The sequence below is a fragment of the Triturus cristatus genome, chromosome 3_2 (assembly GCF_964204655.1).
Source record: "Triturus cristatus chromosome 3_2, aTriCri1.1, whole genome shotgun sequence".
Classification (NCBI taxonomy): domain Eukaryota; kingdom Metazoa; phylum Chordata; class Amphibia; order Caudata; family Salamandridae; genus Triturus; species Triturus cristatus.
The window spans coordinates 282,512,308-283,074,633 of NC_140584.1; the positions used below are offsets into that span (position 1 = coordinate 282,512,308).

At 46.3% G+C, this 562,326-nt stretch overlaps 3 protein-coding genes, 2 long non-coding RNA genes, 35 other non-coding genes and 5 pseudogenes across 51 annotated transcripts; 3 read left to right on the forward strand and 42 right to left on the reverse strand.

Annotated features, from left to right (window-relative positions):
• Positions 1 to 6,836: 6,836 nt before the first annotated feature.
• Positions 6,837 to 210,609, forward strand: TRNAU1AP (tRNA selenocysteine 1 associated protein 1). 2 transcript variants are annotated; one of them, XM_085647623.1, is made up of 9 exons: positions 6,837 to 6,992; positions 8,746 to 8,843; positions 11,005 to 11,104; positions 26,365 to 26,417; positions 52,022 to 52,153; positions 84,725 to 84,844; positions 140,874 to 141,036; positions 186,690 to 186,723; positions 208,343 to 210,609. In XM_085647623.1, the coding sequence occupies exons 1-9, from the start codon at positions 6,969 to 6,971 to the stop codon at positions 208,477 to 208,479; spliced, it is 861 nt and encodes a 286-aa protein (XP_085503749.1). In that variant the 5' UTR covers positions 6,837 to 6,968; the 3' UTR covers positions 208,480 to 210,609. The 2 variants fall into 2 exon arrangements, with proteins under 2 accessions (XP_085503749.1, XP_085503750.1); XM_085647624.1 differs by lacking the exon at positions 52,022 to 52,153 and having other exon boundaries at positions 6,851 to 6,992.
• On the forward strand, positions 135,138 to 136,077 carry LOC146857107 (uncharacterized). Its single transcript, XR_014979849.1, has 3 exons — positions 135,138 to 135,257; positions 135,377 to 135,463; positions 135,934 to 136,077. It is a non-coding gene; the product is annotated as an uncharacterized LOC146857107 (long non-coding RNA).
• A 31,452-nt stretch (positions 210,610 to 242,061) lies between the features above and the next one.
• Positions 242,062 to 336,123, reverse strand: LOC146857108 (uncharacterized). 9 transcript variants are annotated; one of them, XR_014979850.1, is made up of 38 exons: positions 335,992 to 336,123; positions 335,057 to 335,111; positions 334,292 to 334,349; positions 333,871 to 333,909; positions 333,632 to 333,677; positions 332,475 to 332,496; positions 332,238 to 332,298; positions 331,980 to 332,046; positions 331,333 to 331,512; positions 312,994 to 313,058; positions 312,059 to 312,113; positions 311,294 to 311,351; positions 310,868 to 310,906; positions 310,629 to 310,674; positions 309,586 to 309,724; positions 303,080 to 303,101; positions 302,843 to 302,903; positions 302,587 to 302,653; positions 301,932 to 302,112; positions 275,284 to 275,348; positions 274,341 to 274,398; positions 273,678 to 273,735; positions 273,249 to 273,287; positions 273,010 to 273,055; positions 269,144 to 269,165; positions 268,907 to 268,967; positions 268,651 to 268,717; positions 267,990 to 268,172; positions 257,611 to 257,779; positions 249,464 to 249,528; positions 248,520 to 248,577; positions 247,857 to 247,914; positions 247,429 to 247,467; positions 247,190 to 247,235; positions 243,322 to 243,343; positions 243,085 to 243,145; positions 242,827 to 242,893; positions 242,062 to 242,347 (listed from the first exon to the last, which is right to left on the reverse strand). XR_014979850.1 is itself a non-coding variant. In XM_085647625.1 (11 exons), the coding sequence occupies exons 4-10, from the start codon at positions 311,297 to 311,299 to the stop codon at positions 302,628 to 302,630; spliced, it is 339 nt and encodes a 112-aa protein (XP_085503751.1). In that variant the 5' UTR covers positions 311,300 to 311,351; positions 312,059 to 312,113; positions 312,994 to 313,058; positions 313,216 to 313,353; the 3' UTR covers positions 268,048 to 268,172; positions 302,587 to 302,627. The 9 variants fall into 9 exon arrangements, 2 of the variants coding, with proteins under 2 accessions (XP_085503751.1, XP_085503752.1); XR_014979851.1 differs by lacking the exons at positions 331,333 to 331,512; positions 331,980 to 332,046; positions 332,238 to 332,298; ... (4 more) ...; positions 335,057 to 335,111; positions 335,992 to 336,123 and adding an exon at positions 313,216 to 313,388; XR_014979852.1 differs by lacking the exons at positions 257,611 to 257,779; positions 331,333 to 331,512; positions 331,980 to 332,046; ... (5 more) ...; positions 335,057 to 335,111; positions 335,992 to 336,123 and adding an exon at positions 313,216 to 313,388.
• On the reverse strand, positions 242,416 to 242,490 carry LOC146857109 (small nucleolar RNA SNORD99). Its single transcript, XR_014980285.1, has one exon. It is a non-coding gene; the product is annotated as a small nucleolar RNA SNORD99 (small nucleolar RNA).
• LOC146857110 (small nucleolar RNA SNORD49) lies at positions 242,964 to 243,034 on the reverse strand. Its single transcript, XR_014980354.1, has one exon. It is a non-coding gene; the product is annotated as a small nucleolar RNA SNORD49 (small nucleolar RNA).
• Positions 243,217 to 243,277, reverse strand: LOC146857111 (small nucleolar RNA SNORD49). The gene has a single exon (XR_014980349.1). It is a non-coding gene; the product is annotated as a small nucleolar RNA SNORD49 (small nucleolar RNA).
• Positions 243,419 to 243,490, reverse strand: LOC146857112 (small nucleolar RNA SNORD65). Its single transcript, XR_014980394.1, has one exon. It is a non-coding gene; the product is annotated as a small nucleolar RNA SNORD65 (small nucleolar RNA).
• LOC146857113 (small nucleolar RNA SNORD65) lies at positions 247,305 to 247,374 on the reverse strand. Its single transcript, XR_014980389.1, has one exon. It is a non-coding gene; the product is annotated as a small nucleolar RNA SNORD65 (small nucleolar RNA).
• LOC146857114 (small nucleolar RNA SNORA44) lies at positions 248,143 to 248,270 on the reverse strand. The gene has a single exon (XR_014980369.1). It is a non-coding gene; the product is annotated as a small nucleolar RNA SNORA44 (small nucleolar RNA).
• Positions 248,655 to 248,789, reverse strand: LOC146857115 (small nucleolar RNA SNORA16B/SNORA16A family; annotated as a pseudogene).
• Positions 249,717 to 249,859, reverse strand: LOC146857116 (small nucleolar RNA SNORA16B/SNORA16A family). The gene has a single exon (XR_014980297.1). It is a non-coding gene; the product is annotated as a small nucleolar RNA SNORA16B/SNORA16A family (small nucleolar RNA).
• On the reverse strand, positions 268,241 to 268,315 carry LOC146857117 (small nucleolar RNA SNORD99). The gene has a single exon (XR_014980291.1). It is a non-coding gene; the product is annotated as a small nucleolar RNA SNORD99 (small nucleolar RNA).
• Positions 268,788 to 268,858, reverse strand: LOC146857118 (small nucleolar RNA SNORD49). Its single transcript, XR_014980345.1, has one exon. It is a non-coding gene; the product is annotated as a small nucleolar RNA SNORD49 (small nucleolar RNA).
• Positions 269,039 to 269,099, reverse strand: LOC146857119 (small nucleolar RNA SNORD49). Its single transcript, XR_014980350.1, has one exon. It is a non-coding gene; the product is annotated as a small nucleolar RNA SNORD49 (small nucleolar RNA).
• LOC146857120 (small nucleolar RNA SNORD65) lies at positions 269,240 to 269,311 on the reverse strand. The gene has a single exon (XR_014980397.1). It is a non-coding gene; the product is annotated as a small nucleolar RNA SNORD65 (small nucleolar RNA).
• Positions 273,125 to 273,194, reverse strand: LOC146857121 (small nucleolar RNA SNORD65). The gene has a single exon (XR_014980390.1). It is a non-coding gene; the product is annotated as a small nucleolar RNA SNORD65 (small nucleolar RNA).
• Positions 273,964 to 274,091, reverse strand: LOC146857122 (small nucleolar RNA SNORA44). The gene has a single exon (XR_014980370.1). It is a non-coding gene; the product is annotated as a small nucleolar RNA SNORA44 (small nucleolar RNA).
• LOC146857123 (small nucleolar RNA SNORA16B/SNORA16A family) lies at positions 274,475 to 274,609 on the reverse strand (annotated as a pseudogene).
• On the reverse strand, positions 275,537 to 275,679 carry LOC146857124 (small nucleolar RNA SNORA16B/SNORA16A family). Its single transcript, XR_014980298.1, has one exon. It is a non-coding gene; the product is annotated as a small nucleolar RNA SNORA16B/SNORA16A family (small nucleolar RNA).
• LOC146857125 (small nucleolar RNA SNORD99) lies at positions 302,181 to 302,255 on the reverse strand. Its single transcript, XR_014980299.1, has one exon. It is a non-coding gene; the product is annotated as a small nucleolar RNA SNORD99 (small nucleolar RNA).
• On the reverse strand, positions 302,724 to 302,794 carry LOC146857126 (small nucleolar RNA SNORD49). Its single transcript, XR_014980346.1, has one exon. It is a non-coding gene; the product is annotated as a small nucleolar RNA SNORD49 (small nucleolar RNA).
• Positions 302,975 to 303,035, reverse strand: LOC146857127 (small nucleolar RNA SNORD49). Its single transcript, XR_014980351.1, has one exon. It is a non-coding gene; the product is annotated as a small nucleolar RNA SNORD49 (small nucleolar RNA).
• Positions 303,177 to 303,248, reverse strand: LOC146857128 (small nucleolar RNA SNORD65). Its single transcript, XR_014980398.1, has one exon. It is a non-coding gene; the product is annotated as a small nucleolar RNA SNORD65 (small nucleolar RNA).
• LOC146857129 (small nucleolar RNA SNORD65) lies at positions 310,744 to 310,813 on the reverse strand. The gene has a single exon (XR_014980391.1). It is a non-coding gene; the product is annotated as a small nucleolar RNA SNORD65 (small nucleolar RNA).
• On the reverse strand, positions 311,580 to 311,707 carry LOC146857130 (small nucleolar RNA SNORA44). Its single transcript, XR_014980371.1, has one exon. It is a non-coding gene; the product is annotated as a small nucleolar RNA SNORA44 (small nucleolar RNA).
• On the reverse strand, positions 312,187 to 312,321 carry LOC146857131 (small nucleolar RNA SNORA16B/SNORA16A family; annotated as a pseudogene).
• Positions 313,247 to 313,389, reverse strand: LOC146857132 (small nucleolar RNA SNORA16B/SNORA16A family). The gene has a single exon (XR_014980295.1). It is a non-coding gene; the product is annotated as a small nucleolar RNA SNORA16B/SNORA16A family (small nucleolar RNA).
• LOC146857133 (small nucleolar RNA SNORD99) lies at positions 331,581 to 331,655 on the reverse strand. Its single transcript, XR_014980308.1, has one exon. It is a non-coding gene; the product is annotated as a small nucleolar RNA SNORD99 (small nucleolar RNA).
• LOC146857134 (small nucleolar RNA SNORD49) lies at positions 332,117 to 332,187 on the reverse strand. The gene has a single exon (XR_014980348.1). It is a non-coding gene; the product is annotated as a small nucleolar RNA SNORD49 (small nucleolar RNA).
• LOC146857135 (small nucleolar RNA SNORD49) lies at positions 332,370 to 332,430 on the reverse strand. The gene has a single exon (XR_014980352.1). It is a non-coding gene; the product is annotated as a small nucleolar RNA SNORD49 (small nucleolar RNA).
• LOC146857136 (small nucleolar RNA SNORD65) lies at positions 332,572 to 332,643 on the reverse strand. The gene has a single exon (XR_014980395.1). It is a non-coding gene; the product is annotated as a small nucleolar RNA SNORD65 (small nucleolar RNA).
• On the reverse strand, positions 333,747 to 333,816 carry LOC146857137 (small nucleolar RNA SNORD65). The gene has a single exon (XR_014980392.1). It is a non-coding gene; the product is annotated as a small nucleolar RNA SNORD65 (small nucleolar RNA).
• LOC146857138 (small nucleolar RNA SNORA44) lies at positions 334,578 to 334,705 on the reverse strand. The gene has a single exon (XR_014980372.1). It is a non-coding gene; the product is annotated as a small nucleolar RNA SNORA44 (small nucleolar RNA).
• Positions 335,185 to 335,319, reverse strand: LOC146857139 (small nucleolar RNA SNORA16B/SNORA16A family; annotated as a pseudogene).
• Positions 336,124 to 336,250: 127 nt separating the features above from the next.
• Positions 336,251 to 336,393, reverse strand: LOC146857140 (small nucleolar RNA SNORA16B/SNORA16A family). Its single transcript, XR_014980300.1, has one exon. It is a non-coding gene; the product is annotated as a small nucleolar RNA SNORA16B/SNORA16A family (small nucleolar RNA).
• Positions 336,394 to 355,694: 19,301 nt separating this feature from the next.
• LOC146857141 (uncharacterized) lies at positions 355,695 to 362,072 on the reverse strand. 3 transcript variants are annotated; one of them, XR_014979859.1, is made up of 10 exons: positions 362,011 to 362,072; positions 360,721 to 360,783; positions 359,514 to 359,571; positions 358,765 to 358,822; positions 358,344 to 358,382; positions 358,105 to 358,150; positions 356,946 to 356,967; positions 356,709 to 356,769; positions 356,453 to 356,519; positions 355,695 to 355,978 (listed from the first exon to the last, which is right to left on the reverse strand). It is a non-coding gene; the product is annotated as an uncharacterized LOC146857141 (long non-coding RNA). The 3 variants fall into 3 exon arrangements; XR_014979857.1 differs by lacking the exon at positions 362,011 to 362,072 and adding an exon at positions 360,941 to 361,126; XR_014979858.1 differs by lacking the exons at positions 356,946 to 356,967; positions 362,011 to 362,072 and adding an exon at positions 360,941 to 361,126 and having other exon boundaries at positions 356,709 to 356,898.
• LOC146857142 (small nucleolar RNA SNORD99) lies at positions 356,047 to 356,121 on the reverse strand. Its single transcript, XR_014980320.1, has one exon. It is a non-coding gene; the product is annotated as a small nucleolar RNA SNORD99 (small nucleolar RNA).
• Positions 356,590 to 356,660, reverse strand: LOC146857143 (small nucleolar RNA SNORD49). Its single transcript, XR_014980347.1, has one exon. It is a non-coding gene; the product is annotated as a small nucleolar RNA SNORD49 (small nucleolar RNA).
• On the reverse strand, positions 356,841 to 356,901 carry LOC146857144 (small nucleolar RNA SNORD49). The gene has a single exon (XR_014980353.1). It is a non-coding gene; the product is annotated as a small nucleolar RNA SNORD49 (small nucleolar RNA).
• LOC146857145 (small nucleolar RNA SNORD65) lies at positions 357,043 to 357,114 on the reverse strand. The gene has a single exon (XR_014980396.1). It is a non-coding gene; the product is annotated as a small nucleolar RNA SNORD65 (small nucleolar RNA).
• LOC146857146 (small nucleolar RNA SNORD65) lies at positions 358,220 to 358,289 on the reverse strand. The gene has a single exon (XR_014980393.1). It is a non-coding gene; the product is annotated as a small nucleolar RNA SNORD65 (small nucleolar RNA).
• Positions 359,038 to 359,165, reverse strand: LOC146857147 (small nucleolar RNA SNORA44). Its single transcript, XR_014980373.1, has one exon. It is a non-coding gene; the product is annotated as a small nucleolar RNA SNORA44 (small nucleolar RNA).
• Positions 359,647 to 359,781, reverse strand: LOC146857148 (small nucleolar RNA SNORA16B/SNORA16A family; annotated as a pseudogene).
• On the reverse strand, positions 360,979 to 361,121 carry LOC146857149 (small nucleolar RNA SNORA16B/SNORA16A family). The gene has a single exon (XR_014980296.1). It is a non-coding gene; the product is annotated as a small nucleolar RNA SNORA16B/SNORA16A family (small nucleolar RNA).
• Positions 362,073 to 362,616: 544 nt separating the features above from the next.
• On the forward strand, positions 362,617 to 468,126 carry LOC146857150 (synapse-associated protein 1-like). The gene is made up of 9 exons (XM_085647627.1): positions 362,617 to 362,839; positions 402,021 to 402,130; positions 404,008 to 404,074; positions 406,800 to 406,873; positions 408,840 to 408,979; positions 410,291 to 410,427; positions 460,809 to 460,867; positions 461,511 to 461,649; positions 464,789 to 468,126. Exons 1-9 carry the CDS (start codon positions 362,677 to 362,679, stop codon positions 464,914 to 464,916), a joined length of 1,017 nt encoding a protein of 338 aa, XP_085503753.1. The 5' UTR covers positions 362,617 to 362,676; the 3' UTR covers positions 464,917 to 468,126.
• The last annotated feature ends 94,200 nt before the right edge of the window (positions 468,127 to 562,326 follow it).

Sequence of the window (562,326 nt, forward strand, 5' to 3'; positions counted from 1 at the left end):
GGCCTGGCCTTCCCAAAAATATTTCATGTGGGAAGGGGAGAGGACAGTTTGCACGAAATAGGTAGACAACTAACACGTAGGAGGAGGGAAAGTTGGTCAGAAATTGTAGGGGATACTTTTGGAGCACTGATACCAGCAGTTGGAATATCTCTGAATGCACATAAAATTAGAAACTTATCGACAGTAGTGGATCGCTTATCGACAGGCACTGCTGGAGGGTTCTTACTAGTAAATACCGAAATGGTTGCTGTGAGGGCCATGATTATGCAAAATCGACTTGCCCTTGATATCATTTAGCAAAAGAGGGAGGAGTCTGTGAAATGCTGAAGGTACAACAATGCTGTACTTACATTCCTGACGGGAGTCAAAATTTTAAGAAATATATTTGGAATATAACTGATTTGCATGAGGAAATTGTTCCATTGGAGGTTGAAAGTGTTTGGGAAAAGCTTGGTAAAGGGTTTACTACTATAAAAAGTTTATTAACCAAATAGGTAGTTCATTTGTAGGTACGATTCTAATGCCAGTAACTTGTGTGGTAATACTAATATTGATTTTGAGATTAGGATGTGTATGCATAAAAAGAAGAAAATTACAAAATAAAATAAAAAGAGTAGTTGCAAAAAGACAAGAAAAGGAGATGAGAGAAAGAGAAGTAGGAGATATAGAATTGGAAGAATGGAAAGAAAATATGTATAAGAAAACAAGAGAGAATGAGATGGGAGAAACCATGATGTAACAGAACTAAGAGAACTGAGAGATCATTTCCACAAAACAAAATTTTTATGAAATTTAGTGGGATTAGTGGTGATGTTAAAAATCATCAAAGGGGGGATTAGTGGAGCAGGTAAAGCAAAATGTTGTAAACCTTCTCTATTGGCATGAAAAATATAAATTACGTAATCATTCTAAATATTAACCTGTATTAACCGTTTGGAGTGTTATGATTAACCAACATATGCACCTTGATAAACACAAGATACACGTGGGACTAATATGCCAATTGCTTGGCCAATAACTCTAATGATTAACTGTGGTATGTAAATTATTTGTAGGATGTGTTGAAATAGAGAATTGCATGATTTATGTTGCTTCTGTGATGGTTTGTGCTTCTAGTGTTGCGGAGTGGTGAGTATTATTGCTTTAAATGGTGCTACAAGCTAGGCAAGTACTAAAATATATTGGGATTAGTGTGGGTTTAAACATTAGAATCTTCATTTCCATATATTAATTGCGTTTATGTTTGTTTTTGCTTAAGTTGGCATTCGGGCCTACTAGGCCGCAGTACTTAAGATGGAGTTCGGAAGTAGCCACCGTCATTTGAGCGCGATGCCTACTGTGCAGACTCGGATGGCTCTGAAGATCTCCAGGCGACCTCCTGAGAAAAGACGCGATGTTCCTTGTCAAGGATAGGGACATGGAGGAATGCCAAGACCCAACTAGTGTGAATGACTGAAAGACAATAGAGACCTGTATCCGGAGGTTTACATGTTGTTACTTCGGAACTTTCGCCTGTGAACCCGTGAAAAGAATACAATTCTGAGAGATGTCATACTCTATCCCATGGGAAGCAAGCGAACCTGGGAAGATCACCACTTCTTGCAAATTCAGAGGGTTTAGCCAATCAGAACACTTCTACTCCTAGAAAATGTTGCATATTGTCTTAAAGTAAAGAGAACATAGGGAATAAAAAGGGAAAATTCAGACGGGAAAAAACAGCTCGTTCCAAATTTCCGATGGTGAGGAGAGTCGATTTGCTAGCGCGATTGCCTGGTCCCTTGGCTACCTTTGAGGGACTAATTTGTGCTGAGTGAGAGAACTTTCCCGGACATATTTGGGTCTTAACCTGAGTTTGACTGGACAATTTCATCTGAAGTGATTTGCATTAATCTGTGGGTTGACGGGCTCATCTGGAAATGGTCACCAGTATCAACATATAGGTAAATATAATTGCTATGTACATTTGTGTCAAAGATATTCATTGAAATTCTGATTTGATTGAAGTTTGAGTATGCCAATGAAAGCGAATTAATTAGATAAACTAAACATTGATTAACAAAATGAGTCTGTGATTCTTTTAATAAGGTGTTGATTAATCGAAAGGTTCCGAAGCTTTAAATGTGTTTTAGCTGGTTCTAAATCACCATTCACCAGTCCAACTAATTGGTCCATCGACCAAGTGGTGGAGTGCCTTGATATTAAAGTTAGGATTCTATAGGTACTAATGTATATAATGTATATAATGTAAAGAATTTTCCTCCAATAGGTAACAAGGTACCCCACAGGTCCAGCACTTCTTTTTCTCCTGTGCACAGATTCGAGTGAGACGTATGAGTGTTGGTGCTATGGGCCCCACCAATGAATTAATCTATGAATGAATTAGTGTGGTGACGAGTCTGTGACATAGGGGGAATATGTAAATTTCCCCGTTTCCGCTGGAGCACCATTCCCCACTTTCTACACTAAATCTTGAATAATATCCAAGATGGATGAACACATTTTCTGTAAAATTATGTCTAGATTCTACAGTCAAAGTCATTAGACACAAAAAATTATTCAAAGCATACATCTCTATAAATAAATATCTTCAGGGTTTTGTAAGCATACATATATAGAGAGATGTCCTTCTGCACGTGCCATCACTCCAAAGACATGCCTTTGCTAAACCTCTTCTAAATCTGCGGTTCCAGATAATAAGATACTCCACAGGTCACCTATCAGGAAAAGTAACAATCTCTCACCTTGGCTTGTGATCATTGCACATCACTACTGTAGATCATGCATAAACAACAGAGTGATCAAGCACTGATCGCATGAACATCACATAAAATGATAGGGAGAGAACCATGCTTGGCCTAAATCACCCTTTCTGCTAAGTCAACAAACTGACCTGACTCAGACCTTTTGAAAAAACTTTCACTCAGAGTTTAGTTTGTCAGAAAGTGTTTCCTGATCAAGAAAAACAAATAGTCTGTGAATCAGAGAATCAACCGATCAGGAGATGCCCTGACGTTATTGGTAGAGACACACTCTCCGAATACAGTCAGGACTCAAATTCATGCTATAATACATGAATGTTTCGAGTATCGATATCGCATGACTAAATTCTGACTAAACACACAAGCAGGAGTCATATCTGAGTTCAGGAGATAAAAAGAGATTCAGAAATAAAAAAAAGGTTGTTTTCACTTGAGCAAGCTAATTCATAAATTCACGTCTCTACAGCCAAAACGCAGCATGTCACTGCACAGGGCAATAGCCCGATCGGTGCAGTAACCACCTTCTCACACCTCGCTACAGGGATCCAATTAACAGGATCCCCCACTGGACCTCTCTCCCTCCAGTTCTCTCCTCTTCCTCATGGGGCACACTGGTCTTGGCAAGCAGGCAGGTACTTGTGCCCCATGCTCCAGGGGTAGGTAGTCTTGAATTCCTTGGGCGATGTTCTTTCATCCATCTCGGAGATTGGCAGGCCTTGAACCCCAGTCCTGGCCACAGGCAGAAGGATTATAGACCTTCTCCTTGCACAGCCCGACTGGCTGTTTCACAGTTGACCTGTCACAGACACACATACACCCAGCATTTGCATATAATATACATGCACTGCAATGCACTACATCCTTCATGTATTGTACCATTGATAGGCACACATACACCAGCACATGCATATAGCATGCCATGTCATGGAGGACACAATGGTCCATGTTCACCCATGACAAAAAATAATTGTGTCAGGGTTCCAGACATCATTACAATTAGGGTACTCAGGGCAACGGTGCACGTCCATTACCATGTGAGGGACTTTGCTGTCCCAACATATCTTCAGAACCTTGGCACTTTCAAGATTCTGTAGTGCTTAGTTCATCTGTCAGGGTCCCCTGGTAGAGCCACTCATATCTTTTTTTAAATATAAACTTTTTATTAAATCAAGTCACAGAGTCGTCATTATAGAATCATAGTACATGTCAATAAAGAGGTACAGTGTATACACAATCACGTTATACATTGTAAGCAACCAGTAGTTTTACTGTTCAGTTCTCCTGCGCATTGCCATATCATCTGTTGGTGATGTCCAAATATTGCCTCTAAACTCGTTCCATCCCCCCCATTTCCGATCCCATTTCTTAGGGCAGCCCCACATTTTGTAGACCTCCTTCTCTGCTATCATGCAACGGTCCATTTCCGCCATCTATCCCACTGTTAAAGGCCGTGTGCTGGATCCTCAGAACCGCGCAATAGCTCTCTTTACTAATAGATATCCCAATGCCACCCATTGTTGTTCTGTTTCCGTCAAATCGGTGGCCTCCCATATGTTCAGGATTCCCAATCGTGGTGTTAGATTGACTTATTTACCTAACGTGTCCTTCATTTTTTTGGTCGCATTATTCCATAAGGGGCGTATATCGGGCAGTCCCAGAGGACATGATAAAAGGTGCCATCTTGACCAAAATTTCTAAGACATAGTGTGGTTGCCCTGCTGCCTATCTTGGCAAGAAGTACCCCTGAGAGATATGAGCGATGGAGGATTTTCAGTTGGATAAGTCGGAAGCGATGATTTATCGCCGTCTCCCTAGGGACCATCAGCGCGGTTTGCCAGTCCTCGTCGTCTATGGGCCCTACTTCCCCCTGCCATTGGTCCCAGAGGGTCTGAAAGGGATCAGGTAAGTTATTACAGAGCTTGCGATACGTACAAGATACAGCTTTTGTTAGGAACGGTTCAGAGCGTAGACGGTCTTCCAGGGGAGAAGAGTCTGGTATGGAGGACATGTCAGGGATATTGGTCTGAAGTGCGTGCCTGATCTGCAAGTATAGAAAAATTGCCCCCGATGCAAGGTTATGTCTGGTCTGCAGCTCTTTAAAGGTGAGGAGTTTGCCCCTGTGTATCAGGTCGCCAATATTCGTTATGCCAATAGTGGCCCATTTATCGAAGCCCACATGGTGGCATAGTAGTCCCAGCCTCTTGTGGAGCAAAGTGGTGTGGCTTTTGTGAGTTGGTCTGCCCATACCAGATGTTTAATTGCTTGGTGCCAGATGGCCACCGTCTGCGACATAGGTCCAAGGTAACGGCCCCGCCGGGCCTTACTATGGAGGGCACCCAAATAGCCCTCTCTCCCAGTTTGGTAGCTCTCCAGGTGGAAGGCCGGATTGGACGGGGAGCCGTGAATCCAGTGGTTTGTTGACACTAATTGTGTGTCCCAATAGTTTAAGTGCAAGTCAGGGAGGGCAATCCCGACGTCAGAGCCACTCATATCTTGACCTCCTGAGTAGTTATCCAAGATCAACCAGAGACTTTTTAAGGCATGGGCAACGTGAGCTCTGGCTCAGGGCCCCAGCCTTTCAATCCCCCCCACCCCCCCCCCATAGAGCTACCTCTGTTCTGCAGACAGTCCTGTCCTGATGACCTTGAATCATTTTTAAACAGATTGTTTTAAATACAGTTTTCCTTTCATTTATTTGTAATGTGGGTTATGTGTGAGAGTCTATTACAAACATTTTGCAGAGAAATGTTGTGTTTGTGTTTCATGCAACATCCATTAAAAAAGTTTCTTTTAGATCAAACCAGTACCACACATATGCAAAATGGAATGGAATAACAGAGATTATATGCAGTAATATCAGCGAGCTGATGTTTTACAATAATGAAAACATCACTATCCCTCAATATTAGATGTAAACACATTGAGAATTTGGAAGAGTGTACCTGTGCACTGTCGGTGACCTGGCCATAGAGTGCATGAAAGAGCTGAAACTGGATTTAAAGCTGTTCCGAACAGGGGCCCCCAAAATACATTTAGCCCAGGGCCCCCCCAATCCTTAAAATATCCCTTAGGCTAGCTCGCATACAAATTGAACGTCACACAGAAGAAGAATACATGCCAATAGACCCAATTCAGACGGGAGACTCTTTGTGTTTTTTAAACTGAATATTGAGTTTACTTTGCCCGTCTCCCGCCTGAAATTACAATAGAGGTGAATGGGGTAAATACATTTTCCTGATTTTTTTTTTTTTTTAATATTTCACTTTCCTCTTCGAAATGTTGGCGTAAATGCATAAGCAATTTGAAAATTTCCCCGCTATGTTTGTCTGTTCGACCAGCTAGAATCTGCCTAGAAAATACCTGGGTAGTGAAGCATGGCCACTGCACTGAGGGGGACGTTTTAAGTGGGACAAAGATGAAATAACTTAATTTGTACCTTTAAAAATCAGAAGCTTACCACATAAGATTTTTTTGCAGTGGGTGGAGCTATGGTTTAGTTTCCCATCTCACCCTGCCCAGCACCTTATAGCTACTCGTGAATTATCAATAATAGTGTATATATATATAAATATATATAATATTTAATTAATTAATTAATGTGAGGCAGTTAAATACAAATAAATGTTCTTGGTAAATAAGAGCAATTTCACCCATATTACACCTGTTAAACCCTAGATCAGGTTTCAGTTGATTTACGACGACGCACTGACGTTCAGACCATCTGAGAAAAAATATATTTGATTAAAAGGAGTCCACACCAGTCCAATTAAAAGGAGTCCACACCAGTTCGAATATGAAGACTAGTTTTTTTTTTTAAATACAACAGAACATTAAATGTAATAAATGAAAATATTTTTACGTGTGAAAAAATTATTTTGGTGTTTGTCACACCATTTAGTGGGACCGCTAAGTCTGCATTACAAAGCTGCTTCAACAAGATCTGTTTTTACACCCAGACTCATGCCTCCTACTTCGTAAGAAAGTGCAGGCTGCTGAAGCTTGGGGCGTAAAGCGCAGCAACATGTCGCCATACGCTGATACAGTTGAGTAACGCAGTTAGCGCTCTAGTTTTTCGTTAGAGCTGCAAAGTGTTCTCTGACTGTGTGAGCTAATCCTCTTCGCATGCCGTTACGGAGAGGTATATTCTGGCCAGTAAGAAAGAGTCTGAGTCGGAAGTAGGTGGGCGAATGGTCCAGGGGCGTGGGAAACATGGCGAGCCTGTGGATGGGAGATGTGAGTAACTAGTTTATACCTTTTCTTGTGCCGCTTTCTTTATGGGATTCAAAGACTGGTACGCCACCATTAACTCTAACGTGCATGCTGCACTTTGCCCACGCCGCAGACCTCCAAAAAGGAATCCCTGACTGCAGCCCCAGTTCCAACGGTACCCACGTAGTGCATTTCTACGCACAGCACCTCAATGTACGCACCCAATACATCCCCGTACTGCCCTCTTCTCCACAGTGCCTTCTTTCTCCACTCCCCGAGCCCCTGTGTTCTAACCAGTGGTCGAAGTGGGGGGAAAAAAGTAGGGAAACTGTGGGCGGAGAATCAGAGGGCGGGAAAAACCCAAGGATTGGATCAGTGGCTGGAGCCAGAGGTGTGGCCAGAATGCGCAAATATCCAATTTTTAGTGTTTATTTGGCATTTCACTGCCCAGTTAAATCAACCAATGGATACACGAACACGAACGATTATTTAAGGTTATAACGAGTTATTGACATTAAAATACATTCCCAAAATTGTTTGAAGCTCAAACGTATCAAAAGTTAATGAAAAAAGTAACTTGTGTTGCCGCGAAGTGGAGGGCACCTTGCAAAGGTTGACTGATCACCTTTCTCACTGCAGCATGTGTATGTTACACTGGTACAAATAAGCATACATGCCAACATTTCAGAAGAGCAAAGTGGGAGATTCTTTAAAATAAATCGGGAGAACGGGGCCTTGAATTGGGTTACTGTCATGTATGGGCTTTGGAAGTGTGCTGCTGCAGGATCGGACATTTAAAACGCAAATGCACGTTTTTTTCTTACCTTTCAGAAGCATGGAGCGCAATGGCAGGCAGAGAGAGGGTGATGCAAGTGTTCTGCACTCACTGGCCTGGCAGGTTGCTGGCAGTGCATATACCAATACCCTCCCCCCCCCCCACCCACCCGTGTGGCAGCCCAGGTACACACACAGCCGCCCCCTGTGTACTTCACAGGTCTTTTAAAGACCATTCGCTTGCTAATGGGGCTTTGTTGGGTTTTCACCCCTTCTAGAGCCCCTGCATCTCCACTCTGACTATTGCTGGAAGAATTAGCATGTTACACAATACCAAGCCCTGTCCGCTGAAACCCCGAGGAATCGGGTTTTTGCTTGCAGGAGTCGGGAGGCGGGAGACTAGCCTTGAAATCGGTAGTCTCCCGCCGGAATCGGGAGGGTTGGCATGTCTGAATAAGGCAAAATCTTTCCAGGGACTGTTAGCATGTGTACAAATGTCAAAATAATAAAATATATGAAAATATACTGTATTACGCTGCAGCCTTTTTTTAAATGCATATCTTTTTTTTAATATAAACTTTTTATTAAATCAAGTCACAGAGTTGTCATTATAGAATCATAGTACATGTCAATAAAGAGGTACAGTGTACACACAATCACGTTACAAATGCATAATTTAGTCAACACTGCGGCATAATTTTGTCCTCCTTTGCTGTCCGGAATTCCTTAAAAATTTCAGAATAAATCGAAATACTTCATCGGACCTTTGCATACATTTTAACTGAAAAAAATAGAATAAACAGGCATGGGGTACTTGGCTAATTTGCCAAAAGTGAGAGTGCGCTCTAAATGAGTAAACTTCAATGGGTCTGTCAAAATGAGTGTGTTTGAGCATTTGTGGGGGCATACTGCAGTTTCTAGAAGGGGTTTCAAGCAACAGTTATTTTAATTTTTGCTCTTGTGCCTGTTTCATTGTAATGGTTGATGTATGATTTTTCCACAGCTTGAGCCATACATGGATGAGGCATTTGTGACCAGGGCCTTTGCCACTATGGGCGAGCTCGTTCAGAGCGTGAAAATTATAAGAAACCGAGTTACTGGGTGAGTACTTTGTGTAGGCACCTCTTTCTAGTAGTCCTGTGTTTCAGTTCCTGTATGCCTATTGTTGAAAAGATTATCCCCATCGTCCCCAAACTCAGATTTTTTTTTAGGTCTCGGCTAGCGTTTCAGCGCATGCGCTGCTCGCTCGGCGAGATTTATTGTTAACAAGGACTTTCAGAAGAGGGCTTTAAGCCCCGCCCCTCACTTCCATTGGCTGGTGTCACCGTTTACGCTAAACGGTGGCCTGCCATTGGAAATGAGGGTTTTGGTTCACGCACTTTCGCCTCCAGTCCAGACTCGGTCACCTGCTTTGTTGATGTCGCAAAGCACTTTCTTATCTTTATGGGGCCATGTGTTTCTAATTAGAAACACATGGCCCCATAAAGACAAGAGATCGATGCTCGTTGGGACTGGCAGCGGCAGGTCGGAAACTGAGCTGCAGGGTCCTTGTGTATGCATAGCTTTGTTCCAGTGGCACACGCTCGGTGTTCCGCCACTCCGATTCGAGGTAAGAGCCAGCCTTTTGTTGTGGGAAAATATGTGGCCGGATCGCAGCACATCTGGGAGACAGATGCGAATGTCTGATGGATTCTGTAAAACATAGATGAAAGACCGATATAGGGACATGGGCTATTTCTGGACGGAATCCTGGAGCTGATGCAATTCGTTTTAATGTTCTTCTTTTGTGTCGGTGAGGGTCGTGCGCGAGAGAAGCACAGAGGGTATTACGGGCTTGTAGTTGTGCTTGGAAAGTGGGCGCTACTATTTCTGTAGTCTCGTAGAGGAGCCGAAAAGAGCGACCTGCACAATCCCCGACTTCACCTGGCCCGTTCACGGGGGCGGCAGGTAGAACCCTCCAGACCTTCCCTGCTGGTTTCCATCAGGGGTGACCGCATAGTCCTTCCTGTGGTGTACTTCTATTCCTTCCCGTGGTGTATTAGACCTCGCTATGAAATGCCTATGTGAGGAGTCAGATTTTCAGAGAGCGAAACAGTTATCCATCTATTGGGTGAACGTAAAACCAGAAAACTGGATCTATTCCTGTTATACCGCTTGGCTGAATTGTGTGGTCCTTGGCAAACAATTTTGCACCAAGCTTCCCTTTCTTTTTTCTTTTACCATATTTGAAAGTGCCTTCAAATACAGAGGTTCAGGATGAGCACTGTACAAATCTTCTTATGTTGATTTAATAGACAATGTTGCTCCATCTATAACAGATGGTTTAAGAGTTTTCCCCAGATAAAAACTGACTGCGTGGTAAAAACAAAATGTGCAATGTCTCGTGCTTCCTCCAGCATACAATTGCATTTGTTGATTAGTAAAAATAATCCTTAATTTCTTTATCAAAGTCCCATTTCCGAACATCAGTCCTTTCTGTTTCAACATTGTTATTGCCCCACTGCTGACACATCGCTGCTGAGACGCCGCTGCTGACACACCGCTGACACCCTGCTGCTGACACCACAGCTGACACCCTGCTGCTGACACCACAGCTGACACCCTGCTGCTGACACCACTGCTGACACACCGCTGCAGGCCCACCGCTGCAGGCCCACCGCTGCAGGCACACCGCTGCAGGCACACCGCTGCAGGCACACCGCTGCAGGCACACCGCTGCTGACACGTTAAGCCATTTGCTTTGCTTTACAATACCATTAGCAAAGCAAATGGCTTTAACTTAATCAAAGGCGAGACCTATTGCATTTTCAATGCTTGTTTGACATTGCCTCTATTTCAATCATGAAATCGCTGGTGGGGTGTGATCCATATAGTGTGTAGTTCCTATAGTTATCTGAAGTCTTTTGTGACCCGATTTAATATTTTTAGCCGCATCCCTCCTGTGCAGTGTTTCTACTGTTTTCCATTTGAAAATCTAGCCATAAAGGGATCCATTTCCACTTTAAGGCATGCATTTAAAATTTCTGTTTGTCCCATTTAATTCAAAAAATGTATTTTCCTTCATAATTCAGGTGCAGCAAACTTTGTTTTGCCAAAATAGGTTGATTGCAAAGTATTCAAATATGTGAATGGCAAACTCGACGTGCACGTTTGCAGTTTAAACTTGTACTTTTTCCACAGTTATTTGATAAAGTAGTGATGAGTAAATGTTATTATTTCAGATATCTAATCAAGAATTCAAATTTTCTTTTCTTTCGTGTAGGATTCTAGCAGGCTATTGCTTTATAGAGTTTACTGATCAGGAGAAAGCAGCTAGATGTTTGCATAAACTAAACACAAAACTTATTCCAGGATCCCGGCCGGTGAGTAAGAGTTTGTTCACTTTCTGCCTAATAAGAAATGGGGAATCTGCTTTTAATCAGCTTGTGTCTACCAGCAGATTGCAGTTCTGGGTTGGTGCACTGTAAGTAACTTTTAAACAAGGCCCGCCTGCTCTTCCAGCCATTGTGTCTCAAAAGGTTAAGTAAACCCTCTGCTTTTGTGAGGTCCTCAGAAGTCTGCGAGCCTGTAGAAAACTTAACTACATGTTATTAATAGCATTCTTTCATATATATTGGTTAGGTTAGTTTGTGAACAATATGAATGTATGGATTAGGGTAGTCAATTCCTGGTTGAATAACAAAAAATGTGTTACAAGTTAATGAAGGATAAAAGAGCAAGGGCTGTGTTACTGGTGAAGCGGAAAAGAACTGTGTGTGCTTGATGGCAGGGAGAAGTGTGAGGCATTGTTTAGGTATGAGGAGGTAGAAAAGCAGTTGTAGGGTTTAGAGCAAAAAGTATGCCGTGTATGAGAGTAGCGTGATATTTAAAGTAAGTATAATAAGTAAAAAAATCTTTTTTTTAACCGTTGTGCAACTAAAGAGAAAGGGGCTAATTTGAGGCAGATGTGAACAATATGTACAGGCTTTGTGTAGTAACTCAAAGTGAGATAGCCAATGGATAAAGTGGGCTGATCTATTGCCCTACAGTGTGCTGCGCAGAAGCAAAATGTGAATAACCGTTTAAAACAACAAGCGATGAAACCCACTTGCCAAAAGTCCCTCTATGAATGTAAATGTTGTATAATGGTGTGGCAAAAATAACAGTCTGACGAGACAGCTAAAGTTGTTTCCAGACCTAAAAAGCGAATTGAAATTCCTGAGAACTTGGGAAAATAAGTTAGGGATTCGAATTGATTTTTATTTATTTTTTACATATTTTTGTTTTCATTTTTCTTTATACACAGTTTAGCCATTGTTGCAATTACATGATATCAGTTCGTAGGTTACATTGTTCTCAATCTTGAACACATGAGCATTCGGTTTTCCTCATCAGTTCCCATTTTGTCTTGTATCTTTTTACATTGTCAAGTTAATCGTGTTATTTTATGTTACTCTAGCAGTGAAACATCAGCAAACATTGGGGTCAACAACAATAATTCTATTTAGCTTTGTGCCACTAGTGTCTGTGCCTGATTTAAACCTAATATGCGCTCTTCAGTTGATCTTTTGTTCATCTCTTCAGGGACTCTTCTTTTCTCGCCTTATGATATTAGCCAATCGTTTGTGGAACTTCAAAAAGTTTCTTCCGACTTATCATTGTTTATAGGTCTATTTCTTCTTATTGCTGTGAATTACTTCTGGTCAGGGTTCTTCCTTTATTCTGTGAAATTATAGTATTTTCTCATCCCATACCTGTGGTGCATCTGTGTTTACTTCATTCACCGGGACCGCAGTGACAACTTCGGACACACCTCGGCGTGATATGTAACCTATGAAAAGATTTACTGCCTTGAGAAAGCCCTTGGTTAACTAGGCCCCACGGGCGAAACGCGTGTCAGCTGTATTTTCTTCCTTTGTTTGTTTGTGAACCTATTCACCTAAGTTAAATAAAAGAACTACAAACTAAAAGATACATATTGGACGGTATCGTTTTTGAACATTACAAATAGGAGCGCAACTTTCTTTCTCTAAAACCCCGACGGTTTATCATAGGTGTAGTCCAGCTGGCTACTACATTAGACTTACAAACAGCATTTTGGGGAGTATGTGGCTAGTGGTGAATCTATTTGTCTGTTGTGGTTTCAATAGTATTTGAACACTTTAATTAATCTTGGGAGTTCATTCCTGCAGTTCTCTTTTGTACCAGGAGGGTGGTCATTCTACTAACTTCAGAGCATAGTGTTAGGTATTCCTCCTCAGCAAACGGAGTCTCTTCTAGCCTCCTGGATAGCCAATTTCCTGTACTGCTATATAATAAAGTTTGAGGTCCAGTACTCCCAGTCCTATTTCATCTGGGTGCAAAATGCTACCCTGTAGCACTCTCTTCTCTAGAGTAGGTCTACTATAAGAGAGTTGTCTTTGCAAAGGGATGCTGCTAAAGCAGAGGTATATTGACATGGTAGTATAAAGGTTGTGGTAGTATCATAATTTTAGTTAAGGAAAGTCTGCCTTGAACGTAAACTGGCTGAGTTTTCCAGAACTGCGCTGACCCTTTTATCCCTCTTATGGCCCTTCCAGCTATCCATCAATGATATTCAGTATATTTGGATTCTGAGCTAATAGAATGTGTCTCTGGTCAAAAGAATGCATGTTCTGGATGAAAGTCTGCATAAATAGGAAAAACAAATGCTTTTCTGTCAGATCACTCACAGTTTGGCAATTCTTCCAAGATGGTTCAGCATATCAGTTGATGGTCTCGAACCACTCTCAAGATCTCTAATATATAATAGGATGTTATCCACTTACAATTATATTACCTGTCCACATCTTAGGGATCAAACTTGATAATGAACATTGGATGGTTATAATTCACAGACCCAATGGCTTTGAAACCCCAAATGGCACTAAGCACTATACAAGGTAATCCACAGATGGCATCATTCACTGAAGCTCCTTCACTTCGTAGACCAGGCACATTGAGAAACATTCTGGCAAAAGTGTGAATCCAAGGAGGAAATCACTCATTCATTGGTCAAAGTCACTGTTATATCGTTCCCATAGGAAAATTCTTTGGAAACTTAAGCATCTCACTGACGCCATGGGTACCCAAACCTCCCAGAGGTCATACTCTTGGGCATGCTGTCATAAAAGAAGTGCCCTCCTCCATTAAATAAATTAGGGATAACGATCACATATGTAGTTAGCAGTGAAACAGGCCTTACACGCGCGATGGCAAGAGTACCTCACTTCTCCCTACAGCTCTGAGCCTGACTGTGGGGGTGGGGAATGGCCCGCAACCAATAACACGACAACTTAAAAAGAGAGAATTATCCTTATACCTGGTATTTTGGCACACTGACATGGGGGAGGGTGTATATGCATATGGGAGTGCTGACGGACAACAAATTGCTAGTTGGTTGTGGTTTAGCTTAGGTTATGCATTGGTTCATAGCAGCTGGATATGACTGTCGGCACGATGATAATTGATGACGGTAATTGTGACTGTGTAAAGCAATAAAAATTGTTTTTGCACAAAAAAAAGCAGTGAAACAGGCCTTTTTAGGTCTCGCCTGAGGCAGCGCATGCGTTGCTCTGGCGAGACTTGGAGACTTTTAGTTACTGGGCTTCAAAAAGCCGACCACAGCTTTTTGTGAGGCATAGAGCGTACGGTTACGCGCACAAGCGTGCGCGCCTCGCTCCGCCTCTCCGTCTTGCTCGCGCTTCACTAGTTGGTAGGTGCAGCTGGATCTCTGGGCCTATTAGTGAGGTTGCCAAGGCCTTTGTCGCCGAGTTTTCTTAAACTTTCTTGTTCTCCTTCGCTTTGAAAACAGCAGCTGACTTTGGAATGCAGCCTGATAAAACCCTGATTGTGTTCTGCTGACTGAACTAAACCACTTTATTTTGCTGCGCCTTCCTGATTGGTTTGCTTTTATCAGTGTGGTATATGTGATCATTATGTCCAAAGTAACAACTTGTCTATTATTCAGGAGCCCGCAATCTGGCATATCTTGTTGTCAGTTAACAGTAATCCCGTTGCAGGGCTCTCATTTGATAAAACAAGCGTCGGTCTTGCAGTGAGTGTGGCATGTTGGTCATTAAACCAAAACTGACTTGCTGAAATGATCGCGCATTTTGTGCTGAAGCTTAACAGACAGGAGATGTGCACGCGTACGGTACGCGTCTTTATCACAAGTCCTGCTCGCACCATACACGTACACATGTCCTGTCCAGGCGCGGCGTCCAGCATGCCTCCCGCTCAAGCCCACTCACCGGCTCTTGTGGGGACTCTGCGCTGCTCCCAAGCTGGTCTCCTCAATGGCAGGGGGGACTTGCCTCTTCACCCGGTCACTGGCGCAGCAACACACGGGGCTCCGTCTTGCTCACAGGAGCCCCGCCTGAAATCTTGCTCCGGCCGCACCATGTGGCATTCACGAAGGCGGGGTGGGCTACCGCCGGACTTCCCTCTATGGGGTGGGCTCCCGCCGGATTCCCTCTGCGGGGTGGGCTCCCGCCGGATTCCCTCTGCGGGGTGGGCTCCCACCTCGCTTCTCCAACACACGGGGCTCCATCAGCTCACGGGAGCCCCGGAGACTTCCGGCCGCGCGCTCCATGCCCCGCCCATGCCCCACGCAACTGACGTCGTCGCAAGCCGTAAGCAGTTTCGCTTTCTTAATGCGCACTCACGCTCAGCTCGGAATGTCCTCAGTAGGTTAGAACTTTCCCTGTGCGTCTCGCGCTTGTTTTTTTATCTGGCATGGCTCTAAAAGTGATTTCGTTTGCAGGCTTGCTCTGTATCATTCCTTTCACTCAGTCACTCATGCACTCCCCCTATTAGGCGCTCACTCACTCTTGACCTATCCTACTTGGGCAGAGATCAAGCAAGCGTTGCACACCTTCCTCTTATAACAAAACTCCAGTGTTCTAGCTGTCCAAGTCTTATCCACTAGCCGTGACTGCAAGTACATATCTTAATGCCAACTAAACGATCAGTTCCTACATCCGGTGCACGGTGTGATCAAGACCACGTGCCAGCAGAGTCAACGTCACAATCACGTACTTGTGCATACATTTCCCAATCCCTCTTCACAATCAACGGTATTCAACAATGTGAGATAAACTGCTCTTCTTCCAGGGGACACGCGCGTGCGCGCCTCCTGTTCCGGTGTCTCTGTGGGGTAATTGTCCGGTAACGAAAACAACAACTTTAATACCGGTTTTACTCGTTTATTCGTTCTTTCAGTGACTGCTCAAAAGACAAACACTCTACACATTGAGCGCCAACAATTCGTGCCTCCTCCTTTAACTGCAAGCAGTAATTTCAGCCAAAAACCCTGGCCCTAGGCCATTTTATCATTTGGGCATCACATTAATTCTGCGGTCCAAGCTGCAGTCGCAGCTATTATCAAAAATCTATCCTACATGAAGTGGAGAGGCTTCTATAAAGATTGGGTGATTTTTTCCAAAAACTTTTTTTGCAGTTTTATATAGCGCAAACTTGACTTTAAGATGAGCACAAGGACACATTCATTTTTGTTAGGCATGGAGAGATTAAGTGATTTGTCCAGAATCACAGGATGTTGAGCTGACAACGAGGCTTGTACCTGGTTCCCCAGCTGCAAAGTCAGGAGCTCTGGCCTTAGGCCGCTTTCTCTATTTTTTGTCCTATTTTTAGATAGTCTATTGGATGCCTATAAATATACACAAATGCGTAAGTCGGTCTTGAATGCCCTCCATTTACTCAATAGTGACAAACATTAGGTATTAAACTGGTCACTGGTGTCTTTATAGTTTATAAAATAGTGCACGTTCAGCATTGTTATTTAGAAGTTTAACTTGAATAAGAAACTAATGGGTTCTTAAGCAAGTGGATTGTGGTAAAGCCTATAGATAACCAGTAAACACCAGTGAACAAGCATTGGCATAGCCAATAGGTCTCGCCTTTGGGACCTTATAAGTGTTTAGCCATGCAGCACATTATCCCGGCTGCTGTGCCCTCTAAGCTATCTCAGGAGGAGTGAAGCCTGGGAGTGGGGGACAGGGCAGTAACAGGCAAGCAGCAAGGAGGGTGAGGGGCAGGGCAGGCAACTTCAATTGGAAAGCAATGATTCAAGAGGGAGGACAAGCAGCGACAACGGGGAATCAACAAGTGAGGAGAGAAAATGAGGATTGGGGGGGAGCACTGAGGTGCGTTGAGTGAAAAAAGGGCTGTGAACCCAGGCAACACACAACAAAATGTAGACACCTAAATGACTAGGTTTGAATATTGAATTGCTGATTTTGAAATGTACCCTGGTGAGGACTTTTTTCATCCTATGCATTTATTTAAAATCACATCATCTCCCTGTGAGCTATCGGATTTGGTGTGTCGGTGCTTTACCTGATTAGTTGATTCATGTAGTACATGTCCATGGTCAAAGTTTGTTACCACTTTAAACTTTTGTGGTCACATTTTACACAATCATATTTACTGGGGAAATAGTTGTGAGCTTTGAGAAAGGCTTGGGAAGAGAAGGCGAGGACTGGGGTAAGTGTACAAGGTTCGTAGCAGTGTGGTAAGAAGTGTTACACACCAGCAACATAAAGAAATAATGCACGATTATGCAGGTAAAAATTGTTCACTGTCTGGGTGAACAGTAAACCCCCTTCTGTCCTCTATAAATTTCTTGAGCCCTTATAGTGCTTGTTGTGGTGCAGTAGACAGTACTGCCTGTCATATTAATGAATCAACTGCATTACACCAACAATCGGTAAAAAGGAAAACAGCAAGCCACTCATGTCAGCACACACCTATTTGCATAGAAAAACGTAGACACACACATAACACGCCCACAGACACAGAAAAACATACACACAGCGAAACATATAGAAATATTTAAATAGGCACACACACAAACAAGACACAAAAACGCAGAGGCATGAGCATATACAACCAAATACACAGACACACAGAAAGAGGGAAATTTATATATATATATATATATATATATATATATATATATATATATGTGTATATATATATTTTTTTTTTAAAGTCCCAGTGTAAATGTTCAATGCAGTCAATGAACACACATTAAATATATTCACTTGGTTTATATTCTATGGGTACTGTTCCTCTTGCAAGTGGAATATATGTGAGGGGCGCCTTCACCCTTTGGGGTTGTGTCAACGATATAAAACTACTAATATATGAGGTAATGCCCAAGACTTTAAGTGGGATGAAAAAACTGGGGAGGGTCTCTCAAGGGTGCGTGGCCAATGTAATAAAGGGTGTGGCTTAAAACACATAAGCTAAAAATCAGTGCTTAGGATAGTGTGCCGCCCCACTTGTATTTTGCTGTTTCTGTCATTGCGTCCAGATATATGATACAACAAGTAACATCATACCTACAGCAAGTAAGGACTATTGTTAGTGGCATAAGATAAATAAGCAGCAACTAAGGCTTGTATATAATATTGAAAAAGCTTCCACTTAAAGCCCTGGTGACACCACGACAATGTTGCTGCTCCTGAGTTTCAAAAAGAAGGGAAATCCAGAGAGAAAATGACTCTCTTTAAAGGATTTCCCTTCCCCCTAACAACGCTCACCTGGCATGAGGTCTTGAAGTAACCTCTTTACAGTGAGAAGCGAGCAGCGCATATCGAGGTGCCTGTTGTCACTGCAGTCCATGAAAAAAACAGACCACCTGTGCCAGGGCCCAAACAGAGCCCGATAGAGACCCGTTTCGAGGCCCCCTTTAAAAAAACTGCTGGTGCTCAGCACCAGTGAGACTCAGCCCACTTAAAGCCCTGGAATTGCCAGAGAAATAAATATTATTTGCTCTACGACAGTATTAACCCCTTCCCTCACACATAACATCGGTGCCTACTGACGAAGAACTCCAATTGAATGTTTCTCTTTTTCAAACGGGCAGTTTACCTTTCATGTTGTAAATGCCAGCTCCTAAGTCTTCCACAGTCTTCACCCCATGTCAATTTCAAGTGTTATCAAACAGAAAATGACTGCTGTCTCAGCAGTCTGCAATATAGCGGGTCCTGGCTGCTGCTTCTGTGTGCTGAACAGACACCTTTAATGGCAATTATGTATGTAAAAGACAAACATGGCGTCACGGCTGTCTCTTGTTGAAGGTTTGGTAGGAAATGGTAAAACACACATCATGAAGCTGACATTTTTTGTGCAATATGAAATGCGGCTTCCAGTGACGGAAAGCGCAAGAGAAGCTGCGTGACTCTTTCCTTTCAGAAATACATTAACACACTGCATGGAAGGGCTCTCGTGAGCTGGGGACGCTGGAGGCTGAGGAGAAGGGGAAGGCAGCTGTTATGTTCATGTTATATGATGAGCTCCACTGCAAACATACAATGACGGACGGAGTGGGCGGTCAAGCAGCAACGTTTTTACCTGTCTCTAAGTTGGCCGCCGTTCGTGACTCAGTCATCGTGCATGCATGTCCACTCTGGCTGTCCAGTTTGAGGTCCTGTGCGTGAGAGTGCCGGTGTTTAACATCTGTTTATGACGTTGACGTACTGAGGTAAAGGAAACAAGCTTACCTGACAAACACGCATGCTTTACCTATGCCTTTGTTTTATCCCACTACATGTTGTGCATAAGATTCGGCTATAGGTTAAACCAGCAAATGTGCAGATTAGCACAAGACTGACAGTCTTCTACGTAGAAGAAGGGGAAGGCCGGTGTGCGACGGCATTTGTGAGAGTGCACATAGTGCCGGCTGTGTTTTGTAGCGCTGACGTGGCAGCGCTCAGAGGCACTTGTATTCAGGGAGCTGCGCTGTAATCTGAGACTTGTCAGTCTGCTGAAAGGGCGAGTCACTTCTGTGGCACAAGCGTCCCACGGAGGAGAAATGAAAAGTTACGCTGAAGTGTGACTCGGAGCCAGGCGGTCATGCATTAAAAGTGACGGCTGTTACGAGCTCCATTGGGTGGGGGATAATTCTTAAATATGTTGACATTAATTCATTACATCCACTTTTCTGCTTGTTAAGCAATTCTGCCTCCTAGGAAGTGATGCTGCTCATGAATATTGAACAGCAGCTCCAATTCAGTTTCAGCTTACCCTTAGTGCTACTGGTGCAGAGCAAGTCGGTCTGTGACAGAGCTATGTGCACAAGGTGCCACTTGAGTCCTCTAGTAAAAAAGGGGGTGGTGATGGACGGAGCATCAGAACCAATCAAACACTCACACCCAGTCAACAGATCTGGGTTTGATCCATCACCGTTCTTTAGCCCACTCTGCCACACCAGTTCAGACATGGCCATATGCAAATCAGTCTGACCCTGTGCCTCATGGGAACAGTCCAGCCCGAACTGCCAAGCCATGCCTTCCCTGGACCCACCCCCTTTTGTATCGCTTTGTTCGCCATAAGTTGGCAGGGTATGCTCAGACGTGAGTCCCTTGCTCACTTTGCCACTGGATTCAAGCAAGCCTGGCTGAAGACGGCTGAAATGCCAGAAACCGGTCCTAGGAAGCTTGTTTCCGGTCCAGGGAAGGCATGGCTTGGCAGTTCGGGCTGGACTGTTCCCATGAGGCACAGGGTCAGACTGATTTGCATATGGCCATGTCTGAACTGGGGTGGCAGAGTGGGCTAAAGAACGGTGATGGATCAAACCCAGATCTGTTGACTGGGTGTGAGTGTTTGATGGGTTCTGATGCTCCGTTCATCACCACCCCCTTTTGTACCGCTTTGTTCGCCATAAGTTGGCAGGTTATGCTCAGACGGGAGTCCCTTGCTCACTTTGCCACTGGATTCAAGCAAGCCTGGCTGAAGACGGCTGAAATGCCAGAAACCGGTCCTAGGAAGCTTGTTTCCGGTCCAGGGAAGGCATGGCTTGGCAGTTCGGGCTGGACTGTTCCCATGAGGCACAGGGTCAGACTGATTTGCATATGGCCATGTCTGAACTGGGGTGGCAGAGTGGGCTAAAGAACGTGATGGATCAAACCCAGATCTGTTGACTGGGTGTGAGTGTTTGATTGGTTCTGATGCTCCGTCCATCACCACCCCCTTTTGTACCGCATTGTTTTCTCCACAGCGTGGCATGAATGTTCTTAGTTCATGTTTGAAAATTATAATTTCTACTAAATGCCTCAATAGTCTGATATCTTCTGACGTACTTAGGTGAAACACTACTGCATGTTAATGAAATACACTTTCTTGGTTTTTGAACAGAATTTATCATATCCTTAAATGTTTATTCCAAGATGACTTTAAGCATTAAGATGTTCCTAGAGAAAAGTTGCTTCTTTAAGGTTACTTTTAGTTCACATTTTAATAAATGCTTGCCCATTTAAACAGTAGCCTGGTGCTAGTTCACCAGGGGACCAGCATATAAAAGTCAGATGGGCCGCACTTTGAATCTCCCTGGTATTCAACAAGGAGCTTGCAGTCCGCCTTTTGCTTAACAGTATTTGGCTTAATTGTCACTTCTATTTGCTGCCTTCTTATTGACCAGTGCATTCTGGCTTCACTTCCTCCTCTTTCCACTGGAGCATGGACCAAGTACTTATTGATTAAGCTTGAATGCTTTCCTTCGGTTGATTGTGTTGTGATTAGAGTACTGCTTTTATTTTTTTCTTCCCCGTCATCCTTGTGGAACCTCTTGTCATTTGTAGCTATGTTTTACTATGCTACATGCACTTCAAAGAAGTTCTCTCCTCCTTTGAAATGGATTTCTATTGTGACAGGGCCCGCCAGTATATATTGTCCCAAAATAATCAAAGAAGTTTTAGAGTTGTAGTTTATTTGCAAGTTTTAGGTCTTGCCTGCAACAGCGCGCACACTCTTGCTGGTGAGTAATATTGTATGCAACATGGGTACTCACAAACATTTCCTCAGGGGCCATTACGTATGGTTGGTGGCATTCATGAAGGGTCATGGTGGTGTAAGGTGGGCATAAATGGAAGTGCGGAGTCTGCATCCTATGGCATAGACCCAGTGGGTACCCGCTTGAATACCACTATCATCATAGGGGTTACTTCAGTGTCTGACTCTATAGTCCGTTTAGGTGCGCCATGTCTCTGGCAGCCATGTGTGTGACGTCGTTGGTTACTATGGCAACGATAGGCCATTTATACCACATGCGCGTTCTCTGCCCAGCCTCTACCAGCTAACAAGCATTGGCATAGCCAATAGGTCTTGCCTTTGGGACCTTATAGTATTTAGTTATGCAGCCCAATATCCTTATTGCAACAACATTAACTGTTGCATGGCTAAACACTTCTATGGTCCCAAAGGCGAGACCTATTGGCTATGCCAATGCTTGTTTAATTATTGGGTACGTCACAAATGTCATCACCAGAAATATGTTTACAAGAAATATGCATGCTTACAGGGATGGAAATATTGGCATGCGATGCTCATGACGAGTAAAAATTATTTTGGCAAATGTGGAATATGGCCATTAACTACATAGCACAGATGCTTAGAGAGTTAACTTGCTCAAGAAGCTAATGAGTACTCAAGTAGTAGTACAGCCGCTACATAAAGTTCCAATGAAAGGACTCCAGGACAGACTCTTGTGGCACCTCCATGTCACAAAATAATCCCTAAAATTTGGGGTGTCCCCTGGGTTTCATACTGTCTCCAGTCCTCTTCAACCTCTGCTGGGGTACCTTGGGGGTTCATTCACAGATAACCGCATAAAAATTCACCAGTCTGCCCATGATACACAACTGTACCTGAAAGTCTCCTCTGCTCCAGTTATCCAATGGCACTGCCTCAATCTGTTCCAGACCTGTATGTCCAAAGCCTCCTTGAATCTTAACCCACCAGTCTTGTATTGGTTCCACCCATTTAGTCTATGATTCTTTGCTTATGACTACCCAGTTTTTGGACCTTTACTGTAGATGAGTCTCACTACCTGAGTCTCACTCACAGTAAATTAACGGTAATTGGTCTGAGCGTGTTAACTGCCAGTTCCCGCCTTCTAAGATTGCTGCGGTACAGCTAGGGTAAGGGGAACAGGGCCGGTCACTCGTAAACACGTGCAGGCTGTGCATACTAGACTGCCATTGTGCGCAGCCCAGTAATTGCAACCAGATAACCTGAGACAAAAGGGTCTTTGCAAGAAAAGGTGCTGCCCTGGGGTAGGCCTTATAATATTAGTGAGTATATTAATAGAAAGGTCAGAAAGGTTGACTGGAAAATCTGCAGTGCTTTCACTGTATTAGATATATAGGTGGAATCTGCGATAAAGTTCAGTTTGCCCCACTTAGGCCTACATAGTCCAACAAGATGTAAAACTAGGCTAAAACATGCACGCTGATTTTCAATTGCAGTTTTGAACACATTATACCAACGTCTCATGGTACTTCAAGAATTGTCATATTTCTGTGGCTCAGCTCATAATCAGATTTTAGGCCATTGTATCACCTACTGGGCCAGGTTAATTACTCACAAAAAAGAGCATTTATAAGTGATTGACTTAATTCCTGGGATAGCCAGGGGCCTGGGAAGTGTGAGCAGGGGGTTGCTTTGTTGGCAGGTAGCAGAGTGGCAGTACAAGATGCCCCCCAACCTGCTGGAGAGGAAATCGAGGAGCCAAGCGGAAGAGACGGCTGGTGCCATGAGCCATAAAGTACAGCTCCCCACTAAGTACTTACTTTTAGGAGCAAGGAGGTCTGTTGAAAATACTCCTGGTGGCTAGAGCTCGAGATTTGACACTAGAGCAGTGAAATAAGAGCGTGGCACTCCGCTGTAGTTCTTGAGATTACTCTGGGGTGGATCTTGGCCCAAGGGTCAGCACATCATTGCTTAACTATGTCCTTTTGAGGAAGAGGTGTGCGAGCTTCTGCTCCTGGGAGAGCCTCATAATGCCCTGTGTGGGTTTATTTGCCGATTTATTTTGCTTTGTAATGCCCCAAGGAAAATCAGGGGCATTACCAATGCTCTCTTAATGTGTTGATGGTGGGGTGAGGGCTGTAGAAGATGAAGCAGCCTACGTTTGAGTACTCCCAGAGCTGGGGACGGCAGGGACTCCTTGAGGTGTGTTCTATGGAGGCATTATGTGACATAGAGAGTGTAAAACAAAGATTTTAACACAAGTTTTAGTTGAATTAAAGTGCTTTAATTCAAATATTCTATTCTTGATGAACATTACAATGCTTATATTAATAATGAATGCATTTGAATATGGTTATTTATTCCATTGGTTTTAATGGCGATAGGAATTATGGTTATTGTTAATGTGGTGACACCCTGACAAAGCCAGTTGGCCTGCCTTATATATTTTCATGAGGTGACCCCCTTTTTTTTGTTTTTCGTTTTTTCCCCGAGTTTTATATAGCGCAAACTTGACCCGAAGGTACAGAACGCTTTACAAGAGCACCATGACACATTCATTTTTTATAGGCACTGGGAGATTAAGTAATTTGCCCAGAATCACAGGATGGTGAGCGTCCCTGCCGAGACTCAAACCCGGTTCCCCAGCGTCGAAGTCGCCCACTTTAGTCATAAGGTCACATCTTTTCCCCAACCTTGACAAAGCCAGTAGGCGTGCCTTTCATGTATTGGTGTGGTGATCCTTTAATAAAACCAATAGACCTGTCTTGTATATATTGAAGTGGTAACCTGTTGACAAAGCCAGTAGGACTGCTGTATGTATACGACACGCCCTCATAGTGTGATGCTACATCTGGTGAGCACTGTGATAATGGGATTCAGGAACTACAAAGGATGTATTACTACACGAGTGTCACCAAAAGTATTTCCATCTACCTGAAGTATATATTTGTATTTCAATGTGCAGTATTTAGTAGTGTGTTTAATAAATGTACATTTTCAAAGATAAAGCATTTATTGAGCTTTGTTTTGTGCCTGCAAATTGAGTTTGCTAGCCCACACCACGTCCCTGAACTAGGTTTTGGACTGCCCAGAGAGAGTCAAGTGTTAAAACTATGTACTTGGTTCTCAATAAAAAGACAATTGCACACTTATTACTTACACAGGCCTCACATCCCTTGCAAGTAATGTCCCAGTTTCTTACACCAGCCAAGACAGAATTCCTGCTATTTCCCAAGAACAACATGCAAGAAGTGGTACAAACCTGGCTCAATGACATGACCCTTGACTGTTTAGAACCTCGACTTTCACTGAATGCCAAGTTGCTTGGATTCACTTAGGACACCATCCTCACCCTCAAGGAGTACATTGCCAAAAAAACAAAGACGGCTTAGTACCAGCTATCTCTTCTAAAAAAACAAACGTGAAAATATATGTTGCCAAAAAGCGGCTTCAGAACTGCTATTCAAGTCTTCGTGTACTTGCATATGGATGGTGTTAACGCCCAGCCACAAAGCCTCCCAGTTTCCATACTGGTGCCTCTTAAGGGCTATTGATATACTTCAGTAAGTCACATCCTAGGCTAAGAGAAATATGATCACCCTCATCCTGATGGAACTCCATTGTCTCCTCTTGTCAGCCTGCGCCATCTTCAAAACCACCTGCATTGTATACAAAGCCATCATGACCAAATTATCTTGCAGACAAGCTCACCATCTATGCACTCATGGTCTGGAACAACATCCTTAAGGACTCGCAGTGCAGTAACATGCCACTCTTGGTGACTGTATGCTTGCGCCTTTCACCCTGTGCAGTGCTCCACCACCTTTTTGGCTAGTTACACGGTGTACAAATGCCACATAGCTACATACATACTTTCAGAGAAACAGTTCCTAATTTGAAGATCGTCCTGGCTAAGTAGTGTGGTATGATTAATGACTCCGGTCTTTTAGAGAGGAAGCATTGATTAGAGGTTTCGATTGTTTTCTTTTGAGTTATATTAATTGTATTGTGTTATTTGTGAAAATCAAATAAAATATTTTCAACTAAAACCGGAAAAGGACATATGTGCTTCCTGACTATGCCTCTGGGTTTATATCTTGAAGTTCTTTGAAATATAATGATGAGTATCTTGTCTGTAAAACCTTCATTGCAGTATTATGTACAGACCTTACATTTACAGATTTTTTAAATATGTTTTTGTATGGTAAGAGTACAGTGATCCATATGATGCAGACAATAGCACATGACAGGCTTTGTAGCTGTCTCATGTCACTTTCTCTTCACGGGTTGATTACTATTGACTCTGCTTAATTAATGGTGGCTGTATGGTGAAAATTGTGTGGATGTGAGTGTTTAAAAAAGTTCTTAAGTGCAGAGCATGTACACTGCAAACTTGACTCCGTGAGATGATGTCAGTGAGGAAGAGTGGAAATAGGTTCTTGCCTCAGATGCCACATTCTAAATCAATGAGACACTCCAGAAAGGATATTGTGAACATGACTGTTTTGGTGCGGGGTGCTGGAAGTCCTGTGGCATGCTCAATCTCCTAGTATTTGACAGCAGTTATTGCTGCCTGCTTTATGGTTTGCCCCTTAACATCATGGTTTCAACATCCTATTCTGCAAATGTCTAAACTAAGGCTCCCTTTAAGTCCACGTGCTTTCACCTCACCTATAATAAATTGTGTTTTGCACTATGTAATTTCTGAAGATATGAGTCTGCTTAAGCAGGCAGTTTGTGAGCGCTCTGTAAACCTGGCTCAGTAGAATGCGTAATAAAATAGTAAGACAAATATTTTTAATTCTTTTGTCTTTATTGATTTTTCCCTTTTTCTCTTAATTTTCATTAGACCAAGCGGTTTAACCTGAACTATGCCACATATGGAAAACCTCCAGAAAACAAGTAAGAGTTATTGAGCAGGGATCAGTCAGCCTTCTTATCTGAACAGTATTGTTGATTTTATTGTTGGATTTGTAGTTTTGTTTTTTAAATAACACCTTTTATTGACATTTTTCGGATCGATGCCATTGAAATTACAGGCATTACAAGTGTTTTTCTTTTTTTGTCACTAAACTATAATAGCAAAGAACAGTAATCCAGTATTGATGCCGATTCTTAGCACCTCCCCTCCAACACCCTTTACCCTCTCTACCTTAGTGGTGTTTCTCTCCTGCTCGAAACAGTGTCACTCCCCAGATCAGTGATTTTGATCCCCAAAACTCTTGATTGCTTCATCCAACCATCCGGATACGGAGTCTGTCTGTTCTAGACAAATCCCCCAGTAGTCTGCCCATGCCTGCCATATCTTAGCATATTTCCTGGGACATCCCTGGCTATATATTCCGGTTTCCCTAAGATCATGCAATCACCCAGTCCCTATTACCATTCCTTAAATGCTGGGTGCTCTGTGTTTTTCCATCTGCGTGCCACATTCTTTGGCTGGCTACCATTAGTCTCAAGTATGGAAGGGCCGTTTCGTACCTGTCACTATCTAGTTCGTCACTCTTATGTAGAAGTACAAGTGTAGGGTCTGGTAGGTTCCACCCCAAAACAGCACTTAAGCAGGTCAGGACTCCCTCCCATTTTGATGTCAGTGTAAAACACTGTGTGAAGAAGGTCGCCTTCCTCCACTGACACCTGAGTCAGGAGCGGTAAGCGACCCCGCCCATCCTCCATTAACTGGGCCTTGTGAGATATACCCATTATTGATATTTTAGCTGTATGAGGTGGAATTTGTTATCTGTATGAGGTGGAATCTGGCTGCTATAGCAAACCTCTAGTGGGGGCATTGACTTCAGCCCATTCCACATCTGTGAGCTCACCCCAGCCGCCTCTCAGCCGGATCCTAATTCTTAGACGGAGTCTGGTTGATTGTGTATCAGTGATTGATATTTTTTTGTGGCCTTGTGCTCTCACAGGTCCCCAAGAAGCAATTGGCCTTTTAGCAGTTTGAACTCCGGGAGTTCCTCTAAGCCTGAGCTATGTGATATCAGTGTGTGTCGGAATTGCAGGAATCAATAGAATTGCCCACGATGCAAGCTAAATTCTTCTTGTAACGTTTGGAAGATCTTCAGCATTGCGCCTATCATAACAACTACCTGTGATGTGATCCCTATTAGATCCCATCGTCGAAACCCTTCTAGCGCTGCCACTACTTTCAGTGCGTCACTGCCCCAAAGTGGTGTTTGCTCTGTAAGGCTCCCACGCCAGCCCATCTGGGACAGGCCAGATTGCCATTCCTTTCACTCTATTGTGGTTGCCATTCCTTTCACTCTATTGTGGTTGCCATTCCTTTCACTCTATTGTGGTTGCTGGGGAGGAGCATCCGGTCCTTCCCACTTCCCTATGGGAGGACACAGAACTAGAATTCCTGCACGGCCCATTTTTCTGCTGCCTGAGCCAGGTCGCCGTGAGTATTATTCACCATTCATTAATAATCAACAGATGTGATGCTGTATAGTAGACTTTGACATCGGACGTAACGATCCCACCCACCTATGTAGATTTTAAGCACTTCGCTAGGGCTACATGGGGCTGCCCTTGGTTCCATAAGAAGTTGTGAATCAGGGAATTTATCTGCCCGGACAGCCAGCGCAGTATCTTGCATGGGTAATTCTGTGAGATAATGCATTTTTAAGGTGTTAGCCTAATGAATGTTTGCACCATTCATATAAATGTTATGCGGATTCAAATGTCAGGGCCTAGTAGCTCTGCTGTGTGGAAATCCTAGCACTGACAGGTTAAATAAGAGGATATGTAGCTGTTATGCTTTGGAAATAGAGTTTAGAGATTACACTACGACCATGTGGTATGTGCTGTTTTCATTGTTGACACTGGTAAACCTGAAGGTCTGTCTTTACAAAAACTGCATTGAAGACAGGTATGTGCTGTAAAAGCATGTGAAGTTTTATCACTAAATTGCCTGATGAAAACAAGCCTTTATTTTCAAAGATTTCTTTGTGGCCCATTAAAAGGATATATTTCATCATGTGGGTTGTCTGCAGGGAAATGTACACCTAGGCTAATTAAAATGTTTGGTGGCCCAGCTAAGCGAAATAATTCATGTCAACGTGTATGCAAGTGGTTTTGTATGTACAAAATGTATTTTGTTAGGTTGATAGACTTCAATGCAAGCAGTGTTTGCTATAAGATGCCTTTCGTGCTTGTCACCATGTTTTGATATTTTGGCTTTAATTTAACAAAATAGTGCATTTTGAGTGTTGTATGTGTTTGTTGAATGACAAGTCTGTGGGCAGTCGTTTTTAGCTCAGTGTGCAATTATAGACATGGACCAGACACATCGAAATCAGTCTTGTCCCCATCCCACAAGGGGCAGTCTTATCTGAACTCTAAGGTGCGTCCTCTGAATGGGTACAGAAAGGTAACCAAGACATAAACCTCATCAGTGAATTGCAGCTGAGTTCCTGTGGATCAGTGAACTTTTGAATACATATCTAGGAATAATTGGGTAATATAAGGCAACTTATTGAAAGAGTAAAAGTGGTGAATAGAAGGAAGCGCTCAAATGAATCTTAAACATTCCTTGTGACTTTAGGTACATTCCATCAGTTTCAGCTCATTGTGCCGTTACTGACCTGGACCAACCATGTGCATACCAGTCCTATCTGAATCCTAAAGGAGAAATACCAGGAATCGTATGAATGGATCAATCAGAAAACCCTAAATGTGTCATTTGATAGTGTTTTATTTAATCCTAAGTATGTCATTTGTACATATGATGCTTAATGATTCAAGAGTGGAGTGGGTATGCAGACAGCACTTAGAATCCCTACCTCCACATTGTAATTGTGGAAAGGGCATGGAGGCTGAGGTTTCCATCACACAGTTTGTTAATTTTACAAGTATCGGCCAAGATCTTAATGAGAGTTGACACTCCACCTAATATTCAATTTTCTCTGTCCAGAGGATAAAGAGTAAAGTGAAGACGGTACCAGTCTTTCTTGCTTCTGTCTCTTTGTCTAGCTTCTGTTGGTCTACTTGTTCATTCCTTATACGTCTGTGTGCATGCTTGTGTACTGTCTGCAAATGGGGGGAGTGGGGTGTGTGTGTATATGTGTGTGCATGCAGGGTGTGCCTATGTGTGACAGTCTGTTTACCTCTGCTGATCTTTGTGCATTGGTGACTGCATGCATTCCACTATTGCATCTAAAATAGGTGGATGGTGTACTGTCCTTCCTCCAACTCTTCTACTCCATTGGGCCAGTAGTTTGGGGTGGGGAGGGTAGTCCGTCTTGTTTATGAAGAAGCACCCTGTACGCCAAACTCTTAAACCTGGGCCTGAATGCCAGGTGGTTTGTGCGAATGTGTACCTGTGTTTTTGTCGGTGTCCGTAGTTATGTTGGCTTATCTGTTCAAGGTTATCTGTAGATCTGCACTCGTTGAATGTTCCTGATTTTGTACTTGTGGTGTTTTCCAACGAGCTATTTTGAGTCCAGACTTGAGGCAGACTCAGCCTTTTTTACCTCCTGATTGTGAAGAAAAGAGTTCCTTTGTGTGGAGCTTGAAACCCCATTTATTTGAGTTCAAAGAGGCAATTCATTTCTTGTGCATGTTAAATTTTTTTGTAATTCTAATATATAGGAACCACTTAAATAAAGGGACAGCACAATACATAGGATTTGCACCATTAGTCTGGTCAGTTTGCGGTTTGCAAATTGTGAGTTTTTGCGTTCAGATGACCTTATCAAGTGTACTATTTTCGTTGACATTATTATTTTTTAATTTGAAAAGTGTTTATTGATTTTATATTGGAGACAAAGGCTAATCACATACATATGGTACATAATGGTGTTGCAAATCTGTATATAATTCAGGTAGTCTACTAATGGGTGCATCAGTTTAGTTTTCAGATAACTGTACAATAGATTATTCTTGATTGGCGTATGGCTGTGTAATGTTTATAGGAAAAAAAGAGGGAGCTGGAGTATAAAGTAAGCAACATAGTAGAGAAGAAGACAAAAATTGATGCAAGAGAACTGCTAAGCGGAGGTTTAGCGAAAGACCAAGAAGACCTGGTCAGCATGGACCAGTCAAATGTATGAGGAAGTGATGCGCTTAGAGACTGAGGGTGTCTTTAATTTACCACGCCTTGTACCATACAATCAGTGGTGATTAGTCTGGACTGTAGACTGTGTGTATGTGGGCTGTGGAGTATGCCAAGTGTGGAATTAAGCTTAAAATGTTTATTTGGAAAGCTATTTTAGCGCTTCCTATGAAATGGACCAAGGCCCAAAAGGTGTGATAGGAGATATTATTGATATTCACATCAAATAGTTTTCATTCCAATAGTTAATAGTATGTCAAATAGACAAAGGTCCCGCTTAATCAAAATCAAAACCTGGAGATGAGAGGGGATGTGTTTCAATAAACCGGTCTCAATGTGTTTCTGCCCATAAAGAATAAGTTCTTCGATTAGGGGGTCTTCACCAGGGCATCATGGACCCTCTACTTTAACTAACGTCTAATTCCGAAGTCTATGTTGTGTTTAGTTTGGATAAAAAGAAGTGGAAGTATAAAACCTGTCTGCCAATGAAATACAGGATTGTTAATATTAAGCAGGCCCTAAGAGAGAAAGCAATTAATTTAATACACCCTCCATCTAGAAACACATCAAACATCACTGATTAGCGCAATCATGGAGTCATATGTATCACAAATTAAATGTATATACCCGGCGGAAGTGGAAACCCTCTCCTATGTCTTAGCCCTAAATAAGAGACATCTAAAGACTACAAAGGTGCAACTAAAAATTCTAACAGTTGTTCCCCTAAGTCAAAGCAAAATAACCAAAAAGGGTCTTCGATAGTTCATAAAATCCAAAACGTGCACATATATTTGAAACATGGACAGCAGTTCAAAAGGAAGAAGACATCATTTTATCAATTGGAGTAGACACTTTGCGGAAGCAACACAACAGACCAAAGGGAGTCGATCAACTCTGTCCTGGGCTTCCTTCCATTGTCGTCAACTCCCAGAAATCTATAAAGGCCTAGTTAAATTGAGGTTAAGTAGTAAATAATAATGTTTAACACACTGTGAACTCCTTAAGACTAGATGACTGGGAGACTGGCCTAAAGATTGCTCACCCTTATTTGTGGCTAATAAATTTTGTGATGGGGCAATCCGATATTTGAAGATTCAAAACGCAATATGTCCTCTGGTCTACTTTCCATACTGAAATCCAAAAAGTATCCAGTGAGTACAATACTTTAATACCACACCCTTATAACATATTAAAATCAATCCTGCATGTTATTGCTCAAATGTAATTGGGGGACGAAGGGGGTGGCAGTGTCGACATGTTGCTGGATAGATTTGAGGGCAGTTTAATCAGGTCACAAGTATAGGTCAGAAAGCACTGTCTCCTTGTAGTAAGGGTTCCTTTAAAGATGATCCAAATAACTTCCGGAAGCGTTAGACTAGGTAGAAAGTAATGTAGTTTATTCCAATACAGAGGACCCACGACTTGTTCTTTCAGTAACTCAGTCTTCATCTGAATGTCACACCAACATTCTAGAATCAGACCGAGTCACAGATAACACTTACATTACTAAGATACCTTAAAGTAACAACAGCAAAATGGGCGTTAGACAATACATAACAACTTACTACCCTCCTGCACTCTGTATGGCCCAGCTGCCTCTAACTTGTTGTCATGCCAGACGCAGCATGGACGGTGCAGGGTATTATGAGTTACTGTTTGGGCAATGAGCATTAGGAGATGGCATGTTAACACTGTGCCATAAGTGGCTGGAAGCTTGCGATTTTGTTGGATAGAAGACAGTCAATCTATCATGTTAGTGTACTTGGTAGTAGTTTTGAATACACCACGTTGTCTGTTGATCACTAATGCTTCAATGGGTAATCTCATGAGAGGGGATTGAAAATTATTAGTAGAGGCGTGTGAACGTTGCTTCTTTAAAAAGACAGGCTTGCGAGGATATTACACCCCCAGCCAAGATAGTCAATGCAAATGAAAGAATATATTCTAAGTCTAGGTGCAGAGAGAAGTATGTTTCCAAAAATAGACTTTTACTGCATTCTAGAGAGCATATAGATGCCATAATGATACTAAGGCTTTTGGTGTTTGTGTAATCCAAAAACCCAGCAGTTAGAAACCAAATCTTCCCATTGCAGTGTTTCTCCCCACCTCCTAAAAATACTTATAGAATTTGTGAGTTTTAATTGATCACCTTAACCCATCTATTAACGCAGCTATAGGGAAAAGTTATCTGTCCCTGAATAAACATTGCGAGGGAGCTGTGTTGTTCTGCTCTATGGCTGGGTAAGGTCCCCTGTTTATTTTTCTTTCTGGCTACCCTTCACCCTAGGGATTCTCATATTTAGAATTTCAAATTTAGGATTATGTAGCTGTAAACGCTTCTGTACATGAGGAAGGCTCTTAATATGACTCCCAGGCTGTTTAGGCTGTTTCTTTATCATAAACTAAGCTTTGATTGAACCCCATGCTTACCTTATGCTGATTAACCCTTCAGAAGTGATTCATGCTGTAGTAGCCAGATTATTTCATTTTTGCTGTGTCAGTAGCACAAAGTGCCTCACGAATACTTACTGGATGGTCAAAGGAGATCACTCCTGGGTTACATGTTAAGGGTAGGAGTTCTCTTCCTTGCCACTTTGGGAATTTAGTGTCTGGTGCATTAGTCTCTCACTCATTATCCTCAAATCCTGTCTTCCTCTCTAAAGATGAGGGGTAACTTTTCACATTTACTTCCTTTATTCATTATTTGTACCATGATTCTTAAAATGACTGTAAGCACATAAACACATGGCTCTTTCTCATGCCATTTCCATGAACTCTAAAAGCAGCCGGATAGACTTCTATCAAATCTCAGTAGCTGCCTTTTACAGTGAAGGATGTTGGTCCTTTTGTAGGGCTGGTATCTCTTATGTTGAACTTCACCATAATGACAACATACCATCAATTCCCTCACATTCGGTGTAAAACAGCATGTGCAATCTTAACTGTAAATAAATTGGAGAAAATAAAAATAAAACCCCATACAAAGCTGAGCAGCAGTCACGATCATCTATGACAATACTTCTCCCACATAAGAGTCTTCTACCTCCTCCCTCCTCCCCCCCCCCCCCCCCCTGCCCCCAGCACACTCAAGGAGTTAAGGAGAGGGAGACGAGGCACAGAGAAGGCGACTTGGAGCGCAGGGAGTGCAGGAAAAGAGGGAGAACAAGAAGGAAGGAAGAGGGTCTCACCCCATAACCCCCATATTGTCGGCATCACATGCCAGATGTCCACACTCAAACTCACATACTGCCCGACACTGCATGTATATACATCCCACACACCACCTGGTAGGGTCCACTGGCGACTCCACCTCCATCAAACTAGTCAACGTATCCCCCATAGTTCTAAATCCTGTTCAACATTCTCATCAGTGCAGGTCATTCACTCACCTCTGTCAGCAATCTGGGCTAAACACAATGGATTGCGACTCATAGCTTAGCAAGCACCAGGCCCAGAAGTGTGAACCTGTGCCTTAACTTGGCCTCTCTCTTAAGGGTCGGTAGCACCCCCAGAAGGCAGTGATCGACCGAGGCCTCCACCTGCATGCAACTGACCCCCTTCCCCCCCCTCCTCCTCTGAGAGCTCGCAGGACCCCTTCCCAGTAGCCTTACAAGTTACAAAACTCCCACGTCCTGAGGAGAAAGGATGCTGGCTCCGACCCACATCTAGGGCAGGCAGCTGACCGCACCCTGTTAATCCTATGTAACCTTTGTGGTTCAAGTATGTGTGGTGTAAATATTAAAATTGGGTGAGCTCGATTGCATTGCTAGCCACCTCCCAGACCTGAGCAAAGGCTCTCCTCCAGTCGCTCTAAGAAAGTGGCTCAGGCAAGCCATCAGTCCATCTGTCATGCACTCTTGTCAATCAGTCCAATGATCTCCCTTAAGAGCTCTGAAGATACGGGAAATTAAGCCTTGGTCAAAACCATGATACAACAGAAGTTGTAATGTCTGGGACTCCGCAGGCTCCTCAGGAAAACCTGTCCAAATCTCACGGATTGTTCGGGACACCTTTGCATAGTGCAAGAAATGCCCCTGTTGCAGCTGTTCCTGTGCCCGGCCCATCATGAGTAAAGTACCTTTCCGATAAAAGTCACCAGCCATGGTTGAGCCCTCCTCGAATCACTGCGACGTATCCATCACAGATTGTAAGGATCTGAAAGGCATTAGCCAACGGAGGCGCAACAATTGTGAGTAAGTGGCCCGATGCAAGACCTGGGTTACCGCTTCCTCCCAAGCCACAGTCACTTGCTGTACAACAAATGTGTAATCTCTCAGGATACCCACCTCCTCCATGAGGCCGTGCAGAAGGTCCACACTAGCACCCCACTCCCCCTGAAGGGACTTCCCTGTATTCGGACCATCTGCACACCACTCTTCTGCATTTTGCAAAAGATACGCAAAATAATAGAGCTGCAGGTCCGGTAATTCCAGGCCCCCCCAGCTCAGTATCTAATTTCAGGATGCCCACCTTTACTGTGCTCCATTTATCAGCCCACAAGAAGGACACTAGGAGGCTATTTAATTTGGCAAACTTGGAGTTTGAAATGCTATTCATGACGTTCTGAAAGGCATGCAGACAGCAGGATAACAACACCAAAGCAAAGGGCTACTTTGCTCATCACCGAGAGAGGTAGGTGGTTCTAGAAGCGAATTGATGCCTCGAGGCCGTCAAAGACTCTACTAAATGAAAATGGTATCGGGCCTCCGATGTGTTTGCCACCTGTATCCCTAAATATCAGAAGTGGTCCCCCTCACATTTAAGCTCAGTAACTGCGAGACAGGCTGGATTGCAAGCGTAGCTGAGGGGAACAATACTGTTTTCTGCCTGTTAATCAATAGGCCAGATCTGCACCAAATTTGTTCATGATCTGCAGTGAAGCCTGGCCACAAGATGGCCGCACTTTAGGGTATCTCCGCCAGCCGACATTCATTCGACTCGATCCTGCTCACCAAATGGAACACCTGAATCGTCCCCCTGCTGCTGCAGGTACCTGTGGGACCTTATTGGCAGCCGTGGGACCCCAAAAAGAAAAAAGAAAAATCCGTATTGAGCGCACGAGGCATGGGGGACTCGCATGATCTGGGCGCTGCGGCCTGCTTCCTGCCTGGCTTTTGTTGTGTGCGACCTACCTGGAGGTCTGCGCTGTCGCTGTGGGGCCTGGCTCTGTGCTTGCCGCTGCTGCTGAAGCACCATTTGTCATCCCGCCCTGCTGTCTCCCAGTCTCGTCCGTCGGAGCGAGGCATGGCGGCCCCACAGCTGCTGGGTGTCCCGGTGCGCTGTTGGACCCGTGACTGCTGCGGTGAGTGGTGGGGGCGTCCTGCGCTTCTCTCGGCTGCCCCCGCTATTGACTTTGGCATTCCTGACCCCTCCCGCTCACGGCACTGGAATCAGCATCCCTGTTGACTGGGAGAGGCGAGCGCCTCGCTGAATCGCGGGCGCTCTTGCTTCATTATCTGCCCCTCCTGCTGGGACTACTGAGGCTGTAGTCCCCCACGCTCCATTACCCTTCTTCAGCGAGCGGTGGGTGGGCTGTGCTGGGGCTGCCCTGAGGACATGGCTAATTTTGGGCAATATTGTGTATAACGCTGGGACAGTGGGGCAGACCCTCGGTGCTGAGGTTGTGTGTGTAAAGCCCCCGTTATATGCAGCCCTTCTCCAGGCAGTGATAGCCTCTTCTCACTTTGTGTCTACGGTATGACTCCGTGAGGCACTCCCCTATTGCTTGGAGTACTCTGTGTGGCGCAGCTTTTCCTGGCTCCTGCTGCGGTGTTGATGCTGCGACCCCCTGGAGACACCGGCGTGACAAGCACGTTCAGTTTTGGGGCCTGGATACGCTTGCCAAGCCTTCAGTGTTTGGGTTGGCTGCTGGCCTGTTCTTCTTCCCCCCCGGCCTCCTGGGTTGTGGGCTCTACATGATCTGTGGTGTACCCTAGAGACGAACTGCAGGATTTGATGGTCTAACTGGGGTGTCCATCTGCTGCCTCCGTGCCCGCATCCCTTGGGTACATGGCGGCTGACTGGGAGGCTGCTGTTGGATACGGCCCCTGATAATATCTACTATAAGGTGGTGGTGCTTCGTGGTGGATGCATGCGACCTTTGTTCACGCAGTTGGTAGGGCCCTGACCCTTGTGGTGGGTTCCTCCGCGAGGTAATCTGTGTAGGGCTCCAGCGACCTACATTTAGGGTGATACTCCTGATCGACTTCAACTTGATCCCAGAGGCAAACATGGGCCGCACAGAGAAATCGCAATCCAAGTTGCAATTTGAGCCACGTAAAACCCCCAGACAACAAGACGCCGAGAAGAATGCATCTGAGTCTGCTTCAGAGATGGGTGACACTGCCACCGACTCTGATATAAAACAGATTCTCATGGCCATGCATCTTAGCCTAACGAACGTTGATGGAAAGATAGACGCCCTTTCCTTCAGGATGGACAGGATGTCGGAGAGGCTGGAAAAACAAGCTACTAGATTGGACACTGTTGAACAGAGGGTGTTGGGCGCTGAGGACACACTGAACCCTACTTTGAAGTCCACTATGAAGCTAGAAAAGCTACTGCACTCAGTTCAGTCTAAAGCAGAGGACTTGGTGGCGCGTTCAAGGAGGAACAATCTGCGCATAGTGGGTATTGCTGAATCTTTCAACATCCCTAATATGGAACTCTTTGTGGAACAATTGCTGGTTACACTCCTGGACAAAGATACCTTTTCTAACCTGTTCCTCATCGAGCGCGCTCCGAGGTCTCTCGCTCACTGACTGGTCCCTGGGGCCGCTACTCGCCGTATTATCGCCCGGGTGCTCAACTATAGAGACAGGGACACTGCATTAAAGAAAGCCAGGGAACTACAATCCCTGAGATACGAGGGCACAGAAATATCTATTTACCGAGATTTCACACAAGCTGTCCAGGATGCACGACGTCAATTTGTCCCTGTTAAACGGAAGCGGCGCAACCTGAGTCTGGAATATAATATGATTTACCCAGCGAAGCTAAGGGTTCGCGCAAATGGGACATTTCGCATATTTAACGGTTCTAAACAGGTTTTGCATTTCTTGAAAAGAAGAGAGAGCGACAAATGAAGCGGGGGATCTCCCAAAACCCGCCCCTACTTGGACGATGATACTCCGGCCCCCGAAGAACAGTACATTTCCCTGAATGCGTTTCTGCTTTTGATATAAAACTGTGGTGTGTCCTCAATTGTGGAATGGTGTGGGGAGGTAGCTTAGTTATGGTACCCTACCAGGGGGTTTAGGGGCGGTACCGTCACAACATTTAATATGCATAATTGAGCTGATCAGTATTGGATGAGCACACTGTTGTATAGGCTCTGATACCTATCTTTCGATGTTTAATAGGCAACATCTGCCCGATGTGTAACCCACCGTCGACATTTGGGTTTGTTTATATTGTGGAATGTTTATTCTGTGTTTTTTGGGGGGGTTTTTGCATTTACGGGTTGGGGGGCTGAGGGATTGTCTGTGCCAAGTTTGGGTCAGTATAGCATGGGTGGGTGGGTGGGTGTGGGGGGTTTAGGTTCATTATCGCATTAAAGGTAATTCAGGGCATTCTGATTTTAGTTACGCTCCTTGCAATGATGTATGACACTGGGAATTAATATGTAATGTACATTGTTGGCGAACACCACGCATGACGACCAAGTCAATTAAACTCTGGATATGGAATGTCCGGGGCCTTAACGATTATCGCAAGCTATGAAAGGTTGTTGCCATGTTGAAAAGACACCACGTAGATATAGCAATGATACAAGAAACCCATCTTGCCCCCCCCAAACTAAGATGCTCACAAAACTGCAATTGCAGGGCCTTTTTTCCGCAGTTGGTTTTACTTAGCACGCAAGGGGGGGATCCTCATTTGGGTTCACTCTAGATTTGGTTTGTCCTTGCATGAAAAAGAGGTCGACCCCAATGGTAGATTTACTGTAGCCTGCTGTCATGCTGAGGGCTTCAGCGCTCGGCTAGTTAACAAACAGGGACCCAACTATGACAACCCTCAGTTTTTTCAGACTTTGACAGCGCGCTTGCTTAACATCAATGAGTTGCCGCAAATGTAGGGGGGAGAATTTAATTGTTTACTTGACCTCAATAAAGACAGATCACGTAGCCCACCAAGGAAACCTCCTGCAGCAGCCAGCGCCATATCGGCGCTCATGGAGCAGCTGGGGCTCGTGGATGTCTGGAGACAGCGTCCAACCGCCACCCAGGGGTTCACACACTACTCTGCCACACATGACATCCACATCAGGATTGATTACTGGCTGTTTTCTAAAAGCCTGGTCCCTCTAGTGTCGAATTGTGAACTGCTCCTCAGAACTTACTCTGACCATTCTCCATTGCAGTTGATATTGACAGCCCCTACATGTAGACAGGCCCCATTCACATGGAGGTTTCTGCCGTACTCTCTACTTGATCAGGTGTTTCGCTCAGAAATGGCTACAGCTATTGATAACTTTTCTTAGAGAGAACATAGGCTCAGTTTCTGCCTTTTCAACAGTCTGGGAAACGTTTAAGGTTTTTATTTGTGGGTAAACAATTGCTAAGCATGCAGGAGTTCTCAGGTCCATTCAAAACAGGCTTGCCAAACTAGAGGCAGGCATCGCAGCCCTGGAGCAAGATCACCATCGGACGGCACATGCTGGGATACTAAATGATATTAAAGTGCTGTTGGAGGAATTCCAGGACACAGCTGATATTGAAGTCAAGTACTTAGGCAAGTACACCACAGCTCATGTGTACTTGGAGGGCGAACGCCTCGGAGCCCTGTTAGCTAAATTGCAGCGTCCCCCGAGGGAAACTAACTCCATAGTCGAAGTTAAGGGTGAAGATTGTAGTATGATATATGATTCAAAAGACATTGCGGATAGATTCAGTAGATATTATGCAGAGCTTTATAGGTCACAGATGCCCCCTGCTGGTTCTGCTATTGAGGATTATTTGATACATATCCTCCTCGATTGGCTCACAGACTCCCATAGGGAACATCTCACGGCTCTGCTACACCCCAGGGAAATTAGGGTTGCTTTGTCATCAATGGAAGAGTGGCTCCGCCCCGGGATCTGATGGGTTGACTGTCGCCTTTTATAAAGCGTTTCAAGAATCCCACACCTAGTTACCCTGTTTGAAGAGATGGCGGAGAGTAAGCTAATGCCCCCTTCAATGCATGACTATTGATCGCTACCCTCCTCAAACCTGGAAAAACCCCCAGTGATTGCTTGTCATAAAGACCCTTGTCCCTGTTAAACATAGACACAAAACTGTTCGCTAAGATACTGGCCAATCGCATCCCTCTACTGCTTCTGGGCCTAGTGGGGGTCAAGCAAGCTGGATGTGTCCCAGGGCGCAACCTGAGCTGCTATTCAGTATATCAACTCTAAAATTAACGCAGCAGCGGTGTTCTTGAACGCTGAAAAGGACTTCGATTCTGTCGAATGGCCTTTTTATGGAAATGGTACTCAGGCGGGTGGGTGTGGGCGAAGTCTTTTTACAACTGGTTAAGGTTCTTTATGTAGCGCTGCGTGCTAGAATTAAGCTGGGAAATCTGGTGACGGCTCCGATACCCATATCCAGGGGCTCTCTGCAGGGATGCCCCTTATTCCCTCTCTTGTATGCTTTGGTATCCAAACCATCGTTATGCGCTGTTAGAGAATACCACAGTCATAGGTGGGTATGCTTCCCAGGTTATCTGTTAATAGTCTCTGCATATGCTGATGATCTACTACTATATGTTAGGGAGCCCTCCACCCACCTCATCCCAGTTTTGAATGAAGTGGTCTGTTTTGTACAGCTGTCCAGACTAAACATTAATTGGAATAAGTCCTTGATTTTTCCATTGACCGCATTTACCCTCCCTCCTACCATGCAGTTCCGTTTGAACTGAACAACAGAGTCTGTACGCTATCTAGGGATTCAGATACATACTGACCCAGAAGGAGTATTGGTTAATTCTGTGAAAGTATTGGACAGACTAGAAGAGGACTTGACTAGATGGACGCCACTTTCACTACTGGGACGTGTTTCATTGATGAAGATGGTCCTCCTACTTAGACTGTTGTTCCTGTTTCAGAATATACCCATGGTCCTTCCACAACACATATTCATTAAATTAAGGTCCCTTATGTTAAAGTTAGCCTGGGCTGGCAAACAACCCCGGGTAAAATGGAACATTCTCACTTTGCCGTATTCTTTGGGCGGCCTCAACGCCCCGTATCTAGACCTAGACTATAGAGCTGCACAGTGTTGCCACGCCTACACTTGGCTGCATTGCCCCACTACTCCCCCCGTATATATATATATATATATATAGAGAGAGAGAGAATCGCAGCTGGTACTGACACACTCCTACAGGGGCTATTCAGGAATCCTACACGTAGGCACAGTATTCTAGACTCTATTAATTCCACCTCCCATACCTGGCGTAACCTGCTGGACAGACAGGCCGGCGCTATTTTATACTCTCCCTTGACCCCCTTAGAGTGGTGCACCTGGTTCCATCCGGTATTGAAAGTGGGGCATCCCAGGCCATGAGCAGAGTCAGCATCACTGTTATAGGCGACCTCTTTGTGGGGGGAATTCCGCAGTTGGGAACAGCTGACAGCGGATGGCTCCTGCCCTACACTGTTGGTGCGTTTTCAATATCTTCGACTTCGGCACGCCCTAAAAACACTTTTAGGGAACTGCTTGCAGGAGCCCCTGGAAGTTCACGCCCTCTCTTACGTCATCAAGACTCCTTCACCCCCAGAATTAGTTTCGAGAATATATAACATCACACAAGCAAATAGATCGGTTCAGTTCTCCAAACCTAGGCATGACTGGCAGAGGGACCGGGCCCGGGTAATTGAGAACAACGAATGGCAATATTGTTGTGAGATGACAAAAAAAGATATCCATGAATGGTAGGCACCACCTAATACACTTCAAGTACATTAATAGATCATACTACACCCCAGAACGTCGGCATATATATGGTTTGCGTAAGACAGCTACCTGTTCTCGGTGCCCGGAACCGATGGCAGATTTTATGCATCTAGCTTGGTTCTGCCCTAGCATATTGGAGTATTGGGGGGAAATATTTCAGAAAATAGACTATATCACTAGCCTCACACTATCCCCTGACCCGTTCTTAGCTCTCCAAGGCTATACCAGATCGATCGACAAAAATTCCAGACGATTGGTGGCGATGACACTGCTTTTAGTGACAAAACGGATTCACTGCTTTTAGCGAAGAGACGGATTGCTATGCGGTGGGGCAGAGGCCCGATTCCTACAATTGAGGAATGGACAAGTGAAATGTTCTATTGCAATACTAAGTCAGACACATATGGTGAACTTCTTCCCTCCCAATCCAGACCACAATCTTACTGGGGCCCATTTCAACAGTACTTGATAGGTAAAGAAACAGACGAACCGAAGGGTAGTCATGTCAGTACTCATCTGTAGTGTCATAATATGATCATATATGGCTGTCTACTGTTCACTGACTCTGGCCGGTCATGATTGTTTTTTTTTTTTTAAACCTTTATTACAGAGTTCAAGAGATATACAAGTATGGGCCTACAACCTTCAGGCCGGCCGCTAGTAGACAGTGAGACCATGAAACATATTCATAAACACAAGCAGCAAGCAGTAAAAAGTCCCACAGATCAAAAATATCATTTGCGGCCACATTGCCCAAACATCCCAAATGGCGGTTTCCTTTTAAATGAAAAACAAGAAACAAACCCACAAGGCGGCAAAAATCTAGGCAACAGCATGTGTTCCCCTCGGGAGGGCTCTACCAACCTACAAGAATAAGAGGGGGGGAAGGGCAGGGGCAGAAACAAAGTGGTTACGGTAACACAGAATCAAGAGAATGTGCAGACTAGGGAGACAGGGCCGCCGCCAAGTCGGGCGTCAGTGGCGGGGTACAGATCCCGCCGCGGTAGGAGTTCCAGGGGCCCCACACCTTTACCCATTTCCCAGGCTTACCTCTCGCCACATACACAACCTTTTCTCGGAACATACACCAATCCATATTTTCCTTCCATACCGAAATCGTGGGTGACCTCTGGGAGCCCCACAATTGTGCAATGTCACGCTTGGCCACCATATATCCCAATGTCACCCACCACGTTTGCGTCACCGTATAATCAGTCGGCTCCCACACATTCAGCAGACACCGCCTAGCCTCGGGGAGCAGCGCAACATGCGTGACCGCTTGCAACACCTCATGCACACCACGCCAAAATCGAGTCACCTCCGGACATTCCCACAAAATGTGGAGGAAGGTCCCTAACATGCCACACCCACGCTTACACATCCCATCCACCGCGTATCCCATACGCATCAGGCCCGGTCCCGTAACGTAAACCCTGTGGAGTATTTTGAGCTGGACGAAACAAAGGCGGGCCGGTATGGCCACCTCTTTCGGGAAGGCCACCGTAGATACCCAATCCTCGTCGTCCAGCTCCAATCCATCAGCGACCCATGCCTCACGGAGGGCAGCCAGCAGTCCCGAGCGATCGTTGATGAGCTTTTTATAGATCAATGAGATAGTGCCATCCGGTACATGCCCATCTAGCACTCTATCTTCCAAAGGGGAGCACTCCGGGATGGACGCGACCTCCGGGAACACGGAAGACAACGCGTGGCGAACCTGTACATACCGGAAGTACTCCCTGTCATGCAACTGGTATTCCGCTTTCAGGGCATCAAACGTTTTAAATCCCCCCTTCGTCCAAAGATCGCCCACCCTGCTAATGCCAATCGTGTCCCACTTCTCGAAACCTTTCGTCGTCCACAAACAACCCAGTCGTTCAGAGGCATACAGTGGCGTCGCCCGGGTCAACCGATCTTTCCACCCCATCGCCGAGTTTGCCGCATGCCACACCCGTACCGCGACCCGCGTCGGACCAGTCAAACGTGCGTCGAGCGATCTAGAGTAGAGCGCACGATTGTAGTCGCCACCCGGCAACAACAATTTGTCCATTTCAAAAGCCGGATTAAGGGCGGGCCCATAAAGCCCGTGGTTTATCGCAGCCAGCTGGGAGGCCCAGTAATAACGTTTGATGTCGGGGAGGGCGACCCCCCCATCGTACCACGGGAGCGTCAGCTTCGCGAGGGCGATCCGCGGCCTCCCATCCCAAAACAGTTGGCGTTGCAGACCCTCCACCTCCCGAAAGTAACTAGCCGGAACGACATCCATCGTGTTTTGCAAGGCATATAAAAACCGTGGCAACGACATCATCTTAAACAGCGCCGCCCGGCCGAGCGGCGAGAGCGGCAAGCGCCTCCAACGCGCCACATCCGTCTTCAAACGTTGGAGGGGGGGGGAGTAGGTTCTGTGTGTATCGGGCCGCCGAGTCCAGGGTAATAAAAATACCCAGATACTTAAATCCCTGTTGAGCAACCTGGATAGGACAACCCCGCGGGAGGATAGGGGCCTCCCCTGAGAGGACATATACACAGGATTTAGCCCAGTTGATGACTAGGCCTGAGTTACGGCCAAAGGAATTCAGCACATCCACTAACACAATCAACGATTCACGCCGGGAAGCAAGATACAAAAGAATATCGTCCGCGTAGAGAGAGACTCGATCCTCATACTCAGGAGTCCATCGGAGACCACGAATCGAAGGGTGCCACCGCAGCCACTCCGCCAGGGGCTCCAAGGCGAGCGCAAAGAGGAGAGGCGACAGCGGGCAACCCTGTCGCGTGCCCCTACCCAATTCAAAAGGAGCCGACACTCTACCATTCACCACCACCTGGGCTAGCGGTCCGGAATACAACAATTTCACCCAGCCAATGAATCCCGGGCCAAACCCAAACTTCTCCAGCGTCGCCCAGATATATGGCCACTCAAGCGTGTCGAATGCCATAGTGGCGTCCAGGGACGCCAAAATGGCTGGCTCACGTATGAACGGAACCCTCGAGAGCACCCCATGCAGACGCCGCAGGTTAAGCGCGGTGTTGCGATGAGGGATAAAACCGGACTGGTCCTGATGGATCAGGTCGCACACCACGCTGACCAGCCGATTAGCCAGCACCTCGGCCAGAATTTTCGGTTCCGCATTCAAAAGCGAAATGGGCCTGTAAGAAGTGACCCGATCACGTGGCCTCCCCTCCTTGTGAATAACCACAATAGTGGCTAGACGCTGGTCCAGCGGGAGGGAACCCGCCGCCCGGGCCGCAAGGAACATATCACGAAGATGCGGCGCCAATGTATCCGGCCGCAATTTGTACAATTCAATGGGAAGGCCATTCGGACCCATGGCCTTGCCAGAGGCGACTGAACGTATGGCCAGAGCGATCTCCTCAGACGTCGGAGTCGCGTCCATCAACGATTTATCCTCCTCCGAAAGGGAAGGCAACGCAATATCTTTAAGCAGGTCGCGGGAATCCTCTTCTGAGCGAGAAGATACCGGGGAATACACCCCGCGAAAATACTCTGCGAAGCAATCAACAATTTCACCCGGATCAGTAACATACACACCCTCCACTCTCTCAACCAGTAGAACAACTCGACTCGCTCTCTCCTTTTTATCCAGCCACGCGATCAGTTTTCCAGCTTTATCACCCATATCATACAGTCGCCCCTGCTGCTCCCTACTCAGGCCCCTGGCCGCCTCGGTGACTAGGGCTTTGTAGTCCGCTTGTTTGATCCTGAGAGCATGCAGTTTGTCGTCCGTGACACCACAATCCAGGTCACCCTCCAACTCAGTTATCTCAGACTCGATACGGGTCACCTCCTCCCGCTCACACCTCTTGGAATGGGAAATGAGGGACAGGGCCTCCCCCCGGAGTACCGTTTTGAACGCCTCCCACAGAGAAACAGCAGACGACACTGATCCCACATTATCTCCAAAATATTGCTCAAGGGATTTAATCAAATCTGCGCGAATTGCGGGATTACGCAGGTACCAGGGGTTGATCGGGACCACCCTCCCCTCCATCCCCGGGACAATATCAAAGTGCAACAAGAGAGGGGAGTGGTCTGAAATACCCCGAGCAAGATGCCGCACCTCCCCGACCCTCCCCGCCTGTGCCGCTGGCATCAGAACATAATCAAGTCTCGAAAGACTACCATGAGCCCCGGAATGAAAGGTGTATTGTACCTGCGCAGGATGTTTTAGCCGCCAACAATCCACTAGACCCAGGGTATCTAAGAGGCCAGACAACCAAGCTTGGGCCCGGGGGAGATCCCTGGGTGGGTGGCGATCCTCAGTTCCGTAGACCACAGCATTAAAATCCCCACAAACCACTAAGATACCCACCGGCAGCCCAAGAAGAAGGCGCCCCAAATCAGCAAAAGTAGTCGTCTGCAACCCCGGTGGGACATAAACAGAAACCAAAACAACTACTTTACCCTCCCATCTACCCACCAGAGCCGTATATCGCCCCCTGTCATCATGGAGCACCTCGTCAACCTCCAACGGGAGCGAGGTTTTAACCATAATGCCCACACCCCTCGAACCAGAGGTGAAGCCCGAATGGGCCACAAGGCGATAGCCCCGCCTATTCATAGCACAGAAGGAATTACCAATAAGGTGTGTTTCTTGCAAGAACACAATATCAGGTGAAATCCGTTTTAAGAACTGCAGGACCACCCCCCGTTTTATCCTGTCCCCCAGTCCGTTAACATTCCAGGAAAGAAGTCTCAGTCCCCTACCCCCCATCACAGCCAAAACCAATCTGTCCCCTCCCAGAGAGCACCTTGAATAGAACACAACAATATGTCTGCCTTGTGGTACAAACAAACAATACCCAACCCCAACCCAACATTCCAAACAAAACTCCCCCCTCCCTGCACCCCTGCATGAGCCCAAACAGCCCCCCCAACTTGCAGTGTGCCTGTCGCCCCTGCATGAACTAAACTGCAAAGACCCCCTAGAGGAGGAAAGAGAACCCCCTCGAGACACACCACAACCTCCACGGGAGGGGGAGCAAAGCACGACAGTCAAGAGACCCTGAGCACAGCCGAAAAGTGGCATAATCAGGAATTAGCCCCAGTATCAATACCGCTGGTCCGGTCCAGTGGGCACTCTCCTCCCGCGGCCCCCACACCCTCTCGATCATGTCCCCCAGGCAAAGTGTCCAACCAGTCCCCGGCCGTCTCCGGACGGTCAAAGAAATGAGAGCGACCCTCGGACTCCACACGCAGTCTGGCCGGGAAAAGCATGGCGTATTTCAAGTTCATATCTCGGAGCCGCCGCTTAACGCCCATGAAACCCAGCCTCTGCTTCTGGACCGCTTGAGTAAAGTCAGGATAGAAGTTGACCTCCACGTTCTCCAGCTTAAGCGGCCCCTGCACTCTAGAAGCTTGTAAAATCGCATCCCTGTCCCGAAAGTTGAAGATACGGGCAATAAGAGGCCGCGGGGGAGCTCCGACCTTCGGCTTGCCACCAGGAACTCTATGGGCCCTCTCCACCGCAAAGAATTTACTCAAACCTCGAGGCTGCAGACGATTAGAAATCAGGTCCTCCACAAAGAGATCCCCCGCCGAATCCTCCAGTCCCTCTGGCACCCCGATAATGCGAACGTTGTTCCTCCGGGCCCGACTCTCGGAATCCTCCAGTCGACGATCCGTGAGCGCACTGGCCTGCCGGAGCCGACGTACCTCTGTCTGAAGGGCCGCCACCTCAGTCGTGAGGCCCGACGCGGTGTGAGCCAAAGAATCCACCCTGTCATTTGTCTTGGAAAGATCTGCCCTGACAAGGTTAACATCGATGAGAACCGCGTCGAGTTTGTGCGCCAGGGTATCAAATTGTTGACCCACCGAGGTCTTCATCTCCGCGATGGCGCCCATGATGTCCTGCAAAGTCAGATCTGTCGGCAAATCCGGGGCATCTGCGGGGCACTCAGGAGACTTATGCGACCCGCCTGGAGAACCCTTCGGTAGGGTGTAGCGATCCATAATGTTGGCTTGAGTTGCAGCGCCACGCCGGGTCGATTTGGCCCTTGGCCTCTCGCCATCCTGCTTCGTCGCCATTGTCCTGTATCCCGTACACCCACGAGTCCTACCGCGGAGAGCGAACAGTCGAGGCCAAGGACCCCAGAGGTCGCCTCAGAAAGGCGGAGCAGGTCCCCGCAGGGCAGGCAGGGTCCCCCAGCGAGGCAACCACCACACACAGAAGAGCCGTGATCCCACTCGCGACAATGGCAAGAGGGCTCGAAAGTGAAAGTGTGGGGTACGCATCGCGCCAGGCTCGTCCCGCCGTTGTTATTCACTTCTCCACTGGATCACCCCCCAACTCAAGTCCGGGGTCAGGAGAGGAGCAGGCCGCAAACTTCAATCGATGCCCAGAACGGCACACGGGGTCCGATTGAAATACGGAAAACGGGTACCACCGCGGCTCAGGTTCACCAACACAGTCCCCTCAACCGAATCAGGATGAAGACAGGATAAACGTAGGAGGTCGCGGAGGTCCTCGGGAGCCTCGCACCTACGCGGCCATCTTGGTTGCGCGCTAGGCTCCTCCTCCATGATTGTTTTTTAAAAAATCTTATGATGTGTGGGGTTTTTGGGGGGGATAATGGATGCAAACCATGTCTTTCTCTGCTAATTTGTTTTTACTCTGTGTCTCTTTATAAGCCATGATATACTTTTGCTACGTGCGGAGCCACTTTGAATGCCTAAATGTACTGTATTGCCTGATGAGGCTTTACTTAACCATACTATGTTATTAAACTCAATAAAGAAAAGTTAAAAAAAAAAAAAAAGTACTCCAGCCGACTGCTTTGGGTGGGTGACATAGACGAGTGCGTTGTTTTCATAGAGCGAGATAACATGGGTATTGCTCACAACCTCAATACCCCACATATTGCGGTGGAGCTAAGTCACCAACGGCTCCATAGCCAAAGTGAACAGGAGCGGGTAGAGGGGGCAACCCTGTATTGTACCGCTCTCAGTATGCCTGTACTCTGACACCACAATTCTGGTGCGAACCTGCACAATTGGTCCAGCATAGAGCAATCACACCCATGATGGAAAAGTCTCTGCAGAATTTCCCAGAGGTACTCCCAATTAAGCATATCAAACGCTTTCTCAGTATCTATCTCCAGGTCTCCATAAGCCACAGAGTGCAACACTTGGGACAATCGCTGCAGGTTCATTTGGGTGCCTCAGGCCAGCATGAAATCGCACTGATCACCATGCACTAGGTGGTTCACCACTCTTCGCAGCGTGGTTGCAAGAGCTTTCACAAGGACTTTAGTGTCAACCCCAAACATAGACAAGGGCTAATCGGCGCTAGAGTCTGCAGGGTCCCTACTCAGCTTGGGGAGCATAATGATCTGGGCATCTCACACAGATTACGGCAGCATCCTGTTGTTTCTTTCCTTCTAGAGAGCCTCCAACAAGCAGGGGACTAGTAGCCCAGAAAACACTTGATAATATTCAGCTGGGAGCACATCTGGGCCTGGTGCTTTGCAGCGAGCCATCTGCCGTACTGCCTCCTGCAGCTCCTCCACCTGGAGCTCCCACTCCAGTCCCACTTATCTGTTCCACCGTAAGTCAGAAACCACCAAGCCATCTAAAAAACAGCAGGTCTCCACCAGCCAGCCCCTCTCCGACACTCTATATACAGTCATCAGGTGATCCCACAGAAGGAGGAGTGCTAGGGGCTAGAACTGAGCTCGAAAAGCTACCTCCTGGTGGCCATGATCCCAGGCCACACCCCCATCTGTTGCAATTTACATAAATACTTGAGGGTTTTTTTCCTTACCAAACTACCTAGTTAGGCAGCTCATTGACTCTCACTTATTATTATAAATGACTCTGTTGCTCCATTGGATCTTAGCAAGTTTGAGCTTGGCAATGCCTCCATTTGATCTTATGGTTTCATTTGCTGTGCCATTGTTTTTTTTTGCATTCATGACTTTTCCTTTTTTCCATGTGTCCATTACTTAAATGACTGTTGGTGGAATTCAGGCATGATCAAATGTGGGTATATGAGCCCAAGAACCTTACACAAATAACCAGAAGGATCTGGTGAAATGGAGATCTTATTTTTGTAGTTCCAAATTGACTGTTCTTTCCATCTGTCCTTTGAATGTGTCTTTATTCTTTCTGGAGTGTCTCCATAATGTAAATTTTATATTTTTTTAATTAGTGTATAAGACACGTGTAGTCTCTTTATGAATTGAGGTCTTCTTTTGGCAAACACACTAGTCACATTGCATACACCCCAAAATGAGTTACAGCCATAATCCATTTAAGGTTAGATGGTTTTAGAACATTACAAAAGCAAAAGTCAATCAGAAAATCTCCAGAGTATCAACTTTCACTGCTCCTTGCGTATTGCACTTTGTGTAAATGCTTTCATCTGGAAAACAGATACAAAAGATGTAAACCCGACTGCTTAAAACCTGGTAACAATCCTTTGCTATTTTTAGCTCCATTGTTTAATTGTACATGGTAATCTGTGGTGACAAGTTAGTTAACAATCTTAAGGTGTGGCAATATAAGAGACAAAGCAAGTTCCTCTGTTCTTTCATCTCTAGGGGCAGTCATCCATCAGCTCTTGGACAGGGTGCTTTTTGACCATCTAGCAACAGAAATTCACAAACACAGGATGCTTGCTTATCCAATTGCAATTCTTTTTCCTTTTTAGGTCTTGCCTGAGCCAGCACATGCGCTGCTCTGGCAAGACATTTAGTGAGTGGGCTTTAAAAAGCCCGACCACAGCTTTTTGGGTGGCATGGAGCGTGCGGTTACGCGCACTATCACGAGCAGAGGCGCCATCTGGCTTTCCTCTCTCATCATGGTGCGTGCACATCGCATAGCTCGCGGCACCCAAAAAGCTGTGGTCGGGCTTTTTAAAGCCCACTCACAGCGCGCGATCACTTTCGCGGCCGCTCACTTTCATTTTCTTCCCTACCTATTGCATTTGTTTTAGGTGTACTGATTTAACTCCTCAAAGAATCGTAGATTTTAACATTTGATAAAAAACGGGAGGGTAACCCATTCAGTGGCTGAATCACGCAATCACAAAACCAGGGTTAAATTTCAATTCCCAGCTTGACAAAATTAGGTGATCCTGCGCAATTACCTCATTTCCCGGTGCCTCCTTTTACAGTATTACCACATTTGGGGGCATCTTGAAATACTCATCCCTTCTATTAATGTCCAGCTCGCCGCTCTATCATTTCACTAGAATATCTCTCCGTACGCCGAGAAATCTCAGAGAATGTGAATACTTTTCTCTTGTCTCCACCACTGCGTACCTAGCGTAGGCTGCGCCAATCTTTAAGCCGCAGCCTGTGCCAAGCTTGAGAGCCTCTTGCTTTAGAAATAGAAGAAAGACTGCTTCTTGCAGCTACATACAGTAGAGACATCCGGCGCACCCGGTGCATTGTTAGGGTGGCGGTGGCAGTGCCTTGGCGACGTGCAGCTTGGATATAGCGCCCCACGTATTCTTTTTGGTGCTGCTGCTGCGGGCAGTCTCATGTGCCGGTCAGAGTCTCTCTTTCCCGCTGCTACTGACCGAGAACTGCGGACCACAGCATTTCTTCCACATCAATAGCCTGACATGCATGCCTTGCGGAGCCCATCAGCGTCAGAGCAACAGGGGTAAGAGTGGTGGCGAAGGATTGAACTAAGCTTTGCCTCTTCATAACCGTGGCTTCGAAGCAGTGAAGGAAGTGAACCTTTCATCCACGTCCCTCCCTCTAGAACATTGCATGTACGAGTCCACCCCACGCCCCTCCGGCATACTCTGTATCCTTCTAGCACGTTTAATTGTCAAATAAGCTATTTATCAGATGTGCCTCGTTACCTTGCTAAACCTTACTATTTCTAATGTAAGTTAGCAGGTAAATACGAAGTTCCCTCTTTCTGCTACAAAAGTGCTAAAAAATGTTGTCAAGTGGTGTGGGCTTCTGAAGCATCTCTGATAACACTCATACTTGCAGCTCTAGGATTCCCCCGCCACAATTTCTATTTATTTTTTATTTATTTAATGCAGTTTTATATAGCACGAACTTTACCCAAAGGTGTCAGAGTGCTTCACTAAAGAACTAGGTAACTTGCAAAAGGTACACAAGATAGACTAAATACGCTAACAAGTTATATGTATATACAGTTGCAACGTTAACAAGTTGCATATATACACTGTAAAAAATAAAAGGTGACAGCGTTAGGTTAAACAAGCATTGGCATAGCCAATAGTTCTCGCCTTTGGGACCTTATAAGGGGTTAGCCATGCAACAGTTGATGTTGTTGCACCAAGGATATTGTGCTGCATAACTAAATACTTAGAAGGTTCCAAAAGCGAGACCTATTGGCTATGCCAATGCTTATTTCTATTGTGTCATACAAATAGGACCATGTGAAATATGGAGGCAAAATTAACAGAGCAGCCTAGGAAATGTCTGAATTAGTCTGGTGTTGTGTCTAAGCTAATTCTATAAACACTTCTAATCAGACAACTTCCTACTGCTTTCAGCCAAGAATACTCCCTGTTTGTTGGAGACCTGACATCTGATGTGGACAATGAGATGCTCTTCAATTTCTTTGTTAAAGTTTACCCATCATGTAGAGGAGGCAAAGTTGTTGTGGACCAATCTGGAGTCTCCAGGTAAGCTTCTATTCCCAACTTTCACAACCTGACGCTCTGCTCCCAGTCTTTTTTCTTATTAATGTTTGTGATCCTCTCTGGCTTCTCTTGCGTCTGTGTTTTCCTCTGATAGCATCTAACCATCCTTGCCTTTTGCCTGCTCCAACTCTTTGATAACTTCTTTGTGGTTTGTCCTATGATTCTTCCAACGCATCAGAAAATAGGTCTCTTGGTTGAACTCAAATCTCTGATCCTTGGCAGATACCTAACTAAGCCCAGAAACCCTTTCCACCGACTCTTCTGTTCCAATAATAGACGACTAAAAATCCTACCTTTCGCCAAAGCCCCATGTTTTCTAAATAGTTCTATCTCTCGCAGAAATATTACTTCATAACACCTCTCTTCCCTCCCCATCAATGTGAAATCTGTAATTAGAGCATGTATACTTTCCTCAAGGCTACTTCTGTTCTACAGCAAAGATGTGGTAAAAGCACTTAATCCTTCCCCAACCCTTTTCCAGCACAATACAGAAACACTCCACCCTTCCCTGTAGCCCTTAATTCTATAGCCATTGTGGGAACAGACAATCCACCCTGGTAACATGAAGCAGATGTTTGACCATTATAATCAACCCTTCTCCAGTATTGGATCTTTCACTTGTTCACAAGCTTGAATCATTCCCTGTTGTCAAACTGGGAATTATCAGCACTCTTAAATAGCACTAAACGGAGTTAAAATATCTAGCAGACTCAACAGCAACAGTGTTTGTTTAGTAGTACATCCACCTCATTTAAAGCATCTCAAACTTCTGCCAAGGGTGTGGAAGTGCCAGCTCTTCTCTCTCCCTCCCCATGCCAACATAGCTCAGATTTCTACTAGATGTCGTTTATAAGGAAGTCCCCAAGTAGAGCTCTGTTGTAACCTCTCACTGACTTTATCCAGTTACCTTTTCTGGTGTACCCTGGAACTGAACTAGTCCCACCTACAGCACCCCGAGTAATGTGAGCTGTTTTTAGGGTAAATTATTTTACTCTCAAAAAGTGAGACCCTATACTTCTCCAGTATTAGGGTGTCTTTCATAGATTCACATGCTTGAATATTCCCCGTCGTCGGAGTGGGAGTCCCACGGTAAATAAAATAGCAATATATATAGCAAAATATATACATAAGTAATCACATAATTAGCGTTATATAGGTGTAAAAACACACATAGTGTACCTATAAGAGAAAACTCCATAGGAATACAATGGAGAGAGACAAAAGACTTTTGTAGTCTATCTCTGTCATTATGTAAGTCCGAACTCCAGCCAATCAGGCGTCAGCCCCTCTCTAGAACCTTCTCCTCAGAGCCTCTCACCTCAGATTTTCTACCGCACGTCGTGTGACAGGGAGTCTCCCTGAGCTCTGCTCAGTTTTTGTCAGTCAGGATGTCTTCTAGTAAGAAATCTTTGTTTAGACCATGTTCTTCGTGTGGAAAGCTGCGTTTATTTTCTGAGGACCCACACAGTAAGTGTATTTACTGTTTATACCCAGACCATGAAGTGGCAAAATGTAAATTTTGTAGAACCTTTTCTACAAAAACTCTAAAGGACAGAGAAGGCCGCCTGTTATTATGGCTACAGAGACTGAAGGATAAGGATAACCCACTCTCTGATGTTGAAAGTCTCTTTTCTGGTCGTTCTCAACCAGCCTCTAAGCGCAGTAGTGTGCAGGAGTTACCATCTCCTTTCCTGAAGAAAAAGAAACTATCTTTGACTCTGACAGCTGCCACTTCTGCTGTCTCACCTACTGCTTTGTCGCCTAAGGGACACTGTTCTCAGGCTGCTGAGGCGTCTACTTCCCATTCCTCAGGGAATAGATTGTCCGCCTCGTCGACGATACTCCCGACGACGAGATCTGCTGTTTCTAACTCGTCGACGGTGACTCTGACGACGACGTCAGCTGCTTCGTCGTCGACGAGCGTTCTGTCGACGTTATCCTCGTCGACGATTACCATCAGTTCCTCGAGGGCGGTGACTTCTATTTTGCCCATTACTTCAACGTCGACGAAAAAGGTAAAGGTTCCGTCGACGAAGATTGTGTCGTCGACGAAGACGTCGTCGACCTCGTCGACGCCCACTCCGTCGACGAAGAAAAAGAAGATCCCGTCGACGACACTGTCGACGGTGGTTCCGTCGACGAAAGCCTTGTCGACGAAAGCCTCGACGACGGCTCCGTCGGCAGCGGCCCCGTTGACGGTGGCCCCGTCGACGGCGGCTTCGTCGACGGCGGATCCGTCAACATCGATTTTGTTGCCACAGACTCTGTCGACGATAATTCCGTCGACCATCATTCCGTCGACGACGGCTCCGTCGACGAGGGCATCTCCAAAGGCGTCTGCAGAACATACCATGCAGCAGTCGACGGCAGGGACATTTGTAAGGGTACGAGTAAGCAGCGTTTCGTCTACCCAGAAGACAAAGAGGGAACAACTACCTCAGCTAACTGCAGCGTCGGTTTCATCTTTAACTGGAGTTTCTTGGACACCATTACCTCCTACTGTGGGCCCGGATAGCCAGGAAGACAATATTCCTGTGGGAGATGCACAGCCTCCCTCACCATTATTCGCTACGGATTCTGATCAGGAGTCCGAGGGGTTACCGGAGTCTTTTGGAACAGCACAAAGTCCGTCCGACTTAGTTATTAAATGCCAGGATGTCAGCAGTGAGGATGAAGATCCAGTTTACATACAGCAGGCCCCTCCGAAGCATAAAACGGCGACTCTTCCTTTGTCGCTCATAACTAATCTCCAACGCATGTTGGACGACTACAACCAACGGTTCCCTCTATCCCCTCAACGTTCAGAGGTTCCGTCAGCCCCGGTGATTCCGGCAAATATTCCACCGGTACCTATTGTAAATCCTGCTCCTCAGATGCCGCCTGCACCTCCAAGACAGGTTCCGGAAAGGTTGTTGCCTCACTATGAGCCTGTAGAGGAAGGCCCTCAGGACACAGAAGAGGGTGAAATCCCAGATGATAATGGGGATGTGGATGACAATGACGATGATATGGCGGAGTGGGACAATTACCAGGCACAAACACCATCCCCCTCACAGATAGTAACAGGGGATTCACCTCCAGTGGACATAGCCAATTTTCACCAACTGATGGAAAGGGCAGCACACCGTTTTAAACTAACAACGGAGCGCAGGGAGGAAGATTGCTTCCTTTATGATTTCAAGAATCAACCTTACAAACAGACTCATGCTATTCCCATTGTTGAGTTTATTTGGGAAGAAGGCAAGAAATTAATGCAGACACCGAATACCTTGCCAGCACAGGTGCCTCGATTAGAAAAGAAATATAAGGCACCAATAGGAACCCCAGCATGCCTCACGGGTCAGGCTAAACCTGAGTCAGTCGTTACGCAGGCAGCGCAACGTAAGGCGAAAAATCCTGCATCTACTATCACCACACCTCCGGATCGTGACGGACGTCGGATGGATGCCATAGGGCGTAAATTCTCTTCTATGGCCTCTACTGTGGTTAGAGCAGCTAATGCCTTGGCCATCTTGGGACGATATGACAGACAAGTATGGGCTGATATTTCTGATGTGGTTCAGGAGTTGCCAGAGCCATCTAAGGTGGAGGCAATGAAGTTGCTCCAAGAGGGAGAAGCGGCATCGGCGGAAATAATCGATTGTGCAGTAGAAATCGCCTGCATGGGATTCCGTCAGCTTGCCGGAGCGGCTGTTCTGCGTAGGCAAGGATGGTTAAGATCGACATCCTTTCGTCAGGAGGTACAGTCCATGATCCTTAACATGGCATATGACGGCGAGGCGTTATTTGGAAGCCACGTCGATGAAGCTCTACAGTCCATAAAGAAGGATACTGAGACAGCTAGGTCGTTAGGAAACCTTCAATTTCAAAGGAGTAATTTTCGTGGTGCACGCGGACGCGGCACCTCCTCAAGTTTTCGAAGGGACAATAAACAATACAAACCTTACAATCAAGGATCCAACCGTTACTCTTATGGCCAGCAACAGCAAGCATCACGACAGCAAACCTCCAAGTCATATAGAGGAAAATCCTCATACAGAGGAACCGCGTCAAAGAGACAGTGACTCTTACCAGACGGACAAGGTTGGAGGTCGAATCTCTCTGTTCTTTTCCCAATGGTCCTCCATCTCAAGGGACCGTTGGGTTTTGGACATTGTAAAAAAGGGACACGCCTTAGAATTCACCAAATTCCCTCCTCCCACACCACCCTCCGGACCGCCACCAGCTCACATGAAAGAACTGTTGCATCAAGTTTGACTTTTAAGGCAAAAAGAAGCTATAGAATTGGTGCCAGTGTCTCAGAAGGGAAAAGGTTTTTATTCCCGGTTCTTTCTGATCACAAAGAAAAACGGAGAGTGGAGGCCCATCCTCGATCTAAGGGCACTAAACAAATATATAAAGAGCCAATCCTTCCGTATGATGACGCTAGTAGACATCTTGCGCTTACTCTTGCAGGAAGATTTTCTGGCAACGATAGATCTCCAGGATGCCTATTTTCATATCCCTATATTACAGCGGCATCGGAAGTTCCTGCGTTTTCGAGTGGGTCAACACGATTACCAATTCAAAGTGTTACCATTTGGCCTGCGCTCGGCCCCTCGAGTGTTCACGAAGGTACTAGCTCCAGTAATAGCGTTTTTGCGACTCCAGGGAGTGCAAATATTTCCATACCTGGACGATTTTCTCCTGAAATCTCAGTCAAGCACTCACCTGCGACAACACACTCTTCTGTGCCAGGACGTGTTTCGCTCTTTAGGCCTGTCCGTAAATACAGAAAAATCCCAACTTCATCCGTACCAACAAAGAGATTTTCTGGGAGCAACTCTGGAAACTGTGTCAGCAAAGGCGTTTCTCTCCCAGGAGCGTCTACAAAAGATGCTGCGACTGGTGTCTCTGATCAGATCAAAAGAGTCAGTTTCTGTGAGACTGTTAAAATCGTTTCTGGGAATGGCGTCATCATCCATTGCCTTGATCCCTCATTGCCGGCTGAGGACACGTCCTATCCAGGAAGCTCTGGATGCTCAGTGGCGTCAGGTAACGGGACCTTTCCACAACATGATATGTGTCACAGATCAAATGAAGTCAGCACTCGCATGGTGGACAATTCCAGCCAACTTGACGGAAGGCATGTCATTTCTGTCGCTGCCACCGGACAGGACACTCACGACAGACGCCTCATTGGAGGGATGGGGCGCACATTTGGAGGATCTCTCTGTGAAGGGAAGATGGTCAACACATCAAAGATCTTGGCACATCAACAAGTTGGAGCTGATGGCGATTTTTCTGGCTCTAAAATCATTTCTGCCTTTGCTCCAAGGAGAGTCAGTGCTAATACAGACAGACAACACAACCTGTATGCACTATGTGAACAAACAGGGCGGAACAAAATCCCCAAATCTCTCCAGGTTAGCTCAAAGAATTTGGGACTGGTCTCTCAGTCATCAGATCATGATTACGGCAGTACACCTGCCAGGAGTATCCAATGTCCTAGCGGATTCCCTGAGCAGGTCCTCCTCGTCGACCCACGAGTGGGAGTTACACCAACCCACTCTAGAGAGGATATTCCAACTATGGGGTCGTCCGCAACTGGATCTCTTTGCTACGCCGGAGAACCGGAAATGCCGAAATTACGCAAGCTGGCATCCCCACAAGGAATCACAAGGGAATGCCCTTTTGATAAACTGGTGCAATCTATTTGCGTACGCCTTTCCTCCAATACCCCTCATACCTCGGGTTCTTTGGAAGATGAGGAGACAACCTTGCCACCTGATCCTAATAGCCCCGCGCTGGCCACGGCAAGCGTGGTTCTCAGAACTGCTCCTGCTGTCCCAATGCCAACCAATCCTCCTGCAACATTGGACGGATCTGCTCACAATGAACGAAGGGAGAATTTGTCATCCAAATCCCTCCTCACTGAGCTTATCGGCCTGGAACCTGAACACCATGAGTTCGCCCACCTAGACATCCCGCAGGATTGTAGGGATATTTTGGCCCAGGCAAGAGCACCCTCTACAGTCAGGACGTACAAGTTCAAATGGAAAAGATTCTGCCACTGGTGTGCTGCTAACGGAGTCCATCCGATACATTCCACGGCAGAGCAATTGCTACCATTCTTCTTGCACCTAGCCAGTTCTGGACTGTCTCATGCAACCCTACGGGTTTTTCTAGCAGCTATTTCCCGTTTCCGGCAAGATGGATCAAGTTCCCTTTGTTCCTCAAGAATAATCCGCCAATTCTTTAAAGGCTTATTCCGAAAATTTCCGCCAGTTCGGCGTCCTCCTCCGTTGTGGCAACTCAACGTTGTGTTAGCGCAATTGATGAGACCTCCGTTCGAGCCCATTCACAAGGCCGACCTAAAATATCTAACTTGGAAAGTAGCCCTACTTCTGGCACTAACGTCTTCACGTCGTGTCAGTGACATCCATGCTTTTACCATCAAACCTCCGTTCCTGCAGTTCAAACCGGATGCTGTAGTGTTACGCACCAATCCATCATTTCTACCCAAGGTGCCTACTTTCTTTCATATTAATGAGCCAGTAATATTAAAGACCTTTTTTGCCAATCCTCAGACACCTGCAGAACAAAGATTACATTCTTTGGACGTGAAGCGGTGTCTAAAGTTCTACATCAGTAAGACAGCTTCGTTCCGGAAATCCGATCAACTTTTTATAGCATATGGACGCTGTCATAAAGGACGTCAGGTTACTAAACCAACGATTGCACGCTGGATCTCGGCAGCTATTGTCTTCTGCCACCAAAGGGCAAATAAACCTCTGCAGTCTCCAGTGAGGGCACACTCCACTAGGGCAGTCTCATCATCTACTGCCTTATTTGCTGGAGTATCTTTGCAACACATCTGCAGAGCAGCTACGTGGTCGACCAGACACACGTTTACTAAGCACTACTGCTTGGCAACTTTAAGCGAGGAGGATGCTGCAGTGGGACAGGCAGTGCTGCGCAATCTTTTTAAGTAAGGTGAGCCTCTTCCTCCCACCTCCATATTGTTTCCATTTACATTATGCATTTACAATGTTACAGTTGTTCGATACTGTTTTTATGCATAAGAAGATTGATTATCTTTATATTTTGAATCTATTTTGGCATGGAAACAATGGTGATTGTTACTGCTAGCTATTCTATATTCAAGCATGTGAATCTATGAAAGACACCCTAATACTGGAGAAGAACAATTGTTACTTACCTGTAAACAGGTGGTTCTCCAGTATTGGTGTCTTTCATAGATTCACATGCGACCCTCCCTCCTCCCTTCAGAGGCTCTCTTCTCCTCATACACTCTACAGTCACTCTTGTGCTACGAAAATCTGAGGTGAGAGGCTCTGAGGAGAAGGTTCTAGAGAGGGGCTGACGCCTGATTGGCTGGAGTTCGGACTTACATAATGACAGAGATAGACTACAAAAGTCTTTTGTCTCTCTCCATTGTATTCCTATGGAGTTTTCTCTTATAGGTACACTATGTGTGTTTTTACACCTATATAACGCTAATTATGTGATTACTTATGTATATATTTTGCTATATATATATTGCTATTTTATTTACCGTGGGACTCCCACTCCGACGACGGGGAATATTCAAGCATGTGAATCTATGAAAGACACCAATACTGGAGAACCACCTGTTTACAGGTAAGTAACAATTGTTCTTCTCTATCACCAACTGTCACCATGACTGATAGAGAGAAAAGAATGTTTATTCAAATCATGATCTGCCTGTGAACATAAAAAAATTACACTGATGATTCACATAACCAGTGTATTTACTGCCTTTACCCTACTCATAAGACTTCACATGTTTTCTAAGACATTTCCTTCTGAAACTCCGGGATAGGAGGTTGGCACTATATCTTCTAGAAAGTAATAAGAAATACCCTCCTAATTGTGATGCCCCCTCTTCTGGGTATGATTAATTGAAAATTGCCCCACCAAGTACTTCCATGAAGGCACTACAAAAAAGAGACCTATAGAGTTTCCTGAATTTGGCTTATTTCTTCAAGTACCTGCGGTCACCTCCTCACAGACAAAAACCTGGTGTTTTCTAAGAAAAACACTCCAGAAAAGAAGAATGCCTTTCTGTGTAAAGAAACTGCACACAAATATCCTTCTTCTTGAGGACCATCCATCATTGAAGAAGAAAAGACCTTACCCAGAAACTCCATCTTCAACGAATACCACAAAGAAAATCTTCTGCGACAAGGACGGCCTGTGAGAGAGGCGGTCACTCTCGTTTTGTACCTTACTCCTAGCACGGTACTTCTTTCATTTGCCTCTGATTTTTACTGCTTTTAATCTTTTAAATCTTTGATCTTTTTAACATTGTGGGTCACCATTCTTTGCTGCTCTTACCTGCGGGTGCTTGCTCTGTCGTCTCTGCCTTCCCGCCCCGGTCCGACGCGGCAATTAGTGCTGTTGCGCGGAGGGCGGGTTAGGCTTGAGCAGCACTTCCGCTTCCGGGGGGGCTTGGCTAGAGAGATATATATTGCGCATTCCTGGGTGGATGCGCAGCGGGCACGCAAAAGGCAAGCCTGTCTGCGCCCGGCAGGGAGCCGGGGCCAGAACCCCTGCCCGTTTGAGAGCCACCTGTAGGTATACCTCTGAGCAACTTATGGCCTTTACACCTCCCAATCTTGGAGCAGTGTAAACATAGCATCCCGGCTGGGAGCAAATGGCATAAGTGCAGCTATCGCCCCTTTATGTCTGCGACTAGCCTCAGAACCAGAAATAGCAACCAAGCGCTTAACTGCTCTTTGATCAATTGTAGGTCCCTACGGAAACACAAACATGAAATTTGTGATTATTTGAGAGATGCCCAGCCAGACGTATTATTCCTTACGGAAACCTGGCTAAATGAGGACTCAGCTCCTGGTATTCTGGAAGCCCTCCCTCAGGATTATGGCATTACTAGAATTGATCGCATGTCCAATAGAGGTGGAGGAATCGCTATTATTTATAGGCTAGCTATCCAATGCACCCTGGAGCGCACAGAGATTGAGGAGTGTGAAGCTGGGCACTTTTCTATCACTGTACCCTTAAATTGTTGTATTAAGGGGTTCCTGATATATCGCCCTCCTGGGCTGTACACACGCTTTGCGCCCAGCCTGATGGAGCAAATAATGCAGCCTGCTCTACGATATGCCAAGTTGCTACTGGTGGGGGATTTGAATCTGCATTTTGATGACCCATCGAACAATGGTGCACAGGAGGTCTGCCAGGCATTGGCTGACCTCCATTTGACACTCGGATCCAATCTTCCCACTCACCAACTTGGCCACTTATTGGATCCGATCTTTGCCAACTGGGATGCCTTGCAAATTCAAAACCCGATCCCAGTTACATGGTCTGACCACTTTTGGTCCCTTTTAGGATCATTTTGCCACAATCCGTTGTGTTGAATAATAAGGGTCCCCCCAAACTGGTGAGGAATTGGGCTAAATTCTCTACACCCGGCTTCAATACGGCCCTATCAAGGGGTGGGCCACCTGGGGTACTGATGTTGAATCTGCATGTGAGGCACTTGATAAACGCATCCTGATGGCACTGGATAGCACGGCTCCTTGGTCACTGAAAGCACCAGGTAGGCAGCGTAAAACCACTCCCTGGTTTAGCAATGAACTCAGAACTGCTAAATCAGCTTGTAAGCGCCTTGAGAGAGCCTGGAGGAGAAACTATGATGGATCTGCTAAAACTGATTATAAATTTAGCCTACAAAAATACCATGCCATGATTAAAAAAGCGCGGGCCACCTATTATAGTATGAGGATTGAGACAGCCGAGAACTCCTCAAAAGAGATCTCTACTATTTTCAAAGAGATCACATCTTTGGCAAAAGTAACTGCTCCTGATGTCAGTTCTGCTGACTTCTGTGATAGGATATCAGATTTTTTTGCGGAGAAGGTGGGAAAGATTTACGCTGCTTTCCACGTTTCTGCTCAACAGGGTGGTATAAACAGTAACGGAGGTCTGCCGGGTTCCTGAGGCGGACTGCCTCTGTGACCTTGGAGTCCCCAGTAGGGACATACTTAACAAAATAATCCACGGTATTAAGTCCGCCTCACCTAGTGATCCAGCCTCCCCTAAGGTTCTCTGTGAGAGTTTAGATGTTATAGAGCCCTACGTTAGACATCTTCTTGAGCTCTTTCTCATCAGGAGTTGTCCCTAAAAGTTGGAAAACGGCCACTGTTATTCCCCTAAAAAAGAAACCTAACGTTTGCATTAGTCAATTGGATAATCTCCGCCCCATCTCTTTTGCCCCACTTTGCGAAAGTGGCGGAGAAGGTGGTCAATATCCAACTGACTGTGCACATTAATTATCATGACCTTCTCCACCCTACTCAATCTGGCTTCCGTGCCACTTATTCTACCGAATCGGCTCTGCTTCTATCTACTGAAGCGATCCGCAGGCAGGTAGATGCAGGACAGACAGCTGCTCTAGTCCTTTTAGGTCTCAGTGCCGCTTTCGACACTGTTGCCCATCACACACTACTACAACGTCTGAGAGAAAATTGTGTGGGGGGCAGGGCGTTGGAGTGGTTCTGTTCCTTTCTATGTGATCGCAGCTTTCAGGTGGTACTGAAACCTAAAAGCGTGAAGTTGGACCAAGGGGTACCTCAAGGCTCCATACTGAGCCCAACTCTCTTTAATCTCTACATTGCCCCTTTGGCTGAGATTGTGGGGAAGTTTGGAGTCAGTATGGTGTCATATGCTGACGACACTCAGCTTGTGGTGACTCTTACTCAAGATTCAGATGAGGCAGCACTGAATTTCTCAATGTGTCTTCAGGAATTGGCGTCCTGGATGGCCTTAAATTGAATGGCAACAAAACTGAGGTTTAAGTGGTGGGTAGGGCCCCCTCGATCTGGTCCTCTGCCTGGTGGCCCCAAACCTTGGGCCCGACTCCATCTCCCAAGAATCAGGTAAAGAACCTGGGGATGTGGTTGGATACCACATTGTCCTTTGAGACTCACACCAGGCGAGTGACAGGAATGTGTGTTGGGGTCCTGCGCACCCTTCGTAAGACATTGGATATACTTCCCGTGTCAGCCAGAAAAACGATGGTTCACGCCCTTGTGACGTTACGTCTTGATTACAGTAATGTTCTGTACTTGGGTGCTAATATGAAATGTGTTCAGAGACTCCAGCACATCCAGAATGCGGCTGCACGCCTCGTACTAATGCTCCCAAGAAGAGCATCATCTAGCATGGCCCCGGCCTCCCTGCATTGGCTCCCGGTGAGGGAGCGGGTTTTGTTTAAAGCCATGTGTATTAGCCATCGTATTATACAGAAGAAGGGAGCCTCCTATCTGCATGACTTCCTTATTCCATATGCTCCCACACAGGACCTAAGATCCAGTGGGATGGGTCTGGTCAGCATCCCAAGAATTAGGAGAGCCAGGATGGGCGGACGCTCTTTTCGCTTTCTAGCAGCCACCCACTGGAATATGCTTCCTACAGAGCTCCAATTGGAATCGTCGGAGTTTGCTTTTCGGAAAAAGCTCAAAACGTGGCTCTTCCCATCTGACTACTCTGTTTGACCTCTCTATCCCTGTGCTGTTTTCTTTCCTCGCTGTCTATTTCTGGGTTCTTGTCCTTGTCGCAGCGCTGGGACGCACTAGCTAGTGCAGCCATGCGTTAAAAAAATGTGTTTGATTTGATTTGATCTTGTCAACATCTATCCCGTCAATGACACCAGCACTGCCAACAGCGTAGGAGACGACACCATTGAAAACATCCCAAGAATGTCACTCCTTCTGCCATCGATGTACACATCCTCAACAATGATACCTTTGTCTTTGTCGGCAACACTATCAATAAACAGCTTTTCTGGCAGCTATCTAAGGTAACGATGGATGAGAAGACTACATCATTCCCAAAGAGAATGTTAACCTGCCCAGTCAGCCAAGTCCACCCCCAGATTATATAGCTTGTTTTCATGCTCTGATGGAGAGAGCTACTAAAAAAGTTCAATTTACCAATTACTTTGGTAGAATAACAATGCTTCCTTTATGATTTTTAAAGAACAGCCATGAAAGATCAAAAACCCATACTCGATTTTGTCTAGTGGGAAAGAATAAAACTAATTAAGACTCCAGCTACATATCCAGTATTAATAACGAGTGGAGAAGAGTTATATGGCTCCAGATGCAGCCCAACCTACCGTACTGTCCACCCAAAGCTGGACTCTTGTGATTGCACCAGTAGCCCTATGTGGATCTAAGGACCCTATTATAACATTGTCCGTTCCTGCAGACAGAGACAGCAGGTGAATAGATATTTTTGGCTGCAGAATGAGTTTGATAGTGGCAACGTTCAATTAAGGTTGCAAATGCTTTAGCAATTTTAGGATGTTATGCTTGACAAATCCGGCTTGACATCTCTCCACTGCTTGATATCATCCCAGAGGTTAAAGAGAGGCTGCTAAGGCGATTCTCAGGGAAGGGTAAATAACATCAACGGCCATCATTAATGCTGCCACGGATGCTTCGAATGAAGGTTTCCTCCAGCTAGGAGGGCAGCAGTTTTGAGAAGCCAAGGTTGGCTCTGATCCATAGCCTTCCAACCATGGTACACTCAAAGATCCTTGACATGCCCTTTGATGGCCTCACCCTGTTTGGGAAGCATGTGGATGAAGCCTTCCAAAGTATCAAGACGAATACATCAAAATCACTAGGACTATTTCATTACTGATGGCCCTCCTCAGCCATTTTTCGTGACACTTGTATGTCCCAGGCCTACAGGGGAGGTTTTAGTCAACATGGGAATCAAGAATGACAATAATATCCCCAACAGCAAATCAGTTATGACAAAGGACATACCCCCAACTTCAACTAAAGGCAAGGAAATGGGATATCTGGACAGAGGAGGAGCGCCTCCCAATCGTACTCCAACCAAAATCATAAGTGGCCTTGACTCTGCAGATGTCCTCCTTCTAGCTCATCCTCAGAAAGCAGGGAGGAGGATTGCTCTTTTTGAATGGTTGCAGCAAACGGTACACACAGGACATTTGTCGGAATTTGTACAGAGACCACCTGCCAGCCCTCCCCAGAAGGGACCTCATCTCCACAGGAGGGGGCTGCAAGAGGAAATGATCTTTCTCCTCCTCAAGGGATTGATAGAGAAGGTCCCCAAATCCCAGAGAAACCAGGGATTTTATTCTGCATTCTTCTTGGGGGGGAAAAAAAGGCAACAGGGCAATTAAGACCAATGCTAACCCTCAGGCAACTGGACACGTTTCTAAAAAAGCAATCTTTGCAGATGGTTACTTTTCACGTCTCCCTGGCGATCCAGGGAGGAGATACCTGATGTCCCTGGACCTTCTAGATGCGCGTTTCCATGTTATCTAGCAAAAGCATTGGAAGTCCCTCTGCTTTTCAGTGGCAGGTCAGCACTACCAATTCAAGAAACTTCCATTCGGCCTCAAATCAGCACCTTGTACTTTCACCAAATCCCTAGCCCCAGTTGCTGTCTCCCTCAGACAATAAGGTCACCAAGTGTACCCATACTTGGGCAACTGGCTAGTAAAATCAAAGGAAGAGACAAAGGCTTCTACGGTTACCTGCATCAGTCTTTGTCAGAGTTTGTGCCTCACACTCAACAAAGAGGAATCTTCTTTGAAGCTGCACGAAGACTCAGTTCTTGAGAGCGATACTCAACACACAGTTGGGAAATCTATTCCCATCTTTATAAAGAGCGCTGAAGCTTCAGTCCATGGCACAGAACCTATCTACCAGACAATCAGTCATGGTCTGACAGAACAAGTCTCTTATGGCTTAATGTCATCCTGCATAGGTGTCAGTCTCTTTTTCAGGCTTCGGATAAGATTTGTCCAACAATAACTGGGCGTTCAATGAAAACCAATCTATGGCTCATGCGACAATACAGTCATAAGTCAACTGAAATGAGCACTATTGTGGCACAGCTTCCCTGCAAACCTGTACGCAGTTCTCCCTTTCCAGCCTACATCAAACAGAGTAGTGCTAACAAAGGTTGCGTCCATGGAAGGCTGAGGAGCTCTGCTGCAAGAGCTGTCCACCAGAGACCTGTGGACAGACGCAGAAAAGATGTTACACATCAGCATACTAGAGCTCTCGTCTATAAGACTGGGCCTTCAAGTGTTCCTGCCAAGACTAGCAGATGAAACACTCCTGATTGCCAACATCTATGTTTTACATAGCCAAGCAGGGAGGAATGCGTTCCAGGCCTCTATCAGAAGAGTCTCATCTTCTGTGGGACTGGGCCCTTTCTCACAAAATCAGCATTGCACTGAAACACCTGCCAGGATGCCAAAATGATCAGGGGAATGCTCTCAGTCGACAACAGTCAGACTGCGATGTGTGGGACCACCACCAGGACCAAGACGACTGCATCTTCCAGCAATGTGGTCAGCCGACGATCAAACTGTTTGCCACCCATTGCAACAAAAAACTCTAATGCTTCCCCAGCAGGATTTGGTAGCCAGGAACACCTCTGCTCCGCTGAACTGCCCCTTGACACCGTCCCTCGGACCCACAAGACCAGGACTGGAGGAAAACCCTTCCTACCTTGCCGCCAAAACCTGGAACTCCCTGCCTCTCCACCTCAGGCTATACTTGTTGCAGACCCAGTTCAGGAAGAATCTCAAGACATGGCTCTTTGACTGAATCTCAGCGCCCATCAGGAAATGAAGTCTCCCCCCTCCCAGCACCCTTAGACCCTCATGGATGAGTACATGCTCTTAACAAACACTGATTCATTGATTGATTGAGGAACCTTGGGCAATGCCTTTTCGACTTACATGGTCCAGTATGTTTGTATTTGCCTGTCCTCCATTTCCCCTGAACCCAAGGTTCTTGAGCTGGGGTGGGCAGAACTCGCGGAGTTTCACTCTATGGAATTTCGCAGAGTTTCACGCCACGGTATTTCGCGAAGTTACATGAAAACTCCACGAGGTTCTGCGGAGTTCCGCGAATGGGCGGAAATCAGCGCTAACTATACCACGTGGCGCGCCAGAGGGCGCTCAAGTAGATTTTCTGTTCAAGTGGCTGCTTTCTCACCGCGAATGGTCTCAACCGCCCGCGTTGGAAAAATCTCGCTTGCTGTCCCAGCTCCCGAAAATCATGCTACAGGATGCCAATTTCCGCTTGCCAACTTCCCGTTGGCAAGCTGTGCGTGAGAAATAACTCTGCCAGGCAGTGGTTGGCGAAATTTGGCCGAAACTCTGAGTTATATGCATACCGCAGAGTGGACAAAACTTTACCGGCGAAGCAGAATTTATCACCCATCCCTACTTTTGAGGAAGGCAAAGACAGATCATTGCAGTCTTATCCTCATTGCTCTGGCGTGGCCCACCAGTATTGGAGCAAACTACTGCACCTATCTGCTCTTCCAGCAAAACCGAACTCATTGAACCTGACCCAACTCATTGAACCTGACAGCATGGAACCTGATCACCTAGAATTCAGCCACTTGCATTTGCCAACAGAATGTAGGAACATCCTAGCGAATGCTACCAACAGAATGTAGGAACATCTTAGCAAATGCACAAACACCAGCTACTGTAAAGACCTACAGCATCAAATTAAAGGTTCCTGTCTCTGGTGCAAAGACAAAGGGTTTCATCCAAACTCACCAAATACTCCTATACTTTTTGGATCTAAGTAAAAAGCGTCTGAAATATTAATCTGTGCTAGTCCTCCTTACAGCAATATCAAGATTTAGAGAAACACAAGTCGCCTCATCCTCTCTGTTCTCTCCGAGAATCATAAAACAATTTATGAAGAGACTGTGGGACACTTTCAAGTGTTTCCATCTATACCATGCCCTCCAGTTTTGTGGGAGCTCAATATAATCTCTAGTCAAGCGATGATACCACACTTTGAACCAATCCGCAAGTTGATATCCTTGAAACCAGCCCTTCTACCACTTACATCCACAAAGAGGGTAGGGGAGATGCTAGCATTCACTGTCAAAAAATCCTTTCTCAGATTCAAAAGAGACACGGTCCTCCTGAGAACTAATTATAAATGTATACTACTGACTTTCACTTGAACAAACCTATAATACTACTTTCACTCTTTCCAATCCAACAACGCCAACAGAAATATAGTTGCATTTTTTAGGCATTCGTAGATGGATCAAGTTCTACACAGACGACACAGCATATGTTCATCATACCAACTGTTTGTGTCTTTCTACCAACCAGGAAGGGGTCCACACACTAAACGGAGCATAGCACGTTGACTCTCAACATGCATCACCCTCTGCTACAACAAAACCAAGTGTCCACTTCAGGTAAGAGTGGCTACAACTGCTCTACTCTGTAGGTATGTGCCTTTAAGACATCTACAGTACAGCTACCTTAAGGAGCAACCACAATTTCACCAAACACTACACTCATTTTCAATGCAGAAGCCAACACAGCAGTGTATTAGGCAGTCCTTCAAAACCTGTTTCAGTAAAGATGAGTCTGCTTCCCACTTTCTTATGTTTCAATTTCTAATTGTTATGAACCGCTTGCTGTGTTGATTCAAGCATGTGAATATATGAAAGATCCAATGGGGGAAAAGATATTAGTTAATTATTTGTAACTTCAGTTCTCCAGTGTTGGCATCCTTCATATATCCACATGCGACCCTCCCTCCTCCCTGGTCAGAGGCTCTTTCATTACATACTCTTCTCAAACATGTGCTATGAAGTCTGAGCTATGGTGGTCTCTAGGGGGAGTAGGAGCGCTAGCTCTTCCGCATAATTGGCTGAAGCTTTGGTTACTTCACATTTGGTAAATGTGCTAGTAAACACACTGTTGAGGCGTATTTCCATTTTAACAATGTTTACTGTTGTTAAAGAATAACCGGGATTCCCAGCTTGACGAATGGGAAAGATTCAAGCAGGTAAATATATGAAAGATATAAACTCAGGAGAACTGAAGTTACTAGTAACTAACTTTTTCTCCATTCCCAAGGTAGATACTAATTTATTTCTCTGTTGCACACCATAATTTGAGTAATGTAGTAACACACCTGTTTATTTCTCCCAATCCTGGACGAGTCTACAGAAAAATGTCATTTTGTTATACGGTTCCTACAAACTTAGGACTGTGTATTTAGAACAGAAAACTTCATAATGTTGAGACTGAGTCTTCTTATATAATCAGTAAATATTGGTCTTTTGGCTAGCTCACAGCACCACATCCAAACCCCTAACCTTTCAGAGTTATCGCTGTTACTAATAACTCTGAGCATGACCACTCTGATTCCCAAGGAAATCGATGAAACAGATCTAACCCTTTCGTTTTGTCACTTTTGCATGCCTGAGGTGTCACAAAGAAAAGATAGAAAATGCCTTTTCAAATGTGTATTGAAAAGCTCTTAACATTTGTAATTAAAGCATCAACTGCAATCATTAGAAAGTTGAGACACCTCATTGTTATAAGCAATTATTAGAGTGGTGAAAAACACAAATAATTCAACCATGTCAATTGTTCATAATGTTACTAAGGTTACTCCTATCTATCACTAATTTGGCTATGCTACAGAGAGGATGACGGGCGTGCCCATCTGTCAGGCCTATCAGAATGACCCAGTCTCATACCTTTGTACTTTGTGTCAGGAAGCTGGCCTCTGTGCATTTAACAAATGCACCCATCTCAATGTGCAGGCCTGCACACTTCTCTTGCGCGGTTATCTTCCTTCTTAGGATGAAGGTCAGGTACAGCAGAACTGCATCTCAGTCACAGCAGCGTTCCCTGACGTCTCTGGTGAAAAGTTAACTTCTCATCGACTTCAGCATGGCCGCTGTTAAAATAATAAAACCGCAAGCTTATCACACTGTGCCAAAGGTGCAGAGCAGCGTCTTACTTTGTCTGGGTAGAAATAGTTGTCTCCCACAAACAAAAAATCAAGAAAAATAAAACAAGAAATCGTGTTTGCAGTTGTTCGATCCTGGAACTAAATGTGCAGACTGCAGGGTGACAGTGGCTATCAGAAATTTGTACATGGCACATTCTCGTATGAAGAAAACCAACATTAGAAAACAATGCTAAGTTTAAACGAAACACCAAAATATAAACTAAATGTAAGCTACATATTCATTTCTTGCAGGGAAGCTGCACCAAAAAGCAGACCAGGGATATGGTTGTAGCAGTGGGTGACTCCAGATTTTAAGCAAGGAGTTGGCTGAGCAAAATTTGGCCAAAATAGCTTCTAATCTGAAATGTGCAATTTTTTTGAAAATTACCCACAGCAGTCAAGATTGCTACCAATATGTCAGAAAGAAAATTATATGTCACATAACTTAACTACAGTAAAAAAACATGTGGAAACTATTACAGTGGTAGGAGCAGTTGTCCGTCAAAATAAGGGAGCACTACATTCTAAAGGAATGAGAGGGTGCTTTAACCATTAAAACTCCTTACTGCCAAGAGTGTTGTTTGGGATAAATTATTATTATTATTTTTTTTATTTGCATTTTACAAAAAAATGACATACAAAAGAAGAAAAAGAAACAGGCAGTCATGATCATAACTTACATAATCTGTGGTAGTACAAAGAGCACGTTTAAATCAATAGGAATATCTCCAGTGGCTAGTACATGTCTAACGAATAACCCATGGTATGCAACCACATCTACGCTGCCGTTTCGACCATACGGCGAGTGTCATGAACATGCAATGATTACCATCATGTGCAGTAGCACTGTACAACATAGTTAGGATCAGGAGGCAGCGCTAATCATGTCCTTTGGCCCTACAGTACCTATGATGTCTGTGGGGGCGTATTGTTAGGCTCCTGTGAACGCCGTAGGTATGCTAATAGGGGTTGCCAAATGTCCACCGGTCTAGAGGCGGGTGGCTGCAATTGAGCATATGTATCGCTGGTAGTGTTGCAATATGTCATGCTGTGCAACCATGTGTGGAGTGTGGGTCTAGTTTTACCTGCCAACCTAAGGGCCACCTCGCGTTTGGCTAGCAGAAGCGCTATCGCTACAAAGCGACGCTGGGATTTGGAGAGGTCATGGACATACCCCAATAGGGCAAGGAGAGGCGATGGTGCTATGTCCATTTCAACCATCTTAGACATCTCACTGAAAATCGATGTCCAGTATACCTCCAACTTGGGAGACGTCCACGTCATATGGGCAAAGTCCGCCTGCGGGGCATTACATTTCGGGCAGGCATCAGACCGCGCTGGGTCAATGCGGTGTAGCTTACTGGGGGTAAGATATACACGCCGCAGAAACTTAAAATGTAGCAATTTATGACGATGGTTCAGCGAGACTTTTCGCGTTTGCTCACAGCAACGCCGCCATTGAAGATCAGTTAAGGGATGTCCAAGATCGCCCTCCCAGGCAGCCCTCACCCCTGTGTCTCTACTTGGTGGTCGTTCTATCGCTCCCTTGTACAGTCTAGCAACCAAGTGATTCCCATCTCCGCTAATGATCCCAGTAAGAAGAGGAAATTCAGTGGGCGCCAATGGGTAGCTCTCAATGCAGGCACGGAGCGCCTTCTGTACACGCATTAGCACAAAATGGTCTAAAGTCGTGGCCTCCCGGAGTCGAGGGTCCTCCGTGCGCGAGAATATATGCCCCCCAGGGAACAAGTCCCCAAAGGTGTGTAACCGAAATTTAGATAGTGTGCGTTTGACTAGCGCCTCCTGCAAGATAGGTATCCAACCGTTGCCGGCCAAGGGTAGTGCGTGAGAGTACAGGGCACTCATGCCAGTCACCTTCGCCAGCTTGCGCCAAGCCCAACTCGTGGTAGATAGTGTTTGAATATCACGTGGATCCCGAGGGAAGCCGCGCGGCAGCAATGTGTGAGGCGGATCCAGAAGGGCCAAGTCCGCCTCAGGCCGATAGAATGGGATCCGGATATCCGTGTTATACCAGTGCCGAGCAAAACTGGCCTGGGCAACCAAATAGTAAATGTGCAAGTTCGGTACGCCAAAACCACCTCTCTCATATGGTAGCACCAAGGTGTCCCATCCAACTCGAGGCTGTCTCCCACCCCACCCCACACCATCCTCCCAAGCAAAGTGCGCAGTCTGGTAAAAAAAATGTTATAGAGAGGGATTGGGATGTTCGCAAAAAGATACAGAAACTGTGGCAACACCACCATTTTTATCAGGGCTATTTGGCCTACCATGGACAGGGGGAGTCGCTACCATCGTTCCACGTTGCTTTCGTGCCTCTCAACCGCTGGGCCATAGTTCAACTGCAAGACACGATCCCGGTCCCTATGGATATGGACACCTAGATACTTGACCGAGTCGTCACTCCAAGTTAATGGGTAGTCCCCCGTTCTGGCGCAAACCGCATCGGTCAGCGGGAGCACCTCTGATTTACCCCAATTGATGTGTAAACCTGACATGGTGTCATATCTAGTAACCTCGCCAAGCAGCGGTGGTAAGTTTTCATCAGGGCGCCGTACATATAATATTATGTCGTCGGCATGCAGTGTGAGCAACAACGGTCGCGTCTTGAATTGTAAACCACGGTGGCTGTGCTTACTCTGTAAATGGCGCACCAACGGGTCTAGCGCCAGTATAAAAAGGAGGGGGGACAGGGGGCATCCCTGCCGCGTCCCACGGGTAAGAGGGAATGCCCTAGTCCGCGTGCCATTGAGGCGGATGCAGGCCGTCGGCTGGGTGTACAACAGTCTGATCACCGCCAAAAACCGTTCAGGGATCCCCAGGGCGCGAATGGTGGCATAAAGGAATGGCCATCCCAGTGAATCGAACGCTTTTTCGGTGTTCACCAGCACCGCTACAGCTGGTAAAGTTGGTTCAATCCTATCAAGAGTGGTAAACAGTGTGCGCGTGTTCAGGGCCGTGGATTTGTGCGGAATAAAGCCCGATTGCGCTGGGGAGATGTGTTGCTCAATAATCAATGAAAGCCTGATGGCAATTACTTTAGCAAGGATTTTATTGTCAAAGTTTAATAGTGACAAGGGCCTGTATGAGGAGCAGTTCAAATGGTCTTTACCGGGTTTAGGTATTAGAATTATGACCGCTTCCCTTAGAGTGGGCGGAAGTATCCCCTTATCCACTGCCTCCTGGAAAACGTCAATAAGATGGGGGACTAACAGATCTTTATACTTTTTATAAAAACAGCCCGTAAAACCGTCCAACCCAGGTGCTTTAGTGCCACCAAGCGCGTCAATGGCATCTGAAATCTCCCCCTCCGTGAAGGGTTCAGCCAGGAACTCCTGATGTGCCTTGCCCAACCAGGAGAGGGAAACCTCGTCCAGGTACTCCTGGCAGTCTTCCAGGGGTGAGTCAGTCCTAGAGGTGTATAGTTCCATATAATATTTCAGCACCTCACGCAACACCCCCACGTTCCCTGTTATCCAGTCCCCAGTCAATGCAGCTATGTATGTGGGTTTACGAGTGCATTGCATCAATCGTGCCAGTGTCCTACCGGGCCGTTCTCCCTCCCCGTACCTACGAGCTATGGCGTATTTACCCAGAAAATTGGCTTCTCTGTCCGCTGCTTCATTGAACTCAGCTAGCAGAGTAGCGCGCCTAAGCATATCAGGGGAGTCCAGTGCACATGCGCTACTGTCAAGGTCCCGAAGTTTGGTCTCTACCTGCGCAAGTGTGAGGCGAAGCGACCGGAGCACACCAGCATGTTTAGAAATGCAGATACCCCTAGCGTATGCCTTAAACGCCTCCCAAAGGGTGGCCTTGGAATCAACGGTACCCACGTTCAATTGGAAGTATTCCACAATAGCTTCTCCCAGTTCAGTTGCAAAAACAGAGTCTTGTAGGGCCATGTCCGGAAATCGCCAAGTGCCCCCCCAGCCCTTGGAATCAGTAAGTGTACCAGTACCGGGGAATGGTCGGACAATGTACGTGGCAAATGCTTAACATCCTTGAGCCAAAGTAACGCGGCCGCCGAAAGGCACCAATAGTCAACGCGCGTCCACGTGTTATGGGGTGCAGAATAGTGCGTGTATCCTAAGTCGCTGCCAGAATGGTGGCGCCAGGCATCTACCAGATCCAATTGTTCAAGGACACCCCACAGGGCACGCCGCGCGCGTGGTTTAGTGGCTGTGGTGCGTGAAGTACTATCCAGCTCCGGGTTAAGGGTCAAATTAAAATCACCTCCCAAATATATATAATCGGCCCCTATGCGAAGAATATGTGAAAAAACTCAGGGTCCTCTATGTTCGGGGCATAAATGTTGACAAAAAGTACAGAGTGCTCCAGCATGCAGCCCTTAACCAACACATCTGCCGCCCTCATCCCTGTATGGCAGTCTATTGTGGATGAGCACAGCCACTCCTCTGGCATAGGCGCTATAACCAGCAAAATATCTATGGGATCCCCAGGCAGCAGCAACTAATGGGGTGAAATTTTTAGTCGGATGGGTCTCCTGCAGGAAGGCGACATCCACCTGGTGGCGCTGTAAATAATTTGTCACTAGCTTACATTTGCGGGCGTTATTAAGACCTCGGACATTCCAAGATATCAGAGACACATCAGCCGCTGCCAAAACATTACTAGCCATAGTCCACTGCAAAAAGAGTAAATAACTTCCCTATTCGCACAATAGGTATGCTAAGCCGCAAGGTGTACATAATACCACATATAGCACGCAAACGTGACTGACTGTCCCAAACCCCACTCATCCGCCCCACCATATGTGGGGGGAAGGACCCCATCCCACATCACAACTTCAAAATATAACTGCAAACCAAAAACCCCAGCAATGAACCCCCAAAACAGCAAATAAATGTGCATCCGCACGTGGGAGGTGGCAACACCCCGCCATAACCCCATACCATATCATAACAGAACAACATAGTCACACATCTGTGGCGGCACAACCTGTGGGTCCATCAAGCGTTACTAGGAGGAGCTTCAACAAAAATTGTAACGTGGTGAGCAATGTCTACAGCTACAATAGAGGAGCACAACAGATGGAGCTAACCGGTACCAAACAGGTCCGCACTTGCTCTTGAGTTCGGAATGCCCTGAGAGTGCGATGGAGATGCACCAGAGTTCTTCTTCGCAGCGTTCGCATATTGGTGGCAAAACTCCTGAGCTGCATGGGGGGTGTCAAAAACCCGAGACCGTCCATCCACATCCACCATTAGACGCGCAGGGTACAGCATTCCGTATTGCAGGCCAAGCTTCCGCAGTGCAGCCTTAAACCCCGCATATTTCCGGCGCGCCTCCTGCACCATCGCTGTGAAATCAGGGAAGAGGGAGATGGTAGAGCCCTGCCAGTGCAGTTGCCCCTTTTCTCTGGCCAACCGCAGAGCAGCATCCCTGTCCCTAAAATTCAAAAGGCGTGCTAGAATTGGGCGTGGAGGACACCCCGGATTCGGTCGAGGCCCATGGATGCGGTGCACACGTTCTACAACAAAAGTATCGGTGAATGAGTCCCTGCCAAAGAGTTCTGTGAGCAGTTTTTCAACAAACAGATCGACCCTGCCGGTGCTTGTTGACTCAGCCACTACCCTAAATGCGGATATTATTCCTGCGCCCCCGGGCCTCCAAATCCTCATTCTTCATCGCCACCGTTTTAAGGAGCCTCTCCATCCTCTCATACTTTTTGGCAGTTTGGGCCGCACCATCCTCCAGGTCTGAAATTCTACTTTCTGCCGCTGTCAGACGCCCCTCATGTTTGTCCAACCGGGCCCCCATCGCATACAGACGCTGGTCGAGGGCATCAAATCTGGTGTCGAGGGCCTTGAATCCTGCCCGCAGCTCAGCCAGGAGACTCTCCGTGCCCGCCGCCATCGCGGGACCTCGCCGCCCTCCGCCATGATAGACTGTTGCGCCGCTGTGCTGGGCCCCGAAGCTTTGAAAGGGAGTGTACTCTGTCGGGGTTCCTTACGCCCCATACCCCCTGTACTGGCTGCACAGCGTGAGGAGGGGCGGCTAGAAGCAGTACAACGAGTCAGCCACCGGCCACTGTGGTCTCAGATACGTAGAGGACAAAGACGAGGCAGGGTCGCAGTCCCCTGGGCAGCTATCATGCCGTCAGTCACCCCTGCAGCACCCAGAGTGACCAACGGCGGGGAAGGACAGAAGCCCGAGCCGTGTGGCACCAATAGGCAGCACATCCGAACAAACACAGGCTCCACAGGCGAGCAATGACGCAGTGCCAGAAGAGAAGGTGCAGGGCATCCACACAGGCCAAACACAGGGCGGGGCACCAGTAAACTTCACTATAGGCAGCAGTGGAGGAGGGCCTCAACGGGGGCCTCAGTGGGGGCCTCACAGGATGGGTTCATGTGGCATCCGCAGTCATGGGCCATAGATGAAACTGAGGGGCGGGGGGGGTCCCGGTCACAGCCACGGGCAGGGCTCCAGCCGGGCGCCGGTCTGCCAACACACACGCGGCCCCTGACACCGTGGGGCCTCCGGGGGGCCTCCGCTAAAGCCCACATACAGCCTCAGTATTTAAGGGGCTGCTGCCAACCCCCGAAGCCCCCCCCCCCCCCGCCGCCGCTTACCGCCTCTGCAACCGGCGTCACGGCAATTCCTCCGATGCGGCACCGCCACCGACCGAGGCCCAGCCCACCGCAGCACGCAAGGCCCCGGCTTCAGGTCCAGTCCTAGGCCCAACCACTCAGCATCTTTCCACTCACGGCGCCATTCCGCTCCACAAGCAATGAGCGGTCCGGAGCTGCAGCTGCCGCTTCCCACCGACCTCACTCGCCTTCAGGGGACAGGGGACATTTTCGCGGCGATATCAAAATCAGCGCCGCCACAGATGGAGCTGGAAAGAAGGGCTACAACAGAGCTACCAGCCCACGCAGCCATCACGGTCGGCGGCTAGGCCACGCCCTCCTTGTTTGGGATAATTAAGATTCAGCCATTCGCTTAGCTATATACTGGCAATGGGAGCACAGCACAATATTTAATTACTGCTTAGTAGGTTTGTAGGTAGTGATGAACACTGCCTTAGTTTCGGGGCAAACAACCTTGCCTTTAGGATATTTCTCTGTGGAATAGCCACTGGCTTGAAGCGTGCTTTGGTGGATTTTCCTCAGTGAATTGCCCTAAAACCCTGGTACATTTCTCTGCAAATCAAGGAAGATCTATCTCTCGTTGGAAGTCACCTCTCACTTTTTCAACTGCTGCGATTTCCCCCGTCCCACTGGACCAGTGCATTCTTAATGTAGTCCTAAAAATATCTTCTCCAGTTCCTTACATTTTTCACTACAACATTTCAGAAAACTTCTCCAGACCTCATTCAGTAGTCTATGAAAAACATAGAGATGGTTGTGTTTCTACCAAAGTGGTTCTACTCTAGGTACATGATCGTCGCAAAAATTAACCAGACAATAGTTTTATTTCAGATAGATACGTTTAGAACTTTGTGGTGGATACATTCCACATAGTTTATGTCACTCACATTTTGGAGTTACATCAAGTCTAGTATAGTAGCATCCTTTATTCCTCTTCAATGAGTTCACCGTTATCCTTGCCCGAGCAGCAGGCTTATGAGTGTGCAGTTTCTGTAGAATGTGGACAAAAACCTTCAGTTTGTTTGTGATACTGTTCACAACTCTCTGTATACATGAAGAAGTCCTAAGTGTCCCTTGTCAAAAGCTTCAGTATGCAATTTGCAATATATCTCTAGAATTGTCCTATGCTTCATCAGAGAGGGTAGAATCCTTAAGGCAAACTATCGGACACTTCAGGTCAAGCACTCAGATTAATGTGAATTTGGTAAAGCGTACTCTGATCCTAGAAGGCTCCCTAGGGATAATAACACCAAAAGGAGAAACAGGCAGGAAACTACGTTACATTTTGTCTCTTGAAAGACTCAACTTGTGAGTGGTTTGCTGAATGTAGATCGAATAGGTTGGGATCATGAGGAAAATGGCAATCCCTACCAAAGGTTAGGTTCCATAAGAATGAAAGAATCTCTTTAAATTCTAATGTTATTACCTTTCGGAATTTCTAAAAATTCTGAGAGGAAAAGTTAAAAGCATGCTTAGGGCTACACCTAACAAGCTATATGGATAGAAATACTGGATGATTGTTGTAAGGCATTTATTGGAAAAGGAAAGGGATTTTAAAAGAGCCCATTTATGAACTGGGGGCCAAGGGAGAGTGTGAAGATGAGATAAAACAGAAAATCTCTTGTTGAGGCCTAGATTAGACTTCCTCACCAGGAGCCAGAGTTTGTCACTAATCACATCCTCCAAAACCACATTGAATAGACCTATCCGCTTCATCCTGTAAAATCTGCAGGCGATACAAAAAGTCACAGATAAATTGCATTGTCGTACTCATGACATAATGTAATACCATAGGTTTCCATCTCTCTCTCTCTTTCACCAATATCTTCAAAAGTGCCAAACAAGTAGAAGCAATTTTGTTTATTTTAGGTTATTGCTGGGCCTTATGGTTTATAGCATTCATGTTAGTTTAATTGCCTGATTACCCAAGTGAAAATGAGTCACTAAGCTTCGTCCAGCTAAGCACTGTGACCCAAAGTAATGAACTACCAGTCAAGATTCTTATTGAAAAAGAATTCCAGACTGTTACTCATTGAAGCTTCTGTGATTAAAACATCCATTGATGAAAACATCCATAGTGATTAATTCTTGAAGCCACAAGCCATTCGGATACAGCCAAAAAACAAAGGAACTCCCGACTATTTCTGAGTAATTAAATATTCTTTTGTTTCTCTTTTGCAACACTTCATAATCTGCTCTGGAAGCACAAGGGCCTTTTCTCATCTTCCTTTGCAAACATGTTTGTCTGGGTGAACAGAACCATCAAATAAATGGGAGCCAATAAACAGTGGCCTGAAAAGTACAAACCATTGTTTTAAAAACAAATTTTTATTGTCAATTTGCACAATAAACGCAGGGCTCTGTACCCCAGAGATCACTGCAGTATCCAGTTATACATTGGCATGACCGCAATTGACCTTTTTATAAACAAAACAACCACAATCTTTGACATTGAGTGTCGTTCCGGATATCAACCCCACTCACCCTAACTCCCCCAACCCCCCCTGTGTTGCACAATCCCCACTGATGACCGCCCACCCGCCGATAACCAAGGACCAAAAAGGAGAGAAACAGACAAAATACCAGAAATGAAGAAAGACCATCCCGCTCTTAGCACACACACGCCCCAGGCAACCCCCCAGGTGCCAGGCCCAACCACCCTATCTCTACCCTCATTCCACTGGGATATCCTCTGTTGCAATCGGAAGCTCCAGCCACAGGCCTCTATAGTCTGCCCACCGCTTCCATATTTTGTAATGCTTACGTGGACATTCCCGGGCCACAAAGACGGGCTGCTCCAGCCCCATGCAGAAGTCCAGGCCATTTTTCCAGGCGGCCACCGAGGGGGCCCACGTGTCCTTCCACATCCTGGCAATATCACGTTTCGCCAACGTGCGGCCCAGCTGCATAAGATGCCGTTTATAAATATTGCCCCCGATCCCGTCCATCACATGCAGCAGGGCGAGCTGTGGCGTGCGTGGGAGCAACCACCCCAAAACCTCAGATAGGCAAGAAAAAACTCCCCTCCAGAAACGATCCAGCGACGAGCATTGCCAGACCGTATGCAGGAATGTGCCCTCTGCCCCACCACACCGGAGGCATTCCGGGGAGGCAACCAGGCCCGCCCGATACAGTCGAACCCGAGTATAGTAAACCAGTGGAGGTACTTCAATTGGATGAGTCGGAGGCGCATCGCTATGGCCCTCCAATCTTCTTCCTCCAACGTACCCACATCCTCCTCCCACACCTTCCGTAGCTTTTCCAACGCAGGCACACTGTGGGTGGCCAGGGACAGATCTATCCGCAAGATCTTTTTGGTTTCGAGGTCACACATGAAGACCTTCGCCTCCAACGGGCTAAACTCTGGGATGGAATAGAGACCCTCCAGGCTGGGGGAAAGCGCATGGCGGAGCTGGAGGTACCGGTAAAACTGTGTCCGAGGCATGCAAAACCCATTCCGCACTACATCTCCCAGGGTGGAAATACCCATGGCATCCCATCCCCTGAAGCCCTGTAGGGCCACCAGGTCAGGCAGGCATCCGTTGTGCCACAGAGGAGTTTCCCTAGTTAGTGTATTCCACCACCCCATTCTTCTTAGAGACTGCCGCCAGATTTGGAAGACTACCTTTGACACCGGCGGCAGCGCACCCCGCAAACGTCGCCGAGTAGAGGATTGTGTGGAGAGTGTAATGACCCATTAGGTGCCGCTCCAATGCATAGGCCGGGTCCCCCCTGTCCCCATACCACCACTCATTGAGGACTAACAGATGTGAGGCCTGGTAGTATGAAAGAATATCTGAGGTCGCCAGGCTTCCACAGTAGGTGGAGAAAAAGCATGTGCGCAACGCCACACGCACCGCCACCTGCCCCCAAAGGAACCGGCCCAGCACTGAATTCAGCAGTCGGAACCAGCGAGGCGCGATCGGGAATGGGTGATTCTGTAATTGATATAGCAGGCGGGGGAGCGCAACCATCTTAAAGATCGCCGATCTACCATATATAGTTAGAGGCATTCGGGACCAGGACTTAATGTCTGCACGGACGCGCTCCCATACCGGTGCCAAGTTCCGCTCCCACAATATCGCCGGCACCTCTGACAGGAAGACTCCCAGATATTTAAGTCCTCCCTCCGCTACCCGTAGCGCAGACGCCCACGGGCTCACTCTCACCCGAGGTCCCAAGACCCACAGCGTGGACTTGCAGGGGTTCATATACAACCCGGTCGTTTCCCCGAATATTTGCATGATCTCCAGGATGCGCGGCCCCGACCTGTCCAATGCCGTTAAAAAGAAGAGTACATCATCCGCATATAATGCGATCCTGTCAGATAGACCTGGGTCCCACACAAATCCCTTCAACTGTGTATCTATACGCACCCAGGCCGCCAACAGCTCCATGGCGAGGGCGAATAGATAGGGCGACAGGGGGCACCCCTGTCTGGTGCCCCGTCGGATGGGAAAGCTGGACGAGACCGCTCCCGCCACGCGGACCGAAGCTGTCAATTCGGTATACAGGAGCATCACATACGACAGGAACCGAGGGCCAAGATTAAGCCGACGAAGGAGGGCGAACATATAAACCCAGCTCAGGGAATCAAATGCCCTGTCCATGTCCGCCAGTAGGAGCGCAGCCGGCTCCCCGTCTGTCGGACCGCTGCCAGTGCTACATGTGCCCGCCGTATGTTGTGCTGCGTCGCCCTCTGAGGCATGAACCCGGCCTGGTCCGGGTGGTCCAAAGCCGAAATGTGGGGCAGGAGGCGATTAGCCAGGGCATTGGCCAAAACCTTGGCCTCAACATTAAGGAGGGAGATAGGGCGGTATGAAGCATGCTGTTCCGGGGGCCGACCAGGCTTATGGAACACCACCACCTCTGCATGTCGCCAGTCCGGTGGGAGCCGACCGGCCTCCCTGGCCTCCTCAACCGCTGCCCGATAATAAGATGCTAGTTGTAAATTGTATCGACGATGGAACTCACTGGGGAACCCATTGGGTCCCGGTGCCTTCCCTGAATTGAGCTCACCCAGGGCCTTACCCAGTTCCTCCTCCGAGAGGGGGAGCTCCAGCTGCTGGCGCGTCTCATCGGACGCCGCTCTGGGCGGGAGGTCCTCAATGAATTTGTCTACCGTTGCCTCCGGTAAACACTCCTGAGGGGCGTATAAATCCGCGTAGTAGGTGGTGAAACTCTCCGCTATGGTCATAGGGTCAATTATCGGCGCCCCCCCCCTCTCATCCAGCACCCCCGGGATGGCCTGGGGATGAAAAGCACCCTGGCAGAGCCGATGTAGCATCTTGCTCGACTTGTCGCCCCATTGACAAATTCTGCTATGTGTTGCTAGCCATATTTGGCGAGCCTCATCCATCAGGAGAGAGGCATAGGACCGCTGCGCCAGCAGTAGCTGTCACACCTCTGGTCCGGCTCCGCGCTCAAGTGCTTCCACCTCCGCCTCAGCCCTAACCAACTCATCTCGACGCTTTCTACGAGCCGCCACGCACCATGCAATGTCCACCTCTCCTAGAGTGGGCTTCAGCGCCTCCCAAAGTGTTACTGCACTGGAGATCGACCCCACATTAGCGACAAAGTAGTCCGCAACCGCCTCCCTCATAAGCCTCTCGTAGTCGTCATTCTGCAAGTTCCATACTGCTAGTCGCCAGCGAAAGGGTTGCAGCCCCCTACCCAGCTGCTGCGCCACGAACACTGGTGAGTGGTCCGACAGTCCCCTAGGAAGGATCCCAGCGGACCTTACCCGCGTTGCAGTCGCCCGGGGGGGCCGAAAACATAGTCTATCCTGGAGAAAGTCTTATGGACCGCTGAGAGGTACGTAAATTCCCTCCTATCCCCGTGCACGTGCCGCCAGGTGTCTACCCAATCGAGGCTCATAACCAGAGAATGCAATTTCGTGGGTTGAGTGCCACCCAGACCCCCTCCTGCCCTGCAATACAAACCATTGTTTGAGGATGTAATTGCACTAAAACTGATGTCGTTCATCGTTTTACTCTTCTTACTTTGATTGATGTACATAATAGTTATTACACGTTTAGGATGGGTCCTGGAGGCAGGGCCACGTTCTGCCACTTAAGGACAATCAGGGTCACAGCATTTTTCTGAATTAGATGATTAGGTCAATATCTCACCTTAAAAGGGACTGTGTTCAAAATAGGGTGCCCATTTGCAAAGAAACCACAAGGCTGTTTAAAGGATAGGAACGATTTATAAGTCTGGCAAGAGTGTGGATCACAATGTAAGGGTTTGTCCTGTTTGAGATGGGTCTCTCTCATCCTCACTTAGCCCTTCTCTAACTGCCTTTCCAAACCTGTGCCTTTCTTATGTGATCCTCTTACTTCGCTGCCAAAGTTCATCCAATCATTTAAACATTGCTGGGACTTGTGTTCCTACTGTTTGCCTTTTCCAATACAGTTATTTCTCTGACCCTCTTGGTGAGTTGATAGTTCATGTGCTTTTTACCCTCATCACTTGTCCTGTCTGTCAAACTACAGCAGTGAAAGCGGCATTTGCTTAGCTCTCAGTTTGAGCTTGTGTCTGCTAGCAATAATAATAGAAATGTTCTTTAGTGTTCTGTTGTGCTCAGTAAAAGTATGAAATACCCACAGTAAATTGGGACACTTTTCACCTCTTAGTTACTTCTGTCGTGGCCTATAGCCCAATAGCCTACTTTCGGACTCCCCATTCCTAGAATTTATCAATGGCCCGAATCTTGCACTCACCCTTTGGCATGTGTACACTTTACTTCTTCTGAGCCCACTTTTGCCTGTTTCCCCCAAGCCAGCTTTTTCCTAGTCAGGCTTTTTTGTGCCGCATACTCGAGCCTGCTTTTCCCTGCCCCACCTGAACCTTCTTGTATATGGCCCCACAGCTAAAACCTCCCTGCTTCCCTGCCAGAGCTTGCTAGCTGTTTTAAAACTCTCCCCTCCATAGCTGTGGGCTTTCATAGTTTCCTCTGTGGACTGATTCTACCTTAAAACCCCTCTCTCATAGCAGATTGTCCTCTCGTTCCACCCTCTTAATGCTGACGTGAACCGTCTCTGCCCGCCCTGCTGTACAAGCCTCATCTTCATCATCCCTTTGATGACGGATCTTCCCTGCCACCGCTGAACAGACTCTTTCCTGCTGTTATGCCAGCCACCTTGTTCCTGTCCCGCTCATTTTGAGTCCGCTGTCCCAGCTTTCCGAGCCACCCTTTCTTTACTTCTGTTCTTGGCACCTCTATTCTTCAGCCTCCTGTTCCTCCCCTCAATGTAGTCCTCAGCTCCCCCACTTCTCCCTTGCCTGTGCCTGCTCTTCTTTGTTCCCCTAAGTCTACTCTTTCATGTCCCCCTAGGCCTGCCCTTTCTTGTCCCCCCTAGGCCTGCCCTTTCTTGTCCCCCCTAGGCCTGCCCTTTCTTGTCCCCCTAATCCTGCTTTTTCTTGTCCCCCTAATCCTGCTCTTTCTTGTCCCCCTAGGCCTGCTCTTTCTTGTCCCCCTAGGCCTGCTCTTCTTTGTTCCTTTAGGCTTGCTATATTTCATGCCTCCTCAAGCATGCTCTTCCCTATCTTTCCCTCGAGCCTGCTTTTCCCTTGTTTCTCTCAGGCTGCTTTTTGATTGTCTTCCTAGATTCTGCTGTTCCTTGTTGCCCCCACGACCTCCCCCCCCCCCCCCAGAGGCTGCTTTTCCCTGATCTGCCTCCACCTGAGGCTGAATTTCACTTGCCCATCTCGAATGAGGCTAATTTACGCATGTATTGTTAAACCCTCCCCCCCCCCCCCCCCCCATGTCCCCTCCCAGTTGCTTTTCCTCCAAACCCCATCGCCCAAGGCTGCTTTTCCTCCAAACCCATCTCCCAAGGCTGCTTCTTTCATCTATTCTGCTTGGGCTGCTTTTCCTTTTCCCACGTTGTGCTTGTGGGGGCTGTTTTTCGCCTGTCGCACCCATGGAGACTGTTTTTCCCCTTTCATGCCCAAAGGAGGGGTAGGGGGTCAGCTTTTCACCGCCCCCTAACTGCCACTATGCCCACACTTAGGTGATACCACCGTATTTACTGTTGGTGGTACCTTTGCCATCTGTAATGCAGCCTGCTTATTCTCCATAGGGGCTATGGATTTGTGAAGTTTTCAGATGAATTGGACCAGAAGCGAGCTCTGGCAGAGTGCCAGGGTAGTCCTGGCCTGGGGTCTCTACCCATCCGTCTGCGTGTGGCCATAGCCAAACCGTAAGTACCCTGCAGCAGCTGGGCAGTTCAGTTACCCCACTGTTACCAGTGTAATTGTGACTTTTCAGAACCTGAAATCCAAAAAGTAAATGGAAAAATGCTAAATGTTTTGTTCATTCTCACCCTTTATGCAAGTACTCCACTTTTGTTTTTAGAATGACATTCCTTTTTAAATAAAAGAAGTTTCCTGAAAAAGAGAAAATAAATTCTCCTATAGTATTTTTGACAGTTACAAGCATGTTTTTTTCCTATTCTAAGTGCGTCCAGTGTTTGAGCCTGTACTACACACCATTTTAAACCGCCCTTTTGTTGGAAGTGGGATCAATTTTTGTATGCTTTCTGTTGCCGTTGTTCCAAAATCCAGTCCTGTGACATCAGAGGCCCACCACCCCATGATAACATTGAGTTTTGATACCAGCTAGACCTGATAAAAGGATGTTTGAACTTGTTGGACTATGAATTTAAATGCAGAGAATGAAATAGTTTAGAAAATCTGCCTTTTTGCATGTTCTCCCTGTGCTTTTTGATCTTTTTGTACCTAGATCTCTGAGCAGTGAGAAACTGCTGAACATGCTTTCACTGTATGCTGTATTTTCCATTGAACTTGGTAACAGCTTTGGTAATCCAGTTGGCATATTTTACTTTTATGAAAGACCGCATTAAAGTGCTCTCAAAAGTGTGCCAGTGTCATAGAAGGTAGAGTGTAGACACATATTGGTCTGAAACTGCCATTACAAAGGCCAGCATTAAACTGTGTTACACTGAGAGTGGAGGCTTCAGCGTTCTAGTGTCAATCAAATATTTTTTGCATTGACATAATGTATTTGCTATTAAATAAGTCAATTGAACTGTACTTTGTACCAGCAAGATCCAGCTGTACAGTGTGCAAACATGTGCAATTGTGGGACTTAAACATAGGATGCCTATCTTGTTCCTTGTAAAACCACCAGCAGTAACTACTGTGTGAGTGCATGAGTTAAACCAGGCTTTGGATTAGCCATTCCTCTGACATTTTACTGTTTAAGAAAAATAACAATAGTTTTACAATATGGGTTTTTATTTCAAAAGTCGAAAGAATGATCTGTATAAACGTTACTTACTCACTACTTAAACTGGTTAAAAAACAGTTCTATAACAGAAGGAAATTACAGCTTGAATGCACTCAACAAATAACCTAGTTCAAACAGAATATTCGTTTCCTCAAAATTCATCAATTGAAAGTGTGCACCCGGTAGGGGGCTCTGTCAACCTCCTCATACAAATGTAGATAACAAAACTTGGATGATTATCCAAGGATTCCAAGTGCACTACTCTGGAGTCACTTAATCCTAAGTGTACTAATAATTACATTTACCTAGATTAATATTTCATAAATAGTACAACGATCATAAATGGAGTTAAACTTGGAGTCCAACAAGTGTATCAGAACACTTCAGAAATCATCAGACGCAGAAAATGTCAAGTAACAAAATCTGCTTTTATTCAGTCGATTGCAGATACTCTTCATAAAAGAACACAATGGTGCTTTAACTCCGCAATCCAAATCAGCTGAAAACATCTTTTCCCAATGCATTTCGGGCCTGAAATATTCCCTTCGTCAGGGGAATCTAGAACATCAATAATCCCAAAAAATATTTCCACAATCTTGAATCATACTGAAAGTTACGAACACAAAAATAATCATTGGGAGCTCATGAGAAAGACAGGCTAGAGTAAAGTCCCTTGAGAAAACCTTAAAAAACTAACTACCCAACATGCAGTGCTGTAATAAAAGAAATAATTTGTGTACCTGCTGAGACCGCCAAGATCTGGACGCACTCTAAATGTACAGGCACAAAACTGTGTGATCAGCTGTGAAAATAGATAAATGTACTGTGTGTACTAACTCAAAACGGGTCTGTGAATAACACCAGTGCTCAACAAAAAAACGATTCGTACCTCTCGTAATGGATGTGCAACCTCAACAATAAGTTGAGAATCCTGTAAAGTGAAAGTGTGAAAAATAGTAAATCCTACATACGATGTCAAAGCTAAAATCCAGCGCGGGGTGCAAATTCAAAAATGCTAATCTTACCGATCCGAAAAAGTGCACTCCCGTGTAGATTCAGAGCCGATATCACGGACGCAGAAGAAGCGTCTCACCAAAGTTTGTAAGACAGTGAATTTTAAACGAGAAGATGCGCTGATGCGCACCCGAATTTAAAAGTGATGAAATAGAAAGCGGACTGACCGTGCACCACTCAAAACAAAAGAAGGACACCATAATGCTCAAAAGTAAATACAACCTGGTTAATAACTACAATAATATGTCTTGAATCCAGAATGAGCTGAAGTACAGAAAATAATATGGAAAAAATAAAAAGGAAAAGAAAAGGATGTCCGAATGCTAACAATGAATGCAATAAATTCTAGATGACACCTGCCTACACAAAACTGTAACAGAGAATCCTGTCAATACAATACTATCTTGAGATAAACAACAAAACCATTGTATGAGATACCATGAAATTAGGGACTTAAATAAACAAAATTAAAAAATAATGCAATTAAACCAACAAACATGAAATATGACTAAATTGACTGACACCAAATAGTGAATGAAAACATGATTTCCACAAATAAAGCTATCAGGTCAATACAATGCTAATGAACCAATCCAGTATTTTATTTACAAAAGTCATCCAATCATCACCAGGAAGGGATCTTTCTAGATTTCTATTACAGCGTGAAACTCATTGGATATGGTTTCTGGAGACCTTTTACCTTAAAGGGTTGAATGATAAGTTAGCATTGTCGTGTTTTTTGTAAATAAAATACTGGATTGGTTCTCCAGACCCACATGCACTACAAAATGGAGTGTAGAGATGAGGGAACACAAAGGGGGTTTGAAATTGTTTATAAGGCCCATGTTTGGTGACCATCCAATCCCAGGCACCTCAATGAGCATTAATTAGCAGCTAATTGAGGCGTCCTCTGAACAGCGTAAATTAGTGTCTGCCCGCCCACTGATGCTAACATTTGTGTTTAAAGAACGTTTTTACGAGCTCAGATAGTGAGAGGATAAGAGCTGGGAGTTAATTAAATGTATTTTTGGACAGGGGGTGAATGGAGAGGGGGAGCAGGGAAGGATGGTATGTGGGGAGGGCCGCAGAAGAGCTGGTGTGGGCAGGGTGTCCCTTAAAGCACAGGTGAGTCCAGGGGGGTGCATGTCTGGAACTGGGAGCATGTCCAGAAGTGAGCAATATATCCTCAATTCGGGGCCCCATGTTCACAACCGAGGATAATGTCCAGAATTAGGGAGCATGTCTACTGACCCCTGCATGAAACTCGGAAACATGTCCAGAACTGGGGAGCATGTCCCACAACCCGCGAAAGGGAACTTGGTACAATGACAAAACAAGGGAGCAAGTCCGAAACTGGGACTGCATTACATTGTTCCTGCCGTGGAGGTTTCCCACAGCCGGGTGCAGTTAATCAGTACAGGGACCCAAAGGCATGCGGCAATGCAGAATAAGAATGGACGTGGTACAGGTAGGCTTTTATTTGTTTGTTTGCACTTTTATATAGCGCAATCTTTACACAAAGGTATCAGAGCTCTTTAAATCAGCACCAAGTGCATTACAGTTAGACACAAGCCTAGCATTAAAAGAGCAGGCATGCACTGGGGGGAGGGGGGGGGGGGGGGCAGCGTCGGCGTTTGTAAAGTATGTGCTAAACCACAGTGCGTGTTTGGTGAATTACGTAAAGCTGCGCAGCCTAAAGGTGGAATGCCGGGGAGGGCTTGTGCTTGGTTCCGTGGTTCTACAATGCACAGGTGGAACGCAGTTAAATCCCACCATGGAGGATTGACAAGGTTCTCAGGAATTTATTTATAAAGGGCTGCATGGATGGTTGTAAAAATGCTCCCATAAATTAACAAGCATTTACAATGCAATAGTTCTTGCATTTGCAAGAGTTTAAGCTTTTGGCATTGTAAATGACAAATGCCTTTTATTTATCAGTTTTAAAAAACAAGACATAAATAAAAGGCAGTGTCATTTACAAATGCCAATAGCTCAAACTTTTGCAAAGCCAGACCTATTGCATTGTAAATGCTTGTTTCCATATTCTTTTCTGTACTTCAGCTCATTCTGGATTCAAGACATATTATTGTAGTTATTAGCCGGGTTGTGTTTACTTTTGAGCATTACGGTATCCTTCTTTTATTTTTAGTGGTGCACGGTCAGTCCGCTTTCTATTTCTTCACTTTTAACGTCGGGCGCGCATCACTGCGTAATCTTGTTTAAAATTCACTGTTTTAAAAACTTTGGTGAGAAGCTTCTTCTGCGTCCGAGATATCGGTTCTGAATCGGAATTTGCCAAGCAGAGTGAGGGTAAGTTCCAATTCTATTAAGGACACGGAGGCGAGGATTATGCTATAATCTCTCTTCGCTTTATTACAAATGAAACATCCAGCAGCCAGAAAGATAAAGAAACATTGTCATCAACAACAAAAAACTACAACTCCCTACAATCAGGGAGATACGCAAGTCCATAGTCCTTCCACTATTTCCAGTAACCGGCAATCATAGTCCCCTGTTTGTCTCCTCTCCTCCTCTTTCTTCGCGCGAGTCACGCCAATTTATTACTGGTCCTGCTCCGACCCATCAGTTCCTGGAAGGAAAAAAACAAACATCAGGGGAGCGGAGATCTCCACGAGAGTAAAGCATCACAAAACAACCGCATAGGAAAGAACAACATCTTAGGCAAAGCAAGCAGCACCCAAAAGTGGTTACTTACTACTGTACTGGCGGGTTTGCACCATCGTGCTCCGGGTGGGATAATCCTCGTCTCCGTGTCCTTAATAGAATTGGAACTTACCCTCACTCTGCTTGGCAAATTCCGATTCTATGGCAGGACCGGAGGCTTCGAATTATGCCAGTTCAAAGCTTACTTACCACCAACTGAGCTACATCCAGGACTGGTTTAAAATAAAACCTTTTAAACGTAGAGTCCGAGGACCAATCCGCCGCTCACATCAGATCCTCCGAGCGTGCTTCCAATGCAAACGCCTTAGAGGCCATGGCTCCTCTGGCCGAATGAGCACCAAACTGTTTCGTATCAATGCCCGCTTCTTGCATGACCCAACGCACCCATCTGGCAATTGTAGGCGAAGACACAGCTTTGTGTGGCTTCCGGAGTGCAATCAAGAGTTGTCGCTCAGCTGGAGGGTGAAATTCTAGAATCAAGTCCTCTTAAGCCTTGAATCCACCACACACAATTTTGGGGAATCCCGAAACGCTGGATATGACACTGTTCGGGTGTGGGACTTAGTATGACGCCCTATTGTAAAAACGACCCCTTCAGGCGAAAAAGTTCGCGCCGAGATATCCAGAGCTCGGACATCCGAAACTCTCCTGCATGAGAGCAAACACAGCAGCGTAGCCAATTTAGAAGGCAGTTCCTTCAATGACAGATATTTGTTGGGCTGCCAAGATAGAAAGAGATTCAGCACCAAGTTAACGTCCCAAAGGACCGAATACCGAGGTTCCGGCGGCAAAGACAGACTGATTCCCCGCAAGAGTCTACAAACCAAAGGATGCTCACCGAGTGGCTTACCATCCAATGGAATATGACCTGCAGAAATTGCCGATCGAATCGCGTTAACCGAACGGTACGCCAGTCCGTCGGCCACCAAATCCACCAGGAAATTCAAGACATGAACAACATCCGCGACCACGGGATCCAAGTCCCTTCGAAAACACCAGCGAACCCATCTAGTCCAGGCGGACCTGTAACGTTTCGTGGTGCTATCTGCCCAAGCCTTAGACAAGAGGGTTGCAGCCGGCTTCGAAAGGCCTGGCAGCGACCAGCGTTGCCAGAAAGCCGCCACAACATGAGACGGAGCCGCCCCTGTGTGACCAGATGGTGTGGCTTCCCGTCCGGACTCCGAAGCAGATGAGGACACAGGGGGAGTAGGATTGGAAAATCCCAAGAAAGTTCCAGAAGAACCGGAAACCAGACTTGAGATCTCCAACACAGGGTTACCATGGTCACTTCCGCCCCCTGACAGCGGATCTGGGCCGCAGATCTTGTGATCATCGAAAACGGAGGTAACGCATAACCGCTCTCTTTCGTCCAATTTTGAAGGAAGGCATCCGTGGCCGCCGCCATCGAATCCGGCCTCCAACTGAAGTAATGGGGAATCTGGTTGTCCAGGCGGGAGGCAAAGAGGTCCACCGAGAAAGGACCCCATAACGACTGGAGCCACTGAAGGACCCGGGGGTCCAAGTTCCAAAGACTGGAATCGTACAGGTTCCGAAAATGCCAGTCCGCTACCTGATTGGTCTGGCCCGGAAGACACTCTGCCGTGACCGAAATGTGGTGGTCCAGACAGAAACTCCACAAATCTTTTGCCAAATTCGCAAGTGCCCGAGATCGGGAACCCCCTAAGCGATTGACGTAACGCGGAGCCGTTGTCCATTTTAAGAAGAACACAGGACTGCACTCTGTCCTTGGTCCAACATCGAACTGCGAAGGACCCTGACAAAAGTTCCAGACAATTGATGTGGAGACTCTGTTCGTCTGCAGACCACAACCCTCCGGTGGAAAAATCCCTGCACCTCGCGCCCCAGCCTGACTTGCTGGCATCGGACTCTATGACCAGATCTGGAACTGAACCGAAAATAGCCCGTCCGTTCCAGGCCACCATGTGGGACAACCACCACGTTATCTCTCCCTTGGCCTCCTCTGAGAGGAGAACGACATGGTCGTAAGATCTCCCCTTCCTCAAATGGAACGCCTTGAGGCGCTGGAGCGCCCGATAATGTAGGGGCCCGGAACGATCGCCTGAATCGACGAAGAAAGAAGGCCTACTATCTATCACAAACCCAAGAAAGGTCACCTTTTGGGAAGGTTGGAGAATGGACTTTCCTTCATTGATCACGAATCCTAAGCCCTGCAAAAGAGAAACCGTCTGCCGAAGCTGTGAGGCGAGGACCCGCGGGCACTGCGCCATGAGTAGTAGATCGTCCAAGTAAACGATCATGTGAATGCCTTGAGCGGAGGAACTCCACCGCCGGATGGAGCACCTTGGTGAAACACCATCGTGCCGAAGACAGACCGAACGGAAGGGCGGTGAACTCGTATACCATATCCCTCCAGCAGAACTGCAGAAACCGACGATGTGGAGGATGGCTGGGGATCACCAAATAGGCATCCTTCAAGTCCAGGCGCACCATCCAATCGGACGGCAGAAGGACGTCTCGTAGAAGATGGATTACCTCCATCTTGAAATTTCGATAAACCAACCATCCATTGAAGTCCTTGAGGTTGATCACCGAACGACGGCCACCATCGGCCTTGTCCACCAGAAATATATTGCTGAGGAACCCCCGGGGATGTAGCGTTGATTGGCAAACAGCTCCCTTGTCTAGCAGCACGGAGAGCTCTTCGTCGATCAACTGAGCATCTAGTGCGCAGAAAGAAATCCAGCGAGGCGGAAACTCCTGCCGAGGTTCCCCCTGAAACTCTATATGAAAGCCTCGAATGGTCTGGAGAACCCAAGCGTCTGAAGTTATGTCCGCCCTAGAGTCCTGAAAAGCCGCTAGTCGACCTCCAATGCGGACCGGAGATGCGGGAAGTACACTTACCGGAGGAATTGGCACCAGAGTTGGTCTTGAAGCCCCCGCGTCCTCGGAAACGTTACCCTCTTGTCAGGTAGGAGTTGTTAAAGTTTGTGGAGGTATTCTACTGACCACTAGCGGAGCCTTGCCCCCTTCCGGAGTTCTGTTGAAAGCCTCGGCCGGGAGAGCGGCCCCTGCCTCTCCCGGCCCCGCTGGTTAAAGACCCGCTTGATACTGGTCTGTGCTTTGTCCAACGACGTGAAAGTTGCCACAAACTTACCAAGCTCCTTAACAAAGGGGTCTCCAAAGAGACCACCTTGTGCCACAGCACCGGCCTCCGAGGATGCCAAGTCCCCTAGTTTGGGGTCTAGTTTGATCAGAAGCGAGCGACGGCGCTCGGCAGATAAAGCACAATTAGCGTTGCCCAGAAATATGAGGGCACACTGGGCCCAATTAGAAAGGACCTCAGGAGAGATGGGAGACCCCGAGACCTTCGCCTCTTCCGCCATATCTCGTGTTTTTGTCATGGGGCCGATGGCATCCAGCAACTTAACCTGACAGGACCGCCAGGACCTGTCAATACCTTTCCGCGGATCTTTCACAAACTTAGCTAAAAAGGTGGCCATCTTCGGGTCTAGTTCTGGCGTGAAAGCAATCTTGTTCTCCAACGAGGGCCTCGGGCATTCCGCACGAAGGCAACCCCGAGCCTCCTTCTCCAGGGGCTTCCAGAGCCTACTAGCCATAAACCTAGCCACCGTATCCCCAAGGACCCAAGCCGCCGAACGGGGGTGCATAATTTCATCTGGATTAAGCATGTCCGAATCCTCCGGAACCGCAGAAGTGGAGGTGGAAGGGGTCGCCGACGGGAGCCACGGCCGTGAAGACCCCGCCTCATCATCGGTATCCCCTTGCGTGCCATCATCGTCCGTCGCAGGGGAGGGGGGGGTTCTACAGGCTCAGGCGGGACGTCCGCCGGTAAAGGCAGAGGAACAGTGGGCCCTGCCGAATTGCCAAAAGCTGACCTGAGGCGTTCGAATGCGCCCACGTCTACCCCTTTGATACAATGCTTTTTAAGAGGTGGAGGTTTCTCCCCGGACTGTTGGGAAGGATCGGCAGGGGAATCAGAGCGTTGCGCCGCCAATTTCACGCACTCTTGGACAATTTTCTGAGAAAGACGTTGCTCCATGGGTCCCACTACCTCATTGACGACTCTATAAATGGAGGTGTCTACCGCCTCAAAGAAATCATCGTCCCAGGGGGAAAAACCTGGACCTCTTCTTCATAGTATTCAGCCTGATCAGCCATAGTTATACCAATAGCACACCCACAATCAAAAAAACGTGCTGAGGCTCAGGATAAGGGAAGTAACCCAGAGGTGAAAACACCGCCAATTTTACAGGGGAGGGAAACCCCAACTAAAGCCAAGGCAGGCTGGTAGACTGCACAAAGTTTGGGCAACCAAAAGGTCACAATAGGAGCAGCTCAGACTCCTTATGCGCGTAGCCCTCAATAACCTGACCAGGCTTGCTGCCTCCCTACGCGCGTACCGCCAGATGGGTGATGTTTAGCAGGTGCGCGATCACGCGCTACTGTGCAAGCGAGACTTGTGCTTACTACAACGCTCGAACGAGCGCGTCAAAATTCCAGGTGAAAAAGCTTATTACGGACCCCCGCCGGGGCGTACAGGGCAGAACCTGCGGGAAAATACAACCCGACTATTCGGGCATCCAGGTGAGGCAGGCAGGGGCAAGGCGAACCGCTCGTGTCTCTCGCAGTGCGACTCCTCTGTGAGGAGCGCCGCCGCAAGAGCAACGAGAGGGCCGAGTCCCTTTAGCGGGCTTTGCACGCACCACACTTACAGGGATGAAGCCACGTAAGGAGCGAGATGAAACGCTCCCGCGGCCAGCGGGGGAATCTGCAACAAAACTGCAATATCAGACAATACACATTAAAGAAGCCCCCAACATAAGCAAAACTGTCAAATATAGCCACAATAAAGAATAAGAATAGGAGAGTACTTAACTGGCTGCGAAGAAAGAGGAGGAGAGGAGACAAACGGGACTATGATTGCCGGTTACTGGAAATAGTGGAAGGACTATGGACTTGCGTATCTCCCTGGTTGTAGGGAGTTGTAGTTTTTTGTTGTTGATGACGATGTTTCTTTATCTTTCTGGCTGCTGGATGTTTCATTTGTAATAAAGCGAAGAGAGATTATAGCATAATCCAAAGCCTCCGGTCCTGCCATAGAATCTACACAGGAGTGCACTTTTTCAGATCGGTAAGATTAGCATTTTTTATTTCGCACCACGCACTGGTTTTTAGCTTTGACATTGTGTGTAGGATTTACTATTTTTCGCACTTTCACTTTACAGGATTCTCAACTTATTGTTGAGGTTGCACAGCCATTACGAGCGGTACGAATCGTTTTTTCGTTGAGCACTGGTGTTATTCACAGACCCGTTTTGAGTTAGTTCACACAGTACATTTATCTATTTTCACAGCTGATTGCACAGCTTTGTGCCTGTAAATTTAGAGTGTGTCCAGATCTTGGCGGTCTCAGCAGGTACACTAATGATTTATTTTATTACAGCACTGCATGTTGGCTATTTCGTTTTTTAAGGTTTTCTCAAGGGACTTTACTTTTATAGCCACAGCTTTGTTTTCTTTTGTTTTTTCTCAGCTGCCACCTGTCTGATAAGTAGCGTCATTTCTATCTCTAGCCTGTCTTTCTCATGAGCTCCCTATCATTATTTTTGTGTTCGTAACTTTCAGTATGATTCAAGATTGTGGAGATATTTATTTTGATTATTGATGTTCTAGATTCCCCTGACAAATGGCGTATTTCAGGCCCGAAATGCATTGGGAAAAGATGTTTTCAGCTGACTTGGATTGCTGAGTTAAAGCACCATTGTGTTCTTTTATGAAGAGTATCTGCAATCGACTGAATAAAAGCAGATTTCGTTACTCGACATTTTCCGCATCTGATGATTTCTGAAGTGTTCTGATACACTTGTTGGACTCCAAGTTTAACTCAATTTATGATTGGAGTACTATATATGAAATATGAATCTAGGTAAATGTAATTATTAGGACACTTAGGATTAAGTGACTCCAGTGTAGTGCACTTGGAATCCTTGGATAATCATCCAGGTTTTGTTATCTATAATTGTATGAGGAGGTTGACAGAGCCCCCTACCGGGTGCACACTTTCAAATGATGAATTTTGAGGAAAAGAATATTCTGTTAGAACTAGGTTATTTGTTGAGTGCATTCAAGATGTAATTTCCTTCTGTTATAGAACTGTTTTTTAACCTGTTTCTGTCTAACAGCTTAATTTGCACCGCCATCATGTCTTTCAAAGAGATTGTACATCTTACAGAGAACAAAGCTGAAACTAAAGCTTACACTTTATCTGAAGCTAATGACATGTATGAGCTCATTAGAGAGGTCAGGGCTTTTGATACAACTCATGGGCCGATACAACAACAAATACGACAATTAGAGTATCTAATGCGTAATTAAATTAATCAGCGTTTGCATGCTACTGCTCTGATTCAATATCATAAGGCAAGTAGAATTCCCCAAGGGTTACGTTTAGCTATAAAACCAATGCTATTCAAGATGAATAAAAATTCATGGATAGATGGCACGCCATCTTGAACAAGTGTTCTTTAGAACTCATTTTACTTATTGTGGAAGAATTATCACAAGTCTTGGCGGGGTTAGACACGGACATTAAAGAATTAAAATAAGCTTTATCACAGCATATGGAGGCAGACAATTGGCAATCCACTTTAGTTGATATCAATACCAAACTGGATGTTTACGCGAAGGAGATTCACGAACGAAAGATCAGAAAGTTTTGTCGCGATACTATTGATTATAAGTTAGATGAGGTATACACCTGGGCGGAGGTGTATGCACAAAAACGCAATTGGAACAAAACTGGGACCACCTCCTCTGAAGAAAGTTCGGTTTCCATTAGTGATACCCATCTAAATCGTTCTCCAACCCCATCTACATTGAGTATTGTCACCACGACAGCTGGATCCAGTGGTTCCAAAGTGTCTTTTTTACAGACAAGTCCAGCAGCGAACAACCCTCCAACACAACCCAGTGTAGAAACAGCCAAACCCGCAGAGGGCATAGATTCAGCAAAACCAGGCAGGCCAGGTCGCCAAAAGAAACACTAGTTATCAACATCTCATCACATAGTCTGTCAACTAAACAATTGGCAGTATTAGAAAAAGGTAGTTCCTTTGTTCCTACATTTCATTCTACACCTTTAGATTCAGAAGTTGCTCTATACAAATTCACCAGAAAACTGTGGTTGCGCTATTTCTTTTCAACAATGTATTCTGATTCCATGGTTGAACAAAAGTCTGAATATTGCGAGTTCAAGCCCAAGAGTACTTTCAATTCTCCCGTTTTGCACAAAACTATAGACCCTTTCGAGATTTTAGTCAGACAAGATTTATCAAAATTACCAGTTAATACCTCAGTGGTAGCCAACCTGTCTCAAAGTGAGTGTCTTGCGTTGAAAGAACTCGGGCAGAATGAAGAGCTACATTTCACTAAGGCTGACAAAGGGGGCGCACTAGTTGTGATGGACACAACATTCTATGAAAACAAGATTGAAGTTATTTTGATGGATGAATCTACCTATATTCCTCTGCCTGATGATCCTACTAATTCTTTCATGACTCTGCTTTCTTCCATATTGTCCCATGCTAAAGAGATGAAATGGGTCACAGATAAAACTAAGGAATTCCTCACGACCAAATATCCATGTAGACCAGGGCTATACATGTTACCTAAGATACATAAGGATCTGATGAATCCACCTCTCAGACCTATAGTATCAGGGTGCGGGTCTATACACGAGCCTCATGGTCAGTATTTAGATACATTTCTACAGCCAATTGTACAAGCGGGTTGTTCTTATCTTCAAGACACTACTCATTTGTTACAGATTTTGAACGATGTTCAGATCCCAGATGTTGATGATGTATGGTTATGTACAGTGGATGTGGTGGCTTTGTACACCTCGATCCCCCACATGGAAGGTTTAGAAGCCATTGAGTGGGCTCTATTGCAATATGAGGCACCCGCGGTAAACAAAATCTTTTTGATGGAACTTTTACATTTTTGTTTATTTCATAGTTATTTCAAATGGAAGGACTGTTTTTACCTTCAGTCCAATCGTACCTCGATGGGTTTTTCAGGGGGCCCCAGTTATGCTAATATCTATATGATGAAATTTGAAACTGAACACATATTGTCTAACACCTACTGGAAGAGCAATTTGATCACATATCTTTGCTTCATTGTCGATATTTTGATCATTTGGCATGGCACACGCACACATCTGGAAAGCATGATTGAGAAGTTAAACAATAAGAACCCCAGAATTCAGTTTACCTCCATTATAGATTCCCAGACTATTTTTTATTTGGATGTTTGCATAGAACGCAATGGTTCTAAGATGAGCACAAGGGTGTTCAAGAAAAGCACAGATAAAAATAACGCTTTGTTGTACCAAAGTTTCCATCCTTGGTCTCTCAAACGCCACCTTCCGTATTCCCAGTTCACAAGGATTAGGAGTATTACGTCAGATCCAGTTTTAAGTGACAAGACTATACAGGAATATAAGCAACAATTCATGGCAAGAGGCTACCCTTGTTATATTGTTGATCAACCTGAGGGCAAAGCATTGCAGGTGACAAGAGGAGATTTATTGAAAAAATCTAAAATAGAGGTAAAACATACCCAGAGAAGTGTTTGTTTCCACTTTTTCATCTCATTCGCACTTGATTAAGAGAATAGTGTTAAATCGATGGGAACTGCTTCAATCGGAATCTGATTTTCATGGTTTATTCACCAATCCCACATTGTTTGCATACAAACGATCACAAAATCTCAAGGAGATTGGCATCACCTTTATCTGATATATATAAGTTAGCGCACAACAACTGTTGTAATAACAAATGACTAATCATACAATTAAACACATGAGGCGTGCAACTCAGAAACGAGGAAGCCCACCTCGCGAAATTACATGAAAACTGCTGGTGAACAGAAACCAGTGTACTGAGTGCACAGCTGGGGCAATCAAAGAGACAATTGTATCACTTTCACAAAAAAGCAAAATAAAATTTGCGTGAATTATAACTCTCTAGAACAGCAGTCTGTTAAACAAGTAAAAACAAGAGTATTTGAAAGAAACTCTTTTTATGTATCAATCCAAAAAGGCAACAAAAGAATTGCACATAGCATCCATGTTGAAATCACATAGAAGACAAGAATACATCAATACATTCAATGTAAAACTGCGCAAAGGCAGTAAAGTTGAACATCAATTCGTAAGGAGGTGCCCAATGCATTTCGGGATGAAAAGCATCCCTTCTTCAGGGGAAGCTGAGGAAAAAAACGAAATTCAATTGAAACTTATGCAACTTAGATAAAAACGATGTCAAAAACACTGAAACAAGTACAAGATGCATCGTGATTAGAACTCTGAAAAATGGGAAGCTGGTCTGAGTCAAGCCGAAACAATTCAACGTGCAAACTGCAAGAAAGGCGGAAAAGAATAGAACTCACGTTGAGCGTGTGTGTAAGAAGCAGAAACAAGCCAATCGTTTTAGGAAAATTAAGAGAGATTAAAATCGTGCACAAAGTGACAGAAAGAAAGACTGTGAAAATGCTCAAATGAACGTAAAGACGTGATTGCTGTGTGTTAATAGTGAACTGTCATGCTTGCAACTGTGAGGAACGAAGAAAACTCCACAAACTCTTACTGATATGAAAAGGCGAGCAAAGATGTTCAATTGAACACGAAGTTCACAGTGTCTATCAAATGGATGAGAAGCTTCGGGAGAAGTACACTAAAACACAGAAAATGCACAAATGAAACCCAAAGCCGGAAAAAAACGGTTACATTACTGACAGAGAGAAGTGAGAAAAAAGACTTACTAGAGTCAATCCAAAAAGGTTATTCAATTTGATGATGGGGTACTGCGGAGCAGCATGGCAAAATCCTAACTACTCTAAAAACAAAATAACAGAAAATGTATGGAAGTACAGAACAAAGTGAAAATAATAGCCGTGTAAAAAAGAGTACATGCAGAAAAAGAGGAATACCTGAACGGGCATGAAGCAAGTGCTGAGTATGATGAAGAAACTGGTGTGGGGGAAAAGAAAAAACATGGACTGAAACCAACAGATTCGTCTTTGATCACGAGCGAGAGAAACTGAAAACAAAATGACAACAACTTACCACCAGAACGTGAGGAGAAAGGACAGAATGATAAGACCACCGCGGACCACCGGACGAGAAAACAACAACTGCGTGTACATCCAGGGATAAAAAGGAACGAGCATATCAACACGTGACACCGGAAGAAAAATTATAGAAATGAAAAGAGGACTGCGTCACCAGCAAGTGAAACGGGCATCAAAAGATGGGTTCACTCCATGGTGTGGGGGGCGCGTGAAACAAAATAAAAAAAGAAAAATAATGTGCAGAATGGTAACACAATAAAGTCAAGGAAATGTGGATCGCAATGTGCGTCCAAATGACAAAGGGTATGACGTAATGCCTAGGAAACATCAAGGACATGGAAAGAAGACTGTGTCACCAGGTGATATCGGCATGTGAAAAACGCGGTAGTGATGAGAACATAATGCACATGAGTTAGAAAAGTGGGGTGTTGTTGAAGCAAACCTCCACCAGACTGGATTAATCTAAATGAACGATGTGCTTACGTGGTGAGAAATAACAGGGAAAAATAAATGAAAACACAAGTAAAATTTACTGATGGGCTGTGACTGGAGAGAAACAAAATCAGAAATGTGGAGGAAAATAGACCAACAGATACCAAAGTGAAAAAGGAGAAAGATTATAAATATGAGCCCGGGGCATTATAATGGTCTAAAGGGCATATGTGAATAAAAAGAAAAAACACGCTGGAAGTATACAGACAGAAACAAGAGGAAGATAGTTCAGTGTAATGCAATGAAAACAGAATCACTGTGAAACAGAAGAAAAGTGAACAGTATAGGGGAAACAAACAGACAACCAAACCGTGAGACCGCGACAGACGTAAAAAAGAAAGGACAAATTGTGTGATAGCAGAAATAACATGACTGGTGGAAGGGACAGAAAGTCGTAACTGGTCAGAGGAAAGACATAGTTGAGAAACTCAAACTAATGGCAAACGTACAATCTAGAAGTTGAGACTGGGTGGTGGCGAGGAAAAATTGTGTGATGATGAAAATAACATGACTGGTAAAAGAGACAGGAAATCGTGGCTGGTCAGATGAAAGACATTGTTAAATTGTTTGGACTGAAACAGACGTACAATCTAACAGGGATGGGGAAGGATGAGGCAAAGTGACATGCAAAATTGTTACAGAAAACATTGCATTTCCAGTTTATCATTGAGCCCATGTGGTAACAAGGTTTGTAAGAACTTGGTCCACCAGACTTCTCTCTGCGCTAATAGCCTGTCAATGTTAATTTGCGTTTTGCAAGGCATCATTTCAAGAATGGTGAATCTCAATTGTGCAATGGTGTGATGGTGTTCTAACCAATGTGTGGTCAAAGGGGATTTGAGGCTTTTAGTGCGGATTGAGCTTTTGTGTTCAGAAATCCTGACTTTCACTTTACCCGAGGTTTTGCCAACGTACAATAGACCACAAGGGCATTTGATGGTATAGATTACATTGGTACTGTCACAAGTGCCAGTGTATCTGAGGTTGATGATTTTACCTGAACGTGGGTGATGAATGGAATTGCCAGTTATAACATTGTGACAGTTAACGCAATTGTGGCATCTCTGCATGACTTTGAACTGGTCAGGATTAACTGAAGAAGTGACTGACAACATGTCTTTAATATTTTTGCTGCGAGTGTATGCAAAAATAGGATCTGTGGAGAACAGTCCATTGAAATCTGGTTCGTGTTTTAGAATGTCCCATCTGTTTTTGATGATTTGGCGGATACGACGGGAGCTGGTAGAAAATGTAGATACAAAAACATGACGGTTGTGAGCATTTTTCGCTGAGGAAGTAAGAAGTTCTGTGCGTGTTTTGGTGCAAGTTCTAGATATGGCAGACTCAAGAACAGTCTCGGGATAACCACGCTCTTTGAATTTAGTGACTTGTCTCTGGAGCGCTGGATCCAAGTGTTGACTCTCAGAAACAATTCTCTTGATCCTAATGAGCTGGGAATACGGCATATTACGAATGAGAGAAGGGGGGTGGAAACTGGAGTGCAACAGGAGGTTGTTTCTGTCGGTCGGTTTAGAGTAGACTGTCGTGGACAAATTGTTGGATTGTTTTGTGTTCAATACATCCAGGAACGACAATTGCTCAGTGCTGATGTTATGCGTGAACTGGATGCGTGGGTTTTTGAGGTTCAATTCAGCAATTTGTTCGGCCAATGAAACTTCAGAGTTCTGCCAGATCAAAAAGATATCATCAATAAATCTTACATAAAATGCAAGGTTATCAGTCCAGATGTGGTTGGAAAAGATGTGATCGTGTTCAAACTTGGCCATGAACGTGTTTGCTTAGGCAGGTGCGCCAGAAAAACCCATAGATGTACCGCTTATCTGCAAATAAAAATCGTCTTTCCATTGTAGATAGCTATGTTGAAGGCAAAAAGTGAGGAGCTCAAGGACAAAAACTTTCTCTGTAGCAATTTCTGGTAATTGGAGTAGAGCCCATTCGCTGGCTTCAAGGCCCTCAGACAGTGGAATCGATGTATATAAAGATGTAACATCAATCGAACACAGCAGCCATGATTCTGAGAAGTTGTTATTCGCTTCACTCAGGAGGGATAAAAAGTGAGTGGTGTCCTTGATAAAACTTTTCCATGACTGGACAAACTTTTGAAGGAAATGATCAACAAATTGACCCACAGGCATGAAAATAGAATCACAACCAGAAACGATGGGTCTGAATGGCGGATCTTGCAGATTTTTGTGTATCTTCGGCAACATATAAAGTTTGGGTCGTCTAGGATAAGACACAGTCAGAAAACTTCGGATTTTTTGGGTGATCCAAGCCATTTCTTCTGCATGATCGAGAATGTGAGTCAAAGTGTTTTGGAATGAAGTGGTGGGATCTTGGTCAAGTTTTATGTAGGTGGTGGTATTTTGCAAATGAAGATAGACTTTCTGTTCATAGAAAGTGCGATCCATAATGACCAAGGCACCGCCTTTATCTGCAGGTTGCAAAGTGAGTCTGTCATCCGTGGCTAATTTGTTGATAATAGCAATTTCATGTTTTTTCAAATTAGTAGGAAATGGTGGACGGCAATTCAATTTAGAAAGGTCACTGCAGATAAGCGTTTCAAACGAATCAAGGGTTTTGTGAGAAACTGGATACATGAAGGTGGACTTGGGTTTGAATCGTTGCATTTCTGAACTAAGGTCCTCAGTTTGTCCATCAATAATCTCTTGAGAGGGTACTTTGTTAGAAAAGAAATGTTTCAATCTGAGATTTCTCATGAATTTGAAAACGGAAACCTCTACATCTAGTAGGTTGGTGTGGTAGACCGGGACAAAGGACAGGCCTTTATTGAGAACTTTTTCTTGTGCTGGAGATAGTGACAGACGAGATGTTTATGGTAAGGGTTTGCCTTTGCTCCTTAGATTCCGAGCTTCCAATTCCTTTTCTTTTGCTCCTCCTGGTTTTTTTGGATCCGGTGGTCGACTGGAGGATGGGCCGCTGGCTAAAAAAGAAGAGGTTGATTGGATATTTGTATCCTTGTCTGTGGGTTGCGAACTTGTGGTTGGTATCTCATCTGGAAGCGAAACTGGTGTGCGTGTGGTATCAAGCTCGCGGTCTGAAACAACAGATTCCTGTGATGAGGTGTTGGGTTTTTGGAACGGTCTTCTGCGGGCATATACCTCCGCCCAGGTGTAAACCTCATTAAGCTTATAATCTATTGTGTCTCTGCGAAACTTACGTAATTTACGCTCTTGTAGTTCTTTGCCGTACGTCTCGAGTTTGTTGTTAATGTCATCCAGAGTCAATTTCCAGTAATCAGCCTCGCAGCGTTTAGAGAGGTCAACTTTTAAAGAAACTATTTCTTCATCAAGTTCTCGGATTGTTCGAGCAAGTTCTTCAATAAGTAATAAGATCAGGTCAAGTGAACATTTATTCAACACAGCCTGCCACTTTTCCATAAAAGCTTTATTGAATTGGAACTTGTAAAGCAGTGGTTTAATGGGCAACCGAAGTCCACGTGGAATGCGCTGAACTTTGTGGTACTGGATGAGTGTAGAAGCGTGTAATCTTTGGCGTAAGGCTCTGCGGGTAACAAATTCAAGTTGACGAATCTGTTGTGATACTGCGCCACTTTGAGCGTTAAAGGACGGTGCATCTTGTATGAGTGAATAAATGTCATTAACCTGTGATGATGAGTACGTGAGGGTATCAGCTCTATTGTCAGTGAGATTAGTAATACTCTCAAAGGACATTTTTAGGGATAGTTTAGGGGGTGCAGCTAGCTAAAACCGGGCTGGCAAGATAATGATCTGATATATATAAGTTAGCGCACACCAACTGTTGTAATAACAAATGACTAATCATACAATTAAACACATGAGGCGTGCAACTCAAAAACGAGGAAGCCCACCTCGCGAAATGACATGAAAACTGCTGGAGAACAGACACCAGTGTACTGAGTGCACAGCTGGGGCAATCAAAGAGACAATTGTATCACTTTCACAAAAAAGCAAAATAAAATTAGCGTGAATTATAACTCTCTAGACCAGCTTCCCATTTTTCAGAGTTCTAATCACGATGCATCTTGTACTTGTTTCAGTGTTTTTGACATCGTTTTTATCTAAGTTGCATAAGTTTCAATTGAATTTCGTTTTTTTCCTCAGCTGCCCCTGAAGAAGGGATGCTTTTCATCCCGAAATGCATTGGGCACCTCCTTACGAATTGATGTTCAACTTTACTGCCTTTGCGCAGTTTTACATTGAATGTATTGATGTATTCTTGTCTTCTATGTGATTTCAACATGGATGCTATGTGCAATTCTTTTGTTGCCTTTTTGGATTGATACATAAAAAGAGTTTCTTTCAAATACTCTTGTTTTTACTTGTTTAACAGACTGCTGTTCTAGAGAGTTATAATTCACGCTAATTTTATTTTGCTTTTTTGTGAAAGTGATACAATTGTCTCTTTGATTGCCCCAGCTGTGCACTCAGTACACTGGTGTCTGTTCACCAGCAGTTTTCACATCACCTTTATCTACCACAAAGATCTCACACAAGGGTATGACCAAGTGTTTAAATTGTTCCATTTCAACATTGTGATAGTGGGTAAACAGATCACTCATCCTAGATCAGGCAAGAACATTGGACTCAATTTTACCGCTAATTGCAAAAGTTCACATGTCATTTATGTTATGAAATGTCCATGTGGTTTGTATTATGTTGGGAAAACTGAGAGATCTCTACGTACCAGGATTACAGAACACAAAAGCAGAATACGAACCAGAACCTTGAGTTCTCCCTCGTCACAGCATTGGTTAGACAATAATCATACCATAGCGCAACTCAGATTCAGTGTAATTGAAGTCATCAAATCATCACCAGGAAGGGATCTTTCTAGATTTCTATTACAGCGTGAAACTCACTGGATGTGGTTTCTGGAGACCCTTTACCTTAAAGGGTTGAATGATAAGTTAGAATTGTCGTGTTTTTTGTAAATAAAATACTGGATTGGTTCATTAGCATTGTATTGACCTATGAGCTTTATTTGTGGAAATCATGTTTTCATTCACTATTTGGTGTCAGTCAATTTATTCATATTTCATGTTTGTTGGTTCAATTGCATTATTTTTTAATTTTGTTTATTTAAGTCCCTGATTTCATGGTATCTCTTACAATGGTTTTGTTGTTTATCTCAAGATAGTTTTGTATAGGCAGGATTTTATGTTACAGTTTTGTATAGGCAGGTGTCATCTAGAATTTATTGCATTCATTGTTAGCATTCGGACATCCTTTTCTTTTCCTTTTTCTTTTTTCGATATTCTTTTCTGTACTTGAGCTCATTCTGGATTTAAGACATATTATTGTAGTTATTAGCCGGGTTGTGTTTACTTTTGAGCATTATGGTATCCTTCTTTTGTTTTGAGTGGTGCACGGTCAGTCCGTTTTCCATTTCATCACATTTAACGTCTGGCGCACATCACTGCGTCTTCTTATTTAAAATTCACTGTTTTACAAACTTTGGTGAGACGCTTCTTCTGCGTCGGAGATATCGGCTCTGAATCTACACGGGAGTGCACTTTTTCGGGTCGGTAAGATTAGCATTTTTGAATTTGCACCACGCGCTGGTTTTTAGCTTTGACATTGTGTGTAGGATTTACTATTTTTCGCACTTTCACTTTACAGGATTCTCAACTTATCGTTGAGGTTGCACAGCCATTACGAGAGGTACAAATCGTTTTTTCGTTGAGCACTGGTGTTATTCACAGACCCGTTTTGAGTTAGTTCACACAGTACATTTATCTATTTTCACAGCTGATCGCACAGCTTTGTGCCTGTACATTTAGAGTGTGTCTAGATCTTGGCGGTCTCAGCAGGTACACTAATGATTTTTTATTACAGCACTGCATGTTGGGTTTTTCATTTTTTAAGGTTTTCTCAAGAGACTTTACTCTCATAGCCACAGGTTTGTTTCCTTTTGTTTTTTCTCAGCTGCCACCTGTCAGAGAAGTAGCGTCATTTCTATCTCTAGCCTTTCTTTCTAATGAGCTCCCTATGATTTTGTTTGTGTTCGTAACTTTCAGTATGATTCAAGATTGTGGAGATATTTATTTGGATTATTGATGTTCTAGATTCTGACTCCAGAGTAGTGCACTTGGAATCCTTGCATAATCATACAGGTTTTGTTATCTAATAAACAGTTCTGCCATTTCTGCTACCAAGCTTAGCACTTCTGTAGTGAGGCTTTAATGAGGTTCAGTCATGGCTCCTCCCATGCCTTGAAAAGGTGTGAAGTACCTAAAATGACAGGCCTTCAAAAGACAGTATTTATTTATTTATTTATTTATAATATTTGTAAAGCGCTGCATATACCCGTAGGCGTCTTGGCGTTGGATTGTGTCTCATCCTGTAGATTTCCTGAAACCTCATCTGCCTCCTTTTTGACAGCTGTTGATTCAAGAATCTACTGGCAAAAAATGTCTTTTTCCCCCCTGAAAGCAGTTTGTTCAAGGTATTTTAGTCGCAATAAAAAGATAGTTCCACAGGGCCCAAAAACAATCTACCAGCCAATCTGACTTTTATTACTCTATGTGCTTGTAAAAGCAATCTTAACAGACTGTGGTTGATAGGTCTTCGGTTTGATAGAGGGGCCAGGGAGGTTAATTACCTGATGTACTGTACACAGGACCGTAAACATTATCCTCATAGACACTGTATTTCAGTGAAAATTAATTAAGGGGGGGGGGGGGGGGGGGGGGGGGGGGGGGTTTGGGGCGTGGCCAACAGCCAAGGGAAATGACCGCATGGTAGCCTATCTCCGCCACTCCCGATACATCAGGATAAAAAATTTGCCCCGGCCGAAATTGCCTGTGCTGGAGCTCACCTGGCCCCGTAATTGTGCCCGACAGCTGGGAGGAAGATTGTCCCGATCGGAGGTGTCCGAAAGGCCGAAAACGACTGGAGCTGTGCGACGGTGCCAGAGGACTGGGGCATGTCACGTCGCTGCCCGGCCGCGCGCACTGAATCTACCCCGCTGCGGCGAAGCCTCGGGCCTGCGCCTGTGTCGGAGGAGCCGCGCTGTGCTCCCTGTCTCAGCGGTACCACCGGTGAGTGTGCCGCCCCCACTATTGGCCCCCAAAACTCCTGGACTGCTTCCCAGTGTGCCCTGCAGGTCGACTGCGGTCCGCATATCTTGTCAAAGCGAGGACACGGGCTCAGTTGGAGCCAGCAGCGCAGGTCCACAGTGCACCGTCTGGCCCTGTGTGCCGGTCCTGACCTGCCCCCACTCCTGGGCATCACCGGATGCCGGCCGGCCCCACATTACCGCTCCATACTCTGCCTCATAACCCATCCTGGGCCCCAACAACGAGGAGCTGTGCACCACGGCTGCGGTGCCTTCGACAGCGCCCCTGACGATAGGCCCAGCGCCACTGCAGGGGATCGGGCCCCGAGTGCGGCCCTCGAAGCCATTTTGGGCAGCCGTGCTGGGGGAAAGCGCCGCAACGACAAAGTGTAGACTGGAGTCTGCAGCACTCTGACGGCCTTGGTGTGGGGGCGAGGCCCAAAGGGCCCAGGACACTCAGCATTTCTGGTGGTCGGGTGAGTGCCACGCCTGGATTTGACCGACCACTAGTGTATCAGCCGTGTGGGCAGCGGCCACATAGACTCTCTGCAAGGGAGGGGGGAGCTGGAATCCAACACTAATTTCACCTCAGGCCGATTGTTCCCTCAAGTTCTTTGTTCTCTCTCCCCCGCCCTCCCCTACTGGTGTGGGACTTCTCTGGTATAGCGGTACTTCCAGGTCTGAGCCTTGCTGACGGAAACAGACAGGCCGGTGTGGGCTTGGTCTCACGGCAGGCGGCGGTGAGTAGCTGGTGCGGCCTGGTCCCATCTCTGCTATAACCCACCCACCGGCTACATCATGGCGAGCAGTCGCAGTGGTCGAGGCACGGTGCGAGCAAAGTTAGATAAATTCGCATGGCAGAAAGGTCAGGATGAGACACAATCCAACCCCAAACCCTAGAGGGGATCAACCGGACCCCACGTTGCAGAACATTTTAACTACCATAACGACGGTGCGCACCTCTCTGGAAGACCAGATCGATAATGTCGCCACGGAGGTTACTTTGTTCAGAGCGGACATGAGGAAAATGTCTGAACGCATCAATGCTGTCGAACTCACCACCAAGGACCTGTTGATCGATACGGACCTTCTCAAACGCCAGGTGACTGAACTCCAAACCCTGCAGGATGCAATGGCGCTACAGCTCAACGACTACGAAGGCCGCATACGGCGCAATAACATCCGTATCTTAGGAGTGCCAGAATGGGCTGAAGGGCAAGCGCAGACCTATTTGTCGAGAATATAATACTCCAGCGACTCCAGCCAAAGGGTCTATCCAAATGTTTTTCGATTGAACAAGCACACCCGGTACCCGGGGGTAGGCCCAAGCCTGGTGCACCGCCCGACCGCTTCTTGCAAGAGTGTTTAACTTTTGTGACAGGGATGCCATACTCCAGACGGCGAGAGTGGCCCCGCCGCTGGCCTTGGACAATAGCAAAGTCGCCTTCTTTCCAGACTTTACTCTACGGGTCCAGAAACAACGTTTTAGCTTCCTGGATGTAAAATGTGCAATGCGGGCCCAAGAAATCAAATATGCCATGCTGTTCCCCGCTAAGCTGCGGATGGAATATGAGGGGGAAAGTATGTTCTTCACTTTACCCGAGGACGCATGGGACTGGCTCGACGGCTGGCGCCCTGTTGGCCAACGTCCTCATAGACCCGCTTGTGAAAATGGCAGTAACGGCAGCTCAAGCCAGAGGTTGGGGTCTAAGCCAGGCAGCGAATCAGCGACGCAGGGTTCAGTCGAATATAGATCAAGGGTATGAAAAGTGCGAGTGATTGGTCATTGGTCCACACGACTTGTTGCACAAAGCCTCAACAGGCGCTGGCTGTTTTCTGGTCAACCGTCTTCTATTTGAACTCCAGCACCATATGGATCCTGCCTGTCCGGCTCTACAATTCTCCTGGTTTCCTGTAGAGGTAACATTGTTGTTTTTACTTCTTGACAAATATCTCTCACTATGTCTGATTCACATACTATGGGGTTGAAGGCCGGGGATGCAAGTACTCACACAAACAAATGCCCCAGGGAGTGGGGTTGGATCATGTTCCCAATTCTGTTTAGGGTGGGCGAAAGGCACTCTGCAAGTTGGGGGTGGCGGGTGCTTCTGTGCCCTTCGTGCAGGGAGGCAGGGTGGGCGTTGGGGGTTGGGGGAATGTTTCTTTTGTTTTGAATTCTGTTCTTTCGCAATGGCTGTGACACACTTTGTATCGTATATTCCAGAACACTCTTGCTGAGCAGATCTGATGCATCATAATCCGCCACGCAGGGGTGCAGGGAGGGGGGTTGGGTTCTGGGTGTTTGGGGGGTGGGCATCCTGCTCGCAGCATCTCTCAGTCATGAACCATACTCAGTGTACTGTTCAGTGCTCTTTTTCCTGCAAAGGGTTGGGGGGAGGGGTAGTTCTAGTTTGTATTGTTTTTGTTTCACAGGTATGACACACATGACTGGCTCCGTGGAAGGGCAATCACTGGTTACATGCTTTTGGTATTTCTGTTTATGAAGGGGAAGTGGTCTACTTATGTGTCCCCTCCTGGGGGCGCTCACGGGTGGCTCCCCCCGCGACTGAGTGAACACGAAATAGTGCGTGATGGGCACGAAGACTAGACAAGGGCTCAAGCTGTTGTCGTGGAATGTCAATGACCAGATCAAGCGGGGCATAGTGCACCAATGTTTTTAAAAGACACTCCCCTGATGTATTCCTCTTACAAGAGACGCACTTGCTTCGGAATGCTTGCAAGGCCATGTCGCAATGGGGTTTTCAGCTGGTGGCACACTCGGCTTTTGGTTCTGGCTTCCGGGAGTGGGCATACTGGTCCGGAAGTCATTCCCCATGACAATTGACTCTGTCCATACTGATGTCCTTGGTAGGTTCGTTGCTGCCTCCGGGACCTGGGAGGGGCACGTACCGCCGGCACTGCACACCCAGGCCTTCACAGACCTTGGGGATCTCCTTTTAGATTTGCCAGACGGTAGAGTGCTGATCGGGGATGGTTTCAATTCCATTGTCTCCGATTCCCTCGACCAATGGCCCCAGAAGGCCTTGCTGCCATCCTGCACGCGGATCCACAGCTTTCTTGGAGCGATAGGCCTGGTGGATGTCTGGAGAGGACTACACCCGAGCGAGCAACAATACACTTTCTACTACTATGTGCTGACGCTAGAACATCAACTCAACAGTGTAAAGGAAATACAGCACCTTGCCAGGAGAATCTCCGACCATTTGCCTGGAAGTGGGGGAGCCCATGGTTGGCCGTACAGCCCCGATTAACTCTTGGTATCTTATGACTCTCCAAATCAGGGACACAGTCTTAAGTGAGTCAGACCTCTACTTCCAGGACAACGACGGGTCGGTAGACTCGATGACAACGCTTTGGGAGGCCTACAATGTTGTTAAATGGGGGGTGGCTTTGGCCCAGATCTCGGGACAGTGGAAAGAGAAGGGTGCAGACATGACTCGCTTGGAGGGGGAAATCTTACATTTAGAGGAGGCACTTCGGTTACATGACTCTGCGGAGGTGCGACAGAAACTGTGGATTAAAGTCAAGGAATACACCGACTTGGCAACCGAGGCTGCCAGGTCGCACCATAGGGCCACGCTCAGCAGAATTTGACGTTGGCGATAAGGCTGGCAAACTGCTAGCTTGGCTAGATCGCAGGGATCAGTCTCATCGCGTTGTTTTTGAGATAGATACGGACTCTCACTCCCACCTCACTGCCCCCCAGGATATAGCGGATGCATTTGACCAATATTATCAGGCACTATATACGTCCCAAACACCGCACACGGAGGAGGAGGCTTCCTCGCTTTTGCGGGATATTTCATTGCCTTCACTCACTGAAGAGGAGAGTTCTGATCTTGACCTAGATATCACAGTTACGGAGGTCGAAAAAGCCATTCACAACTTACGTGGTGGAAAAAGTATCGGGCCCTACAGCGGACAAGACAGCACCCTATCTCACCAAAATGTTCCTCGAAAGTAAGAAGGGGGGTATCATGCCCGAGGATCAGAGGCTCGCCAATATCGTTGTCATTCATTAAGTGGGCAAACCGGCCAATAGGTGTTCATCCTACAGACCCATCTTGTTGCTCAACTGCGAAGCGAAAATCCTGGCCTCCTGTCTGCTTAGGGTCCTTACCCGCGTTGTCCACCCGGACCAGTCGTGGTTTATTCCTGCTAGAAACACCTCCCTCAACTTGCGCGGGCTCCATGGGGTGCTGTGCTGTGCCGACCCAATTAGAGAAGATGCTGTCGTGGTCTCTCTTGATGCTGCGTCAGCATTCGACAACATCGAGTGGCCCTACATGTTTGCAGTCCTTCATGAATTGGGTTTTGGCCCCGAATTTACCAGTTGGGTTCGGCTTCTCTACCAAAAACCGCTCGGCCAAGTAGTAGTCAACAATAGGAAATCGTCCGCTTTCGTTCTCAGCAGGGGCACCAGACGGCATCAGACAGGGATGCCCCTTGTCCCTGCTTCTCTTTGCCCTGGCCCTTGAGCCTTTGGCAATGTGGGTCCGCAAGGACCCCGTTATAAGGAGCCTCAAATGGACGTCTGAATGGGAGGACCGTATATCGCTATAGGCGGACGATATCTTGCTTTATCTGGCCTCCCCGGCTGCATCCCTCAATGTGGTCCTGGACATATTTCAGGTGTTTGGTAGATATGCTGGTTATTCTATAAATTGGACTAAATCAGTGCTATATGTCCTCTATGGCAAGAGGCCTTCACTTCCTCAGGGCTATCAACAGACGGAAGCCACTGACGGCTTCAAGTACCTGGGGATCTGGGTCTCTAAAGATCTGTCCAGATTTTACAAACGTAATCTCCTGCCGCCACTCTAGTGCGTCTTAAATTGAATGTCATACATTGGAAATCGCTTCCGTTGTCCCTCTTGGGGGATGCGGCCCTGTTCAAAATGATGTCCCTTCCCAGATTCTTATATGCGCTGCAAAATACTCCGCACCCTGTTGACTCCTCGTACTTTGAAGAACTTGATTGTATCATATGGGACTTGCTCCGGGAGGGTAAGCCACCTCGTATTGCAACACACAAACTCACGCTTGGGTGGTTTAATGGGGGCATGGGACTTCCAGACATAAGGAAGTATTACTGGGCATCACATCTCGCAGCAATTAACCAATGTATGTATAGGGCGACCCAGCCTTCCAGTTCGACAGATGGCTCCTCCCGGGTGGCAATTTTGAAGGGGCTCTTTATGTGCGGTCATTGAAGCCTGCTCTGACTGGTCCGACTGGGCATGCGGTGTATGTGTGGAAAGTGGCTACCAAAAGCCTGTGATGGGAGGGGAAACTCACACAGGCTACCCCACTCTGGCACAGTGAGCAATTGGGCAGGCTGATTCGCTTGAGGGGCTTCGATCGCTGGGACCTCATAGGTATATCCAGGGTGGGTGGTTTGTGGAAGTCGGGTCCCTTTTTCTCGTCTGCAGCAGGAATACGAACTAGCGCAATCGGAACATTTCAGGAATCTCCAAATTAGACATGCCTTACTTGCAGTTCTTCCTAAAGGTAGTGCACTCCCCAAGTACTCCCCACTCGAAGATAGAGATTTAGATGGCAACCTACCGGAGAAGGCCATATCACTTATTTACAAAAAGCTGATCAACAACATGACAGATCCCTTGACTCGCTTGAGGGTTAAATGGGACTACGATGTAGCGGGATTGGACGATGAAGAATGGCTGGCGGCGGTGGCCTCCCCTCTGGAGGTCGCCATCCCCTCCAGGCTTCGCCTGTTGCAGCCAAAGCTTCTCCATAGATCCTACCTGTCTGGGCCTCTGCTGGTTCGCATGGGATATAGTTCAGATGGTGGCTGTGTAAGACAGTGTGGGAAGGAGGGAACCTTGTTCCACACACTTTGGGAGTGCACAGCTATCCATAGATATTGGGAGGCGGTGGTGAACCTGATGGAGGAAGCGTTGGGGCAGCAGATTGATTGCAATATATTAAATTGGCCCTCCTGAATGTATAGGCCCTACCGACATGAACTCCAAGGAGCGAATATGGGTGACCTTGGTGCTGATGGTGGCAAAACGAAACATTGCGAGATTGTGGAGGGCTCAGTGCCCACTAAGTATAGAAGAATGGGGTAAAGATATGGACTGGTGTATGGTCACGGAAAAGTCTATATACGAAGCCAGGGGGTGCCCGAATAAATGGACGCAAGTATGGGGGCAATGTAATGTCCACAGGGGAGAGATATGTGAACCTCCAAGATCGAGAGAAGATATTATCAATGGGACCTAATTACAATGTATCACTTCCAGTGTAACAATATTGCGAATCTACGTGTAATTTGGTTTTTCATATGTCATGCCTTGTTTTCAATAAAAAAAGATTTATTAAAAAAAAAAGAAAATGAATTAAATGACTAGTTATTAGCAGTTGTTGTAGAATATGTGCTGCGTGAATTTGGATTACTGGGTCTTGCTGGAAGTCGTAGATGCAGGGAGTTACAGGACCCTCAGTGTGAGGATATTGAAGCATTACCACTGGTTTCCTTGATTCAGAAGATAGTAAATGAAAGATCTTCCTCATTATACTCCTCATTGTAAAACAGATCTGCTGTCTTGTTGATTTGTGACCTAAAAGCAGGTTGCAGTCAAATTTGAGATCCATATTATGGACCTTCTGAACAAGGAAAGTTACATAGGGTGCCCATTTGTGAAGGGTTGCCCTTGTGGGGCACTGACTGTGTGCCAGCTTTATTTTGCGCATAGTCTGTGCACCTCCCAACAGCTTCTTTGTCTCTGTGCCTACATCTGTAGTATGATGCAGAAGCAAAAGAAATGTGTTCCCTCCTGTGCATGAGACCACGCCCCTTTGTAATCCCAACAGCACTAAATGTGCACAGACACAAACCATTATATAGAAATTGTTGAACAAACATCTGTGCCCTCGCTTATAAAAACGAAGTGCCCGGGGGGTGAAAAACGTGGGTGCAAAGTTGGTTTAGCCTCTGGGGCACTTTTTGCAGTATAGCCTCAGAAGGCTTCTTTCAGAGTGATTAGAATGTAGCAGCCCATCTCCAGGAGAGTTAAGGGTTCATTCATTTTCGTGGTACGAAGTTCACTACATCAACTGTTGGTGGCAGAATATGTTCAGTTCATGGATCTCGTCCTAGACCATAGAGCCCATCACTTTTTAGGACTCCTATTTCCTGTTTTAAAATGCAATTGTTTAACTTCATCACTGTCTCTCTGAGGAAAGCAGCTAATTGTGGTCTCTGGATTTTTTGGGGGGCAACTTTTAAGTTTTGTCTTCATGTTGTCTATGTATTTTATTTTGGATTATGTTTTTGTCACTTGTTTGATTTGGAACTTCTTTGGCCGACTTGTAGTTTTTTTAGCAGATAATTACTGTATTGCATGATTAGCAAGGCTACGTCTGCTAGAATGTAGCAGCAGAGTCATGTTGATTTTTTTTCTTTTCCAGTTTTCAATAGTGTGGAGAAGAAGTCCATTTAGATCTGCACAATTCTTTACCAAAGTTGCCTGAAAGACAGTTATCATGGCACAGATTCTTTTTTAAGAAAGCTAAAGTGTGTAGGTGACCAAAAGAGGTGACTATATATGGAAGTTGCTGGAATATCCGAGCCAACAGTTTTCTTGTGAGTAAGGTACTCCTTCAATAAATGCCATGTGCTCAAGGGAAATCTGTAGCACAAACAAATGATGGGCGGAATGCTGAACAAATCAAACCTTCACCCCTGTCACAGATGTGGGTTAAAGCCATCGTTTTTTTGCTCGCCATGCCATCCCAGCCATATGCAAATCAGTCTTGACCCTGCTCCCCATGAGATCAGTCCAGCCCGAACTGCCAGGCCAAGTCCTCTCTGGACCGGAAAACAAACATCCTCGGGCAGGTTTTGTGGTATCACCCTTCATCAGCCAGGCTAGCTTGAATCTGGCGGTGCAGCGAGCATGAGACCCACGCCTGGATTTAACCCAGATCTCTTGACTGGGGGTGAATTTTTGATTTGTTCCTCATTCTGTCTGTCATTTGTGTGTCATTTGCTTTCTTGCCCTAAGTGCGCTCGGTATGCCCAGATGTGGATCCTGGGCTCCGTGGGCTCTGACACTCGCATTGGCATGGCGAAAATAGGATAAAAACAATATCATCATCCTTGTATTAATGCATAGCATACTCTCGGAACCTGGTCGGCAATCTAGTTGCCCTGGCAGACGGTAAACGGCCCCTCTCCCCAGGATATTCGTCTCCATGACTTCCTTCTGACACATATTCCCCAGGCACACTCTTCTGATGTAACGGAGTCACCACAATTTTACTCTTGTTCCACCATTTGCCATCCTCCAATCTCACTGCACTCTTGTTAACTCTCACCCCTGACTTGAGAACTTAGATTCCCCCTTGGGTAAAATTCTAGAACATTTCACCCTTACCAGATCACCGACTTTCACTCTCAGTTCTCTAGACCTTGGCTTGAGGTGAGTCTGAACATATTTTGTTTTGAGCTTCTACTCTCTTCCTGCCTAAATCCCCTATTTTCCTATCGGGTAACTCATATTCGCCCTTGCTCCTCCTCAACATATTAGAAGAGAGAACTTGTCCTCTCAACAAAATGAATGGAGAAACATCAGTATCCGTATTGGCTGTCGTGGGCACTTACCGCAACAGTTTCTTAATTTCAACCCATTGGCCTTGAACAATTGCATGTTCTCTTTGATTACTCTATTAAATGTCTCAACAAGACTATTGCTCCTGGGATGGTAAAGGAACGTTCTAGTGTTTTTTTATGCCCATGAACTTCATAAATTCCTCAAATTGTGTCGAAGTAAAATGGCATCCATTATCAGAAAGCACCTCATCAGGCACCCCTTCTCTTGCAAACAGCGACTCAAGAAATTCAATCACACATGCCGCACTGGGAACTTTCAAAAACGTAACTTCTGGCCAGCGATTAGATTAGTCCACGAGGACGATGCCATACTCTGAAACACTGCTGCCAGACAACAAAATTGGACCTATAATGTCAATTGCTAGTTTAGCCCATGCTCTATTAGGTACCTGAACCGCTTCTACAGAGCTGGGCACGGTTACTTGTCACTAACGGCACAACACATGCATTCTCTGTGAGAAAGTGGGTTTCTGTTGCAGTAAGCCCCCCCCCTTTTTTTTTTGTTGCCCGACTACTGATGCTCTTTGACTTGAAGTGCTCTGGGTCCCTGCCAATCAGGACCCCAGGGCCTGTGTTCTTTCCCCAAAACAAAACCCAATTGGCATCTCTGGCCACATGTCAGCCCCTGTAAATGGTACCATAAGTACCCAGGGCACTGTGACCAGAGAAGGCCCCTAAGGACTGCAGCACTTATTGTGCCACCCTTAGAGGCCCTGTACCCTGACACACACATACTGCCTTTGCAGGCTGGGTGTCTAGGTGCAGAACCAAACAGAGTCGACATGGCACACATCCCTGTGTGCCATGCCCACAAACCACTGCCCTGGCATACATCAGTCACCCCTCTAGCTGGGTGCCCTATGCCAGTGGTGAGGGTACAGGTGCATGAGCCCTGTACCCCTACAGTACCCAGGTCCATTCCTGGGCCCTGTAAGTGCAGTGCTGCCATTAAGAGTATATGGTGCTGGGAGGTTGTCATTACGAACTCCACAGCACCATAATGGCTACACTGAAGACTGGCCAGTTTGGTATCAAACTTCTCAGCACATTAAACCCACACTGATGCCAGTGTGGGATTTAATGTAAAATGCACCACAGAGGGCATCTTAGAGATGCCCCCTGAAAAACGACCAACTACCAGTGACCTGACTGAGTGGCTGCGCAGGCTACCACCACCAGACATGTTTCTGGACCCCTGGGTCGAGAGCCTGCTGCTCTCTGGGGCCTGAAACAATGCACATCCTGGGACGAGGTGCCAAGCCTCCTCCTCCAGGATGGGCAGGGTTCACGGAGGAGAAGCTTCAAAGGCATGCCGCCTTTGTAAGCCTCTCCAGACCATTTGCTGCTTTCAGCAACTGGTCCCCACTGGTTCTACCCCCCACTTTGGGCGGGAGAACCGGCGGGAAAAACAAGTGAGGAAGAGAGGCGTGCCCACCTCTGCCAACTCCACCCCTAAGGTGGGGGAGGCGAGGTGAAGCACAACCTCGAGTCCCCGCCATCTTGAGAATGGGGGGACCCAGCCAACCAGGGACAGGCTCCTGCCCCCCTCCCACTGGAGAGTGACAGAATAGGGGGTGTACCCACCCCAGGGAAGAGACCCATTGGTCCCTGCCCTTTACCTACTTGTAGCGCCCCTAAATTTAGTATTTAGGGGCACCCTGAACGTTCCTTCCTCAGATCCAGCAACCACAAGAAGAAAAGAAGGAGGACGAGAAGCCGTGCAGAGCTAACGAGGACGACGCCCACTGACTTGGCCCAAGCCCTACAGGCCTGTCTACCCTCGAACCTGCTCCTGCAAAACCCCGGCTTGTCCAGCGGCCAGCAACCTCAAAAACCACAAAGGACCTGCCTGCATTCACTTTCCAAGCTGTTTCTCCCGTGAACACCGGACGTGTTTCAACTGCAGCTTCTGGTGTCAGCCAGGACCCGCGAATCCAGCACACTCTGCACCCGCCGAGCCTGGCCCGTGTTTGAGTAAACAAACACCGCAAGGAGGTCCCCCCCAGTGATCCTGACCCGAGATCTGGCGACCCCTGACCTACCTCAAGCCTCCAGACGACGCCTGTGTTGCAATCTGCTTTCTTAAATCTGTAATCAAAACCAGTACCAGTTATATTGCAATTGTGAACTGTGTTCAAGCAAGACAATTACTATTGCAAAGTATTTATATGCTTACCTATACCAGGCTTGCTTGGTTCTAGAAATAAAACAGTATTATTTTTTATACAAAAACAATTGGCCTAAAGTTCATTTCTTGAGTGTGTGAATTCATTTGCTGACTGAGTGTGTACATCAAATGCTTAACACTGTCCTCTGATACTGCCTTACTGCTCGACCAAGCTACCACTTTGGAGAGTAAGGTTCTATCTAACTTTAACCTCTGTCAAACCTCTGGAGACTCTTGGACTCTATACACACTGTACCTCACTTTGGTGCAGTATATATAGAGTCCGTTTCTTACATTCTCTCATAAAGTATTCCACCTCCTTATCTAAACCTGGCTACCAGAATTGTTCTTGTACTCTTCTCTTCATGGCATGCATGCCAATGTGACCTTCATGGGCTAACGTGATTACTTTGATCCTTATAGCTTTGGGGACCACCAGCAAAGCGGCCGATATAATAACCCATTGACAATAGACAATTCACCAAAAACGTGTTTGGATTTGCTGACTGAGTTATCCTTCAAATTCCCTCCTGTCCAGCCTATGCTTATGATTTTCTTGACCTACTTGACTTCCTCGTCCACCTCATAAGTATCTCTCCATTCATGTTCTGACACAGCACCTTCTCAATGACTCGACACAGCAAATGATCTCAGTATCACAGTCCCTTTCTTCCTCACCACTTCCATTGTTCTCACTACCTGGTAATCTAGAAAGACAGTCCGCTAACAAATTCTTCTTCCCAGGCATGTACTCAACGCTAAAGTTGTGCTCTAAAAAACTTTATTGCCATTTGGCAATCCTGGGGGTCGCCTTCTCACCTCCTTTAGTGGTGAAGAGTTGAACCAAAGGTTTGTGATCCACTCTCACAGTGAATTTCGAACCCTACAAATAAGGCTTGAAATGAACGATACCCCACCAGCAGGCCAATGCCTCGTGTTCAACAACAGAATACGTTACCTCAGCTCCCGTCAAGCCTCTGGATGCAAAGGCTATTACTTTATCTTTGCCACCCCTACATTGCATAAGTACCGCACCCAACCCTTTTTGACTGGCATCTGTTATGATTATGGTCTGATTCCTAGTGTTAAAGGGCTTGATAGGAATATCATGTACCATTTCTTTTTTGATTAGATCAAATTCCTCCGCACACTCGATTTCCCACTTGAACCTAGCGTTCTGTGTGAGGAGCTTCCTCATTTGAAAAGTTTTTGCAGCACAATTGGGCACGAATCTTGCATAAATTCAATGAGTCCCATAAAAGACCTCAAATGGTCCTTATCTCCTGAAGTGCTAAAATCTTCTATTGCTTTAACTAAACTGGCCTTAGTTTCCACCCCCTCCGCAGATAACTTGTAGCCCAAGTACTCCACCGTGGTCACATTCAACCTGAATTTTCAAGGCAAAGAGGAACTCCTTTACCGTCTAGAATAGATCATACACGGTGTAGCCTTTTGTTGTGTTGCTTCTTATCAACACCATACACCAAAACATCATCTTGAAAAGCCATCATCCGGGACATCCCATTGAACATACTCTCAACAATCCTCTGAAAAACGATGTAAGCGGAAACAAGTCCAAAGGGCATGCATTTGAATTGGAATAAACCTTTAGGGGTGATGAATGCAGTGTAATGCCTTGAATCAGGATGCAGATCAATCCGGTTATATGCAAATGTCATGTCTAACAAACTAAACCATTTTCCACCCTTAAGAATGGAAGTCATTGCCGTCATGTTGGGCAAGGGGTATTGGTCTACCCATATTTGCTGGTTGAGATCGGGTAAGTCAACACACATGCTCAGAGCTCCATTAGCTTTCTTAGGCAGAACTGCATGAGCAACCTAATCAGACGACTCAATCGGTTCTATTACATCACTGGCACCCTACTTGTCCAATTCCTGTTTTAACTCATCCCACAAGGACAAAGGTACTCTCCAGACCTTGTGCACAGCCACTTGGACCTGTTCAGCCAACCTTATCTTGTGTTTAAATCCTTTGAATAGACCCAGTTCATTCCTGAAAACTCCAGAATACATTGACTCCCATGCTTACTCCTCAACTGCTTGAACTACTGTCCCTCTTCAGTAAAACTTGATGGGGATCATTGGGATCCAGTATAATACCCAAATTACCCTGCTCATACCGCCCCAACAAACATGCATCATCTCGTGCTACATACACAAACCCCAGTATTCACTGTTCTTGAAACATAAATCAGTATCAGATTCACCCACTACATCGATAGATTTTCCTCCATAGCCGACTGGTCGTATGGACGATTGCCTCAAAACAATTCCCTGAGCCTGGAACAGTTGCTCCCATACTTTCTCACTGATAAGGGTGAAAGTAGACCCTAAATCTGCCAAAATTCTAACATCCACACCATTGATGTTCACCAAACACAAGAGTGGCCTAGCTTCTTGTGAAATCACACCGCACAGGCCCATCATGTGCGAATGTCCACGAGATTCTATGATGGTGAAGATCTGATCTTCCTCTCTGGATGATGATTCTCCTTCTGTAGATTGTGCCACATTAAGTACTCTCTTGGAGGAATCCTTGCCGAATGACTGCCAGCTAGTTCATCTGCAGACTTTAGCAAAATGCCCTTTTTAAAAACATTTGGCACGTTATTTCCATCGCAGGGCGCACACTGGCATTACCAAGATGGGATGTGCTGCCACACCGGTAGCACTCCCAACATTTGTGAGCTGGTTTAGTGTTGTTAGTTTTCTCGTTCTTATTACTCTTTTCCTGGTATGATTTTTCCATTGACTTCTTGTACTTGCTTTTAACTGCCAGTACACGTTGGGAAGACATTTTAGGACTAGAAATTGCCGTTTGTTCAAAGTAAGACAACGTGCTTTTGATCCTGGTTGCTATCTATAAGGCTTTTTACAATGTTAAGTCAGGCTTAGACAGCAAAGCCTCTTATACCTACCTGTTACTTGTTTTCTCCACCAATTGGTCCCTTATCATCTCCTCCTCAGGCGTTTTGTATTCACATTAGACAGTCAAAATACACAATGGACCTACGTAGCTGGATGCAGATTCTCCTGGCAGCTGTTCTCTTTTGTAAAATTTGTGCCTCTCCAACGTCACATTTTTACACACTTTGAATCGTGTATTTAGGGATTTGATGGCTGTAGCATACTCATCTTCTACACCACCCCCTTCGCCTTCAAATATAAGAACCACTACCTTGGGAATGTGTTTCAAGATATTGCAGTCCTCTGAACCTGACCAGAGTCTCAAAATAGCAAATTTATTTTTACGTGTAAAAGACTCCCCCTCAAGAGCATCGAGGTATGCTTCAAAACCTTCTTTCCACCTCTCCCAATCCGACACAGGATTAGGCACAAATGCCACTGGTGGCAATATTGCCTGTTACATGATGATGCTACTAAAGCGAATATCCTTGCTGTGCAAAACAATAAATTAATGAATAAATAAACAGTATACTAATGATGCAATAGTGCTTGCATGTACCATAAACACGTATTGCACTGAAAACTAATCCTTCCTGAGAATCAAATATGTGACGTGCGAGTCACCATAATGGAACGCACAGTATTTAGGTAGATGCTGAAATGAAGAAAGAAAGAAATCCAATGTATCAAAAGTGCATGTGTGCACCAAAAATGTGAACTGCACTGAAAACAGAAGAATGAGCCTTTCCAATACTTAATTGGTGCATAAACACGCTAAAATATGAGCTGTACTGGTGTGCGTGTCACTGCAGAATGACACAAGCGACATGGATACGGTGTGTGTCACCAATGTCAAATTGCAGCAGCTCAGCAGTACACCATAACTGTACTAAAAAATGCGTACCCAACTGCACTTATGTGGGCCTGTAAGTGGCTCAATCCAAGTTGGTCGCCTTACATATGTGCGTGGCGTAACGAAGCTGTGCCAATGTCAGAATAGCTTCGCAAATAAAACAAAAATACCTTGAAGAGCAGAACATTAGGCAGTCGGTTCCTCCACTGCGGCAGCTGCACTGAAGACTAATTTCAGTGGCAGTTCTGAATGGTGCAGCACGGGACCGTCCGAGTAGAGATGTCTTCTGGCACACCGCAGCCAGGGAAGATGCGTGGCAGGGCCTGCTGACTGGCCACTCGTCGCCAGTATAAAGATCCAGACACTCAGTGTGGAATGTAAGATTTATTAAGCCAGCAGGACCATGCCAGCCTCCTCCTCGCAATCACAGTAACGGCCAACTCTACTCCTGAAATTCTCGAATCCCTCCCCTCAACATTTTGTGCATTCCTCCAGCGCACAACCACTGGAGTGAAAGAATGCAACACAACTAGTACCTCCTGGACGAACACAGCAAAAGGGGACAACAAATTGTCACAGAAGGACAGGCCATTACAAATAACTCCATCCGAGGTGCACTAGATGCGGCGGATGCAGCTTCTAGTGTTGTAAATACCAACGTGCTTCTTAGACGACATGCATGGTTTTAGGTGTTCTGGGTTTAAACCAGAGGTTCAGCAGGCAATACTAAATATGCCTTTTGACAAAGAGCACCTTTTTGGCCAACAAGTAGACGCTACCCATGATAAAATGAAAAAGGATACTGACACAGCTAAGGCCATGAGAGCATTCCAGACAACAACTCCTACGGGGTCCTTTCGTCGCACAGGCTACAGGGTTGCATATAAATCCACCACCATAGACGCCTCCACTTCCAACAAAAATAAAGCCAGTCTGTCTACAGTAAGAGCTATTTTAGAGGTTCATTTGGAGTCGAAAACAGCAAGGGCAGGGGTGCCTCCGCACACAGAGTAACACCCACTCCAAATCAGTGATCACCCAGTCCTCCCTCCTGACCACTCCACACCTGTCGGAGGTAGACTACAATCTACACCCTGTCTGGGAATCCATCACCACAAACTAATGGAGTACTAGTCATTATCCAACATGGCTGTTGTATGGAGTTAATTACCATATCACCCAACACCCCACCTCGCACGCACAGGTTGTCATAGGATCATCTAACACTTCTCAAGCAAGACGTTAAAGCCCTTCTTTTCAAAGGGGCCATAGAACCTGTCCCGCTCCAACAGCAGGGATCAGTGGTATATTCTCTATGCTTTATAATTCCCATAAAGATGGGTCACTAAGGCCAATCTTAGATCTCCAACCCCTCAAACAATACATCCTATCAGAACATTTCCATATGGTTACTCTACAGCACGGTTACTCATAGTACGGCCCGTTGGCCGCCAGCGGCCCGGAAAGCCTTCCTTGGCGGCCCGGGGACCTTGCAGACAACCTACCTGTGTTTTAAAAAAAAAAATTAAATAGTGTTAGCAAACACTGCCGGGTGCAGCAGCCCAGATTCTGAGACTCTGCTCTGTGGGGCTGGGGGATTCCAGTGATTGTCAAAGTGGAGATGCAGGGGCCTAAGAGGTGAAATACAAAAAAGCTTTATTAACATTTAAATGGTCTTTTAAAGACCTGTGAAGTACTCGGGTGCGGCTGTGTGTGCGCGCTGGGAAGCTGTCTCAGTGCAGCTGTGTGTGCGCGCTGGGAAGCTGTCTCAGTCCGGGCTGAGGGCTGACACACACACGGGGTGAGATGACAGAGGGTGACGGAGGGAGGGAGAGGGAGACAGAGAGGCGCAGTCTGGGGGAGGGAGAGGGAGGCAGAGGGAGGGAGAGGAAGGGAGACAGAGAGAGGAAGGCAGAGAGGGAGACAGAGGGCGGGAGACGGAGGGCGACGGAGGGAGGGAGGGAGAGAGACAGGGAGAGATAGAGGGAAGGAGGCAGACGGAGGGAGGGAGACAGACGGAGGGAGGGAGAGGGAGGGAAACAGGGAGGGAGACGGAGGGTGACAGAGGGAGGGAGGGAGACAGAGGGAGGGAGAGGGAGACAGGGAGGGAAAACAGGGAGACGGAGGGAGAGAGACAGGGAGAGATAGAGGGAGGGAGACAGAGAGAGAGACGGAGGGAGGGAGACAGAGGGAGGGAAAGGGAGGGAGGGAGAGAGGGAGGGAGAGGGAGACAGGGAGGGAGACAGGGAGGGAGACGGAGGGAGGGAGGGAGAGGGAGGGAGACAGAGGGAGGGAGAGAGACAGCGAGAGATAGAGGGAGGGAGACAGAGAGACGGAGGGAGAGAGACAGAGGGAGAGGGAGGGAGACAGAGGGAGGGAGAGAGACAGCGAGAGATAGAGGGAGGGAGACAGAGAGAGAGACAGAGGGAGAGGGAGGGAGACAGAGTGACGGAGGGAGGGAGACAGAGGGAGAGGGAGGGAGACAGAGGGAGGGAGAGAGACAGCGAGAGATAGAGGGAGGGAGACAGAGAGACGGAGGGAGGGAGACAGAGGGAGGGAGACAGAGGGAGGGAGACAGAGAGACGGAGGGAGGGAGACGGAGGGAGGGAGACGGAGGGAGGGAGACAGAGGGAGGGAGACGGAGGGAGGGAGGGAGACGGAGGGAGACAGAGGGAGGGAGTGAGACAGGGAGGGAGATAAAGGGAGACAGAGGGGGGAGTCGGAGGGAAACAGGGAGGGAGGGAGACAGAGGGAGGGAGAGGGAGACAGAGGGAGAGAGACAGAGGGGGAGGGAGAGGAAGGGAGACAGAGGGAGTGAGACAGAGGGAGGGAGAGAGACAGGGAGGGAGACGGAGGGAGGGAGACTGAGGGAGGGAGACAGAGACAGGGAGGGTGACGGAGACAGGGAGGGAGACGGAGGGAGGGAGACTAAGGGAGGGAGACGGAGACAGGGAGGGTGACGGAGACAGGGAGGGAGACGGAGGGAGGGAGGGAGACGGCAGGAGGGAGACGGCAGGAGGGAGACGGCAGGAGGGAGACGGCGAGAGGGCGACGGAGAGAGGGCGACAGAGGGAGGAGGGTGACAGAGGGAGGGCGACAGAGGGAGGAGGGAGACAGAGGGAGGGAGACAAGGAGGGAGAGAGGGAGGGGGAGTGAGAGAGAGGGAGGGGGGGGGAGAGAGAGAGATAGATGTGTGTATGCCGGGTCTGGTGGCTCAGTGGACGAAGGCATCTGCTGCAGGGACCTGTGTTCAACCTCATGGTCACAATTTGTTTTGCTTTAGCCCCGCCCCTCCCCCTCTGACCCCGCCCCCACCGGTGCGGCCCTCGGCCACAAACCACACTGTAAATTTGGCCCCCGAGAGAAAGTTTGTGAGTACCCATGCTCTACAGGATGTTATTCTACTTCTCTAACAGGGCGACTTTATAGCAACACTGGATCTAAAAGACACCTATTTCCATATTCCAATACAACCTGCACACCGTAAATATCTCAGAGTTGTTATAGCAGGCAAACATTACCAATTCAAAGTTCCACTGTTCGGGGTGACCACAGCACCTCGAGTTTATTTTAAAAAATGGCAGTAGATGCAGCACATCTGAGAAGATTAAACATTCACATACCTGGACTATTGGCTCATCAAAGCCAATACCCACCTACAGTGCCAACAGTACACTCAGTTGCAAGTGGTTCTATTTCACAGACTGTGATTTACAATAACTGTCCCCAAGTCTTACCATCAGCCTCTCCAAATTCAACTTTACTTAGGAGCAATTCTCAACACACAGTTAGAGCTAGCTTATCCCAATCCCGCTTGAGTTCAGAACTTTCAGATAACTACCACAATTCCAACCAAACAAAACTGTCACTGTTCGGACCGTCCTGCATCTGTTAAGAATTATGGCCTCTTGTATTGCTATAGCTCCCCATGCGAGGATGCACATGTGCCCCCTGCAGCAATTTCTAGCACAAAAGTGGTCTGAATCACAGGGTCACCTCGAAGATCTAGTGTTGTTAGACCGCCCCACTCACCGTTCGCTTCACTAGTGGAACACAAACAACCTGCTACGTGGCGTCCTTTTCTGGACCATGTTCCTCACATCACTCTCACTACAGACCCATCAGAGACAGGTTGGTGTGCCCATCTACAAGACCTCACAGTACAAGGTCTGTGGGATGCCAAACATCAATCCCTACACATCAACTACTTGGAGCTTCAGGCAATCTTCATAGCACTAAAGGCTTTCCTTCCTCACAAGGTAGTCCTAGTCTGGAAGAACAATATGGCAGCCATACTATTTATATTATTTACAGAAACGGGGGACACGGTCTTCTCAACTGTCTCTGACCCTATGTAACTGGGCTGTTCACCACCACATTCACCTCTTGGTGGAATATCTTCAAGGAGCAGACAACGATTTTGCAGACCTGCTGTGCAGGATGCAGCAATAGAAGTAAGAGTGGGAACACCTACCGCGAATCCTCCTTCCCTACTTTAAAAAGTTGGGATTTCCTCAGTTAGACCTTTTCGCCACAGCCGAAAACACAAAATGCCTAAACTTTGCCTCCAGGTACCCACACCCACTATCCAAGGGCAACGCACTATGACTGAGTTGGTCAGGGATATTTGTAGGAAAGTGCCCCATTTTGCATGGTTGCCCCCCACTTTTTGCCTGATGTTGATGCTCTTTTACTAAGTATGCCCTGGGTTCCTGCCAACCATATACCCATGGCCTATGTTCTTTCCCTAAAACTGTACTGTTGAAAACCCAATTGGCAACTCTTTGTCCACTTGTAAGTCCCTTTTAAAAGGTACCAAGGGCATGGTGACCAGGGAAGGCCTCTAAGAGCTGCAACACATATTCTGCCACCCATAAAGGCCCTGTACCTCAACACACACACACTGCCATTGCAGGCTGTGTGTTTTGGTGCAGAGCAAAGTGAAGAATCGACGTCTACAATCAACTGTCATGGCATAGGTAAGCCACCCCTCTATCTAGGTGCACTATAGCTCTGGTGAGGGTACAGATGCATGAGCCCTGTACCTCTACTGTGTCTAAGTCCATTCTTAGACATTGTTAAGTGCTATAAAGCCATAAAGAGTATATGGTCTGGGAGTTTGTCATTCCGAACACCACAGTACAATAATGGCTTTACTGAAATCTGGGAAATTTGATATCAAACTTCTCAGCACATTAAACCCACAGTGATGCCAGAGTGGGATTTAATGCCAAATGCACTTAGAGGGCTTCTTAGAGATGCCCCCTAAAAAACGACATACACTTGTGTCCTGGCTGCTCACCAGCTGACACCCCCAGACATGTTTCTGGATTCTGGACCCCTGGATCGAGAGCCTCCCAGTCTTGGGGTCCTGAAACAAAGTACATCCTGGGTAGAGGTGAAAGGCCTCCTCCCCCAGGATGGGCAGGGTCCACAAAGGGGAAGCTTCAAAGGCTTGCTGCCTTTGTGAGCTGACCCAGCCATTTGCTGCTCCCAGCAACTGGCCCCCATCGGTTCTGACCCCTACTTTTGGCGGGAGAATCGTCGGGAAAACCAAGATTGGAGGAGAGGTGTGCCCACCTTTGCCAACCCCACCAGGTGGGGAGGCGAGGCAAAGCACAACTCTCAGTCCCCGCCATCTTGAAGATGGGGAGACCCAGCCAATCAGAGTGAGGCTTATGCCCCCCTCCCACTGAAGGGTGGCATAATAGGGGGTGTACCCAAAGCAAGGAAGGGACCCATTGGTCCCAACTTGTACCTACCTGAAACCCCCCTAAATTTAGTATATAGGGTCAACCCAGAACCTTGCCTCCTCAGACAAGAAGAAGGACCGAAGGGACATGCTGAAAGAGTAAGAGGAGGACACCAACTGACTTGGCCCCAGCCCTATCGATCTGTCCAAACCACCTCCAGCGGAATCCTGGTGCATCTTGCAGCCAGCAGCCCCCCAGAACCCGGAGGACCAGCCCTGCCTTCACTAAAAAGACTGTCCCCCATGAGCGCCGGACCTGCTCACCAACAGACTCTGGCTCCGGCCAAATCTTCAAGTCTGCACTACTCTGCACCCGACGCCCATGGACCGAGTGGCCCAACACCATGAGGAGGTCTCTCTGGTGATCCCTGACCTACCTCAAGTCTCCCGACGGCACCTGCAGCCCCTATCTGGAGAACCCCCCCCCACCCCCCCCCACCCCCCACCCCCCGACCGTGACTGGCGCCAGTAAGGAAACCCCGACACCAAAAGACAACCTGCACTGGACGCCCCACGGCCTTGGGTGGCTCAACCGACAGTGTCCCTGCATCCCAGTGCATCCCAACTTACCTCTCCAACAAGTGGTCACCTCCAGAAGATCTTTGTGCCCGAGCCAGAAGTGTTTGTTCTGATCAGAGCTTGCCCATTGAAACCAACATGGCTCCTGATGTCGATCCAGCACCCTGCACCAGGCCGCCCCAGTGCCACTGTGCGTTTACTTTGTATGCTATCTTGGATCACCCTTTGCTCTGAGCTAAACCCTAGGAGCTTTGCTTCCACATCCAAGGGGCATGCCCGTGAGCCGGCACCACCCGGAGGACCCCTATCCCCCATTGGATAACATTGGGCCTCAGCACTCTGCACCTAGTTGCCCTAGTGCCGCTGAGGGTGCTTTTTGAGTGCATTCTTGACCCTGGGGAAACCCTTGTTCTAACCCCAGAAATTCAACCCCAAAAACCGTTTACTTACCTGCAAACCGATAACCTCATTGTTCTTCATAGGATTGCATTGACTATTTTCCTCTGAAAAACTTCCAAGTGTTGAGGGTGTTTGTGTAGAAACATAATAAACTGTGGTTTTATGAAAACTGTTTTACTTACCTTTTATCTACAAAATGTCCCAGTGTGATATGTAGGCATATCACACTGAGTAGAAAAAGTATTCTGGTAATCCAAAAGTAATTTCAACTGTATTTGAATATTTTACAAATCTGTAACAAAAGTCATTATCATCCAGCTTGCTTGTTGATCAATCTGTTTAGAAAAGTACAATTCTATTTACCTGTACCAAGTCCTGCTTGGTTCTAACAATAAAAAATAACTAAAGAAATATTTTACTATAATCAATTGTCTGAGATCAGTCTTTGAATGTGTGACATCTTTTCTTGCCTGAGTGTGTACAATAAATGCTTAACACTACCCTATGCTAAAGCATTACTCCTCGCCCACACTACCACAAATCAATAGTAAGGTATTATCTACTTTTACCTCTGTAAGCCTTTGGGGATTCAATAAACTCTGTGCACACTATACCTTACTTTGGTATTATATATACAGAGCCAGCTTCCTACAATATTTGCCTATGCTTTTCCACCTCCCCCTCTCATTGCATTTCTGGTTCGGTGACTCAGGCAAACATCTCTCGCCATGATCCAAGTAGCTCCCACTTGAGCAAGTCAGCCCTGGTTCACAACACTACTAGATCTATCAGTAGTGCCACACAAGAAGTTCCCCAACGGACCAGACCTTGTCACTCAGAATCAAGGACAAATCAGACACCCAGACCCCAAAACACCCAAACAGCTTGGCTCCTGAGGTCATAGGCCAGTTTAAAAAAGCGCTAAAAACATGGTGTTTTATTAAGGCCTATCAGTAAGCAAACTTATTTCATCTATTTTAGCTTTTGGTTAGGCGCCTTGACGCCCTGTGGGCTGAGTTGCGCTTTATAAATCAGATATCATTCATTCATTCATTCATTCATAGAGTTTGGCTATAATAATTTACCACAATAATGTATGAACATTCTTAAGCAAGCACACAAACCCACAACTAGAGCATGTTATTCTGGAAAATTGAAACATGTTGTTTACTACTGCTAACCTAAACTAATTGATCCAATTGAAGCCACAGTGCAAGACAGTATTTGCTACCTACTTCATTTACAAAAGGCTAATTTAGCCTACACTTCCATTAGGTTACACCTCGCTGCAATGGCTGCCTATCTGCAAAATAGGCATCACCGCTCACAGTTCACATGCTTTTTGGTGTATTCCAGAGAATGTCCTAAGCGAACGATGTCCAACTTCCACTCATCTGACATTTCCTTTCATTACGATGTTGAACGGGCCACCTCTTATTGGCAGGTCAAAAGAGGAGATGGATTTGAGGGGAGATGGAAACATTTGGTCTGATGGCTCTACTGTTATTGGTTGGAGCAGATTTCGTTTTTTGGGTTCATCCACCTCTATGCTTATATTGAGGCCTGTGGTACTGTGGATAGTTCTAGCTTGTTTTAGGAGTTTCACATAGTTGGTTTTTCCAGTTTGGATTTCCCCACCCTGTCGATAACACACGCTCCTGTATTAAGAATAAGGATGTTTCCTCTAAAGTGATGCAAGATAGGTTGTCACTTCTGTTTTCATTGTACTAAATTGCAATGCATCGTCAACAAATAAGCTCTGGCTGCTGCAAACATGCCTAAAGTATTGGATTACACATCATCTCTGAGGGAAGTATCACGAAGCAAACTGTACCTTCTTTAAGAACCTGGCCGTTAGCTTGTTGGTAGAAATTGCATCTACAGAAGCAACAGTCTTACTCGATAAAGTTTGTTCTCCTTCTCTCACTATTGACATGTGATATGAGCAATGTTGGGGTTAAGTCATTCACTCGTTTCCTCATAGCATCCATTTTACTTCTCTTTCATTTCAGAAGTACTCTTCATGTTCAGGCGATGTTCCTTCAGCTCCTTTGTGCTGCAGTGAAGATGTCAGAGTCTGTGTTGAGTTGCTTTATCAAACAGACAGTAGAATTATCCAGGATTGTATGTTTTCTCCATATGGGTAACATTTGCCGTGGCTGTTGTGGGGGTAGGATAGGTTGAAAGCCCTCTTCACATCAGTGGTAAAACATATGGGCAGGCCTCGAAGAATCTTTTCACCCACTTCCTAAGGCGAGTCAGATTTCATCAGGTCGAGCAGTTTATAGGACCTACTCGGATCTGGCAAGTGAATTTAAACTGGAAAAGAAGAGGTATTCTGTTCATTCAGAAAGTGAATGAGCAATTAAATCGGCATTAAATCTTGTTTTTATCTTAACACATTTGCTCTGTTCAAGATCAGAGGTCAAATATCAGTTTCTCTTTTTAGGTCTCGCCTGAGACAGCGCTTTAGCGCTGCTCTGGCGAGACTTATAGTAAGCGAGTTTTGGAAGTGCAAACGAGTGCTTTCAGGCCTCCAAATACAGTGCATGTGCGCCGGGCTCGCGCACCATTTGGAGGCCTGAAAGCACTCGTTTGCTTTCACTTTCGCGGGCCGCACGGAGATCGCGATTGCGATCAGTTTCACACAGCGCGCTCACCATTTGGCAGCCTGCGTGTACATTTCGATGGCGCTTTGATGTTCTCAGTGAGCCGGGCGGCCACGGCGAACATCAAAGCGCCCGCGAAATGTACACGCCATTTGCCACCCCATACCCATAGTTTTGACTCATTCAGGCATTTCCATCCATCACTGTTTTGCTTTCCTGCTAATGGAAATATGTCATATATGCGTGGTTACTAATGTGCTGATCTTTATATATATTTCACTTTTTTAAATAAAACATGCCCAGAATAATTTTTTCTTGCCGAGAGAACTATGAGGCTGTAAAATGCAAACAATAAAGTTAATTTGGATTGGATTATATGGTGCACTTTTAACACACTCCATGGCTAGGTTAATCGCGTCTGTCCTCTTGAAAGATCTGTCCTGCGGGTTAGAGCAGGGTCTGCCTAGCAGTCATTACAGAAGGGAGTGAATCATTGACAGAACAGGAGGCCACTCCAGAGAGTGCTGCAATGTGAACAGAACCCGCCCTCACTCGGGCGCTTGACTACAAAATAAAAGATTGGGAAATGTATGTTAATTCGAGATTGCGTCGATGTCCAGCTGCTTTCCTCAGCGCAGGATGAAAGTGAGCCATATATGGAAAAGAGATGCCTCCTCCTGGACCAATTACATCGTGTACTGGGGGAGGTATATCGATGACGTGATTTGCCTTTGGTCTGGATCGGTCGACCAACTTGATCAATATGTATCTTTTTTGAATACCAACATGTACAATGTCAAGTTTACTATGATGCATCATAAAGAACATATTAATTTCCTTGATATTCAATTCTATATTAGACAAGGACAAATACATAGTAATCTGTACAGGAAGGAGACTGCGTGTAACGCGGTGTTGCACGCGACTAGTGCACATCCCCACTCTGTAAAGAAAAACATTCCCTTCGGTGAAATGGTGAGGGTCAGACGTAATTGCAGCGAGGAAGATATGTTTCACACACATATCAATGATACTAAGAATAGATTCCTCAAGAGGGGATATGATCAGACGACTTTGGATAAAGCCGAACTTAGAGTCAGCAAGATGAGTAGGAACATGACACTACAGGACAAACCAAAAAAGCCTGTTATTAACACCAAAGCTAGATTTATAACTCAGTATACTTCCCACAGCAACACCATTTTCAACATTTTCAGGAAACATTGGCACCTTTTGATGGGAGTTCCTGGTTTAAGAGACGTGATTAACAACAAACCATCCATTACGTACAGAAAGGGCATTTCTTTAAAAAGAACACTTTGTCCGAGCTATATAACCAGTCCCCAAAGTACGCAAACTTGGTTACCAGATAAACCCAAAGGTTTCTTTACCTGTGGAACATGCAATATCTGTCCGCTGGGTAAGAATAAGACTTCGGTTTTCTGTTATAACAGCTCGAGACAGTTTGTGATTGAAAACTTCATAAACTGTAACACAACTTATGTGGTGTATGTCTTGGGATGTAGATGTGGTATAATCTATGTCGGGAGCACTATCCGGAGTTTAAAACTCAGGATTCAAGAGCATAGAAGGGCCATTAAAACCAAAGATATTAGATATCCTATCACCAACCACTACACCATGGAACATCCAGAGGATAATAATTTTTGGTTTCATGCCATAGAACATGTTCCCAAACCTAAGAGAGGCGGCAACAGGGATTTGTTGCTGAGACAAAAAGAATCCAAATGGATTTGTCGTTTGAGAGCAATCAGCCTGGGGCATAACACGGATGGGGAAATGCACTATTTTTTATAGGTGAATATGTTGGGGTGTTAGTACATTCAATACATCATTTTCTGTTACAAGTTAGTTAGTTGTTCTACTAACTTTTGGATTGTTTAAGATTCTTACTGATAATCACCCATATTGTCAGGTCTGAGCGATTTTCATGACTCAGGGTTCTGGATATTATATTACAATATAGGTAGACTAATATGAGTTCCCTTGTATCCATTAGTATTAACAGATCGATCTGCCCCGTCTTACTTTGTATTCTCCGTATTCCCCTGTCTTTTAAAATAGATTTATCATATATAAAAAATAACCTTTTTTTATACTTAGTGATAATCAACTTGTTACAAGTCCTGCTGGCTATATCAATTGGCTTTTTTTGTCCATAAGGCCTTTCTAATGGTGACCCTGAATGAATGATTTTGTGCTCCTATACTTTCTTCGGGCACCTATATATAAGTTGCATGCTGATATTATGTCTGGTTTTTATGACTCCTTAATTTCCCCTTTGTCGTTTTGATTTGTGTTCACTCACTGTTTTATAGAAGCATAAAATTCAACATACCGAGCCCGGCTGGGCATGGTAGTAATTTTTCTTGGTTTCTTTTGCCCATTTGGGCAGGCGACTCCCCCTATCCCATTGGAATCTGAAATTATAGTGGACAACTATCGCATTATAAATACGTATATATTCGGGGATTCCTCCCCCCCCTTTTTTCTTACGTGTTCTTTCCGCCAAACTGATATGTTTCTATACTTCAGCTGTTGGAATCTTCCGCCTGTCAATAATATATATGACTGAAGCGCGCGTTTAGTTTAAATTAGGATTTGGATACAACTGACTTGCTGATATTTACTTAGGATCACTATTCTCGTTTATTACTTCAATATGGCGCCCATGGGTGAATCAATATTGATCGAATATACCGATTTTCTTATATAACTATGACGGTAGATTTATTTCTCGAATATATATATAGATACATACGAACGGACCTTGCTTTTATTTAGGACAATACTGTACATATCTGGCTTTCTTAAATGCCTCAACAATCATCATGTCTATGGGGTGTATTAATATTGATGGAAAATACAGTTTTTTCGATTTTGATCCTAACGGGAGATTTATATCTTAAAACTATGTAGATATACGTGAACGGACCTTGCGTTTATTTAGGACAATACTATATATGTCTGGCTCTCTATGTCCGTACACCACTCCAACATGGCGCCCATAGGGTATAAACGATGTTCCAATATCCTGTATAGCCCCTTTACACTTCCGGTATCATCACGGGATATGAAGGTGGAGCGTATTTAAGACATCGGACCTATTGGATTTGGTTCGCCGGTAATCAGGAGAAGCGCGCTCTTTTAAAGGTGAGACAAGATGTATACAGTGGATTAAAAGTAATGAATTAGTCGGATAGGTTTGAGTCTTTTGAGTCTTTTGATATTAATCCATGTTGACTTTTTTATGTGATATGGTTGGATGTTATGCTGTTGGTGACTATGTTTCTGCGGACTTTGCGTTAATATAACACCGTTAGCACAAACTTTTTCAGGCAATCATGAATCGCTACTTTATGATTTATAAGGAGATCTCTTTTGGTCCTTTTGGGTGTTTCTATCTATGGCGTAAGTTGTGTGGACTTTGCGCTATGATAACGCCGATGGCACAAATATTTTCAGGAAATCATGAATTACTACTTTACGATTTAAGAAGATATTTTGTTGGTCTTTTATGTGTGTCTTTTTCTATGGCGGGAATTATGACACGATTCGTTCAGCGCAAGTATAATTACGTAGGGAACGCGTAAATATATTGAATGTATTATAGAGAATTGTTGCTTGTAACATGCTGTCCACTATCATTGAAAGATATGCCTTTGAAATCGGATATTGATTTTTACGGTGCACAATAGATGTAGGAGTTATATGTTTCTAGATTCATGTACATAAGTTAGAATGGGAGACATAGGTTGTCGCTTCTTTTCCGGTTAAGGTTGACACTAGGAGATGGGCTTCGAAATGGGAATCTGTGATTTAAAATATAATCATGGATGGATTCTCGTATAATTTTCCATTTCGTGTTGTTCCTTTTAGAAATATGCAGCCCACACATTGGGCATAAATATACAACAACAATGTTGACAGAACTATGCTTTTGATACGTAGTGATGAAAAAAGAAGCTGACTGTCATTTATATTACCTGGTGACGCAAATGCGATTGTACTCACACGTATACCTTTCAGCTACTTGGAAAGGTAAGGCAGTTTTCACTTTCAAATGGATAGCGTTGTAATGTACATATTCTTATCTGATCTCGGTCTTCCATGCCCACAAGGGGCTGTAATAATTGTTTCTAAAAATTCATTTTCATTAGGTCATATACCTTTTTACATGAACATTTATATCTATTGGAAGCCGATCCTTTTGAAGTTCGTGAAGTTCGTTTCTTAAAATTTCCATGGTAAGAATTTGTGTATAAATTATAATAAAAATTTTTACTTAATAAGGTATTGGTCATACAAACCACCGTTACCTATGAGGCGCATAGACCCATCTCCCTATCATATACCTAAAAACTCACTTATGGTTTAGGTTTTCATATATATACACTTTAAATGGAATTTTTTCCTCTTTTAGAAGATTAGATAACATACATGTTGAGGCAGGATGTGTATGTTTTTTGTGAAAGTTTTAACTCTTGTTCTGTGCGTACATTTGACTAGTATGTCCCTTTTTTCTATAAAAACTGTATATAATGTATTTATATGTGAGATCTATTATGTTTGTGTTTTGTGTTTTTTAATCATCTGTATGTATTATACGGTACTGTCATGATGTATGTGTATTGTTGGTAATGTAGGTTGTTGTGTTTTTTGTGGTATGAGACGTGTTTCTATATAAATGTATGTTTTTATTTGTATTGATTTACAGCCCTGACGAAGTTCGTAAAGAACGAAACGCGTTGGCTGAGTTTGACTGTTCTTGGATTTGAATAAGAATAAAGAAACAACTTTTGGGATATTTGAAAAGACTTTTCCTTGAGTGCACCGTCCCTTTGTTAAAAGCAGGATGAAAGTGAGCCATATTTAATTTGCGGTCTCTCAGTGTTTCGATTTACGATCAGCTAAATAGACTCCTTCTTTGTTTGATTAACCGAGAGTTGCACGGGTCCTCCTCACAGCTTCTGCTCCCTAAGCCCTGTAGTGCAGTACACTGCCGGATAATGAAGCAAGTGAGAAGGTCCAAAATTAGCAGACCTTTGCTCATTGGAGGTTTTTTTGACTTAGAAGCAAGTCTAAGAGCATCTAGAGAAACAAGTATTTGCAATGTTCAGCTGTCTGCAGTTCATTGTTGGTTGTTGTCTATGATTTGAAGTACATAAAAACATGAGACAATTAGTACTTGCGTGTATATTAATTTTAAAAGTATCTTCACGCACAATGCATGTGGTCTAGGCAGCTACAGTTACTTGATGTTTCGTAGTGACCTTTGTTGCCTTAAGAACTTTAGCGTCCTGCTGTCATTAATTTGCATCCCACAGATGCTGCAGACAAATAGATTCCAATCTTTCTCGGTCGGCTTGTTTACGCTTAATTAGCCTGGCCTGGTTTCCTTTCTAAAGTGTCGGAAAATTCACAGCAACGCACACTTCATCAGACCTTTATTCACAAAACATACGTAGATCTATTACATTATTTTAACCCCATTACAAAAGCAACGTGCAAGGTATTTTCTAAATATTTGTAGCGTATTTTTACAATTTTGTTTGCTAATATTTAACGCTACTAATTTTGGTTGTGTGTAGTTGCAAACATGTGGCTACAGTTGTTCTGTTCGCACGTATCTCCTGCCGATAATTAACGGAATTTTTTATTCTTTTGTTTGTTGCGTGTGATTAATTTAGCACAAAACAAGTCCATCTGAGCGCGTTATTTACTTTTTAAATGTACCCTTATCGTACATTTTGTGGCCAGGGTTTTTATTAGGAGGCTGCTTTCTAAATACAATTTTGGGTGTTAGCCTGCCTAAAAAACAAAATAGAAACTGTATTATTGGGGAGGGCACGTTTAAATGCAAACAATGAGAAATTCAGCACTTGCGGTTAACTAAATTTCAAAAGCAACTTCTTTCTTAATGTACGTGTACTTAGCCAGCTGCAGTTCCTTGTTTTTTTGGGCTTAGCTACAGCCGCTTTTACAGTGCTGGTTACAGCTGCTTTTATACAGCTTAATTTGTGACAGGATACGTGCCGGGGCTCTTATTAGGTGGCAGATTTTAAAGGAATTTTTTTGTGTTAGCCTGCCTAAGAAACATCCTAGAAACTGTACAATTCTGGAGGGCATGTTCCTTAAAGGCAAAAAAATGAGACACTCAGCACTCGTGTTTATTTTACTGTAAGAGGCAACTTCACTTACAATGCACCTATGTCCAGCCAGCTGCAGTTCCTTGTTGTTTGTGGCTTAGCTACAACCGCATTCACAGTGCTGGTTACAGCCGCTTTCCAACAGCTTAATTTGTGATGAAAGAGGTGCTGGGGCTCTTATTAGGCGGCACAGCCGCATTCACAGTGTTGTTACAGCCGCTTTTCCACAGCCTAATTTGTGATGAAAGAGGTGCCGGGTCTCTTATTAGGCAGCATTTTTTATATTTAAACAAGCATTTGCAATGCAATAGGTCTCGCATTTACAAAAGTTTAAGCTATTGGCATTGTTCATGACAATGCCTTTTTTATCTATTTTATAAAACAAACACATAAATAAATGCCATTATCATTTAAAATGCCAATAGCTAGTGTTGCATTATTAGCTATGCCAACTGCTCACACTTTTATAATGCGAGACCTATTGCTTTGCAAATGCTTGTTACTAATTGCTGCTCATCTTATCCTCGAAAATGGTGTTTACTTTTCTTTCTCTTTCTACAGTTTGAGATTTTTGTCAAGGGATCTATCTGATAATCATTGTGAAACCAAAGGCCGTGTTTTTTTAAATGCACAACATTTAAACAGCTTGTAAATGAATCGTGCAAATATTTAAACATATAGCAGGAATTACAAAATCACTTTTTTTTGTTTTAAGTGTGATGCGAACAAAGTTTTCATTAGGAGCAAAACAACTCAGAACACTTTACTTGGTGATGTGCAAATGACAAATATTTGCAGAAACTAGATTTCTAAACATTGTTGTACACTACATAGTTCTTTAAATAAAACCGCATGTCAGTGGGAGGTGTTATGGCCATTTCAATGAAAAATCTGTAATTGCAAATGTGTTATCACTTCATGCTTTAGTTATGTATTTATTAAAAATGATAGTTTTTAAACATGATTTGAGAAACATTGCTGCCCCCGTCCTTATGACAATGCTGTTAATGAACTAAGAGGCAAGTCAGCAGCCATGTGTATCATACATGTGGCTAGATTTGTTTTCTATATGGAGTGAAAGTTTAGTCTACTAAATCAAACAAAAGTGTTTTTGTACAGCAGACACGCTGAACTTGCGTGTTTGAAGGTGCTCTCATATGTGATAAAGAAGAAAATGGCGGCTCAGTGAATTAAATATTTGCCAAGGATCACATAATTTGAAATCACTAGACCTGCAGGTCTAGTAAAAGTTTTATGATTTTTTGTAGAGATGGAGCTTATCAATCATCTGGACTTGCCCTTGACATCAAATAGGAAACAAAGCTTCTCATTAGCAGACATTGGCAGATTGAACTATGGGGAAGACATTTCCATCGAACTGCATAGCTTGGCTGTGTTTTCAAGAAGGAAGTTTTGTGTTAGGGCGTTTTTAGAGCCCTTTACTTATCAGAGGCATTATAATTATCCCATTCATTGTCTCCTCGTTTAAGAGTGGGTATGGCATTGTGGTAGCTTAGTCTCTCAAAGAGCTTGCAGCGGCTGGATCTGAATACTGTCTGACCACAGTGAGATTACTAATGTCTGCTCTGGTGCCAGGGGCACAGCCACATTTGCTTTATCTGAAGGGATTTGATATGTAAACCGATAACTCCTTCGGCATCATCTTTAAATTGTCCCGGTAATCTACCACAAATGGGGTCCTTTGGAAGCTTTAGATAGAAAAGATGTTCACCATAAAGTAGATAGTCTCTGTATGTGCTTGTTTATTTCATTAGGACTTTTGCCACTTTTTTTTAAAACTTATTTTTATTGCCATTTTCACAGTGCATACATTGTACATCATGTATATTCTTCAAGTGGTCGTGTTCGATCATACATCCTGTAAGGATACTTAACAATTGTATTGATTGATGATTCGTTGCCAAGAAGCATAAACAGTGTATACAGTTATCGTGACGTTCACATCCTACAATCTCGGGTAGGATTTTTGCCACTTATGTCTCTCTCTCTTCCCATCATCCTCACTGAAGAAGACTAGAATCTCTTACTCCTTCTCTTCTTTATATCTCTCTTCTAAGTGGTGGACATAGTCAACATCCTCGAGTGCTTATGACAAAAAGTGTTGTGCATGGTCAACAAGAACATGAAAGTAGTTGATGAGCAGGGCCTAGTGTACAAGGTAATTGACGTTGACAATGGTTCCCTTTATATTGTCTTTGTGGACAAAGTGGTCTTGATGTGCTGTGTTGTTGAGTCTGCACTGAAAAATGCAGGGTTGTCGAGGTTGTCATTAACTATGATAGAGTTGATGTTAACATAGTCTGCAATGAGGGGGCTGTTGCCTGGTCCCTGTGGAAGTACTCAATTTCTGTTGAGTAGACAATCACCTTTCAGGTGGTAAACTTGATGTCTGCCTTCCTGACAAGTATCAAGAATTTAGAGGCCAACGTAGGCAGTATATTTAGAGGAGGAAGATTTTCTATTTTTCCCCACAATAGTTACAAGCTCTAGCCAGTTCCTCTTTTTGTAATATTTCATTTTAAGAAGGCTCTTCTATGGCAGAAAACGATCTTCTCTCCCTGTCTCGACAAGCTTTTGCTTTAAAAGTCTTACCAATGTCACAGTACTGAGGATCGTAATAAGAATGAAAAATATAAATGCCCTTAACGTGAAGATCATATGCAAATATTTACTTTCCTCCACATATGATATAGGGGGTAAAAGAGTTCCTCCCCTCCCTGCCCTCCAGTTTATAAGAAGTCTCAGCCATGATGATAGTTTAATTGTGCCCAGCCTCCCGGAAATAGGGGAGGAAAGTTAATTTATTTTCCATTGCTGTGAGTAAAGAATTTGTTGGTTTGCAAGAAAACAATCCCAGAGAAGGTCAAAACAAATACTGTGTTAAGCGAAGTAAGTCTTCTCTGAGCTGACTTCATTGTGTAGTTCAGTAGACAGCCTGAGCTATGAAAGCGGATCGCAGAGGCTCTCCACATTATTGGCCTTAGTTTGTGCAATACAGTGAGGTGGATAGACTTCACAAGGTGCAATGTTCTGTATGTGTGTTTATAATCACTGCTATTTTTACATTTATTATCTAGGATTTTCAGCCTGATCACAATGTTAAAAACACTTTTTGTTAGTCCTTAGTAGTGCAGGCAGTTCAAACGAGCTGGGAAGGAGGAAAAGCAGGACAAAAGAGAATATTGGTATAAAAATGTTGTTCTTTTAATAAAAACAAAAAATGGGGGCTTAAAAAAAATAGAGCATATGAACAGTTAAAATGTTTTTTATAGAATTAACATTTGGATTTCTTTGTGGGAAATTCTACACTTTTGTGTCTGCAAATAAAAACCAGTATTTCTACTCCGTACTTTTAGAAGCTGTTTCAGTGCATGGGTTGATGGCACATGGAATGATTTTGAAAAAGCTACACCCTGTGTTGTGTGTGGTATATTGTTGATTCAAACCTGTCTGAATTTGTTGAAAAAGTTTTTTGTTTTTTTTTTAGTACAAAAGCAAAAACTATAGATTACACCAAGATATACGGCTATCAGTTCAACCAGTACTATGAGCAGTACCAGGATTATTTCGCCCAGTGGGGATATGATCAGAACACAGGAAGCTACAGCTACAGTTGTCCACAGTACGGCTACACCCAGACCTCCATTCAGGTAAGAGACCAAGTCTAACCTGTCACTTCATGATACACCTAGAGCACCATGCAGGTAACGGAAGAGCCTTCCTACCAGTGCAACATACAGTCAAAGCTGCACTGTGAATGAGAGAGTTACAGGGTTTCTTACAATACCTGGTACACACAGAGTAGCACACCACATGTTGGGGACCAAACATTCAATTATGGCACGCAAATAGAGTAACATGTTCATGACCAGTAACTTAAGTAGGGCATATCATGAGAACCATAGGTATGAATGATTAAACCCCTGAGTATATGGTAAAACCAGAACGCAATGAAGGTTAATGTCTGTGCCTTCTAATTAGAAGTACACCTAGCTCATCATACAATTAAGTGTTCGAGTTGTCACACTCGGCTCATCAGTCTGTCTTTATTTTCCTTTTGGTAAGTGCAGAGGAAAGGACAAGCTGTCCCTGAATACATTCTGCCAGCTCACTTTAGATCTTCTCATAGATTGACTGATACCCACATGAAAATATTCGGAAAAGTCATAGTCCTGAAAAACCTTCAAACAACTTGGTGCTTCAGTATGGCTAGAAATACTGAAGAATCCTGTATCATTTTTTAAACTCCTCTCCCCACCCCCAAAAACTCCATGCTACTCGTTAACCAGCTCTTATATGTAAAAACCCCTTACTAGCCCCTACCCTCTCTTACACCTAAAAACGCCCTTTCTACCCCCTGTAGCCCTATCCATTCATAAACCCTTAAAGGTTCTTACTACCTTTTACTCTTACCCATCCTTTAAACCTACAAACCCTTACCATCCTTAACTCCTAATCATTACTTAAACCTATTAAGAACCTTACCCCTATCCATCCATGATCAATAAAAACTCTTTACTACAGAATAACCCTACCAACACCCAAATCATATTTTTTAAATGACATAAGTGTTTGTGTACTGTCATTAAACAAAATTACCTGCATAGTAAAATATTGTGTTGTAAAGGTACCTTTAAAATAGGCTGAAGTTGGGGGGGAGGAGCCTAGCGCTCAACCAAGATGGCCGCGTAGGTGCGAGGCTCCCGAGGACCTCCGCAACCTCCTACGTTTATCCTGTCTTCATCCTGCATTGGTTGAGGGGACTGTGTCGGTGAGCCTGAGCCGAGGTGGTACCCGTTTTCCGTTTTTGAATCGGACCCCGGGTGCCGGGGTGAGCACCGACTGAAGTTTGCGGCCTACCTCCCTCCTGACCCCGGATTCGAGTTTGGGGGTAACCCAGTGGCGAAGTGAACAACAACGGCGGGCTGGGCCTGGCGAGTCGCGCACCCCGCACTTTCACTTTCGCTTTTGACTCCCCTTGCCGTCATCGCAAGTGGGATTACGGCGTTTCTTTGTGTTGGGGTGGCCTCGCTGGGAGACCCTGCCTGCCTGCCTGCCTGCGGTGGCCCGCTCTGCCGTCCTGGGGTGACCCCCGGGGCTCTCGGCCTTGATTGATTGCTTGCTCTCCACTGCGTACCTGGTGAGGTCGCGAGCCACACGACGATGGCCACGAAGCAGGAAGGGGATCGGTTGAAGGCCAAGTCTACCCGGCGTGGCACCGCGCATCAGGCCAACATTATGGACCGCTACACCCTCCCGAAGGGGTCTCCCGGCGGATCGCACAAGTCCTCCGAGTGCCCCTCGGATGCCCCGGATTTGCCTGCGGATCTGACTTTGCAGGATGTTATGGGCGCCATTGCTGAGATGAAGACCTCAGTGGGCCAGCAATTCGACACCTTGGCACATAAACTCGACGCAGTCCTCATCGATGTCAACCTTGTTAGAGCCGATCTCTCTAAGACAAATGACCGGGTCGACTCTTTGGCCCACACCGCGTCGGGCCTCACGACTGAGGTAGCGGCCCTTCAGACGGAGGTGCATCGGCTCCGTCAGGCAAGTGCACTCTTGGATCGGCGCCTGGAGGACTCCGAGAGCAGGGCCCGGAGGAATAATATCCGCATTATTGGAGTGCCCGAGGGACGGGAGGAGTCGGCGGCGGATCTCTTTGTGGAGGACCTGATCTCTACCCATCTCCAGCCTAAGGGGCTGAGTAAATTCTTTGCGGTGGAGAGGGCCCATAGAGTTCCCGGAGGCAGGCCGAAGGTCGGAGCCCCTCCGCGGCCTCTTATTGCCCGTATTTTTAACTTTCGGGACAGGGATGCGATTCTGCAAGCTTCCAGACTGCAAGGGCCGATTAAGCTGGAAAACATGGAGGTGAACTTTTATCCTGACTTCACGCAGGCGGTCCAGAAGCAGAGATTGAGTTTCCTGGGTGTCAAGCGGCGGCTTCGGGACATGAACCTAAAATATGCCATGCTCTTCCCGGCCAGGCTGCGGGTGGAGGCGGATGGTCGCACTCACTTCTTTGACCGTCCTGACATGGCCGGGGACTGGCTGGACACTTTGACTGGGGGACATGGTCGGGATGGGGGGGGGGCGACGGGAGGTGAGCGCTCACCGGACCAGGTCTGAGGTACTGACACCGTGGCTCAACCCGGGTGATGCCACTTTTGGCCATGCTTAGGGTCTTTTGCCTATTGTGCCTTGTTTCCCCTCCATGGGAGGTTGTGCTGGGTCTCGAGGGGGTTCTCCCTCCTCCTCTAGGGGGTCTTAGTAGTTCCATTTACATAGGGGCGACAGGCACACTGCAAGTTGGGGGGGCTGTTTGGGCTCATGCAGGGGTGCAGGGAGGGGGAAGTTTTGTTGGGGCTGTTGGGTTGGGGTTGGGTATTGTTTATTTGTACCACAAGGCAGATGTATTGTTGTGCTACTTCTACAGTGCTCCCTGGGGGGAGATGGCTCGATTTCGGCTATGATGGGGGGTAGGGGACTGAGTCTTTTGTCCTGGAATGTCAATGGACTGGGGGACAGGATAAAACGGGGTGTGGTCCTGCAGTTTTTAAAACGTATTTCTCCCGATATTGTATTTCTGCAGGAAACGCACCTCATTGGAAACTCCTTTCGTGCTATGAATAGACGGGGCTATCGCCTTATAGCCCACTCGGGCTTCACCTCTGGCTCGAGGGGCGTGGGCATTATGGTTAAAACTTCGCTCCCGTTTGAGATGGATGAGGTGTTCCACGATGACAGGGGACGATACACGGCTCTGGTGGGTAGATTGGAGGGTAGAGTGATTGTTTTAGTTTCTGTTTATGTACCGCCAGGGTTGCAAACAACTACTTTCGCTGATCTGGGACGCCTCCTCCTTGGCCTTCCGGAGGGGATTCTAGTGGTTGGGGGAGATTTTAACGCTGTAGTTTTCGGTACTGAGGACCGTCACCCTCCTAGGGATCTCCCCCGTGCCCAAGCGTGGCTGTCCGGCCTCTTGGATACATTGGGGCTGGTGGATTGTTGGCGGCTGAAACACCCTACGCAGATACAGTACACCTTTCATTCCGGGGCTCATGGCAGTCTTTCAAGGCTTGATTATGTTCTGATGCCAGCGGCACAGGCGGGGAGGGTTGGGGAGGTACGACATTTGGCGCGGGGTATTTCGGACCACTCCCCGCTCCTGCTGCATTTCGACATTGTCCCGAGGGGGGAGGGGAGGGTGGTCCCGGTCAATCCCTGGTATCTGCGCGACCCCACAATTCGCGCAGATTTGGTTAAATCTCTGGAGCGGTATTTTGAAGATAATGTGGGGTCTGTATTGTCCGCGGTCTCTCTGTGAGAGGCGTTTAAGACGGTAATCCGGGGGGAGGCCCTGTCCCTCATTTCCCATTCCCGGAGGCGCGGGCGGGAGGAGGTGACCCGTATTGAAACTGAGATAACTGAATTGGAGGGTGATCTGGAATGTGGGGTAACGGATGATAAACTGCATGCTCTCCGACTCAAACAGGCGGACTACAAGGCCCTAGTCACGGAGGCAGCCAGGGGCCTGAGTAGAGAGCAATAAGGGCGACTGTATGATGTGGGTGATAAGGCTGGTAAATTGATTGCGTGGCTGGATAAAAAGGAGAGAGCGAGTCGAGTTGTCCCGTCGATTGAGAGACTGGATGGTGTGTGTGTCACTGAGCCGGAGGAAATTGTTGAATGTTTCGCTGAGTATTTCCGTGGGGTGTATTCCCCGGTATCTTCCCGTTCGGAAGAGGATTCCCATGACCTGCTTAAAGACATTGCGCTGCCTTCCCTTTCGGAGGAGGATAAAGTGTCGTTGGATGCCGCCCCTACATCTGAGGAGATTGCCCTCGCCATACGTTCGGTCGCTTCCGGCAAGGCCCTGGGTCCTAATGGCCTTCCCATCGAATTGTACAAGCTGCGACCGGATACGCTGGCGCCACATCTCCGCGCTATGTTCCTCGCGGCCCGTTCGGCGGGCTCCCTCCCGCTGGAGCAGCGTCTGGCCACTATCGTGGTTATTCATAAGGAGGGGAGGCCGCGGGATCGGGTCACGTCCTACAGGCCCATTTCTCTGTTGAATGCGGAGCCCAAAATTCTCGCCAAGGTGCTGGCTAATCGGCTGGTTAGCATGGTGTGCGATCTGATTCACCAGGACCAGTCCGGCTTTATCCCTCATCGCAACACCGCGCTTAACCTGCGGCGTCTGCACGGGGTGCTCGCGCGGGTCCCGTTCATACGAGAGCCAGACATTTTGGCGTCCTTGGACGCCACTATGGCGTTCGACACGCTTGAATGGCCATATATTTGGGCGATGCTGGCGAAGTTTGGTTTTGGCCCGGGATTCATTGGCTGGGTGAAACTGTTATACTCCGGACCTCTGGCGCAGGTGGTGGTGAACGGTAGAGTGTCGGCTCCGTTTGAGCTGGGCAGGGGTACGCGGCAGGGCTGCCCGCTGTCGCCGCTCCTCTTCGCGCTTGCCTTGGAACCCCTGGCGGAGTGGCTGCGGTGGGAGCCTTCCATTCGTGGTCTCCGTTGGACCCCTGAGTATGAGGATCGCGTATCTCTTTACGCAGATGATATCCTTTTATACCTTGCTTCCCCGCGTAAATCGCTGATTGTATTAGTGGATGTTTTGCATTCCTTTGGCCGTAATTCTGGCCTAGTTATCAACTGGGCTAAATACTGTGTGTATGTCCTCTCCGGGGAGACTCCTATCCTACCGCGGGGCTGCCCTATCCAGGTCGCCTCGCAGGGATTTAAATACCTGGGTATCTTTATTACCCTGGATGCTGAGGCCCGATATAAACAAAATTTGCTCCCCCCCCTCCAGCGCCTGAAGGAGGACGTGGCGCGTTGGAGGCGCTTGCCGCTCTCGTCGCTTGGCCGTGCGGCATTGTTTAAGATGATGTCGCTGCCACGTTTCCTATATGCTTTACAGAACACGATGGATGTTGTCCCGGCGCGCTACTTTCGCGAGGTAGAGAGTTTGCAGCGCCAACTATTCTGGGATGGGAGGCCGCGTATTGCCCTTGCGAAGCTGACGCTCCCGTGGTATGACTGGGGGGTCGCCCTCCCGGACATCAAACGGTACTACTGGGCCTCCCAGCTGGCCGCGATAAACCACGGCCTTTACGGGCCTGCTTTAAACCCGGCCTTTGAGATGGATAAACTATTACTGCCGGGTGGTGACTACAATCGGGCGCTTTATTCTCGATCGCTCGACGCGCGTCTTACGGGCCCTACGCGGGTCATGGTACGGGTGTGGCACGCGGCAAACTTGGCGATGGGGTGGAAGGATCGATTGACCCGGGCGACGCCACTGTATGCCTCTGAGCGGCTGGGCTCCCTGTGGACCTCGAAGGGCTTTGAGAAGTGGGACATGATAGGCATCAGCAGGGTGGGCGATCTCTGGACGAGGGGGGGATTCAAAACATTCGATGTGCTGCAGACGGAATTCCAGTTGCATGACAGGGAGTACTTTCGATATCTACAGGTCCGTCACGCGCTGGTCTCCGTATTCCCGGATGTTGCCTCCATCCCGGAGTACTCCCCTCTGGAAGATAGAGTGCTAGATGGGCATGTGCCGGATGGCACGATTTCCTTGATCTACAAAAAGCTCATCAATGATCGCTCGGGACTGTTGACTAGCCTTCGTGAGGCGTGGGTCGCCGATGGATTGGAGCTGGACGACGAGGACTGGGTGTCTGCGGTGGCCTCACCGAAAGAGGTGGCCATACCGGCCCGCCTTCGCTTCGTCCAGCTCAAAATACTCCATAGGGTCTATGTTACGGGGCCGGGTTTGCGGCGTATGGGATATTCCGTGGATGGGTTGTGTAAGCGTGGGTGTGGTTCATTGGGGACCTTCGTCCATATTTTGTGGGAATGTCCGGAGGTGGCGCGATTCTGGCGTGGTGTGCATGCGGTGTTGCGGGCGGTCACACATGTGCCGCTGCTTCCTGAGGGGAGGAGGTGTCTGCTAAATGTGTGGGAGCCGACTGATTACTCAGTGCCGCAGACGTGGTGGGTGACTCTGGGCTATATGGTGGCAAAGCGTGATATAGCGCAACTGTGGGGCTCCCAGAGGTCGCCAACGATCTCGGCATGGAAGGACAACATGGATTGGTGTATGTTTCGGGAAAAAGTGGTGTATGTCGCGAGAGGTAAGCCTGGGAAATGGGTGAAAGTGTGGGGCCCCTGGAACTCCTACCGTGGCGGAATTTGTACCCCGCTGCTGACGCCTGAACTGGCACTGGCCCCGTCTCCCTAGTCTCCTTGTCTCCTTGGTTCTGGGTACGGAGTCCACTTTGTCTCCGCTCTGGCCTGTCCCCCCCCGCTTTTCCTGTGTATCGGTAGGGTCCTCCCCGGGGGAGCGCATACTGCTGCTTCGATTTTTTGCTGCCTTGTGGATTTGTTTGTTATTTCTTATATAAAAATGGAACCGCCATCTGGGGGGTCCGGACGGTGTGGCCGCCAATGTTTTTTCTTTCCAACTCCTGTGATCTCTCTCTCGCTGCAGCGTGTGTTTCCCACTTGTATTCTATGCTCTTATCGTTTGCTAGCGGCCGGCCCGAAGGTTGTAGGCCCATTTTTGTAACTCTTTTGACTTCTGTAATAAAGGTTTAAAAAAAAAAAAATAGGCTGAAGTTAAACACTGTGCAGTAAAGGTGCTGTGTTGTAAAACATGTGTTGTAAAGGTGACATACTACCTCAGGCTCTTCTTAGGAGCCTTTCTAGTGCTGAGAAAAGACAGTTGTTTAGAGACCAAGGTAACATTTTGGCACAGTCTTTGAGTGGCCTTTTTGTTTAGTGGAAAATGATAGCTGCTATTTTGCAGCTGTGTGTGGATCACTGGAATGGCTTACGTACAGAGATGCTACATACATCCATTTATACACAGTGTCTAGGCTATGGTAGCACAATCACAGAGCCATTTCACCAGAATGGACACCAGGCAAATACTCTGTATTCCTGTCAGTTAAATGAATGGGAGCACTGCTGGCACGATGACCTTGGGGCAACCTTGACTCACAAAACACTGATGACTGCTTTACGGTACCTGACATTGGGCCTCTTGAGGTTTACAGAGAGCACCATTCAGATAACTAATGGAGCTCACTGTATGAGTTGTTCCCAAATAAGCATGCAGCTCACAGACCAAGCAATTAACCATGAAGTGCACACAAAACAACATGTAAGTGTTCTAGTCCCATTTACTCTCCTGGAAGAAGGGCTAAAACCTAGTTGAAGATGATGGGAGGCGGTAAGAACATGTTTTTTAAGTTGAAATGTTAATGGTCTTAGGACCCGGGGTAGGCAGAGTCCTGTGATTCAGTATCTTGAATTTAGTCTCACTCACATCATCATTTTGATGGAGACCCATTTGATTGCAAGTGAGAGTAGAGCTCTCCTTACCAGGTGCAGATGGTTGGAGAGTTACATGGTTTCGGGCCAAGCAGAGTGTTGTAGGGGGTGGTGATTTTGGTAAGGAATGGTGCTGGGGTGGAAATTACATTTTCAAAAACTGATAGCTCTGGTAGGTGGGCCCTGGCTAGTATGAGATGTGCAGGTTTTGAGTTTGTGTGTGTAGGAATTTATGGTCCAAACTTGGATAATCCCCATTATATTGTAAATTTGGAATGGAATTTAGTTGAATACACGGGCTGATTTTAATACGCTATTAGACCACATTCTAGGTAGATCAACTCAGAGAGACTGTGTTTAAGCACCCCGGACAAGACAAACTCTTAGGAATATGCTCCAGGATTTAGGGTTAGCGGATGTATGGCAACTTCTAAAGAGCCAGATAAGAGGTTATATATTCCACAGCAAAAAATATGGCCCTTACTCTAAGCTGGACTATTTCTTGGCCGATAGAGACTTGGCAACAAATTTTAAAGAGGTTAATCATCTTCCGCGTCATACTCCGGGTCATTCTGCGGTCGATATGTCACTGCAATGCCCTTATAATAGGCAAAATTTAAGGTAGACGTTAAAACGAGCTATAATCTGATGTTGGGGTGGTGTCCACCTTGAAAAGAACCAATGTTGATTTTTTTTCTTGATAATGCAGGCATTGTTTCACTACAAGTAATATGGGATGCTTTTAAGGCTTTTATCTGAGGGGTCCTGCGAAGCCACGTACATTTTAAGAATAAGGTGGAAAGGGTGGAATTGGCCAGATTGGAGCAAGAAGTGGGGGCTTTGGGGGCTAACTTTCAGAAGCAGAGTATGGGGATGGATAAGGAAGGGACATTAAAACAGTTGGAGGAGGTGCAGCTAAACTATAAAATCAAGTTGGATCTGAAGTGCAGGGAGCAGTGGCATGCTCGATGTATGAGTTAATTCGAGTATGGGGAGTGAGCTGGGGCATTACAGGCATGGAAGACGAGGGTTGAGAGACCCAGGAATACTATTAAGGAACTGGTTGTTAATCCCCAGGGAGATGTCTCCGGATATGCTGGGACATCTGGTCTCCTTATTTTCTACACTATACACGGAAGAGGTCTTCCCGGTGCCGCATAGGCTTAGATAGTGGTGGGTGGGGGCATTGATCTCCCTGAGCTAACAGAGGAAGATAAGGAGTGTATGGAAGCACAGACTACCCAGGAGGATATCCAGGGGCACTTGTCGCATATTAAAAATGGAAAAGCGATGGGCCCGATGCCATCCCCTCGGAGCTTTATAAGCTCCTAAAAAAGGATATTGTACTAGTGTAGGTGACACTTTTTGATTCAGTATATCTGGGTAAGGTGCAGATTCCTAATTCATGGAAGGAAGCCACAGTAGTAATGGTTTTAAAACTGTCAAAGTATCCTAGTAAGGCTGATTCTTATCAGCCAATATCCCTACGGAATGCGGATTATGATGTATTTACAAGCATTCTACCTGGGAGACTGGCCAAGCTAGCCCCCAAGCTAATACACCCAGGTCAAAGGGGCTTTGTCCCAAAGCGGCATTTTCACAAGCTTACTCAGCAGCTGATCGGATCTATAGATCTTGCCACAGCTCGATCGATTTCCTTGGCTGTAGTCATATTAGATGCAGCCATGGCATTTGACCAAGTCTGTTGGACTTGCTTGTGGGAGATATTGGCGGTATTGAGCTTCAACCCCTGCTATATTTCAACGCTACAGAGGTTAAATGAAAGTTCCTTTGCCAGACTTTTGCTTAATGGGTCATTGACCGGGCATTTCTAGAGGCACTCAGCAGGGTTGCCCCTTGTCCTCCTCCATTGTTTGATATTCATATTGAGCCGTTTGCCCAACTACTTTGATGGGATGTGTAGGTTACTCCTTTCAGCTCTTCCCATTTTAGTAATACGATTGCGCTATATGCGGATGATTTGATAATCTACACATCTTATCTTGCTCAGACTAGCCCTAGGATGAAAAGCTTGGCAGAGTAATTTGGGGCCCTATCGGGAAATCAAGTGAATAATTCTAAGCAGGATGTGATGTGTTGAAATGTAGCAGATTGGAAGGGGGAATCTCGGGCGGATATTAAGTATCTGGGCATTACTGTTAATCCTCTGGAGGCGATACGCAGTATAATTTGGTGAGAGTGGCGAAGGAGGTGAATGCTTTACTCGCCAGATGGAAGAACTTGCCCCTGCCAATGTATGGGCGAGTGAACTTAATTAAGATGATGATTCTCCCCAAATTGGTGTATCCTTTTAACTGTATACCTCTCACATAGTATGTATACCCGCTATTGATACGATCCAGGGACAACTACATTTTATATGGGCCTCAGGAGGGGCTAGGCTAACGTGGTAAAAATTGAGGCGTAGGCTCGAAAAGGCTGGCCTAGCTTTGCCTGATATGAATTTGTATTGCATGGCTTTCAGTTTAAAAGCTGTAGGATGCTTCTGGGTAAGCTGGATATGTCAACTTGGGGGGAGTTAATGGCAGACATGATCGGTGGAATCCACTGGGTTCCTATATAAGTGCCCCAAACGTAAAAAAAAAAAAAAGTACGCCTAAAGGTTCTAAAGGCAGTACTGAGTTTATGGCTCAGAGTAAGGAGGATCTTGATATTGGCTACTATTCCGATTTTGGACCAATCTGGGACTCCCCGGGTACCCCCCCCAGAGTGTTTGAGGGAGGGGCTCAGTATTCCACTAAGGAGGGCTGGGACAACTACCTATGGGGAATTGTCAGCAGTGCAGGGGATATTACCCTGTAAAGTTTTAAGTGCCACGACTGGTGGCTCCCTATCAAGGTTTAAATATCTGTAGCTGTCTTCTTTGTTTGCAAGCGCTATTCAGGAGACAGGGGTGCTTGGGAATTTGAGTCGGAACTACAGGATTTGAGACCTAAAGGTTGCAATGTGGTACTGGAAGTTTTTGGGAAGACTGGGATGGAACTATCCAGTAGACCGAACTTCAACCTATGTGGCAAACCTCCCTGAAGTTATTGTATTCTGTGGTTCAACTGTACCTCTCAAAAGACTTCAAAGTTTGCACAGGAGCCGACCCCCAGATGTAGGAGGTGTGGTCTTGTAAGAAATAATGACCAATTCTTTTTTTTCACCTGTTCTGGAGTGAAGGGTTTTTAGCTAGGCGTTGAGAACGTGGTCAAGGATATCTTGGTTGTCAGTATCACTTTAAGTCTTGTGATGGTGCTAATGGGAGTTGATACGGCCTCTTGTAGTCTGCTGAGTAGAATTCAGAGGAGCCTTCTGTTCTATAGTATGCTCCTAGCCAGGAGGGAGATCTGTAAGTGTTGGACTGATCCATCTTCGCCTTGCGCGACAGACTGGCTCAAAGGTGTACGTTAGAATTGCTGTAAGCAGATGGAGTGTAAACCCGATGGGGTGAATGCGATGGTTGGGGTGGAGTTGCTGAGGGAGGAGGTGAGCTGGTCGTTGGTGATTTTGGTCCAGTTTCTTCGTAGGAGCAGGTGCTGGTGTCTGTGGGTGGTGGGTGTTCTGACAGTGAAGTGGCTGCATCGTGGTCTGTCTAAGGGAGTTCGGTGGTGTGGCTGAAAGTGATGGAGTTTCCGGTTGTGACGAGGGGGTCGAGGGTGTGTCCTGCTGAGTGCGTGGGTTCGGTCATGATCTGGTGGAGTCCAATATTGTGGAGGTTGTCCAGGTGGGATGTGGTGTTGGGGTCTAGTTGATTGTCGAGTTGGAAGTTGAGGTCTCCCAGCAGGGCGTAGTTGGTGGATGCGATGGCTTGTGGGGAGATGATATCCGTGATGAAGTTGGTGAAAGGTCCGCAGGGTCCGGGAGGGTCGGTAGAAGAGGGTTCTTCAGAGGGTGGTGGTAGGGCTGGCCTGTATCATGAAGTGTAGGTGTTCCATCAGGTCTGTTGGCTTGTCGGAGAGTGTGCTCAGCCGGAGGGTGGATTTGTGGAGGATGGTGATTCCTCCTCCCGGGTGGGTGGGGCGGTCCTTCTGAGAGATCTTGTATCCTTGGGGAATGGCGATGGCAATGTCCGGTCCCGAGGTGGTGTTGGTCCAGGTTTCGGTGAATGATGCTACGTCCGGGGTGATGCTGTTGAGGAGGTCCCAGATTTCGATGGCGTGTTTGTGGAGTGATCGGACGTTGAGGAGGATACATTGCATGGTCTTCGGTTCGGTTGTGTTCTTGCGGGCGGGTTGTGCCGGATCCATGTTCCTGGCGGTGCTGCAAGTGTGCCGGCAGCGGTGACAACTGAAGGGTCCATGGGTGTCGGCTAGCTTGCAGTTGTTGTTACGGCCTCGGTTGAGTGCGTGGAGTGCCGCTGGGTTGTAGTGTTGGCGGTGCGGAGGTCAAGGATTCCTGGCGCTATTCGCGGACGGGCTTGCCTTTGGCGTGCCAGCGGCGCATCCACCATTAAGTAGGGGTCGGGAAGGGCTGGACAGCTGGGAGGCGGGAGCGGGGAAGGGAATTGGCTAGGGCTGGTCGCGCTGGGGGGAGGGGCCGCTGGGGCAGCAGTGGCAGGAAAAACGGGGGAAAAGAAAGCAATAGAGGAAAAAGGGTGAAAAAGAAAAGGAAAAAGGTATAAGGAGTACAGGGATGAGAAGAATAAAGGGTGAAACGGAGCAGAAAGCAGGAAAAAAGTGCTATAGAGAGTGAAAGGGTGAAAAAGCTGAAGTGTGAAAACGGAGCAGAAGGGGGCAGAAAGTGGAGCGAGAGAAAGGAGTCAGAGGTCCACTGGACCACCAGGGATGAGGCACCCTTTATAACCTGTGGGTGGAGGAGGGCCTCGAACACCAACACTATGGGAGTGCAGGGCTCAGAGAGGCCTCACTTAATGGTGGATCTGTGAGAGTGGGAGAGCAGTTTCACTGACAGTGAGTCAGTCAAGTTTCCGAGGCGGCACTCGCTCAGTGACGCTTTTCATCGCGACTGTGACTGCAGCCTCCTGTAAGCCTTTCCACCTGTACCACTTCTGCCCCGAGTGCTGAAGAAGATCAAGCGCGACCAGGCACAAGTCATTCTTGTGGCTCCGGACTGGGCAAGAAGAGTTTATTACCCCAAGATCCTCTGATCAGACTGCCCCTTCAAGAGGATCTTCTGTCGCAGCAGCAGGGGACACTTCTTCACCCAAACCCGCCCAGCTTCCACCTCCTTGCTTGGAGATTGAGACAGTTGACAGCTTTTGAATATCCGCCCAAAGTCTGTAACATCATCTTGGCAGCCAAGCGTCCCTCCACTGAGACATTATACGCTTGTCAATGAAACAAATTTGTGGCATAGTTCACAGCAAAGGCTGTGGATCCCCTCTCTGTCCCTCTTTCTGAGGTTCTCTTGTTCATTCTTTCTTTGGTCCAGCAGGGTTCTGCTCTGGGCACTCTAAAAGGCTATCTAGCAGCCATTTCTGCTTTCCTTCGGCTACCAGATCAGCCCTTTTTAGGTCGATCCTAGAGCAGCGCATGCGCTGCTGCTCAACTTTTAGTAAGGGGCTTTTCAAAGTGCTACCCACAAGCTTTTCCTGGCATAAAGCTTGCGTGCACGTTCGCGTGCATGCCGCCATCTGCCTTTCTTATCTCTTCCTCCGCATCGCTGGCCTAATTATTTTTACTATTGCGGCCACACACATGTGTGGTTCCCTCAGCATTTCATGTATGTGTAGGCTTTTAGGGTTCACCGCCACCACTTCACTCAAGGGTCCGTTTGTGTGCTTTGTTCATGCTTTATTAGCACGGAACTCAGTTCAGGGACGCTCTGCTTTGTGCGATTTGCTTTTAATGTAGGCATTTGCTTTTTGGGACCCACTAACAGCATTAATTAAATCGAACACTTCCCTAAAGTGTTACCTCAGACTGAGCACTTTCCACTTAGCACGGCACACAAATCATCTGCTCAGATTAAGTTTTGCCCCAATCGAAAAATCTTCTATTGAACCTTCTTCTAAAACGGCATCTTCCATGGAGCATCATCCGCCCTTCTGCTAGATTTATAACCCTGAAGTGTGCGAGTATCTGTCACAAGTACTCTCATCCTCCTCTAGTCCAGTTTACTTGTCTAGGTAGAGCCGGAGGGCTGGTGGGGGTGGCATAGTCTTCCCAAAAGCTAAAGCACGTGTATCAAATAAATATTTTATTAGGTTGTCTCCCGGTGTAAGCTTTGTGAACTTCTACCCATACACCCCTCAGTTACCACAGCTAGCAAGACATTACATGTGTTTTTTCGTAAATACATCATTTTCTTGTATAACCGGTAACACATTCTCATAAACTAATGCATGCAAGCAATTTGAACTAACGTGCCTACTTGTCAATTTTACTTACTCCACCTGAATTATCGTATGCTCTGTACACTCATGCTTTACCACAGCTAGCAAGACATTACATGTGGGTTTTTTTCAATACACAAAACCTTTTTGTTGCATTCGGATTTAAACATGCTCATTTGACGGGTTTTGTTTTTTAAATTCGGATTATAATAACTTTTGTTTATTAAGTCTGCGTGCAAAGCTTTTGATGTTTGCATTTGATTCTGGTGTGCTGTTGAAAGTAAAAGGGCACTTTATCACCTAAAATAAACTTTGTGAAAGCACATACAGTACATCTTGCTGTTCGCCTTGCTTTGTATTGGTAAATCTTCCAGTTTGTAGCTTTTGTCAAGATTTTGTGTTTTGCTTTCAGGCCAAAATGCGATCAATCGACGGGAGCTCTTTTTAAAAAAAAAACAAAAAGTGTTATTGTAAAGTCCTTTGTTTAGGCCTTCTTTTTTTCGTGCGTTTATGGGTTTTTTTTATGCCAAAACGGTAAAGTTTGTTGTTGTATTCGGATTTAAACACACTCATCCGATGGGTTTTGTTTTTAGCACTTCCTTTGTAGTGTTGTTGCGAGGTGTCTTCAGCGGCATGGGAAGGCTCTCTGTCCACAATGCTGCTCCCCCTGCCTTTAGATTTAACAATTGTGAATAGGCCTGTAATTCTTGTTTTGCTCATGCATTAATGAGCTCTGTCTCCTCCCACCCCCTCTCACTGCTGGAACTGGCTCTCTGAACGCGCACATCTCTTGGGAGGGCTAGGATTACCGTGGGCTGATTTACTGTTTTTTAGGTCGAGCATAGAGCAGCGTGTGCGCTGCTGCTTGACTTTTAGTAAGGGGCTTTTCAAAGTGCTACCCACAAGCTTTTCCTGACATAAAGCTTGCGTGCACGCCGCCATCTGCCTTTCTTATCTCTTCCTACACATCGCTGGCCTAATTACTTTCGCGGCCACACACATGTGTGGTTCCCTCAGTATGTTTACAGAGAGCCCTCGCCCTCCACCTCCCCGGCTTTCTCTTCCTTCTCTGCCCCCACCCTTTAATGACTTGATTTTGCTTCTGCCTCCCTGTTCCTACCCCCCCCCCACCTCCCCTTTTACATGATCGCGATCAGTTTTGCTTTCACGGGCGGCCGCGTCACTTTTGCTTGTTCAAAAATGCAGCAGGTCAAAAAGAAAACTATTCGGCATTGTCTCAAAACTGCATCCAGTAAGTGGCAAAACAGCACCGTCAAAGTATTTCCCGCAGACATATTCAGTTAAAAGGGGTTATGCAGACTTGCCCCGTGTTTGACAATTTGTTGTATAATTGATTTATGCACCTGGCGTGATTTCAAAGATGCATAAGCATAGCTGAATAAAAACACTTCACAGAACACAGCAGCGGACTCTTTCAAGACCTTTCAGTTCTTGCCTTAACTAAACTCGCGGTGTAACTCTTACTGCAGCACAAATGGCGATGGTGATGCGGGCTACATACACGCTCTACGATAAACCCGCAACATTCCGCTTTATGACTGCTGCGCCTGGACTAATTGAGTTAAAGCTACCTGAGCAACAGCGGGATTTCGAAAATGTAAGAACATTCAGGCACACGGTTTTTGAATAATTCAACATAACCGTAAATCTGTTAAATTGTATGCTGCATCCATGATATTTAAGCCTCTCTTTACAAGTGGCTGATTGAAAATATTTTGCCTCACTTAAACCCGCCAATTGGTTAGTTTTGATGTGCAAACATTCACTGACACACAAATGCACCAATATGTGGAGGCTATTTGTACTTTGTCTCATACGCCGGTGCCATGTTTTTTGGCACTACAAGCTTAGGGACTGCAACATGCGCAAGCACGCATTAGCAAATTAAAGCCAGATCCGAGCTGCCCTGGAAGAGCGCCACACTCGTTTGAGACACGGAGACTTCTGGAAGCTTCTCTTTCTCTCTCTCTCTCTCTCGCTCGCTCGCTCTCTCTCTCTCTCTTCCCCTCTCTCTCTCTCTCCCTCTCTCTCTCTCTCTTCCCCTCTCTCTCTATCTCTCTCTCTCTCTCTTCCCCTCTCTCCCACTTTCACTCTGTCTCTACCTCTCTGCCTCTCTCTCTCTCTCTCTCTCTCTCTGCCTCTCCGCCTCTCCGTTTCTCTCTTTCCCCTTTCTTTCTCTGTCTCTCCCCGTTCGCTCTTTCTCCTTCTCCCCCTTTCTCTCTCCCTCTCCCCCTCTCTCTTTCCCTCTCTTTCTATCTCTCTGCCTCTCTCCCCCTCTCTCGCCGACTGTTTCTCTCTCTTTCCCCCTCCTTCTCGCTCTCCCCTCTCTATCCCTCTGTCTCTCTCTCTACACCCCTCTCTCTCTCTCCCTCTCCCCCTCTTTTACTCTCTCTCTCTCTCTCTCTCACCCCCTCTTTTACACTCTCTCTCTCTCACCCTCTGTTTCTCTCCACTTCTCTCTCTCGCTCCCTCTCTCTCCCCCTCCTTCTCTTTCTACCTCTCTGCCTCTGTCTCTCTCCCCCTCTCCGCCTCTCTCCCTTTCCCCGCTTCCCTCCCTCCCCCCTCTCTTTCTCTCTCCCTTCTTGCCTTGGGGTTTCTGTGGCTTTGTGGGCGCAGTACTATGGTTGATGAGCTTGGTACACAGCAAGTGGAAGTGAAAATGGACCCGTACAGCCACCTAAGACTGGCAGTGTGGCAGCCTGGGGGTCATGGTCCCTAGTCCAAGCAATGAATCTAAGCTCCCAGCCGGTATTAAAGTGCTGCCATAAATGAGGTGCAGCACCCAACACACCCCTGTACCCCGGTATCACTGCACCTTCTCCATTTTCGTCACCTTTTCCTGACCTCCTCCTCGTTCTTTCACCCTCTTCTGTTCTTTAATCCATTCCTCGCCTTTATTGTTCCCTCAGCCGCTATTCAGTCTAAAAAGTAAACACAGCTAAGCCTCCGACAGGCGCTGGGACTAAAAAAAAACAAGCATTGGCATAGCCAATAGGTCTCGCCTTTGGGGCCTTAAAAGTATTTAGTTATGCAGCACAATATCCTTGGTGCAACAACATCAACTGTTGCATGGCTAAACACTTATAAGGTCCCAAAGGCGAGACCTATTGGCTATGCCAATGCTTGTTACTCCTGTCCTCTATTAAAAATAGATTCTTTTAGGGCATTATTCATCTTTTTCCTCCATCTCCTTTCATAATGCCCCAGTGGGACTTGAATCTTTTCTTGACTCACCTTATGTCGCTCCTCCAGGGTTGGTATTGCTGGGGTATCTATTTTAAGGTAAGGAATCTATAACTAACTGTCTCTTTCAGATATAAGAGTTACTTACCTTCAGTAATGATGTATCTGTAACAGATATAGGTTAGTTATAGATTCTTTACCGCCCCACCCATCCTCCCTGCTCTGCGAACTGACTTCTCGGGATAGGGACTCCCTTACAGGGCCATAGTTGTGGCGCACCAGTGGTCAGTGTCTTTCATGGCTCTGCGCTTGTGGCGCGGAAAGTCATGTCAGGACTGACATCAACGCGCCGGGGCAGCAACTAAGTAGGCACCGTGACGTCATCCCTGCGACGGCATAGACAGATTCAGAGTCGAGCGACGCCACCTACCGACGCGCAGGGGTGCTAAAAAAAAAATTCTCTAGATCCAGTCTGACGCCTGGGGGTAATTCTAAGGTAAGGAATCTATAACTAACCTATGTCTCTTACAGATACATCGTTACCGAAGGTAAGTAACTTTTACTTTCGTTTTACAATAACATTTCCTAAAAAATGCATTTTACAAATAGTAGCATCAGAAAAAAGATGTCCCAATACAGCTACATATCACATGGCGAATAACATCGACATGATATAAAACCAAATGTTTCTTATTGATTCTAAAAAAAAAAACTCCTGCCAAGAACTAACAACATAGGAACATACTAGCTGTCTTAAAAAGGAATTTTTTGAGTAGCAAGTGCTTCTTTTACAAATACAATTGTCTGAAAGTCCGTTCTAATGCAGCTACACGTCGCTGTTATATTGGCCTCAGCGTTCTATTTAACTAAATTGCCTCTAATTAATTCTGAGATCACCTACTAACAAACTAGCAACATAAAAACATACTAAGGAACTTAAGAGCATTTGTAAATAAACTAAAGCAGGTCTTGCTTGCTGAAAGTGTTAGCCACTTAACAGATGTAAATCATTGCTGTAAAAACACAGTAATGTATCGCAAAATATGATAAAATGCATAGTACCTTGTGAAGAAAAGTTATCACAGGAACAGGGGCCCTACTCATCCACCTTTTGTCGAGCCTGGGGTGCCCCCGTATCCAATGTAATAGATTTAATCTGAATCTTGTCAATAAAAAATGATGGTGAGATATTTTGACTGTGACTAGGTAGGGCTCTAGAGATGGGCACGTTTTTAATAATAGATGGGCCCGGACAGAAGATTTACTGAGTTCTCTTACCTTCCTTTCTGACTCCATAATTGAGAGAAAGTTCATTTCACAAAAATCGCGTCTCTCTTTATGATGTCCATCGGATTTTCCAATAACTGTGGGCGTCCCGCTCAACCATTACTTCCATGATGTACTTGAGCCACGGGATATGAACCGCCCTACCTAAAGTCATAGAGTTACTTTTTACTACCGATTCAGATCTTAATCCAGGCTAATCCAAATCCTCACCCATCTCAATAAAGGAGTGAGGGCTAATTGGTCAGAGATATACCCCATATCCAATTTTTTATAGTAAGTAAGTAAAGAGCTTATAAAGCGTGCGAATGCCTAGGTGTCTTGGCGCTGGAGGAAGCAAGAAGGTGCAAAAGTCAGGAGGCGCTTGGTCGCTATTGGGAAGGGAAAAGCCAGGTTTTAACCTGGCTCCTGAACTGGGACCTGGAAGATGAGAGCCTAATATTGAGTGGAAGTTCAATCCAGATCTTAAATGCAATAAAAGAGACATCTGCTTCACCATCTGATCTTCTTAATTCTAGGGACGTGGACCAGAGCTTTATTGGCAGATCTTAACATCCGGCAGAGGGCATGCCATTGGAATAATTTGTAGTAGCCGTTAGGCCCCCCCTCCCCCCCCCAATCCCCCCCCCCCTTCCCCTCACCCTCCCCATATAGGGCTTTATGAACCGGGCATAGTGCCTTAAACTCAGTTCCCTGCTTAAGTGGAAGCCAATGTAGATTTCTAATGGCACCAGAAATGTGTCTATATTTTGGAATGTTTAGCAGGGTACGTGCAGCCGCATTCTGTAGGGATTGAAGTTTAGACAGCTGGTGTTTGTCAACGCCTAGGTACAGGGCGTTACAATAGCCTAGGCGGGAAAGAATAAGAGCCTCCACAACTGCGGTATAGAGGAGAAATGGGACCGCTATCAACTATCTTAAGAATTTATTTTCCACAGTTTGCAGATCCATAGTATCCTTATAGCCCCAGATAGCACTCCTGTAGCTGGCAATAGATATACCCTTTGCTTGGTAAACCTTAATGAGAGCTGGAACAGGCTTCACTCCCAGTCTTTTTGCAAAGTCAGAGATCGCAGCTACAGCTTTTGACAATAAATTCCTTTTAGTCTTCCTTTGGGGGACCCATGAGCCCCGCTCATCGCAAAGGACTTACAAATAAGGAAAAGTGGACACCATAGATATTTCAGTGCCTCCTCCAAAACATTTTTTCAGACATTTGTTTCTGGGGCCAACAACCATGGTGTAGGATTTAGCTATGTGGTTACTTAAATCTAGCGAGCCCATGAAGGCTATTAAACAGTTCAGCAGCTGCTGCAAACCCACGGCAGTTCTGGCAATCAAAACTGCGTAATCTGCATGTGACAGCATGGGTATCAACCGAGTTCCAGCCCGGAGTATATCCTTGCAAGCTGCACATAGAGTGGGGCACAAATTATTACTATATAGAGTGAATAAGATTGGAGCCAAAATGCAGCCTTGTCTTACCCTAATCCATGTTTGAGGGATCTGACAGGCTCCCATCCTGGTTGTATCTCACTACCGCTGCCAGGTTCGAGTGAAGATCATGCAAAAAAGTTACTAAGTTATGATCCATTCCCATATTAAACAACAAACACCAGAGTTTGGATCTGTTAACTTGGTCAAACGCTGATGTTAAGCCCATCAATGCTAAGTGTAATGTGCCTCTCTCCACCATTGTATATTTTCTAATAATTAGTTGCAGATTTATGCATAGCTCTAACGTGCTTTTCCCCAGCCTGAACCCATATTGTAAGTTGGAAATAACGTTATGATCCAGCCATTCCGTTAATCTAGAGAGGATCACTTTCCCCATGAACTTTACTGACGCGTCTATTAGGGAGATTGGACAATAACATCTTGGGTCTGATCTTAAGCCCTTCTTAAAGACTGGGATAATTATGGACCTAGACCTAGACAATGGGAGACCTTTTCTGGACACTGCAGTGAAAACACGAGCTAAGATTTTGGCCCAAGTTGGCGGGTCCATTTATTTTTTTATATAAGTCTGCAGGGACCCCGTCCCTTTATCTTTGCATTGGCCTCGAACACCTCCCATTTGGAAAAAGTCAGGGCATATTCACCCCTAGCGGGAACTAGATCTGGGTTGAGGCTCTTCTAACACATTATAAGGAGGGCCAGCAGCAAGACTGCCTGCCGGGCTCAGGTGCACACATCTGTGTGTGATATACAACCTTTCGTAATTTTAACATAAACACTTAGAAAATATTCTTTCAAACAATACTTTTATCTTGTATTCACTTTGTGAGCCATGCTATATCAGCCATGGAAATACATATAGCAAAATCACTATATACAAATACAAAACACATGAAATTAACAATTCTTTAGTGATCTTTTGCCATCACAACATTTTACATATCACGGATGACTTAAGCCCAATGCATTTCGGGACTAAAGAGTCCCTTCTTCAGGGGTAAAACATAAAATTAACGAAACATTGTTATACAATGTACATTGATGCAGAACAGTAATCAGCAATTCCCATGTGAAGTGTGTGATCCGAGTTGAAAAAAAGTACGTCACCAGTATCGTGCTAAGGACACTTGTTGAAAAATATCTACCGTGTGAAAATGTGAATGGTGAAACAGGCATTAATCAAAGCAAATAATATGAGGCAAGAGAAAGGAGTGAAAAAGAACCAGTTTCAAGAAGAATTGTGCTCACTCGGTGTATATCTGATTCTAAGATTCAACAAATAGAATCTGAACTGTCTTAAATATCGCTGTGAAAAGAATTCAATAATGTCCTCGATAAGCTAATGACAGGTTTCCAACATTCAATGGCAAGTAAAATCTAAATAACCCATACCTTCTGGTAGAAGCGATATGTCACAGGAAGCTATCTCTGGCAATTCTAGCAGTGTTTATATCTGTAATATAATGGAGACAGTAAATTACTGCCCCTCTGTTATGACCACAGAGTGCAGAGAATAAAACCAACTGCCCACCGGGCTTCTTACTCTATGTGCTCGTCCCTTTTCACAAAGCTGCGCCCCTAAACCAAAGAGAGAAACCGTGAGCGTCACTCGTTTCACTTTTACCAGGCGAAGGTAAAAGAAGCCACTTACAACCCGCGTAGAAAACAACTAGAAGCCAAGCTTACCGATCTCCTCCTCTTTACTCACTTCCACAACCTGGCATGTTTGATTCAAAGACTCCGCCATACTCCTGATAACGAGCGAGACCGAATAACGTGACTAGGGAACGTACCTACGTCATTATCAGCACCTTGTCATCGCAACTGAAAGTATATTGCTATCCACTTAAAAAATGAGAAATGGCTCTTTATTACAAAATCTATTATCCAAATCTGAAGAAATAAAACCCGCTCCACTTTGTTCCGCGATGAATTGCAATTAAATTTCATACTTATTGGATAGTTCAATGGCGCCCATCTTGAAACCGTATACGCGAAGATGCTAACCTATGGACATCCAAGGCTACTTAGAACCGTATAGCTCATGCATCTAGTTAAACCATTATTAAAGTTAATTCTTGCCAGAGCTACCAGGGCTTTTTTATATATTTTTCTTCTTAGAGTTATCTGATGCCTACCTCTGGGATTTTGCTTTAGTGCCTTCAGTAAATTCTGGTGGGCCTTTGAGCAACTGTGACCAAACCATCTTCCCCATCTAATTTGTTCTCTGTACATTGATTGCGACCTGACCGCATATCCTATTAAAGGCAGTCAAAACATCCTCATCATTAGTGCTCCCATTTACAAAGGCACTAATGTCATGTCCACATTCAATATAGATATTACTGAGGAATCAGGTACAACTTTGTTTCATTTTAATCTTCAAGCCTGGTCCTTAGAGGTAACGTCAGAGTTCCTCGGCCCAGCTATCAAACTATCAGCGATCCCCTATATCCCATTCCAACTCCATGAATAAAGGGTTATGATAGCTGAACTAGCTCCATTTAGTCTCGAAGTGTGTTACATGTGGGACGAGGGCAACCGATAATAAAACGTGATCAATCATTGAGTTACAGCCTCTCCCACTGACAGTTGAAATATCTCCACCCTTTGTCTCATCATTAATGCACTGCTAGTTACTAACAGCAATAATGCTCCCAAGCAAGTCTCCCTGCAGAGTGTGCTCAAAATGTACAGTATCTCAACTTTCAAGACAAATCATCGTATGTAAAACAACCCATTCAACATAATTTAATGTCAAAATAGCCTAAAATGATAACTGAATAAACTGATTTCTGTTTTTCAGCATATAGGTCAAGAAACGATTTTAGGCTTAGCAAGTGATCTGTGGTATCGGCCCACACAAAAGAATTATAAAACATTTACAACCGGTAGGCTCGGGATTTTCTTAAAATCAAACTGAACCTCCAACAGGTTACCAGAAACTGTCTCAATTAAAAGGGGTATTCATGATATCAGAAACACAAAAAAGGTGATGGAAGGAATGCTTGCAGTTTGTCTAACCACTGGCCATCGCTCGAGGTAGCATCCCAACCCATTGTTCTTTTGTTTTCCATGGCACCTCAGTTTGGACCTATCAAAATGCAGATCAGTCTTGACCCTGCTACTCATGGGAACAGTCAAGCCTGAACTGGCAGACCAGATCCTCCCAGACCGTAAGAAAGCACCCCAGGACCGGTTTTGGGGTTTCACTTTTCATCAACTCTAGGTGAGACTTAGAGAGCGCGAACATATCAGCGAACTGTGTTGTACATTTTCAGACGTGCTTTTAATTAAGTTTTAAGCAGTAAGAAAAGTACTTTTAATTGTTTTTAATACTGTGTTCCTTTTAATAGCCCCTGCGTATTTTGCACATGTAAAGTTTGATGTGAAGTAGCAAGCTTACCGTTCTTTTGCCCGCCCCGGTTCATCCCGGCTGTGTGCCGTTTGTTGTGGAGGGCGTGGCAGAACGTAATAGGGCACATTACTTCCGGGCTGGGCGGCAGTGGCGGGGCTTCCGCCGGACTGCCTTTAAGTTACCAATGTGTTCGCGACCGCGCAGAGACACTCTAGGTGAGACTTAGAGAGCGCGAACATATCAGCGAACTGTGTTGTACATTTTCAGACGTGCTTTTAATTAAGTTTTAAGCAGTAAGAAAAGTACTTTTAATTGTTTTTAATACTGTGTTCCTTTTAATAGCCCCTGCGTATTTTGCACATGTAAAGTTTGATGTGAAGTCGCAAGCTTACCGTTCTTTTGCCCGCCCCGGTCCATCCCGGCTGTGTGCCGTTTGTTGTGGAGGGCGTGGCAGAACGTAATCGGGCACATTACTTCCGGTGCTGGGCGGCAGAGGCAGGGCTTCCGCCGGACTGCCTTTAAGTTACCAATGTGTTCGCGACTGCGCCGCGGACGCGCGCCGCTGGCGCGCCTAAGGCAAGCCCGTCTGCGCCCGTCCGCGCCCGACCGGGACCTAGGGCCATAAACCCTGAAACAACGACACCTATAACAAGGGTACACTATTCCAAAAATGAATTACTGGCTCTACGAACTATGGCTAACATTACTTGTAGTCATACCACTAATGTGGAAAACATGGAGCCCGTATGCGCACACTGTAATGAGAGACTGCTACATAGAGTGCCTTCACATATAAAAGCGACAACTCAACTTGCCCTCTTAAACTGCAGGTCGCTAATCAAACATAAATATGAGATAGGTGATCTCATTACGGATAAACGCATTGATGTCCTATTCTTAACAGAGACCTGGCTCAATGAACATGCAATGCCAGACATTAAAGATGCTGTCCCCAAGCAATATCGGATAGTTAGACAGGATAGAGAGGGCCAAAGAGGAGGAGGGATCGCCATTATTTATAGAGAGAACATATCCTGTGAAATCCAACCAGCAGGTTTAGAAAAATGCGAAGCTCTCTTTTTCACCCTATCCACTGAAATAGGTAATACCTTGACTGGGTTCCTCATATACCGCCCCCCGGGCCAGTCAAATCAGTTCGTAGCCAGTTTGGAGGAAAAGATAGTACACCCAGCGCTGAGGCATAATAAATTGCTGGTTCTTGGAGACCTAAATTTACATTTTGACGATACGGAAAACAAAGAAATAAACGATATCTGCAAAGATATGTTGACTCTGAAGCTAACTCAGAAAGTAGAATCTCATACTCACCAAGGAGGCCACATATTAGACCCTATCTTTACCAATTCGAAGGAGATCGAAATAGGAGTACCCTGGCCGGTACCATGGTCAGATCATTTCATGGTCCCGTTTACGATGCCAGTACACAGAATGAGAGCGCTACCCGCGAAGGAGACAATCACTACTAGAAAGTGGAAAAATGTTGACTCCTCATCCTTTGAACACGCATTGAAGGCAACGATGCCTACGCTAGACAATAATATGGATCTAGCGAATGAGCAGTTTGAGACCTGGATTTCAGGGGCTTTAGACAAAGCTGCTCCTTGGAGCACTAGAACCCCTCAGAGAATAAAAACCACGGCACCTTGGTTTAACGAAGAACTCCGCACGGCTAAAAAAGGATGTAAAAAAACAGAACGAGCCTGGAGGAAAACCTATTGTACTATGTCCAAAGATAAATACAATAAGGAATTAAAAGCCTACCACGCATTAATAAAGAAAACTAGACGTGATTTCTATACGGACAAAATTGACAGTGCAGAAAACTCCCATAAGGAATTATTCGCTATATTAAAATCACTCAAAAACAAGGATGAGGAAGAAGTAATAACCTCCTCCAAAGAGATCTGCAATAAAATAGCAGGTTTTTTTGCTGACAAAGTCACTAAGATATATGAGTCATTCCCGACTGAGGCCCAAATGGGAGGTAATCAACACCTCTGCAGCCCGGAGGAGTTTATGGGAACGACACTAAATGAATTTACAATACTGGAAAGGGAGGAATTGATAGTCACGATTAAGGGAATAAAATCAGGATCCCCCCGTGACCCAGCAAGGCCTGATAGAATAATGATGGGAATCAATACGATCCTACCATATATTTCTGAACTCATCCACTACTCCTTCAAGACTGGGATAGTTCCTTTAAGCTGGAAAAGGGCCATTGTCAAACCGCTGAGGAAGAAACCCTCGTTGGACTTCTCCGTATTGGAGAACTTGCGTCCCATCTCACTATTACCTCTGACGGCAAAGATAGCAGAAAAAATCGTTAATAAACAGCTAACACATGGATGCTAACGCAATCCTTCATCCCTCGCAGTCAGGTTTTAGAAAGGCACACTCCACGGAATCAGCCTTGCTGATGGCTACCGAGACCCTTAGAAAATTTGCGGATGAGGGGAAGACAGCTGCGCTCATCCTGTTGGATTTGAGCGCAGCTTTTGACACTGTCTCACATCCCCTACTATTACAAAGACTAGAGGCGTGTGGCATACGGAGATGTGCCCTTCAGTGGCTGACTTCTTTCTTAGCCCAACGGAGTTTTCAAGTAGCACAACTCTCACACATATCTGACAGCCATCCTCTAAAACAGGGAGTCCCTCAGGGCTCTACTCTAAGCCCAACCCTGTTTAACATATATGTGGGACCTCTGGCTTAATGTGTACAAAAGCATGAGGTATCGATTGTATCCTACGCTGACGATACCCAACTAATTGTGCTATTATCTCAAAATAGAGATCAGGCTGCTATTCGTTTTTCTGAATGCCTAGAAGAAGTGGCAGTCTGGATGAATGACCACTGCCTCAAACTGAATGGAAACAAAACAGAGGTATTAGTAGTCGGAAAAACACCTAACATCTGGTCCTCGGCTTGGTGGCCAGACACATTAGGACAGGTCCCTCTCCCTAAAGAAGAAGTGAAGAATCTCGGTATCTGGGTCGACTCCAAATTATCTTTCGACAGCCAGATACGGAAAGTTGCTGTAAAGTGCTATGGAGCAATGAAAACACTGAGGAAAGTCATTGACCTGCTCCCTGTAAAAGCCAGGAGAACGGTAGTCCATGCTGTAATTACTTCCCAATTAGACTATGGCAATGTATTGTATCTGGGGGCCTCCAAGAGAGGACTCATGAAACTACAGAGAATACAAAATGCAGCCGCCCGCCTAGTCCTCAGCCTCCCTAGGAGAACTAATACTAGAAAAGCTTTGGCTACCCTACACTGGCTACCCATAGAAAAGAGAATCCTGTTCAAGGCTATGTGTTATGTACACCGCATTCTGACAGGTAAAAGCCCCCTTTACCTCAAGTCATTGGTGTCAAGATACACCCCAGGTCGGGATCTACGATCTAGGGATATGGCCTTACTGACTATCCCGAGAATTTTCAGAGCCAGAATGGGAGCCCGCTCCTTTAGGTACCTGGCGGCAAAACTATGGAATACGCTACCTATAACCATGAGAACTGAACCTAGCGAACGCGCTTTTCGCAGTCAACTGAAGACATGCCTATTTCTGAATAAAAACCTCTGAGCGATTGTTCAGTCTCTTTTTTAATCTATTCGTCTCGATGTCTCAGCGCGGGGACACACCGAAAGGTATAACCATGCGCTCTATAAATGAATAAATAAATAAATCAACCAGGCCAGCATGAATCCAGTGACACAGTCAGCATGGGACCCACTTCTGGGCATACCCATGTCACTTAGGGCGGTACTTGAAAAACACAAAAGATGAGAGGAAGAATGCTTGCAATTTGTCTAACCACTGGCGATCGCTCGGGGATGCTTGTTTTCCAATACAGGGGGTACCTGGCCTGGCAGTTCGGGCTGGGCTGTTGCAAAAACAACAGTTGATGGACAGAATGCAGAACAATGTCATACATTCACCCCAGTACAGATATCTGGGCCTAAATCCATCGTTTTTTGCTCACCATGACATTCCAGTTTGAACCCAGCCATATGCAAATCAGTCATGACCCTGTGTCTCATGGGAAGTAGGGTCAAGGCATATGGTCGAGTCCACACTGGAATGGCGGGGCGAGCAAAATAACAACAGATTAAACCTATATCTGTGACTGGCGTGAATGTTTGTCCAACATTCCGTCCATCATCTTTATCTGTGACTGGCGTGAATGTTTGTCCAACATTCCGTCCATCATCTTTCTGTGTTGCATTTTCACCCTAAGTGGGAAGGGTATGCCCAGACGTGGGTCCCTTGCTCGCTACTCTGGTTTCCAGCTAGCCTGGCTGATGACCCTGAAACCGGTCCTAGGATGCATGTTTTCTGGTCCAGGGAGGGCCTGGCAGTTAAGCCTGGACTGTTCCCATGGGAGCAGGGTCAAGGCTGATTTGGATAAGGATGGGTCCAAACTGGAATGGCGTGACAAGCAAAATAACGATGGATTAAACCCAGATCTGTATTTGGGGTGAATGTTTAACAATGTTCAACATTCTATCCATCATCTTTTTCTGGGTTTTTTTTTTTGGGGGGGGGGGGGGGGGGGTGCATGATATCTCCACTAAAACTAGAGTAAGTAAGGTCCCTTTGGCTCTTCTAGAATTTGAGGGTATGGCAGGCTCAAAGTAAGACTGAAACCAGTCCATATAAAACTAATTGTCCCTATCCCAAGTCTCCTGTAGGCCTACAATGTGATGGTCCATCTCAAAGAAAACAGTTAGTTATGGATTCCTTACCTTAGAATTACCCCCAGGGGTCAGTCTGGATCCGGAAAATATTTTGTCAGGAGTACCCCTGCGCGTCGGAAGGTGGCGTCGGTTGACTACACGTCCGTTGTTGTGGTCGCCAGGATAACGTCGCGGTACCTACATAGACACCGTCCTCGCGCGCAGACGTCAGTTCTTTCTTTTTCCGCGCCAGCAAGTGCAGATCCGTTTTTGAGTCTTCATCCGACTCCTGGTGCACGAGGGATGCCCGGTTTCAAGGCATGCTGTTCCTGTACTCAACTGATGTCGGTGACGGATCCGCACCGCGTGTGTCTCTTCTGCCTGGAGTGCGACCACGACCCCCAAGTCGTGCTCCGACTGTCGAACCATGGCCCGAAGTCTTTGCGCAAGGTCCCAGTCGCGTGGGAGGTCGAGGGACCAATCGCGGAGTCATCATCACTCCTCTTCTAAGTCTCCGCACTCTGGGTCAGGTAAGTTGAAGCGTAAGTAGAAGTCGAAGAAGCATTGTCGCTCTTTGACTTCCCCTCGCCCGTCGGCCGAGGCGACACAGGGTGCGGGTGGTGCCCCTTCCGCGGCTCCATGTGCGAAGCCTTCAGGGTCGACTCCGGCCTTCTCTCCCGTCCTGGGACCGGGAGCGACCCCTGCCCAGCTGCGTCAAAGTGATGCACGCCATCTTTGGGCAGCCCCACTCCGTCTGCGCCCCTTTGGGACCAGCGGGCTCAGTTCGGGGCCCTAGGCAGCTCCGGCCTCAGCACCGCAGGGCCCCCTTGGATCCAGGCCTGGATCCGGATCGGCGCAGGTCGACCTTGTGCAGGAATACCAAGGTCCAGGGATCCCAGTTCCAGAGGAAATTACCGAATTTATATATAACTTATATCTCGCGGAGGTTGACTCGAGACACTGGACCTCTATGGTCTCAAAAAAGAGTACATGCATTAAGTTATGAGTCAATTCACTCCTTCTTGATTTGGTTTTAAAATGAAGAAAATCAGTATAGATTAATAAATCCAAATTATTATTTTATTTTGTTCAAAGGAAAAAGTTCTGTTTCAGGTAATCCAATCATTCAGGATTGTATCCTATATTTATTTCTTTCTTCACATTTCAAACAAGGCGAACAGTCATATTTGAAGAAGAAGTGAACAGCCAACAGCCGACACGTGTTTCACCCAATGGCTCAATATCGGGCCAGGGCTTTTTCAAGGCTGAAAGATGATATTTGTGAGGCGGTATTAGATGGATTAAGATCTCAGAATCATCCAATGACACCCAGTGGTGTGTGAATAAAGCAACCGTGATATACAAGACCGAAATAGTGACACTGCAAAAGTGCTCAAAGGGATGTGAAGGGGAAGAAAAGAGAAGAATACTCCCATTATTCAAATAAAAGAAAGGATTATTATTTTCTCAGATGCAACAGTAATGAGGGCACTGGGTGATAGGTTTGTTTTTACATATAAAGAAAATATCGAATTCAAGGAATAGGCAACCTGAGTGACAATTTAGTATTTATAGATATGCTTATAAGATCAGATGATGTTAATACATGCTTTCAAACTTAAAAGAGGGGTTAATTATATCATTCTCGTGATTAAGCTAGTTTGATCATGCTTCAGTAAGGCAGGTGCGACAATTTATAACACATATGTCAGATCAATTATATACCTTAATGTTCAAGGATGCAACATAGCATATTAGCTTCGCGTTTCACTGTTCAGAGAAGCTGCACAATACAATAGGTCAAATGTCTACGCCGGAGTGAAACGAGAAAGAAAAAAGAGAGAAAGAGGAGAAATGAGTATAGATGCCAACAGGATTGCTCAGATTACGTTCATTTAATACGTTATACTAGGGGTGTCAAGCCAGAGAAAAAGAGAACAGGACCAAGGTGACAATATATTTCCGATTCATTCTAAGTCAAAAAGGTATACATTGTGCGGGTAAATTTATACTTATTTTGCACAAGTAATATTGAGTACTTGAGAGGCTAGTGTTTAGCACTTAGCGTAATAGTAACTCACACTCTAGTAGAAGGAGATTATCATACGTTCCCTGATCTCATAGGGCAAGACATTCAAGGCTCTACAGGAAATTTGATACGTTGTTTTGAATAAATAGAAAGGTAACGGCATAAAGAATGTTATACTCTATGTTCTACTTTTCTTAGGCCGTTATTTATACCGGGCACTGAATCGTGAAACGGGTCCGTATCGCTACGAGTCAAAACCGTTATCGATGGTTCAAGAAAGAGGCGGTCTTAGAGTCACTTAGAGTTGTATTCCCAGGATAATTCCAAACGCTGTTCTTCCCACTGTAGTGTTTGCGTTATGGTCCGCGGCCATCTTTAAAAAGGCTACAAAGTCCGATCACGTGTCTGCATAGAGAGCGCCATCTTAGAATGTGTTATTTTAATATAACGTTCCCCCGTAATCTATTTAAAGAGAACATTGAGGATTCGATTTTTACTTTAGTTATTGACAAGTTCTCTTTTTATGTTTTTTTATATCAAAATCCAGGACAAAAAAGATTTAAACGTATTTCAGACATCTACAACTGTACCATGGGCACGTGTTTTCAAAGGCCCAATATGCTGCACTAGAAACGATATACAAGTCATGATCTGTGGGTCCAACAGATATGTTACGGCCCGAAAAATCATTATATTATTTTATATATATAATGTATTAAAGGAAGCAATCTTTCTTTCAAAGTAGATTGGTTAATTATCAAGCCGTCAAATAACTCCTAGGTCATAGCCAGCTTAGATCCAGGTTTATTACATAAAATATATTTTCTATATCAGTAATTGATATTTGTTAAGTTCATATTTTAGGGGTCTCGGATAAGAGTAATATTCTTTCTATATTTCAATTTAGTGATCAGTATTGATGACTCTAGAGGTTTGTCATACGCATTTTACGAGGGAGGAGAGCTACTGAGACTAGATAATAATGGGTGCTGTCCCTCTCATATCGTTGTAGTCTTCAAAATATAAGAAAAGATTAATGCAGGGCGATATGCGGTAGACATCGATTGGACAAAGCTAACAGACTCAAAAAGGTGTACACAATGTAATATTTGTGCAGAGTATGTAACTAATTGAAAAAAGGAAAGTATGAGATGAGCATAACAAACGAAACAGAAAAAAGAGAAAGAGCCATAAAAATAGAAAATTCTTTAGAAACATAGATGGTTCAAAAGAAATACGTCACAAACATAGCATTTCTTCGATTTTCTTATAGAAACAGTACTAGTTCAGGCACCCCAGAAATGATTTCTTCTCTGGGTGTGCTTGCATTCCGCTCCTTCTGGTGGCCTCTCACACCAACCAGTCTCATAATAGTTCGTGGCGTAGGGCATCTTGACATATTGAACAAAGTTCTTGATGATTTCGAGGAAGATATTATTCAAAGGAAAAACCGCAAATTTAGACGGGATATGACCGATTACCAACTAGGGAGAGTCTATACTTTTGCAAAAAAATATGACAATATCACCCCGACTACGGCTCCAACCCAAGCAAGCAGCTCATCAGAAATTATTCAATCTTCCGATGCAGATTCTATAGAAAACCCAGAGGACGGTACAAGTGTGAGGCCAAAAGTAAATTTTCGCGAGGAAGTGCGCAGACACCGTCTGGGCAATGCACAAGACAATCGAACCCGGCCACCAAGTACAAAAATTATAAAACCAAGTATTGTGGGAGTAAAAACGCGAGCACGAAGCAAGGAACTGACAAAACCAGTACCTTCAGAACAGAAATAACTCCTAGTAACTTGGTGGTCAATCTCTCAAATAGGATCTTGACTGAAACTCATCATCAAATTTTAAATAAAGGTCTATCATTCTGTCCTACAGCAAGTTGGGATCTGGCACAGACAAAAATTGACCTATTTAAATTCACAAGAAGGTTAAAACTTCATTCCTTCTTTACTGATGAAACCCAAAGAAGAAGACAAGAAAGTCACCCTGTCATTACAAGTCAGCTTTCGGTAAAAGATCTGGAGGATATCAATTTGCTGACACATCTGTCTACAGATGGTGCCACGGATGGTCTGGAATCTCTGACAACAACAGCAGAGGAATTGGATATAGATATCTTTCATTGTAAAACCACATCGCTCAAGAGAAAATCAAAATTTACACCAATACTACATGCAGGCAACACAATAGACACCTTTTTTTCTGCCGTTAACAAAGACCTAGAACTCGAACATCACAAATACCAGTCCAAACAAAAATACTTTCCTCAAAACCAAGTACTGTTGGAGCTTAAAAATGATCCATCTTTAATCATAAAGGAGGCAGATAAAAGTGGAAATGTTGTCCTTTTGGGTACAGTAGACTATCTCCAAGAAGCGGAACGCCAATTGAGGGACCATGCTTGCTATACAAAACTTAACACCAATCCAACTAAGGAAATACAAGAAAACCTGGATATTCTGCTGAATAAATGGTATGAAAAAGGCCTACTGACATTAGAAGAAAAATAACTCTTATCTATAGAAAGTCCAGTTTCTCCTACTCTGTATCTCTTGCCAAAAGTTCATAAATCAGGTACACCCCCAAAAGGAAGACCTATTATTGCGGGAATTTACTCTATATGCTCCCGGATAGGGGCATATATTGATGAGGAATTACAGCCGTTCATGAGAGATCTTCCCGTTTATACGAGACACTAAAGATGTTCTCCTGAAACTAAATAATATCACATGGCAATCAGACTATCTACTTTCCTCTATAGATGTTGTCAGTCTGTACATGTCTATTAGACATCCGGATGGTATAGCAGCAGTAAGAAAATGTCTACAAGGCAGATCTGTCCATTTCACGGCAAGAAACAATATGATTTTGGAATTTTTGGAGTTCTGTCTACATAACAACTACTTTCTCTTTAATGGAGATTATTATTTACAAATGCATGGTACAGCGATGGGGGCCAAATTTGCTCCCCCATATGCCTGTATATTCATGGGAGAAGTAGAACGCCATTGGATCTGGAATGACAACAAGAATAATTTCTCCGACAATATAGTTATGTGGGGCAGATATATTGATGATATGGCAAGGATCTGAGACTCGTTTACAAGATTTCATCCAGACTTTGACCCCCAACCAATGGGGCATCAACATAACATATACCATATCTAAAAAAGAAATTGAGTTTTTGGATTTAAGCATTTATGTTGAAGATAACATTTTACAGACAAAGATCCATAGAAAGAGTACTGCCGCCAATTCTATTCTACATGCATCAAGTAGCCATCCCCAGCATACTATCAAGAACATTCCATCAGGAGAATATCGCAGGGCTCAAATTAATTGCAGTTCAGATAAAATCTTTGATACAAAATCAAAAGAGATCACAACAAGACTCACACAGAGAGGATATAATAACGCTGTCTTAGAGACACACAACAACATGTTTCCCAATTGGAACGAAACAACCTTTTGCTAAATAGGACAAAAAATAGGAAACAATCTACTATAAGATTTCTTACTCATTTCAGCAACGGTCATCACTATATACGTAAGATCCTGAAAAAACATTGGAACCTGTTGACACTCAATCCAACAGTAAGAGATGCAGTTAAAGATCAACCTCAACATAGCTTCATGAGAAGTAAAAATCTTCGTGATTCCTTGTGCCCATCATTTTTTCAAACTCAACATAAGACCATGACTTTCTTACAGAAACCAATTGGCTTTTACACCTGTGCAAACTGTTCAGTATGTAAATTGGGAAATGCAAAAATTCAGAACATCATGATAAGTGGTCAGTGCTTCCAGATCAAAGACTTTATAAACTGTGAAAGCAAGAACGTGATCTATCTAATCACCTGTCCATGTGGATAACCCTATATAGGGAGTATGATTCGTCCACTCAAAATGCGGATACAGGAACATTATCGGAACATTCATAAATCTGATGAAAGACAACCCTTGGTAGAAAACTTGGTAACACACTACCAACATAATCGCAATTTTGTTTTCTGTGGTCTGGAAAAAGTAAAACAACATGAGAGAGGAGGCAATTTGGGACGGCGACTACGGCAGAAAGAAAGTGCCTTTATCATACGCTATGGGACCGTGGAAACAGGTCTAAATAAAGATCATGAATGGCATCACTGGCTGTAAGATGCCCTACGCCACGAACTATTATGAGACTGGTTGGTGTGAGAGACCACCAGAAGGAGCGGAATGCAAGCACACCCAGAGAAGAACTCATTTCTGGGGTGCCTGAACTAGTACTGTTTCTATAAGAAAATAGAAGAAATGCTATGTTTGTGACGTATTTCTTTTGAACCATCTATGTTTCTAAAGAATTTTCTATTTTTATGGCTCATTCTCTTTTTTCTGTTTAGTTTGTTATTTATCTCATACTTTCCTTTTTTTCAATTAGTTACATACTCTGCACAAATATTACATTGTGTACACCTTTTTGAGTCTGTTAGCTTTGTCCAATCGATGTCTACCGCATATCGCCCTGCAGCACTGCATTAATCTTTTCCTATATTATGAAGACTACAACGATATGAGAGGGACAGCACCCATTATTATCTAGTCTCAGTAGCCCTCCTCCCTCGTAAAATGCGTATGACAAACCTCTAGAATCATCAATACTGATCACTAAAATGAAATATAGAAAGAATATTACTCTTATCCGAGACCCCTAAAATATGAACTTAACAAATAGCAATTACTGATATAGAAAATATATTTTATGTAATAAACCGGGATCTAAGCCGGCTATGACCTAGGAGTTATTTGACGGATTGATAATTAACCAATCTATTTTGATAGAAAGATAGCTTCCTTTAATACATTATATATATAAAATAATATAATGATTTTTCGGGCCGTAACATATCTGTTGGACCCACATATCATGACTTGTATATCGTTTCTACTGCAGCATATTGGGCCTTTGAAAACACGTGCCCGTGGTACAGTTGTAGATGTCTAAAATACGTTGAAATCTTTTTTGTCCTGGATTTTGATATAAAAAAACATAAAAAGAGAACTTGTCAATAACTAAAGTAAAACTCGAATCCTCAATGTTCTCTTTAAATAAATGACGGGGGAACGTTATATTAAAATAACACATTCTAAGATGGCGCTCTATACGGCGCGCATATACTATTCTGAATGCTGCAAACACGTGTTCGGACTTTGTAGCCTTTTTAAAGATGGCCGCGGATCACAACGCAAACACTTCAGTGGGAAGAACAGCGTTTGGAATTATCCCGGGACTACGAGTCTCGTAATAAGTAAGTGACTATAAGACCGCCTCTTTCTTGAGCCATCGATAACGGTTTTGACACTGGTTTCCTCACACATCCAAGAACAAAAATACAAGTAGATTTATTGACATGGGCCTCCTATTAGCTAAAAGGGAGGTGACGAGACTCTGGAAGTCAAAAGCGGGCCCCACGCACGGGAGGTGGGTCAGGGAGCTGCAGAAATGGGCAGCGAGCGAAAGCACGCTCCGATACCAATTAGCAACCCGCAAGGCGGATGACAGGGCGCTAGAGGCGGCCGCGGCATAGGAGGGACTGGTGCAAGCCCTGCGAAATAGTATGCTGGAGGAGGACGAGGCGCCGTCCGAGCCCGAAGGGGCCCCCCGGAGCAATCCAGCCACACAAACACAGTGAATAGTTATGTACTTCTGAATGGTACCCAGTTTACAAGTGAGAGCCGGGAAAAGTCGCAGTTGCGGGAGTGAGCACGGGAGGTGGGGAGGGAGGGAGGGGAACGGGGAATGGGATGGGGGAGGGGCAGTGTTGGGGGCGAGGGACGGGGAGGGGGGGAGAAACTCTAAAGCAGAACGTAGTCACCCTATCTTGTTAGCAGCAAAAGTAAAGCTCAAATTACAGTTCAGTCTGATGATCCCTGACTATCGCTGCCCGGCCTCCGGGATGTGGGCTCATGAGCTGTGTACGGCTGTCTGAATGGCCACAGGATATGTGGCATTGGTATCAGTGATGCAGGCAAAGTAATAATGTATGCTGCTGCTATTATTGTTCTGCAATAAAAACGGTTTTACAAAAAAAAAAAAAATAACGGTTTTGACTCGTAACGATACAGACCCGTTTCACGATTCAGTGCCAGGTATAAATAACGGCCTAAGAAAAGTAGAACATAGAGTATAACATTCTTTATGCAGTTACCTTTCTATTTATTCAAAACAACGTATCAAATTTCCTGTAGAGCCTTGAATGTTTTGCCCTATGAGTTCATGGAACGTATGATAATCTCCTTCTACTAGAGTGTGAGTTACTATTACGCTAAGTGCTAAACACTAGCCTCTCAAGTACTCAATATTACTTATGCAAAATAAGTATAAATTTACCCGCACAATGTATACCTTTTTGACTTAGAATGAATCGGAAATATATTGTCACCTTGGTCCTGTTCTCTTTTTCTCTGGCTTGACACCCCTAGTATAACGTATTAAATGAACGTAATCTGAGCAATCCTGTTGGCATCTATACTCATTTCTCCTCTTTCTCTCTTTTTTCTTTCTCGTTTCACTCCGGCGTAGACATTTGACCTATTGTATTGTGCAGCTTCTCTGAACAGTGAAACGCGAAGCTAATATGCTATGTTGCATCCTTGAACATTAAGGTATATAATTGATCTGACATATGTGTTATAAATTGTCGCACCTGCCTTATTGAAGCATGATCAAACTAGCTTAATCACGGGAATGATATAATTAACCCCTCTTTTAAGTTTGAAAGCATGTATTAACATCATCTGATCTTATAAGCATATCTATGAATACTAAATTGTCACTAAGGTTGCCTATTCCTTGAATTCGATATTTTCTTTATATGTAAAAACAAAACTATCACCCAGTGCCCTCATTACTGTTGCATCTGCGAAAATAATAATCCTTTCTTTTATTTGAATAATGGGAGTATTCTTCTCTTTTCTTCCCCTTCACATCCCTTTGAGCACTTTTGCAGTGTCACTATTTCGGTCTTGTAAATCACGGTTGCTTTATTCACACACCACTGGGTGTCATTGGATTATTCTGAGATCTTAATCCATATAATACCGCCTCACAAATATCTTCTTTCAGCCTTGAAAAAGCCCTGGCCCGATATTGAGCCATGGGTGAAACACGTGTCGGCTGTTGGCTGTTCACTTCTGCTTCAAATATGACTGTTCACCTTGTTTGAAATGTGAAGAAAGAAAGAAATATAGGATACAATCCTGAATGATTGGATTACCTGAAACAGAACTTTTTCGTTTGAACAAAATAAAATAATAATTTGGACTTATTAATCTATACTGATTTTCTTCATTTTAAAACCAAATCAAGAAGGCGTGAATTGACTCATAACTTAATGCAGGTCGACCTTGTGACAGTTCCATCAGCGCCAACTTCACCGGCACCACATCTGCAGCCGACGCCAGCTGGAACCCCAGCCGGCGTCGACCCCGGCTTCCACCCCGACATGGACATGGAGCCGGACCGTCGTCCGCCGACACCGGATCTGGCGCCGATGAATACTTTTGTCCCTGTGTTTCCACCCTGGCCATTTTCAGCCAGTTTGGCAGCCAGAGGAGGGTGAGAAAGACTGGGAGGGGTCTGGGGACCCTTTGACAGACCAGTTGGAGTACAATCCAGACTGGAGAGAAGAATTGGGGGATGCCAGTGGTCTGGATACCTCACCAGACCTAGACATGTTGTCTCCTTCTACCGTGGCTATGGAGGAGGGAGCGTCATACGCAGTGGTGTTGCTTACAGCGGCCGAGGCTCTCCACCTTGTGCTACCTACGGTGGCAGTCAGGACTAACCTCCTGACAGAGGTCCTTTAACCGGCAGCGAGCTCTTCGGAGCCCCTGCTGCCATTCAATGAATCCCTCACGGACATCTTTTTGGGCACGTGGTCCAGGCCCAACACAGGGGCTCCTGTGGACAGGATGATTGCCAGACGCCACTGCCCCGGGCAACCCCACTTTCCTCTCCCACCACCCCATCCCTGAGAGCTTAGTGGTTCAAGCCCCTACTTCTAAAGGCGCCTTCCCTACCGCACCACCGTAAAGGGAATCCAAAAAGCTGGACCACCTTGGGAAGAAGATGTTTTCTTCTGCCAACTTGGGACTGCGGTTGGTAAACACTGCATATCTGTTGGGCCGTTACACCCACTCTGTGTGGGATACAGTGGCACAGGTGCTGCCTCAGTGCCCCGAGGAGTCCCGGGCCATACTCTCCCGTGCAGTTGCCGAGGGGAAAGACGCTGCGAAGTTTACCATCTGCTGTGGGCTGGATACTGCTGACGCACTTGGCAGGATTTCAATGTCAGTAGCCCTTCAACGTGACGCCTGGTTGCGATCAACTGTTTTTTCCGGGGATGTCCAATCCACCCTTATGGACATGCCCTTTGATGGCCGTCGCCTTTTCGGAGACAAGGAAGACAACGCCCTGGAGCGCTTAAAGGACTCTCGGGCTACAGCCAGGTCCTTGGGCCTCTCCACCATCCGCCCTGCACAGTCTGCCTTTCGTGGCTACGGAAGGGTTGCCCCACTACGTCCCGCTCAGAGCCACAGGCTGGCGCAAGCTATTCAGCCCCAGCTCGGCTGGGAGACGTGGGAACCACTGGCGTAGATCTAGGGGCCAGCGGGCGGGCCAGTCCACTACAGCCCCCTCTGCAGCAGCCTCTAAACCTTTCTAGTCCTACCTTTCAGGGTCACCAAACGCCAGTGGGCGGCTGGATCCGCCATCACCTCCCCCGCTGGCGCACCATCACGTCAGACTGGTGGGTTTTACAAATAGTTCGAAGAGGCTACTCCATCCCCTTCGAGACTACTCCTCCCTCCATGCCACCTGGCCCTTCTCCAACAGGAAGTTTCGGCACTCTTGGCCAGGGGTGCCATTGAGCGCGTTCCTGCCCCAGAAGTAGGTCATGGTTGCTTTTTCCACCACTTTCTGGTTCCCAAGAAGGAACGTCAACCGCTTCCTCCGGAAGGAGAAGTTCAAGATGTTGGCGCTCGCTCAGGTCTTGTCTGCCCTAGACCTGGAGACTGGATGGTAGCGTTGGACTTGCAGGACACTTACTTTCACATCCCCATCCTGCCGGCCGACCGGCGTTAGCTGCGGTTCACGGTAGGCCACGAGCACTTTCAGTTTACCGTGCTCCCCTTTGGCCTTACCAGTGCCCCTTGTTTGTTCACGAAAGTGATGGCAGTGGTCGCAGCTCATCTGTGCAGATCAGGGGTTCAAGTCTTCCCCCTATCTCGACGACTGGCTTTTGAAGGCGGGCTCGCCCCAGGCTGTCGTCTCCCACCTCCAGACTACGGCCGGCCGACTTGCATTCGCTGGGGTTCTCCATCAAAGTGCCGAAGTCGCACCTGATCCCCTCTCAGAAGCTCCTCTTCATCGGAGCGGTTCTGGACATGACTGAGTTTCGGGTTTATCCTCCCGAACAGCGAATCCGGGATATTCAGGCTATGATTCTGATCTTTCAGCCTCTGTCCTGGGTTTCGGTCAGGATGACCCTGAGGCTGCTGGGCCTCATGGCTTCCTGCATCCTGCTGATAGATCATGCCAGGTGGCATATGCGGGCTCTGCAGTGGGACCTGAAGTTCCAGTGGGCGCAGCATCAGGGGAATCTGTCCGATTGCGTCCAGATCTCGGAGGGCACTGCACGACAATGGCAGTGGTGGCTCACAAACCAGGATTGGGTCAACGGCAGATCCCTCTCCCTTCCCCAACCAGAACACACAGTGGTGACAGATGCATCCCATCTGGGTTGAGGCAGCCACATGGGACAGGCGGAGATCAGAGGCCTCTGGTCTCCGGCGGAGTCCCGGCTCCACATCAACTTTCTGGAGCTTCGGGTGATCCAGCTTGCACTCAAAGCCTTCCTTCCCTCTATCCGGGGAAGAGTAGCGCAGGTGTTCACGGACAACACCACCGCCATGTGGTACTGCAACAAACAAGGCGGGGTGGAATCGTGCACCCTATGTCAGGAGGCCCTTCGCCTCTGGACTTGGCTGGAACATCAGGGCATATCCCTGGTGGTTCAACACTTGGCAGGTTCTCTGGCCGGACGAACTCAGCCGCAGGTGCATGATGAATTACGAATGGCGTCTTCACTCGGAGGTGGTGCAAGGTCTCTTTCAGCAGTGGGGAGAGCCTTGGTTAGATCTATTCACCACTGAAAACGCGCAATGTCTGCAATTTTGTGTGTTGAAATTTCCAAGGCGGCACTCACTAGGCAACGCTTTTCATCACGAGTGGAGTTGCACTCTTCTATATGCCTTTCCGCCTATACCACTTCTGCCCAGAGTGCTGTAGAAGATCAAGTGCGACCGGGCCCAAGTCATTCTTTCGGCTCCGGATTGGGCACGAAGAATCTGGTATCCCGAGTTACTCAAAATGGCCATTGATCCTCTGATATCAGACTGCCTCTTGGGGAGGATCTTCTGTCGCAGCAGCAGGGGACAGTCCTCTACCCGAACCTGTCCAGCCTCCACCTCCTTGCGTGGAGATTAAGCGGCGGCAGTTGACGTTGTTTGACCTGCCTCTCCGAAGTCTGTGATGTAATCTTGGCAGCTGGACGTCCCTCCACTAAAATGGAATACGCCTAAATATGGAATAAATTTGTGGCATGGTACACAGCAAAGGCTGTGGATCCCCTTTCTGCCCCTCTTTCTGAGGTTCTCTTGTTCCTCTTATCTTTGGCCCAGCAGGGCTCTGCTCTGGGCACTCTTAAGGGCTATCTCTCGGCCATTTCAGCCTTACTCAGGCTCCCTGATCAGCCTTCTCTTTTCAAGTCCCCTGTTGTAAATAGATTTCTTAAGGGCATTACTCACCTCTTTCCTCCTGTTCCTTTCGTAATGCCCCAGTGGGACTAGAACTTGGTTCTGACATATCTTACGTGCACTCCCTTTGAGCCACTACATAACTGTCCTCTAAGACTTCTCACATTGAAAACTGCTTTTCTGATGGCCATCACCTCTGCACACATGGTGAGTGAGCTGCAAGCTCTGTCTTCCAAGCCTCTCTTTCTGTCTGTCCATCCGGACAAGGTCATCCTTAGAACGCAACCATCCTCCAGGACTTTCTGGTGTGAACTTGGTTCGCAGACCTACCTCCGGGGTTGGTATTGCTGGGGTATCTATTCTAAGGTAAGGAATTTATAACTAACTGTTACTTTCAGATGAACAAGTTACTTACCTTCAGTAAATATATCTGTAAGAAACATAGGTTAGTTATAGATTTCTTACCGCCCCACCAATCCTCCCCGTTCTGCGAACTGACTTCTAGGGTTAAAGACATCCTTTCAGGGCCCTAGTTTTGTGCACCAGTGGTCAGTGTCTTGCATGGCTCTGTGCTTCTGGCGTGGAAAGTCATGTACAGAACTGACGTCAGTGCGCAAGGGCGGCATCTATTTAGCTACCGTGACGTCATCCCGGCGACGCCGACGACGGACAAGGAGTCGACTGACGCCACCGTCCGATGCGCAGGGTACTGCTGACGAAAACCTTTCCGGATCCAGTCTGAACCCTGGGGGTAATTCTAAGGTAAGGAATCTATAACTAAAGTATTAATCCACCTCTCATCTTCTCTTTTATTATTTATGTCTGCTATATTCCAGCTAGCTACTTTCAGGGCAAGGCCAGACCTATGTGGTGATCCTCAGTGAGGGACAGCCCTATCTCACACTGCTTTCCCCTGCCTGGGTTAGCATTGTAGGTACAATTTTCAGTAAATCATTGCTATGTAGGCCACAACGATACAATCCTCCTTATCCTCTTTATCTCCTTCTCCCAACCACCCACTCTTCTGGCCATTCTTAAGTGAGAAGAAACCTAATGCCCATCCATCAAGAAGTTATCACACCAGTATTTGTCTTAATGCAGATGTTGGTTCTGCTGCGGCAGCTACGCCATGTTTCAAGGGAGGGACACCCACCAAAATGGCTACTAGCGGGGTAGATTCTGGTGGGAGCTGCAATCTAACGGTGCTCCCATACGACTCCTCCTTTTTTCTCAGCGGAACTTCTTCAGACCTCATGATGTTCGGGTGGCAACTTTAGGGTGCCATGAGACTTGAGGGGAGGGTCCCTCTGCCTCAGACCTCCTTAAGATTTTTCACGCTATACTAGCATGTTGCATAGAGGCAATCCTATGACTTCTGTAATCTTCCTCCGCATCTATGGGCAATGGGCCAGTAGGCTTCGGACATGAAGGATGTGGTATCAAAATTGGGCTGGCTTTATATACTCCATGAGCACTCTGAGCATCAGGGGGCATCTGCCTGCAAACATTTCCAGCTATCATTGATTTCAACTCAACAACTGAGGATTCTGTTGCACCCAACTTTAATTGGAAACCCTCCGGTAAACTAGATGATGTACTTTCAACATTATGTGAGGCTTTAAACAAAGGATCCAAAACAATTTTAACTGCATATTGGATAAATTAACACCTATATGATTGGCGTCAGTAGGGAGTGCCATCAAGTTATTAATTAAATCGTTATCCTTGTGCGGGTCCACAGGCATCATACTGAAGATGTTTCTGGTCTTCAGTCGCTTCTTTTCCTTTTGTGCCCGAACGGGAACTTTTCAGACGTATGAGAATTTGGATTGGCTTCAGAAATGGTGCGTCTTTCTAGCAGGGTTCAGCCACCCAGCGAGTCCCTCTACTCCAGGCTTGGGGGGTATTGTGGCGCCCCCTCCTTGAACCCCGGAAGCCTATTCGTCCCCTTGTGTCCAGAATCAATTAAACTTTTATCTGCCCCAAGCCCCAGTTTTTCTACTGCGCTTTGAATGTCTTCGGTTAACGCCCCCACCACTGATGTAAGATATGAAATATTGGAGGCACCTTTGCAAGGGTCCGAATTAGTATCAATGTTGTCTTTCATTTAGCCATAGTTGATGATTAAGGAAGAGACAAGAGTGGTGGCCCAGCTTCTTCCGGTCGCTGACGGGGACAGGACGGCCTGCTCTTTGCCCGGGCTTTGCCCAGGTGCATCCCGTGCTTCGAGGCCCGTGGAAGTGCTATAAGTGCGAAGCAGTGAGCAAAGGTGCTGACAGTTGAAGGCGTCGCCTCCTGGGCCCCCAAGGTAAACTGGGACACGAAGTCCCACAGATTGCCTTTATCCTCCCATGGAGCTCCTTGAGGGTAAGTGAGATTCTGTCAGTGTTCCTGATTTCCTTGATTAGTTGGCCAGTGGCATGAGGGATGAACTTTTGTTCCGAAATCTGTTTCAAGGAGAAAAACGTTCACTTTGCTAAGCAAAAGGAATTGTAGCAGGCAGTTTATTGAGAGCTTTTAAAGCTAGGATAGTGTCAGTAGAATTCTAGGGATTTAGACCGGTTGAGCAGTTGTAGGGATCATGGTTTATAGCTGAAAAACATTTCTGTACATGTTCTTTCTGATTGTACCTTTGTATAAGCACAGACACTGTATTCAGAGGGCTGTGCTTCAAGTACTACTTAGATAGCCAGGCTTTAATTGAAGTCAAGGCAATCTTTTGGCCTGGTGATGTCATTTCCTGATGTGATTTTTAGATTGATTTGGGTAACGCCCTTGTGCTCGATTACCTTAATGGTCTCAGGAGATGCATGTAGAGGTTGAAAGGTTACTGCAGGTGGGATAGACCCTTTGGGGACTGTGCATGGCACAGCAATGGGGTCAGATCTGGATATCCCCATATGGACACGCTCTGATCTGTTCTGGTAGGAAGCAAACCAATGAAGGATGGTGTCATTAAAACCTTTCTTGGTAAGATATTGAGTATGGTTTGAACATCAATTTAAAGGGTGCAGAGATCCAGTAGAGTGAGGTGGCAATGACTGCTGCTTTTATTGCGTCCCTGGCTTGGAGTGTGCTGCCTACTTTGTGTACTGCTGCTTTAGGTTTTCAGCTTGGACTGGTAGTCTTGAAAGAGGATGCTCTTGTAGATACTACTCTGTGGCAATGACTATTCCTACTAATATTAAGATGGTTGTGCAGGCGAGATGTCTGCATTTGTATAGGTCATTTGGCTGAGCTCCTTCATGTCATAGTGTTCAAAGTAGTATTCATCGATTCTCCAACAGTGTATTGTGAAAGAGCAACACTGCTATAAAGGATACAAATGCAAGACGACATAAAAGTTATACATGATAGTCACTGGTTTACCTGTAGTTTGAGCAGAGGAAACTTCATCTAGACTTGTCGGAAATCCACAGCAGAGTGAAGATCTTTGAATAATGTTTTTGCCTGCTTAAAATAACTTGGAAGCTCACTTTTGGCTCCACCAAGCCCAGGCTTCCACCTGTACAACGCACTAGCACTTCCTCCCCAGTATATTTTGTCCAACAAATGTCTACTCGTCAAAGGTGGGATAGATAGGTCGCCTGGATAAAAGGGGGAAGAATAATGCTTACCATTTGGTGACATCTTCTGTGATGCCCTCCAATAGGAGAGTAACTTCCCTTACTGGTGCATCCTGACTCATTCTTTTAAACATATGTAAAGGTTTAAAGCCATCCTAATCTTAGATGATGGCAAAGAAAGGTATCATGATGGAGATTCCAACCAAATTATGGAACCTGGAAAGATTCTACCAAGATTGGCTAACGCTTGTGATGCCTCGCTTAATTAAGTGAGACAGTTTGTTGTCAGAACAAGCCCCAACCAAGGGAAGCAAACCTCTGACTGTCCTCATTCCTCAGGGTTAAACTCAGAAAAGACAAAGATGTGAAGCTCCTGCCTCTAGAGCAATACAATGCTAAACATCCCTGGGTTCCTAGGAAGAGATTTGAGTGTTACACAGTATCCAGATGAGCGAGGCAATGAAACCACAGAACTTGCTTGGTTTAAGCAAAAATGTACAAGTACATCTGAGGTGAGTAATACTAATCACAGTAAAGTCTTCCAATATGAACAGTCCCCTTTTTGGATTATAAAACACTAAAAATAGCTATTGCTGAGAATGTCTATGGTCCTATCGCATGCCATCATTGACAGGGCTGTACTGTAAAATCACTAAGGACACCACATTGAAAGACCAGAGCTAAACTGACATGGCCCCTTCAGGACAAGATCACAGTGTGGAAAGCTGCTGAGTACACCTTAACCAATCTGTGGGAAGGCTGAGGACAGGAACAATTTAGAAAAGAAGGCAAGAGCAATTTGCCTTTTGGATACACCTGAGAAGGAACAGAGTCTCACTGCATGGCATTTGCCTAGAGCACCTTGCACCTCAGGGGGTGGTACAGCAACTATATGACCTTTGTACCGTATAGGTAATGTAGATAGTCATGGCCTGGATTTAAGTGGGGCTCCATAGGATCCTGGTTCTTAACTGCACTTGCGGAGTGCTTTCCTGTGCTGCGTGTCCTCTGAAGTGATGTTTTTTGCTTTCTGTGTGAATCTCGCCCGTTAGTAACCTGTTTTAGTTTTTACTGTGCCTGAATTTATATAGGTAGCTGTTTTTATCATGTGCCACCTTGGTTGGAAACAGATGTAAAGTATATTTGTTTTGAAATACTCAGCACAAGATTATTTGATGTATTTTGTTTATCCTAGATGAAAAGGGACATTTTTCTCTCTCTCCCCAGGTACCAGAGGAAGTTGCTGATGATGCATTAGAAGGTGAGAATATGCATTTGCTCTGTTACATGAATGCGTGTATTTCTGATGGACATAACATTTAGCAGTGCTTGGAGGATCAAATGTTATTCTCAAAATCCATAAACATATTTACAAAAGCTCCCTTGTCGGAAAAGAAAGAGGCTATCAATATGAAGCTGCATGGGGGCTGTGCATGCACAACACTCTATCCGGATTGGGCCTTTCTTGAATGGTGTGACTGTTGTGCTACATGTATCTGTTTTGCCTCATCGAAGAGAGTCCACCATTCTAAATGTTTTGAGAGGATACGGTGTGATTTGAACGTTCAGTTTACAAACTGAAAGTTGGCTACTCCCGTATTCAGAGTTCAGTATCAAAGTTTGTAATAACCCATAATGCAGTTTGCTTTCTTAACAAACTTACCATTAGTTGGAAAAATGTCAGCTTTGCCAAGGTCTTATAGTGTAGGATTATGTGGAAAATAATTCTAAAGCTTACAAATACACAAGAATCTACCCTGTGTTGCATACTCCTTGACCACTGGCAGTCCCTGGCAAAAAACAAAATATTTGTCTTTTTCCTCGTTCCAATGGGCACCATGGCAAGTAAAGTGCAATCTTTTCTCCTCGATTATCAAGCAATAATTGTGTTGAAGGATGTGGATTTTCGGTGAGAGGTTCATTAAGGGGAGTGAATCAAAACCAGAGAATATTGTGACAGCTGCGGTCATGACCACTTTTTAACATTTCCTTGGATGTTACCTGGAAAGGCAATGAAGAGGCTGGTCTACTTAAAGCAAAGGTCTGTTTGACCAGTTAGCTCATCAAGACTGTGAGATGGCAAGAACATTTGTCATTGTGTAACTAACTGCAAGAAGGCTCCCAGCTCCGGGTGTCAAAAAGAGATGGTCCTTGTAGCCAAGTGCCAGGTTTCCAGAATTACTTTAGGATAGCACTTCTTGTCATAACTTTTGAGGTCATAGACCTAGATCTGGATCGTTCCTAAAAGTCTTGCCTACATTTTGCACATTAGTCTGTCAATTAAGCTGTCACAAAAGCAATGACTTTTTATATCGCCGACGAGCAGCAACAATTTAGTAGCAACCTCTTTTGTCAAAGCTTTCTGTAATTCTGAATTATTGCTAAGTTAGCATTCTTCAGGGAAGGTGAATATCATCCCATTCTCTCCCTTAAATATACACTCGCCCTGAAATCAGCATAGAGTTATACATGGGTAAGTGTGAGTTACGAGGATATTTTTCACTAAAGAGTTCTGAGTGACATCAAGTAGATAACAAAAGTATAGATTGAGTTGTCTGTCACAAGAACCCCGAGGTGAAAAACACCCCAGTAACTCATGCTTTCCCATCAATGTTATATTGGGTATGGACCCCAAAGCCATCATTCCCCTTTTTATTACTTCTGGGCTGAGGCAAAGGTGTAATGGATAGCCGTAAATAGTATGGTCCGTCCTCTCTGTCCCAAATGTGAAACAAAAGCTGTGCGTACCATGTGTGGCTGTAGATACACATGCTTTGCCATCTGGTGTTGGGCCCATACGTTTGCAATTCGTTTTTCTTCTAAGACGTTTTTTAAGGTACGACGTATAGTGACTCTTCTCTAAGTTGGCAATGGGCATGCATTCCCTAAAAAGGATGGGTCTTTAAGACCAGTACTCGACCTCAGTCCCCACATCAAGTACATCCTGTCAGAACATTTCCACATGGTCACTCTGAGGGATGTCATGCCTCTACCTCAGCAAGGCAACTTTGTGAGTGCCCGCGATCTGATGGAGGCCTCCTTCCACATACTCATCCATACTGCTCATCTCTGCAACCTACATTTCGTGATAAGTGGTCAGCTTTATCAATTCAAAGTGCTGCCATCCAGGATCAACTCAGCCCCCAAAGTAGTCACAAAATGTGGCACTGTGGTAGTCACCCATCTCAGAAGGAGCGGCATTCACCTGTCCCCCTACTTAAGCGATGAAGAGTTCAAGCAAACAGCATGTCTTGCTCACACAGACTACTGTGTTCCTCCTCCACATTCTGGGCTTCACTATTAATATCGTCAAGACCCACCTTCAACCCCTTCAGGTCTAACCTTTTCTAGGAGCCGTACTCAATACTGTCACCTGCAAGGCTTACTCCCGTCAAGCACAGGTGCAAGCATTCTAGCAGACATTGCCTTTTTTTCAGCCAAATCATCAATTGACAGAACATTTTCGTACCTGCTCAGAATGATGACCTCATGAATTGCCATAGTTCCCCATGCCAGACTTCACATGGGTCCGCGCCAACAGTGCCCATCAGCTCAGTGATCGCCTATGGAGGGTCACTGAGAGGATCTAGTGTTGATACAGGCTAGCATCCATCCCTCTATCTGTGCTGGAACAGCAACAATCTGCTGCAGAACTTGCCATTTATAGACGGGGTTCCACAGGAGACAATCACCACAGACAACCCTAATGGGTGGGGCCTGCATAGTCAGAAACTGACTGTTGAGGGCATGTGGTCGCCACACAAAGGGTCCTCCACAACAATTAGCTTTAGTTCCTGGCCATCCAGCGAGCTCTCAGGGCATTCTTTCCGGAGATTCAGCACAAAGTAGACTTGACAAAAACAGACAACATGATCACCAAGTACTATCTCCAAAAGCAAGGTGGCACACACCCACCGTAGCTGTCCGCATTAGCACAAAGCATTTGGCATTGGGCACTTTACTACTAGATACTCTTTCTGGCAGAAACTTCTGGGAGTGGACAGCGATTTTGCCGACCTGGCCAGCCGGATGCAGCAACAACTCCATAAGTGGGAACTCCACCCACAAGTTTCACTCCTGTAATTCTGCTGTTGCAGGGTTTACAAGGTTGACCGTGTCGCCACTGCCCAAAAACACAAAATACCAAAATGTTGCCTCCAGGTTTCCACACCCACTGTCCATGGGCAATGCTCTGTGGATGATCTGGTCAGGGATCGTTTCCTATGGTTTTCTTCCTCTCTCCCTCCTTCCTGGTGGCTCCCATGTGGGCCAGACAACTGTGGTTTTAGAGATAGATATCAGTGGTTCCCCACAAGAAGCTTCCCAACAGGCCAGACCATCTCACGCAGAAGCAAGACACAATCAGGCACTCCAACCCGAGGCAACTCAATCTAGTGATCTGGCTCCTAGTACGAGATCTCGGCTATCTCAACCTCCCTCAAGAGTGCATGTCTATCCTTAAAGAAGAAGGCAGACCAACTACGCGGGCCTTCTATGCTGCCAAGTGGAAAAGATTAGTCCATTACTGCATTGCCCGCTTCATCCTGAAGTTCAGGATATTGTCTGTTACTTTCTTCATTTACAGAAATCAGGTCTAGCTTACACTTCCTTCACTTAGCCGCTATTGCAGCCTACATGCAGAACATTGACACTCTTCTTTATTCAAAAATGCTGTCATCAAAGCTTTAACAAAAGCACTCAAACAGGTTATTCCACCGATGCATCCCTTCCCCTTCCACACATATGTGGAACTTTTGCATTGTCCTTACCAGACTCATGGGCCCACCTTTTTAACTCTTACATTTGTGCTCTTTAAAATTCCTATCGTAGAAGGTTGCTTTCCTTCTCACGATCACATCTATAAGGATTATTAGCGAATTGCAGGCCCTCATCTTGGAAGAATCTTTCTTTCAAGTTCATAACAGCAGAATTGCCCTCAGAACCAATCCTAAATTCCTTCCCATGGTTGTGTACCTCTCTTCCAGCTCAACCAAACCTTTGAGCTCTCGGGTCTTTTTCCCTTAGCCAGACTCAGCAGCAGAGGGCCCTTCACACCCTTATTATCAAGCGTGCCCAGCTGGATTACATCAATAGGACAAAGCCCTTTCTTGAAACTCTGCAAATTTTTGTTGCTTCAGTCAAACTTCACAAAGGGAACACTCTATCTTAACTAGGCGTAGCCAGATGGATTGTCAGATGTATCTCCAGCTGCCACGTTAAGGCTAAAAGAAATGTGCCTGCCCAGCCCAGGTTACATTGCACTCTGAAACAAGTAAAAACATGTAGGAGCAATGCAGACACACATACACACACAGTACAAAATGTTTTGCAGCAGTGCAAGCCTCAGTTAGAAAAAAGAGCAATACCAACATTGCAGCAGTAGTACATAGTCTACTCGTACACATAGATAATGTGCAGCAGTAATTCAAAATCCTTCTACTCTTTCCAATTACAGTTCAGTAGTCTGTACACAAGAATGTGCACATCCCCATGTGTACCTTTCTCTTGCGGTCTCACAATTTCCCGACGCAGTGCTAGAGAAACATAATAAAGTGAAAATAGTCCACAGCGTAGTGGGCAGAAATAATCTGCTTGTTCAGGGGTGGGAACAGCTAAGTCTGGGAACTGCTAAGCTCCTCCCTCCTTGGAGCATTGCACAGATCTTGGAAAAGATATGCCAGTGTGATTGTTGGGAAATCTGAAGCCTGCACCACCCCAAATTCTTACTGACCACTTTACGCCACTGGGTGGAAGCAAAATGTAGATAACAATTTGAACAAAGCAATAGATGAAGAAGCCAGGCCCAAAGCCACTATGCCTGTATATTCATGTATGTATTGTTTGTGATTTCTTATTAAAAGGCTAATGAACAGCTAAAGTGGTCTCTAGGCCTAACATAAAAAGTGAGCTAGTTAGGATAATTTTAATTTTAGGATTGGGCGCATGGGAGTGAACACTGAAAGAAAGTGTGCTGACCTACTTAGTCTCTGAACATAGCATAGACTTCCTTTATTAAAGGTTGTAAAATGGAGAGTGAAGTATGGCAATGTTGCATGCACTGTCCCTTAAACAGCAGCAACTAACAAAGCTAGGACAAAGTTTAGGATATGATCAAATGAAATGTCAGATTACGAGCGTCTAGGAAGGATAGAAACTTTGAAATTATGTTGTGGGTGATAGCGAGTTTGAATTGTTGTGTTGGGTGATCTAGTCGAAAACCTTCATTCAATAGACAGGACATAGCGGTCTCTGTACACGTTTTCGAAGGCTTTAAAGGATGATAGTGTTTGTGAGAGGGGACACTGTTAGATTTGGGGGGTCTCTAGTTGGCAGAGGTAGGTACCTTTGACCAAATAGGGACCCTCGCATCTAGTCAGGATAAGGGGCTACACTCCTAAAATAACCCCTGCTCACCCCCTTGGTAGCTTGGCACGAGCAGGCAGGCTTATCTCAGAGGCAGTGTGTAAAGCATTTGTGAACACATACAGTAATACTGTGACAACACTACAGATGGACACCACACAGGTTGTATCATAAAAATAAGTATTTTTATACACAGATTTATCACAAGACCAAACCACAAAAATCCACAATACTGTACTCAAAAATAGACTTTAAAATGGTAGGAAATAGCTCAGTTCTCTAAAGATTGTAAATGCGACACTTTACTCTCAATGTACCTTGGATGCGTAACGCAAAGCAAACAAAAGGGTCGCAGGGAAGGTGATGCGTCGGTTCCTTACACTCGGGGGAGTGGATGCGTCAGTTCCTTACTGCTGCGCAGGGGAGTTGATGCTCGCTTCCTTACTGTGTGGGGAGGTGATCAGTCAGTTTCTTACTGCTCTCCGGTATGATGCGACACGAGGGTGCCTCGATGCGATACTTCTCCCTGGTGCGATGCCACAAAATGGCGTCTTGGTTACGATGCGACAACGTTGATGCGATGCGTGCACGCCCGACAGCCGAGCGGCGACTCGATGATCTTCTGAGCCACGTCCGGCCCTGCGACACGCTTCTACGGTGAACTCTGCGGCGGCAGCACGCTTCTCCGGTGATGCGATGCGCTTCGGTGATGTGATGGCGGCAGCGGCGGCACGCTTCCTGGGCGATGCAACTGCTGCGGCAGCGACACGCTTCTCGTCGTTGAGTCTCACTTCCAGCTCCCAGCAACACGCAGTCTCTCAGAAGGCCCTGCACAACAGCAGGCACTTCATTTCCCAGCAAGGGAATTCAGGGGGAGCTGGTTGGTGAAGTCTTGTATCCCTGAGACTTCAGGCAGGAGGCAAACTCAAGTTCAAGCCCTTGGAGATTCTTCATCAAGTTGATGAAAAGCACACTCAGTACTCCTCTCTTTGGTAATGAAGCAACCACTGCAGCCCAACCCCCAAACACACAGCATAGGGGTAGTCTCCTCCTTCCGCTTTCTTGGTTCTTCTCCTCAGCAAAGGTTAGTCTTGATTCCCAGCAGTGATCTAAAGTTCTGGGATCTGGGTCCCCCTTTTTATACATCAAAATCCTTTGTCTCTGAAGGCAGAGAGTGTCTGTACCAAGTCCAAACCCGTTCTGGGTGCATACTGCCAGTGTACAACTTCTTCCTTTGTCAGTGTGGGCCAGGGTCCTCAGACACACCACAGGAGGTGGAGCCAGCATTGTGGAAGGCAGGCACAGCCCTATTCAAGCCCAGGTGCTACTCCTCCCACCACTCCTCATGCCGATAGGTCTATTCAGCCTTGTGCTGACTCACCCTGTCTCCTGGAGCCCCCCAGCCCCTGTCACTCAGAAACCAGACATGGAATACACAACCTAGCAGAGGCAGGCTTGGATAGTTAGGCAAGAAAATACCTACTTTGTAAAAGTGGTATTTTCAAACACAGAATGGTAAAACCAACTTCACTAAAAGATGTATTTTATCATTCTGAGTTCAGACATACTAAATTCGGTTTTCTACCATGTTCCCTGGGTCAGATATGATTATAAGGTGTTATAATTGAACTGCCCATTCTGGCCTATGGGAGCAGGTAGCCTTGCAATAGTGAAAAACAAAAATGGCTGTAATTCACTATTAGGACATGCCACACACACCAGGGTATGTCCTACCTTTTACCTACAATGCACCCTGCCATTGATGTATGGCATGTCCGTGTCACTAATTAGACCCCCATGGCTGTGAAAACAGGCATTATCTCACCGCAGCCTACAATTACATTTTCTTTGATAGCACGCAGAACTGGGGATTTCATTGACAGATGTCACCATGAGTAGTTACCTGAACGTATTTCACCGATTCACTGCCAAAACAAACGCACTAACCGGGAGGTTTGGGGGGTGGATAATTAAAAGAAATACAATTTTAAGAGACGATTAAACCTAATGCAGTTTTTACATTCAACTCGGCCAATTGTGATCACGAAGAAGGGTTTTCAGTGCACGTTCTTTAGATCAACATACGATGACAATGAGAAACTTTCTGAACTACCTGGGTTTAAATTAAAACGAATCTATTGAACCGACTTGCACTCTGAAAGCGCACTGCATCGATATGAATGTTTTTTTCAGTGAGCCTGTTAGAAAATGAGGCAATCTGGGGCATATCTCGTGTCGACGCCATAAACAGTATAATAAAATATTAAAGTAATACAAATATACGACAAACTGACATGTCTAGATCTGTAACTAGGCATTATGTCAGAGAGGTGTCCTGCCGCGGGGCACAGGTGACTTCTTATGGGAAATCCAAGGCAGAATAAGAGGTGCCGCCCGCTCATCTCCTTGGGTACATACTTATTACTATTAGTCAGCCGCCATGCGTGATGGGTGCGCATTAAAGAAGAGACTTTGGCTGCAAGTCACATGCCAGCAGGATAGGTGATCTTTATGCTGGACATACTGGGAGGAGGCACCCAAGGAGATGAGCGAGTGGCAGCTGTGTGCAAGCCCTTCTCAAACGTTGTTAAAAGGCAAATTCCCTGTTATAATAAGCAGGGGGAAGGAGGAGGCAGCCAAGAAGACGAGCGGGCTGGAGTGTTAAAAGGCGCGCACCTTCAAATAAGAAGTAGGGGGAGGAGGAGGAGTCAGCCTAGGAGAGGAGCGATTTGAAGCACATAGGACAGCTATTAAAGAAATAAAGGCGTGCGGGCATGTGAGTGGTGAGAGGGGTCTGCTTTGGAGGGAGAACAAAGGAGGAAGCGTCCATTCAGACTATTGCATCCATTGACCTTACTTAAAACTTTAAAAGAAATGCAAAGTAGGTTAGGAAGCAGCCGCCATTACCAAAGCTGGCATCCTGTGCGTGCTGTGTCCCTTAATGAAGTAAATAGTTCTCGGAACTGCTAATGTAAGCTCCCGAGTTAGGACACAGTAATAGATCCAGTCCTCATGGGAGGTTACAAATGAAGACAATGCAGTACTAAGGGGACTAACAAGCCTATTAAGGGATCAGAAGCCAGCATTTACAAATGACAATGACACAAGCCAATGACAAATATGGGCAGGGAGTGGGCAGGGCTTGAGGTACATACTCCAATACAGCATGGCTGGCAGAGTAGCACATGCACTGCCCAGGCTCAACCTAAGAAGGAACCACTGTGACTTTCCCTTTGAAATATCCCTATAGTTGACATTTGTAAGGCAGCTGCATGGTCCACTCCACACACGTTTACCAAGCGCTATTGTGTGGAAGTCTAAGCAAGTCAACAAACAAGAGTTGGCCAGGCTGTTCTAAGAACTCTGTTTTAGTCTTCTGCAACATCTAAATATTGCTTAGGGGAGTACTGCTTTACAATATGTGCAGAGCATGTGTATCTAAAGCCACACAAGCTATGTACGAAATATGTAACTTACCATGTAAGCATCTGTTTGTAGCTTGTAGTGCTGTAGATTCACATGCGCCGCTATCCCCCCCCACCCATCTACCTACCCCCAAAACCTTGGTTGTTGCAGATGTACATTCTGTTCGAGGCATATGAGCTGCAGATTATACACTGTGCATAGATCGCCATCTCGTGTTGGGCCCGGATGTTTGCAGTTTGTTATTCCTCTTGGAAAGTCTTTGGGAGTCACGAGGTCGGTGACTCCTCCTCTGGTTAGTATTGCGCATGGGCTTCGGCTCCATCCTCAGATTGTTTTTTTCCGCCATCGGGCTCGGATGTAAAACTTCGCGCTCTGGTTCCGAACTTCCCAGTTCACCGATCGACGCACAAATCCTCGCTCATCGAGCTTCTTCAAAGACATAAATCATCTTATTCATCTTCTCTTCGGCACTTCTTCGATTCCGGTGGTCGACGGCGGCCTTCGGGCCTATTCCGGCTCCGGTCTCGGCTGATGGAAAGAACTTCCTTCAAGAAGTGCCCTCGATGTGGGTCCAAGTTTCCCCACACCGATCTCCATGAGGTGTGCAACCTCTGCCTCTCCCCAGAACACGAGGCCCGAGACTGTCCCGCCTGCAAGTCTTTTCGCTCAAAAAAGACCATTCGAGATCGTCGGGCTTGAAGCAACATGGCGCACTCCTCGACCTCCGCTCCAGTCGACATCTTCGGGGACGACGTCGAAGCTCCGAGACAGCAGGACATCGAACAGGAGGACGACGACCTCGTCAGCGCTTCCGAGGCCGACGACTCAGATGTGGAGGACATCACCCCGGCGCAGCGGGTCGTGAGTACAATTCCCCCTCCCACGTCGATCCCGAAAAAGGCTTCAGTCACACCTTCGCATCCGGGCCTAGGCAAGACCAAGGACACTGCTTCTCACACCCCACCTTCGGGCCCGGTAAAGAAGCCTTCTAAGCCTTCCGGCAGCTCGAGCCAGCCGGCCACCGGTGCCGACAAACACCCTTCGGCACCGGAGAAAAAAATCGGCCTCCACCTCCACACCAAACCTGGCACCGAAGTCTTCGGTGCCGAAACCTGCTCCGGCGCCGACCAAACATCACAAGACCCTCTGCACCGACACTCCCGTGCCGAGACCCCCTTCGGCACCGACCAAAAAACCGGAGGTTCCCAGGAAGCACGGCTTCGACAAACCTAAGAAGCCGTCGGCCCCGAAACCTTCGGCGCCGACCGAACAACCAGTGTCACAGGAGCTCTTCACACTGGATCCTTTGCAGAAAACCCTCACCAAGGATCCAAAGACCGGACACTTGACATTGTCTTCAAAAAAGAGACACTTGGACAAGCCGGCTCCGCCTCCACCTCCAAAGAGAAAGGATATTGCTACCTCTCCTTTCAGGGTGCCTTCCCCACCTCCTTTACCTCCTCCACCCTCTCCACCCCCTCATCGTTCCCCCACCTTGTCTCCTGTCCCAGACGATTTGGGGGACCCTTACTATGATCCAGCAGATGTGCCACAAGATCCCACCCCTACTGGATCCCCAGACCCATGGGATGATTATAACAATCCGGACATCCCAGATGTCCCACAGGATGACCTTTATCCATCTAGGCCATCCCCTCCTGAAGATTCCTTGGGTTTTCACCACTTGTTACAACGGGCGGCACACTACCACGGGGTGGAGTTACATACCGACCCAGTGGAGGAGGACTTCCTCCTAGACACCTTTGATGATACACATAGGTCCACTGCCATTCTACCTATGTTAAAGGGCGTAATTAAACATGCCCCTGAGGTTTTTAAAGACCCAGTCAGGGCCAGGGTCCTAAACCCTCGGATAGAAAAGAAGTACAAAGCCGCCCCTACAGACCCTTCTTACATTAAGGGCCCTGCACCATTAGATTCCCTAGTGGTATCTACAGCCAGGAAGCGCTCAAATTCTCAGGCGTCAGGCGAGGCACCCCCACCTGACAAAGAGTCCAAGATCCTAGATGCGTCAGGGAAGTGCACTGCGTCACAAGCGGCCAATATATGACGTATTGCCAATACGCAAGCACTGTTGGCCCGAAACGACAGGGCGCACTATGATGAGCTAGAGACCATCATGCACCATCTCCCTGAAAAGTACAAGACTAGGGCTAATGAACTTATTCAAGAGGGAAAAACAATAAACAATACCTCGATACGATGTGCCCTAGATGCGGCAGATACAGCCTCCAGGGCCATAAACACCAGTGTCCTTCTCCGTCGCCATGCCTGGCTCAGGGTTTAAACCAGAGGTTCAAGCCTCTTTATTAAATCACCCATTCGACCAAGATCATCTATTTGGCCCTAAAGTAGATGAAGCCCTGGAAAAAATGAAAAAAGATACAGACACGGCGAAATCTATGGGAGCCCTACAAACACAGACTCCCAGACGCTCCTTTCGCCGTTCTTCCTTTCGGGGCACGGGCAGAGGCTACTCATCGGACAGTGCATCCACGTCCTATAAATCCCCTCCTCAGTCTACCTTCACAAAGGGTAATCAAAGAGGCGGATACAGAGGCAATAATAATAAGGGCAGAGGCAAAACAAATACCGCCCGCTCTGCCACACCTCCTGCCCAATGACTTTCCCCCGCTCCCTCCAGACCATTCCACTCCGGTCGGAGGCAGACTACGACATTTCCTTCACGTCTGGGAGACAATCACCTCAGACAGATGGGTGACACAAATCATTCAGTCAGGGTATTGCCTAGAATTAACATCTACACCCCCCAACATTCCACCCAGGCACCGCCCTATGTCGCAAGAACATACTGCGCTACTGACACAAGAGGTGATCTCCCTCCTGCAAAAAGGAGCAATAGAGCAGGTCCCCATAAATCAACGAAATTTAGGGGTCTACACCCTGTACTTTCTAATTCCAAAGACAGACGAGACCCTACGCCCTATCTTAGATCTCAGACCTCTAAACACTTACATTCATTCGGACCATTTTCACATGGTAACCCTCCAACAGGTTCTTCCACTTCTCTCCCAGAACGACTTTCTCACCACTCTGGACTTGAAAGACGCGTACTTTCACATCCCAGTACACCAATCTCACAGAAAGTACCTCAGGTTTGTGGTAGACGGACAACAATACCAGTTCAAAGTGCTCCCGTTCGGGGTAACAACAGCACCAAGGGTGTTCACCAAGTGCCTGGCAGTAGTGGCTGCACACCTCAGAAGACAGCACATTCACGTCTTCCCCTATCTGGACAATTGGCTGATAAAAGCCACGTCCTACCAACAGTGTGTGCGACATACCGCCGCTACAGTCCAACTACTTCACCAGCTAGGCTTCACGGTGAACCATCAAAAATCCCACCTGGTACCATCACACACAAAACAATATCTCGGTGCCACCATAGACACCTCAAAGGCCATAGCCTATCCCAACCCTGCCAGGATTGCAAAAATACAGACGCTGCGTCAAAAATTCCTATCCCAACACTCTCTCCCAGCAAGAGTGTTTATGCAGCTCATAGGGATGATGGCCTCTTGCATCTTTATAGTGCCACATGCAAGACTCCAAATGCGCCCACTCCAAGAGTGTTTGGCGCGCCAGTGGAACCAGGCCCAGGGGCAACTGACAGATCTGGTGTTGGTAGACGGTCGCACCCATCGCTCTCTGCAGTGGTGGAACACCACAAACCTTTCCAGAGGTCGACCGTTCCTGGACCCGGTCCCACAAATAATCCTAACGGCAGATGCATCGCTCTCCGGCTGGGGAGCTCATCTGTTACATCTCACAGCACAGGGCACATGGACGCCGCAACAGAAGTTACTCCACATAAACCATCTGGAGTTACTGGCAATCTTCCTCGCCCTAAAATCCTTCCAGGCGCAGATTTCAGGCAAGGCAGTCCTCATTCGCACAGACAACATGACTGCCATGTACTACATTCAAAAACAGGGGGGGGCACACACTCTCCACAGCTCTCTCAGTTAGCACAGAGCATATGGAGATGGGCAATTCCACAAAAGATTTTTCTCCTAGCCCAACACGTCCCAGGAGTACAAAACACCGTGGCAGATCTGCTGAGCAGACAGACACAGCAGATCCACGAGTGGGAACTTCACCCACAGGTTCTTCACCCGTTCTTTCAGAAGTGGGGGCATCCACACATAGACCTATTCGCCACCCGCGAAAACAAAAAATGCCCAAGCTTCGCCGCCAGATATCCACACCCATTGTCCAAAGGCAATGCGATATGGATGAACTGGTCAAACAAATTTGCATACGCTTTTCCACCTCTCCCACTAATTCCATTAGTGGTGCGAAAGCTACAGCAGCATTCCCTGACTCTGATCCTAGTAGCTCCAACATGGGCCAGACAACCGTGGTACACCACACTGCTGGAGCTCTCAGTAGTACCACACCAAAAGCTACACCTCTCACCATGCCTCCTAACCCAGAACCATGGAGAGATCAGGCACCCGGACCCAGCTCAACTCAACCTTGCGATCTGGCTCCTGAGGTCCTAGAATTTGGATACCTTAACCTTACCCCTGATTGCATGAACATTATCAGGGAAGCTAGACGCCCTACAACTAGGGCGTGCTATGCAGCAAAGTGGAAAAGATTTGTTGTTGTTTACTGCCACAACAACACAATAAATCCCTTAAATGTATCCATACAACACATTATATGTTATTTACTCCATTTACAAAGGTGTAACCTAGCATATACCTCCATTCGGTTACACCTTGCTGCAATTGCTGCCTATTTACAAAACAGGCAGCACCTCTCACTTTTCAAAGTGCCTGCCATCAAAGCCTTTATGGAAGGCCTCAAAAGAGTAAATCTGAAAGAAACACGTTAGTTAGATTCCTCACCTTAGAATATCCCCAGGCGTCAGACTGGATCCGGAAGATTTTTCGTCAGCAATACCCCTTGCGCGTCGCTAGGCGTCGTCTGCGGCTCCGCGTCCGTCGTCGGCGTCGTGCACCGGAATGACGTCGTCGGAGTACTTAGACGCCGCCCTCGCGCGCTGACGTCAGTTCTTCTTTTTTCCGCGCCAGTAAGCGCAGATCCGGGAGAGCTACCCCTTTAGTCAATTTTTTACTAACTTTTTTGATCCTTTTTGATCTTGTCTCGACTCCGGTGCCGGTAGGATGCCTGGTTTTAAAGCCTGTGCTGACTGTAGCCGCTTGATGTCGGTTACCGACCATCACCGCTGGTGCCTTTACTGCTTGGGCCTCGACCACGACGCGGAGTCATGCTCGGACTGCAAGGCCCTGACCTCGAAGGCTAGACGGGAGCGGTCCCGTAAGCTTCTCGAGATTCGCCACTCGGAGCCGCAGCCGACGTCACCATCGGTCGTCGGGATCCAAGTCTTCGGGTAAGTCGAAGCATTCCAAGAAGTCCAAGAGGCGACACCGCTCTTCGGACTCCCCTCGCCGGTCGCGCGACTCGGCCAAGGGTCAGGGTGGTTCCACCCCCGCGGCTCCGGCGGAGCCGCAGGCGCCGCGCAAGTCCCCATACCCTCCGGTCCCTGGGACTGACGTGACGCCGGCGGAAGTCAGTGCCTTCCTCTCGGCCATGAGGAGTCTGGCTCCGCCGTCGACGCCCGCTGGCGCGCCTTCGGGCCCCACGGACCCGACTGGGCTGCCTTGCCTGCCGGTGGCTCCGGCCCCGGCGCCGTTGACGGCTCCGGCCTCGACGCCGCAAGCGCCCGAGGGACCCGTTCCCGAGTCCCCGCCGGTCGACCTCGTAACGCCTCCTCTGCCGGCGTCGACACCGGTACCACCGCCGACGTCAACTCCGCTCGACGTCGAGCCCCAGTTCAACCCCACTCCGGGCCCGGCGTCGATGGACGCCGCGTTCGGCGCCGCTGGAGACCCATTATGTCTATCGCCCGGCTCCGCTCCTTCCTCCTGTATACCAGGAATCGGATGATGGGGACAACTGGGAGGGATCCGAGGATCCTATGGCCGTTCAGGCTCAAATGTCACAGGACTGGGCAGATGAACTGGGGGAGGCCAGTGGCCTGGATACCTCTCCAGACACTGGATTCGTCTCTCCTCCGACTGTGGCTTCGGAGGAGGGCGCTGCTTTCTCTGTGGTGCTGCGCAAGGCGGCCGCAGCCCTTGGGCTCGAGCTGCCTGCCGTGGCTGTGAGGACTAACGTCCTTACTGAGGTGCTTCAGTCTGCAGCAAGCTCCACTGAGCCTCTGCTGCAATTCAATGAGGCACTCATTGACGTTCTGCAGGGCACCTGGTCCAAGCCCTCCACAGTTCCTCCTGTGGACAGGAACGTCGCCAGGCGCCACCGCCCTGCTCCGGGCGACCCCAGTTTTCTGTCCCAACACCCTACCCCTGAGAGCCTGGTTATCCAGGCCTCTACCTCCCAATCCTCCTTCCCGACCGCCCCGCCGGACCGGGATTCCAAGAGACTGGAACAGTTTGGCAAGAAGCTGTTCTCCTCCCTTAGTTTGGGCCTGCGGTCTTTGAACACCGCCTGTCTCTTGGACCGTTATTCCCACTCTCTGTGGGATGCGGTGGAGGACGTGCTGCCCCTGTGTCCGGAGGAGGTCCGGACACGCCTTACCCAGGCTCTGGCCGATGGGAGGGATGCAGCGCGACATGCTATCCGATGTGGGCTTGACACTACGGACTCGCTGGGTAGGGCCATTTCTACCACAGTGGCGCTTCGACGTTACGCCTGGCTGCGGTGCACGTCATTTTCGGGCGATGTCCAGAGCACTCTCATGGACATGCCCTTTGATGGCACTCGCCTCTTTGGCGAGAAAGCGGACAGTGCGCTGAATCGCTTTAAGGACTCCCGGGCTACGGCCAAGTCCTTGGGCCTCTCGGCCCCGCGGTCGCAAACTTCCGCCTTTCGCCCCTTTCGTGGCCAAGGAAGGGGTGCCTCCTCACGTGCGCCTAGCCACCAGCCGCAGAACCAACCTGCGCGTGGACGTGGTTTCCGCCGAGGCGGTTCTGGAGGACAACGAGGTCAGCCCACATCCACCCCGGCAGCATCCGCCTCAAAGCCTTCCTAGTCCGAGCTTTCAGGCCCATTCCACGCCAGTGGGCGGCAGAGTTCGCCATCACCTGCTCCACTGGCGGTCCATCACATCGGACAGGTGGGTGCTGCAAATCGTCCGAAGGGGCTACTCCCTCCCCTTCGAGACGACCCCTCCAGCCATGCCACCGCAGCACCACCGTATCTCGGGGGATCATTTGAATCTTCTCCACGAGGAAGTTTCGGCCCTCTTGGCCAAGGGGGCCGTCGAGCGCGTTCCGAGCCCAGAAGTAGGTCGTGGTTGTTATTCCCACTACTTTCTGGTTCCCAAGAAGGGCAAAGGGGGCCTACGCCCTATCTTGGACCTCCGGAACGTCAATGCCTTCCTCCGGAAGGAGAGGTTCAAGATGTTAACTTTGGCTCAGGTTCTAGCTGCCCTAGACCCCGGAGACTGGATGGTAGCGTTGGATTTGCAGGACGCATATTTCCACATCCCCGTCCTGCCGGCCCACCGGCGTTACCTGCGGTTCACGGTGGGCCAAGAGCACTTTCAGTTTACCGTGCTCCCCTTCGGCCTCACCAGTGCCCCTCGGGTGTTCACGAAAGTGATGGCGGTGGTCGCAGCTCATCTGCGCAGATCAGGGGTTCCAGTCTTCCCCTATCTCGACGACTGGTTGTTGATGGCGGGCTCGCCCCAGACAGTCGTCTCCCACCTCCAGACTACGGCGGATCTCCTGCATTTGCTGGGATTTTCCATCAACGTGCCGAAGTCACACCTGAGTCCCTCTCAGAAGCTCCTCTTCATCGGAGCGGTTCTCGATTCGGCGCAGTTCCGGGTCCATCCACCGGAACAGCGGGTCCGGGATATACAGGCCCTGATTCCCATCTTTCGGCCTCTATCCTGGGTTTCGGTCAGGCTAGTGTTGCGGCTTCTGGGGCTGATGGCCTCCTGCATCCTACTAGTGCATCACGCCAGGCGGCGCATGCGGGCTCTGCAGTGGGACCTGAAGTTTCAGTGGGCCCAGCATCACGGCAACCTGTCCGACCATGTCTTGATCTCGGAGGGCACTGCACAGCAGTTGCAGTGGTGGCTCACGGACCGAGATTGGGTCAAGGGCAAGAGCCTCTTCCTTCCCCAACCGGAGCATGTCGTAGTGACGGATGCGTCCCTCCTGGGATGGGGTGGCCATATGGGAGAGGCGGAGATCAGAGGCCTCTGGTCTCCGGCGGAGTCTCGTCTCCACATCAACCTGTTGGAGTTGAGAGCGATCCGACTTGCACTGAAAGCCTTCCTTCCCTCTGTCAGGGGAAGTGTCGTGCAGGTGTTCACGGACAACACCACCGCCATGTGGTATTGCAACAAACAGGGCGGGGTGGGGTCGTGGACCCTTTGTCAGGCGGCTCTGCGCCTCTGGACATGGCTGGAACACCAGGGCGTCACCCTAGTGGTTCAACATCTGGCGGGCTCTCTGAACGCCAGAGCAGACGAACTCAGCCGCCGGTGCATGATGGATCACGAATGGCGTCTGAACTCCGAAGTGGCGCAAGGTCTCTTTCAGCAGTGGGGAGAGCCTTGGTTAGATCTATTCGCCACCGACGAGAACGCGCAATGTCAGCAGTTCTGCGCGTTGGAATTTCCAAGGCGGCACTCGCTCGGCGACGCTTTTCGTCACGAGTGGAGTTGCGGTCTGTTGTACGCCTTTCCGCCTACACCACTTCTGCCCAGAGTGCTGAAGAAGATCAGGCACGACCGGGCCCGAGTCATCTTGGTGGCTCCGGATTGGGCACGAAGGTACTGGTATCCCGAGCTACTCAGTATGTTGACCAATCCTCCGATACGTCTGCCCCTTCGGGAGGATCTTCTGTCGCAGCAGCAGGGGACGGTCCTCCACCCGAACCTGTCCAGCCTCCACCTCCATGCGTGGAGATTGAGCGGCGGCAGTTGATGCCATTTGACTTGCCTCCTGAAGTCTGTGATATCATTCTGGCAGCCAGGCGTCCCTCCACAAAGACGGTATACGCCTGCCGGTGGAACAAATTTGTGGCATGGTGCACAGCAAAGGCTGTGGATCCCCTTTCCGCCCCTCTTTCTGAGGTTCTCCTCTTTCTTCTTTCTTTGGCCCGGCAGGGCTCTGCCCTGGGCACCCTGAAAGGTTATCTTGCTGCCATCTCTGCCTTCTTGCGGCTTCCTGATCAGCCTTCTCTTTTCAAGTCCCCTGTTGTTACACGCTTTATAAAAGGCATTACTCACACGTTCCCTCCTGTCCCTTTTGTAATGCCTCAGTGGGACTTGAATCTTGTTCTCACATTTCTAATGTGTGCTCCCTTTGAGCCTCTTCATAATTGTCCTCTTTGTCTGCTGACGCTTAAGACTGCTTTTCTGGTAGCCATCACCTCGGCTAGACGGGTGAGTGAGCTCCAGGCTTTATCTTCAAAGCCTCCCTTTCTCTCTGTTCATCCAGACAAGGTTGTCCTTCGGCCTCGTCCCTCCTTTCTTCCGAAAGTGGTGACTCCATTTTATCTTGGGCAGTCTGTCACCTTGCCCACCTTCTTTCCGCCTCCGCATCCTTCCAAAGAGGAAGAGAGGCTCCACCGTCTGGACCCAAAACGTGCTCTCTCCTTTTATTTGGACCGCACAAAGCAGTTCCGGGTGGACGACCAACTTTTCGTTGGATACGTGGGTGCTAAGAAGAGGTAAGCTGTACACAAACGGACCATCTCTCGGTGGGTCGTTTTGTGCATCAAAATTTGTTACTCCTTGGCAAAAAAGGACCCTCCTGTTGGGCTGCGCGCCCATTCTACTCGGGCCACAGCGGCTACTACTGCTTTGGGACGGGGTGTCCCTTTGCAGGACATCTGTCAGGCGGCGACGTGGGCTTCGCTACACACGTTTGCCAGGCATTATTGCCTTGACCGCCAAGTCCGGAGGGATGGCTTCTTTGGCCGTTCTGTCCTCCAGGACTTTCTGGTGTGATCTTGGTTCGCAGACCCACCACCGGGGATGGTATTGCTTGGGTATCTATTCTAAGGTGAGGAATCTAACTAACGTGTTTCTTTCAGATGAACAAGTTACTTACCTTCGGTAACCATGTATCTGTAAGAAACATTAGTTAGTTAGATTCCTCACCGACCCACCCATCCTCCCCGTTCTGCGAACTGACATCTAGGGTTAAGGTTATCCTTTTCAGGCCCCTAGATTTTATTTTTGGCACCAGTGTCGGTCTTTGCATGGCTCTGCGTTCCTGGCGCGGAAATCTATGTACAAGAACTGACGTCAGCGCGCGAGGGCGGCGTCTAAGTACTCCGACGACGTCATTCCGGCGCACGACGCCGGACGCGGAGCCGCAGACGACGCCTAGCGACGCGCAAGGGGTATTGCTGACGAAAATCTTCCGGATCCAGTCTGACGCCTGGGGATATTCTAAGGTGAGGAATCTAACTAACTAATGTTTCTTACAGATACATCGTTACCGAAGGTAAGTAACTTGTTCTTCCGCCCAGAGTGCCACCCTCACCTGTTTGGAACTTGAATATAGTCCTCACACGGTTAATGGGACCCCCTTTCGAATCATTACATAAGTGCGAGCTGCAATTCCTCACATGGAAAACAGCTTTTCTAGTGGCCATCACTTCCCTCAGAAGAGTTAGTGAAATACAAGCACTCACTATACAGGAACCTTTTCTTCAGATGCATCACAACAAGGTTGTACTGCGCACCAATCCCAAGTTTCTACCCAAAGTCATTTCTCTATTCCATCTAAACCAGTCGGTAGAATTACCAGTCTTTTTCTCGCAACCCCAAACAGTTGCGGAAAGAGCCTTACACACACTGGATGTTAAAAGGGCTTTACTTTACTACATCCAGAGAACACAACCTTTCAGGAAAACAAAAAACAGCTATTTGTTTCCTTCTCCCCACCACACAAAGGCAACCCTATTTCTAAATCAGGGATAGCTAGGTGGATTGTAAAATGCATACAGATTTGCTACCACAAAGCAAAACGAACGCTATCGGTTCCCCCTAAAGCCCACTCTACAAGGAAGATAGGGGCTTCTATGGCTTTCGACAGCGACATGGTCAACACCACACACCTTCACAAAACATTATTGTGTAGATGTGCAAACCAAGCAACAAGCTAGTGTGGGCCAAGCTGTACTAAAAACAGTGTTTCAGACAACTGCAACGGATACCGGTGGTCGCCGCTAGGGTTGGGTACTGCTATATGATCTATGCACAGTGTATAATCTGCAGCGCATATGCCTCGAATGGAATATGCTACTTACCAGTATGCATCTGTTCTTGGCATGTAGAGCTGCAGATCTATACACGCCCACCCGCCTCCCCGGCTACCTGTATCCGTTCCAGTCTCATCTTATTTAGATACAATACACATGGGTTTCTTTACTGTTTCTACTACGCTCCATCTTTCCCTGCTGGCGAAAAACAATCTGAGGATGGAGCCGAAGCCCATGCGCAATACTAACCAGAGGAGGAGTCACCGACCTCGTGACTCCCAAAGACTTTCCAAGAGAAAAAACAAACTGCAAACATCCGGGCCCAACACCAGATGGCAATCTATGCACAGTGTATAGATCTGCAGCTCTACATGCCAAGAACAGATGCATACTGGTAAGTAGCATATTCCTTCACCTATACTCTGTGCAAACTTCTTGCATGGTCACAGCGATTTCCTTTCTATCGTCCCATTTTAATGCTCACCCGCTGTGCGGAAAACAATCTAAAAATGCAGCGAGTGCCCATGTGCATTACCAACTAAGGAGGGTAGTCACTATACCTCGTGACTCGAAAGACTTCCTCTGAAAAAAACAAGTTGCAAACATCCGAGCCCTACACTAGATTGCAGGAGTATGCAGCAGATGTGAATCTATGGCACTACACATAACAAACAAATACTTACAGGGTAAGTAACATACTTATCTGCAATCCCTAACCAACCTTCATCCACCGCCCTCTCCTGCATCTGTCCTTTCTGCTTTCAGTCAAATCAGACAAAGAGCACTCCGCTGACAAGCACTGAGACACCTTGGTCAGCCTGCCCTTGAAGTCCTTCATGACGTAGCCCCAGTAGGTAACAAGGTTTATTATCAACTGTGGCTTTGCCATAGCAGTGAATTACCAGATTTTGAATCTGGGGTAAAATATTGAGGCTTCCTATGAAGGTCATGCATAACAATAGAAACAATAACTAGTGGTTTCACACGTTCAGGATTCATACCCTAGCCGTTAATGCCATTGGAGGCAGTGGATTAGGCCTCACCCATCCTTTATCAGAGCCTTTTTCACTTCTTACTATCAAATTGAACGCAACACCTTCCCCTTGTGCATGAGTTAGTGCATTGGGTGTTCGAGGAGGTAGAAGCAGTACCCTGGGATAGACAAGGATTCTTTTTTCTAATGTATGTTTAGCAGGAAATACATACAATGAAAAGTAATTTATATAGTGTACTGAAACCCAAGGGCGTCCTCAAAAAAGGAAAGAATTAAGACCACTTTGGGCCACGCAAAATTCAAGAAAATCAAAGGGAGGGGTTAAATATTACATTATTGCAATCTACCCAACTCTACAGCCAAGTTACGTGATAGTTGGTCTTGACATAGATAGCTTGTGATACAGAAACATTCTGCTTTCATTGTTCTTGGTGAAAATGATACCTGCTTTAAGGGCTTCTTTAGACTCGTTCTCAAAAGATTCTAGAAAATGTGTTGAGGGGGAAAAACAAATGTGTCTGCCATGCCACCCGCCCTAGTTGTAGCACAGACCCGTGCCTGAGTGTAGGGTTGCACACTGCTATTCACTGTCTAGAAAACATCTTCATAGAAGGCTTAATGAAACATTGTTTTTCCTTTTTCGATCACCTAAAGAAGTGACCTGATGTGATCACTCTAGCTAGCAAGAGATTTTGTTTTTTAGCCAGTCAATATATCTACTTATTGTTTTTCTTTATACAAATGCTATTAAGCCTAGTTAACATTAACATTGTGCATGCTACGCAACACATATCCACACCTTTTAATGGCTTATTATCTTTTTTCATTGTAGATCCAAATCCACCACTAGATGTGAATGAGGCCAACAAGCAGTTTATGGAGCAGAGTGAGGAGCTATACGATGCATTAATGAACTGTCACTGGCAGCCATTAGACACTGTCACCTCCGAAATCCCTGCTGAAATTTAACTAGTCTCTGAAACACAGTTGCCTACAGTCACTTACTGCCCCAAGGAACTTCACAAGGGGCACCCAGCACCAAGAAGAACCCGCAGACAAATATTTAAGACTGAGATATGGATTCAGTATTTATGGTGTTTTGTTTCTTTTTTCTTTGTTGCATTACAAAATGGCAGTTGTGATTCTTTTTACGGACTTCACTTGCAGTTCTCTCCAGCTTTATCTGCTGTTGGTAGATAGACTACCTGGTATTGGGAATTCTGAACGCCGTGTGGAGGACTGAATTTATCAGTTGCAGTAGATACAAGGACATATATGCTGCGCTGGTTGCTGGTGAGGCCTCTATCATGGTTATTTAACTGTGATTCCTCCCAGACAAGGAACTCGGGCTGTGTTCCCTGTTGGTCTCTTTAGAAGTTGCAGCAACTCCAGCAAGGAGAAGGTTACTCTTGGTGTCTAATTACTTTCATCAAAACCATTCCTGGATTTCCATCTCCCTGATGTGAAATGGGTTCGATTCACAAAGGTGGACTGATGACTGGTGATCTGTTATTAGTGATATGGGAACTTGTAAAGAAGCTAAAACTTGGACCAATAGGTGTGGACCTATTTTTGACAGTATCAACTGAGTGGATGCTCTTTGAGAAGGGAAGATATGGTTACATACCGGGCATCAATGCCAAGGAACTAGTTCTCATCAAACAAGAGGAGCTGAATTAATGCTGATGACCACCTCTGAGTACCGCTAGAGTTCCGGCTTAACAGCCTGTGGTGGTTTGAGTACACAGGACTAAGATGCCGGTAGTGTGTGATTCAGAGAATCTGCCAGCTGTATAGCAGTTATGGAAAAACGACATTAAAGTTTGTTTATCAGGGTCTATTTTCAGCCAATGACCACTGAAGGCTTTTTTGATGGTATCAATGTTGAAAGGGTTTGGTAATGCTCTCCATGAGTTGGCCTATGCTATGGAAATGGAGGTTGTTGTCCTTAATTATAAATGAATAACATATGTTCATAGCTCTTCATGTAGCTATTTCCATCCAGGAATTTTGTCAGTTGACCGAGAAACCATAAATGATGCCCCTCCCCACACTGCTGTGATGTAAGCCTGATTGGTGTAAACTGGCATTTGCTGTCCACCGTAGAAGCCTGGTAGGTAGGTCTTTGCAGTGCTGGTAACCGGTGACCTCAAGGAATGCTTTCATAGTGTTGACTTTCAGTACAGACTTTATTCTGGGAGTGACTACTAGACTTATTCCATTTCTTGTGACAGAGTCCACTCCATGGGCAGTGGCACACTCGCCTACCAGCTCTTGACCATAACAGTCTTTTCCCTTATTGATTAAGGTGCCAAAGGAGTGTGCACTGATGAAGGCCCTGATAACCATTTTGGGAGTGGTTGTAATTCACATTACCATTAATGCTTCGAGAGACTTGCATAATGCTTTGTTCTAAATACCTATCAAGCTATTTGTGAGCTTGCTTGTAATTTGCAAGCTTTTTTCCAATGTACAAGCTTGCTTCTTTAGGATTTTTTATGGAAAGTTAGCATTAACATCTAAAACATGAGGAGAGACTCATTTAGTTTTCATGGACATTATTACCTTGGAAAAACGGTAGAGTGAGCACAAACTTTAATCACAAAATGGATCATTCTCATTATCCATGGTTATCACTACTGTTAAACACTGATGGGAATAATTCAGAGAGAATATTGCCCACCCGAAACGTTAGTCGCCCCCTTTACTGTCCCCTGAAAGCTCACTGGACTTACCTGGATTGGACATAGTGTCACTTTAAAGTGTGTTTTTTTTCACATTGTTATATTTAAACTGATACATCTGATTTCCTGCTCTTCACTGTGTGTCTGTATCTCTATGAGCTGGTAACCTCTGGAGGCATTTAAAAACCTGAGAGCACAACCTTGAAGAGGACACAATGTGTTCGCTTTTTTACATGTGTGCAAACTAGTGCAAATAATGACTTTACAGTAAAACAGAGTATATTTGACCTTTTTTGGTTTAAAGTTTTATTCCTGTAGTTTACCTACAGCCTTTGCTGTCGATGCTTTTTCAGAATGTAGTAGTAATGTAAATGGGAAAATTGAAATATTATTAATAAAGTTATGTAGGAAAGTGCCCCATTTTGATATGGTCTACCCCTCTTTTTGCCTTGTATCTGATGTAGTTTTGACAGAAGTGCACTGGGTTTCTGATAACCAGGTCTCCAGTGCCAGATCTCTTTCCCAAAAACTGTACAATTGTTCCCCTAAATAGCAATACCGTTAGCACCCGTTGTAAGTCCCTAGTAAATGGGGCACCTGGTACCTAGGGCAAGGAGGCTAAAGAGCGTTTCTAAGGGCTGCAGCATGTATTGTACCCCAACAGCATCAACATGCCAACTGCCGCTGCAGGCTGCGTGCAGTGGTGCAGAGAAAAGTGGAGACAGGACATGGCACACCTCCTGTGTGCCATGCCTGCGGACACTGCAGCAGTATAAGTGAACCACCCCTACAGCCCTAAGACAGTGTGTACATATGCTACATGTGTGAACATATCTGCATGAGCAAATATGCCCCTGTGGAGTCAAAGTTGATTCTTGGATATTACAAGTGGACAGGGAAGTCTTTTTGAGTATATGTGCTAGACCCCTGGTACTCATAGTACGGCCCCGGGGACCGCCAGCGGCCCGGCTGGCCCATGGCCCCTCAGAGAGAGTAGAGAGAGAGAGAGAGAGAGAGAGAGAGAGTGGAGAGGGACAGACATTGGAGAGAGAGTGGAGAGAAACAGAGAGTGGAGAGAGAGAATGGAGAGAGACAGACATTGGAGAGAGACTGAAGAGAGAGAGTGGAAAGAGAGTAGAGAGACTGAGCGAGAGACTGACTGACACAGAGAGAGAGACTGATTGAGAGAGACTGATTGAGAGACTGACAGAGAGAGATTGACTGACTGAGAGAGAGAGAGACTGTCTGACAAAGACTGACTTACAGAGAGAGAGAGCGAGAGAGACTGACAGAGAGAGATTGACAGAGAGACTAAGAGAAAGAGACTGACAGAGAGAGAGAGAGACTGATGGAATTGGGGTCAAAGTGTGTATGAAGCTATGCAATGCCTCTTAAGATTGGTATTGTCTGCTAATAAAAAATGTATTATCAAAATGTGCTCTTTGTAGTTACATCTGCTTTTGAAACACAGCATTGTCACATTGTCTAATGTTTTAAAACAGGTTTCATTTTTTTTACCCTAGCCCCGCCTCCCACTGACCTAGCCTCCCACGGACCCCACCCCTACCAGTGCGGCCCTCTGCCACAAACCACACAGTAATTTTGGCCCCCAACAGAAAATTTGTGAGTACCCATGTGCTATACACTTCTGTTTCTGAGTTCCTAAGCTACATGATGGCTTCACTGAAACTAGAGATGTTTGCTATCAAACATCTCGTATTAATAAGCCCACACAGATTCCAGTGATGGATTTATGAATACATATACCCAGAGGGCACCTTAAAGGTGCCCCATGAAAACCTACCGACTACCTGTGTACTGGCTAACTGGTGCAGATCAGCCTGCCAGGTTTCAGACCCCCTGCAGGTGAGAGCCTGTGCTCTCTGAGGGCAGAAACAGATCCTGGAAGTTGTCATATAGAGGGTGTGGATACCCTAAAGGTAAGTAGCCCTTTGACTACTACCTGTCACTCCCTGTAACACCCCAAAATTGAGTTCTTGGGTGGCACCCCTGACACCAAGAACTCAGATTCGATGGATCTAGAAGAGGACACTGAAGCCGCAAGAAAGAGCGAGAACTGAAGACTGCTGTGGACTTTTGGCACCAAACCTGCCTGCCTGCACCAAATCTCAACAGTTGTGACCAGCGACTCATCCTGCAGCTGATCAGCTTCCAAGAACCATAGGAGACTGCCAGCCTTTGCAAATCGCCAAATAATCTCTCTTGGAGTAAAGGAGCTACTCCGCTGCAGTCTACAGGCATCGATAAGCAAAGTCCGGTTCACTGAGTTGCAGCTCACCTACCAGCCCAATGCCGCAGCCCCCCAGGAAGAGGAACCAGTACTCCTGAACGTTGACCCCTGGACCAACTGGAACTGCACAGGAACCAATATCCGGGGTACTGGACCACCTGCAGCAAGCCAAGACTGTGAGGGTCATACCAGCGACACGAGAAGCCGCTGAGGACGCCAGCACTGCAGAGACCCACTTTGAAAGAGGCACAGCGATCCTGATTTTGCACCCTCAGCCGGCAAGACCATGACCCCAAGGCTCCAGGATGCAGAGAGCTCAGCTGAACTCTTTGCTTTGCACCCGAGCCCCCCAGCCTGGGTACTGGTGAACAGACTGTGCTCCCTTGTACCACAGACCCTTGTGACCCGAGCCACCCTTTGGGAGCTCCCAGACTTGTCCCAAAGTCCCCCTCTGCATCCTGTTTTTAGGTGGCTGCCCTTCTCTTTACTGGCGTAGCGCACACAGCTACCAACGAGACCAGCACCTCTGCACCTGGATGCCCCCAGGGCAGGTAACGAGAAACTGCTGGTAGTACTTTGGACCTTGGCCCTCTATGACCCTAAGAACCGAAGAAGACCCAGAGAAGCCGACCGTAAATACCTATATGCTATCTATGCCTTTTCTCCCATAGGAAAGCATTGTGCGTAAAGGCGCGGTAAGTAATTGCTTACTTAACTGCAAAATTCAATATTTTAAAAAGTGCTTGCTTGCTATTGAAGTTCTTGGTATTAACATTTATATAAAAATAAAACTTATTTTTCTAAATTGGTCTTGTATTTATTCTTGAGTGTGTGTCTCATTTATTGCCTGTGTGTGTCAACCTCTGACACGCCTAACTGCTCACCCACACTACCACAAAAGAGAGCATTTGGGATATAATTTGTGCCTCTGTAAACCAATTGGGGTGTGCCTGGACTTTTTACACTGTGTACCTTGTTTTGGTCCACTATATAAAGAGCCAGCTCCCTACATTAGTGGTTCAGCGGTGGGATACAAGACTTTACATTTGCTGAAACAACTTGGTCAATGAGTGACTCCACAAAGTAAATCCACAATTGACATTAGTGAACATTGATTTTTGATTTCTTGTTAAAAAAAATCACAATTTTTCAAACTTGCACTGTTAGAACATTGGTTAAATCTCCAGTCCATTTGTAGTAGATTTTTAAAACTATCCTAGACAGTTGGGCCTTCCAAAAGTATAGGTGCTAGATTTTTTCTAACTTTATAAAAAGGTCCCAAATGATATAAATACCATGTCTGAGATAGAGGGTGGTACCTAGGCGCTCATTTGGATTCCTACAAGAAACTTACGTTGACCCAACTTAAGGGCCTCTGCACAGCATGGAACCTTGCCATGGGGACTAGGCTTGCTAAGTCCTTGCCCCCCTGTCCCCCTCCTGCCCCCACTAGCAGCACCTTTACTGGAAGTACTACTGCAGCTGAAGTCGAAGATGAGGACGCTGAACTTCAGAAGCTAGCTAGAAGGCTAGCTTTAAAAAACAAAATCTTAGCCATAGAAATAGAGAGAGCAGAGATGGGCCTAGGACCCATCTTTGGTGGCAGCTAAATTATAAATAGAAAGATGACACTTTTGACCCTAAAATCCCCAAAGGGATGGTCCCCAAATATGTAGCAGGTGATATCACCAAATAGTTTACAGCCTGTGTGAGGGCTTGTAAAAAGAACAAACTCAACCAGAGGTAGTTGGGCTCTCTACTCTGGGAGCTGTTTTTGGAAAGTGTAGGGATAGACTCCTGACACTGAATGAGGCAGATGCGGAGTCCTATGACCTAATGGAAGACATCTTGATTGAGGGCGTTGGACTCACCACTGAGGAGTACAGGTTCAGGGAAACTTGTAAAACCTTGAGTCAGACCTGGGTAGATGTTGGTGCAAGAATATGATGAACTTTATAATCTTATTATGAAAGAGCATCTGTTAAGTAACTGTGCTTCTGAAAAGTTGCATTGGTACTGGTAGACCTAGGTACAGCATCTCCCCAAGAATTGGGAAAGAAGGCTGACCACTGGGTCAAGACTAGGTTAACTGAGACAAATTATGGTGTGTGACCAGAAAAAAGGGGTTGCTAAGCACCCCCTCCAAATACCTCCAGGGAAAGATGGTGACCAGTCTAAAGACAAAGAGCCTTCTAAAGGCCCACAAAAACTTGTTCTGGAGGGCGGGCCCGAGACAATACACAGAACAAGGGAGGGTACCAGGGTAAGAACTGGGATCCCAAGAAGGCTTGGTGCTTTAATTGCAAAGCCAATGGGCACCGATCTGGAGACCCTCTCTGTCCCAAGAAGAGTCACCATAGTGCACCTGCAGGTACTCCTGCAGTGGTAAGTCTCCAGATGGGATCCTTTGTGTGCCCTTACCCTGCCAGAGAGCACACTGAAGCCACTTTAGTTTCAGAGGGTTGGGTGGATGTAGCTCCTCTGGCTGTCTGGCCCCATTAACCTCGCGAAATACAAACAACACCCTCATATTAATGGGATTCGAGTGGAAGCACTGAGAGATGCGGGTGCACATGTCATCATGGTGACTGAAAAACTGGTATCTCCAAAACGGTACCTGACTGGACAAGCTTCTCCAGCCGCCAATGCTGGTAATATGACCAAGGTTCATTCCATGGCTATGATGTCCTTGGAGTGGAGAGCAGTTAGTGGCCATAAAAAGGTGGTCGGGTCCTCTGCAGTTCTTGTTGAATGTCTGCTAGGGAATGATTTGGAGTCCTCAGCATGGGCTGAGGTAGAGCTAAGATCCCATGCAGCCATGCAGGGAATCCCTGAATTGGTGTGCGTAAAAACCAGAGCACAGAGCAAAGCCCAGGATGAAAAAGAGGAGTTGGAGACTGAAAGACTGACCCAACCCTTCAAGAAAAAAGGTATGAAGTCTGGCAAGCCAGCTTCTGAACAGCCACAAGCTCAGGTCTACTCTTCCCAGGGAAAAGACCTGTCAGCTCCAGAGGGAACTGAGCCTAAGGAACTTGGGCATTACATGGCATAGCTCCTAGGCCCAGGGGGACCCTCTAGGGAAAGGCTGTACCAAGGGCAGAGGATCTGTCCTACTCTTGAATGCTTGTGACAGCAAGCTGCTGCACAGAAAAAGGGAAATGTCAGTGGCTCCCATGGGACCTATTGGAAGGAGGAACTCCTGTACCCTGAGGCCAGAGACCCCAAACTCTGTGCCAATAGGAGAGTGGTAGTGCCTAAGCAGTACAGAGAGTTGTTACTCTCATTGGCCCATGACATCCCCCTTGCTGGGAATCTTGGTCAAAGCATGATTTAGAGTAGGCTCGTCAGCCACTTCTATTGGCTAAACGTCCTAGAAAGTGAAGGAGTTCTGCAACTCCTGTTTTACCTTCAAGCCAGTGGCAAAGCAGGTAACCACCCAAAGGCCCCCTTGATTTCACTTCCAGTGGTTGGGGTTCCCTTTGAAAGGGTAGGGGTTGATATTGTTGCCCCCCTGGACTCTCCAACAGTATCTGGGAACAGATTTATACTGGTGGTAGTGGATCATGCCACCAGGTACCCTGAAGCTATAGGACTGTCACTGCTCCTGCAGTGGCCAAAGCCCTCTTAAGTATTTTTACAAGAATGGGTTTTCCTAAGGAGGGGTTGCCAGACAGAGGTAGCAATTTCATGTCTGGGTACCTCAAAGCAATGTTGAATGAATGTGATGTGACTTACAAGTCCACTACCACATATCATCCACAAACCAATGGTTTAGTTTAGAAAATCTACAAAACCATAAAGGGTATAATCATGGGACTCTCTGAAAAACTCAGAAGGAGATGGGCTGTCCTTTTGACACGCATGCTTATCGCTTACAGAGAAGTCCCTCAGAAGAGAGTAGGTTTCAGTCCCTTTGAACTTCTGTTTGGGCACCCTGTAAGGGAACCACTGTCTCTAGTTAAGGCTGGGCGAGACCTCTCAAAAAGCCCAAACAAGACATTATGGACTATGTACTATTCCTATGTTCTGGGATGGCATTGTACATGGGTAAAGCATCCAAAACCCTTGAGGCCAGCCAAGAGCCCTGGAAGCATTGGTATGACCAAGAGGCTGCACTGGTAGAGTGCCAACCAGGGCAGAAGGTATATGTTTTGTAAGGCTGTGGCATCTAGGGCCCTCCAGGACAAGTGTTGGTCTCTTAACAACCCAGACCAAAGTCAGGGCATTCCTTGACTTGATTGGGTACTACAGGAGGTTTGTGAAGGGGTATGGTGCCATTGTGGTATCCCTCATAGAACGTACCCCCAAGAAGATGCTAAAGAAAGTAAACTGGACAGTGAGTTGTCAAAAGGCTTTTGACACCCTGAAAGAAGCCATGTGCTCTGCACCCATTCTTAAAGCTCCAGATTATTCAAAGCAGTTCATAGTGCAGACTGATGCCTCTGAACATGGGATTGGAGCGGTCCTTTCCCAGACCAATGATAATGGCCATGACCAGCCTGTTGCTTTCATTAGAAGGAGGTTACTCATCAGAGGGCAGTGTGGGAGTGCCATTACCAAAGGGAGGGAAGCCTTTGCTGTGGTTTGGTCCCCGAAGAAGCTGAGACCATACCTGTTTGATACTCCGTCACTTGTCCAAACTGACCACAGGCCTCTCAAATGGCTAATGCAGATGAAAGGTGAAAACTCCGAACTACAGGGTATCTTACCATGCCAATTCAGTTGGGAAAGGTTAGTTTCTTTCTCTTTCATGGGGGGGGGAGGGGGAGGAGGAGAGGAGATTGAGTAGGAAAGTGCCCCTTTTTGACATGGTTACCCCCACTTTTTGCCTGGTATCTGATGCTATTTTGACAGAAGTGTTCTGCGTTCCACCTAACCAGGTCCCCAATGCCAGGTCTCTTTCCCTAAAACTGTACGATTTTTCACCTAGTTGGCAATACCTTTAGCACCCCTTGAAAATGGTACCCCTGGTACTTAGGGTAAGGAGGCTAAAGAGGGTCCCTAACGGCTGCAGCATGTATTGTGCCACCCTAAGGGAACCCTCAGCACCAACTGCCATTGCAGGCTGTGTGCCATGGTGCAGAGAAAAGTGTAGACACAACATGGCATACCTCCTGTGTGCCCTGTCTGTGGACACTGCATGCAGTGTAGGTAAGCCACCCCTACAGCAGGCCTTACAGCCCTAAGGTAGAATGCACTATACTACATGTGTGGACATATTGTATTGTAGTTGCATTTATATAGCGCTAACTACCCCTGACAAGGCGTCAAAGCGCTTTTTCGGCGAGTAGCATGCTACTCCGGAACCCATAAAGGATTAGTGTTGAATTAGTATAGTAAAATATGAATGTAATTTGAGTGGTGGATAGGTTTGTCAGTTATTTGGAATTCAGAAGGATAGCGGAGGGATAGAAGAGGAAGAAAGGTTTGCATTTATATAGCGCTTGTTACCCCTGATGGGGTGTTAAAGCGCTTTTTTCGGCGAGTAGCACGCTACTCCGGAGCACATGAAGGATTAGTGGTGAATTAGTATAGTGAAATATGAAAATAATTTGAGTGGTGGATATTAGTCAGTTATTTGGATTGAGAAGGATAGCGAAGGGATAGAAAAGGGAAAAAAGGTTTGCATTTATATAGTGCTTGCTATGCCTGATGAGGCGTTGAAGAGCTTTTTTCGGCGAGTAGCACTCTACTGTGGAACCCATAAAGGATTAGTGGTGAATTAGTATAGTGAAATATGAAATTTGAGAAGTGGACTGTTATTTTGATTGAAAAGGATAGTGGAGGGATAGAAGAGTGAAGGATTTAGGCTTTTTTGTTTTGGGGGAGGTCATAGCAGTAGTGGGAGGCTTGGGATGCGTAAAAAGGGATGTGGAGGGGAAGAGTCAGATGGAAGAGTATAGAAAGGCTTTTTTTGGGGGATCAGTATAATAAAAGAGGTGCCAGATGGTGCAAGGAGGGGTAGAGTAGGAGCGAGTCTAGAAAGGGCTATTTTGGGGATCATAGTAGTGGTATGGGGTTTGAGAGGAATGAGAGAGTAGACGTAGAGGATATATTGATAGAGGTATAGGGTGAGAAATAGGGTAGTGCATTGAATATGCTTAATTAGAAGAAAGTAATAATTATATAGATCCATAAGTACATGAAAAGTTTATAGATGCATAAAGGAAGTAAGTATGTGTAGATTAAAGATGTTGATAGAGGTATAGGGTAGTGCATTGAATATGTTTTTTTTTTAAAGAAAAGTAATAAATATATAGATCCAAGTACATGGAAGGTATAAAGAAAGTAAGTATATGTAGATTAAAGATGCATTCGAGAAGCTCTGGTTTTCAAGTGTTGTACTGAAAAAAATTATTTTATTTATAAAAAAAAAATAATTCTGCATGTTTATACAAAGCGATACACATATATAGGTACATATCTATAGTACAAATAAATGCTTATAAACAGAGGGATATGCTTTATATTTCTGTTTGCATATGGTGCTTATGTGGGGAAGAGCTAATTCTTGAGTAGTTTTCTTAAGATAAGGTGATTGTCGGTGGATCTAGTGTTGGGGTGGTAAAGAGTTCCATATTTTGGCTGCTTGAACAGAGAAGGATGTGCCACCTATGGTTTTTTTCTTGTATCTTGGGATTTTGAGGCGAGGTGCCACTCTAGAGCGGAGATTCCTACGATGAATGTGTTTGGTGATTTTATTCCTGATGATCAGTCCCATTCCATGTATTGCTTTGTGGGTGATACAAAGCAGCTTAAACGTGGATCTTCTGGCAACCGGTAACCAATGCAGGGCTTTCAAGGCAGGGGAGATTTGGTCTCGCGGTTTGATATGTAAGAGTAGTCTGGCAGCCGAGTTCTGAATCTGTTGTAGTCTTTTCATAGTCGTTAAAGGTGAGCCGTGGTAGAGGCTATTGGCGTAATCGAGTTTGGACAGAACAAGAGCGATGGCAGCTTGGACCTTGTGTGGAAATCCCAAATGGGGGAAGATTCGTCGCAGAGTTTTTGTAGTAACAAAGCTTGATTGTGCTAGTTTGTCCACTTGGGTATTCATCGCTAGCTTGGAGTCCATGGTCATTCCGCGGTTTCTTAATTCCTTCGATACTTTAGGCGGTGATCCCAGTTCTTCAGGCCAAGTGGTAAGGGGGTCATAATGTTTCCAATCGCCACACGTGAGTATTTCCATTTTGTAAGCATTCAATTTTAGATGGCTCCAAGTCATCCATTAATCCACAGCTCTGAGACAACTGAAAATTGGTGAGTTTCCAGTGTCTTTGGGGCATTCTAGTTGAAGGAGTATTTGCGTGTCATCTGCAAAGTTAAAGCACATGAGGTGAAATTGAGGGACCCCAGCTTTTGTGGAGTACGGTTAGGATGAGAAAAGAGGGGTATGGATGAAATTAGTTCTGTTTCGAAGATAGGACGTGATCCAATCTAAAGCAGTCCCCTCTTTACCGGCTTCGTATAGTCTTTGTATCACAGTGCAGTGCAAAAAAAACAAAAAAAAAACCACTCTCACCTGCGGTGTACCACAGGGCTCTTCTCTATCCCCCTTACTATTTAATCTATATATGGCTCCCTTAATCTACTCACTCCGCAACTTTGAAGTAGTCTGCTTTAATTACGCGGACGATCTTCAACTCGTGTTTAACATTAATCCCACTACTGCGTCTGTATCCAGCTTTCAGGCTACTCTATGCTTTATCAGGGATTGGATGAATACCAGCCAACTAAAACTCAACCCTGATAAGACCGAGCTGGTGTTGACTGGCCCTACAAACCCCTGGAATGACAATTTTTGGCCCCCCTCGTTAGGAATTCCCCCTACACCCTCCAAATCAGTCAAAAGCCTTGGAGTAATAATTAGCAATGACCTGTCCATGAAGCCCCAGATCGGTGCAGTTACTTCCACATGCTTTTTCCACCTACGCAGAATTCTGAAGATTGCAAGATTTTTCACCACCGAGGCCCTCACTGTGATACTCATGGCTCTAGTCATTTCCCGGATTGACTATGCCAACTCCCTCTATGTTGGCATTCCTATCTATCAACTCCATCGCCTTCAGTTGGTCCAGAATCAGGCCGCTCGCCTCATCACCCACCAATCTCGTACCAAACATGTCCGCCCCTTGCTGAAACTTCTTCATTGGCTCCCTGTTGCCAAACGCTGCTTGTTTAAATTGGGCTGTACTACATTCAAAGCCCTAACTGGTAGCGGGCCCGCCTTCATTTCCTCCCTAATCACCCGTTACTCCCCCACGCGTCCTCTCCGCTCGTCGCATGCCAATCTCCTCACCCCTTTTCGCTTCAACCGGAAAAGACACGGCGGGCTTAGTTTCTCCTTCCTAGCACCTCAAACATGGAATGCCCTTCCTCCAGAACTCAGACTTGAAATATCTTTGCCTCACTTCAGATCCCTCCTCAAAACCCTCTTATTCACTCAAGCCTACCAGTAATCCTCCTGATCCAGTACGACATTGCAACAGCGCCATGAAACCTTTGGGTGTACGCGCGCTTTAGAAATATATTTAACATAACAATGGTCAACCTTGTCAAAGGCAGCCCAGAGGTCCAAGAGGAGTAGTGCAGCAACCTCATTGCGGTCAACTGTGTTCCTCATGTCATTCCAGATGGCAAGGAGGGCAGATTCTGTGCCTCAGGAAGTCTGAAAGTATGGCATGGTCTTCAATGAATTGGGACTTCTGGGCGAACGCTGCTCTATCAGTTCGCCCAGGAAAGGTCAATTTGTAATGGGTCTGTAGTTGTCAGGGTTCAGCAGGTCCAAGTTTGTTTTCTTCTGTAACGGGCATATGAATTACTTTTTGAGTTCTTCTGGAAATATTCTGGTAGTTAAGGAATCGTTGATGATTCTTACTGGAGTGGCAGCAGAGGTTGTTAGAAGAATTGTCTTCAAAGTTTGTGGTGGACATGGGTCAGAAGGGCTGCCGGAAAGCCTGCTTGCTTTGACCAGGTCCATGAATTCATCGTGTGAAATGTGTTGGAAGGAACGTAGAGGCTGAGTTAGAGTATTCCTGCTTTGTCCGTGTAATGATTTGCCAGATTGTCTGTGATATCTTGAGTAACGGGATAAGTTCCTTCTAGGCAATTTGGTTTACGGAATTCATTGAGTATTTAATAGAATTCTTTATTTGCACATTTAGCATTTTGAATTCTGTCTGAATAGTACCTTTTCTTTGCTTTTTTGTATGGCTGACTTATATAATCTGTTCATTTTCTGTAGGTAAAGTTTGTTTTTTGTTTTGAGCCAGGCACGTTGCAGCTTTCTAATTTGTAGTTGTATGTCTTTAATCTCTGTATTTCTCCACGGTGCTTGTTTTATTGTGTTGTGTGGTTTTGAGTGGTATCAGGCTATCAAAAGCTTGTAGCCACTCGTATAGTTTTGAACAGAATTTATAGGCCCCTGCAGCCCCCACGGTGCAGGGGGGTCCCCCAAGATCTAGGGGTGCCCTCAGTGCAATACTCTGTGCGGAGAGCTCCTGATTGAGTCCGGAAGGGGGCCCATCCACGTACCTTGCAGGGGGCCCCCCTCAAGTTTTGTTACGCCAGTGCTCAATGCCAGTCTACTCTATGCCCCTCCACTGAAATCCACTCTATTCCACACCACTTTAAACCATGCTGCGCCACTGAACTCCACTCTACGCCATTTCATACAGTCCCACTCTACGCCACATCGCTCTACTCTAGGCCACTCTACTCCACCCCACTCTACATCATTCTACTCTATGCCAGTCAACTCTATACCAATCACTCTACACCACTCCACGCCTCTCTATTCTACACCACTCTACACCATTCTACTCTCTGCAATGCCATTCCACTTTGTCACTCTATGTCCCTCCAGTTTGTGCTACTCTACTCTATGCCACTCCCAGTCTACGCCACTCCACACCACTTCGCTCTACTCTAGGCCACTCTACTCCACCCCACTCTACTCCATTCTACTCTATGCCAGTCAAGTCTATGACCAATCTACTCTACGCCACTCCATGGTAATCACTCTACACCACTCCACTCTACGCCACTCTATTCTACACCACTCTACACTCTGCAACTCCATTCCACTTTGTCACTACGTCTGTCCAGTTTGTGCCACTCTACTCCACTTTATGCCACTCGAACCTACACCATTCTATTACTCCACTCTACGCCATTCCACTCCCCTCTATGCCACACCACTTACTTTTAGCCATGCTGACCAGTAGCCACCCTCCTGTACAACATGGCTAAAAGACATTGGGAAAGCAAATAGCTCTCACATAGGTGAGGCCTATTAACTTTGCCAATGCCGGTTTGCTACAGGAGACACTTAAAAGGCAGTCTCTGGAATCCTTACACATTGAAAAGGTAATTCCATGATTTGGGCACCTCTAGGCATTAATTACAGGGGAAGGAAACTCTGTAAAGCCAGGCGTCAAAACGGAGCCTCACACTTGTTGCCGATTGTCTGGTTCTGAAGACGCCCATTCAGTTGGCTTTGAGCAGAGGATATCTGTTTAAATCGATGTGGAGTGGAACTCCTAGAAAATATCAGTGGAGAGCTACCTAGACCTGTCTGAAATAAATGCCCGGTTACTGAATAGTTTCTTTCTGTCTGCCTATTTCTGGCAACCTGGAACTCTAAAAGGTTTTGGAAAAGTCTAAATCTTCCTGAACTCTGTTTTTGTGGTTGGGTAGCCTTTCAATGGGTGGCAATTGGCATTTTTGGTCCCCTAGATCTTCCCAGTAGCAAAGGCAAAAAAGTAATCCTTGTGATGGCACTGAGGTCACTGATGCAGATATTTTCATGAGCTGGGGTCTGTTCCTTGCTGAGGTCAACTGACTGACATGCCCAATCGTTGAGCATTGTTATGAATAGTGAATGCACATCAGTGGCACGAATTGCCCTCTTGGCACAAACTATGACCCAGAGTTTAAACAGCTCTGTGAGACGGTCAGTGGTATGCTCTTTAAATGCAAGAGCTCTTTTCGATAATGATCAGAGGTGGAAGTAATACCTACCACACGTGCTCCGTCTATCATGAGGTATCACCCGAGTCCACTGGGATCACTACCTTTAAACTTTCATGTGTAGTGCTCCTCTGCTAATCCGAGATGACTGGTAAGATTAGGGGGCACAGGGGAATTGTAGCTGGTGCTCACAATTGTACGGCCGCTATCTCTACTTGTAAAGTCAAACAGTTGCCCAAGGACATCATGGCTCTAGTACATTGTCCATAGAAGATAGACAAAGGGCAAACAGAAAGAGGCACTACAAGACAGGTCTGAGATCGATTAACATAAGTAGGTTTTGACTTTCTACAAAACAAAAGGGTCAAATTAGAAGTCTGCAGCATGTTGATAGGAAGGGCATTCAAAGCTTAGGGCTCATGATCCTGAATAAATCCTGAATCCTGAATAAACCTCCTCCTTCCTGTCATTCTTTGTAGTAACGTGATAAATTGGGTAGAACTAGGGATTCTGATCTAAGGAATCTGGTAGGGACATGGGGTGAAACTAAATGAGAGCAACTTAGGATCAACTTAGGATCAGTGTGAGAACAGGCTTGAACCAATGGAGTTATAGATATGCAAAGAGGATTTGATGACATTTACATTGCCCAGGTACCAGCTATCATATTTTGTATCCTCTGTAACCTAAGACAAAGTGCATTTCTGTAATCCTCACAACAGTATTGGCGAGTAGACTGCAGCTGCATGTTTGTTCATAAGGATAAAAGGTAATATCAGAGATTACAGAGAATGGAGCAGCTCAAAACAGGAGGGTCAAAACACTGGAACCTGGAGTTCAAAGGATAGCTTATAGTCAAACCACACACCAAGACTCTTTAACTTCGGCTGCTGTAATTGGATGGTTCACCATACAGGAAGACCACAGTATATTGGGGCAGACCAAATGATAGACGCTCCTGTGCAACATCTTTAAAAAAACATTGACAGCGCCAATAGGTTTTGCACAGGCAAAACCTATTGGCTTTGCCAATGCTTGTTTAAAAGCACTGACAACAATGCATGTAATTGAAGGCAGCCTTTCACCAAAGACACGCTTTTAGGCCATCTTCATTTACAAATACTTATTAAGGCATTTGCGCCCCTTAGGAATGTAGCCACGGACCCCCAGGCGGAGGCGGGCCTCACAGTTTGAAGACCTCTGATTTAGCTAGTGCTTTCCCTGATTATTTAATTTAAAAGGGGAGAAGTCATCAAGAGTAGCTATGGCGTCAGGTTTTCTCCATTTACGAAGCTTAACCTTCATAGAAGCGTGCTGTATGGGAAGCTGGCCCTCTATATAGTGCACTAAAAAGAAGTGTATTGTGTGGAGAGTCCAGTGGGTCCTCAATTGGCTAAAGTAGATAATACTAACGCTCGCTTTTGTGGTGGGGGGGGCGAGCAGTTAGGCTTCTCAGAGGATATTGCTATGCATTTATTGTACTCACAAAGGCAATAAATGAGACACACACTCAAAGAATAAATCAGAGACCAAATTAGAAAAAGAAAATTTCTTTATATATTTTGTAAAGCCAAGAACTTTGTAAGCAATTTTTACAGGTAAGTACATTTTTCAAAATCGTGACCTTTACACACAATGCAATCCTATGGGAGGAAAAGTCTTACATACATAACGGCAGGTACAATCGGTTTCAGGGGTTCACCTTATGGGTTTCGAGTTGTAGTGGGCATGGTCCAAAGTACTACCAGCAGTATTTGGGAACTGCCTAGGTTTAACCGGGAGCAGGGTGCTGGTGAGGTTGGTAGCTATAAGCGCTATGGTGAAGGGAGGCTACCTGAAAAGAGGCTGTACAGGGAGACTTGGGGACCAGTCAGAGAGCTCCCAAACGAGTTCTTGGAGCACAGGGGCACAGCCAGTTCTTCGGTACCCAAGCCAGGCAGCTCGGGTGCAGAGTGGTTAGGTCGGCTGGCCCTGGTGCACAAAGTTGATTCTCACAGTTAGGCACCAACCTAGTGATGCTGACGTCCCTCGACGGCTGCTCAGTAGTGGTGCAGTGAGAATCCGGAGTTGGTCTTCAGTGCAGGGCATCTGGAACACTGGGTATTGGTGCTGCATGGCTCCAGTTGGTACTGGTGTCTTCACACTGGGTAAGGAAACAGAGCTGACCATCCAGAGCACAGGTACCTCTTCCTGGTCGTCTGCGGCGTTGTTCGGGCCAGTGAGCTGCAAAGCGGTGGACCGTACTCTGCTTGTCGGTGCCTGCGGACTGCAGGGAAGTAGCGCCTCTACTCCAAGGGAGACTAGGCGATTTTCGAAGTGCTGGCAGGCTACCCACGGCTGTGGTAGTTCTCCAGCTTGCAGGACAAGTCACTATGTTGTGATTGTCGAGAAAGTTGCATGCAGGCAAGGTTTCTCGCAAAACGTTTGCAGTGCTTCAGCAGTTCTCGCCAGGCAGTGACTTCGTCCTTCTCTTGATCCGTCAAATCTTGGGTTCAGGGGTGCCACCTAAATACTCCATTTAGGGGCGTTAAGGGGAGTGACGGGTAGTAGCCAATGGGCTCCCTACCTTTAGGATGTCTACACCTTCTATATGACCACTTCTTGTGGGAAGTGGGCATAACCCTGACCCTAGAAAGCTAGTTCCATTCAACACAAGATGGAGGAATCTGAAATGGTGGTTCCGCTTTAGCTAGTTCACCTTAGGGGTGGTTCTGGCTTGATGTGGGACACACCGCCTAATCTTACTAATTTTCCCGCCTGTCTTGTCCCCAAAAGTGGGTTCTGGTCATGGGGTGGTCATCTCCACTATCCGGACAGGCCTGGGTCGCATTTTAAAGGCGGCAGAGCCTTCAAAGCTACCCGCCCTGGAATGCAGAACCTGCGTGGAAGAGGTGTAAACACCTCTGCCCAGATCAGGCTTTGTGTTCCCAACCACCGAGAGTGAGGGCTCTAACCTCAGGGGGTCAGAAACTTGTCTGTGGTGGCTAACTGGACAAGACCAGTCAGTCAACACACTAGTAGTCAGTAGGATTTCAGGGAGCACCTCTAAAGTTCCCTGTGGGTACATTTATTAATAAATCCAACACTGGCATCAGTGTGGGTTTATTAAGACAAGATGTTTGGTACTGAACATCTGGGGCTACAGAGAAGCCATCAAGTAGCTGAGGAACTCGTATTCATGAGTGTCCTGCCTGAGCACTCACTATGGCTTCCCTGGGCACTTGTGATATCAAATAATTGACTTAGATATCACGGGGACACAGCCATTCACGCAGATATGTCCACAGATGAGGTATAGTGCACCCTGCCTTGGGGCTGTAAGACCTGCTGTAGGGGTGACTTACCTATACCACATGTAATGTTTTGCAGGCATGGCACACAGGCATGTGTGCTATGTCAACTCTGCAGCCTGCATGTCTTGTTGCAGAGAAGAGTGCAATGTCCGATTTGCATGAACTTGGTGAGGGGTCGCTTAGGGTGGCACAATTCCTGTTGCAGCTCTTAGGGACCCTCTTTAGTCCCAATGCCTTGGGTACCAGGGCTACCATTTACTAGGGACTTCCATGGAGTCTAAAGTGGTGCTAATTGTTGAACAACAGTACAGTTTATGGAAACAACACCGTTACTGGGGACCAGTACATTTCAGTCAAAGTGGCATCAGATAACAGGCAAAAGGTGGGGGTAACCATGTCAAAAGAGGCACTTTCTTACACTGTGAACTAACCCCTTGGATACACAGAAGATGGCGATCCAACCTGCTTAGGAGAGAGAGAGCGAAGGTGTCCTGATTGTGGGAACAGGAGCAAAGATTAAAACAAGGACTAGCTGTATACATGAACATGATCATAGATGCATTGCACAGGCCCCAGAGTGTTTCTGATATTATTAGCAACCTCAGCATGAAAGTCCCCCAAAGCTATAATGTGGGAAGAATAAATGGTCTCTTCTCCCGTTCAAACCAGAAATGTGTCTATCCATTCAGTAGCAATCATGGGAGGGCAGTATGTAAGAACACAAGTCAAAGTAAGGGAAGGCAGCAAAAGTAGCCTTACAGATGATAATTTTGCAGAGCGGATAGGCCAGCAGGTGTGGAAAGATTTAGGGAGGTTCTAAATATGATGACCACTCGTCTACCCCATTTTCCCAATCTAATTACATAAAACAGGGAAGCCTGGTGGGATAGCAATATATAGATCTGGATTTGAAGTTTCACCTAACCAGGTTTCAATATTTATGACAGGTGTAGGTCATGATCCCGGAAAGTCATGCTGTAGTGCCACCAACCACAAGCCACACAGTCTTCAGATGTGCTGTTCAGGACATCACAATGGAGGGGAATGGTGGACTGGAACTTGGAGTGGATTCAACCAGCTCAGTTCTGTAATATTGTTTACTAAGGCTGCTGAGACCACTACATTATGTGCATTCCATAGAGGGCTGCATCAGGTCACCAAAGGCAATGCCAATTGCATACCCAGGGTGTAGCCTGAACATCCTTAGTTCTCAAATTTCTTTTCAAAAATAGATAGTATGAGTGATATTGGTAGGTGAAGGTCATACCGAGCATGGAACAGAGCAACTTGCAGTTGCTTCATGAAAGCATGACACGAAGAACACTCCTAAGACTTTCTGAATGGGGTGAAGTCCTTGACCAAAGAACACTGACCTAATGTAGAGAGCTGGCAATCAAGTAGTGCACTGCATAGCCATAGGTGTGTGTATACAGGCCCAGATTTACTATCATTTTGCATCGGTGAGGCATTACTTTTGCAACACGGCCCACCACAAAATCCTCTTTGGTATTTGCTAAGCCACACACATCATGGTTTTGTAGGGTTTAGAAAATACAAAATATTGTGTTACTTTGCATTAGGTAGGCATTACATGGGTGAAGCATGGATGTTCCCATGCATCCACTCATGTATTTTGACAGAGACCAAGATTTACGAAGACTTGCTCCAAAATGGTGTGCCTACCCGAAAGATGTAACAAGGAGAAATATATTTATTTCTCCTCATTACTTCCTCTTTCCACGTGTGCTGCATTTTGCATAACACAAAAAAAAAAAAAAAAGGAGTAATACGTCTCTGGGGATTGCTTTTGTGCAGGAAGGTGTCCCTTCTGGCACACAAATAATTATTTCCATAACACAGGTACCCTTGCATTATAGGGGCAATCAGTGAGGCCAAGACCTAACATTTTGGCGACAAGGCGGAGCCCACCCACTTGGCCGCACATATCTAGTTGCCGTGAGACCGCCAGAGCCAGTGGGGCTTCACTGCGGTAGCCACCCAGCATCGCCGGTGACCAGGCCCACGAAGGGCAACCCCTACTTGCTCAGCCACCGCATGCAGACAGACCTTCTCCTTGCAGTGCCTCCCGCGACGGACCACTTTTGCATGATGGTGCTTGACGTACCACCTGTTGGACTACTGTCTTCTCCGCACTCCTTCTGCTCAGGACTCAGCCTTGTACCTGCAGCAGTCATCTGTGCTGGCAGCCATCCCTGCCTCACCCCTAATGGCAAGAAGGGGTCCCGCCGGGACTTTTCTACTGGGTACTGCCTATGTGGGGGTGAAGCAGGGGCACTTTGATTTCCACCTAAGGGCCTGCCAGAGGCACTCTCCTGAGCACATGTGCTAAGGCTACTACACATTGCCAAGCTTCCCGTTTTTCACTATGCCCCCCCTGAGGAAGAGTGCTGCCACGCAGCATGAGCATACACTCACCACAAGTGTCATGCGAATGGCCAACCTCCCAAGCCACTGCACTGGCTGTGGCAGGTCGACCTGCGAACGCATCAGTAGCGGCTTTGCCTTTATTTAGAGAGCTTATTGATCCTGCCACAGCCACCCCTCGCTGAAAAATGTGGGGTGGCAGATTTCACCATGCCCTCCATCTCATTTGTGGCCCTGAAAAATTTGTTCAAAGATCCCTACTGCTCCATTTTGGGGGAGAGGAAGTATACCAGCTGCTCCAACACCTGCCCAACACATGAGATGACCAAGACTATGAGGCAGTGGTTGCCGCTCTCAATGCTATTTTGATACGCAGCTCAAGCCAGACTATGATTGTTTCAAGTTGCGCCAGGCACACCAACAGAAAGCAGAAACGATGGATGGGTTTCACGCCTGCCTCGGGCCCTTGCCAGCACCTGCACAGACAACGACCAGCCTAGGGAAGTCAGGGCCCAGTTCATGCAAGGGTATTGGTATGCTGTTTTGAGGAGAATGATCCTACATAAAACTAGAAGACATCTTAATTCTGGTCAGATCGCAAGAACTTTTCAATAGTCGAGCATAGGAGATGGAGCTGGCCTTCTCCCACGGTCCGGACCGCCAAAGCCCACTACAGACAAGAGATGATAGATGCAGTATTCTTTTTTTTTTTTTTTTTTTGAAAAACCTTTGACATTTCAACCAATAACAAGTATGGGCCTACAACCCCCGGGGCCGGCCGCTAAGCAATCAGAGTAAAGAAATCAACATTTATCACAGGCAGCACCTCGGGGAGCAGAATCTCCATGCTAGTGTACTCTCGGCCACTGAACAGCCCAAGTAGGAGACCAGGATACAAAAGGTTTTCATTTTATAATAAGGGAGGATGGAAGGATCAGGTGCCAAACAGTTTCCCAGCAGCAAGAAATGGCAGGCAGAATAATAAACGTCGACAATAAACAGCAATTTATCTAGTCAATGGCGCTGAAACAGGAAGTTCAGGATGTGGAGGAATATCACGGCCATTTGCGCCTGCAGTCCCCTGCCCTAAAACCCAGAAAACACCACGGAAATTGTGGCACACATGAAAACGCAGCGATTAACAACGAAGGAGTTCTACCATACTGATCCCAGAAAAGAAAGACAAAGAAGAATAAGAGAAGAAAAAGGAGGCCATGGAAAAAAAGGGGTTAAAGACTAACGGATCTCCTCCCCCAACCCCCCACCCTGCACCTCTGCAGATGAGTACGGCCCCCCCCCCCCAGCAGTGTGCCTGTCGCCCCGAAACCAGACCCGAAATATAGAAGAAACAGAGAAAGAGGAGTAAGAAAAGAAACCCCACCAGACGGGGGGTAGAGAGAATATTAATAAACTGGAGGAGGGCCTTCAAAACAAGCCCCCGGCTTCTCCCTCCCGCACAATATGTTTTCCCCCAAAGCAAACAATAAGCAACACAGAATCGACCATGTCAAAGAAGAATGGGGAGCATTATGCGCCTATTACACTGACAGTTATGCCGTGAGAGCACGCAACCCCTGAGCCCGCCCGCCTATTAGATGACCACCTCTGAAGGATCAGCCTTATCCTTGGCCACTCTTTACGAATCTACCCATGCATACCCATCGACCCAGTGCCATGTCCAATGTTACAAAGAAGGGGAGCGTCCAAAAAAGAACAGGAAGCGACACACACAGGTAGGGTGGAAGTCTCTGAATACCAACACAGTCAGCAGTATGGAGAGTCGTCTTTCCCAGTGCTGCCCCAGGATCTGCACTGCACACAAGGTCCAAGAAGGCGAAATCAGCCAGAGCAGGCGACCGTTGCTTGAATATTGCCTGGGTCGCCGGAGGCCGCGTACGGGACAAGGCCACCACCCCCCACTCAGGTCCAAGACCTCCGGAACAGACCAGACCCACAGCCAGCCGATCACACGTTAGTATACTGTCCGGAGTTTCCAGCTGGTCACTATCCACAGGGGCGGCCACGACACTGTCCTCCTGTGTGCAGTGTAGGAAGTCCCCGTGCACCTGGGGACAGGCAGGCAGCAACTGTTCCGGCGCTGATGCCACCCCATCAAGCTTACTCCCCAATACCCAGGCGCCGTGAACCAAGGTGGAATGAAGGGCACCGAGAGCCTCGAGAAGATCACCATACCCCAGCACAGCTCTCGGCGCTCGCTCCGCTACGCTCCTCATAGTCGCACACTTCCAGTCGTGCTGCGACCCAGTGTACAGGATGGTAGACTTCATCCTGTCAAGATGGCCGCCGGGTAGGTCCAACCCAGATTGGGACCAGGACTCGGGGACAAGCGCCTCAGGTTCCACGTCACTGGAATCAGGGTTTCGGGGGCAGGCAAAAAATATATCCGGTGTGTGGTCACGGGCAACCATCATCCCCACCATGGACCTGCGCCCGCGAAAATCCGGGAGCAGGCCGCAAGAATCAGGGCGAGTTACGGGCGGCGGCCGGGCAGCTCACCGGCGAAGGCTGAGGCAATCACCGGGGAATCTTGGATTAGCCACCTCGGGCATGCACTCGTTCCGCTACTCTTAGTGGTAGGAACGACCACGGCGAAACGTAGGCCGATATTCACACCGCTCCGGTTAGTCCGACTCCACCCAGTCACCAAAGGCCGCTGTTGTTGAACTGCCGCCCGGCCATGTTATCCACTCGAGGTCCCGGTTCCAGGGTTGCACAGGCCGCAAACTTCAAGTGGACATTTCTCCGGCGATACCGCCGCCAGAAACTTCGGAGTCATACGATCGGTTGCCGCTCTCATTCACCAACACGGGCATATAGCGCAAGCTAAGGATCTCTTGCAGGATATCTGTGCGGGATGCGGAGGTTCACGGAGCCGGGAGCCTACGCTGCCGTCCCGGTCGCCATCTTGGCTCCTCCAATGATGATGCAGTATTCTTGCACCAACCATGCAGAACCACAGCCAAGCCCTCCACTACCATGTGAAGAAAGTGCAGTAACTGTGGCCTAGACCACTATGTAGTGTGGTAAGAACAACTTTGTGAAGGAATGCAAGGGTAGTGTCAAGGAGCGCAGAGCCACCCATTGTCCACGCATGACCCAGGAGCTTTGACAACGTTGGAAGATGACAGTTGTGAGACAAGCCTTCGTAGCAGGACGCAACACGAGAGGATGAGAGCGAGGTGTTCCTCATATCGTACCTGAGAGCAGGAGTCTAGGGCCGACAACCACAGCACATTTGCACCATAAGTATTGAGGGGAGCATAGTCAAGGTCCTCGATGACACCGGCACGTCTAAATGTAATGGACACCCAGCAATACCAGGTACTGGTGTCCCCATCTCCACACTCAACCAGTTGCACTAAAATCTATGCTTATGAGGGGTGACCGCTATTGTGCTCTAAGATTCAGTATTTGTGCAACAATTAAACAACAAATGCATACCAAAAATACAACTGCAATGGTTAACAAACCATATACCATAATAAGCCCTGTCATGTTATAAGACCGTTTAGACTATTTCCCCCTCGCCCCCTTTCTCCTGAAGCTTTATTATATGGCAATTATTTTGGGGATTAGTAGCACCATACCTTAGCATACATAGGTAGATGTTCTACATTTCAGCTGACGCAGCACTCTTGCTTCAGTACCTTCGCTCAGTGTCTGTTTTTTCCAGAACCCCTGGCCTCAAAATAGCAAGATGTGTGCTCACAATCAGCAGCTGCATTCTCTTGTCATGTCTAAGTGCTAGTGTCCACCAGAGAGAATAAACATGGGGCTTTGTTGTCTGACCTGGTCTAGTGTGTTCAGATCAAATCCCAGGAAAATAAAAAAATATGAAAACGTGCAGGTTGTGTGTGAAAATATAATGTGGCACAAAGGCAAGCGTGATATGGGGTAACGTTTGCAAAGTAAAAGCGGCCTACAACATGCACAGTAAGGCTAATATAGGGAAGACGACCATGGGCCATTCAGGAAACACAACAGCTTCACCAAATAAAGAACCACAAGGGCCCTGTAGTTCTGCAGCAACATATGAAGGGAGCTACCCAGATAGATGATCTGGAGGAAGGAATCCTAGCGTCAATGCCACAGACCAACCAGCAAGCAGATACCCAACTACCAAAGTAGCAGTTCCAAACACTAAGACAGCCCTTTCGTAGTAAAATCAGGGGGCAGCCCCATTCAGGTAATGACTTAACAGTCCAATCACACCACCAGTGGGGGGACAGAGTAGGTTTCCTCCAGTAGTGGAGGTCCATCACCTCAAGACAAAAGGATACTTAACACTGTTCAGCACGCTTATTGTATCAAAAATCCTCCAAGTAACAAATGAAGAACTCAACACTTGCAACAGGAGGTAAAGGAACTCCGGCAAAATCAAGAATTGGTAAAAGCCAAGGAAAGTTCAACCAGGGAATCAACTCAAAGTTGTGTCTGCTATTGGGACCAGAATTCCTAAAGACACAGAGGCTCAAAATGATACTTCAAAAGACCATTCTGCGGATTCAGGACTGCCCAGCAACTATGGACCTCAAGAATGCATAGCTGCACATGCTAATGATCAAGAAGCACAAGAGATTCCTGGTCTTCATTATCAATCAGGCACACTATCAATTCACAGTATACTTTGAGATAAAGTCAGCACTCTGGGGGACATATTCACAAGGTTCTATTGCCAAGTTAGCGGCACTTTATCGCAGCCAAAGTGGTAATAAAATCATCGCACCATTCACAAGCTGGTGCTAACAGCTGATATCACCAATTTACCTGCGATAGTAGCCACAAAAAACTACACCACGGGTGACACCGGCAACTAACGCTAATGAGATGCAGAGTAGGCGTTCCCCTGCAAAAACACGTGGAAAAACCACACCACTTTCACAATGAACTGCCAGATCCGCGATGCGAGTCAAAACCACGAGCTAAGCCGCCGTAGCCGCAGGTATTTAACACCTGCCACAAGCAGGTGTAAAGACAGACAACTCCCTGCAGTAGGCAACGAAGCCCCGCACACAGCCACAACCGAACAAACAACACCATGGAGTTACTCATTGTGCAGCTCAGAGCCCCAACAGGGCCACAACACCCACAGCCACCCCCCAGGACCTCCACCACCCCCTGGACCTGCCCCCTGCAGTTCAGGGTCCCGAGTCAGCCGCTGTGCATCTGGGGCCACTAGCCCTGTGCGACTGGAGTCATTCCCCCTTGTTGCTCTGACATTGCATTACTGAGTGCCTGATGACTGTTGGAGTTGTTGCCAGCACCAGCTACTCTCTGAGGGCTGAATTACACTTACCCCACACAGAGCCAGCACAGGAGTCCCTGTATTGGTGGGCCTGCCATCACATCCTGACGAAACAGGTATTGACTCTTTTCTCCCTGCACTGTCACAGGTGATCAAGGATATGCACTCTGCCCTTGGATGATGACACCCCTCCGAGACATGAACACACACCCAGAGGCAGTACAATGCGGCCCACTTGGACGTCGTCACTCGTGCATGAATGTCAGATTTGTCTACGGCAATTATTCACAAATCTGTTCTATGCAAGTAGGAAAAAACATCAGTCCTTGTATGTGAACATGGAACGGAGTTGAGTTCACTTGAAATGTTATTAATTCATGTTGGACTTGGCCTTTCAGCAGGGTCACCCCCAAACTACCTTCCTCCTCCCCTTTTTGCCAAATTCATTTGTTGGCTTTAGAACTGAGAGCACTACCACTGCTAATCAGTGCTAAAGTGCAGTCCCTTGTTAAGTGCACTATATGTGCAAACAGCCTGTAAATTAAATGCTACTAGCTGGGTCCAAACTGGAATGGCATGGTGAGCAAAAAAAGTGATGGATTTAGGACCAGATCTCTGTACTGGGTGAATGTATGACATTGTTCTGCATTCTGTTCATCCATTGTTTTTTGCACTAGAGGGCCTGCAGCACCGATTGTACTACCCACTTCAATAGCCCCCGGAACATGTCTCAGGCCTGCCATTGCAGAGCCTGTCAGCATATTGAAACGGTCATATCAACCTGATAAGTTAACCCTCTTGCCAGGCCTGAACCAGCGGCGTAACACAAGGCGGGGTGGGGGGTGGCGGGGGCAAAGCTCCAGGGGGCCCTCTCATCCAAAGGGGTACATCCCATGCATTTCGCAGGAGGGCCCCCCTCAAGTTGTTACACTACTGGCCTGAAAATGCCTTTAATACCTACAAGTTACCCCTAAAGGTAGGCCCCGACTGCACCTAGGGCAGGGTGCATTGTATTTAGAAGATTGGACATGTACTCAAGTTTAACATGTCCAGGTAGTGAATAAATGGTTTCACTACTGCAAGGCCCATCTCTCCCACAGGTGCACATTGTATTACATTTTGTGTAATTTCCAATTGGACTGGGCTTCCAATTTTTTTTTTAAAGCACAACTTATGGTAAAGTTTGATTGAGTCGCAAATCAGAAAGTTTTCTGTTTGACACAAAGTGGGACAGGTATGCCCAGACATGGGTTCCATGCCACTGAAGTAAAGGTAGCCTGGCTGATAAGGTGATGCACCGAAACTGCTCCCAGGACACTTGTTTCCAGTCCAGGACCTGGCCTGCATATCGCTGGGTCAAAACTGGAATGGCATGGGGAGCAAAAAACTATGGATTTAGGCACAGATCTCTGTACGGGGTGAATGTTTGACATTGTGCACATTGTCCAGCAATTGTTTTTCACTTTTAGAAAGTTGGCATTTTCTTACTGTACCCATTCTGTGCACATCTGGGGTGGCAGCTGGGCTTTGTGCATTCTCTCCAGACAGCCAAACAAAGGGGGCTTAGGTGTGCCTGATGGGCCATCAACATCCTGGGCAAGATGTTAGGTAGGATCAAACACCTGAATAGGTGGTGCCTGTCCCCAGACAAACAGCTGCCTACCCCTATAGTGAATCTGGAGCCAGGGTAGGAGACAATGTACTTCAAAGGGCTCAGTCTCCCTCAATTCAAAGGCACAACTGGGTACAAGTACAGGCCACCCCCCCCCCCCCACACACATACTCAATACACTTCTGGACCAGAGGACATTCTGCCAGGATAAAGGACTATCATGCTGCTAAAAGGAAGGTCACTGTTGGATTCCTCCTTTGCTGTGCCTGTCCAGCTTCCCTCCTCGGCTGGAGTGAAGACTGACTGCATCTCCAGAACCAAAGTAACTCCCAAGGGCTTGATGGCTGTTCTCGGGAATCGGACAGTTGGTCTCAAGACAATCCTGGGCCCTTGCAGGCAAGTACCAGCGCTGCACCCTAGAAAATCCAGACAACGCCCCAATCATAATGGGTGTATTGACCTCGACATGGCTCATTGCCACCGCTTGCCTGAATAGTGCAACACAAGTCATTTCTGACATAGAGCAGCTCAGCGCCAACATTCTGCCACTCTAACTACAGCCCAGAGGTTCAATGCATCAGCCCTATGTCCATTACATCTTTAACTCAGCACAGCTTTGAATAAACTATGCCTGTGGGACCAATAGCAATGGATAGCTTTCTTTCCTCCATGCATCCCCCTTAATGTCTATGCATCCAAGATACTGTTCAGCAGGCCAAGGCGCGTCGCTGTATTTGAACAGCACTCCATTGTGATAAGTGCTATGTTACAAGGAAATGAAAGATACGTAGTCTTCAGATAGGATCCACATTCAGTCTCATGCTAGGCCTCATTCAATGCCCCACCAGGAGCAGCCTCCTTGCTGCTCGGCCCTTCCACACCAACTGATTCCTTCTTCCACTCAAGCACTCTCAACATTCTGATGACATCACAGACTGAGCAGGAAGGCAAGGGCAGCAACAGAGAGGATGCATTAATCACTTACTAGATTATAACACATCCCCCCCCCATCAGAATTGTAAAAATACGAGCATGCAAGATGTACATGCATGCAATAAGACTAATTATAAATAAAATGTGCGTTGATGGAAATACAAAAAGTCAACAAGCTTCAAGAACACAAAGCTTCAAGACGCAACACTAAAGGGTCATTTTGTAACCCCTAACAGGAGGATACAAATACTTCAACCAAAACAAGAGTACATCCAGAGAAACTAAAAAGCATTCTTATCTTCCCAAACAAGGGTAAATCCAGAGAAACTAAAGAGCATTCTCATCTTTCCAAAACAAGGGTACGTCCAAAGAAGCTAAAAAGGAAATAGTCTTCTCTTGTGCGCACCCGTAACACAGTCCAACACCTCACATGAGGAAACAAGCAATTCAGAGAGTAAAACTAAATAGGCAAATCAGAGAAGCTACTCAAAAGGTAGACCTCTCATGTGCGCACCCGTAACGCACAATCCAACACCTCACATGAGGTAACCACCAATTCAAAGGGTAAAACCAAACAGGCAAGTCAGAGAAGCTTCAAAAGAAGGAGTCTTCTCATGTGCGCACCCACACGCAGTCCAAACACCACACAACAGACACAACTTACTCAAAAGTATAAACTAACATGACCCGGGACACTACACTATCTTGCACTAATCATACAAATGCAAAACAAAACACCACTCTCACCTACTCTCAAACAAAATCAGGATAAGGTGCAAGTGACGGAGCCAACGTATAGTACAGCCATAACAAACTACACAAACATCCTGAAAAATACAGTGTCCCAAGAAAACAACAAACTAAAATAAAGAAGGTAGTCCACCGTTGTCAGTAAACAACTAAAGTCTGGAGCCACAACCAGGAAAAATAGTACCTTGTACGAGGATCAAGCAACCACAGTTCAGCAGAAAATCGTGACTGTTAGAACGTCTTCAGTTCCTTCTTTTGAATTAACTGGATCACCAAAGGTCTATGAGGAAAGCAGGCGGTCGGCGGCATCAGAAAACGCCTCAAGATGTGAACCGGAATACAAAGATCCTTACCTTATTCAATGCCCCACCAGGAGCAGCCTCCTTGCTGCTCGGCCCTTCCACACCAACTGATTCCTTCTTCCACTCAAGCACTCTCAACAATCCGATGACATCACATAGACTGAGCAGCAAGGCAAAGGGCAGCAACAGAGGATGCATTAATCACTTAGATTATAACATGCTACCGGTCAACAAGACTTATTTTCCGGTGCTGGGTTCTTAAACCGCTTAACTTCTGCCAGGAGGCGTGTTTTCACAAAAGCCATAGCCAGTTACCTCCCATCTCCAGGGAACGCTGCCTGACTGAACCCAGATTCACCTGCAAGGCTGGGACATTGTGTGTACTGAGCAAAGACAAGTAGGCTACCAGGTTCCAACATACTTCTGTATGTTCTAAAGGACACTTGCTTTTTGTGATTGCCACAGTGAGCTTTCCAAACTGTTGTGACAAAGTACTGTCGCCTGCCATGTGCGGGTGTGTCTCGCGACGACTTCCACAGGCATATTAGGGCAAATGCTCTTGGACGTTTACATTCAGTGACGCAGTATGCGGAGGAAGGGGAGGAATTAGGCGAGCGTGAGTATGCGGCCTCGTTCCCTTTGCTGATATAAGTTGAATGCACAGTCAGCCGCCTCTGCTCCCCATCCCAGGTGCTCGGAACAGTAAGTTTAGAAATGTAAACTTGGCATTAAATGGTATCCCTGGTGCCCCATAGAAACGGAAAGTGGAGAATCAATTTTTTTATTGTGGCTGTTTTAAGGGGCGCAAGAGGCCACCAGTTCCGGTATTTCGTTTTTCTAACCTTTATGCAAGATACTACATTGGCATTGGGTTCTCTGGATAGGATTTCAAAAACCCTTTTTGTTTTTAGATCGAATTGGCAGGATTTAGACGTCAGTCGTGGGCATGTGAGCTCGTGCAACAAAAGGTCAGGCCGCTGGAGAGGTATAGTTAGATTGCAGGAATAGGGTTTCAAAGAAGGGCTTGTTGGAAAACTGCAGAAAAACAATGAAGTGGCACATCTGAATATAGCTTAAAGTCGGGTATGCGCAGAGAGTAAGATACGCAAAATATGGAAGGTAAGAAGGTCATCCAAGCTATAAAGAGCGAAATGGTCACTATGTTTAAATAAATGGTAATGAACGTTTTTGGGAATGCAGAGCAGGATGACCTGCGTCCAGTGAGAGCTGCTTACTGGAGAAAGCTGAAATGGTTCTAGACTACGTTTTTTGTTACGCCTCACATGCACGCATTTCTTAAAAGCTTTGCAGTTTCAGAGAGCTCATCGCATTCACTCCCATGTCCCAGCAACAAACAGACCATGGTTGTTAATTCAAAACAGATAAGTGATCAAGAATTTTCAGTGTGGGCATCTTGAGGAGTCTTAATGGGGTATTTCAACTAGTTTCTACCAGCATACAGGTTTTAAGCTACCTTGTTCAGACCCTCGCGATCCGACATTAAGTGAGAACCGCCCGCAGAATGCAGCACAACTCTCGACCCCAGTGCCGATCACGAGCCTGCTGTGGTCTCGTAAATTGCCCAGTAAAGGGAGGGGGTGAAAATTAATTCATATCTACAGTGTACAAAATATAGGTAGCGCTCCATTTGCGCCGGAGTCTGATCATGGAGGGTGGTGAGTATCATAGCGGGGTCTAAGGCTGAATTTCTAATTTATATAGGCAGGGCCCAAGTACTGTTGTCTCGTGGTGTTGCAATTATTGTGGTCTGACATGTCAACTAGAATACATTATGTGTTGCCTCCTAAATTATGCATGAAAAAGCCAAATATAAAATTAGACTAATTATGAAGGGATTTGAAGCTATACTGTATTCACATAATTCTTTGTATTTATATGTACGTCTTTTTTTCCTATGTTTGCTATGTAAAGTGCTCTGATACCCGCAAGGGTCTTGTTTGCGCTATACAAAACCGTCAAAATAAATAGTGGGTGCCTGGATTTTAGGCTGCCCCAGTCCACCACAACCAGAAAACCCCAGGTGGCATGGTTTCTAAGCACCGCAAAAGTTTAAACTTCTATATTCCTAAAAATATTTTTAACTTGAAGTTCACCGTTTTTGTTTCAAGGATTGCAAATACTTTACACATTGCCTCCTATATTAAACCTGTCTGCTCCGTGCTAAGCTACCAGAGGGTGAGCTCAGGTTTATGATGTAACTTTGGCAGGGTGAATACCTCTGCCAACCAGAGACGCACATTTTAACAAGTCACCAAATAAGCATCTCTGGTACACTGGGATTTTAATAAATGTGCAAAAGCTACAGAATTAGATATTCAACTCTTGAGAGCGTACATTCCTTACGGGTTGCAGCGGTGCAGTCAGCCTCGGACCCGCTTTTCTGGATTCTCCCCATGTTGGATACTGTGGCGATTTGAAGTCAGGGCTGCTCCCATCTTTCATTGATGCATGCGGTGTGCCAGACTACCTTCAGGCACTGAGACATTGGCAAAGGTCAAAAACATGCCTGCACTCGAACAGGCAGGCACTGGTTCTTGAGCGGCACACCGTGCTGATGTGTAGGTGCTCAAAAGCAGCCACCAACACTGAGGGCCCAGGACTGGCCGAGAGCAAATTAAAGTCCATCAGCAGTAGTTTGCACAAATTAAATCTTTGAAGGCCCTGATATTTTCTGAACAGGGACGAGCCAACAAGCCCTTGGAGTTACTTGTGTTGCAGGAACCCGGTCATTCTCACCGCCCACTAGCAGGCAAACAAATGGCAGTCCCTACTGTAGCAGGGCTCTTGTTGGTAGAGCCTCCTTAGGACCCCAAAGCGAACTAGTGATGTGGAGTCCCTTGTACCCAAATGTGTCCTTTAAGTGTAGGAGACTGCAAAGCCTTTCTGGTAAAAATATCTGTTCAGCCCAACTCTGCTAGACTATCTGTAGGGTGGTGAGGCCAGGCCACTACCCATTCAGGTGTATGTCTCCTCCCCCTCCCCCCCCCTTGCCCAGGAGGGCTAATCAGTATGCAGATAGATGCAGCTTAGTATCCTGCACTTATTGCTGTTCAGAGCTGGCACCCAGAATTAGTATTGAGACAGGCTGTAAGGCACAAGAGCTTAAGAGCAGAGAAATTTCCACTTTCTAGAAGTGGTGTTTCTAGAGAAGTAATACCAGATCCAAGGGGATTTGTCATTATCAGACCAATGATAAAACATAGCAGCTACTCTGCAATCATGAGTCACTTACAGGGCATTTAAGAAATTCTTAATGTTAACCTAAGAGTAGGCCTCATTGTAAAGTGGGTGGTTGTCACCATAAAACAAAATGCTACATTTCCACTTGCACAGCATCCCGCGCTTAGGGCTACCTACCAAGTAGTGACTAATATGTAATAAAAGGAGTTTAAGGCTTGGCAAATAGTTAGGAATACCAAGTTCAGGTGGCAGTAAAATGAGCCCACAGGCCCTGCAGTGGCAGGCCTTGAGTCAGGTTTGAAAGACTGCTTATGGGTAGCTCAAGCAGTGCAGCAGGCTAACTAGTAGAATTTGGTAAACCATGTTACTAGGGGCTTCAATGAACCAAGTATACCAATCATGGATAACCCAATTGCCATCACATTTTAAATTTCAAAATCAGCACTGGTCAGCTAAAGAACAAAAAGTTATAAAGCAGGTCAAAAAACAAAGTCATGGGGAACCCATGCCAAGTCCAACAGGGTCCAAGAGGAATTTTCTTCCTAGGCATCTGAGGAAGCTATAGTGAGAATGCTGGTTCCAATTTACACTAGCTCGAAGAGGTGGTATACACCAGTTGGCCAGAGCTTATTTCCTGTATCTACTACTAATCATTTATAGCACCTCCCAATTTCATACCCTCCTAGCATGCATGAATAAATAAAGGCTCGTCACTTGTCTGTCTGCAAATTGGACAGTTCATTAAGCTGCACTTAAGGGAGTGAGCGAGTACAGGGGTAAAGTCCAGGACCACGGTTCTCAGAAAGCCATCCACAATGGTGTCACCTTTGGTAAAGTAATTTGCCTTGCCGCATACCATGCATCAAGGTATAAATACGCTTGTAGGACCACAGAACACTACAGAAGTTGGCGATTTGTCAAACGGTACATTTTATTCTGTCAAGTGTGGTACATCAATGATCAAGTCCAAGTAAAGCACATCTCGCTCTACACCACATTTTAAACTTACAAATCAGGACAAGATGGAGGGCTGGCCAGTACACATTAGATCAGCCAACGTTCCTTTGTGTCAAAACTAAAAAAGTCCTCTTTATTCTTTCCATAACACCAGATGCAGCCACAGGACCACACCAAGTAAGAGCATTCAGCACTAGCAATCCATAACACGCTTGTGTTAGAACGTCCAGTAGACCTGAAAGGGAGGAAAAAAAACACATTAGGTGGCATAAAAACACGACGAGCACAAAGTCATATCAAACAGGCTGGTCTCAGTCCCATATCCGCAAGCCTCATCCAGTGAGTCAGCAGGTTGAAATGGTATCATCACCGACCAGATTCGAATTATGTACCCCGCATCAGATTAAGAGAAAGCGGGAGCCCCACCAACAGGTCTCTGGGACGGGATTAATTTACCACCCTAAAAGGCATGGTCCCCAAGACTGAGATGAAGTTGGCCTAACAAAATGCTGCTCCTGGAACCACCCGCCTTTTAGGTTCTATTCGGTAATGCCAACATACAAGGCTCCCCGTGAATTTAGTTAGTTCCAGAACCACAAACTATCCTAGCCGCTGCTAGGGGCGAGCAAGTTTGAAGCCAGCAGTTCACCCTGGGTGCAGCTGGACTACGTTAAAGGGAGTCTGCATCCACAGCTTGTCATTGCTGCTACTTACATGAGTGCAGTAGTCGGCGGGCTTGGTCCACTGTTCGCAGATCAAGGCTTAACCACCAACAGGGGTCCTGCAATTACAAACAAAACTTGAAGAAACCAAGACGGCCACAAATTAGAGCTATCCCATAAACAGCATCAAGTCAGAAGTTACAAATCGCCAGTTATCGCATCGGTCGGCTTTTCCTATATCCTTGGGATTCATCACGTTGATGCACGAGTGAATAAAGACAGTGACATATATGCAAGAGAACCTACTTACCACTGCAAGCGAAGCTAGTGTGACCCAGGGAAGGCACGCTCATCACCCACGGTACTCCTTGCTGTAGAAAGGCAGGGACAGGGCATTAGATTCTAGCCGAACAGAACAGGTTATGGTAGTTCAGCCATGGAAAGTCAGAAACAGAAAATTCGTCAGTTGTCGCATCTGACGGCTTTTCCAGGTCATCATTCTGCACAGAGGAAAGGGAGACCAGAAAATTGAGAAATGCCATCTCACCTGAATCTTAAATTCTTGAGCCCTGTAAAGGAAAAAACTAGGGTTAGCGAGTGACATTTTAGAACTATACAAGCTACGATTTGTAGATTTACGATGGACTCAGAAAAACCTTCTAATCACTGGCAATCAGCCGGTAATTCCAGCTATTTCAGTTTGGTTTTCATCATGGAAACATCTCAAAAAGCCACTAACTCGGTGGCTAAAGGTGAGGTAAGCCTGTTTTAATTTGTGGCAAAACTAGAATTCAAATGTAACCTCTGCACAAAAAGAGAACATTAACATTTAGTGACCACAAAACCCATGACTCGCTTACAAACTGGGTGCAAAGGAGGCGGGGCAACTTTACTTGCAGACCTGGCACTCCCATCTCAAGTTCAGACATGCTTTCATTGCACAGAAAAGGTTTCAAAAAGCTGGTTTTATACCCAGGAAATTGCTTGAAGTTTTAGGCTTCACGTAACCAGAAAATATAATCTAGTTCAGTTCCCTGAAGCCATTCAGTCTAGGTGACATACGACAGAAGTGGACAAGTCACTGTGTGCTAATAAGTCACCTTCATGGGTGAACCTAGTTATAATTTCCCACTCAGTGGTAGTCAGGTCGGATAGTGTAGTTTAAGGCTGTGTTGTGACAAGATGACTCACGACCAATGTAGGCATTTAATCAGATAACGCGTTACTGGGATTGAGCTAGGCTACATTTAATAGATGGTCGGCAGATCTGGTATAGTCCGTGATCTTTGGCAATCTTCAATTTGCATAGCGTTTGCTCATATGCATCCTTGCTTAGTGCAGCGTGACTAAGGGTCCATTAATCACTACCTGAAGGCGAGAACTTAAGCAGTCTAAGTTTTGATCAATTTAAACATTAACAGTTTTCATTTAATGCAAGCAAAAATCCATGGCTTCACCATATACTTCAAATATTCAATGTTCTACAGAATTGGTCCACAAAGCCTACTGGGGTCCGTGACTGCATAAGAGTCTATACAAAGTAGCAAAACGAAGATTCAAAAACGAGACTGCAGGGATTTCAAATCTGAGGCTAAAAATTAAGATCGTATCTTCAGATTGCCGGGGGGGAAGGAGTGAATGTGCATCAAATCAAAACAGTAGTATAAGATACGGTCATGGTTAAAAATCAGACCTACAACAGTATCCTTATCATGTCTCAAGACAAGCTGGAAATTACGAAACATTTAAACACAACCATGAATCTCCTTCAAGATTTGGGATTCATCATAAATATGGAAAAGTCTATCTTGATTCCCTCTCAAAGTCTAGAGTTCCTGGGCTTCAACGTGAATACCGTTCTTTCCAATCTAACCCTCCCTCACAAGAAGGTTGCCAAAATAAGGAAAAATGTTTCTCATACTCTTTCCAAAGAGTCTATCCATTTAAAAGACCTGGCCAGGATACTAGGACTCCTTTCTTCTTCCATCCAAGCAATATCACCGGGTCCGCTCCATTACAGGGGCCTACAAAGATTAAAGGCTTTAGGCCTGAGGAAGGGGCTCTGGTACCAAGACTCCGTTGCTCTCTCTCAGGATGCCCGAGAAGATCTTCATTGGTGGTTGAAAAACCTCCAAGCCTGGAACGGGAAAGCTATCTTCGGCAATGTACCAGACTTTACCTTAGAATCAGACACGAGCAACCAGGGATGGGGTGCCCGCTTAAAAGACTTAGAGACAGGTGGAGGGTGGTCTCTGGAAGAAAAACTCCTTCACATAAATTCTTTGGAAATGCTTGCAGCTCTCAATGCAATTATGAGTTAAGGAAATGTTAAAAAACTCAAACATACTAATACGGATAGACAACTTCTCAGCTGTCTCCTATATAAATCGCCTTGGGGGCGCAAAATCAAAAATTCTATCGGAACTTGCCCAAAGAATATGGTATTTTTGTTGGGAACACAAGATTACCATAAGAGCAGAATTCATCCCTGGGTCTCAGAATGTGAGAGCAGATTGGAACTCTCGTTTCCTCCACGATGCAAGCGATTGGAAATTGAGGAAGGAGATCTTCTCTCAGATTCAAGTGATTTGGGGCCCAATAGAATTAGACCTCTTTGCCAGCAGGCTGACCCACCAAGTAACGAGATACTTCAGTTGGAGACCGGACCCATATGCATCAGGAGTGGATGCCTTTCTACAATCTTGGGCAGGGTTCAAAGCCTACGCTTTTCCCCCCTTCTCAATGATTCAGAGACTATTATGGAAAGTCAAACTCGAGTCTTAATCATTCTGATAACCCCCTTCTGGAAATCGCAGGTTTGGTTCCCGGGGGTGATGGAGTTGGCAGTAGACTTTCCTCTTCTGATTCCCTCATCCCCGGGCCTTCTCAAGGGGCCAGACGGAGAAGAACACCCCTTGGTCGTAGAAGGGAATTTGAACCTTCTTGCTTGGAGGATATCAGGAATTCAGAAAGATATTCTGATCTTTCAAGAGAAGCTAAAAGCCTATCGGAAGATTCATGGGCTTCAGGTACAAGGAAAAGATACAAGGGCATATGGAGAAAATGGTCTTGTTGGTGCCTGGAGAGGGGTTTGGATCCCGTACTTTGCTCTCTTCAACAAATAGCTAACTATCTTGCTCACCTCTTTGACTTGGGTCTTTCCTTTAGAACTATTAACTGCTATAGATCTGCAATTTCTTCAGGTCACGCTCTCATTAATAATATTGCCATCGGTAGCAACTCCCTTGTTAAAAGAGTTATGAAGGGTATTAGACTAAAAAGACCTCCCAAGGCCCGTTACCATTCCCTTTGGGATGTTAATCTTATTTTTAATCTCTTCCTTTCCTGGCCTGTCAACGAAGTGCTCTCCCTTAAAAGGATTTCAATGAAATTGGCTACCCGTTTATGTTTAATTTCCTTTAGAAGGGTTTCTGATATTAGAGCTCTAGAAATTTCTAACAGATTTTACTCCTCTGAAGGGGTCCATTTTGATATCTGGAAAAGAACGAAAACTATGTCTAAATCTATCTTTTATCCTTATTTCTACGAATGTGAAAAACTATGCGTTGTTAATTGTATGAAATGTTATGAAAACAAAATTTCGAATTTTAGAGATTAATTCTGATCAACTTCTTTTATCCTCTGTTAGACCTTTTAAACCTGTAAGCTCAGCCACCCTTGCCAGGTGGATAAGGACGATCATGCATGAAGCTGATATTGACCTTTCCAAATTTGGAGCTCATTCTTCAAGGGGTGCAATGGCTAGCAAAGTATTCTGGGCAGGAGGTTCCCTTCCCGAAATACTTAAAGCAGCAGATTGGTCTAACGCAGCTACCTTCTCTAAGTTTTACTTGAGACCTATTGAGCATGTTAGCAGTGTGACTACATAGCTTTAAACATGCATAATGGTAGCCTCCGGTCTTGTAATGAAATGACGATTCTCCAATTATTATGCAGAGAGAATCTTGATTTCATTAAAGACAAACGGAGGCTAACATTATCCCACCCTCCTATCCCTGAAGAGGTTTGGGTTCAATTCATTTACATTTTGAATGTATTAGTATTTCTTCACTAATTTTGTTAAGATTATTGTTGTAATACCTTACTTTAATAGTCCTTATACATTTGACTATACATTGTATCCCCTTTTTTATCTTCAGATAACAATATTAAAGACTAATTGGATTCTTCTGGAGTTTCAAGTTGTTCAGCTGTGTCATCGCAGCCCACGAGGAAGATGAGAGCCTACTCAGTCCACTCATCATATTGTCAACGTTCTACTTATTATGATGTATTTACATTCTTTAAAGGGCTGCATGTTTGGGCAGCAAATAAAAGTATTTGCATAATGTTAGCCTCCGTTTCTCTCTGCATAATAATTGGAGAATCGTCATTGTACATTAAGAAACACTTACCAACTGATGCAGCGCGGTCTTCAAAAACGCTGCGTCGCCACTGGGGCTACAAACATAAAATGTACTGTCAATATGCAATCAGTACATAACACTACAATGTAACGGGCTCGACAGTGTTCAGAAAAACAGTCTCACCACAAACAATCTGCCGGTAATTCCAGCTGTGTTAAGTGGTATCATCATTAACACCAACCATTATCTTAAAATGAGATTGTAGTAATCTAAACTGCATGCCTTACCTGGACTAGCAGGGCCAAGCACAGCTTAGATTTGTTCACCTGAAAAAAGAAAACAGACTCGTTGAAACCGGAGGCAAATTGCCATCGTTGCAGTATCCTTTACTGTCACCATAGCTCAATTGACCAATTACACTGGGTTAACTGGTCAGTAGAAGCATTCTAAAGCACGACAAAGTAGGCTAGATAAATCTCGCCTACACACTAAACGATTAATAGAAGTGTTGTGTCTTCAGAGTTTCATAATCAACAGAACATTCTGTGTGGTGCATGAACTCGTCATCATAAGACACCAAACCCCACGACAAGATAAAATGCAGCATACAGCAACAACGTCCAAACTACTCAACCTGGCTGTCCAGAACCGAATGTGCAGTACGCTGGCTTCTTTACGCGCAGGACATTTCGTTAGTACCAAGGCATTAACTCACCTTCATTTATCAGCCACGAGGCACTGCGGGGTCTGCCTCACCACGTGGTGTCAAATACCTACGAGAGAACAGTGGTTATTGGAATTTGTAATCAAAATCAGAGGGGAAGTCTCATGTTAACCATCACAATCTACGCACGCCGCATGCAATTGATTATCCACACATTTGACTACCTGTCCCAGTCAAGGGAAACAGGAGGCAATAGGAAGGTTTAGGCAATGCCTCTCGATCTAAAGCCCGGAGGCAGCAATTGGGCCCGTATGATACGCAGTTATTAATTCACAGCAGTTGTAGGACAGTAGAGTGACTGCTACAAATACAGATCTGAGCTGCCAAAGACCATCCGGCTTACTCTTGCATGACGTTGGAGGTCCTTAAGCTACCGCAAAGCTAAATTCCTCGGTTATCATGCAGCTCCGCACCAACGGGGCTACTTCGCCTTAATAGAATAGTGACCAAACTCCAATTTAAAGCAATGTGCATTGCCAGTGGAATTGACAGGAGCCAAGTGATGCGACAAAGTATGCGGCAAATTTGCACTTTAGTTCCCGTTTAACACCCAAATGTAGCGATATGCAACGAAGGGCTTTAACAAACGGCCTTCCACTCAAACGTTTTTCAGAACAGGATATATTTATATGGAGTACATAACTCGAGCCTTACCCAATGTATCTGAAGAGAAGGACTCCAGCTCCTTTTGGTATGGTCTTTAGGCATCTTCCTACCAAAAAAAAAAAAAAAGTAAATCAAAACTAGCCCTTGCCACCTTGAAAGTGATCTAACCCCCAACACAACACGTTATGTACTTCCCTGAAATGTTGCTCCTCAGAAACCATCACACTGAGCAGCGACTGTCAAGAAAAGGCGATTCTCTAGGCTCAATTCTATCCACATAAACCACAGCAAGTCTACATGGCTTGGATGAAAGCCACAAAATTAACCCCGAGCGGAGCTTAGATGTGCATTATTCAGTAAGATTTGATGGTCCAGGGGCTATGTAGGCATAGGTCAGGGCATCTCAAGTCATAGTACCTAACAAATAGAATGCATTGTTCCACTGCACCCGAGTGAGCCAGGAACTGAACTTGCAGTACAACATGTTAGTCAAAGCGCTATTCGGAGTGTAGGCACAAAGCCATTAGGGACTGGTGAATCAATTGGAAGCAGCCAGTCTGCGTTTCAATTTCAGCTGGACAACAGGCAGATGTAGCAAGAACGCCTACTGGGAAGCATCTTTAAGTAAAGCTTTAGGGATACACTGACACTACATCGGAGGCCTCCTAACATTCCATATTATACCCACATCAAATAGTGTGTAGAAGGAGCAGTTTAAGGCTTATCCAGTTATTGAATTATCATTCGTGAAATATGTCAAACATACTCCATTTTGGCAGAACCAGTTAGCATCAACAATATGTAAAGTTAACGTGGTATTGTACCGATGTTTAAGGCGCCCATTTAGATGGAGCCATTCCACCATACTTTGCGTTTACACGTTACATATTACAGTTGGATCTACACACAAGTGACTGCCCTAATACAAAAGTAGTCCATGGGGCACTATTTAAGGCCTAAAATCCGACAACGCCGCCCCGTTAAAGACTTACCTATTACTTGGGGTCCAGTTCATCTCTAGGCCACGCTGCATATATGCCTCTTTCGAAATTCAAATCTACAAGTAAAGTTAAAAGTACTGTCAATTAAGCACCTGGTGGTCATTCATATTAATACTAGACTGAACTAATAAGCAACCCGATTGGGACAGTGATTGAACATATATGGCATGCAAAAAATATGGATCATACGCCCAACCCTGGTGGGTCACTTACGTCCTAAGTTTACATATACAGCTATTAGTAAGTTTGTGTTTCCCTGCAATGTTGCCAGTCCACTACACAGCAAATGGAAACTTGCGACCGTCAAAAGAAACATTTGCTTTTGGCACCTGTTTGACCACACCAGCAACCCAATTTAGTGCTAGCATGGCTTCGATCAGGGCCTGGATTAAAACCACAGGATAACGTGGTAACTTGCATAAAATGCCTTTAACCATGACACATTTAAAATGTTAATTTGAGTTAAGCATCTGGCATACAACGCGCTATTCGGAGCAACCAATACGGTCTGCTCCATTGTATGTAGATTTAAAGCTGCTTATAGTAAAAGCGCGACTAAGCAACTCGGCTGCGTGGAATCAGACTACCACAAACTGAATTTAGCTTGCCGAGTTTAACTAATAGGCTAAAAGGACGTAGATTACCCTGCAATGTCAGAAACTCAGCCGGTATTCAAAATAGACGAAGCAGCTCGTTTCCCCATAGAGGGCAAAATGAAGCAATTGCAAAAAATAATATTTTTCGTTAGCATATATCGTTTATTAGCACGCACTTGGCCCACGCGAAACAGGTAGATTGGTAAATGGAAGACGTATTAGTGAATCGTGGCATTTCAAACCCATAATAAGTATTTAAAATAACCTTGAATCTAGTACGCCCAGGAAAAGCGCAGACTGAGTACAAAGTCCTCAAACGAGAGCACATCAAAGATACGAGTTAATAAAGACAAGCACTAACATTCCAAGAGACGCCATTGTCGCTGAACCACGTGGCCCTCAACCAAAACGCAAACCACTCCACCAAAAAGCACTACGCCACACCAAATGTAACTCGAAAACATAGCTGTAAATAAAGTCCCTTATACTAGACTAAAATGGTAAATATTTTGAGTTGTAACATATCAATTGAGAATAAAAAATCAGCCCCTTCCCAGCGAGAGAAGCGATAAATTCAGTACACGTTCCGTACTATAAATACAATTAAAACGTTTTCCTATTCACATAATCGGTCGCTAAGAATTTGTGCTCGAAAGCACAATTTACCAAGCAAAATGAAAAGCGCGTTACTTAGGCGTGGAAGCCCCCAGTGATCATGGAGAGTGCCAGTATTGGGCAGACAGGGAAGTGCAGCTCTGACTAGATGATCTTTGATGTTTTTGCTCTATTTGAATGCAAAGAGGTCTGTCAAGATTAAGTATACCGGCATTGATCACATTCCAATCCTTGAGTACACTTTTACGAAATGTATTTGAAGGGGAGAAAGTAGTGACGCATACAATGCGGTTTTGCGTTTTCTTAGGTTTGGGCACTAGAAGGCAATCTCTGGGACAGTACCATGCTCTTTTGCAGGCAGTACGCATCAGTCTCTTGGGGTATCCCCTAGTAGCCAGTTTGTTGCTTAACGTTTTGGCTTCTGTGAAGTAATCTTCTTTAAGGGTGCAGTTACGTTGTATGCGTAAAAACTGGGAATAGGGTAAGGAATCTCTCAATGCTCTAGGGTGGTTGCTGTTATATTTAAGCAGAGTGTGGCGTTCCGTAGGCTGAACAAACTGGTGATTAGCCGACCGTCTTTGTGTACTATATTCAGGTCTAAAAATGCGATAGATGTTTTGTTGTGTGAGAGTGTAAATTTAAGCCCGTCGTAGTTGTTAAACCAATGTAAGAAATGTTCAAGCATAGTTTGGGTGTCATGCCAGATCATAAAAATATCATCTATGTAGCGTTTCCATAGAGAAATTGCAGAGAAAAAGGGGTTCTGCTGTACAAATATATGATTGGTTTCAAGGGCGTTCATGTACAGAATGGCCAAATTTGGGGCAAAAGCAGCTCCCATTGATATACCTTTCGTTTGCTCGTAAAAATGGCCATCAAATAAGAAAAAGTTTAGTGAGACAGATCTCAAGTAATTGCAAAATGAAGATGGTAGGGACAGCGTGTGGTCTGGCGCGTGTGTCCAAGATACCCTCAATAACACGTAACGAGTCTATTTGGGGAATGTTGGTGTATAGTGTATTCAACATCGAGAGTGCAAAGGGTGTCAGTACAGGGGTCAAAGGTATGGTTTTCAACTAGCGTGATCATTTGTCTACTGTCTCTGACATTGCATGGGTGGTCGGTACGAAATCTTTTATGAAGAAATCTACGTAAAGACCAAGGAGCTCAAGAATAGAACCAAACCCTGAGACGATAGGGCGTCCGGGTGGAATGAGTTGATCTTTATGGATCTTGGGGAGTGTGTAGATGACAGGCGTGCGTGGTGCCTTGGAGTCGAGAAACTGGTATTCTAATTTGGACAGAAATCCTTGGTCTAGACCGGATGTGGTCACTTGTAGGATAAGTTTCTGTAGTTCAACAGTGGTGTTGGTGGGAAGTTTACAATAGTGGTCTGTGTTCTCTAGTTGTCTTAATATTTCATTCTTATAGCTGGTGATTTCTTGTAAGACTATGACGCCCCCTTTGTCTGCAGGTTTGATAACAATGTCGGGGTTGGTCTTAAGTGTGTCAATTGCCGATTTTTCAGCCAGTGTAATGTTGTATGGAATAAAATGTTGTTCCTTAGCCATTTGTGAAAGGTCGTGGAGTACAAGTTTCTCGAATGTAGATATTTTCGGTGGAACCATATTCGAGGAAGGAGAAAATGTTGATGCGGGTCTCAAAGAGGTGTTGCATTGTTTGGGGGGTAGGGGATTCAGTAAAAAATAGCTGGGAAGTCTTATTTTTTGAAAGAATCTCAGTACCTTAGTCTGGAGGTCAAGGAAGTTAGTGTGGGTGGTAGGCACAAAAGATAGGCCTTTATTGAGTATGGATATCTGAGTCATTCAGTTGATATTTGGTTAAATTAAAGGTGGGCAATGATAGGTTGGGGAGTGTCCCATTCGAGGTGGGAGTATGTCTAGGACTGGCGTTATCCATGGGGTGAGAATTGTCTGGTGGTGCAGAGGTCACTTACCTGAACCTTTGCCGGTACCGATTCTTCATCCAAAAGCTCAAGGCCGGAAATAGTTTACTCACCTGCATATTGATGATTGGGTTTCCTCCAATAGGAGGACATTGTACTAATTGAAAAAATGCGGGTTCCACTGTTTACATTGAATAAGTGATATTGCAACAAAGTATCCTTGGTTCTATAAAATAAATATACGAAAAGTAATATTTTTACATACCACTGGTCTTGGATTTAGTCAGTGTGTGGAATCATTTCTTGCCTGTGTGCGCACAACCAATGCTTAACACTGCCCTGTGATAAACCCAACTGCTCACCCACACTAACACAAAAGAGCATTAGTGTTATCAACTTTAGCCTCTGGGGATCCACTGGACTGTGCATACTATACCTTACTATGTTGTGGGTTAGAAATCGCTCCCCACCACCCATAAATGCATTTTCAAACGTACCCGATTCATGGCAAGGCAGGTTGTTATTCCATTGTCTTCTTTTTTATGTTTGAAATGCTTTATTTGAAGAGAAACATAGCGAACGACAAATACAGGTCATATTAAGAGCATTGTCATACAAAGTCAAAAGGAGAGAAAAAATATTACAGGGTCATTATAAGCTCAAAAACCTTAGGGACCTGAGGAAACAATACGAAAAGCATTTTATAAAATTTTAAAGGGAACCGAAAGGAAAAAGAAAGAGGGGGAAAGGAGAGAAAAGGGGAAGGAGAAAGGAAAGAAGGGAAAAGAAAGGAAAGGGGAGATATGAGGCGTCTTAGTGAAGAGTAAATGGTATAGTCGGACAGAAGATAGATAAGATAGAGAGAACAGATAAGGCAAGAGTAGGGAATATTTGAAAGGCAGGGAATAAGAATGTAAATATAAATAAGGTAAAGAGAATAGAGAAGAAGAAAGAAAGAGGAAGGGTAGAGCCGGTGTGCTTCATGGGGGCTTGAAGTTCTCAGAGGATAAAGGAGAAACAGACTTCGAGTTTAGAGCTTTAGAATCAAGATAAGTTGTGAGAGGCAACCAGAATAGATCTCTGTTGAGAGTAGGAGTGGAGGCAGCAGCGAAGCGAACATCAAGCCTGTGATAGTGACAGAGGGAGTTCCACCAACATTGTATCGTGAGTTTAGAGAGATCCTTCCAGTTGGAAGTAATGTGTTGGAAAGCCAGAGCCAACATGAGATCTAATAGGCCTGAGGAACTAGAAGGAATGTCAAGAGCGTCAGAGATACTACCTAAGAAAAGAAGAGGAATAGAATACGGAATAGAGATAGAGAAGAAGCGAGAGACATAAGGCCACACCTGATCCCAAAGTGCTAAAGCAGAAGGACACAGAAAAAGTAAATGATACAGATCAGCATTAGGGGCAGAGCAGGTCCAACAGGTAGAGTCTTTATCAGGAGAGAAGCGAGAAATAGAGAGGGGAGAGAGATAAAGTCTATGATATAGAAAGAACATAGACTGAGTTAGAGAGGCAGAACGGGAGATTTTCAAGGATCTGACCCAGACCTTGTCCCAAACAACTATAGACCATTCGCAGCCCATATCAAGTTCCCAAGCAATTTCCAATTTGGATTTTGGACGAGTCGGATTGGGGGAAGAGAAAAACTTATAAATAAGAGAGGCTTTGGGAAGAGCAGAGAGAATCTGAAGAAGCGAGGACTGGGAAACAGAAGAGGGTGACAAGGGGAGAGAGTAGTAGACCTCAAGGATAATGGCCATTAGGACAGAGAATCTATGGAAGAAAGACTGAGGACAGTGAAACAAGAGTCGGAACCGAGGAAAAGAACACGGGAGAAAGCCATCAAAAAGCTGGTTAACCCATATCAGCCCTTTAGATCTCCACGCAGTCCAGCAAATAGGGCGATTATGGAGGAGAATAAGTGAGTTGTACCAAATCGGGGAGGCCAAAAAAGATTCGCGAGAGATCGGGTCCGAGCGGACTAGAGCATGTAGCAGAGAGGTAGTATGTTTAAACAGGGGTAGAGGGGTGGTTAAATTCTTAGCAGTGAAGTGTACAACTTCAGAAAGGGAAAAAGGAGAGAGGAGTGAACGTTCAATGGAGAGCCAAAGAGGAGCTAGAGGGGAAGGCGTGAGTACCAGCCAATTAGAAGCCTGACGGAGAGAAAAGGATTTATGGTAGAGACGGAAATCTGGAAAGTTGACTCCGCCGTTAGCCTTTGGTTTACGAAGGACAGTAAGCGCAATTCTCGATTTTTTATTATTCCAAAGAAACTTAGAGAGACAGGAATCTATGCGTTTGAAATGGACATCAGGGATATGAACGGGGAGCATGGAAAGAATGTATATGAGAATGGGAGAGATCATCATTTTGATCGAATCTAGCCGACCCCACCAGGAGAGAAAAAGGGGATTCCAAGAAGAGAGCAACTTATCTATACGGGATACTACGGTAGTGAAGTTGAGCCGAATAGACGAAGAAATGGAGTTGGAGAACCAGATTCCAAGGTATTTAATTTTAGAGGGATTCCATGCAAACCCGGTAGCTGAAAACTGGTGAGGGAGACAAAATTTAGTAAGAGGCAGAATCTCAGTTTTATCGGAATTGATCTTGTAACCAGAAACTTGAGAAAAGGAGTTAAACTCAATTAATAAGGCCGGAATGGATTGGTCAGGATCGGAAATAAACAAAAGAATGTCATCTGCATACGCAGAGAGTTTCAAGTGGGTTTTACCATAAGGAAAGCCAGAGATAGAAATGTTGTTTCTAATGGACGAGAGAAACGGCTCTAAAGCCAGAACAAAAAGTAAAGGGGAGAGAGGACAGCCCTGGCGGACACCACGCTGCAAAGGAAAGTAAGAGGACGTTCGGCCGTTAACTAATACAGACGCCTTAGGAGAGGAATAAAGTAGAGAAACAAGAGAGATAAAATTAGGGCCAAAGCCGTGCCAACGAAGGGAGGCAAACATAAAGGACCAATCTACTCTATCAAAAGCCTTCTCGGCATCCACTGATATAGCAGCTAGAGAGGAGTTAAGAGAAGGTACTTTGTTGAGAACATTAAGAAAAAGACGGGAGTTATCTGAGGTAAGTCTACCCTTTACGAAACCGCATTGTTCCTTACCGATAAGGTGTGGGAGGAAAGAATCTAAACGTCGGGCAAGAAGTTTAGCAAATAATTTATAATCTACATTAACGAGGGATATTGGGCGATAGTTCTTACAGAATTGCGGGTCACGACCATCTTTGGGTATTAAGCAGATGGTAGCCTCGTGAAAGGTACCAGAAGCCGTGCCGGAGGTGAAGAAGGATTGAAAAAGAGAGAGAAGTTTGGGAAGCAAAAGATCTGAAAAATGTAGATAAAATTCCACAGAAAAACCATCCGGACCCGGAGATTTACCCTTGGTTAGAGATGTTAAGGCATTGTCCAATTCGGTGAGAGAGAGGTCAAGCTCAAGATCAGGGAAATTAAGATGAGAGGTAGAGGGGGCAGGAATTTTGTCCAAGTAGGATTGAATGAGAGTAGCCGAAGGGGGGGATTCAGGGGTATAAAGAGATTGGTAGAACTGCTGGAATTGGGCGAGTATATCCTCTTCCTTGTGGAGGAGACGGTTATCGTTGGAGTATATTGAATCAATCAGGTTGCGCTCCTTGCGGGACTTAAGATAGTTGGCCAAAAGCTTACCTGACCTGTTACGACCTCCGTAGTAGCGGGCGCTGCTGCGGAGAAGCAATGAGGACGCATTGTCAGTAGAAATTTTGTTGAACTCGAGTTTGGCACGTATAAGGTCTGGTACAACAGTTGGAGTAGAAGAAGTGTAAAATTTATGTTCTAAGGATTTGATATGAGAGAGAAGGTCTTTTTGTTTCTTAAGATAAGATTTCTTTTTCTTTGAGACAAAGTCAATCACAAAACCGCGAGCCGTAGCCTTGAAAGAGTCCCAAATAACATGAGGGGGTAGAGAAGGATCAGAATTAAGTAGGAAAAATTCTGTGGCAAAGGAAAGGAAGGAAGAAGAAAAAAGGGGGTCTAGGAGGAGAGAGTTATTAAAGCGCCAGCGGGAGGATTTGGGGTGAGGGGGAAGAAGATCAAAAACGGTGACAATAGGAGCATGGTCTGAGATAACTATCGGCTCTATAGATGAGGAAAGAAGATTTTGAGAGAGAGATTGAGAGAGGAATATATAGTCAATCCGGGAGAAGGAGGCATGAGGGGGTGAGAAGAACGAGTAGTCTAAAGAGTCAGGATGGAACAGTCTCCAAGAATCAAGAAGGTGAGATTTGGAAATAGTGTCAAGGAACTGTGTATGTGATTTGTGGGGGGTGAAGCGGGCAGAGGATTTGCGATCAAGAAACGGATCAACAATTTGATTACAATCCCCCCCTAGAATGAACAAAGAATCGCTGTGTTGGAAACATTTAGAAGTTATTAGAGGCCAAAAATGACAATCAGGGTGAGTGGGGCCATATACATTAAAAACAGTCAAGGAAACAGAATTAATTAACAACTTAGCTAAGACCCAACGACCCTCAGTGTCATTTTCTTGAAAGAGAACTTTACATTTCAACTTCTTGTGACACAAAATGGCCACACCATTCTTTTTGTTAGAGGTAGGAGAAAATAAAACCGTTCCCACCCAACCTCTTTTTAACTTAAGAGACTCCGCCTCAGAGAGATGAGTCTCTTGCAAAAGAACCAAGTCAGGGGTATAAGAGGCTAGATGGGAAAGCACTCTCTGCCGCTTAATAGGGCTAATAAAACCTTTCACATTCCATGAAATAACTTTAAATTAAATCACAATAAAGTGTGTCAGGAACAGAGAAAAAAGGAGTAAAACCAAAAAACGCCACAAAGAAGAATAGCGAACAGAGGAAAGACAAGAGCAAGACAAAAGAAAGTCGAAGAACATGGTGAAAAAGAGAGCAAGAAGAGAGGAAAGGAAGGAGAGGGGCGAGAAAAAGGAGAAGAAGAAGATACAGTACATATCCAAAACGGACGACTGAAGGAAACATACCTGAAGGGGGAAGGGAGATGAGAAGATGACGACGATGGGGTGTGGGAGGATTCGACAAGAACAGCCCTCCGAGCCGGAGAGCAACAACTCACCGCAACAGGACGGATTATGAGGAAGACGGACTAAATGGTATGGAGAGGATTACACGAGGGTTGGTCAAACAGAGAATCTGGGGAAGGAAAAAGAAACATGATATGCAGGGATCATGGGAAGGTAAACAGTACACAAACAATTAAATGCAAAAACAGAAACCCCAAACGACAATCGTTATGTAATCACATCAGATAAAAGGAGGATCAACTAGGAAGGGAAAAACTCCAGCAAGAACCTGTAAGGAAAAAAGACCAATCAAGTAAATAATCAACCAGTAGGAGGATTGGATGTGTCCATGCCAGCATTAGTCTGAGTGTGGATGAATTTCTTGAGCTCAGCCGGGTCTTGAAAAGTCCAAGTGTTGTTCTGGTGAGTTACCTTGAAAGTACAGGGGTGAAAAAGGCCATACCTAGCACCCATAGAACGTAGGGGAGCGCGAAGAGACAGAAATTCTTTTCTTCTAGCAGCAGTGGCACCAGAGACATCCTGAGAGAGATAGACTCTCTGACCCATCCAAGAAATTTGGCGTTTCGCTCGAGCTGTGGAGAGGATCAGGAGGAGGTCAGTAAATTTAAGAAAGAGGATAATGACCCCCCGCGGTTTGGTGGAGGAGGAGGAACGAGGATCAAGTCTGTGGGCTCGTTGGATGCTAAGAGAGGTGGTAGCAGGAAGGTCTAACAACTTCAGGAGAAAAGAAGAGAAGAACGTGACAGGATCATCCCCCTCCAAAGATTCCGGTAGGCCATAAACGCGCAGGTTATTCCTCCTGTTCCTGTTCTCCAAATCCTCAGTATGCTGCTGAAGGGCAAGAAGAGACCTCTCCAAAGAGGAAATGCGATGGGAATTTGACTGAATATCTGGAACCTGCTGCTCCACAGAAGAAACACGGGCCTCCATAGTTGACCATTTGTCCTCAAAAAGCTGCATCTTAGCGTTAGTCTCCTCCACGAATGGGCGCAAGGCGCGAATCTCCTCAAGTATCAACTCCATAGAGATAGGGGGTGGAGATGACTCAGGAGGAGGAGGAGAGGCGTCCGGCTTCATGCGCTTAGGTAAGGAGGCAGGAGGAGAAGACTTACTGGAAGAAGATTGTGCTGAAGAAGAGCGGGAGGGACCTGCTGTCGCCATTTGCTCTGTGGAAGGAGACTGAGGAGAAGGGCCTGATGGTGAGGAGGAGGCAGAGGAAGGCGGAGCCTTCGAAGGCACAAAGACAAACTTCGGATTGCGAAGTTTGCCCATAGAAGCTGGAGATGTGCCAATGATAGTGAGCGAAAGTCAAATAAGCAGGCCAACACAAACAATCTGGGTTCAGAGGCAGGGGTTATCAATGTGCCTACATGACCAGACCAGAACCAAATAGCCCAGCGATTATCCGAAGTGATAGAGGAGACTTGGAAAGGTCATTGAAAAACTCCGGGGTTGAAAATGATGTGAGCGAATATTAGGAGGTGTTTCCACACATAGTAAGCAATTAAATATGGATGTCCAATACCACGTTTAGTACCACATAAGGCTTGGCAGAGGTATCCTCAAGATTACATGTAAGTCATAGAGAAAGAGCCCCTGGTTTAAAATCCATCTCCAAGCGTCACAAAAAGCATAGAAAAATAAGTGAAGTCATTCTCTGAAGGATTAAAGTAGACATGTAATCATGTAATCCTCGGGGAACAGCTCAAAACCACAGAGATATTCACCTACCAGGGAAGTTGCAATGAGCTCTTCACACAGCTGCTCCTTGAGAAGCGATTAGGAAGTGGGAGTTACTCCACATTGTCCTGGAAAGCAGAGCGCGTCTGAAAACAGGGAAAAAAAAAAAAAACTGCTGTTCCAGGTGCGCGCGCTGGTTACAGACGAGCGCTGCTGAGGAGACAAAATGGCGGGCGTTCTGAGGAGCGCATTCAACGCGACGAAGATAGCGTGTTTTGAACGCAAGAGGGATCACCCTTGGCTCCCCAGGTGCACATCCCGTTCTGCAAGCTGGACCGTCTCTGCGGCGCTGAGAAAAGAGGCTGGAAACTGGTATAATCAATCCGGGTCCATCCCGGTGCGGCGGAGCTCCGGAACTAGGCGGCCATCTTAATCGGCGTCCAAGCCACGCCCCATTCCATTGTCTTCTATAATTACCGAAGTGCTAGCCAAATCCAGGTTCTGGTTTCAAGACTACTCTGTGGCTCCTATAAATATGCACATGCTTTTTATTCGAACATGGCTATTAAGTCTCCAATTGACAACTGGTTACAGCTTCAAGGAAGAGGTTGCTTCAGCTTTAAATTCCTCTATTGGATTCTCACCTAAACTCTAGAAAGTACCAAAGAATCTAGCCATTCAGACATTAAATGGAACTTTTCTTGGTGCCAGACTGCATTGCTTTGCTGGACTGTTATGGCTTGTTTTGCAGTGGCTTTTCATTTTTCATGGATATAAAAAGGTCAGTTCCTTATATGCTTACATAGATATCTTGCATTCATTACTGAAGCTTTTATTTCGGTAAAAAGTATACATGTATTGTGCCTATGAAGAAAACTCACTGCCTCACAAATGTACATTTCTCATACCAATTCCCCATTCACACCGTGGGAGATTTGCTGGAGAAAAGGTAAGCTGAGATAATACATTTGTAAATATATGCCCTAATCATTAATGCAAGCGTTAACTTCTGTTCTCCTCCAGTGTAGTTTATAACTAGTTGTATTACACCATTGTTGTATGACTGGTTGGAACCCACCTCAATAGTGTAAAACTTGGTGGCAGTGGTGGGGGCTTGTGGGAAATCATAATAAGCAGTATTAAAAGTAATTAGCGGAGTGTATGCAGACTTAGATGGGTTAAGGTAGGTAAATTGACAAATCAAAGTAGAAAGAACAGGAGATAAGTATGGGAAAGGAAGTGAGATGATAAGTTGAATGTGCATGATGGGAAGTAGAGCAGACAGGAAATTGATTCTCACTGGCATGTCTAGACACAATGTCCGTCACTCGTGCATTAATGTCAGATTTGTCTACGTCGGTTATTCACAAATCTGTTCTATGCAAGTAGGAAAAAACATCTGTCCTTGTATGTGAACATGGAACGGAGTTGAGTTCACTTGAAATGTTATTAATTCATGGTGGACTTGGCCTTTCAGCAGGGTCACCCCCAAACTGCCTTCCTCCTCCCCTTTTTGATAAAAATTCATTTGTTGGCTTTAGAACTCAGAGCACTTTACCACTGCTAATCAGTGCTAAAGTGCAGTCCCTAGTTAAGTGCACTATATGTGCAAACAGCCTGTAAATTAAATGCTACTAGCTGGGTCCAAACTGGAATGGCATGGTGAGCAAAAAAAGTGATAGATTTAGGACCAGATCTCTGTACTGGGTGAATGTATGACATTGTTCTGCATTCTGTTCATCCATTGTTTTTTACACTAGAGGGCCTGCAGCACCGATTGTACTACCCACTTCAATAGCCCCCGGAATATGTCTCAGGCCTGCCATTGCAGAGCCTGTCAGCAGATTGAAACTGTCATATCAACCTGATAAGTTAACCCTCTTGCCAGGCCTGAACCAGTGGCGTAACACAAGGCGGTGTGGGGGGTGGCGGGGGCAAAGCTCCAGGGGGCCCTCTCATCCAAAGGGGTACATCCCATGTATTTCGCAGGAGGGCCCCCCTCAAGTTGTTACACTACTGGCCTGAAAATGCCTTTAATACCTTCAAGTTACCCCTAAAGGTAGGCCCCGACCGCACCTAGGGCAGGGTGCATTGTATTTAGAAGGTTGGACATGTACTCAAGTTTAACATGTCCAGGTAGTGAATAAATGGTTTCACTACTGCAAGGCCCATCTCTCCCACAGGTGCACATTGTATTACATTGTGTAATACACAATTGGACTGGGCTCCCAATTTTTTTTTTAAAGCACAACTTATGGTAGAGTTTGATTAAGTTGCAAATCAGAAAGTTTTGCGTTTGACACAATGTGGGACAGGTATGCCCAGACATGGGTTCCATGCCACTGAAGTAAAGGTAGCCTGGCTGATAAGGTGATGCCCCGAAACTGGTCCCAGAACACTTGTTTCCAGTCCAGGACATGGCCTGCATATGGCTGGGTCTACACTGGAATGGCATGGGGAGCAAAAAACTATGGATTTAGGCACAGATCTCTGTATGGGGTGAATGTTTGACATTGTGCAGCATTCTGTCCAGCAATTGTTAGGTCTCGCCTTGCTATCGCGTAAGCGATCGCAAAGCGAGACTATTGTAAGGGGGCATTTTAAAGTGCTCCCAAAAGCGGATTGCATGGCGAGCACGCCCACAATCACGCGCATCGTGCCGCCATGCAATCCATTTGGCATCGCACTTCAAAGGGTCCGCTCCCCCGCCAAGCGCGCGCGCCACGCTCCGCCGGGCTTGTCATTTTTACTCTTCTTTCTTCTCCTTCAATCTAACTTTCACTTTAATTTCCTTTCATCCTTCCATATTTCCTTCCATAATTTGGCACTCTGACATTCCTTCCTTCGGCATTCTTCCCATTTCCTCTTTTTGCTTTTTAAGCATCTTTATTTCCTTACTTTTTCAATATCTCGCTCTTTCCTGGTCACGCTATTGGTTTCGCTCTTCTGTTTTTCTTTCTGTCCCAGTAAGTCGAATTATTTGTCAGCCCATAACGCTCTCCACTCATTGAGTGTTTCCTTAAAATTGTATTTAGGAGTTTGGATATACACACGCAATAAGAAGAAGCCCTAAATAATTAATGTATGTTTTATATACACTCAGCCTACCAGGTACAGTGGCGGCCCCCGCTTTAGCTGCTAAAATGGCTCGTGGCAGGCGGTTGTTAAAATGGAATTATAAAAGTGCAGGTACTGAACATCTCAGTTTACCCATTTGCTACTGAGAAGTTCTGCGATTCTCTCGGTAAACATGTTGCAGACTTCCGAGAAGTGTTGGTTCCCTCTCGCCCTTTCAAATTATGAAATGTAATCTGCAACGCAGCTGGTGCTCGTGTAAAGCGCTCCGACACCTAAGGGTCGAGTTCGCGCTATATAAAAATGTAACAAAAAAGGTGGGCAATTACTCAGTACCTGCCAATGTAAAGCACAACTGACAGGAAGAGCGCGCATAAAACTTAGGGGCATATTATCAAGCACGGCGTTAAAATTGTCGCCGCTTTAGCGGCAGAAAACTGCCGCTAAAGCGGGGATAATGGGCTTGATAATATGCCGCAGAGAATTCCCATAGAAGCCCATGTTGACATCAGAACATGAGCTTCTATGGCAATTCTCAAGGGCATATTATCAAGCCCATTATCGCCGCGTTAGCGGCAGTTTTCTGCCGCTAAAGCAGCGATAATTTTAACGCCGTGCTTGATATGCCCCCTTGTTTTTACAAAACCGAATACCTGTCCCACGGACTGCACAAGTAGTCAGCCACCTGACTGCTGGTCAAATATTTAATACAAGTGGTGGATAACTCTACACGCGGGCTACCTGAAAGCAAGCTCGCAAAAGGATGGAGAAGGGAAATTAGATATACATGTATGTAGACAGAAGAAGAAAAGTAAACAATAAAGGAAAGAAACAAGGGTAGTCATTGTTCTCACCCATTGCGTACAACTAGTAAGAAACACAACCCCCTCCTACCCTTTGTACTTGCCCGAGAGCTTTGCAGGTTCGGTAGGGCTACAACAAGACGTCTTCTGCGCTGAAAGGGAAGACGGACAACGCAAATCGATGCTGATCAGCAAGACATGGGGAAGACGAAACCAACTGCTATTTTGCAACAAGAATATGGTGTTGGGGATACTGCAGCACCAAATGTAGTGAAACGTCGAGAAACGCGTACATATAGCAATCAGGTTAAATATCGCCAGTGTGTGAATTGAGATCATATGCTACGGATACCCGCTGTAATGAATTTTAAAATCGTTCTAGATGTTTATTTGAATGTTAGTTATCAGAATATAGATGGTAATGTTAATTTCCAGATTAATCAGCATCAACAAGTCTATATGATTGGCCAGTAAATATTAGAAACTAGTCGCAAATTAAGCGACACCTTGTATTTTCAAAATGTTACGTCGAAGCCTAAGAAGGACAGATGTAATCGATAATGCGTGTGGTTTTAGAAACTGTATAACTCTGTTATTTACGATTGATTCACTAAAAATGTACCAAGTATATATCGTAAATTTAGTTATGATCAATTATTTTTTTACATTATGTTTATTTACGTATCATTCTGTAGTCTTATTTTGCTACATTTCTTTTTAACATTGGTCAAGTCCATTACACAATCGCGCTGCTTCTCTTGATGGAGAAGAAAAAGTGTACTAGTTAATCCCTCTACGAAATGTACGTCCTTCCGCTGAACTGTATTGGAAGCGTCGGGGCTAGCATTATTAGAACAAGCATTTGCAATGCGATAGGTCTCGCATTTACACGAGTTTAAGCTATTGCCATTGTAAATGACAATGCCTTTTATTTATGTTCAAAAAACAAAAATAAAAGGCATTGTCATTTGCAATGTCAATAGCTCAAACTCACGTAAATGCAAGACCTATTGCATTGCAAATGCTTGTTTTTCACTTTCAGAAAGTTGGCATTTTCTTACTTTACCCATTCTGTGCACATCTGGGGTGGCAGCAGGGCTTCGTGCATTCTCTCCAGACAGCCAAACAAAGGGGGCTTAGGTGTGCCTGATGGGCCATCAACATCCTGGGCAAGATGTTAGGTAGGATCAAACACCTAAATAGGTGGTGCCTGTCCCCAGACAAACAGCTGCCTACCCCTATAGTGAATCTGGAGCCAGGGTAGGAGACTATGTACTTCAAAGGGATCAGTATCCCTCAATTCAAAGGCACAACTGGGTACAAGTACTGGACCCCCCCCCCACCCCCCCCCCGACACATACTCAATACACTTCTGGACCAGAGGACATTCTGCCAGGATAAAGGACTACCATGCTGCTAAAAGGACGGTCACTGTTGGATTCCTGCTTTGCTGTGCCCGTCCAGCTTCCCTCCTTGGCTGGAGTGCATCTCTACATCTCCAGAACCAAAGTGACTCCCAAGGGCTTGATGGCTGTTCTGGGGAATCGGACAGTTGGTCTCAAGACAATCCTGGGCCCTTGCAGGCAAGTACCAGTGCTGCACGCTAGAAAATCCAGACAACGCCCCAATCATAATGGGTGTATTGACCTCGACATGGCTCATTGCCACCGCTTGCCTGAATAGCAGACACTGCATCACTGACAGTGCAACACAAGTCACTTCTGATATCTCGAACTTTGTGCAGCTCAGCACCAACATTCTGCCACTCTCTACAGCCCAGAGGTTCAATGCATCAGTCCTATGTCCATGACATCTTTGATTCAGCACAGCTTTGAATAAACTATGCCTGTGGGGCCAATAGCAATGGATAGCTTTCTTCCCTCCATGCAGCACCCTTCATGTCTATGCATCCAAGATACTGTTCAGCAGGCCAAGGCGGGTCGCTGTATTCGAACAGCACTCCATTGTGATAAGTGGAGAATCTATTTTTTTATTGTGGCGATTTGAAGGGGCGCAAGAGGCCACCAGTTCCGGAATTTCGTTTTTCTAACCTTTAAGCAAGATACTACATTGGGTTCTCTGGATAGGGTTTCAAAAACCCTTTTTTTGTTTTTAGATTGAATTGGCAGGATTTAGACGTCAGTCGTGGGCATGTGAGCTCGTGCAACAAAAGGTCAGGCCGCTGGAGAGGTATAGTTAGATTGCAGGAATAGGGTTTCAAAGAAGGGCTTGTTGGAAAACTGCAGAAAAACAATGAAGTGGCACATCTGAATATAGCTTAAAGTAGGGTATGCGCAGAGAGTAAGCTACGCAAAATATGGAAGGTAAGAAGGTCATCCCAGCTATAAAGAGCGAAATGGTCACTATGTCTAAATAAATGGTAATGAAAGTTTTTGGGAATGTAGAGCAGGATGACCTGCGTCCAGTGAGCTCTGCTTACTGGAGAAAGCTGAAATGGTTCTAGACTACGTTTTTTGTTACGCCTCACATGCACGCATTTCTTAAAAGCTTTGCAGTTTCAGAGAGCTCATCGCATTCACTCCCATGTCCCAGCAACAAACAGACCATGGTTGTTAATTGCAACACCACGAGACAACAGTACTTGGGCCCTGCCTATATAAACTAGAAATTCAGCCTCTTAGACCCCGCTATGATACTCACCACACTCCATGATCAGACTCCGGCGCAAATTGAGCGCTACCTATATTTTCTACACTGTAGATATGAATTCATTTTCACCCCCTCACTTTACGACACCACAGCAGGCTCGTGATCGGCACTGGGGTCCGAGAGTTGTGCTGCATTCTGCGGGCGGTTCTCACTTAATGTCGGATCGCGAGGGTCGGAACAAGGTAGCTTAAAACCTGTACGCTGGTAGAAACTAGTTGAAATCCCCAATTAAGACTCCTCAAGATGCCCACACTGAAAATTCTTGATCACTTATCTGTTTTGAATTTTTGTGGTCTGACATGTCAACTAGAATACATTATGTGTTGCCTCCTATATTATGCATGAAAAAGCCAAATATGAAATTAGACTAATTATGAAGGGATTTGAAATTTGAAGCTATACTGTATTCACATATTTCTTTGTATTTATATGTACGTCTTTATTTCCTATGTTTGCTATGTAAAGTGCTCTGATACCCGCAAGGGTCTTGTTTGCGCTATACAAAACCGTCAAACTAAATAGTGGGTGCCTAAATTTTAGGCTGCCCCAGTCCACCACAACCAGAAAACCCCAGGTGGCATGGTTTCTAAGCACTGCAAAAGTTTAAACTTCTATATTCCTAAAAATCTCATTTGTTTCACTTGGTGAAGTTCACCGTTTTGGTTTCAAGGATTGCAAATACTTTACACATTGCCTCCTATATTAAACCTGCCTGCTCCGTGCTAAGCTACCAGAGGGTGAGCTCAGGTTTATTTATGAGGTAACTTTGGCAAGGTGAATACCTCTGCCAACCAGAGACGCACATTTTAACAAGTCACCAAATAAGCATCTCTGGTGCACTGGGATTTGAATAATCCGCTTTAAGCCTCTGATGTGCAAAAGCTACAGAATTAGATATTCAACTCTTAGAGCGTATATTCCTTACGGGTTGCAGCGGTGCAGTCAGCCTCGGACCTGCTTTTCTGGATTCTCCCCATGTTGGATACTGTGGCGATTTGAAGTCAGGGCTGACGCCCATCTTTCATTGATGCATGCAGTGTGCCGGACTACCTTCAGGCACTGAGACATTGGCAAAGGTCAAAAACATGTGTGCACTCGAACAGGCAGGCACTGGTTCCTGATCGGCACACCGTGCTGATGTGTAGGTGCTCAAAAGCAGCTACCAACACTGAGGGCCCAGGACTGGCCGAGAGCAAATAAGAGCCAAAAACAAAATGGTACATTTCCACTTGCACAGCATCCCGAGCTTAGGGCCACCTACCAAGTAGTGACTAATATGTAATAAAAGGCGTTTAAGGCTTGGCGAATAGTTAGGAATACCAAGTTCAGGTGGCAGTAAAATGAGCCCACAGGCCCTGCAGTGGCAGGCCTGAGTCAGGTTTGAAAGACTGCTTATGGGTAGCACAAGCAGTGCAGCAGGCCAACTAGTAGAATTTGGTAAACCATGTTACTAGGGGCTTCAATGAACCAAGTATACCAATCATGGATAACCCAATTGCCATCACATTTTAAATTTCAATATCAGCACTGGTCAGCTAAAGAACAAAAAGTTATAAAGCAGGTCAAAAAACAAAGTCATGGGGAACCCATGCCAAGTCCACAGGGTCCAAGAGGAATTTTCTTCCTAGGCATCTGAGGAAGCTATAGTGAGAATGCTGGTTCCAATTTACACTAGCTCGAAGCGGTGGTATACCTCAGTTGGCCAGAGCTTATTTCCTGTATCTACTACTAATCATTTATAGCACCTCTCAATTACATACCCTCCTAGCATGCAAGAATAAATAAAGGCTCGTCACTTGTCAGCCTCCAAATTGGACAGTTCATTAAGCTGCACTTAAGGGAGTGAGCGAGTACAGGGGTAAAGTCCAGGACCACGGTCCTCAGAAAGCCATCCACAATGGTGTCACCTTTGGTAAAGTAATTTGCCTTCCCGCATACCATGCATCACGGTATAAATACGCTTGTAGGACCACAGAACACTACAGAAGTTGGCGATTTGTCAAACGGTACATTTTATTCTGTCAAGTGTGTTACATCAATGATCAAGTCAAAGTAAAGCACATCTCGCTCTACACCACATTTTAAACTTACAAATCAGGACAAGATGGAGGGCTGGCCAGTACACATTAGATCAGCCAACGTTCCTTTGTGTCAAAACTAAAAAAGTCCTCTTTATTCTTTCCATAACACCAGATGCAGCCACAGGACCACACCAAGTAAGAGCATTCAGCACTAGCAATCCATAACACGCTTGTGTTAGAACGTCCAGTAGACCTGAAAGGGAGGAAAAAAAACACATTAGGTGGCATAAAAACACGACGAGCACAAAGTCATATCAAACAGGCTGGTCTCAGTCCCATATCCGCAAGCCTCATCCAGTGAGTCAGCAGGTTGAAATGGTATCATCACCGACCAGATTCGAATTCTGTACCCCGCATCAGATTAAGAGAAAGCGTGAGCCCCACCAACAGGTCTCTGGGACGGGATTAATTTACCACCCTAAAAGGCATGTTCCCCAAGACTGAGATAAATTGGCCTAACAAAATGCTGCTCCTGGAACCGCCCGCCTTTTAGGTTCTATTCGGTAATGCCAACATACAAGGCTCCCCGTGAATTTAGTTAGTTCCAGAACCACAAACAATCCTAGCTGCTGCTAGGGGCGAGCAAGTTTGAAGCCAGCAGTTCACCCTGGGTGCAGCTGGACTACGTTAAAGGGAGTCTGCATCCACAGCTTGTCATTGCTGCTACTTACATGAGTGCAGTAGTCGGCGGGCTCGGTCCACTGTTCACAGATCAAGGCTTCACCACCAACAGGGGTCCTGCAATTACAAACAAAACTTGAAGAAACCAAGACGGCCACAAATTAGAGCCATCCCATAAACAGCATCAAGTCAGAAGTTACAAATCGTCAGTTATCGCATCGGTCGGCTTTTCCTATATCCTTGGGATTCATCACGTTGATGCACGAGTGATTAAAGACAGTGACATATGCAAGAGAGCCTACTTACCACTGCAAGCGAAGCTGGTGTGACCCAGGGAAGGCACGCTCATCACCCACGGTACTCCTTGCTGTAGAAAGGCAGGGACAGGGCATTAGATTCTAGCCGAACAGAACAGGTTATGGTAGTTCAGCCATGGAAAGTCAGAAACAGAAAATTCGTCAGTTGTCGCATCTGACGGCTTTTCCAGGTCATCATTCTGCACAGAGGAAAGGGAGACCAGAAAATTGAGAAATGCCATCTCACCTGAATCTTAAATTCTTGAGCCCTGTAAAGGAAAAAGCTAGGGTTAGCGAGTGATATTTTAGAGCTACACAAGCTACGATTTATAGATTACGATGGACTGAGAAAAACCTTCTAATCACTGGCAATCAGCCGGTAATTCCAGCTATTTCAGTTTGGTTTTCATCATGGAAACATCTCAAAAAGCCACTAACTCGGTGGCTAAAGGTGAGGTAAGCCTGTTTTAATTTGTGGCAAAACTAGAATTCAAATGTAACCTCTGCACAAAAAGAGAACATTAACATTTAGTGACCACAAAACCCATGACTCGCTTACAAACTGGGTGCAAAGGAGGCGGGGCAACTTTACTTGCAGACCTGGCACTCCCATCTCAAGTTCAGACATGCTTTCATTGCACAGAAAAGCTTTCAAAAAGCTGGTTTTATACCCAGGAAATTGCTTGAAGTTTTAGGCTTCACGTAACCAGAAAATATAATCTAGTTCAGTTCCCTGAAGCCATTCAGTCTAGGTGACATACGACAGAAGTGGACAAGTCACTGTGTGCTAATAAGTCACCTTCATGGGTGAACCTAGTTATAATTTCCCACTCAGTGGTAGTCAGGTCGGATAGTGTAGTTTAAGGCTGTGTTGTGACAAGATGACTCACGACCAATGTAGGCATTTAATCAGATAACGCGTTACTGGGATTGAGCTAGGCTACATTTAATAGATGGTCGGCAGATCTGGTATAGTCCGTGATCTTTGGCAATCTTCAATTTGCATAGCGTTTGCTCATATGCATCCTTGCTTAGTGCAGCGTGACTAAGGGTCCATTAATCACTACCTGAAGGCGAGAACTTAAGCAGTCTAAGTTTTGATCAATTTAAACATTAACAGTCTTCATTTAATGCAAGCAAAAATCCATGGCTTCACCATATACTTCAAATATTCAATGTTCTACAGAATTGGTCCACAAAGCCTACTGGGGTCCGTGACTGCATAAGAGTCTATACAAAGTAGCAAAACGAAGATTCAAAAACGAGACTGCAGGGATTTCAAATCTGAGGCTAAAAATTAAGATCGTATCTTCAGATTGCCGGGGGGGGAGGAGTGAATGTGCATCAAATCAAAACAGTAGTATAAGATACGGTCATGGTTAAAAATCAGACCTACAACAGTATCCTTATGTCTCAAGACAAGCTGGAAATTACGAAACATTTAAACACAACCATGAATCTCCTTCAAGATTTGGGATTCATCATAAATATGGAAAAGTCCATCTTGATTCCCTCTCAAAGTCTAGAGTTCCTGGGCTTCAACGTGAATACCGTTTTTCCAATCTAACCCTCCCTCACAAGAAGGTTGCCAAAATAAGGAAAAATGTTTCTCATACTCTTTCCAAAGAGTCTATCCATTTAAAAGACCTGGCCAGGATACTAGGACTCCTTTCTTCTTTCATCCAAGCAATATCACCGGGTCCGCTCCATTACAGGGGCCTACAAAGATTAAAGGCTTTAGGCCTGAGGAAGGGGCTCTGGTACCAAGACTCCGTTCCTCTCTCTCAGGATGCCCGAGAAGATCTTCATTGGTGGTTGAAAAACCTCCAAGCCTGGAACGGGAAAGCTATCTTCGGCAATGTACCAGACTTTACCTTAGAATCAGACACGAGCAACCAGGGATGGGGTGCCCGCTTAAAAGACTTAGAGACAGGTGGAGGGTGGTCTCTGGAAGAAAAACTCCTTCACATAAATTCTTTGGAAATGCTTGCAGCTCTCAATGCAATTATGAGTTAAGGAAATGTTAAAAAACTCAAACATACTAATACGGATAGACAACTTCTCAGCTGTCTCCTATATAAATCGCCTTGGGGGCGCAAGATCAAAAATTCTATCGGAACTTGCCCAAAGAATATGGTATTTTTGTTGGGAACACAAGATTACCATAAGAGCAGAATTCATCCCTGGGTCTCAGAATGTGAGAGCAGATTGGAACTCTCGTTTCCTCCACGATGCAAGCGATTGGAAATTGAGGAAGGAGATCTTCTCTCAGATTCAAGTGATTTGGGGCCCAATAGAATTAGACCTCTTTGCCAGCAGGCTGACCCACCAAGTAACGAGATACTTCAGTTGGAGACCGGACCCATATGCATCAGGAGTGGATGCCTTTCTACAATCTTGGGCAGGGTTCAAAGCCTACGCTTTTCCCCCCTTCTCAATGATTCAGAGACTATTATGGAAAGTCAAACTCGAGTCTTACTCAATCATTCTGATAACCCCCTTCTGGAAATCGCAGGTTTGGTTCCCGGGGGTGATGGAGTTGGCAGTAGACTTTCCTCTTCTGATTCCCTCATCCCCGGGCCTTCTCAAGGGGCCAGACGGAGAAGAACACCCCTTGGTCGTAGAAGGGAATTTGAACCTTCTTGCTTGGAGGATATCAGGAATTCAGAAAGATATTCTGATCTTTCAAGAGAAGCTAAAAGCCTATCGGAAGATTCATGGGCTTCAGGTACAAGGAAAAGATACAAGGGCATATGGAGAAAATGGTCTTGTTGGTGCCTGGAGAGGGGTTTGGATCCCGTACTTTGCTCTCTTCAACAAATAGCTAACTATCTTGCTCACCTCTTTGACTTGGGTCTTTCCTTTAGAACTATTAACTGCTATAGATCTGCAATTTCTTCAGGTCACGCTCTCATTAATAATATTGCCATCGGTAGCAACTCCCTTGTTAAAAGAGTTATGAAGGGTATTAGACTAAAAAGACCTCCCAAGGCCCGTTACCATTCCCTTTGGGATGTTAATCTTATTTTTAATCTCTTCCTTTCCTGGCCTGTCAACGAAGTGCTCTCCCTTAAAAGGATTTCAATGAAATTGGCTACCCGTTTATGTTTAATTTCCTTTAGAAGGGTTTCTGATATTAGAGCTCTAGAAATTTCTAACCGATTTTACTCCTCTGAAGGGGTCCATTTTGATATCTGGAAAAGAACGAAAACTATGTCTAAATCTATCTTTTATCCTTATTTCTACGAATGTGAAAAACTATGCGTTGTTAATTGTATGAAATGTTATGAAAACAAAATTTCGAATTTTAGAGATTAATTCTGATCAACTTCTTTTATCCTCTGTTAGACCTTTTAAACCTGTAAGCTCAGCCACCCTTGCCAGGTGGATAAGGACGATCATGCATGAAGCTGATATTGACCTTTCCAAATTTGGAGCTCATTCTTCAAGGGGTGCAATGGCTAGCAAAGTATTCTGGGCAGGAGGTTCCCTTCCCGAAATACTTAAAGCAGCAGATTGGTCTAACGCAGCTACCTTCTCTAAGTTTTACTTGAGACCTATTGAGCATGTTAGCAGTGTGACTACATAGCTTTAAACATGCATAATGGTAGCCTCCGGTCTTGTAATGAAATGACGATTCTCCAATTATTATGCAGAGAGAATCTTGATTTCATTAAAGACAAACGGAGGCTAACATTATCCCACCCTCCTATCCCTGAAGAGGTTTGGGTTCAATTCATTTACATTTTGAATGTATTAGTATTTCTTCACTAATTTTGTTAAGATTATTGTTGTATACCTTACTTTAATAGTCCTTATACATTTGACTATACATTGTATCCCCTTTTTTATCTTCAGATAACAATATTAAAGACTAATTGGATTCTTCTGGAGTTTCAAGTTGTTCAGCTGTGTCATCGCAGCCCACGAGGAAGATGAGAGCCTACTCAGTCCACTCATCATATTGTCAACGTTCTACTTATTATGATGTATTTACATTCTTTAAAGGGCTGCATGTTTGGGCAGCAAATAAAAGTATTTGCATAATGTTAGCCTCCGTTTCTCTCTGCATAATAATTGGAGAATCGTCATTGTACATTAAGAAACACTTACCAACTGATGCAGCGCGGTCTTCAAAAACGCTGCGTCGCCACTGGGGCTACAAACATAAAATGTACTGTCAATATGCAATCAGTACATAACACTACAATGTAACGGGCTCGACAGTGTTCAGAAAAACAGTCTCACCACAAACAATCTGCCGGTAATTCCAGCTGTGTTAAGTGGTATCATCATTAACACCAACCATTATCTTAAAATGAGATTGTAGTAATCTAAACTGCATGCCTTACCTGGACTAGCAGGGCCAAGCACAGCTTAGATTTGTTCACCTGAAAAAAGAAAACAGACTCGTTGAAACCGGAGGCAAATTGGCGTCGTTGCAGTATCCTTACTGTCACCATAGCTCAATTGACCAATTACACTGGGTTAACTGGTCAGTAGAAGCATTCTAAAGCACGACAAAGTAGGCTAGATAAATCTCGCCTACACACTAAACGATTAATAGAAGTGTTGTGTCTTCAGAGTTTCATAATCAACAGAACATTCTGTGTGGTGCATGAACTCGTCATCATAAGACACCAAACCCCACGACAAGATAAAATGCAGCATACAGCAACAACGTCCAAACTACTCATAACCTGGCTGTCCAGAACCGAATGTGTAGTACGCTGGCTTCTTTACGCGCAGGACATTTCATTAGTACCAAGGCATTAACTCACCTTCATTTATCAGCCACGAGGCACTGCGGGGTCTGCCTCACCACGTGGTGTCCAATACCTACGAGAGAACAGTGGTTAATGGAATTTGTAATCAAAATCAGAGGGGAAGTCTCAGGTTAACCATCACAATCTACGCACGCCGCATGCAATTGATTATCCACACATTTGACTACCTGTCCCAGTCAAGGGAAACAGGAGGCAATAGGAAGGTTTAGGCAATGCCTCTCGATCTAAAGCCCGGAGGCAGCAATTGGGCCCGTATGATACGCAGTTATTAATTCACAGCAGTTGTAGGACAGTAGAGTGACTGCTACAAATACAGATCTGAGCTGCCAAAGACCATCCGGCTTACTCTTGCATGACGTTGGAGGTCCTTCAGCTACCGCAAAGCTAAATTCCTCGGTTATCATGCAGATCCGCACCAACGGGGCTACTTCGCCTTAATAGAGTAGTGACCAAACTCCAATTTAAAGCAATGTGCATTGCCAGTGGAATTGACAGGAGCCAAGTGATGCGACAAAGTATGCGGCAAATTTGCACTTTAGTTCCCGTTTAACACCCAAATGTAGCGATACGCAACGAAGGGCTTTAACAAACGGCCTTCCACTCAAACGTTTTTCAGAACAGGATATATTTATATGGAGTACATAACTCGAGCCTTACCCAATGTATCTGAAGAGAAGGACTCCAGTTCCTTTTGGTATGGTCTTTAGGCATCTTCCTACCAAAAAAAAAAAAAAAGTAAATCAAAACTAGCCCTTGCCACCTTGAAAGTGATCTAACCCCAACACAACACGTTATGTACTTCCCTGAAATGTTGCTCCTCAGTAACCATCACACTGAGCAGCGACTGTCAAGAAAAGGCGATTCTCTAGGCTCAATTCTATCCACATAAACCACAGCAAGTCTACATGGCTTGGATGAAAGCCACAAAATTAACCCCGAGCGGAGCTTAGATGTGCATTATTCAGTAAGATTTGATGGTCCAGGGGCTATGTAGGCATAGGTCAGGGCACCTCAAGTCATAGTACCTAACAAATAGAATGCATTGTTCCACTGCACCCGAGTGAGCCAGGAACTGAACTTGCAGTACAACATGTTAGTCAAAGCGCTATTCGGAGTGTAGGCACAAAGCCATTAGGGACTGGTGAATCAATTGGAAGCAGCCAGTCTGCGTTTCAATTTCAGCTGGACAACAGGCAGATGCAGCAAGAACGCCTACTGGGAAGCATCTTTAAGTAAAGCTTTAGGGATACACTGACACTACATCGGAGGCCTCCTAACATTCCATATTATACCCACATCAAATAGTGTGTAGAAGGAGCAGTTTAAGGCTTATCCAGTTATTGAATTATCATTCGTGAAATATGTCAAACATACTCCATTTTGGCAGAACCAGTTAGCATCAACAATATGTAAAGTTAACGTGGTATTGTACCGATGTTTAAGGCGCCCATTTAGATGGAGCCATTCCACCATACTTTGCGTTTACACGTTACATATTACAGTTGGATCTACACACAAGTGACTGCCCTAATACAAAAGTAGTCCATGGGGCACTATTTAAGGCCTAAAATCCGACAACGCCGCCCCGTTAAAGACTTACCTATTACTTGGGGTCCAGTTCATCTCTAGGCCACGCTGCATATATGCCTCTTTCGAAATGCAAATCTACAAGTAAAGTTAAAAGTACTGTCAATTAAGCACCTGGTGGTCATTCATATTAATACTAGACTGAACTAATAAGCAACCCGATTGGGACAGTGATTGAACATATATGGCATGCAAAAAATATGGATCATACGCCCAACCCTGGTGGGTCACTTACGTCCTAAGTTTACATATACAGCTATTAGTAAGTTTGTGTTTCCCTGCAATGTTGCCAGTCCACTACACAGCAAATGGAAACTTGCGACCGTCAAAAGAAACATTTGCTTTTGGCACCTGTTTGACCACACCAGCAACCCAATTTAGTGCTAGCATGGCTTCGATCAGGGCCTGGATTAAAACCACAGGATAACGTGGTAACTTGCATAAAATGCCTTTAACCATGACACATTTAAAATGTTAATTTGAGTTAAGCATCTGGCATACAACACGCTATTCGGAGCAACCAATACGGTCTGCTCCATTGTATGTAGATTTAAAGCTGCTTATAGTAAAAGCGCGACTAAGCACCTCGGCTGCGTGGAATCAGACTACCACAAACTGAATTTAGCTTGCCGAGTTTAACAAATAGGCTAAAAGGACGTAGATTACCCTGCAATGTCAGAAACTCAGCCGGTATTCAAAATAGACGAAGCAGCTCGTTTCCCCATAGAGGGCAAAATGAAGCAATTGCAAAAAATAATATTTTTCGTTAGCATATATCGTTTATTAGCACGCACTTGGCCCACGCGAAACAGGTAGATTGGTAAATGGAAGACGTATTAGTGAATCGTGGCATTTCAAACCCATAATAAGTACTTAAAATAACCTTGAATCTAGTACGCCCAGGAAAAGCGCAGACTGAGTACAAAGTCCTCAAACGAGAGCACATCAAAGATACGAGTTAATAAAGACAAGCACTAACACATTCCAAGAGACGCCATTGTCGCTGAACCACGTGGCCCTCAACCAAAACGCAAACCACTCCACCAAAAAGCACTACGCCACACCAAATCTAACTCGAAAACATAGCTGTAAATAAAGTCCCTTATACTAGACTAAAATGGTAAATATTTTGAGTTGTAACATATCAATTGAGAATAAAAAATCAGCCCCTTCCCAGCGAGAGAAGCGTTAAATTCAGTACACGTTCCGTACTATAAATACAATTAAAACGTTTTCCTATTCACATAATCGGTCGCTAAGAATTTGTGCTCGAAAGCACAATTTACCAAGCAAAATGAAAAGCGCGTTACTTAGGCGTGGAAGCCCCCAGTGATCATGGAGAGTGCCAGTATTGGGCAGACAGGGAAGTGCGGCTCTGACTAGATGATCTTTGATGTTTTTGCTCTTTTTGAATGCAAAGAGAGGTCTGTCAAGATTAAGTATACCGGCATTGATCACATTCCAATGCTTGAGTACACTTTTACGAAATTTATTTGAAGGGGAGAAAGTAGTGACGCATACAATGCGGTTTTGCGTTTTCTTAGGTTTGGGCACTAGAAGGCAATCTCTGGGACAGTACCATGCTCTTTTGCGGGCAGTACGCATCAGTCTCTTGGGTTATCCCCTAGCAGCCAGTTTGTTGCTTAACGTTTTGGCTTCTGTGAAGTAATCTTCTTTAAAGGTGCAGTTACGTTGTATGCGTAAAAACTGGGAATAGGGTAAGGAATCTCTCAATGCTCTAGGGTGGTTGCTGTTATATTTAAGCAGAGTGTTGCGTTCCGTAGGCTTCCTGAACAAACTGGTGATTAGCTGACCGTCTTTGTGTACTATATTCAGGTCTAAAAATGCAATAGATGTTTTGTTGTGTGAGTGTAAATTTAAGCCCGCCGCAGTTGTTAAGCCAATGTAAGAAATGTTCAAGCATAGTTTGGGTGTCATGCCAGATCATAAAAATATCATCTATGTAGCGTTTCCATAGAGAAATTGCAGAGGAAAAGGGGTTCTGCTGTATAAGTAAATGATTGGTTTCAAGGGCGTTCATGTACAGAATGGCCAAATTTGGGGCAAAAACGGCTCCCATTGATGTGCCTTTCGTTTGCTGGTAAAAATGGCCATCAAATAAGAAAAAGTTTTTAGTGAGACAGATCTCAAGTAATTGCAAAATGAAGATGGTAGGGACAGCGTGTGGTCTGGCGCGTGTGTCCAAGATACCCTCGATAACACGTAACGAGTCTATTTGGGGAATGTTGGTGTATAGTGATTCAACATCGAGAGTGCAAAGGGTGTCAGTACAGGGGTCAAAGGTATGGTTTTCAACTAAGGTGATCATTTGTGTACTGTCTCTGACATTGCATGGGGTGGTAGGTACGAAATCTTTTATGAAGAAATCTACGTAAAGACCAAGGGGCTCAAGAATAGAACCACACCCTGAGACGATAGGGCGTCCGGGTGGAATGAGTTGATCTTTATGGATCTTGGGGAGTGTGTAGATGACAGGCGTGCGTGGTGCCTTGGAGTTGAGAAACTGGTATTCTAATTTGGACAGAAATCCTTGGTCTAGACCGGATGTGGTCACTTGTAGGATAAGTTTCTGTAGTTCAACAGTGGGGTTGGTGGGAAGTTTACAATAGTGGTCTGTGTTCTCTAGTTGTCTTAATATTTCATTCTTATAGCTGGTGATTTCTTGTAAGACTATGACGCCCCCTTTGTCTGCAGGTTTGATAACAATGTCGGGGGCTGGTCTTAAGTTTGTCAATTGCCGATTTTTCAGCCAGTGTAATGTTGTATGGAATAAAAGGTCGTTCCTTAGCCATTTGCGAAAGGTCGTGGAGTACAAGTTTCTCAAATGTAGATATTTCCGGTGGAACCATATTTGAGGAAGGAGAAAATGTTGATGCGGGTCTCAAAGAGGTGTTGCATTGTTTGGGGGGTAGGGGATTCAGTAAAAAATAGCTGTGAAGTCTTATTTTTCGAAAGAATCTCAGTACCTCAGTCTGGAGGTCAAGGAAGTTAGTGTGGGTGGTAGGCACAAAAGATAGGCCTTTATTGAGTATGGATATCTGAGTCATTGAGTTGATATTTGGTTAAATTAAAGATGGGCAACGATAGTTTGGGGAGTGTCCCATTCGAGGTGGGAGTATGTCTAGGACTGGAGTTATCCATGGGGTGAGAATTGTCTGGTGGTGCAGAGGTCACTTCAATGAACCTTTGCCGGTACCGATTCTTCATCCAAAAGCTCAAGGCCGGAAATAGTTTACTCACCTGCATATTGACGATTGGGTTTCCTCCAATAGGAGGACATTGTACTAATTGAAAAAATGTGGGTTCCACTTTTTACATTGAATAAGTGATATTGCAACAAAGTATCCTTGGTTCTATAAAATAAATATACGAAAAGTAATATTTTTACATACCACTGGTCTTGGATTTAGTCAGTGTGTGGAATCATTTCTTGCCTGTGTGCGCACAACCAATGCTTAACACTGCCCTCTGATAAACCCAACTGCTCACCCACACTACCACAAAAGAGCATTAGTGTTATCAACTTTAGCCTCTGGGGATCCACTGGACTCTGTGCATACTATACCTTACTATGGTATAGTATATACAGAGCCAGCTTCCAACACCAGTGTCCTGTTGTGGGTTAGAAATCGCTCCCCACCACCCATAAATGCATTTTCAAACGTACCCGATTCATGGCAAGGCAGGTAGTTATTCCATTGTCTTCTACAATTACCGAAGTGCTAGCCAAATCCAGGTTCTGGTTTCAAGACTACTCTGTGGCTCCTATAAATATGCACATGCTTTTTATTCGAACATGGCTATTAAATCTCCAAGTGACAACTGATTACAGCTTCAAGGCAGAGGTTGCTTCAGCTTTAAATTCCTCTATTGGATTCTCACCTAAACTCTAGAAAGCGCCAAAGAATCTAGCCATTCAGACATTAAATGGAACTTTTCTTGGTGCCAGACTGCATTGCTTTGCTGGACTGTTATGGCTTGTTTTGCAGTGGCTTTTCATTTTTCATGGATATAAAAAGGTCAGTTTCTTATATGCTTACATAGATATCTTGCATTAATTACTGAAGCTTTTATTTCGGTAAAACGTATACATGTATTGTGCCTATGAAGAAAACTCACTGCCTCACAAATGTACATTTCTCATACCAATTCCCCATTCACACCGTGGGAGATTTGCTGGAGAAAAGGTAAGCTGAGATGATACATTTGTAAATATATGCCCTAATCATTAATGCAAGCGTTAACTACTGTTCTCCTCCAGTGTAGTTTATAACTAGTTGTATTACACCATTGTTGTATGACTGGTTGGAACCCACCTCAATAGCGTAAAACTTGGTGGCAGTGGTGGGGTCTTGTGGGAAATCATAAGAACAATTGTTACTTACCTGTAAACAGGTGGTTCTCCAGTATTGGTGTCTTTCATAGATTCACATGCTTGAATATTCCCCGTTGTCGGAGTGGGAGTCCCACGGTAAATAAAATAGCAATATATATATATATATAATAAAATATATACATAAGTAATCATATAATTAGCGCATGTAGGTGTAAAACACACATAGTGTACCTATAAGAGAAAACTCCATAGGAATACAATGGAGAGAGACAAAAGACCTTTGTAGTCTATCTCTGTCATTATGTAAGTCCGAACTCCAGCCAATCAGGCGTCAGCCCCTCTCTAGAACCTTCTCCTCAGAGCTTCTCACCTCAGATTTTCGTAGCACAAGAGTGACTGTAAAGTGCATGAGGAGAAGAGAGCCTCTGAAGGGAGGAGGGAGGGTCGCATGTGAATCTATGAAAGACACCAATACTGGAGAACCACCTGTTTACAGGTAAGTAACAATTGTTCTTCTCCAGTATTAGGGTGTCTTTCATAGATTCACATGCTTGAATATAGAATAGCTAGCAGTAACAATCACCATTGTTTCCATGCCAAAATAGATTCAACATATATAGATAATCAATCTTCTTATGCATAAAAACAGTATTGAACAACTGTAACATTGTAAATGCATAATATACATATATGGAAACAATATGGAGGCGGAAGGAAGAGGCTCACCTTACTTAAAAAGATTGCGCAGCACTGCCTGTCCCACTGCAGCATCCTCCTCGCTTAAAGTTGCCAAGCAGTAGTGCTTAGTAAACGTGTGTCTGGTCGACCACGTAGCTGCTCTGCAGATGTGTTGCAAAGATACTCCAGCAAATAAGGCAGTAGATGATGATACTGCCCTAGTGGAGTGTGCCCTCACTGGAGACTGCAGAGGCTTATTTGCCCTTTGGTGACAAAAGACAATAGCTGCCGAGATCCCGCGTGCAATCGTTGGTTTAGTAACCTGACGTCCTTTATGACAGCGTCCATATGCTATAAAAAGTTGATCGGATTTCCTGAAAGAAGCTGTCTTACTGATGTAGAACTTAAGACACCGCTTGACGTCCAAAGAATGTAATCTTTGTTCTGCAGGTGTCTGAGGATTGGCAAAAAAGGTCTTTAATATTACTGGCTCATTAATGTGAAAGTCAGTAGGCACCTTGGGTAGAAATGATGGATTGGTGCGTAACACTGCAGCATCCGGTTAGAACTGCAGGAACGGAGGTTTGATGGTAAAAGCATGGATGTCACTGACACGACGAGAAGACGTTAGTGCCAGAAGTAGAGCTACTTTCCAAGTGAGATATTTTAGGTCGGCCTTGTGAATGGGCTCAAACGGAGGTCTCATCAATTGTGCCAACAGAACGTTGAGGTGCCACAACGGAGGAGGACGCCGAACTGGCGGAAATTTCCGGAATAGGCCCTTAAAGAATTGGCGGATTATTCTTGAGGAACAAAGGGAACTTGATCCATCTTGCCGGAAACGGGAAATGGCTGCTAGAAAAACTCTTAGGGTTGCATGCGACAGTCCAGAACTGGCTAGGTGCAAGAAGAATGGTAGCAATTGCTCTGCCGTGGAATGTATCGGATGGACTCCGTTAGCAGCACACCAATGGCAGAATCGTTTCCATTTAAACTTGTACGTCCTGATTGTAGAAGGTGCTCTTGCCTGGGCCAAAATATCCCTACAATCCTGGGGGATGTCTAGGTGGGCGAACTCATGGTGTTCAGGTTCCATGCTGATAAGCTCAGTGAGGAGGGATTTGGATGACAAATTCTCCCTTCGCTCATTGTGAGCAGATCCGACCGATGTTGCAGGAGGATTGGCTGGCATTGGGACAGGAGGAGCAGTTCTGAGAACCACGCTTGCCGTGGCCAGCGCGGGGCTATTAGGATCAGGTGGCAAGGTTGTCTCCTCATCTTCCAAAGAACCCGAGGTATGAGGGGTATTGGAGGAAAGGCGTACGCAAATAGATTGCACCAGTTTATCAAAAGGGCATTCCCTTGTGATTGCTTGTGGGGATGCCAGCTTGCGTAATTTCGGCATTTCCGGTTCTCCGGCGTGGCAAAGAGATCGAGTTGCGGACGGCCCCATAGTTGGAATATCCTCTCTAGAGTGGGTTGGTGTAACTCCCACTCGTGGGTCGACGAGGAGGACCTGCTCAGGGAATCCGCTAGGACATTGGATACTCCTGGCAGGTGGACTGCCGTAAGCAAGATCTGATGACTGAGAGACCAGTCCCAAATTCTTTGAGCTAGCCTGGAGAGACTTGGGGATTTTGTTCCGCCCTGTTTGTTGACATAGTGCATACAGGTTGTGTTGTCTGTCTGTATTAGCACTGACTCTCCTTGGAGCAAAGGCAGAAACGATTTTAGAGCCAGAAAAATCGCCATGAGCTCCAACTTGTTGATGTGCCAAGATCTTTGATGTGTGGACCATCTTCCCTTCACAGAGAGATCCTCCAAATGAGCGCCCCATCCTTCCAATGAGGCGTCTGTTGTGAGTGTTCTGTCCGGTGGCAGCGACAGAAAGGACATGCCTTCCGTCAAGTTGGCTGGAATTGCCCACCATGCGAGTGCTGACTTCATCTGATCTGTGACACATATCATGTCGTGGAAAGATCCCGTTACCTGACGCCACTGAGCATCCAGAGCTTCCTGTATAGGACGTGTCCTCAGCCGGCAATGAGGGATCAAGGCAATGGATGATGACGCCATCCCCAGAAATGATTTTAATAGTCTCACAGAAACTGACTCTCTTGATCTGATCAGAGCCACCAGTCGCAGCATCTTTTTGAGACGCTCCTGGGAGAGGAATGCCTTCGCTGACACAGTCTCCAGAGTTGCGCCCAGGAAATCTCTTTGTTGGTACGGATGAAGTTGGGATTTTTCCACATTTACGGACAGGCCTAAAGAGCGAAACACGTTCTGGCACAGAAGAGTGTGTTGTCGCAGGTGAGTGCTTGACTGAGATTTCAGGAGAAAATCGTCCAGGTATGGAAATATTTGCACTCCCTGGAGGCGCAAATACGCTATTACTGGAGCCAGTACCTTCGTGAACACTCGAGGGGCCGAGCGCAGGCCAAATGGTAACACTTTGAATTGGTAATCGTGTTGACCCACTCGAAAACGCAGGAACTTTCGATGCCGCTGTAAAATAGGGATATGAAAATAGGCATCCTGGAGATCTATCGTCGCCAGAAAATCTTCCTGCAAGAGTAAGCGCAAGATGTCTACCAGCATCATCATACGGAAGGATTGGCTCTTTATATATTTGTTTAGTGCTCTTAGATCGAGGATGGGCCTCCACTCTCCGTTTTTCTTTGTGATCAAAAAGAACCGGGAATAAAAACCTTTTCCCTTCTGAGACACTGGTACCAGTTCTATAGCTCCTTTTTGCCTTAAAAGTCGGACTTGATGCAACAGTTCTTTCATGTGAGCTGGTGGCGGTCCGGAGGGTGGAGTGGGAGGAGGGAATTTGGTGAATTCTAAGGCGTGTCCCTTCTTCACAATGTCCAAAACCCAACGGTCCTTTGAGATGGAGGACCATTGGGAAAAGAACAGAGAGATTCGACCTCCAACCTTGTCTGTCCGGTAAGAGTCACTGTCTCTTTGATGCGGTTCCTCTGTATGAGGATTTTCCTCTATATGACTTGGAGGTTTGCTGTCGTGATGTTTGCTGTTGCTGTCCATAAGAGTAACGGTTGGACCCTTGATTGTAAGGTTTGTATTGTTTATTGTCTCTTCGAAAACTTGAGGAGGTGCCGCGTCCGCGTGCACCACGAAAATTACTCCGCTGAAATTGAAGGTTTCCTAGTGATCTAGCTGTTTCAGTGTCTTTCTTTATGGACTGTAGAGCTTCATCGACGTGGCTCCCAAATAAAGACTCGCCGTCATATGCCATGTTTAGGATCATAGACTGAACCTCCTGACGAAAGGATGTAGATTTTAACCATCCTTGCCTACGCAGAACAGCCGCTCCGGCAAGCTGACGGAAACCCATGCAGGCGATGTCTACTGCACAATCGATTATTTCCGCCGATGCCGCTTCTCCCTCTTGGAGCAACTTCATTGCCTCCACTTTAGATGGCTCTGGTAACTCCTGAACCACATCCGAGATATCAGCCCAAACTTGTCTGTCATATCGTCCCAGGATGGCCAAGGCATTAGCTGCTCTAACCACCGTAGAGGCCATAGAAGAGAATTTACGCCCTATGGCATCCATCCGACGTCCGTCACGATCCGGAGGCGAGGTGATAGAAGATGCCGGATTTTTCGCCTTACGTTGCGCTGCCTGCGTAACGACCGACTCAGGTTTAGCCTGACCCGTGAGGCATGCTGGGGTTCCTATTGGTGCCTTATATTTCTTTTCTAATCGAGGCACCTGAGCTGGCAAGGTATTCGGTGTCTGCATTAATTTCTTGCCTTCTTCCCAAATAAATTCAACTATGGGAATAGCATGAGTCTGTTTGTAGGGTTGATTCTTGAAATCATAAAGGAAGCAATCTTCCTCCCTGCGCTCCGTTGTTAACTTAAAACGGTGTGATGCCCTTTCCATCAGTTGGTGAAAATTGGCTATGTCCACTGGAGGTGAATCCCCTGTTACTATCTGTGAGGGGGATGGTGTTTGTGCCTGGTAATTGTCCCACTCCGCCATATCATCATCATTGTCATCTACATCCCCATCATCATCTGGGATTTCACCCTCTTCTGTGTCCTGAGGGCCTTCCTCTACAGGCTCATAATGAGGCAACAACCTTTCCGGAACCTGTCGTGGAGGTACAGGCGGCATCTGAGGAGCAGGATTTACAATAGGTACCGGTGGAATAATTGCTGGAATCACCGGGGTTGACGGAACCTCTGAACGTTGAGGGGATAGAGGGAACCGTTGGTTGTAGTCGTCCAACATGCGTTGGAGATTAGTAATGAGCGACAGAGGAAGAGTCGCCGTTTTATGCTTCAGAGGGGCCTGGTGTATATATACCGGATCCTCATCCTCACTACTGACATCCTAGCACTTAATAACCAAGTCGGATGGACTTTGTGCCGTTCCGAAAGACTCCGGTAACCCCTCGGATTCCTGATCCGAATCTGTAGCGAATAATGGTGAGGGAGGCTGTGCAACTCCCAAAGGAATATTATGTTCCTGGCTCTCCGAGCCCACAGTAGGAGGTAATGGTGTCCAAGAAACTCCTTCCCTTCTTGTTTTCTGGGTAGCCGCCACACCGCTTATTCGTACCCTTACGAATGTCTGTGGAGATGTACTCGTCGATGGAGCCGTCGTCGAAGGAATGATGGTCGACGGAATTATCGTCGACGAAGTCTGTGGCAACAAAATTGCCGTCGTCGGATTCGCCGTCGACGGAGCCGCCGTCGACAGGGCCATCGTCGACGGAGCCACCGTCGACGGAGCCGCTGCCGACGGAGCCGTCGTCGAGGTCTTCGTAGACAAGGCTTTCGTCGACGGAACCACCGTCGACAGTGTCGTCGTCGGGATCTTCTTTTTCTTCGCCGACGGAATGGGCGTCGACGAGCTCGACGACGTCTTCGTCGACGACAGTCTTCGTCGACGGAACCTTTACCTTCTTCGTCGACGTCGAAGTAATGGGCACAACAGAAGTCACCGCCCTTGAAGAACTGATGGTAATCGTCGACGAGGATAACGTCGACATAACGCTCGTCGACGACGAAGCAGCTGACGTCGTCGTCGGGGTCACCGTCGACGAGGTAGAAACAGCAGATCTCGTCGTCGGGAGCATCGTCGACGAGGCTGACAAGTTTTTCCCCGAGGAATGGGAAGTAGACGCCTCAGCAGCCTGAGAACAGTGTCCCTTAGGCGACAAAGCAGTAGGTGAAACCACAAAGGTGGCAGTTGTCAGAGGCAAAGCCAGGTTCTTTTTCTTCAGGAAAGGAGATGGTAACTCCTGCACACTACTGCGCTTAGAGGCTGGTTGAGAACGACCAGAAAAGAGACTTTCCACATCAGAGAGAGGGTTATCCTTGTCCTTCAGTCTCTGTAGCCATAATAGCAGGCGGCCTTCTCTGTCCTTTAGAGTTTTTGTAGAAAAAGTTCTACAAAACTTACATTTTGCCACCTCATGGTCAGGATATAAACAGTAAATACACTTACTGTGTGGGTCCTCAGAGAACAAACGCAGTTTTCCACATGAAGAACATGGTCTAAACAAAGATTTCTTACTAGAAGACATCCTCACTGACAAAAACTGAGCAGAGCTCAGGGAGACTCCCTGTCACACGACGTGCGGTAGAAAATCTGAGGTGAGAAGCTCTGAGGAGAAGGTTCTAGAGAGGGGCTGACACCTGATTGGCTGGAGTTCGGACTTACATAATGACAGAGATAGACTACAAAGGTCTTTTGTCTCTCTCCATTGTATTCCTATGGAGTTTTCTCTTATAGGTACACTATGTGTGTTTTACACCTACATGCGCTAATTATATGATTACTTATGTATATATTTTATTATATATATATATATATTGCTATTTTATTTACCGTGGGACTCCCACTCCGACGACGGGGAATATTCAAGCATGTGAATCTATGAAAGACACCCTAATACTGGAGAATAAGCAGTATTAAAAGTAATTAGTGGAGTGTATGCAGACTTTGATTTGTCAATTTACCTACCTTAACCCATCTAAGTAGAAAGAACAGGAGATAAGTATGGGAAAGGAAGTGAGATGATAAGTTGAATGTGCATGATGGGAAGTAGAGCAGACAGGAAATTGATTCTCACTGGCATATCTAGACACAACGTCCGTCACTCGTGCATGAATGTCATATTTGTCTACGGCGGTTATTCACAAATCTGTTCTATGCAAGTAGGAAAAAACATCTGTCCTTGTATGTGAACATGGAACGGAGTTGAGTTCACTTGAAATGTTATTAATTCATGTTGGACTTGGCCTTTCAGCAGGGTCACCCCCAAACTGCCTTCCTCCTCCCCTTTTTGCCAAATTAATTTGTTGGCTTTAGAACTCAGAGCACTTTACCACTGCTAATCAGTGCTAAAGTGCAGTCCCTAGGTAAGTGCACTATATGTGCAAACAGCCTGTAAATTAAATGCTACTAGCTGGGTCCAAACTGGAATGGCATGGTGAGCAAAAAAAGTGATGGATTTAGGACCAGATCTCTGTACTGGGTGAATGTATGACATTGTTCTGCATTCTGTTCATCCATTGTTTTTTGCACTAGAGGGCCTGCAGCACCGATTGTACTACCCACTTCAATAGCCCCCGGAATATGTCTCAGGCCTGCCATTGCAGAGCCTGTCAGCAGATTGAAACTGTCATATCAACCTGATAAGTTAACCGTCTTGCCAGGCCTGAACCAGTGGCGTAACACAAGGCGGTGTGGGGGGTGGCGGGGGCAAAGCTCCAGGGGGCCCTCTCATCCAAAGGGGTACATCCCATGCATTTCGCAGGAGGGCCCCCCTCAAGTTGTTACACTACTGGCCTGAAAATGCCTTCAATACCTACAAGTTACCCCTAAAGGTAGGCCCCGACCGCACCTAGGGCAGGGTGCATTGTATTTAGTAGGTTGGACATGTACTCAAGTTTAACATGTCCAGGTAGTGAATAAATGGTTTCACTCCTGCAAGGCCCATCTCTCCCACAGGTGCACATTGTATTACATTTTGTGTGATTTCCAATTGGACTGGGCTCCCAATTTTTTTTTTGTAAAAGACGTCTTTATTGATAAGAAAACACTAAAAGAAACCACCGGCGACAGTCCTGCACAACTTCCCTCGCAGGGGGGACGCATATTAGGAGGTGAGGCCAGGGAGCCAAACAGCCGCCTGGTGTATCAACCATGTTAAGCAATCAGCCCTATAGCTAGAAAGAGACCCAAACGAGTCTGAGGTATCAGGGATAATGTCAATGGTGGGGCCTCACTTCCGCCCAGTAAAATGCCCCTGCAAAAGTCCATGCTATCGGGCAGGGCACAACAATCGAGAAAGATCCAGCTCTCCCCTCCTCTGCAGGCACCTCTCCATAAATCAAACTCAAAGGAAAAGGGAAACCCCCCCCCAACCCGCAACATCCCCAACCCTCCCCCCAGTGGTGGTAACTCTGTCATACGCAGGACATTCCCCAATCGATAATCATACCTGAAACAGGTGAAGGGCTCGAATTGAGGGAGGACACACCGCTGCCAGCAATCCCCTAGAGAGAAAGCGCACTAGAGGGCCCCAGCGGAAACTGAAATTCTTAAAGGAGCCCAGGAAGACATCCGCCATCCGCTCCATGCTCAACAATTTCCAAACTGTATGTTTGTTATATGTGTGGGACTTCCGTTATTGTGTAAAATTGAATGTAGGTTATATTGCTTATCCTTTATGCAAAGATTACCAATTTTGATTATTGTCACTGAAATAAATTGTGCTTTGTTATATCCTTTTTGTCTTCTTTACCTACCCGAGTCTGTTCTGGCCCTTGGCTTTTTTCTATAAACCTGACCCATGTATTGGGCATAGTGATATCAGTTTAGTGTAGACAGTGGGTTCTGGCTCTCTTCCTTGATTCTTGTTGTTCCCTACTTCCTCTGTCTACCCATCTGGCCTCTAGGGACCCCCCTTCTATTGAATAGTTTCAACAATTTCCACAACCTCGCATGCCACAAAGATATCGCCGGGGCCTCCTTTTTCCAAGCTGCCGCCAGAGTGAGCTTAGCCGCCCCCAAACACAACCAAAGGATCTTTTTGTCCGCACGCGTCTGGTGTTCGAGGAGGGGATCCCGGAGACCCAGTAATACGTGAGCAACGGAGTCCACGATCGGGTAACCCAAGATCTCTTTAATATGGGACAGTATCTCCTGCCAGTAGGGGCGGATGACCGGGCAATCCCACCAAATATGGCGGAAGTCCCCCAAGAGACCACACCCCCTCCAACACCGGTCCGAGGAGGTAGGGAAGATGCGGTGTATCTTGGCGGGAGAGAGATACCAGTCCATCATCGTCTTGAGGTACGCCTCTCGCAGTTCCACCGAGTGATTGTGGCTGGTCAAATCGCGCCACAAGTGAGACCATTCTTCATACGCAACGGCCCTCCCCAGGATGTCCTCCCAGAAGCCCATATAGCGCGGCCTCGGAGAGAGCGGTAGCCAAGAGATGGCGATAGATAAAGGAGATGGCTCCGCGCATCGTCGAGATGCGCGAGACAAAAGCCTCAAAGGGGGTGGGCGGTCTAACTGCCGCCTCTCGAACCGACGGAGACAAAGCCCAGTGCAGCAGTTGGGTGTGGCGGAACTGCTCTGAGGAACCCCATAATCCCGTCCACAATTGGCAAAGGTAAGCAGGGCAGAGCCATGAAACAAATGCGTAAGGGCGAGACAGCCCCCGCTTCTCCATGCGTCGAATGGGCCCTCTTGCAGTGCAGGCGGGAAGGCCGGATTGAAATGTATGGGAGTAAAAGGCGACGGGAACGTAGTCCATCGCTTATCCCCAGAAACCGAGTCCCAGACCTTAAGGGTAGTGCCGGTCGGGGTGCTGATGTACGCATTCTGGGGCCTGTCCCCCTTGGATTTCCATACCAGATCCCATATCGTGCGACCCGCCACAATTCTGTCCATGTGGAGCCAGTGTTTCTCCGAAAGCGGTTGGGTCCATTCCACCAAGATCCGCAACTGCGCCGCTTTATAGCAGAGAAGCAAGTCCGGGAGGCCCACCCCTCTCTCTCCCCGAGGGCGTCGGAGTGTGGCAAAAGAAAATCTAGCTCGCCCCCCCTGCCATATGAAATGGAGCATTAGAGTCTTTACGCGGCGAAAGAAATCAGTGTCCAAGACAATAGGGAGCGCCTGGAACAGATATAAAAGCTTCGGCAAGAGTGTCATTTTAATCGCGTGGATCCTACCTAGCCAGGAGATAAACGGCTTCCACCGGTTCAAATCAGCCCGTATCGCTGCCTTGAGGAGGGAAAGTGGCCGAGTACAGTTTCCCCACTGTGGGGGTCAAGTGCACCCCCAAGTATAGTAATGAGGAATGAGTCCAAGGCAGGGGCGAGACCGGCTGAATGCGGTCCACCTCCATCGGCGAGAGTGTAAGTTTTAGGATATAGGATTTGTCATAGTTCACCTTAAAACCCGCCACCACTTCAAAACGCGCCAGGGTCATCTGGACGTGGGGGAGGGAGAGCGCAGGGTCCGCCAGCGAGAGCAAGACGTCGTCCATGAACAAGGAGATCTTGTGCTGTTCGCCCGTAAAGGGTAACCCCCGGATATCCGGGTGTTCCCGTATCGCCAGCGCCAGTGGCTCAATACTCAGAGCGAACAACAAGGGAGAGAGCGGACACCCCTGCCTCGTGCCCCGCGAGTGTGGGAAGAAGGGCGACACGGGAACGGGGCCCGCTATAATTGGCCCGAAGCATGGTGAGGAACCTGTCCAAGAACCCAAACGCTTCCAAGGTACGGAAGAGAAACTGCCAGTCCACCCGGTCAAACGCCTTCTCAGCATCCAGGCCAAGCAAAACTGCTGGAATGTTAAATCGGTTGGCCTTCTTGATGAGGTGAATCACCCTCCTGGTGTTATCATGGGTTTGTCGCCCTTTAATGAACCCCGATTGATCCGGGTGGATCAGTACCGGCATCAGGGCTTGCAGGCGGGACGCTAGGATGGAAGAATAGTGTTTGGCGTCGACATTGAGCAGGGCGATCGGCCTATACGATGAACAGAGAGCGGGGTCTTTACCGGGCTTAGGGATGACTGCCTCAAACATAGAGGCCGAGGAACCCCCCGACTCAGTCATCGCATTAAACAGATGGACCAAGAAATCACTGATATCGGCGGCAAAGGTCTGATAAAAGAGGGTCGTGAATCCGTCTGCACCTGGCGCCTTATGAGGCTTCAGGGACTTGACGGCACTCAGCACCTCCTCTCTAGTGATGGGAGCAGAGAGCAACTCATTCCAGGCCGCAGAAACCTGTGGGAGCGGGAGGGTGCGCAAGTAGTCCCTTTGGGCAGCGGGGTCAAGGGATTCCCCCGCGTACAACGTCACATAAAACTCGCCGAAGCGTGCAGCCTTGGCCGCTTCGCAGTGCTGCAGAGCGCCCGCTGCATCCCGAATGCCTCCGATGTATTCCCGCTCGCGCTTACGGCGCAGTTGGCGGGCCAAGTGTCTCCCCACTTTGTTCCCCTGAGCATAAGAGACATGACGGAGCTTCAGGAGGGTAAACTCCGACCTATTATTGTAATGAGCCCATAGCTTGCCTCGGAGAGCAGTAAGCGGTCACAACGTGTGTTTGGAAGGGTGGTCTTATGCGCACGCTCCAGCACCGCGAGTTCCTCCTCTAACGCCTCTCGCTCCGTTCTCCTCAATCTATTAAGTGCCGCATTAATAGCCAAGCAACTACCCCTCACGGAGGCCTTAAAGGCATCCCAGGTAGTGAAAACAGATATGTCTTGAACCGGGTTAAGGTCGAAAAAGTCCTGAATCGCCCCACGGAGCTCCTTGCAAGAGGAATCGTCCCGCACCAGGGAAGCCGGAAAATATCATCTGCGCGGGACGTCCCCCACCGGCGCCCACTGTAGCACCAGCGCAAACAAGCTATGGTCAGAGATAGAAAGAGGAAAAATCTTGGCCTCACTCATGGAACCCCGGAGGGACTGGCTGCAAAAAATATGATCTAAGCGGGAGTACGATTGGTGGACGTGGGAGAAGAAAGTGTAGTCCCAGGAGAGGGGGTGCAGGGAGCGCCACCCATCCAGCAACCCCAGCTCTTCGATCCGCCGGCGCGACTCAGAGAATACCCCAGTCTCGGCCCTCCGGCAGTGGGAGCAGTCCAAGTCCGGATCCCCAAACGAGATTGAAGTCCCCCATTACGAAGAGCGCCCCCTCCACAAAGTCCTCTACAGTTCGCAGTAAGCTCAAAAGGAATCTATTTTGCCCCACATTGGGAGCATACAGCACAAGGAAGGAACAAGTCCTGCCGAGTAGCACCCCCTTAACAAGAAGCCATCTACCCTCCCTATCGCTCCGGACTCCCAAGGGCTGGAAGTGGAGAGTCGAGTGGAACAGCAGTGCCACTCCCCTATGTTATGAAACCGCTGAAGATCTATAGATAAGGGGGAACTGCTTATGTTTCAACCTGGCCTCATCCCGCCGAGCCAGGTGGGTCTCCTGGAGACCCACCACATCCTGGTGATGATCCAGTACATATTTCCAAACCTTTTGGCGCTTCTGAGGCGAATTCAACCCCTTCACATTCCAAGTTCCTAGGGTAACAGGCATGCTTCAGATCTGCCCCCCCACTCGGCTCTCTCAGGTCAGCCACAGACAAAGCACCGCCCCCGTCCCAGGGACCCAACCCGTCTAGAAAGGCCCCGGCAGAAGCGGGCCCGCAGTGCTCCTCAGGACCGCAGTCCTCAGACCATCCCAGGTTATCACTCCGAGGGCGGCCCGCAGCCCATACCCAGCCAGAGCAGCGCCCCCGACGACAGCAACCCGCTCCTCCCCCACCTCGCCTAGGATCAGGGCCCCCTCCAAAGTAAGAGCAACTCCCCCTCTGCCATTCAAGAGTGACCCCCACCACCCCCTCGAGCTCCCCCCTAGAACCCCCGCTAAGCCACCCACAGAGCCTCCCACGCCGCAGCTCCATGTTACCACCACTGCCCCCCCCATCCCACCTCCCCCATCCACCCCGACGTCCCCCCTCCCCACCCCCGAAATCCCTTCCTCAAAAAAAACCCTAATGCAACAGGCAGAAGAGTCAACTGAACCCCCCTAAAGAAAGTCAAAAAAACGAATGCTGCGACCAGGAGGGCTGGTGATGAGACCCTCGGAGAACGGGGTCGCAGGCAACAGGCAGTGCCCTATCCGCACTCCGGTTCCCCAAAAGTACATAGTTACCCACGGTACCTGAACAGGAGGAAGGCGTCCCCCCGCCACCAAGCAGCCTTCCCTCTACAGTCAAGCCGCCGATGAGCTGTCCCGCGGCGACGACACAGTCACATTCACCACAGAGGCCACTGCTCCATCTCTTCCCTGTTGACTGGACGCGGTATCCGGCCCATTCTGTGCCCCCAGTCGCCCAACTCTGTGCCAGGAGGAAGAGCGCCGTCTGCGCCGTGATGGCGAGCATCCCCCCCTCGGGGAGTCCGTGGCGTCATCCAGCCCCAGGAGGTCTTTGGCAGCCTGCAGAGATCGAATCTGGACCAGTCTGTTTTGCCACCTGAAGATGAGGCGAAAGGGATGACCCCAGGAATATGCCACTTGCTGATCGCGCAAAAACGCCGTCACAGGACGAAAGTCACGTCGCTTCTGCTGCGTAGAAGCTGCGAGATCTTGGAAGAGTTGGGGATGGTGCTCTCTGAACAGCAGGTTAGTAATACTCCGCGCTTTCCGAAGAATACGTTCCTTGAGCTGGAAATCATGGACGCAGACCAGAATGTCTGGCGGTGAAGCCCCCGAGCCTCTCGGTAGGCCCACTCTGTGGACCCTGTCCATCCTGACTTCGTGGAGATCGTTTTCGCCCAGGATTTGCAAGAAAAGAGCCTCTACATACCCACGGAGATCCCCAGCTTCGCCCCCCCCCCCCCATGGCAGCGCTCGGATACGGATGTTCCGCCGAGACCGGTTTTCGAGGTCTTCCTCATGGGCCTGGAGATCCAAGTTCTGCTCCGTTAGTCGGAGCACATCCTGTTGGAGCTGATGGACGTCACCCGCCAGACCCAGATCGCACTCTTCCAGCGTTGCCACGTGCTCGCCAATGCCATCCACCTCACGCCGCATTTCTCTGAGGTCCGAGGCAAGCTGGGAGCGGAGATTCGAGAGGTCTTCCTTGATAGCGGAAAAAAGCTCCAACATGAAGGCCTTGGTGGCCGGCGCATCATCTGCTTTCTGCTGGGGGGGGGAAGCGCTAGGACCCGGGGGCGTCAGTGGCTGCGCACCCCTCAGGGGCCCCTCCTTGCCCGATTTTTCATTGCGGGGCCTAGTTGATATCGCAAGCAGCACCACGAGTGACTGGGGTTCCAGACCGCAGGCAGATCCCACCACTCTCGCCCCGGCCCCCACACGGCAGGCAGACTCCCCAATACCTCTCACCCGGCCAGCACTAGCGTAGAGTCTTGAGTCCCGGGCTCCCCACTCCATCACACGCCGGGGGCCACCGCGTCTCAGCGCTCCAGTCCACCGCCAAAGCTCCATAGAGAGCACTCTCCAGCACCTATGGGGTCCGGGCCCGGGCCAGGCCACACTCTCCAAGAGCCCTCGACAAGCAGCAGCAACCAGGGGAGGCGCAAAGGTCACCAGGGCCAGCCTCGAGCTCTCGTTTCCGCCGACCCGGCCAGCGCCCACGTCGTCACTGAATGACTCCGGCCTCGCAGCCTAAGATGGGAAGGCGGCCGGCCAAGCGTTGTCGGCAGCTGCCTGTCCGTCGGGGAACACACGTCCCACTCGGCACCCCAGGCTCACATCAGCACAGGCGGCAGCTCACCCCTTTCCAGCAGGCACCAGCAGCAGCATCAGGTGCGCGGCCCCCGCGGAGTCCAACCAGCCGGAGGGGAGGGGGGAAGGATCTCAACGGTGGGTCCGGAGAGCAGCTCAGCAGCAGGCCTCACCCCAAGAAGGGCTGTTCAGGTCCGGGCACCTCACAAGGGGGGCGGCCCCCAGCTCCACAGGGCCCCCACTGCAGACAGAGCTCCCACGGGCCCGTGATTCCCAGGGCCGGGGCCACTCCACACGCCAGTCGACCACAGGCCCAGAGGCCCCCCAGCACCGGCGGTCCAGCGTCTCTCCTCAGACCTCGGCCGCCGTCTCTCTCCGCACCTGCGAAGCGTTCCTCGTAGGCGAGGCCCTCACTCCGCGCCGTCACTGCCAGCCGCAGGCACGCTCGCACCACCTCGGCAACCCCGCGGCAGATTCAACCTGGCCCTCCTCATCCGCCGGGCCCCAGACCACACCTCACCGATCCGGTGGTCAGGTGCGGCAATCAGCGTCGTAGCGGTAGCGCGGCACCGGGCACCGCCCCCAGCCGCGTCGCCACGCAAGCCTCCCGGCTGCGGCCGCCGCTCTCGCCACAGGCCCCACAGCCGCCACAGGTCCCCGTTCTTGCCCCTTGGGCACAAAGATCGCCAGGCTTCCTCCCGGGCCCCTAGTGGATCAGCGCCAACTCAGGGTGTCAAGCGGGAGGGTCGAGGGAAGGCGCTATACAACGCTGAGCGGGTCCCAATTTTTTTTTAAAGCACAACTTATAGTAATGTTTGATTAAGTCGCAAATCAGAAAGTTTTGCGTTTGACACAAAGTGGGACAGGTATGCCCAGACATGGGTTCCATGCCACTGAAGTAAAGGTAGCCTGGCTGATAAGGTGATGCCCCAAAACTGGTCCCAGAACACTTGTTTCCAGTCCAGGACATGGCCTGCATATGGCTGGGTCTATACTGGAATGGCATGGGGAGCAAAAAAACTATGGATTTAGGCACAGATCTCTGTATGGGGTGAATGTTTGACATTGTGCAGCATTCTGTCCAGTAATTGTTAGGTCTCGCCTTGCTATCGCGTAAGCGATCGCAAAGCGAGACTATTGTAAGGGGGAACTTTAAAGTGCTCCCAAAAGCGGATTGCATGGCGAGCACGCGCACAATCACGCGCATTGTGCCACCATGCAATCCGTTTGGCATCGCACTTCAAAGGGTCCGCTCCCCCACCAAGCGCGTGCGCCACGCTCTGCCGGGCTTGTCTTGTTTTACTCTTCTTTCTTCTCCTTCAATCTAACTTTCACTTTAATTTCCTTTCATCCTTCCATATTTCCTTCCATAATTTGGCACTGACATTCCTTCCTTCGGCATTCTTCCCATTTCCTCTTTTTGCTTTCTAAGCATCTTTATTTCCCTATTTTCAATATCTCGCTCTTTCCTGGTCATGCTATTGGTTTCGCTCTTCTGCTTTTCTCTGTCCCAGTAAGGCGAATTATTGGTCAGCCCTTAACGCTTTCCACTCATTGAGTGTTTCCTTAAAATTGTATTTAGGAGTTTGGATATACACACGCAATCAGAAGAAGCCCTAAATAATTAATGTATGTTTTATATACACTCAGCCTACCAGGTACAGTGGCGGCCCCCGCTTTAGCTGCTAAAATGGCTCGTGGCAGGCGGTTGTTAAAATGGAATTATAAAAGTGCAGGTACTGAACATCTCAGTGTACCCATTTGCTACTGAGAAGTTCTGCGATTCTCTCGTTAAACGTGTTGCAGACTTCCGAGAAGTGTTGGTTCCCTCTCGCCCTTTCAAATTATGAAATGTAATCTGCAACGCAGCTGGTGCTCGTGTAAAGCGCTCCGACACCTAAGGGTCGAGTTCACGCTATATAAAAATGTAACAAAAAAGGTGGGCAATTACTCAGTACCTGCCAATGTAAAGCACAACTGATAGGAAGAGCGCGCATATAACTTAGGGGCATATTATCAAGCACGGCGTTAAAATTGTCGCCGCTTTAGCGGCAGAAAACTGCCGCTAAAGCGGCGATAATGGGTTTGATAATATGCCGCAGAGAATTCCCATAGAAGCCCATGTTGACATCAGAACATGAGCTTCTATGGCAATTCTCAAGGGCATATTATCAAGCCCATTATCGCCGCGTTAGCGGCAGTTTTCTGCCGCTAAAGCGGCGATAATTTTAACGCCGTGCTCGATATGCCCCCTTGTTTTTACAAAACCGAAAACCTGTCCCACGGACTGCACAAGTAGTCCGCCACCTGACTGCTGGTAAAATATTTAATACAAGTGGTGGATAACTACACATGGGCTACCTGAAAGCAAGCTCGCAAAAGGGAAATTAGATATACATATATGTAGACAGAAGAAGAAAAGTAAACAATAAAGGAAAGAAACAAGGGTAATCATTGTTCTCACCCATTGCGTACAACTAGTAAGAAACACAACCCCCTCCTACCCTTTGTACTTGCCAGAGAGCTTTGCAGGTTCGGTAGGGCTACAACAAGACGTCTTCTGCGCTGAAAGGGAAGACGGACAACGCAAATCGATGCTGATCAGCAAGACATGGGGAAGACGAAACCAACTGCTATTTTGCAACAAGAATATGGTGTTGGCGATACTGCAGCACCAAATGGAGTAAAACGTCGAGAAACGCGTACATATAGCAATCAGGTTAAATATCGCCAGTGTGTGAATTGAGATCATATCCTACGGATACCCGCTGTAATGAATTTTAAAATCATTCTAGATGTTTATTTGAATGTTAGTTATCAGAATATAGTTGGTAATGTTAATTTCCAGATCAGCATCAACAAGTCTATATGATTGGCCAGTAAATATTAGAAACTAGTCACAAATTAAGCGACCATCTTGTATTTTCAAAATGTTACGTCGAAGCCTAAGGAGGACAGATGTAATCGATAATGCGTGTGGTTTTACAAACTGTATAACTCGGTTATTTACAACGATTGATTCACTAAAAATGTACGAAGTATATATCGTAAATTTAGTTATGATCAATTATTTTTTTACATTATGTTTATTTACGTATCATTCTGTAGTCTTATTTTGCTACCTTTCTTTTTAACATTGGTCAAGTCCATTACACAATCGCGCTGCTTCTCTTGATGAAGAAGAAAAAGTGTACTAGTTAATCCCTCTACGAAATGTACGTCCTTCCGCTGAACAGTATTGGAAGCGTCGGGCTAGCATTACTAGAAAAAGCATTTGCAATGCAATAGGTCTCGCATTTACACGAGTTCAAGCTATTGGCATCGTAAATGACAATGCCTTTTATTTATGTTCAAAAAACAAAACTAAAAGGCATTGTCATTTGCAATGTTAATAGCTCAAACCCGCGTAAATGCGAGACCTATTGCATTGCAAATGCTTGTTTTTCACTTTTAAGAAAGTTGGCATTTTCTTACTTTACCCATTCTGTGCCCATCTGGGGTGGCAGCTGGGCTTCGTGCATTCTCTCCAGACAGCCAAACAAAGGGGGCTTAGGTGTGACTGATGGGCCATCAACATCCTGGGCAAGATGTTGGGTAGGATCAAACACCTAAATAGGTGGTGCCTGTCCCCAGACAAACAGCTGCCTACCCCTATAGTGAATCTGGAGCCAGGGTAGGAGACTATGTACTTCAAAGGGATCAGTATCCCTCAATTCAAAGGCACAACTGGGTACAAGTACAGGACCCCCCCTCCCCCCCCCCCCACACATACTCAATACACTTCTGGACCAGAGGACATTCTGCCAGGATAAAGGACTATCATGCTGCTAAAAGGAAGGTCACTGTTGGATTCCTGCTTTGCTGTGCCCGTCCAGCTTCCCTCCTTGGCTGGAGTGCATCTCTACATCTCCAGAACCAAAGTGACTCCCAAGGGCTTAATGGCTGTTCTGGGGAATCGGACAGTTGGTCCCAAGACAATCCTGGGCCCTTGCAGGCAAGTACCAGTGCTGCACCCTAGAAAATCCAGACAACGCCCCAATCATAATGGGTGTATTGACCTCGACATGGCTCATTGCCACCGCTTGCCTGAATAGCAGACACTGCATCACTGACAGTGCAACACAAGTCATTTCTGATATCTCGATCTTTGTGCAGCTCAGCGCCAACATTCTGCCACTCTCTACAGCCCAGAGGTTCAATGCATCAGCCCTATGTCCATGACATCTTTGATTCAGCACAGCTTTGAATAAACTATGCCTGTGGGGCCAATAGCAATGGATAGCTTTCTTTCCTCCATGCATCACCCTTCATGTCTATGCATCCAAGATACTGTTCAGCAGGCCAAGGCGGGTCGCTGTATTCGAACAGCACTCCATTGTGATAAGGGGAGAATCTATTTTTTTATTGTGGCGATTTGAAGGGGCGCAAGAGGCCACCAGTTCCGGAATTTGGTTTTTCTAACCTTTATGCAAGAGACTACATTGGGTTCTCTGGATAGGATTTCAAAAACCCTTTTTGTTTTTAGATTGAATTGGCAGGATTTAGACGTCAGTCGTGGGCATGTGAGCTCGTGCAACAAAAGGTCAGGCCGCTGGAGATGAGGTATAGTTAGATGCAGGAATAGGGTTTCAAAGAAGGGCTTGTTGGAAAACTGCAGAAAAACAATGAAGTGGCACATCTGAATATAGCTTAAAGTCGGGTATGCGCAGAGAGTAAGATACGCAAAATATGGAAGGTAAGAAGGTCATCCAAGCTATAAAGAGCAATGGTCACTATGTTTAAATAAATGGTAATGAACGTTTTTGGGAGTGTAGAGCAGGATGACCTGCGTCCAGTGAGCTCTTACTGGAGAAAGCTGAAATGGTTCTAGACTACGTTTTTTGTTACGCCTCACATGCACGCATTTCTTAAAAGCTTTGCAGTTTCAGAGAGCTCATAGCATTCACTGCCATGTCCCAGCAACAAACAGACCATGGTTGTTAATTGCAACACCACGAGACAACAGTACTTGGGCCCTGCCTATATAAATTAGAAATTCAGCCTCTTACACCCCGCTATGATACTCACCACCCTCCATGATCAAACTCCGGCGCAAATTGAGCGCTACCTATATTTCCTACACTGTAGATATGAATTCATTTTCACCCCCTCCCTTTACGAGACCACAGCAGGCTTGTGATCGGCACTGGGGTCCGAGAGTTGTGCTGCATTCTGCAGGCGGTTCTCACTTAATGTCGGATCGCGAGGGTCGGAACAAGGTAGCTTAACTGTACGCTGGTAAAAACTAGTTGAAATCCCCTATTAAGACTCTTCAAGATGCTCACACTGAAAATTCTTGATCACTTATCTGTTTTGAATTATTGTGGTCTGACATGTCAACTAGAATACATTATGTGTTGCCTCCTAAATTATGCATGAAAAAGCCAAATATAAAATTAGACTAATTATGAAGGGATTTGAAATTTGAAGCTATACTGTATTCACATAATTCTTTGTATTTATATGTACGTCTTTTTTTCCTATGTTTGCTATGCAAAGTGCACCGATACCCGCAAGGGTCTTGTTTGCGCTATACAAAACCGTCAAAATAAATAGTGGGTGCCTGAATTTTAGGCTGCCCCAGTCCACCACAACCAGAAAACCCCAGGTGGCATGGTTTCTAAGCACTGCAAAAGTTTAAACTTCGATATTCCTAAAAATCTCATTTGTTTAACTTGGTGAAGTTCACCGTTTTGGTTTCAAGGATTGCAAATACTTTACACATTGCCTCCTATATTAAACCTGCCTGCTCCGTGCTAAGCTACCAGAGGGTGAGCTCAGGTTTATTTATGAGGTAACTTTGGCAAGGTGAATACCTCTGCCAACCACAGACAGCACATTTTAACAAGTCACCAAATAAGCATCTCTGGTACACTGGGATTTGAATAATCCGCTTTAAGCCTTTGATGTGCAAAAGCTACAGAATTAGATATTCAACTCTTGAGAGCGTATATTCCTTACGGGTTGCAGCGGTGCAGTCAGCCTCGGACCTGCTTTTCTGGATTCTCCCCATGTTGGATACTGTGGCGATTTGAAGTCAGGGCTGACGCCCATCTTTCATTGATGCATGCAGTGTGCCAGACTACCTTCAGGCACTGAGACATTGGCAAAGGTAAAAAACATGTGTGCACTCGAACAGGCAGGCACTGGTTCTTGATCGGCACACCGTGCAGATGTGTCGGTGCTCAAAAGCAGCTACCAACACTGAGGGCCCAGGACTGGCTGAGAGCAAATGAGCCCATCTGCAGTAGTTTGCACAAATTAAATCTTTGAAAGCCCTGATATTTTCTGAACAGGGACGAGCCAACAAGCCCTTGGAGTTACTTGTGTTGCAAGAACCCGGTCATTCTCACCACCCACTAGCAGGCAAACAAATGGCAGTCCCTACTGTAGCAGGGCTCTTCTTGGTAGAGCCTCCTTAGGAACCCAAAGCGAACTAGTGATGTGGAGTCCCTTGTACCCAAATGTGTCCTTTAAGTGTAGGAGACTGCAAAGCCTTTCTGGTAAAAATATCTGTTCAGCCTAACTCTGCTAGACTATCTGTAGGGTGGTGAGGCCAGGCCACTACCCATTCAGGTGTAAGTCTCCTCTACCCCCCCCCCCCCCCTCCCCACTTGCCCAGGAGGGATAAACAGTATGCAGATAGATGCAGCTTAGTATCCTGCACATATTGCTGTTCAGAGCTGGCACCCAGAAATAGTATTGAGACAGGCTGTAAGGCACAAGAGCTTAAGAGCAGAGAAATTTCCACTTTCTAGAAGTGGTGTTTCTAGAGAAGTAATACCAGATCCAAGGGGATTTGTCATTATCAGACCAATGATAAAACATAGCAGCTACTCTGCAATCATGAGTCACTTACAGGGCATTTAAGAAATTCTTAATGTTAACCTAAGAGTAGGCCTCATTGTAAAGTGGGTGGTTGTCACCATAAAACAAAATGGTAAATTTCCACTTGCACAGCATCCCGCGCTTAGGGCTACCTACCAAGTAGTGACTAATATGTAATAAAAGGAGTTTAAGGCTTGGCAAATAGTTAGGAATACCAAGTTCAGGTGGCAGTAAAATGAGCCCACAGGCCCTGCAGTGGCTGTCCGGAGTCAGGTTTGAAAGACTGCTTATGGGTAGCACAAGCAGTGCAGCAGGCCAACTAGTAGAATTTGGTAAACCATGTTACTAGGGGCTTCAATGAACCAAGTATACCAATCATGGATAACCCAATTGCCATCACATTTTAAATTTCAATATCAGCACTGGTCAGCTAAAGAACAAAAAGTTATAAAGCAGGTCAAAAAACAAAGTCATGGGGAACCCATGCCAAGTCCAACAGGGTCCAAGAGGAATTTTCTTCCTAGGCATCTGAGGAAGCTATAGTGAGAATGCTGGTTCCAATTTACACTAGCTCGAAGAGGTGGTATACACCAGTTGGCCAGAGCTTATTTCCTGTATCTACTACTAATCATTTATAGCACCTCCCAATTTCATACCCTCCTAGCATGCAAGAATAAATAAAGGTCGTCACTTGTCAGTCTCCAAATTGGACTGTTCATTAAGCTGCACTTAAGGGAGTGAGCGAGTACAGGGGTAAAGGCCAGGACCACGGTTCTCAGAAAGCCATCCACAATGGTGTCACCTTTGGTAAAGTAATTTGCCTTCCCGCATACCATGCATCAAGGTATAAATACGCTTCTAGGACCACAGAACACTACAGAAGTTGGCGATTTGTCAAAATCAAACGGTACATTTTATTCTGTAAAGTGTGGTACATCAATGATCAAGTCCAAGTAAAGCACATCTCGCTCTACACCACATTTTAAACATTTTAAACTTACAAAACAGGACAAGATGGAGGGCTGGCCAGTACACATTAGATCAGCCAACGTTCCTTTGTGTCAAAACTAAAAAAGTCGTCTTTATTCTTTCCATAACACCAGATGCAGCCACAGGACCACACCAAGTAAGAGCATTCAGCACTAGCAATCCATAACGCTTGTGTTAGAACGTCCAGTAGACCTGAAAGGGAGGAAAAAAAACACATTAGGTGGCATAAAAACACGACGAGCACAAAGTCATATCTAACAGGCTGGTCTCAGTCCCATATCCGCAAGCCTCATCCAGTGAGTCAGCAGGTTGAAATGGTATCATCACCGACCAGATTCGAATTATGTACCCCGGCTCAGATTAAGAGAAAGCGTGAGCCCCACCAACAGGTCTCTGGGACGGGATTAATTTACCACCCTAAAAGGCATGGTCCAAGACTGAGATGAGGTTGGCCTAACAAAATGCTGCTCCTGGAACCGCCCGCCTTTTAGGTTCTATTCGGTAATGCCAACATACAAGGCTCCCCCGTGAATTTAGTTCCAGAACCACAAACAATCCTAGCCGCTGCTAGGGGCGAGCAAGTTTGAAGCCAGCAGTTCACCCTGGGTGCAGCTGGACTACGTTAAAGGGAGTCTGCATCCACAGCTTGTCATTGCTGCTACTTACATGAGTGCAGTAGTCGGCGGGCTTGGTCCACTGTTCGCAGATCAAGGCTTCACCACCAACAGGGGTCCTGCAATTACAAACAAAACTTGAAGAAACCAAGACGGCCACAAATTAGAGCTATCCCATAAACAGCATCAAGTCAGAAGTTACAAATCGTCAGTTATCGCATCGGTCGGCTTTTCCTATATCCTTGGGATTCATCACGTTGATGCACGAGTGATTAAAGACAGTGACATATGCAAGAGAGCCTACTTACCACTGCAAGCGAAGCTAGTGTGACCCAGGGAAGGCACGCTCATCACCCATGGTACTCCTTGCTGTAGAAAGGCAGGGACAGGGCATTAGATTCTAGCCGAACAGAACAGGCTATGGTAGTTCAGCCATGGAAAGTCAGAAACAGAAAATTCGTCAGTTGTCGCATCTGACGGCTTTTCCAGGTCATCATTCTGCACAGAGGAAAGGGAGACCAGAAAATTGAGAAATGCCAACTCACCTGAATCTTAAATTCTTGAGCCCTGTAAAGGAAAAAGCTAGGGTTAGCGAGTGACATTTTAGAACTATACAAGCTACGATTTATAGATTCACAATGGACTCAGAAAAACCTTCTAATCACTGGCAATCAGTTGGTAATTCCAGCTATTTCAGTTTGGTTTTCATCATGGAAACATCTCAAAAAGCCACTAACTCGGTGGCTAAAGGTGAGGTAAGCCTGTTTTAATTTGTGGCAAAACTAGAATTCAAATGTCATCATCATCATAGGCTTTATTTCGATATAAAAAATATCTTAAAAAGCAGTACATTTGGCACAGAACAATAGAACAATAAAAATGGCCAATACATTACCATACAATTCATTATAAAAATATTCCCAATAAATTAGATAAAATCATTTAAGAACAAATTAAACAAGATAGGAACGCCTAGATGATCTTATGCGCCAGGCCCAACCCAGGAACTTGGCTATGCCACAGGCATAAAGTGGGCGTGGATCATTTTTTAAGACGCGTAAGGCCTCCTTAAAATGCCTTGTCCCAAGATCTCTGCATAGTGGTTTTAACCATCTACTACGGGGAAGAACGTAGGCCGGACATTCAAAAAACAAGTGCGGGATTGACTCTATCCTGTGCTCACAAAATGGGCACATGGAGGTAGTATGGGTCAGGTGCTTCCACCTAGAGGTAAGATCCCCGACAGGGAGTAGGCCTATCCTAAACTGAAAATACAGTGCCCTATCACAACGTTTTGTAACGATGTCCAGATATGATTCACAAAAGGGTATATCTTTTATTAATAGGAAGTCTAAGGAGGTTCTACACAATTTAGAATTACTAGATCTGCTGTCAGCTACCCAATTCCAATATATTTTCTTGAGCGCGGGTATTGGGGGAGCAGTTCTATTAAGCCAGGCATTGCTGAGGAGAAGACGCTTAACTTCTCTCAGCCAATGTATCTTGGACCAACCCGGCGACTCCAGTACATCCGTTAGGCCATCCGCAAAGCAAGACAGCTCTGGGACTCTCCAAATTCTTGCCCATAAAAGAAGAGGGCGAAGCCTAACTTGGTCGCCAATTGATCTTAACCCCATGTCTAGTAGCAGAGGGAGGGTTGGGGTGCTATAGGGAAGCCCCATTAGATCTTTCAAAAACTTGCTTTCCGAGTGAGACAACTGGTCCACCTTGTGTGTCCCCCAGAGTTCAGCCCCATATAAAACTGCACTGACACCCCTAGCCCTGTAAATGTCAAGAATTGGTGCAATGGGTTTTAGGGTTGAGGCTCGTTGTTCCTTGAGAAGGACACCCAATACCCTTTTATGGGTCAGCAACATCTTATGTAGGTGACATTCCCAACTCATCGAGTCGCAAAGGCGAATACCAAGATAGTCAAACTCAGTAACCCTCTCTAGGGAAACAGCATCTAGAATTGGCGGTTTAATGGTCTTTTTTGGGGGGTTGAGGACTAGATATTTTGTCTTCCCAGTATTGATAACCAGCCCCCTTACATCACAGAAGGATTTGAACCTGGTTAGCAAGCTCTGCAGGCCTACCGGGGTTTTGGAGATCAGGAGGTATCATCTGCAAATAGGAGAGTAGGTATTCTTCTACCAGCCAGGGATGGTGCATCTGATGGAATTTTCGATAAGTGGTCCACCACTCCATTCACATACAAGGAAAACAGAGTGGGGGCTAAAACACACCCCTGGCGTACTCCTCTATTTACAGGTATTCGGTTTGTTTTTTGACCCTGGTTACCCCACCTGATCTGCGCAAAGTTGTCGGCATGCAACTTTACCAATAGACTTAGGAGATAGGGGGGGATGCCCAGGTCATTCAACACACCCCAAAGTTGGTTGCGCGGAACCAGGTCAAAGGCTGTCCGCAAATCTATAAATGCGAGATACAGACTGCCCTTGCCCAGTACAACCACTTTCCAATAGAGCATCAAAAGCCGAAAGGATTGCTCTATCGTCCCCATACCTGATCTACAACCGGCCTGAAAATCCGAAAGGATACTTTCTTCCTCAATCCATTGTAATAACCTACCTAGGACCACCTTGCCTGCCACTTTCTGGGAGGAGTCTAGAAGGCTTATAGGGCGATAGTTGGCGGGGTCAGACCGGCTCCCTTTCTTAAAAATGGGAGCAACTTCAGCGCCCTTCCATGAATCTGGGAGAGTTGCCCCACTGAAGCTGGCATTCAGTAGGGCGACAATAAGTTTCGCCCACTCTACTGGGTTAATACGAAGCAAGTCCCCAGGCAAGCCATCCGGGCCTGCGGCTTTATTAGGGACAAGACAAGTAATAGCCCCCACCACTTCATTAACAGTGAACAAATGTTCCTCAGAGAGACCACAGGGTATTACAGAATAACTTTCAGTCTCCGTACTCGGAGCCACAGTATAGAGCTGGGAAAAGTGGTCAAACCACGCGTCCTCTGGTATATTATCCCTTGCTCTTATTAAATCCCAGAAGCCCTTAGAGTCCTTCCTTGTGCTAGCAGCCTTTAGGTCATGCCAAAACTGATCCTCCCATGCTATTTTGGCCTCCTTTATAATCCTCCTTTGGTTACCCCTCGCTGCACTACTCAAGGCTCTGTTCTTAGTTTTAACTGCCTTAATTAGTTCCTTTTTAGCCTCACGGCAAACAGGAGTGAACCACCCGACATTGCCCTTTGAGGCACCTATTGCATTGGGTTTCTTTCCCATGGAGCGGACTAAAAATAGATCACCCAGTGCATGCGTAGTTTCATCGAATAATAATGAGATCTCCTGGGCACTACAAAGCGGGGAATCCAGACGGTGGGGAACATTTGACATTATTAGGTTAACCTCCTGGATCTTGCACTCCCTGGCATCAAAGTTATTCCACTTTAGGCGCCTACCACAGTTTGAATGGCATACTTCATGTGTAGCTCTCCACGTGTGAGGGAATCGAGGTGAGGGGTGGCCTGACCAAGGGAGGCACAGGGATAGAGACAATGGATTATGGTCACTGTCAGTAGACGGCAGGACCACCATATCCAACAAGTAGGGCCATAGACAGTAGTTCAGCAGAATGTAGTCAATCCGTGAGGAATGACCCACTCTATTGAACGTATGGGCCCCCATTTGATCTGAGTTGGATCTACCATTAGTGGCTCTAAGATGATACTCCAAACAAAGTGCATTGAGATCAATGGCACCTTGATTCCATCTCCTGATTGGTGGAATTTGCAATGTTGGAATACCTCTCCTATTATCATCTTCCCTCGTACCCAACACATCGTCCAGGGCAAGGGGTTCAAACGTACAATTAAAATCCCCTGCTAACAAGATAAGGGCGTCGGATTTAATATTCCTGAGTTCCTCATCGAGGCCAGTTGAGGATAACGTAGATGAACCCCCCCGTGCTCCTCTAACGTAGATGTTCAGAATTTCAAGTACTTTCCCACCACATGGACCTCTAACTGTTAGCCTTTGGAGATCGGGAGACTTCGTAATAATAAGTTTAATAGAATATCGCAGGGAAATATTCACCCAGATTGTCAGCCCTCCCGAAGGACGGCCTTTCCCTCCCTTTGGGCGTACAGCGGGGACAGAATAAGTGGTATAGCCCATCTTGTGTTGGGGTTCCAGGGACCAAGTCTCCTGGAACAAGCAAATCCCATATGATTCGATCATGGCATTCCAATCTGGCAAACCTAAATTCCGTCCAAGTCCTGCTATATTCCAACTAACAACCTTCAGTGGGGCACTACCTCCCTCCTCCCGTCCCGACTCCAAATTACTGACGAGGGGGGCGCTAGCAAAGGTCGCGGTTGCCTCAATAGTCGGCAGTGACATAGTCTCTTTAGGTGTAGTGACCTCCTTCGGAACAGCCTTAGTTTGAACGGACAGGACAAGTGGTTCGGGACATGGCAAAGGCAACTGCAATTGTTCCCTAGGGGAATTTATATTAGATGGAATACAGGTGGGAGGCCTCACCAATTCTGCGCCAGTCAGTTGACTGATGCTTGGCGACTCCTCTGATACCTCAAAATATGTTTCCCATATTGGGCAAGTAGGATGTCAATAATATTGCAAAGGCCAGTCTCGTGGTTGGTACGAAAACTTGTCGGAAAAGCTAGGATGGAGGAGGGGTAGACGGAGCTGCCTGCCGTCCCTCACTTCCCACCCATAAGGACCAACTGTCTTCCCTGGCAAGTTAGGGGAATAGAAATAACCGAGGTCATGTATATCAATTTGGCCCCCACGGGCGGGTGGACTATATGCCCTCTGGGGTCCACCACATACATAACTGGCCAACCTTGGGTCGTTGAAATTTACAATAATGCAGTCCCCATTTATAGTTTTTTGTTTAGAGCCAATCCAACCAACTCTCCTAACGTGTATGATCCTTCCCTCCAAGGGTTTAGGCAAAGGCCTATTTTCTTTGAACCAAAAGAGAGTCTTGTTATACAAATCCTCGAAGGTCTCCCGCTTGCCCGGGCTAAGCTCAGGCACCCCAGTCAAAACTGCTACATAAGGCTGGCAAGCAGGGGGGAGATTAACGTTGGTCCCCCTTCCCTCTCTTAGTCCCTCGCCAGTCGAGTGAGTGCAGGCCTTAACATGTTTAAATGCTTCAGGGATTGGAATCATGGATGGGCTAGAAGCCGTAGGCGTAAGGGCAGAGGTACTGGGATTATCTTTAGAGGCAGTACCAGAAACTGTGGGACAGGCCTTCTTTTTACTTAACTTAGTGTTGGATATTTTAGTGGGCTTAGTTTTATTTACGGACTTAGTTACTAACGGACCGGACTTCCTTCCTATCCCTAGAGTTGGAGGGGTAGGCTGTGGGGCACAAACAGATGCCTCCAGAGCAACTGTTGGAGTACCTGTTGAAAAGGCTGGACTTTGAGGGACTATATAAGGCTCCCCACTGTCATCCCCTCTCCCATGTCCGACCTCCATATTTCTCAACTGTAATTTGATAAATGTTTTTAGCGAGAAAAAATTATCCAGGGTTACCTGCTCCATTTTATCCACCCGCTGTAAGAGCCCTCCAATTTTGTCCAACACCGGGAGAAGCATAATTTTCATCATTTTCTCTAGGTGTGTTACAAGTAGGGTATCCGGGAGTGGTTGGGTTAAAGGGCCTCCAAGCGGTACTCCACAACCAGTGTTCACTGTCCCTCCTGATATACCCTCCTCTGCATCTTTCTGCGACGGGCAAGAATCTCGCCCCACTTTCTTGTAAGGGCCACCCAACTTTGCACCAGCCTGCCTACGCCTCTTATAATCTTTAACCAATTTGCCTTTCTGCGGAGTGAGCAACCTTTTCCTTTTAGTAGAGGCAGGGTGACTTTCCGCCTGTACCACTGGGGCTGGAACAACACTTGTTTTTACGAGGTTTAGGGGACTAGCCAAGGGCGGAAGCATAGTGTCCGCCTCATTAATCGTTATATCTGTGGCCATATTGTATTCCACTTGTAGTACAGAATCTGTCAGCACTTCAAGATTATCTATATTGGCTCTCAAAGCTGCCACCCGGGGATGGTCCAGGGGAGGGGGGACATGGAGGTGGGGCTCCTGGCTGTGTTCAGGTGAAGGCACCAAAGCTAGCGGTCCCAACGATGAACGTCGAGTACCAAGGGGCCCTTGCGACAAACGGCGCTCAGCCATGACAATTTCCTTATCAATTACATTGGCTACGCGGGTAATAAAACGATCCATAGTGCCAATCATACTCCCCCCGTCTCCCTCCCCTCCCCCGCCTCCCCCCCTCAGACTTTTACCGGAGTGAGTTGACATTGCAAACGGGAGCTCAGTCCAAATCAAGTCCCAACACACTCAGCACAGCCCCCCTAAGACAAGGGATTAATGATAATGATAATATCAACTTATCTAGTGGGGCGTAGCTGGATGCAATGAGTGTGGCCCAGCCCAGCCTCGTCCATCCACGGACGGCCACAGACTGTCCCGCCCTTGTCCCGGGCTTCTCCCGGCGCCGACCCGCGTGTGATCCCGCGTCGCGGGGGCTTGCAGTTAATTTATGCGCCTCTGAGCGCAATGGCGATGACGTTGGCGGGCTTCCCCCGCAAGGGTTCTTGGGGACTGTAGTCCCGCTGCACTCTGCGGCCGCAGGGGCTGGAGCGGCGGCGGCGGCAGGAAAACGCTGAAAGTCACAGGCACAAGCGTGGGTCCAAAGGCACTGACAAGAGCACAACCAGGGCACGGGCAGGATAGTGTGTCCACAACTGGCTGAGAGCGCCCCAAATAATTAAGACTAAGAGCAACGAGCCACCAGCAAAAGACGCCAGCTGCGGTAGGTGATTAAAGTGCTCCTGGCTTCCGCCGAATGCCAAACTGCGCGGTGAACCAAACGGTAGGCTCCTCATATGGTGGGAGAGACTTTGTGGTGCTCCTGTCTCCCCCGTACACAATCAGGAGGAGCACAGACTCAACTGCTGCAGGCTGTCAGGTTTTAAAATGGGCCTTCCGGATTTGCAGGTCCGGCCCTCCCACAGCTCTGCCGTCTCCACTCACCACTCACGCCGCTCGACTCGATTCCTGCGGCTCCCCGTAGCTCCCTGCAGGTCCTCCCGGCTCTTTGTGTCTCCCGCGGGTCCCTGCAGAAGGTCAGGTGTCAGGGCTCTCACCGCTCGCTCGAATTCAAATGTAACCTCTGCACAAAAGAGAGAACATTAACATTTAGTGACCACAAAACCCATGACTCGCTTACAAACTGGGTGCAAAGGAGGCAGGGCAACTTTACTTGCAGACCTGGCACTCCCATCTCAAGTTCAGACATGCTTTCATTGCACAGAAAAGGTTTCAAAAAGCTGGTTTTATATCCAGGAAATTGCTTCAAGTTTTAGGCTTCACGTAACCAGAAAATATAATCTAGTTCAGTTCCCTGAAGCCAATTAGTCTAGGTGACATACGACAGAAGTGGACAAGTCACTGCGTGCTAATAAGTCACCTTCATGAGTGAACCTAGTTATAATTACCCACTCAGTGGTAGTCAGGTCGGATAGTGTAGTTTAAGGCTGTGTTGTGACAAGATGACTCCCGACCAATGCATGCATTTAATCAGAACGCGTTACTGGGATTGAGCTAGGCTACATTTAAGAGATGGTCGGCAGATCTGGTATAGCTCGTGATCTTTGGCAATTTTCAGTTTGCATAGCGTTAGCTCATATGCATCCTTGCTTAGTGCAGCGTGGCTAAGGGTCCATTAATCACTACCTGAAGGCGAGAACTTAAGCAGTCTAAGTTTTGATCAATTTAAACATTAACAGTCTTCATTTAATGCAAGCAAAATTCCATGGCTTCACCATATACTTCAAATAATCAATGTTCTACAGAATTGGTCCACAAAGCCTACTGGGGTCCGTGACTGCATAAGAGTCTATACAAAGTAGCAAAACGAAGATTCAAAAACGAGACTGCAGGGATTTCAAATCTGAGGCTAAAAATTAAGATCGTATCTTCAGATTGCGGGGGGGGGGGGGGGGGGGGGAGTAGTGAAAGTGCATCAAATCAGACCTACAACAGTACTATCTAATTGTACATTAAGAGACACTTACCAACTGATGCAGCGCGGTCTTCAAAAACGCTGCGTCGCCACTGGGGCTACAAACATAAAATGTACTGTCAATATGCAATCGGTACATAACACTACAATGTAACGGGCTCGACAGTGTTCAGAAAAACAGTCTCACCACAAACAATCTGCCGGTAATTCCAGCTGTGTTAAGTGGTATCATCATTAACACCAACCATTATCTTAAAATGAGATTATAGTAATCTAAACTGCATGTCTTACCTGGACTAGCAGGGCCAGGCACAGCTTAGATTTGTTCACCTGAAAAAGAAAACACTCGTTGAAACCGGAGGCAAATTGGCGTCGTTGCAGTATCCTTACGGTCACCATAGCTCAATTGACCAATTACACTGGGTTAACTGGTCAGTAGAAGCATTCTAAAGCACGACAAAGTAGGCTAGATAAATCTCGCCTACACACTAAACGATTAATAGAAGTGTTGTGTCTTCAGAGTTTCATAATCAACAGAACATTCTGTGTGGTGCATGAACTCGTCATCATAAGACACCAAACCCCACGACAAGATAAAACGCAGCATACAGCAACAACGTCCAAACTACTCATAACCTGGCTGTCCAGAACCGAATGTGTAGTACGCTGGCTTCTTTACGCGCAGGACATTTCGTTAGTACCAAGGCATTAACTCACCTTCATTTATCAGCCACGAGGCACTGCGGGGTCTGCCTCACCACGTGGTGTCCAATACCTACGAGAGAACAGTGGTTTACGGAATTTGTAATCAAAATCAGAGGGGAAGTCTCATGTTAACCATCACAATCTACGCACGCCGCATGCAATTGATTATCCACACATTTGACTACCTGTCCCAGTCAAGGGAAACAGGAGGCAATAGGAAGGTTTAGGCAATGCCTCTCGATCTAAAGCCCGGAGGCAGCGGTTGGGCCCGTATGATACGCAGTTATTAATTCACGGCAGTTGTAGGACAGTAGAGTGACTGCTACAAATACAGATCTGAGCTGCCAAAGACCATCCGGCTTACTCTTGCATGACGTTGGAGGTCCTTCAGCTACCGCAAAGCTAAATTCCTCGGTTATCATGCAGCTCCGCACCAACGGGGCTACTTCGCCTTAATAGAGTAGTGACCAAAATCCAATTTAAAGCAATGTGCATTGCCAGTGAAATTGACAGGAGCCAAGTGATGCGACAAAGTAAGCGGCAAATTTGCACTTTAGTTCCCGTTTAACACCCAAATGTAGCGATACGCAACGAAGGGCTATAACAAACGGCCTTCCACTGCTGGCAACACATTGCACTTTATTTTTGCATATAGCAAATCTCTAATTACGCTGCCGCCGCATAGAACCAGAGTCCACGGCAATAGGACCGCACTGAATGTGAAAAAGTTTTTCAGAACAGAATATATTTATATGGAGTACATAACTCGAGCCTTACCCAATGTATCTGAAGAGGACTCCAGCTCCTTTTGGTATGGTCTTCAGGCATCTTCCTACCAAAAAAAAAAAAGTAAATCAAAACTAGCCCTTGCCACCTTGAAAGTGATCTAACCCCAACACAACACGTTATGTACTTCCCTGAAATGTTGCTCCTCAGTAACCATCACACTGAGCAGCGACCGTCAAGAAAAGGCGATTCTCTAGACTCAATTCTATCCACATAATCCACAGCAAGTCTACATGGCTTGGATGAAAGCCACAAAATTAACCCCGAGCGGAGCTTAGATGTGCATTATTCAGTAAGATTTGATGGTCCAGGGGCTATTTAGGCATAGGTCAGGGCATCTCAAGTCATAATACCTAACAAATAGAATGCATTGTTCCACTGCACCCGAGTGAGCCAGGAACTGAACTTGCAGTACAACATGTTAGTCAAAGCGCTATTCGGAGTGTAGGCACAAAGCCATTAGGGACTGGTGAATCAATTGGAAGCAGCCAGTCTGCGTTTCAATTTCAGCTGGACAACAGGCAGATGCCGCAAGAACGCCTACTGGGAAGCATCTTTAAGTAAAGCTTTAGGGATACACTGACACTACATCGGAGGCCTCCTAAAATTCCATATTATACCCACATCAAATAGTGTGTAGAAGGAGTAGTTTAAGGCTTATCCAGTTATTGAATTATCATTCGTGAAATATGGCAAACATACTTCCATTTTGGCAGAACCAGTTAGCATCAAGATTTAAAGTTTACGTGGTATTGTACTGGTGTTTAAGGCGCCCATTTAGATGGAGCCATTCCACCATACTTTGCGTTTACACGTTACATATTACAGTTGGATCTACACACAAGTGACTGCCCTAATACAAAAGTAATCCATGGGGCACTATTTAAGGCCTAAAATCCGACAACTACGCCCTGGTAAACACTTACCTATTACTTGGGGTCCAGTTCATCTCTAGGCCACGCTGCATATATGCCTCTTTCGAAATGCAAATCTACAAGTAAAGTTAAAAGTACTGTCAATTAAGCACATGGTGGTCATTCATATTAATACTAGACTGACCTAATAAGCAACCCGATTGGGCCAGTGATTGAACATATAGGGCATGCAATAAATATGGATCATACGCCCAACCCTGGTGGGTCACTTACGTCCTAAGTTTACATATACAGCTATTAGTAAGTTTGTGTTTCCCTGCAATGTTGCCAGTCCACTACACAGCAAATGGAAACTAGCGACCGTCAAAAGAAACATTTGCTTTTGGCACCTGTTTGACCACACCAGCAACCCAATTTAGTGCTAGCATGGCTTCGATCAGGGCCTGGATTAAAACCACAGGTTAACGTGCTAACTTGCATAAAATGCCTTTAACCATGACACATTTAAAATGTTAATTTGAGTTAAGCATCTGGCATGCAACGCGCTATTCGGAGCAACCAATACAGTCTGCTCCATTGTATGTAGATTTAAAGCTGCATTATAGTAAAAGCGCGACTAAGCAACTCGGCTGCGTGGAATCAGACTACCACAAACTGAATTTAGCTTGCCGAGTTTAACAAATAGGCTAAAAGGACGTAGATTACCCTGCAATGTCAGAAACCCAGCCGGTATTCAAAATAGACGAAGTAGCTCGTTTCCCCATAGAGGGCAAAATGAAGCAATTGCAAAAAATAATATTTTTCGTTAGCATATATCGTTTATTAGCACGCACTTGGCCCACGCGAAACAGGTAGATTGGTAAATGTAAGACGTATTAGTGAATCGTGGCATTTCAAACCCATAATAAGTATTTAAAATAACCTTGAATCTAGTACGCCCAGGAAAAGCGCAGACTGAGTACAAAGTCCTCAAACGAGAGCACATCAAAGATACGAGTTAATAAAGACAAGTACTAACACATTCCACAAGACGCCATTGTCGCCGAACCACGTGGCCCTCGACCAAAACGCAAACCACTCCACCAAAAAGCACTACGCCACACCAAATGTAACTCGAAAACATAGCTGTAAATAAAGTCCCTTATACTAGACTAAAATGGTAAATATTTTGAGTTGTAACATATCAATTGAGAATAAAAAATCAGCACCTTCCCAGCGAGAGAAGCGATAAATTCAGTACACGTTCCGTACTATAAATACAATTAAAACGTTTTCCTATTCACATAGTCGGTCGCTAAGAATTTGTGCTCGAAAGCACAATTTACCAAGCAAAATGAAAAGCGCGTTACTTAGGCGTGGAAGCCCCCAGTGATCATGGAGAGTGCCAGTATTGGGCAGACAGGGAAGTGCAGCTCTGACTAGATGATCTTTGATGTTTTTGCTCTTTTTAAATGCAAAGAGAGGTCTGTCAAGATTAAGTATACCGGCATTGATCACATTCCAATGCTTGAGTACACTTTTACGAAATTTATTTGAAGGGGAGAAAGTAGTGACGCATACAATGCGGTTTTGCGTTTTCTTAGGTTTGGGCACTAGAAGGCAATCTCTGGGACAGTACCATGCTCTTTTGCGGGCAGTACGCATCAGTCTCTTGGGTTATCCCCTAGTAGCCAGTTTGTTGCTTAACGTTTTGGCTTCTGTGAAGTAATCTTCTTTAAAGGTGCAGTTACGTTGTATGCGTAAAAACTGGGAATAGGGTAAGGAATCTCTCAATGCTCTAGGGTGGTTGCTGTTATATTTAAGCAGAGTGTTGCGTTCCGTAGGCTTCCTGAACAAACTGGTGATTAGCTGACCGTCTTTGTGTACTATATTCAGGTCTAAAAATGCAATAGATGTTTAGTTGTGTGAGAGTGTAAATTTAAGCCCGCCGCAGTTGTTAAGCCAATGTAAGAAATGTTCAAGCATAGTTTGGGTGTCATGCCAGATCATAAAAATATCATCTATGTAGCGTTTCCATAGAGAAATTGCAGAGAAAAAGGGGTTCTGCTGTACAAGTATGATTGGTTTCAAGGGCGTTCATGTACAGAATGGCCAAATTTGGGGCAAAAACGGCTCCCATTGATGTGCCTTTCGTTTGCTGGTAAAAATGGCCATCAAATAAGAAAAAGTTTTTAGTGAGACAGATCTCAAGTAATTGCAAAATGAAGATGGTAGGGACAGCGTGTGGTCTGGCGCGTGTGTCCAAGATACCCTCGATAACACGCAACGAGTCTATTTGGGGAATGTTGGTGTATAGTGATTCAACATCGAGAGTGCAAAGGGTGTCAGTACAGGGGTCAAAGGTATGGTTTTCAACTAAGGTGATCATTTGTGTACTGTCTCTGACATTGCATGGGGTGGTAGGTACGAAATCTTTTATGAAGAAATCTACGTCAAGACCAAGGGGCTCAAGAATAGAACCACACCCTGAGACGATAGGGCGTCCGGGTGGAATGAGTTGATCTTTATGGATCTTGGGGAGTGTGTAGATGATAGGCGTGCGTGGTGCCTTGGAGTTGAGAAACTGGTATTCTAATTTGGACAGAAATCCTTGGTCTAGACCGGATGTGGTCACTTGTAGGATAAGTTTCTGTAGTTCAACAGTGGGGTTGGTGGGAAGTTTACAATAGTGGTCTGTGTTCTCTAGTTGTCTTAATATTTCATTCTTATAGCTGGTGATTTCTTGTAAGACTATGACGCCCCCTTTGTCTGCAGGTTTGATAACAATGTCGGGGGTTGGACTTAAGTGTGTCAATTGCCGATTTTTCAGCCAGTGTAATGTTGTATGGAATAAAAGGTCGTTCCTTAGCCATTTGCGAAAGGTCGTGGAGTACAAGTTTCTCAAATGTAGATATTTCCGGTGGAACCCTATTTGAGGAAGGAGAAAATGTTGATGCGGGTCTCAAAGAGGTGTTGCATTGTTTGGGGGGTAGGGGATTCAGTAAAAAATAGCTGTGAAGTCTTATTTTTCGAAAGAATCTCAGTACCTCAGTCTGGAGGTCAAGGAAGTTAGTGTGGGTGGTAGGCACAAAAGATAGGCCTTTATTGAGTATGGATATCTGAGTCATTGAGTTGATATTTGGTTAAATTAAAGATGGGCAATGATAGTTTGGGGAGTGTCCCATTCGAGGTGGGAGTATGTCTAGGACTGGAGTTATCCATGGGGTGAGAATTGTCTGGTGGTGCAGAGGTCACTTCAATGAACCTTTGCCGGTACCGATTCTTCATCCAAAAGCTCAAGGCCGGAAATAGTTTACTCACCTCCATATTGACGATTGGGTTTCCTCCAATAGGAGGACATTGTACTAATTGAAAAAATGCGGGTTCCACTTTTTACATTGAATAACTGATATTGCAACAAAGTATCCTTGGTTCTATAAAATAAATATACGAAAAGTAATATTTTTACATACCACTGGTCTTGGATTTAGTCAGTGTGTGGAATCATTTCTTGCCTGTGTTCGCACAACCAATGCTTAACACTACCCTCTGATAAACCCAACTGCTCACCCACACTACCACAAAAGAGCATTAGTGTTATCAACTTTAGCCTCTGGGGATCCACTGGACTCTGTGCATACTATACCTTACTATGGTATAGTATATACAGAGCCAGCTTCCTACACCAGTGTCCTGTTGTGGGTTAGAAATCGCTCCCCACCACCCATAAATGCATTTTCAAACGTACCCGATTCATGGCAAGGCAGGTAGTTATTCCATTGTCTTCTACAATTACCAAAGTGCTAGCCAAATCCAGGTTCTGGTTTCAAGACTACTCTGTGGCTCCTATAAATATGCACATGCTTTTTATTCGAACATGGCTATTAAATCTCCAAGTGACAACTGATTACAGCTTCAAGGCAGAGGTTGCTTCAGCTTTAAATTCCTCTATTGGATGCTCACCTAAACTCTAGAAAGTGCCAAAGAATCTAGCCATTCAGACATTAAATGGAACTTTTCTTGGTGCCAGACTGCATTGCTGGACTGTTATGGCTTGTTTTGCAGTGGCTTTTCATTTTTCATGGATATAAAAAGGTCAGTTTCTTATATGCTTACATAGATATCTTGCATTAATTACTGAAGCTTTTATTTCGGTAAAAAGTATACATGTATTGTGCCTATGAAGAAAACTCACTGCCTCACAAATGTACATTTCTCATACCAATTCCCCATTCACACCGTGGGAGATTTGCTGGAGAAAAGGTAAGCTGAGATGATCCATTTGTAAATATATGCCCTAATCATTAATGCAAGCGTTAACTACTGTTCTCCTCCAGTGTAGTTTATAACTAGTTGTATTACACCATTGTTGTATGACTGGTTGGAACCCACCTCAATAGCGTAAAACTTGGTGGCAGTGGTGGGGTCTTGTGGGAAATCATAATAAGCAGTATTAAAAGTAATTAGTGGAGTGTATGCAGACTTTGATTTGTCAATTTACCTACCTTAACCCATCTAAGTAGAAAGAACAGGAGATAAGTATGGGAAAGGAAGTGAGATGATAAGTTGAATGTGCATGATGGGAAGTAGAGCAGACAGGAAATTGATTCTCACTGGCATGTCTAGACACAACGTCCGTCACTCGTGCATGAATGTCAGATTTGTCTACGGCGGTTATTCACAAATCTGTTCTATGCAAGTAGGAAAAAACATCTGTCCTTGTATGTGAACATGGAACGGAGTTGAGTTCACTTGAAATGTTATTAATTCATGTTGGACTTGGTCTTTCAGCAGGGTCACCCCCAAACTGCCTTCCTCCTCCACTTTTTGCCAAATTAATGTGTTGGCTTTAGAACTCAGAGCACTTTACCACTGCTAATCAGTGCTAAAGTGCAGTCCCTAGTTAAGTGCACTATATGTGCAAACAGCCTGTAAATTAAATGCTACTAGCTGGGTCCAAACTGGAATGGCATGGTGAGCAAAAAAAGTGATGGATTTAGGACCAGATCTCTGTACTGGGTGAATGTATGACATTGTTCTGCATTCTGTTCATCCATTGTTTTTTGCACTAGAGGGCCTGCAGCACCGATTGTACTACCCACTTCAATAGCCCCCGGAATATGTCTCAGGCCTGCCATTGCAGAGCCTGTCAGCAGATTGAAACTGTCATATCAACCTGATAAGTTAACCCTCTTGCCAGGCCTGAACCAGTGGCGTAACACAAGGCGGTGTGGGGGGTGGCGGGGGCAAAGCTCCAGGGGGCCCTCTCATCCAAAGGAGTACATCCCATGCATTTCGCAGGAGGGCCCCGCTCAAGTTGTTACACTACTGGCCTGAAAATGCCTTCAATACCTACAAGTTACCCCTAAAGTTAGGCCCCGACCGCACCTAGGGCAGGGTGCATTGTATTTAGTAGGTTGGACATGTACTCAAGTTTAACATGTCCAGGTAGTGAATAAATGGTTTCACTCCTGCAAGGCCCATCTCTCCCACAGGTGCACATTGTATTACATTTTGTGTGATTTCCAATTGGACTGGGCTCCCAATTTTTTTTTTTTGTAAAAGATGTCTTTATTGATAAGAAAACACAAAAAGAAACCACCGGCGACAGTCCTACACAACTTCCCTCGCAGGGGGGACGCATATTAGGAGGGGAGGCCAGGGAGCCAAACAGCCGCCTGGTGTATCAACCATGTTAAGCAATCAGCCCTATAGCTAGAAAGAGACCCAAACGAGTCTGAGGTATCAGGGATAATGTCAATGGTGGGGCCTCACTTCCGCCCAGTAAAATGCCCCTGCAAAAGTCCATGCTATCGGGCAGGGCACAACAATCGAGAAAGATCCAGCTCTCCCCTCCTCTGCAGGCACCTCTCCATAAATCAAACTCAAAAGAAAAGGGAAACCCCCCCCCAACCCGCAACCTCCCCAACCCTCCCCCCAGTGGTGGTAACTCTGTCATACGCAGGGCATTCCCCAATAGATAATCATACCTGAAACAGGTGAAGGGCTCGAATTGAGGGAGGACACACCGCTGCCAGCAATCCCCTAGAGAGAAAGCGCACTAGAGAGCCCCAGCGGAAACTGAAATTCTTAAAGGACCCCAGGAAGACATCCGCCATCCGCTCCATGCTCAACAATTTCCAAACTGTATGTTTGTTCTATGTGTGGGACTTCCGTTATTGTGTAAAATTGAATGTAGGTTATATTGCTTATCCTTTATGCAAAGATTACCAATTTTGATTATTGTCACTGAAATAAATTGTGCTTTGTTATATCCTTTTTGTCTTCTTTACCTACCCGAGTCTGTTCTGGCCCATGGCTTTTTTCTATAAACCTGACCCATGTATTGGGCATAGTGATATCAGTTTAGTGTAGACAGTGGGCTCTGGCTCTCTTCCTTGATTCTTGTTGTTCCCTACTTCCTCTGTCTACCCATCTGGCCTCTAGGGACCCCCCTTCTATTGAATAGTTTCAACAATTTCCACAAGCTCGCATGCCACAAAGATATCGCCGGGGCCTCCTTTTTCCAAGCTGCCGCCAGAGTGAGCTTAGCCGCCCCCAAACACAACCAAAGGATCTTTTTGTCCGCACGCGTCTGGTGTTCGAGGAGGGGATCCCGGAGACCCAGTAATACGTGAGCTACGGAGTCCACGATCGGGTAACCCAAGATCTCTTTAATATGGGACAGTATCTCCTGCCAGTAGGGGCGGATGACCGGTCAATCCCACCAAATATGGCGGAAGTCCCCCAAGAGACCACACCCCCTCCAACACCGGTCCGAGGAGGTAGGGAAGATGCGGTGTATCTTGGCGGGAGAGAGATACCAGTCCATCATTGTCTTGAGGTGCGCCTCTCGCAGTTCCACCGAGTGATTGTGGCTGGTCAAATCGCGCCACAAGTGAGACCATTCTTCATCCGCAACGGCCCTCCCCAGGATGTCCTCCCAGAAGCCCATATAGCGCGGCCTCGGAGAGAGAGCGGTAGCCAAGAGATGGCGATAGATAAAGGAGATGGCTCCGCGCATCGTCGAGATGCGCGAGACAAAAGCCTCAAAGGGGGTGGGCGGTCTAACTGCCGCCTCTCGAACCGACGGAGACAAAGCCCAGTGCAGCAGTTGGGTGTGGCGGAACTGCTCTGAGGAACCCCATAATCCCGTCCACAATTGGCAAAGGTAAGCGGGGCAGAGCCATGAAACAAATGCGTAAGGGCGAGACAGCCCCCGCTTCTCCATGCGTCGAATGGGCCCTCTTGCAGTGCAGGCGGGAAGGCCGGATTGAAATGTATGGGAGTAAAAGGCGACGGGAACGTAGTCCATCGCTCATCCCCAGAAACCGAGTCCCAGACCTTAAGGGTAGTGCCGGTCGGGGTGCTGATGTACGCATTCTGGGGCCTGTCCCCCTTGGATTTCCATACCAGATCCCATATCGTGCAACCCGCCACAATTCTGTCCATGTGGAGCCAGTGTTTCTCCGAAAGCGGTTGGGTCCATTCCACCAAGATCCGCAACTGCGCCGCTTTATAGCAGAGAAGCAAGTCCGGGAGGCCCACCCCTCTCTCTCCCCGAGGGCGTCGGAGTGTGGCAAAAGAAAATCTAGCTCGCCCCCCCTGCCATATGAAATGGAGCATTAGAGTCTTTACGCGGCGAAAGAAATCAGTGTCCAAGACAATAGGGAGCGCCTGGAACAGATATAAAAGCTTCGGCAAGAGTGTCATTTTAATCGCGTGGATCCTACCTAGCCAGGAGATAAACGGCTTCCACCGGTTCAAATCAGCCCGTATCGCTGCCTTGAGGAGGGAAAGTGGCCGAGTACAGTTTCCCCACTGTGGGGGTCAAGTGCACCCCCAAGTATAGTAATGAGGAATGAGTCCAAGGCAGGGGCGAGACCGGCCGAATGCGGTCCACCTCCATCGGCGAGAGTGTAAGTTTCAGGATATAGGATTTGTCATAGTTCACCTTAAAACCCGCCACCACTTCAAAACGCGCCAGGGTCATCTGGACGTGGGGGAGGGAAGAGCGCAGGGTCCGCCAGCGAGAGCAAGACGTCGTCCGTGAACAAGGAGATCTTGTGCTGTTCGCCCGTAAAGGGTAACCCCCGGATATCCGGGTTTTCCCGTATCGCCAGCGGCTCAATACTCAGAGCGAACAACAAGGGAGAGAGCGGACACCCCTGCCTCGTGCCCCGCGAGTGTGGGAAGAAGGGCGACACGGGAACGGGGCCCGCTATAATTGGCCCGAAGCATGGTGAGGAACCTGTCCGAGAACCCAAACGCTTCCAAGGTACGGAAGAGAAACTGCCAGTCCACCCGGTCAAACGCCTTCTCAGCATCCAGGCCAAGCAAAACTGCTGGAATGTTAAATCGGTTGGCCTTCTTGATGAGGTGAATCACCCTCCTGGTGTTATCATGGGTTTGTCGCCCTTTAATGAACCTCGATTGATCCGGGTGGATCAGTACCGGCATCAGGGCTTGCAGGCGGGATACTAGGATGGAAGAATAGAGTTTGGCGTCGACATTGAGCAGGGCGATCGGCCTATACGATGAACAGAGAGCGGGGTCTTTACCGGGCTTAGGGATGACTGAGATGACTGCCTCCAACATAGAGGCCGAGGAACCCCCCGACTCAGTCATCGCATTGAACAGTTGGACCAAGAAATCACTGATATCGGCGGCAAAGGTCTGATAAAAGAGGGTCGTGAATCCGTCTGCACCTGGCGCCTTATGAGGCTTCAGGGACTTGACGGCACTCAGCACCTCCTCTCTAGTGATGGGAGCAGAGAGCAACTCATTCCAGGCCGCAGAAACCTGTGGGAGCGGGAGGGTGCGCAAGTAGTCCCTTTGGGCAGCGGGGTCAAGGGATTCCCCCGCGTACGTCACATAAAACTCGCCGAAGCGTGCAGCCTTGGCCGCTTCGCAGTGCTGCAGAGCGCCAGCTGCATCCCGAATGCCTCCGATGTATTCCCGCTCGCGCTTACGGCGCAGTTGGCGGGCCAAGTGTCTCCCCACTTTGTTCCCCTGAGCATAAGAGACGGAGCTTCAGGAGGGTAAACTCCGACCTATTATTGTAATGAGCCCATAGCTTGCCTCGGAGAGCAGTAAGCGGTCACAACGTGTGTTTGGAAGGGTGGTCTTATGCGCACGCTCCAGCACCGCGAGTTCCGCCTCTAACGCCTCTCGCTCCGTTCTCCTCAATCTATTAAGTGCCGCATTAATAGCCAAGCAACTACCCCTCACGGAGGCCTTAAAGGCATCCCAGGTAGTGAAAACAGATATGTCTTGAACCGGGTTAAGGTCGAAAAAGTCCTGAATCGCCCCACGGAGCTCCTTGCAAGAGGAATCGTCCCGCACCAGGGAAGCCGGAAAATATCTGCGCGGGACGTCCCCCACCGGCGCCCACTGTAGCACCAGCGCAAACAAGCTATGGTCAGAGATAGAAAGCGGAAAAATCTTGGCCTCACTCATGGAACCCCGGAGGGACTGGCTGCAAAAAATATGATCTAAGCGGGAGTACGATTGGTGGACGTGGGAGAAGAAAGTGTAGTCCCAGGAGAGGGGGTGCAGGGAGCGCCACCCATCCAGCAACCCCAGCTCTTCGATCCGCCGGCGCGACTCAGAGAATACCCCAGTCTCGGCCCTCCGGCAGTGGGAGCAGTCCAAGTCCGGATCCCCAAACGAGATTGAAGTCCCCCATTACGAAGAGCGCCCCCTCCACAAAGTCCTCTACAGTTCGCAGTAAGCTCAAAAGGAATCTATTTTGCCCCACATTGGGAGCATACAGCACAAGGAAGGAACAAGTCCTGCCGAGTAGCACCCCCTTAACAAGAAGCCATCTACCCTCCCTATCGCTCCGGACTCCCAAGGGCTGGAAGTGGAGAGTCGAGTGGAACAGCAGTGCCACTCCCCTATGTTTTGAAACCACTGAAGATCTATAGATGAGGGGGAACTGCTTATGTTTCAACCTGGCCTCATCCTGCCGAGCCAGGTGGATCTCCTGGAGACCCACCACATCCTGGTGATGATCCAGAACATATTTCCAAACCTTTTGGCGCTTCTGAGGCGAATTCAACCCCTTCACATTCCAAGTTCCTAGGGTAACAGGCATGCTTCAGATCTCCCCCCACTCGGCTCTCTCAGGTCAGCCACAGACAAAGCACCGCCCCCGTCCCAGGGACCCAACCCGTCTAGAAAGGCCCCGGCAGAAGCGGGCCCGCAGTGCTCCTCAGGACCGCAGTCCTCAGACCATCCCAGGTTATCACTCCGAGGGCGGCCCGCAACCCATACCCAGCCAGAGCAGCGCCCCCGACGACAGCAACCCGCTCCTCCCCCACCTCGCCTAGGATCAGGGCCCCCTCCAAAGTAAGAGCAACTCCCCCTCTGCCATTCAAGAGTGACCCCCACCACCCCCTCGAGCTCCCCCCCTAGAACCCCTGCTAAGCCACCCACAGAGCCTCCCACGCCGCAGCTCCATGTTACCACCACTGCCCCCCCCATCCCACCTCCCCCCATCCACCCCGACGTCCCCCCTCCCCACCCCCAAAATCCCTTCCTCAAAAAAAACCCTAATGCAACAGGCAGAAGAGTCAACTGAACCCCCCTAAAGAAAGTCAAAAAAACGAATGCTGCGACCAGGAGGGCTGGTGATGAGACCCTCGGAGAACGGGGTCGCAGGCAACAGGCAGTGCCCCATCCGCACTCCGGTCCGGGGTGTCTTCCCCAAAAGTACATAGTTACCCACGGTACCTGAACAGGAGGAAGGCATCCCCCCGCCACCAAGCAGCCTTCCCTCTACAGTCAAGCCGCCGATGAGCTGTCCCGCGGCGACGACACCGTCACATTCACCACAGAGGCCACTGCTCCATCTCTTCCCTGTTGACTGGACGCGGTATCCGGCCCATTCTGTGCCCCCAGTCGCCCAACTCTGTGCCAGGAGGAAGAGCGCCGTCTGCGCCGTGATGGCGAGCATCCCCCCCTCGGGGAGTCCGTGGCGTCATCCAGCCCCAGGAGGTCTTTGGCAGCCTGCAGAGATCGAATCTGGACCAGTCTGTTTTGCCACCTGAAGATGAGGCGAAAGGGATGACCCCAGGAATATGCCACTTGCTGATCGCGCAAAAACGCCGTCACAGGACGAAAGTCACGTCGCTTCTGCAGCGTAGAAGCTGCCAGATCTTGGAAGAGTTGGGGATGGTGCTCTCTGAACAGCAGGTTAGTAATACTCCGCGCTTTCCGAAGAATACGTTCCTTGAGCTGGAAATCATTGACCAGAATGTCCGGCGGTGAAGCCCCCGAGCCTCTCGGTAGGCCCACTCTGTGGACCCTGTCCATCCTGACTTCGTGGAGATCGTTTTCGCCCAGGATTTGCAAGAAAAGAGGCTCTACATACCCACGGAGATCCCCAGCTTTGCCCCCCCCCCCATGGCACCGCTCGGATACGGATGTTCCGCCGAGACCGGTTTTCGAGGTCTTCCGCATGGGCCTGGAGATCCAAGTTCTGCTCCGTTAGTCGGAGCACATCCTGTTGGAGCTGATGGACGTCACCCGCCAGACCCAGATCGCGCTCTTCCAGCGTTGCCACATGCTCGCCAATGCCATCCACCTCACGCCACATTTCTCTGAGGTCCGAGGCAAGCTGGGAGCGGAGATTCGAGAGGTCTTCCTTGATAGCGGAAAAAAGCTCCAACATGAAGGCCTTGGTGGCCGGCGCATCATCTGCTTTCTGCTAGGGGGGAAGCGCTAGGACCTGGGGGCGTCAGTGGCTGCGCACCCCTCGGGGGCCCCTCCTTGCCCGATTTTTCATTGCGGGGCCTAGTTGACATCGCAAGCAGCACCACGAGTGACTGGGGTTCCAGACCGCAGGCAGATCCCACCACTCTCGCCCCGGCCCCCACACGGCAGGCAGACTCCCCAATACCTCTCACCCGGCCAGCACTAGCGTAGAGTCTCGAGTCCCGGGCTCCCCACTCCATCACACGCCGGGGGCCACCGCGTCTCAGCGCTCCGGTCCACCGCCAAAGCTCCATAGAGAGCACTCTCCAGCACCTATGGGGGCACTCTCCAAGAGCCCTCGACAAGCAGCAGCAACCAGGGGGGGCGCAAAGGTCACCAGGGCCAGCCTCGAGCTCTCGTTTCCGCCGACCCGGCCAGCGCCCACGTCGTCACTGAATGACTCCGGCCTCGCAGCCTCAGATGGGAAGGCGGCCGGCCAAGCGTTGTCGGCAGCTGCCTGTCCGTCGGGGAACACACGTCCCACTCGGCACCCCAGGCTCACATCAGCACAGGCGGCAGCTCACCCCTTTCCAGCAGGCACCAGCAGCAGCATCAGGTGCGCGGCCCCCGCGGAGTCCAACCAGCCGGAGGGGAGGGGGGAAGGATCTCACCGGCGGGTCCGGAGAGCAGCTCAGTAGCAGGCCTCACCCCAAGAAGGGCTGTTCAGGTCCGGGCACCTCACAAGGGGGGCAGCCCCCAGCTCCACAGGGCCCCCAACTGCAGACAGAGTTCCCACGGACCCGTGATTCCCAGGGCCGGGGCCACTCCACACGCCAGTCGACCACAGGCCCAGAGGCCCCCCAGCACCGGCGGTCCAACGTCTCTCCTCAGACCTCGCCCGCCGTCTCTCTCCGCACCTGCGAAGCGTTCCTCGTAGGCGAGGCCCTCACTCCGCGCCGTCACTGCCAGCCGCAGGCACGCTCTCACCACCTCGGCAACCCCGCGGCAGATTCAACCTGGCTCTCCTCATCCGCCGGGCCCCAGACCACACCTCACCGATCCAGAGCTCAGGTGCGGCAATCAGCGTCGTAGCGGTAGCGCGGCACCGGGCACCGCCCCCAGCCGCGTCGCCACGCAAGCCTCCCGGCTGCGGCCGCTGCTCTCGCCACAGGCCCCACAGCCGCCACAGGTCCCCGTTCTTGCCCCTTGGGCACAAAGATCGCCAGGCTTCCTCCCGGGCCCCTAGTGGATCAGCGCCAACTCAGGGTGTCAAGCGGGAGGGTCGAGGGAAGGCGCTATACAACGCTGGGCGGGTCCCAATTTTTTTTTAAAGCACAACTTATGGTAATGTTTGATTAAGTCGCAAATCAGAAAGTTTTGCGTTTGACACAAAGTGGGACAGGTATGCCCAGACATGGGTTCCATGCCACTGAAGTAAAGGTAGCCTGGCTGATAAGGTGATGCCCCAAAACTGGTCCCAGAACACTTGTTTCCAGTCCAGGACATGGCCTGCATATGGCTGGGTCTACACTGGAATGGCATGGGGAGCAAAAAACTATGGATTTAGGCACAGATCTCTGTATGGGGTGAATGTTTGACATTGTGCAGCATTCTGTCCAGCAATTGTTAGGTCTCGCCTTGCTATCGCGTAAGCTTTAATTTCCTTTCATCCTTCCATATTTCCTTCCATAATTTGGCACTGACATTCCTTCCTTCGGCATTCTTCCCATTTCCTCTTTTTGCTTTCTAAGCATCTTTATTTCCCTATTTTCAATATCTCGCTCTTTCCTGGTCATGCTATTGGTTTCGCTCTTCTGCTTTTCTCTGTCCCAGTAAGGCGAATTATTGGTCAGCCCTTAACGCTTTCCACTCATTGAGTGTTTCCTTAAAATTGTATTTAGGAGTTTGGATATACACACGCAATCAGAAGAAGCCCTAAATAATTAATGTATGTTTTATATACACTCAGCCTACCAGGTACAGTGGCGGCCCCCGCTTTAGCTGCTAAAATGGCTCGTGGCAGGCGGTTGTTAAAATGGAATTATAAAAGTGCAGGTACTGAACATCTCAGTGTACCCATTTGCTACTGAGAAGTTCTGCGATTCTCTCGTTAAACGTGTTGCAGACTTCCGAGAAGTGTTGGTTCCCTCTCGCCCTTTCAAATTATGAAATGTAATCTGCAACGCAGCTGGTGCTCGTGTAAAGCGCTCCGACACCTAAGGGTCGAGTTCACGCTATATAAAAATGTAACAAAAAAGGTGGGCAATAACTCAGTACCTCCCAATGTAAAGCACAACTGATAGGAAGAGCGCGCATATAACTTAGGGGCATATTATCAAGCACGGCGTTAAAATTGTCGCCGCTTTAGCGGCAGAAAACTGCTGCTAAAGCGGCGATAATGGGCTTGATAATATGCCACAGAGAATTCCCATAGAAGCCCATGTTGACATCAGAACATGGGCTTCTATGGCAATTCTCAAGGGCATATTATCAAGCCCATTATCGCCGCGTTAGCGGCAGTTTTCTGCCGCTAAAGCGGCGATAATTTTAACGCCGTGCTCGATATGCCCCCTTGTTTTTACAAAACCGAATACCTGTCCCACAGACTGCACAAGTAGTCCGCCACCTGACTGCTGGTAAAATATTTAATACAAGTGGTGGATAACTACACGTGGGCTACCTGAAAGCAAGCTCGCAAAAGGATGGAGATGGGAAATTAGATATACATGTATGTAGACAGAAGAAGAAAAGTAAACAATAATGGAAAGAAACAAGGGTAATCATTGTTCTCACCCATTGCGTACAACTAGTAAGAAACACAACCCCCTCCTACCCTTTGTACTTGCCAGAGAGCTTTGCAGGTTCGGTAGGGCTACAACAAGAAGTCTTCTGCGCTGAAAGGGAAGACGGACAACGCAAATCGATGCTGATCAGCAAGACATGGGGAAGACGAAACCAACTGCTATTTTGCAACAAGAATATGGTGTTGGGGATACTGCAGCACCAAATGGAGTAAAACGTCGAGAAACGCGTACATATAGCAATCAGGTTAAATATCGCCAGTGTGTGAATTGAGATCATATCCTACGGATACCCGCTGTAATGAATTTTAAAATCATTCTAGATGTTTATTTGAATGTTAGTTATCAGAATATAGTTGGTAATGTTAATTTCCAGATCAGCATCAACAAGTCTATATGATTGGCCAGTAAATATTAGAAACTAGTCACAAATTAAGCGACCATCTTGTATTTTCAAAATGTTACGTCGAAGCCTAAGGAGGACAGATGTAATCGATAATGCGTGTGGTTTTACAAACTGTATAACTCGGTTATTTACAACGATTGATTCACTAAAAATGTACGAAGTATATATCGTAAATTTAGTTATGATCAATTATTTTTTTACATTATGTTTATTTACGTATCATTCTGTAGTCTTATTTTGCTACCTTTCTTTTTAACATTGGTCAAGTCCATTACACAATCGCGCTGCTTCTCTTGATGGAGAAGAAAAAGTGTACTAGTTAATCCCTCTACGAAATGTACGTCCTTCCGCTGAACAGTATTGGAAGTGTCGGGCTAGCATTATAAGAACAAGCATTTGCAATGCAATAGGTCTCGCATTTACACGAGTTCAAGCTATTGGCATCGTAAATGACAATGCCTTTTATTTATGTTCAAAAAACAAAAATAAAAGGCATTTTCATTTGCAATGTCAATAGCTCAAACCCGCGTAAATGCGAGACCTATTGCATTGCAAATGCTTGTTTTTCACTTTTAGAAAGTTGGCATTTTCTTACTTTACCCATTCTGTGCACATCTGGGGTGGCAGCTGGGCTTCGTGCATTCTCTCCAGACAGCCAAACAAAGGGGGCTTAGGTGTGCCTGATGGGCCATCAACATCCTGGGCAAGATGTTGGGTAGGATCAAACACCTAAATAGGTGGTGCCTGTCCCCAGACAAACAGCTGCCTACCCCTATAGTGAATCTGGAGCCAGGGTAGGAGACTATGTACTTCAAAGGGATCAGTATCCCTCAATTCAAAGGCACAACTGGGTACAAGTACAGCCCCCCCCCCCAACACATACTCAATACACTTCTGGACCAGAGGACATTCTGCCAGGATAAAGGACTATCATGCTGCTAAAAGGAAGGTCACTGTTGGATTCCTGCTTTGCTGTGCCCGTCCAGCTTCCCTCCTTGGCTGGAGTGCATCTCTACATCTCCAGAACCAAAGTGACTCCCAAGGGCTTGATGGCTGTTCTGGGGAATCGGACAGTTGGTCCCAAGACAATCCTGGGCCCTTGCAGGCAAGTACCAGTGCTGCACCCTATAAAATCCAGACAACGCCCCAATCATAATGGGTGTATTGACCTCGACATGGCTCATTGCCACAGCTTGCCTGAATAGCAGACACTGCATCACTGACAGTGCAACACAAGTCATTTCTGATATCTCGATCTTTGTGCAGCTCAGCGCCAACATTCTGCCACTCTCTACAGCCCAGAGGTTCAATGCATCAGCCCTATGTCCATGACATCTTTGATTCAGCACAGCTTTGAATAAACTATGCCTGTGGGGCCAATAGCAATGGATAGCTTTCTTTCCTCCATGCATCACCCTTCATGTCTATGCATCCAAGATACTGTTAAGCAGGCCAAGGCGGGTCGCTGTATTCGAACAGCACTCCATTGTGATAAGTGGAGAATCTATTTTTTTATTGTGGCGATTTGAAGGGGCGCAAGAGGCCACCAGTTCCGGAATTTCGTTTTTCTAACCTTTAAGCAAGATACTACATTGGGTTCTCTGGATAGGGTTTCAAAAACCCTTTTTTTGTTTTTAGATTGAATTGGCAGGATTTAGACGTCAGTCGTGGGCATGTGAGCTCGTGCAACAAAAGGTCAGGCCGCTGGAGATGAGGTATAGTTAGATTGCAGGAATAGGGTTTCAAAGAAGGGCTTGTTGGAAAACTGCAGAAAAACAATGAAGTGGCACATCTGAATATAGCTTAAAGTCGGGTATGCGCAGAGAGTAAGATACGCAAAATATGGAAGGTAAGAAGGTCATCCAAGCTATAAAGAGCAATGGTCACTATGTTTAAATAAATGGTAATGAACGTTTTTGGGAGTGTAGAGCAGGATGACCTGCGTCCAGTGAGCTCTTACTGGAGAAAGCTGAAATGGTTCTAGACTACGTTTTTTGTTACGCCTCACATGAACGCATTTCTTAAAAGCTTTGCAGTTTCAGAGAGCTCATAGCATTCACTGCCATGTCCCAGCAACAAACAGACCATGGTTGTTAATTGCAACACCACGAGACAACAGTACTTGGGCCCTGCCTATATAAATTAGAAATTCAGCGTAGGAGACTGCAAAGCCTTTCTGGTAAAAATATCTGTTCAGCCTAACTCTGCTAGACTATCTGTAGGGTGGTGAGGCCAGGCCACTACCCATTCAGGTGTAAGTCTCCTCTACCCCCCCCCCCCCTCCCCACTTGCCCAGGAGGGATAAACAGTATGCAGATAGATGCAGCTTAGTATCCTGCACATATTGCTGTTCAGAGCAGGCACCCAGAAATAGTATTGAGACAGGCTGTAAGGCACAAGAGCTTAAGAGCAGAGAAATTTCCACTTTCTAGAAGTGGTGTTTCTAGAGAAGTAATACCAGATCCAAGGGGATTTGTCATTATCAGACCAATGATAAAACATAGCAGCTACTCTGCAATCATGAGTCACTTACAGGGCATTTAAGAAATTCTTAATGTTAACCTAAGAGTAGGCCTCATTGTAAAGTGGGTGGTTGTCACCATAAAACAAAATGGTACATTTCCACTTGCACAGCATCCCGCGCTTAGGGCTACCTACCAAGTAGTGACTAATATGTAATAAAAGGAGTTTAAGGCTTAGCAAATAGTTAGTAATACCAAGTTCAGGTGGCAGTAAAATGAGCCCACAGGCCCTGCAGTGGCTGTCCTGAGTCAGGTTTGAAAGACTGCTTATGGGTAGCACAAGCAGTGCAGCAGGCCAACTAGTAGAATTTGGTAAACCATGTTACTAGGGGCTTCAATGAACCAAGTATACCAATCATGGATAACCCAATTGCCATCACATTTTAAATTTCAATATCAGCACTGGTCAGCTAAAGAACAAAAAGTTATAAAGCAGGTCAAAAAACAAAGTCATGGGGAACCCATGCCAAGTCCAACAGGGTCCAAGAGGAATTTTCTTCCTAGGCATCCGAGGAAGCTATAGTGAGAATGCTGGTTCCAATTTACACTAGCTCGAAGAGGTGGTATACACCAGTTGGCCAGAGCTTATTTCCTGTATCTACTACTAATCATTTATAGCACCTCCCAATTTCATACCCTCCTAGCATGCAAGAATAAATAAAGGCTCGTCACTGGTCAGTCTCCAAATTGGACAGTTCATTAAGCTGCACTTAAGGGAGTGAGCGAGTACAGGGGTAAAGGCCAGGACCACGGTTCTCAGAAAGCCATCCACAATGGTGTCACCTTTGGTAAAGTAATTTGCCTTCCCGCATACCATGCATCAAGGTATAAATACGCTTCTAGGACCACAGAACACTACAGAAGTTGGCGATTTGTCAAATTCAAACGGTACATTTTATTCTGTAAAGTGTGGTACATCAATGATCAAGTCCAAGTAAAGCACATCTCGCTCTACACCACATTTTAAACATTTTAAACTTACAAAACAGGACAAGATGGAGGGCTGGCCAGTACACATTAGATCAGCCAACGTTCCTTTGTGTCAAAACTAAAAAGTCCTCTTTATTCTTTCCATAACACCAGATGCAGCCACAGGACCACACCAAGTAAGAGCATTCAGCACTAGCAATCCATAACGCTTGTGTTAGAACGTCCAGTAGACCTGAAAGGGAGGAAAAAAACCACATTAGGTGGCATAAAAACACGACGAGCACAAAGTCATATCTAACAGGCTGGTCTCAGTCCCATATCCGCAAGCCTCATCCAGTGAGTCAGCAGGTTGAAATGGTATCATCACCGACCAGATTCGAATTATGTACCCCGGCTCAGATTAAGAGAAAGCGTGAGCCCCACCAACAGGTCTCTGGGACGGGATTAATTTACCACCCTAAAAGGCATGGTCCAAGACTGAGATGAAGTTGGCCTAACAAAATGCTGCTCCCGCCTTTTATGTTCTATTCGGTAATGCCAACATACAAGGCTCCCCGTGAATTTAGTTAGTTCCAGAACCACAAACAATCCTAGCCGCTGCTAGGGGCGAGCAAGTTTGAAGCCAGCAGTTCACCCTGGGTGCAGCTGGACTACGTTAAAGGGAGTCTGCATCCACAGCTTGTCATTGCTGCTACTTACATGAGTGCAGTAGTCGGCGGGCTCGGTCCACTGTTCACAGATCAAGGCTTCACCACCAACAGGGGTCCTGCAATTACAAAGAAAACTTGAAGAAACCAAGACGGCCACAAATTAGAGCCATCCCATAAACAGCATCAAGTCAGAAGTTACAAATCGCCAGTTATCGCATCGGTCGGCTTTTCCTATATCCTTGGGATTCATCACGTTAATGCACGAGTGAATAAAGACAGTGCCATATATGCAAGAGGGCCTACTTACCACTGGAAGCGAAGCTAGTGTGACCCAGGGAAGGCACGCTCATCACCCACGGTACTCCTTGCTGTAGAAAGGCAGGGACAGGGCATTAGATTCTAGCCGAACAGAACAGGTTATGGTAGTTCAGCCATGGAAAGTCAGAAACAGAAAATTCGTCAGTTGTCGCATCTGACGGCTTTTCCAGGTCATCATTCTGCACAGAGGAAAGGGAGACCAGAAAATTGAGAAATGCCAACTCACCTGAATCTTAAATTCTTGAGCCCTGTAAAGGAAAAAGCTAGGGTTAGCGAGTGACATTTTAGAACTATACAAGCTACGATTTATAGATTTACGATGGACTCAGAAAAACCTTCTAATCACTGGCAATCAGCCGGTAATTCCAGCTATTTCAGTTTGGTTTTCATCATGGAAACATCTCAAAAAGCCACTAACTCGGTGGCTAAAGGTGAGGTAAGCAGGTTTTAATTTGTGGCAAAACTAGAATTCAAATGTAACCTCTGCACAAAAAGAGAACATTAACATTTAGTGACCACAAAACCCATGACTCGCTTACAAACTGGGTGCAAAGGAGGCGGGGCAACTTTACTTGCAGACCTGGCACTCCATCTCAAGTTCAGACATGCTTTCATTGCACAGAAAAGGTTTCAAAAAGCTGGTTTTATATCCAGGAAATTGCTTGAAGTTTTAGGCTTCACGTAACCAGAAAATATAAATCTAGTTCAGTTCCCTGAAGCCATTCAGTCTAGGTGACATACGACAGAAGTGGACAAGTCACTGCGTGCTAATAAGTCACCTTCATGGGTAAACCTAGTTATAATTACCCACTCAGTGGTAGTCAGGTTGGATAGTGTAGTTTAAGGCTGTGTTGTGACAAGATGACTCACGACCAATGCATGCATTTAATCAGATAACGCGTTACTGGGATGGGGCTAGAATACATTTAACAGATGGTCGGCAGATCTGGTATAGCCCGTGATCTTTGGCAATTTTCAGTTTGCATAGCGTTTGCTCATATGCATCCTTGCTTAGTGCAGCGTGGCTAAGGGTCCATTAATCACTACCTGAAGGCGAGAACTTAAGCAGTCTAAGTTTTGATCAATTTAAACATTAACAGTCTTCATTTAATGCAAGCAAAATTCCATGGCTTCACCATATACTTCAAATAATCAATGTTCTACAGAATTGGTCCACAAAGCCTACTGGGGTCCGTGACTGCATAAGAGTCTATACAAAGTAGCAAAACGAAGATTCAAAAACGAGACTGCAGGGATTTCAAATCTGAGGCTAAAAATTAAGATCTTATCTTCAGATTGCGGGGGGGGGGGGGGGGAGTAGTGAAAGTGCATCAAATCAGACCTACAACAGTACTATCCAATTGTACATTAAGAGACACTTACCAACTGATGCAGCGCGGTCTTCAAAAACGCTGCGTCGCCACTGGGGCTACAAACATAAAATGTACTGTCAATATGCAATCAGTACATAACACTACAATGTAACGGGCTCGACAGTGTTCAGAAAAACAGTCTCACCACAAACAATCTGCCGGTAATTCCAGCTGTGTTAAGTGGTATCATCATTAACACCAACCATTATCTTAAAATGAGATTGTAGTAATCTAAACTGCATGTCTTACCTGGACTAGCAGGGCCAAGCACAGCTTAGATTTGTTCACCTGAAAAAGAAAACACTCGTTGAAACCGGAGGCAAATTGGCGTCGTTGCAGTATCCTTACGGTCACCATAGCTCAATTGACCAATTACACTGGGTTAACTGGTCAGTAGAAGCATTCTAAAGCACGACAAAGTAGGCTAGATAAATCTCGCCTACACACTAAACGATTAATAGAAGTGTTGTGTCTTCAGAGTTTCATAATCAACAGAACATTCTGTGTGGTGCATGAACTCGTCATCATAAGACACCAAACCCCAAGATAAAACGCAGCATACAGCAACAACGTCCAAACTACTCATAACCTGGCTGTCCAGAACCGAATGTGTAGTACGCTGGCTTCTTTACGCGCAGGACATTTCGTTAGTACCAAGGCATTAACTCACCTTCATTTATCAGCCACGAGGCACTGCGGGGTCTGCCTCACCACGTGGTGTCCAATACCTACGAGAGAACAGTGGTTTACGGAATTTGTAATCAATATCAGAGGGGAAGTCTCATGTTAACCATCACAATCTACGCACGCCGCATGCAATTGATTATTTACACATTTGACTACCTGTCCCAGTCAAGGGAAACAGGAGGCAATAGGAAGGTTTAGGCAATGCCTCTCGATCTAAAGCCCGGAGGCAGCGATTGGGCGCGTATGATACGCAGTTATGAATTCACGGCAGTTGTAGGACAGTAGAGTGACTGCTACAAATACAGATCTGAGCTGCCAAAGACCATCCGGCTTACTCTTGCATGACGTTGGAGGTCCTTCAGCTACCGCAAAGCTAAATTCCTCGGTTATCATGCAGATCCGCACCAACGGGGCTACTTCGCCTTAATAGAGTAGTGACCAAAATCCAATTTAAAGCAATGTGCATTGCCAGTGGAATTGACAGGAGCCAAGTGATGCGACAAAGTAAGCGGCAAATTTGCACTTTAGTTCCCGTTTAACACCCAAATGTAGCGATACGCAACAAAGGGCTTTAACAAACGGCCTTCCACTGCTGGCAACACATTGCACTTTATTTTTGCATATAGCAAATCTCTAATTACGCTGCCGCCGCATAGAACCAGAGTCCACGGCAATAGGACCGCACTGAATGTGAAAAAGTTTTTCAGAACAGAATATATTTATATGGAGTACATAACTCGAGCCTTACCCAATGTATCTGAAGAGGACTCCAGCTCCTTTTGGTATGGTCTTCAGGCATCTTCCTACCAAAAAAAAAAAAGTAAATCAAAACTAGCCCTTGCCACCTTGAAAGTGATCTAACCCCAACACAACACGTTATGTACTTCCCTGAAATGTTGCTCCTCAGTAACCATCACACTGAGCAGCGACCGTCAAGAAAAGGCGATTCTCTAGACTCAATTCTATCCACATAAACCACAGCAAGTCTACATGGCTTGGATGAAAGCCACAAAATTAACCCCGAGCGGAGCTTAGATGTGCATTATTCAGTAAGATTTGATGGTCCAGGGGCTATGTAGGCATAGGTCAGGGCATCTCAAGTCATAGTACCTAACAAATAGAATGCATTGTTCCACTGCACCCGAGTGAGCCAGGAACTGAACTTGCAGTACAACATGTTAGTCAAAGCGCTATTCGGAGTGTAGGCACAAAGCCATTAGGGACTGGTGAATCAATTGGAAGCAGCCAGTCTGCGTTTCAATTTCAGCTGGACAACAGGCAGATGCAGCAAGAACGCCTACTGGGAAGCATCTTAAAGTAAAGCTTTAGGGATACACTGACACTACATCGGAGGCCTCCTAAAATTCCATATTATACCCACATCAAATAGTGTGTAGTAGGAGCAGTTTAAGGCTTATCCAGTTATTGAATCATCATTCGTGAAATATGGCAAACATACTCCCATTTTGGCAGAACCAGTTAGCATCAAGATTTAAAGTTTACGTGGTATTGTACCGGTGTTTAAGGCTCCCATTTAGATGGAGCCATTCCACCATACTTTGCGTTTACACGTTACATATTACAGTTGGATCTACACACAAGTGACTGCCCCAATACAAAAGTAATCCATGGGGCACTATTTAAGGCCTAAAATCCGACAACGCCGCCCTGGTAAAGACTTACCGATTACTTGGGAGTCCAGTTCATCTCTAGGCCACGCTGCATATATGCCTCTTTCGAAATGCAAATCTACAAGTAAAGTTAAAAGTACTGTCAATTAAGCACCTGGTGCAGTCAATCATATTAATACTAGACTGGCCTAATAAGCAACCCGATTAAGCCAGTGATTGAACATATACGGCATGCAATAAATAACATGGATCATATGCCCAACCCTGGTGGGTCACTTACGTCCTCAGTTTACATATACAGCTATTAGTAAGTTTGTGTTTCCCTGCAATGTTGCCAGTCCACTACACACCAAATGGAAACTAGCTACCGTCAAAAGAAACATTTGCTTTTGTCACCTGTTTGACCACACCAGCAACCCAATTTAGAGCTAGCATGGCTTCGATCAGGGCCTGGATTAAAACCACAGGTTAACGTGGTAACTTGCATAAAATGCCTTTAACCATGACACATTTAAAATGTTAATTTGAGTTAAGCATCTGGCATGCAACGCGCTATTCGGAGCAACCAATACGGTCTGCTCCATTGTATGTAGATTTAAAGCTGCATTATAGTAAAAGCGCGACTAAGCAACTCGGCTGCGTGGAATCAGACTACCACAAACTGAATTTAGCTTGCCGAGTTTAACAAATAGGCTAAAAGGACGTATATTACCCTGCAATGTCAGAAACCCAGCCGGTATTCAAAATAGACGAAGCAGCTCGTTTCCCCATAGAGGGCAAAATGAAGCAATTGCAAAAAATAATATTTTTCGTTAGCATATATCGTTTATTAGCACGCACTTGGCCCACGCGAAAAGGTAGATTGGTAAATGGAAGACGTATTAGTGAATCGTGGCATTTCAAACCCATAAGTATTTAAAATAACCTTGAATCTAGTACGACCAGGAAAAGCGCAGACTGAGTAAAGTCCTCAAACGAGAGCACATCAAAGATACGAGTTAATAAAGACAAGCACTAACACATTCCACAAGACGCCATTGTCGCCGAACCACGTGGCCCTTGACCAAAACGCAAACCACTCCACCAAAAAGAACTACGCCACACCAAATGTAACTCGAAAACATAGCTGTAAATAAAGTCCATTATACTAGACTAAAATGGTAAATATTTTGAGTTGTAACATATCAATTGAGAATAAAAAATCCGCGCATTCCCAGCGAGAGAAGCGATAAATTCAGTACACGTTCCGTACTATAAATACAATTAAAACGTTTTCCTATTCACATAATCGGTCGCTAAGAATTTGTGCTCGAAAGCACAATTTACCAAGCAAAATGAAAAGCGCGTTACTTAGGCGTGGAAGCCCCCAGTGATCATGGAGAGTGCCAGTATTGGGCAGACAGGGAAGTGCAGCTCTGACTAGATGATCTTTGATGTTTTTGCTCTTTTTGAATGCAAAGAGAGGTCTGTCAAGATTAAGTATACCGGTATTGATCACATTCCAATGCTTGAGTACACTTTTACGAACTTTATTTGAAGGGGAGAAAGTAGTGACGCATACAATACGGTTTTGCGTTTTCTTAGGTTTGGGCACTAGAAGGCAATCTCTGGGACAGTACCATGCTCTTTTGCGGGCAGTACGCATCAGTCTCTTGGGTTATCCCCTAGTAGCCAGTTGGTTGCTTAACGTTTTGGCTTCTGTGAAGTAATCTTCTTTAAGGGTGCAGTTACGTTGTATGCGTAAAAACTGGGAATAGGGTAAGGAATCTCTCAATGCTAGGGTGGTTGCTGTTATATTCAAGCAGAGTGTTGCGTTCCGTAGGCTTCCTGAACAAACTGGTGATTAGCTGACCGTCTTTGTGTACTATATACAGGTCTAAAAATGCGATAGTTGTTTTGTTGTGAGAGAGTGTAAATTTAGGCCCGCCGCGGTTGTTAAACCAATGTAAGAAATGTTCAAGCATAGTTTGGGTGTCATGCCAGATCATAAAAATATCATCTATGTAGCGTTTCCATAGAGAAATTGCAGAGAAAAAGGGGTTCTGCTGTACAAGTATATGATTGGTTTCAAGGGCGTTCATGTACAGAATGGCCAAATTTGGGGCAAAAACGGCTCCTATTGATGTGCCTTTCGTTTGCTGGTAAAAATGGCCATCAAATAAGAAAAAGTTTTTAGTGAGACAGATCTCAAGTAATTGCAAAATGAAGATGGTAGGGACAGCGTGTGGTCTGGCGCGTGTGTCCAAGATACCCTCGATAACACGTAACAAGTCTATTTGGGAAATGTTGGTGTATAGTGATTCAACATCGAGAGTGCAAAGGGTGTCAGTACAGGGGTCAAAGGTATGGTTTTCAACTAGCGTGATCATTTGTGTACGGTCTCTGACATTGCATGGGGTGGTAGGTACGAAGTCTTTTATGAAGAAATCTACGTAAAGACCAAGGGGCTCAAGAATAGAACCACACCCTGAGACGATAGGGCGTCCGGGTGGAATGAGTTGATCTTTATGGATCTTGGGGAGTGTGTAGATGACAGGCGTGCGTGGTGCCTTGGAGTTGAGAAACTGGTATTCTAATTTGGACGGAAATCCTTGGTCTAGACCGGATGTGGTCACTTGTAGGATAAGTTTCGGGTAGTTCAACAGTGGGGTTGGTGGGAAGTTTACAATAGTGGTCTGTGTTCTCTAGTTGTCATTTCATTCTTATAGCTGGTGATTTCTTGCAAGACTATGACGCCCCCTTTGTCTGAAGGTTTGATAACAATGTCGGGGTTGGTCTTAAGTGTGTCAAGTGCCGATTTTTCAGCCAGTGTAATGTTGTATGGAATAAAATGTCATTCCTTCGCCATTTGCGAAAGGTCGTGGAGTACAAGTTTCTCAAATGTAGATATTTCCGGTGGAACCATATTCGAGGAAGGAGAAAATGTTGATGCGGGTCTCAAAGAGGTGTTGCATTGTTTGGGGGGTAGGGGATTCAGTAAAAAATAGCTGTGTGAAGTCTTATTTTTCGAAAGAATCTCAGTACCTCAGTCTGGAGGTCAAGGAAGTTAGTGTGGGTGGTAGGCACAAAAGATAGGCCTTTGAGTATGGATATCTGAGTCATTGAGTTGATATTTGGTTAAATTAAAGATGGGCAATGATAGGTTGGGGAGTGTCCCATTCGAGGTGGGAGTATGTCTAGGACTTGAGTTATCCATGGGGTGAGAATTGTCTGGTGGTGCAGAGGTCACTTACCTGAACCTTTGCCGGTACCGATTCTTCATCCAAAAGCTCAAGGCCGGAAATAGTTTACTCACCTGCATATTGATGATTGGGTTTCCTCCAATAGGAGGACATTGTACTAATTGAAAAAATGCGGGTTCCACTTTTTACATTGAATAAGTGATATTGCAACAAAGTATCCTTGGTTCTATAAATTAAATATACGAAAAGTAATATTTTTACATACCACTGGTCTTGGATTTAGTCAGTGTGTGGAATCATTTCTTGCCTGTGTGCGCACAACCAATGCTTAACACTGCCCTCTGATAAACCCAACTGCTCACCCACACTACCACAAAAGAGCATTAGTGTTATCAACTTTAGCCTCTGGGGATCCACTGGACTCTGTGCATACTATACCTTACTATGGTATAGTATATACAGAGCCAGCTTCCTACACCAGTGTCCTGTTGTGGGTTAGAAATCGCTCCCCACCACCCATAAATGCATTTTCAAACGTACCAGATTCATGGCAAGGCAGGTAGTTATTCCATTGTCTTCTACAATTACCAAAGTGCTAGCCAAATCCAGGTTCTGGTTTCAAGACTACTCTGTGGCTCCTATAAATATGCACATGCTTTTTATTCGAACATGGCTATTAAGTCTCCAAGTGACAACTGATTACAGCTTCAAGGCAGAGGTTGCTTCAGCTTTAAATTCCTCTATTGGATGCTCACCTAAACTCTAGAAAGTACCAAAGAATCTAGCCATTCAGACATTAAATGGAACTTTTCTTGGTGCCAGACTGCATTGCTTTGCTGGACTGTTGTGGCTTGTTTTGCAGTGGCTTTTCATGGATATAAAAAGGTCAGTTCCTTATATGCTTACATAGATATCTTGCATTAATTACTGAAGCTTTTATTTAGGTAAAAAGTATACATGTATTGTGCCTATGAAGAAAACTCACTGCCTCACAAATGTACATTTCTCATACCAATTCCCCATTCACACCGTGGGAGATTTGCTGGAGAAAAGGTAAGCGGAGATGACATTTGTAAATATATGCCCTAATCATTAATGCAAGCGTTAACTACTTTTCTCCTCCAGTGTAGTTTATAACTAGTATTACACCATTGTTGTATGACTGGTTGGAACCCACCTCAATAGTTTAAAACTTGGTGGCAGTGGTGGGGGCTTGTGGGAAATCATAATAAGCAGTATTAAAAGTAATTAGCGGAGTGTATGCAGACTTTGATTTGTCAATTTACCTACCTTAACCCATCTAAGTAGAAAGAACAGGAGATAAGTATGGGAAAGGAAGTGAGATAAGTTGAATGTGCATGATGGGAAGTAGAGCAGACATGAAATTGATTCTCACTGGCATGTCTAGACACAACGTCCGTCACTCGTGCATGAATGTCAGATTTGTCTACGGCGGTTATTCACAAATCTGTTCTATGCAAGTAGGAAAAAACATCTGTCCTTGTATGTGAACATGGAACGGAGTTGAGTTCACTTGAAATGTTATTAATTCATGGTGGACTTGGCCTTTCAGCAGGGTCACCCCCAAACTGCCTTCCTCCTCCCCTTTTTGCCAAATTCATGTGTTGGCTTTAGAACTCCGAGCACTACCACTGCTAATCAGTGCTAAAGTGCAGTCCCTAGTTAAGTGCACTATATGTGCAAACAGCCTGTAAATAAATGCTACTAGCTGGGTCCAAACTGGAATGGCATGGTGAGCAAAAAAATGATGGATTTAGGACCAGATCTCTGTACTGGGTGAATGTATGACATTGTTCTGCATTCTGTTCAACCATTGTTTTTTGCACTAGAGGGCCTGCAGCACCGATTGTACTACCCACTTCAATAGCCCCCGGAATATGTCTCAGGCCTGCCATTGCAGAGCCTGTCAGCAGATTGAAACTGTCATATCAACCTGATAAGTTAACCCTCTTGCCAGGCCTGAACCAGTGGCGTAACACAAGGCGGTGTGGGGGGTGGCGGGGGCAAAGCTCCAGGGGGCCCTCTCATCCAAAGGGGTACATCCCATGCATTTCGCAGAAGGGCCCCACTCAAGTTGTTACACTACTGGCCTGAAAATGCCTTTAATACCTACAAGTTACCCCTAAAGGTAGGCCCCGACCGCACCTAGGGCAGGGTGCATTGTATTTAGAAGGTTGGACATGTACTCAAGTTTAACATGTCCAGGTAGTGAATAAATGGTTTCACTACTGCAAGGCCCATCTCTCCCACAGGTGCACATTGTATTACATTGTGTAATTTCCAATTGGACTGGGCTCCCAATTTTTTTTTTTTGTAACAGATGTCTTTATTAATAAGAAAACACAAAAAGAAACCACCGGCGACAGTCCCGCACAACTTCCCTCGCAGGGGGACGCATATTAGGAGGGGAGGCCAGGGAGCCAAACAGCCGCCTGGTGTATCAACCATGTTAAGCAATCAGCCCTATAGCTAGAAAGAGACCAAAACGAGTGAGGTATCAGGGATAATGTCAATGGTGGGGCCTCACTTCTGCCCAGTAAAATGCCCCTGCAAAAGTCCATGCTATCGGGCAGGGCACAACAATCGAGAAAGATCCAGCTCTCCCCTCCTCTGCAGGCGCCTCTCCATAAATCAAACTCAAAAGAAAAGAGAAGCCCCCCCAACCCGCAACCTCCCCAACCCTCCCACCCTTCCCCCAGTGGTGGTAATTCTCAGTCATACGCAGGACATTCCCCAATCGATAATCATACCTGAAACAGGTGAAGGGCTCGAATTGAGGGAGGACACACCGCTGCCGGCAATCCCCTAGAGAGAAAGCGCACTAGAGGGCCCCAGCGGAAACTGAAATTCTTAAAGGACCCCAGGTAGACATCCGCCATCCGCTCCATGCTCAACAATTTCCCAACTGTATGTTTGTTCTATGTGTGGGACTTGCGTTATTGTGTAAAATTGAATGTACGTTATATTGCTTATCCTTTATGCAAAAATTACCAATTTTGATTGTCACTGAAATAAATTGTGCTTTGTTATATCCTTTTTGTCTTCTTTACCTACCTGAGTCTGTTCTGGCCCTTGGCTTTTTTCTATAAACCGGACCCATGTATTGGGCATAGTGATATCAGTTTAGTGTAGACAGTGGGTTCTGGCTCTCCTTCCTTGATTCTTGTTGTTCCCTACTTCCTCTGTCTACCCATCTGGCCTCTAGGGACCCCCCTTCTATTGAATTGTTTCAACAATTTCCACAACCTCGCATGCCACAAAGATATCGCCGGGGCCTCCTTTTTCCAAGCTGCCGCCAGAGTGATCTTAGCCGCCCCCAAAAACAACCAAAGGATCTTTGTGCGCACGAGTCTGGTGTTCGAGGAGCGGATCCCGGAGACCCAGTAGTACGTGAGCTTCGGAGTCCACGATCGGGTAACCCAAGATCTCTTTAATATGGGGCAGTATCTCCTGCCAGTAGGGGCGGATGACCGGGCAATCCCACCAAATATGGCGGAAGTCCCCCAAGAGACCACACCCCCTCCAACACCTGTCCGAGGAGGTAGGGAAGATGCGGTGTATCTTGGCGGGAGAGAGATACCAGTCCATCATTGTCTTAAGGTGCGCCTCGCGCAGTTCAAACGAGTGATTGTGGCTGGTCAAATCGCGCCACAAGTGAGACCATTCTTCATCCGCAACGGCCCTCCCCAGGATGTCCTCCCAGAAGCCCATATAGCGCGGCCTCGGAGAGAGAGCGGTGGCCAAGAGATGGCGATAAAGGAGATGGGTCCGCGCATCGTCGAGCTGCGCGAGACAAAAGCCTCTAAGGGGGTGGGCGGTCTAACTGCCGCCTCTCGAACCGATGGAGACAAAGCCCAGTGCAGCAGTTGGGTGTGGCGGAACTGCTCTGTCTGAGGAACCCCATAATCCCGTCCACAATTGGCATAGGTAAGCGGGGCAGAGCCATGAAACAAATGCATAAGAACGAGACAGCCCCCGCTTCTCCATGCGTCGAATGGGCCCTCTTGCAGCGCAGGCGGGAAGGCCGGATTGAAATGTATGGGAGTAAAAGGCGACGGGAACGTAGTCCATCGCTCATCCCCAGAAAGAGTCCCAGACCTTAAGGGTGGTGCCGGTCGGGGTGCTGATGTACGCATTCTGGGGCCTGTCCCCCTTGGATTTCCATACCAGATCCCATATCGTGCGACCAGCCACACTTCTGTCCAGGTGGAGCCAGTGTTTCTCCGAAAGCGGTTGGGTCCATTCCACCAAGATCCGCAACTGCGCCGCTTTATAGTAGAGAAGCAAGTCCTGGAGGCCCACCCCTCCCTCTCCCAGAGGGCGTCGGAGAGTGGCAAAAGAAAATCTAGCTCGCCCCCCCCGCCATATGAAACGGAGCATTAGAGTCTTTACGCGGCGAAAGAAATCAGTGTCCAAGACAATAGGGAGCGCCTGGAATAGATATAAAAGCTTCGGCAAGAGCGTCATTTTAATCGCGTGGATCCTACCTAGCCAGGAGATAAACGGCTTCCACCGGTTCAAATCAGCCCGTATCGCTGCCATGAGGAGGGAAAGTGGCCGAGTACAGTTTCCCCACTGTGGGGGTCAAGTGCACCCCAAAGTATAGTAATGAGGAATTAGTCCAAGGCAGGGGCGAGAGCGGCCGAAGGCGGTCCACCTCCATCGGCGACAGTGTAAGATTCAGGATATAGGATTTGTCACAGTTCACCTTAAAACCCGCCACCACTTCAAAACGCGCCAGGGTCATCTGCCCGTGGGGGAGGGAGTGCGCAGGTCCGCCAGCGAGAGCAAGATGTAGTCCACGAACAAGGAGATCTTGTGCTGTTCGCCCGTAAAGGGTAACCCCCGGATATCCGGGTGTTCCCGTATCGCCAGCGGCTCAATACTCAGAGGGAACAACAAGGGAGAGAGCGGACACCCCTGCCTCGTGCCCCGCGAGTGTGGGAAGGACGAAAAGTAGCCATTGACCGCGACACGGGAACGGAGCCCGCTATAATTGGCCCGAAGCATGGTGAGGAACCGGTCTGAGAACCCAAACGCTTCCAAGGTACGGAAGAGAAACTGCCAGTCCACCCGGTCAAACGCCTTCTCAGCATCCAGGCCAAGCAAAACTGCTGGAATGTTAAATCGGTTGGCCTTCTCGATGAGGTGAATCACCCTCCTGGTGTTATGGGTTTGTCGCCCTTTAATGAACCCAGATTGATCCGGGTGGATCAGTACCGGCATCAGGTCTTGCAGGCAGGACGCTAGGATGGAAGAATAGAGTTTGGCGTCGACATTGAGCAGGGCGATAGGCCTATACGATGAACAGAGAGCGGGGTCTTTACCGGGCTTAGGGATGACTGAGATGACTGCCTCCAACATAGAGGCCGAGGAACCCCCCCGACTCAGTCATCGCATTGAACAGTTGGACCAAGAAATCACTGATATCGGCGGCAAAGGTCTGATAAAAGAGGGTCATGAATCCGTCTGCACCTGGCGCCTTATGAGGCTTCAGGGACTTGACGGCACTCAGCACCTCCTCTCTAGTGATGGGAGCAGAGAGCAACTCATTCCAGGCCGCAGAAACCTGTGGGAGCGGGAGGGTGCGCAAGTAGTCCCTTTGGGCAGCGGGGTCAAGGGATTACCCCGCGTACAACGTCGCATAAAACTCGCCGAAGCGTGCAGCCTTGGCCGCTTCTCAGTGCTGCAGTGCGCCCGCTGCATCCCGAATGCCTCCGATGTATTCTCGCTCGCGCTTACGGCACAGTTGGCGGGCCAAGTGTCTCCCCACTTTGTTCCCCTGAGCATAAGAGATGACGGAGCTTCAGGAGGGTAAACTCCGACCTATTATTGTAATGAGCCCGTAGCTTGCCTCGGAGAGCAGTAAGCGGTCGCAATGTGTGTTTGGAAGGGTGGTCTTTATGCGCACGCTCCAGCACCGCGAGTTCCGCCTCTAGCTCCGTTCTCCTCAATCTATTAAGTGCCGCATTAATAGCCAAGCAACTACCCCTCACGGAGGCCTTAAAGGCATCCCAGGTAGTGAAAACAGGTATGTCTTGAACCGGGTTAAGGTCGGAAAAGTCCTGAATAGCCCCACGGAGCTCCTTGCAAGAGGAATCGTCCCGCACCAGGGAAGCCGGAAAATACCATCTGCGCGGGACGTCCCCCACCGGCGCCCACTGTAGCCCCAGCGCAAACAAGCTATGGTCAGAGATAGAAAGAGGAAAAATCTTGGCCTCACTCATGGAACCCCGGAGGGACTGGCTGCAAAAAATATGATCTAAGCGGGAGTACGATTGGTGGACATGGGAGAAGAAAGTGTAGTCCCGGGAGAGGGGGTGCAGGGAGCGCCACCCATCCAGCAACCCCAGCTCTTCGATCCGGCGGCGCGACTCAGAATACCCCATTCTCGGCCCTCCGGCAGTGGGAGCAGTCCAAGTCCGGATCCCAAACGAGATTGAAGTCCCCCATTACGAAGAGCGCCCCCTCCACAAAGTCCTCTACAGTTCGCAGTAAGCTCAAAAGGAATCTATTTTGCCCCACATTGGGAGCATACAGCACAAGGAAGGAACAAGTCCTGCCGAGTAGCACCCCCTTAACAAGAAGCCATCTACCCTCCCTATCGCTCCGGACTCCCAAGGGCTGGAAGTGGAGAGTCGAGCGGAACAGCAGTGCCACTCCCCTATGTTTTGAAACCGCCGAAGATCTATAGATAAGGGGGAACTGCTTATGTTTCAACCTGGCCTCATCCCGCCGAGCCAGGTGGGTCTCCTGGAGACCCACCACATCCAGGCGATGATCCAGTACACATTTCCAAACCTTTTGGTGCTTTTGAGGCGAATTCAACCCTTTCACATTCCAAGTTCCTAGGGTAACAGGCATGCTTCAGATCTCCCCCCACTCGGCTCTCAGGTCAGCCACAGACAAAGCGCCGCCCCCCGTCCCAGGGACCCAACCAGTCTAGAAAGGTCCCGGCAGAAGCGGGCCCGCAGTGCTCCTCATGACCGCAGTCCTCAGACCATCCCAGGTTATAACTCAGAGGGCGGCCGCAGCCCATACCCAGCCAGAGCAGCGCCCCCGATGACAGCAACCCGCTCCTCCCCCACCTCGCCTAGGATCAGGGCCCCCTCCAAAGTAAGCGCAACTCCCCCTCTGCCATTCAAGAGTGACCCCCACCACCCCCTCGAGCTCCCCCCCCCGAACCCCCACTAAGCGCCACCCACAGAGCCTCCCACGCCGCAGCTCCATGTTACCACCACTGCCCCCCATCCCACCTCCCACCCCGACGTCCCCCCTCCCCACCCCCAAAATACCTTCCCCAAAAACTCAAAAAAAACCCTAATGCAACAGGCAGAAGAGTCAACTGAACCCCCCTAAAGAAAGTCAAAAAAACGAATGCTGCGACCAGGAGGGCTGGTGATGAGACCCTCGGAGAACAGGGTCGCAGGCAACAGGCAGTGCCCCATCCGCACTCCGGTCCGGGGGGTCTTCCCCAAAAGTACATAGTTACCCACGGTACCTGAACAGGATGAAGGCGTCCCCCCGCCACCAAGCAGCCTTCCCTCTACAGTCAAGCCGCCGATGAGCTGTCCCGCGGCGACGACACCGTCACACTCACCACAGAGGCCACTGCTCCATCTCTTTCCTGTTGACTGGACGCGGTATCCGGCCCATTCTGTGCCCCCAGTCGCCCAACTCTGTGCCAGGAGGAAGAGCGCCATCTGCGCCGTGATGGCGAGCATCCCCCCCTCGGGGAGTCCGTGGCGTCATCCAGCCCCAGGAGGTCTTTGGCAGCCTGCAGAGATCGAATCTGGACCAGTCTGTTGCCACCTGAAGATGAGCCGAAAGGGATGACCCCAGGAATATGCCACTTGCTGATCGCGCAAAAACGCCGTGTCAGGACAAAAGTCACGTCGCTTCTGCAGCGTAGAAGCTGCCAGATCTTGGAAGAGTTTAGGATGGTGCTCTCTGAACAGCAGGTTAGTAATACTCCGCGCTTTCCGAAGAATACGTTCCTTGAGCTGGAAATCATTGACGCAGACCAGAATGTCCAGCGGTGGAGCCCCGAGCCTCTCGGTAGGCCCACTCTGTGGGCCCGGTCCATCCTGACTTCGTGGATAGTCTTCGCCCAGGATTTGCAAGAAAAGAGCCTCTACATACCCACGGAGATCCCCAGCTTCGCCCCCCCATGGCACCGCTCGGATACGGATGTTGTTCCGCCGAGACCGGTTATCGAGGTCTTTCGCATGGGCCTGGAGATCCAAGTTCTGCTCCGTTAGTCGGAGCACATCCTGTTGGAGCTGATGGACGTCACCCGCCAGACCCAGATCGTGCTCTTCCAGCGTTGCCACGCGCTCGCCAATGCCATCCACCTCACGCCGCACTTCTGAGGTCCGAGGCAAGCTGGGAGCGGAGATTCGAGATGTCTTCCTTGATAGCGGAAAAAAGCTCCAACATGAAGGCCTTGGTGGCCGGCGCATCATCTGCTTTCTGCTGGGGGAAGCGCTGGGACCCGGGGGCGTCGGTGGCTGCGCACCCCTCGGGGGCCCCTCCTTACCCGATTATTCCTTGCGGGCCTAGTTGACATCGCATGCAGCACCATGAGTGACTGGGGTTCCAGACCGCAGGCAGATCCCACCACTCTCGCCCCGGCTCCCACACGGCTGGCAGACTCCAATACCTCTCACCCGGCCAGCACTAGCGTACAGTCACGAGTCCAGGGCTCCCCACTCCGTCACACGCCTGGGGCCACCGTGTCTCAGCGCTCCGGTCCACCGCCAAATCTCCACAGAGAGCACTCTCCAGCGCCTATGGGGTCTGGGCCCGGGCCAGGCCACACTCTCCAAGGGCCCTCGTCAAGCAGCAGCAACCAGGGGGGGCTCAAAGGTCACCAGGGCCAGCCTCCAGGTCTCCGTTCCGCCGACCCGGCCAGCGCCCACGTTGTCACTGATTGACTCCGGCCTCGCAGTCTCAGGGGGGAGGCGGCCGGCCAAGCGTTGTCGGCAGCTGCCTGCCCGTCGGGGAACACGCGTCCCACTCGGCACCCCAGGCTCACATCAGCACAGGTGGCAGCTCACCCCTTTCCAGCAGGCACCAGCAGCAGCATCAGGTGCGTGGCCCCCACGGAGTCCAACCAGCCGGAGGGGAGGGGGGGGAAGGATATCACCAGCGGGTACCGAGAGCAGCTCGGCAGCAGGCCTCTCAAAGAAGGGCTGTTCAGGTCCGGGCACCTCACAAGGGGGGTGGCCCCCAGCTCCACAGGGCCCCCACTGCAGACGGAGCTCCCACGGGGCCTGTGATTCCCAGGGCCGGGGCCACTCCACACGCCAGTTGACCACAGGCCCAGAGGCCCCCAGCACCGGCGGTCCAGCGTCTCTCCTCAGACCTCGGCAGCCGTCTCTCTCTCCGCACCTCTGCAGGGCTCCTCGTAGGCAAGGCCCTCACTCCGCGCCGTCACTGCCAGCCGCAGGCACGCTCTCACCACCTCGGCAGATTCAACCTGGCCCTCCTCATCCGCTGGGTCCCAGACCACGCCTCACCGATCCGGTGGTCAGGTGCGGCAATCAGCATCGTAGCAGTAGCGCGGCACCGGGCACTGCCCCCAGCCGCGTCGCCACGCAAGTCTCCCGGCTGCGGCCGCCGCTCTCGCCACAGGCCCTACAGCCACCAGAGGTCCCCGTTCTTGCCCCTTTGGCACAAAGATTGCCAGGCTTCCTCCCGGGCCCCTAGTGATCAGCGCAACTCAGGGTGTCAAGCGGGAGGGTCGAGGGAAGGCGCTATACAACGCTAAGCGGGTCCCAATTTTTTTTTAAAGCACAACTTATGGTAAAGTTTGATTAAGTCGCAAATCAGAAAGTTTTGCGTTTGACACAAAGTGAGACAGGTATGCCTAGACATGGGTTCCATGCCACTGAAGTAAAGGTAGCCTGGCTGATAAGGTGATGCCCCGAAACTGGTCCCAGAACACTTGTTTCCAGTCCAGGACATGGCCTGCATATGGGTGGGTCTACACTGGAATGGCATGGGGAGCAAAAACTATGGATTTAGGCACAGATCTCTGTATGGGGTGAATGTTTGACATTGTGCAGCATTCTGTCCAGCAATTGTTAGGTCTTGCCTTGCTATCGCGTAAGCTATCGCAAAGCGAGACTATTGTAAGGGGGCATTTTAAAGTGCTCCCAAAAGCGGATTGCATGGCGAGCACGCACACAATCATGCGCATCGTGCTGCCATGCAATCCGTTTGGCATCGCACTTCAAAGGGTCTGCTCCCCCGCCAAGCGCGCGCCACGCTCCGCCGGGCTGGTCTTGTTTACTCTCTCCTTCAATCTAACTTTCACTTTAATTTCCTTTCATCCTTCCATAATTTGGCACTGACATTCCTTCCTTCGGCATTCTTCCCATTTCCTCTTTTTGTTTTCTAAGCATCTTTATTTCCTTACTTTTTCAATATCGCGCTCTTTCCTGGTCACGCTATTGGTTTCGCTCTGTTTTGCTTTGTCCCAGTAAGTCGAATTATTGGTCAGCCCTTAACGCTCTCCACTCATTGAGTGTTTCCTTAAAATTGTATTCAGGAGTTTGGATACACGCAATCGAAGAAGCCCTAAATAATTAATGTATGTTTTATATACACTCAGCCTACCAGGTACAGTGGCGGCCTCCGCTTTAGCTGCTAAAATGGCTCGTGGCAGGCGGTTGTTAAAATGGAATTATAAAAGTGCAGGTACTGAACATCTCAGTGTACCCATTTGCTACTGAGAAGTTCAGCGATTCTCTCGTTAAACATGTTGCAGACTTCCGAGAAGTGTTGGTTCCCTCTCGCCCTTTCAAATTATGAAATGTAATCTGCAATGCAGCTGGTGCTCGTGTAAAGCGCTCCGACACCTAAGGGTCGAGTTTGCGCCATATAAAAATGTAACAAAAAAGGTGGGCAATTACTCAGTACCTGCCAATGTAAAGCACAACTGATAGGAAGAGCGCGCATAAAACTTAGGGGCATATTATCAAGCACGGCGTTAAAATGGTCGCCGCTTTAGCGGCAGAAAACTGCCGCTAAAGCGGCAATAATGGGCTTGATAATATGCCGCAGAGAATTCCCATAAAAGCCCATGTTGACATCAGAACATGGGCTTCTATGGCAATTCTCAAGGGCATATTATCAAGCCCATTATCGCTGCGTTAGCTAAAGCGGCGATAATTCTAACGCCGTGCTCGATATGCCCCCTTCTTTTTACAAAACCGAATACCTGTCCCACGGACTGCACAAGTAGTCAGCCACCTGACTGCTGGTAAAATATTTAATACAAGTGGTGGATAACTACACGTGGGCTACCTGAAAGCAAGCTTGCAAAAGGGATGAGGGAAATTAGATATACATGTATGTAGACAGAAGAAGAAAAGTAAACCATAAAGGAAAGAAACAAGGGTAGTCATTGTTCTCACCCATTGCGTACAACTAGTAAGAAACACAACCCCCCTCCAACCCTTTGTACTTGCCCAAGAGCTTTGCAGGTTCGGTAGGGCTACAACAAGACGTCTTCTGCGCCTAAAGGGAGGACGGACAAGGCAAATCGATGCTGATCAGCAAGACATGGGGAAGACGAACCCAACTGCTATTTTGCAACAAGAATATGGTGTTGGGGATACTGCAGCACCAAATGGAGTGAAACGCCGAGAAACGCGTACATATAGCAATCAGGTTAAATCACGCCAGTGTGTGAATTGCGATCATATGCTACGGATACCCGCTGTAATGAATTTTAAAATCATTCTAGATCTTTATTTGAATGTTCGTTATCAGAATATAGTTGGTAATGTTAATTTCCAGATTCAGCATTAACAAGGCTATGATAGGCCAGTAAATATTAGAAACTAGTTGCAAATTAAGCGACCATCTTGTATTTTCTAAATCTTACGTCGAAGCCTAAGAAGGACAGATGTAATCGATAATGCGTGTGGTTTTAGAAACTGTATAACTGTTATTTACGATTGACAAAAAATGTACCAAGTGTATCATAAATTTAGTTATGATCAATTATTTTTTTACATTGTTTTTTTACGTATCATTCTGTAGTCTTATTTTGCTACCTCTTTTTACTATTGGTCAAGTCCATTACACAATCGCGCTGCTTCTCTTGGAGAAGAAAAAGTGTACTAGTTAATCCCTCTACGAAATGGACGTCCTTCCGCTGAACTGTATTGGAAGCGTCAGGGCTAGCATTATTAGAACAAGCATTTGCAATGCAATAGGTCTCGCATTTACACGAGTTTAAGCTATTGGCATTGTAAATGACAATGCCTTTTATTTATGTTCAAAAAACAAAAATAAAAGGCATTGTCATTTGCAATGTCAATAGCTCAAACTCTCGTAAATGCGAGACCTATTGCAAATGCTTGTTTTTCACTTTTAGAAAGTTGGTATTTTCCTACTTTACCCATTCTGTGCACATCTGGGGTGGCAGCTGGGCTTCGTGCATTCTCTCCAGACAGCCAAACAAAGGGGGCTTAGGTGTGCCTGATGGGCCATCAACATCCTGGGCAAGATGTTGGGTAGGATCAAACACCTAAATAGGTGGTGCCTGTCCCCAGACAAACAGCTGCCTACCCCTATAGTGAATCTGGAGCCAGGGTAGGAGACTATGTACTTCAAAGGGGTCAGTTTCCCTCAATTCAAAGGCACAACTGGGTACAAGTACAGGACCCCCCCCCCCCCACACATTCAATACACTTCTGGACCAGAGGACATTCTGCCAGGATAAAGGACTATCATGCTGCTAAAAGGAAGGTCACTGTTGGATTCCTGCTTTGCTGTGCCCGTCCAGCTTCCCTCCTTGGCTGGAGTGCATCTCTACATCTCCAGAACCAAAGTGACAACCAAGGGCTTGATGGCTGTTCTGGGGAATCGGACAGTTGGTCCCAAGACAATCCTGGGCCCTTGCAGGCAAGTACCAGTGCTGCACCCTAGAAAATCCAGACAACGCCCCAATCTTTGTGCAGCTCAGCGCCAACATTCTGCCACTCTAACTACAGCCCAGAGGTTCAATGCATCAGTCCTATGTCCATTACATCTTTGATTCAGCACAGCTTTGAATTAACTATGCCCTGTGGGGCCAATAGCAATGGATAGCTTTCTTCCCTCCATGCAGCACCCTTCATGTCTATGCATCCAAGATACTGTTCAGCAGGCCAAGGCGGGTCGCTGTATTCGAACAGCACTCCATTGTGATAAGGGGAGAATCTATTTTTTTATTGTGGCAATTTGAAGGGGCGCAAGAGGCCACCAGTTCCGGAATTTCGTTTTTCTAACCTTCATGCAAGATACTACATTGGGTTCTCTGGATAGGGTTTCAAAACCCCTTTTTGTTATTAGATTGAATTGGCAGGATTTAGACGTCAGTCGTGGGCATGTGAGCTCGTGCAACAAAAGGTCAGGCCGCTGGAGATGAGGTATAGTTAGATTGCAGGAATAGGGTTTCAAAGAAGGGCTTGTTGGAAAACTGCAGAAAAACAATGAAGTGGCACATCTGAATATAGCTTAAAGTAGGGTATGCGCAGAGAGTAAGATACGCAAAATATGGAAGGCAAGAAGGTCATCCAAGCTATAAAGAGCGAAATGGTCACTATGTTTAAATGGTAATGAACGTTTTTGGGAATGTTTGGCAGGATGACCTGCGCCCAGTGAGCCCTGCTTACTGGAGAAAGCTGAAATGGTTCTAGACTACGTTTTTTTACGCCTCACATGCACGCATTTCTTAAAAGCTTTGCAGTTCCAGTGCTCATCGCATTCACTCCCATGTGCCAGCAACAAACAGACCATGGTTGTTAATTGCAACACCACTAGACAACAGTACTAGGGCCCTGCCTATATAAATTAGAAATTCAGCCTCTTAGACCCCGCTATGATACTCACCACCCTCCATGATCAGACTCCGGCGCAAATTGAGCGCTACCTATATTTTCTACACTGTAGATATGAATTCATTTTCACCCCCTCCCTTTACGAGGGCACAGCAGGCTCGTGATCGGCACTGGGGTCCGAGAGTTGTGCTGCATTCTGCGGGCGGTTCTCACTTAATGTCGGATCATGAGGGTCGGAACATGGTAGCTTAACTGTACGCTGGTAGAAACTAGTTGAAATCCCCTATTAAGACTGCTCAAGATGCCCACACTGAAAATTCTTGATCACTTATCTGTTTTGAATTATTGTGGTCTGACATGTCAACTAGAATACATTATGTGTTGCCTCCTAAATTATGCATGAAAAAGCCAAATATAAAATTAGACTAATTATGAAGGGATTTGAAATTTGAAGCTATACTGTATTCACATAATTCTTTGTATTTATATGTACGTCTTTTTTTCCTATGTAAAGTGCTCTGATACCCGCAAGGGTCTTGTTTGCGCTATACAAAACGGTCAAAATAAATAGTGGGTGCCTGAATTTTAGGCTGCCCCAGTCCACCACAACCAGAAAACCCCAGGTGGCATGGTTTCTAAGCACTGCAAAAGTTTAAACTTCGATATTCCTAAAAATCTCATTTGTTTCACTTGGTGAAGTTCACCGTTTTGGTGAAGGATTGCAAATACTTTACACATTGCCTCCTATATTAAACCTGCCTGCTCCGTGCTAAGCTACCAGAGGGTGAGCTCAGGTTTATTTATGAGGTAACTTTGGCAAGGTGACTACCTCTGCCAACCACAGACAGCACATTTTAACAAGTCACCAAATAAGCATCTCTGGTACACTGGGATTTGAATAATCCGCTTTAAGCCTTTGATGTGCAAAAGCTACAGAATTAGATATTCAACTCTTGAGAGCGTATATTCCTTACGGGTTGCAGCGGTGCAGTCAGCCTCGGACCTGCTTTTCTGGATTCTCCCCATGTTGGATACTGGGGGGATTTTAAGTCAGCATCTTTCATTGATGCATGCAGTGTACCAGACTACCTTCAGGCACTGAGACATTGGCAAAGGTCAAAAACATGCCTGCACTCGAACAGGCAGGCACTGGTTCTTGATCGGCACACCGTGCAGATGTGTCGGTGCTCAAAAGCAGCTACCAACACTGAGGGCCCAGGACTGGCTGAGAGCAAATGAGCCCATCTGCAGTAGTTTGCACAAATTAAATCTTTGAAAGCCCTGATATTTTCTGAACAGGGACGAGCCAACAAGCCCTTGGAGTTACTTGTGTTGCAGGAACCCGGTCATTCTCACCACCCACTAGCAGGCAAACAAATGGCAGTCCCTACTGTAGCAGGGCTCTTCTTGGTAGAGCCTCCTTAGGACCCCAAAGCGAACTAGTGATGTTGAGTCCTCTGTACCCAAATGTGTCCTTTAAGTGTAGGAGACTGCAAAGCCTTTCTGGTAAAAATATTTGTTCAGCCCAACTCTGCTAGACTATCTGTAGGGTGGTGAGGCCAGGCCACTACCCATTCAGGTGTAAGTCTCCTCTACCCCCCCCCCTCCCCACTTGCCCAGGAGGGCTAATCAGTATGCAGATAGATGCAGCTTAGTATCCTGCACATATTGCTGTTCAGAGCAGGCACCCAGAAATAGTATTGACAGGCTGTAAGGCACAAGAGCTTAAGAGCAGAGAAATTTCCACTTTCTAGAAGTGGTGTTTCTAGAGAAGTAATACCAGATCCAAGGGGATTTGTCATTATTAGACCAATGATAAAACATAGCAGCTACTCTGCAATCATGAGTCACTTGCAGGGCATTTAAGAAATTCATGTTAACCTAAGAGTAGGACTCATTGTAAAGTGGGTGGTTGTCACCATAAAACAAAATGCTACATTTCCACTTGCACAGCATCCCGCGCTTAGGGCTACCTACCAAGTACTGACTAATATGTAATAAAAGGAGTTGAAGGCTTGGCAAATAGTTAGGAATACCAAGTTCAGGTGGCAGTAAAGGGAGCCCACAGGCCCTGCAGGGGCAGGCCTGAGTCAGGTTTGAAAGACTGCTTATGGGTAGCACAAGCAGTGCAGCAGGCTAACTAGTAGAATTTGGTAAACCATGTTACTAGGGGCTTCAATGAACCAAGTATATTAATCATGGATAACCCAATTGACATCACATTTAAAATTTCAATATCAGCACTGGTCAGCTAAACAAAAAGTTATAAAGCAGGTCAGAAAACAAAGTCATGGGGAACCCATGCCAAGTCCAACAGGGTCCAAGAAGAATGTTCTTCCTAGGCATCTGAGGAAGCTATAGTGAGAATGCTGGTTCCAATTTACACTAGCTCGAAGAGGTGGTATACACCAGTTGGCCAGAGCTTATTTCCTTCATCTACTACTAATCATTTATAGCACCTCCCAATTTCATACCCTCCTAGCATGCAAGAATGAATAATGGCTCGTCACTTGTCAGTCTCTAAATTGGACAGTTCATTAAGCTGCACTTAGGGGAGTGAGTGAGTACAGGGGTAAAGTCCAGGATAAAGTCCAGGACCACAGTTCTCAGAAAGCCATCCACAATGGTGTCACCTTTGGTAAAGTAATTTGCCTTCCCGCATACCATGCATCAAGGTATAAATACGCTTGTAGGGCCACAGAACACTACAGAAGTTGGCGATTTGTCAAACGGTACATTTTATTCTGTCAAGTGTGGTACATCAATGATCAAGTCCAAGTAAAGCACATCTCGCTCTACACCACATTTTAAACTTACAAATCAGGACAAGATGGAGGGCTGGCCAGTACACATTAGATCAGCCAACGTTCCTTTGTGTCAAAACTAAAAAAGTCCTTTATTCTTTCCATAACACCAGATGCAGCCACAGGACCACACCAAGTAAGAGCATTCAGCACTAGCAATCCATAACACGCTTGTGTTAGAACCTCCAGTAGACCTGAAAGGGAGGGGGAAAAACACATTAGGTGGCATAAAAACACGACGAGCACAAAGTCATATCAAACAGGCTGGTCTCAGTCCCATATCCGCAAGCCTCATCCAGTGAGTCAGCAGGTTGAAATGGTATCATCACCGACCAGATTCGAATTATGTACCCCGCCTCAGATTAAGAGAAAGCGTGAGCCCCACCAACAGGTCTCTGGGACGGGATTAATTTACCACCCTAAAAGGCATGGTCCCCAAGACTGAGATAAATTGGCCTAACAAAATGCTGCTCCTGGAACCGCCCGCCTTTTAGGTTCTATTCGGTAATGCCAACATACAAGGCTCCCCATGAATTTAGTTAGTTCCAGAACCACAATCCTAGCCGCTGCTAGGGGCGAGCAAGTTTGAAGCCAGCAGTTCACCCTGGGTGCAGCTGGACTACGTTAAAGGGAGTCTGCATCCTCAGCTTGTCATTGCTGCTACTTACATGAGTGCAGTAGTCGGCGGGCTCGGTCCACTGTTCACAGATCAAGGCTTCACCACCAACAGGGGTCCTGCAATTACAAACAAAAATTGAAGAAACCAAGACGGCCACAAATTAGAGCCATCCCATAAACAGCATCAAGTCAGAAGTTACAAATCGTCAGTTATCGCATCGGTCGGCTTTTCCTATATCCTTGGGATTCATCACGTTGATGCACGAGTGATTAAAGACAGTGACATATGCAAGAGAGCCTACTTACCACTGCAAGCGAAGCTGGTGTGACCCAGGGAAGGCACGCTCATCACCCACCGTACTCCTTGCTGTAGAAAGGCAGGGACAGGGCATTAGATTCTAGCCGAACAGAACAGGCTATGGTAGTTCAGCCATGGAAAGTCAGAAACAGAAAATTCGTCAGTTGTCGCATCTGACGGCTTTTCCAGGTCATCATTCTGCACAGAGGAAAGGGAGACCAGAAAATTGAGAAATGCCATCTCACCTGAATCTTAAATTCTTGAGCCCTGTAAAGGAAAAAACTAGGGTTAGCGACTGACATTTTAGAACTACACAAGCTACGATTTATAGATTTACGATGGACTCAGAAAAACCTTCTAATCACTGGCAATCAGCCGGTAATTCCAGCTATTTCAGTTTGGTTTTCATCATGGAAACATCTCAAAAAGCCACTAACTCGGTGGCTAAAGGTGAGGTAAGCAGGTTTTAATTTGTGGCAAAACTAGAATTCAAATGTAACCTCTGCACAAAAAGAGAACATTAACATTTAGTGACCACAAAACCCATGACTCGCTTACAAACTGGGTGCAAAGGAGGCGGGGCAACTTTACTTGCAGACCTGGCACTCCCATCTCAAGTTCAGACAAGCTTTCATTGCACAGAAAAGGTTTCAAAAAGCTGGTTTTATATCCAGGAAATTGCTTGAAGTTTTAGGCTTCACGTAACCAGAATATAATCTAGTTCAGTTCCCTGAAGCCCTTCAGTCTAGGTGACATACGACAGAAGTGGACAAGTCACTGCGTGCTAATAAGTCACCTTCATGGGTAAACCTAGTTATAATTACCCACTCAGTGGTAGTCAGGTTGGATAGTGTAGTTTAAGGCTGTGTTGTGACAAGATGACTCCCGACCAATGCATGCATTTAATCAGATAACGCGTTACTGGGATGGGGCTAGAATACATTTAACAGATGGTCGGCAGATCTGGTATAGCCCGTGATATTTGGCAATTTTCAGTTTGCATAGCGTTAGCTCATATGCATCCTTGCTTAGTGCAGCGTGGCTAAGGGTCCATTAATCACTACCTGAAGGCGAGAACTTAAGCAGTCTAAGTTTTGATCAATTTAAACATTAACAGTCTTCATTTAATGCAAGCAAAATTCCATGGCTTCACCATATACTTCAAATATTCAATGTTCTACAGAATTGGTCCACAAAGCCTACTGGGTCCGTGACTGCATAAGAGTCTATACAAAGTAGCAAAACGAAGATTCAAAAACGAGACTGCAGGGATTTCAAATCTGAGGCTAAAAATTAAGATCTCATCTTCAGATTGCGGGGGGGGGGGGGGGGGGGGGAGTAGTGAAAGTGCATCAAATCAGACCTACAACAGTACTATCCAATTGTACATTAAGAGACACTTACCAACTGATGCAGCGCGGTCTTCAAAAACGCTGCGTCGCCACTGGGGCTACAAGCATAAAATGTACTGTCAATATGCAATCGGTACATAACACTACAATGTAACGGGCTCGACAGTGTTCAGAAAAACAGTCTCACCACAAACAATCTGCCGGTAATTCCAGCTGTGTTAAGTGGTATCATCATTAACACCAACCATTATCTTAAAATGAGATTATAGTAATCTAAACTGCATGTCTTACCTGGACTAGCAGGGCCAGGCACAGCTTAGATTTGTTCACCTGAAAAAGAAAACACTCGTTGAAACCGGAGGCAAATTGGCGTCGTTGCACTATCCTTACTGTCACCATAGCTCAATTGACCAATTACACTGGGTTAACTGGTCAGTAGAAGCATTCTAAAGCACGACAAAGTAGGCTAGATAAATCTCGCCTACACACTAAACGATTAATAGAAGTGTTGTGTCTTCAGAGTTTCATAATCAACAGAACATTCTGTGTGGTGCATGAACTCGTCATCATAAGACACCAAACCCCAAGATAAAACGCAGCATACAGCAACAACGTCCAAACTACTCATAACCTGGCTGTCCAGAACCGAATGTGCAGTACGCTGGCTTCTTTACGCGCAGGACATTTCGTTAGTACCAAGGCATTAACTCACCTTCATTTATCAGCCACGAGGCACTGCGGGGTCTGCCTCACCACGTGGTGTCCAATACCTACGAGAGAACAGTGGTTTACGGAATTTGTAATCAATATCAGAGTTAACCATCACAATCTACGCACGCCGCATGCAATTGATTATTTACACATTTGACTACCTGTCCAAGTCAAGGGAAACAGGAGGCAATAGGAAGGTTTAGGCAATGCCTCTCGATCTAAAGCCCGGAGGCAGCGATTGGGCGCGTATGATACGCAGTTATTAATTCACGGCAGTTGTAGGACAGTAGAGTGACTGCTACAAATACAGATCTGAGCTGCCAAAGACCATCCGGCTTACTCTTGCATGACGTTGGAGGTCCTTCAGCTACCGCAAAGCTAAATTCCTCGGTTATCATGCAGATCCGCACTAACGGGGCTACTTCGCCTTAGAATAGTGACCAAAATACAATTTAAAGCAATGTGCATTGCCAGTGGAATTGACAGAAGCCAAGTGATGCGACAAAGTAAGCGGCAAATTTGCACTTTAGTTCCCGTTTAACACCCAAATGTAGCGATACGCAACGAAGGGCTTTAACAAACGGCCTTCCACTGCTGGCAACACATTGCACTTTATTTTTGCATATAGCAAATCTCTAATTACGCTGCCGCCGCATAGAACCAGAGTCCACGGCAATAGGACCGCACTCAATGTGAAAAAGTTTTTCAGAACAGGATATATTTATATGGAGTACATAACTCGAGCCTTACCCAATGTATCTGAAGAGAAGGACTCCAGCTCCTTTTGGTATGGTCTTCAGGCATCTTCCTACGCAAAAAAAAAAAAAGTAAATCAAAACTAGCCCTTGCCACCTTGAAAGTGATCTAACCCCAACACAACACGTTATGTTCTTCCCTGAAATGTTGCTCCTCAGTAACCATCACACTGAGCAGCGACCGTCAAGAAAAGGCGATTCTCTAGGCTCAATTCTATCCACATAAACCACAGCAAGTCTACATGGCTTGGATGAAAGCCACAAAATTAACCCCGAGCGGAGCTTAGATGTGCATTATTCAGTAAGATTTGATGGTCCAGGGGCTATGTAGGCATAGGTCAGGGCCAGGCGCACAACACCCATTGGGCTCACCGGGCTTCAGCCCCCCCCCCCCCCCCGTCGTGTGTGACAGCCCGGCCGAGACAGCCTCGCGGGCTGGCGTCCGTCTAATTGCAGCCGCACCAGACTACTTCACGGGTCTTTAAAAGACCATTTACTCGTTAATGAGGCTTTTGTTGTGTCTTCACCCCTTCTTACAGCCATTCTGCCTATGGCTGGAAGACTTAGCCCCCCCCGAAATATTTTTCAGCCCCCCCCGAAATTTGGCTCTAGTTGCCTGCCTGGTCAGGGCATCTCAAGTCATAGTACCTAACAAATAGAATGCATTGTTCCACTGCACCCGAGTGAGCCAGGAACCGAACTTGCAGTACAACATGTTAGTCAAAGCGCTATTCGGAGTGTAGGCACAAAGCCATTAGGGACTGGTGAATCAATTGGAAGCAGCCAGTCTGCGTTTCAATTTCAGCTGAACAGGCAGATGCCGCACGCCTACTGGGAAGCATCTTTAAGGATACACTGACACTACATCGGAGGACTCCTAAAATTCCATATTATACCCACATCAAATAGTGTGTAGAAGGAGCAGTTTAAGGCTTATCCAGTTATTGAATCATCATTCGTGAAATAGGTCAAACATACTCCATTTAGGCAGAACCAGTTAGCATCAACAATATTTAAAGTTAACGTGGTATTGTACCGGTGTTTAAGGCGCCCATTTAGATGGAGCCATTCCACCATACTTTGCGTTTACACGTTATATATTAGTTGGATCTACACACAAGTGACTGCCCCAATACAAAAGTAGTCCATGTGGCACCATTTAAGGCCTAATATCCGACAACTACGCCCTGGTAAACACTTACCTATTACTTGGGGTCCAGTTCATCTCTAGGCCACGCTGCATATGCCTCTTTCGAAATGGAAATCTACAAGTAAAGTTAAAAGTACTGTCAATTAAGCACATGGTGGTCATTCATATTAATATGAGACTGACATAATAAGCAACCCGATTAAGCCAGTGGTTGAACATATATGGCATGCAATAAATATGGCTCATACGCCCAACCCTGGTGGGTCACTTACGTCCTAAGTTTACAGTTTACATATACAGCTATTAGCAAGTTTGTGTTTCCCTGCAATGTTGCCAGTCCACTACACAGCAAATGGAAACTAGCGACCGTCAAAAGAAACATTTGCTTTTGGCACCTGTTTGACCACACCAGCAACCCAATTTAGTGCTAGCATGGCTTCGATCAGGGCCTGGATTAAAACCACAGGTTAGCGTGATAACTTGCATAACATGTCTTTCACCATGACACATTTAAAATGTTAAAGTTAGGCATCTGGCATGCAACGCGCTATTCGGAGCAACCAATACGGGCTGCTCCATTGTATGTAGATTTAAAGCTGCATTATAGTAAAAGCGCGACTAAGCAACTCGGCTGCGTGGAATCAGACTACCACAAACTGAATTTAGCTTGCCGAGTTTAACAAATAGGCTAAAAGGACGTATATTACCCTGCAATGTCAGAAACCCAGCCGGTAATCAAAATAGACGAAGCAGCTCGTTTCCCCATAGAGAGCAAAATGAAGCAATAGCAAAAAATAATATTTTTCGTTAGCATATATCGTTTATTAGCACGCACTTGGCCCACGCGAAACAGGTAGATTGGTAAATGGAAAACGTATTAGTGAATCATGGCATTTCAAACTCATAATAAGTATTTAAAATAACCTTGAATCTAGTACGCCAAGGAAAAGGGCAGACTGAGTACAAAGTCCTCAAACGAGAGCACATCAAAGAAACGAGTTAATAAAGACAAGCACTAACACATTCCACAAGACGCCATTGTCGCCGAACCACGTGGCACTCGTCCAAGACGCAAACCACTCCACCAAAAAGCACTACGCCACACCAAATGCAACTCGAAAACATAGCTGTAAATAAAGTCCATTATACTAGACTAAAATGGTAAATATTTTGAGTTGTAACATCAAATGAGAATAAAAAAAATCAGCGCCTTCCCAGCGAGAGATTCAGTACACGTTCCGTACTATAAATACAATTAAAACTTTTTCCTATTCACATAATCGGTCGCAAAGAATTCGTGGTCGAAAGCACAATTTACCAAGCAAAATGAAAAACGCGTTACCTTCCCAGCCAGAGCACTCTTGAGCTCCAAGATTGCAGACGGAAAGAAATGAAGGCGGCTGCCAGGGTCTTATAAAGGCGGAACCTCCCAAAACCCCGCCTCAATATTTACCCATTGGCCCGTTGAGCTGCGGATGCTGCCAATGAAAATTATTTTTCTCCTAGGCCTAAGAAGTCTGACCGCACTAAGAACGTAGAGACGCCAGACATATTTAAATGGCGCAAAATGTCGTGTACTCAAATGTAAACTAAACAGTGTAATTAATTACAGCAAGCACTTTTAAAAGTAATTTTTCAAATAGACGTCTTCAAACACGTCAAAGTCAAATAAAGCGGCAGATCGATAAGTATTTATATACCATCTACATTATATTTATTTAAAATATTTTGCTTTGTTTATATGAAAATTTGTATAAATAAATGTCATTACCTAGGCAACATTTGCTCGTGCTTTTCTTTAGCCAATGTTACTGTTGTAATGCAAGCTTCTAAGACGGCCACTCATTATTTGAAGGATTGAGGCTGCTCTTTACAGCCCGTGTTTCTCTTCTCTTTCCATACCTATTCCAAGCTGCTAGGACAACAGCTCCCACGATGCTTTGCTACCGCGCATGCCCACTGGGCTTTGACGTGTGTTTACCTGCGGTGGTGCACGGACCCTATAGCCATGTTCAGGTCCTTGTCCCTGGGCAGTTGGCTGGGGGGTGATGGAAGACCTGCCTACAGCAGAGCCCAAGAGGAGGACGAGGAGGAGGAGGACGAAGAGGATGATGATGAGGAGGCTAGAGAGGAGGATGAGCCTCCCCAGGGTCAGGCCAGGGGCTTGGGAAGTAAGTGCCCCTCCATATCCACATTACTATGTTTTGAATGGAGGGAGCTGATGCTAACTGCAGGTTTAGAGACAATAATATAGATATGCGGATTATGTGGTCTATTTTTTATGCAAAGCAGGAAGAGGCAACTTTCTAGAAGCAAAACAGAATATATTTTTGCCTACAAAAAGCCTCTACCAAAATGATTCCCAGATGTGAGGGGGCCTTAAAGTCAACAGGACCGTTGATACTGAGCAAGATGCAGGCACTTTTCCAAGTTGTAGCACTCAAACCCAATTGGTATGACTTGAGGTAACTTGGGGGTGGTGCTTCTTTGGAATATAATTAGTTATCACTCATGCGTTTAGCACAGTGGTACTTTATTACACAAGTAATACCACACATTCATCTTTACATTACATTTTTGTACTTTAAAATGCAAAGTGTGAAATAAAAGGCTGTAGGTATCGTGTTTTCTAGCACACATTTAGATAGCTAAGAAGTCAACTGTACAACAATTTCAAATATATTTCAATAGTTGTGAAAGCCCATATTGTACTTCTAAGTAATACAAAATATTTTAATAGGATGAAAAAGAAATCAGAACACTTTACTTGGTGATGTGCTAATGATAAATATGTTTTCTGAAACCCAATTTTCACAGATTTACCTTAATACATTATATTGTTTAATCAGTAAAGCTGCAAGGCAGTGGAAAGGATTTTTTCCATTTTTGGGAAATTTACTGTCTGTAAATGACAGTGCACTACCACATCATGCTTTAATAATATACTTATTAAAAGTGAGTGTTAAAATATGAACTGAGAAATACTCCTGCTCTTATGGCAATGTTAATAGTAAACAGAGAGGCAAGTCAAGGATCATGTGTTCCCTATATGTGAGCTAGATTCTTATTACACATGGAACAAACGTTTAGTCTGTGTAATCAAACAAAATAGGGTTTTTTTGTGCAATAGAAATGCTGAACTCCCATATTTGAAGGTGCACTGGTATGTGAGAATGAAACAAAAAAGCGTCTCTGTAAAATAAAACATTTGCCAATGATCGCACAATTTGGCACCAGTTTACTGTCAAGTACATTACTATTAGGTCAAGTAGATTATTTAGGTGACTCGACCTGCAGGTCTAATAACATTTTTATGATTTTTCGAGGCCTGAGAATATGGGATGTCTACTTAGAGGTGGTTCATCTCACACTGGCGTTGTACACATGGATTTACGGTTGTATGCCATTGTGCATATCTTAAGTCTGTAGTGTATTTTACTAAAAACTGGAGGGTTGTGTATAGGGCCTGATAAAAGGTGTCTTTTGAGTGGCAAATGCATATCTGTCAATCAGTTGGCTTACAATTGCAGGTCATGTGAGGTCTTAATGAGGGTAATCCCATTAAGATGAACAGAAAATTGTCCAAACGTGTGTTTTCTTGTTGATCTGTAACACATTGTTATGGATAAGTTGATTTGCAGAGTGAGAACTGTTATGCATCGGGGGTAACGGTCAAAACGGTTTCCAGTAATGTCAGAAAGTTTCTTGATCAGCAAGTTTATCAGCTAGTTTTCTTTTTAATCAAGTGCTTTGTAGATTTTCTTAAGTTTGCAGAGGTGGTCGTTCAACATCTCAATACCTTTTATCTCTTTGGAGGTCTGCTGTTCTTGTGAAACCAAGAGCACATGCTTCTATCTGAAGGGCTTTGTTTTTGTAGAAGTTGCTGATACTTGATACTTTGCCTGGCAATCGATCCACATCGGGGAAGCATATGACATTGTGGTTTGGATAATTGCATTGATTACACACACTCTGCTCTGCACAGGAGGAGAAGCTACAATGCTACCAGTTTGGTTGATGCTTTCTTGATAGTTTCTCTGTGTCGTTTCTTCAGTTGAGTTTAGAGTGGAGTATCACCTCAAGGTAGCAACTACTGTTTTTACACTTTTTTTTATCTTCTTTATTGAGGAGGATCTGCAGATGCTCTTTAATCTTCTTTCTGGGGAACAGTGTTTGGTAATTGTGCTTGTGTTGAGGTTTATCTGCCAGTCACTCTACCAGCCAGATAGTCTACTGAGGGATGGTTTAAGGTTCTTAGATACTTCTTTTCACTGTCGGCCTCAAGTCTGTAGTAATAACATTTTGTAAAAAGATTGGATAGAAATGGTCCAATAAATGATCCCTGAGGAACCGCAGCAAGGATATGGCATACTTTGGAGCATTCTCTCTTACGGTTACATGAAAGGTGTTCCTCTGCCAAGTAGGAAAAATGTGCTCCACAAAAAAGTGCCGTTTTTTTTCTTGCTTAAAATGGCATTGCCAAAAGGTTTGCTGTGCTAAATTCACCACCCACTCAGCTTTTAGGAACATGCAGAGCTCAATCAAAACAAGCATTGGCATAGCCAATAGGTCTCGCTTTTGGGACCTTTATAAGGATTTAGTTATGCAGCACAATATCCAGGGTACAACAACATCAACTGTTGCATGGCTAAACACTTATAAGGTCCCAAAGGCGAGACCTATTGGCTATGCCAATGCTTGTTTTACTAGTGCCCATGCTGCGCTTTCACATTCATGGAGGCCGCGCCTCTTTCTTTGGACAAGCTGAGACTAAAGAGAGGTGTGCAGCTGCTATTAAAATGAAAGCACGGCATGGGCGCTTTTACAACAACAAAAAAAAAATCTGTCAACTTGACAAACAGATGCCTTTTTTGTCAAAGCACCCCAGTATCTAATATGAGGCAAGTAATCTCTAGTTTCATGTGAATCAAGTAAATAGGTGTTAGTCTTGACAAAAGTCAATATATGTAGTGCTTTGGTGTAGGTGGACTAGATGGCAGTAAATTAAATATTGGCCATTTGTTTCTGTGTAGGACGATATTTGTTTTAGGTTATGGTCCACAACACACTGATTTATTCTGACATTCTTCCCGACTTCTTTCCTCAATCGGTGTGGAGTTAGTAATGGCAAGATAGGGGCGTGGATTAGAAGGATTTAAGTTGTCACTCAGAAGAGATATTAGGCATTGTAATAAGTGGTATCAATAGCCAAAGGAGAAGCTTTGAGGGACTTCAGCCCATGTTTGAAATAAAGAATTTAATATCCAAGATATATAGAGCATGACCCTCCTTTAACTGGGCGATACGTAGCTCACAATTCTAGCTATACTCACAGAGGAGGTGATATTACCTTTTCCTTACGATGGACGTTTCTATTTTATGAAAAAGTGTGGTGTAACATTTAGTTGCTAGATAAAAAGGAGACAATTTCTGCTAGAAACCCCCCAAAATAAACTAGAAGCCTGAAAGTAATACAACCATCTATAAGCACAAGTCTGGAAGAAACCTATGTACTACCCAAAACAGACGTGAGTCCCTTGTTTACTTTGCCACTGGATTCAAGCAAGCCTGGCTGAAGACGGCTGAAATGCCAGAAACCGGTCCTAGGAAGCTTGTTTCCGGTCCAGGGAAGGCATGGCTTGGCAGTTCGGGCTGGACTGTTCCCATGAGGCACAGGGTCAGACTGATTTGCATATGGCCATGTCTGAACTGGGGTTGCAGAGTGGGCTAAAGAACGGTGATGGATCAAACCCAGATCTGTTGACTGTGTGTGAGTGTTTGATTGGTTCTGATGCTCCGTCCATCACCACCCCCTTTTGTACCGCTTTCTACCCAAAACAAGCCCAGGTCCTACCAGAAAAAATAACAGTAAGGGCAATACTGTGTTAGAAAATGAAAACCAACATTTTCTTACACTGCTTACCAAAGAGCCCCAATATCCTTGCAAAAGAATAGTTGCTAATGCAATTCTAAATAAATGCCACCATTTTCAAGACACCCACAGAAAGGACTATAATGGCCACCTCAAGTAGTGCTTCTGCTTTACTTGCACACGAGGAGACCCAAGAGCTATAGCATGAAATAAAAAGAGGAACTGATGACAGCCCTCATGAACAAAGAAACAGGACAAGAAAACGTATGGGGACATGGAAACAAACGAGAAAAAAAACACATTCTTGATGCACGTGCAGGATAAATATGCAAATGCACTATTATAATGCTAAGTCTTTTTCTGTAAAGTCACATATTCAAATGTTTGTCTGCGACTGACCCTGTTCGTTTGTTGAAAACAATTAGTGTAGGGCGGACCTGAAATAAGAAACCTGTGTCATACAACCATTTGAAACAACATTAAATCAAAAAATGTCACACACTCTATTATTAGCATGCATAAATATCATTAAAGCCCAGATCTCTACCGACCATATACAATTTTTCCCATGCCAGGGCACGCAACTGGGTAAAAGCATAGCAAAATGGGCTGTGTAAAACGCCACACTATGAAGACTGCATTCCCATCAAGCTACAACCTACATAGCCATGAAAAATTATTGTATTTATACATTTAGCCAAATACAGCTATCAGTCTTTCAAGTCTGACATATTTTTAAGAGACAGTTGAATGACATAACCTGGTCAATTCAAAAATAAACCAAATCACTTCACCAAAACGAATATGCTCTGAAACACTCACAATCTGAGAAGCCTAGAAACAATAGGACATGGGGTACAATAAGAGACCTAAATAACCGAAAACAGAATAGCAACATTGACGCCACCCTGCATAAGGTTGAAAAAGCATTTTCTAAAGCAAACCAAGCCAGCCATGAATCAACGGCAGTACGCAGTAAGCCAGTGAAGCCACGAGGGGTATACAAAAAAACCTCAATCAAAAAAAGTTAACAACAAGCCCGGGAGTGGTGCGCGCATGCGCTCTAAAAGGAATTTTAAAAAAAAGCATGGCGAAGGTGCGTGCGCTCGCGTGCAGCCTGCTCTTTTTCAAAGCACATACTTGTGCTGTGGCGCGCCGCTGCGCACTCCCGCAAGCTGCATGCCGCCACAAGCACGAGTATGTGCTTCGAAAATGAGCTGTACAACGGCTACAGGTCTCCTATGAAGCGCATGCGCGCTGCGTAGGTGAGACCTCAAAACAAGCAGGGAACCACTGGGGAAAGATACAATTGGAAAGGGGAGATTACCTCCTTTCCAACGATATCTACCCTGTCTGAATTGGTGAGTGGTGGCATATCTCAGCCACATAAGCACTTACGTACTTACCATAAGCACCGATGCAGTGAAGTGAAATGAACCGATCTGCTCATTTCACTCTCAGTGTAATGACAGCACGTCAATTGTCATTAGAAACCAAAAAGGCATTGGGCTGTTAGGGAAGCTCTTTCATTAGCAGCCCAACCTCAAAACAAAAAAAGAAATCCATCTGGTGTTCACAACAGATGGATTTCCTGCACCTAATGCAAAGACGTGCTAGAGCTGTCCTCAGCACCCAAGCGCTGCTGTGATGGATGGCTCCACCATGTCCTTTGCATACAAGGGGTTAATAAGCATTTACATCAGCCCCTCAGTCAGAGGCTTTTTCTTCATCCTCTGGTTGAACTGTTAACGTTAAAACCATGCATTATAATGTCTACTACTCTAAGTAGTTAATGATTCGTTGAGTGTTCTTTCCGGCACCCAAACTGTTCTTTTGAGAGAAGTGCTTCACTAGATGCACAGTCACCAAAACTGACGAAGAGGACTTTTTTGAATAGCTTTTATAAACCCAGATGGCAGATTTTGTTGGTCTGTAGTTTGCAGCATCTGTCAAAGGTTTCTGATTGAGTTTCTTTAAAGACCTTGGGGAAGTATTGGTGCCACACAAATGCATTGAAGATCTCGGCAAGATATAGTGTTGCTGCAATTGAAAGCATCTTGAAGCCAGGTTAGTTATTCCATCTCTTTCTGGTGCCTTGCAGTTTTTCATTTTCTTTACAAGACTAAGCACTTCATCCTTTGAGATTCCTTAATGTTCACAGCTTCTGTTTCAGGTGGATACAACTTCTCCTTTTTGTTATTTTGCTGGCCTAATTAGGCTTGAAGGATGTTTATAGTGTATCAGCAAGGAACTCTGCCTTGTCCATGTTGGTATGCAAGGGGAGCCTTACCTTATATTGGTGGGTTTAATTCCTTTTTGCCAGTAAAATGACTGCTCTCCATACAGACTTGTTGGAGTCATTCAAGTTAGCTATGTCGGGTTTCCATTTTTCACCTCGATGCTGACTTATTTGCTCCTTCCGTGAGCAAGTTGTACTTCTTCAGAAGGGCAGGAGAGTGGTACGTCTTCCACTGTCATCTTGCTCTGTGTGTGTCATTCTGAAAAGATTTCTTCTATGTGGTTTCTTTTACTTATATGTCCCTCCTTCTCGTGTCTAGTTCCCTCCCTGGAGTATTGGCCTATTACTGGTATCCTTTCCCTGTAGGGTTTTTCCCTTTGGGATTGGGCACTCTTTTTGTTGTTGTTGCAGAGTGAACGGGCACGCTGCTCGTGTTACACTGTGGGTGAGTTTTCAGATTAGGCGCCTGTACTACACCTCCCGTTTCATTTGTTCCACCCCCTCCTCGGCCTCTCTCCCACCCTGCTTTCATGTTCTCCTAGGCCCCGCAAACCATTGTTCCGGCGGCGCTGCCACCAGTCCGACTGTGGTGTTCTTTTAAGTTTCTTATTCTCTTTTTTTTTTCTTTCTATTTTGCATGCAATCATTACCATTTGGGAGCCTAGAGAAGGATGCATGTTCATGAAAGATTGGTTTGATCATAGTCTTTCGCCGAACAACTCTTTAGTGTCGTAATTTTTTGGCTTACTTAGCTTAGCTGAACTAACTATAATGGCGGAATTTCTATGGTTTTGTACAAGTGAAATGTCCAACTAACTATAACATCCCTGAAACCTATGGTTTTTTCAGTGAATTTCAGAGGTTTTTTTAAATACTAATTTCTAACTATAATGTCCCTGAAACCCATGTTTTTTTCAGTATATATGTATATATCCAGAATTGCAAATAGTAAATAACGCACTCTCAGAGGTCTGTTTGCTTAAACTATAAGTTTTATTCCTTAACCGCCACACCATATGTGTCTTGATCACACGATAAGACAGCTTTGCAAGGACGTGCATAAATAAACAACAGACATAGAAGAAGGACTAATGTTTAAATTAACCCTCATCTCACTTCTTTCGTGGTGGCCATTTTGTAACATGTACGAAGGATCTATACAATATGTATTTCAATGCATTACCTTCAATGATCAGTATAGATAACCTGTTATAATCAAAAAGAGAGAGGAGAACTAGAGAGGCTAGTCCGTTTTCCCAGTTTATATGTTAGTAATCAATGAGATCTAGCTCTGGTTTAAATTGTTTGTATGTCTGCGGGTGGGAAAAAAAAACATTAGGTTTTTTATGAAGGCCCTCACCCACCAACCTAGTTGGTGGCATGCTTCATCATTGGGCCCCACCCGAGGTACCGAGTGTACCTCAGGTGTGCTTCAACGCCAGATTACTGCGGAGCGGTTTTTTTTGGTTCGTGAGGGTGCTGTGAGTGTGCTCTGAGTGAGGTTTAAAATACTGTCCTGGGTGTCCCAAAGACTGTTTTAATAGTGGGCCCCAGGCAGTCGATAAAAACAAAGGCTGTGGGACGTGCACCGTAGGCTTATGGCCTCCGACGTCCTGTGCGGTCAACTAGTTTCAGCCTGGCCTTTTCTTCTATTGGCTTTCGTCAGGACCTTTATATGTGTGGGGTGTTGCAGGGGTAGTTATGAGTTTGTCAGTGCCCTGTGTGTAAAGCACACGATACGGTGCTTATATGTGCAAGAGGTGTTTCCTCTCGGGTTGTACACCTGATTGTAGCGAACAACTCAGCATGGAGCTCAGCCGGGGGCCAGGACCATGTGCACTTGCGCGATGCCTCAATTAACCTGTTGTCCGGGCAGAGGCTCAGCCTCTGTCCGGACAACAGGTTCATTGAGGGTCCAGCGACATCGCGCAAGTGCTCATGGTCCTGGCCCCCGGCTGAGCTCCATGCTGAGTTGTTCGCTACAATCGGGTGTACAACCCGAGAGGAAACACCTCTTGCACATATAAGCACCGTAGTGTGTGCTTTACACACAGGGCACTGACAAACTCATAACTACCCCTGCAACACCCCACACATATAAGGTCCTGACGAAAGCCAGTAGAAGAAAAGGCCTGGCTGAAACTAGTTGACCGCACAGGATGTCGGAGGCCATAAGCCTACCGTGCACGTCCCACAGCCTTTGATTTATCGACTGCCTGGGGCCCACCATTAAAACAGTCTTTGGGATACCCAGGACAGTATTTTAAACCTCACTCAGAGCACACTCACAGCACCCTCACGAACCAAAAAAACCCGCTCCGCAGTAATCTGGCGTCGAAGCACACCTGAGGTACACTCGGTACCTCGGGTGGGGCCCAATGATGAAGCATGCCACCAACTAGGTTGGTGGGTGAGGGCCTTCATAAAAAACCTAATGTTTTTTTTTCCACCCTCAGACATACAAACAATTTAAACCAGAGCTAGTTCTCATTGATTACTAACAGTATAGATAACCAGCATCTGACAACATATTACATTCATATGTTTAAGGTTCAGACAACATATTACTTGCATATACTTCAAGGGTCAAATCATGCTGCTGCATAAGGCTTGTTATGATAGTTAGGATACGTAATTGAGCGCGGACTAGTGCCACTATCATCATGGAGCCAAGGATCTTAGCAGTGCATGCATACTCCCAACAATACTGTATACCGTATTGTATGGAAGAATGGTAATGACCGCGGACTGGTGCCACAATTACCATACAACTCAAAGCAAATTAACTGCTCTTAAAAGACCAGTTTTGTGCAAATAGGGTTAGCAAAAAAATTACCAAACGTGGGTTACACATTGTAGGCGGACTAGTGCCCGAGGGTCTTATTTGATCCAGCCATAAGACAAAACCTGTTGGCCACTACACATTATTCTGTGATTTGTAAGAGACAGCTTGATGTGAGGGTTTCCTTTAAGCCAAGTGGCAATTAAAACAAGCAAGTACTCTCTTCTATGAAAAAGTGACAACAAAACAAAACTACAAGATCTGGAACTTAATGTGATGGAGTGTAATTAAAATGTCTCTTATCTTATCGAAAGTGCTGATGTCGGTCCTGATGAAGAAAAGGGTAGGGAACCCGTGATGTTCCTTGAAAAGTGATGGGTCCCTTCCTTTCCTCCTGTGAAAGAAAAAAACAAGATCAATGATTAAAACCAATATACAACTCAAACCAGTAAGTAGATATACATTACTATTGGCAGATCCCTATGAGAAGTATATCATCACAGTTCAATACAAGGAAGTAAAACATTTCAGTCTTCGTGCAAGTGAGTTACTAATTCCTCATCAAGGTTATGCCCTCCCGGGAATCTAGTTTCAAGTTCAATTATCCATTTGGACTCTTTTTTTTCCTTAGTGCTAGTTCCCTGTTCCTCCCCTATTACTAAGATTTACCTGCTCAATGGCAAAAAATCGGAGAAGGGAGTTATTGGATTGATGTTTCTCCTGAAAGTGTCGGGTGATAGGGTAGTGTAGATCCACATTGGTGATGGCTCTCAGATGTTCTTGGATACGTTTCTTAACCATGAAGGTTGTGCCTCCTACGTATCTGAGTCCACATGGACACACAAGGACCTAGATGACGTAGTTAGTGCTGCATGTGAGGAACTTGTTTGGTACTCACTCCCTGGTTCAAACTGACCACAGACCTCTCAGATGGCTAATACAGATGAAAGGGGAAAATCCATAACTACTAAGGTGGTCCATCTCCCTACAGGGAATGGACTTTGAAGTGGAACACGGACCAGGGACTGCCCATGCCAATGCAGATGGACTTTCCAGGTTCTTCCACTTAGACAATGAAGACTCCATAGGGCAAGGTTAGTCTCATCACCTTTCGTTTGAGGGGGGGGGGGGTTGTGTGAGAAAGTGCCATCTTTCTTGCATGGTATGCCCCCACTTTTTGCTGAATTGCTGAATGTACTTTGACTGAGTGTGCCCTGGACTCCTGCCAATCAGGTTCCCAGGGCCTATGTTGCTTCCCTACAAAAACCTCAAACCCAAATTGGCAAGCCCTGGCCACATGTCAGACCCTGGTAAATGGTACCCTAGGTACCCAGGGCCTTTTGACCAGGGAAGGCCTCTAAGGGCTGAAGCACTCATTGTGCCACCCTTAGAGGCCCTGTACCCTAAAACACACACTGCCCTTGCAGGCTGAGTGTCTGGGTACAAGACAAAACAATGAGTCGACACGGCACACATCCCTGTGTGCCATGCTCACCACCTACACAGCCACCCCTCTAGCTGGGTGCCCTATGCCAGTGGTGTGGGCACAGGAGCATGAGCCCTGTGCCCCCACAGTACCCAAGTCCATTCCTGGGCCCTGTAAGTGCAGTGCTGCCATTTAAGAGTACATGGTGCTGAGAGCTCGTCAAACACGAACTCCACAGCACCATAATGGCAACACTGAAGACTGAGAAGTTCGGTATCAAACTTCTCAGAACATTAAACCCGCACTGATGCCGGTGTGGGATTTAATGTACCAAGCACAAAAGAGGGCATCTTGGAGATGCCCCCTGAAACCCAACCTACAATCCACGTCTGGTCTGAGAGGCTGCCTAGGCTGCCACACAGCAGACATGTTGCTGGACCCCTAGGTAGGAGAGCCCCTGCTCTCCTGGGCCTGCAACAATGCACATCCTGGGCGAGGTGCTAGGTCTCCTTCCCCCCAGGATGGACAGGGGGAAGCTTCAAAGGCATGCCGCCTCTGTGAGCTTCCCCAGGCCACTTGCAGCCCCAACTCTGGCGGGAAGCCTGGCTGAAAACCACAAATAAAGGACAGGGGATGTGCCAGCCTGCCAACCCCACCCATCAGGTGGGGGAGGCGAGGAGAAGCACATCTCGGGGCGCTTGCCATCTTGAAGATGGGAGGCCCTACCCAATCAGGACTAGGCTACTGCCCCCCCTCCCCTCCCACAGGAGAGTGGCAGAATAGGGGGTGTACCCACCCCAGGACAGGGACCCATTGGTCCCTGCCCTTTACCTACCTGTAACGCCCCTAAATCTAGTATTTAGGGGCACCCGGAACCTTCCTTCCCCAGATTCCAAACAACAAAGAAATGCAAGAAGAAAGAAGACCTGCCGTGCAGCTGCTAAGAAGAGGAAGACACCAACTGATTTGGCCCCACCCCTACTGGCCTGTTGAACCTCGAACCTGCTCCTGCTACATCCTGGCACCTCTTGTGCCAGCAACCTCACAAACCCCGGAGGACCTGGCTACCTTTTGGCTCGAAGCACCTGGGACTCCCATGAGCAGAAGCTCTGCTCAAAATCAGCTTCTAATCCCTGGCTTCAGCCCGGAACCGCAAACCCTGCACACTCTGCACCCGCCAAGCCTGGCCTGTGCCGGAGTGAACAAAGACCACGTGGACGACCCCCCCCCCCCCCCCCCCCCCCTGGCGACTGTGACCCCGAGTCCGGCACCCAAGGTCTTCCCTTGACGCTCCTGATAACACCTGCAGCCTCAGAACCAGGTACCCCCCCAACCGCGATCAACAGAGGGTAAGATTTCCCGACACCAAAAGGCACCCCTGCACCCGGCGCCCTACGGCCCCCTGTGCCCAACTCCTGGGTACCTACCTATCCTCCAACTACCCAACTCACCTCTCGAAGTGGTGGTGGCACCTGAAAAATCTTCGTCCCCGAGCTTGCAGCCTTTTTCCAACCAGGAGCTTTCCCATTGAAATCAATTGAGCGACCGAAGGCTCAAAAGCACCCTGCACCCAGCCGCCTGAGTGGCCCTGGCAGTGTAACCTCTACACCTATCTACTTCCCCATTTGCACTGAGCAAGTGACCAGGAGCACAGCTCCCACAGCCGCGTGGCCTGCTAGTCAGCAGCCACCAACCAAGGCCTCCCTGCCTCCCATAGGATAACATTGGGCCTAACTCACTCTGCACCCGGCTGCCCCTGTGCCGCTGAGGGTGTAACAACTGTACCTACCTGACCTTGGGAGACCCCTGAGTCTGTCCCCAGAACCTTAACTTTGCCAGTCGAGTACTTACCCAACAGCCGATAACTCCATTTTCTCGACAGGGTAGCATTGACTGGTTTCTTCTGAAATTTCTTCTAAGTGTGGAGTTTCTAAAACTTTAAATATTCACCAAAAATCAGCCGAGTAACGAAAACGAAAATACTCACCTTATTTTAAGAGAGATCCCAGTGCTGGATCTTGGTGCCCAGCACTGACCCTGAAAAATACTCACAACCGTACTTACCAGTAACCCAATTTTCTTCCTTAGGAAACCATGGACTATTTTTCTGTTAAATTTCTTCTGTCGATTTGTGCAAACTTTAAATATTCTTTAAAAATCGTGCTAACTGTGAAAACGTAATTACGTACCTGTTTTAGCTAGAGATCCCAGTACTGAGTCTAGGAGCCCAGTACTGGAATACAAAAGTAACGAGAACCTACTTTACCTGCAACTGGAATTTTCTTCCTTAGGGAATCATTGACTGTTTTTCTATGAAATTGCTTCTGTCAACTTTTAAAATAGGTAAATATTGCCTAAAAATCACAGCAGTAACTAAGTCGACTTTTATCACTTGTTTCTAAGAACTGTCCCAGTCCCAGGACAGAATCTAGGATCCAGTCCTGGAGTTACAAAAGTAATCCTGAATGTAATCTATTGTAAATAACTTCAAATTCCCATTGAGCTCAATGCATTATTGTGTTTGAAATTGTGTTGCCTTTTGCAACAACCTGTAACCAGTATTTACAAAAGTCAATTGCATATTGCAAAAGTATTTACCTAAAGCATCTCATTCTGAGAAAGTATATTTTAATACCTATTGTTGGTTCTAAAATAAAACAGACATATATTTTTTTATGTAAACCATTGGCCTAGAGTTCAGTTATTGAGTGTGTGAGACCATTTGCTGACTGAGTGTGTACAACAAATGCTTTACACTGTCCTCTGATACTGCCTTACTGCTCCACCAAGCTACCACTTTAGAGAGAAAGGTTCTATCTAACTTTAGCCTCTGCCAAACGTCTGGGGACTGTGGACTCTGCACACACTGTACCTATTTGGGAACAGTATATACAGAGCCACTTTCTCACAACTGTGGAATGATCTTCTTATTCTTGAACCCTGGTACCTCAAATTCCTTAATAATGTGGCTAAATTTGTATGCTTTGCAATGTCTGCACGGATAAAAACCTTTAAGGTTATGTAGGTTCCTGCTGCGGGTTTCTATAATGTCACCTTTTACTAGAATATCTTTAAGACTTCTCCCTCTCCTGTAGGTCACCAACGGTCTGTCACTTATGCTACGACCTATGAGATTATCTGTTTTCAGGATCTTCCAGTTGTCAGCTAAGACTTTATGAATATATTTAGATTGATGATTGAATGTGGTGATCACCCTAGTCGATGTTTCATCCATGCCGTTTTTTAGGTCTCGCCTGGAGAACGCAGCGCGAAGCGCTGCTATCGCCAGCGAGATCTATTGTTGCTGACTTGCCTCGGAAGTGGGACAGGAGATGGGCACGCGCAGGCTTTGGCGGATTTGAGTTGGTGTACGCGCACGTACACCAACTCGCACGTGTGCACATCTCCAGTCCCCCTTCCGTCCACGCAAGCCAGCTGCATGCAGTAACTGCGCCACCAAACACAACCAGCCGCCCCCAGCCAGTGCACGCGTACTAGATCACTGAACAACAAACACACACACCAGCCCCCACGTTACAACTGAGCCCCACTCACCGGGCTCTTTTGTGGCTGCTACAGGCTCCGTCTCAGGACTCCCCTAGTCTAATCTCCTCTGCCTCACATGACCTGGAACACGCGGGGCTTCCCTCACTCATGGGAGCCCCGCACTTGCATCGGCGGCCTCTGCTGCCACTTCTTACCCAGGGCTTCTCATTACTTCTGCCGCCACCGCGGGGCTCTCCCTCAGGCATGGGAGCCCTGCGTCACCACTTCTCCTCTCGGACAGCCACTCCGTGCGCGCGGGCTTCCCGCGGAAGGCGGAAGTCCCGCCCCACGACAGGCATGACGCTGCCTGACTTCCGGTTTTCGCGCCGAATCGGGCCGGCGGCGGTGATACCTTCACTCCAGATTCAGCCAGCAGGGTTGGAGCACTGGCGCAGAGAAAGCTTGGCACCCGTCGCTGCGTACAGATGCTATGCATCTCATTGCAGCTTAAGGCCGTGGGATCCCTGTAGTAAATCGAGCCGGTCCGACTCCTGTTTCGGAAGCACCATTATTTTTAGCTTTCACTGCTTACGCATTTCCAGCACCTTGACTGGCTGCGGGCTAAGTCTCGGTGAAATAAAAACAATAAAGTTACAACCATGGCGCTGCGAAAAACTGCAGCAGCGCAGTCAGAGGCTCCTTGTGAGACACCATCAGTGTCAGGGCAGGCAGGGAGGGCTGGGGACTGCACAGTGTCGGGCAGAGGCTAGAGCCTATGCTGGGGTAGAGATCGCTGTGGCAGACTGTCGGAGCCTGATAATTTGTTTATGGTATCGGCATCGTGAGGATGTGAGGCCGGACTCTCTGTGCCATGTGCATTCAGCGTGAAACTGACAACACCGAGAAGCGGGCCCAGCTTCACTTGGATCCCGTGTTTGGCAGGCAGCAGTAGTATTACTCTTCTCCTCTGTCCCCACACCCGATAAGACAAGGTGCCGCCACGGCACAGCTGCCTGTGTGTGCTTCTCTGTAGGAGGCACTACGGGTGCTGCTGTGCAGGCTGTTTTGGTGGCACAAGTTAGCAGGAAGAGCAGAAACCTATGGCACTCCCTTTGCTCCCGACCCTCTAGCACTCACGGACATGTGTGTGTGCAATGGAGTTGGAGTCTTGTCTAAGCGCAGTGCAGGGGCCATGCACAGGCTTAAAAGGGCCAGCCTGACCTGCCGCACCGCCATTCAGTCTTAGGAGTTGAAATGCTGCGGAGTGCATCAGAGGGATCAATGCGATAAATGAGCTACTGCCATATGACGTAGGAGACAGCCAGTGTGAAACTGGCTGGATAATTAGTGTTGGATTATTGGCAAATCAATTAAAACATTATTTTTCATGTTTCGGCGCGCACAGCAGGCAGAGAGAGTGTGGGGCTGGTATCCTGTTGTCCACGCTGTGCCTCATTGGTTCTGCACTCTCTGTATGCTACCAGCCATTAAAAGGGTTTTCAGCGCCCATGACTGATACCAGGCAGCATGCTTTTTAATTTTCCAAAAATCCTGCCGGAAAACAACATGCGGAGGGTTTCCAAACCTTTGAAACTGCTGCCAACCATAGCGAGAATCCTTAGGAGAGGGGACTTGCCTCGGACTCTCCATCCCGACGACCCAAGAAACGTGGCATCTGAAGATGTGTAAACAAAGCTTGGCCGAAGCGCTCATCTTGGAGACCCCAAGGCACTTGTGAAATGGGAACAAGCAGGTTAGTCACGCTGTGCACTGTGTTTATTTGATATTAGCAGCATGGGCCTAACTGTATTAGGTTAACACAAATGTAATGGCATGGATGTGTAAGACGTGCTCAATTAATATTTCCTTACCTTTACATTTTTGGGCACATTTTTAGACTGTCCATGGCATATTGTATTCTTCTAAAAATAGATTGAAAGGGAATGCCTGCTTGTACAACATTTTCTTCTTCTGCAGCTATGGTTCTATCTCAAACATTTCATTTGGTCTTTGCAATGGAGCATTGGAAACATTTTGAAAAATTGTACATGCAGCCATGCATTTGCTTGCAGAAACAGGAAAGTGTCACTTATACTCGTTGAATGTTACTCATAATTATACTGAAATTATATAAATGTCACACGTAGCAATCTGAAACTTTGGGAGCTATGTTGCATACAAATGGTAGCAGGTGCAGAGTTACCCCTCCAGAGCTTTCTTTAAATCTAAACAAGCATTACGTGTGCATGTGTATTTACATGGTGGGGTAATGTACTGTAGCTGCTCCGCTGTGACGGTGAGCTATAACTCAGTATTCATTTAAAAATCTATGTTTTGTTGGAAAACAGTGACCAGCACTTTCTGGGTTCCAAACAAGCATTTGCAATGCAATAGGTCTTGCATTCGCGAGAATTAGAGCTATTGGCATTGTAATGACAATACCTTTTATTTATGTGTTCAGAAAAGCTGCAAGCTGTGCATAAACACGCACTTATAGTCCCTGCTTACGAAAAGAAAGACTGGCAGTAAAAGAGGTGTAGTTACTGCCAGCGTTGCTTTTCGTAAGCAATGACCACAAAGTGCCTGTTTACGCACCACTTGCAGATTTTTTAAATATATAATTAAAAGGCATTGATATTTACAATGCCAATAGCACAAACTCTTGTAAATGCGAGACCTATTGCATTGCAAATTCTTGTCTTATTATACTCTAAAGCTTTTGACCTGCTGGTTTCTTTTATTTTATCCATGGCTTTTTTGAGTACCCACTCTGGATACCCTCGCTCCCTGAATCTTTTTAACATGGTTTCTTGTTCATGGATGTATGTTTCGTCTGTGCTGCAATTCCGTTGTGCCCTCAGTAGCTCTCCATATGGAATGCTCCACTTCAGTGCTTCAGGATGAGCACTGAGGGCGTGGAGAAGACTGTTTCCTTCAGTTTCTTTGCGATGTAGGCTTGTAACTATTGCACCGTCCTGCACTGTGATCAAAGTGTCTAGGAATTCTATCCTTTTTTTAGGTCGAGGGACCGTCCGGTCTGCCAAAGGCAGAACCGGAAGTCCGGAGATCTTATGTTTCTTAGAGTGGCTATTTAGCCCGCCTCTCTTTTTGCCTCTCCTCCATTGGCTGGCTTCCTAAACAGAGGCCAGCCATTGGAGGAGAGAGCCGTCCCTCCAAATAGGCTCCGTCTTTTTCAGATTCGGGGGCGTGTTCCGTGCTCTTCTTTCCACTTTTTAGCCACGCCCTTTTTTAGGCGTGTCTTTCTCTCCTCCAGCAAGAGGAGAGAAAAAGAAACCCGCCCCCGAATCTGAAACCGCCGCTGCGTTTCTCCGAGGCATTTCTGCTTCCCCTCGGAGAAAGGCGGTGGTGTGCTTGTTTTCCAGCTGTACGTGTCCTACATAAGTGTGCCTCGAAAGCACTTACAAAACGTTTAGAAGGCTTTGCTCTGGCCTGCACTGGTGGGTAAATAGTGACAAGCCTTAAGTAAACTGAGAAAGCGCTAGATGAGTGCGATGCCCTGTGAACTTAGTGTCCTCTCCGGTGTGATTGCTCACTCCTGTCCTGCACTGCGAGGCGGCTCCGGCGCGGATCATTAGACAGAGCTGTGGTCACCTCGTCCCCGGGGCATTGGCCACGGAGGGCATGATCGAGAGCCTGGGGGTTTACTTTCAGAATGGCTATGGAACTCATGGAGACGAGCTGGATTGCTTCCGGCAGAGCCCCCCAGCCTGTCTGTACGCGCAGACACAGCCCACCTGCGGGGGAGTGCCTCTGGGGGCAGCCTGCGTCAGAGGGGGCAGGGACGCTATAAGCTGGCACTTGGCTCGCGGCCTCCCACTCCACAGCCTCAGGCTATGCCTCTGACCCTGGCACGCAGTGTTCGCACGGCACTGTTTACCCCTAGATGCGGATTGCCAAGGCCCAGCAGCCCCAGCAAAGCAGATGCGAAGCTCCGTACACAGATGAGCACTGCCCGGCCGCCACTCACCTCACTATTACACAGTCTCCTCTCACCTATCTGACACACAGCCGCCACTCACCTCACTGTCACACAGTCGCCCCTCACCTATCTGACACACAGCCGCCACTCACCTCACTGTCACACAGTCGCCACTCACCTATCTGACACACAGCCGCCACTCACTTAACTGACACACGGCTAACATTCACCCCACTACTCCCGGCGGAGCATTCACCTCACAGCCACGCAATCATCAATCACCTCACTGAGACACAGTCCTTATTCTTCTTACTGCCATGTAGCCACCGGTTACCGTACACCTCCACTCACCACACTGAGGGTGTGACTTAACGGCTAGAGCGGCCGACTTTGACCCTGGGAAACCAGGTTCGAGTCCGGTGGAGGCTCAAGCATCCTGTGATTCTGGGCAAATCACGTTATCTCAACTTGCCTGAAAAACATGAATGTGTACGTCTGTAATGCGCTCCGATGTCGAGTTAGTGCTATATAAAACAGAAACAACAAAAATCTGTCCTACAACTATCTAAGCTCACTCCTTCGGAGCCACCACTGGCATCCCTGCCATGCAGCCCTCACTCACATCACCGCCCTAGTCTTTACTCATTTTACCACCACAGAGTCTTCACTCACCTTACCTGCATACATCCATTACTCATTTCTCTGGCCGCCGTCGCAGACCCCACTCGCCCCACTTTGTATTGCAGTCACCACGCACCTCCCTTACACACAGCCACCCCACCTCACTGCCATGCAGTCAAAACTAACATCGTTGCCTAACAGCTACTACTCACCACAAACCATCACTCACCTCACCTCCACGCAGCTTTCTAATGTGGTTAAAGAGGGACGCTCAGAGCACAAGTACGCGATTGTTAGATTTTAGAATTTCCTATTGACAACTGCACATTTTAAAATATGAAAGATTGGAATTATATTTTAAAATAAAATATATGTCCCAATACAACCAATTAAACAGTAAGACACCTCACGAAAATAAATCAAGTTGATTGTAATATTCTACTGTTAAAGGGAACAAACATTCGCTACACATCTACTAGTTCCACATTTACGGACGTGACAGGGACAGTAAATATACTGGCTTAATTCCTTCTACAAAAGGCATGCTGCGTACAATAATAATGCATTAACTTGTTTTTCGCGCTGCTGAGGGGGCGCCGCCAACCCTCCGGCTGCCTGTGTGAGCGGAGCCGCCATGGAGCACGGCAGACCGCGAGGTGAGCAGGGGCACTGCTAAGACGAAGGGAACCAAAGACCGAGAGGTAAGGGGCCGCCGTAGCCTGCCCAATGTTCCCCTGCTCGATCCATTAAATCAGCGTGGGGTCCGTTCCATCCCCACGCAGAGCATCCCTCAAGCTCCCTGAAGGGGCAAGCAGCGCTAGAAGGTCAGGAGGTGTCCGCGGCGTTCCTTGGGCACGCTGGCGCACAGCAGGACTGCCCTTGCCCGCTGCCTCCCCGGACTCGCACTCTTCTGGCGTCTTTACTTTGTTTCCATCCGCTGCTGGAGTTGCCGGGGGGCTGTAATGTTTGGCAAACATCTATTTGGGTCACAATCCCTATGTCATCTGGTGCCAGTTTAGGACGAGAAAAAACTCCTAAAACGTACCAACCATGAGCTGGGTGAGGAGGGTTTAATTTGAGCCGGTGGTTACATTTGGGGCCCACCGACATTTTTTTGGGGAGTGGGGGGGCGCAATGGCTTATTAAACACCCTTGAGATACGGCACCCGCGTCATTCCACAACAGCGCTGCTGCACTTCTGTGAAAACCTTTGGGCACTATTCGCATTCCTGTGCAAATTAAGCACCGGTGAAAAATGCACCTATTGCAGATTATTAATTTGGTGGCGTGTTGTATATAAAGGGTCATGGTTAGTGCTGCTACTTGCAAAGGAGGGCGTCTGTCTGCTTTGAAAGAAGCGCCTTGAGCGGAAAGTTTGGCACTATGAAAAGGTAAGCTGCTTGTTAACGTCTGTTCATGTCATGTTTCGTGTGGTGCTTCACACATGGCGCGTTGCAGCATGCATCCTGCCCTCTAGAACGACCCCCCTCCTGTCATTTAATGAGCCGGCCGTGCTGAGGCGCTGTATGCTAATGAGCTAGCGCCGACATGGAGGCCAGGCGGGAGCAGCTCCCATGGGCGCTGCCGGCGCTGGCACTACTCTGATAGAAATGGCGGGAAGAGGCACAGAGTCGGGAACAATGTGCAAGTCAGTGTATATGTTTCTCAGTTGAGTTGCACAAAGGGGAACGCTCTTGCAGTCATCCATTGACGATGTGTGTATTTTTATTTTTAAGTATTATTATTTTATGTTTTCAGTTTAATCAGACTGAATTAGTTTTCCATTTAGGAAGGTTCTTCCTACTCTGGCTGAAGCGCGCAGTTTCATTCTACCTGGGTTATTTCTGCTTCGACGCAACTTCGTGCATTAATTAAAACGTCACCTTTAAAATGCAGGCGAAATGTTCATGGGGAATTTGATGCAACACATTGCGCTTTGAAAGATTAAGTGCGTCTCGCAATACAGTGGGTTCGCAAAGTGCTAATTTCTCAGACTAACGTTATCAGCACGGACTGATTTAGAGGGATGTGAATTGAACAGGTCTGTTGGCGGCGTCTAGGAGTAGGTATGCCAACTAATTGGTATTCACCTATTCAAGCTCAGGAGGAACGGAAGATGCACTAGCCTTTGTAGCCACACATCCCGAAATCAGCTACATTCACCAAGTAAACTCAATATTGTCATACAAGTACGTGTGCAGCCTCAGACAAACATTGAAGTAAGGGACAAGCTTTGATTATATGCTATGAAAATGTGTATAGCGCTTCCTTCGCTTGGTGAGGCGCTGCAGCACTTTGCAGAAGGGGCAGTACGTTACTCTGCGTTGTCAGAGCTCCTTCCTCATTTACACTCACAAATGGGGGCTTTGTTTTGTATTGCCAAGGCTGATACTAAGTTGTGTTGTTTCCCTGCCTTGAAATACAGGATGTTACTACCTCCTGTCAGTTTCAGAATTAATGTCTTTCTTTTCTGGAGTGCTGTAAGAATTCTTAGAAAACATGCTTTTATTTGTATTTCTTTACATCAGCAAATAGATGAAGAGACGGTACTGAAACTAACAAGACAGGAATAGGATGCAAAAAAAGTGCAGTTTAGAACTTCTGTGAAGTTTATGGTGCAGGGATAGCTTAGTGAGTTTAGTGGCACTGCCGAGAGCGTACATGCTATTTTTTATGTAATCTGCTTGAAAAAAATTCCAATATTACATTCGGGACGGTTAAGGCTCCCCATTAATCTCGTAGTGATGTTGGTGCAATATGGTACCTGCAAAGCCATTTGAATTATGCAACAGGAAAGGAGCCAATTATCTTGCAGGATTGACTAAATTATGGGGCAATACAAGGCACATTATGCATCATAATGCGGTGCATTTAGTGATGGTATTGCTTAATTAGTTTGTCATTTTTACATATTAAAACTGCATGGACAAAGGTTTTTACACCATTGGTACCAGTTTCACATGCAAGTACAGCCACAAGCAACAAAGAGACCAGTTAACATTTAAACAGGAGGTGAAGTGGGTGCCACTTCTGCTTTGGCTCCCAAGATCAATGTGTATGTGTCTAGATCTGTGTGTGTGTGTGGCTCTCTGTGTGTGTGTGTGGCTCTCTGTGTGTGTGTGTGTGGCTCTCTGTGTGTGTGTGTGGCTCTCTATGTGTGTGTGTGGCTCTCTGTGTGTGTGTGTGGCTCTCTGTGTGTGTGGCTCTCTATGTGTATGTGTGGTTCTGTATGTAGGTGTGTGGTTCTGTATGTTGGTGTGTGGCTCTGTGTGTGTATGTGGCTCTGTGTATGTGTGTGTGGCTGTGTGTGTGTGGCTTTGTGTGTGTGGCTCTGTGTGTGTGTGGCTCTGTGTGTGTGGGTGGCTCTGTGTGTGTATGGATGGCTCTGTGTGTGTGTATGGGTGGCTCTGTGTGTGTGTATGGGTGTCTCTGTGTGTGTGGGAGGCTCAATGTGTGTGTGGGAGGCTCAATGTGTGTGTGGGAGGCTCAATGTGTGTGAGGGTGTCTCTGTGTGTGTGTCTCTGTGTGTGTGGCTTTTTTTGTAGGTGGCTCTATGCGTGGTGGCTCTGTGTGTGGGTAACTGTGTGTGTGTGTGTAGGTGGCTCTATTTGTGTGTGGGTTGCTCTATGTGAGTGGCTGTGTGTGTGTGGGTGGCTTTGTGTGGGTGGCTCTGTGTGTGGGCGCAAATGCAATAGGTCTCGCATTTGAGAGTGATTAAGCTATTGACATTGTAAATAACAATGCAGTTTCTTTAAACCTCAATCACTCTCTATCTCACTACCTCACTCTTTCTATCTCACTAACTCACTCTCACTCTCTCTTTCACTACCTCTCTCTCACTACATCACTACATCACATCACTCTATGCTTATATATCACTACCTCACAACATCCCTCTCCCTCACTACCCCACTCTTTCACTACCTCACTCTCTCTATCTCACTACCTCACTCTCTATCTACCTCACTCTCTATCTCACTACCTAAGTCTCTATCTACCTCACTCTCTCTCACTACCTCACTCTCTATTTCAATACCTCGCTTTCTCTCTCTATCTCACTACCTCACTCTCTCTCTGCTAATGCAATAGGTATCACATATGCAAAAAAAAAGCTAATGCCAATAGAAATGACAATGCCATTTATTTAGGGATACAAAAATGATAAAAAAATAATGAGCAATACCAATAGCTCTACCTATAATATTGCCGAGACCATTGCATTGTAAATGCTTGTTGCTCATGTTACATGTCAGCTTGATATTGTACAAATTGTTATTTAATTCCTCAATGAAGTTTGTTGCTTCACTTTCGCTTTCGATGTACCTCATCCACACTTTGACTTGTTCAAAGTCTGCTTGAAAGATTTCTTCCTTCCGAATTTCCTCCTCCCACTTGCCCAGAAAGAGGTTCGCAAAGCTCGGTGCGAAGCATGTACCCATCGCCGTGCCCCGCTCCTGCTTATAGAGATCACCGTCAAGCATAAATATGTTATTGGTAAGACACATCCTCATCATGTCAGCCAACATATGGGTGTGTTCCAGGTAACTTATGTCTCTCTCTTTAAGGAAGTGCATACAAGCCTCTATACCCTGGCCGTGATCAATGATGGTATACAATGAGTTCATGTCCAGGGTAATCAATGTAAATTCATCCTCCCATGTGATGCCCTCTATTTTGTTTAGGAAATCCTTCGTGTCTCTTATATGGGAGGGTAGATGGACAACATATTCTCTAAGAAAATGATCTACGTATTTAGATATGTTTTCATTTACATTCCCTAATGATTACACTATTGGTCTCCCTGGAGGTCTTGAGGGATCTTTGTGTATTTTGGGGAGCAGGTACATTATTGGTAGTTTTGGATAGTCTTTTTTCTAAAAGTAGTATTCTTGCCAGGTAATAAGCCCTGTCTCCTGCCAGTTAGACAGTTTCTACCATGTTGTAGTTATACTCAGGTTATATTCAACGGTATTACATCTGCAATAAAAGTTGGCATCATTCAGTTGTTTATGAGCTTCTTAAACATACATTGGTCTACCCCACAACACAATTGTAGGAGAGTAGGATCTGCACCTTATGTTGCCCCCACTTTTTTCCTGATGTTTACACTGGTTTCTGGCTATAGTCTGGCTGGGACCCTGTTAATCAGGGCCCCAGCCTCTCTGTTCTCTCTAAACAAACTTGGAGTGCATATTAGATGCACTAGTGATTGGATACTGTGGTACCTTATGAGCCCCTAGGATATGGTACCGTAGGTACCAAGGGCATAGGTACTTCACAGGCCTACCAGGGGCTGAAGCATGTATTATGCCACCCCTGGGAAGCAGACTAAATCTGACACCACAGGTCTGCTACTGCAGCCTTGGTGAGGTAGTGTTAGCACTCCTCACTGAAATATAGGTTCAATATATCTCTCCCTGCACACACATATAAACCTATCAGTCACCCCTAAGGCAGGCCCTATCAATCCTGAGGGCAGGGTGCTTAGTTTCCATGTGAGGGGGTGACTCTGCCTGAGCAGGGCCCCTCTGCAGCTCTGAGTCCATTCTCTGGGGCTGTTTGTGAATGCGGTCAAACCATATACTCTTAAATGCATTATAACCTTGCAGTAAATGCTAACTCTGGGATGGCTGCATCAAAACATGTCGTGTTTGGTGTCAAACGCTTTGGAATAATACCCCCACACCAGTAACTGGTGTGGAAGTATGATCCCACCCTTTTAGAGGGATAGACCTGTACCCACTGTGGAAACACGGTAGAATCCTGAAGAGCCCTGGCATCACAAAATGGATGCCACCAGTCACAGACACTGGGCTGCCCTCCTGCTGATGACCGAAACTCGCAGTGGAGGAGGCCCAACAATAGGCATCCTGTCACAGGCAGGTGTGGTCACCTCCCAGTCAGGGATTAGTGTATTGGGGCTGGGTGGGTGCACTCCTAGAGTGCTTTGAAGTCCTGCACTGGGGGAGCAGTAGGCTCCTCTGTACATATGCCAGCTCAAACCGGTTCAGGGGCTACCTGCCCCTGCTCTGGCGCGAAACTGGACAAAGGGAAGTGGGTGTAGCCACCCACTCCCCTGACCCTCCCATAGGTGGGGTCATAGAGCTAGTCCCTCCCTTCCTTCTAGTATAAGTTAGGGAACCCTTGCCATTGCAAACTAGATATCCCTGGACGACGCTCTGAAGAAGAATCCTGGTCCTTCGACGTTCCACTACCTCTGGAAGACCGAAGAATCTCCCTTGGAATCGAGGAGTGACTCCCCTGCTTGGCAGGCACCCAATCCTGCAATCGACGGTCGTAAACTTTCCCGCTCCCGCCGGAGTTCGAAGTCCCTGCATCCTAGGAAGGGGATTTCCTGACTTCTCCAAGGCCATCGTGAGTCCCCAGCGACGCTGAGGCGAGTGGACCCCACGTGTGACGAGGAACCGCAATCCCTGGGTACTCTGCACTATTTTCAAGTGCAACCCCTTCACGACGTTCTACGAACTTGCGCTTTGGACCAGGTGTGGTCCAAGCCTCCAGCAGGATTTCCAACGAAGATCAGAGGCCTACCCCGTCCCTAGTGACCGTGGGCCCCTGTTGAGTGAATCCTCCCTAGGCATCTTTGCGATCCCTTGCCGGTTGGCTTGTGGGTCCCCAAAAGACTTTTCTACAAACCCAAAGGGCTCCCCTGGTTTCCCCAGGCCTGCCCTGACTTACCCTCGCTGGGTGAGTCCCTCAGACCTTGCTGGTCTGCACCGCTCACTTTTTACACTTTCCACGAGACTTGCCGTTGCCAAGGCTTGTTGGCTCCAATCTGGTCGCCGACACTGTAGTAAGCTGCAGACTTCGTGGGACACGTCGAATCCAGCTCCTGGTCGTCGTCGACTCCTCCTGGACCTCGTGGCTGAAGAGTCAAGACGCCCGTAATCACCTGAAATCACCCGACGACTGTGGGCATCCATCTTCCTTGCCCCGGGTCACTGCCAAGTGACTTTAAACACTGTCCCCTCTGCTTTCAGGTCTTCCTTCTTCTGAATCCAAGCTTGGATTCCACCGGACACTTCTCCCGTCTTCACAAGCAGCAAGTCTTCTTTGGCTCCCATTGAAAACGCCGCCGCGACCCGACGCCAATAGACACCTATGCACCCGGCTTCCCTGGGTGAGGTAACTCCAGCACTATGGTGCTCCTGTGGGTGTTGGCTCTAGAACTACTTACCCTGTAATTGACTTGCTTGTAGACTCTCCCGAAGTATCCTAAAACGCTAAATTTCCAATCGCGACTTGCTCCATTGAAGTCAATTGGGATCCGCGGCTGTGTTCTCACACTGCATACGTCTTCCCTGGGTCCTTTACTTACCTGCCTTGGGTGGATTAGTGAGGCCCCATCACTTCTGAAGGCCCTAGGCCTTGTCCCCTTGCAAGTCGTTATCTCTAAGTCTCTTTTTTAGTATATGGTCTGGTACGCCACTAGGGCCCCAGCCATATTTGTGCTTAACTTGTTGTGAAATGTTGATTTGTGCATATGTCCTTGACTTCTAATCTCATAAAGAGATTAGTAGAGTGTGTCTGGTAATAAATACATATATATTTTATATATATATATACCTGTGTGGTGTCCTTTTATTTAGTAATTCAAGAGATTATAAGGTAAAACAAGCTGCTTTACATTCCTCTAAAGACTTAGCCTGAAGGCTGCTCGCCACAGCTACCACTAGGATAGCTTTCTTTAAAAGGTTGTCTTAAACCTACTACCATAAGAGTCGAATTGTACTGGTGCAAGGTGTCCACTTTAACTAGTGAACAGCATATACCAGGCCAACTTCTCACAACAATGTTATCCCCCTTGTCAGATGGTCTTATTACAACATTTTTGTCTTGGGCCAGAGATAGAATAAATTCTCTTTGTTGTATTGACACATTGAATCTTACATTATTTCTTATGGCTTTGTTATGTTTGTGTTTAGTAAGTTCCATAGTGACTACCTCGTGGAATGTATTAATTGAGTCATGTGGAAGGACAGGAAAAAAGATAGATTTGCGTTTGAATCTGGTACATGCTCCCCTATCAGTGGTAATCTCATTCTGATCATCTAGTGGAATCTCCCCATCATTGTCTGGTGCAGCACCTTCTAGTACATACATGGTTTGTTATACATTAGCATCCCCACAGTTAAGTCATGTTGGGTTATGCCTTCCGCAGACGAAACATTAGTATCTGGGGGTCTGTTATTCATCAAAGTATGCAATTTCTTTAACTTCAGCTTACGTATGAATTTAAAAATATCCACTCCTGTGTTGGCATAGTTAAATAGTTCTGTGGTACAGAATGTCAACCCTAAGCATAGTGTTGTTTTCTCCATTTGGGATAAAGATCTTGATGAGAGATTGATAATGGTTCTATTTACCATTGTACTATCCATTGTTACTGTGTTTTCTTGTAGCCACCTCTTCTGGTTCCCATTGGCTCTCTGCTTTTTGCTCCTTTGCTTGTATTTGAGTCGTTTTTGTTTGGAGCGCCTCTTCCTCGACTTTGACCTCGACCTCTCTGGGGTGTTGTCGGTGCTGATGTCGATTTTTCTGTTTGTCGTCTTGTCCGCAGCACCCGGAATTCGTCTAAAAAAGTCGCTGGTTTGGTTATTATCTCTACATCAGAGGCCGGTGTAATTTCCGGCGGCTCTTCTGTAGTTGCAGATCTTTCTGATTTGTCATCCTGGTCCGTTTGTTGTTTATACAGATGGTCATATTTCTGACTGTAGGTTAAAATACGACTGTTCTCATAATCAATACAATCCCTGTGTAGCTTTCTATGTTTGCGGAGTTTAATATCCTCTTCATGTTTTTTAAGTCTTCCTTTAAGTTCTTCCTTGAATCTTTGAATATTTTCTTGTTCCGGGCTCTTTGAATTTATTTTCAATCTCATCCAGTTCCTTTATTATTTTCTCCCTATCCTCCCATGCATATTTGATAAGTATGCACAACATGTTATTAGAACTTGAAGCTGAGTTTGCCGCCCATTCTTCAAGCATGCGACGATTAGGAGACTCGTGCGACGGGGTAATGTAAATTCGGAGTCCTCGTGGCACCATGCCTTTGTCTACATAATCTTGGAGGGAGATAGCCTCCCACCATTTAGATGATTCTTGTTTTTTCAGTTTTTCATATCTCCTGAGTTTGATGTTTAGAGAGTTCTCATTGGTTTTGCTCGGTAATGGTCTCGTTGGTGCCCCCTTTCCAGGAGCTCGAGCAAAGAGCGCTTGCGCCTCCCTCCGCCTTTCACTTTCATCTTGCATGGTATTTAACTGTGTTTCTAGTAGTTCCATGGTATGTGCACTTAGGGCATGCACATCTCGGTAAATAGGGAATGTATGCGGTGTTTGCAAATCCGCTTCCCTCAAAGCACTTATAGCAGCTTGCAACCTCCCCGCCTTTGTGTAGGCGGTTCCTGATTCCACTCGTTATGTTGTATTGTTCGTGAGGTGTAGACGAATACACTCGCAAATGCATGCGGCAGCTGCCGCAACCCAGCACAACACTTTAGTGTTCGTCCCACCGCTTAGCCTGCCCACAGAGATGTAAGTACCTGACCCACCAGTTTTGCCGATGAGAGGGTGCCCGCCCGAGCACACACTGCACGCATGCCCCTCTCCCAAGCAGCGCCGCCAGGGGCCAAGCTTACCTCCGTGCTCCAAGGCTAGCGTCCTCAACGAAATCCGATTTGTCGATCAGTTCTCCTGCGGTGATCCGTGGCCGGCATACGATCCCTCCATAATGTGAAAACAATCCAGGTTGGGTCCTTCCGGGATCAGTCCCTGAGTCAGGTGGTGCGTCTTACCGGTAAACCCAAGGCCGGTTCGTCAATGTCCAGAATTGCAAAGAGTAAATTACGCACTCTCAGAGGTCTGTTTGCTTAAACTATAAGTTTTATTCCTTAACCGCTACGCGTTTCGACACCAGATGTGTCTTGATCACACGATAAGACAGCTTTGCAAGGACGTGCATAAATAAACAACAAACATAGAAGAGGGACTCATGGTTACATTAACCCGCATCTCACATCTTTCGTGGTGGCCATTTTGTAACATGTACAAAGGATATATACAATATGTATTTCAATGCATTACCTTCAATGATCAGTATAGATAACCAGCATCTGACATATTACGTTCATATGTTTAAGGTTCAGACAACATGTTACTTGCATATGCTTCAAGGGTCAAATCATGCTGCTGCATAAGGCTTGATATGATGGTTAGAATACGTAATTGAGCGCGGACTAGTGCCACTATCATCATGGAGCCAAGGATCTTAGCAGTGCATGCATGCTCCAACAATACTGTATACCGTATTGTATGGAAGAATGGTAATGACCGCGGACCGGTGCCTCATTTACCATACAACTCACAAGCAAATTAACTGCGCTTAAAAGACCCGTTTTGTGCAATTAGGGTTAGCGAAAAAATTGCCAAACGTGGGTTACACATTGTAGGCGGACTAGTGCCCGAGGGTCTAATTTGATCCGACTGTTGGAAACCGGGCAACCGGGTTAGCAGTCACCAGGTTCCCAGCACAATGGTAGCTTGGCTCGAGCGGCTGGGGTCAGGCACCGTGTGAAGCGTACGTCACACCCTCACAATAACCATGCGTTCATCCGTTCCAAAAACGACACTACACCGTAAAAATTATGAAAGAAAGAAGTTTGTCTTTATCTTATTTTCTCTTAGTTGCAGGTTTCAAAACATACATACAATCCCATAAGACTTTTCTTGAAAATAGCAGGTCAAATAAATAATACCACAGTGGGGTTTCAATAAATAGGATCAGGTCATAAATAAACACGGAATAAATATAGGTGCAATAAATACAGATGGCAAATAAATACAGTCAGGAATAAATACAGTGCAGGAATAAATACAGTGCAGGACAATAAATAAAGCACCCTCAATAACTTAAATAACAAAATCAATGACAATTACAGTTCACAACACTTTCACGAGGTATTTTGGTTTCACTTTGCCCAAGTACAGCTTGTGGTCATTTGGATGACATGGGGGGTGTCCCACCTAGATTGGTCAAGGCTGGGCCTGAACTGAGGTAGAATAAGGGTAACCTAAGGATCTGGCTCTCCCAAAATACACAACCCCTCACAGAGGTCACTGCACCAGTCTCAGTTCACCCCTGGCACTCCCAGGCTGGTTCTAACACCCCTCTAGCCCCTAGAATGGTCTTTTAGGGCTCCACGGGGCCTCAGACGCCCCCTCTACCACTTACTGCCCTTTTCACGATGATCGGCTCCGCTCGGCGCCGGGTCGACGTCGCTGGGCGGCTTCGGATCGATGTCGCTGGGCGGCTTCGGATCGATGTCGCTGGGCGGCTTCGGATCGATGTCGCTGGGCGGCTTCGGATCGATGTCGCTGGGCTGTTCCGGATCGATGTCGCTGGGCTGCTCCGGCTCGATGTCGCCTTCCGGCGTCGCAGGGTCACGGCCTCCCCGCTTCCGGGTGACTCCGGAGTGCGACCTCCACTCCCGACCTCCGGCGCGCGTCACCTCAGATTCCGGCGTCTCCGGAGTGCGATCTCCACTCCCGACCTCCGGCGCGCTTCACCTCGATCTCCGGCGACTCCGGAGTGCGATCTCCACTCCCGACCTCCGGCGCGCTTCACCTCGACCTCAGGTGACTCCTTACTCGACCTCCGATGCCTCTCCACGACCTCCGTCGGCGCCCTCTCTCGACCTCTGACGGCTCCGGGTACGACGTCTGCTTTCTGTCAGCGCCGCTTCTCCTCCTCAGGCCTCAGGTCTCCAGGCTTCTCGACGTCAGGACTCCAGGAGGACACCGCTAAACAGGTCAGGAGCTTGCTGGTCTTCTTCTTTAAGGCCTCTTCACAATATGTAGGTCCTTAAGATGGATTTTCTGGTCTTGGTCCTACACAGGGCTCTAGGCTGGGCTTGGTCAGTAGGGACTAGCATCAAGGGTGGGTTTCTGGACCCCACTCCAAGCACTGGTTTCCACCCCTGCTGCCTTACTCCGACCTCCTTCTGAACTGGTCCTCTCTCCTCTCTAGTCAGGTGCCAACTGCCCCTCTGAGATGGCCTCCCAACATTCTAAACTGCCTCTCACTGTCACAGGGTTCCAGAATGTTACGGAAGGTTCTAGAAATCTCCAGTGGGTTCTGATGATGTCACAGGTGACAATGGGTGGCCACCATTTTATGTCTCAGGCCCTCAGACAGAAGTTCCAGGGGTAGGGAAAATGGCTCCCTGACCCTGCATCAACACTAAAAAGTCTGGTGGTTCCCAAAAAGGAAAAAGTATAACAGGGTTTGAGGCAAAAGTGGGACAAAATAAATAATGATGAGGAGGGACCACCCAAAGTGCTGACAGGTCTAACACCGACCATAAGACGAAACCTGTTGGCCACAACACATTATTCTGTGATTTCTAAGAGACAGCTTGATGTGAGGGTTTCCTTTAAGCCAACAGTAATATGTTGTCTGAACCTTAAACATATGAACATAATATGTTGTCAGATGCTGGTTATCTATACTGATCATTGAAGGTTTTTTAAATGCTAAGTTATGTATGTTTTATTATATTTTTTATATATTTTTTAAAAAAAAAAAAAAAAAAAAAAAAAATGTTTTTTTCTGGATCAGCGGCTGGCGTCGATCGTGGTAATACATAAAGAGGGTAAACCCCGAGATAGGTGCGCCTCCTATCGGCCCATTTCACTCCTCAACGCTGAGCTGAAAATTCTGGCCAAACTCCTGGCTATCCGTCTGAGTAGGGTGCTTGGCGATTTGGTCCACCCGGATCAATCTGGCTTCATCCCGCACCGAAACACAGCATTGAACCTCAGGCGCCTTCATGGCGTCATCGCCAGGGCGGGTATGCTGCGTGAACCGGCTATTGTGGCATCTCTTGATGCCACGATGGCCTTTGACACGGTGGAGTGGGCATACTTATGGGCCGTGCTGGTTAAGTTTGGTTTCGGTCGCGGTTTTGTGAGTTGGGTTCGGTTGCTGTACGAGGGGCCACTAGCGAATGTTGTGGTGAATGGTCGGGCATCTACTCCGTTTCAGCTTGGTAGGGGTACTCGGCAGGGTTGCCCCCTGTCGCCTCTGTTGTTCGCCCTCGCCCTTGAACCGTTGGCTGCGTGGATACGTTGGCACCCGGATATACGGGGCCTTCGGTGGTCGCCTGATCACGAGGACCGTATTTCGCTTTATGCCGATGATATCCTACTGTATCTTGCCTCACCTAAGAAGTCACTTATAGTGGTCTGTGACGTACTCGCATCGTTCGGTAGGAACTCGGGGCTTGTGATTAATTGGGGCAAATCGTACTTGTACGTTCTTAGTGGAGAGGTCCCACCGATCCCTAGAACGTGTTCGATACAGGTTGCCCAGCAGGGTTTCGTGTATTTGGGGATTTTTATATCCAGGGATCCTGCTGTGCGCTATGAGAGGAATCTGCTCCCCCCCTTGGCGCGCTTGAGGCGAGATGTTGAAGGTTGGCGGAGGCTGCCGCTCTCCCTTGTTGGGCGTGCGGCCCTTTTCAAAATGATGTCTCTTCCCCGCTTCCTCTATGCCCTCAAGAACACCTTGGACTGGGTACCGGCCAAATACTTTCGGGAGGTCGAAGGCCTCCAACGGACGTTGCTGTGGGATGGGCGGCCGCGAATAGCAATTTCAAAGTTGACGCTCCCATGGTACGATGGGGGCATTGCGCTCCCTGACATCCGACGGTACTATTGGGCCACGCAGCTGAGCGCGATCAACCATGGGTTTTACGGCCCTGCCCTCAGCCCTGGGCACGCCCTGGATAGGTGGCTGCTTCGTGGCGGCAACTACTACAGGGCGTTGTATTCGCGGTCCTTAGACTCGTCCCTCACGGGGCCCACAGGTGTGGCGGTGCGTGTATGGAAGATGGCGACTGATTCGTTGGGCTGGACGGATAGGCTCACCCTCGCTACCCCATTGTTTGAATCGGAGAGATTGGGAAGACTCTGGCATACGAAGGGCTTTGATAAGTGGGACCTGATAGGTATATCCAAGGTGGGAGATGTGCTGCATAAGGGGAGGGTGAAGTCCTTCGAGGAGTTGCAGACTGAGTATGAGCTAGGGCCCTCAGAGTACTTCAGGTATATCCAGCTGCGTCACGCCCTCCGATCAGTCCTCGTGGAGGGTGAGAAGGTGCCGGAGTCCTCTCCCCTTGAGGACCGAGTCCTTGATGGTCATATGCCCGAGAGCACGATCTCGCTCATATATAAGAAGTTGATTAACGTCCGGGCAGATATGCTTTTGGGGCTGAGAGAACAGTGGACTAGGGATGGCCTTGAGTTGGATAATGAGGACTGGCAGTCAGCGGTCTCTTCTCCTAAGGAGGTTGCGATTCCGTCGCGTCTGCGGCTGGTGCAGCTTAAAATACTGCACCGGGTGTATGTGACGGGGCCAAGGCTGGTCCACATGGGATTCTCGGAGGACGGCCTGTGCAGAAGGGGATGTGGTATGGTGGGTACTTTCCTGCACATCATTTGGGAATGTGGTGTCATTGTGGAGTTCTGGAGGAGAGTCCATGCAGTTATGGGGGAGGTGACGGGCACTGCGATACAGCCGGAGGCGCGGTGTTGCCTCCTGAACGTCTGGGGGCCCTCTGACCTCGATGAGGCGCAGACCCAATGGGTGACTCTGGGTAACATGGTAGCTAAAAGGGATATCGCGCGATTGTGGGGCTCCTCGGGACCCCCTACACTGACCGCGTGGAAGGAGAACATGGACTGGAGCATGTTTAGGGAGAAGACGGTCTACTGCTCTAGAGGTCGCCCCCGGAAGTGGCACGCCATCTGGGGGCGGTGGAACCAATACAGGGGGGGAATATGTCTTGCCCCGGATCTGGAACCTCCGGAGGAACAGCTCTCCCCCTGACCTACTTTCCAGCACAGTTTGGTTTTAGTAACCGTTTTGGGCCTCTGCTGTCCCCCTTCTTCCTCCGTACACAGTCTTGTAACTAGTAGATGAGTGGGGTCCAGCCTCCCCTGGGGGCTTTCGCCATGGGCTTTCAATGTTCTGCCTTGCTGGGGTTTGTTGTCAGTTTTTTCTGTGTTTATTTAAAATTGGACCTTTGCATTACTCTTTCAACTGTATTGGGGACACATCACTGTATCTAACTCTCAATGCTGCCGAACCTTCGGGCTGTCGGCTGAATAGCTGTGTCCTGAATTTTGAAATAAAGGTTTTCAAAAAAAAAAAAAAAAATGTTTTTTTCACTCTTCGACCCCCTGACAAAGACTAGGGGGTCAGGAACTCTCTACCCTGCCCCCTTTTCACGTTCTCCACCTTTCTTTTTCACTGTCACACACAAAACACACAAAATGGCGGCCGACACTTCCTGATTTCGACCGATTCGAACGTTGACTGACATGTAACCACCAATCAGAATTACACTCGCGCACGTTATGGTGCGCGCCTATAGATATTTATGTATTTTTAACTGCAATTTTCTCAGGAACTACTGAACAGATTGACTCCATATATGCAAAAGGCACATCCTTGACCTGAGGACTACCTCTTTGCCAAATTTCAAGTAATTCTGTTCAGCCGTTCGGGCTGTACTTTCGACTAAAGGTCCTATGGGAAAATGCATGGGGAAAACGTGTTTTGGAACCCCCCTTTTTTCTCAGCCCCCGCTTGACGAATCACCCCGAGACTTTCAGGGTAGGAGCTGAGCGGAGCGCCCCATTAGTTTTGAAAATTTCGCGAGGATTCGTCAACCGGCGCCAAAGTTATTCAAAATAGAATTTTCAGATTTCCTATGGAAACATGGTCCTAACTATAACTATCTACTGGCGACCGCCAGTAGATAATATATATATTTGTTGTACATAACCTGTTCATCAGTTTTCTGATTTATGTGTTTGCAAAGCCTTCTCAGTCATCATTCAAGGCTGGTGGTCTTGCAAGCTCTATAATAGAATTGCACTCAGACAGAAATCCTTTGAACAATTAAAATGAAATATCAGCAGCCGTTGCATACAATGCATATTACATTCTTCCTGACGAATGGCATCACCCTCACCATTCCTGCAAAAACCCTTTGGTTTTGCATTGAATGCAGATTGGCCTTTATTTAGCCGTTCTGAAAGATTGGCATGCTGGCCATAACCCAGTACCAACTTTGAATAAAAGTCAAACAATAATATTTGCAAAATATGTTCACACGACTGTGAGGCATGGTGCTCACAGTTCTCAACTTTGTTTGTTTCAAACACCAGTGAGGGATATTTCTAGCAATTCTCTACTTTCTGTTTCAAACACCACCATGCTCCCACTAAATGCCTCACTAGATCTGCATCAGGCCTCATCATACGTGACTGTGCTCAGACCACATCACAGAGACACCTTTCTCTCTTCTCTTCAAGGCTGGACTGGCCATATGGAAGACAGGGAAAACCATTGGTAGGCTGAGTACTTGGGGACTACTTTTAGGGGCTAATAAAAGGAGGGATCATTGGCTAGCTAGTCTGGCAAACAGACCTTGGAAACACATACAGTTCTCTCGTAGACATATATATAAATTGCCCTCCCACCCTCCTTTCTAAAATCCTCCTGGAGACGATTCGACTCACTGGCTACGAACATTAGGTAAATTAGGGGGCTGGCATGAGCACATTTTCAAGGGCTGTTTCCAGCTCCTAGTCAACCACTCTTCACTGGCTAGTAAGTATGCAGTGCTTGAATCCTCTTCAGAATACCAGCTCTTGCAAAAGCTATCTACGTCCAACAGCTTAATAGGAGTCCAGTGCTAGACCTTGAAGGCCTTGCCACATATTCAATATATGAATGTGAGCTGTTGTTACATAATGTTAATGAACTTCTTAGAAGTCATTTACATAGGCTGTGGTCATTTTGTAAATGGTATTAATTGCAACCGTTGAAGACCAAAGGGCCTTTATCAAAGCTTCATACACCTGACGACCTGATTCCCAGAGTTAGATAAGCACTACAGTATTTTAAAAGGTAGCATTTAAAAACCTAAACCTCAAAAACCTACATTTATAAACCTTAGACTATTAAAGTGTGAATCTATATAAATACCTTCCTGGAGAAACTTCAATCTTGCATCTAATCCAAGAGTTGATCCTCCAATCTGGTAGGACTGAAGTTAAAATAGCCTGGTCCTGAGTAGAGCCTCATCCCTTCAAGAGTCGGCTGTGATAGTGTCCCTGAACGCGACCATGGCATTCGGCACTGTTGAATAGCCCTACCTTTGGGCCGTATTGGAAAAACTGGGATTTGGTACGTCTTCTATATCAAGAACCCCTGGCGCAGGTAGTGGTTAACAACAAACTGTCTGCCACGTTCCCACTCAGCCGCGGAACTCGCCAGGGCTGCCCACTCTCTCCCCTCTTGTTTGCCATCGCTCTGGAGCCACTGGCTGCCTGGATCCGACAGGACCAGATCATACGAGGGCTGAGGTGGTCCCCCGGATTGGAGGACCGCATTTCACTCTATGCGGACGACATTTTGCTCCATCTGGCCTCCCCGTCGAAATCCCTGATAGTAGTTCTAGACATCTTGGCAGTTTTCGGCAGATTCTCTGGGTTTACGGTCAACTGGGGTAAATCCTTATTGTTTGCCCTGAGGGGAGACCCTCCTACCACCCCTGGAAATTGCCCGATCCAGATCAATACAGCGGGCTTTAAATACCTTGGCATATTTATTTCTCATGATTCCTCAGTCCGATACGCCCAAAATCTCCTCCCGCCCCTACACAAACTCAAAAAAGACATCAAAAGTTGGAAATCGCCTCCCCTCTCGCTTTTGGGAAGGGCAGCCCTGTTTAAAATGATGTCCCTGCCTCGCTTTCTCTACGCACTGCAAAATACCCTGGACCCTGTACCCACGCAATACTTTAAAGAAATGGAGGGCCTTCAGAGGGAACTACTTTGGGACGGTAAACCACGTATCGCTCTAAATAAGTTGACCCTAAACTGGTATGATGGCGGCATAAGCCTTCCAGATATTAAAAAACTATTATTGGGCATCACACTTGGTTGCCATAAACCACGGCACATATGGACGATGTGACGATCCTGGCTACGCCATGGACAAATGGCTCCTCCCCGGAGGTAATTACAATAGGGCTCTCTACTCGTGGCTCAACAATCTTAAGTTGATGCGCCCCACCAAGCACTCGGTCCAGACCTGGCACGACGCCTTCAGAGCTCTTGGGTGGGGACGTAAACTGACGTTGGCGACCCCCCTGTGGGACTCTGAATCTCTGGACAGTCTATGGAGATCAAAAGGCTTCGATAAATGGGACCTCATTGGCATCACACAAATCAAAGACCTCTGGGTGGGAGGGGAAATCAAATCCTTCAACACATTGCAGGCCGAATATGTCCTAGCAGCTTCAGAATACTTCCGTTATACCCAAATCCGACACTCACTCCGAACGCTCTTACCAACTGGCACAAATCCCCCTGAAGCCTCACCTTTAGAAGATAGAATCCTAGATGGTCACCTTCCTGAAAAGACAATTTCTTTAATATACAAAAAACTGATAAACAATATGACCGACCCCCTGCGGGCATTAAGGGAGAAGTGGACGGGAGATGGGATCGAGATAGATGACGAAGACTGGCAGGAGGCGGTGTTCTCCCCTAGGGTGGTTGCCATACCGGCGCGCCTCAGATTGGTACAGCTAAAAATCCTTCACGGTGTATACATCACCGGGCCATGCCGGATTCACATGGGGGTCATAGACAATGGGGATTGCAGGAGAGGGTGCGGTCAGCTAGGAACCTTTTTACACATCATATGGGAATGCAAGTTTGTCAGCTCTTTTTGGCACGAGATACACGAGGCACTATTACACACTCTCAACGGAGGCTAGGCGTTGCCTCCTCAATATATGGGAACCCACAGATCTGAACACTCATCAGACACAATGGGCCACCCTGGGATTCATAATAACTAAACGAAACATCGCATCACATTGATTGGTGTATGTTTAGGGAGAAGACGGTATATGTCGCTAGAGGGTGCCCCAAAAAATGGGTGCGCATCTGGGGCCCTTGGAATAGCTACCAGGGGAAATCTGTACACCACCTGATTGCACTGAACCAAATGTCCCCCTTTCCCCGTGAGGTTCCCCTTTCTTTGTTGAAATGTAATCCTCACCCTTCACATGTCGTTATTATTTCTCCATTTAATGTGCCCTCTGTATTCTTTATGCAAACTGATACTTGTTTCAATAAAAAGATTTTTTTTAAAAAATTGCCTGGTCTTCGAACATAAGCGAAGAGAGTGTAACTGGGTTTAGGAAATAAATACATGTTGAAATTTCTCTCAGAAGATGTACGGGTAACATTTTTTATAATATCTGTTTTTGAACAGGTTTGTCTTTGTGGACTGTTTCAAATGGGACACTTGTGTGACAATCCTACCACAAACAAATCAAGCGCCCTTTTTGCCTCCAGCCAACTCCTTTGTATACTTGACAGAGCCAGGCCCTTTCCCCAATCCCATCAATCCTACAAGATTGTTAGTTTTTGTTAATAACATATGTGCGAGCAACTGCCCAACATAGGCGACTGGTTCCGAGCTGATAGGGGAGACCCTGCCTTCTGGTTGGAGATGGCTCTCCTTCAACCCTGCGGTCTGCCCTCCTTACTTTATGGCAGTGAGCCTTGTGTTCCTCCCACAGGTCCCTATCCACTGTTGGAACTCGGCATTACACCACACTAAATGATACTGCACTCTCACTGGAGCCACCATTTTCTGGCACAGGACATGGTTGTCTGAGACGGCATGGTTGGTTGGATTCCAGATGTGGGATTCGATTGGTCTCTCTACATTAGGAGATGGCTAGAGGGATGGGCATATCAGTTCATTTCAGGAACTAGCGGAGGAATTCAGCCTTCACTCCACCCAGTGCTACCGCTACCTTCAGCTGCGGCATGCTCTGACGTGCTAAGGGGACAGACTGACGCCTCTCCCAGAATTCAATGCCATTGAATGTAAACTGGGGGTTGACAAGTTGGGTGGGGGGAGGGATTTCTCGACATTACAAGTCTCTGGTTATCAATACGTCCGACAATCTGGGGACCCTGAGGGTTTGGTGGTAGGAGGATGTGGGGGCCATGGAGGATGTCGAATGGGTGAAGGCGAAGATGGCCTTGAGTATGCTTGCCATTTTCATGTGTCTCTGCTTGATTCAGTTCTGCTACTTTCATAGGATGTATTACTCCTCCAGCGACTGTGGCAGGCCTGCGCCCTGGCATGTTTGCGATGTGGGTCTTCACCGACACTCTTTACCACACTGCTTGGACATGTCCAGAGGCACAGACACGTACTGGATGGCCATTAATAGGTACATCGGGTAGGTGTTAGGAATTCCCTTAGTACTCGATCCCAAGATAATCTTGCTGGGTATTATGGAGTCAGTGGGTGACTCCAGAGCAGTCCGTTCTTTGATTGCAACAGCATATATGGAGGTCAAGAGAGACCGCGCCAGGCACTGGAGGGATGCACAAACCCTGTCCATACATGGAATCTTGCACTGTGCCGGAAAAGCTGGTAAGGGGGTCCCCCAGAAATACGACTGAATATGGGGGTCTGGACTGGGGACAATAGGGTCCATTGGTTGAGACCGGGAAGGCTTTTTGATTCATAATGTTTACCTATTGCTACTGCAATATTTGTCATGTTTATTGCAACGTGTAACTCTGCACATTTACAAATGTTTTATTGTGGCCCTGTGGCCTGGACCCAGAGGTCTTGTGTGTGTTGTTGTCAAAATTCAAACAAAAATCAATAAAATGTGTTATAAAAAAAATATATGCTCAATTTTCCCAAAAATCTCTCCATGATTAGACAAGATTCCTCTGATTTGGGAATACAACTGAGATTTGTCATGCATGCTTAAGCTGTGATTATATTATCTGTAATTATGAGAGAAAGAGTCCACACTTTTCATACGCTTTCTGTTCACAATATGCAGATTATTTGTTTACCGTTGCCACGTCTGCCTCGAAGAGAATGGCGGAGTCTGTGAGGGTCACAACCCAGAGCATCAAGAAGTCTCACCTCATCGATAAGGTTCTGGACAAGGTAGATGAACGTCTGGTTGGTGGGAAGTGGGACAGTAGAACCATTTGAATCTTGAGGGGTGGATTTATCCTAAGGAAGAACATTGAGTCAAGCAGAAGGGCTCTTTGCCTAGCCAGGTTTGGAGGGTAGCAGGTTAATGAGTGCAGTCCGTCATTCACAGCAGGTAAGTGAGAAATCAACCGGGGACATTTTCAACCCTGGGGCTATCGCCCCTCTGCGCAGTACTTATGTCTCACTTCTCTCACCTCTGTTAGTTAAGGTGAATATGATACGAACCTGCAAACTGCTTTGGGGCCAGTAGTTCAGGAACTAACCTCAGAGGAAATGCCACACACAATAGAATGTATGACTTTACAACGCATTCCGTTGCAGTGCATGCCTTTACCACGCATGCGTTACAACGCGAATGCCATCACCAAGAAAATGCCTTTAACACGCATACTTTTACAACGATTTTCGTTGTTAAATTATGCATGTTAATGGCATTTTCTTGTTAGGATATCGCACTATAAATCTACCCTTTAAATTTACCCCTGCCCGACACCACCCTCTCATTCCCCCTTACCTCTCCTCTCCTCGATCTTTCTTGGTGACGTTCCAAGTCTTTAATAGGAAATTGAAGTGTCCTTCCGTTTCCTCTAACGACGTGGATTGCCTCCACATCTCTCTTTAAATGACGGAATCAGGTGCGCTTTTTTTATATTTTATTTTGGGGGGTGCCCCCCCCAAGCCCTCTTTTTTAATCCCACGCTTTTTTTGGGGGGGGAGATCCCCCTAACCCCCCCCCCCCCTTTTTTTTCTTTTAACTTTACCACACATGCCTTTACTACGAATTTCGTAGTAAAGGTATGCGTGGTAAAGTCTTTTCGTTGTAACCACGCATGTGTTGTAATGCATGCGTGGTTATGGTTATGCGTTATAACGGCCGCGTTGCAGTGGCCGTTTCCCCACACGATATTGTCACATGAATGAACAGCAGTTGAATGTTCAGGTAAAGCACGAGCAAAACACAAACTTGCCCGTAGGCATATTAAAACAGACATTGCAGTAACAGCCACCTTAAAGTATGCAATTAGAAAGGCCACATAGCACACACATTTCCGTGTTACCTCCACCCACTCACCGTGCAGGCTATTATCAGATTCAGGGGCAGGAGTGTGTGCATTGTGAGCACGTTCACACATAATAGAAAGAACTTCACGTTACACATGATTGGAACGAAATAAAAAATAAATAAAAAACATTTGGTCATAATGTGGACAGGGAGAAACCGGAAGTGGACAGTAAAGGTAAAATGTATATGATGAAGCAAGGGTGGGTGTAGACTGTGCTTAAGGGGTAATGGTGGTAAGCGTCTCATACTGCCTTTGGAAGAGAAGAAGCGAAGCAGGAGGCAGATATGGACGATGAACAAACAGGGGTGTGAAAGAAAAAGGGGAACACACGAGGGTACACCTGTTTTAACATGCAAGACAGCCAGCTAAATGTAGTCAGATTTCAGATGATTCAAATCGCAGTCTATTTTAATGCAGATACTAATTAGCCTTCAAACCATTAGATTTGAATCAGATGTAATAGACACTAAATGACTCGACTAATGACTGAAGGTGAACAGATAGTGAGGTGTACCAAAGCCTTCCAACTCGCCTAGCTCCCAAACCGGACTTTGGTCCTTTAGTGCACCTGCTGGTTAGCACAAGGGTAGTGAATAGTGCCAGAGAACGCTGCTCCAACCATACCCTGCAGATAGTGTGTCCGGTAGGAGGTGGGTTCTGCTATGTGTGTGAAGACCGTGAAGCTAGAGTCATGGCTGATCATATATGGGGAAAGAAGCCGTGAGACTGCTCTCTCTTCTCAGGGACTTCTATCTCTTTTAGACAATACTGGGCGATTTCAAGAAAGAGCAAGACAAGTTTGTGAAGGAGAAGAAGTCCAAGAAATCCGGTAAGTGGCATCTGCTGATGTTGATGTAGCATTAGCATCTTCCTGACAACAAATCTTCCACCTGTTGTTTAAAACGTGGCGTAGAGGTCATACAATACATGTGGCTAATATTGGTTATAGTGCTGAGAAACCAGAATGTGATACTCACAATAAATGTAACGCATACACGTTTGACCATGATGACTAGTTGTATGTAGTGTGACTAACCAAAGCTGCTGCCTCCTGCTATTTCAACTTTAGGACCAGCATAACGTTATAGCGGTGCTTTATGAACATAAGCACCCTCAAGTTATAGCATGAGAGCTACCAATGGCTGTCAGTGTAATTGAGTCCTGCCTTACATTGTCCCAATATTTCAGATTTGAGAATGCTCTTAGCTGTGCCAGTGTAATCAATCCATGCTTGCATCACCCCTTTTTAGGTCTCGCCTGGCGTAAGACTGCGCAGACATGCGCAGTCTCGCTGGCGAGATTTAATGTTCTAGGGTAGATTTCTCTAGTGGGCTTTAAGCCCCGCCCCTCCTTTCCATTGTCTGGCGTCACGGTTTATGCTAAACGGTGGCCAGCCATTGGAAAAGAGCGTCTAGTGACGTACACTTTTCTCTTTTAGAGCCGTCCCAGTTGGACTGGCTGCCCCGACTTACTGATGGCGTAAAAGGTTTTTTTATCTTTATAGGGCCAAACACATGGCCCCATAAAGATAAGAAACCAGTCATGCGAGACAGTCCAACTGGGACGGCTCACTAACCAGTCCAACTGGGACGGCTCTAAAAGACTGAAGGCGTCCTCCTCCGACTCACGTGCCGATAAATTAGAGTTATTGTCTGGCGGCATCTCTATTCGGAGAAGTGTAGTGTGTGTGTCTGCGTACAGTGCGAGATGGAAGTACTTTGAGGTGGGATGTACCGCGTCTGATAATGAGCACTGCTGGAAGAAGAATCCTTTTTTTCCGTTCTTCGCCGAGCCGCCGCCATAAGGCGAGGAGCCGAGCTCCCTTGTCTTCCACCTGCGTGTGGACCGCCTTCTAGTTATTTACTTAATAGATAACTTTCTTTCAACACGACTCCGTGTCATAACAATGGCCGATATTTTTTTTAAGAGAGGTGGCCCCTTTAGCGGAAAGTCAGAAACAATTCTAAAAAGATGTTGTTGTTTTTTTAAACAAAGGCTAAGTAAAAAATACAGTTCATATCCGAGCCCATTCGGCAGCTGGGTGCAGAGTTGATAAATGACGTCTGTCCCCTCAAATCTCACTGTTGAGCCAAAAGACTACAACCCCCAGCGCCCTTTGCTTCCTCTCCACCCCCTGCTCTGGACTCAGCTCAGACTCTGAAAGCGAAAGTGCCGCGGGGCCGAGTCACCTTCTGAGCTGGGATCAGAGTGCTACGTCTGCGAGGAGCCTTTCCACCCACCCAGGCTGGCCGAAGATGAACGGGCAGGCGGACCTGCGTATCCCAGAGGAGGAGATTCATCTCCAGAGAGGCCCCGCAGGTACCCGGTGTCTAGGGGGCAGAGGTGTCCGTGGCTGGCGCATTCCTCTCTTTACTCCCGGGGGAGGTGTGGCAGGAAAGTCCCCGGCTTGGGCCTAGAGGCTCGGCATGTTCTTGACGAGGCAGTTAGGGGGTGGGCCAACGCTGTTTTCAACTCCATAACGTATAAACAGAGACACTGGACTGTGTAAAGCGGACATTTGCTACAGTTCTTAGCATCATTGTGTTTCTGTCCTAGACCCGAAGGCACAGTTGGAACCACTACCGTGAGGCGCAAATTTTATTAAGTTAAAGCCATTTGCTTTGCTATATAATACCATTAGCAAAGCAAATGGCTTTAACTTAATAAAAGGCGAGGCCTATTGCATTTTCAACGCTTGTATCAGTTATGTCACTAATACATAACTCCCTGTCAATGTACCTTTACTAGCTCTCCAGCATCCATCTACTAGAGTTGTGGTATCACACATTCACATATTGCTCTGCCAGTGCAACCTGATGTTACAGTTCTGAGCCAGGCACACACAGCTCTGCTGACATATCTAAATTCTGAAAAACAGCACCGGTGCTGGAGCCGGCTCATATCTGATAATGATTCAGAAATGTATTTACTTTTGAAATAAGTTGTGCAAGGTGGTAGACAAAACATTTATACAGTGCAGTATAATTACAAACTATAATTTAACAGCCAAATATGTATTTATAAACAGCCACAATTAAGCCAATAACTACAGAGATCTAAAATTTGATTCAAAAATCAAAAAATATTTAGGGTGACGATAAAATGAACAGTAGTGCAACACAGGTGTTTTTATCAATTTTTTTAGCACTCTGCTCTAAAAGTGAAACCATGTTTTTTTTATGTACCGGCAAAACCATTACACATCTTGTGCTAAACAAGGACAATGTTATTTCAGATCATTCCATTTTTCAAGTAGTGGTAATCCATTACCATGAAGATGTGAGAAACCTCTGTGTTAAAATGCTTCTTGAGGTTACCTTGTAAAATGTCATTTGCAGGGTAGCTTCTGAGGCAACCGAGAAAGATTAGTCCTTCCCTTTGCATACCTTTGGTGCACAATGGTCTCTTTATTCACGGTGACTGCATAGAGCTTTATTTTGGTATCCATGCACACTTACTTAGCGTGCTCTGAAGTAGCCATAAGATGGCATGCAAGTGTTTTGTAATACCTAAACAAACAAATTGTATTGATGAGACTTTTTGGTTCTCTGCAGACAGGACAGAGCCCCCCTGGGTTGGATACTGTGAAGAGGAGTTGATGAAGCAGCAGATTCTAGCCCTATCTTCGGTAGGTTCAGAAGCCATGCTGGAGGGTCTGTACTTTGAAAGGAAATGCGAGGTGATCAGTGGGTGTGTATCTTTCTTCTTGTCTTCCGGCTCTGCTCTGTGAGTATGATGACATGAAGAGAATCAGGACTTGAAAGAACCTGTTGGAGGCTGATCATGGAGATTGCCCTTTTCTTGGTGGAGCGCCCCATTCATTTCCTTTAACCAGATACCGTACAAAATCACCTCATTGTTTCTTTAACTTGCCTGCTCCACCTGAGGACTGTGCTACCTTGTAAACAAACTTGCACAGACACTAATTGATAGATTATTTAATGATACATGCAGTCGAAGAAACTTAAATGGTGATCACCAGTTCTGCTTCACTGACCACAACACATTAATGCCACATAATTCTGTCATGATACATACAACGTTTCTACGGGGTCTCCAAGTACCGTTTTGTCCCTTTTACTTTTGTTTATGAATCACTTTGAGAGGTGACGTCTCCCTGTGATTTGTGGCCTCCAGGTCATGCAATACATGGAATCGCATTGCTCTCATTAGAAGAGCTAGTACCCAAAAGACTTCCATAATCTAATCAGCTTCCCTAAAGTCCATTGATTGATGTCAAGAAACTGGTGTGATTTGGTGGTATTCTCTTATGCATGTAGTGTTTGTGTAGCTCAATGTAGACAAACGGTTGGAGTGGTCCTGGTGGATACAGGGATATTGTTCCAGATCCTGGGTGCATAAATGGAAACGACCTGTTGCGTTGTATTTGTTTTCTTCTTTGCACTTTTTCATCTCCATTCTGTTGGTGTCCTAACTGCTGGGTACAGAGTGCCTTCAGAGGTGGTGAGCTTGCGAGCCAGATAATGGTGCCCGGCATCATATCTTTATGAATGATACAACTGGTTTTAAAGATGGTATGGGATGGCAAGGGAAGTCAGTAGAATTCCATCAGGGTGGGGGTGATGTGTTCATATTTCCCCAGACCCTTGATGAGGCATGCTGCATCATTTAGGGTGCTAATGAAGGAGCATTGTGGAGTCTGGAAGAGTGTAGAGCAGCTCTATGCTACCATCCACAATCGAGAAAATGAGGGTTTGGATGGCATTTCTGAACTTGCTATTGGGGAGGAATGGTTTCACCGTCTTTTGTAGAGAGCATCTTAGTTTTCTTGTCAGGATATTCCTTGGGTATGAAGTCCGTGTCGAGGATTAATCTGAATGATGTGGCATTGGGTAAAAGTTGAAGTTCTCAACCACCCTGGTTTGTGTAGTTAAGACATTGGACATGTGGTGATCCAGGGGTGTAAGCGGAAATTAGAAATTGATTTAACCAAGAGGCTGTTATGTGGAGAGAGAGAATCATTCACAGTGGTTGTCTGAGCACTTAAAATTATTTAATTTGAATGCGGTGACAGATGACTTCACGGGTAGGCAGATGATGCCCAGGAAAGTGCATCATGTAGTGTCAGCAGAAGATGGATGGAGTGTGAAAAGCAGAGAGTACGTGCACTGACCTGAGTAAGGAGCTGGGTACGCTCAAAGCAACACTGGGAGGAGCTGGAGGCACACCGGCTGACATTAGGGCAGGGCGAGGGATCCGTGGATGGACTGTGGAAGAGACTAGAATTAACAATGATGTTCCCTTCAGGTCTGACTAGGTTAGGATCTGGGGCATGTGGCACATTGCGCTATAAAAAAATCCCAAGGACATGGCATTGGTGTGAACCGCTTCAAAGGTTTGTGTGTAGCCTGAAAGTCACTCATTTCAATCCCACAGGACTGGTTACGCCTTTTAACTTTTTGGTGCTGACAAAATGGTACCATGGAGTTAAAATAGTGTTTTTATTTTTTTGTTTTGTTTTGCTCAATGCAAATGGTAAATTATAAATGGGGATCAATATAGCAAGAAGCCTTTGTACGCATTGATGTTATAAATGTTAACGGCTGGGGTACATACGTGTGTTCATGTTTCAGGACCGCCGGAACCTCCTGCGAGACCCCCCGCCTGGGGTTCACTTTCCCTTTGATTTCGAGAAGGCTGCTCCTGCTGCCATGGTCATGCTGCGCGAGGACCTAACCCTCAACAGGATGCGTTATGAGCTGGTCCCAAAGCGGTGAGGAAGAGCATGAGACTCTGGGCAATGTTTATCGATGTTGGCGACATTGGAGGGCAAGGGTGTATAAGTTAAGGACCTATGGCTTGGGAGTGCAGGGACTGGCGGGAGGTGCTGGCAAGGGTGGTGGTAGTGTAGGCAAGTAGTAGAAGATGAGCAGTGTGAAAAGGCAGATTGCTGCTGGGCGAAAACATTCCCTTTCACAGCTCCATGCTTTCCCGGACACCGATCCATCCCTAGAAAGACGCGTTTGTGTCTGTGTTCTGTTGCCCAGAAACGTCTGCAGAAGCAGTTTAAAGAAAAGCTGACGGCAATAGTCTCTCTCTCTCTCTCTCTCTCTCTCTCTCTCTCTTGATCTCTCTCTCTCTCTCTCTCTCTCTCTCTCTCTTGATCTCTCTCTCTCGCCCTCTCTCTCGCCCGCTCATCGACCCAGAATCTCTCTGGGACCATGGGCACTACCTCACCAGGTGGTCCCATATCAACCCACAGTCAGCGAGGACCCCACTTTAGGGCTCTTTCTCTCCTGAAACCTACAACGATCTCTCATTCTCCGGCAAGCACGATTCCTACTGCTGTCCCCAATCCTTCTTCCTTTACTCCTTGCATCCTGGACACTGCAGTGCCTCTTCTTCCCATAATACACTCTCATTCTACCAGTTGGTGTGGTGCGAGCATTCCTTAAGAGGGTCATGCTATTCAGAAGGTTCATTCCAGACTCCCTCACTCGAGCTTTTTCCTCTCCTGGTCCATCCTCCTTACTCTCCTCTCTCCCAGCACTCTTGTTGCTGCAGACTTCAGAGAAGTTATAGTAATTCCATAATTTCTTTATCAGGCTTTGTAATGTAAAATAAAGGTTTTCTAGAACCTGCCTGCACTACAAATATTTCTTCATAAAATCCTCTCCTTCCCTTATTAGTCCTTATTTAGGGATTCATTTCAAGGTACTAACAGAACCTGCATACCTACCAATCACTTAAGAACACCAGCTTTTTAGTTTCCCAGATTCCAAATACAATGTAAAACTCATAGAATTATCTTAAATCAGTTTTCTGCAAATGTTTTTGAAAAACAAACTTCTATTTTTCCCGGCAGAGCATTTTGTCAGACATAGAACAAGATTAAACTGCACTTCCCAGGTTCACTAGGCTGTCACCACGAATTGGCATTGCAATAGCATGCATGCTGTGATGTGTTATTTCTGCCTAAAAACACATAGGATGCTACATGAAGTTGAGACTGACCAGTGATAGCCATAATAAGAGGGGCTTCCACCTCTCACCAGCGTTGTTTCCGCTTTCTCCCTACCTGCAGCATAAAAGAGGAAGACTTTTGGAGGAATTATTTTTACCGTGTCTCGCTGATAAAGCAGTCTGCCCAGCTGGCGCGTCTTCAAGCAGAGGGCAACCAAAGTGAACGGGAGGACATGGATGAGGACCTGGACAATGCAGGTGAGCATGCGCTTGTGCCGCCCTAAATGAAAGGCACATCGGTAAAACTTGGAAAGGGGGGTTATAGACCGTAATATAAATCATTTAATGGAAACCATAAGAAACTGTAATCAATTTGTGAAACCTGTGTTCATACATCGAAACAAGGGACCGTGTAAAGTGCTCTAATATCACTTATATAGAAACCTCTTAAATAAATTGGTGACCTGGTCACTTTAAAGTACTAACTGACGTGAATGGGATATTGATTGGATAGACTTAATATGGTCTGTTTGGCTCTGCGTTTTTGTACACAGAAGAGCAGAATTACAGACTCTATGGATAAACTAAATTCCGTTACTAGCCCGTGTTTTGCCTCTAATTACAGAAAACTCTCAAGAGCGAGTTAAAGCAGGGGTAAGGGGAGGGGACCGGAAGCCAAACACACAGATTGAGCAGAGAAAAGGAATAGTTAATCGGTGCTATACTTGCACAACACTGCAACTTTACCATCCCCAAGCCATTTTCAGGTGTCACAAAATAAATGTAGGTCTCCCTGTGCTCCTGGTATTGCAGCTGGTTACCTCAATTCAGGTGTCTTCAGTATTGAAGGTCAAAAGTTGAAAACTGTGTATCTAGCCCACTCTTGGGACTGTTTGAGTGAACTACATATATGAGTCTTTGTTCTGGTAAACACCAAAGGCTGAACTCTTAGAACATTTTTATAGGTGGCTGCAAGTGGGGGGACAAAAGAGAGGCTGTGCTGGGACGAGAATCCTGCTTCGTCAAGCATACACACCCATGGCTCACCGAAACATGCATAAATACACCTATTTGAACAGAAATGGACTCGTTTAGCCAACGTAGCATCAAATACAAACCCAAGCCAACTTACACGTGGAAAATAAGCATTTTGTGTCTTGTAGACCCTCACTGCATTGTATTTGGCAAAAAAACTGTGGTCGTGACCCTACCAACGAAATCTCAGCCATTGACATTGCCCATGAGGAACACACCCGTCCTGCCAATAAATCCCAGCATGTAACATAGTCTGAATTTTGCTCAGAGTGTCTCTTTCAACAAGAGGTATTTTTTTAGGGATGAACTTCACCCCAAATTCCTGACTTTCTTAGCATTTGAGAAACAAGAGGACGATTACAGTGGTATGTTGTGTGCAAAGATAATTTCTTAAAAAGACCGTGATCAAAATCATTCCTATCAGCAACACTAGAGTCTTGTTTTATTATTATTACGAAACTAATAATGCGCGCAGCTACCCTGAGGGGTTTCCCGGCGCAGGGCAGGAGTAGAAGAGAGTAAAAAAGGTGATCTGCATAACGAGTTAGAAATGCCAGGTTTTTAGACTCCTACGGAAAGTCAGAAGGGATGTAGAATTTCTCATGGAAGCTGGCAGGGAATTCCACAGTAGTGGCCCTAAGTAGGAAAAAGATCGGCCTTTCATACGCGCCAGCCAGGTTTTAGGTACTAAGAACCGAGTCTGCAGAGAGAATCTCAAGGGTCGGGAGAGATGGTATAGGTGGACTAAGTCCAGGAGATATTCTGGGGCGGTTCCAGATTTGATCCTGAACACGTAGCAAAGTGCTATGAACTTAATACGGTTCGACACAGTAAGCCAGTGTGGTTCACGAAAAAGGCTGGAAACCGAAGTAAACTTGGGTAGGCGATAGAAAAGCCTGGTGGCTGAATTCTGCACAAGTTGCAGCCCATGGATAGTAGATTTATCGGCTCCCAGGTGCAGTATGTTGCCATAATTCAGTCTAGAAACAAGCCCATCGATCACAGTCCTCTGTTCTGTGAAGGGAATCCGCCACAGGATCTTTTATAACCACCTAAGAACTGCAAAACAGGTGGCCGTCACCTTGGCCACTTGTTGTTTCATGGATAGTGACACATCCACAATGAACCCCAGATTCTTAACACTACTTGAAGGGGTATGAGGAACTCACAGTTCAGCGGGCCAGTGATGCGGTCCCCAGAGATCAGGGCCTTTTGCCTAGAATCATAAGCTCAGTTTTGTCCCAGTTGAGCTTGAGCAGATTATTCTGCACCCTGAGAGAGATCCTCAGGGGTGTGAAATTTAATAAAATATCTACTTGTCCATGGGACATTCTCGAGGAATTGAACACCGAAATCTCTCAACTCAAAAGTGAATTAGCATCTAAAATGTCCCCAGAGGAACTCACTCAGACACTCATTGATATCAACGATCAACTTGAGAAACACAAACAAGAAGTAAATGAAAGGAAACTCAGAAAGTTCCGCAGGGATACCATTGACTATAAATTAGGTGAAGTTTACAATTGGGCAGAAGTTTACGCACGGAGACGCCAGTACAAAGCACCACCTAAAACATCTGACACCGATACTTCACCTGTCAGCAGTGATTCTGACACCACTTGCAACAGATCCAAAAACCTTCCACGTAGAGAACAACCTCGAACAGAAGTCATGAAAGACACCGAGATTCCATCCTCTTTAGCTTCAACTTCTTCTTCTGCGGTTCCTTTTTTAGGGGCAAGCCATTCAGATCACGTAGACCCAGGCGGGGCAAGAAAAGAAACATCTGCGGCTCCATCGTTGGAAAAGAGAATGACAAGGAGTCAACGTTAACAGTTCAAGACAATCTAGTTATCAACATCTCCTCAACACCCCTTGACAAATTTCAGATGAAATTACTCCAAAAAGGATCATCCTTTGTTCCAACCTATTCTTCTAATCTTTTGGAAGCAGAAGTAAGCTTCCACAAATTTATGCGCAAGCTAAGACTCAGACATTTTTTCGAGAATGTTCTCACAGAACCATCCATTCAACCACCTAACACCTTGCAAGGGTTAACATCTAAAAGTACCTTTTCAGCTCCGGTGAGTCATAAAGTCCTTGACACTTTCGAATCTTTAGTCAAACATGACTTACAATCCGTGTTTAAACACAACAAGATAAAACAGTCAAATTTAACATCGAAGGACAAATCTTTGTTAAAACAATTAGCCAACAACCCCAACATTACTTTTCTCAACGCTGATAAAGGGGCTGCTCTCGTTGTGATAGACTCCGTTCATTACGACTGCAAACTAGACGAACATGTATCGGAAACTTCGATTTACTCTGCTCTGGATCATAACCCCACACTGGACATTCTAACGGTCTTGCAGACTATCATTGATAAAGCAGTCCTACAAGGTACCATCGGAGAAACGGAACACAAGTTCCTCATTGCTAAGTTTCTCAAGAACCCCACATTACGAATGCTACCCAAAATCCACAAAAATTTAACTGATCCACCAATGAGACCAATTGTCTCAACTCGGGGCTCACTTCATGAACCAGTTGGCAAGTATCTTGACAAACATCTCCAACCATTGGTTCAAGCAATGTCTACGTACGTAAGGGATACTACCGACTTTTTGAACATCTTATCTAATTTCACTACCCCATGGGAGAACGACATGTATTTTTGCACCATAGACGTCACCTCCTTGTACAAGTCCATTCCACATAACCTTGGCATGCAGGCCACAGAATGTTTTTTGTTACAGTCACAGATACCACAGGATTTACAAGTTTTTTTACTAGAATTGTTACACTTCACATTATACCACAGTTATTTTTGTTACAACAACCGTTTCTTTCTACAGCTCAACGGCACTTCAATGGGCAATTGTGCAGCTCCCAGCTACGCAAATTTGTTCATGCATAAATTTGAATTGGATCATATTCTTTACACTGACCCATGGAAATCACATTTACTACTTTTTTTACGTTACATTGATGACATTTTTTAAATTTGGCGGGGTTCCAAAACCGAATTAACTGAAGCCATTGGTCAACTCAACTCAGTCAACGATAGACTGAAATTTACCTTCCACATTGGTGAGTCTCACATAAATTTTTTGGATGTTTTCATCTACATCAAAAACCATCACATTGAAACTAATCTTTACAGGAAAGACACTGACAGAAACAATTTTTTACATTTTTTCGGTTTTCACCAGCCTTCTCTCAAGTGTCACCTTCCATTTTCCCAAATTCTCAGGATCAAACGTATAATTTCAGAACCTGAACAACTTGCACAACAAGTTTCTAACATGGAACGTCGTTTCTTGGACAGAGGCTATCCTCCACATACTCTTGTTAAAGCCATTGATAAGTCTTCAAAAACACACCGGAAACAGCTATTGGATCAACAACGGTTAGTTACCAAGTCAACTTCTAGAGCTGTTATCGTCACAAAATACTCCACAGAAAGTTTCAGCATCAAAAAATCTGTTCTTAAACATTGGCCTATGTTACAAGTTGAATCTGACTTCAACCAAATTTTTTCCGAAAAACCATTATTCGCATATGAAAGGTGCAAAAATCTCATGGAGTTATTAAAACCCATCAATTCAGTTCAGCCTACTTTGGTACACAAGGGCACGATGCCCTGCCTTAACTGTGGTAATTGCAAAAGTATCATCAAAGGGAACACTGTTCAGCACCCTACACGGGGTCACAACATCAAATTATATGTATCAGCCACTTGTGATTCCAAAAATTTGGTCTACATGTTGAAATGCCCATGTGGCTTACCATACATCGGCAAAACTGAAAGAAAAATTAAAACACGCCTGAATGAACACGAGCAATATTCGGAACAAGAATTTGAAATCCACAGTCGCCACACATTTCAATGAACATAAACACAACATCAGCCAATTACGTTTCTTGGTTTGTGAAATTGTTCCTTTCAGAGAAGGTCGTGATAACCGCAAGTTTTTGATTCAACGTGAAACATCTTGGATATACAGAATGAACTCTCTGGTACCTTATGGACTTAACGATCGGATTGAACTCAGTTGTTTTACTTAAAAATGCTATGTACTTTGTTGCCTGTTCCATTTAATAAGTCATGATTAGCTTTACATTTATCTATCCATGGTTTACCGTTTCTTCATCTTTCTTTATCTGGTATTTTCTCACTTTAAGTCTTTTAAGTTTTTTTATTTCCTTTTTATTTTTAGGTCTCGACCTTGCTATCGCGTAAGTGATTGCAAAGCGAGACTATAGAAAGCGGGTTTGAAAAGAGCTCCCAAAAAGCAGATTGCATGGCTAGCACGCGCACAATCACGCGCATCGTGCCGCCATGCAATCCGCCTTTTGGGAGCACTTCAAAGGGTCCTCTCCCCCGCCTGGAATGCGCTCCCCGCCCCCAAGCGCGCGCGCGCCATGCTCTGCCGGGCTTGTGTTTTTTCTTGTTTTTTTTTTACTTTAAGCGCGAGGCGCGCGTGCGGCCAATGCTTGTTTTTAATCCAGTGGCAGGTACTTGGGGCTTCTTTCATACTGTAACATTTATATAGCGCTTCCCTCCTCTATGCAGTGACGAAGCGCTCAAATTGCGAATTTCCTTCTAACTTCTGTCTGCCATTGCACAAGAATTTTGGTGTGATAAAAACGATTGTATAGAGATTTCGTAACTCTTCGCTCAGAAATAGAAAGTTATATATATCTGCTCCATAAATACTATTCACTACTAAATTAAGGCATGCACCCTTCTCTGCGTCTCTTTTTTGTCTGTTATCTGAAAACCTAAGAGGCCATCTTTGAATGCACTATGTCAGTTTCGTCTTAATTCAGAGAGGACATACAAAAAACTAGAGCGTCTCTCTGCTCTGTGTGTTAGCGCACTGGTTGCTATAGCAAAACTACTTTAACCTCTTCACTGCTAGGGCTTTCTCTCCTTCTGCTACGCCCATTTTAGGTCGCAGCCTGTTTGCTAAAGCATTCGTGCCAACATTTTAAAAGAGGAAAACGGGATATTCAGTGTAAATTATGAGTGACATTTCAACGAGTATGAGTGACACTTTCTCATAAGTGCAAAATCAAGCAATGGAGAGGAGGGAAACATATAATTATTAGAACATACACCCATTTGAGCAACGGGAAACTCTAAGAACGTCTTAAAACTGCTGCAAAGCACCAGGAATGGAAGAGCTTGCCATCAGGGTTTTAAGTGGGATGAAAAAACGTGGGGTCTCTAAAAGGGGCATCATGGCCTATGTGATTAAGCGTATGGCTTAAACACAAACTACATTTCTCCACAAGCAGCACTTTGCTTGAAGAGTTAAATCTAAAACAATTTTGTCAGCTTATATCGCACTCCGCAACGGGGGCAGAAATATGCATGGTGCAATCACAACAGAAAGCCCGTCTTCAAGCAATGCTTACAAATTCCTGAAGTATTAGGGTGGTAAAAAGATCCCCTCTTAATTACTATGGCCTGAAACTCTTCCCACGAAAATGAAAGAATGAATGAACATGTCAAGTTCACGGGGGCTTTAAAGACACTCCTAGTCACCATTGAACTCAGCTGGGACACGTACGGATGCCACCAGCTGGAAACTGTAGTGCTCTAGCAAATCCCCTTGGCATAAAAGAAGAATTTACTGCCAAGAACGAACAAGCATTGGCATAGCCAATAGGTCTCGCTTTTGGGACCTTATAAGTGTTTAGTCATGCAACAGTGAATGTTGTTGCACCAAGGATATTGTGCTGCATAACTTAAATACTTATAATGTCCAAAAAGCGAGACCTATTGGCTATGCCAATGCTTTTTTTTTTTTATTCTCCGGGAAGGGAACATTGTCTGCAAAGCATGCATCCAGTGCAGCTTGTTTGCACTTACATTACAATGCTAAATTAACAGTGTTAGCAGGGAACAGACAAGAGGCGCCACTGGGGCACAAGCCAGACAGAGCCACCCTCCTTGATTTTGATGTTTCCCCTCAGCGGAGATTAAGTTTACGGTTAACTCCAAACATTTCTATCCCCCCATATGCCTGTACTTTCTAATAGTTAATCTTTTGGACAGGATTGTTAGCGGGCCGAAATTTTTTCCACAATATGGGTAAATGCTTGGAAAAAAACATACAATAAATTGAGGTATTAAAAAATCCCAAAAACAGGTAGGAAGGATTTGTTTTTACAATGGGCACGGCTATTTTTTATTTGGGACTTTTGGATTTACTGTGACACTTTTTAGATCTCGACCTTGCTATCGCGTAAGCGATCGCAAAGCGAGACTATAGAAAGCGGGTTTGAAAAGTGCTCCCAAAAAGCGGATTGCATGGCTAGCACGCACACAATCACGCGCATCGTGCCGCCATGCAATCCGCCTTTTGGGAGCACTTCAAAGGGTCCGCTCCCCCTCCTGGAATGCGCTCCCCTGCCCCCAAGCGTGCGCACGCCACGCTCCGCCGGGCTTGTTTCAACCATGCCCTGTGTGTTACATTGCAGAGCTCATGCAGCTGGTGAAATAGGGGCAATAAGCGAGGCACTAGTTATGGAGATAACTATGGCAACTCAGACGACTTCTACACATCTGTAAAGCATATCATTCCTTTCACCTTTAACATAGACTTGTTCAAATCTTTCTTTCACAGCGCCGTCTAGAAGCCACTTTACGGGGATGACGCGACGCCTGTGAAGCGCCGTTGCTCGGTGCCCTGGAAAAGACTATCTATCCATTCATGTGAGAAGCATTGTTAGAGAGTGAACTCATCAAAACGGGCAGGCTTTAGAATACATGCTATTTTGTTCTGTCGCAGTGTAACTGAAGTACGGGAGTGAGCTTGGAATTTCTACTTCCTTCACGCATTATAGGGCCACGCGCGGCCACCAATAGTGGCGCCAACGCATAGAACCATTCTAACGTTCGACGTTTCAAACGCAGACTGCATTCAAGATGGAGGCCGCGTCGGTGATCAAATGTAATACTTGCATTTCCCACCTCAGAGTTTGCAGGTCTCACTCAGTTCCAGCCAGGCGCGTGGGAGTGGAATGCTGCTTCGTTCGTACGTTTGTAGATGATACCCGCTATAAGTTGGAAATGCGTACTGTATCAACAGCTATACTTGGAGAAAGGAATAAAATGACACTTTCCCTTCTGAATAAATGCTAACACTGCACGTTTTTTTTAATTTTAATTTTCTAGTGTTCTAGTAAAGGTAGTACACAGTCCTGGCTCTGCTCTGTAATCTGCACTTTGACATAAGCAGCTGCGGCTGGAAGACATGCAGTGTAATGTATTCTGCATATATTGTGATTAAAAATTAATTTATATAATCTATTCACATTTAGTGGCGATTAATGGTTACTTGAGTTACTCTTTTGCCTTGCTCCGTGCCATAAGCAGTGACTTGAAAAAAAGGCCACTTATGCCATAGGTTGACTCACTCACACAGACTCACTCTCTCTCTCATGACTCACTATCACTAATTGACTCACTCTCACTGGCTCACTCTCACTGACTTACTCTCACTGACTCACTAATTGACTCACTCTCACTGACTCACTCTCACTAATTGACTCACTCTCACTCACTAATTGACTCACTCTCAATGACTCATTAATTGACTCACTCTCACTGACTCACTCTCTCATGACTCACTCTCACTGACTCACTCTCACTAATTGACTCACTCTCACAGACTCACTAATTGACTCACTCTCACAGACTCACTAATTGACTCACTCTCAATGACTCACTAATTGACTCACTCTCACTGACTCTATCTCACTAATTGACTCACTCTCACTGGCTCACTTGCTCACAAATTTACTCACTCTCACTGAGTCACTCTCTCACTAATTGACTCACTCTCACTGACTCACTCTCTTCCCATGACTCACTCTCACTGACTCAATCTCACTGATTAACTCGCTCTCACTGACTCACTCACTAATTGACTCACTCTCAATGACTCACTAATTGACTCACTCTCACTGACTCTCACTAATTGACTCACTCACACTGGCTCACTCTCACTGACTTACTCTCACGGACTCACTAATTGACTCACTCTCACTGACTCACTCTCAATGACTCACTAATTGACTCACTCTCAATGACTCACTAATTGACTCACTCTCACTGACTCACTCTCTCTCATGACTCACTCTCACTGACTCAATCTCACTAATTAACTCGCTCTCACTGACTCACTCACTAATTGACTCACTCTCAATGACTCACTAATTGACTCACTCTCACTGACTCACTCACTCTCACTAATTGACTCACTCACACTGGCTCACTCTCACTGACACACTCTCACGGACTCACTAATTGACTCACTCTCACTGACACTCTCACTAATTGACTCACTCTCACTGACACACTCACTAATTGACTCACTCAATGACTCACTAATTGACTCACTCTCACTGACTCACTCTCTCTCATGACTCACTCTCACTGGCTCAATCTCACTAATTGACTCGCTCTCACTGACTCACTCACTAATTGACTCACTCTCAATGCCTCACTAATTGACTCACTCTCACTGACTCACTAATTGACTCACTCTCACTGACTCACTCTCTCTCTCACTAATTGACTCACTCTCACTGGCTCACTTGCTCACTAATTTACTCACTCTCACTGAGTCACTCTCTCACTAATTGACTCACTCTCACTGACTCACTCTCTCATAACTCACTCTCACTGACTCACTCACTAATTGACTCGCTCTCACTGACACACACTAATTGACTCACTCTCAATTACTCACTAATTGACTCACTCTCACTGACTCACTCTCTCTCTCAGTAATTGACTCCCTCTCACTGGCTCACTTGCTCACTAATTTACTCACTCTCACTGAGTCACTCTCTCACTAATTGACTCACTCTCACTGACTCACTCTCTCTCTCATAACTCACTCTCACTGACTCACTCTCACTAATTGACTCACTCTCACTGACTCACTCGCTGATTGACTCACTCACTGAGTCACTCTCTCACTAATTGACTCACTCACACTGACTCACTCTCTCTCTCATGACTCACTCTCACTGACTCACTATCACTAATTGACTCACTCTCACTGACTCACTCACTAATTGACTCACTGAGTCACTCTCTCACTAATTGACTCACTCTCTCACTAATTGACTCACTCTCTCACTAATTTCCACACTCTCACAGACTCACTCTCACAGACTCACTCTCACTGACTCGCTCACTCATTGGCTCACTCTCACTGGCTCACTCTCACTGACTTACTCTCACTGACTCACTAATTGACTCACTCTCACTGAGTCACTCTCTCATGACTCAATCTCACTGACTCACTCTCACTAATTGACTCACTCTCACAGACACTTACTAATTGACTCACTCTCAATGACTCACTTATTGACTCACTCTCACTGACTCACTCTCTCTCTCTCACTAATTGACTCACTCTCACTGGCTCACTTGCTCACTAATTAACTCACTCTCACTGACTCACTCTCACTAATTGACCCACTCTCACTAATTCACTCTCTCACTAATTGACTCACTCTTACTGATTGACTCGCTCACTAATTGACTCACTCTCACTGACTCACTCATTGACTCACTCTCACTGGCTCACCATACCACAGGAATGTTCCACAGGCAAATAAAAACTTTCTTTACAGTATCCTTGTTGCATCCTTTTGTAGTGTGATCGAAGTATACTACAGTTACACATATAAAGGAATCAAGGCCGAAAGCAAGTACATTAAAATGAAGTAAATATTGCCTACTTGACACTAGAGATATGGGAAATAGTAACTGTGGTTCAAGCATGCCGACAGCGCGGCTTGTTTGCAATTACATTAGAAATGCTAAATTAACAAGTGTCAGCAGGAAACAGACCAGAGGCGCCACTAGGGCAGAAGCCAGACAGAACCATCCTCCTTGATTGCTGTTTCCCCTCAGCGGAGTCCGTGCTGCATATACTTAAGGAGCCTGCGAGGTTAATAAGGTCACATTTAAAATTATGCTTTGGCTTACAGCACTTAATATTTCACTGCTCCCACACGCAGGGTGCCAGAAGAAACGGATATGGTGTGATACATAGAAGTAAGAGGGAACAACTGTCAAAATTGAAATTACAAAAAAAGGAGTTTTAATAAAGGCGCGTTGTTAGAAACCTGCATGCCATTGTACAACATAAACGTTACACAAATATACTAAGAACTATACAATTTTCTTTGTACAATATTTCTATAGTGGATTAAACACTTTGAAGTTTGGTGAATGGGAGCCCCCCCCATAAATCAGTGTGACTCTGGCCACACCTAACACATGGCTACCCTGCCTCGTCTAACATATAGGAAAACATCTACAAAAAAGGCTTCCATTTATTCCAAATTATAAACACTTAATTCTGATAACAGAAATCTACACATTTTTAGGTCTCGGCTCGAAGGCTGCGCTTGCGCAGTCTCGATCCGAGATTTAATGACTTGGAGAAGAGGGGCTTGAACCCGCCCCTCTTCTCCCCTGTTCTCCATTGGCTGGCCTCTTGAATGCTGGCCAGCCATTGGAGAAGAGGTCAGTCACTCCGAACAGGCCCCGTCCTTTTCGGATTCGGGGGCTAGAGGAGAGAAACGCAAAACACGCCCCCGAATCCGAAAACGACGCTGCCTTTCTCCGAGGCATTTCTTCTTGACCTCGGAGAAAGGCAGTGGTGTCTTTTCAGAGCGGATGTCTGGTCACACTCGATGCCCCTTCCCCTGCCCCAATTCTTACTGGCACACGGTCGGGATACTTCTTGCGGATCTTCTCGCCCACGGACCGCCGCTTCTCGAACGGGTGCTCCTCCTTATATACGAACTTCATGTCGGGTGCGTGCTGGGGCTCTCCTCTCTCGCTGTCGTTCCTCTCTGTACCGGCCTCCGCTGTCTCCGTCTGCTTCTAACGCGTTGTTGACCTGTTTTGCACATGTTTGTGTTTCTCTATTGACATTTTTAACCAACCGTTGTCATTTGGTGACTGCGGCTTGTTTTCGGATATTTTTTCAGGTTATTGGTACTATAGGGGGATTTTGATAGACACTTGTGCTTGTTCTCTGAAGCAGGATCTGCGCATGTTCAGTGCGGTATTCGCGACTTTGCTTTCTGTTTAGTTTACTTTGTGTCTTCACGTGTGACTTTTTGCAGAAAACTTTCAAGCTTGGGCCGAAGACATCCGCACTAACTACTCAGTAACGCTCTCCACAACAGGAACGTCTCAAATGAACCGGGCTTTCCCCTGGCCTCCTTCGTTATATAAACAGCGCTCCTCGAGTAGGAAGCGCGCATACACGCATGGCAGTCACAGGTTGCACTCCACAAAGTCTCTGTTTCGGCCACGAAGAAGCTCACCTTGGACGTACAGGGTAAGAGACCCCCCCAGCCCCATTTTAAACTTTATGCATGGGCTTTTACTTTGTACCCCTCAGTTTCAGCAGCCTGCTGCCATGATCTGGTTACATAATTAACCGCGCTCCTCGCGACCTGTCACAGACGTAATGCATCATTTCCTGGCACTGCAATGGTGGCTCAGCTTTACAGGCTGGTGACCTGCTTGAATTTCATCAGCTTCATTGTTCTTGTACAAATGACGCAGGTGGTTTGAAGTGTCCGAAAGGCACAACCGGCGCCTTCCACAACTCGTGTTTTTGTCAATCATGTCATACGATGTTGTTCTTGCGAGTAAGCTGCTTGGAGTAGCACGCTTGTCCCGTTGGCGCCACCCTGAAAACTGGCGGCCATGTTTTCCTAGTAGTGAGAGAAAAATCTGCTCACAGAAAGGCTATTCAGATGTAAAAGTTCTGTCACCAGCTAGAAAGAAGGTGGACTTTTTTAGGCCCAGATATAATTATTAGAGTGGAATGCTCAGTTTTTAGTGGGCAAAACAACTCAGTGGGTTTCAGTATCTGTTGCAGAGATCCGTAGTCAGCAGGTTCGAATATGCGTGATGCAGGTTCAGTCTTTCCTCCAGATGGTTCTAGTGATTCTCTCCTTTACAGAGCTGCGAAGTCCTGCATTGAAGCGCTTTATGAAAACAAGGTAACAATATTACTCTGATGTTTGAAATTGATCCCAGATGTAGTGTTTGCGTTTCCTGACACTTTTTCAAACCATTCCTAACAATTGTATTTCTGTATGGAAGCGGGCCTTTCCTCTAGCTGGTCGGCCGTCCTATTTTCATTGTTCTCATTTTGGAAGACATGCACATTTTGTGCCTAGTGTACTCTCTGCACTAAATGGAGAGGCATAGACCGGGCCACTGGAATTATCCGGCAGAGCCGCAGAGGAAGACCAAATAAGGCAGACTAAATTATGCAACAAGAATAGGCAAATGATGCAGCATAATATGACAATTTTTTTATAGTATTTATTATTTTTGGAAGTTAACACTGTCTTAGTGAAGTTTTCACCCCATTAGCAGCAGTGTAACACCCAAATACAGTAATAAGCCTCACTCTCTATCTACCTCACTCTCCCTCACTACCTCACTCTTTCACTACCTCACTCTCTCTCTATCTCACTACCTCACTCTCTATCTCACTACCTCACTCTCTATCTCACTACCTCACTCTCTATCTACCTCACTCTCTCTCACTACCTCACTCTCTATTTCAATACCTCACTCTCTCTCTCTCTATCTCACCACCTCACTCTCTCTCTGCTAATGCAATAGGTATCACATATGCAAAAAAAATTGTTAGAGAAGACGTGCTGAAATCAATAGCCGGTGAAAGAAGAGAGGAGTGGGTAGGTGGTAAACTTTGTTTTTTAGTGAATAAAGGAAATTTTTTCATCTCCTTTTGCACATTACCACCAGTGCAGACGTGTTGATTATCCCCTTCCAGGCTAGCATTCAATTGGTCCGGCAGCGTCTCCTGTTGTAAAGTCTGATTAATAGCCACCGTAGTGAGGGACGCATCCTCATCTGAAGTAATAAGGGAGCTATCTGGTGAGGAAGGGACAGCCCCAATGTCGCTTTTTTGAGCTGCTTGACGTGCTGACTTGGCAAGGGCGCGGCGATTTTTTTTCACTTTCTGCGCCTCGATTCTAGCCGTTTTAAGGTTAGTGACTTCCCTCTGTGGTTGCACCATTTTCAGTGAATAGGGAGGCAGAATTCCCCCCCCCCCCCCCCCCCCGGACGAGTACGCCAACCCGAGGGGACTGGAAATAATTCCCCAGTGTAATACTGATTTAAAACGGTTTAAGCAGCCCAGTCCATATCACTAGCCAGCAGCCCCCTTATATTCCTCCTTATGTCTGATGCAAAACTCACGGTGTGCAGAACTGCTTTCAGCATGCTCAGAGCTCAGAGCGGGACCGTGGAACTGCAGGTTGTAACCCTGCAAGATGGCGTAATCCGACGATTGCCTCCGTTTCCTCCGTTGTATATAAACCCAGGTAAAATGGTAGCTGAGCGTCTTGAGCGGGTTTGAGTTGTCCAGCGATGTCCTAGATTCATTCAGGCAGCTCCAGCTCAGCGACGATTTGCCAACAGCGAGTTCCGCGTTATCCAGCGGTCTGCCATCAGCGCGGCGTTTCTGTGAGGCGAGGTGAAAGGAGGAGGAGTGGCCATGGACGCACCTAGCAGCGTAGAGGCGTGGTTCCCCGCTGCATCCGCAATTGGTTCAGCGCCTCCAGCCGAGGGTCAAGGCATCGACTACCCCTACTTGGTGCCCTCACTATCAGGTGTGCAGGTAGATGCTCCTGCTTTGATTCAGGATTTGCCAGTTTTGTCAGATCACCCTGAGTTAAGTCAAACTTCAGGAGACCCACAGGCTCCTTTTTTGCAATTATTGGATCTCTGTCCGGAATCTCAAGAATTACCTTCATTCAATGCTGGAATCTTATCAAAACTTAGTTCAGAAAAGTCTGAAAATTTTCAAATCGACATCCGTGATATGCTGAATTTAATTCTAGCAGAGATAAGGGAAATGAAAAAGCTTCAGCAAATCGAGATCAATACCCTCAACCAGCGTCTAGATAAAATCGAAGAGGCTATCCAGGGTCTCCCTACCAGATTCTCTGAGGCAGAGGCCAGAATTTCCACCATCGAAGATCAATTGGTGACGGTGATGTCTGTGACAAAAGAAGCAGACAAGAAGAAAAGATATCTCGAGAATAAGGTGGAGGAGTTGGAAAGCCATTCCAGGAGGTCCAATCTGCGTCTTGTGGGGGTGCTCGAGGGATTGAAGGTGTTCAGACTCTCCTTTGGGTTAATACGTTCATAAAGCAGCAAGTACTACCTGATTACGAAGGAGATCTGTCAATCACAAGGGCACATCGTATTCCAGCCCAACCCTTTCCCAATTCTCCTTACCCAAGAACAATTCTTTTTAACTTTGCGGATTATAGAGTGAAAGAAAAAGTATTGGCAAAGGCTATCCAACAATGTCAATTCCCCCTTAACGAGACACAGAAATGTAGAATCTTCTCCGATATGACAGCCGTCGCAGCTCGAAGAAGAAAAGAGTTCGTTAAGATGCTGCATCTCTTCAAAGCCCATGGGGCTCAGGCCTCTATTGTTCAGCAATCCAAACTAAAAGTACTGGTAAAGGGGAGGTTTTTCATGTTCTCGGATATTGGGGAGGCCCAGACTTGCTTGAAGGGGATATCAGGTTCCTCAGGTTAATTGTGATATTCTGATTGGATTTAAGCTGACGTAGGATATTTGTAAGAAATGCTCTTAAAAAAAAATGTTTTTTCGCGGCTTGTTCTGATTTGGTGTGGGAGGAGGGGTGTGACCATGATCGTACCACGGGGTGTAACAACACGACACCCAGGTTTAAGTGTGGGGGGTGGGAGATGTGGTTAGTGTGGTGTAGGGGGGTCGATTCACACATCTCCAGGGGTGGGGTTCTTTCCAGGGTGGTGGGGGGTTGGGTGTTAGCAGGAAAAAGAGCAGTAGCAAGAAGGTTTGTAATGATACATAGAGTAAAGAAGCATGGCAACTGGTAGTTGTAAGATTTTGTCACTAAATACCAATGGGATATTAAACAAGAAGAAATATGGTGCACTTATAAGATGGGCCGCTTTTCTTGACCCCCATGTTCTCTTCCTTCAGGAAACTCATCTTAAGTCCAATTCCCCCAACTTGTTTATTCCTAAAAAATTCTCTAAGGCCTTTTTTGCTTCTTCAGGGGCAATTTATTTCTCGAACAAAATGAATTGGCAGTTTCTTCAAGTCCATCGAGACAATTTAGGGAGATGGATCTGGGTAACAACTAAAATCAGGGGTCGGATAATAAACTTTATTAATTACTACGGCCCATTATCCGATAATGTATTACCCCTGACCCAGATCCACGAAAAGTTGATTAGTTCTCCTGGACAGATTGTCCTAGGGGGGGATTTTAATTATATTATGGATATCAGGAAGGATACCACTAATAAAAATAAAAGACAGTCAAAGCCCAATACCAAATAAATGATGTCGACAATTATGGAACAGTTTGGGCTCGTGGATTCTTGGCGGGAGCTTCATCAAGAAACAGAATCCTTTACCTTTTACTCCAATCGCTTCTCTACAGCCTCCCGACTAGACTATCTTTTAACATCTAGATCTATACAGGTGATGAAGGCGTGGATCAGTAGTAATTCTTTTTCCGATCACGCACTGGTTGGGGTCGCTCTGTTTTTAGGGGGGAGAGATAAGGAACGATCTAGGTGGCAGATGGATCGTCTCCTTCTGCAAAATGAAGATTGGATCTTGGGATTTAGGGAGTGGATTGTTCAATATTTTGAGATCAATGATAACACCGCCACCCCCTTTGCCATCTGGGGAGGTTTTAAGGCTGCGGCCCGGGCTCAAGTAATAGCTATTATGGCCGGTCAGTCTAAAAATCGGAAGTCACAAATCGAGAACCTCCAAAATAAGGCGGATCAAGAATATGCCTTAATGTTACATCAATCCCCCAATTCCTTTATTAAAGCTAGTAGGGAATTAAGAGATTTTTTTATCTTGGAGGAAATATGTAACTCCAAAATATACCAGCAACAAATATATGAAGAGAGCCAGCTAATGGGGAAGTTGTTAGCCAATTCCACCAGAAAAAAAATTGAATCCTCTCTAATCACCTCCATCAGGGACCCTGTTTCGGGATTAGTGGTATCAGATAGGGAGAGTGTGTCACGGGTCTACCTCCACCATTATGGACAGCTTTATTCAACCGAGTACCCGGTTAATAATGAACTAATCTCAAAGTATTTGATGGACATTGATCTCCCTACACTCTCCGAGGAGAGAATTAAAAATTTAGATAATGAAATAATGGCAGAGGAAATCATAAATGCAATTAAATCTACATCAGGGGGAAAGGCATGTGGTCAGGATGGATTCCCGATCGAATTTTATAAGGTCTTTCTTAAAGAATTGTCATCTCCCTTAAAGAGACTTTTTAACGATATTAGAAAGGGTGCAACTATACCTACCGAGTTCAAGGAATCTGTAATAATATCTTTTGTGAAAAAAGATAAGAATCCTCTAGATGTGAACTCCTTCCGCCCAATCAGTTTACTTAATTCTGACTATAAGATTTTAATGAAGTATGGGCTCAGCGCTTCCTCCATGCTGCCCAAGAAATAATACACAAGGATCAGACAGGTTTTATAGCAGGCCGATCTATGGCTACTAATACTCAATTTTTAATTCACGCCTTAGATTTTTTTAACATAAACGAAATCCCTGCTGCAATAATTATGGTTGACGCTGAAAAAGCCTTCGATCTTGTGAATTGGCAAACATTGTTCTTAACGTTGAGGAGTTTTGGCTTTCCACAACAGGTTAATAATATGTTAAAAAATATTTATTATGGTGCAAGCGCTAAGGTGGTTATCAATCAGGAACAATTAGGGGAAATTATAATAAAACGGGGAACTAGGCAGGGTTGCCCGCTTTCCCCATTACTTTTCACCTTTTTTATTGAACCCTTGGTTTTAAGAATACGCAATAATGCTGCTATTTCTTCTCCTATTCCGGGGATGTCAAAAGTTAAGTTGTTCGCCGACGATATCATCTTGTATTTAACCCCCACCAAAGAAAATCTAGAGCTTGCCTTTAAAGAATTCTTTTTGTTTCAACAAATCGGTGGATATAAAATAAATGAAAAAAAGACCGAGATACTGGCTCTCAATATTGATCATAATGTTCTACCCAATAATTTGAGATTTCAAGCGATGAAAACTGACCCAATTAGATATTTGGGTATCTATGTTACCAATCAGTATCACAAATTATTTGAATTGAACTATCTTAGAACTAAACATAAGATCAAGAGCCTTTTCGAACAATGGTCCATACTCCCCCTCACAATTATAGGAAGAATTTCTTTGATCAAAATGTCTATTCTTCCTTTACTGATTTTTTTTGTTTTTAAACGTCCCTATTCTCCTTAATCAAACCTATTTCAACGAACTAGATACTTTGTTTAGGGAATTTATATGGGCAAAAAAGTTTCCTAGAGTAAAATTAACCACAGTACAGCTGCCCATAAATCAAGGAGGTTTAGCACTTCCGCAGATACGAACATATTATCAGGCTGCCCTTTTCAATTTAGTGGTTGATCTAATTTACTATAAGTGCATCTATGATAGTTTTTTTATTGACAAAATGATAATTGAAGGGGGAACGCAAACACCCGCCTTTTTGAAGACTGCTAAATTACCTAAGAGGACCCGTTACAAGTCCCTACGAGAAGTCCAGTTTAGGCTCCAAGCAGTCTTTAAAAAAAATAGCTCCTCTGGCTTTCAATTTTTGGGTCTGGGAGAATGCAATAGTCTGGGCCTACATTTACAACCAAGATATATTGAGATTTGGAGTGATTGCGGGTTCTCACAACTTAAACACTTCATTGTTCATAACAAAATAATATCTTGGCAAGAAATAATGAGTAGGGCAGAAGGTTGTAGAAAGCCCACGTTTCTTGAATATATGCGGATAGTTCATTTTATTTCCAATACTGCGGGCATTTTGAATACTCCACACTATACCATGGTAGAACTTTATGACCTTAAGCTCTCGGGACTTGGGAAATGGTACTCTGCATTGCGGAAGGATGAACACGCAAAGGGGATAGTTTTCCATATCGAAAAAATAGCAAAGGATACGGGCTCCAGATTTAGTCTCAGGGAATGGGAAAAAATATGCCTTCTAGGGCATAGGTCTCTACGTGCCGCTAATTTTAAAAGAATGTCCTTTCTATCAAGATGGCTCGCATATTGGACTCAATCAATGATTCAGAAAAGATATCCCGATCATCCCAATAGGGGTTTTCGCTGTCACCAGGAGGAGGAAGGTGGATGGCTTCACATTTTTTTTTTCTTGCCCGCAACTGATACAGTTCTGGGGGGGGGGGGGATCTTCAATGATATGGGATCAGTTTTAGGCATGAGTGTCTTTCCCCAGGTTGAAACCACATTATTCGGATACTCAAGGGACGAGGCCAATTTATCTAGCTCCGATAGGGTTTTTATAGCCATATCTTGTATGGTGGCACAATCCTTGATACTTCAAAATTGGAAATCTAACGAGATTCCGAATCATTTGAATTGGTTAAATAAAATGAAAAGGATCTGGAAATTCGAAGAGGCATATGCCAAAAGAGCAGGGGGTATAAGGAAATTTAAGAAAAATTGGGATAAATTTGAAGAAGTACTCCTACTCAAGGATAGGCCCTAGAGATGGCGTGGATTCTCTAATTGGTTAAGAGGAATACAGTTTCAATCACTAATATACTATTGATCCTCAAATGGACCAGTATAAGTTTTACACTATTCAAAAAGTACAATTTTTTGGGGTCAATGTTGTTAATGTTACTCCCTTCCTTAGGTGATTTTTAGTAGCTTTTAAATGGCTGTCATCTGAAATTGCACTTTACCCCGTTCGCTGATATCTTGTATTCCACAACAAAACTTGCTGCTAGCACAATTGCACTTTAAACTGTAATAATGTTAATAATATTGTATTTTAATAGGCAGATTTTTGCTGTTTTTGCATTTTCACTTTAACTTAGAATCCAATTAGGTCCTTAGAGCTCTAGGATGTGTGGAGCTATATTCGATTCTGCAGCTTTATTTTGCATTTGCACTTTATGCGTCTATATTTTTATTCGATGCCAAGTGTACTGTATTTGTTAAGGTTAACTTCGGTCGCCATTGCACTGGGCATATCATCCTGGATTTTTAATCTTGTCCTGTGTGATTCAAGACGAGTTTTTTTGCTGTGTTGTATGTTAACTTGTAGTCATATTCTGCATTCGCACTTTATTTGCCAACTTGTCTATGGACAATGGAACGATATTTGTCTGCCTACTAAATAGGAAAATGCATAGCATTTTGTAGGTAGCCTTTCAACAAACCAACATCAATGGTGGGTTTAATTTTGGTGTTTCAATTATTGCATTTGCGCTTTATTCGTGATGCTAAGAGTACTGTATTTACCTAGGTCGACTCCGGCTGCTATTTGCACTGGGCACTTTAATCGGGAACTTAATCTCTGCCTCGAGTTAATATTGTGTCTGTCTTGTGTCTCAGCTGAGTTATAAGTCAACTTGTTGTTATATCTTTGCATCTGCACTTTTTTTTTTTTTTTCATGCGACTGCCTAAAAAATATGAATAACTTATTGCACTTTGCACTTTGCACCTTATTTAGTATGTAGCCCACCAACAAATCAACATCTACGGTTGGTTTAATTATGGTGTTTTTGAATGTTGCTCTTGAAAATTATGTATGTACCTTTTTTGCTCTGCTCAATAAAAAATAATTAAAAAAAAAAAAAACATATGCAAAAAAAAGCTAATGCCAATAGAAATGACAATGCCATTTATTTAGGGATACAAAAATGATAAAAAAAATAATGAGCAATACCAATAGCTCTACCTATAATATTGCCGAGACCATTGCATTGTAAATGCTTGTTTCATACGGTACAATACGAAAATGCACCTCCTTATAAACCTTCCGTTTTCCTTCTACCTAAATGGAATTCTCTTTTCACTGCTCCTATGGGACAGAACAGCAACTTCTCAAGGAGATAGCAATCTTAAGTGCCAGGCCACATGTTTTTTATTATGCTGCCACAGTCTAAACGATTGGAACTTTTGACACCACGCCAGACTTCTTGGGGCAGGGAGGAACTGATAACAGTCAACAGTTGTACACTGGCTCAGTTACTGCTCACACATTAAGCCACGGGTCACGACAAAGGAACATGCAGCTTTGTTATACTCTACATCCTTATATCCCAACTTTTAAGTGTGCTGCCGCAGTCTCTAACAGAAGTACATTTAAGAAACAATTGCAACATTTCACACCACGCCACACTGCTTGGCACGTCTTTCTTTCTTTTTTGAAGCACAAGGTGTGAATACATTTAAAACAGACTGAACTGATAGAATAGCCTAAAGGCAGCATTACGTTTGTAGCCAATTAACACGCAGCTTTCTAAAACAAGCATTTGCAAAGCAATATGTATCGCATTTGCGAGAGTTTAAGCTTTTAGAATTGTAAATGGCAATGATTTTATTTATGTTTTAAATACCAAAACATAAATAAGAGGCATTGTCATTTACAATGCCAAGAGCTCAAACTTGCGTAAGTGCGAGACCTATTGCATTGCAAATGCTTGTTTCCTTTTACCTTTATTTTTTGTCGTTTTTCCTCTAATCAATTTCCTAATCCTACCTTTTTTCCTCTTTTCCATATTTTCTCGTAGAGCACACCTGTCATTCTTGCAGATTTCACCAACTATCCCACTATTGTTATTTCTGTCTATGGTGTTTCTTCTTTTCATTTCTTGAGTCCATGTCATTTTGTTTTATCTGACTTTGTTTATTTGTTTGATCTCTCCATGGTGTCCCTTGTTTTCCTTTGTGGCACACATTTTTTCGAAACGTTATTGACAACACACATTTATACAAGTATTCACATCTTTTTTCATTTTACTCCATGTTTATCTAACTGTTAACATGTTTTATTGTGCACATCTTCACGAAAACATCACGAGCTTGCTCTATACTGACTATTCTATCGCGTCTTGTAGCTATGATGCCGTTCATGGCGTTATAATCTTGTTTACATTATATTTGCCCGTATTAAGATGGCCGCCACTTGGGCGTCCGTTTTCAGTCTTTATCACGTACAAGCACAGCAGTTGTTCGTTGCAATGAGCCCACGCGAACATCGTAAGACGTTCGTTTCTGATCAACCAAGGTAAATCTGTGCTCAACGGACTGACTTTCGGTACTTTTCTTGCTGGGATTTTCCACTGTTTTGTTACCTTTGATCGTTGGTATGCTTACAATCCTGTGCACACTTTCATTAGTTAAATATGTCACTCCGGGTCGTCGCTTCCTGTACATTTTCACCACCACGGTGGGTTGCTCTTTTACTTCGTTATTTTGAGTACCTTCGGTTCCTTTTTCTGTTCGCTTTCGCCATTTTTGTTTCGTTAATTCACTTACTCAGTCTCACTACGTTTTCACAGTGATTTTCACAACTACATTTTGGCGCACCAGGTTATTTATTCTTCACATTTGATTTCTTCTTCTACGTTAATGACAGTATTTACTGCATGTCTTTTATTTAGACAACAGCTTGTTCGTAGTTATTCATTTTTGCTGGGGGTCGTGACATTTACTCCTACCTTTTATTGTTTAGGATTCCTCCTGACGAAGGGTCATTTACCCGAAATGCATCGGGGACTTTCCTTTGGTTTCCTCTAAAAAGTGCTTTGGGATTATTCAAGCAAGTTTAATCGCTCTAATTTTCATGCCAAAAATGGATATTTCTGTTCAATAAAAATTCAAGAGTTATCTTGTTGAACACCACCTGGATTCTTTGCGACCTCGTCGCTTTACTATTGCTGTGCTATAAGAGGGACACAACTCATTGTTGAGTGGTGCAACTTTTGTCTGTGAAGGGAATCAGCCACAGGATCTTTTATAACCACCTAAGAACTGCAAAACAGGTGGCCGTCACCTTGGCCACTTGTTGTTTCATGGATAGTGACACACCCACAATGAACCCCAGATTCTTAACACTACTTGAAGCGGTATGAGGAACTCCCAGTTCAGCGGGCCAGTGATGCGGTCCCCAGGGATCAGGGCCTTTTGCCTAGAATCATAAGCTCAGTTTTGTCCCAGTTGAGCTTGAGCAGATTATTCTGCATCCTGAGAGAGATCCTCAGGGGTGTGAAATTTAATAAAATATCTACTTGTCCATGGGGCAGGTTGCTTCATGAATCTACTTGTCCTTAACAAAATCCACTTGTCCCTTTGGTACCATGTAGTGTGGCGACAAATTATGGGAGCAATCTCATTATATAAGAGCTCTGATATAGCCTCTCCAATTATGCCAGGGTGTATACCATAGTAGTGTTTAAATACTTGCAGTCTCCTTATGTTGCCTCATTTCCGCAGATCCACATAGTGGGGTTGAGGTAGTGGTAAGCAATAGTTCCAAGGTTAGAAGGCCCTTTTGAGTCAGTACAAACCACCTTACTTGCGTGTTTTAAGGGTTTTCAACAACTCTTCTCTAATCTTTTCCCATACTGAGAAATGTTGGAAATTTACTCCAGACAATGGCAGGTGTAAACCTTCCAGAGGTGGGGAAAAAAGTGTTTGGATGGAAAGTGAGCTTGGAAACACTCAGATTTTTGCATGAGCAAATCTACACATGCACTTTTGCTCATGCTAAAATGCAGTTCACAAATATTTTCTAGGAGTACTATTTCTTGACCTACTTCAGTAAATTCTTGGGAAATCACGAAAGCCGTTAAGCTGCACTTAATGCAAGGACATATACCATGGTTGCACTTTTGAGACTTTCTTTGCTAATTTGGCCCCTAATTTGGTCTAGCATTGACCATGACCTTTTGCGTTTGTCAAAATTCTCTCTATCGCTGTAACGGCTGGCTTCACTCTGAGTGACCGGTTTCTGCTCTTTCACAAGGAGCATATCGGTACACAAAGTAGTTTTGTTCAGTGTCAGTAGCTACTGTGGCAGTTTGTGCTTTTTGAGACCAAAAACAATTTTTGCTTTTGCCAATGTTTGTTATAATGGTGAGGGCCCGGCAGCTCCCACACCAATAAGGTTTTGCAAAAACCATGCCAAAACAACTCACACATTTACAAAACTAACAAGCATTTGCAATGCAATAGGTCTCGCATTTGTAAAGTTAGAGATATTGGTGTTATAAATGACACCGTTTTTTTATTTATGTAGTTTTATTTGTAGTGCAAATCAAGTAGGCTCCTTGTCACATGAAATCTCCCTGCCGATGATGCAAGTTACATTTTCAAAACAACGTGAAAGCTACAGAGTATACACAAGGAAAATAAATACGTTCTTAAACATCAACCCACTCGAGCAAGTCCACAGCTCTGTTTTGAGTCTCTCATTTACCTTAAGCTAACTCTATCCTGTCCCCTCTGAACCAGAAAAAAGTTGTGCCCTAGGCCCTGAACTGCCGTTCGTGCTGCTGTGGTGCAACGCAAATGCGAAAAGCAGATATTTATTGGTGTTATGCCAACATTTCACAGAATTGCACTTCTGGTTCTGAGGGTTAGGATGGCTTTATTCTTGCCAGGGGTACACCGAGCTACTTGGGGGTTAAAAGCCCCACTGGCCAGCCTGGTGTAGGAGACGGAGCACATGCCTGACACGGGAGGAGGTAGGGTAGCCTCGCCAGCACAAAAGTCACAGCCTGGGCAGCCTGTCCTATGAAAGAACGCGGTCTAAAGCCCTGCGCTGCCCGCCAAGCCTGATTAACAGCTGTTCGAGGCTGAGCACAGCCTGCAAACAGGGCCGGACTGGGACCCAAAACCGGCCCTGGCAAAGTGCTTGGCCGGCTCCCCCAGGTCTTGGGGGTGCCGCCGAGCTCTTTGCCAGGGCCGGTTTTCGGCCGATTTTGTTACAGGGCCGATTTTGCAGCTATGCTTCAAAAACGGCCCTGTAACAAAAACGGCCCCCAGGGGCCCAAAACCGGCCCCCACCCGTGCGGCGCACCGGGGGATTGCCCGGTGCCCGCTACGGCCAGTCCGGCCCTGCCTGCAAACACTCCCAGCACACGTAGTGTTTACTTCAGCTTTGTGAGGCACAGACCCAGCCTTCAGGGGCCGCCCACTCTCACACGTTCTGTCTCTAAGCAGTTCCTCCCGCCTGCCGTAAAACAAGATTTTTGTAACCGTGTTACAGGAGGCAACAATCATTTCTGCGGGCATTTAAAAACAAAACGTATGCGTGCCTGTATAGAGAATGTTCTGCCCTCCTCAAGATAAATAAATAAAAAACCCGCGCCCGATCACAAAGGAATTCTGCGCACTGAGAAAATGGTGTATCTGCTGCGGTAAAACGCAAGTCCATCCATTTCCGTGACACAAATGGGGACAGCCCGCGCATGCTTCGATCGATTGGCTCTACGCAGGGTATAAAGGCTGGGGTGCACGTGCACTGGACACCACACGGAACTAAAAATATGACCGTGTACAGTGTTTCCACCACACACGGGCGGGCTTGGCGGTTAACAACTGTAAACACTGAGCGAGTGACTGGAGCCCGGGGTCCAACAGAGGACACGGCCAGCAAGAACACCACTTCCGAAAAACAAAACAATCAGGGGCGAGTCAAAAGGTAACGCCGCAGTTGAGATTACTCATGCTGAAATTGTGCACAGATGTGGAATTTGGGACTGGCTCATACTTCTGCCGGTGGCATAGAATACAAGCACACGCACACCACAGAGGAGCGGGAGCGAGGGAGCGTGGCAGCAAAGCGAACGCGCGCTAATTATAAACACACATGTTTATAATTATAATTAAAACCTGATGCCACTGGTGCATTTAACAGACCCCAATAGGCCATGGGCGGTTACATTTCTAAAGGAAGCTGGGACATGCACCCGCCTTTCACCAATTGCGTGCTGTCTTTTTTTTAAAAGATGCACGCAAAAACCAATTGCAGCCGACGAAAACAAAAGCACATGCACGAGCGTGTGTTCAGCTTTCAGAAGCCCCTACATGAAGTCTCGCTGCGCACTGCAAGGCTAGGCGCGAGACCTAAATACTGACCACCAATTTCAGACCCACTGGCTTTGCCAGTGCTTATTTATTTTTGTTTACCATAATCTTATTGAAACTGGTTACACTCATTTTCCATTGTGAATATTTTTGGGAAATACAAGCATGAATCAACACCTGTTACTAAATGATTCTGCAAAGAAATGGTCCCTGAAATTTTACAGTAGTTTAGCTGAATGTTTTTTTTCCTGCTTTCATTTTTTTTATGAACATTTTATTTTGAAAGCAAAGAATCATCAACCTTGCTTTCAAGCTTCTGCAAATATTTGCATCCAATCAGAGAGTATTCTGGGAGCATAATACATAGCCTCGTATTGCTAAAGTTTGAAAACATGTGTAAACATTTTTATACTGGAACCACGGTTAGTAGTGTACTCAGAGCTTATAACATTTACTTAGAGCGCTCAGCCTAATAATAAAGGCTTTCAATTAATGAACCATAAATACAAGTTTGAAAAGCATTAACATATGGACAAAAATATTACCTTAACTGCAGACAGTACCCTTCCCTGATCCATAACTTGGTACTGCAAACTGTCAGCCAAAGGGTTTGTACTGCAGGGGGTTGGGCCTACTTGTTCCAAGGACAAAATACACATGAAAACTTGTTGCCCTTGACCCCAAACAATATGTCCTGGGCGTAGAGCTATGGGAATTCCACATGCCTGGATCCTGCTCAACCCCAAACTAAGATCGGAGGGCCCGTGTCCCTGCGTCAGTGAGAGGGAGAAAATGATCTGGGTATCGTTGCATAGGAGAAAATAGTTTCTTTTTTTCTTTGGTAGCAGCAGGTCGTGCAGATTATCCATCGTTACGCTCCGTTACATTGCAGTCAGATGGCCCATGCTCCATTGCATATAAGAGCAGAAGTGTTTAGTAGCAGTGGCAAATGAATGTGTCTGTTATTGGACAACATATACCAACCTTTCATCTTGGAGCATAAAAAGAATCGCACACGTTTTAAGGACTCGAATATTCCTTTCACACAAAACCTTAGTAACCCTAATGAGAGCCAACAGACAAAGATATCTGCTGAATGTTTCCCAGCACACAAAAATGAAATAAGTATTGGCAAAGCCAGTAGGTCTCCCCTTTTCAATCTGTTGTCTCTTTAAATGTTTTTTTTAAAATGTTGTGGTGCCTAGCAAAATGAGGGCAGCAAAATGAAATGTCTTTTGGCTGATGGTTTGTAGTAGTGGTGTAAATAAAAATAAAAAAGGGGGTGATAACGTGCATGCTCTCATATGCACCATGGCAGCCAAGCATATTGATATAGGCAAAGAAAATACTGGGGAGGTGGCGGTCCCGGGGTGTTCTGCAGGCCCTGCCGCATACTTGATTATAAGTGACCCCTGAGGTGGTGGTTCCTCAGGCTGCTGGAGTGGGGGATGCGCGGGCCCCCACCGGCATTCATTTGACATTTGCCCTGGGGAGGTTACAGGCCCCAGGGCGCGGGGGTGCAGTGGTGGCACCCCCCACATATATTGAAACATTTGCCCCGGGGAGGAGCCAGTCCTTGGAGCTTCTATAAGCCCTAGGAGGGGGGGCCCCGTACATGGGACCACGGACTCCCAAGAGGCCTAGGGGGACAGAGTATCCCTACCCTGCCCCCTTCCCTTTTTAAAAAACTTTTTTATTTGGGACTCTGCTCAAGCCAAGTTACAAGATGGCTGCCAACACTTCCTGGCTGAAGTTTTAGCAGCCAATCCGATCTCAGCACGAGATCGGGAGGGTTGAATGCTTGGCAGTAGCAAACCCCAAGTTTAACAGAATCGGAACAGTTTTATGTATTTAAATTCTGTTGCAACAACACAATCGATCAACATTTTATGCGGGTCCGAAGTCATGAGAAACCTAGGCAAATCAAAGAAATGATGGCGGCGTGGGACGCATTATGGCAACAGTGTCCACTTCGTATTCCTTCCACAATTTTGGATGCTCACATGTTACTCCATCGCACTCAGTACATGTTTTCCAATTTTCTCTTTTCATTATTATTGAACACCACTGGCATGGCAAGGGCTAAGAAGGAGCTTTAAAAAACATGTTAAAAGTTGCAGAAATGTCCAAGCCACAAAGATGGGTTTCGAACTCTCCAAAAAGAGAGTAATGCACGACTTATATATAAAACACTTTCCCACTGTGCTGTCCTGGAACAAACATTTTTTTTGTTGAAACATTTTTTTATTATTTTTCCAACACATCAATACAGCAATCAATTCTCACCCCCCACCCATTCAGGAAATACCCACATTTACCAGCATTTCCACTCAACCGTCCCACCCAATCCCTTCCCCCCCCTCCCCCACCCTCTGTCAGTGTGCCCCCATCTACTACCCCTTTCCCACTCTCGATGCATTCCCTCCCCCTGGTCAAGGCAATACAGGGGCCTCACCTCTCCCTAAATCAACAGGACCTTCCCACTAGCCCAGTCCAAAGTATAGACGGTCAGGGCCCGCCATCCCACCTCAACTACTCCCCACTCCCCACTACCACCTCCCCATCAGACCCATTCCCTCCCTCCCCCGACTCAGACATCAACCCCTGGAGTTCTACCACCAACGCCTCCCATGCCCGGGCTGTCGCTAGCGCTTTCTCGTCCTCTCGCCGGAGAGCCAGTTGCACCCTGAGCGTGCCCTCAGCCCCCGCCCAACGCGCCAAGGCTGCCCTCCAACGCAGGAAGCTGGGTCCCCCCCGGGATTTCCAGTGCAGAGTCAATTCCCTCTTAGCCAGTATCAGCCCTAGATCATAAAATTTGCTTGTGACCTTCGTGCGACGAGTGTGGGGGAACCACAGCAGCAAGCAGGTCCCCATCTCCGGATCAATGGAGCGATCCGTGACCTGGTTCAAGCAATCTACCACCGCTTCCCAATAGTCGCCCAATTGCCGACAGGCCCAAAACATGTGTCGAAAGTCCGCACTGTCCACCCCGCACCGCGGGCACTGAGAGTGCGCTCCCCCGAAATATTGTAGGATCTTGGCCGGTGTCAGGTACGCTCTGTGTAGTGTAAAAAACTGGACTAACTGGAACCTGGCATTCCTCGTCCCCTTCCATGCCCTCCGCACCAGCGTGGACCATGTGGACTCCGGGATCTCTTTCCCCAGGTCCGCCTCCCATTTTTCCCTCAAGGTGCCCAAGGGGAGGAGGCTCTCCGTCGACAGCCGGCGATAAAGGCATGTGATGGCCTTAGCCGTCCCCGCAGCCATCACCACGTATTGGCAACGCGCGGCAGTCGGGGGCTCCGACAACCCCACGTTCCAATGCCTCTGGAGGCTCGCCACCAAGGCCGCATGAAGCAGGAAGTCTCCCCGCGGAAGCCCATAAGAGTCCTGCAAGTCTTGAAAAGGCAGCAGTGCTCCCTCTCGAAATAAGTCCCCCACCATCTGCACCCCCAACTCCTCCCAGACCGCTAATCCCGACCAATCGCCTCCATGTGGGAACGCCGTACACATCCCCAGGGGGATCTCCGGGGCATAGGGGTGAACTATGGCGGCCTTTCTCTGACATCTGTTCCAGCATAACCGGAGGGTACGTTCCTCCATGGTGAGTTTGGCTAGGTCCAGCCTCTGGTGAAGGACTATAAAGGCCAGCACGTGGCGCGGGATTAGTCTGCCCTGAGGGCCTTCCGGGCCTCTGTACTCCCTGGCCACCGCCTGCGTGAGCCACTGGAGCTGGGCCGCCAGATAGTACCATTCGAAATCCGGGGCCGCCAAGCCCCCCTCCGCCCGCGGCCGCCGCAAGGTGGTCAGCGCCACTCGACGTCTTCCCGAACCCCAAATGAAGCTCGTGGTGAGTACCCGCAGCCTCGCAAAAAATGAAGCCGGGATCCATATCGGAAGGGTGCGAAAATAATAAAGAAGCCGCGGCAGCGCCACCATTTTCAGCAGCGCCACCCTCCCAGCACACGAGAGCGGTAGCGTTTTCCAAAATCCCATACTGCTCCTTAGGCCTCGAAGCGCTCTACACACATTCCCTTCCAGCAAATCAGCCTGGGCATGGTACATGTTAACCCCCAGATAACGGAGGCAGCTGCCTTCCCAGCGGATAGGGCCCAGCGCCTGCGGGGGCTGTCCCCCTCGCGACAGCGGGAACAAACACGTTTTCCGCCAGTTGACCTTAAGCCCAGACAGCCGACCAAACACCTCCAAAAGGGCCACCGCTCCCTCCAGTGCACCCGCCGCGTCCTCCAAGAACATCAGTAGATCGTCCGCGTAGAGGGAGATATAATGCGTATCCTCCCGCAAGGTGACCCCTACATACGCACCCCCCCGTCGGGCATGAGCCGCCAATGGTTCAATGGCCAGCGCGAACAATAGGGGGGAGAGGGAACACCCCTGTCTCGTCCCCCTCCGGACCTGGTAGGAGTCCGATATAGTGACCCCGGTCTTCACCCGGGCCGTGGCCTCGCTATAAAGCAACGCGGTCCAGCGCACAAAGTCCTCCCCCAAGCCGAACTCCCGCAACACCCGATACAAATACGGCCATTCCACACTATCGAAGGCCTTTTCTATGTCGACCGACAGCGTGCAGGCCTCCGGGAAGACCTCCCGGTCCAGCTCCATCACTCGCAGTAACCTTCTCACGGAAGTGGCGGTGCTGCGTCGAGGAATAAAGCCCGCCTGATCCGGGTGGACTAAGGCGGCCATATGGCCCAAGAGGCGCGACGCCAGTATCCTACTCAATATCTTATAGTCCACCGTCAACATGGAGAGCGGCCGATACGCCGTGCGCGCATCGGCCCTCCCTCCAGGCTTTAATAAGGGTATCGCAATCGCCTCCCGAGCAGTGGCGGGCAAGCACCCACGTCGCCAGGCTTCGCTGTAGAGGGCCTGCAGCTGCGGGGCCAAGAGATCCGGAAACGTCGCATAGAACTCGACAGGCAACCCGTCTGCCCCCGGGGTTTTCCGACGTGCCATGTGTCTAATCGCCGCCCGAATTTCGCCCAGCGATATGGCCCCGCCAAGTTCTTTCCCAACCTCCGGGTCCAGGCGAGGTAGGCGGGCCTCCAGCAAGAAGTCCGCTAGGCCCTCAGGCTCCCCCTCCATGGTGCTATCGTATAGCCCAGCGTAGTATCCGGCGAACTGCTGATTTATCCCCTTCTGGGAATAAACTGGGGTACCCCCCTCGTCAGCCAGGGCAAGTATCGGTTCCCCCCGGGCCGCCGGGTTCGCCAACCAAGCCAAAAGGGATCCCACCTTATCACGCTCCGCGTGCGCGCGCATTAAGTAGCTTTTATGGTCAAAGCAGCGGAGCCTCTCCACCTGCGCCGCCACACCCTCACGTGCCTCAGCAACCGCAGCCAACTCGCCGCTTCCCGACTGATGTGCCCTTTCCACCGTCCGCAGCAGTGCCTCCGCCTCATCCACCTCCTTCAATAGCGACTTCCTCACTCCGGCTGTGGACGAGATACAAACCCCCCGAACAACCGCCTTGAGCGCGTCCCATTCCGTCGCCCGGCTTGCCGTCGTGCCTGCGTTTCGCTCGAAATATTGTGTTAAGCAGTCACTAACCTCAGCCCGGAAGACCGGGTCCTCCAGGAGCAGAGGGTTAAGACGCCACATAGGAATAACCTGCCGCTGCCTGGACCACTGCAACATCCCCGTCCTGGAACAAACATATGCAAAATAAACAATTGATAGACGGAATGATGGACAGTGCAAACATTCACCCCCAGTCATAGGGATCTGGGTTAAATCCATCATTCTTTTGCTCACCACACCAGTTTGGATCCAGCTATATGCAAATCAGTCTTGACCCTGTTCCTTGTGGGAACAGTCCAGCCCGAACTGCCAAGCCAGGTCCTCCCTGGACCGGAAACAAGCATCCTGGGACGGGTTTCAGGGCATCACCCTTCATCAGCCAGGCTAGCTTGAATCCAGTGGTGTAGTGAGCTCGGGACCCACGTCTGGGCATACCCTTCCCACTTAGGACATAAGCAAAAGAAACAAGTGATGGACGGAATGCTGGACAATGCTGACATTCACCCCCAGTCACAGGGATCTGGGTTAAATCTATCCTAGGATGCTTGTTTCCAGTCCAGGGAGGACCTGGCCTGGTAGTTCGGGCTCAACTGTTCCATTTGCCACAGGGTCAATACCGATTTTCATATGGCTGTGTCTAAACTGGAATGGCATGGTGAGCAAAAAAACGATGGATTTAGGCCCAGATCTCTGTACTGGGGTGAATGTATGACATTGTTCTGCATTCTGTCCATCAATGGTTCTTTTTGCATTTGTCACCCCGAGTGGGACGGGTATGCCCAGACGTGGGTCCCGTGCTCTCCATGCCACTGGAGTCGAGCTATCCTGGCTGATGAGGGCTGAAAGCCCGAAACCGGTCCTAGGAGGTTTGTTTCCAGTCCAGGGAGGACCTGGCCTGGCAGTTCGGGCTGGACTGTTCCCATTGAGCGCAGGGTCAAGACTGATTTGCAAATGGCTGGGTCCAAACTGAAATGGCATGGTGAGCAAAAAACGATGGATTTAGGCCCAGATCTCTGTACTGGGGTGAATGTATGGCATTGTTCTGCATTCTGTCCATCACTTGTTCTTTTGCATTTGTCCTGGAACAAACCTGCACAAGCGTCTATTCCCGCTAACAAAGGCAGCCTTGTTGTGTGGAATTCTCTCTAGTTTTATGTGCACATTTCAGAAGTTAGTTTGTTTTATATCAGAAAGTGTACTGTGTGAGTATATTACAAAATAACTGGAACATTTTTAAAACAATGATCAAAAAGTATCTTGCAGTGTTATAAGGCAATATATCTAACAATCTTGTCAATCTGAGGCAGGAGACATCAGGATGTGCATGTATTGGGTCATTGAAAAAAAGGATGAATTAGTTATGTCACCTTAAATGTATACCATTGAAAGATGTAATTAGAAGGCCTATTCGATTTATCAAAACAGAAATGTAGCTCATCAGTGATCAACATTTCAGAGAAGTGTGGTAGGCTTTTGTGCTTGTGATGGGCAATTGTAGCCCAGAGGCTGGCATTAGCATGGATTGGCAGCTGCAAGTTACCCACTCGTATTCTGGGCAGTATATACATACTACTCCTGGCAGTGAGGGTCGACTTTGGGCATGGAGTGGGCAACAGGGGTATTGGAGCTAAGTTATCAGGAATCGCAGTCGTGTTTTTACAGTAACATGGCCACAAAATTCGAATGCTGCATTCCACAACCCTGGCACTGCGGCCCTACTTAATTATGCTCATGTGCCTAAAAATGTCAATATTCAGCAAACTGAACAGAGGCCAGAGTGGGGTCCTATCGCGAGGATTCCCATTCCACTTTGAATGGAAGGGCAGGGAAGCCTTGCTTCCAGTGTCTGCAGCAGTAGTTCATCACACAGGACTAGTAGTAATTCATCACACAGGATCCGTACATTACCAGTGGCAGCTGGACAGTCCGCCGATTACGGGGGGGGGGGGGGAGGAATTATTTAATACATTTAAAAAAATACAATTAAATACCTACCTCCCATCTACCTCTCAACTATACAATCATTAGAAAGGATCATATAGATAAAACTGGAGGGGGAATTGCACTTATTTTTAAAAACACTTACACTTGTAAATGGGAGGACCTACCCTTTATAGGCTGTGAAGCCAGTTCCTATAAACCATCGCTTACATTTCAATTTACCTTCTCTGGGATCCTGACTTATTGACCGCCGGGTCCTGCTGGATCATGGGCATCGATGCTCCCAGAACTTATTGCCCCCCTGTTAATGGAAGCTACGAACTTCACTATTTTAGGAGACTTAAACATTCATTTTAATGACCCTACATGCACTATCAGCTCCACTTTGACTGCTGATTTGGCAGCCTTGAATGTTCTACTTCGTAACTCGGGTCCCACTCACAAGGCTGGATACTTACTAGACTCCATTTTTTTCCAATTTAGCTAGTATCGTATGCCAGGCAGCCCACCCCATTGTCTGGTCTGATCACTTTCTGGTTGGTTTTAGGGTAAAAATGGGGATGCAGTGCAAAAACTCCTCTACCTTTTCTTCCAAAGCAGGGTTTAAAAACTGGAAGAACCTAGATGTTGATTTATTTAATCAACATCTCTTAAAACAACATTCCTGCTACCTCCCCAACCAATGTAGCAGATGCGGACACTATTAAAGCCTGGTTGATGTCATCTATTGATGCATGTCTACCTATGTCTAACAAAAAAATGAACAATAATCGTCCTCCTGCCCCGTGGTCCTCTGATAAATTAAAAATAGTAGAAACCAAATGTAAAGCTTTGGAGAGACGGCGGAGGAAGGACTATGCGTCAGAAACAAAACTTACTTATAAACTTGCAAAAAAGGATTACCATGAACTATGTAAAGCTGCTCGTGCTGAGCATGCAAATAACATCATCACATTGGCTCATAACAATCCTAAAGTCCTATTTAAAGTTGGGAAAGAGTTGTCAGGCGCATCTTGCCAACCCACGCCACCCGAGTTAAATGCAGCGCAATGTCAAGATCTGGCTGAGTCTACAGCGCAATGTCAAGATCTGGCTGAGTTCTTCATTGAAAAAATTGAAAAAATTCATACAGAATTTAATATCATGACAACTAATGTAGAGTTGCACTTAAAGCTCAATGCACCTACATCGGGCTGTACCACTCCTTCTATGACACAGGCCACTATTACAACCCCTGGCAAGGCATTGGAAAACGGACTGCCTCTAGATATACCATCTTTTAGTCGCATCCTAACTAGTCTTAAATCTGGCTCTCCCAAGGACCCTCTCCCCATCCCCATTCTTCACAAATTGGAATTACCCCTACTCATTGTTATTATGGAACTGCTTAATACATCGCTACGTGAAGCAATAGTACCAACGGCTTGGAAACATGCCATGGTTCTACCCCTGCTGAAAAAAGTGAATGCTGATCCGGCGGAACTTTCTAACTTCCGCCCTATTTCCTTACTCCCAGCCTTTTCTAAAATCTTGGAAAAACATATCAATCAGCAGCTCACGCAGTTTGTGGACTCCCAAAAAATCCTTCATACATCACAATCAGGATTTAGAGATGGTTTCTCTACAGAATCCACGCTCTTGGGCGTCACACAAACTCTTCGCAAACGTCTGGACATGGGAGAAACGATGGCACTCATACTGCTTGATTGAGTGCTGCTTTCGACACTGTGTCTCATACTGCCCTTTTACAAGCTTTACATTCTCGGGGTATTGTCGGATCAGCACTCAAGTGGCTGTCTAGTTTTCTGTCCGACAGGACTTTTCAGGTCTTTTCCTCTTCCGCTAGTTCTAAGACCCATGCTTCCCCATACGGAGTGCCACAGGGATCCATCCTAAGCCCGTTACTCTTCAATATCTATGTTAGCCCCCTGGCCACAATTGCTGAAGAAGCTGGGCTAACCATATTTTCACATGCAGATGATACTCAGCTTATCTTCTCCTTGTCCACCAAGGAAACATCCAATGTGTCATCTCTCCAGATAGGGCTTCAAAAGATAGCTGGCTGGATGCATACCAACTGGCTAAAATGAAACGGTGGGAAAACTGAAGTTCTCATCCTCGGCAGAAACGAAGATCTCTGGGGTCCCCAACATTGGCCGCCTCAAATGGGTGATCTTCCCCAACTGTCACAATCAGTCCGAAATCTTGGTATAATCATAGATGACCAACTTTCTATGAGGCAGCAAGCGGTTAAGGTCACCTCAACCTGTTTCACCATCCTAAGATGGCTCAAAAAAATACTTTGGAAGTTGCCATGGTCTACGCAAAGAACACTTATACAGGCCCTGATTGTGTCCAGATTGGACTATGGCAACGTCTTCTATTTGGGAGCCAACAAGGAGGTGGTTCGTAAGCTGCAAGTCGTCCAGAATTCCGCTGCCAGACTACTTTGCCAATTACCTAGAAAGTCCTCCATTTCAGGATCTCTCCGCGACCTTCATTGGCTTAGGATGGAGAATTGCACTAAATGTAAAACCCTATGCTATATGCATAGGATTAAATCAGGTGCAGCACCACAGTATCTCAGTGCTTTGGTACACCCTTACCTTCCCACATGCCTTCTTCGATCCTCTTCTCAGGCTAAGTTCCAAGTCCCCCGGATCAAACAAGTACGTATGGGTGGTCGGTCATTTGCTTGCTTAGCTCCTTCACTGTGGAATTCTCTCCCCTTACAACTCCGGCATGAAACTATTTACTACAAATTCCGCAAAGATCTTAAAACATGGTTATTTAACCAATAGTGCAGCTCTGTCTTCTTGCGTGTTGCCGATGGCGCCGGGAAACCTCCGGGTAGCTGTGCGCCTTAGAAATTTAATAATAATAATTCATTAACGAAATAAAAAGGTACTTGCCATTTTCCAGACACACGTCCCATGCGCTCGGGTCGTCTTCTCCTGACGTCACGTCCAGCTGGGCTTAACCGATCCTGGCACTGCACGAGAGCAAAGGATTGGAGAGGGCGGCTTCCTCTGCTGCTCCCAAGGGCAGTAGAGGCCTGTGTAGGTTCTCAACTCGGCTGTCTATGACAGCCGGGTTGAGATGTTTATAATGTGCATGTGAGGCTGGCCATCGCAAGACAGACGGCCAAAGGGATGTGCGCAATATAAACTAGTGCAGTCAGGCAGCCCACCACTGTTGCCACATCCTGACACACTGTTCAGGACCGGTTGACGGAAAATAAAATGGTAATGAATTAAGTTCATTACCATTTTATTCTTCGTCTCTGGGGCAATTAAGTGGGACGACTCTCCTCCAATCAAACGGAGGAGCTGCCCCTGAACATTACACACCTTGCTCCCAGTAATGCCAAAGCAGCACAGAAGGCGCTGAGGATAGCAACATGGAGGGCAGGGGTGGGGGAGAAGCAACACAAGAGAAAGAACACCGGCAAAAGAGAGCAAAGTGTATACACAAGGAGGAGGAGAGAAACACAAGGGCCAGAGAGAGCATCAGGAGTGCAGTTGCGAAAGAGAAGCACATTGGCAAAAGAGAGAGAGCCGCTAAGGAAAGGCATGACACACGAGGGGGACAGCTAACAAACACATACTCTGCTTAAATAAAAAGAATATCCTTAAAAGCAAGCAAAGGGAGCATAGAAGCCAGCTAAGGAGATGGTAAAGATGCTGTGCTCCAGGAGAGAGACAAACACAAAATGAACAGGCAGAAACAAGGAAAGCCATCCCTTAGAAATCAAACAGATAAGAACGATAATAAAGCCAACCAGTGGTAAACAATGGGCGTTCTGAAAATTCCCTGTGTGTTCTTGGTAAGCCCAACGTGTCTTTTTCAGGTCAGACAGCTTGTGCTGTCTGGCAGGCGCAACCTAAAAAGGCGATGCTACCTTTCGACATTTAAAAATATTTTAAAACATTTAAGCAGAGTTGTAAGTCCAAAGGAGGCCCCTAATCTCTCAATGCTGAAGTGTACTTTTACCTTCTGTAACGTAAACAAGGCTATATGATACTTGTATATCATTGTCTGCTTTTCTAAATACGCCATATTTTTTGCAGCTACCAACCCTGCAAATGCAGAGATGATTCAATTTTGTGAGATCACATGTTGTTGAAATGTGTTACTGCCATGAGCTGTTTATCATGTTAAGTCTTGATAATTCATTGAAGAAGACTTTCGTTTGTAGTATTCATCTTTCTCTCTGTGAGGGGTATGCTCTGCAACATGGCATAAGGACTCACTCATCTGGCAAAGTCCTTGGCAACATTTGCATAGTGCATTCTGCCAAAAAAGGGTCTCTGCACAGCTTCTGTGAGTTCAGCAAAGAGTTGCTATTGTTAGTTTTCAGGCATACAGTGCTTAAAGAATACTTTTAGAAGCTAAACCAACTATATCCATTATATCTAAAATTTAGTTGAGTAAAATTAAAGCGAAAACCCTTCGATACAAATATTAGATAACTGAACTGTGTGAGTTTGAGTGTTTCCTACAGCTACTTCTGAATGAGTTTGGGTATGATAGTAATCTGAACCTACCTTTCCACCTGGGCACAGTTTGTTTTCAACAACATTATAACATTTTTATAGCTGGAGCAACAATTATTGCTTTGTTCTATCAAACATTTTGACTTTTAGATACATTCATAAGAATTCATGCAGAATTGATACACTGAGGCAAAACGAAAACAGTACTGGGCGAGTTTGTTCACACCAATGTTGTTCCAAGCATAGTAGTCAATCATATATTGTCCAAAATAACTTTTTGCACCAGAATACAACTTGAAGCAAACCGATTTCATTCTATGTTTGCAGTGCTTACCAAACAGGAAATAGCAAAATTAATGATTCTTCATCTTTATTGGAATAAATGTTGTGGAAAACAAAATTGGCCCTCTTATTATCAATAGGTTGTTCACAGCATAGGACTTATTTGTTAGAATCCCTATTAGTCTTGTTATTGCATTAATATAAGTTTCCAGGTGTAACTTTCAAACACATCCATGCAAGTCCTCCCACCTAAGAATCTGAGTTGACTTCCCACTGGCTGTTTTTGGTGCCCTTTAACAAGCACAAAACAATTCAGATGGATAATGTGCTCACTATAAATAAGTCCTCATGATACCATACTGTGTGTTTATGACTTACTATTACATTAGAAATAAGTGCTTTAAAATACAGGGATTACCCCAGTTTTACAAAAATCCACTCCCCTGCCGTAGGTGCTTTGATCCTTTGTTACATTAATTTGTTAAACTCAAGCGTTCTATGGTGTTAGCGCCCACAACCAACTGCCTGGCACCTCATCATTGAAAATTGTTCCAGTACCACAGGAGGAACCGCTCTAACTTTGGAATTTTCAGGTCGAGCCTGGGCAGGGAATGCGCTGCTCTGCGAGGCATGCAGTATTAAGTTAGGGATTTGAAGCTCCGTCCACTTTCCATCCATATTTTTCATTGGCTTGTGTTGTTGTCCTTTGTAAATGCTGGCTTCTGATTCCTTAATGTCTTGTTAGTCCCTCCTTAGTACCGCCTTGTCTTCATTTGAAACCTCCCATGGCGACTGGCCCTTTTACTTCTGTGGCTGCATGGTATGTTTTATTTCGTCTGTAAGCACTATTTTCTTTAATGGGTTTTGCCCTACTGCAGGCACGACGTGCTTTCCTTACATTCCTCGCGCCATGCTGGCTTTCACTTTCCAAGCAGCCGCGACAATGGCGGCTGCTTCTTTGCAATGCCATAGGTCTCGCATTTACAAGAGTTTGAGCTATTAGCATTGTAAATGCCAATAGCTTTAACTCTCGCAAATGCGAGACCTATGGCTTTGCAAATATTTTTGGGTGTGCGTGTTGGACAGAAAGAGGACAAACAGAGCTATGGTTTCCTTTTCATGTGTAAAGATTGAATGTCTGGGAGCCTCGCATATACTGGCGCTCAAACGGATAGCAGAGTCTCATTAGGTCAAGCACGTCCTGTTTCTTTTCCACATCAGTCGAAAAAACGTACATGGTCCTGCAATTTGCTTGTGACAACCTTTATAAATTACAAATGTTTTTCCTAATTTCTATTGGTAAAGGCTGATCTACGGGCACTGGGGAGGAGATATAAATCAGGACAAGGACTCACTCAACCTCTAACCCATAGGTCACCGGAAAGCGAAGATAACAAGTGTGTTTGGTTTCTGAGCACGTTCAGTCAGATCAGACCTGTGAGCCACACAGCAGGTGGAATATATGGGAATGGTAAAAAGAAAAAAAAAGCTTTTGCGATGCAATAGGTCTCACACTTGCGAGAGTTTGAGCTATTGGCATTGTAAATGAGAATGTCTTTTATTTATGTGTTGTTTTTTTTAAAACATAAATAAAAGGCATTGTCATTTTCTATGCCAGTAGCTTAAACAGTCGCAAATGTGAAACCTATTGCATTACCCAATGCTTGTTCCCTTTTCCTACTGTAAGGGCACCCCTAAATGTCTCCGTGTTAGACCTGTCAGCCCTGTGCGTGGACCTCTCAACCTGGTGAGAGACGGATGGGAAAGAACTCCCAGGAAGCTTCCCCAGGACGTGGTGAGCTACATGCTGGCCTTCCGGAGCCAAATGGCTAAGTTGTGGAAGCAAGCTTCTGACAACTTGGAGGCCAGCCAAGCAGTAATGAAGGCGCGGTATGACCACAACGCTCACCCGGTGGAGTTGGAGCCTGGCCAGAAGGTGTGGGTGATCGAACCAGGAGAGCTTAGCGCCCTCCAGGATCGCTGGTCAGGACCCTTTGAGGTATTGGAGAAGAAGGGTAAGGCTACCTATTTGGTGGACCTTAAAACCCCTCGTCAGCCCCTACGGGTGCTGCACGCCAACCGCCTCAAACCCCACCACGAGAGGCCCGAAGTCATCTTGATGATGGTGACGGACGGAGGAGAGGACGTGGAAAGCGAGCCTCTCCCCGATTTGTTTGCGTCTCAAGAGAAGGATGGGTCGGTGGAGGGAGTGATTCTCTCCCCATCTCTAACTCCTGAACAGCAGGAGGACTGCCGCCAGGTCCTGGGACAGTACTCTTCGTTGTTCTCCCTTGTTCCGGGTAGGACTCACCTGTGCGTCCATGATGTGGACACAGGAGACAGCCCACCTGTGAAGTCCAAGATCTACCGGATGTCAGACAAGGTGAAGGCCAGCATTCACGGTGAAGTCACTAAGATGCTGGAGCTAGGAGTGATCGAACCTTCTAGCAGCCCCTGGTCCAGTCCGGTGGTACTAGTACCAAAAGCTGCACCACCGGGTGCCCAACCGGAACTGAGGTTCTGTGTGGACTACCGGGGACTGAATTCAGTAACCAAAACTGATGCTCATCCGGTCCCCAGGGCGGATGAATTGATTGACCGGCTGGGAGCTGCCCAATATCTAAGTACCTTTGACCTTACTTCTGGGTACTGGCAGATCTCTTTGACTGATGGAGCAAGGGAAAGGTCAGCCTTCTCCACGCCCAATGGCCACTACTAATTCTGTGTTATTCCCTTTGGGCTCAAGAACGCACCTGCCACGTTTCAGCGCCTGGTAAACCAGATCCTCACCGGAATGGAGAGTTTCTCTGCTGCTTATCTGGATGACATAGCCGTCTTCAGTAACAGCTGGGAGGATCACTTGCGTCACCTGCAAGCTGTTCTCCAGGCCCTGAGACAAGCTGGATTGACGATCAAGGCCAGCAAGTGCCAGATCGGGCAGGGGTCGGTAGTGTACCTTGGACACTTGGTGGGTAGGGGAGCGGTGCAACCCCTCCAGGCGAAGATCGAGGCCATCATGGCCTGGGAACCCCCCAAGACACAGACTGAGGTCCGAGCTTTTCTGGGCCTCACGGGATATTACCGCCGCTTCGTGAAGGGGTACGGTACCATTGTAGCCCCCCTCACGGAGCTCACGTCCAAGAAACGACCTCGACGGGTAGTCTGGACGGAGGCTTGTCAGCAGGCCTTTGTGAGACTGAAGAAAGCCATGTGCGAGGCCCCGGTCTTAAGGGCCCCAGACTTTTCCAAGGAGTTCATTGTCCAGACGGATGCATCAGAACATGGCATTGGGGCAGTGTTATCGCAACTCAATGAAGAGGGTCTGGATCAACCCGTGGTCTTCCTATCCCGGAGACTACTTCCCAGGGAACAGAAGTGGAGTGCAATAGAGCGTGAAGCCTTTGCAGTGGTATGGGCTCTGAAGAAGTTGCGGCCATACCTGTTTGGCTCGCACTTCCTGGTTCAGACCGACCACAGACCCCTTCGTTGGCTGATGCAGATGAAGGGGGAGAATCCCAAGTTGTTGAGGTGGTCTATTTCCCTACAGGGAATGGACTTTCAGGTGGAACATCGGCCTGGAGTGGACCACGCCAATGCAGACGGTCTCTCAAGGTATTTCCGCCTTAGTGATGAGAACTCCCAAGGGGTTGGGTAGCTCTCCCCACTTTCAGCTGGGGGGGACGCGTGTTAGACCTGTCAGCCCTTTGGGTGGTCCCTCCTCATCATTATTTATTTTGTCCCACTTTTGCCTCAAACCCTGTTAGTATTTTTCCTTTTTGGGAACCACCAGACTTTTTAGTATTGATGCAGATTCAGGGAGCCATTTTATCTACCCCTGGAACTTCTGTCTGAGGGCCTGGAGCACAACATGGTGGCCACCCATTGTCACCTGTGACATCACTGGAACCTACTAGAACCTTCTGCAACATTCTGGAACCCTGTGACAGTTGGAGGCGGTTTAGAATGTTGGGAAGCTAAAGTCAGAGTTGACAGTTGGAGTTGGCAGTTGGCACCTGACTGGTGAAGAGAGAGCAGCAGAAACCTGAAGGAGGAAGGAGTGAGGCAGCAGGGGTGGAAACTTGTGCCTGGAGTGGGGTCCATAAACCCACCCTTGATACTAGTCCCTACTGACTGAGCCCAGCCTGGAGCCCTGTGTGGGAGAAAGCAAGAAAAACCATCTTAAGGACCTGGACAGCAGGAACAGGCCTTAAAAATAAAGAACAGCAAGTTCCTGACCTGGTTACTGGTAACTTCCTGTAGTCCGACGTTGAGAAGCCTAGAGACCTGGGGCCGGAGGTGAAGAAGTGGCGCTGACTGGAAAGCAGACGTCGTACCCGGAGCCGCCAGAGGTCGAGAGAGGGCGCCGACGGGGGTCGTGGAGAGTACCAGAGGTCGTGGAGGAAGACACCTGAGGTCGAGTGTGCGGCGTCGACGGGGGAGTGAAGTCCGCCCCCCGGAGTCGCCGGAGACCGAGGTGAAGCGTGCCGGAGATCGGGAGTGGAGATCGCACTCCGGAGTCGCCGGAACCTGAAGAGAATCGTGCCGGAGGTCGGGAGTGGAGGTCGCACTCCGGAGTCGCCCGAAGTCGACATCGAGCCGAGGCCGCCGACATCGAACCGGAGCCGCCCGAAGTCGACATCGAGCCAAGACTGCCCGACGTCATCGAACCGGAGGTCGACATCGAGCCGAGGCCGCCGACATTGAACCGGAACCGCCTACCGACGTCGTCAAGAACTGACATTGCGCCGAGGCCGCCGACATCGAACCGGAACCGCCTCACGGCGTCGCCACGACTCCAGCGGCGTCGGAGCCTCATAAAAAGGGCAGTAAGTGGAATAGAGGGCGCCTAAGGCCCTGTGGAGCCCTAAGAGACCATCCTAGGGGCTAGAGAGGTGCTGGAACCAGCTTGATTGTGCCAGGGGTGAGCTGAGACTAAAACAGAGGGGTTGTGAAGTGTGGGAGAGCCAGATCTCTAGATTCCCCCTTGATCTACCTCAGTTAGGCCTCAGCCTGGTCCAAGCCAGGGAGTATACCCCTTAGGCCATCCAAATCTCTACAAGCTGGGATTGGGTCAAATCATCCCATAGTAACTCAGGAATGTGAACTGATTTTCAAGTGTCACTGTTGGCTTTTATTATTTATTGAGAGCACTGTATTTATTGTATTCATCCTATTTATTGCCTCACAGTATTTATTGTTTCACAGTATTTATTGTTGCACAATATTTATTGTCGTACAGTATTTATTGCCTCATAATATTTAATTGCCTGTTATGTAATGCACTTATATTTATGCCTTGATTATTTATGATCTACCTTATTTATTGAATCGTTAAGAAAGTATTTATTTGACGTACCCTTCCACAGGAAAAGCCTTGTGTACTGTGATTGTATTATTATTTATTTAATCAGCAACTAAGAGAAAAGAAGATAAAGAGATATATTTTCAGTATAATTTTTTAGGTGTAGTGTCGTTTTTGGAACGGATGAACGCATGGTTATTGTGAGGGTGTGACGTATGCTTAACACGGTGCCTGACCCCTGACCACTCGAGCCAAGCTACGACAGTGTGTCTGGGAGAACACCACCACCCTTCCGGTGTGGGAGAGTGTTTTTCTAACATAATTGGTGGCAGCGGTGGGATAGAGCTGTGCCTACGTATACTCGACAAGAACTGTGGGTAGTCCATAGGCCTACACCGGGAGTTTTCTCCAAGCGGACTTCCTAATTGTGAGTTTTTGTTTTTTCCAAATTTACTCTGGTGGTGGGAGGAGGTATTATAAAAGGTACCCCCCGCATAGCTTCTGTAAACACCTGTCTCCTAATCTGAGTGGGCAAAATGGAGTTTGTGTTAGAAGATGTGGAAACTTACACTGTGGCCCAACTCAGAGAGTTCTGTCAGAGAGAGGGGGTGTTTTGTCCCCAAGGTGCCAAGAAGAGTGAACTCCAGACCAGCTTGTGGGGAGGCACGACGAGAGAGTAAGGCTGAGCAGGAGGACAGGGATGGAGAGCCTGACAGTGAGGGGGCTGGGTTGTACCAACCTGAGGTGGAGAACCTGTTAGCGGGGCCCAAAACCATTTCCAGGAAGGGCAGCACTGTCTCTAGCGGTGGCTTATCTGAAGCAGAGTTAATTGACCGGAGGGAGAAAAGACAGCTCACATGGAAGTTAGCGGAGCTGGAGAAAGAAAAGGAGGAACGGAGGATGGCTCACGAGTTGAGGCTCAAGGAGATGGATCTCCAGATCTTACGAGTCGGGGCACAAACTGTTCCTAATGGTGGCAGCAAAGACCGAGAGATCACCAGGGAAACCAAACCCTATCTGCCAAAAGACATAGTAGCTAGCTATAGTACAGGGGATGATATTGCCAAGTGGCTAGCGGCCTATGAGGTCTCTTTATGGGCCCATGGGGTTCCAGAGAAGTACTGGGGAGGGGGATTGTACAAGTACATGCCTCCAGCTGGTAGGGATGCATTATTGGCCCTAGAGCAGGATGAGCAGACCCACTACCCCACCATGAAAGTGGCGCTCGTAAGAAAGTTTGGACTAACACCCGAGAAATACAGACAGAAGTTCCGGGGTAGCCACAAACTGGGCACACAGAATTGGGTGGATTTCCTGGACTATGCAAAGAAGGCATTAGAGGGTTGGATTCAGGGCAGTGAGGTGAGGGACTACGAGGGGTTGTTTGATTTAATGTTGAAGGAACACCTGCTCGAAAAATGTTTCCCTGAACTGCGTCAACACCTGGTGGATAGCAAGCTGGCCAATCCCCGGAAGCTTGCTGAGGAGGCGGACATTTGGGCTAGTACCCGGGTGTCCACAAGGGGGACTGGAGGGGATACTCATAAGGCCGGACAGGGCGCCCCCCAGAAGAAAGAGGGAGGGGAAAAGAAAAAGGAGTTCTCCAAAGGCCCCCAAAATAATTTCCAAGGAAAGGGAACAGGATTCACCCCTAGGGCTAACCCACCCAGAAACCCTAATCCTGGCCAGAGTCAGCAGCCAAGGGTTGTCCATTGCTTCGAGTGCGGTGGCGTCGGACACTATAAGGGAGATGCGAAGTGCCCGAAAAGACCACCCCCTCCCATTGGAGGAAAGGCCCCCGGAGTAGCTAGTGTAGTGCTCGGGGAGGAGATGCCCTTAACTAAGGGAAGGGAGTGGGCGGGTGTCACTTTAGTGTCCCTGGGAGAACGGGAGAAGGTTCCTAAGATCCAGGTGCCCGCAAATACCGTAAAGTATGGGCAGTGGGTCACCATCAACGGCCAAAGAGGGGAGGCTCTGAGAGACACAGGAGCCAGTATGACTATGGTACGTAGCCAACTGGTGTCTCCAGAGCAGGTAATTCCCGATGTACTCCACCCAGCCGCGATGGCTGACGGCAGAACAGGCCACTATCCGGTGGCCGAGGTTCCCATTGAATGGGAGGGGGTTGCAGGTTCACTTCGAGTTGCCGTAAGCCCTGCCGTGCCAGTCGATTGTCTGCTGGGGAATGACATGGAGCACAATGCTTGGAAGGAGGTGGAATACCGGACTCGTGCTGAGATGCTGGGTACACCTGACTGGGCCTGTGTTAGCACAAGGTCCGCGACTGCTCGGAGAGGGAGTTCGTTTCGGTTGGAGCCTGGAACAAAGGCCCAGCCAGCTGCCGACCAAGGGAAGAACCGAGGACAGGGGGAGCCTGCCTCGGCATCCGCGCCCCGTGTGACGGATAGGCCACCGTGACAGGTTCCAGCACCTCTCTAGCCCCTAGGATGGTCTCTTAGGGCTCCACAGGGCCTTAGGCGCCCTCTATTCCACTTACTGCCCTTTTTATGAGGCTCCGCACTCTGACATTTTTCGAGCAGGTGTTCCTTCAGTACTAAATCAAACAACCCCTCGTAGTTCCTCACTTCACTGCCCTGTATCCAACCCTCTAGTGCCTTCTTTGCATAGTCCAGGAAGTCCACCCAATTCTGTGTGCCCAGTTTGTGACTACCCCGGAACTTCTGTCTATACTTTTCGGGTGTTAGTCCAAACTTTCTTATGAGCGCCACTTTCATGGTGGGGTAGTGGGTCTGCTCATCCTGCTCTAGGGCCAATAATGCATCCCTACCAGCTGGAGGCATGTACTTGTACAATCCCCCTCCCCAGTACCTCTCTGGAACCCCATGGGCCCTTAACGAGACCTCATAGGCCGCTAGCCACTTGGCGATATCGTCACCCGCCCCATAGCTAGCTACTATGTCCTTTGGCAAGTAGGGTTTGGGTTCCCTGGTGAACTCTCTTTCTTCGCTGCCACCATTAGGAACAGGGTGTGCCCTAACTCTTAGGATCTGAAGATCTATCTCTTTCAGCCTTAACTCGTGAGCCATCCTCTGTTCCTCCTTCTCTTTCTCCAGCCTTGCTAAGTCCCATGTGAGCTGTCTTTTCTCTCTCCGGTCCGTTAACTCCACTTCAGACAAGCCACCGCTAGAGGCACTGCTGCCCTTCCTGGAAAGTGTCCTGGGCCCCTCTGGCAGGTTCCCCACCTCAGGTTGGTACAAACCAGCTCCCTCACTGTCGGGCTCTCTATCCCTGTCCTCCTCCTCAGCCTTGCTTTCTCGTCGTGCCTCCCCCCAAGCCCTCAAGCTGGTTTGGAGTGCACCCTTCTTTGCTCCTGGGGGACAATACACCCCCTCCCGCTGACAAAACTCCCTGAGTTGGGCCACGGTGTACATCTCTAAATTCTCCAATACAAACTCCATCTTGCCCACTCAGGTCAGAGGACAGGTTTTTACAGAAGCTATGCAGGGGGGTACCTTTGATAATACCTCCTCCCACCACCAGAGTAAATTCGGAATAACAAAAACTCACAATTAGGAAGGCCGCTTTGAGGAAACTCCCGGTGTAGGCCTATGGACTACCCACCGTTATTGTCGAGTGTACGTAGGCACAGCTCAATCCCACCGCTGCCACCAATTATGTTAGAAAAACACACTCCCACACCGGAAGGGTGGTGGTGTTCTCCCAGACACACTGTGGTAGCTTGGCTCGAGCGGTAAGGAAGGCACCGTGTTAAGCATACGTCACACCCTCACAATAACCATGCGTTCATCCGTTCCAAAAACGACACTACACCTAAAAAATTATACTGAAAATATATCTCTTTATCTTCTTTTCTCTTAGTTGCTGATTAAATAAATAATAATACAATCACAGTACACAAGGCTTTTCCTGTGGAAGGGTACGTCAAATAAATACTTTCTTAACGATTCAATAAATAAGGTAGATCATAAATAATCAAGGCATAAATATAAGTGCATTACATAACAGGCAATTAAATATTATGAGGCAATAAATACTGTACGACAATAAATATTGTGCGACAATAAATACTGTGAAACAATAAATACTGTGAGGCAATAAATAGGATGAATACAATAAGTACAGTGCTCTCAATAAATAATAAAAGCCAACAGTGACACTTGAAAATCAGTTCACATTCCTGAGGTACTATGGGATGATTTGACCCAATCCCAGCTTGTAGAGATTTGGATGGCCTAAGGGGTATACTCCCTGACTTGGACAAGGCTGAGGCCTAACTGAGGTAGATCAAGGGGGAATCTAGAGATCTGGCTCTCCCACACTTCACAACCCCTCTGTTTTAGTCTCAGCTCACCCCTGGCACAATCAAGCTGGTTCCAGCACCTCTCTAGCCCCTAGGATGGTCTCTTAGGGCTCCACAGGGCCTTAGGCGCCCTCTATTCCACTTACTGCCCTTTTTATGAGGCTCCGACGCCGCTGGAGTCGTGTCGACGCCGTGAGGCGGTTCCGGTTCGATGTCGGCGGCCTCGGCGCAATGTCAGTTCTTGACGACGTCGGTAGGCGGTTCCGGTTCGATGTCGGCGGCCTCGGCTCGATGTCGACCTCCGGTTCGATGACGTCGGGCAGTCTTGGCTCGATGTCGACTTCGGGCAGCTCCGGTTCGATGACGTCGGGCGGCCTCGGCTCGATGTCGACTTCCGGCGGCTCCGGAGTGCGATCTCCACTCCCGACCTCCGATGCTCCTTTCCTCAGGTTCCGGCGACTCCGGAGTGCGATCTCCACTCCCGACCTCCGGCACGCTTCACCTCGGTCTCCGGCGACTCCGGGGGCGGACTTTACTTCCCCGTCGACGCCGCACACTCGACCTCAGGTGTCTTCCTCCACGACCTCTGGTACTCTCCACGACCTCCGTCGGCGCCCTCTCTCGACCTCTGGCGGCTCCGGGTACGACGTCTGCTTTCCAGTCAGCGCCGCTTCTTCACCTCCGGCCCCAGGTCTCTAGGCTTCTCAACGTCGGACTACAGGAAGTTACCAGTAACCAGGTCAGGAACTTGCTGTTCTTTACTTTTAAGGCCTGTTCCTGCTGTCCAGGTCCTTAAGATGGTTTTTCTTGCTTTCTCCCACACAGGGCTCCAGGCTGGGCTCAGTCAGTAGGGACTAGTATCAAGGGTGGGTTTATGGACCCCACTCCAGGCACAAGTTTCCACCCCTGCTGCCTCACTCCTTCCTCCTTCAGGTTTCTGCTGCTCTCTCTTCACCAGTCAGGTGCCAACTCCAACTGTCAACTCTGACTTTAGCTTCCCAACATTCTAAACCGCCTCCAACTGTCACAGGGTTCCAGAATGTTGCAGAAGGTTCTAGTAGGTTCCAGTGATGTCACAGGTGACAATGGGTGGCCACCATTTTGTGCTCCAGGCCCTCAGACAGAAGTTCCAGGGGTAGATAAAATGGCTCCCTGAATCTGCATCAATACTAAAAAGTCTGGTGGTTCCCAAAAAGGAAAAATACTAACAGGGTTTGAGGCAAAAATGGGACAAAATAAATAATGATGAGGAGGGACCACCCAAAGGGCTGACAGGTCTAACAGTGGGCCTTTGACTGGGCGTTATTAACGTTCAATGTTTGTGTCCATTTCCCTCTCCGAGGTACAAAAAAACAGAATGTACCCTGCCACAGGCCTCTAAGTAGCAAAAGATGCCTCTTTCAATAGGGACATCAGTGGGAGAACTCTTTGATTCCTTCCGAATCACCAGAAAGTCATACCTCCATCGGATAAAGAAATGGACCAAGCTCTATGGCATGAAAAGCAACACCGAGTAGCTGTACATTCTAATAAGGTATTTTGTGGGGCATTTGTGTGATTTCAGCATGCCTCTGAGATGTTCTACAAAATTCCAATGAGGCACAGAGGTTTTGTGGCCTGTTCTCCTCTCAAAAATGTTCATAACGAGAATAGGTAAATTGCGGGCGTGTGCTTTAGCTCAGTGTCCTGAATGTACTTTAATTCTCTACATTGAAAAGCGCTCAGTCACCACTGTAGTACTCAATGCCTCAGATTCGCTTTTTAACCCACAGTTTCCCTTCTTTACCTTCTTGTAATCTTGTTTTTCTGAATTGAAAGGTGTTTGTACAGAAGCAGCATTTCCTTGATGTTCGTATTACTCAACTTCATAGGTAGGGTGACCAAACATCCTGGTTTTCGCTGCACTGTCCCGAGTCCCGACACATTTCTTCATTTTAATATACATATCCCAGTTTTTGCCACAAAGGTCAGGTAATTATAAGGAAAATATGCTTTCCTTACACAGGTGCCTCGGAAGACTAAAAAAGAATTGAGCAATTTGTTGTTTCTGTCCGGCAGCACAGGGTGAGGTCGGCTGCATACTTCCAGCAAAGAGGAGACGGGGTGGGGAGAAGGGCAGGGGGCTCAGGGTGGCGGTCCTGCCATAGATAACGTTTTGTAAATGAATGTGTATATGTAAGTGCATCTCCTCCACCTGTCTGCCCACTCCCATTTCAGACTGTAAGCCGTTGTCAAGATGACTAGACTTTGGCATAATACAAGTATAAGTGATTGAAAGGGAAAAGTAAAAAATAGGACAAGACATCTAAGAGCTCTCCAAAATGTGAATAATGGTTTTGCCAGTGGGCAAATGCGTGTGGGTTTTTATACTTGATATTAGCTTGCACCTTTTGTAAATGGACTCGTTGAGTCAAGAGGAGCTTTTTTATTGGATTAATTGTATTAGTACTCACACAACTTCAAGACCACTTGCAAATACACAGCCTCAGTTTCATATGCAGATGAAAAGCATGCAATAAAGTTGTTAATGACTGCTTGTAAGTAGATATACATGCCACCACGACCCGCTTCTCTCACCTCCCCTTACTCCACACACACGTTTTTAAGAGCACAAACTCAGAAACGCATCACAACAAACTAACATACACAGTTAACTTATTTTTTTAATTCAAGACCTGGACTGAGGTGAAATTTCTTACCCTGTCACTTGCCTCATTTTAGGTTCGTGTTCATCAAGGACAACACCGATTCCAATTGAAAGTCGTGACAGCGCATTAGAGGTGAGGCCTCTTTCCTTCTCTATGCAAAGATGCAGTAGCCTGGGCTATCTTATACCATCAAGACTACGTTTGCGATTGGATGTATTCAAATGTGAAAGCAAGGTGAAGCTCTGGATAGGAGCCCAACTGAGCAACCAAGAGTGTTGCCAGTCGCTTGGCACCTGCTTCCACTTTAATATGTGTGGTCTAATTACTGAGTAGCCAATCGCTGGCTATTCAGGATGTTCACTCAAAGGTATGCACACTTACAGATACCGGGTGGTATGTTAATTCAATGCTATGAGACTACTGACAATCAATAACATGAACTCCATGCAGGCAGGCTGACACTGGCAGCGGAGTCGGGTGTGCTGGGTTGATTATTCAATAAGCATTGCCAGGCATTGGTATTTTAATCACTGGAATTTGTATCTTGGGCAACACTACCTCCCTACTAGGGTATTCCTGACTCTTGGTGGAAGTGCTGATTCCATATGGGGGGTACACTTGAAGCCCAAGTCTTTAGCTATTGGACATCTTGGTGAGGTGCGCGTTAGGTCCAGGATAACAGAAACCGTAGGGCAATTCAACTAAGAATAATGGTCAGAGGTCACCAGTTAGAGAGAACAAACTCCATCTTGAATTTCTTCTTTTCTTTTTGCAGGATGATTCTGCCAGCCCCCCGGTCAGTGAGTTTGTGAGTGATGCCTATATCCTATCATCACTAAGCAGCGAGGATATCTCCCAGGGCATGGAGCAGCTGGGTATGGGCAGGCTGGACGATGCTGCCTTTTCAGAAGACGGTGGGTATCAGAGAAGAGGTATAGAGTACCATAAGGTGCAATTGCAGAGCCTTGATTGATTTATAAAGACCAAACATAGACTTGGTATAAGCAGTGCAAAGTAAGTGGGCTGGTAAAGGTGGCTACATGGAGCAGCAACTCCCCCAGGGTCTGAAGGGATGGAAGAATATCCAGCAGCCGCAACTCGCTAGTACTTCATATGGGCATTGTCTCGACAGGAAGTGACCTAACTATGGAGATGGTGGTAGCAGCAATACTGACCATGCCAGACTTGATAGTGTCTTCTGTTAAAAGCCGACAAGAATTTTGTAGAAGGAGAATGCACGCTTGGCCTGCACCAGGCTTGCCCTCTTCTTTATGCCAGTTAACCTTAATTCAGTATTGAACAGCCACTGTTTTACTTGAAGGCTGTGAGGGTAATATCGGGCCCATGCACTGTCGTATTACCTTGTTGGGTCGCTACCGATTTTTGGTGGGTCGAAAGTAGATCCAATAAATAAAGATGCCTTCACATTTTGTATTTATCTTTTCACATTTGCTGCGCTTGTAATCAGAGGTCATGTCTTCTGACTAATTGCTCCTTATGTTTTTTAACATTAAGATTGGCACTTAAAAATTCTTCTCACTTTTGCAGTCGGAGAAAGTAAAGTGAATTATGTGAAACGCTGTAGGATGTCAGTTTAGAAACGCCCGACAAAATTAAAATGAACTATACTCATTCAGTAGTTAGGAAAGCAAAAAGAAATGAAGCAAATTTTTGTGTAATTCTGAAGTCTGATGGAAACCAAGATTTCAATCGGATCAAAAAAAATCAATATACTTTACTTGGTGCTCAAATGATAAATGTTCACTGAATCCCGATTTCCACATATTATCATTTGCGTGCAGTATAGTTTTAGCAGTAAAACTGTATGTCTGTGCAAATCTAGTGCCCACTTCAATGGAAAATGTGCTGTTTGTAAATGACAGTGCGTTGCCACATGATGCTTTAGTTACATAAAAGATCTCCCGGCTCATGTCTGTTAATGCTAGGAGGGTCACACAAGTTTGTTGTTCTAAAACGTAGGTTGTGGTTATAAAAAGTTTGGAAAGCACTGACTCAAAAGCAAGCACCAAACTAAAACAATCGTATTTAGCTCTGCTGGGCCAAGAAGCTTAGAAAATTCACCTGAGCAAGTGTGTTCCTTGGTAGTGTAAGGCTACGTTCTGACAGTAAGGAGGGTCAATGATTGATTAATTGGGGGAAAAAACATTGGGAAAAAGGAGTAAGGAATGCTTTGCTCGATAAAGCAAAATAAAGCTTGGAGACATTGGATTAAAGTGGGGAAGGAGTCAGTGACACTTCAATCATAGAAAAGAAAATGGTTTTAAAAGGAAAATTTCCCTAAAGCGTTATTAGGAGTGCTAATCTAATTTAAAATCCCACTGAGGGGGTTGTCAAATATTTTTTTATTATAATATCTTAGAGCAAAGCAACGTTTTTGAGGTTATCCCTGTGACGCTTATTGTTTTATGTTTGTGATAGCACATGAAGGAGACCGATAACCTGACAAATGTGACTCCCTTTCAAATTAGGACCTAAGCTTACTGGTTCAGTTTAGTGTAGTGAAGACACGGCTACTAAACCAGAGTGTTTAACTCTGTCAGGGTTGCAGAGGGTCCACACCTGGTCACGTTGCAGGTAAGGAAACAATCTCTGGCGATAGGTCAGCAATGCAGACACAAAATGTACCCAACTCTGTTTTTGGGTGATGGTCACGGGTAAGCTTCATGTGACAGTGGACTAGTCTCCTAGAACCTTCACTGCTGACACCAGGGTGAGGGTGAGGGTGAGGGATGCAGCACCTGACTAGTTCGCCTAGTTCAGTGGTGCAGCACGTTAATTAAAGAACTGTACTTAGCAAATATACATAGTAAATAGATCTATCACGAGACAAAGGGAAAGGAATGGCAGTGGGGGCTAGTGAAGGAGGTGGCTTAAGGGGTAAGGATCTTGAAGGCACAGGGTATGGAGCAAATGGTCATAGGATGGGAGGATGTTTCAAACTGTGTGTCCACTAATGGAAAAAGAACAGGGGAGGTTGGGCACCTGCAAGCATTTGAAACGTAAGACAAAGCAAGCACGCATGAGCATTGCTTTCAACAGGGCTGGAGAAGTTAGCGCGTACAAAGATCCTGAGTACATGTATGAACCAGCCATACACAGCAGACCTGAAGCCGAAAACCAAAAGGTGACCACTGAGAGACTAGCTCTACAGTGAGCTATGGACAACAAATAGGGTGCTGGAAAAGGGGGAGGATTGGAGCACTACTACTCGCATGAAGTGGTAACTGAGATCCAGTGAGGTGCTTTTAGCAAGAGGATATAGGATGCTTTGGTGACTTGGAAGGAGAGAGCGAGAATTATGTGAATAGTATGGAGCTAAAATCTGAAAGATCTGGAGAAAGCATATGATGTTGAGATCGACAGCAACAATGGCTGCAGGGAGGGGGTGAGGATCTGTTGCTCCTCTGCAAGTGCTTAAAAGGGGTAATATTAGTTCTTGCATGATTAAAGATCCTATTGCTTGCGAAATGTCTAGCATGTAAAGGGATTTTGTCCTTGCACTTACTGGGAACTACAAGATAGGTTCTATTGGAGCCATATATCCTGCGAGGTGACTCATTGACCTGATTGCGCACTGCTGACTTCTATTATGAGTTGTCGACTAGGAGTTCAAATGTTGACAATGCCAGGGGAGGATTTAGTTCTCTAAATGTCAATAAATTGAGTACCCTTACATTGGTAATGGGAACAACTATTAAATGCAGAACTTCAAATGGCCAATGTTTAGTATTAAATGTTATATCAAATCAAACTGTTATGCTTTGACAGGTGTAGAGTAGCCCTGTTGGTCATCCCCGTAGTGTGCAGGGTTCAGTGGCTATATTTTCGGGGACTATATGTGAGCATTGTGCTCCGTGTGTTTAAGAAGGGGGCCCTGGGAGTCCATGACGCTGGCTCCCTCATTCAGGAGGAGGGCCGCTGTCACCAGAGTAAGCAAACGTACAAACAAAATCGTGCATGGCCTATGGTGGGTTTGTGTTTTCTTGCACTAGGAGTGAATTCCGTTATTCTCATTTTGATGTCTGTCTACAGAGGATTTGCCTGAGTGGGAGAAGGAACTGCAACGGGAACTCCAGGAGTTTGGGACCCTGGAGGACGGCGGGAAGGTGAACGAAGCCTGGGAGAAGGAGATCGAGGATATGCTCCAAGAGAAGCTCTGACCAAGTAGCCTCCACTGTGGTACCTGGCATCTCGAGCGTAGGACTGGGCCAGCCAGCCTGAGCTATACCTGTATCCAGTGGCACATACTTGTTGATGGAGGCCAGCTTGCTCTGCATGACACCATGTACCTCCTTTCCTACAACTCGCTTGTCACAAAACTGCACAAAGGGCCCCAGACTTTCAGGCAATGAACCGGTGGCACAAACCACTATGGAGGGGCATGATTTGTGATCAATTAAATTCCATGCGATTGGTGGCTGAGGAATTTATCTAACACTGTTTCCTATGCATGACATTTTCCAACCTATTTTTGGTGCGGGAGGAGTTTGTGTCCATTCTCGGAGACATAGGTTTCCCTCTGACTGGTAGTTGTGCTCTGCGAGCAAGTTTGTAGTGATTGACTTTGTGGTTGGGAATTTGAAGCTGTCCGCTTTTGGTGATCAGCTATCCTGGTCTCACTCCACTTTATAGTTCATTTCATCTTCCTGCATTATTAGGACATACAGCAGCTGCACTCTATAGGTGACTGGAAGTTTTTCGGGCCTCCGCTACTGCTAGGCATCACTGCTAGTATCACTGCATCTCTGTCAGTCCCATCCTTTGGCCGGCCACTGGATGCCGGTACTTCCTTGTCTGCCTACTTTCCCAGGATCTTGGTTAGTGTTGCACACTGACTGTCCACTTTGTTTTAGTACCACACTAATACACATTAGCTTGGATTCTTTAGCAGAAGCACGTTGCAGCAACCCCCCTTTGGCTGAAAGGCAGTTTGTCAGCTGTTGGTCATCCATGCCAGACAGCTATCCAACCCATTGCCTGGTAGCCTCTTGGGGTTGATATAGGTGGTGTTCATCAAAGCCGTAGGAGCATCTACTGATAGGAGGAGGGAGATGGGCAGTTATACCTGCAATCTTCGACATTATAACCTAAATTAAGTACCATAGTGTCAGTGAAACATGCACTGCCTGGAGCAGTGGCACCTCTATGTCCATATAGAAGATCAATAATTCGTATTTTGAATAATTCATTTTACCAGTTAAAACATTCAGGGCATTGAAAGATGCTGTAAGGATCACCAGTTGATTCATACAGCTACGTGAACTTGTGCATTCAAACCCTTGGTAGAAAATACGGTTTTGTATGGGATGACCATGAATAACAAGGAGTTTGGAACGAGAAATTATTGAGGTTAAAAAATGTACTGACTGAAACCACTTTCAATTTGCAGCTTGAAGCTTCTTCACAGGAGATACAAATATTTCCAAAAATCCACATGATGCCAAATTGATCCATTACAATCCATATGTAACTGGTCAACGCTTATTTCAACCCGGGATTATTTTATTTTAGAAACTGACTTTTTGCCTCTTATCTTTCTCCCAATGAGTGTTGGAGGACCTACGTAGAGGCCAGCGTGCTATATGAAAAATTTGTGGCTTGTGGTGTAAATCACCTCCTGTGCACTCTCCTGCCATGTAGTGTTCATCTGGTCATTTGAGGATTACTCCTGTACACTTTGTGTTATTGTCATACAACCTGTGGTATCAGTCCCAGGACTACAGGAATTTTGAACAGTGAAGTGGGGGGCAGCAAGGTGTGTGCCTTTTGTTTAATCTGACCAGAGCCACTGAAGGCTCAGAACTCTTGTATCTCGGACATCACTCATGACCTCCATTATGTTGCTTGTCTTGATGGTGGCAAGCAGGTGAGATCCACCAGCTTTATGACTTGAAAAGGCAGATAGATGAAAGGAAATGACAACTATGGTCTACTTTAACAAAAGAAACTGTTCTAGATCGCTTCAGATCTTTTATATCAATGGCATTTTTTGGCACAAGTATTCTATAACGCGACCAAATGAAGACATTGTTGCTCGTCCTATGTACAGAAATCACCAATTCCTCTGCATGCTTACCAGTATGACTTTTTTCTCATAGTTATCTTCAGTTCACAGGCTGGTTTATCATGAACCACGCAAAACCAAACACCGAGAGCTGTACACACATCGAGGTAACAATGGTGGGATGGGCGTTGGCTGGCAGAATAGTGCCACAGTCCATAGGACAGGGATTTCCACTATCTGTGACCATTGTAATTCTTGCATCTGGAATATGTGAGTTTTTAGGGTTTTAATTTTTTTGAGGCGACAAACTCTGCAAGTTGGAGTTCCACATTATTGAGGCACACGCATAAAAATATTGAGGTGCCGTTTCTGGAATTGTTAAAACAGCTTTACGCGACCATTTTTAAGATTAAGAAATTCAGTAAAAACATAAAATCCCAAACGGAAAGTTTCCTGGCCTTGTAACCTTCATTGTTGGTCATATGCAGGGTGTGTGAACCAGCATGGCGACTCAGGACCCTTGAGCTCTTGCAATGCATGTCTGTAGAAATGAAACTGTTAGTCACATCAGTTTCCTTACTTCTGTCTTTCTTGGCTGAACTCGTTTATGCAGCCTGTGCTGTGTACCTGCCCACCAGCTACAACACTCCATAGTTCTATCAAGATGAGCCCTTATTCTCTCGTAAACCCTTCGATTTGCCTCTCTTGTCAGTTACAGAATCAAACGCTGTGCATACGCCTGTCATCTAGTTTTGGGTGCACAAAGTTGAAAGATTTTGTACATGCTGTTGGCATCTAGTATTAGCTCCTCAAAATTCTGTCATATTCATGTTACCCAGTGTTGCATCCAGAAAACCACAGTTTTGTTTAAAGTCTGTTCAGCTTTGCCACTCTGAAGCCCACGGTGCATTGAGACACAATTCTACATAAACACAGTTAATCCATCCTGGATCATTGTGCACTTGTCTTATCTCCTCTGCACTTTCACCAGGCTGCCTAGAATCAAAGCAACCGAAACCCTGCTAGTTAGCATGAGAGGTAGATTAAACCCAAAGCACAGAGGCTGTTGTAGAGGGTGAACTCATCAGCCTATGTAGGGAGGCGTTTTCATCCCCCAAACCACCATGATAATTGGCAACAAAAATTCACTAAGAATCACTTCACCTTGTGAGTGCAAGACAGACACTGTGTGTTTCATATCCCTGTCCCTCCATTTCTCAGTATTACTGTTGCTTTGTCGAACATGTTGAAATGTAGCACAAGAGCCTACCGAGGATCCTGTAATATTTAATGTACTGTATGTAAGATGTTTGCATCTCTGTACTGTCATTTTTTTCTACATAAAAATAAAAATCCAGTGTACAGATTTATGGTGACTTCTTACTCTGGTAACTGAATAAGGAGGGCTGTGGTCTGGGACAAAGGAGTGGCATTTTTATTCAAACTTCTAACCCTGATCCCAATTTCCTGCATTAATGGGCTCCTGCGCGGACTGTGTGATGTCAGCCTTGCGTTCCAGCAGTGACTGTCAGTCCTAGCGGAGTATAGCTACAGGCTGAGCAAGTTGCATCTAGCTCCTGGTGGGCTTCTGCCTGTAACCATCAAAAACATATTGTTCTAATGGACCTTTACCCACTTTAATCTACCAAATTTACAAGGGCCAATCTACCAGGGGACCATCACCTGGCCTGGGACCTGAGACAGGAAGTACATTGTTGAAACCTACATGTGCCTCTGCCTGATTCTTGTATCACTTGGTAACCTGGGTTACTACTGTGGAGACTTTTTAAAAGAAGAAGCGTGTGCAAGAAGAGAAAATAATACATTGCCAAGACTAAATATTAAAATCTGTGCGGTAGAAGCATGCGTGCTGGTAATGTCCGCTTACCCTGATGGGAATTCGCCAGTGAGGAGCGCATGGATAAAGCATCCGAGAGGGAGTTCAACAATCCAGTTAAAGATCTGAGGTTGTAAGAGCCTTGATTAAACCCTTCCGTCTGCAGTGATAATGGGGTCCTCGGCCACCAAGTCCTTATGGTAAAGTGACATGCTCTGCAAGCAGGACGAGGAGCTGGAGGTTGGTAATGTCTCATCTCACACCTGCCAGCTGTTGTGTTTTATTTTTAAAATAGATTTTGCTGTAACTATTAGGGTGAGTGCTCTATGGTGTGCCGAAAACTTTGAGAATCTCTCTAGTGCTTACCTTCGTATTTCCTGGGTGCACGGAGGGTGTTTGATGCGCTCTCTCTTCTGCCAGTTCGTGTCCAGGCCTGTCTGAAGCATACGTTTTGGAGCCGGTGCTAATGGGAATAGCAGGTGGCAACAATGAACTTTCCCAGAAAAAAAAACTGATGGGTTTGTGGAGTATATTGCACATCAGCAGATCCTGCAGATACATTTCCAAGTTGTATTTTTCTCAAATTTGCAAGAAACCGTTTTACATCTCACTGTTTCTGTGATCTAAAGTTGGGGCAGTGGTACTGCGAGTTAAGAGGTTTTGTCCCATGTGAATGTTGCCCTGTGTGAAAAATGTATACTCCAGCCTTGCAGTCAGTGGAGCCATTCTCTAAATATTTTAATAATTGATGTTCTCTTAATATTTCATATTTGCAAAAAAGGTGGCGATAATGGAGCAGCATTATAAATAATGGGCTAAAACTATATATATATATATATATTCACTGAAAAAACCATAGGTTTCACACACGTTATAGTTAGGAATTAGCATTTAAAAAACCTTGCTAATTCACTGAAAAAACCATAGGTTTCACACATGTTATAGTTAGCTGGACATTTTACTGATAAAAAACCAATGAAATTCCCCCGTTATAGTTACTGTAGGCAACTATAACTCACGCGACTGCAATCCTCTGCTGATGCTAATACTGTATTTAGACACTTATTTGCCCATGTCTTCTTCCATTAAATTTTAGCTATACATATATTACAAATATTTTTTTTTCATAAAGACACATATGTCATCAGCAGAGGATTACGGTCGCGTGAGTTATAGTTGCCTACAGTAACTATAACGGGGGAATTTCATTGGTTTTTTATCAGTAAAATGTCCAGCTAACTATAACATGTGTGAAACCTATGGTTTTTTCAGTGAATTAGCAAGGTTTTTTAAATGCTAATTCCTAACTATAACGTGTGTGAAACCTATGGTTTTTTCAGTGAATTTGTACGGTTTTTTAAATGCTAATTTATTTATGTATTATTTTTTATATATTTATTTTACAATAAACTACGTATTAAAAATTATTATTATTTTTTTTTTTTGGTTTTCACCCTGCGAATTATTATTTTTTTTTTTGCAAAAAAAAAAATTTTTTTTTTGTGTTTTTCAGGGTGCGCGCACTGTGCGCGCACCCCCGCGATTTTTAAAAAAAAAAAATTTTTTTTTTTGCCTTCGGGGTCCTTCAGGGACCCCCTGACAAAGGCTAGGGGGTCAGGAACTCTCTACCCTGCCCCCTTTTCACGTTCGCCACCTTCCTTTTTCACTCTCGCACTGAAAACAAACAAAATGGCGGCCGACACTTCCTGATTTCGACCGATTCGAACGTTGACTAACATGTAACCACCAATCAGAATTACGCTCGCGCACGTTAGGGTGCTCGCACGGTGCGCGCACGGTGCGCGCACCCTGCGCGCATATATATATATATATGCTTTTAAATGCTATTTTCTCCGGAAATACTGAACAGATTTACACCAGACCTACAAAAGGCACTTCCTTGACCTAGGGACTACCTCTCTGCCAAATTTTGAGTAATTCTGTTCAGCCGTTCGGGCTGTAGCTCGTTCTAAAGGTCCTATGGAAAAATGCATGGGAAAAACTCGTTTTGGGACCCCCCTTTTATCTCAGCCCCCGCTTGACGGATCCCCCCGAGACTTTCAGGGTAGGAGCGGAGCGTAGCGCCCCACCTATTTTGAGAAATTCGCGAGGATTCGTCGACCGGCGCCAAAGTTATTCAAAATAGAATGTTGAGGTTTTCCTATGGAAACGTGGTCCTAACTATAACTACCTACTGGCGACCGCCAGTAGGTAATATATATAAAAAACCATAGGTTTCAAACATGTTCTAGTTAGGTGGATATTTCACTCGTAAAAAACCAATGAAATTCCCCCATTATAGTTAGTTCAGATAACTATAACTCGCACGCCCGCAATGCACTGCTGATGACGTCACATATTACATCACTCGTGACATGTCACTATTCAGGCACGGAGTCCGGGCAACTCCTGAGGCTTTGAGCATGCTTTCATGATACTTACCCTGACATATCAGCACGTGGATCCGTATGCGGCACTAGTCCGCCTGGTATTTAGATATAAACAGATGTACGAGGCTGTTAAAGCCCTGGTTTACAACCGTGTTTGTGTTGGTATGCAATCGATAAAGTTTTGTAAATTCAATTATCTCAACACACGAAAAACTCGGACTTTTCGGTTAACTTGATGTTAATGAAGCAATGCAAACCTGTAATAGTTTTACAAGTACTTAAATTCAATTTGTTTTGCAAATTCTGCGCTTTATCGCCAAGAAAACATGCAGGTACTCATTTATGAGTTTGTTTGTAACCCGTTCCAAAATGGCGACTACTTACAACATTGTAGATCCAGGAATACGTTAGTACTTCTTTTATGTTTATGTGCATATATGTTTGTTTGAAAACATTGCAGACATCGTGTGATCAAGACACTGCTGTGTCGAAACGCGTAGCGATGGTTTAGTAAAATACGATCAACCTCTGAGAGTGCGTTTTTCTTTTTCTTTTTCTATGAACTTTATATATATATATATATATATATATATAACCATAGGTTTCAAACATGTTATAGTTAGGTGGATATTTCACTCGTAAAAAACCAATGAAATTCCCCCATTATAGTTAGTTCAGATAACTATAACTCGCACGCCCGCAATGCACTGCTGATGACGTCACATATTACATCACTCATGACATGGTCAGTGACATCACTCATGACATCACTGATGACATCATCCTTGTGATAGAGTGGCGGTCGCGCGAGTTATATTTATCTGAACTAACTATAACGGGGGAATTTCATTGGTTTTTTACGAGTGAAATATCCACCTAATTATAACATGTGTGAAACCTATGGTTTTTTAAGTGAATTTGCAAGGTTTTTTAAATGCTAATTCCTAACTATAACGTGTATGAGACCTATGGTTTTTTCAGTGAATTTGTACGGTTTTTTAAATGCTAAGTTATGTATGTATTATTATTTTTTATATATATTTATTTTACTATAAACTACGTATTAAAATGTTGTAGTTTTTTTTTTTTTTGGTTTTTCACCGTGCGCGCACCCCCGCGATTTTTAAAAAAAAAATGTAATTTTTTTTTTCTGCCTTCGGGGCCCTTCATCGACCCCCTGACAAGGGCTAGGGGGTCAGGAACTCTCTACCCTGCCCCCTTTTCACGTTCGCCATCTCCCTTTTTCACTCTCGCACTGAAAACAAGCAAAATGGCGGCTGACACTTCCTGATTTCGACCGATTCGAACATTGACTAACATGTAACCACCAATCAGAATTACGCTCGCGCACGTTAGGGTGCTCGCACGGTGCGCGCACGGTGCGCGCACGGTACGCGCTTATAGATATTTATATGCTTTTAAATGCTATTTTCTCAGGAACTACTGAACAGATTGACACCAGACCTGCAAAAGGCACTTCCCTGACCTGAGGACTACCTCTCTGCCAAATTTCAAGTAATTCTGTTCAGCCGTTCGGGCTGTACCTTCGACTAAAGGTCCTATGGGAAAATGCATGGGGAAAACGCGTTTTGGGACCCCCCTTTTTTCTCGGCCCCCACTTGACGAATCGCCCCGAGACTTTCAGGGTAGGAGCTGAGCGGAGCGCCCCATTCGTTTTGAAAATTTCGCGAGGATTCGTCAACCGGCGCCAAAGTTATTCAAAATAGAATTTTCAGATTTCCTATGGAAACACGGTCCTAACTATAACTATCTACTGGCGACCGCCAGTAGATAATATATCAAAAATCAAATTTGCGGTAAACTGGCGTGCTGCCAGAACGCTGGTGGTGCTTGAAAAATGGCGCTTCCGCTAGCGCCAGTTATGTACAAAAAGAATTCCCCAACCTCCATGTGATTGAAGATCCAGCACTCGTTTTCATGGGGTTTCTCCCGTTTATTGCCTCTGTTACATCATACACTCGAACATCACAGGGAAGCATTTCAGCAGTCTCTCTGCCTTTCTCAATATAAATTAATACATACAATTTTGTGTGCATACGTGTTTAGTGTGGAATAGTTCTTGATGGGCTTGTGCCTGTAGCCAGTATAGAAACTTACAACTTGCTCTGCGTGATTCTTTTATCATTTGTTAACCTGGATTACAACAGCGCTCTCATTCAGGAAAAGAATAGGAGAACAACAGATCTGGGGTTCTGATGGAAATAGTCAATGGGCATGCACCCTGGCCTGTATGCCCAATTGCTTGTGTAACTGATATCCTGACTTTTTGATTCCCCCCGACACCATGCTAATATTTCTTTTTTTTTTTTTTAAACCTTTATTGAATTTAATCCGTGCATACAGAAAATGAGCATCGTAGAAGTCTTACAGACATAAAAGAAACCATGTCAGCTCATCATGGCGTGGGTTACCAGTTCTGGCGTGCCCCTCACACTTATAGCCGACCCCTTAGCAGAGTCATGCTGTCTTCAGGTATCCCAGTGGTGTCTTGTGTGTATCTTGTCAAGAGCCTTATTTACCTGTCGGTGAAGGTGACCATCTGGGACAGGCGAGTAGTCAATCGGATCAGTCGCTAGTGGAGACGTCATGGGGGTATTATTCTGTCGCAAATATGTCACCAACGGTTCAAATATATTTGCTGAGCGACATCTGGGGGGCATACGGTCCCAATAAGCAGATAGTTGCGTTTGGCACTGCGCTGCGTCTCTCAGCCACTCCTATGTCGTGGGCCCTGGCTTCCAGTCCTAATGTATCGCCACTCTACCCTTACCCAGCACCAGCAGTAACGCAGTTAATTTACAGTGCGTGTCCAGGGTGTCTTTAATGTAACCAAGCAGACACTTCTTAGAGGTTGGTGAAAAGGGGGCCCCAGTCAGGTCAGTGAGTTATGTGCATACATCGTGCCAGACACACAATGCTAATGTTAACTTGTTTCCAGGACCCCAAGTCCCTGTTAACAGAAGGTCCAAACCGGTTCTGTGATCTGGAGGTATACATTAAGCGTGGGCGTAACTCGCGTAGTTCTGGGTAGAATAATAACGCAGAATTACTTAAGAATTTTGCAAGATTATGCTTAAACTATGCGAGTAATTATGTGTTGAGGGTTAATTCTTAGCCCAAAATTACCCCCTCTCGTCCATAATAGACGCGAGGATGCATTTTGCGATTAGAAATAGAGCTAAATGCAACAGAACATGAATAGCGAGCGAGAGTGGCTACTTGCGCTTGCTAAAAGTGCTTTAAGGGTAGGACTTTCTGTGAGAAAGTGGGTTTCTGTTGCAGCAAACCACCCCCCCCCCTTTTTTTTTGTTGCCAGACTACTGATGCTCTTTGACTTGATGTGCTCTGGGGGCCTGCCAATCAGGACTCCAGGGCCTGTGTTCTTTCCCCAAAAACCAAACCTAATTGGCAACTCTGGCCACAGGTAGGTCCCTGGGAAATGGCTCCCCATGTACCCTGGGCACTGTGACCAGAGAAGGCTCCTAAGGGCTGCAGCACCAATTGTGCCACCCTTAGGGGCCCTGTACCTTTTCACAAACACACTGCCTTGCAGGCTGCGTGTCTTGGTGCAGATCAAAAGTGAAGTCGACATGGCGCACATTCCTATGTGCCATGCCTACCAACCACTGCCCTGGCCTAGGTCAGTCACCCCTCTAGCTGGGTGCACTGTGCCAGTGGTGAGGGCACAGAGGCATGAGCACTGTGCCCCTACAGTGTCTGAGTCCATTCTCACATATTGTAAGTGCAGTGTACCATTAAAGAGTATATGGTGCTGGGAGTTTGTCATTACAAACTCCACAGCATCATGATGGATACACTGGAGTCTGGGAAGTTTGGTATCAAACTTCTCAGCACATTCTACCCACACTGATGCCAGTGTGGGTTTCAGTGTAAAACGCACGACAGAGGACATTTTAGAAATGCCCCCTGAACTCGACCCACAACCAGTGTCCCGACTGAGTGGGTGCTTAGACTGCCACCCACCAGGCATGTTGCTGGACCTCTAAGTCGAGAGCCATCCGCTCTCGAGGGCCTGTAACAATGCACATTGTGGGACAAGGTGCTACGTCCCCTCCCCCAGGATGGGCAGGGGAAGCTTCAAAGGCCTGCCGCCTTTGTGAGCTTCTCTAGACCACTTGTACTCAGCAACTAGTCCCCACTGGTTCTACCCCCCACTTTGGGCGGGAGAACCGGCGAGAAAAACAAATGAGGAAGGGAGGTGTGCCCACCTCAGCCAACTCCACCCCTAAGGTGGGGGAGGCGAGGTGAAGCACAACCTTGAGTCCCCGCCAGCTTGAGGGTGGGGGGACTCAGCCAACCAGGGACAGGCTCTTGCCCCCCCTTCCACTGGGGAGTGACAGAATAGGGGGTGTACCCACCCCAGGGAAGGGACCCATTGGTCTCTGCCCTTTATCTATCTGTAACGCCCCTAAATTTAGTATTTAGGGGCACCCCGAACCTTCCTTCCTTAGATCCAGCAACCACAAGAAGAAGAGAAGAAGGACGAGAAGCTGTGCAGAGCTAACATGAGGGCGACGCCCACTGACTTGGCCCCAACCCCACAGGCCTGTCTCCCCTCTAACCTGTTCCTGCAAAACCGAGGCGTGTCCAGTGGACAGCAACCCCAAAAACCCCGGAGGACCTGCCTGCCTTCACTTTCCAAACTGTTTCTCCCCTGAACACCGGACGTGTTTGAACTGCAGCTTCTGGTGCCAGCCAGGAACCGCGAATCCCGCACACTCTGCACCCGCCGAATCCAGCCCGAGCTTGAGTGGACAAATACCACGAGGAGGTCCCCCCAGCGATCCAGATCCGAGATCCGGCGACCCCTGACCTGCCTCAAGCCTCCTGCCGACGCCTGCAGCCTCAATCCAGAGGACCCCCCTACCGCGACCAGAGCAGGTAAGAAAATCCGATGTCCCAAGGCACCCTTGCACCCGACACCCCACGGCCTTGTGTGCCCAACTCAGCGGTGCCTAACCAACTCTCAAGATCCCAACTTACCACTCGAAGTGTGGTCACTCTTGGAAGATCCTCGTCCCGAGCCTGCAGTGTTTCTTTGTCCTGGAGAATCTCCATTGAAATCGACAGGGCACCCGACCTCAAAACAGCACCCTGCACCCGGCCGCCCTAGTGCCGCTGAGGGTGCCCCTTTGGTGCTAACTTGGTCCCCAACTTACCCTGAGCTTAACCCTAGGAGCTTGGCTCCCACAACCCCGTGGCCTGCTTGCCAGCAGCCACCAACCGGAGCCCCCCTATCCTCCATAGGATAACATTGGGCCTCATCACTCTGCACCCGGCCGCCCTATTGCCACTGGGGGTGCAACAACAGTGCATCACTGACCCTGGGAGACCCCTGAGTCTAACCCCAGAACCCTAACTCCAAAGACCGATTACCTACCTGGAAACCGATAACCTCTTTTTCCACATAGAAACATTTTGGGAGAAAAAGTGTCAATGTTATTCTAAGTGTTGACTTTTGAATGTTACAAATATTCCTCAAAAATCAGCCGAATAGCCAAAACGCATTTTTTCAACTGTTTTCAGGAAATGTCCCAGTGCTGAATCTAGGTAGCCAGCACTGAGTAAGAAAAAGTATCGGTAACATAACTTACCTGCTAAGTGAATTTCCTCCCATAGGTTAACATTGGTGATTCTATGTGAAAATGTTTGTGTCAACTTTTGAAATGCAATAATATTCTTTAAAAATCGTACTTCTAACTAAAACGCATTTACTCCCCTGTAAGAAATGTCCCAGGGCTGAATCTAGGATCCAGTCCTGTGTTAGTTAAAGTAATCTGAAAAGTAATTAACTGCATTTTACTTAAAAAGCCCATTCATTCGAATGTACCATACCTGTCAATGTGTTGCAAACTGCTTACTTAAACTGTAACCAAAATCAGTACAAGTTATACTGCAATTTAGAGCTGTGTTCATACAAGTAATTTACTACTGCAAAGTATTTATATGCTTACCTGTACCAGGCTTGCTTGGTTCTAGAAATAAACCAACAGTATATTTTTTTATACAAAAACAATTGACCTACAGTTCAGTTCTTGAGTGTGTGAATTAATTTGCTGACTTGAGTGTGTACATCAAATGCTTAACACTGTCCTCTGATACTGCCTTACTGGTCGACCAAGCTACCACATTAGAGAGTAAGGTTCTATTTAACTTTAACCTCTGCCAAACCTCTGGAGACCCTTGGACTCTATACACACTGTACCTCACTTTGGTGCAGTATATATAGAGCCAGTTTCTAACACTTTCCCCCAACTTACTGCGGGCATTTAGCACTATTTTCGTAGTGCAAAATGCACCCTTCCATCCAAAATGAATGAGAGGATGCATTTTGTGCTAAGAAACAGCACTAAATGCAGCAGAACATAATTAGCACGTGCGAGCAGCCGCTAAATGTGCTTTTGTGGTAGGAGTTTTCCCCCAAAATGAATCTTAATTACGCGACGAAGAATAATTGCGTAAATATTGGCCCAAGAGTAATGTGGAATTACCAAAATTACTACGATCACTCTGGCGTAATTGAAATTCCGCCCAGTTCTAGAATACGCAGTGCACCATCACAGTGAGCATAGGACTACTCTCCTGGGCTGAGTCTCATAAAGCGGTGGTGGCAGTGTACCCAGTTTTTCAAACCATTAGTGTGACCAGATCTTTTTCTCTGTGTCAAGGAGAGTCTGCAGACAACTGACCATTCCCTCTTGTGTAAAGGCCTGTCCAAAGTCTTTGTAGTGACGTTCCTTGTACTTGTATTTGCAGTGAGCATGTGGTACATATATCGTAGCAGTGCTCTGTGTGTGTGGAGAGTTGGAGAACTGGAACTAGTGGGATCCTTTCATATGTGCCAGTTTAGCGTGACACAATACGGAGGCAAGATACAGCTTCCTCAGACAATGGAAGTATATTGACTGCATTTACTGAAGGGAAGGAGGATGGAGACCGAATGTCCAATAGACATTCAGTATTAGCAAAGGGCTCCTGATTAATTCTTCATGAGCATTGCAATTTGGAAGATTGTAAAGGTGAAAGGTGGGGCTACAGTTTCTGTTCCATGTTTCTAGGCAGGGTCTGTCCTGTTGTATGTCCCTGATTACTGCTTCAGGACGGCTGACAGCCAGGCTCTGAGATTCCTTGCTACATTGTAACCTTGTTGTTGATACTCATGCTTTGAGCCTGCCTCATTGGTGCTTGGTATGAGAGCCTTCATCTTGCACAAAGGCTGCATCTGAGGAAGAGCCCAAAACAAGGTGGCAGATTTATCTCTAGAATGCTTTATATCCCATCATTACCTTAAATCGGTCTGTGTGTCCGGTGCCCTCTCAGGCCTTACACTGGGCTCTGCCTGCAGTGTCCTCTGGAACCTTACACTGGTCTCCACCCACTGTAGCCTAAAAGCTCTTTGAAAATAAGTCGGGGAGTCAGCAGGTAGGTCACTGCTTCTTTATTCAGATCTGAGGTACAGGACCGGTCAGAGCAGGCACCACCACCAACTGCCGCTCCTGACCATTCCACATGGCACCGTTCCAATGTAAAACCCGTAGTCATGGTGGCATGTGCTTAACACTAAAAGGTACAGAACCCAACACATCTCTTTGTTTACAATAAACGAGAAAAGAATATTTATAAAACTATGCACAACATTGGAAAATATGACCCAATTGAAAATGTAACAGAAAAGAAAATGAAGGCGTACACCAAGATTTAACATAGGCCGTGAGCCAAACAGGGGGTATCCTTACTCTTGCTGAGGCGTTGAAACTGGGCTCACCTTGAGTGGTGTAACTGGGCCCACTTTGTGTGGTGGAACTCATGCTATGCTCAAAGTCAAATCTGTTTTGATAACCTCTCCATGTTCCCCCACTTTCCATCACTGAGTTTGACTGATCTGCCTCTTAATGCAATAATCTGCAAAGGACAAGAACATCTGGAATGACCTTTGGCAACAAGACCAGGTAGTCTCACTTTAACCCAATCCCCTGCTTTGAAAAGAGCTTGTTTTTTCCCTCTAATTGGCTCTCTGGTCACATACTTGCTCTGAGCTTTCTCACAATTTTCTTTCACTAAATCGCGTTTCACACTAGGTACATTTAAATCATGCATCCGAGGTCTCCCCATCTTGGTGGAAGCCAATCTTCCTTTCAATAGAGCAAAAGGAGACACTTTGGTAACGACATTAGGGGTAGTGCACAAAGCCCACAACAAATCTACTAGTTTCTTCTTCCAATTCAATCCATTGGCCACAGACAAATGAATGCTATCCTATATGACTCTGTTACGTCGTTCCACTGAGCCATTACAGCGAGGATGATCGAACGAAGTGGTGATGTGGTTGATGTCCCAATTGCAAAAGATCCCTTGAATTGCACCCCATTGTCAGTGATGAGTTCAACTGTAGCACCTTCTCTCAAAAATAGAGACTGGAGAAAATCCAATACTTCTTCAGTGTTGGTTGGCGGACTTCACAAATTTCACTTCAGCCCATCTAGAGCCATAATCCACTACAACTAAACCATACCTGTTCCGTTCATCCAAAACATACATAGGTCTAATGATGTCTAAACCTAACTTGAACCATGGTTTGTCTGGAACAGGCCCCACCTCAATGGGACTGGGAAACGTGACTTGAGTCTTGTCAATAATAGCACATGCAATACAGTCTCTCACAAAATGTTCGACTGCACGATCCATCCCAGACCACTAAAAAACTTCTTGAATTTTTCTCTTCATGGCTCTCATACCATTCCATCAACTTGTAATGCCACTTGGCAATGCGGGGAGTTAATTATTTTTTTGAAGAGTTTTATATAGCGCTGGTTAGACCCGGAGGTATCAGCGTTTTACATGAGGATATTGTTACAAAAGAACAGTGTTACATAGTTACATTAGTTACTAGAGCATAACATAGCATAGAGAAAAACCGTGATACATAAATACATCTGTTTAATAGAGCATTAGATAACATAGAAAACAAGTCCTAAGAAGCATAGATGGTAGAGGGGGAAAAAGTAAAGGGGTTGAAATATAGATCAAGTCTGGCAGACCGCACATGGAGAAGAGTACTTCAGGGGATAATCCAAAAAGTCAGAGTAAGCGAGTCGAACAAACCGGAGAGGGTCCAGGGATCAACAACAACCAGTGCCGGACTTCCTCACTGAGTCGGTTAGCAAATAAAAAATGGAAGGGGTGTGAAGGAGGGAGCAAAAAGGTGCCTCACAGTGGGCAAACAAGAAGAGAGGGGTGTAGTTGACTCAGAGGGGGTCGACATAGGGCAATGGTCACTCCAGCGGCACAGGGCGCTGACCAGCGACCTGAATCGATCAGGGGGACTGTCGAAACCGCTTCGTAAACAAGATGGCGGGATTCCGAGTAAACAAATATCCGATCGAAAAGCCAACATTGAAACCTACCCCAGAAGCAGGGCTGATTGGGGAAGGCAGCAGTCGGTTCTGGTGGAAGGAAGACTGAAGGTCGCCGATCTCTCCTGGGTCATCCAAGTCAGGGGAAGTCAGCGCAGACGCCCAAGCAGCAGCCCTGGAAGAGGAAGGGAGCTGCGGAGTCAGGAGGGCAAGCAACTCAGAAAAACAAGCATTGGCATAGCCAATGGGTCTCGCCATTGGGACCTTATAAGTGTTTAGCCATGCAACAGTTGTTGTTGCACCAAGGATATTGTACTGCATAACTAAATACTTATAAGGTTCCAAAGGCGAGACCTATTGGCTATGCCAATGCTTGTTATATGACCTGCTCCCACTGGGATCACAGGACAACTTCTTTTCCCAACGTTGCATTTGGTATGCACGTTATGGTTTGCATGGCAATTGTGTGTTATGGACTGTGAAGCTAAACAAAACTTCCCGATTTCAGTGGTTTTTCTGTTTTTATTTGTAACCATAACTTTATTTCAACTGCATTTAAGTGAATTTCTGAGTTTTTTTTGTTTGTTTTTTATACTCAAGGTTTTCTAAGCAAAGATAACTATAACTTCACGTTAACCTCCTTTTTTCAGGGAATATACATTCCACGAGATTGTGAGAGGAGAAGAGATCGTTTAGAGGCAGAAAAGAGGAGAAGGGGAGAGTAGATTATATGCAACACAACTGGGAAGAGCTTCACCAACTACACGTTTCACCTCAAAGTTATAAAGAATATTAAAAACAACTTTAGTTTTACCCTCGTTGTCTGAGAGACTGTTGGAATCTATCGTGGATAGATTAATATGTAGGTTATTAAATCCCATTTGTGGTAATAAAACTTCACTACATTTAAACCACAATTTTCAATCACAATCTGCCAGTCTTGCAGAGATTGTGTTGATATCCATTTTAAGATATACGGCCAAAAGCGTCTTGGTCGGTTATTGCTTGCATTGCCGTCATTTCATTACAAATACAAGGTCTATAAGCATCAGAACACGCAGTGATGCGGGCTGGTTTAACATCCAACAGGGAGCAACAGGAGGCCATTACCATTTAGTTAGTTGGCTATGCTATAGCCTTAAACACACATTGCAATTATTTAAACGGTACCAGGACCATAAGATTAGTTCTTAAGACAAATATTGACATTAGGGTAGGCAAAAAATACAAATGAAAAAATGTACAATAAAAAGAAAAATACGAAGCATGTATACATGGAAATATATTCTATACGTAGAGAAGAGCCATAGCATGTAAGAAAGATAGAAAGTGTTACTCTGTAGTTGTAATCTGATATTGCTATTTTAGTCTAATTTGTAGTGTAATTTTGCTCATTGTGCAGCTTTGTCCTTCCATTGTAAAAAGTTGTCCAAACCCCTTGGGCCATATCTGTGCAATATAAAGTTGCATAAATAAAGCATACCATCATTACAATCCATTTGGTTTCATTCTTCACCGCACCTAGTAATTACTAGATACTTATCATGGGAACTCTGTTAAATACAGAGCCAACTATTTACATCTGGCCCAAAGTCAGCTTTAGCTGTCTCGCGAACTCCTAATAAAAATAAATAAACCACACCAAAAACACAAATACATACATTTTCACATTTCTGTTCAACCATTCACATCTGCTTCCACCCACCACAGTATGGAAAATGAGGTAATGGGTCCACTTCAGTCGCTGAGTCTTCTGTGAGCAATGGTATTTCTCCTGTCCACATACACATCTGCATAAAAATAAGCGTGATTTAATGCAAGAGATGGTGGGCCAATACTTTACTGTTCCAATGCTATTTTATTTCCGTTTTTGCTTTTATGATTTGAATCCGCCATAAGTGTTTAACCTAGCTCTTCGGGCTCCAGTACTTCAAAGCACCAATATGCATCATTTTCCTGTGATGTGCATCAAAACTAGGCCTCGGCGAAGTTCAAGTTTAAGTTTAGCTGGTGTAACTTGTAATTACGGACAATTTTGTGGTATGGTTGTTACACAAAATTACCGCAATTATGCCATTACGCCACTTCACGTAGTTATGCCCCATCCGCAGTAAAAATTTAGAAGCAGACGCACAGCAGCAACAGAACACAAGCGGCAGTGTTGCACAGTGCCCATGTATAAATGCACCCCCATGTAAAAATTTGGTGCAAGGGTGCATTTCAAGCTAAAATATAGCACAAAATGACAGACTTACATTTTGCAGAATTATGCACATTTTACAAAAGCAAATTACAAGAATTTCATACATCCCTTGTTAAAACTAGACAAGGCTTCTACATCTACCTGCTAGAAAGTATCTTACTGTTCTATTATATTTACATTCAACAGTTTTCTTCAATGTACATTTTTTCAATAAGCCGATTTCCACTATATTTAGGGGGCATCACACTTCTTTAAGCCAGCCCCCTCCTGTTTTCTAAATCCCCGCCCCGTCTGAGTACTTAAAGGGGAAAGCCCAACAATACACTGTGGCTCAACCTTTTCAGTAACCCACAAACAAGGAGGTAGAATAAAAAGCGGCCAACTTTTATTTAGCAATTGCAAAGTGTTTGAAGAGAGCGCAGACACTCTGTAAAAACTGCCCTCACCCACAACGAGTTGTGGCATGCTTCATCATTGGGCTGCTACTGACGCCTCTGCGCAGACCAACGCTAGAGGCGGAGCAATAGGGAGGGGTAAACAATACAACAGTGATACAAACAAACAAAAAAGGCAGGATGCTTAGGTGCAGAAATAGTGAGTGTTAAAACTGGCCCAGGGATATCTCTATAATAGTTTTATTCCTGGATTCCCTAGTCAGATTAAAAAGGTATATATATATTAAAAAAATATATATACCGAATGGATAGTGGTGGAATGAGTTAATTAGGTGCTCACCACCCTTCCGTTCTGCATAGCGGTCAACATGTTTCTGCCGGTTCAAAATCAAATCTCCGGCATTCCTCAGGACAAGTTAGATCCCTATGCCTTTTTTCAAACCCCTCTTGCTACCCACTTTCGTGGGTTTATACTCCACCTGTAAGTCTGGAGTCTTTTTTGTAACTTACTCTTTCAAAATGGGAACAGAGTTTATTAAGCAAGTTGCTGGAAAAGGCACTGGAGTGGAGAGCGACCCTCTGTAGTCACACATTCATCAAGAGTGGTGCGCCGCCTACGAATTACGTCTCTCCTGGTGCCGTATAGATGCCTCAGAGGCACCAGGAGAGACGTAATTCGTAGGCGGCGCACCACTCTTGATGAATGTGTGACTACAGAGGGTCGCTCTCCACTCCAGTGCCTTTTCCAGCAACTTGCTTAATAAACTCTGTTCCCATTTTGAAAGAGTAAGTTACAAAAAAGACTCCAGACTTACAGGTGGAGTATAAACCCACGAAAGTGGGTAGCAAGAGGGGTTTGAAAAAAGGCATAGGAATCTAACTTGTCCTGAGGAATGCCGGAGATTTGATTTTGAACCGGCAGAAACATGTTGACCGCTATGCAGAATGGAGGGGTAGTGAGCACCTAATTAACTCATTCCACCACTATCCATTGGGTATATATATTTTTTTATATATATATACCTTTTTAATCTGACTATGGAATCCAGGAATAAAACTATTATAGAGATATCCCTGGGCCAGTTTTAACACTCACTATTTCTGCACCTAAGGATCCTGCCTTTTTTGTTTGTTTGTATCACTGTTGTATTGTTTACCCCTCCCTATTGCTCCGCCTCTAGCGTTGGTCTGCGCAGAGGCGTCAGTAGCAGCCCAATGATGAAGCATGCCACAACTCGTCGTGGGTGAGGGCAGTTTTTACAGAGTGTGTGTGCTCTCTTCAAACACTTTGCAATTGCTAAATAAAAGTTGGCCGCTTTTTACTCTACCTCCTTGTTTGTGGGTTACTTAATTCTTGAGGAGGATGAGGTAGGGTTTATACCTTCTCCCCCTTTTTCTTTATTGTGTGTACTCAACCTTTTCAGTGCCACAGGTTCTATTATATACATGCAGATTTGCAATGCGTAGTAGGATATACACATTGCAGAGTGTGGACAAGGAGGCAATGCTCACAAGAGGTGAAGCATTTTTGGTCAGGATATATTTTTTTCCATCAACAATGGTAATAGTAGGCTGCTACCTAATACGTACAGGCAGAGTTTGCAGCATGTTGTTTCATGGGCTGAACTTACAAGAAGCTGGAACGCAAGCGGACACACCTATGCAGCGAGACAAAATCTCATTAGATTGGGCTTTTGAGTAGTGGTTCTGTAGCTTTGGGTTGTTAATAGTGAGGATTCTGGGGCAGTAGGAAACTGTCTTGACTTAATCAGGCTTTACAGTGGTCAGCACATGGAATTCGACCTTTGCACTGTAGTAATAAACGTGGTAATGTAGGTCTATTAGCACAACTGTTTTTCAGCAACGTTTTGTCAGAATTTACTCGGATATGGCATAATATTTAGACTACAATGCTTTAGAACCCCAAACTCACATCAACTTTTGTGATTTTGATGTAACGCTCCAAGTGGTAAGGGTGTGCCTAGACGTGGGTCCCGTGCTCACTGTGCCACTGGAACCAAGCTGTACCCCGTCTGATGAGTCCATAACCAGGGCGAAACCAGTCCTAGGCAGCTAGTATTCTGATTCTGTCAGGACCTGGCTTGGCAGCTCAAGTGGACAGTTCCCACGAGGAGCAGGGTTATGGCTGATTTGCATATGGCTGGATCCAAACTGAGGTAGCAAAGTGAGCTAAAGAATGATTGTGAGAAAGTGGCTCTGTATATACTGTTCCCCAATAGGTACAGCGTGTACACTAGAGTCCACAGTCCCCAGAGGTTTGGTAGAGGATACAGTTAGATATAACCTTACTCTCTAAAGTGGTAGCTTGGTCGAGCAGAAAGGCAGTATCAGAGGACAGTGTAAAGCATTTGTTGCACACACTCAGTCAGCAAATGGTCTCACACACTCAATAACTGAACTCTAGGCCAATGGTTTATATATAAAAAAAATGCTTGTTTTATTTTAGAACCAACAATAGGTATTAAAATATACTTTCTCAGAATGAGATGCTTTATATAAATACTTTTGAAATATGCAATTGGCTTTTGTAGAAAGTTACAAGTGGTTGCAATAGGCAACACAATTTTAAACACAAGAATGCATTGAGTTCAATGGAAGTTTCAAGTTATTTGCAATAGATTACTTTTAGGATTACTTTTGGAATTCCAGGACTGGATCCTAGATTCAGTCCTGGGTCAGTACTTAGAAACAAGTGATAAAAGTCGACTTAGTTACTGTTATGATTTTTAGACAATATTTTGCTATTTTAAAAGTTGACAGAAAATATTTCATAGAAAACAGTCAATGATTCCCTATGGAAGAAAATTCAAGTTGCAGGTATAGTATGTTCTCGTTACTTTTGTAATCCAGTACTGGGTGCCTAGACTCAGTACTGGGATCTTTATCCAAAACAGGTAAGTAATTACATTTGGTAAGCAGTTGGTGTCTTCCTCTTCTTAGCAGCTGCAGGGCAGGTCTTCTGTCTTCTTGCTCCTCTTTGTATTTCGGAATCTGGAATCTGGGGAAGGAAGGTTCAGGGTGCCCCTAAATACTAGATTTAGGGGCGTTACATGTAGGTGAAGGGCAGGGACCAATAGGTCCCTGTCCTGGGGTGGGTACACCACCTATTCTGCCTCTCTCCTGTGGAAGGGGGGCAGTAGCCTAGTCCTGATTGGGTAGGGCCTCCCATCTTCAAGATGGCGAGCACCCGGAGATGTGCTTCACCTCGCCTCCCCCAACTGAGGGGTGGGGTTGGCAGGCTGGCACATCCCCTGTCCTTATTTGGGGTTTCCGGCCAGGCTTCCCGCCAGAGTGGGGGTTGCCAGTGGCCTGGGGAAGCTCACAGAGGCGGCATGCCTTTGAAGCTTCCCCCTGCCCATCCTGGGGGAGGAGATTTAGCACCTCGCCCAGGATGTGCATTGTTGCAGGTTACCAAACTTCTCAGTCTTCAGTGTTGCCATTATGGTGCTGTGGAGTTCGTGTTTGACAAGCGCTCAGCACCATGTACTCTTAAATGGCAGCATTGCACTTACAGTGCCCAGGAATGGACCTGGGTACTGTAGGGGCACAGGGCTCATACTCCTGTGCCCACACCACTGGCATAGGGCACCCAGCTAGAGGGGTGGCTGATGTATGTCAGGGCAGTGTAGGTGGTGGGCATGGCACACAGGGATGTGTGCCATGTCGACTCTTTGTTTTGTTTTGTACCCAGACACTCAGCCTGCAAGAGCAGTGTGTGTGTGTGTTAGGGTACAAGGCCTCTAAGGGTGGCACAATGAGTGCTGCAGCCCTTAGAGGCCTTCCCTGGTCACAAGGCCCTGGGTACCTAGGGACATGTGGCCAGGGTTTGCCAAATTGGGTTTTGGCTGCTAGGCAGTTTTTAGGGAAGAAACACAGGCCCTGGGCACCTGATTGGCAGGAGCCCAGGGCACAACAAGAAAAAGTGCATCAGCTATCAGGCAAAAAAGGGGGGGGGGGGTTACTGCAACAGAAACCCACTTTCTTACACAGATGTGGTGGGATGCTGCCCTGAGCAATTACCAGTGGTTAGACAAATTGCAAGCATTCCTCCATCACCTTGTGTGTGTTTGCTGCGCACTTTAAAACAGCACTCAAGTACACACAACTACATATGAGTACGACAAAGCAGCTTGCAACATTTCATAATGGTAAAGGCTAAGTCATTAGGCTTTACCAAAGCCACCTTCTTAAAAAATGTTATCAAACAAGAAAGTGTGCCCACTCTGGTCTTCTGACATCCCAGCAATATACCAGCCTCTTCCTTTAAAATAATTTTCCTGATGTTTGTGCTATACTCGCCCTCTGACGTTTCACACAGGGCCAAGCAGTCTCCTAGTAAAGGCCCAGCAGACCTGTGCTGCACGAGAAAGGCGACTTTTAGTAACTGCTAATAGTAGATACATGCCCATAACTGCCAAAAAAAAAAAAAAGAAGAGGAGTATAGTTCCTTATTCGTAGCGCTTTTAGATCCTGGGCGATATTTCTGCATATTTCTACATCTGCTTCTTCCCCATTGGAGCCGTGGAGGTCTGTTAATGTGGCTATGTGAAGATTGCTCTGTCTGGAGTCCCGTTTGATTGTACCACTGATTCACAATGACGTACAAGATGTGTCATATCCTGTCAGGAACATTGTGTAACGTGGTTAGAAGGATTCTGCAGCTCTTGGACTTTCGCCTTTATTAGCCAAGTATTGGCTAAAAGCCTCCAGCACTGTTGGCTTATCTTAATATGGGACCATTTAGAAGTAATTCTTATAGAATCTTGCAAACGCAACCTAGCTCCAGGTGACTTGACCGCGAGGAGGTCCTGCCAGTGCTTTTACAAAACGTATGTACGCTGGGACTTGTAGGCGCAAACTAACAATGGAAACCTTAAACTACAGGTCTCAGAATACAAACCGCTGCTGGATGTTAACCCGAGTCTGGTTTGAGGTGGCGAATAGCTGGGGCTACCTGCCACTCATGTGCTGCAATCCATATGAATTCAGTCTATGTAAATTGAGACTTCAACTCCCAGTATGCACTGGAATATTCTGTCAGAAACTGTATTCCACTTTATATACATAGAAGAATCTGGTGGGTACCAAAGTCCCATTGATGTATGCAAAATCGTATCTGCTAATTGCAAATGGTCTAAAGGTAGACAGACCACTGACAGATTGCAGCTTGCAGGTGGGCAAATCTCATTTTATACAAGCATTGGCTGCGATCACTTTCACTTTCGCGGCCGCGTCACTTTCGCGGCCGTGAAAGTTATCGCGATCACGGGTTGTAAGGGTGCCCGCGGGCGATGCACTTAATGACCCATGACGGAGGAAAGCCAGATGGCAGCTGCACGTGCGCGTAACCGCAAGCTTGAGGCCAGCAAAAGCGTGTGGTAGCACTTTGAAAAACCACTTACTAAATGTCTTGCAGAGCAGCGCATGCGCTGGCTCAGGCGAGACCTAAAAAGGAAAGCAAGCTCAGTGATGCAGGGCAGCAATGTCACGTAATTCTCTTTGCTGCGTTCTCGTTGTTCTCGTTCCTGCATAGCGGGATGCTAGGCAACCGTATTTCAGGTCCAGAAGGCAGGTGACGGCCGGAGGGGGGATCCCCCGCCATCTCCTCAGTAGCTACCTAGGCAGCTCAACCGGGCATTGGCAGCGTTGAGTAGGATCCGCAATCTGCAGAGTTTTTGGAGTTCATCGGCCGGCAAGGGAAGAAAGAAGGCGCAGCGGGTAGGCAAGAAACAGTGCCCAAGTCCAGAGGGTAGGTGACGGCCGAGTGGAGATCCACAGCCAATCTCCTCTATAGCTGTCTAGGCAGCTCCTCCGGGCGTCGGCCATGTTGCTGGGGGTCCGCTAACAGTAGATAATCAAGTTCTCCAGAGGTTGAAGAAATCCGCGTTTAAAATTAAATCGAGAGAAATTGTAGAATTCGGAAGGCAAAAGTCCATGGTTCCCCAGGGGTGAAGATAATCCGAGGGGGGAGGATTCCATGGGATAGAGCCGAAAGGCAATCCCTAGCCAGGTAGCTCCCGGTCGGAGCTCCTCACCTGTCGGCCATCTTGGGCAGTTTGTGGCATTGCCGGCTCCTTTAGTGGTGAACAAATTAACTAAGGGCTTGCGGTCCATCCGGATGACAAACTCCGAACCCCATAAGTATTGCCTGAAGTAATCCACACCCCACCAACAAGCCAGGGCCTCATGCTCTATAACAGAGTAGGTGGACTCCGCACCTCTTGAAGTGTGAGAGGCAAAAAACACCACTTCTTCCTTTCCCTTTCCTCTTTGTAGAAGCACGGCACCCAACAGATCATGTGTGTCAAAAGGTTGCAGGGGAATAGCATTACTCAATTCCAATTTTATTTGTTGGAATTCCTTCTCTAGGTCGGAGGACCATTGGAATTGTTGATTTTTCTTCATAAGCAACCTCATGTTGTGTTTCTCATCACTGCATTTGGGGCTAAACCTGGCATAGAATTCTAACATACCAAAAAAGATCAGAGCTGGTCCTTGTTTTGTGGAGTGGGGAAACCCTTAATGGCCATCACCAAATCTTCCTTCAGTTCGACGCCCTTGGCAGACAATTTATATACCAGGTAATCCACCTTGTCTACTGCAAATTTACATTTCTCTGCTTTTAAAGTGGCACCCCTGTCAGTTAGAATCAATAACACCATGGCCAAAGTTTTGTCGTGAGATTCCACATCTTTGCCATAAACCAATATATTGTCTTGAAAACATTTGACATTGGAAACATTAGAAAACCTTGCCTCATTGACCCTTTGAAATATAGCTGATGCAAGGCCAAAAGGCATTCTTTTGAATCTGTAAGCACCAGAAGGAGTCACAAAGGATGTGAGATGACGACTTTCTTTCTTAAGTGTGATCTGATGGTAAGTGGAGGACATATCCAAAATGGTTTTAAAAAAAGTGCATCTTTCAATGAACTTATCATCTCTGTGATGTTGGGTAGAAGATGTCTGTCCACCCATATCCTGTCATTTAGGTCCCTCAAGTCTATGCACTTCCTCAGGGCCCCATTCCCTTTCCTGGCTAAAACCACTGGGGGTAACCATTCAGAGCTCTCAATGGGCTCGATGATGCCCAGCCGGCAAATGGGTACTAATTCTAGAGATAACTCCTTCCTCAAAGCAAAAGGTACCTGTCTGGCCTTGTGCATGACAGGTTGAACCCCTTGCTTCAAAATTATCTGATGAGCAAATCCCTTAATTTTACCAAGACTAGCAAAAAACTCATGGGAAAGATGTTTTCCAATCATGTGCACCCACAACAAAAACAGATATAAGATTATCTTTGAGGAGAACCTGCTCAGTGCTTTTGGGATCTAAAATGATGCCCAGATTTTTCTGTTTCAACCATCCAAGAATTGAAGACCCATCTTCCGCCAGATACACAGTCAAATTCTCCTAAGACTTGAACGGGTTTGCTCCCATAAGCTACTGGTTTAATCAGGGATTTCTTCAAGGGAATATTAACTAACCTGCTCCATTCCTCGGGACCAATTAGGGTGAAAAAGGAGCCAGAATCAGCTATCATGGAAATATTGTTACCGTTTACACCAATTTGACAACATGGTCGCCTACACCAGTGCCCACAAGCTTTAACACTTCTGGATCATTTACAGTTTTTACAACATCACATAAAACATTCAATGTCTCTTTAACATTTAATTCACAAGCATCAGACATCATCATAATTTGATTGCCATCCTCACTGTCTGGATCAGAAACCACTTTGGATATAGTATCAACAGACAGAACCTTTTTAGTTGTGGCTTTGACATTAGCTGGTCTGGATTTGCACACTTTTGCAAACTGCCCTTTCTTTTTACACTTTGTGCAATACTTATCAGCGGCAGGGCAGAAAGAAGCATTCCCCAAATGACTCTTGCTACCCCATCTGTAACATTCTAATGTTTTGTGTTTCTCACTCTTGATTGCCCTCTTGTTGACAACCTTGTCTACTGTAACTGCATGCACCTTGGTTTCTAAGGCCATTTGGTCCATGTACATAGCTGTAGTTTCTACATTCGTAGCTATCTCCAAAGCTTTGTCTAAAGCTACATTTTCAGTTGTTAAAATTTTCTCTTGAATCTTTTTACTATTGGTTTTCTCAACTAATTGATCTCTCAAAATTTCATCCTCAAAAGCTCTATAATCACAAGTTGCTGTTAAAACCCTAAGATCACTCAAAAAGGCATCAACAGGTTCACCCGGCAATTATTTCCTCATGTAGATTTGTAGATGCTATGCCTTTCCATGCTGATGTTGCGTTTCTTTTTAAACCTGGCATCCATCCTTCTTATGACAGAGGCATATTCATCCACTGCATCGCCCTCCCCCATAACTACAGCTCGAGGTAAATGCTTTAAAACTTTCCTCCCTTCTGTGCCCAAAGAGTGGCGCAATAAAGCTATTTTTTTCTTTTGTGTAAAAACTTCTGCTTCAATAGCTTCAAGATAAGCCTCAAATCCTCCCAACCACAACTCCCACTCCACAGGGGGATTTCCAGGAGTGGAGATAAAAGGAGACGGAGGAACTACAGATTGTTGCATTTTAGAAGTTAAATGACCAAATGAGGAGAGACAAATATGCAAAATGTATTGGGAAAACGAATATGACTTGTTCTAATAGAATAAACCAATGGGACAAACTTATTAAAGAAAATAATGGTTAAGCAATGTACTTGGAAAATAATGGTTAAGCAATTTACTAGGTGTGCACCTCTTGCATGAATGCACGTGAAAAATGACACAAGAAAATTGCTCCGGTGTGCGTCTCACCGATACGCAGAATAAAGAAACTGCTAAATGAGAAATTAACCAATGTGTCTGGTGTGCACGTCACCGACATGCACGTGAAAACGAAACAAGAGAAAACTGCTCAGGTGTGTGTATCACCGATACACAGCATGTAAAAAACTGTAGCGTCGTGAAAACCAAACAGAGCATTCTAGTACATTTGCCAACCTGGAGAGAAGTCGTAAATCTCTGCGTGAATGCTAGGTTGCAAAGTGTGTGGATGCCCCGTAAGCTCTGTAAGGTTGCGATGTGAGTCTCTGCGTGGTTGCTGGGCTGGAAGGAAAACAGTTGCTCCAGAACGGCAGTTGCTCAGTAAGCTCCGCAGCGGCGGAGGTGTGTAGTGATGTCTCTTTAATAGATTTATGGGGAATGAGCGTTCTTTGTTCTATGTTCTCGTGGTGGTGGGTGGAACACGGGGTGAGCAGTTGGAGTGTAGCTGTGGACGTGTGTACATCTCTTTGCCTGTACAAGGTTGCCAATAAAGAACTGTAACTGTTATATATCTTTTTACTCATCTTTACAATTTGGCGACGATCCTGGCAACCTCGGAAGGATCCACGCAAATAGGAGTCTTTGTGAGAGAACTTCATTCAAGAATACAGGCCGAGGACTACATGGTTGTTCAAGTACCGTCCTACTGGAGTTATCTACGTCCTACTGATTTATAGAGCGGACGATCGTGTGCTGAAAGGTACGATTTTGGAAAATTTAAAACAAAAAAGGTTACCTGTGAAGTCTCATCGTCGAACGCTTAACTCACGGCAGTTCGAAGCGCTCGTGCATTGTTGTCGTTCAACTCTGTGGAGCCTCGAGCTGTTTTCGCTGCCATCTCATCGGAGTTCCTCGCGTCACTAGGGTACGTGCTCCAGCGCGTTAACGTCACCGCGCTGGTCATGACCCTGACGTGACGCCATTTTGGATACTAGTCAGCAGTGTTGCGTTGTTTGCAACCACGGTAACAAGGAATTTCGCCGGATCGGGAGCGCTGTTGTTTTCCCTGCACTTCAAGGTGAGAAGAACCTCACCGTATTGCACAAAGAACTCCTGCCCTGAGGTAAAGTGCAATTTTGAAAGCGTTTTCCATTGTTAACGTATTCATTTAAAAAAAAAAAAGTGGAACAGTAAAAAAAAAAAAAAGAAAAGGAAAGTAGCAAATTTTTTTTCTCTTTCCGATATTCTGTGGTGTTAAGTTAAAAAAAAAAAAAGAAGAAAGGATAAGAAACAATCCTTCTTGTGCTTGCTCTAATCTTCTACAACATCAAGAATGACCACCCCAACAGCATCTTCTCAGAGAGAAGTATCCCATCACAGCGAGTCTGCTTTACATTTGTCAACACCAAAAGAATTTCTATCTTCTCCAGGAGAACCCACAGTTAAGTGGAGTGAGTGGAAAGAATATTTCTTAAATTATATTGCTAATCTCGAGGATTGTAGCGGAACTTATTCGCCTGACAGGAAAAAAAGACTTTTAATGTACTGCTTGGGTCCAGAAGGGCTACGTGTTTTTGGAGAAATACAACAAAAAGAAAGAGCTGGAGATATTGATGTATTTAAAGCTGCTTTGTTGGATTTAGATGAACACTACTCACCTATTGTGTGTGTTGCTGTTATGCGTCACGCCTTTTTCCAGAGGAAACAAGAAAAGCATGAGTCCGTCGAAGATTATTGTATCTGCCTTACGCAAACTGTCTATTACATGTAAATTTGGTAATCTCAATGAAGACCTCATTAGAGATCAAATAGTTATGCATGCGCAAAACAAGGCTATACAAGATAGATTATGGGTGGAGGGTGATGCAAGTTTAAAAGAAATTGTTACTATTGTCAAGAAAGCAGAATTGTCAGAGCGTTGTGCGAAAGTCACTCTTTCTTCTGAAAAGAAGGAGAGTAGCGATTCTGTTAACAAAATTTCTGACAGTCGGAACAAAGTTGCTCAGACACATAAAAAGAAAGTTGATAAGAATGAGGTTAAAGGAGGAGGAGCCTAGCGCGCATCCAAGATGGTTGCGTGAGCACAGGGCTCCCCGGACCCTCACTGCTCCTCGGAATTTATCCTGACTTTATCCTGACTTGGCTGATGGAATCTGGAAGGCGAATTCTGGCTGAACGTTGACCTTCTTTCAGAAACCGAATCGGACCTGGGAATCCTGATCTAAGGTGGTTTGAACTTTCGAGGCCCAATCGATGGCTGTGCCCGGTGCGAGGGTGACCTGTGGAGCCGGGGCGTAATTGAACAACAGCGGCAGCGGATCTGTGCCAGTGGCCGCTCCATTACTTTCGGTTTCACTTTTGGATCCCTGAGGGGCTGGAAATCGTAACTGCTTGGAGCGGCTGGGTGTTTATCTCTGCTGGATGCCCTTGTCTCCGCCTGCCACCAGTGTGCCCGTTGACTTTGGTTTCCTCGCCCGGCCGCATCAGGGTCTCTGGTGCGGCTCCTGACTGAGTGGCCGGTGCCCCCTTGACGCTTGGCCGGTGGTCCCCGTTGGTGAGCGTGGTTCTCATGGGTGGCAGGGGGGGCCCCGAGGGGCGTAAGACTAAGACATCCCTCCGCGGGGGACCGGTCCAGACGAACAACATGGACCGCTATACTCAAGGAAGAGGGTCCCCTGGAGCGGCCGGTGCCCCCCCGGACGACGCTGGTGGTGGCCCGTCCGTTTCTTCGGATCTGTCCCTGCAGGACATTATGGGCGCCATTAACGGCATCAAGGAGACTATTGCTACGCAATACGAGGCCTTGGCCCGTAAAATCGACACGGTGGCTATTGATGTCGCACTGATTCGGGCGGATCTCTCTAAGACCAACGAGAGGGTTCAATCGCTTGACGTGCGGACGTCCACCCTGGTTGCGGATGTGTCGGACCAGCGGGCCACTCTCGGCGACCTCAAGTCGGCCAACGATCTGATGGCCCGGCGGCTGGAGGACTTTGAGGGACGGGCCCGCCGCAATAACATCCGCGTCATAGGCGTCCCGGAGACCTCCGACAACCACCCGGTGGATCTCATGGTGGAGGAGCTCATCCTCAAGCAGCTTTCCCCCGCTGGCCTGAGTAAGTTCTTTGCCGTGGAGCGGGCCCATCGAGTTCCGGGCGGTCGGCCGCGGCCGGGGGCCCCCCCGAGGCCTATTGTTGCCAAACTTTTCTACTACAGAGACCGAGATGTGATTTTGCAGGCCTCGCGGGCCCATGGCCCGGTCCGCCATGAGAATGCGTCTATTAACTTTTTCCCGGACTTCACCCAACTTGTCCAGAAACAGAGGATGGGCTTCCAGGGGGTAAAGCGTCGCCTCCGCGACCTGGGTCTCAAGTACTCCATGCTTTTTCCTGCTAGGCTCCGAGTGGAACACGACGATCGGACTACCTTTTTTGACTCTCCCGCGACTGTGAGTGACTGGCTTGACTCGCTGCCGGGCCGCGGGGACCGGCCTGGGCCCTTTGCTGGTACCGAGGGTGGCGGGTCTCCCTCGGAGTGACTTTGGTCCTTGACTTTGCCATTTTGTACTGTTCGGCTGGGTTCAACTTCTTTTTTGCATTTTGTTTCATTAGGATCTATGTGGGGGGCGGTCGGGGACGGGTCCCTCTCCTCCTCCGGGGTCTTTCCGTAGAATGGGGTTTATGGGGCGACAGGCACACTGCAAGTTGGGGTGGTTTTTTGGGTCGCAGGGGTGCAGGGTGGGGGGAGTTGGAAGTGGGGGGGGGTTGGGGGGTTTTGATTTGGGTGTTTTGTTTTTAATGCGAGGTCTTTGTTCTGTTCCAGTTTCGGGCGTTGCGCTATCTGCTGGGGGACCCTTGATCGATTGGAGGGGATGGGGGGGGACGGGTTGAGGTTGATGTCATGGAACGTCAATGGATTGGGGGACCGTATCAAACGGGGTGTCGTGCTGCAGTATTTGCGACGTATGTCTCCTGATGTGGTGTTTTTACAGGAGACGCATCTGGTGGGTAACGTTTGTCATGCCATGAACAGGGGGGGGTTACCGACTCGTTGCCCATTCTGGTTTCACCACTGGCTCTAGAGGGGTTGGCATTCTCCTGCGTTCTTCACTTCCGCTGGAGATCACCAGGGTAGTCCCGGACGATAGAGGGCGCTATGTGGCTTTGACTGGGCGGTGGGAGGGGCAGTCCCTTTCCTTGGTCTCTGTCTATGTTCCCCCGGGCCTCCAGAACTCCACCTTTTCAGACTTGGGTCGAATGCTGCTTGAGCTTCCTGACAGTCTTCTGCTTATGGGTGGGGATTTCAATTCGGTAGTCTCGGGCGACCGGGATCGCCACCCGCCCAGGGACCTCCCTGCTGCCCAGGCGTGGCTTGGCAGATTCTTGGAGACCTTCGGTCTGGTCGATTGCTGGAGGTTAATGCATCCTACACAGTGTCAGTACACCTTTCACTCTGGGGCACATGGGAGTCTCTCCAGATTGGATTACTTTCTTATGCCCGCGGCCCAGACTGCCCGGATTCGAGAGGTTAAGCACCTGGCCCGGGGTATTTCTGATCATTCCCCAGTGTGGTTGCTTTTTGACACTGGGACGCGGTCTGCTGGGCGGATCGCTCCTATTAACCCTTGGTACCTGCGGAACCCCACGATCCGCGATAGCCTGGTCAAGTCGATTGACCAATACTTCCTTGAGAATGATGGGTCGGTGTTGTCCGCAGTGTCCCTGTGGGAAGCTTTTAAGGCAGTACTCCGTGGGCAGGCCCTATCCCAGATAGTGGCGGCTAAGAAGGTTAAGATGGAGGCGGTGGTGAAGCTGGAGACCGACATCTTGGGGTTGGAGGCGGCCTTGGAGACGGGTGTCACTCCGGATGGGCTACATGCCCTCAGCCTGAAGCAGTTCGAGTATAAGTCCCTTGTCACTGACGCTGCCAAGACCATGTATAGGGAGCAGCAGGGTAGGTTGTATGATGCCGGGGACAAGGCTGGTAAATTGATTGCTTGGCTGGATAGGAAGGAGAGAGTGAATCGTGTGGTCCCAGAGCTCCGGGTTGCGGATGGAGTGTGTGTGACTGAGCCTGGCGAGATTGTGGAGTGTTTTGCTGACCACCTCCGGGCGGTGTATTCCCCGGTGTCTGATAGAGATGAAGACGACTCTCGTCTTCTACTACGGGATATTGCCCTGCCCGGCTTATCCGTCGAGGACCGTGAGCAGTTGGATGCCCCCTTGTCCGTCGATGAGATTGCTACTGCGATTAGCTCCCTTCGCTCGGGCAAAGCCATGGGCCCCAATGGCCTGCCGATCGAACTATATAAACTACGCCCGGATAAAATCGCGCCCTTCCTTCGTCGTATGTTTCAGGAGTCGATCGAGAGGGGTTCCCTTCCCGCCGACCAGCGTCTGGCGACTATAGTCGTGATTCCCAAGGAGGGTAAACCACGTGACCGCTGTGCTTCGTATAGGCCTATCTCCCTCTTAAACGCAGAACCCAAAATCCTTGCTAAAGTCCTCGCCAACCGCTTGCTGAGCGTTATCTGTGATCTGATTCATCCGGATCAATGCGGCTTCATCCCCCACCGTAATACCGCTCTTAATCTGCGGCGTCTGCACGGCGTCCTAGCTAGGGCGGAGTACTTTTCTGAACCAGCCGTATTGGTTTCCTTGGACGCCACGATGGCCTTTGATACCATCGAGTGGCCATTCCTCTGGGCTGTCTTGGAGAAGTTTGGCTTTGGGGAGGGATTTCTTAGCTGGGTGAAGCTTCTTTATGCCGGACCAATGGCTCAGGTGGTTGTCAATGGGCGGGCTTCCCAGCCTTTTGCTCTCGGGAGGGGCACTAGGCAGGGGTGCCCGTTGTCCCCTCTGCTTTTTGCTCTTGCCTTGGAACCGCTCGCCGCCTGGCTCCGCTGGGAGCCCTCGATCAGAGGGATCCGGTGGGCCCCGGGCTTCGAGGATTGGGTCTCGCTGTACGCGGATGATATTCTTCTGTACCTCACCTCGCCGCGACAGTCGCTTAATGTTCTCTTTGATGTCCTTACTTCCTTTGGGAGAAACTCGGGTTTGATAATTAACTTGTCCAAATCTTGCGTGTACCCTATCTCTGGTGGCCTTCCCCTTTTGCCGCCTCTACTTCCTATCCAAACGTCTTCATCCGGCTTTAAGTACCTGGGGGTATATGTTTCGTTGGACCCGGCGGTCCGCTATGAGCAGAACCTCCTGTCTCCACTCCAACGTTTGAGGGTGGATACGGCTCGGTGGTGTAGGTTGCCCCTGTCTCCGCTTGGTCGCGCGGCCCTGTTTAAAATGATGTCCCTTCCCAGATTTCTTTACGCACTTCAGAACTCCTTTGATGTCATTCCGGTGGCCTACTTTCGGGAGGTGGAGAGTCTGCAGAGGAGACTGGTTTGGGACGGGCGGGCGCGTATCGCTCTGGCAAAGCTTACTCTCCCCTGGTATGACTGGGGCATCGCGCTTCCTGACATTAGACGGTACTATTGGGCCTCCCAACTGTCGGCAATTAACCATGCCACGTATGCTCCTGGTCTGAACCCGGCGTATGAGATGGATACATTCCTGCTTCCCGGCGGTAATTATAACAGAGCGCTTTACTCCCGATCGGCTGGTAGGACCCTCACGGGCCCTACTAGGATTGCGGTACGGGTGTGGAAGGCGGCGAATGTAGCGATGGGCTGGAGTGAGCGTTTAACGTGTGCTACTCCCTTGTTTGCCTCAGACCGCCTGGGGAGCCTCTGGACGACGAAAGGCTTTGAGCACTGGGACACGATCGGCATTAGCAAAGTGGGGGATCTGTGGGTTAAAGGCGCGGTCAAGACCTTCGCGGCGCTCCGGAGCGAGTATGAGCTTAGTGAGAGGGAGTTTTTCCGCTACGCTCAGGTTCGGCATGCCCTGCTCTCGGTTTTTGGGGAAGGGACCACGGTCCCTGTTTCTTCGCCCCTCGAGGACCGCATACTCGACGGTCACGTTCCCGATAGTACTATCTCTTTGATCTATAAAAAATTGATAAATAATCGGGCTGACCTCTTGGTGCGTCTACGGGAGGCATGGACGGGGGATGGGGTTGAGTTGGACGACGAGGACTGGCAGTCCGCGCTGTCATCTCCTAAGGAGGTTGCCATCCCGGCCCGTCTCCGTTTGGTCCAGCTTAAGATTCTCCATCGCGTTTACGTGACGGGTCCCCGATTGGTCTCGATGGGGTTTTCTGAGGACGGGCTCTGTAAGCGTGGCTGTGGGCTCAGTGCCACCTTTCTCCACATCCTGTGGGAGTGCCGCTAGGTGGTGGAATACTGGCGTCAGGTGCATGAGGTTATGAGGCGAGTCACCGGGGTCACGCTGTTGCCGGAGGTGCGTCGCTGTGTTCTGAATATGTGGGAGCCCAATGACTATAACGCGGCCCAGACTCGGTGGGCGGCCCTGGGGAACATGATAGCAAAGAGGGACATAGCGCAGCTTTGGGGTTCGCAGCGGCCCCCCACCGTGTCTGTCTGGAAGGAGAACATGGACTGGTGCATGTTCAGGGAAAAGACTGTGTATGTGGCTCGTGGTAAACCCGGGGCTTGGAGTAGAATTTGGGGGCAGTGGAATGTGTATCGTGGAAGTATTTGTGCTCCCCCCCCTGGCGGAAACGTCTAAGGTAGCCTTGTCCCCCTGATCCTTGATGGTTCCTTACTTATCTGGCACATCTGAGTATAGATTTGGTATTCCCGTTTCTCCCCCCCCCCCTACCTCTTAGTTCCCCTTCTTCTTGACTGCCATCGGGTGGTCGGGTATGGAAGTGCCCCTGCTGTGGTCCGACGCCCATCTCATGTCTTCTTGCCTCGCTTTTTGTTTTAAGTTGTTATTTATGTTAAAAGGGTGTATCCTGATTTTCCTTTATGTGCAGTCTGATCTTCTGTAGGGTGCGGAGCCCCGGTGGGCCAGTCATTGTGTTTGCACTGTTTGAACTTTTTACCTACTAGCGGCCGGCCCAGGCGGTTGTAGGCCCGTGCTTGTACCCTTCTTTCTGCACAATAAAAATTTTCAAAAAAAAAGAATGAGGTTAAAAAAAATAAACTCGAATAGGTATAAGCAACAGCAATATTTTTGCTATCGTTGTGGTAGTACCTCACATTCAGCACAGTACTACAAGTGTGCGGCACGTACTGCGAAATGTTTGGAATGCGGATTAATAGGTCATTTTGCTAAAGCTTGCAGGCGTAAAATGTACAAAAGTAAGAAGAAAGTTGCTTGTGTGAAGGAGAGTGATACGGAGGAATCTTCCTCAGACGATAGCGACAACGATATCAAACGTAAATGTGAGAAAAAGAAGAAAATACTGAAAATAGTAGGTGAAACAGGAGATAGTAAACCTTTATGCTGGGTGTCCTTTGGTGGTGTATCTTTACAAGTAGCAGCGGATTCTGGTTCTCCTTACACGATCATAGCGGAGAATATATGGTCACATCATTTTTGTTCAATCATTGGTAGTCATTTAGAATCACCTGATATTAACCCAGAAAGTTACACTGGTGAGAAGATTGACATCATTGGTTTTAGAGAGTTAGTCTTCAGATTCAAAAGCAGATCTGCTTTGTGTAAATTGTATGTAGCTAAGGATGGACCTTCTGTTTTAGGATGGAAGGACCAACGTAAGCTAAATATAATTTTAAATCCTAACAGTCCGGAACAAGTCTTAGTGGCTTGTGATTCGGTAGATACACAAAAGTGGGTACTTGAAGAATTCCAACCTGTTTTTAGCAATAAAATAGGGAAGTTGAAAGGATTTTCACATCATATAAAACTAAAAAAGGACGCCGTTCCCAAAATTCATAAAACACGGAACATTCCATTCATTGTGCGGGATGAGGTTCAACGGGAGTTAGATAAATTATTGAGTGCTCGTATCATTGAACCTATAGAATCTTCCGAATGGATTTCTCCATTGGTTGTCGCAAGACAAGCCAACGGTAAGGTTCGATTATGCGTAGACTTAAGAGGTTTGAACAACAACATTGTTGTGGATCAGTTTCCGCTACCCCGCATAGATGAAATGTTATCTCTAACCAGGGATGCCAAATGGTTTTCCACATTAGATTTGTCATCAGCGTACCATCAAATCAAGTTAGATCCTAAGTGCAAACATTTGACAGCTTTTTGTACCCCTTTTGGATGCTTCCAATTCCGCCGTATGCCGTTTGGATTAGCATCAGCAGCAGCTGTTTTTCAGAGACTCATGACACAGCTGTTAGGTCACATTCAAAATGTAGTTTTCTTTCAAGATGACATACTGATCATAGGGAAGTCAAAAAAACACCATGACGAAACCTTAAGGAATGTCCTTCAAGTACTTCAGGATAGGGGTTTAACAGGTGAGATAAGTAAGTGTAAATTCGCAGAATCGAGCGTGACCTATTTAGGCCATGTTATATGTCGTGATGGCATTAAACCCAAGAGTAAACTTGTCGAAGCCATATCTAAAGCTCCACCACCGTCTAACAAAGATGAACTCCGTTCATTTTTAGGTCTAGCGGAATATTATTCGAAATTTGTGGAAAATTTTGCAGATAAAACACATGACATGCGTGCCTTACTCAAAAATAAGAGTAAGTTTGAGTGGTCTGACAAGTGTCAGTTGTCCTTTTTGAACATCAAGGCTGCAATTATTAAAGCACCCACATTAAAAGGATTTAATCCTTCTGCTACAACCTTCATAACTACTGATGCCAGTGGCAAAGGGTTAGGCGCAGTTCTCTCCCAAAGCAATGATAGTGGTGGTGAGAATGTTATAGCTTTTGCTTCGAGGTCTCTATCGCCCACGGAGGAAAAGTATTCAGTCATAGAGAGAGAAACTTTGGCGTGTGTATGGGCTTTGGAGCATTTCAGAAAGTTTATTTGGGGAAGGGAATTTACTATTAAAACAGATCATAAACCTTTAACTAAGGTATTGACAACTGAAGGATTATCCAGGGCTTCAGCCAGGATCGCAAGGTTTTCCATGCGTTTACAAGATTTCATTTATAAGGTGCAATATGTCCCTGGCAAAATGAACGTTACAGCTGATTTCTTAAGTAGATTATCTTTACCTCTCACTGAGATTGATTCCAGTTCATGGAATGATGTTTGCGTTGCAGGGATTTTCACGGATGAGAAATCCCATGGTTTACAAGAAAAAGAATGGGTTGAAGCACAAGTGAATGATGTCATTGTGGAAAAAGGAAAACATTATGTAGAACATGGTTGGTTAGAGTGCAACAAACATGATTGCCTTGGTGAACTCAGAGCATTCTGGGAAGTAAGAAATGAACTTGGCTTTGAGGGAATATTTTTAGTAAGGGGGGAAAAAATAATTCCACCTTCCAGTATCAGAAATAAAATTCTTACTCTATGTCATGAGGGACATCCTGGTATTGCACTTACCAAACGAAAGGTTAAATCTTTGTATTGGTGGCCTAAAATTGACACTGAAACAGAACGTTTTGTCAGATCATGTGTAGAATGCGTTTCAGCTGACAAAACCCAAAAGACTTTGAATCCTCCATCAAGTCCCTTAGTGTGTCCTAATTTACCTTGGGAGGATTTAGCTTTGGATTTCATGGGACCTTTAATATGGAATGATGGTTCACAAAGGTACATCATTGTTTTGATGGATATGTTTTCAAAATGGGTCGAGTTGGAAATTGTTACAAAGATAGATACTAACTCTGTTATCAAATTTCTTGAAAATATTTTTTTAAAAGAAGGTTTCCCTAGTCACTACTTACGGACAATGGTGTTCAGTTTAAGTCCTTAGAAATGAAAAGATTTATGGAGTATGCGGGGATTGAACAAAAGTTCACTGCTTTGTACCATCCAAGGGGTAATGCTGTGGTAGAGAGGATGAATAAAGTCATTAAAGGAATTGTACAGCTTTCCAAGAAGAATAAGAAAGATCTGAATACAGAAATTATGAAAATGTTATGGAGCCATAGAACTACCATACATGATTCAATTGGCAATAGTCCTTTTGCTATTATGAGAGGCAGGATTCCCCACTCCAAAGTTAATCCTGGTTATATGTGTGTATATATCAATCAAAAAATACTCTTTCAGGCTTAGAGTGCCACATAAATTATGCAAAAAAGCAGATAACTGGGTAGTTCCCAAGTTTAGGTGGAGAGCAGCTTTGTATATAACACCTTACAACACCAGCAACACTGCTAGAAAAACAGGCATGTATGATGAGGCAGGTGTTGTAGGGTGCTCTACAGGAGCTGCTCTCCACCAAACCTTGGTAACTTCCCAGAGTTCTCTGCTTCTTTTTTGCACTTGTATATACACAGAAAAAACAAAGGTTAAAATGACGTCCCCCCCTCTCCTGTATAGAGCACCCTACAACACTAGCGACACTGCTAAACAAGCATTTGAAATACAGTAGGTCTTGCATTACTGAGAGTTTGAGGTATTGGCATTGCAAATAAAAGCTTGAGCTATTGGCGTTGCAAATAATAATGCAATGCTAGTAGCTCCAAATAGAAAAAAAGGCTGGAGACAAATTTTTTTCTATTTCATTACTTTTGAAGCAATCGCGGCACCCGCATTTTAGCCTAAGAAGTTTAAAGCTACGATTCAAGGAATGTTAAAACACCTTTCGGCAGAGATTAGCGCCCGCTTTTCTACCTCAGAGCTTAACCAGAGGAAGATACAAGAGACCTGCTCTAACTTAGAGGAAAATTTGACAGCTCTAACAAACCGGATGGAAATGTTGGAAAAAAAAGTGGAAGAAATGGACCTGGTGGTTAAGGATACCTCTCAGGAAGTGGGGAGGCTCAGGGAGAGGGAGCGGGACCTCTCCGATAGGTTGGAAAGATTGGAAAATACTTCAGGAAGAAACAATATAAGGATTTTGGATCTGAAAGAAGGCCTGGAAGGTGATAATCTCAAAGCCTACGTAATAGACATTCTGATGAAAGCATTCCCACAGATTGCTTCAGTACCAGTCTGGGAAACTGAAATTCAGCGGGTTCACAGAGATCCTTTTAAGTTGAACCCAGCACGAAAGAAACCAAGAAAGATCCTAGTCTTTATTCAGTCCTATCTTCTGAAAGAGCAACTTCTAGGGGCTGCCCTTAAACTTAAAACCATACAAGCTGGAGATGCCTCTTTCAGGATTCGGTCCGATATATCAAAGCTAACAGAGGACAGAAGATGGGAATTAGGGAAGCGGATGGAGGCTCTTAGAGAGCAGGGTGCACAGGTGCAGTTGAGGTTCCCTGCTTTCTTGAAAGTCCTCTGGGCTAACAAAATGTATAATTTTAGGTTTCCAGAGGAAGTGGATGGCTTTTTGACGCAAACTAAAAATACTTGCAGCTCCTAGGCGCGGATATAGGCTTAAGAAAACTTGGCTTTGATGGTATAGATTTTTTTTTCTTTATTTCTTTAGGACGGGAGAACTCCGACTCATAAGGCAACAGATGTTGCCAATGGTCAGACAGGGAGGGTTCCCATGGGAAAGCTGGAGGGGGGCAGGTGGGATGAGGGTTTTATTTTTTACACGTTTGTTGGTGGGGAGCATTGGGAAAAAATATATATATAAAATACTCATGTGACACAATGACCTCCAGTAGCAGTCAGAGCAGTGGGTGGAATCAGGCAGAAAATGGTGGGTAGTCCTCAGTATGGAAGAAAACAGACCTTGGGGCTTTTAACCTGGAATGTTAACGGTTTGAGGGTTCGAAGAAGGCAACGTTTAGTTCTTCAGTACCTGAAAAACAGTTCAGCTAATATCATCCTGATTCAGGAAACCCATTTAATGCTGTCAGAGTGCAAAGCGCTATTTGGAAGACTGGGTTGGGTGGATAAGATTATAGCTTCAGACCAGCTATGTTGTTCGAAAGGGGTAGCAATTATACTTAAATCTAACTCAGCGATAGATCTTATTAAGTCACAAGTGGACGATCGAGGACGCTGGGCTATTGCCGAGATTAAGACGCAGGGTTGCAAATATACCTTAGTATCCTTTTATGGCCCTAATGAGGATGACGTGGGACCTCTAAATAATCTGTGCATTGCACTGGCAGACTTTGAGTCCCCTCTGATAATGGGAGGAGATTTTAATGTACTGTTAGATAATAATCTAGATAGATCTTCCCCACGGGTACAGGTCTCTGCACCTCGTGTTAAAGCCCACCTTGTGTCTACTCTAAAGAATTTAAATCTGAGTGATGTATGGCGGGTAATAAGGGGCCAGAATAGGGAATATTCCTTTTATAGTAAAAAAAATTCACATTATTCCAGGCTCGACTATATATTCCTGGATCACTCAGAAATCGATAAAGTTACCCTAATAGAATATCAGCCTATTCTTATATCGGACCATGGAGCCGTAGCCCTTATTTTAGTTCTCCCACAAGAACTCCCTTTGAGGAGGTGGACCCTAAATAGGAGATTTCTTCTGCAGTCATCTACTCCAAATTTTCTGAAGCTTGCAACAGCTTGCTTTCTAAAAGATAATGTGGGGTCGACATCTCTGAACAATGTCTGGGATACATTTAAGGCTTGGTTAAGAGGTACATTAAAGGGGGCAATCTCGGGTTGGAGCAAGACAGAGAGGAAAGATCTGTCGGATTTAGAAGCTCAAATAAAAAAAGCTGAAGCGGATTTAAAGTCTAGCACCCCTCCTGGTATAGTTTATGAAAATTTGGAGAAGAGACTGGAAGATCTGCAGCTACAATTTAGACTTAAGTCGGAGGAGATCCTGATTCAAAAATGGGAAGTTAGCAAGATGAGGGAATTTGAACAAGGGGAGAATTGTGGGAAAATATTAGCCATGAAGGCTAGAATTGATAGGTCTCACAATTATATAAAAAAGATTAGAGTAAATGACCAAATAATTGATGCTAAAGAGAAAATAGAACAGGCTTTTGCGCAGTTCTTCCAAGAGCTATATCAAGAGGAAGAAGCTGCCGCCGAATTAGACATTGATAAATGGCTTATAGCTAAACAACTGCCAAAACTTTGCGAGGAAAATCAAATGTCTTTAAAAGCAGTAATTACAGGGAGTGAGATACTGTCAGTACTGGAAAAAGCTAAGAATGGTAAAGCTCCGGGTCCAGACTCAATTCCGACGGAGGTTTACTCCCTGCTCAAGGAAGAACTTGTCCCTGTATGGTTGGAGCTATTCAATGACATTTTGGCAGGGAGGTCTCCCATGCCGGCTTCTTGGAGCGGAGCTGTCATAACCCTGATATTAAAACCCGGGAAAGACCCAATGCAATGTCAATCGTACCGTCCAATCTCGTTATTAAACGCTGATTATAAGATCTTTGCAGGGGTACTAAACGCTCGATTATTCAAGATAGTAGGTACTATCATACATCAAGATCAGAAAGGTTTTCTCCCGGGCAGGCAAATGTCAGAATTAGTTTACACCTTAATAGGGGCAACAGACTTAGCAGTTTCACACGGCCATCCACTCTCCATAATTACAGTTGATGCTGCCAAAGCCTTCGACCGTGTGAGCTGGGTCTTTCTAGATAGAGCTCTGAAGGTTTTTGGGTTTGATCCAGGGTTCAGAGTAGTTCTTAAAAATATATACAAGTCATCTACTGCTCAGATTTTGGTGAATGGCAGTTTATCTTCCACGGTCAGAATTGGTCGAGGAACTAGGCAGGGCTGCCCACTATCTCCTATTCTTTTTGATTTATATATTGAACCCTTTGCACAAAGTCTTCGGCAGAATATAAAGAGAGCCCCTTTTGTATCAAACGGGTTCGAAAGGAAGGTAGCTCTTTATGCAGACGACCTGGTCTTATTTTCTTCAAATGTTGAGGTCACTTACTCAGAGCTTCTGGTCGAGGCCCAGCTTTTTGGGAATTTTTCAGGATATGAGATTAATGCTGAAAAAACCGAGATTATGGCTTGGAATATCCCCGATCACAGGAACATCTTTGCAAAACAGCTCAGATATCTCGGAGTCATAATTACTCAAAATCCTGATAATATTCCAAAAGTGAACCTAGACAGGGTTTCTAAAGAGGTGGATGTCTTATTAAAGAGATGGCAGAGTATTCCTCTCTCCCACTTTGGTAGAGTCAATCTTGTTAAAATGTGCATTCTCCCTAAATATACCTACTTATTTAATAACATACCGCTGGAATTTGCAAGGGCAGACCTGCTCAAAATTCAGGGTAAGATCTCTTCCTTCATTTGGGCAAGTAAGGGAATTCGCCTCTCTTGGAAAAAACTTAGACGAAAACTTCAAAGAGGAGGTATGGGATTGCCGGATTTACAATTATACACATGGGCTTACCAACTAAAAAAACTGTAGGATGCTCTTGCAAACGCCAGATGACACATTGATCGGGAGTATGTTTAAAGCTATGCTAGTAGGTATAGTGGAAACTGGATTTATGTACAAAGTTGGGTCCTTCAAATTCTTTAAGAAAGTATGTCTGAAGACTCTGCGTGCGGCGGCCAAGCTCTGGTCGTCTTGTCGAGGATGTTTTGGACTTTCTTACTATAGTGACTGGGCCCCGGTGTGGGATTCCCCTGGTACTCCTGTTTGTCTATTAGATGTCCTAGCTCGTCCTTTGATCGACGCGGGAGTCACGCATTGGAAAGACATTATGCAGGCTGATGAATGTCACCCCTGGGAATACTGGAATGCCACCACCGGAGGTGCCCTTTCAAGGTTTAAATTTTATCAGATCTCCTCGTGGAGTAAGGCACAAAGTTGGCCCTCTCCGGTTGAACACTCAATAGAAAATGACTTACAAATCCCCACACCGAGGAAAAAAGAAGTGGCTCTATGGTACAATTATTTCCTCTCTGCAGCAGATGTTAAAATGAAGAAGCCAAATCACGTCTGGGATAATTACTTGCCGAGCGAGGAGTTGGATGAAATATGGCAAGTATCTATAGACACTCTTTACCCACTAGTAAAATCTGCTGCACTCAAGAAGAACCACTTTTTTACAATCCACAGGTTATACTGGTCCCCTCTTAAGATCTCAAGAATAAAAGGCGGTGGAGAAGCAAGATGTCCTAGATGTGGCACTGTGAATGCGGATGACATCCACATATTTGCTTCCTGCCCCAGGCTCCATGAATTTTGGGGAAGAGTAGGTAAGACCATCACCAGGGTGCCGGGTCCGGATGTGGAGGTAAGTCCAACTTTAATACTATTCGGGATAGCACCCAAAGTTGAGGGCCTATATTCCCTAAAGGGGGCTCAACAGAAGTTATTATTTTACTTGATACTCTTGGCTAGGAGAGAGATATGTAAGTTGTGGCGCCAGGAGACTCCTCCTTTATGGAATGCTTGGTGGAACGCTGTTAAATACTTTAGAGCTTTAGACCAGAGAGTAAATACACACAGAGAAAGATCGGATATTGGGTTATTCTGGAATCTGTTAGACGCCGTATTCTCTGCTTAGATAGGAGTTATTAAGGATCTCGTTTGATTTCAATGATTCCAATGATTAAACCTCTGGGTCAGCTCAGGTTGAGTATTTCGGGTGACCCCCGAAAAAGTAAATACCGGCTGAGACTGTAATCCACCAAGCTATTAGTAACTGAGGCGGATCAGGTCGAGAGGTTGCTACTGCTATGGAGGTCATATGAGGAAAAAAAGAAAAAAAAAAAAAAGAAGTTTAAAGCTAAAGTGGGACGTGCTCCCATTGTAAGAAAAGTTTTAAAAAAGGCATGTGGCCGTATTTGGTGATCGCAACTAACAAAAGGCAGCCGCCATTATTCCAGCGGAGGCGTGCCATGCTGGGTAAATATTAATAAAGAAAAAGCTTTGCGAGAGAGCGTGTCTTACCTGCAACAGCAGGCAGGAGAAGCCAATTTAAGAAAATAGTGTTCAGAGGCTTTAATTAAAACATACAAAGTAACAACACATATAACAGGGGGTGTTCCCATGGGAGGTTACAAAAAGAGAAAAGGCGGTACCTAGGAGGGACTACCAAGCCTTCTCCTTGCTGTCTCCTGTTGAGGTTCGAGGGGGTACCTATGGTGCCCCCATCTTGATCCCTGCACTGTGTGACAGGCACCCTGAGGTGCCTGCCACGCGGTGCAGGAATAAACACAACCTCCCATTTCCCTATGGGAGCTTGTGCTACAACCGGTTTACGGTCGTAGCTCAAGCTCCCATAGGGAAATGGGAGTATGCAACCGCACAATGTGCGGTCGGATCATAATTAGGCGGTCAGGACCGCCGACCGGAGGTCAGTCGGTCCCAATTCCACGATGATGTCAGTCAGAGACAACTTTGACCGACATCATAACAGGCCTCTGTGTCTAAGAGTACCCCATATAACATTAATCTTGAAAGAAATTGTTTACAAAAAGAACGTCTCAACTTCGTTTCTCTGATGGTCAACTTATGACTACTGTTGTATTTTTTTAAATCATAAAAGATGTACACTGACTTTGCCATGTGTCAAATAGTAATATAACACTGTGATCCCCAAAGCAAGATAAGACAAGGGATTGTGTGTATAATCTGATTTTGTTTATCTTCATTAGTGAACAAAAAAATAGTTACATATAATTAATAAGGAAAGTATGTACACATAACAACATCAATCACAAAGACGTGCGTACAATATTATTGATCAAATCAAACTACGAACGTTGGCAACCTTATATTTTCATTGAATAGTGTTAAACATATAGTGTATTAGATCATACTTTTTGCATAATTTGTGGTACTCTAACAATGAAAGAGCATTGGCTAGACCTGTACTGAGTGCTCCCTTGTGTGTAAACTCTAAAGACTCGCTAATAGTGGCCTAACCTCTCCGAAACTATTGAGCTGTTTCAATTGGTAAGTAAGTTCAGTTTTCCAGTGGATTGCGCCTTCGCCACCTCCTGGTGGACCTCATAGATTTTTCATTTACTTAATGCGTTTTGGGAAGTTACATCTTCCGGCGGGTCGTGCCTTCACCGCTTCTAGAAGAACATCACAAACTTTTATCATACCTGATAGTTCTGAGAAGATGCTCCTTCCAGTGTGTTGTAGCTTCATGGTTTCCGGGTGGATGCACAGATTATCTCAGCTTTTGGTTTTGGGGCCGTGCTTTCTATCCTGGATGTTCCCTGGAAAGACCTATAGTTAATGGAATATGCACTCCGCAACTGACGGCATTACAGCACCAGTCCATATCAATGCCCATCTTCTTTTAGGGCTCAGCAAATTGTTTTTACATCCCTCCACACCTAATTCAAATGTCAATGGTTACCAAGATAATAGTAATTCCCTTTAACGCGCTTTGCCTCTACGCCTTGCCTCCCTCAGGGATGGCTTATCTCCAGCATATGTTTAAACACTATCGCTGGTCGTGTTCTATGTTTAGTGTCCGACAACATGTTGAGAATCTCTCATCCAAGGGGTCAGAGACTACGGGGCAGAGCTTTATCTATCTCACAGCTAGGGCTTGGAATGCTTTACCATCTCATTGCAACCCTCGAAGGCCCATTACAAATTTAGAAAATTACTTAAAACACTCATTACAAATTCAGAAAATGACAGAAAATGCATCTTTTTGCATTGTAAATCCTCTCATATTCTCTACAGTTCCTGTAACGCCTTTGTGTTCTCTGGTGTGGTAGCAGAGCCAGGCACCCATAAGGGTAACAGTTGTGCAATCTTTTTCATTCATTTAATCAAGCCTTTCACCAGTTGTAAGCTTATCCCAACCTGTTCACATCTTCTCCTACCTCCTTGAAAGTTTTGTTTTTACTCCCTGGCCCCTTCTCGTGTATCTAACTGCCACCTCCGCTTTCACCCTTCCCACCTGCTATCATGCATCATGCCCACTTTGCCTTTCCTGTAGACTTCTCCATGTAGTGATTTTGTCCCCTCTTACCCTCCCCACCTGATTTGCCTTACCTTGACCATACATGGACCTCTCCCATTATATCCCTCCATCATCTGTTGTTCCCATTGCAGTGCCCACGCCCCACTACCCTGCTTCTTCGTTACCCCATTGTCTCCAGTAACCTCCCCCCCAGGCATCGCCATATCCACTGCAACCAAGCGGCCTCTCATCCAATCATCACATTAACCTTGTTCTCCCCAATCTTCAGCTCCTACCTAAAGCCTCTGTCCCGCACCTTGACATGCCTAATTCCCTTTATTTTTCTAGCAACCTTCTTCACAGTCCCCTCACCTCACCAGCACTCTGCTCATATATCATACTCCTCACCGGTTTTTGGCACATCAGAGGCTTTCCGCCTCTTAATACACCTCACATGATCTGAAAAGGAAGGCATCTGTGGCAGGTGCACTCTGCTGTTCCACTAGATATAAAGTCCGCTCCCCCCTGCCCTGTACCTTATAAAACATATACTTTACACACTTTGCAGTTCATATTGTAGAAATCTCTGACTTAAACCTGCAGAACATCACCGACTCCTGCTTAGAAGATGGAACAGCCACTATCTCTGCAAAAATCCTCCTTTTTTTATTTTATTTTTTAAACTCTCATTTTTATTGGCATTTTCATAACATCTATATCAGTGACAGTAATACAAGAAGGTGTATCACATTCATTTTACATCCTTACATGAGGTTGGATAACATCGTGTCTGCAGAAATCCTCCATAGATATGGAATCCGTATGTAAAACCATAGGAGAAAGACAGAGAACTAGCAGTCATTTTCAAGGACTCCTTACAGGCCACAAGTTTCCAGGACCTTGTCAGGACCGAGGGACTGATTTGGAGTTTGGCAGATGGATGCTCCATCACAAGCCTGAGGGATATGCCATCCACCTTGTTGAAAGTGCATTAGTAAATGAAGAGATATACAGGAATATGCTACCACGAAGCCTGTTTCTCTGATGAACACGGGTTACAAAATTGTAAGTCAAATCTGCACAGTTAGATTGAAAGTAGTAGTATGAACTAGTTCACAAACAGCAATCAAGAGACGGTGAAAAGAGATTCAGCAGAAAATATTTAAGGCAAATATCAAGTTTACCAGAAAGCGTGCACACTGTCCGTCACTGGTAGGGACAAAGTGGTGCTTTCAATAACAGTTTACACAAATGGTCTCTCTCTCTATCAAAATGGATTAAAATTAAAGAAGGGACAAAACAAGGCTGTCTACATTTGCATTACAACTGTTATTGACTACCAGCAAGCTGAAGCTGAAGATGGAGAATTCTTGGATTAAAATGGATGATCTAGAAATGAAGTTTATGATGTATGTAGATAACATGATTCTGACACCAGGAGAGGGGGGGGGGAATGTTGTTAAATGTTGTTAGAAAAGAAATTCGACAAGAAGGTTAAAAAAAACCTTAAATATATACAATGACATGTATACTAAAAAATGGATTTGCGGATAGTAATAAACTGCAATGAGAGTGTAAAAATAAAATGCACATGTAATGAGAATGTAACTCTGATCGGAAATATGGAACGATTTAAAAAACGGAATTGAAAATACCAGTAATGTTACTTTAAATAAAAACATGATTCTGACGCTAATTGAACCAGAAACAGCTTTAAAGCAGTTGCCATGACAATTTAGAGGCAACTCAATTTGGATGTTTCTGATTAAGATACATATGGGGCAAACTGAGGATGTCACCCCTTATTAAAAGTCTGGTGCATTTACAAAAGATCAATACATTGAACTTGTATCTGTAACGAATAAGACTGACAAGAACTTAAAAATATGGGTCACATTGAACTTTTTTCTTCGGGGTAAAGCATAAGCATTCTCCCATAAATATGTCCATGTCTTTCAAAACATACCACTGCATTGTCCTGCTGAAAATTTTAACAGATAGGAACTCTATTATTTTAATTTTTAATGTCAGAAGAAAAAGTAAACGTCTCAAAATACAAGCTATAAATTAGCACTAAAAAAATAAATTGTGGCTTTCCGGTCACTAAGAACTATCGAGGTGCTCTTACGCTGAAGCATATCACAAGTCCTATAAACTTACTAGAAAAAGAAAAAGCATTGGCATAGCCAATGGGTCTCGCATTTGGGACCTTATAAGTGTTTAGCCATGCAGCACATTATCCTGTTAATATTCCGGTCACACAATTTTATGCCATAGTGGTTTGTAAGCTTGGAATGCTGTTTTAATTTTTTTAAAAAAAATAGGAAATAACGTGATGTTTAACATTGTGCTGTAAACTATGTTGCTAGGTAAAAATTGAAGTTTGAGCTTCCAGGCTCGACCTAAAAACAGCAATAAAAATCCAATTAGCAGGTCAAGAGATGAACACCTGTCCATATATCAAAGCAGGATATGCATTTTCACCAATACCAAAGCAGTGCGCAATAACATATCAGTGGGGCTCGTTTTAGAGCCTTTAGTGGCTGCTAGTGAAATATGACAGTGTTGCGGGGTAAACACTCACCTGGAACAGCAAGGAGAGGGCAGACAAAGCAAGTGAGCCAATTCTTTAAATGAAAAGATATATTTATAAAATTCTGATGCATCTTTTCAAAGGCACTAGTTTATTGGAGCGACACTACTGGGAAATACTCTATGCTCCAGATATTGAATAATGTAAATGTTCTTCTGACCTGCACAGTGCATATTCTGTGTTAGGCCACCCGTCCTTATACTCTGCAGAATTAATTTCTGTTTAGAGAGATGGCTTGACTTGCAACAAAGGACAAAGAAGAGACCAGTGGCTGCAACAACAGGATCTGCAGAAAGTAAAAGCGTAATACTCTGCACCTGTGGCAACTTTCCGAAACGCAAGACTGCGACTTGTCCTGGACCAAAGACCTGTTTTCCCAGGCAGAGGGACGCCTTTGAGACAAAGGCAACCCCAGATTCCCTTGAACTTGTGGCACTAGTGCCTTGCAGTCCACAGGAAAAACAGCGTACCAGAACCAAAGAATTGCTGGCCATCGAGCCCCATGAGCGATCACCCAATATTAAATGGTCCGGTGCACTGTAGAAAATGTAGTCCTGACCACCAGCAAGTTTCAGGTGGCTGCCACTTTCCCCCAGACATCTGGATGTCGGAGTATTGTTACTGCTACCAAGGTTTGTTGTTGGCCCGTCCGTCAACCACCACCTTAACTCGACACTGCAACTAGAGGGAACTCTACAGCATCTTCATCCAATGCCAGCAGTAGCTTTATTGTCGACTTGTTGCACAAGTTTCCTCATCAGAACCGTATAAGCAGCAAATCCAGCTCCCCCACACCTCCCACGTCAGCACCTCGGACAGCCAGGACTATTCTGTACCGTCTTTGAGCCAGGTATTATCAAACTGACTGTCGTGGTTTGGTCCTGGGACCCGCATCACCATTACCTTCCTTTGGTTCCACCCAACTCTACGTTTAAGTGACTGATTGTCAATTGTGCTTTTTCCCCATTGACCACAATGCTAAAGTTCTGCAGTACTGAATTGCTGTGATTTATTTTCCTTCCAAAATCCATAACTCCATTTATATGTATCTGATTGTGTTAGTTTTGGTGTCTAAATTAACATAAAAATCTGCTTTATTTTTATAAATTGGTGTCGGATTTCAGTCGAGTCATGACAATTACTTATCATCCATGTTGGTACTCTGAAATGCTTAACATGTTCCTCTTGTGAAGCCCAACTGCTGTTTACCACACCACCAGGACTGAGCTAAGGATTCATTATCCAAGGACCATCTTTGGGGTATTGTAAGAGTATTACACAGTGCAGCCTAACCAGCCACACTACATAATACTCCACTTTCCTACATAGTTGTTTTTACACATGGGCCAGGAGAGTGGTGCTAAATCCCAGTATCGTCCCACTTGCCATGGTGAAGGGCTATACATTTTGGACTTCGACAAGCCACCAACCACCATCTGGTGAAGACTACCAGCCCCACACATTTTGGTAAAGTAGACATCGAGGAGAGTCCTGGGTGTTTGTTATGCCTTGGTTTTATCCCATGACATTCTTAGCCATAATGCTCTGCATACTTCAAACTGTGCCTAAAATCGTTCCTTTTCCTTGCATTTCTGAGATGTGAAGTTCCAGAATACTTAGGAATCCACAAAATTCCTACTGCCCAACATTTCTCCACTTGTCCCGATACAAAAAATACCCTTCTTGAATGGGTCGGTCAAGCTCCACAACAGGAAAAGACCCAAAATGTAATGTGGAAACATCAACATTCCTTGCCAAAAAACGAACCTGACTTGTCAACTCAGGTAGCTGAGTAAACTGGGCCCAGGCTCGGCTGCTCCCTGGGAAAACCTACCAAACCCACACATTTCTGAAAATTAGACACTCAGGGGAGTATAGGGTACTTTGCTTCATGTGGATCCCATGACATTGCGTTACTCACAATGCCCTGCAAACTTCAAACTTTGCCTTAAATCACATATTTCCCTTGCAGTTATGTGATGTAATATCCCCATAGTATCTAGAAGTTATCCTCACAGAAATGTGAAGAAAATATGTGTTTATAGTCAAAGTTGAGGTTTGCAAATGTTTTGGGGTAGGAAATCCTCAGACGACCCACGCAAGTCACCACATCCTGGATTCCCCTTGGTGTCCAGTTTTCATAATCATACAGATTTGATAGGTTTCCTTAAGTGTTGGTTGAGTTAGGGCCCAAAATCCACAGCTACCCACATTGCAAAACAGGCATTTGCAATGCAGTAGGTCCCGCATTTGCGAGAGTTTAAGCTATTGGCATTGTAAATGACAATGCCTTTTATTTATGTGTTTTGAAAACCAAAACATAAATAAAAGGCATTGTCATTTATAATGGCAATAGCTCAAACTATCGTAAATGCAAGACCACTTTAATGGTGGCCACCATCAAAGTGAAAGCACGGGATGAGATGCTTTTACAAAAAAAAAAAAAGCTTGTGAACTTCACAAACAAATGTTTTTTTTTTTTGCAAAAGCGCCCCATGCCATGCTTTCAGCCATTTGCTTGTAAACTTCACAAATATTTTTTTTTGTGTAAAAGCACCACATGCCGTGCTTTTACTTTAATGGTGGCCGCGCCCCTTTCTTTCGATGCGGCTCGCTGTAAGCTGAAGTGAAAGCACGGCATGGGGGCACTTTTACAAAAAATAAATTGTTTGCGAACTTCACCATTAAATGTTTTTTATTTGTAAAAGCGCCCCATTCCATCCTTTCACTTTAATGGCGGCCGCACCCTTTCTTTAGACCTGGCTCACTGTAAGGTCAATACGGCGAGCAGCGTCTAAAGAAAGGGGCGTGGCCACCATTACAGTGAAAGCGCGATATGGGACGCTTTCACAAAAAAACAAAGCTCATTTAAATGAATGCTTCTGGAGTTCGGCCACTATAGTTAATGCGAACCGTGCTCCCAAATAAAATAAAGAAAGGAGCATGGCCACTATAGTTAAAGCAGACCGCACCGGCACAGAAAAAAAAATTATGTAGATAAAAAGGTGCAAGTTGGGTGAGCCGCACATTTTGTAAATATGACGTGGCCGCCATTACTAATAAAAATATAAAAGCCGGCAGCATGCTGCATTGTAGGAAGGTATGTCGTGGGTGGAATAGGAGAAATCATTCAAGAAAATAGTGCTCACAGACTAAATAAAACATACCGATTAACCACACAAGCAAAAAGGCCAGCCCTTATTGAAGGTTACTAATGTAGACAAGGCGGTACCAAGGAGGGTCTACTAAGCCTATTCATGAATCGAAAGCAACCATTTGGAAAAAGGAGCGTAACAGGAGCCAATTGAAAAGATGGCCGGAAGATGGGCAGAGCTTCAAGTCCATACCTGAAAACAGCATGCCTTGCAGAGCAGCGCATGCGCTGCCCAGGCTCGACCTAAATAACAAATTTGTCTATTTGAAAAGTCAAGATGTGTGTGGGAAAAACTCTATATACAATATTTCTTGATAACATTTAAACAATTTGTTTTTTCTTTTTAACTTTTAAATCTTTGATTCAGTTTATTAGAAAGCTGCTTAGGAGTAGAAATTTGGTGCTATACGTGCAACTGCATCTTTCTGGGGTAACCAACTTTCTTCCTGTGGTATGAGGCTTGCAGCTGGTAATAAGCATTGTTTAATTGGTAAAATATCTACTTATAAACTTCACAATTTACATTTAATAGTATTCTGATTAAATGTAATCAGTATTGTTCAATTATAGCATTTGTATTTAAGACCCTAGTCTTTTTTTTCTCCAGAGTTTTATATAGCACAAACTTGACTAACAGTTATCGGGTATCAGAGCACTTTACATGAGCACCATTTACATTACACAAGGGTACATTCATTTTTGTTAGGCATGGGGAGATTAAGTGATTCGCCCAGAATCACAGGATGTTAAGCGTCATTGCCGAGACTCGAACCCGGTTACCCCGATTTGAGATCAACCACCCTAGCCCGTTCAGCCACTCTCTCTCTTTTCATTCATTACATACTTAGTGTTACCTTTAGGTAGTTTGATTACAGTGTTGGATCTGAGCCTATATTTTCTATATGTATGTGGTACTGCACTCAATACGGGGTGTTTGAAATTAAATTGAGTGATTTAATTTTACTATTAGAGATGGGGAGCTTGGGGGGCAGCCGAGCACAGCGAGGTCTGCCCCCCGGGCAGATTGGGAGGGGGGGGAGTGGCCGGCTCGCGGCCATTTTGCATGATTTGGGCTACATTGGGAATAGCCCAAATGTAGCCCAATTTTGTAGAACATAGCCGAAGGGTTATTTAACAGATTTTCACGCTTCCCCAGCCACCATTTTAGGTTTGGTGACCTGGTGGCTGGGAGCGCTTTTGCAGGGCATGTTTTTGTCAGGCCTAGTGGCTCTCGTTGTTGGTGGTTTAGTAGCTGACTTAGTGTTTGGGATTGCAAAATGGCTGGTGGCGACTACCGTGTATTGGAAGCACTGAGGCTTCTTAGTGAGGCCGGTCACATGGATTTGGTGGTCGCGGATTTATCGGCGGCCTCGCGCCCGGTGAGGCGCGCGTCGGCCGGGGTGGCGGCCGCCGTCGCGGCTTGCTCGCCCCCACCGGAAGGCTAGTGGTTCGCAGGTGAGTGTGAGGGGCCGCGCGTATGTCAGGAGCGCGGCCCCGGGGAGTAGGGGGGCGACGGTAGGCATCCTGGGTGGCACGGACGGTGGTGCCGTTGCGGGGGAGGTGGGCGCGGTAAAATCGCTGGGCGGGGGAGCACATCGGGCGTCTCCCCGCCGCTTAGCCGTTCCGTTGGGGGCCGCTCGTATACCAGGAGAGCGGCCCTGGAGGAGGGAGTTAGCATCGCCTTGCACGGTGGGGGCCGCGGTGATGTATGCGGAGCGGCCCCCTTGATTGCGGCAGCAGGTTTGGAGCCGGGTAGCGGAGAGCGCTGCCCGGAAGACTGCAGAGAGGCGGGAGGGAAAAGGAAAGGGCTTGGGGCCTCAGCTTGAGACGGGCAGTAGGCCTCGGAGGGGGAGCGTGTCGCGTGGCTCCCCCCCGAGGTCTCAGGCTGAGAGGGGCCGCTCCTATGCTAGGAGAGCGGCCCCTGGGGGAATATCTGGCTTGACAGGGCAGCGGGGGGTTCAAGGTGGGCTACAAGTTTCTGGGGAAGGGGTTGAGGGGGTACGGGAGGCCCCTTTGCGGGTGGACCAGCAGTTTGGGTGGTTTGGGGGAGTGCAGGCACGGGGAGAGGGGGCGGTGGGCAGTACAGTGCAAGGGAGTATGGGGCTTCCGGCGGGGCAGGAAGGGGGGGGTGTGGTGGGGGGGGGTTTCCCCTTGTTGATTGAATCTGATGGGAGTGAGCGCGATTGGGCTGGCCTGGACATTTTTTAGTCCTGGGCGGAAGGGGTGTCGGGGGCGCCTGGGGCGGGAGAAGGGTTTGGGAAAGTTGGGGGCTCCAGGGCAGCTGGGGGAAAGTGGGCAGGCCTCGCGGCGAGCTTCTAGAATGCAGGGGTGCAGATGGCTTGGGGGTGTGCAGCGGAGGATGAGTAGGCCGGGCCGAGCTTTCGGGGGGGGAGGGGGCGGGGTGCTTGGAGTGGAGTGATGGGGATGAGGGGGACGGCGACGAGGAAGAGGTGGTTGATCTGGGTGCAGTGGGTCGGGCTTGCGTAGCCAGTACGTTAGGGGCAGGTAAGCGGGGATGGGATGGTAGGCAGAAGAGAGGTGGGCCCAGCACACCAGACCATTCCTTTTTGTTTCAGGCGGTGGACCGACAACATGACCATCGCGGTGTGCCAGACTTGGTAGAGCTGGGAGCGGCCCAGAGGCACCAAGGAGAAGGGAGGGAGGAGCCTTGGGCGGCGTGCCCAGTACCGGCGGGGGATCCCGGCGTGGCTGGCACATGTAGGCCCGGGACAGGCTCGCCGGCCCCAACACCCACGGGGTCGCAGCGCTGAAGAGGGTGTTTGTTTCTTGCGTAGGGTGCAGTCGGCTCCACCAGCGGGGAGCGCTGGGGGTGCGAGGCAGGAAGTGCTTGATTATGAGGAAGATAGTATGGAAGAGGGAGAGGTGCGAGATGTGGAGGAGGACAGGGCGGGGGGGCCGAGTAATGCTCTGTCTAGTGTTTTGCAGGTGTCACGACGCCAGGCGAGGCCCACGGATTGGACATCGAGGTGGGAGACCGGCTCGGCCCCTTGGCCAGGACACAGGGTGGAGCAACGGACGGAGTCCTTGGCGCCAGGTAAACAGGCTTTGCTTGGGCGCCCGGTGATGGTATCCGTGGGTGGGTCTGATAGAGAAGGGGGGGTTGGGGGGAGGTTGCGCAAGGGGGCGTATGTGTTGGATGTGGTGGTTGGCACTGAGGAATCAGGTAAGGGCGGTGGGTCAGGTAAAGGCAGGGACGTGGATAGCTTGACGGACACGAAAGGGACGGTTGAGACACAGACGGGAGAGGGTGAGACAAAATTAGAGAGTAAGGAAGTGAAAATAAAACGCTTGCCATACATGGGGGTAACTAAACCCTTAGGGGCACATTTGATGCTGGCGACCAAGGAACGGATTTGGAAAGGGGAATATGTGAAAATGTTAAAGCTCCTTCACAGGGAAGTGCGGGCAAAAAAGGGTTCGAAGAGGAGGAATTTGAGTTGGCTAAACGGCCTAAGGTGCCGTTGACAATTGAAAACTGGACGGCGGCGTTCCTTATCTACGCTAGCGTGTATTGTGAAAAATTCCCAGAGAGGTCTGTGGCCATGTTTAAATACATGGATGTCATACGGAAGGCACAGATTACGGGGGGTGGATATGCCTGGGCCCAGTATGATGAGGAGTTCCGGGCGCGCATGGCGTGCGACCCGGAGGCGAAGTGGGGCGAGCTAGATACAGATTTGTGGCAGCATACGATGGGACTAGCGGAGTCTGGGAAAACTATCTTCACGGCCAGCGGGCTCCCGCTCGTGTATCAGCCCTTTCGAGGAGGCCCCACCCGCAGGGGGGTGGGAGGAGCAGGCAGGGGACAGGCAGGGCCAAAAGGGGCTTGCTGGGACTATAATAAGGGACTGTGCACCCGGGAGTACTGCCGTTTTCGGCACGATTGCTCCGGATGCGGGGGACAACCTGCACTGGTCAACTGTTGGGGGGCCCAGGGTCAGTCACAGGGATCACAGCAGTGGCAGTCGGGAGCCTTTAAGGCAGGAGGTCAGCAGCAGAAGCAGCAGTCGGGAGGGGGGTGAGGGGCTAAGGGGCCTGGGCCAAAGGGCTCGTACTCCGGTTAAGGTGGGGAACTTGCTTTCAGCCTTGCGGGGGTATCCAGAGAGGGAGGCTGCGGAGCGGTTACGTTTGGGGTTTCTTGAGGGATTCAGACTGGGGTACGAGGGTCCATGGGTGAGGCGGTGGGCAGATAATCTGAATTCGGCGCAAGAGCACTCTCAGGTAGTGCAGGACAAACTTGACAAGGAGGTACGGGAGGGCCGCATGGCGGGCCCCTTTCAGGAATGGCCGTTGCCAAATTTGATTGTGTCACCCATTGGAGTGGTGCCTAAAAAAGAGCATGGTCAGTTTCGCCTCATTCAGCATTTGTCGTGGCCGGAAGGAGGGTCGGTCAATGTTTTTATTGATGAACGGGAGGCCACTGTATCTTGCTCATCTGTTGAATTAGCCATGTCACTGGTGGTGACCGCGGGCGCAACAGCACAGATGGCAAAGTGCGACATAAAGTCAGCTTTCCGGCTGCTTCCAGTCCACCCGGATGACTGGGATCTTTTGGGCATCCAATTTGGCGGTCACTGGTACGTGGACAAGGCATTGCCGATGGGCTGTTCCATGTCCTGCGCACTTATTGAATGTTTCAGCACGTTACTACAATGGTTATTTACGGAACGGACGGGTCACCAAGGAGTTACGCACTATCTGGATGACTTCTTTTTTGTGGGCACCTCAGACTCCACGGACTGCCAGAAGGCTCTGGACAGGTTCAATGAGATCATGAGGGAACTGGGCGTGCCGTTAGCCCCAGAGAAAAACGATGGGACCCAGTACGGCTCTTGCCTTTCTAGGAATTGAGTTGGATTCACGGTTGATGGAGGCACGACTTCCTGCGGACAAAAAGCAGCAAATGTTGGGGCTGCTGGAAGGCATTTTGGAAAAATCAAAGGTTACGGTTAGGGACATACAGGTGCTGCTGGGCCATCTCAATTTCGCATGTCGGGTGGTCAGAGTAGGGAGGACTTTCTGTAGGCGACTGTGTCGTGCTTTGGCGGGGCAGAGGCCTCCACATCATCATGTACGTCTGTCAGCCGGGGTGAAGGAAGACTTGAGGATGTGGCAGTTTTTCTTGCACCAGTACCAACGGGATACCTCTGATGAGGGAGGCGGACATAGTGTGGGACGTGCAGATTTTTTCTGACCCGGCAGGGAGTACTGGTTTTGGTCTCTATTGGCAGGGGAGGTGATGTGCCGAACCCTGGCCAGCGGAATGGTTAGACGGAGGCAGGAGTATTGCCTTTTTGGAATTTTTTCCCCTGGTGGTGGCCATCACGCTGTGGGGGGCGCTGTTGGCTCACAAGAAGGTCACAACATGGCAGTGGTGCATATTGCTTTTCGCGCGGTGCATGTGCCAGGTGTGGACAATGACATTGCGGATGCTTAGTCTCGCCAAGGACGCGGACGTGACCCCGACCAGAATGCCGCACCAGCTGTGGTACGTAGGCAACACAGGATGTTGCAACTGGTTTTAGGCTCACTAGCCCCCTCCACGAGGGCAGCATATGGGGCAGTATGGGAGGATTTCTTACGTTCCGGGGCACGGCGGCGGGCTTCTTGGGTAGCTAGACAGGAGGATGTGATACAGTTTGTTTTGGATTGGTGGAGAGGGGTCTTACGAAGATCACGGGAATTGCGTTCGTCGGGAAATTGTTGTGGGGCTATGCCCCCACCGCAGGTGAACATGGGGCACAGATTTTGGAGGGTTGGTCGTGGGAATGTGGGCGCGCCACTCGAGTGCGGAGACCTTTGTCATGGGAATTGTTGGAAGGGCTGGGGGTGTTGCCTGGGGTGTGTTTTGATGCAGGGGAAGCAACTCTTTTTTCCACACTCATGTCCTGGATGTTTTTTGGGGCCTTTAGGGTGTCAGAGTTGTTGGGGTCCAAAGGGGAGCAGGGTTTGTCTTGGGGGGAGGTTTCCTTCGGTACAGAGGAGGTTAATATCTGGCTCCGGAAGGCGAAAACGGATCAGAAAGGCAAAGGGAAATGGGTGTCTTTGAAAAGGGGGCGCACGTCGCCAGTTTGTCCTTTTTGGTGGGGTTTGCGGTGGAGATCCTTGTCCAGGGGTTTGGGAGGGTTGGTCTTTGCTCATGGGGATGGGCAGTGCGTCAAGGCTTCACAGCTGTTAACGGTGCTGAGAAAAGCGCTGTGTCGACTGGGGATCGACGGGAAGAGGTTTGGCACACATTCTTTTCGGATTGGGGCAGCTTCGGAGGCCCATTCTAGGGGTTGGGAGCGAGGGGACATTATGAGGTTGGGCAGGTGGTCATCGGATTGCTATCAGCGTTATGTGCGCAGCGACGCTGGGGTAGTGGGGGTTTAAAAAAAAAAAAGTTTTGTCTGGTGTTTTTCTTGTTTCTCATTCTCGTTTCTCTTTGCAGGTTTGGTTATGGGTCCCCTCGCCAGGGAGATGTCCATCTAGATTGTGGGGCATTCTTTTGTGAAACGGGCGCAGGTCCAGGCCCGCTCGAGCTGCTTTGGAGACAGTTTGGGGTTTAATAAAGACTTATTCTCGGTTGGTTGGCGGGATAGGGGCGGTATGTGATGGAAGGAGTTGTTATCGGTGCTGAACGGGCTTTTGGTGGCTGGTAGGTGCCCGGATGTGTTGGTGGTGCAATTGGGGGGAAACGATATGGTCAGGGAGACGGGTTTGGCACTGATGCGGGCTATGAAGAGGGACTTGTCGTTGATCAAAGCTCAGTGGGCAGGGTGCTCCATTGTATGGATGGAGTTTGTCCCCCGGGGAGTTTGGAGAGGGGCGGTCAATCCTGGGGCAGTTGACAAAGCTAGGCGGAAGTTGAACACTGAAATGGTGAGGTTTTGTCGGCACTTCGGGATTTGTAGGATTGCTCATAGGGAAATTCGTTACGACACGCCGGATTTTTTCAGAGATGATGGGGTACACTTGTCTCGGCTCGGCATGGACCTGTATCTTTTAGAGTTGCAGGAGGTGTTAGCCCGGTTGTTAGGGGTTTACCGTCGTTAGGCAAAAAGGGTACTGTTGGGGGGAGGGGAGAAAAAGGGGGAGGCGGCGTATCTGCCTACACTCCTGCCTTTTTCTGGGTGGCGGGGTGGTTGACAGTTGGCCGGGATTGGCTGGAGTTTGTTGTTATATGTTTGGTAGTTTGTGAGCAGTAGCAGGGAAAGGGTAACCAGGTAGGATAAATTTAAATTAGAGGTTGGTTAGTTACAGTAGCACAAAGGCAGGTAGGGATTACGGTCAGGGGAGTTTAGGATTTGGAAAGGCTAGATTGTGTAGGATTGGGTTATATTATGGTTATGGAATGTTATGTTGTATTTTGTGGGGTGGGGGACCTGATGTGGGGATCGTAGGGGTGGGGGGAGGAACAAGGGGTCAGGAAATTCTTGTATAGTGAGGTGTTTAGTTTTGTAAGGCAGTGGCCAAGGGATGAAATTGTGATATGCACCTGTTTCAATAAAGCGGCCTTTTTCACACACAATAAACTGGTCTCGTGTCGGCTCGCCCCCCCCCCCCCCCTTTTATCTCCCAAGGTCTATTTGATGGAAGCGTGACTTGCGAGCCAAAGATGGCGGACTAATAGCTCCAGTGCCCTGTCCCGGCCTAAATAATAATACTGACAATCCGTTTTCCCGGGGACCCATCGAGTCCTGTAAATATACTACCCTGCTCTGCTGTATCTTGTACCATGTAGCCCTGTGATTGGTAAAGGTCTTGGAGCACCACAAAGGACTTCAGGAGTGCTATGGCAATTCGGCCCATGTTCCTGACTGGAACGAACCGGCGTAGAGTGGAAGATGACAAGGATGCCCCTTCACCCAGAACACTAGCGGCCCCACTGCTCGGGTGTATGACGACAGTTGAAGTCCTGGTCTGAGGTCCTCACATCGCGCAGCATGCAGCAGATGCGTTCTGAGACTGGTGAGGTAGAGGGCAGCAATCAGAGGCTCTGACAACACGGCAGTCGCGAGCTGCTGGATGGCCTCCCACATCTGTGGAGCCCTACCACGCTCAAAACGCAGGGAGCACCCAGACCCAACCCTGAGTGGGTAAGCGGCCGGCCCAGACAACTAGCGGCCTAGCCCTGCGCAGCGCAACAAGCATACACCAAAGCCGGAGTGTGCTGATTGAGAACATCAAAGTGGACACGCCAACGGGCCTTCATGTTGGCATGCTCCCCCCATGAACATGAGGAAAAACCAGTAAAACTGAATTAGCAGCCGGAGTCAGTGGCATTGAATGTGGGCTGAGAACTCACTAATAGCCCTCACACACCGGCAGCCCATAGCGGGGGCCCCAACATAGCAAAGACTCTTATCTCTCTGCTCTGCAGTGGAGAGGATTGACCTGCCAGGCCAGAGACAATAAGGGCATTGACCTCATTGGCTCCCATGCTGGTTCAGGACTTCTCCAGTTTAGGGGGAATGCCACACCGGGTGGGAAAGTAGGAGAACAACTTGTATACCCCTTAGGGACGGTGAGACCTCTGGGGACTCGAAATACATATGAAGAGTGTGGGGATGAGGGGCAGAGCCGTTGAAGCATCCCTGTGCCAGGCTGGAATATTCGGGGCTCACATCGGTGCTCGACCCAGGCTTTCTAAGGGCAGAGGGCCTTCACAAACTGACATAATAAGCAGCCACGTGACCAGGCTGCTCCCGCCTGCTGCAGTTGCCCTCACATTTGCTAATGGAACCCCTAATGGACATGGGGAAACTAAGGGCTAGACCAACCAGTACCCAGGCAGGCATGAATCATCCCTCCAGGATTAATCCTGGGAATTCCAAAGAGGCTGAACACTTGGCGCCTTCCCTGCAGCTTCAACTAGACAAAATACTAGCAGCTATAGCGGAAACTAAATCCATACTCCGAAAGGTCATTAGTGCTGTCTCAGTGGGTCTGGGGCTATTGAGAGCTGACCATCATAAATTGGCGGACAGGGTGAAGGAAGTGGATAATGGGGCGTCTTCAGCGTTTGGGGGCATTTTGAATCCCTACCTTCCACCCTGAAACCCGAGCTGTACCTGGGCACACACGCCGGCTTCCTGCCGCCGCAGCAGCCACACTTCACCACGGCCGCAGCACGAAGGGGGGACTACAACCCCCAGGCTCCTCAGCGGCGGAAGCCCGCCACCGCCATCATCGCGCCCGGAGGCGCATACATTTGCAGAGAGCCCCGGCAGAGCGGGCGTCTTCAGCGTTTGGGGGCATTTTGAATCCCTACCTTCCACCCTGAAACCCGAGCTGTACCTGGGCACACACGCCGGCTTCCTGCCGCCGCAGCAGCCACACTTCACCGCGGCCGCAGCACGAAGGGGGGACTACAACCCCCAGGCTCCTCAGCGGCGGAAGCCCGCCACCGCCATTATCGCGCCCGGAGGCGCATAAATTTGCAGAGAGGCCCCGCGACGCGGGACGCGCCGGACGAAGCCCGGACAAAGGGCGGGCCGTCTGTGGCCAAAGGAGGCCGGGTCGGGCCACCTTCCTTACGCCCGTGACTCGCGGCGGACACCTGCCGGCCCAAACAGAAGGTACTGTGTCGTGACTGGGGGGACCTCTGCTATACTCTTGAGCATCGGAATCTGTATAGCATCTAGCCATCCGCCGTGTGGCTGAGTGTGGTGTACGATGGGTAAAAGGAAAATGTCAAATGTGAATGGGGGTGCTGCTAGCACCACTGGCAGTGTGGCAAAAAGGAATAAGGCCAGAAAGTCATGCAAAAAATCCATGCCCGCTACCGCCTTAGATCGCATAGAATCATTGGTTGATGATTGTACTTCCATCTTAGACACAGACTCAATTTCCATGCCTCCATCCCAATTGCCTTTTAGCAATCATCCTCCAGGCTCTGTTATTATCCCCCAAATGTTCACTAAAAAAGCTATCTTGAACCAAACAACGAAAAGGGACGCTATGCAGAGCCACAGAGCCAATTCAATGCCAAACAATGAGGTAGAAAGTCCTTCTGCCTCTGTCGTCAATTTGGTCCCTCTTGACCCCATTGCCATCGTCTGCACAAACCGCTTCGAGGCACTAGCTGATATTGATACCGACAATGTCGAGTCCACTGGTAGCATTGTTAGTTCGCATGCACCTGTAATAACTAATCCACTTAATCCATGTATAACTCTAGGCTCCGAACTTGGGACTATTCCAGAAGGGGATGGCTCACACCAAGATCAGTTGGGAGGGGCTACTTTAGATTCGGGTCTAATTATTGAAACCAGCAAGGCTCTGAAGCAAGAAATTACCGATTTAAAAGCACTAGTATTGGAATTACTAACAACTGCCAAAAAATCTCTCATGCAACCACCGCATTCACTAATCACTTTACCTGTTACTACTTGTCATCCAAACCTATCAGTATCTCCCCCACTAAATAATGATCTTCGCATACCCACTCTGGCTCAACCGATATCATCATTATCGCAAGCTAGATCAATGCCTTCATTCAACACTAGAGCTGTGATGAATCCCGCTAATCCTAACACTAAGTCTCGTCCAACCATGAATTCACTCACCACGACTAGTCAGTCCTATTCCTCCAAAATAAAACCAGCTCACGACCTGTCTTTTCCATCTCCCAAAGCACAAAGACCCACGGCCACCACACAGCCTGTCGTCTATATGGTGGGTGTTCCGACGATCGCTGGGTATGAGGGCGAAGATTCTCTAAAAAATAAGGTCACTCACTGGATCCGCCACGTCAGAGGGTGCCGATCCCTCATAAGAGACGATATAATAAGGGCCCATAGACTTAGATCTAACAACAACCCCACGGATACAATTGAGCTGACCTTAGCTAACCACCTTTTAGCTGATGGTCTTATAGCCCTTGAATATAGATCATCCTCCCCGGACTCGTCCTCTATCCAATTTAGACGCTTTCCCACTTCAAGCCACGATTCTGCGGGGAGAAGGGGTGGGTTGCTGAATCATAGAGCTGAGGATTCATCCACCTTGGAACATATTGGCTGACTAACCCCGGTAACAAACACACCACCAAATCTTTGTAAAGTGCCCTATGCTGCCCCCAATACCATCAGCAGATTGCCCCTTCCAATGCCCTCTTCTGCCACCCCTAGTGGGGCCAGGGGGGAAGGTGGGACTCAACCAGTAGTCTCTATCCCACCTACCATGGATTCTGATACTCCCTTATTTTTTTTAGCTTCAAAAACTAATTTTAAAATTATTTCATGGAATATTGCTGGTCTGAAAGCCAAACTCATACTGCCGGACTGGAATCATTTTATTGCCACTTTCGATATTTGTATATTCCAAGAGACCTGGAGTCTAACACCCTTGTATAAATCCGGTTATACCTGCTACTGTGTTCCTGCAGCATCTACTGGCCGAGGTCGTCCTTCGGGTGGCCTCATGATATGGATAAATATTGCCCTTTCTTGCAGAGTCTGTCATGTACAAAGTCCCTCTCCAGATGTGCAGCATATAACCCTGAGTGGGCTGAAAGGGGGGCCTACCATCGAGCTTTTTAATGTATATATCAGAGACACCCAAGGAGGAACTAAGTCAACTATTGTTACCACCTTGGATGACGAGCTTTCCTCTTGTCCCCCCAATTCATTCACTCTGGTCGCTGGAGACCTGAATTGCACATATGAACCCCTCTCTTCCGAAGACATTCTAGAGGTTGTAGAGGAAGATGCTAGGTGGGGGATACCTTCTCTGACAGTTCCTCCGGTGAAAAGATGGACGCCGGTGATAATCCAACTGAACGCCTTGACTCTGGAATTTGGGCTGAGAGCTGCCAATGGTCGATTACCTTCTGATCTTCATGCAGCCTTTACTTTCAATAGGATTTCCAGCCCATCTCGAATCGATTATATGTTGATCGACCGCAGACTCTGGCGTTATGTAGTGGATATGGTCATAGCCCCTACCATCGATAGCGACCATAATCCCCTGTGTTTAACATTAAAGAACCCATGGCCCCTTGACCAACCAATCTCTGACCCTTGTCCTACACTGTCCACTAAAGACATTATCCCTTCAAATTGCAAAAGATACCTCAAATGGCCTAAAATTGCATTAGATGAGTAAAAACTCACTTCTATAAAAGAAATACTGCTATCAAAAACTGCAGAACTTAGGCAAGTCTGTGAGGACCCCGATGGGAGTTCAAGGGCCGGGACCATACATGCAGCTACAGCTGAGTCAATTGGGTCATTCTTTATGGTATCTTCCTCCACCAACAAATCTAACAAATATAAATCGCCTGGCTCCTGGTTCAATTCCGAGTGTAGATCTTGCAGGAAAAAGCTTGCAACTGCCATTAAGACCAAGGACTGTTGCCTAATTAAAACTGCCAGGTCGGTCTATAAGAAAGCTCTGTCTAAAGCCAAGTGCACCTGGGAGGAATCTCACTGGTTGGCTTTGAAAACCGCCAGTCTAGCCAGAGATGGAACCACATTTTGGAATCTTTGTAGATACTCGAGAGGCTCTGACCCTGACGCAATTTCGAACCATATCACAAACCAGGAATGGTTTGCTCACTTTTCGAATCTCTATTCAGGCGAGGACACCCAAAGTTTTAGGGTCTCTTCTTCTACCATTCTGATAGACCCCACTTTGGAGAATTACGAGGTTTTTACAGAGGCGGAAGCCTTGACTGCCATTAATAAATTGGTCCCAGCTAAAGCCCCAGGCCCTGATGGCCTCCCTGGAGATCTGTTCCGCTCCGACCCTAATCGCTGGGCAGTGTATTTTACCCCGAGTCATGGAAAGGAGCAGAGGTAATACCAATATACAAGAAGGGCTCCAGGGAGGACCCGGCCAACTACCGACCAATAAGTCTCATTGATGTTAGCCAGAAGGTGGTTGGCAGGGTTCTGTTGGAGCGTATTCTATCTTGGGCCAATGAGAATAGTGTCTTGTCACATTATCAGGCTGGGTTCAGACCAAACACGAGCACGATTGACCAGGTCTTTAGGCTGCTACTGTTATACTGAAAGGTTGTCCTGATCGGAAGGGGCAGCCTCCACTTAGCCTTCATAGATCTGAAGTCCGCCTTCGACCTGGTCCCTCGTGATCGTCTTTGGTCTGTTCTCCAGGAAATGGGTGTTCCACCTCCTGTTCTCGACCTTCTGGTCCGGTTTCACGAGGGTAACTTTGCAAGGGTGAGGTGGGGAACTCAAGCCCAGAGAACTGAAAAGATCCCAGTTAATAGAGGAGTCCGCCAGGGCTGTGTATTGGCGCCCACCCTCTTTTCCCTATTTGTGAACGGAGTGGTGAAATTCTTGCAAGATGTACCAGCTGACGCCCCTGCCCTGGCGGGCGAAAAAGTCCCCACTCTCCTCTTTGCGGACGACACCCTCCTGATTTTCAAGACTCCTGCAGGGTTGCAGAAGGTCTTGGATAGATTTCATCTGTTCTGCACACTAAGAGGTCTGGTTATCAACACAACGAAGACCAAGCTTCTTTCCTTCAAATCGTGCAAATCACCCAGTGTCTCCATCATGTTTGATGGAACCCCCCTAGAATATGTTAAACTATTTGACTATCTCGGTATCAGAATCTCCGATCGGGCGGGGATGGTGAGTTGATTGTTGCCTTGTTGTGTTGGAAAACAATAAAAAATGTTTCAACAAAAAAAAATCAGAATCTCCGATAGTTTAACCTGGAGACCCCATATTAACAAGATGCTGCTTAACTACAAACGAGCCACGGGAGCTATTGCCAAAGAACATCGCTCCTCGAGGAGCAAGCCAATCACCCCGGCATTAGTGATCTACCAGGCCAAAGCAGTCGGCTCGGCCCTATACGGAGCCTAATTATGGGGCTATGATAATCTCGAAGAAATTACCTTGTCCGAGAATAAATTCCTGAGAGATCTAGTTTCATTGCCTAGGGGTACCCCACTGAAACCACTCTTTAGTAATCTGGGTAGGCGCTCGATCAAGGATATCGCAAGGTTACGCCCTTTGCTATTTTGGGTTCACCTATGGCGTACCCCGGAGCTAGCCAAATATGTTGAGGGCCTGAGAGAAATTATGGACACTATAGTCTCTCATAAAATAAGCTGGCTCCGTAACATTAAAAAATCCTTTAATCTGCTTGGCTTAAATGATGTCTGGGAGCATGGAGCCCCCGTGAGCAAGGTGGATCTCAAAAGAGCCTATTGGGCATGGATTGACAATCAGGACCTTAATAATCCCAAATCAGGCAGGTTAACCGAATCTTTTTATACATACAAACAGTCCGTTAGCTTCGAGCCTTATTTCGAATTCGTGCAAAAGCCAAGGGACAGATCATTGTACCTCCAGTTCAGACTCGAGATTCTCCCAACTAGAGAGTTCACTAACAAATGGAAGCCTCCTCACCAGACCCCTGACACTTGTTTGAATTGCGTAGAGAAGGTTGAAAGTACAGCCCACATCCTGTTTGAATGCCCAGTGTACAAAAATCCAAGAAGGAGATGGCTAGGCCCTGCCTGCCGCCTCCTGGGCATATCACACTATCGTGTGGCACTACGCATATTTCGAACAGACACAAGTTTGGTGCTAGTCTGTGCTGTGGCTAAATTCCTGGGGTGGTCTTGGACCATTAGAAGTAAACTCCTCAGGTCTATTACATGATCTTGCGCAATGCACTTTTACTGTCTTTTTAATCTATTTTTAACTTTTTAACCCTTCTGATGCTGGGACTTTTTCAAACCAGCTATTAACCAATCAGATTGTGAGCATTTTTACAAATACTGTGATTTGCTGTAAATATTGCTTTTTCGATGAATTGTATGTCCTTTTTATGTTTGTATGTATATGCTTTTATGATATAACCTTTTATCGAAATAAAGCTTTCTGACTGATAATGGGATTGAAGAAATGCGCGCTGAGCAACTGGCGTTGTTCCGACAGATCACAGCCCTGACTGACAGTTTGCGCACGCTGGAAAATCATGCTGAAGATGTAGAGGGTCACAACCGACGAAACAATGTCTGCATCGTAGGTCTCCCAGAGGGTACATGGGGAGGTGACATGGTAACCTACCTTGAGCACTGGATGTGGACTGAGGTCGCCCGAAACCTTCTGATGCCCTTTATCGCTCTAGAACGTGAACACAGAGTACCCACCCCCCACAGGCGCCCACAGACCACCTCGTCCAGTGGTGGACATGCTGCTCCACTTCAAGCATAGCGATGTCCTGCTGAACAGGGCCAGAACGGAGGGCCCATACAACATCAGAAATGGGAAGGTCACACTATTTCCGGACTATACTGCTGCAGTACAGACTAAGAGGGCCTCCTTTCCGGAGGCGAAGAAAGCACTTCAGTACTCCTTAATGTTACCAGCCCAACTGAAGATTCTCCTGGATGGCACAACTCACTTCTGTGATGCACCCCAGACGGCATGGGACTGGCTAGATTCCTACAAAAAGGGGAGTACTCCATCAAGCCCAAGCCAGGCAGAGGGTGAAAACAAGCAGAAACTCAGGAACTGACCTTGCAGGGCCAAAAACAGAGACACACTGAAGAAGCCAACCAGAACCCAAGCGGAACAGGTGCAGGCGGCAGCCCATCAGGCGATCGTGGAAATCACGATAAAGTCTGTGTTGGAATCAGCAATCAGCTCTCCATCGGAGAGACAGTTGGATGGAATCAGAGTCAGAGGGATCAGTTTAGGAGGATGGAAACCTCCCTGATGTGACCCCACAATAAGTTGATGAACTGATCTGATTTGAAAGTAATGTGCTGAACCTGAAAAATGTTCTCAGACCCTCGGCAGAAATTGTATTACAACCGGTGAGGTGCAGAAGACCCCTACAAATGCCACCGGTCCCCTCGAGTCAGGTTGACAATCATGCATCACTACTACATAACGGAGGTTAAGTGATTGCCCAAATTGAAATCTTCGAATGGCCAGAACGAGGGCTCCTCACAGGCCTTAGGAGAGGCCATGACCTGCTCCTGGTGCGAAAACCTTGTGCAGGCGGGAGCGGATATGCTGGTGCCGGACTGGTTTTGCCTACCCCACAACAAAACCTCTCTTGGGATTCTAATGGAGCTTTGCCTATGACTCAGTTGGTTAGTTTTAATACATTTGTGCAGACAGCCATTGCTGACCTTCCCTTAGGATGGGGAGTTCAAAGTTGGGGCGCTTGTTGTTTGTCTCGGGGGGTGCAATCCTTGTTTTTTGGTGGGGGAGGTGGGTCTGGGATTGGTCAGTGGGTGGATGTCTGGAGCGAAGGACTGGACTAACTAAATGTCTACTAGAGAGCTGGAGCTCATTTGTATGACACAGAACATCCAGGGGATGGAGTCTGCTTATAAGTGAGACAACATTCACAGACTGCACCACCCCCCTGCCTGGAGTAAGAGCTCATAGGACAGAAGCAGGCTTCCAGGAGTGGTTACAACACTGGGAACTGACTGACGTGTGGCGCACCCAGCATGGTATAGAACAAGACTACTCCTATTACTCTCACATATATGCTTTACACTCTACACTAGACAGAGTTGTGTGCTCAGAGAGACTATGTCATTATGCAACTTTTACTGAATACCTAGCTGGCACCCTCTGAGACCATAGCCCTCTGCTTCTGGGGTTGTGGCCAATTGATGAAAGACCATTAATGCCCACTTGGCGACTCCAGCCATCGGCACTTGAAGATACATGCTTCAGAGAATCTCTACATACTGCTATCACAGAATATTTTGACAATAATCAGGACTTGGCATTCTATGGCCTTATAGAATGGGAGGCCTTTAAGGTGGGGGTCTGTGGTCACTGCATGGGGCAGTCAGTGGGTGTCTGTAGGCAGCTAAATGGTGAACTACACACATTAGATGCCACACTTCATGCACTGGATAGCACTTTGGGGAAAGATCCCATTGCACATCAGACACTTCTTGAGGCGAAGGAACATTACAATACCACCCTGGAATGCCTATGATGTCATAACTACAAAAACTACAGAGCCTGGGCACACAAGGTGGATGGTAGGCTCCATTGTGTAGCTCATTTGCATGGAGCTGCGAGGTACACCAATTGCCTCCAATCTGCTACAGGGCCAACTATCTACTCCCAGGGGGCCATCAATGATGAGTTTAGGGCTTACAATGAGATGCTATACTGCCACCCGAGGCACTTCCAGTCAGTTCTCAAGATGAATTCCTGGATTGACAAACACTCCCAATGCTGCTGCTCGAGGCGCAGGAGGTCCTTGGAGGTCTAGTCATAGTACAGGAGATAAGGCCTTCCATAAGGAAATCGCCATTGGCAAGAACCCGGGCCTGATGGACTCTCAGCGGAGTAGCATTTGTGTGTCAGCTAGCCAGAAGCTGGAATTGCTTTATGCTAAATCCCTGAGAGTGGGCCAATTGCCCGAGTCCATGAGGAGCGTGACTGTGATACTCCTCCCCGAAACTAAGGTCTCTGGTGCACCCACCTCTGCTTTCTGCCCATTGTCCATGCTAAGCATGGACTTCAAGATTCTGAGTAAGGTGCTGGCATGCAACGTGCTCCCCTATATACAGGCCTTGGTCCACCAACACTTCCCTTAACCTCAGGAGACCATACCATGTTCTTTACCACCCAGCGGCACAGATCCTACCAGAGGCAATGCTCATATCAGTAGACCTCGAGAAGGCCTTTGACTCTATACGGTGGACTTTTTGACAAAGACCATGCGTAAGATGGGAATGGGGGATAGCTGGGTTGAATGGGTCACACTTCTCTGTTCTGGGCAGACGGCATGAGTAAAGACTGACTGTACGATCTCTAATGCAAATTATGCAATGGCACGAGACAGGGATGCCCCCTATCTCCCCTGCTGTTCCCCTTAGCCATCGAACCCCTAGCTGAGTTATTTTGACGGGAAGGTGGTGGCAGTGGCATACTGATAGATGGGCAAGAACACATCTTCTTGCTATATGCAGATGACCTACACCTGTATCTATCCCACAGCCCTATTAGGGATCCAGATACAATCTTAAGTCTGGAGGAATTTGGGGCGCTCTCAGGCTGAAGAACCAGATCCTTTTGGGTCTGGCGGTGCAGGGCACGCCCTAGTCTCCGGAGTTCTCCTGCTTAGCTACACAGAGACACGGGACACTCTGTCGGCGTTAGAAGATCAGATTTATTTAGCTGCAGCCAGTACAGTTATCCTAGAAGTACACAAAGTAGGTTCTCAGGAGACTGTCACTTCACTCTGTGGCGCATCGGGTTAAATACCATACAATGTTCATAATCATTAATAAAATGTACTCCCAGAGCATACAAGAAGGAGCCAATAAGGAAAGTTGGAAAACAAGGTGGAACCAATAAGAAAGGTTTGAAAACAGAAGTGTCGGATAACTCGGAAAGACCTCTCCTACTATGTTTGTCACCCCTCCCTCAAGCTAATTTATTAACAGATTCATAACTAACTTGCAGGTGGTGAGAGACGTTTGTGTGTGTGGGTGGACAGTTGTGAAACGAGAGAATGCTAGCAGGAGACAGTGAAGGCCAGTCGATAAGATAAGGTCAGGAAAGAATAGTGTGAGCCAACAGATAGTTGAGACGCGGATTAGGAAAGCCAGACAGGGATTAGTGTACTCGGCTAGTTCTAACACCAGCTTTGCAAATAGAGGCCGAAGGCGTATTCCGACACCAGGCTACAGGAAAGGCAGAATAGACTTTGTTCGCCGTGCTGCCTGAGTGATGGCAACACAAAATGGCGGCGGGCCACAAAATGGCGGGTCGATTCGATCGTGATCGAAAATCGAGTTCCTCAGACCCTCCTTTTGCCAGAACTTAGGCAAGATAGACTCATGCCAATCTGAGTCCACGTCAATAGCCATGAGGTCATCGAGCTGTTGCTGTAACATCATTCTGATGTTCTCGGTTACTTGTGGTTTGGGTTTTGGGATGCACATAGTAGCACAGAGATCACAGATAGCGGGACCACAGTGCATACAAAGGCAACAGGAGAAAATAATGGTCAAGATTATACCGAGAAACGTCAATGCTTTCCAACCCCACTTAGACAGTAGTCCCCAAAACCATTCCATTAAAGACCAATCTCCTTCGTCCTGATGAAAAGACTCAGAGATTATGTGCAACTTGGAGATAGCTTGGTATACTGTCGGAGCGTCATTAGGTATGAAAATACAACAACTTGACCCGATCAGTTTGCATACTCCACCACGATCGGCAAGAACAAAGTCTAAGGCAACTCGATTTTGTAATGTCATAAGACGATCCGCCTGTAGTTCTGCCGTGATGTTACTTAAGGCTCCTACAGTGATGTCTATTGTAGTCTCTACGACACGGACCAATTGCCTTATATTTCTACTGTTAGCCATTGGACCCCAGAAGGGAAGAAATCCCTTAAGGAAATCTCCTCCCTCTTGTCCTGCGGTGTCCTTTGAGTCGATAATCCCACTGCCGTATCTGGTTCGGTGATGACTTGCGGAGGCGGTGTATGTAGGGGGAAGAAGGAAGGCTATATTACAAGTACCAGAGAAGCCCGTGGGTAACCAAGTATAAGCTCTATTATAGCAGATGAAATAGGTGCCTTGAGACGGAACTAGAGGAGGCGAGTTCTGAGAGGAATAAACATATGTGTAGGAGCAGTTATTCCTGGGTGTAGTGTCAGGAGAGTGATCATTTATCTGTAAGCAGAAGTTACCCTGATGTGGTATGGTCCAAATCGGCGAGGACTTTCCTTTCTTAACTTTATCACTAAGACTGGACATATATTGGGTGACATTCCAGTTAGTGTATGCCTTTCTTTCATCAATGGCGATTTTACTATTTTCCATGATTTTAGCCATAACTACCATACCTTTAATCAAAGAACTATGACTAAAATCCGGATAATTGATATGTGAACTAACAGATCGTCTGAATTTGCTTTGATAAGCATTAGAGAAAATGACGAAGTAAGCCCAAGCAGAACCCTCATAAGAAAAAGGGAGAACTAGATATGGCATTCCTTTCTCTGTGGTGTGTGGCATAAGTCCACACACCCAACAATCAGTTGTATTAACCACTAATTGGTGCTGATGTAATAGTTGGATAAAGGAATTGTTATAATACTCGGTTCTTCTGACAAGTTCATGTGGAGGAAGAGTATGGAAGAGGTGTGGAGAGACAGTAGAAGAAGGCAAAGAGGAAGAAGGGGAGACATCTTTTGGTTGCAAAGCATAAATTATCCAACTAACAAACGCCAAAATAACACACAGTAATATAGTAACACATAAAGTTATGCTGAAACGACTGTACATTATTTTACAGGATGCTTTTTTCATTTCATCTTTTCTTTCTTTATTACCTAGTGTAGTTTCCATCTTACTAAAGGATGCTCACGGCAATCTTCCTCAATCACTTAAGTCACGATGTACCACCGTCCTATGACACTGAAGATCCTGCAGGCCTATTGCCACTTACTCAGGTCGTGACTCAGACTCCTACCGTGACCCTGCAACCGGGACAGAATACTACACAAGAGAAAAGAGTTTAAATGTTCTTTGGTCTAGGTCTTAAGTAATAACGTTCCTTCCCCGGAACATTCTGGTCTTGGAACAATGTTCGTGGTTTAGTCGTATCCAAGCGACGATGTGATGGAATTGCTTCCTGTAAAATGTCGTTGTCCTCTTTCTCAGACAGTGTCCCACTCAGGTGTGCATCGCTGAAGGGTACAAATCGTGGAACTCTTTCACTTTCACAGTCACCAACACCTCTGCGTACCCATTGATCGTATGGCAAAAGCAAAGGCACTTTCTTACAATGCACACCGTGAATCCAATTTTTCTTTCCTTCGACCTTAACTGCTGTCCTCGTGGTCAACAGGACCATCCGGGGCTCCCGCCATCTGGGTTCCAAATTGCCGGACCTCTGGAAATTCTTCACACAGACCCAGTCACCTGGTCGGATGGAGTGACCTGGATCTGTGGAAGCCTCCGGCAGAGCACTCTGAACCTGTTGATGAAGAACACGCAATTTAGTCGTAAGGTCATGCAGATAGTCAATCAACATTGGATAAGGCAAGTCTGAGTATTTCTTAGGACGAGGGATTCCCCATACATTAGCCGGACGGCCAAACACCACTTCGTATGGGCTAATTCCCAAACGAGAGTGTACTGCAGTTCTGGTGGATAGCAGAGCTAGTGGCAAAGCATCGGGCCAATTGAGTCCTGTACTTGCTTGAACCTTTGCTAACTTCAACTTCAAGGTTCCATTGTAACATTCTACTAAACCCGCTGATTGTGGATGATTTGCCGCATGGAACTTTTGCTTGATACCAAGACCTGCACAAATTTCCTGCATAACTTGGCCAACAAATTCCCTCCCATTGTCACTCCAGACAATGCGCGGCAAACCAAACCTAGGGAAGAATTCTTTCAGAAGGATTTTAGCTGTGGATAGGGCTGTATTATCCTTTAGAGGGTATGCTTCTATCCATCTTGAAAAGGCGCATACTACCACCAGAACATATTTGAGGTTGTTTCATCGCTCCATATGAATGTAATCGATTTGCAACACCTCAAATGGATATGTCGGAGGAGCAAAGTGACCTGCCGGAGTTGGGGTTCCCTTTCCCGGGTTGTACATTAAACAAACAATACAGTGCTTCACTACATTATCTGCACATTTTGGGATACTCTCATTCTGCCATACTGGAGCCAGAAGTTTACAAATGCCTTTTGCACTTAAGTGGGCTGGACCATGTGCCATAGTAACCACTGGGAGGACATAGGCATCTGGTAACAGCCAATGTTGATGTTCGGACAATTCCACCCAACAACCCATCTCATCTAACATTCCCGTACTTTCTTTCCACTTGCTCATCTCCCTCTCTGAAGCCTCTTTCTGAATCTCTTTCACGCTTTCTATTGTATTCTCATACATTCCTCTTTCTCTAACCAAATTCGCAGGACCTGCCACATACATTCGACTTGTTGAATCTCTCGCTGTTTTCTTTGCTATTTCGTCTGCAAACGCATTTCCTCGACCAACATCATCCGTAGTCTTTTTGTGTGCACTACACTTCACAATCGCTATTTGGGTGGGTAAGGCAAGTGATTCGAGGAGATCAGTTACTAACTGGCCATGTTGTATTTTGGTGCCATGTGAGGTGAGGAAACCCCTTTCCTTCCAGAGACGCCCAAAGTTGAACGCTACACCGAAGGCATATTGGCTGTCAGTGTACACGTTCACTCTCTTCCCTTTTGACAATACACAGGCTCTTGTTAAAGCTATCAATTCTGCTGCTTGTGCTGAATTATGTCTAATACGTGCAGTTTCCACAATTGTGTGCAAAGTAGTCACAGCATAGGCTGAAACTGTATCTCCATTAGGCATTTTAAAACAAGAACCATCTACCCATAGAGTTCCATCCGGATTCTCTAGCGGTGTGTCTCTCAGGTCAATTCTTCCTTTTGTCTCTTCCTCAGTACGGAAGAAACAATCATGCTGGTCCTTAACGCTTTCCTCATTTGGAAGGGGCAACAAAGTAGCTGGATTTAGGGTATTACATTGTTTGATGTGTATGTGACTAGCCAACAGCGTCAGCTCGTATCCAGTTAGACGTGCACTCGTAAGATGCTGCGTTTTCGTTCTGTTTAGTAAGGTATCCACTGCATGTGGCACCATAACAATGAGAGTGTTATCCAACACTACTCCAGCAGACTGTCGGATAGAAATTGCTGCTGCTGCTGTCGCTTTAAGACAACTGGGCAATGCTTTAGCTACAGGATCTAGCGTAGCCGAAAAATAGGCACATGGCCGCTGTTTGTCTCCAAATTGCTGTGTTAAAACTGACAATGCACACCCTTCTCTCTCATGAACATAGAGCGAAAAAGACTTAGTTTAATCTGGGGTGCCTAGTACGGGAGCAGAACACAGAGCGGTACGCAAGTCAGTGAAACTCTTTTGGCACTCATCAGTCCATGGAAGGGGCTGAGGCGTATCTTTTTGAGTGAGTGCCAACAAAGGTTTAGCAATTAGAGAGAAGTTAGGGATCCACTGTCTACAATAAGAGGTGATACCCAGAAAGGCACGTACTTCCCTTTGTGTGGAGGGTACAGACATTCGCACAATCGCCTGAATTCGTTCTGGTGTCAATCGTCGTCCCTCCTTTGATAGGAGATGACCCAAATAGGTAACCTCTCGACAGACATATTGTAATTTGGAAGGTGAAACCTTGTGTTTCAGTTTAAACAAGTGGTGTAACAATGCAATAGTGACATTTTTACAAATCTCTTCTGAATCAGCGGCTCCCAACAAGTCATCCATATATTGGATGAGAGCAGCACCAGACGGCAAATGAAAATTATCAAGATGACATTTTAGAGCTTGGCTGTAAATAGAGGGACTTTCACAATAGCCTTGGGGTGCGCGCTTAAACCGGAAGCTTCGGCCTCCAAGAGAGGAGCCAAAAATATCCCTACTCTCTTCTGCAATGGGGAAGCTAAAGAAGGCATTCTTCAGATCAATAACAGAGAACCAGGTCGCTGTGGAAGGTATCATTGTCAACAAAGCAGTGATATCTGGAACAACAGGATATTGTGGGACAACAATTTTGTTTACCTCCCGCAGATCAATTACAAAACGATACACAGGAGGCTGAGAAGGATCGGTGCGTTTGAGAACAGGAAGAATAGGACTATTGCATGTATTACCTCTTGTTTCCTCAACCACACCCTTCCGAATCAAGTCATGAATGATTTCCAAAAGCGCTTTCTCACCTTCAGCAGAAATTTTATATTGTGGGATGCGCGGTAGTTCAACATTAGGCTTGAGAGTGACAACATAAGGCGGAATCTCAAGACAACCCACATCATTCGGACCCGTGACTCAAAGTGCTGTTGGAAGAGAAAGTAATTCAGGTGGAAATTGATCTTTAGACAAATACATTGGGGAGACCAATTTCTGTCCCAAAGTAAGATGTACACCAGAAGGAGAACAATATATTGTAGCATGCATTCTTTTCAATAGGTCTAGACCCAACAGATTCTCACCGCAACCATTCGTTAACAGAAGTGGAGCTTCCAAATCATAGGGACCAACTGAAATAGGCAAAGGGCAAGAAACTGGATTGTGAACAGGGGCGCCAGAAAATCCTACGGAAACATTCGTTAAGCCAGACAAAGGTGCCCCAGGGAGTTTAGAATGAATGATAGAACTTCTCATCGCTCCAGTATCTAAGAGAAATGGCTCTGAAACACCCATCGTAGTGACGTTAACATAAGGTCCATTTTGATCTACTGGGATTGGCATAACGCCCTTACTTTGTCCATGGCTGTCCTAGTTGGCATGAAGACTCTCATTTCCATTTTCAACATAATAATCTTCGTTATAATATTGCGTAGACCTAACATTCTGCTGATCAAAACAGTTCACAGAATTGGGAGAAGGAAGGGCACGCTGTTCTTGAGTCAACACACCTCGACCTCTAACTCTGTTTGCTGACTGGAGGCCAGCACGACCTCGTGGAGCGCTGCAATAAAAGCGGACAACTACTCTTAAAATGACCTTCCTCTCTACAATAGGCACATTGATTAGGACCTAACATAGGTCGCGGAATGTATGGCTCAGGTTTTTGATACAACCTCTGAAACTGTGGGGGCTGCTGAATTTGAGGCTGAGCATAACGTGGCGGATAGGCTTGTTGCAAGAGAACCTTCGTTTTTAATTCTTTCGTCTTTTTCTCTTGCTTTTCTCTTTCTTCTTTATCTCTATTCTCATAATATTGCGCAGTAGCCAATATCTGGGCCGAAGAAGAAACAGCCCATGAACTTTCTGAATCTTTTAATTTGTGTGACAGCTCGGGAAGCAAATTGAATACTAATTTGTCCACAAATAATCGCTGTCCACCCTCTGTAGCCATGTCTTGACCACTGTGGTCGATAAAGGTCTCTTCAAAACGAGTGAAGAAATCAGAAACACTTTCATCTTTCTTTTGCTTGCAAGCTGCTAATTTATCCCAGTTAACTCTCAGTGCAGGCATCATAGTTTTCATTAACGTAATGATCCTACCAGGGAGTTCCGAAATCAGAGCGTCAGGCTTTGCACCACCCACTTGGTCTCTATCTGTATCAGTTATAACATTCCAAGTAGCACCTAATTCCTGCGCATGATCCTCTCTACGAATTTTAGCCCATGTTGTCTGTGGGACTACATTACCCATTAGCATGTCAATATCTGCTAAGTTCATGATGCAGGCGTCAACTGTCTGCGTTAATTCTTTATAATAACCTGCAGGGTTCTTACGGGGATCTGGTAGAGTATGCTTAAGGGACAAAACTTCGGATCTCTTCCAAGGGACATGTACCCATATACGCTGAAAATGAGCAGGAATAGCTGCATTAGCACCTACTCCCGCAACCTCTTCTTTCCATACTGGAGGAACCTCTCTCATAGGATAATTTTTCGACGTCAGTTTAACCGTCGGATCGGAATCAAGGAAAATCTGAGAAAACAGTAAGGATCTATAAGAGATAAGCGTCCTTACAGCTTCCTCAACCTTAGAACCCACAATAAGACCTTTTTCAAAATCAGTCTGAACATTTAACAAATCTTGTGAGATCGGACTCGAACTCACATCTTCTCATTCTTTAATGAGAGTGTCACACATTACATTGAAAGCATATCTTTGCGTAGGCGCATTCCATTGCAAAAAGGTAGGCATAATATCAAGCACACTGTATTGTGGACCCTTCTTAATCCATTTTCGTGCCAGAGAGTCTAACTTTTCTCGTTCCACAAAATCTGGGAACTGACTACGAGATTGTCTTCGAGCAAAAGCCGGAGACACACTTAAAGCTCCAAAGAAAGGAGATAGAATACCAGTGACAGTGTCTGTGAGACGCTTACGCACAGACGGAGAATTAGACATAAGAATTGGGGATAAAGTATTAGGGGAACTGACAGAAGAAGAATCGATAGTTGCAGGAGGAGCTGAAGGCAAAGGAGATCTAGGATCAGGAGATGGGGGTAAAGAAGTTGAGACTAACGGTAAAACCGGCAAAGGCGGTAATACTGGAGGAGGCAAATGCAGAGGAGCCGGAACAGGCGGAAGTACCACTGGCGGCTGAACAGGCTGTAACGGCTGAGGTACATTGGCACTTTGCGCATAGGGCGGAGGCAACCTTAATAAATGGGACATTAGGGGATCTTCTTCTACATCTTTCAGAATCCATTATCAGAAGGAGAAACAGGCAACACCGGATAGCATGTAACTAAACACATCCTGGGGAGCTTTCCTAGGAGCTGCCTCCCAGCCTTCCTTCCTTCCTTCACCAAACTCAGAGATCCTTTCACAGGGGGACCATACAGAAGCTCAAAGGGACTGAACCCAAGAGACTTCTGTGGCACCTCCCTGTATGCAAAGAGAAGGCATGGCAAGAAGACGACCCACTTACGCCTCATGGTTTCAGTTACACCCTTAATCATGCCCTTCAAGGTCTGGTTGAATCTCTCCACCAGATCATTACCTTGTGGGTGGTAAGGGGTGGTGAACTTGTAGGTTACACCACACTGGGTCATATACTTGGATATGAAATCAGACTCTCTGTCAGAAATCCCCTTTCTGGGGAACCCCACGCAGGAGAATGTCCCCATAAACGCCCGGCCCACCACTGGCACCGTCGTTGTTCTGAGAAGGATTGCCTCCGGGTACCGGGTGGCATGGTCCACCAAGACCAGCATGTACCTGTTGCCCATGTCTTGGGATCCAGTGGGCTCACAATGTCCATCCCTACACTTTCAAAGTCCTCTTGATCACCCTCTCTGGCCGCCATTACCGAGTGGACACGCATGCCCACTCTGGCAACACAAGCATCTCCAAGTGAGACCTGAGCTCAACATCCTTCCATAAGGACTGCTCCAGGTCGTTACCTAGCAGACAATCTACAGGCATGGAAGGGTTGACAACAACCCTCAAGGGACCTGAGGACCCCCCCCCCCCCACTCGAAGGGAACCTGCGCCACCAGACACTGGCGCACTGAATTGTCCACAGCAATTACTTGGTGGAATGCGCCGGGGACTACCTGCTTCTCAGAGACCAGGTGACACCGGACTGAGGTCACACTGGCTCCAGTATCTCTGAGAGCCTCTACCCATAACCCATTGATGGTCACCCAGGTGCTGTACTTCTTTGTGTTAGGGGGCACCTTGTTTCCTGGGACCAGCTCACTGTCCCCTAGTGAGACAAGGGTCATTTCTGCGGGATCCCCACGCTCCTGTGGCTACTCTTCCTCCCCAAGCGCTACACTAGCCAACACCTTGGACTGCCTACCGTTGGGTGGCTGTGCCCCCTTAGGGCACTTGGGGACCCCCTTCATGTGGCCCACCTGGTCACATGAATAACATTTGCAGGGGCCAGTCTCAGCAGGCTTTCCTGAATAGACCCCTTGCTTCTTATCTCCGGGGGGATGGGAACCTTTACCCTGGGTGTTAGTTTGGGGCCCTTTAGAGAACTCCTGTGTTTTACCCTTGTCCGCCCCACTTTTCTGCTGGGGACCCTGCCCACCTTTGGCTGATTCTCCCCCAAACGTTTTCTTGTGGACCCGGGTACGAACCCAGCGGTCCGCCTCCATAGCAAGCTTCCTGGGGTCAGTCAACTTACTATGGAATAGGTGCTGGTGCAGATCTGCAAAACATAGACTAGACAAGTGCTCCCATGCAATCAAATTGTAGAGCCCCTGAAAATCTGTCACATTACTGTCCTTTACCCAGCCATCCAGTGACCTGCAAAACGTATCTACACATTCCAACCAAGTGTTGGCATCAGACTTCTTACTGGACCTGAACTGATCCCTGTATTTTTCAGCAGTGAGACCATATCTAGTGAGAAGGGCCTCCTTCATGTCAGCATAGGTGAGGTTATACCCCTTACCCAAAGCTACTAAAGTATCCCTTGCTTCTTCTGGAAACAGAGGCCACAATCCTGCTCTCCAGTTCTCCTCAGGGACCCCATTCATGTGTATTGCTGCCTCGTAACCCTGAAACCACCTTTGTATGTCACCCCCCTTCTTGAATTCCTTGCCTACATTCTTAGGGATGTGCACATTTCTGTCTGCCTGTCTTGACGAGTTGCTGCCACCATCTGAGCTGGCTCTTTTCCTTAGCTCCAGCTCCTTAAGACTTAGCTCATGATCTAAGATCATCTTCCTTTCCTCCATGGCTATTCTTTTTTCTTCCCTTTCACTTTGTATCCTGAGTTTCTCCAACTCAAACTCCCTTGCTGCCCGTCTGTCCTCCAGCTCCTCTGGGGACAGGCTACTGCTGCCTGGTCTGGAGGGTTCCCCCCTCTCAAAAGCACATCTACCCTAGGAGTAGGCTCCTCCGCCTCTCCACTGAGATCACCAGACTGCTCGCTGGCATGTCTGACTGCTACCCAGGCCCTCAGCGCCTTTTATAGCTCCTCCTTCCTAGCGAGGCCTCTGACTTGGAATTTTAGGTTTTTGCAAATTGATTTCAATTCCCTAACATTGTAGGATTCCAACCTATCCTCCTCAAAGGCAATTTCCAGGGATGCAACAGATGATGCTCTTGATTCAGGCATGATGAAGTAGCAAGTTCAAACTGGCAAGATCAAAAATAGGCCAAAAAGAAAAAGAACCAGTATGTGGTACGTAATGGTCTGCAATATGGTAGTAGTGCTCACCTATCACTGTAAGTTAAGTGCAAACGCAAGTCCTATCCTCACTGCTGACAACCAATGTTAGAAATGGGAGTTCTGGTCGGCTAGGGCATGTGCCAAATTTGGGCAGAAACCACCACTCTACTCAGGATAAGGGAGTTACACTCCTAAAATAACCCCTGCTCATCCCCTTGGTAGCTTGGCACCAGCATGTCAGGCTTATCCTAAAGGCATTTGCACATAACCAACAGTAATACAGTGTAAGCACTACAAAAGGACACCACACCAGTTTAGAAAAATATCCAATATTTTTATATATTAAAGACAAGACCAAAAACGATCAAAATCCACAATACAGTACTTAAAAATCTTCAATTATCAAAATATGCTTGAAAAATAGTTCCTTGATGTCGATAACTCCGTCCGGGGCTATCACGGCGTCGTAAGCAAACAAATCCAAACAGTTCTGGTTGACCGCGGTGTCGCGGGCCAGCTACGGTGTCGGGAAGACCCGCAAACAGTACCTCTTAGAAATGCAGGGCGTCAGCGACCTCTCGTTGAGCTTCCAAAAGCAAGGCGTCCACAGGCGTCGGTTCTTGAGGTCGGTGCAGGAGTCGTCAGGGCCCTTAAAGTCACACTTGTTGCAGGTCGAACTCCCCTCCGTTGAAGTCAGGAGCATTGGCGTCGGCAGGCATCGCGTGCTGCGGTGCGAAGGTAGGCGTGCGGTGCCCTCAGGTCGTGGTGCGAGCAGCGGCATGGTGGTGGCGTCAGATGGCATCGTCGGTGACACCAGGGTTGCGGTGTGAGGTGAAGGCGATGCTCGCCGCGGTGCTGGCAGGTCACGGAGCAAGCAGCGGCGTCATTGTGGCTGAAGTGCTGTCTTCGGCTGATGAACTGGAGTCGATGGTGACGGCATCGGTAGGCCAAGGTTGCGGTGCGGGATGAGGGCGGTGCGTCATGTAACTTTGCGAGTGGTGCCCTTGAACCACGGTGCAAGCAGCGGCTTAAATTTTAGCGTGGAGCAGCGCCGTCGGGGATACCAAGTCGTCGCCGTGAAGCGAGGCGGTGCGGAGTGGGGTGCCCACAGGTCCCAGTGCGAGCAGCGGCTCGGTGGTGTCGTCGTCTGTGAGACCAGGATCGCGGTGCGGCGTTGCGGTGGTGCGCTCAGCGGTGCCTTCAGGACACGGAGTCAGCAGCGGCGTCGTAGACGGCGTCTGGTTGCTTTTTCCTCTGTTGCAGCACAAAACACACAGTCCCCAGTGCTGAGAGCAGAAGAGCTTAAAGTCTTTGCTATACCTGAGACTTCTTGAACAGGGGTCAAGCTCTACCTCAAGCTCTTGGAGAAACTCACAAAAGTAGATTGCAGAAAGTTCAGTCCAATCCTTTCACTGCCTAAGACAGAAGCTGCAGGCCAACACTGCAAAGCACACAGCAAAGTGGTAGTACCTCCTCACAGCTTCTCCAGCTCTTCTTCTTGGCAGTCTTCTTGATCCAAAAGAGTTCTAAAGTTCAGGGGTCTGAGCCACAATATTTATATCCCAAAATCCTTTGATCTCTTAGGCACAGAGTGTCTGTGCCCAGCCAGAACCAGTTCTGCCTTCTCTGGTGTGACTTCCTGGCAGGAGGTGGAGACGGCATGGTCAGAGGCAGACCAGGCCCTTTGAGGTGCAAGGAAATCTCCTCCCCCTTCCCCCATTGCAGCCCAGGTCTATCCAGCCCTTTCCTGACCCACCTAGACTGTCTAGAGCCACTCCTGCTCCCCAGCCTTCTGTCATCCAAAACCCAGACAGGCAATCCACATTTCAGCAGAGGCACACGGGATGACTGAGCAGGAAAATACCTACTTTCCAAAACTTGTATTTTCAAACACAGAATGTACAAATCACCTTCACTAAAAGATGCATGTTTAGATTCTGAGTTCAGGCATACTAAACTTTATTTTCCTACCTAATTCCCGGGGCCAGTTATGTTTATAAGATGTTATGAACACACTCCGCATTCTGACCTATGGGGAACAGGTAGCCTTGCAATAGCGAAAATCGAGAGGCCGTAAATCACTATCATGACATGCCGCACACACCAGGGCATGTCCTACCTTTCACACACACTGCATCCTGCCCACAGGAGTACCTTGGGCCTACCTTAGGGGTGGCTGACATGTAAGAAAAGGGAAGATGAGGGACTCGCAAGTGTGTAAACTGGCCAAGTCAACATGGCAGGTACAAACTGCGTGCAGACTCCGCAATGGCGTGTCTGAGGTACCTTTCCCAGGCTACTCACGTAGGTGGTACAATCAGTGCTGCAGGCCCACTAGTAGCATTTGATTTACAGGCCCTGGCACACTCAGTGCACTTTACTAAGTACTAATAAGTAAATCAAATATCCAATCATGGAAACACCAATCCATAACACAATTTACCATAGGAGCACTTGCACTTTACCACTGATTAGCAGTGAGAAAAGCACGCAGAAACACTAAGCCAGCAAAAACAGAGTCAAAACCGGGAGGTCAGAAAGCAAAAACTCAGGGGAAACACGCCAAAAGATGGCAAGTCTAACACCTGCAGTGCTTGTGTCGCTGTGTGGTGCAGAACCGGAGAGTGACGCTCAATGCCCCCACCTTGTCATTTGTGGGCCTAGCCCACAGTGATCCTATTACTTGTTTTACTGCTGCCCGACTCTCAGAATGGATGGGGGCTGGACTGACGATGGTGGGTGACTACTAATAACGAGGTGTTCTCAGACGCCTAGAAGAATTATCTGAACAATATGCACTGCCCTGTGGGCAGTTTCTGACCTATGAAGCACTGGTACGGATTTTTGCCAATCAATGTCAAGTCAAGTCAAGTCAAGAGTACTTATATCGCGCACACATCACTCTTACAAGTCTCATTGTGCTTGCAGACTGCTCTGAAAGTGAAACAGAACCAAAAACTAATTTCCAAAAAGCAAGGTCTTAAGCTTTTTGCGGAAACAGCTGTGGTCTGACATGTTGCAGAGGTGGTAAGGCATTTTGTTCCAAGATGCTGGGGCCAGAAAAGAAAAAGCACGACCCCCCTGCCTTGCAGTATGAATTTTAAGGGGGGTAAGCAGAGCAGAGTCACTAGAGCGCAGTGCCCTGGAGGGTTGATACCATCGTAGCTTTGGCAACCAATATTTTGGACCGCTTCCATACATATGTTTATGAGTTAAACATAAAGTTTTATAGAGGGTTCGTTTTCTTACTGGGAGCCAGTGAAGGGTGCTCAAGCAGGATGCCGATGGGGATCTGTATGGGCGGTCAAGGACCAGTCTGGTGGCCGTGTTCTGAAGAATCTGGAGTCTATTTAAAAGATCCGAATTAAGTGATAACAAAAGAGCGTTGCCATAGTCCATTCTGTAGATAATTAGACCTTGTATTAAGGGTCTGCGGGCCTCGTAGGGGAGCCATTTAAAAACCTTGCGAAGGCTCCGCATCACACCAAAGCAGGTGCCGATAACATGATTCACATGGCCCCTCATGGACAGACAGTTGTCCATGTAGAATCCTAAGTTTCGGACCACGTTCTTATGGGGAGGACACGGACCAAGCCTAGACGGCCACCAGTCCTGTGTCCAGTGGTCAGTCGCTTTGCCGAAGAGCATAATCTCAGACTTGGTCCCATTTAACTGGAGAGCGTTAGATATCATCCATTTATCCACGTGGATCAAACAGTCTTTAAAACGTTGCTTGGTTTCGCTGGGATCAGGGCCCAAAGTGACCAGAATCTGTGTATCATCAGCGTAGGATATGACATCAAAGCCATATAATCTGATCACTGCAGCTAGAGGGGTCATATAAAGATTAAAAAGGGTAGGACTCAAGATGGAGCCTTGGGGTACACCCATCTTTACTGGTCGTTCACTGGAGGTGATTTTTCCCATCTGGACGATGGTTTGCGATCCCTCAGGTAGCTGCTGAACCATTTCAGGGCCTGTCCCCTGACACCAACCTTCCAGAGTCTTCGTTCGAGAATATGATGGGAGATGGTGTCGAAGGCCGCCGACAGGTCGAGCAGAATGAGGATGACTGACTGATGTTTGTCGAGAGCTAGTCTAATATTGTCAGTGACCTCAATCAGCACAGTCTCCGTGCTGTGCGCTGCTCTAAAACCGGATTGAGAGGGATCTAAAAGTCTGTGGCTTTCGAGATGGCTCACCAACTGTTTGTTTACCAGGGACTCCAATATTTTCCCAAAATAGGGCAATTAAGAAATTGGTCTGTAATTCGGAAGTACCTCCGGGTCAGCCGAAGGCTTCTTTAAAATTGGTCTGATTCTGGCTGTCTTCCAACATGCCGGGAAGTCGGATTCTGCCAAGGACTTATTGAATAAGTTGACCAGTCCAGTTATGACTGTAGGGGCCATAATAGGAAAAAATTTAGAAGGGAAAGGATCAGCAGGAGAGACGGATTTTATTTTTATCATGGCCTCAGTGACAGACTTAAGGTCACATTCCTTGAAATCATTTAAAAATTCGCACGAGTCAAGTGAAGGACAAGAAAGTTCTTCAATGTAGATATGATCTGGGGAGTTGGGAAAGGTCCGATGGATGTTCATAATTTTTTCCTCAAAAAATTCTGATGGGGAGTCCGTCCACTTTTGAGAGACGGATACAGTAAGTTCATTTGTGGAAGTAGTGAACTCTTTGAGAATGTGATATAATTCCCTTGAGGAGTTTTCTGCCTTATTTATCCTATTTACTAAATACAATGTTTTGGCTAATTTTATTTCGTACATATAGCCATGATGCCATTTCTTATAATTTTCGCGGTCTTCAGAATTTTTTGTTTTCTGCCAATGGGATGGAGAACTGGAGGAGCCCATGAACCATGCAGTGCTCTAGCTTTTGCTCTCTATGGGGTTAGCGGGGCACCTGATGACATGGTTCTATAGGTCCCTGAACAATATGGGGCGGGACCTTTGGTGGCATTCGGGGCCAGATGGGACACGACTTTAGGCCGCGCGATCACGGATGGGGAATGGACCTACCCTAAAAAAGTATCTTGCAATACGAGACCGAAATACATAAAATGTACCTTTGTATATATGACCTATCTCACGCTCCATAAACTGCAGGTCATATATGGTGAGGAACCTCGTGAATGTCCCAGGTGTCACCTGCCTGATGCAGATTTTTGCCATATGACGTGGGGCTGCACTATGCTTTAGTCATTCTGGACTGTGGTCCTACTCCAATAACTTACCGTGTTGGGCCGCTCTCTCCCTCACACGGTAGAGACCTGCCTTCTGGGAGAGTTCTCCAGACCCTTAGCATGCAAAGTGGGCACTAGGTTTCTAGACCTGGCCCTCATCTTGGCCAAACGTAGAATAGCAATGGCGTGGAAATCAGGGATGGGACCCGTGTTTGAAATATGGGTCAGAGATTTTACCACCTGGACCAGAGCCGAAGAAAGAGCCCTTATTAGGGAAGACGCAAGAGGGGTTCGGATACGTCCTATAGCTGAATTGTGGATAGCGGAATTGGGAAAATCCTGGAGATGATGTAGATTCAGACCAGGACAATCCAGACGATCGACAAGAGGAGAGTCACCATGGCGATCTGGGTGAGTAAGGGATAGCTGATCCTCGCGAAGGAAGGGTCGCACTGCGTTCTGCACACTACAGAGACTATACTTCCCAAACCATCATATGCATCAGACCACTCGCCTCACCTCTGGTTGTGGAGACTTTTTCTTCCATGGAAGTCACAAGACTTACACACACCACTGACACCTACATTCCTCCCCCGGCCGGTCCTCCTCCATCAGGGAGCCGAATACCCTGAAACACATCAGTTATACCCTAGCTTTCTTTTGATTACCTTATCGTCTTTTGTTCCCCCAGTTGGGGAATATTATTTTTTGTAATTTACCTAATTCTCCCTCTTCCCATACTCCTGACTCAAAGTCATTTGGGATACCTGAGACGCGACTTCTATGATGTAGGCCCTGAGATCAGGCTTTAAGAACTTGAAGACTACATATTTGAAACATTGCATATGAATGCCACGGCAGGGATTGAAACGGAAACAGGATTCAAGACTCAGCTCGGCATATACCCTGACAGTTCAAAGACTGAGTGCAAAATGTCTATCCTTTTAACCGCTGTTAATTTCAATCCTCCTCGCTGTTTATTGTACCACCACCATGAAGGAATGACCTGGCCTGCTATACAACTGTTTGTATAAACACCAAATGCTAATAAAAATATATTATTTTTAAAAAAGAGTTAGTCTATTTGATCCTTTTTATATTGTAACCAAATGCCTTATTCAGTATTATGGTTTTCATAAAGCTTTTTAAACACAATAAAATTAATTGTAAAACATTTAAGTGGAAAAGCTGATACAAAGCTGGAATTCTTGTAAAAAAACAAACATGGAAAGATGTTTGTTTGAAAAGTATCAGACCAGATTGCAATATTTGTCCCTTAGAGGTAAGTATATAGAAACATACAAAAGAAACTTTGACTACATCTATGAGTCCAACAGGAGCCCTAATGAGGGGGGACCCTCTCTTCAAAAGTCTGCGTTTGAAGGAAGAAGAAAACAATGTATTATATAGAGGTTAATATACTTACAATAATATTTCTTATCATGATGGAAAAGATGGAATTAACCATATGAAATGGTTCACAAAATCTGGAGATGACACACTCTTTTCAAAATCATCATGGTTAAGAGTCGGCATAGATATAACACATCTAGGTCCAGATTACAATCACATACTCATTCAACAGATGATTATATTGAGCAAGTATTGATGTTCTCAAAAGATTACCAAATGACAGTCAGTAGTAAATGACTACTGATAATGCCAGGAATAGGTTTGTAATTTACTGCATTTGTTCCATGCTGAGTGATTAGCTAGTTGAGCAAAGGGGTTTTTTATAGGATATCTATGGTATTGAGAATTACCATGAAACCAATGAAGAGAGTCATTCTATTCTGTTAATTACCGGTTTGAAAGGAAATCTATATGTAATAAAGGTAATTATTAGTTGGGGGTCGATATTAGTCCACCACAAGTAATAAAATCACATACCTGTTACGTCCAGGCAAAGGCTTAAGTAATTTATCCCTGAGTTCACCCTGGGGTAGTTATCGTACAGATCAGACCGTAAATTAGTGAAAATGTGCAAAGCATTTACAAGTACCAAAAGAGTTAAAAGGTGACAACACAACACAATAGAAATCCCACCACTCAAATTTATAAAAATAGAGTCAAATTTAATGAACAAAATGACACCCAAACAACAAATATTCCAATAAAAGAAACCAACTAAATTAATTTTAAAAGATATAAGGCAAACAGCTCCAAGAAAAAGTAAAGCACCGTTTAGTAGTTACTGGGTGGTGGGGACCTAGGTTTGATTGAAGCCTGACTGAGATACAGCATGGGTCGCATATGCCAAGCAGGTTCTCCCGGTCAAAGATTTTTCTTTAGGACTTAGGTTTTGAAGTGGAAGTCAAAATCCATATGAAGGGCAAGGTTGCAGACTGCATCCGAGTAAGTCCTCTTGAAGCTGGATAGCTATTGAATGAGGTCTCGCTGAAGCTGTTGGTTATGGTGGATAAAGCTTAGAGTGGAAAAAGTTAAGATTTTTACCCCTAACGAAGTTCTCTCATTGGCTGGATACTTTTTGCAACTTTGCCCGGTCAAGATTTCTGTGTTTAAACTTAGTCTCTTGTTTTGAAAGTCGCTCCTTTGTCAAATCAGCTTGGGTGGTTAGTCACCATCCTTCGGCAGGTGGAATTCAAAACATTTCTATTTCACACAGCTTTTCAGAGATAGTAGGAGAGGTCTGGCTAGACACATCCAATGGTCCAAGAACCCCAGGGACAACACTTAGGTGTCAAGACTCATCCAGACTCCAAAAATCCAAAATGGGGGAACCCTTTCTCCCTTGGGCAGAGCCAGTGTGCCCGTTCGGATATGTGGCCAGGGAAATGAGCAGTCCCGTTCTCTATTGTCACTCAAAATCTTTTCTGTGGGTAGCTCCCCTCCCCCTGAGTTTGCAACCAGCCTTGCTGAGGAAACAAGGACTTGCCTTTGCCAGCCCCCCTCCTACATTTATTGGTGAAAGGACAGGACGCTTTACAAGTTAGTGCATAGCCAGGGTCCATCTTAACTAGTCTGTATGCAGGGGGAAGAAAAATCCTCACCACACCCAAGCTGTTGTCTCTGTTTTGGGATTAGTTTTCAAACCTCATTAAGGTCAAACGAAGGCTGGGCAGCTGCAGGAGAGCTAATGCAAACAAACCTCCAGGAACTTTAGTCAGGGAAAAGGTAACTTTCTAAAAGTTACTTTTCCTCAATATTTACTTCACCATTGAATTTGGCTTTTAATCCGTTGTGTGGGCATGACAGAATGGTTCCATCATGCGCCACAGGGATTGTGTGCCGAGGACGGAACCATTCCGTCTTCTGCACACGAGCACCAGATCCTTTGTCGTGTAGTTCCTACAACACTATATAGGATCTGCGTGTTTAGACAACATAAACTAAGGGATTGGTGTACAGACTGATTCCAGACACCCAAAGGATATGTTAGTCTGTTAGTCCAGCTAGCTCACAGTGCCACTATGAGCACCTTTTAACAAGGAGCGAATAGCTTCTGGCAACTATTGAACATGACAGCCCTGACCCCTCAGGGATTGTGGAAACAGTAGAGTACTTTTTGCTCAGTCACTCGTGCTCATTTTGTCTCCGAGAGATAAACAGAATAAACCGCGTGGATGTTTTTCAATAAGCATTTATTGAACCGGCATCATTCTAGTATAAAATGTATGTGCTACAATCACCATTAGACAGAAACATATATATACAATTATTAGCACCACCAGAGTAAAGAAAAGGTAGAATTCTACCATAGTGCTAAAACAACTAATATATGCAGGCATATAGATACATAACAATACAAATGCATACTCTTACAATACAAACACTAACTAGATGTACCTAAGTGTACCTAGCATGTATGTAGGTGTATAGCCTAGAATCCCCTTAGGATAGAGCCAACCCCATTACCTGATGTGGGAGAGCGAAGGATCCCGTCATGGGCCCGAGATGGACACCCCGCAAAGGATGTCAGACCACTGCGTGCTGGAGTGTCTGCGTGCAGGGACCTCACCATCGGCGTGTCAGCATAGAGGTCTTTCTCCTCTAGACTGCTCAGCCAAGATGTAGTGCTTCTATACCCGAAAGGTACCTTCAGGGGTTCTACCTAGAAGTGTACTATGGGCATGTCGGGGAAGGATGACGATAGAGGTGACCCTTATACAGAGTTATTTTTCAGAAGATGGTAATCCTGCTGTGATACTGAGAATCCTCATGCATAATAAATAAGGCTAGTTTTCGGAGAAAACCACACAGCATTTTTGTAGCACCTAACTAGTTAAAAGGTCAGTGGCAGATCCGTTTTGTAGAACAGTGGTAGGACAGATATAGGTAAACAGTTGTGTAACTACCGAGGCCTAAATTGGGGTTCATAACACCCCCTGCTATAAACAGCAGATCGATTTAAAAAAATTATTTCAGCCTCTGGAGTGGCGGAAGAGCTTCCCCAACCTCCCGAGGCATTTTTTTTTCAGTGTAATGACGATCAGCGCGCATGGCGCGCCAACGTCATTACACTGAAAGTGAAATGAGACAATCCGCTCATTTCACTTGCACTGCCTACATGCTCGAGGGTTTATCTCAGCCCCCTGAACACGTAGGCAGACGGGAGAGGTATCACCAGAAAGGGGAGTATCTCCCCTTTCCAATGGTGCAATTTTCCAGTCGATCCCACTTGGGGATTGCTGAAGGAGGGCGATCCTCAAGCAGGGATCCACCCACTAGACACCAGGGATGGTGGAGCGGTCCCTTGGGCAAGCGCTTTTGCTCCCCCCCCACATATTATGCTCATACTCAGTCTTTCTGAACCCCTGGGGAACAGATGGAGGCAGTAGTCCCCAATCTGCCCCCCGGGGGGGGGGGGGGTGCAGAAAGCACACTAGACAAAAGGGATTATTATAATTTTTTTAATTAGGGGGTGGGGGCTGGCCTAAATGGGCATTATAATGCGCCGATTCTTCCCAAAAATTGCCAGTCCTTCTGCCCCCCTGGGGTGCAGATGGGGGCAATAGCACCAGGGATTATCTGCGCTTTTGGTCCCGGGCTGGGCAGGCATCTAGGGAAACCTACCAAACCCAGACATTTCTGAAAAATAGACACCCAGGAGAGTTCAAGGATGTGTGGGCTGTGTGGATGCCCCAATGTTTTCTTACCCAGAATCCCCTGCAAACCTCAAAATTAGCTAAAAAATTCACATTTTTCTCACATTTCTGTGTGGGATCACTGTGCCAGCACAAAGTTCCCCTTGGTCTCCCGAGATACTTCACTTGTGTGGATGGGCCAAGGGCCTGCGATTGGGAAGGGCTCAAAACATAGAGATTGAGGGTATAGCACAGCAAGCCCTAACGCTATATTTTGTTATATACATATTTAGGCTGACTCTGCATTGGACGCCCAGAAAAGTGAGGTATCCTTTTTATGGTGAGACCAATGGGAATGCTGGGTGGTCTGAAATTTGTGCCGGCGCAGTGATCCAAGACAGAAATTAAAGGAAAATGTAATTTTTTAAGCTAAATTTGAGGCTTGCAGAGGATTCTGGGTAGGAAAACATTGGGGGAGCCATGCAAGCCGCACCTCCATGGACTCCACTGGGTGTCTAGTTTTCAGATATGTGTGGATTTGGTACATTTCCCTCGATGTCCGCTATGCCAGGGACCAAAAAACAAGTGTCGGCTTTGCAAAACCAGGCTGTTTTGTGATAAATAATTCTGATGTCTCCCAAAAACTTTTTGAGCCCTTTCCTGTCGCAGGTACTTGGCCCACCAATGATGTAGCATGTTTATTGGGCGACCTGGGGGAATGCAGGATGGTAGGAAATTTGTATCGGCCTGTGATCCCACAACTTTCCCACACAGAAATGTGAGGAAAATGTGTTTTTTTTTTAAGCTAAATTTGAGGTTTGCTGGGGATTCTGAGTAGGAAAACGTTGGTCAATCCATGCAAGCCACATCTCCCTGGACTCCCCCAGGTATCTACTTTTCAGAAATGTCTGGGTTTGGTAGGTTTCCCTAGATACCCGCTAAGCCCAGGACTGAAAACGCAGGTGACTCCTTCGCAAAACCAAGTCTTTTTTGTGATCGATAAGTTTGAAGTCTTCACAGTACGTTTTGGGCCATTTCCGGTTGCATGCACTAGGTCTACCCATACAAGTGAGGTATCATTTTTATCTGGAGACCACGGGGAATGCTGGGTGGGTGGAAGTTTGTGGCTCCCCGCAGATTCCAAACATTTCCATCACAGAAATGTTAGGAAAATGTGTTTTTTTAAACAAAGTTTGAGGTTTGCATGGGATTCTGGGTAACAGAACCAGGTTGTTAGTAAATCTTACTGATTCAGATGTCCTGTAGGAAAACATTTATAGTTCAACACCAAAAAGATTATTCGGCTAGTAGCTACACCTATACACCCTATCTCCATCTGAACAAATTGAAGATTAGGATGGTCAGAAGAGAAGTTGCTGCACTTCAACTATTGTATCTGTTTCCTATGACCCACAAGGCCATCCTATGAGATGGAACTAGTATCCGAAGCGAAACCTGCAGACCTCCAATATGGTGATTTTTGTGTAGTGCACTGGCAAGTCGTTTTATTTGGAGCCAAGTTTAATTGTTCGAACCAAGCAGTAGCACAGACAATGGCAGTTAGGGGTCTACAGAGAAGGTGGCAACTCTGTTTTGGAACTCCCAGGGTGAGAGTACTCGCTAAATAGTGGCATTTTCCCTGAGATTCAGTGGCTTCCTGACAGCCAAACTGGTGGAGAAGAGTGTGAGCTGCGATGTAAGAAACTGGAGTATTATTTGGGGATGACTACCAAACATCAAGGAATAATCACAAATTACAACCTGCCAGAGTAAACCTTCAAAGTCACGAAATGAACCTGAGATCAACCCCCTTGTAGCTATGGCACATAGCAGACAAGTTTAACTTAGGGAAATACACAAAGTATCTATGCAGTAGCACAATAGTAAGAAAGTTGAAATGCAACAGAATAAAAATGCCAAACTGGATTAGAAGAACAGAGTGAAATGCAATAAACAAATAACACCACAATGACAAAAATCCAATAAAGAGAACCAGAGATATGAATTGTTAAAATTTTCAATAGGAATAGCACCATGAAGCATACAGTGCCAATGATAGTCAATTGTCACGGCAGACCAGGACCTAGGCATCATTTAACGCTGACTGCGATGGAGCATGGGTTGGATCCACCAACCAGGTTTGCCCTGGTCTAAGATTTTACCTTCTGACTTTAGGTCCCAATATCCTACAGGGATACACTTTGAAATCCTCCAAGTCCTGAGGGCTGTTACAGTCCCACTCACCTGAATTCCAGGCACTGCAGAAACAAAGGTAGTCCATCCTCTCAGCACAGGACTAACCCTCCACACTGACTGGAAAACAGCCATGGATGATTAGCCGTAAGGAGAAAGTTGGGTAAAGGAATATGATGACACTCACTCAAAGTACAGAAATATAAGGGAGGTACCCTGATACTTAGAAAAGGGACGGGTCTATAAAGCACAAAACAAAGAAATCACTTTTCAAAGAGATAAAAAATAAATAATAAACGAGGTGGATATATGAGTAAATGCTAAACCCAACCGAAAATCAGGATCATGTGGTATAAGTACTTAGTGCAAGGGATATGGCAAAGGTGACGCCACTACATACGCCATGAGCACATATTGAGATATTTAGGTTCAGACACTAAGACCTTCCTTAGTCTGCTTGATTGTTGTTGTGCTCTAAATGGGGCCTAAGGGTTTCACACTGTGCATGTTTGTAGAATTGTCTCCGATCTGTGATTGGAGCTTTACTAAGTATTGGTGAGATTACTTTTATGTCTGTTGAACACCAGGTTGTTGTATGGTGTCAAAATGGCCTGTTTTCATTTGTTTACTTAGCCTTGAAAAAGTCGCTGGACAATATCCTTTTGTGGCGACGAAACAACGTTTTGGCTGGCTAAGAATTCCACGCAGCAACAAGAATAAAGAAAAGAGGATTGCAACAACTTTCTTCTAATTTTGTGTATACACTATCAGATTCAATATTGTTTTACCTTGTGGCCATGTGCTGTGGACTGTGTATACTAGTTTGCGTTGGCCCAGGCCACATCATAGGGAGATTGGTGGTTCTCTCTTCCCTACAGCACCGTCATCCAATACCTGTTAGCACAAATGTATGTGTGTTTTGTCCCGAGTGGCGCAATCATACCTATAATATACCACTGACTCGCATTACTTCTATGATTGGAACCTACCTGCCTAGGGTAGGGGAATAAAGGAAGGTGTCAGCTAACAGTTGCCTGTGAGAGTGGAGACCTCTTCAAAGTGCACCCCAAGTTGTTATATGTAAAGCCCAACCAGACCAATCAAGCAGGATTTGACATTCAAGCAGGATTTGACACTGTGATGCCAAAAATGATTCTCACAACCCCAACCTGCATATTCTGTCAAGTTGTGGGAGGTCACTCTCTGCCCATTCATGTCAGCCTATTGTTTGCTCCTGGGAAGCAATCCACATCTAATCACACCTATTCAAATGCTAATTACTGGCTGGCAGAAGCAGAGAGTAAATCCAAATGGGAATCCAGAGGCTTTAGGCAGGAAAAAGGTAACTTTGTAAAAGTACCTTTTCCTGGAATATTTATAATAAACATGACTTCACCACTGAATTGGATTTTTATTAACTATTGAGCAAAGTTGTTTAATTTGTTTTGTAGTTGATTCGTAACCGAAATTAGCATTAATAAATGTAATAGTGTAACCCAGTATTTTCCTATGGATACCACATGACAATAGGTTTGAGGGTTTTCCCTGTAAGGTTTTGTTTAACATTGAATTCCGACATGCCCTACTTTGAAATAAGAAGCACCCTGCCTTATGGCCTACATAGTGATGTGTAAGGAGTTTCTCCTTACCTAATGCACGCATGCGGGCTCTCTTGCGGCAGCTGTTGTCCTCCTCCGCTGCCACACATCTCCTCTCCCGACATGTTCACTGCACTGATTTGTCCTATAACGAGGACGCGGTGGCATCCTCACTGGCGGCCATCTTAGGATCAGGCACTAGTTGCAGTGGGGATTTAGGGAGGTGGGAGTAGAAACTCCAAATACTTACATGAATTTATTTGAATAAGAGATATACAAGAGGTTTATTATGATCATTTTACTGAAGTAAGTTATGTTACATATTCTTACTCTTTTCCCTATTCAAAATGGCCGAACCTTTTACTCCTAGAATTATGTCATATCCTGTTATCTGCTATATAGGGGCTCCAATTTCTGTTTCTGTACCACTGCTCGCTCACTGGACCTGTGTTCTCTCCAATTCCTGTGGTCTATACTACTTGCACCTCTCTGTTTGGCCTGGACAGTCTGAAGACCTTTTTGGCTTCCAGTAGTTTCCCTTCTTATTAATTTATTGTCTGGAGCATTGCAAGACTTCCTGTTGCTATCTGGCATGTGGCACTTCCTCTGCGGATAAGAGGCCTTTTCTTTGATCCAAATAGACACTACAAGCGTCGCCCAGAAGACGTGCGCATGACAGGGTGACTTAAAAATATTTAAAAGAAAGATTTTGACTTCTGAAAAGGGTTATATTAACAGATTAAATTTGTAGTTTAAAACTGCAACAGCAAGTCATGTTTCCACCGTCACATTAGTGGGTTGCACAATGGGTGCTGAAGTCCACTAGTGACATTTAACTTGCAGGCCCTAGGTACACTTTGTACCATATACTAGGGACTTATAGTAAAGTTAAATATAAAATTCAGGAATATGCAAAATCAACCATGTTTAACGGGAGAGCAAAGACACTTTATCGCTGGTTAGCAGGGGTAAAGTGCACGGAGTTCTACAGCCAACAAAAATATGTAGTCCAGCAAACGGCAAAAGATATGGGTTGACCCTGCAGAAAGCGAACATTTCAGACAGGCGCTGATTATGAAAGCCAGGGGTGCATCCAAGCAGAGAGAGAGTGCAAAGGACATACCGAAGAATCAGGGAGCAACATAAGACTTCTTGGGGGAAGGTCAAGTTTTGGGGGAGGTACCTGAGAACCACAGTGGCAGCGAAAAATGACAGCAGGTTTCAAGAGTTATACCTCCCCACTGTGACACTGCAATCGTTTAAATGTATTCACAGAAGAAGTAGAATAAAATGACTAACAACAGGCTAAATTCCTTGCTGTGACTTTTTTGAGCAATGATTGATGACAATAACTTTACATCAAGGTGATAAATGAAATGAACACGCGTGCACCTTTTTAATCCTGGGTAAAGGCTCGGGTGAAGAGAACTATCTGCATCTAAATGGCTTTAGGTCATGGTTATGGTTTTTTTTGTCTCAAAGGACGATGCTCCCTATAAAGCATCCATCTAGTCTCTTTGACCAAACTCTCCCTTTAACTCCGAAGCAAAGTAACTGTATAGTAAATGGGTGCAGTTACAGACGTGCACTCTGTTGTCACCAGGTAACTGGGCTTTTGATACAAATGACTGGAAAAAAAACATAACACGATTCAAAATCGAGTCCAGGTGCGGAATAATGCGGTCTTTGTACTAGGCCTTAAGTCAGGTGAACACAATGATACTGGAACACCGTTCTCGTTTGTGTTTTTCTTTTATTACAGTGCTGTTTTTTCTAGAGATGAAAATTGAAACGACAATTACCCTAAGTGATTGTTCGAATTATCAAGCACTAGTAAGCAGGCACACAAATCACCAGGATGATCCTTCCACTAAGTTAGTAGTTCTGAGCGGAGTTCTACAAGCATGGTACTTTTTTGGGTGAAGCTGGTGCAACAAACAAAATGAAAATTGCGGACTGTGCGTCTCCCTTCTATCCAGCTGCCCCACCCTCCAAAAAAACAAAAGGGCTGAATTTGGTGATCCCAGCTCAATCTGGCTCTTGCTGACTCGTGCTAGTGGAGCACAGGTGTCACTTTCCACATTTATGGGTACATTGAAGGTGCAGTTATATTTGGGTAGATCATAAGAAAACTGTTTGGCTTTTTTATTTTTTAAGTAAGAGGTGATCACGACTACCTAAAGTTAAAAGGGACATCCCAGAAAAAAGGCCTGGTTGATTATCTCTACGAACCTGATAATCTAGAGTTCCAATGTACTGATGTAGCATCCAGTGACACTTTGCATTCCCCACCAGCATGTCCCCCTCCGTCCAGTAATAAACACCTGCAATAAGACACCACCCAGGTGCCGTGAGATAAGTTAGACTCAGCTTGGCCAAGGAGCACACAGCGTGCTCCTCCTTTTATCTATCATTGTGTATGATTACCAGCATATTCGGCGACCCTGCCCCCTTGCCCAGTATCTGAAATCACTATAAAAACTTACCACATGATAAATATGGGCTGCAGACCGTGTAAATCTTGCTGCTTCAATGAACATATGGTTATTTAATAGAGGCGCTTAATCAAGGAAACAAAACAGCATCATGTGTATGTATAAATTATTTACATTTTTCAATTATTAAAAAAACATTCTTTCCTTTCCAGCCCTTCTCCCTCTGACTCATCCCAAACCTTCTGAGTACTATGAACTCCCAAACATCCTTCTCAATCTTCCCCCTCCTTTTTAGGTCTCGCCTGAGCCAGCGCATGCGCTGCCCTGGCGAGACATTTAGTGAGTGGGTTTTCAAAAGTACGACCGGGTGGCATAGAGCGTGCGGTTACGCGCACGATGACGAGCAGAGGCGCCATCTGGCTTTCCTCTCTCGTCATGGTGCGCGCATATCGCACACCACTCACCAGCCTGCTTTCACTTTTCCCGTCGCGCGCGCGTGCACCACTCACGTCCTTTCTTTTCTTAGCGCGCGCGCACACAACTCCTGGGCTTGTCCTCAAATGGCTTCCTGGGCTGGAAATAATTGGCTGTATTTGGCGTTTGCTTTGTTGGGCTTCTTCTAATGGCATCATATGTTCTTATTCCTCTCTGTGGATGTCTGCGTGCACTTTGAACGTGAGCAGCCATTTCCCGTCTGACCTCAATATCGGACAAATTGGCCGGCAGCCTGTTTGCTATTATTTTTAGCATTGCTCTAGTTCCGATCGCTGTCTCCCAGTTCTGTTTTGATATTCGGTTATCATCGTATTTCTTTCTTTTAATTTTTTTTCTCTAAATCTGAACTGGTCTCGTAATTGTCACTTCCTAAGCGTTGAACATCAGTTTCTCTCTGCTTGAATGCCCCAAGACCAAGTTTTGCATGAAGAGAAAATTGTACATTTCCTTTGAATGTTCACGAGTGCCTGGATCCTGCAAAGCGCATTTGGTCT

Excerpts from the sequence above, each read along its gene's own strand:
- LOC146857108 (XM_085647625.1), bottom strand. Across the intron at positions 302,904-303,079 it reads CTCAAGAATTTAAGATTCAG|CAAGGAGTACCATGGGTGAT; the intron begins GTGAGTTGGCAT and ends GCCTTTCTACAG. Across the intron at positions 302,654-302,842 it reads CACTAGCTTCGCTTGCAGTG|GACCCCTGTTGGTGGTGAAG; the intron begins GTAAGTAGGCTC and ends TTGTAATTGCAG.
- LOC146857150 (XM_085647627.1), top strand. The coding sequence starts at position 362,677 with ATGTTCAGGTCCTTGTCCCTGGGCAGTTGGCTGGGGGGTGATGGAAGA. Across the intron at positions 402,131-404,007 it reads TCGATAAGGTTCTGGACAAG|ACAATACTGGGCGATTTCAA; the intron begins GTAGATGAACGT and ends TATCTCTTTTAG. Across the intron at positions 404,075-406,799 it reads GAAGAAGTCCAAGAAATCCG|ACAGGACAGAGCCCCCCTGG; the intron begins GTAAGTGGCATC and ends GGTTCTCTGCAG.
- TRNAU1AP (XM_085647623.1), top strand. The coding sequence starts at position 6,969 with ATGGCGAGCCTGTGGATGGGAGAT. Across the intron at positions 8,844-11,004 it reads ATAAGAAACCGAGTTACTGG|GATTCTAGCAGGCTATTGCT; the intron begins GTGAGTACTTTG and ends TCTTTCGTGTAG. Across the intron at positions 26,418-52,021 it reads GGAAAACCTCCAGAAAACAA|CCAAGAATACTCCCTGTTTG; the intron begins GTAAGAGTTATT and ends TACTGCTTTCAG.